This window comes from Panthera pardus, unplaced genomic scaffold, assembly GCF_024362965.1.
Source record: "Panthera pardus isolate Hobbes unplaced genomic scaffold, ASM2436296v1 HiC_scaffold_8, whole genome shotgun sequence".
In the NCBI taxonomy this organism is placed as follows: domain Eukaryota; kingdom Metazoa; phylum Chordata; class Mammalia; order Carnivora; family Felidae; genus Panthera; species Panthera pardus.
The window spans coordinates 7600617-8119015 of NW_026527013.1; the positions used below are offsets into that span (position 1 = coordinate 7600617).

General features: G+C 53.6%; 24 protein-coding genes, 2 long non-coding RNA genes and 2 other non-coding genes across 57 annotated transcripts; 12 read left to right on the plus strand and 16 right to left on the minus strand.

Moving 5' to 3' along the window:
* Positions 1–5012: 5012 nt before the first annotated feature.
* UBL5 (ubiquitin like 5) lies at positions 5013–6714 on the plus strand. 3 transcript variants are annotated; one of them, XM_019427807.2, is made up of 5 exons: positions 5013–5140; positions 5417–5483; positions 5658–5741; positions 5901–5938; positions 6548–6714. In XM_019427807.2, exons 2-5 carry the CDS (start codon positions 5428–5430, stop codon positions 6589–6591), a joined length of 222 nt encoding a protein of 73 aa, XP_019283352.1. In that variant the 5' UTR covers positions 5013–5140; positions 5417–5427; the 3' UTR covers positions 6592–6714. The 3 variants fall into 3 exon arrangements, with proteins under 3 accessions (XP_019283352.1, XP_053753529.1, XP_053753530.1); XM_053897554.1 differs by having other exon boundaries at positions 5085–5152; XM_053897555.1 differs by having other exon boundaries at positions 5104–5160.
* A 7160-nt stretch (positions 6715–13874) lies between these two features.
* PIN1 (peptidylprolyl cis/trans isomerase, NIMA-interacting 1) lies at positions 13875–26324 on the plus strand. The gene is made up of 4 exons (XM_053897318.1): positions 13875–14007; positions 16048–16260; positions 24714–24824; positions 25702–26324. The coding sequence occupies exons 1-4, from the start codon at positions 13950–13952 to the stop codon at positions 25809–25811; spliced, it is 492 nt and encodes a 163-aa protein (XP_053753293.1). The 5' UTR covers positions 13875–13949; the 3' UTR covers positions 25812–26324.
* A 3623-nt stretch (positions 26325–29947) lies between these two features.
* On the minus strand, positions 29948–89455 carry OLFM2 (olfactomedin 2). 2 transcript variants are annotated; one of them, XM_019427802.2, is made up of 6 exons: positions 89228–89455; positions 34664–34813; positions 33196–33342; positions 32506–32725; positions 32067–32173; positions 29948–31089 (listed from the first exon to the last, which is right to left on the minus strand). In XM_019427802.2, the coding sequence occupies exons 1-6, from the start codon at positions 89303–89305 to the stop codon at positions 30412–30414; spliced, it is 1380 nt and encodes a 459-aa protein (XP_019283347.2). In that variant the 5' UTR covers positions 89306–89455; the 3' UTR covers positions 29948–30411. The 2 variants fall into 2 exon arrangements, with proteins under 2 accessions (XP_019283347.2, XP_053753059.1); XM_053897084.1 differs by lacking the exon at positions 89228–89455 and adding an exon at positions 73318–73670.
* A 14091-nt stretch (positions 89456–103546) lies between these two features.
* On the minus strand, positions 103547–139145 carry COL5A3 (collagen type V alpha 3 chain). 3 transcript variants are annotated; one of them, XM_053897260.1, is made up of 67 exons: positions 138909–139145; positions 134877–135035; positions 134594–134783; positions 134362–134518; positions 133665–133769; positions 133190–133345; positions 131299–131412; positions 131038–131184; positions 129944–129991; positions 129829–129870; positions 129452–129514; positions 129007–129081; positions 128826–128909; positions 128587–128643; positions 128442–128495; positions 128194–128247; positions 127572–127625; positions 127437–127490; positions 127199–127252; positions 126813–126857; positions 126652–126705; positions 126425–126469; positions 126211–126264; positions 126019–126063; positions 125056–125109; positions 124917–124961; positions 124719–124772; positions 123188–123232; positions 123018–123071; positions 122768–122875; positions 122273–122326; positions 119290–119343; positions 118808–118852; positions 118498–118551; positions 118344–118388; positions 117913–117966; positions 117760–117813; positions 117616–117669; positions 117366–117473; positions 117112–117201; positions 116801–116854; positions 115881–115988; positions 115657–115764; positions 115507–115560; positions 115006–115059; positions 114257–114364; positions 114129–114182; positions 113872–113925; positions 113703–113756; positions 113513–113566; positions 112854–112961; positions 112200–112253; positions 111984–112037; positions 111625–111678; positions 111434–111487; positions 111153–111260; positions 110953–111006; positions 110431–110484; positions 110126–110233; positions 109776–109829; positions 109660–109695; positions 109167–109220; positions 108366–108582; positions 108165–108277; positions 106563–106631; positions 104591–104830; positions 103547–104509 (listed from the first exon to the last, which is right to left on the minus strand). In XM_053897260.1, exons 1-67 carry the CDS (start codon positions 138994–138996, stop codon positions 104363–104365), a joined length of 5250 nt encoding a protein of 1749 aa, XP_053753235.1. In that variant the 5' UTR covers positions 138997–139145; the 3' UTR covers positions 103547–104362. The 3 variants fall into 3 exon arrangements, with proteins under 3 accessions (XP_053753235.1, XP_053753234.1, XP_053753236.1); XM_053897259.1 differs by having other exon boundaries at positions 134877–135038; positions 138909–139144; XM_053897261.1 differs by lacking the exons at positions 109167–109220; positions 109660–109695; positions 109776–109829; ... (11 more) ...; positions 113872–113925; positions 114129–114182 and having other exon boundaries at positions 134877–135038; positions 138909–139144.
* A 1683-nt stretch (positions 139146–140828) lies between these two features.
* On the plus strand, positions 140829–302810 carry RDH8 (retinol dehydrogenase 8). Of its 3 annotated transcripts, none has more exons than XM_053897266.1 (7): positions 140829–140965; positions 143459–143620; positions 144251–144430; positions 145400–145493; positions 145783–145966; positions 146133–146332; positions 302800–302810. In XM_053897266.1, exons 1-6 carry the CDS (start codon positions 140863–140865, stop codon positions 146298–146300), a joined length of 891 nt encoding a protein of 296 aa, XP_053753241.1. In that variant the 5' UTR covers positions 140829–140862; the 3' UTR covers positions 146301–146332; positions 302800–302810. The 3 variants fall into 3 exon arrangements, with proteins under 3 accessions (XP_053753241.1, XP_019283344.2, XP_053753242.1); XM_019427799.2 differs by having other exon boundaries at positions 140832–140965; positions 146085–146332; XM_053897267.1 differs by lacking the exon at positions 144251–144430 and having other exon boundaries at positions 140832–140965; positions 146085–146332.
* LOC109254135 (uncharacterized) lies at positions 143820–154586 on the minus strand. Its single transcript, XR_002074660.2, has 3 exons — positions 154299–154586; positions 148230–148785; positions 143820–144367 (listed from the first exon to the last, which is right to left on the minus strand). It is a non-coding gene; the product is annotated as an uncharacterized LOC109254135 (long non-coding RNA).
* Positions 200340–205246, plus strand: SHFL (shiftless antiviral inhibitor of ribosomal frameshifting). The gene is made up of 8 exons (XM_019427792.2): positions 200340–200668; positions 201167–201290; positions 201485–201534; positions 202785–202823; positions 203018–203167; positions 203503–203606; positions 203739–203893; positions 204486–205246. Exons 1-8 carry the CDS (start codon positions 200648–200650, stop codon positions 204713–204715), a joined length of 873 nt encoding a protein of 290 aa, XP_019283337.1. The 5' UTR covers positions 200340–200647; the 3' UTR covers positions 204716–205246.
* On the minus strand, positions 204751–213178 carry ANGPTL6 (angiopoietin like 6). 7 transcript variants are annotated; one of them, XM_019427790.2, is made up of 7 exons: positions 212972–213178; positions 212039–212118; positions 207692–208274; positions 206818–206995; positions 206074–206261; positions 205724–205994; positions 204751–205192 (listed from the first exon to the last, which is right to left on the minus strand). In XM_019427790.2, the coding sequence occupies exons 3-7, from the start codon at positions 208265–208267 to the stop codon at positions 205002–205004; spliced, it is 1404 nt and encodes a 467-aa protein (XP_019283335.1). In that variant the 5' UTR covers positions 208268–208274; positions 212039–212118; positions 212972–213178; the 3' UTR covers positions 204751–205001. The 7 variants fall into 7 exon arrangements, with proteins under 7 accessions (XP_019283335.1, XP_053753238.1, XP_053753237.1 ...); XM_053897263.1 differs by having other exon boundaries at positions 207692–211001; positions 213073–213163; XM_053897262.1 differs by having other exon boundaries at positions 207692–211022; positions 213073–213163.
* On the plus strand, positions 213155–220251 carry P2RY11 (purinergic receptor P2Y11). Its single transcript, XM_053897268.1, is given in 13 exon segments — positions 213155–213317; positions 213440–213610; positions 214115–214216; positions 214420–214470; positions 214575–214745; positions 215407–215483; positions 215687–215794; positions 215894–216017; positions 216117–216195; positions 216306–216435; positions 216512–216672; positions 216755–216841; positions 218909–220251. Coding segments are annotated over 13 exon segments (2403 nt in total). The 5' UTR covers positions 213155–213299; the 3' UTR covers positions 220033–220251.
* On the plus strand, positions 214264–214350 carry LOC128775797 (small nucleolar RNA SNORD105). Its single transcript, XR_008420769.1, has one exon. It is a non-coding gene; the product is annotated as a small nucleolar RNA SNORD105 (small nucleolar RNA).
* Positions 215533–215612, plus strand: LOC128775803 (small nucleolar RNA U105B). Its single transcript, XR_008420775.1, has one exon. It is a non-coding gene; the product is annotated as a small nucleolar RNA U105B (small nucleolar RNA).
* EIF3G (eukaryotic translation initiation factor 3 subunit G) lies at positions 220246–224379 on the minus strand. The gene is made up of 11 exons (XM_019427791.2): positions 224272–224379; positions 224090–224136; positions 223539–223622; positions 223345–223433; positions 223136–223195; positions 222196–222300; positions 221913–222102; positions 221081–221188; positions 220842–220978; positions 220656–220762; positions 220246–220355 (listed from the first exon to the last, which is right to left on the minus strand). The coding sequence occupies exons 1-11, from the start codon at positions 224289–224291 to the stop codon at positions 220340–220342; spliced, it is 963 nt and encodes a 320-aa protein (XP_019283336.1). The 5' UTR covers positions 224292–224379; the 3' UTR covers positions 220246–220339.
* DNMT1 (DNA methyltransferase 1) lies at positions 230263–277358 on the minus strand. 4 transcript variants are annotated; one of them, XM_019427778.2, is made up of 40 exons: positions 277208–277358; positions 267903–267939; positions 266837–266944; positions 266424–266643; positions 265708–265783; positions 264128–264203; positions 260145–260179; positions 259683–259767; positions 257546–257580; positions 256469–256553; positions 254547–254581; positions 253987–254068; positions 252197–252231; positions 251823–251868; positions 251648–251728; positions 251455–251564; positions 248649–248767; positions 248275–248367; positions 247384–247535; positions 247037–247224; positions 246748–246931; positions 244643–244740; positions 244303–244450; positions 243146–243261; positions 242759–242963; positions 242545–242678; positions 240921–241094; positions 239249–239470; positions 237906–238098; positions 236886–236970; positions 236583–236711; positions 236153–236435; positions 235699–235840; positions 234339–234505; positions 233759–233936; positions 232868–233063; positions 232366–232532; positions 231991–232107; positions 231099–231189; positions 230263–230620 (listed from the first exon to the last, which is right to left on the minus strand). In XM_019427778.2, exons 1-40 carry the CDS (start codon positions 277285–277287, stop codon positions 230586–230588), a joined length of 4842 nt encoding a protein of 1613 aa, XP_019283323.1. In that variant the 5' UTR covers positions 277288–277358; the 3' UTR covers positions 230263–230585. The 4 variants fall into 4 exon arrangements, with proteins under 4 accessions (XP_019283323.1, XP_019283324.1, XP_019283325.1 ...); XM_019427779.2 differs by lacking the exon at positions 277208–277358 and adding an exon at positions 276643–276967; XM_019427780.2 differs by lacking the exon at positions 277208–277358 and adding an exon at positions 276232–276562.
* S1PR2 (sphingosine-1-phosphate receptor 2) lies at positions 293652–301162 on the minus strand. Its single transcript, XM_019427773.2, has 2 exons — positions 300960–301162; positions 293652–296151 (listed from the first exon to the last, which is right to left on the minus strand). The coding sequence occupies exon 2, from the start codon at positions 296107–296109 to the stop codon at positions 295051–295053; it is 1059 nt and encodes a 352-aa protein (XP_019283318.1). The 5' UTR covers positions 296110–296151; positions 300960–301162; the 3' UTR covers positions 293652–295050.
* Positions 302811–313166: 10356 nt separating the features above from the next.
* On the plus strand, positions 313167–319722 carry MRPL4 (mitochondrial ribosomal protein L4). Its single transcript, XM_019427771.2, has 9 exons — positions 313167–313499; positions 313585–313651; positions 313738–313888; positions 315801–315852; positions 316796–316913; positions 317756–317862; positions 317960–318069; positions 318149–318225; positions 319339–319722. Exons 1-9 carry the CDS (start codon positions 313443–313445, stop codon positions 319482–319484), a joined length of 885 nt encoding a protein of 294 aa, XP_019283316.2. The 5' UTR covers positions 313167–313442; the 3' UTR covers positions 319485–319722.
* Positions 319723–319889: 167 nt separating this feature from the next.
* On the minus strand, positions 319890–329461 carry LOC109254122 (uncharacterized). 5 transcript variants are annotated; one of them, XR_008420171.1, is made up of 7 exons: positions 329182–329461; positions 326031–327888; positions 325329–325507; positions 324042–324246; positions 323527–323637; positions 321062–321723; positions 319890–320113 (listed from the first exon to the last, which is right to left on the minus strand). It is a non-coding gene; the product is annotated as an uncharacterized LOC109254122 (long non-coding RNA). The 5 variants fall into 5 exon arrangements; XR_008420173.1 differs by having other exon boundaries at positions 321062–321726; XR_008420172.1 differs by lacking the exon at positions 321062–321723 and having other exon boundaries at positions 326031–327019; positions 327275–327888; positions 329182–329458.
* A 31-nt stretch (positions 329462–329492) lies between these two features.
* ICAM1 (intercellular adhesion molecule 1) lies at positions 329493–339476 on the plus strand. Of its 2 annotated transcripts, none has more exons than XM_019427770.2 (7): positions 329493–329652; positions 331285–331542; positions 336156–336461; positions 336831–337118; positions 337198–337455; positions 337638–337886; positions 338027–338138. In XM_019427770.2, coding segments are annotated over exons 1-7 (1428 nt in total). In that variant the 5' UTR covers positions 329493–329585; the 3' UTR covers positions 338029–338138. The 2 variants fall into 2 exon arrangements, with proteins under 2 accessions (XP_019283315.2, XP_019283313.2); XM_019427768.2 differs by having other exon boundaries at positions 329494–329652; positions 337973–339476.
* A 197-nt stretch (positions 339477–339673) lies between these two features.
* ICAM4 (intercellular adhesion molecule 4 (Landsteiner-Wiener blood group)) lies at positions 339674–340852 on the plus strand. The gene is made up of 3 exons (XM_019427772.2): positions 339674–340067; positions 340190–340495; positions 340641–340852. Exons 1-3 carry the CDS (start codon positions 339674–339676, stop codon positions 340781–340783), a joined length of 843 nt encoding a protein of 280 aa, XP_019283317.1. The 3' UTR covers positions 340784–340852.
* Positions 340853–342003: 1151 nt separating this feature from the next.
* ICAM5 (intercellular adhesion molecule 5) lies at positions 342004–348982 on the plus strand. Its single transcript, XM_019427767.2, has 11 exons — positions 342004–342491; positions 343420–343689; positions 343881–344201; positions 344423–344710; positions 345092–345346; positions 345478–345726; positions 346199–346441; positions 346528–346806; positions 346889–347128; positions 347543–347809; positions 348534–348982. The coding sequence occupies exons 1-11, from the start codon at positions 342410–342412 to the stop codon at positions 348809–348811; spliced, it is 2772 nt and encodes a 923-aa protein (XP_019283312.2). The 5' UTR covers positions 342004–342409; the 3' UTR covers positions 348812–348982.
* Positions 348983–351969: 2987 nt separating this feature from the next.
* ZGLP1 (zinc finger GATA like protein 1) lies at positions 351970–354377 on the minus strand. The gene is made up of 5 exons (XM_019427395.2): positions 354233–354377; positions 353625–353999; positions 352691–352776; positions 352245–352338; positions 351970–352099 (listed from the first exon to the last, which is right to left on the minus strand). The coding sequence occupies exons 1-5, from the start codon at positions 354367–354369 to the stop codon at positions 351970–351972; spliced, it is 822 nt and encodes a 273-aa protein (XP_019282940.2). The 5' UTR covers positions 354370–354377.
* A 499-nt stretch (positions 354378–354876) lies between these two features.
* On the minus strand, positions 354877–359467 carry FDX2 (ferredoxin 2). 4 transcript variants are annotated; one of them, XM_019427763.2, is made up of 6 exons: positions 359114–359458; positions 358973–359027; positions 358669–358836; positions 358264–358409; positions 355548–355635; positions 354877–355296 (listed from the first exon to the last, which is right to left on the minus strand). In XM_019427763.2, the coding sequence occupies exons 1-6, from the start codon at positions 359265–359267 to the stop codon at positions 355140–355142; spliced, it is 768 nt and encodes a 255-aa protein (XP_019283308.1). In that variant the 5' UTR covers positions 359268–359458; the 3' UTR covers positions 354877–355139. The 4 variants fall into 4 exon arrangements, with proteins under 4 accessions (XP_019283308.1, XP_019283309.1, XP_019283310.1 ...); XM_019427764.2 differs by having other exon boundaries at positions 358669–358775; positions 359114–359453; XM_019427765.2 differs by lacking the exon at positions 358264–358409 and having other exon boundaries at positions 358669–358775; positions 359114–359387.
* A 28-nt stretch (positions 359468–359495) lies between these two features.
* Positions 359496–374658, minus strand: RAVER1 (ribonucleoprotein, PTB binding 1). 2 transcript variants are annotated; one of them, XM_053897501.1, is made up of 14 exons: positions 374399–374658; positions 372752–372818; positions 369732–370201; positions 365586–365777; positions 365280–365409; positions 364842–364936; positions 363859–363946; positions 363354–363565; positions 363149–363242; positions 362937–363073; positions 362091–362165; positions 361457–361597; positions 360975–361058; positions 359496–360877 (listed from the first exon to the last, which is right to left on the minus strand). In XM_053897501.1, the coding sequence occupies exons 1-14, from the start codon at positions 374615–374617 to the stop codon at positions 360731–360733; spliced, it is 2151 nt and encodes a 716-aa protein (XP_053753476.1). In that variant the 5' UTR covers positions 374618–374658; the 3' UTR covers positions 359496–360730. The 2 variants fall into 2 exon arrangements, with proteins under 2 accessions (XP_053753476.1, XP_053753475.1); XM_053897500.1 differs by having other exon boundaries at positions 362937–363242.
* Positions 374659–375351: 693 nt separating this feature from the next.
* ICAM3 (intercellular adhesion molecule 3) lies at positions 375352–383139 on the minus strand. Its single transcript, XM_019427756.2, has 8 exons — positions 382998–383139; positions 382781–382872; positions 381922–382188; positions 377306–377611; positions 376680–376967; positions 376082–376336; positions 375719–375967; positions 375352–375633 (listed from the first exon to the last, which is right to left on the minus strand). Exons 2-8 carry the CDS (start codon positions 382860–382862, stop codon positions 375440–375442), a joined length of 1641 nt encoding a protein of 546 aa, XP_019283301.2. The 5' UTR covers positions 382863–382872; positions 382998–383139; the 3' UTR covers positions 375352–375439.
* Positions 383140–389984: 6845 nt separating this feature from the next.
* On the minus strand, positions 389985–409877 carry TYK2 (tyrosine kinase 2). 2 transcript variants are annotated; one of them, XM_019427753.2, is made up of 24 exons: positions 409004–409873; positions 408523–408738; positions 403490–403613; positions 403211–403358; positions 402695–402858; positions 400738–401104; positions 400140–400337; positions 399883–400040; positions 397923–398031; positions 397642–397831; positions 397460–397563; positions 397193–397375; positions 397020–397107; positions 395966–396093; positions 394948–395083; positions 394710–394864; positions 393820–393970; positions 393296–393393; positions 392836–393028; positions 392388–392506; positions 391882–392054; positions 391550–391667; positions 391007–391117; positions 389985–390921 (listed from the first exon to the last, which is right to left on the minus strand). In XM_019427753.2, the coding sequence occupies exons 2-24, from the start codon at positions 408716–408718 to the stop codon at positions 390787–390789; spliced, it is 3546 nt and encodes a 1181-aa protein (XP_019283298.2). In that variant the 5' UTR covers positions 408719–408738; positions 409004–409873; the 3' UTR covers positions 389985–390786. The 2 variants fall into 2 exon arrangements, 1 of the variants encoding a protein (XP_019283298.2); XR_002074653.2 differs by lacking the exons at positions 389985–390921; positions 391882–392054 and having other exon boundaries at positions 409004–409877.
* An 8631-nt stretch (positions 409878–418508) lies between these two features.
* Positions 418509–427785, minus strand: CDC37 (cell division cycle 37, HSP90 cochaperone). Its single transcript, XM_053897502.1, has 8 exons — positions 427584–427785; positions 421946–422227; positions 421492–421600; positions 421268–421383; positions 421065–421187; positions 420331–420513; positions 420170–420241; positions 418509–419092 (listed from the first exon to the last, which is right to left on the minus strand). The coding sequence occupies exons 2-8, from the start codon at positions 422210–422212 to the stop codon at positions 418937–418939; spliced, it is 1026 nt and encodes a 341-aa protein (XP_053753477.1). The 5' UTR covers positions 422213–422227; positions 427584–427785; the 3' UTR covers positions 418509–418936.
* A 10542-nt stretch (positions 427786–438327) lies between these two features.
* Positions 438328–472423, plus strand: PDE4A (phosphodiesterase 4A). The gene is given in 17 exon segments (XM_019427744.2): positions 438328–438910; positions 457824–458015; positions 458908–458944; positions 459068–459138; positions 459926–459975; positions 460144–460256; positions 463785–463878; positions 465370–465593; positions 466972–467070; positions 467165–467329; positions 467550–467649; positions 467773–467927; positions 468131–468253; positions 468688–468870; positions 471609–472175; positions 472177–472245; positions 472247–472423. Coding segments are annotated over 17 exon segments (2616 nt in total). The 5' UTR covers positions 438328–438590; the 3' UTR covers positions 472301–472423.
* A 15477-nt stretch (positions 472424–487900) lies between these two features.
* On the minus strand, positions 487901–496927 carry KEAP1 (kelch like ECH associated protein 1). Of its 2 annotated transcripts, none has more exons than XM_019427742.2 (6): positions 496485–496927; positions 493353–494038; positions 490529–491214; positions 489250–489455; positions 488797–488973; positions 487901–488636 (listed from the first exon to the last, which is right to left on the minus strand). In XM_019427742.2, exons 2-6 carry the CDS (start codon positions 493989–493991, stop codon positions 488470–488472), a joined length of 1875 nt encoding a protein of 624 aa, XP_019283287.1. In that variant the 5' UTR covers positions 493992–494038; positions 496485–496927; the 3' UTR covers positions 487901–488469. The 2 variants fall into 2 exon arrangements, with proteins under 2 accessions (XP_019283287.1, XP_019283286.1); XM_019427741.2 differs by lacking the exon at positions 496485–496927 and adding an exon at positions 496102–496463.
* Positions 496928–499607: 2680 nt separating this feature from the next.
* On the minus strand, positions 499608–504928 carry S1PR5 (sphingosine-1-phosphate receptor 5). Of its 3 annotated transcripts, XR_008420159.1 has the most exons (3): positions 504679–504928; positions 501158–502683; positions 499608–499875 (listed from the first exon to the last, which is right to left on the minus strand). XR_008420159.1 is itself a non-coding variant. In XM_053896775.1 (2 exons), exons 1-2 carry the CDS (start codon positions 504829–504831, stop codon positions 501469–501471), a joined length of 1368 nt encoding a protein of 455 aa, XP_053752750.1. In that variant the 5' UTR covers positions 504832–504928; the 3' UTR covers positions 500531–501468. The 3 variants fall into 3 exon arrangements, 2 of the variants coding, with proteins under 2 accessions (XP_053752750.1, XP_053752751.1); XM_053896775.1 differs by lacking the exon at positions 499608–499875 and having other exon boundaries at positions 500531–502683; XM_053896776.1 differs by lacking the exons at positions 499608–499875; positions 504679–504928 and adding an exon at positions 504235–504618 and having other exon boundaries at positions 500531–502683.
* Between the last annotated feature and the right edge of the window lie 13471 nt (positions 504929–518399).

Consider the following 518399-nt stretch of genomic DNA (forward strand, 5'->3'; position numbering starts at 1 on the left):
TTATGTTTTATTATTTTTTTTAATTTATTTATTTTGAGAGAGAGAGAGTGCATGCACATAAGAAAGAGCAGGGGAGAAGCAGAGAGCAAGGGAGAGAGAGAATCCCAAGCAGGCTCTGTGCTGTCAGAAGAGAGTCCAACACGGGGCTCAGTCTCACAAACCTTGAGATCATGAGCTGAGCCGAAATCAAGAGTCCGATGTTTAACCAACTGAACCACCCAAGTGCCCCCTTTAATACTTTAAGCAATCGCTACACCCAATGTGGGTCCTAAATTTACAACCTGGAGATACATTTTAAATTTTGTAATTTTAAGTAGGTTCCATGCCTAACATGGGGCTTGAACTCACGACTCTGAGATCAAGAGTCACATGCTCTACCGACTGAGCCAGCCAGGTGACCCATATCACTCTTTTTTTTTTTTTTTTTAAGATTTTATTTTCAGGTAATCGCTACACCAAACGTGGGACTTGAAACCATAACCGCGAGATCAAGGGTCACATGCTCCACTGATTGAGCCAGTCAGGTACCCCATCACTCATTTTTAAACTTTTTTTTCCTAACATTTATTCATTTTTGAGAGACAGAGAGAGACACAGTGCGAGTGGAGGAGGAGCAGAGAGAGAGGGGGACACAGAATCTGAAGCAGGTTCCAGGCTCCGAGCTGTCCGCACAGAGTCCACTGTGGGGCTCGAACTCACGGACCAGACCGTGAGATTATGACCTGAGCCGAAGTCAGATGTTTAACTGACTGAGCGACCCAGGCGCCCCTCACTCATTTTTAAATAGCAATTCATAAGGGCAGTGAATTTCATTCAAACATTCCTGTATTGAGGAGTATTCAAGTTGTTCCAGATTTGTTACCACAGACAATATCGGAGCTAGGCGTTATTTTATATACGTATGTACGTGTACACATATATCCCATGTTTTTATTTTTATTGGATAAATAACCAGGAGCTGGTTTGATGGGTCAAAGGGGCATGTGAAATTTAATTTTGGGGTTTTGCTAAATCACATCCCCAAGAGCCTATAATGGCAATAAATGTTTTCAATACATACACACAGGTGCAGAAATTGGAGATGTTGAAAACTGTTTAAAAAAAATTTTTTTTAATGTTTGTTTATTTTTGAGAGAAACAGAGACAGAATGCGAGTGGGTTAGGGGCAGAGAGAGAGGGAGACACAGAATCCTAAGCAGGCTGCAGGCTCTGAGCTGTCAGCACAGAGCCCAACACGGGGCTTGAACCCCTGAGCTAAGAGATCATGACCTGAGCTGTGAGATCATGATATGAGCCGCGGTTGGTCACTTGGTCACTCAACCGACTGAGCCACCCAGGAGCCCCATTGAAAACTGTTTTAAAAAGGAATGCATGGGGCACTTAGGTGGTGAGTCCGTTAAGCACTGACTTCGGCTCAGGTCATATTTCGGTTCATGAGTTCGAGCCCCTTGTCAGGCTCCACTCTGATGGCACCAAGCCTGCTTGGATCCTCGATCTTTCCTCTCTTTCTCCCTTCCCCTACTCACGCTTTCTCGCTTTCAAAATAAACTTAAAAAAAAAATTTTTTTTTTAATGCAAAATAGGGGCTCCTGGATGGTTCAGTTGGAAGAGCATGTGACTCTCAATCTCAGGGTCTTGAGTCTGAGCCCTAAAATGGGTGTAGAGATTACTAAAAATAAACTTTTTTAATGTTTATTTTGGGGAAGGGGGAGAGAGTGCACAAGCAGCGTGTGCATCCACAAGCAGGGGAGGCGCAGAGAAAGAGGGAGACAGAGAACCTTAAGTGGGTCTGTGCTGACAGCAGAGAGCCCTATGTGGGGCTCGAACTCATGAACCATGAGATCAAGACTCGAGCCAAAGTTGGACGCTTAACTGACTGAGCCACCCAGGCACCCCTAAATATAAATAACTTTAAAAAATACATAAACATTAAAAATTTTTAAAACATGCAAAACTTATTAAGATGTAAATATTAAATGTAATTTTGCCTATCAACTGTAATTCAGTAAAGCTAAAAAATAATACATCTGTATGTTCACACTTATCCATAAATAAATACAAAGTATGGGGCACCTGGGTGGCTCAGTCGGTTGAGCATCTGACTTCGGCTCAGGTCATGATCTCGCAGTCTGTGAGTTCAAGCCCCGCGTCGGGCTCTGTGCTGACAGCTCGGAGCCCGGAGCCTGCTTCAGATTCTGTGTCTCCCTCTCTCTCTGTCCCTCCCCTACTCATGCTCTGTCTCTCTCTCTCTCTCAAAAATAAACACTAAAAAAAATAATAATAATAAAAGTAAAACACTATGGTTTCCATCTATCAGGTTAAAAAAGATGAAGAAGCCAGAAAATACCCACACTGGCCTTGGTGTGAGGAAACAGACTCCTTCAACCCTGCAGAAAGGGCAGAATTGATTCAAACTCTTGAAGGCAATTTAGCAATATCAGATTGCAGCCTCTATTGGACCCAACGATCCCATGTCTAGGATCTCAAATTGCTAAAAAAAAAAAAAAAAAAAAAAAAAAAAAAAAAAAAGAGGCAGGTCTTTCAATGCTATTTGGAACAATCTCCAGGATATTGTTTGCTTTATTTTTTGTAATCTTTTTTTTTAATGTTTTATTTATTTTTGAGACAGAGAGAGACAGAGCATGAGCAGGGGAGGGGCAGAGGGAGAGGGAGACACAGAATCTGAAGCAGGCTCCAGGCTCTGAGCTGTCAGCACAGAGCCCGACGCGGGGCTCGAACTCACAAACTGCGAGATCATGACCTGAGCCGAAGTCAGATGCTCAACCGACTGAGCCACCCAGGCGCCCCGATATTGTTTGCTTTAAAAAGCAAAGGGTGTTGGGGTACCTGGGCAGCTCGGTCAGTTGAGCATCTGACTCTTGACCTCGGCTCAGGTCATGATCTCGTGTTCATGAGATCGAGCACCACATCGAGCTCTATGCTGACAGTGCAGAACCTACTTGGGGTATTCTCTCTCTGCCCCTCCCCTGCTTGCCCTTTCTCTCTCTCTCTAAGTAAATAAACGTTTATTTAATTTTAAAAAAAGGGAGGGCGCCTGGGTGGCTCAGTCGGTTAAGTGTCCGACTTTGGCTCAGGTCATGATCTCGCAGTCTATGAGTTCAAGCCCCATGTCGGGCTCTGTGCTGACAGCTCAGAGCCTGGAGCCTGCTTCAGATTCTGTGTCTCCTTCTCTCTCTACCCCTCCTCTGCTCATGCTCTATTTCTCAAAAATAAACATTTAAAAAAAAAAAAGGACACAAATGCTTAGACAGCATTGTTCATAGTAGCAAAAAATTAAAATTAAAAAAATGCACACATGATTTATTATGTGTCTCATTCTTTTTTTTTTAAATGTTTATTTTTGGGGCACCTGGGTGGCTCAGTCGCTTAAGCGTCCAACTTTGGCTCAGGTCATGATCTCGCGGTCTGTGGTTTGAGCCCCGCGTCCGGCTCTGTGCTGACAGCTCAGAGCCTGGAGCCTGTTTCAGATTCTGTGTCTCCCTCTTTCTCTGACCCTCCCCTGTTCATGCTCTCTCTCTCTGTCTCAAAAATAAATAAATGTTAAAAAAAAAATAAAAATAATAAAATGTTTACTTTTGAAGTTTTGAAGTTTATTTTTGAAGTTTGTCCCCATGCGGGAACCTCAAGATCATGACCTGAGACTAAGTCAAAAGCTTAACCGACTGAGCCACCCAGGTGCCCCTTGTGTAAATTCATAAAGGACTGTCAGAGGCTGGTCCAAGACCCATTCTTACTACAATCCCAGGCTGGGAATTGCTGTCCCCTTTCCATAGATGAGGAAAATAAGAATAAGTGTGGGTAACTGTATTCCTTGAGATCATACAGTGTAATATAAATCGGTAATGTTGAGGTTTTGACTCATCTAAATCCAAAGCCTGTGTCTCCAATCTCAGTAAGTTTTCCATTCAGAGTCCCTCCCCTCTCGAGCGCACTCAGAAGGGCTCTCAGAGGAATGACAGGTCAAAGTTCTGAGCAGAAAGGCCCCTGAACCTAGTGTTTGTGGTAGGACCTCCTGGGCCAGCTCCCTACACCAGCTCAGCCCCACACAGGGTCACAGAGCATCTGCCCTTTCCACAGAATGACCTCTCATGTCTCCCACCTAATCTCATAGCCCAGTTTGAGAAGGTGGACTGGGCAAATCAGAAGTGGTGGCTCATTTTCAGGGCGAATGCCTCCAGGGTCACCAAACTGGGAAAATCCTGTCTGCCGAGAAAGAACGGTTGACCAGTTCCATTGGCAGCTGTTTGCTCGAACTCAGAGAAGGGTACCCCCTGTCCCACCAGCTCTGGGGAATCAGACCAGTCCAGGGGCTTCTTCGGGACTGAAAGGCAAGGCTGAGATCTGGTACAAAGTGCTCTCTGCAGGGCGGGAGCGTCCTTTCTTGAAGACACAAACGTGGGTGGTTTTGCCCTTGTGCCGTTTTCAGTTTACTTGCCGGTGTTGACAGGCTGGCGTGCAACCTGGACTCCATTCTAAGTGCTGGCGTCCAGGACGAGATCAGGCGGCGTTTCTGCTTACTGACTGCGGTCTGCGCCCAGGTGTCTTGCAGGGGTGGGGTGGGAGGGGGGCGGTCAGGCGCGATAGCCAAACGGAGGGGTGAGCGAAGAGGCCGGAGGAGGTGACTGCATGACTGGACCCAGGCTCCCCATAGCCCAGAAGCTGCAATTGAGAGGCTTCGTCGGGCTCAAAAACGGGAGGTCACTACCCCCACGGGATGTCCCCGGAGCCCCCTCGCCCGCCCCATGTTCCTACCAGAAGCCACACAAGACGGCGTCTCCCCACATCTAAGGGGCCCCAACCGACGGCTTCCAGCGGGCTGGGCGCCGGCCCCTGACCTCTGGCTTTCCTTCCACGCCCCTTCCCCGACCAGGCACGGGCCGGGACGCCGACTGGGCCCCACGCACCCACGGCAGGCGCCCCCTACCCAGCCTTGGGACCCTGCACCGCTCCTGGGAACCGCAAGCCCACCCTGGGCCTGGGACCGGAAAGAAGACGTAGGGATGTTGAGCAGGGAGCACGGACCTACGCTTCCGGTTGCTCACTTCCGCTTCCGACTCTGACCGGGGTTCCGCCTTCGAGAGAGGGGATTGTGGCGTCGGCGGATTCCAAGCGTTTCGAGGTCAGGGGCCAGGTAGAGAGGTCCGCAGTCGGGGAAAGCTGGTGGGACCCGGCCATCAAGGGTCTGTGCCCCTGCGAGAGGCGAGGCTGGGCCTTCGGGCGACCTGAAGAGGGGAGGCGCGGCTCCCTGGGGTCCGCGGTCCTGAGACTGGGAGGCCCGGGAGGACACGGATCTGGGAGGTTGAGGGGTGAACATAGAGCCCAAACCCGGGGTCTTGGGTCCTGGGAGACCCCTGAAGCCCTGACTCTGCTGCCTTCCACCCCGCGCCCTGTGTAGCTCCAGACAGGATGATCGAGGTTGTTTGCAACGACCGTCTTGGGAAGAAGGTCCGCGTTAAGTGCAAGTATCCACCGGCGGCCGAGAGGCAGTGGTTTCTGGGGCACCTCAGTCTGTGTTGTAGGGGGACTTTCCTGGGGGAGGGGGCTGATGGGGTCCTGGTAGAGTGCATTCAGCCCTGGAATGTCCTCTTCCACGTTCTACCTCCCCCTTCCATTTTCCTTAACTCCTCTGCGCCCAGCACTGATGACACCATCGGGGACCTTAAGAAGCTAATCGCAGCCCAAACTGGCACCCGTTGGAACAAGATCGTCCTGAAGAAGTGGTAAGTACAGTGGTAGAGCTGGGCGCTGGACAGGATCAGTCCAGAGGTTTGGGTTCCAGAGCCCTGCAGGCAGCCCTTTGCTTAGGCAGGGCTTCCTCGGCTTGCCTCTAGTATGAAAAGCCACCTCAGGCTTCTGTCTAAAAGGTTTCTATCCCACAGGTACACGATTTTTAAGGACCATGTGTCCCTGGGGGACTGTATCCTTTGTGTGACTTCTTGAGGAAGGGTCTGCATACCCAACTTGGTTCTCTTTGTTCCGTGCTGGAGTCTGTGTGCAATTGTGCGCATAAAACGTTTAACTTAGTGCGCAGCACATGGTAAGCATTTCGAAAATGGGAGCCATGTAATTATTTTGTTGGGGGAGGAGGGTGGGTGGTGAAATATTTTGACTTGGCTTAGAAGACACTTGAAGGTCAACATGTTTCTTACTGAACTCTACCTGAGTGTGGACAGGAGGCCAGGATGGAGTGAGACTCAGGCATGTCTGTTGTGCAAAAGGAGCATCAACTTTTCTTTCTTTCTTTCTTTCTTTCTTTCTTTCTTTCTTTCTTTCTTTCTTTCTTTCTTTCTTTCCTTCCTTCCTTCCTTCCTTCCTTCCTTCCCTCCCTCCCTCCCTCCCTCTTTCCTTCTTTCTGTCTATCTGTCTGTCTTAAATGGTTTGGATTCTTTCCAAATCAAAATGACCCGGTTCAAAATGCCTTCCTTGGGCCTGGGTGGAGCCCTCAGGCCACCCTGACCCACCTGTGCAAGATGAGGGGGGTGGAGCTGGAACCCACAGTGAGAATTCCTTAACACCTTCACTTCAGATGAAATCCACGATGGGATGAACCTGGAGCTTTATTACCAATAGAGCAGAATTCCTTCCTGCTGACCATCCTCCCCTCCTGTTTCCTCTCTGCTCCCACCCTCATCCCCACACTGGTATGGATGCTTGTTTTTAAAAACTCCTGTTAATAAAATATTAGAAGTTGCATCATTGTTGTCCTCTTTGAGCGAGGCCTTATCTAACATGGGGAGGGTTGACATCTGGTTGTCACTCTGCTTTCTATGCAGCTGCTCATTGAGAGTTCAGGATCAACTGGGTGTGACCCAACCCGCAGCTCTGGGTTTTGCCATGGGTCTGTGAAAGAGGTCGTGGGATTATCGTCATCCTAATAGATTAGCGAGTGTCTGGGTAAGGACACTAGATGTAGTAGTAAGGAGTACGGGTTCCGGATTGAGACCAACCATGGTTGGAATCCTGGCTCTGCCACCAAGAGTGATCCTGAGCAGAGTAGTTAACTTCTCGAAGCCTTCATTTCCTTATCCAAACTGGAACTGAGAGTGTTTACTTCATTGTGAAATGTAGATGAGCTAAAGCAGGGTTAAGCATCCACAGGTCCTGAACTTTTGAAATCCCAGAGGCCAGAGTGTGGCAGGGGCTGAACTTTGGTCATTAGTGGTGGGATTTGGGGAAGTCCGCCTCTTCGATTCGAGGTGTCCTGCTCTAAAAAGGAGCACCATGATGGCACTCACGTCTCAGAGGCAGTGCAGTTAAAGTAGCGGGATGTCTGGCACAAAGTGTTTTCACCTGTCTCCAGCCTTCCCCCAGGTATGAGTAGACAGGACACCAAACACCCCATCTGTGTTCCCTGGGCCACAGATCCCAGGTCGATGTTGGCCCTTCCCCAGAGCTGCATTCTGGGTCCTTTTTCAGGAGCTTCACCCAGAAACTTGCCCTGTCCCTTTTCCCCACTCTTACTGACCTGGGTGATTTTCTGCAGTACGTTAACATGTTCGAGTCTAGCCTACTGCTCCTCCCCTCCCCCTAAATTCCACCCAGTCTTCTGCCTCCTCCCTTCATTTCATTACCAAGCTTCTTGGGCGGTGGACCTGCCAGCCGCCTGGTTTTGCTGGCCTGTAGTTCATGGAGGATGATCTCGCCTTGGTCTCCATTAGACACCTCCCTACCTGCCTTCTTGGCTTCCCTTCTTAGGACTCCCCTCCCTCCTGACATCAGAAATAACTATTTCCTGGGGCACCTGGGTAGCTCAGTCGATTAAGCATCTGACCCTTGATTTTGGCCCCGTGTTGGGATTCTTTCCCTCCCCCCTCCCCCCGGCCACACGCACTCTCAAAAATCAATAAACAACACATTTCTGTTTCCTGATACCTTGTTCTTCCTACTCTTAGAGTTGTCTCTCCCCATATTTGTTTATTTAGAAACATGGGGCGCCTGGGTGGCGCAGTCGGTTAAGCGTCCGACTTCAGCCAGGTCACGATCTCGCGGTCCGTGAGTTCGAGCCCCGCGTCAGGCTCTGGGCTGATGGCTCGGAGCCTGGAGCCTGTTTCCGATTCTGTGTCTCCCTCTCTCTCTGTCCTTCCCCCGTTCATGCTCTGTCTCTCTCTGTCCCAAAAAAAATAAATAAAAAACGTTGAAAAAAAAAATTTAGAAACAAACCTCAGTTGCCTGGGTGGCTCTGTCGGTTAAGCGTCTGACTTCAGCCTAGGTCATTATCTTGCCAGTCCTGAGTTCGAGCCCAGCCTCCAGCTCCATGCTGACAGCTCAGAGCCTGGAACCTGTTTCAGATTCTGTGTCTCCCTCTCTCTCTCTGCTCCTTCCCCACTCACACACACACACACTCTCTCTCTCTCTCTCAAAAATAAATAAACATTAAAAAAAAAAAAAACCCAATAAGGTTTTTAAACATAATCAGTCTTTGACAAGGTGGTTGTTTGTTAATTTCAAATCAGCTAGAAAAGTACAAGCTGAAAATAAAACCCTTCTAGCCCCATTCTCTCTCCTGAGGTCAGGTCTTTTCCAATGCATTTATAGAAACTTCCAATTTTATTTTTAAAAGATGACTGCTGGGGCGCCTGGGTGGCTCAGTCGGTTAAGCGTCCGACTTCAGCTCAGGTCACGATCTCACGGTCCGTGAGTTTGAGCCCCGTGTCGGGCTCTGGGCTGACGGCTCAGAGCCTGGAGCCTGTTTTGGATTCTGTGTCTCCCTCTCTCTCTGACCCTCCCCCGTTCATGCTCTGTCTCTCTCTGTCTCAAAAATAAATAAACGTTAAAAAAAAAAAATTAAAAAAAATAAAAGATGACTGCTGAGGGGCGCCTGGGTGGCTCAGTCGGTTAAGTGTCTGACATTAGCTCAGGTCATGATCTCATGGCCTGTGGGTTTGAGCCCTGCATCGGGCTCTGTGCTGACAGCTCAGATCCTGCAGCCTGCTTCAGATTCTGTGTCTCCCTTTCTCTCTGCCCTCTCCCACTTGTGTTCTGTCTCTGTCTCTCTCTCAAAAGATAAACATTAAGAAAAAATTTTAAAAAATTGATAGCTAAAAGATGACTGCTGATATTTGCTTGTAAAAACAATCCAAATGTTTTGTTAAAAATTAAGGTTTTTTTAACATATTATTATTGAGAGAGACAGAGCATGAGCATGGGAGGGACAAAGAGAGGGAGAGACACAGAATCCGAAGCGGGCTCCAGCCTCTGGGCTGTCTGCACAGAGCCTGACACAGGGCTCGAACTCACAAACCACAAGATCGTGACCTGAGTCGAAGTCAGACACTTAACCCACTGAGCCACCCAAGCACCCCTAAGTTTCTTATTTCTCAACAGCACCCCTCCCGCCAGTAACAATTGTTAACATATTTAAATGAATCCAGAAATCTGAAATACAACCTGTAGTTTTTATACAATTGGGATAATTATGTGTTCTGTGATATACACTCTTCAGTGCTTTATTTTTTTGTTAAGTAGGCTCTACACCCAACGTGGTATTCAAACCCATGACCCCGAGATCAAGTCACATGCTCCACTGACCGAGCCAGTTAGACACCCCAGTAGCATTGTTTTTTATGCTTTAGTTTTCACCTTTCTATATAAATTATCTCATTCTTCATTAGTTGTTTTTTTTTTGTTTGTTTTTGTTTTTGTTTTTTGTTTTTTTTTACTGATACTTGCTTGTTTTCCTTTTTTTTACACAAAAAGGCAGTAGGAGGGATTTGTGATGATGGAACTCCCCTGTCTGGAACTGTGGATGCAGGACTTTGCATTTGTCACTCAGGATGTAGGAGGAAAGATGGAATGCAGCCTGTATTATAAATGAATCACATGACTACACCTAAAGGGGTGAGGAGAAAGGAGCTGACCCAAACAACTTCGGAAAAAGCATTTTGACTGGATACTGTAAGGCTAAAGACAAAAACAATTATACACAAACACTGTACTCTAGTTAAATAAATTCCTCACAGCATTGTGACTGAGCAATTCTGGAACGACTTTTGTACATACATAAACACAGGGTGGAACAGAGGGGTAAATAAATATATTGTAGATAGTGAAAGCCAGATTTCTCACTGCTGGAGAAAGAAGTTACAAACAACGGGGGACGGAAGGAGATAGAATAATCCAGCTCTGCGAGGCTGGATTAGAGTGGGAAGCAGCAGTATGGACTCATGTTTGTAGTTTAGTGTGCAGATACCTATGTATACACATATATTTCCTTGCTTTATCCACTTGGGCCCAAATGAGTGACACCCCAGTAGCAATGGACATACCCAGCACCTAGATCTTGGTTTCTAAATACCATTCTCCAATGAAAGGAACCAAGGCTTGCAGAAGTGATTGGTTTCCGGAGCTGGGACAGAGAATATACAAGCTGAGCCTGGAATATCTTGTGGTGCCAGGAAGTAGGAAGTGCTCAAATAAAAAGGATGAGAGCATGTAGAAAGGGCACAGAAGCCAACCTGTGAAAGAGCTCCCAGTGGCCAAATTTGGAACAATGTGACAACAAAATAATGATAGTATCAGACTATAAACAGAAGAAAACAAATATCTTTGAGCCCATGCTGGTATCAATAAATAATTGAATATATAGGGGCGCCTGGGTGGCTCGGTCGGTTAAGCATCCAACTTTGGCTCAGGTCATGATATCACGGTTTGCGGATTCGAGCCCCACATCGGGCTCTGTGCTGACAGCGTAGAGCCTGGACCTTGCTTCAGACTCTGTGTCTCCCTCTCTCTCTGCCCCTCCCCCACTCACATTCTCTCTCAAAACTAAATAAACATTTAAAAAAAATTTTTAATAATTTAATACGTAAATGGGGAGAAGGGACAACTCTTATTTTTTAAAAAAATTTTGTAATGTTTATTTTTATTTTTGACAGAGAGACACAGAGCACGAGCAGGGGCGGGGCAGAGAGAGAGGGAGACACAGAATCTGAAGCAGGCTCCAGGCTCTGAGCTGTCAGCCCAGGGCCTGACATGGGGCTCGAACTCACAGACCATGAGATCATGACCTGAGCCGAAGTCTGATGCTCAACTGAGTGAGCCACCCAGATGCCCTGGAACAACTCTTTATTACAAAAAGATTCCAGTTAAATGTAGAAGGAAAAAGGGAAATAAATCACCATAGTAAGAACTACTGTAGACCAGAAACACCAATAGATGCTAAGATTGGTGGGCAAAAGTTTAAGCAGAAGTAGGATATTTGCACAGTCTCAAAGTATCTCCCAAAAAGTAATTCATTACAAAAAGGAAAATAGTTGCCTTAACCAATCAATCAAAGTTAATAACATCACAAATGGTAGGCAGACTCTCAGATGGTCCCTAATGATCCTCTTGTCCCAGTATTCACATCTTTGTGTAACCCTTTCCGCTTGAGCATAGACCAGACCTAGCTTCTGACAAATAGAACATGGCAAAGTGATGGGATATCACTTCTGAGATTAAGTTGCAAAGAGACTGTGGTTTCCGTTTTGCCTGCTCTCTTGCTTTCTCACTTGCTCATTGATGAAAGCCAGCTGCCTTACGGAGAGGCCCTCAGCCAATAGCTAGTGAGGAACTCTTCTTCAGTCTGTCATCCCCTCAGTAACTAAATCCTGCAGGCAACCACATGAAGGAGCTTGGGAGTAGATCCTGCTCCAGTCAAGCCTTCAGATGAGACCACAGCCATTTCTGCTGACACCAGCTAAACTCTGCCTGGATTCCTGACCCATAGAAACTGAAATAATATTAGTGTGAATCCACTAAATTGTGGGATAATTTGTTTTGCAGCAAAAGATGCCTTAATGCAGCTAGTAATACATTGCAACATTATTGATCACCTGGTATGATGCACTGAGAAGGGCACATTGTCTCTGGATATCCTTCCCAATAACACATAGCCTCAATCAGATCATGAGAAAAATATCAGACAAACCCTATTACAACAAAATATTACAACAAAATACAACAAAATGAGGGACATTCTGCTTTTTGAAAGTATCAAAGGTCATGAAAGACAAGAAAAGACCTACATGTTATGTACTGGAGGAAACTAAGGAGACATGACAATGTGGATCCTGGGAAAGCTGGGGAAATTCTTTTCTAGAGTTTAGTTTAATTAATGGTATTGTACTAATGTTGATTTCCAATTGTATTTACAAATGCTTGATCATTATTCTAAGGCAGGGTTTCTCAGCTTTGGCACAGTTGACATTGGGGCTGGATAATTCTTTGTTGAGGATGCTGTGCCTTGTAGAATGTTAAACAACATCCTTGGCTTCTACCTACGAAATGCCAGTAGCGTCTCCCTCCCTACCATTTGTGACAACCCCAAATGTCTTAAGACCTTGTCAAGTGTCCCCTGGGGAACAAAATCACCCCCGGTGATCTCTGTTTCATTATTTACTTTTTTAAAGATTTTATTTTTAGGCAAACTCTACACACAATGTGGGGTTTGAATTCATGACCCCAAGAGCAAGAGTCACATGCTCCATCGACTAAGCCAGTCAGGTGCCCTACCTCTGTTCTATTATTATGTAAGATGTTAATATAAGAGATGGCTGGGTAAAGAGTATATGAAAAATCTACACTATTTTTGCAACTCTGCACTAAGTTGAAAATCATCTCTTTTTTTGAGACAGATTTTTAGGTAGACTCCATGCTCATTGTAGACCCAGATGTGGGGTTCAATTCCATGAGCCATGAGATCATGACCTGAGCCAAAATCAAGTTGGATGCTTAACCGACTGAAGTGCCCAGGCACCCCTGATAAATATTATTTCTTATCCTCATTTGCATATGGAGAAGCTGAAGCACAGAGGTTAAGTAATTTGTTCAAGGTCATAGCAAATGGAGGGCTGGGCTTTGAACCAAAGTAATCTGGCTCCTTAATGCTCTTAACCTACTACATCCTGTCTCAGATTCCTTGTAGACATATTTCCCTGTATTTCATATCACTGCGCCCCATTCTTTTTAATGGTCACATGGGTCTAGTTACAGATGAACTATCATCGAACTCTTCCCTGTTGGTGTCTGTGCTCTCATATCTGTCTCCAGCCCGTCCTCAGGCACCTCCTCAGTGTCCCACAGGTGCACACTCAACTTTAAATGGATTCAAACCGAGCTCACCATCCTCCTAATCGGCGGGTCCTCCTGTGTCCCTAGCTAAGTGGTAATGCCAACACCCACCAGTTACCCAGCACAGAGGCAAGAGCCAGACTGAGAGGGAATAAGTAAAGTAGGTTCCAAAGGAAGTAGAAGATGTTTGGGTCAGTGGCATCGGACAGGGTTAGCCTTGCCCCCCCCCCCCCCAAAAAAAAAAAAAAAAAAAGAGAGAGGTGGGAAGATAGCTTTGGACATCTGGAGAAAGCAGGTGGGTAGAGGGAGGATGGAGGAGCCAAATTTAGGCTTCTGGGTTCTTCGCGGCTCATCACCAAGGCGACTACGTCGCTATGGCAACAACTAAGGCAGCACCAACTCTTTCAAATACCTCGTGGGCTGCCGTCACCCCCAAACCACCCAGGCACTTCCGCATGGGGGGTTGCGGGAACGGTTTAGGAAGGCGGGATACTGACGCAGGGACCAATCGGATGGGGCCTGTGGCGAAGGACGCAAAAGATGGGGTCGGGACTTCTTTGTAGCTCGCCAAAGGGCGTTGAGAAGGACGGGCTCCTTTTCCCTTCTCTACCAGTTAGGGGCCGAGTGAGGAAGGGGGCGGGACCGGGGTGAGGCCGTACGGGGGCGGGACCCAGGTAAATTGAGGGGAGGATCCGCCCAGTCTTGGTGCTACCCAATAGGAGGCCAGAACACCTCTCCGGACTGTTGGGTTGCCCAATGAGCATCGTCGCCGGGCCCCGATGCGAGGAGCTCCGAGCCAATCGGCGGCGGCGGTGGGTGGGCGCGGGCGGCATAGGCGGTGCGGCGGAGGCGGAGCGGGCGCTGCGGCAGGAGGGAAGATGGCGGACGAAGAGAAGCTGCCGCCCGGCTGGGAGAAGCGCATGAGCCGCAGCTCAGGTGCCGCGGGGGTCGGGGCTGGGGCGGGGCCGCGCGGGCCCGCGGAAGCAGGGCTCGAGCTCGCCCCTCGGGCGCAGCGCCGCCGCCCGATTCCCGTGGGGTCTTGGCTTCTCCGCGTCTTCCCAGGGTAACGGCCCGGGCCCGCCCCGTGGGGGCTGCGAACCTCTGGAGCGGGGATGCCGGAGGAAACTGAGGCAAGGGGCGGGCCCGGAGAGACCCTGCGCGCTGCCGGGGGGGGGTAAAGGGCCCGTGATTCCGCAGCACTCCCCCGGGTGACGGCCCTAGCCCTGCCCATCCGGCTGACACCTTTTGGCCTAATGCACCTGACGTCCCGGGGAACGCCTGTGCACCCCGCTGGGCCCGGGGGACACTCCTGGGGAAGGACACCCCAACCCCATGCTCAGGGCGTGGCTCCAGGGTGGTGCTCGGCCTCGGGTGCACAGCCTACTCGTGCCATCCCCACCTAATGCTGAGTCTGCGATATCCGCTCGGTGGTGTTCTGCCTCAGGATGGTCCCTGTGCTGGGAGCCCGATTTCAGGCTTATCCACAATAATAATATCAATAACAGGGCGCGTTCATCTCACCGTCCAGCATTGTGCCAGGTGTTTTAAGTGTGTTCTCTCTCTCGCTCTCTGAATGACCACAACTGTAGGAGGTAGGTAGTTACTATCCCCATTTTGCAGGTGAGGAAACTGAGGTCGAGAAACTTAAGGAACTCACCCAAGGTCATTCATTCCAGGGGGGGCAGGGGTTAGATTAGAACCCAGTCAGTCTGACTGCAGAGCCCCCTGCCCTTGTCACCGCAAACTCCTGAGGATCAGGCCCAGCATTTCACTGCACCGCCTCCATAACCCATAAAAATTGCAGTCACAGTTATTTCTGTTAATTGAATGCCAGGCACTCTGGTGACCGCTTCATGTGTATCATCACTATTCTCCACATTAACCCCATGAAGTTATGTCCTTATTCTTTTGCTTCACTCCCTCTTTTCAGATGAGAAAACCAAGGTTCGGGGGGATAGAGGCCGTTGCCAAGGTTTTAGAGTCGGTCAGTGGCTCAGCTCTCACCCAGCCTGCTCCAGCCCTGCTCTGTGGCTGCAACCTCGTGATGAATCTGATGCTCGGCCCAGTTCTGGGCCCCCACTCTTGCCTTTTCTGCCTGCCCCCTCCTTCCCTGATGGTCTTCCTCAGGGGTGACACTCAGCTCTTCATGGTGCAGGGTGCAAGTTGTCCACGCAGCCCAGGCAAAATGTCAGCCCCCGGAATGGTGCCTGGGCTCTACTGGGTCCTACTTCAATCTTCTTCTTTGCAGCCTTCAGTCCTTCATGCTCCTCAGGCCCTGGGTAATGTCTGGCCCCCAGCCGTGCTGGTCCCTAGTTGTGCAGCACCGTGCACCGAGTACGGATTAAGAAGAGAGCTTTTGTGTTTGACACCCTGGGTGTAATTCCTGCCTCCAGCCCGGTGTGCCTGGCGCAGAGTTTACACTCAGGAAGCGTTACCAAAGATGGGGAAAGGGAGGCCTCGTTTTTGTCATCTCTAAAATGGAGGTTATAGCTGTCACACTCTTCAGGTGTACCGGCCACTATCCTAAGCATGTTACAGATGCGAACTCATTCCCTTCGAACAGCCCGACAGGCGGGTACCGGTGTCTCCATTTTATGCGTTGAGAACGTGGAGGCCCGGGGAGGGGAGTTCATCCAGCGAGTGACAGAGCCAGATTTGGACAGGCAGTCTGGCTGCCGAGTACGTGCTCCGGTCCGCTCCGTGTCCCCCTGGCTTCCTCTCTTCTGTCACCCTGGGTTGTTTTCCTCCTTGAAGTTACCAATAACGAAAGTTGTGATGTTGTCTTATTTGCTTGTCTGGTGCCTCTCTGCCCCCACCTAGAATGTTAGCTCCCTGAGGGGCCAGTGGCACGTGGTGTAGGACCCAGTGGATTTGCTGCATGAAGGCCTCCCTTCGGCCAGTCCCTTATCTTGGCCTCAGGGTGGCGTCCTGTGAGCAGGTCCCAGCTGAATTCCTGCCCCCCCCCCCCACCTCCAGGCAGGGTGTACTACTTTAATCACATCACTAACGCCAGCCAGTGGGAGCGGCCGAGTGGCAACAGCAGCGGCGGCGGCAAAAATGGACAGGGCGAGCCCACCAGGGTCCGATGCTCACACCTGCTCGTCAAGCACAGCCAGTCACGGCGGCCCTCGTCCTGGCGGCAGGAGAAGATCACCAGGACCAAGGAGGAGGCCCTGGAGCTGATTAATGGTGAGCAGGGCTGGAAACGGGTTGTGGGGGGGGCGGGGTGTGGAGGGGTCTCCGCTCCTTGGGGGCCAGAGCTGGCCTTATGGAAATCACCCCAGCTAATTCAGCCATCAGCGTTGGCTGACACAGAAGTGCCTGTACCCGACCTGAGCCTCGCCCACCCGGCTGTCTCTCCTTTTTCTTTCTCTCTGGCATTGGGAGGGTGAGCCAAGTTAGGAAGGGAGGGCCCAGCCTTGGGGGCTGGCAGACCCGGGTTCAGATGGTAGCCATGCCCCATAAGCTCTGTGACCTTGGGGGAGTTGTGCAACCTCCTTTGAGACTCAGTTTTCACCTCCGTAAAATGGGCACCGTCACACACCTGCCTCTGAGGCCCATTGTGAGGATTCGGTGAGGTGAGAGTGTTTGGTGCACGGTGGGCCCTTGGCCAGCGGGAGTTACTGTTGATGGTGATGTCATCGGTCAGGGTTCTGGGGCACATATGCGGGTGGGTCAGGAGAGAGGTTGGAAAGGTAGCAGCTTAGAACTTGCTGGCAGACTTTGGTCAATTAATTCTGCCCTGAGAGAAGAGGCTGTTCCTGTCTCTGTTCCACGGTTCCTCCATGGCCTAAGCAGTAGTGAGCAGACAGACTTTGTCTTAAAAGGTCGGGTAATAAATAGTTTAGGTTTTACAGGCATACGGCTCTGCTTTGTAACTGATAGGAGCTTGAGATAATATGTAAACAAACGGCTGTGTATGTGCCAATAAAACTTTATTTACAAAAGCAGAACTTAGCTCATCAGGGGCCATAAGTTGTAAACCCTGGTGTAGAGCTGCTGGGTATGGCCGCCACTCCCCACACAAGGCTGTTTTCACTTAAATTAATTAAAACTAATATTAGAGACTATTCCTCATACTGGCTGCACTTCAGGTGTTCAGTAGCCACATGTGGCCAGCGGCTGGCATCTTAGCGCAAATAGAAAACATTTCTATCCTTACGGCAAGTTCTTTTGGGTGGTGCCGGTCTGGATCTCGCGTGTGGTTTTATCATCCATTCAGGCTCTGCCACCGCAGACCCCAGACCCCTCCTGGGCTGCTCTTACCCCATATAACCAGTGCCTTACCCAGACCCAGACAGCCCGGGTTCCCATCTGGCTCTGCCCCAGCCCTGGCTCTGTGACTTCGGGAAAGTTACTTAACATCTCTGAACCTGTCTTTTGACTTGTAAAATTAGTATTTTGACCATTGAACCTATCTCCTAGGGTAGTTGTGAGCACTCTGACCTAATTAATGCAGTAAAGCCTGAATAACAGTTCCTGGTGTGCAGGAAATGTTCTCTAGTTGCTAGCGGTCATTAGGGTGGTTGTTCTTAGCCCAGGCCTGGCCAAGTGCACACTTGGTCAGTATTGGCTGTTGTTTTACTATCCCATCCCAGTATTTGGCCTATAGGATATTACTTACCCAAACCCACGCACCTCCCCCCCCCCCCCCCCACGGTGTCTAGCATGATCCATGCATGGCCCCCGTGAGCCTCCTGCCTCAGCATTATAGAGAGGAGCAGAGTTCATGCACAGAATCTGGACTGAGCTCCGTGAAGGCAGGGACTGGCTTTCTTCCCACCATATTCCCAGCATTCAACACACAGCCTGGCCTACAGTCCCTGCTCACAGCATTGTTTCAGGAAGCAGCGGGAAGCGAGAAGGATTCCTAGCAGAGGAAATGGCAGAAGTAAAGGCCTAGGGCAAGGCTGTAGCCAGGACTCTGGGGAAAGACCCTTCAAGGGCATGTCCCAGCCAGGTTGAGGAGGGCTCTGAATGAGTTGAAGAGTTTGGGTCCTTTCTGGAGACGGCAGGAAACACACGGCTCCATGTGCCTGGGGGATGGGCCTGTGACGCTTTGCTTTCAGGAGAGAGCTGTGTGGCTGGAGGGTGAAGGGCCGGGGAGGCCGGGGGTGCCCGGAGCCCAGCTGATTGGGTCTAGCAGTGAGCGACGAGGGGGGGTCTGCCCGCCTCAGGGGAAGCAGAGGAAGTTGGTGGGGAAAGCCCAGAGAATCACAAGGGGACTTCTCGAGTCCTCCCAGCTCAAATGGTCCCTGTCCTGAGGCTCTCGGAGCCACGAGAGTGGGCAAGAGGTAATAGGCATTTGGAGATCGAGTGGCAGGAGGTGCCACCACTGGCGGAGGGGACTCGAGAAGGGGCGCAGTCTGGGGAGGGACTCCTGAAATCTGAGGAGCCCGAGGAAGAGCTGTTGGGGGCAACTGCAAGAGGGTCCAGGTTCAGCAGAGCACCCAGGCCAGAGAGGGAGACCCTTGGAACGATCCTGGCGAGAGATGGCAGGAGGCTGAGGCAGGTGGGCACGGGGAGATCTGAGCGCAGCTTGGAAGGAAGGCTGTCACACCCTGGGGACTGCCTGGGAGGGGCAGGTGAGGGTGCCTCCCCGTCTCCAGGAGGGACGAGTGTGTGCCTGGTGGGCTGATACTGTGGTGGGAGCGGGGGGAGGGGGGGGTGCTGAGGTCAGCTTAGGCCTTGGCGAAGGGGTAACTGGGAGGTGCTCCCAGGAAGTAGCTGGGCTCTGGGGCCTAACCTTAAGTTGGTGCAGACTTGGGGGTGTTACTAGGGGCTGGCTGCAGGTACCTGCGCGGATGGCCTGGGGGCCCTGCGGCTCCAAGCAGTGTGACCTGATGGGCCAGGGAGCGGTGAGGGGAGCAGATTCTGGAGAGTTGAGAAGGCAGAATCAGGAGGACTGGGTAACGGATTAGTTGGGTGGGAGTAGGGTAAGGTCAGAAGCAGTGTGGCCCGTCCTGGAGTCACACGGAGATGGAGCCTGGTGCCAGCTGTGAGGCCTTGAGCAAGTGTCTTTATTCTCTGAGCCTCAGCTGCATCATCTGTAGAATGGAGACAGGATGGCCTGAGATCCAGGGGCCGGCAGCTGACTGCCCAGCAGAGCACTGGGCTCGGGGCCTGGCGCTTGCTGTCCCCACACGACCCCCGTCACTCGGGCACGCGTGGCTGGGCGCGGAGGCCTAGGCAGGGGCTCGGGAGCCTGGTGTGCTCAGCGTGCAGACCCTCCGGTGACCCTGGCCTGCTGACTCGGCGTCTTGGAGCGGGGCTGGGACAGGCTCCCGGGGGGTCGTTAGGAGAGCGCAGTGAGATGGCCCAGGCCGCGGTGCGCTTCGTAACCAGACGCTCGGGTGTGCCGTGCCAGCAAGCTTGGGGTGTCGGGGCCCGGTTTTCTCTTCGTGAAGGTGGATGTTCCCTGCGTCCTGGGCTCGGTCCGGGTGATCAGGAGATCAGGATTTGGGGTTGACTCTCATCAGTACCCATTTAGATCCGGCGCTCCCCCACTGCCCCAAGGGGACGGGCTGCCCGCAGTAAGAACCAGTGTGCGCATTTTCTGCTGAGGCACCTTTTCCCAGTGTCGGCTCCACTGCAGCTGCTGGGCTACGGCCAGGCCCTGTCAGGGATCTGAGGACCAGCTGCCTGTCATTGCCAGTGTCCTTGTGTAAGGAGGCCGGGCTGTGGACAAGCCCTCTCCACCTGCTCCCCGTCCCTGAGGGTCCCAGGGAGGCCCCGGTGTGAGCAGCAGTCCCCTCAAACATACTCACACCCGGGGTCTGAGGGTCAGTGAGCACCTTTGACCTAGTGTCCCCACACAAGGTCAGTGACTCAGGAGTATTGCAGGGGCTGGCTGCATGTACCTGCATGGATGGCCTGGGGCCCTGCAGCCCCGAGCGGTGTGACCTCGCAGGCCAGGGAGGGGTGAGGGGAGCAGATTCTGGAGCGTTGAGAAGGCAGAATCAGGAGGACTGGGTAATGGATTAGTTAGGTGTGGGGTGGGTGCTGGCTTCAGGCTGGGTCTCTGGCCTCTCTGGGCTCCTCCTTCTGGATCTTGGGTCTTTTGGGACAGCAGACCTAATCCTGTCACCTTTTTCTCTGTCCAGGCCCCTTCCCTAGTTTGTCCCTGAACCTTTTTAGAGTCAGAGGCCACCGCATTATTCACTCACTTTCACCTAAATGATTATGGTGTATTAGCTCGGGGTGTTCTAACAGAATACCACAGACTAGGTATTTATTTGCCACAGTTCTGGGGCTGGAAGTCTGTGATGAAGGTTCTTTTTTTTTTTTTTTTTTTTTTTTTAATGTTTATTTATTTTTTTTTTAACATTTATTCATTTTTGAGACAGAGACAGAGCATCAACGGGGTAAGGTCAGAGAGAGAGGGAGACACAGAATCCGAAACAGGCTCCAGGCTCTGAGCTGTCAGCACAGAGCCCGACGCGGGGCTCAAACTCACGGACTGCGAGATCATGACCTAAGCCAAAGTCGGACGCCCAACCGACTGAGCCACTCAGGCACCCCAATGTTTGTTTATTTTTGAGAAAGAGCGTTAGCAGAGGAGAGGCAGACAGAGAGGGAGACACAGAATTTATTGAAGCAGGCTCCGGGCTCTAAGCTGTCAGCACAGAGCCCAATGCGGGGCTTGAACCCACAAACTGTGACATCATGACCTGAGCTGAAATCAGACACTCAACTGACTGAGCCGCCCAGGCACCCCTGAGATGAAGGTTCTGACCAATCCAGTTTCTGGCAAAGACTCTTCCTGGCTTGGAGACAACTGCCTTCTCGCCGCGCGCTCATGTGGCCTTTCCTTGGCGTGTGCACGTGTGGAGAGAGAGACGGAGCTCTCTGGTGTCTCTTCTTATAAGGACACTAATCCTATGGGATCAGGGGCCTCCCCTGTGACTTCATTTAACCTTAATTACTTGCATGGAGGCCCATCTCCAAATACAGTCACATTGGGGGTTGAAGCTTCAACATATGAATTTGGGGGGACACAATTCAGTCCCTGACATATGGACTGACAAGTAGTAACTGTCAGGCTTGTTTCACCCCAGCCACTGTTCCAGCAGTAACTACCCCTCCTGGTAGCCCTTCTGGTGGGAGCTGCTATAATCAGCCCATTTTACAGGCCAGGCAAGTAAGGCTCCGAGAGGCAGTCACCCCCACAGAGGGTCACAGAGCTCAGGATGGGAAGAGCTGAGGTCCGAATGCAACAGTTGGGGTCCAGAGTTTACCCTCCTTAGCCTCAGAGACGCACTGAGCCGGCCAGCCCGTGATCTGTCAGCAGCGACAGGTGCCCTGCTGTCGTGCACACAGTTTCCAGGGCTCCTGATCTCCCCTTCCTGAAGCAGGTGGAAGTTCCCCACTCCAGACTGGGAGGTCCTTGAGAGGCTGCCCCTGGGTCTGCCTCGCTCTCAACTGGAGCCCCTTTGGATGGGTGCCGTCTTGGTGAGGGGTGTTGATGTGGGCAGGTTAGGCCAGGGCATTGCCAGGCGGGCAGGCGAGGGTTTCCTTTTCACCCTGTCTTGAGCATTTGGATCTGAGATGCACAAAAAAAAGACACGAGGTTCCAGCATTTCTGCCTGAAGAGCTGAGGGGGATCCCTCTCCCTCCTTCCCCGTGGCCTGTTTCTGTCTCATTTATTCATGAATTTCTTCAGCATTAGCACCTGTTCTGTGCACAGAGCCGGGAACTGGGAACCCAGCAGTGAGCAAGGCCAACCCAGCCCTGCCCTCTCAGTATGAGGTGACTGACAGACCACAGACAGGACATTGGTAAATGCACGGAGGCTTCCTCATGCAGTGGGGGTCTTAGGAAAGGCTCCTTGGTGAGGCCAGAGGACAGCAGGCAGGAGGAGACCATTAAACAAAGGCCTTGAGGTGCTGGGGGCAGGGCAGGACTGGGAGGGGCGTCATGGGGGATGGGGTAATACTGAGCTGAGGGGATGCACAAGGGTCTGAGGGTTCCCTCGCATCTTGGCTTGTGGGCCAGACTCCTGAAGGTCAACTTCTAGAAAGGGGAGATTGGAAAGGAGTGTTTTGTTTTTAATTTTTTTCTTTAACATTTATTTATTTTGAAAGACAGAGCATGAGCAGGGGAGGAGCAGAGACAGAGAGGGAGACAGAATCCGAAGCAGGCTCCAGGCTCTGAGCTGTCAGCACAGAGCCCGACGTGGGGCTCGAACTCACGGACCGTGAGATCATGACCTGAGCTGAAGTCGGACACTTAACTGACAGAGCCACCCAGGCGCCTGTTTTGTTTTGTTTTTAAGTCACTTAAGGCTCCTGTCCAAGCAGAATGTTTTCTGAGAGTTGGCTGGCCAGGGAAAGATTTGGGTGCTGTGAATGGTGGTGGGTAAAAGCTTGGCTTTTATGAGATTTTTAGGCTGCTTTCAGTGTATGTGTACCTTGGCCAGGCCGTCTAGTCTCAGGGATCCCTGCTGACTCACGGCCCCAGCTGCTGGAGGATGTGGCAAGGAGGGGCTCACCCTGGGCTGGGGGGCTGGGCCTGGCCCTGCAGGTGCGGGGCCTGTGCGGACAGTTATGCTTCCCGGAAGCAGGCGGGTACAGCGGGGAGCACCGCGCTCCGGGTTCTCCGGCCAGCGTATTGGGGTCCACACAGAAAGGAAAGGAGGCAGAATCTTGAGGCTGCCCAGGTGAGGCAAGGAACGATAAGCAGAAGTCCAGGGAATGGAGAAGGAGGCCTGTGTTCATGATGTCCGGTTCAGCTTGGATCACGGATGGACGCAGCTGGCACAGGGGGGCCCCCTAGCCTCCCCAGGGACGTGTTCGACCACACCAGGGCAGTACAGGCAGAGGCCACCACAGCCTACAGGGGGTGGGGCTTGTGTGACATCGGCGAGCCTTTCTGACCAGGCAGCGTACCACACTGACGGCCGGACCAGACTGAGACGTGCAGGCGAGGGAGACCAGGGATGGGCAGGGCAGATCAGACAGAAATAGGGGTAGCGTTCTCACTGGGATGCACAGCCCTCACAGAAGGGAGAATTGTGACAGCAAGTGACATTTGTCAAGGTCTCCATGCCGGGCACTGTGCTGTGTGTCGCTGTGGCCTGCTGGAAAGTGGCTAATGGTTCAGAGGCAAAGGGATGGTCAGGACATGACAAGAGTGACAGGAACACGGGACAGGCAGGGTGGTGGGGACAGCCGTGGAAGCAGCCAGGCAGATCAGGTTCCAGGACATCGGTTGCTGCCTTGACGTGCAGCAAGATGGAATGATACGTGTGTGGTCATGGCTGTGTGTTTTGGTTGTGGTCCTCGCAAAGTCTCCGCTAGCTCAGCGTCAGGCAGATGGCCCTGCCTGGGTCTCTGGGCTTCAGTGCACGAGAGAGAGATTAATCAGCAGTGTCTCTGGCGCTCACACAGGATCAGTGGAGGGAGTGTCACGGTGGTGTTCAGAAACCCACTGGCAGGTTGGACAGGGTGATCCTCACCTGCGGTGTGGGCTGGGTGGGTGTGTGGAATGTCCCCAGGAGAGCAGCTGTCAGGGAAGCCACGTGGGAGCAGCTCAAGGTGAAGGGCCATTCTGGTGGTCTGGGGCTGGATGTCCTGGGGGCCCCGCCCAGTGGCTGCACCCGCGGTGGGGTGGGGGGTGGTGGTGATGCAGGGACCAGACTAGCAGGAACACTCACTCATGTGCCAGGCCAGCTGGTTGGAGCAGGAGGGAGGCATTTAGGGGAGGAAGGGATGGCTTCTGGCTGCAGGAGCTCCTGCCTGGACTCCAGAGCGACTGGGGGCTCCTCCCCACGGCGCACACACAGTCCTCCCGCGCACTCTGCGCCCCACATGTGAGTCACCCAGGTGCGCTGTGCTGCCCCCGGCCTCCCCCTCCCCGCAGGGAGAATCGGCGCCCAGTGGGGACAGTTCGCACCCCACAGAGGGTGAATCCAACGCCTGGTACCAACACATCCTTTAGGGGCAGCTGGGGGAACTGTGTCAGCCACCTCTGGGGCCATAGTCGACGTGAACAACACGTGTCCCACCTAAGCTGCCTTGTGGTCTCTTCACAATGCCCCAGTGAGCAGCCTGGACCTTCATCCCGCTTTCTATACATTGGACAACTGAGGCCCAGGGGCTGAGGAGTTAGCCGGCTCCTGTGGCAGAGCTGGCCTGGTCCCCCGGGCTCCTCCCTTTCTCCTAAAAGTCTCTAGAAAGTTTCCCCATCACTGCTCCTGGGGGATCTTGGACTGGGTGGGAGGGGGAGCCTGGGTCCCAGCATCTCTCTTCAATGTCAGCCCAGCCTTCTGCTGTCCTCCCCGATGTATGTGTGCAGGGTAGGAAGAGGTCATGCTGTGTTCATGTCCCGTTTGTGGGGCGAGGCGGTGGAAGTGACAGCGGGGGTGGAAGAATGGGGGGCGAGCCCAGCATGGCTGTCGAGGCCACTGCAGGGCCAGGGTGTGCACACATGTGGAAGGCACCGTTTCATGGACAGTGTGACTGCACACACGTCAGGGGTGAGGAGGCGTTCGTGGATGTGTGTGAGGCCAGTGTTCACATGTGCATGTGTGCAAGGTAGGGCAGGGGTTGCATGCCGCCCTCCATCTGGAGCCCTCCACCTCGTCCCGGCCTGCCTTTGACGCGCCGTCTCCCTGTGTGTCCCCGTTTCGTGTATGTCTACAGGCTACATCCAGAAGATCAAGTCAGGAGAGGAAGACTTTGAATCTCTGGCCTCACAGTTCAGCGACTGCAGCTCGGCCAAGGCCAGGGGAGACCTGGGTGCCTTCAGCAGAGGTGCGCAAGGAATGGGCGCTGCCGAGCTCTGGGGGGGGCTTCTGTCCCATCAGTGGGGGTCCCCTAGCCAGGTAGAGGTTGGGAGGGGCGGTCCCTGCTGCAGAAGCCTTGAGGCTCCACCAGGTGGCAGCACAATCCCTCAAGCTTCAGTGGTTGCCCTGCTTGGGGGTGGCTGGGCCAGAGAGCCTCCTGCCTGGTGTCCTTCAGTCCTGGGGTGGGGGGGTCGGTCTGCGTGTCTCTGTGCAGTTGTCCCCATCAGGGACCCAGTAAGGTAGGTACTCTCCTCCTGTTGGGGGTATAAGGCTGAGTCCCCTGAGCGCCCCAGGGCCTGTCCCCTAGAATGCCCCTCCCAACACCACCTTCAGGAGTGGGGACAGCAGGAGAGAGGGGAGGAGGGTGAGGGGAGGGTAGCAGCCCTGGCTTTAGGCCTGTCTGGCTCAGGCAGTGCAAGGGGAGGAGCCACCACCCCCTCCTTTTCCTCCTCTCCCCCTCCATACTGGGGTCTGCAGAGCATCAGGGCTGGGCCAGAGATGGGGTGAGGCGGGAGGGGGGCGGTGTCGGCAAGGGGCTGTGAGCCGAGGCAGGCAGGACAGATGATGTGGCGGGGGCTGGGAATCGGGGGGCCCAGGGAGGTGAGTTCATCACTGAAATGTGTCTCTAAGTGCACAGCAGCACCTCTGCCGGCCATCCTTCATGCTGTCCTCAGGCTTCCTGGGGCTTCTTAATGGCCCTGCCGCCCCACAGTGACAGGGCCGTAAACCGCGTGATGGATGAGCAGGAGGCTCGGCGCAGGTGGGAGCCCCATCTGCCCGCCCTGCCCGGTCGTGGCCCGCGGCCATGTCTTGACCCCCACGCCCCATCCCTCACGCTTCCCCAGGTCAGATGCAGAAGCCGTTTGAAGACGCCTCCTTTGCACTGCGGACGGGGGAGATGAGCGGGCCCGTGTTCACGGATTCCGGCATCCACATCATCCTGCGCACGGAGTGAGGGGTGTGGGTGGCCCAGGCCCGGCCTGCAGGGTAGGGCGGGGCTAGACGGGTGGCTGGGCCCACGGACCCTGCTGCTCCCTGCTGGCCACCAGGTGCCCCTCCCTGCTAATGTCACAGTATTTATTGTTCCCAAAATGGCCGGGGGTGGGGGAGCTCTTCACCACTGGGGGCTCCCTCTCTGCCCCCAGTTGGGGCTGTCCCTGCCAGACTCCTCTCCCCTTTAGGAATTGACTTCAGAAGGGCGGCTGCGTGGGGAGGCTCCCAGACGGAAGGGGTGGGGGTGACCTGTCCCAAAGAGAAGGCCTAGTCAGCTGAGCTGCCCCCTGCGTCCCCCGACCCAAGTCCAGGATGGGGGCAGGAGGCCCCCGGTTGTTTCTGGTTATGCTATGTTCCTCTATTCAATTGCAAAAAGCACATGCTCCACTTGGGGCCCGGGCCGCCCAGCCGCCTTGGGGCCTCGCTGAGCATCAGTGCAGCACCCCCCTTGCCCTCCATTAAACTTGGAACCACTGCTCTGCTGTCCTGTGTCTCGTTCCCTCCCCGCTGAGGCGAGGGGGCAGCTGTCGGAGTGGCAGTCGTGTTCCGCCGACCCTAGTGTCCAAGCTGCATTTCCTCCCTGAGAAGCTTCTCTTCATCCTGGGCCCCGGGGGCTCCTAGCGGGGAAGACACCAGTCAGCGCCAGTGGTCCTCGAACTCGGGTGTTCAAGAATGTTCTAGAAGGCAAGAGCAGTGCACTGGCCCCACATCTCTGCATGCAGCAGACCCAGGTGGAGCTGGGGATCTGCAGGGGATCCTTGGAGAGCCAGACTGAAGCCTCCCGCCCCCACTGCGCTGGGTGCCCTCCACACACACACACACACACCCATACCCTCCACAGGCCGCTCCTAAATAGAACAGATTACATCCAGCACTCTGATGCCTGCTTCCCTGTTACCACAAATGCTTCTGGCAGGTTGTTCCTGGGTCCTGCCTCCTCCTCAGATGTTGTTACCTTAGCAACACGGAACCGGCGGGAAGGGAGAAGGGCCACTGCCAGGCACCTCTGAGAGTGGGCATCCCACCCGGCCCTCTGGAGGAGGGTGTCCCTGGACTGGACCGTGGGTAAAAGGCTGTCTTGGGAGCAGAGGGGATCCCTGTGGCACATCAGGTGGACATACCTGCCCGGTGGCCTCTGGGTGTGGCCCCCCTGGTTTCCGTCACCTCGCAGCTGCCCCTGTGCCAGGGCCTAGGCTGGGGGCCCAGTTCATTCAGGGGGTTTGTGGGTTTCACCCGCTCTGCCCCCTCAGTTAATGGGAACCGGTCCGGATCGGGGGGTGGGGGATGGCAGGCTAGCAGGGCTCTGGGACCTGAGCAAAATAAAGGCCTGCCCAGCCCTACTGACCCCAAGGGAGGCCCCCGAGACTGTGTCTCATAAACAGTCACCTGGGCCAACTCCCATCTGGCTGGTTTCTGGAGCAATCGCTCTCTGCTCACTGCCTGCCAGAGTGTCATTAGGAAGGTTTAATGGGTTTCCTCTCGGCTCTGGCAAGCTGTGGGGGGAGCCGGCGGGCTGGTTGCACCTCCAAGCAGAATCTTAACATCGCCTGCGGGGGCCACGAGGCAGGCAGCAGCCTGTCCCTCGTTTGCACCAACAATTCTGTGGGGTCCCGGAGGGCCCACCCCCCCACCCCCACCCCACTGAGACAGCAGAGCCTCTGGGAAGGGGGCAGGAAAGAGGGCGGGGCGGGGGGGAGGGTGTGGAGAGGGGGTTGAGACACCGCTGGGGAGTGTGATGTGTTTTCCTGGGTGGGGTTGGCAGGGAAATGGTCATTGTGGCATTCTCTGTCACTTTGGGCGTGTGTGTGTGTGTGTGTGTGTGTGTGTGGCCATGTGACTCTAGTTATCCCTAGGTGTGTGTCCTGGGTGACACTGGGAGTCCCCCCCGACTGGATGTGACCACTCCTCCTCCGTTTGTCCAAACAAAAGAATATGGCTGTTAAGTAAACGTGCCCGGAGTCGGCTCAGTGTCAGGCTGTGGCTCCCCTCACCTGCTGCACATTCCCACCCGCTGCCTCCTGCCTGGAGGTGGGGCTGTAAATCCCAGGCCTTCTGGGGACGACGAGGAAGGTGCAGACGAAGGTGCATTCGTCCCTCCTGGCCCTTTAGTCGGGCATTTCCCCGCCCCAAATGCCCTGGGGACGGGGGTGGTTTCCACTCTCCTGCCACATGCACCAGCTCGGGCTTCTGTGGCCACGCGGCAGGGCCGGAGTAGGTCACCTCAACTCGGGGTGACGCGGGCTCTGCCACGAGATGGGCTGCGAAGCTTCTCCAGGGAGGCCAGGCACACGTCCGTCCGGAGGGGGAAAGCCAGAGTTGGCAGCAGGCAGCCTAAGGCACACAGATCCTGGCCTGGTCTGGGGAGGAGGGGTATTGCTCTCCTGCCCTACCTTGGTCGGCACAAAAGCTACAAACAAGCGTCAGGAGCACTGGGGCCTCCCTCTGTGTGTGACGGGGGGAGAGGGCACTTAGGGCGTCAGGCGCTCTGGGCATCACTCGGGGGACAGGCGAACCGACGGGACGGACACCCACGGCCCGCCCGGTACTCTGTGCCCGGTTCCAGGTTTGTGTGTGTTTGGGACAGAGACTCAGCAGCCCTCAATCCCCAACCTGATTTTGGGAGTTGGAGAGACCAATGAACTTCTCCCCGCCCCCACTGTGAGCTATCTGGGGGATTTGCCTCCAAATCAATGTATGGGGACGGGGGCTCAGGGGACCTAAGTGTCCCAGCCCTGTGTTTTTTTTGTTTTGTTTTTTTTTAAGCAGGTACAAAGTGCCTCTCTGTGGACTTATCTGGGAATCAGTTCTTTTTCAATGTCAAACTTGTCAATTTAAATGGAAATTAATTGCTTTTCTTGAAGATTTCTTTAAAAATTGGTTTTAAATGAGTGCATTAGGCAGTCCCATTTATTATTCATTGGTTTCATTCGCAGCATGGCCCTGTGTCCCGAGTTCCCGGAGATGGCAGCATGGAGCGGAGATGATTTAATCAGAGGTCATTAATTAGAGATGGGGGTGGGGGGTAGCTCCCAGAAGAGCGGTTTCGCCTCCTCCGTGGTCCCGGTGGGCTGGGATCTAGGCCTGTGGGGATTCTTTGCATAATATTCCTCCCTGGCTTCAGTGGGGGCCTGTGGTGGGGCGAACGTGGGTGGCGGTCAGCACAACCTTTGTTCCCGATCACCTGCCCCAGAGGTGACTCTACCCTCTCCTGCAGTCTGTCTCACCTCGGCCACCAGGGATCTGGCTAAAATAAAGCCCTCATCTGTTCTTTCCCTTCTGTGCAAGCCACCCCCCAACACCCCCCCCCCGGCACCCCCCCCCCCCTCAGTCACATTACCAAGGCTCCTAAGGAATGGGCCTCTGCTTCTCCGACCTCTTCAACTCCCTCTCATGCCCCTTCCTGCCTCCCATACTTCCTAGCTTTTCCCATCCTTCCCTCCAGGAGCTCTAGGCCCATCGCTACCCCAGTCCCCTCGAGGTAAATGGGCTCCAGGTGTAGGGTGTGGGTGTGTTCAGCTGAAGGTACCCAGTGCGCCTTCAGGCTGTTTCTTTTTTTTCAGTGAACTAGGAGCAGGTGCAACTCATGTAAAATGATTTTGAAATCACAAAGCAAAAAGAGAAAAGGAAAAATACTAGTGTCCCACTCTCTCATACCCAAATTCTTAAAAGCAGCCAAATTGTTAAAAAAAAAAATCTCTCTCTCTCTCTCTCTCTCTCTCTCACACACACACACACACACACACACACACACATTTAAAAAGTTGCCAGATGGCTCAGTGATGCAAAACCAGTGATGGAGAATATTCATCTGAGGCCTGTTTTCATCTTTGTGATAGAATTCTCGGTTGTTTGAATCAAATTGCTTTGAAACAAATTGTTTTTGAACAAAGCAACTTTGGATGGGGGTCTCTTCGCCCGTCTTCCCAAAGGGCTCGCCCAGCCGTGCCCCCCTCCTGCCACACCCCGAGGCTGGGCTTGGGACAGCTTGTGGCACGGGACACAGGGGGGCACAGGCTGGGATGGGTCTCCAGGCTCGGGCTGAGCCTCCCTCCACCTGGCCTCCTCTGCCCCGTCTGGACACACAGAGCAAGGAAAGCATCAAATGTCAAAGGTCCCGTTTATTCCAGCAACCCGGAAAGAACGAGTGTAAATAAAAAAAGAAACCGATCCATGCACTCAACTCTTAGTGGGGGGCAGGGAGGCGGGGCATGGAGTGAGGGAGTGGGGAAGGAGTGGGAAACAAGGAGGGAGGGGAAGAAGGAAGAGAGAGAGAGGCAGACAGGGAAAGAACTGGAGAGTCAGATCAATGAAAAGAGACGGACACTAATAAAAAGGCAGAAAGAGTGAAGGATCAAAATTCGAGACCAACAAAGGAGAAAAGACACAGACAGAATGCACTAAGAGAAACGGGGAGGCAGAGAACGAAAGCCCGGCCAAACGGGAGGGAGAGGAAAAAACGTACGGGACGGGGGAGAGCGAGGGCAGGACGGAGACAGAGTAAGGGACAAGGGTGGGGTAGAAGGGCCCCGGCCCTCGTGTGGCAGCCTGAGCCGCCGCGGCCCCTAGGGGTCCCCGGCGGTGCTGATGACGTGGAAGAGGGTGACGTTGTAGAGCACCTGGTGGCCGTTGTTCCAGGTGTAGAGGGCCCGCTCCCGGGGGTTGTAATCCAGCATGGAGATGTGGGAGTACTGGTTGTGGAAGGGCACGTCCGTGTACTCGTAACTGGACGTGTTGGTGAAGTAGGCGAAGTAGACCTTGGCCCCGGCCAGGTGGGAGTTGGTCACGTAGAGCACGCCACAGATCATGAAGGCCTCGCCAGCGCTGCGCTTGGGGTAGCCGGTGTCCCAGGACCGCACGACCTCGAGGGTGTGCGGGTCCAGCCGGCTGACCACGATGTTGCCCGCGTTCTGGTTGGTGGTGTAGACGGCCCAGAGCCCGCTCTCGTCCACCATGAAGTCCATGTCCGAGAAGCCGCCCCAGGAGTAGGGGAAGGTGTTGTTGTAGCCGGCCCCCGGGAGGCTCCTCTGCACCAGCACGGAGCGCGAGCGGAAGTGGTACTTGACCACCACGTTGCTCTGGTACTTGTTGTAGAACAGGGAGCCGTTGTATACCACGTGGCCCGTGCCCGCCCACGGCTGGGGCAGCAGGTGCTGGATAAAGTTCTGGCCTTTGATGAAGTCTCCCAGAGTGCGGAACTCCAGGACCCGCCGGCCCTTGTAGTAGCCATCCATGTACCAGACCTACGAGAGAGCCGCTGGTCGCTGCGGGACCACCGCCAGGGACCCGAAGGCCCCAGCAACCACACGGGAACCACCCACGGTCATTAGGGATCAGCAGTCGCTGAGTGGCCATCAGTCAGCCGTGGGATGTCCGGTGACCCTTCATGACCCCTCAGAGCCCCAGTAGCGGGATCGTTTGGTCGGGACCCGCCACCGGTCTTAAGACAGACACCGAGTGGATGGTGTTTGCTACCTAAGGATCAGGGGAAGTTGCAGCCCCTGGTGACTCTCGGGGCCCAGGAATTCACCGGTCATCGGAGACGGGATGGTTAGCGGTTACCGGACAGCCCTCGGGTGATGAGGTCAGTTGCGCTCACTGCCTGTGGGCAACCCCTGTAGCCACGAGATGGCCCTCCCTGGGGCAGACTGCTGGGCTAATAAGCACTTTAAAACCCTTAATGCCAACGGCATCACGACCATTTTGAAGATAAGGAAATCGAGGCTCAGAGACCTTAAGGAACCTGCCCAAGGTTCTCTAAGAATTGGTGGCAGCGGGATGCACATCCAAGTGTGATTCCCCATCCCAACCTCCTAACCCCTTGGTTGGACCTCATAATCCCTGGGAGGCCAGTGATCATCGTGAGGCACTGGCTGTTCACCACCTCTAATCCGGGACACTCAGTGGCCACCTCGTGACCAGTATCAGTCACTAGGGCAGTTAATGGATGGTTCTGGTTAATGGGTCAGAGGTGATGGGCAGTCGTGACCACGGGGGCCACCAGAAGTCCAAAGGTCAACAGACTTGGCGATTTTCAGGGCTGAAAGGCCCTTGGTCACCTGGTGGTTACGAGACAGTCAAGGGGAGGGTCAAGGGCCCCGGAGATCTTATGACACTTGAGGCTACAAGAAAAGAATTGGTGTGGAATTGCTGGGCACCTGTGGGTGGTCACAGGCTGTCTCCCCAGGCTCTGACCCCTGGGGTGGGCACAGTCACTCACCCGGCTGTCCGCACTGGGGGCCATCGTGTCGGTCATCCAGGAGCCGAAGCGGGATCCCATGGCCCGAACGGTGATAGGGTTACTGACCCCAGTCAGCTTCCCACAGCCTGGGAGGCAGGAACAGGGCCGATGAGGGTGGAGAATGGGAAGAGGCAGGGCAAGGACGGTGCGGTTCGATCAAACTGGGAAGAGCTGGGACCAGGGCTGAGGGAGGATCCAGAAATCTGGTCCCAAGATGGAGTCAGGTTGAGGGTAAGAGACTGGAAGTCAAGAGTCAGGGCCATTTCCAGTTTCTGGGTCTATTTTGGGCCTTGGGTAGGGAAGTCAAAGGTCAAAGTTCAGAAGTTGGAAGTCAAAACCGTGTCCAGCTTCTGGGCACACGGGTGGCATTAGGGTTGGGCGTGCAAGTCAGGGGTCAAAGTCAAGGGTCAAGGCATACCCAGCTTCTGGGCACAGGCATGGAGCCTGGCCTCCAGGGCCATCACCCGCCGCTGCAAGTCCTCGTAGCCGTAGGCGCCCATCTCCTCCTGGATGGCAGCAAGGCTGCTGGAGAGATTCCGTACTTCCTCCCGCAGGCGCACGATGGTCCGCGTGTCCGCCTTGTACTGCTCCAGGACTGAGCTCAGGGGCAGCAGCTCCGACATCCTGTCCTTCAGTTCCTGCCCGCCAACACGGAACCCTCACTGATCCTAGCCCCTGACCTTTGACCCAGGCCTGACCCCAACCTTTGACCCATAGCCTCACGCCTTATTATTATTATTATTTTTTTTTTTTGAGAGAAAGAGAGAGAGAGCGAGAGCTCACATGCATGAGCAGGGGAGCGACAGAGAGGAAAAGAGAGAGAATCCCAAGAAGGCTCCGTGCCATCAGCACAGAGCCCGATGCGGGGCTCGAACTCACAAAACGAGATCGTGTCCTGAGCCGAGAGTCGGACACTTAACCGACTGAGCCACCCAGGCGCCCCCTCACCCCTTATCTTTGATGCACCCCTGGCTCTTGACATTTGGTCCCTACTAGACCCTAGATCCCAGCCTACCCTTGGTCCTCCTCAGACATGACTACTCTCAGAAGTAATGGGCGCTGATCCCAATTCTTTCCTCGGCTCCTGAGCTGACCCAGAAGGACCCACCTGGAAGGTCTTGGCCGAGAGGGACCCATCGGCCGCCCGGAGTCGTGCGTCCAGGCTTCGCATGAGGGTCTCCATGCTGCGCACGTACTGGAGGTCACGGTACGTCCGCAGCTCAAGGACCTCCATGGACTGGGAGACGTTCTGGACCTAGGAGCTTGGGAGGGTTAGGGAGAGCCAGACTCCTGTCCTCCCCGCCCCCCTGAGATGCCACAGACCGGGCCTAACGGAGCCAGAGGCCAAACACCCAGCCAACCGCCTCCCCTGCTCTTACCGGCAACCTCCCAATGACACGCCCAGGCGATCGTCAGCTCCCACCTCTCTCCCCTGCCTCCCTGCCTCCCGGTCTCCCTGCTTGCACTGTGGCCCCCAGCGGTCAGTTCTTCACTCGGCAGCCAGAGGGAGCTTTGCGAAAGGAACACGGGATCACCCTCCCCTGCAGGCCCTGCGGGCTGGTCCCCCCTCCTCACCTGCCTCCTCTTCGTGTCCTCCCACTGCGGCCACCAGCCCCCTTTCCCTCGCAGACTCCAGCTCCAGCCCTCTGCCTCCTTCAGGTGGGGTCCTCGCAGGCAGGCCCCGCGTCTAGCTTGTCCACAGCTAAATCACCGGGGCCCGGCGCTGGCCTAAACTAGACGCTCAGCAAGTGCTTTCCAGCTTCCCTTGCCCCAGCCTCTCCTAACGCAGAATGAGGACCCCCGGCTCCCGCTTCTCCCTGCGTAAGGTGAACTCAGAGACGATCCCGGCTGCTTGTCACAACACACACTCTCCTGAACCCCTTGTTCACATGACACTTGGAAGGTCTCAGAAACCTAACGGCCTGACGCCCACCCCGACGCCACAGAACGTTTTTAGAGCCATTGTCAACAATCAGGGGATGCCACACGGATGTCCCAAACTGGCGGGGAGGGCAGTTCCGGTGTCGCGGGCAGGGCCAGGATCCTGCAGGGTTAGTGGCCGGGAGACTCCAGTGCTGACCAGGGTCTCTTCCGTTCCCTACGAAACCCTCAGCTTCCTCGTCTATAGGGTGATGACGAGAGGTAGCTGGTCCCTTTCAACACTGACATCGGAGCTGACTAGTGAGCAGTTCGGCTGGATACTATCAAGGGACAGCAGTCAGTCCACAAAGGGCATCAGAGCATCCTGGGGGCGGGCGAGGTTGAATGGGGACTGTTTTATATCAGCCCCAATCACAAGGGGATGGAATCTTACATAAACCTCTTGGGGTTGGAGGGTGAGACCCCTCCCCAAGGGACACACAAGACACTTTTTTAGCAGGCGAGTCCGGTGACTCGGATGCCGCCTCCCCACGCAACGCTCAGCTTCGCCTCCAAAGAAGAAAATATCCACCTGGAGGGCAGCCGGGTTATCCACCAGCTCTGAACAATCTGGATGGCTGGATCTGGCCCCGGCTGACCTGGACGGGGGCCGAGGGCAGGGTGGGACCCGAGCGCTTTTCACAGTCTGCTCTTACCTTCCCCATCAGCTGCCGCAGCTCCCGGCTCCGGCCGTCGCGGGAGCAGGTGCTCTGCGCGGGGATCACAGCCGTGCAGATGCATTTCCCGTCGGGCGCCTGGGCCGAGGTGTACAGCTGCCAGCCCTCCTCGGGGCTCTGGAAGAGGGTCTGCGGGGAAGTCGGGGGGTCAGAGAGCAGGAGCCCGGTAGGGGATTCCCCCGGCCCATGCTGGGGGAGAAAGGGGACCCAGGGAAACGACAGATGCCCTGGGATGTGCTGGACCATGTGCTGAGCGCCTGGTGCCTGTGATCTCAATCCCTCCTCAAGGAAACCCATTTGCCAGATGATGAGACAGGTATGGGGGGGGGCGGTTCAGGAACGCGGCAAGGAGTTGTGGGATTCGAGCCCTTCCACAACACAGGAATTCATCCTCGCGCACGTGTTCGCATACACACAGCACTGCCTCCGTAACCGCCAGTGGGACGCAGACCCACTCGTACTGATCCCCAAACCTGGAGCTCCCTCTCTGCTTTCCCAGCCCATTGTGACACATGGACTCTGGATATACTGTTGTCATCCCCACCCTCCACCCCTGCTCCTGAGAAGCCCAGATAAGGTAACGGCGAGAGGGTGACAGAATCCTCACAGACTTCCAAGCCCTTGAATAGAAGGCATCACTTCAGACTCCTAAATTAAGCTTCAGGTCGGGGCGCCTGGGTGGCTCAGTCGGCTAAGCGTCCGACTTCGCTCAGGTCATGATCTCGCGGTCCGTGAGTTCGAGCCCCGTGTCGGGCTCTGTGCTGACGGCTCAGAGCCTGGAGCTTGCTTCGGATTCGGTGTTCCCTCTCTCTCTTGCCCCGCTCCTGCTCTGTCTCTCTCTCTCTCTCTGTCTCTCAAGAACAAAATAAAAAACGTTCAAAAAAAATTTTTTTTTTAAATGGAAAAAAAATAAAAAATAAATTTCAGGTCAATTTATGATGCTCATATAATTCAGGGATCAGGCACGGCTGTGTTTCCTGAGCCATGCTCCTTCAGAACACTAGCAATCTTTCCAGGTGTGCTCAGTGATCAAATAAATTTGTGCGTTGCTCCGTGAACCGTGTTCCTTTGATGCAGGACTTATCAGAGCCTTTGAAATGCTAATGTGCTTCAGGGAACTACAAAATTTTCTACACTTATTAGAAAATACCTAGCCTATGCCTATTTTATGCCTGGCATAGGGTCTGGGATAGGGCTAGGAAAAGAGGGGTAAAGAAAACATATCTGGCCCGTTGTTCATGGATGGAGGAAACAGACATCAAACATGAAAATCCACGGATACTTCTGGAACCATTCACTGCAGTCAATGCTCCAAAGAAAGTGCAGGGAGTAACGGGGGTCTTCGTCAGGCTGGGATTTCAGAGGAGGTACCTCAGAGAAGGGACATTCAGAGTGAGCCAGGGGAAAACGAAAGGACAGGGGACACTTTTGACACCACAAATTCAAATCAATATCCGGACGTGTTTGAGCAACAGGGTTCGAAAAGAAGTGAGTGATCACAGGATAGAACATGGTGGCCCCCAGATCAGGCCCCCTGGAGTTTCACCAGAACATACCAGACTTAGTCACAAGCCCCAATCTTTTTGTTTTCATCAGGGAAGTACGGTCTCCTTTGTTCGACCAAACACTTGTTAAGCTCCTACTGTGTGTCAGGCTCCATTCTGGAGACTGAAAACACAGCAGTAAACAAAATGCCCAAACACAAAAGCTCTTCTAGGAGCTTACATTAGACAAAGACAGAAATAGGCAAGTAAATGCCAAATATTTAAAGGGTGATGAGTGCCACACAGGGAATCTGCAACGTCAGGGTGGCTCCAACAACGTGTCATTTGAGTCAAGACCTGAAGCCGGTGAGGGATGAGCCATGCAGATATCTCAGGAAGGAGGTTGCAGGCAGAGATAAGAACAAGTGCAAAGGCCCTGAGGCACGGCCATGCCTGGTAGGTTCAGGGCACACGGAAAAGGCTGGCGTGGCTGAAGCAGAGTGTGAAAGGTGGTGAGTAGGGGGGTGAGAGCAGGGAGGGGGCAGGACCGCATCTTCAGGACCTGTGGGTTGGTGGGGAAGACTTTGGTTTTTCCTCTGAGTGAGGTGGGAGCCACAGAGGGTTCTGAACGAGAAGGGATGTCACCTGACTCAGGTGTTCACAGACACAGGTGGTTGGGGGGGGCGGTTGCTGGGGACAGACGGGGGGGCCAGGGCAGAAGACCAGGGCAAATGACACTGCATCGGTCCCGGCGAACAAGGATGGGTGGTGGCCGTAGAGGTGGGAAATGAAAGACTGTGGTCCTATCCAGGATGCGTTCCTACATACCCGGAAAAAGTCCTCATAAAACCCAAGTGTTTTACAGAGAAACAAAGCCTCACAATAATTGTTCATTTGGACAGCGGTTAACTGATCGCCCCACAGAAGCTGTTCCCACGAGCCATAGCAGAGATAAGCCAGACCGTGAGTTACGAGCAATCTTGGAGACACCAGCTAATAGCCCACCTTTTTCTCTCCCACTCAGTGAATTCTTTTTTTTTTTTAAAGCTTATTGTAAAGTGAGCGACTGATGTAATTGTACAGATGAGCCTGACTCCCCCACTAATTTATAAGAAAAGTAAGCCATTCATAAACGCCATCTGAAATGATTGTAATTAGATATTCTTTGTGCCTTATTTATGTACATGCTTTTTGAAGTTGGGGGGGGTCCCCCTTTTTCAATGTTTATTTAGTTTTAAATGTTTTAAATGTTAATTTATTTTTTAAGAGAGAGACAGAGAGCAGGCAGGGGAGGGGCAGAGAGAGAGGGAGACACAGAATCCGAAGTGGGCTCCAGGCTCCGAGCTGTCAGCACAGAGCCCGACGCGGGGCTCGAACCCACGAACCACGAGATCATGACCTGAGCCGAAGTCAGATGCTTAAGCGACTGAGCCACCCAGGCGCCCCTGGGGGGAATCCCCCTTTTTAACAGTCCACGCCTCCCCCATGGAGCAGTGAAGTCACCCAGCCTTCCTTGCATGCAGGTGTGATTGGGGGGGAGGGGCGGGAAGCCACACTCAAGCCTCCCAGGCCTTAACTACAGAAACACCAGAATCCCCCACTGCAAAGGCTTCCTCTGTATGTAAGTCCCAGCCTGCTCTGCCTTTGCACTGGGCACGCAGCAGAAGCCCCTCCCACCCAGCAGTCCCCAACGAAGCCACACATAGGAGCCAGTGATAGACAAGTAGCCCTCTGGCTGGTCCCGTAGGAGAGCTCTGAGATGCATGCCGCAGGCAGCTTTCCAGGGCTGTGTCCCAGGTGCCCACGGGGACACCCTGTTCCTTAGCTCACCCTGCACAGGAGTCCTTCACTTCCTGGCTCACTTCTCCTACTGGTTCCTCCCGGTATCACCCCCCAGGTGGATACTTAACGCTCAACTCCTCCCCACCAGCTCTGCTTCTGCAGGGAGCCTGACCTAGGACCAGAAGGGCGGTCCAAGAACACCTTGCCCCTTGGTTCCAGGAGAATGTGAAACTAGCCTCGTCTCCTTTCATGACAAGTCTAGTTGTTTACAATGAAACAAGAAAAGAAAGGAAGGAAGGAAGGAAGGAAGGAAGGAAGGAAGGAAGGAAGGAAAAGAAAGAAAGAAAGAAAGAAAGAACGAACTTGAGACTAAGCACCCCCATCCATGTTCCCCTGGCTCTGATCCCCAAGCCATTTGGACAACACCCCCCTCCTAAGATTCTCATTTGTTCAGAGACAAAGCAGCCGGTTCAACATAATTAACATCTCCTTTCTGCAATTCCTAGTGTGTCCTTTGAAGCAAACAAGCCATTTTCTCTCAACATATGAAATATTGAATTGTAAAAGAGAAGAAAGATTTAAGTGGCAAGGAGGGAAGGCCTCCACGGCTTTCCTAAAATAATTGTCTGCGCTGGACGCACCTCGCTGAAATGTTCTCTGCAGCAATGTAATTAAATGCCTGAGGCTCGGCTGCCAAATCTCAGCACAGCAGAGACCCGGACTTTTGCCTGGCGGGTTCAAGTTCAAATACGCAGTCAAGTTCATGTCCCCGGGACCCACTGGAGTCCTGGAAGGCTCCTTGTTTGAGAGTCCGCATGCCAGCTCTCTCAGACCGGGTTTAGCTCAGAACCTCGGTCATGAACTTGTGGAGGGCACAGTCGTAGGGGTAGAGAAGGGCCTGCCCTAAGAAAAATGCTTATAACAGCAGGTGTGCGAGCCCAGGAACCGTCCAGGTACAGAAACCTCCAGTCAGGCGGCCTGTCTCACCACTGCTGGGGCAAATGTACTGGAGAAGCCAGCTGCTCTCTTGGCCGAGCTGCTGGTACTGAGTTTAATATTCCTGCTAATGGGCTCTAAGCGGGTAAGCTATGCGCTCAAGTAGCTGCTTCTCAAATCGTCTTTTCTGGCTGCGATTTTTTCCAATACTTTCACCAAGGATGCTGCGCCCCAATTAAAGCAGCAGTCCCCCGTGACAGGTCCAGGATTGACACGCAGGAAAAATTCCTCTCGCTGTCACACCCTGGCTCATCATCGCGGCCTACGGCTCTGCTACTTACATCTTGGTTCAAAAACAATTCCTGGCTCTTCCAGGGGCAGAAGGATCGCTTACAGGATCCCGGGCCAGCCATCCGTGGAGCAATGGCTACCGGGGTTTACCCAACAGGAACAGAGCTAGCGGCTGCCTCTTAATAAGACAAGGATATTATTGCATTTGAGGCCGGGTAATTTAATCAGGAGGCAGAAGTGGCTTGGGGCATATATATTTATTTGTACCCTGCCTTGTTCCAGAGAGGACTGCAAGTGGTTTACAAGGGTATGTAAACCACCACACGATAGCTCCAATTAGATAGGAGAGTAGGAATTAGATGTTTCTGGAGGGCAGTCTGCCAATCCAGAGCGAAAGCCTCCAGGTTTCTGCTTGTGTATTTAACCCAGCCAATCCGAGTCTAAGAATTTGGCCCAGGGAAACCGTGTGGACAAGCACAGGACTGCTGCAACGATGCTCATTAAAGCGCTGTTTAAAATTGGACACCTGGAGTTTTCTCCCTTCAGTTCTTTGACGGCAGGGGGCTTGGTTTCGAAACTTAAGGTGTATGCGCAGGAGGGAATACTATGCAGCCGTGAAAATAGGAGATTAGCGGGGATTTTTATGGTCATCTTCAGATTGATTTTATCTTCTAAGTTTCCTACAGTGAGCACATATTGGTCTTGGAAAGATTTTTCAACCTCCTCCCCCCCACCCCCCCCCTTTTTTTTTTGCAACGGAGACGAGGAAGAAAGAGAAAAGTGGGGAGGTAGACAGAGCCAAAAATTAGGCTAAGAAAAACTCATCCCTTTAAAACCCGAACAGCCAGCATATGGTCAAGCCATAAATTTGGCTCGAAGTTCCTTAGCAGCCAGCTCAAAAAGGGAAAGCTGGTCATTTATATGGTTCCCAGTGTCCTGAAACAAAAGCACACCAGCTGCTTAGGAGCGAGCTTAACTATTTTCGGTACCAAGAACAGGCAAGGATCTCTCCCACGATCCTCCCAAAAAGGAGTCCCTGTGATGGCACCAGGATCTTTCCAGACAACATTCTTACACTGGGGAGGAGCGGGGGCGGGGGGGGGGGGGCAAGGGGGATGGGCAAAATAGGTGAAGGGATTAAGAGGCACAAACTTGCAGTTTTAAAATAAATAAGTCACAGGGATGAAAAGTACAGCACAGGGAATGTAGTCAATATATTGTAACAACATTGGATGGGGACAGATGGGGACTACACTTCTCGGGGTGAGCATTGCATAATGTATAGAATCATCAGATCGCTTTGTTGTGCACCTGAAACTAATACCACATTGCATATTTTTCCAGTTAAAAAACCTCACGACAGGGGCGCCCGGCTGGCTCAGTCCATGGAGCATGCAACTTTTGATCTCGGGGTTGTGAGTTCGAGCCCCGTGTTGGGTGTAGAGATTACTTAAAAAAATATAAAATCTTAAAAAAAAAAACAAAAGAAAACAAAACTTATCCAGAAACAACTCATTTCCTTTGGCTGTTTCTTACTCCCACTCGGATGGTAGAGAAGAGCCAGGTGGTTAACCGCAGAGTCCGGGGGTCAGGCTGCCTGGGTCTATGTCCTGACTTGGCCACTCGCTTGTTGTCTGGCCTGGGCAAGTCATTTAACCTCTGTTAAATGCACAGCCTCTGTTTCCTCATCTGGAAAATGGACACGGTAATTGTACCTACCTCATAGGGCTCGTGGGAAGCGTGAATGAATTAATGCTTTTTGTGCGAGCAACTGGTAACAGTCATCGGCACGTAGTAAGTGCTATGTGTTTGCATTTATTATTATTACCCTCATGACTCTAAAGCCAATTTGCTAACTTCCTGAAGTCAAAATGGTCTGACCTTGATGCAGGCACTGAACCGAGATGATCCGGAAGAACTCGGGAGAGTCCCGTGGAGCTGGGGCGGAGGCTGCAGGATGATGAAGAGTTGAAAGGCCAGTGTTGGAGAGGAGTGAGCCCCATGGAAGATGGGCAGAGACACTTGCCCCGTCCTCGTCCCCATGTGGCTCAGTCGGCCCCCTGTCCTGGAGCATCTCCTATGCCAGCAAGCAACAAGGTGACACGGCCGTTGTCTCTGGCCCGTCCTCTGGTCTTGCCCGAACACCCTGCTTTTCCCGCCTCCAGCCCTTCGCCCTGGAGGCACCCTCTGCCATCAACACTCTTGCCCCATCTCACAGCCGGGCTAACTCTTCCCATTCCTGGGGCTGTCGCACAAATGTCTTTTCCAAAAGTAGTCTCGCTGTCCCTGCCCCACGTCACCCACCTCTCAAGGCATCCTGGGCTGGCTTTCCCTAACATTTCTGCTTCTTACTCTATGTCAAGCATCGTTCTAAGGACTTTGTAAGTAGGTGACCAGCAGGCACTGCCGTTCTCTGCCTTTGGTAAGGGGAAGAAACTGGGGCAGAGGGTTCAAATCTCTTCCCCAAAGCATCACAGTCTCTTGTACCGTCCTGGGCTTCAAACGCAGGCCATCTGACTCCACGGTCTACACCTCCACATCGCACCTTCTCAGTCCTTCTTCAGGGCCTGAGCCCGATGGCCATTAGGACCTCACGGGCGTGACCACTAGCCCAAAGCCTGCCTCTGCCCCTGCACGGGAACCGGCATGGGGGTGGAGAATTCTGTCTGCTTTGTCACCAACTGCAGCCCCCGGGCCTGGCACACTGAATGTTCGTTGGATGATCGGACAGTGGTTGGCCAGCGGGACAGAGAGCAAACTTCTTGATAGGTCCACCATCCATTCCCCCTTCTGCCACCAAACTAGCTTCCGTCTGTCCTAGGGAGGGATCAGGGATCTTGTGATGTCAGGCTGGAGAGAGACACCGGGCAGGCTCAGAAGCAGGCATGGCTTCTCCCTGACGGCCGCGATGGCAGAAGGGCCGTGACGAATAATCAGGGACATGCCTGTCTGCCACGTCTGAGCTATGACAGGGGCCACGTCCCTTTGGAGGGCTTGAGATAATAGCAGACTGCTCCTGTCAGACCCCGAGGTATTGGGCAAATGCCCCCCCTGAGTGATAAGCGTGACAGGTGTTAAGGACATTATTAGCTCACCTATGCCAACTGGGTCTCCGCAGCCTAAGCAGCTGGAGCTTTGCCGGTGACAGCCTGTGGCTGGTGGTGACTATGAGCTCATTCATTCATTCACTCATTCTCAATGCAGTTAACCCGCCTTGTCCTGAGAGGCTATCCAAGCCGGCAGCACGGCACAACCTCTTACCCTCGGAAGGCCCCCAAGCCTTGGCAGGAGGCCCTCAGCACCCCTGGAGCTCCTGTCAAGCCAGGACTTATGTTCCAGGACGTCTTGGGCTCTGCCATCATAGTGCCAGTGTGGACCAATAATCAATGACATAGACTTTCTTGGGAAATACAGGAAGAGACACAGGTCTCTCCGTTCGACTGACCTCCCCCACTCAAGTCCAAGGAAGGCTTGCATTGTGCAAGTATTTACAAACTCAGCCCCTTCCCTCCGAGTGTGGCCCAGACTGTGCTGGAACCACCATGAATCCCTGCAGACAGTCCTAAAAGTAGGGCTTATGGACAGAGGTTTGCATCAAGGCTACAAGTTCTCATACAAGGGTCATGCCAGTCATCAGAGAAGCTTGCTTTGAGAAACTGTAAGTCCTTTCCACCCCACCCCAACACTCAAGAACACCCTAGTTGAAGAGAGCTTTCTGGGAGGGAACCAACTCCCTCCTAAGCCTGCTGAGTTTCACAGGCCTCCTTTCAGATCCTCAATGACTCCTGAGTCTTTATCACCCCAGGGCCTTTGAACTTGCTGCTCACTGCACAGTTGTTCAGGTGAGCCATGATGAGAGCTTTCCCCAGGGTAGATGTCATGGGGAAGACAAGTCAGAGCTCACAGGATTTGCTGAGGGTGGAAGGAAAATGGGGGAGCCGAACAACAGGGTGGGTGGTGGGGGTGTCATTTACTGAGATGGAGAAGGCTGGAGAAGGGGGTCTGTGGCAGGGGGAGGGGCAGATGGGGGGTGGCAATCAAGAGTCTGGTCTGAGATGTGCATTTGGATGCTGGCTGTAGAGAGATGGGATTTAAATCGTGGAATGGATGAAGGAGAGGAGCAGCCACTGAGGTTTCATAGTTTATTTAACTCTTGAAGAGCGTGCCCTTTGCTATGGGGTGAGCGTCTCTCTGTCTCCCTAAAATTCATATGTTGAAACCTAACCCCCAGTGTGAAGGTATTTGAAGGTGAGCCCTATGGGAGGGAGATCGGTGCCCTGATAAGAGACCCCAGAGAGCTCCCTTATCCCTCCCACCACGTGAAGATGCTATGAGCCAGGAATCTGGCTCTCATCAGACACCGAATCCGCCGGCACCTTGATGGACTTCCCAGCCTCCAGAACTGGGGCAAGTAACTGTTGGTTGCTTAAGCCCCTGCATCTATACTACCTGTGTTATACAGCCCGGACAGACTAAGACATTCGTCTAAGCTGCTTTACAAAAATGAAGTCCTTATAGCCTCCCCTCATGCAATGAGGTAGGCACTAACACCAGATCCATTTTACAGATGGAACAACTGAGGCACAGAGAGGAAAGTCAGATGTCCAAACTCACAGGGCTGGCAAGTATCCAAGCTCGCATCTGGATGCTGGCCTCTCAGACTCTCAAATACTTGCTTAGTCACTATGCTCAGGGAAGAAAAGTCTCTCCCTCCATAGAAGCTTGGCCTCAAAACTGACACCTCTGATCCATTCTCCCCAGAGAAGCCAGAGCTGGCTTTCAACAGGTCACCTCCACATTGAACCCTGCATAGCTCCAGGTGCCCTCCATATAAAGCTAGTCACTAGTCCTGCCCCGTCAAGCCTGGATGAATTCTCAGCCTCCCCTGAGTTTTTGTGAGTTCTTAAGCAGATCACTTGGCCTCTGTCATTTGTAAAATGGAGATTAAAAATGTCCTCTGACCCTTGAGTGCACACACGTGCGCGCGCACGCACACACACACACAAACACACTTAAGCGTAAGCTGCTTGATGACTGCCCCTGCTCTGTATGGTTGGGAACTACATTTCCCACACTGCCTTGCCCTCTGGCTTCCAGGAAGATGCAGCCAATGGAAGGAATTTATGGATGATCTGAGGGCGGGACAAAGGGATAAGCAGGGGTATTTTCCCCCTTGCTGCCTCCTGTGTTATAGCCATAGCTACATCTCCTCTGTGGCTTAAGCTTCCACCAACAGTTCCACTCCCAAGCTCTGTTTGTACCACCTTTTCCTTTTTTTAATTTTTTTTAACGTTTATTTATTTTTGAGACAGAGAGAGACAGCGCATGAATGGGGGAGGGTCAGAGAGAGAGAGAGACACAGAATCTGAAACAGGCTCCAGGCTCTGAGCAGTCAGCACAGAGCCCGACGCGGGGCTCGAACTCACGCACCGCGAGATCATGACCTGAGCCGAAGTCGGCCGCCCAACGGACTGAGCCACCCAGGCGCCCATGTACCACCTTTTCTACTTGACGCCAAGTCCTGGGGGATAGAGGCTGTCTGCTGTTGTTAATCTCTGGGTTTCATCTCCATCCCTTGTTTAGTTTCGTATCTCTCGCACCATGTTTGTAAACAATTCCCCATATTAAAATCCATAAAATCTCTCAAAGATGTGTTTCTTTACTCAGGCCCTGAAGAGAATAATAGCTGCTCAGTTAATACATGTAATACAGTTAGTACATGTTAATACAGGCAGCCATAGAGTTTTACAACACAGGCTGCTTCAGTCCAAATTCTGATCAGTTCCTTTTTGTGTGGCTTGGGGCAAGTAGCCCAAACCTTCTGTGCCTTCCTTAACCTCTCTGCTTTCTCATCTAAACATTGTGATCATAAAAGCCAGGCCTCACACAGTTGTCATCAGGACAAGGAGTTAGTACATGTCAAGAGTCAACCACAGTGCCTGGCACATAGTGTGTGCCCGGTCGGTAGGACCTTTTATATCAACCCACAGAACCAGCAATGTTCTAGAATAGTTCCATGTCCCCTGCTGACTTATTTTTAATTTTTTTTTTAATTTTGGAATAATGTTAGATTGACAGCAAAGTTGTGAAGATAGGACAGACAGCTTCCATATGCCCGCCACCCACCCAATTCCCCCCGGTGCTAACCTTTTACATACCCACGGTACACCTGTCACGACGACGGAAACCAACCCTGGTGCGTCACTACAACTAAACTCCAGGCTTTATCGGATTTCCCTAGTTTTTCCACTCATGTCCTTTTTCTGGCCCAGAGTCTCACGTTGTATTTAGTTATCACAGCTCCTTCATCTCCTCCGTTCTGTGATAGTTTCTCAGTCTTTCCCTGTTTCTCAGGACCTTGCCAGTTTTGAGGACTAGTGGTCAAGGACTTTGCACATGCCCCTGTGCTTTGAAGGGCAGAAACCGGGTCCTGATTTCTCCCTGTGGTTTCCTGGCACACAGCCCGATGCCTGGCACACAGTAGCTGCTTCACAGACACTTCCTAAATGAATGAATACATGAATGGCAATCATTTCTTTATTCTCCCACACCCCGTGTTCTGTAGGCATCCCTGCCAGAGGCTAGATCTAGAAAAGTTCACAGCGAAATAAAAGCTCTTCTCTCTTCAGAAGGGTTCCTTTTTGATCCTTTCTTTGTAGACATCAAGGATCTATTTCTTTAATATTTAGGGGGTTTTGTACCAAATAGAAGCGGCTACATTTGCATCAGATGTCTCGTTTTTCAAGGCAAGTGAGAAAGATCTTTATAGCAGGATGGGTTTCTTCCTTCCCAGATCTGTCACTCGATTTCTCTGTTTCCCCCTCCCTGGCTTTTGGGCCTCTGGCAGGGGCAGGGTGGGGGGGTTGGAGCCCTGGAATCATCCACACTTTGATGTCCTCTCTGTCCCAGGCCCAGGAAACTTAATTAGAATCTCACAGGTGGCTAGGTGGCTCAGTCAGTTAAGCGGCTGACTTCGGCTCAGATCATGATCTCACGGTTCCGTGAGTTTGAGCTTTACGTCGGGCTCTGTGCTGACAGTTCGGAGCCTGGAGCCTGCTTCAGATTCTGTGTCTTCCTTTCTCTCTGTATCCCTCCCCCTCTCACGCTCTGTCTCTCTCTCTCAAAAGTAAATGGAGAAACATTAAAAAAAAAAAAACAAAACCTCACAAAGTTGCCGAGACTGAGCCAGCCTCAGGAACTGGTGCGGGAGGCTGGCTGGTGATGGAGACGAATTAGAAGCTTTCTTTCCCATCCCTCTGAACGGTTCAATATTTGCCATGGGGACCCAGGGGCCTGCCTTCGGGTACACAGAGCATGCCCCTCTTCTGACATTAGCAGGGCAGAGATGGGAATTCCCTTTAACCGCCCAGGCCTGGGGGTCTGACTGCTTTTTATTCCTCAGCCCTGGCAGGCCAAGCTGAAAGCAGGGATGGGAGAAAAATGCCCCCATCGAGGTCATTTCCCCGCCACCACAGCCCCTGCTGCTGGAAGACACTGGCTGGGGTTTAATCTCTCGCCTGAAGTTTGTCAGAAGTAAAAATGAGCCTGGGTGAGCTTTTCCGACACTTCCCTCGACTTACAGGAATTCAATTTCTGGACTGGGCATAAATTTGCAGCCATCAGCGCCCGCGGCGGGGGCTGGGGCTCGGCATATTGGCCGGGGATGGATTTCTGAAATCAATCCGTCGGCGCGTGGAAAAGGTCGTCGTGGGGGAAATTTATCTTCCGTGGCTGGCTGAGGCATTTCATGCCACCGCCAGGGACGCCCCTGCACAAAATGGAGGTGTTTGCTGCGAGGCTCCCAGGTGGGGGCTGGAGGGAGGAAGCCTTGAAGGCTGGAGAGCGTGGCCGGGAGGTGACAAGGGACCAACCTGCCAGCTAATAACTCACAGGGGCAGCCAGGTGCCGGGACTGCCTGAAAACCCAGTTCCACGGGCTCCGTGTACGTCCCTGCGGGCGGCAAGTTAATGCGGGGTTCAGACCCTTTGTCATTTGGTTCCATCTCTGACACACATTCCGGGGTTTCAAAGAAGTGAGTCGCAAAGGCATTCAATTCCTCCAGCCAAAGTGAGGCCACAGAACATAGTCGTTGAAGGCTCTGACTCTGGAGCCGGTCACTTGAGTAGAAGTCCCAGCTTTGTTGCGTGACCTTGGGCACGTGACTCAACCACCCGGAGCTTCCATTTCCCCATCTGTAGTATGGCGTTAAGAATAGCAGTGATGTGGGCGCCTGGGCGGCTCAGTCGGTTAAGCATCTGACTCTTGGTTTGGGCTCAGGTCACGATCTCACGGCTCGTGAGTTCAAGCCCCTCATCAGGCTCTGTGCTGGCAGTGTGGAGCCTGCTTGGGATTCTCTCCCTCTGTCTCTCTGCCCCTCCCCTGCCTGCTCTTTCTCTCTCTCTCTCTCTCAAAATAAACTTAAAAGAAAAGAATGGTAGTGATGTTATTGAGATTGTTGTTAATATATTCGAATGGCTTAACACAGGCAATGTAATACACGAGTGCAATAAAATTGATCATAGAATAAAAATAAGCAAATAGGTGCTGACAGGGAACACAAAAAGGCAGCTCAGTATCTGGGGACCAGACAGTCTGCATTTAAATCCTGGCCCTGTGTTACCTTGGGCAAGTTACTTACCCTCTCTGAGCCTCAGTCTGTCTATCTCTCAAAGGGGAGGGAGGTGATGACAATGTTGGTGTTTTGAGGGGTAAGTGAGCTAATATATTTGAGAGACAAGTGAAGGGGCGATTATAAAACAGTTTGGCGAGTGCCATGCTGGGGGCAGTACAGGGTGCTGTAAGCAGAGGCTGGTTGGCTATGGAGCCCGGTTTTGAGGGTTCAGGGACAGCCTTCCAGAAGAAGCCAAAGCTAAATAGACAGTATGAATGGGCAGGATTCAGCAGGGTGAGTGAGGGGGTTCCAGGCAGAGGGAATAGTGTGGGCAAAGACCCAGAGGGGAGAGAGCAACTGTGCATCCCACCAGTATTTACTGAGCACCTGCTATGTGCTGGGCACGCTGTAGGCACTGGAGGCACAGCAGCAAATGGGACAAAGATCCCCACCCTCGTGTCAGTTCCACTCTGGTAGGAAGATGCGTGGCACACTTGAAACTTGTTCAATGAGGTGCCGAAGCTCAAGTTGGGAGGCGGGAGGTGAGCTGGGTGTTCTGCTGGTCTCTCCGGATCCTCTCGCCCCACTCCTCCTTCCTCTCTGTGCTCTGGGAGGCTGACCTCTCCGGCCCTCACCTCCCAGAATCCCCTGCCCTCCAGCATTCAATGGAGCCTGGCCAATGACGGCAGCCACAGGAGACAGGGGGGCAGAGGAGAGAGAGTCTGGGGGGGGGGGACACGGTTCAGCACATAACCCTGTGTGAGTAGGGAAAGGATCTGGTCAGGAACATCATGGAGGATGGACTGGCCAGAGCAAGACAGAGGGGCAGAGAAATCCACCAGATGCGCACATCGGAAGGCTGATTTGGCCCATCGTTGTGAGTTTTCCAGGGCTTTCAAAGAAGTGAATCTCAAAGACAGAAAACAGCTCTAGCCGGGAGACACGTCCCCCTCTCAGAGGGGAGGGGGCAGTGACAGCCACCGGGGTCACCGGAGCCCTTTGTTAGCGAGAATGGGCCACTTGAAGGGAAATCGATCCCAGCTAAGCGTCGAGCAGCTGCTCCCAGCCAAAGCTGCCGGAGAGAGGCCCTTTGCCCCTTCTCTTCCAGGTCTGGGACGAGAGCCAGCAGGATCCTGAAGATTGTTCTGCCAGGTGGCCAGTCCCAGAAGAGCCTTCAATCAGCATGCATTGTGGTGTCCATCCCAGGTGGCATTCCAGCATCACCTCCAGCCTCGGTACTAACCAGAGACCAGCTCCACATGTAATGATTATTATTGTCACCAGCCTTGCCGGGCACTGCCTGTGTGCCAAGCACTCTACATGCATAATGCATGCATGAGGGACCCCCCCCTCGTGCCACTTCCTAGCCATGTGACCCTGAGCAAGTGACTTGAACCTCACTGTGCCTCGGTTTCCCCATCCGTAAAACAGGGCTACCAGTAGCGCCCACCTCGTCGGATTGTTGTGGACGTAAATGAGTGCCCGTGTGCACAGCTTCAAACCCTACACAGTGGGGACCGTGTAGGCTCAGCTACTGAGAGTATTGTCCCCATTCATCTCACAACAGCTGTGTGGTGTCAGGCTGTTATAAACTGAAGGTTGGGGAGGAAGAGTCAAGTGGCAGAGACTGCTATGGAACAGAGGGGGAACAGAGGCCACGCTAGATGGTTCCACGGAGGGAATAAAATAGGGCAAGTGTGATACAGAGGAGCCAGAAAGGCTGAAAGAGGAAGTGGGGAAAGCGAAATGATATAAAAAAGAGTAAATGCAAGAAACTTCAGGGTTAGCAGGGGCAAAAGGAGGAGGGGTGTTACCAGAGCCCAGGAGCAGGGACCACCAAGCAGGAATTGTGGTTGCCTGAGCGGATGGCAGCCGGGAGCTGGACCCAGGGACGAGACAAAGCCACCGCCTGAAGCAAAGAAACAGGGGGAGAAATCCTCTGGCTTCTCTCTTCCTCCCACCTCCAAATGCCACCACAGCCTCCCATTGGCTGAACCCAACAGGAAGCCAGTGAGCAAGGGAACTTGGGAGATGTAGTTTTCAGGGGTCAACTGTCCCGCAATACAGAGAACAAAGGAAGGGCAAGGAGCAGATCCAAGGGACACCAGGTAAATAACAAGCCCACAGGACTACGGCCCCATGCTGCCTCTCCCTAAAGTTGTCTTAATTACCAAGCTACAAACTTACAGAGCACTTGCCTAAGTCAACTGTCCCATTTCATGGCCCACAGTAAGTCTGAAGGAACAGTGATAATGCTGAATCCTCCTTGTCCATAGTTAAGAGCTAAGTTTAAAAGTCACCACCTCAGGGAAGCACTCCCTGATTACCTCCTTAAAGAAGCCCTTTTCGGTCCTCATCTCCCTGTCTGGCACTTGTCATGGCAGACACCACGCTATATATAATTTGTTGGCTGGTATGGCTCCTTTCCACGAGAAAGCAAACATACAAGTACGAACACCTCGTATCTTGGTCACTACCATGTCCCCAGTGCCTAGACCAGCACTTGGCACAGAGTAAGTGCTCAATAAATATTTCTACAATTTCTTTTGCTTTTTACAATGCTGCTTCTTTATGTATTAGCTAGAACCGCAAACCCAGGTCTGTGGGGTTATACAGATGCTGGTGTTTCTACTCTGTTACCCTCCAACAGGTGACCCTACGACTCTCCAAACTCTGTGCACCTTTCAAGGCTGAGAGCAAACATCACCACCTCCGGGAAGCTTCTCTGTCCCTGAAGACAGATCGGGGACCCCTCCTGTGTGTGCCTCCATAGTTCCCTACCCCTTCCCTCTCACAAGGTTCTTATACTTTATACCTTTCCTTGCCCGGGTGGGTGTGTCTGTGTCCTATTAGGCGGTGCGCTCCGTAAGAGCAGGGCTGGTCTACTTTCCTGCTGTGGCCCCAATACCAGCACAAGCTGGACAGAGTAGGCAGGCCTCATCAGGGCGTGAATGTGAATGAATGAATGAATGAACGAACGGACGAACAAATGCCTCCTGCATACTCCGAGTCTCCCACGGGACCTCTTTCTCCTCCACTCCGCTCACACCCTCTATTCCATTCTCTCGGGCTCACCTCCATTCTCCTCCTTCCTTCCCAGGATGGATACGAGGGCTCTGGGTTTTGAAGGAGTCACGGGGCCTAAGGCAGTTGAATGTAGCTTGGAAGCACACAAACCTCAGAGCCTAAAAGCTTGAGTTCAAATCCTGGCTCCTCCGCTTGCTAGCTGTGAGGCCTTGGGCAAGTGACTTAACTTCTCTGCGCATCTGCTTCCACATCTGCAAAGTGGGTACAATAGCAGCGTCTTTCGAGAGGACTGTGGGGGAATTAAACGAGCTATTCCGACCTGTTTCGGGGCAGCGTCTCTTCTTCTCAGTTCCCTTCTGCAATTCCCAGGCAAGTCCGGGAAGCAGAAGGCTGAGTCTCCAGCAGTTCATGAATCCAGAAAGGATCTCAGCTGTATCAGGGGAGCCCCAGTGCCAAGTTGGCCTGATTTTCATCCCGAGAGATCCGAGAACAGACATCCGCACTATGATTGGCGTAAATGGCTGGTGCTCCTGCGACCCTGTTCGTTGGAGCCTTGGGGGTACAGGAGATGTTCTTGGGCCTCTGCCCAGATCTCCTCACTGGGCACACACACCCACCCTGCATATGCTGAGTGGGAGCTCCCAGCTAGCACCTGTGACCTTTTCTGGAGACCTGCCCTTGGCTTTTGGGAGTCACCACACCCTGGAGAGGCATGGGAGGCATTCCCTACCCCCAGAAGCAGCCAAAACGGAACTGATACAGTGGTCCAATTTATATTCCAGAGGGACCTCCACCCCCATGGAGCAGGCCGAGCCTGGAAGGTACCTGAGACCCCCATTCCCTGTCCACTCCTGCTTTCCTCATGCTCCACTCACAATTAATCATATGCTCCAAACTCCCGTCTCAGGTTCTGCTTCTCAGGAACCCAACCTAAGACGGGGGCAAACAATGAACATTCAACGTAAGAGGGCATTTACGTGGGTGTCCCTTGCAAGCTCATATTCACACCCAGGCACTAAGTTCTCTCATTGCCACCTACACATGCAAGCCGCCTGCCAATCCTGAGAGCGGCTCTCGCTTCGAAATGCATCCTGAATCCTGCCCAGTACAGCCAATCTCCACGTGCAGCCCCCATCGCTCTGCAAGGCTCGCTCTGCTACAGTTTGCACATAAAATGTACTACCCCTTGATCCTACATTAAAATGTATCTTGTTTCTTGCGTGTCTCCCCCATGATACCGTCAGTTCCCCAAGGGCAGGGATGTTTATCGCTGTGTTCTCCAACCAGAACAGTGCCCGGGACATAGTACGTGGCCAATAAACATTTCTGGAACTAAAGAACGAATTATTGAATGCATTCACTTAGAGACAGCTTTAATTACCTCTTTCTCTTACAGCTTTACAGTCAGAATCTACTCCCTTCTCCCTTCTCCCCATCTCATCTCCCCAGGGCAGTCGCCTCTGCCTTGGTCCCCCTGCGGCCACCCTCGCTCCACAGCAGCCAGAGGGTGTCTGTGAGCAGCTGAGTCAGGCCATATGCTTCCTCTGTTCAGAACCCTCCATGACTCCCACCTCCCCTGAGTAAAAGCCCAAATCCTCACCACTGCCCACAGGACCCGTCCCCTCCCTGCCCTGTCCGCATACCCCTCTCTCCCCCTCCCTCCCTCTGCTCCAGTCACAGGAGTCTCCTCCCTGTTCCTGCGACACCTCAAGCCCGCTTCTTCTATCTCAAGTCTCAAGACTGGCTATTCCTTTGGAATGTCCTTCCACCTCCTCCAAATCTTTACTCAAATGTCATTGTTTCCAGAGCCCTTCCCGGACGGCTCCCCCACCAGTCAAAACTATAAGTGTCTCAGCATTACCCACCCCCTCTCTACCTTACCAACTTCTGACACACTACCTCATCTGTGTGCTGATTTCGTGTGCCATCGTTCTTCCCTCCAGAATGCCGGGCAGGGATGATTTTGATCTGTTTTTGTTCACTGCTGTGTCGCCCGCACCTACAATAGCACCTTACACACAACAGGTACTTGGTATTTGGCTTGTGAGTTTTTTAAATTCCGCACGGCCACCTTAGGAGGCAGCGACTCTCAGTGTTCCCCTTACGCAGACGAGGAAACCAAGGCCCAGAGGGAAGCCATGGGAAGGCCCAGGAGCTGGGAGCGTGGGCGTTTCTATGGTGTGTGCGACTGTGCGTGCTGGTCTGAGCCCGAGGGGCTGTATCTGCCTGAAGGTGAACACAGGAGGCTGCCCCGGACATGTTCAAGCAGACTTTGCATGTGAGTGTCTGTGTGTGGAAGGGGGGCAGTGGGCCAGACCGCAGGCAGGTGCAAACGCGCGTCTGCGTCCTTGCTGTGTGAGTATGTGTGTGTGACAGTGTCCTGGAGGATGGAGATTTGTGCACCCATAGCCAGGCGGTGTGCGTGCGTGTGTGGAGGGGTAGCTCTGGGAGGCTTGGCTGGGGTTGGAACTGAACTTGAAGGAAATTGGTGGGTGAGGGAAGAACCCCATCAGCCACAGGCCTGTTATTTATAGACGGATCTTGGTTCATAAATTCCGAATGTTTTTTTTTTTTTTTTATCTCTCTCACTGCCAGGCCCCTATAAATATTCATGAGCTTCCTGCCTCGGAATATTTAAGTAGTCGAAAGGAGGAGTGGGTGGACCGTGAGGGGAAGGAGAGGGTCTCCCGTGGCATTGGGAGGACACGCGGGTGGGGAGAACGGGGGTCTCTCTGGATTTGCCTTCTCCCCTCCGGGCTCCCCTTCCAAGCTGCAGCTGGCAAGACGGGGAAGGTTCTCAGCCAATACAGAGATCTCCCAATGCCTATTATTATTCTTTCCCAGTGTCTGTGGAAAAATACCGCCCACTCCGGGGGCAGAGAAGGTGTCTGCGCTGTTTTCTCAGCTCTGGCTTGGAAACTCGTTACCCTGGGACCCCCAGCTCAGGAGGGAGGGGCAGGCCCCTCAGATGTGCCAGGAGGTAAGGGAGCTCTGCAGGCAAACCACGGGGAGGGCATGTGTGGCCCCCTGCCTGGTGCCAAGGAGAGGGGCGGGTCATAAAGACTGGTCCATACGGGAGGAGATCAAGCGTGCGTGTGTGAGTGTGTAACTCTCTAGACGTGTTAGAAACTGGGGCAGTCAATACAACTGTTCACAACTTTCCCGCCTCTTCTCTCTCGGGCCCAGATAGAACTGTGCTTCCCCGGTGTGGCCCCGTGACTCCCTTTAGCCAACGCCGTGTGTTAGTGACTTCCCGGTGACAGCGTTAAGAGCCGGTGAGTGACCTGGAAGCGCGTGTTGATGAGAAACCTCTGTCAGCTGGGGTCCCCAGATGACCACAGGAGGCAGTGACGCCCCCCCCCAACTGCCTGCAGCACGAGCTCATTTGATGAGTGTGATGGACGTGGGGCACGTCTGTGTCTGTGTGGCCAAGAACGCACAGCTGTGCATAGTCCTTTATAAGCCTGAGTGTGTGAGCACGAGCAAGTGTATGCACTTACACAAATGCGTGTATAAAGCAGGGATGAGTCAGAGTGTGCTCGACTGCACCTGGGGGGGTGGAAATGTGAATGTGGAAGGCGAGGCACTGAACGCACACCCTCCAGGGGGCGCTGTTCTCAGAGCACAACACTCCCTCTAGAATCCTGCCGCTTCACGGATGTGAAAATGTCATTGTGTGGGAGGCTGCGTCTTAGCGTGCTGCCTAGGTTGGCCGAGATTGTGTATGTGTGCCCAAGGATCTGTGTGTGGCTGCTGTGTCACTGTCCATGTCCGTGCAAGACATGTCACTGTGTGTTTGAGGCACAGGCGTGGGTTTGGTGCTGTGTGTGTGTGTGTGTGTGTCTACCGCAGTGTGAATGTGTGAGCCCCTGTGTGTTACGTGCCTGTGTGGAATGCAGGTATTGTTCTAGTCTGCATCAGAGTGGCCACCATCAACATGGAGGCAGGGACGGCCACCCTGGGCATTCCCAAGCTGTCGGCTCTACTGAGCGTGTTTCTGGGCTCAGGCGCCTGCACTGGCTCAAACTCGGGTCCTAGGATGACCTTACCCTGGAAAATAATTCACTTCCTCTTATTAGTCCTGGGACACACCGTGTCATTTGCAATGGGCATTAATCACAGAGGGACCCAACAGTTTCAGGGAAGTGTCTCAACAACTAGAGAGATCCCCACAGGGCAAACCTGATGTGAGTGTGTAATTCAACTCCCCCAAGATAAGCCTATTTTCCGTTTCTGTTGTCATTAGCTCTGCTCTGCTCTATCTCAGGACCTGGGTTTGGCTTTGTCTAGCTCAAGCTTCCACCGTAGCCCTGGTTCACCCAGGACTTGCATTTGTTCCTGGTTTCCTGGGACCAGGTTTATCTTTGGTCTATCCCTGGACCCAAGTTCAGCCTTTGTCTACCCAGGGTTTGGGCCTGACCCTCATCTGTCTCAGAGTCAACCATGGAGTATCTTAAGACCTCAGGGGTGTCTCCCTGTTCTGTCCCAGGACTTGAATTAATCCCCAGCCTTGGAACCCACGTTGAGCCTGGTCTATCTCAGAACTCAGTTTCCCCCGCATCTATCTCAGTATATGGGTCCACCTTGCCTGAGCTCGACCTTCACAATTGGGTGAGAAATCTACTAGCTGAAGGTTCCTCTTCTCAGTATCTCCCCACTCACGGAGCGCTGCCCCCGCCCCCCCCCCCCCCCCGGAGCTCAGGCCTCTGGGATGGATGTCCACTGCAACTGATTGTCATGCTCCAGGATCAGTGACGGTAGGGGAACTTGATTTTTCTGAAACCATTATCTAAAATTCATCAAAGTGGATTTTATGGGTATTCTTCAAGGATTATTACAAGGCTTTCTTGATGGGCTATTATAAACAGCATTAATCTTCAAGAATGGGGGACTTTACGACAACCCATCACAAGTCTTACCTCATAAATCCTGGACTTGGACATTCCCCCAGATGAGCTCTCACTAGGCTCAGAGGTCACACCTCAGGCCAGGAGTTCAAGAGGGGACTTTGAAGAAGGCTTTCCTCATGGTTGTGTACCATGGGGAAGACCGGCACACCATCACAGGGCAACCTGAGTGAAGCAGAAAGACTACACATTCTCTATTCTCCTCCAACCTTCCCTGATTTCCCAGGGAAAGTAAGAGCCATGACATGGAATCCCTCTTCTCCTGCCATCATTTGCAAACTTCTTCCCCCTCCTGGTCCTTACCTCCTGTAACAGAGGAGGAGCTGTCCTTCATCGTAAGGTTCATGCAGCTAATCTTGTTTTGGCCCTTTTCTTCTGTCTTGGGAGTCTTATACAATCAATATCCTGTCTTTGTCTTGCATATTCAACTTCTCCCTCCCAGGCAGAACTTTCTCATTAGTTTTTAAATAAACTCAAGCCTCCCTTATTAAAAAACTAAAATGCCTCACTTGATTCCTCCTTCCATCTGTCTCCCACTTCTCTCCTCTTCCCAGTTGCCTACACTAACTGCCTCTATTTCCTCCCTTTCTGAACTCCCTCCTCCACCATTCCTATCTCGTTTCTGACCCCATCATACCGCCAACGCAACTCTTGCAAAGTCCACCAATGGCCTCCATGTTTCTAAATCCAATGGATGCTTTTCAGCCCGCCATCTTTCTTGACCTCTCCACAGGATTTCACTCTGTTGCCTTCTCTCTCTTTCTTGATACATTTCCTTCCCTTGGATGCCATGACAGATGCTTACATGGTTCCTTCCTACCTCAATGCACCTCCTTTTTAGCTTCCTCCACCTAGCCGTTGAGTGTTACTCCAGACCAGGGATTCTCAACCTCAGCACTGTTGATATTTTGGCTGGATAACAATTCTGTGCCCTGTAGGATGTTTAACAGCTTCCACCCACTAGACACCATTAGTACCTCCTCCTAGTTGTGACAATGAAACATCTCCAGACATTGCCAAATGTCTCCTGAGTGTGAAATTGCCTCCTAGTTGAGAGCCACTTCCCCTTGCCAAGCTTCCATCACCACCTGCATGCATAAATGTCCTCAGAACTCCAAACCCATTTATACCTCTGACTCTTTGACCTGCCCCACCCCCTCAGAGGTCTCGAAAGCATCTCAATCCCAACACACTCAAATGAAATGCAAGATCTCCTCTCCTGAGCTTAACTCTCATCATCCTCACAGCATCCTCCCTCCCACTGCTTCCAAGTCAGATGCCCAGGCATTATCCTCACCCCCATTTTTATTCCCTCACCAAGTCTAGTTGACTTTAACTCCTCAATACTTTGTGTTCATGCATGGTTGTTCATCTTTATGGACTGAATGATTGTCTATCACTCAATAGTCCAACTGAGTCCAAATGGTCCACCCTCACACTTCAGAAAGTCCATCTGGTCTACCTTGATGGACCCTCTCCCTTGAAAGTCCACTCTACACATGAGAACCTCAGGGAACTCTCACAATGCACATCTGATCATAACATCCTCCCAACCCAAACCTCATCGGTATATTCCCTTTATTCTTAGGATATAGACAAAACTTCTTAACATACTAATGAAGCCTTGTGGGTCTACTCTTTACTTACCTCTTCTTTCATCCCACACAGTCTCTCCCCTCCAAGGTCTTCTTTAGTCTGTCATACTTTCTCTCACCCCAGGGCCTTTGCATAAGCAGTTCCCGCTGCCCAGAGCGCCCTTGCTCTCAGCTTCAGATCCCAGCTCTTGCTTCCTCCAACCTTTCAAATTAGATCAGATCCCCTTATTAGAAGCTCCTATAACACCAGGGATCTTTTCCTCATAGCTGCTGTCACAGCCGCCATTTATATTTATTCGTGAATATTGGATTACCTGTCTCCCTATTTTGAAGGAACCCCCATGTACTCTGTCTGCTTGGCTCACCATCTTCTCTCCTGTGATGTATATATTAGGTCCTCAGAAGTACTTGTTGAATAAATACATGGCTAGAAAAATGGCCCCAACTGCTTTCAGGATCAAGCTTGTCTTGCCCTGGCATTTGAGGCTCTCCATCACCTTGAGGACTGAACTCTCAGTCTATGTAAAGGTCAGAGCAGACACCAAAGGGCACAAGATGCCAAATGGAGAATAATAATTCAGCAGAAGCAGGAAGTCAAAGATAAGGGATGACCAAGAGAATACAGGTCCCCCCTGGGATGGAGGGAATCTTGGGAAGACACTGGCTTTCCACAGAGCACAAAACGGGGTGCAGACCATTATCTCTTCCTGGCTATTAAGGGGCAGGGTGACCCAGAGGACATCTGGTCCCTTCTTCTTTTAGAAATTCTCCTTAGGATTCATGTTTCCCTGCAGCTACCATCCCCTTCCTATGTTCCTTTTTCTCATCCCTCACATATCATCCATCAGCAATCCTGGTGGCTCTACTTAAGACATATGCCAAATCTGCCCACTGCTCACCATTCTGGATGCTTCTATTCTGGCCCAGCCACCACTGGCTTTTGCTTGGACTATTGCAGTTACCTCCTCCCTGATCTCCCCACTCCCACCCTCACTCCCTGAAACCCATTCCCTAACAAGGAAGTTAGAGGGATCTTTAAACAACATGAGTCAGATGATGGCACTCTTCCCCTCTGCCACTGTCCAACAGTTTCACGTTGCATTTAGAATAAAAACTGATAACTCTCTTTGGCCTGTGAGGCCCTGTCTGCAGGGGACCCTGCTGACCTGTACAACCCCATCCCCTCCTTCTCTCAAGCCACCCAGGCCCTGTCTTTCCAGAAAGGCACCAAACCTGTTCCCATGTCAGGGCATTTGCACTTGTTAGCTCATGCTCCCAGGACGCTCTTCTCGCACACTTTCCATGACCGAACTCCCTCTCATCTGTCAAGTCTCTGCTCAAAGGTCACCTCCCCCAAATTCCAGTGATAATACGAATAACTTCTGGGGATCTAATGTACACCATGGTGAATATAGTTAATGATGATGTGTTATATACTTAAAAGTTGCTAAGAGAGTAGATCTTGAAGTGTCACCAAACACATAACACACACACACGCGCACACACACACACACACACATGCGTGAGCGTGCACAAAGGTAATTATAACCCTACTGTGGTGATCGTTTCACAATATACACATGTATAAAATCACATTGTTGTATACCTTAAACTTACACAATGTTATGTGCCAATTATATCTCATTAAAGATGGAAAAAAATGTCACCTCCCCAGAGAGCCTACCGAGACGTCCTGACAAAATGAGGCTCCCTGGTTACTTTCTTTCACGTCTCCTCACTGTTTTCTTTACAGCGCTTGCCTATCCAACACGAACTTGTTTATTTGTTTGCTTACGTGTTTGTTGTGTGTCCAGTAGAAAATACACATGACGAGACTGAAACAGATCCATCCTGTTCACAGCTGCATCTCGGCACCTACAACAGTGCCCGGGACTCCAGGCACTCAATCAGTTTGTCCAGTGAATGAATGAATGCGTAGGTGATGGTGTCTATCATGGCCTCCCCTCCCAGTACTCTTTCCAAAAGAAGGCTCCTACCTGTAAATCCCTACTGAGAAAGACACCTCCATAACCACATGTTCCCAGGTGTCCGAGGCGTCCAGTCTCAGCCAACTGGACAAGTGGATTCCTGATACACATTGAAAGAGGCAAGTTCTCCAGGTGAGGGAGATGGAATTGGAACATGGAGGTCAAGGCAATTAAAAGGTGTGGAGCTGGGGCGCCTGGATGGCTCAGTCAGTTGAGTGTTCAACTCTCGATTTTGGCTTAGGTCATGATCTCATAGTTGTGGGATCGAGCTCTAGGATGGGCTCCACACTGAGCATGGAACTTGCTTGGGATTCTCTCTGGCCCTCTCTCTCTGCCCCTCCCCCACTAGTGCTCTATGTTTGTCAAAAATAAACATGAAAATAATAAGTAAGTAAGTAAGTAAGTAAGTAAATAAATACATAAAAGGTGTGGAGCCTGGAGCTGAAGGTGCCCGGGGGATCAGGGGCTACAGAAACCCAGAGCTGGAGCGAGGGGGTCCTAGAGTGGAGGGGGACAGGAGAGTGGGGACTCTCTCCTGAGTCCAAAGTAACCCTGCCTCTGCCACTATCCCTCGTCCTGTTTTAACTCTCTGCACAGTGCGATTACAGGATAACAATTTCTTGCTTGTTTCTGGTCTCTTGTCACTAAAATGCCAGCTCCATGAGAGCAAGTGTCCCGTCTCATCTACCCGGCACATAGTAGGTGCACAGTAAATATTTGCTGACTGAAGTGATAAGTGAGTGAGGGAGTGATGGCTTTCCAAGGCCCTGGAGCCCCAGGTATTGGGTTGTGTGAGATTCCCTGCATTCCCTACCTAAAGGTCCTCTTAAACTAGACCATTTTAAGGGGCTTTCTATTCCAAACACACTCTCTGACACCCACCCACCCCAGGCAGACAGATCAAACCATGATGCTTAGAGGCAAATGAGAATAAACAGAGATGTCAGGGAAGAGCCAACCAATGAGAAAGGAAACCATGGATTTCAAGGACTGACTCTCTCAAGCGAGAGCAGGAGAGAAACAGGTGAAGCTGGAAGGCCGGAGGGACACTGCTGTGGGTGCCAGGACAGGACAGGCAGGGGGGATGACAGAAAAGGCTGGAGAACTGGATACAAAGAACCAGGATCTCTTTGCATTTTAAGGCGAATATTCGTAATGGTAATAACGATTCTATCCAATGATAATGATGGTCCCTAACATTCACTGAGCTCTTCCTTGTCCCAGGCATTCTAAGCCCTTTGTCAGCACTGGCCACCATAATTATCTCTGATGGCAGGGGAGAATCTCAGTTGAGACGTCTGGTGAGTGAGGCTGGGCTCAGGGCACTATATTCCTGGATGGCATTGCCGGGTCACCCTGGTGCCCATGGGACTGTCCGGATTTCCCCTCCTTGTTCTTCCGAAAAGGGCCTGGGGGCAGTTCCAAGGCCAGTCCTCTTGGCTTTGAGATCTCACTTTGCCAGGAGTCCAGAGAACTGGCAGGGGGAGGAGAGAATTGGTCATTCACTTCCCTAAATAGTAGCATGTGGATATTAGGATACACAGGAGTTCTCTGACTGTGTGGGCATCTGCGTGTGTCTACAGGCACCTGTGAGCATCTATGTTCTGGGCATACATGGAACATCTGGACACATCTGTGACTGGTCATAATAGAGCGCACGGCAGCGTAAATCCAGGCAAGTGCTGGTGCGCGGCGGTGAAGAAGTGCAAGTGTATATGCATCAGCAACTGTCGCCCATGGCCACGAACAGTCCCTTCACTCTGACACGTTCCTAAGTGTTCTACTCCCATATGTTCTGTGAACAAGTCATGAGCCCACAAGTCCATCTGCATAGCTGCTCTTTTTACGTGTACCCCGGGTATACTTGTGTCTATTTGCTTTTTCCTCGAGCATTCGTGGCCACGTGTGGCTCTACAGACGTATATGTAAATGTATATTGCTCATACCCACAAACAGCTCTGCCACCGTGTGAAATCACCCAGGTGAACACCTCCCTATAAATACCCATGACCTTCTGTGTGACCCCATGTGCAGGTCGACCCAGAAGCCACACACCTTACACATCTGTGTCTATTCAAGAATACCAGGGGTACCTGGGTGGCTCAGTCAGCTAAGCGCCTAATCGTGGGTTTCGGCTCAGGTCATGATCTCATGGTTCGTGAGATCGAGCCCCGCGTAGGGCTCCGCACTGACATCACAGAGCCTGCTTAGGATTCTCTTTCCCGGGGTGCCTGGGTGGCTCAGTTGGTTAAGCACTGGACTCTTGATTTCAGCTCAGGTCATGATCTCATGGTTTGTGGTGAGTTCGAGCCCCATGTCGGGCTCTGTGTTGAGAGCGCAGAGCCTGCTTGGGATTCTCTCTCTCTCTCTCTCTCTCTCTCAAAATAAATAAACTTAAAAAAATGGATTCTAGGGGCGCCTGGGTGGCTCAGTGTCCGACTTTGGCTCAGGTCATGATTTCTCAGCCTGTGGGTTCGAGCCTCGTGTTGGGCTCTGTGCTGACAGCTCAGAGTTGGGAGCTTCTGTGTCTCCCTCTCTCTCTGCCCCTCCCCGACTCACGCTCTGTCTCTCTCTCTCTTTAAATTAAATAAACTTTAAAAAAATTTTAAAGGATTCTCTCTGCCCCTCTCCCACTCTGTCTCAAAATAAATTAACTTTAAATTAAAAAATTTTTTTAAATGTTTATTCATTTTTGAGAAAGAAAGACAAAGCAGGAGTGGGGGAGGGACAGAGAGAGAGGGGAGACACAGAATCTGAAGCAGGCTCCAGGTTCTGAGCTGTCAGCACAGAGCCCGACGCGGGGCTCGAACTCACAAACCACGAGATCATGACCTCAGCCGAAGTCGGACGCTTAACCGACGGAGCCACCCAGGCGTCCCTGAAAAAATTTTTTTAAAAGAATACTCATGCTCTTCCTAATTCCCTATGTCCGTTTGTGTCTACCTGTATCCATCAACATTCTGTCAGTAGGAACTGACATCTGTGTATATTCTGTCAGCCGCACTCTTAGGTCTCCCTGACTAACTCATTAGCATTGCAGTCAGTCCTGAAATATTCCTGCAGAATTTATGCTTTACTAATAAACCTGGTGTCCTGCTGAGGTCACATGCCGCTTACAAGGGCTAATGGAGCCAGCCACAGCCAGCAGCTTTGGGGAATCCTGGCATCCTGGAATAGCCAGAGAATGCACTCACTATAATGAGCAAACTCCTCTTCCTTCTCACTGCACCAAGTGTCCCAGCCAGCGCCTGTCGAGATATGTTTATGGTCCCTACGCTACCCTGGCATCACTCACACAGAAGACTGCATCTCCAGATCTGTCATTGTACTGAAGGCTGCATCACTGATCAGGGTACTACACTGAGGGCTGCATCAACAGACTTGTCATTACACTGAAGGCTGCATTACCCTGTTGGGCATCACACTGAGGGTTGCATCATCCAACCTGTCTTTATGTGAAGATGGAATCATCCTTTGAGTCATAACCCTGAGGGCCCCAATCCCAGGCTGAGCATTATACTGAGGGCTTTGTAACTAGAAAGTAAAACTTGAGAAGCGACATTCTCCTTCCGCATTGATAACTCCTCTGTGTGGGGTGAGAAGGGGCAGGCGGAGGCGAGGCTGAGAAGTAATCCGAAGGGAACTGTAGGACTACAGCAATGGGGGAACTGGGGACTCTGAAGCTATGCACTGGGGAAGGGTAGCCACAGAGGTGAAAATAGTACATCAAGAGTTGGGGAAATTGGGGCACGTGGGTGGCTCGGTCGGTTAAGCATCTGACTTCAACTCAGGTCATGGTCTCGCGGTTCGTGGGTTTTAGCCCCGTGTCGGGCTCTGTGCTGACAGCTCAGAGCCTGCAGTCGGCTTAGAATTTCGTGTCTGTGTGTGTGTGTGTGTGTGTGTGTCTGCCCCTCCCCCTCTTTCTCTTTCTCTCTCTCTCAAAAATAAATAAACATTAAAATAATAATAATAAGAGTTGGAACTCAACCCTTCTGATCCACCAGTGCTGAAGGGGCTGGGGAGATTCAGAGTGTGTAGCTGAAGGGGTCCCTGACTAGCTCCTCCTGGAAGCTATAGATACTGTCATTGCTCCGCTATTTCTGCCAGGGAAGCCTACAAGATGTATCTTGCCATGCCCTTGAGGATAGATGTCTAACCTGTAAGTGCAGACCTTCATAGCACAGGACATGAGCCATGTTATGGCAGGTCCTGTCATGGGTCACATCCTCTGTTGTGCTCCACACGCCCCTGTTGCACCCCGACACGCTCACACGCGCTATGCTCGGACAGTCCCATGTGAGAGACACATTCTGACCTGCTCCAGCATGCCCCATGGGCTCAGACAAAACCAGCGGCCATCCGATTCTCTTTATACAAAGGGGCATACCTGCCATGAAGACATGCCCTGTCACGTTCTAACATACTGTGACACACACGACATGTGGGTCTCCAACCGACAGGCACACGCCCCAGCAGGCTCCAGGGAAGCTGGCAGGTCTCCAGCCTCTGCCCCTGAGTCTACACATTCGTGGCCACCTTGCCCTTCCGGATGGATTGATGGGGCGGCGGGGAGAAGGCTGTTATAAATTAAACATTGAGACACCGCCTGAGCACCAGAACCTGCCATCTATTCATTGGCTGGTTCTCTCCCAGGAGGCTTCGGGACCACAGGGTGGGGGAGAGGGCAGGGGAAGTGGCTCATTTAATTAATTAGTCCTAATTGAGATATCTTTGTAAATATCCCTTTACTGAAGGACACGATCCCATCATTTCCTGGGAATTTTCCGTCTCTATTTGTCTCCAGCCCCTGAGTATTGCAGAAACGACAAGAAAAGAAAGAGCAATCCAAAGGGCTGCTTGAACTCTAGTCGTGCTTCTGACAATGACAGCTGCACCAAGGGATGGGCGGGGAGGCTCGGAGAGAGACACAGAGATCCAGGCGGAGTGGCGGGAGAAGAGAGACAGGGAGATACGGGCAGAGAGAGATGAGAAAACTGAAACACGGGGCAGGAGGTAGGGCAACAGGCAAAAGGGAGATTGAACAACACCCTCAGGGCCGGGTGGCAGGCTCTGAAATGCAGGAAGACGGAGAAACTTCACGACAGGGAGACCAGAAGTGGGGACAGATGGACCATGGCTGGGCAGACAGATCTCCCTCTGCCTTTTCCTGCCGTGCCTGGTCTGCCCATCTCTTGGGCAAAGTACCCGCTGCAGCAGCAGCAACAATCAAGCCTGATTCCTCTTTGGCCCTTGCTACCCTCCCCTTCTCTCTCCCTCCCCCAATCACCCCTGCAATCATCTCCCTTGTTCAAAACGAGCTTCCGCAGCTGCAGCCCAGACAGCTGTTCCATCTTGGAGCCAGCGCTGGGGCCTGATGGCTGGGTCCTAGAGGGAGGCCCTCCTAGGTGGCAGCGGGGGAGTACGAATAGGAGGTGGAGGAAAGGGGTTCACCTGGAGCTTGGGACCCACCCACAGCCCACCCTGGACTCCCATTAAAGCTTGGCTCCAATCCCCACCACCCCCAGGGGTCCAGATACCCCGGGCCCCCTCTGGGGCCTTCAAGGGCTCGTGCTGGTCTGGCTCATCCTGTCCCATGCACTGAATCCTGAACACACCCAACACTCGTTCTGGTTCTGTCCTGTCTCAATAACCCTCTCAGGTCTGAGAATTCTGGTCTCTTCCCCACCCCCTGTCAGAGTCCTGGATTGTGATACAGCAACTATGGTGATATAGAAATGGGATTCCAGAGAGAGAGAAACAGAGGCAGACAGAGAGATATAGACCTAGAGATGGGGATGAAAGAGATATAGAGACAGAGACACCAAGAGACAGAGATGGCAGAATCAGAGACCAAAGAAACACACAGAGACAAAGACAGAGACACATAGACAGAACTTAGAGACCGACAGAAACATAGAGAGAAGACAGAGTATGACAAAGAGACACAGGCAGACAGAGGTAATCGCCAACATCCACTCAACAAACATTTCCTGAATGGCAACCATGTGTTGTAAATACACAGTTAAGACAGAGAGAGGGGAATACAGTTAATAAGACAAAGATACAAGAAAGAGAATGCAGAAGCAGAGACTCAAGAGACAGAATTTAACAGCAACGAAGCATCAGAGGTGCCTGGGTGGCTCAGTTGGTCAAGCGTCCGACTCTTGGTTTCGGCTCAGGTCACGATCTCATGCTTCGTGAGATCAAGCCCTGCATCAGGCTCCATGCTGACACCTCGGGATCCTCTCTCGTGCTCTCTCTCTGCCTCTCCCTGGCTCTTGCTCTCTCTCTCAGAATAAATAAATAAACTAAAAATGAGTTTAAAAAAATTAAAAAAAAACAAGATCGGGAACCAGCCTGCCCCCATAGGTGGTAGCGTCTTTACTCCCACACACAGACAGACCCAACCCCACATCAAACTCTCTTAAAGCTCCCGGGCCTCCCCCAGGTGGCTGCTTTTCTTCCTTGCCCAGCCTTGGGACTGCTCCCCACTGTTGCTTCACAAAGGCGTCAGCTGCCCAGAGTCAGAGGGGAGAATGATGCTGGGGGCACGAAAGACACCAAGAGGCAGAAACCAGAGCATCCCTCTGGAAGAAGACTGTTTTAGCCACACTCAAGTGGCCCCAAGGCCTAGACCACCCTCCCTTAGTGGCTGTCCATGGTGCTGACGGGATAGGCAAAGGCTGCACCTCAAACCATTTCTTACGTTGGTCTCAGACCCAGGTAGACGGGGTCTAGGGCTGTGGTCAGGAACACCCAGTGGGCTAAGGCTGCTACCTATGTCACAAGATTCTCAGACACACCACTTGCTGTCCCCACCCGACACCTTCACACACCCTGTTCTCTTGGCCTCTCTCCCTCCATCTTACCAGCTTTGTCTCTGCCCAACTCTTACTCATCCTTCATGTCTCAGGGCAAATGTCACCTCTTCAGAGAAGCCTTCCCTGACCACCGCTTCCCAATTACATGCCTTCATGGCTCCATATCTTCTCCTTCATGACCCATAACAAACTGTGATTACACAGCCATTTGCACCAATTCCACATTCACGATGTCTCCCTATGAAGTTTTAAGAGGGAAGCGACAGTCTCCCTTGTTCACTGCTCTATTCCCAGCCACCACCACCCCCCCCCCACCCCCGCACAGGACTTGGCATAGAGAGGGACTCAGTGATTGCTGGTTGGGAATGACTGTGCTCTCTGGTGGCAAGACTACCCCATATCTTTATGTGGGAAGTTGGCAAAGTGCACATTCATTGGACATCCATCCAAACAGAGAAGGATTGAGAAACAAGGACACATGAAAAGAAGCTTTAAGAAACAGATGCTTCCAATCCACTGGAAAAGACTCAGGAATCACAGAAATAGTCATCAAAGTTCAGAGGTGTCATCAGGAGGAAGAAGGGGGCAGAAAGGGGGGCTGTCCCACGGGGGCAGAAAGAACGGAGACCATTCAGGAAGTACCTACTGCCCTAAATGAGAAGATCCCAGTGATAAACAAAAGGAACAAAGTGCTTGCATGGCACTTCTATTCTGTTGGTGGCAAACAATTACCAAGATGATTTCAGATAATTATGAGTGCTGGGCAGAAAATAGAACAGGTCCAAATAGCAGTGTGGGGACATTTTAGCTGGGGTGGTCAAAGGAGGTCTCTCTGAGGAGGTGACATTTGAGCCCGGACCTGAGCAGGCTACAGGAGGTTCCCGGAGGGTGGCACAGCAAATGCAAAGTTCCAGAGGCAGGAACACAAGAGGGATGGAGGAGTGGTCCAAGACCTGACTCAGGAAGGTGTGGTCTTGTAATACTAGCAATAATTATTACAATAACCAACCTTTACAGGCACCTTCCGTATGTCAGGTACCCTGCTGAGCACAACGTTATATGGAACATTCCACCATTATCCCCATTCTGTGGATGAAGAAACTGAGGCTTAATGAGTTCGACCAGGGGAACTGGTTTAGATTTGGTTCCAGTGAGGTGGGCAAAAGTTCAGAGGAGGCAAATTTCACACACACAATCTAGAAGGATTTTCTAATGATTACGGGTCTTTTTAGAAATGAAACAGGCAACTTCATATACGTTTTCTGCTCTAGCCCCCTCCAGATATCCCTTCCTTTGACACTCAGAAGGAAGTAAAGGTGCCTCAGGCCAAATCCCTTTGTGACATGGACCCTTCTGGCCACACTCCTATCAACCTGGCACATTCGTCTCCAAGGAACTCCTTGGTCTCTCCCTGCTCACCAGGACGCCCATGATCTCTAAGACTTTGTTCATGCTGTTCCTTCTCGCTCTGCCTTCACCTGGCCAATTCCTTCTCAACTGTAAGACTCGGTTTGAGTATCACCACCTCCAGAATAGCTCCATTGCACACCCTGGCTGGTTTCAGTGCCCTCCTCTGCAACCCCCATAACATTCCAGAAATATTCTTCTCACCACACAGACCATGTTGTGTCACAAGTACTGCTGAGGAGGCTGAAAACTGATTGAAGCCAGAGGTGTTATTCATCGCTACATCCCATAGTCTGGGACCCTTCCCAGCACAAAGTAGGAGCTCAATAAATGTTCCCTCACACTCTGAAGTGTTTGAGCAGAAATTGGAAGTCCACAGTTTAGGAGCAGGTAAATATGGTAGGTGGGGGCCAAATCCACAATATGCCTACTTTTCTCCACCCCACTGGCCCCTATCCTGGTCCAGTCCCCATCATCACTCACCTGGACCAGTACAGTGGCCTGCTCCCCAGTCTTCTGGCTCCTGCCTTCATCCCCCGTAGTCTGCCCTCTTCCCAGGGGCCAGAGGGAAACCGAACACCTGAGCCAAGGCCTGTCCCTCTTCTGCTCAGAACTCTCCCTGGGATCCCATTTATTGAATATCTACTGTTGTTAGACTCTATGCAAGGCACCAGGGCTACGACAGTTAACAAAAATTTAAAATTGTTTTAATGTTTATTTATTTTTAAGAGAGAGAGAGAGAGAGAGAGAGAGAGAGAATCTGAAGCAGCCTCCAGGATCTAAGCTGCCAGCACTGGAGGTGGAGCTCGAACTCACGAACTGTGAGATCATGACCTGACTCGAAGTCAGATGCTTAGCCAACTGAGCCTCCCAGTCGCCTCAACAGTTAATAAAAATTTTTAAAAAATTAATTAAAAAAATCCCTGCCCTTGGGGAGCTGACATTATGGGGGGGGGGGCAGTGAGCCAGACAACAAGATAAAAAAGTCAACTATGTGGAGTATATTAGAAAGTTAAAAGTACAACAGAGGAGAGGAAAGCATGAGGAGTTACAAGTGAAATGTAAAATCCCTACAAGGCTCCCCCACTTCCCTGCCCTCCCCACCCTACACCGCCTCCATCTCCCCACCTCCCTGCCCTCATCTCCCCTTTCGCTCACTCTGCTTCAGCCACTGGTTTCCTCAGTTTCTCCAACATTTCAGGCATATTCCCACCTCAGGGCCTTTGCACTTGCTCTTCCCTCTACTTGTAACTCTCTTTCTTTAGATACGAGCCCTCTCGCAATTTCTTCAGATCTTTGCTCAACTGCCACCTGCTCAGAAAGGTCACTCCATCTACAATAACCCCCTATCACACTCCACTCCCCCTATACTGCTCTATGCTTCTTCATAGTACATGTATCACCATCTAAAATAAAGATTTATCTATATACTTATTTATTTCTCCCTGTCCCTGCTCTAGAATGCCAGTGCCCTGAGGACAAGGATATCTGTCTGTTTTGTTCACTGTTATATCCCAGGCACCTAGAATAGTGCCTAGCACATTGTACATGCTCAGTAAGTATTTGTTAAATAAATGGGCGAATGAACCAATGGAGATACCCTCTAAGAATTCTTGTTACTTAGGATAAGAGGGGGGAAGGATGAGCAGGCTGGGGTACTATTTATGGCTGTTCACAAATATCTGCCTACTCCTCTCTGTTCTGGTCATGGTAGGACCACACTTCCCACCCTCTTTGAAGTTAGGCATGTCACCTGTGTTGACCAATGAAATGTGAGCAAAAGTAACATTCCAGGGTAGAGCTTTAAGACCTGATGGGGGCTTGCTGCGCCTACCTTTTTCTGTTTCAATGATCATGTCACCACAGAGCCTCCAACATCCCAGGTCCCTGAATGACTACCATGGACAAAGTTCTCCAGCCAACAATGGGTACATAGTGCCAGGGAGAAATACATCTATGTTGTATCAAACCACTGAGAACTGGCTGCTTGTTACCACAGTGTAACTTGACCTGTCCTGACTGACACAAAGTATCTGGGGCCTTCCTCCCACTCCCCCCCCCCCCCCCGGGAAACTGTCAAGGAAAGACATGGATTCTGAGCTTTGGTTCTTCGCAGGAAGTCCTCAAAGAGCCTCCTGTGGATGGCTGCTTAGACCCTCCCCATTCCTCCCACGGGGAAAAGGGTCTTCCCCAAACAGAACAACTCTTCTCTCCCCTTCCTTTTTCCAGCCCTTAAAGAGGGGTGAGTGGATGGGCAAGGACATAACATATAAGATCCAGGTAACTGTCTTCAGGTGCTGTAATGACAGCAGCCGCTGGCAAGGGGCTGACAGTTCTTAGTCTGGTTCTGGATTTACAACCCCCAGGTGAGAAGTCATTCCGCTGAAGGCTCCCATCCCACGGGGATGGTTTATGGCTGAGAGATGGCCAAAGGGAGTAGTGGTGGTGGCAGCTTCCTCCCTGCCTCCTTCCAGAAATGGCCTGGAACAGCACCCTTAGAATTCTTAAAAAGAATGCTAAGCTGCCTCTCCAGAACGAATCGGGGAGGGAGAGCCCGAGATGAGAATGGCCAGAGGGTCTGGGCTCACCCCCACCTCACCACTGAGGCCCTTTATTAAGTCAAAATCAGCATCCAGTCTTCTGCCTTACGACTGGGGATTTCGCTCCCTGGGTTCAGTTAAACCATGTTGGTGGTCTACGCTCTCCTACAACTCCTTCTTATGGAGCATCTCAAATGTTCCCCTCCATCCTTAGGAGGGTGGATTCTTGATCTAGACACCGGACAAATATTTATTCTGTGCCTCCTATGTGCTTGGCTACAACGACAAGCAACTCCTCCTTACTGAACACCTACTATGCACCCAGCCATTTGTGTCCATTTGAAGGTGGAATCCATGAATCTTAACGAAGATGTGATTGTTGGTTCAGTCACTTGACAAATACTTATTGTAGGCCTACTATGCATCGGGCCTTAGGGTTCACTAATGATGTCGTCTGTGGGTCCTCATGGATCCTAGGGTCTAATGGGGACTCTAAGATTCTCCTTGACTAATGAGGATATTGAAGATTAGAGAGATTAAATAATTTCCCCCAAGGGCATACTGGTAGTAAAGCCCAGGGCCAGAATTCGAACCCAGATGTATTTGACTTAGAGTCCTATCACTAACTGATTATCTACTATGTCAGCCACTGACCTGGGGCTTTTAGGCATAAACATGCTTGACAGAGAGGAGGCAATCAATAGTTTTGCTGAATAAACAAAATGGATGGCAGGATGGATATATAGAGGACAGATGAAGAGATGGTTGGATGACAGATAATGGATGGATAGAGGGATGAGTGGAACATGGATAGAGAGATGGATGGATGGATGGATGGATGAAGAAGAAACAGATGGAAGGATGGATGGGTGGAGAGCTGGACTGTAGATCTGTCAACAGTCCTGTCAGGTAGGAATTATCATTCCCATTTTATATCTGGGATACCGCAGCTCTGAGTGGTGAAGTCACGGGCGCCCAGAGTCAAGAGCAAGTCATAGAGCAAGAAGGCTGAGAGTGGATTCCAATCTTAGTCTGCCAGACTCCCAGGATGCTTTCCAGAGTGCTCTCAGGTGACGGTGCCCTCCCCGGTCCTCCCCTAAGTCCCCTGGCATCTCACTCCACAGAGTGCTTGCGGCAAGGCTTAGTGAGACTGAGGGATGATGGGAGGGGATCGTGGAGGGAGGAAATACTACCTTTCAGCAGGTGACGGAAGCAGTGGATTGGGGTCCCGTTAGCTATAGACGGGCCGGAATGGAGACCAGGTCTGTCTGGGTACATGTGCACACACACACACACACACACACTTACAGAAAACACACGGTTCACATGGGAATCCACCCACAGGCATACAAGGCAGGCACGAACACCATTCATAGGTACACGCTTCCACATATGTGCACACACTTCTAAAGACACACGTGTCTACACTTACAGGTGCACAGACACATGCAATACACAAAATCGTAACTTAGAAACATAGTCTTCCACACTTACGCACACATTCCCCACACACCGGATGCTGCCCATGTTACACGCACACGTTCACACAGACTCACGTTCTCTGAGGGTGGAGGAGGGGAATCTGGCTTCTGATTTCAATGAGACACCATCTCTCTTCCCCCTCAGAAGGCAAGAGCAAGAAAGCTGTCACAGACTCACGTGTCCAAACTCGCATGGGCACACGCAACCCAGAGTCTGGGACGCAGACTGCAGACACACACTTAGGCACATCCACACCCAGACGCACTCACTCAGGGACACACTCACACGCATTCTGGGACACACCTCCACACACACAGGAAGATCCGCGTGGACCTTCACGCTGGCAAAGCTCATAAACTTTCTCCCTCAATTCGCACACAGCACTGTTCACACACCAAAACTCAGGCCTGGATAAGACGCTCCAGGATATACTCGCATAATATCCCTCGATGTGAGACACACGCAGAAAGACACTTTCACACGCTGGCTTCAGTTCCGAGGATTTGGACTGAAAGCCCTCACCGGTGCCAAGCCCGGTGCCACTGCACCCTCCCCCCCCCCCCAGGAGCTGGGCACAGCCTGGGCATAGCGCACGGCACCCCCGTCTCCACTTGGCTTCAACCCTTGGGAGCAAAGACTTCTTTTCTTTTCAGCAAGGGGAAAGAAGGACGTGGTGTGGAGGCCACTGGGGGCTGAATGGGGGAGCTGGCGAAGTTAAGGAAACAGTGAGCAGGAGAGGGAGCTCCATGCATCCCAGTCCCACCTACTGGGAGGGGTCCCGCAAACAGACTGAAGAGGGGAAGAGATGGGAGGGGAGGACCAAGTCTGGACGAGACTGAGGGAAGTTTGTAGTGGAGGCTGACCCCTCTCCCCAGATCACCAGGAACACCGGGAGTGATCACAATGGAGTCCCCTTGCCACCCACCCCTCCCAAAAGCTCTGTGGCCAGGGAAGCTGGAGGATGAAGGGGATAGAGGAAGATAGAATGGGATGAGGGAAGGGGCCGTCCCGTGCTTCTGGGGGCACTGTCAGCCTTCGCTCCGGCCCCCAAAGTCTGAGACCCATCTGCCTCCTAGAGAGTGCGAGTTCTGGGGATAAATATTCAGCACATGGTGAAGCAGGTAACCAGAAAGGAGATGCGGGGGGGGGGGGGGGGGGGAGAGAAAAAGAAAAAAAAAAGAGATAGGTACAAAGTCAGAGACAGCACAACAGAGATAGACACAGACAGGGAGAGAGAGAGAGAGGCAAACCAGAGGGAAAAGAATGGACAGAGAGACAGAAAAAGAGAGGGAGACGGGACGACTCAGAGATGCACAGACAGGCAGAGATCCGGAAGGTGGAGACACCCGGAGAGCCCGCGGCTCCCGCATTCAGAGGCAAGGTCCCTCCCGGGCCCCCGGAATCTCCGCTCCCGCTCCGCCCCACTCAGCCGGACCCGGCTCGGTTCCGCAGCCCTCGCCGCCTCCGCCCCGGGCCGAGCGAGCCCGGTATACCGTTGGCGCTCGGACACTGCTCACTGAAAATGGGAAGCGATCATAATAATAACAAGAACAAGCGGCGCGGAGGCGGCTGGGGGTCCCGGGGCTTCTCCGCGTCCCGCCCCCAGCCCCCGGGAGGGCGCCCCCGGCCGGGCGTGCAGGGAAGCTGGGGGGGGGGGGGGCGAGGGCCCCCGGGGGCTGCGGCGGCGGCGGCGGCGGCGGCGGCGGCGGCGGCGCGGGCACCACGCCCCCCCGGGAGCGCCCCCCGCGCGGCGGCCACTCACGATTTTCTCGGAGGCGCCCGCGCGGGACACGGTGCCGTTGAGCCCCACGAGCGAGGGCAGCGTCTGCGACATCCAGTTGGTGACCATGGCCATGGTGCTCAGCACGGCCCCGATCTTGAGCAGCGGCACCGACATCGCGCCCCCGCCTCATGCCCCGCGGCCGCCCGCCGCGCGTCCCTTCTCCGGCCCGCCGCCTGGCGCTCCGTCCCTCGCCGCCCAGCCGCCCCGGAGGCGCGAGCGCGAGCTGGGGGGCCGGGGCCCGGGCCGGCCGGGGGGCTCGGGGACGCGGGCTGCGGCTCCGCGCGCCTGGCGGGCTCCGCTTATAAAGCGCCGGCTCGGCCACCCCCCCCACCCCCCACCCCCTCCCGCGCCTCCGCGCCGGGCACTTCCAGCCGCCGTGACGTCACGGCTCCTGCCCGGAGCCCGGCGGGGGCGGGGGGCGCCCAGACTTTCCCCCCCCCCGCCCCCGCCCTGCCCAGGCCGCGCCGCCGCCCCGCCGGGACCGCCCCCGCCCCCCTTCCCGCCCCGCGGCGGGAGGGGGCCCCCCGCGGCGGCGTTCCCCACCTGCCCCACCCCCACCGCCGCGGCATTCCCAGCCCCGCCCCCCAGCGGTGTTCCCGCCCCCCACCCTCCCCAGCCGCCCCCCGAGGCACTCCGGGGCCACCCTCGGCGCACCGCCCTTTTCCGAGCCCTCGGCCCCCACGCACCCCTCCGGGGCCCAGCGCGCGGCCCCCACCAGCGGCCCCCCCAGAGGCTGGCAGGGGGCCGGAGTCACAAGTCCCCACCCTCCTACGGTGAGGACGCCGACCCCGGCTCGCCGGGACCCGGGAGTGCAGGCGTCGGGGGCCCGCGGGGGCGAGACTAGGGCGCGACCGTGAACGGGCAGCCCAGGGTCTCCTCGCTCCAGGGGAAGGGGCTCCCCCGGCACCACTCTGGGGACCCCTCGGGGCTTTCGGGACCGGGGACGCCCAGAGTGGCGGGTCCGGAGCCGGTAGACGCGAATGCTGGGATGGAGGTGCGGCAGTGGTGGCGGGGGTGGGGGTCACCCCGGCAGCGGGAGGATTTGCCACCGCGCCGAGGGGCGTCATCGTAACCCGGGGCGGCTGAGAGCGAGGAGCCGGCGCCGTGCAGGCGAGTCCCCGGCGGGTCTCTCCGATCGCAACTTGAACTCGGGTGGGGGCGGGGAACTGAGCCTTCGCACCTGCCTCGCGGCCCCGGGGCTCGGGGGTGCGCCCCCTCCGTGGCGGGGGAGTGCAGAGCCGCCCCCACCCGCCCACGCACCAGCCTGCCGCGGGGGTGGCGAGGCGGCCGCGAGGAGCGCCCGGCGGGTTTTAATTTCCTCTGTTTTCCCTGCGCTCACGCCCCCTCCCGGCGTCCCCGCATCACCTCGCGCCGCCGCCCCGGCCGCCGCCGCCGCCGCCGCCACCGCCACCGCCGCCGTCGCCCGCAGCCCGCGGCCGCCGCCGTCTGGAGGCGGCGATGACTCAGGCCTTTCCCGGCCGTGGCCGCTCGCCGAGGGCTCGCCGAGGGACAAGCGCCGAACAAGGGGGTGGGGGCTTGAACTGCCCTTCTTTCTGAGCTTAACACGGAGAGGCAGGTGCTGACCCTCTGTGACCTCCAGCAAAGACCTCTCCGCCTCAGTTTCCTCTTCTGCAATGTGGGTGGTGGTAAAGGGCTAGGGTGTCCTGAGAGTCAAGTGAAAGATTTATTGAACATCTACTATGTGCAAGGCACTGTGAACAACAGATAAAAAATGCCCGTCTTTGTGGAGCTGCTGAACGTTACGTGGGGTGAGACCGACAAGAGATAGGAGAGGGGAAAGTAAAATATATAGGCTATGGGGAGGAAGGGGCATCCAGACCAAGTAGGGGAGTAAACTTTAGCCAGGAGGGTTGGGGAGTGACACTTGGGCAGAGACTTGAAGAAGGTGAGGGAGGGAGCCGTTGGGATATCTGAGGGAAGAGTGCCAGACAAGAACAGCAAGTGCAAAGGCCCTGGGGCAGGAACACAAGTATTCAAGGAACAGGCCAGTGTGGTTGGAGGAGAGCCAGCTGCAGGAAAGTGGGGTCCGGAGGGGGAAGACGGGCTTGTAAAGTACTTTGCGGGGTGTCTGGGACATGGTGTTTCATAAGCAGTCGCTGCCATTGTTATTATTTGCGACTGATGATAAGCTCTAAAAAATGAGATGTGTCCTTGCCTCCTTGTACTGCAGCTCACATTTACAAGTGCTGAACGCTTTGCAAATGTGCTGGCTGAGCACCGGCTGCAACCTCCCTATTTGCAGGTGAGGAAATTGGGCTTAGAGAGGAGAGGGGACCGGCTCAAGGTGACCCAGCAGGTAAATAGGGGGCCCAGAGTTTGAGCCCAGGTCTGTCTGATTTCAGACTCCAAAACCACTGGGCTCCAAGGTCTCCCAGCTTAGAGGATTTGGAACCCACTGATACCCTCTCACTCTCTCACCATGGGTATTGTGGGAAACTACCCTAGCTCCTTCCTGTCAAGCTTCTCCAGGGAGTGGTCTACACTCCAATCTGCATCTGCTGCCTCCACTCCCTCACCTCCTACCTCCTGAATGTTTCCAAACTCCTTTCACTGAAGGCAGCGGCGGCCTTCCGATTTGCCAGTCCCACAGCCTCATTTAGTCTCACAGGTTAGTCTTCACGGATCATTCCCTCTTTCTTAAAAGTAATTTCTCTTTTGATTTCGGAGACACTTTATTATTTCCTAGTTCTGCCCCCACCTCTCTGTCTCCTGCCTTCTCCCTAAATGTCTGCAACTCACGGGGTCTTGTCCTGGGTCCCCACTCCTCTCATGCTGTATACTGGGCCTGGATCATCACCCCCACTCGCAAAGTCTTGGTTCTATCTGGCATACTCCCACCTCAGGACCTTTGTACCTGCTGTGCCCTGCTTGCTATCTACTTTACCCAGAACGTTATTACCACAGATACGCATATAGCTGCCTCTTTACTTCATTTATATCTCTGCTTTATTCTGTGGGTCAGAGCCATGCCCTACCTTTCTCCAGAGAACTACATTTCCCAGGTTCCCTTGCACACTGGTTTCCTGTCAGGTTCACCCAAAGGGAGGCACTGAAAGGAGACTGGAGGGGAGGGAGGAGGGGAGAGGCCAAGGTATTTCTCCCCTCTCTTTCTGCTTGGGGTTGTGGTGTGTTCTTACAGTGGCCACACCCCCTCCATGGTCCCACAACCACACAAGAGCTCCTTCCTCACCACAACACCCATTTATCGGGTCCCTTAAGCAGCCTTGTGCTGTGGCTTATTGCTGGATTCCCTGATCATCCCATCAGTTCGGCTTCTCAACTCTTCCATCTAACCAATTCCCTGTGTTGAATTTCCTCTTTTGAAAACACCTAGAGTGCTTCGTTTCCCTCACTGAACTCTGAGTGACACGGCCACTCTGAAAAGACCGTCCCTGGCCACCTCACTGATGATATGAGTCCACACCACTCTCTGTCCCTTACTCTGCTCTATTTTCTTGAACAGCAATGATCAACGTGGGAGGTTACTTTTATTTGTTATGATCGGTCTTGTCCATAAGACTTTCAACTTCACAAGGGCACCTACGTGCCTGTATTCTTCACAACGAAACCCCAGGGCTTAGAATAGTGCTTGGCACGTGTATAGCAGGTGCTCAAAAAAATGTTGTTGATTGACTGACTAAATGAACCCGTGGCTGAGGCTCCCAAAGGTATATCTACAGCCCAGCTCTCCAACTGGAGTTCAGACCCCTCTGCCCATCAGCTTCGTGGACATTTCCATTTGTCTCTCATAAAACTAACAGCACATGACACCCACCAGCGCAAACTCAATCAGAAAGACAGGCAGCGCTGGTGATGATGTGGAGAAATGGGAACCTATTGCTAGTGGGAATATAAAATGTTACAACCACTTTGAGAAACGATTTAGTGGTTTCTTAACACATTAAACAGAAGCTTACCATAAGACCCAACAATTCCATCTGCCCGAGAGAAATAAGGGCATACGTCCATGGAAAGACTTGTATGTGAATATTCGTGCGAGTATTTTCCATCGTGAACGAAGCTATCCAAATGCCCATCAACTAGCGAATGGATTAAAAAATTGTGGTACGTCCATACAAGGGAATGTTACTCAGCAATAAAAAGGAACAAACTACAGATATACACTACAGCGTGGATGAGCCTCAAAAATATTTTGCTGGGGCACCTGGGTGGCTCAGCCAGCTAAGCATCCAATCTTGATTTCAGTTCAGGTCATGATCTCACGGTTGTGAGAACGAGCTCCCCGCATTGGGCGCCGTGCTGAGCGTGGAGCCTGCTTGAGATTCTCTCTCTCCCTCTGTCCCTCCCCGCTCATGAGTGCAAGCACTGTCTCTCTCTCCCTAAAAAATTAATTAATTAATTAATTAAAATAAATTAAAAAGAAAATATTGCTAAGTGAAAGAAACCAGATACAAAAAGCCATGTTTTCTATGGTTCCATCTACACACACCGTCCAGAAAAGGCAAATCAACAGAGGCAGAAATTAGATTAGTGACTGTCTGGAACGGGGGGCGGGGGGGGGGATGGACTGCAAATGGGCATGAGGGATCTTTTAGGGGTGATGGAAATGTCCTAAAACTGGCTTGGGGTGACGTTTGCACAACTCCACACATTTACTAAAAAGTCGCTGAATTGCACACTGAAACAGGTAGATTTCATGGCATGTAAACTGTTAAGAGGGCATTCTTAAATTTCCCCTGCAAGCCCTCTCCCTGAGGTGCCCTACAGTTGTGCTGATGTCAGAATGAGTCCTTAAATTTTGTGCCCCAGTTTCCTTGCTTGCCTCACCCTGGTCCTGGCCCAAATAGATCCACAGTTAGAAACTATCGAGGCGCCTGAGTGGCTCAGTTGGTTAAGCGTCCGACTTCGGCTCAGGTCATGATCTCACAGTTTGTGGGTTCAAGCCCTGCGCCGGACCCTGTGCTGACAGCTCGGAGCCTGGAGCCTGCTTCGGATTCTCTGTCTCTGTCTCTCTCTGCCCCTCCCCCACTCACACTCTGTCTCTTTTTCCTTCAAAAACAAATAAACATTAAAAAAATTAACAAATAAATATTAAAACAACCCAAAACTATTGTCTGTGCTCCCATTACCCTTCCTTCTCCTTCCCTACTCCATCCAAACCAGCACCAATGCCCCCTGATCTTGATGCAGAAATATCTCCAGAAAGTATCCCTTCTTCTCCATCATCATTCTCACTCTAAGCACTGTGTTGGAGAGTGCTACAGGTTGAATATTTATGTCCCCCGCCCCCAAAGTCCTATGTTGAAACCTAACCCCCAATGTGACAGTATTTGGAGAAGGGCCTTTGGGAGATGATTAGGTCATGAGGTGGGGCCCCCATGAATGGATTGGTGTCCTTATAGAAGAGACTCAGAGAGCTCTCTCTCCCTCCCACCGTGTAAAGACAGAACGAGAAGACATCAAATCTGCCAACACTTTGATCTTGAACTTCCAGCCTTCAGAACTGTGAGAAATAAATGTCTGTGGTTTATAAGACTCTCAGTCCATGGTATTCCATTAGAGCAAGGTGAATGCACCAGGACCAGGAGCTACAGAAAGAAATGTTTTTTCCCTTCACCTGAAGATTCTCAGGAGGAGAAGAGTTCACAACGGTCAGAAACAATAACAGTAGTTGCTAAGTCTTGTTGAGTACTTATCGTGTACTAGGTATCATTTGCAGGAATTTACATGTAATAACTCACTTAGCCCTCAGACTATCACTGAGTAGAAGGAGACAGGATTACAAGACTAGATAGGATTATAATTCCCATTTTTAAAATGAGGAAACAGAGGCACTGAGATGCTAAGATATTTCCCAAAGGCCCCCAGGATACTATACCAGACAGCTGAGCTCCAGAGTTTACATGGTGCACAGTCAACTGGGTGTATTCACAGGGGAAAGAATAAATGCTGATCCCTACCTCACATCCTGTGCAAAAATCAATTCCGTATAGATTGTACATCTAAATGTGAAAGGTAAACACAAAATCTTTTAGAAGAAAATATAGAAGAATATCTTCATTACTCTGAGGGTAGGCAAAGATTTCTAAAACAGGACACTAGCAATCACTAACTTTAAAGGGGGGAAATATTATTTGAACTACATTAGAATTAAGAAATTCTGGGGCACCTGGGTGGCGTCCAATTCTTGATTTTGGCTTGAGTCATGATCCCAGGGTCATGGGATTGCCCCATATCCGGTTGGCATTGAACGTGGAGCCTGCTTGGGATTCTCTCCCTCTGTCCCTCCCCCACTCGCACGTTCTCTCCCCCCCCTCTCTCTCTCTCTCTAAAATAAAATAACATTAAAAGTTGAGAAAGCCCATTGATCAAAACTCCATTAAGAGAATGAAAAAACAAGCCACAGAGTAGGAGAAGATATTTGCAATCCTTATATACAACAGAAAACTCATCTTAATTTTTTTAAAGATTTTTTGAATCTTTATTCATTTTTGAAAGAGAGACAAGAGCGTGAGTCGGGGAGGGGCAGAGAGAGAGGGAGACCAGAATCCAAAGCAGGCTCCAGGCTCTGAGCTGTCAGCACAGAGCCCGACGTGGGGCTCAAACCCATGAACCATGAGATCAGGACCTGAGCTGAAACCAAGAGTCAGATGCTTAACCCACTGAGCCACCCAGGTGCCCCATTCTTTTAAAGAGTTTTTAAAGTAATCTGTACACCCAACATGGGCTCAAACCCACAACCCCGAGATCAAGAGTCACATGCTCTATTGACTGAGCCAGCCAGGAGCCCCACTCATATCTTAATTTTAATTTATATAAGATATGGATGGATAGATACAGACACAGATACAAAATCTGGACACACACACACACACACACACACACACACACACGTTCCTACAACTCAGCAATTCTTCTCCTAAGTGTATACAGTTGAGACTCATCATTTGCAGATTCCATATTGGCAAACTCACCAACTCATGACAACTTATTTGTAACCCCCACATTGATACTCCTGGGGCTTTGGTGGTCATTCATGGACATGCACACAGCAGCAAAAATGGAGTCAGCAACACACAGGTTCCCAAATGAAGTCCAATACGACCATACTCTGCCTTCTTGTTTTAGCTCTGTTTAAAAAAAAAAAAAGTGTATATATTTATTTTTGAGAGAGAGAATGCACACAAGCAGGGAAGGGCAGAGAGAGAGAGAGAGAGAGAGAGAGAGAGAGAGAGAAAGAGAGAGAAAATCCCAAGCAGGCTCTGCACTCTCAGCGCAGAGCCTGATGTGGGGCCCGAACTCACGAATCATGACCAGAGGCTCCCGTGACCGGAGCCTAAGTCAGACGTAATGAATCAACAATATATAAGAAACAAGGTGTGGGGCGCCTGGGTGGCTCAGTGGGTTGGGTGTCCGACTTCAACTCAGGTCACCATCTCGCAGTCTGTGAGTTCGAGCCCCGCGTCGGGCTCTGGGCTGACGGCTCAGAGCCTGGAGCCTGCTTCCGATTCTGTGTCTCCCTCTCTCTCTGCCCCTCCCCCGTTCATGCTCTGTCTCTCTCTGTCTTAAAAATAAATAAAAAACGTTAAAAAAATTTAAAAAAAAAAGAAACAAGGTGTTTTTTAAACAGAAACATACATAAAACTAGGCGGCATCTTGTTCGGTCAACAAAAGTGTGACCACAGGCTTGGAGACACCCAGCCCTGCGACGACTCAATGCGTCAATCAGTATTTACTAATACCCAACGGAAATGCGAATGAGCGTTCACCGAAGACAGCGTCAGAATATTTATAGCCACACCTTTCCTGTCAGCCAGAAACTTCGCCAGCCCAAATGCCCAGAAACAGTACAACGAATCTATCACGGGAGAGTCACATAATAGAATGTCATCAAGTGATGAAAACAGGCAACGAAAACAAAACAGTAATATGTGGAATCTTACAAACATAATGTTAAGCAAAAGAAGCCGGGCCCCCAAAACTACATATTTCATGCCTTCAGGTTATAAAGCTGGCCGGGGCGCCTGGGTGGCTCAGTAGGTGAAGCGACCGGCTTCGGCTCACATCATGGTCTCATGGTTCGTGAGTTCGAGCCCCGCATCTGGACTCTGTGCTGGCAGCGTGGAGCCTGCTTGGGATTCTCTCTCTCTCCCGCCCTCTCCCCCTCCCCCACTCACGCTGTCTCTGTCTCTCTCAAAATAAATAAACTTAAAAAAAAAAAAAGAAAACGTACTCAAATATATGAATTCAGGTATCAAGTATGAAAACATAAGTTCCATCCCTGTTTGAGGTGCAGCAGGTAAACATGATAGAACGTTCCGGTAGAAGAGCAAGTAACACAAACCAAGCAAAACTAAGCGTGCTTTGCAGTCAGCCACGTGCCCTCTGTCGAGGCCATCCTGGCCCCCCCGGTACTCAGGCACCCTTGAGAAAGGCACGAATTCACGTCCACACATCCACGGCTTTGCATGCCTCAGAACACAAACGGTGTTCATCTTCTAGCCCGTGCCTGCCTTCAGCGTTGGGTCTGGTGACAAGTGTTTGGAAATGGTGTTGCAACATGTCTCCCCTTCTCCTTGGAAGACTCAGAGCCCCCACACCCTTCCCGTCATCTCTGCTTTCCTGCCTGGTTCAGAATTCTCCAGGAGGTGGCTGGGAAGGAGACGTCTGTCCCTGTCAAGGACCTCAGTCCCCAGACAGCGAGAGGCACAACATTCCCCAAGTGTTGGTTCCATTCGGCCTCTGGCTGCCACCAGTGGGCTTCAGGCCCTGTCGGCTCCTGAGGTGATCCTGCCTTTATGCCTTTACTCTCCCGCTCCAGTGTCTTCCGCGTTATAGCCAGAGGCTCTGGCCCTCACACAAATCCAGCCCCATCTCATTCCTGGCTTTAAAACCTTTTACTGAAACAAAAGAAAAACAAACAACCTGGTTTCAAAAATGGGCAAAGGAGGGGTCCCTGGGTGACTCAGTCAGTGGAGCAGTTGAGCATCTGACTTCGGCTCGGGTCATGATCTCAAAGTTCCTGAGTTCGAGCCCTGCATCGGGCTCTCTGCTCTCAGCCCAGAGCCTGCTTCAGGCCCTCTGTCTCCCTCTCTTTCTCTGCTCCACCCCTGCTCTCTCTCCCAAGTATAAAAAAAAAGTTTTTAATAAAAAATGGACAAATGGAAGCTATACAAACAAAAATAAACACATAAGAAAAAGCCCAACATCACTAACTCTTTAAAAAAATTTTTTTAATGTTCATTTTATATTTGAGAGGTAGAGACAGATTGTGAGCAGGGGAAGGACGGAGAGAGAGAAAGGGAGACACAGAATCCGAAGCAGGCTCCAGGCTCTGAGCTGTCAGCACAGAGCCTGACGCGGGGCCCAAACCCACGAACCGTGGGATCGTGACCTGAGCCGAAGATGGACCGTCAACCGACTGAGCCACCCAGGTGCCCCACTAACTCTTCACAAAATGGAAATCAAAGCCAAAATGAGAGATCACACATCATGGCCCATCAAGATGGGCTGAAGTCAAAAAGTCAAGTGGGGACGACAACGTTGGCAAGGAAGTGGACAGACCGGAACCCTCGTGCACTGTTGGTGGGTATTTAAAATGGCACAGCCGCTGTGGGAAACTTTTCACTCCTCAGAAAAGTAAACATGTTATTATCATATGACCCAGCAATCCCACCTCTGGGTACACACCCGAGAGTTAGAAGCAAGGTCTCAAAGAAATATTTGCACCCGACGCTCACAGCAGCACTATGCACAACAGCAATCCAAATGTCTATGGAAGGACAATCGGAAAGACCAAATGTGGTAAATCCATGCAGTGGAACAGCATTCAGCCTTAAAAAAGGAGGGAGGTCTGACACGAGGGAAAGAAGCCATTCACAAAAAGACAAATATCTCCTGGTTCCACTTACATGAAGCACCTAGCGTCATCAAAGTCATAGAGACGGGAAGCAGAAGGGGGTTCACAGGGGCTGGGGGAGGGGGGAATGAGGAGTTGTTTAAGATGGAGAATTTCAGTCTTGCGAGATGAAAAGAGTTCTGGAGACTGACGGTGGGGACGGTCGCCCAACCATGTGAACGGACCTAATGTTAAAAATGGCGGAGGGGCGCCTGGGTGGCTCAGTCGCTCAGGCATCCATCCGGCTCTTGATTTTTGGCTTGAGTCATGGATCGTGGGTTCACGAAATCGGGGCCCACAGCAGGCCTCGCACTGACAGCGTGGAGCCTGCTTGGGATTCGTTCTCTCCCTCTCTCTCTGCCCCTCCCCCACTCATGCTCTCTCTCTCTCTCTCTCTCTCTCTCTCTCAAAATAAATAAATAAGCTAAAAAAATTTTTTTTAAAGTAACATAAAAATGGCTCAGACGGTAAATTTTATGTTCTGTGTATTTTGCCATAATTTAAAAAAAACTAAACACACACACACACACACACACACACACACACACACACTTCCTTAATCCTGAGAACTACCCCACAGTCGGCTGTGTCACATCCTTCCACATGCCCAGTGGCTTGCCTGGTGTCTTTCACACGGGAATTAATATAGAAATTAGGAAGAGAAAGAATCGGGTTTATCATGTATTTTTCTTGGGAACAACCAGAACTTTTTCAGGGCCCAAAAGGCGAGGGGCTATTTGCCATTTCTTTCAATGGCTTCAACTGTCTTTGCCTTTTGGTTTCTTTCTTCTCACGCTGTGACTCCCTGTCTCCTCATCTGCTAAGCAGGGCTTCGACGCGAGCTGGCCGGGTTTGCTAGAACTACGTGTAAAGTAGGAGTCAACAGGCACTGAGAGCCTCCGGGGGCTCCCAGAAGCAACACAAATAAGCTTCTGCACACAGACTCCATGGAATCTGTTCTCACTCGTCTCTGTTCTTCCTGGCTTCTCGTTGGTTTGTGGCTGAGCTGTGGATGGATGAAGTGGTGTGATACGCCAGCCTCCCACTCAGCACAAAGGCATATCTGTGTTCTCGGACAAGAGTGCCCGAAACACGGGAACGAGTTCTCCTGCCCCTGTCACAACTGCCTTCTCCCCAGCACAGCTAGACTCCGCTTCAGAGAAGCTAAATCTTCCACATCCCACCCCGTGAGGGCTCAAACCATCATCCAGACCTTGGTGTCCAGTGTGAGGCTCAAAATACAGAAGACTCCAAATGAACGCTTTCTAAATGAACACGTGAGTGCACGAATACGTGAAAACAGCAAGTGACTGCCTCCAAGGCCCTGACACTGAATTGCAGGGACACAAAGCCACGGCCCACACCTGATGCCAGGCTCATGAGAAATCCATACACGTGCACATGGTCAGCCCATATGAAAAGAGTCACTGTGAACACATACCCACAGACGTGACTATGGCACACGCATGTCCCTATGCCCAGCTTGGTCAATGCCAAGGACGTGGTTCTGAAACAGACACACACACACCAGATGAACTCTTATAGAGCCAGGGTCAGAGTGAGGCAAGTGAGAGGTGAGTCCTTCAAGTGCAGGGTTAGTTCCCACGTTTATTTACAACTTTGACATTTTTGTATCACAGATTTTTTTTTTACATCAATTTTGATTTTCTTAAGATATTATTTATCTTGGTTTCTGACTTCTTGGGGGGCACCCCCTACAGTTCTGCACCTGAGACTAGTGCCTCAGTTGCACTGACACCTCAGTTGGCCAGGGCAGTTACACACACCGGGACATCTGCCTGCACATCCTCACCATGGCCACGGGGACACAGAATCTCTGCACAAACCTCATTTCACCACTAGGTGGCAGCCCAGCTCTTTCGTCTTGGGCGCAGGCTTGACCCCATTCTTCCCTAGGAAGAAAATGTCCAATTCACTGACTTTCTGAGAGTCCTCAAGACCTCCTTTTGCTGCCTTCTACCTGGGACATTTACATTTTCTAGTATATGTGCTGCCTAAGCGAGCACCGGACATTTCCATTTGCTAAAGGAGCCCAGGAGAACAGCGTGTTAACCCCAAACAGTGGTGCCCTATAATGGTGGAATTTGAGGCACAGATAAAGAAGATGGGTTTTCCTGATGCCTCCGATCCAAGAGCAGTGGTTGATTTGAAACGGGTACAGGATGGCCCGAGGGGATAGTTGTTCCCTCACCCCTCCTTTGGTACAAGAGTCCCACTGTTTCCGAAAGAAAGAGATCCTGTGGGAGGAGGAGGGACATTCATCCATCCAGTCACTCAAGTTCGTATTTTAACAGATATTTGTTGAGCACCTACTGTGTGCCAGGCTCTGTTGTAGGCACTGGAGATGCAACAAAGCCCACTGGCCCCTGATGAGCTGCCGCTCGACGGGGAGACAGACAATGAGTGGAGAGGTAGTGACAGGCTATGAAGAAAAAGAGGAGTAACAGATCAGAGAGGGGCCACGGGAAGGTCATTTTAGATGGTTGGTCAGGGTGGGCCTCTCGGAGGAGGTGTCATTTAAACAGAAGGAGAGGAAGGGAACGGTGTCCCAGGCAGAGGAAACGGCAAGTGCGAAAGCCCTGAGGTCTGCAGTACAAACTGAACTACTCCCCACCCCCCATCCTATGGGGACCCCGGGGAAGAAATGACTTCAAACCCAGACAGTGGCCAAGAATATAGCTAGATCTTAGGGAGGACTTCCCAGGGGTTAGGAAGTGGGCCTCTTTCTCACAGGGAAAGCTATCCGGTAGTCTCCAGAGCATTCACAGGCCGGACCCAGAACACGTGAACAGACCCTGGATGGATGGATGGATGGATGGATGGATGGATGGCTCCTCTGACAGGGGCCATTCTCCTGTTCTCACAGTCAAATCTTAACTGTCTACCGCCCACAAGTTCCCACTTGGTCTGCCCCCTCATGGCTTCCCTGGCCTCATCACCACCACCACCACCTCCCCCTGCCCCTTCCCCTCCACTCACTCCTCTCCAGACACACCAGCCTCCTTGCTGCTCCTCAAACATCCCAGGGTGTTCTCCCATCAGGGCCTTCATACTTGCTGTTCCGTCTGCCTTGAATGCTGTTCCCCTGGGTACTCAGAAGGCATCCTCTCTCACCTCCCTCAGGGGTCACCTCAAGTCCCGCCTCCTTAGAGACACTATCTTGGACCACACCTGCTCAGATAGCCACCCACACCATCACTCTTTCATCCCCTTCATCCGATGCATTATTCTTCATGCCAGTTGCATTTTACATATTCATTTCATTGTTGACACTGTATTATATATTTGTTCAGTTCTTGCCTGTCTCTCCTGCCACAAGATCAGCTCCAGGAGGGCAGGGATTTGATAACTTGGTCCATGGCTATATCCCCAGTGCTTACTCATATCTGTTGATCGGATGGACACATGAAGGATTTCTAGCCTGGATTCATGGAGCCCAGGGCCCAGCAGGGACTGAGAAGGGGGCTATGGGGAGAAATGGTGGGGGAGGTGGAGAGGGGACAGAGCATTCATTCTTCAGGGCCCTTCCTTCTCTGGGGCGCCAGGCTGGGTGGGCAGCGAGGGGCAGAGACCAGTATATGACCCTGTAGTGCCCATGGTGGCCGCCTGGAGGCACTGCAACCAGCTGCAAGACCCCCCCACCGACCCCAACCGATAACCTCAGTCTAGCTCCGCTCCACCCACCGTTTAGCCCCGCCTTCCTAACCCAGTCTGGTCCCGCCCCCACGCAGCCCCCTTTGGCCCCGCCTCCAAGAATCCCCATGTTAGTCCCTCCCCATTCTGGGGTCTGTAAACTTAACCCCCCCCCTCCCCCGCCCCCAGCACCTTTCACTGCACTCTCCTGCGCCCCTAGCCGACCTTGGCGACAGGTCAAGAAATCTAAAGTTCCCCAGGGGCTAGCAGGGGTGCGGGAGAATCCCGAGGTGGTGGTTCCCCAGGATCCTTCTTGGAAGCCAAATTCACCTTCACTCCTGGTGCATTTTTAACCAGCATTCTCTCACCCTTATGCCTCTTTTGGTCTCTCTCTACTTCTCTCTGGCTGACATATCAATTGAGTATCTACCGTGTGCGGACTGAAGCCAGGCACTGAGCACGCTTCCGTACCCAGCCAGGATGTGGGTCCCTGGGACCCCACAACCTCTCCTAGTTGTCTGAAGATCCTATTTAGAGTCTGGCCTCCACCCCTCACAACGCCCCCTGGGGTGGGGATAAGGGTCTGAGTCCTTCCTTCTCTTGACCAGGAAAGAGAAGGTACAGCACTATTTTTCCTCGGAGCTTCTACCTAAAAAAAAACTCGTAGTGTCGACATAGCCGCTGTCTACACCCATGGAGTGAATTATTTAACAAGAAGGTAAATGTGTGGGCTCAGGAACCGGACTGCCTTCGTTCAATCCTGGCTCTGCCACTCCTAGCTATCTGAGCTCGACATAATGACTTCACTCTTCTGTGCCTCGGTTTCCCCATCTGTAAAACGAAGGCAGTACTAACGTGCTCTAGGAGGTGCCAGGAGGGTTCAACGCCTTCGCTCATGTTGTGTGCTTGAAACAGCGCCCGGCACATAATAAACACTTAATAAACGTTAGCTGTATTATCATTGTTATTTTAGACTCCGGCTTCCCTCTGAGCTCCTACAGATCTGAGAACCTGAGGGGGCTCCCACCTCCAAGATGGAGGAGGAACGAGGTTTCCCGATAGCCGAAGAAAACCGGGACCCCCCCCCCCCATTTTGCAAGGCCCCTCAAGCCTGCCGGAGAGATGGGGGTACTATGGAGAGGAAGGCTTGCTTCTTTCTGTGAAAGCATGGATGGAGTGCACAAGGCACCAGCGCGCGCGCGCACGCATGGATGCACACGTTTGCACACACAGCCCCTGCTCTTCACTCCCCTTTAAAAAATTTAATGTTTTTTTATTTTTGAGAGACAGAGAGCAAGCAGGGGAGGGGCAGAGAGAGAGGGAGACACAGAATCCGAAGCAGGCTCCAGGGTCTGAGCCGTCAGCACAGAGCCCGACGCGGGGCTCGAACTCACCGACCGCGAGATCATCACCTGAGCCGAAGCCGGACGCTCAACCGACTGAACCCCCCAGGCGCCCCTTCGCTCCCCTTTTACAGTGATTCACTCAAAGGCGCAGAATAGCACACGGTCACCCCAGATTCTTGCACGGCCACACACCTGCTCACGCACATTTTGTACGACCCCCAGGCAGATGGACAGAATCATGGGGACACACACAGACCTTCACACACAGCTCAGTTGCCCAAATACCGCCGGGATGAGCACAGTCCTCACTCGCTCCCATACACCAGTCACACGGACACACAACTCCGGGTGGCAGCCTCCCAAGCCTCCCACGGTCACATCAACCCTCCGGCCACAGCCTCCCGCTGTCACACACAGACCCCCGTCACGTACAAACACCCTCTCCCATCACACCCCCAACTCGCGCACAGCCCAACCCACAAACTCTCAGTCACACCCAGCCGCGATACAGACACACGTTTACCCAGCAGCCCCCCAACACCTCACACACGTCCCCGTCAGTCACTCGCACGTGAGTCCCGCCCTCTTCCCCACACTGGGGGTTCAGGTGAGGAGTGGGGAGGGGTGGCTGCAGAATTCGGGCACCTCCTGCCGTAACGGGGGAAGTGTGGGGTAAGCACCACCCCAAGGCCCCCTGAAGTTGCCCTTGCAACCCCACTCAGCCCCAGTGAGATGGCGGGTGTGGGCTCCGGGGCAATGAGAGGTTGAGAGCCCTGAAGCTGGGGTCACACTGTCCCCCAAGGCATCTCAGCCTGAGGCTGGATGTGAAGCCCCTCTTCCCCCCAAGCCGGGGTGCACGTCCAGCCCCTCCCCCGCTGCGACCCCCGCCCCTCTCAGCCCCGGGGGGGGGGGCTTATGGAGCCCCCAAATCGCGTTTCTGCCGGGACCCGCTCGGACCCTCTCCCCTCCTGGAGCCCCTCGCGCCTGCACCTGCCCGCCAGGCCCCTACCTGTCCGGCGAGGCCTGAGCACAGCAGCAGCAGCAGCAGCAGCAGCGGCGGCGGCGGCGGGACCGTGAGCGGCCACATGACGCGCCCCCGGCCCGGCGTCCCGTCCCCCCGCCCGCCCTAGCGGCGCCTGGGCGCGGGGACCGCCACCTCGCGCGACCCCGCCCGCCCGGCCGGGGCGACCCTCGCCGCCGCCTCCCCCGCCTCGCCGGCGGCCGGGATTCCGCCCCACCCCCGCCCCCCCTCGCGCGCTCCTAGTCTTTGTTGCGGGCTCCGCCCCCCGCCCCGCCCCCAGCTCGTCTGCGGGCGCGGACCCAGCGTGGGTCTGGGGGCGGGGAAGGGGGAGGAGCTGGCACTGGGGTGGAGAGCTGGGGACCAGGCCCCGCAGTCCCCTAGGCCCGATGGGGGAGGGTCACGGGGATGGGGGAGGGGTTTCCGTCACGTGTTTGTAAATTTCACCCTCCCAGGACATTTCCCACGTTGAAAATAGGGGTGGGATGGGGGTCAAGGGGCGGGGGGGAGTAAGAGGAAGGCCTGGCAACCAAGAAGAGAACGTGAGAGGCCCCCTCCTTAAAGAACTCAAGAATCAACAGAGAAACTGAGGCAGAGCCTGTGCAATGGGACGTTGAGGGAAGGGGGTCACTGCCGGGACAAGGGAGGTGGAACGGAGATGGAAGGAGGAGTGAGAGACAAAAACAGGGAGACCGTTAGACCGGCGGCCGCTGGGGATGGCCAAGGGGGGGGGGGGGCTGGCCCCCAAAGCGGGGTACCTTGTTTTCACTCTCCCCCTCCCACCCATTTTCCAGGCCCCTCTTCCTCAAAGTCCCCCTCCCCCGCCACACCTGAGAGTTTCTCACCCCCCTTTCAATGGCCCAAGATGGGAGACCAGATCCCCAGATCCCGAGAGGATCAAAATATTCACGCGCCTCCAACGAGAAGCCATTTGCATATGAAGGGCGTCCTGGTCCAGCCTCCAGCCTTTCTCTGCCTCTCCCCCCTCTTCTCCGCAGTCACAGTCGCAGTCGTCTTCCTTCCCTTCCTTGTCAGAGGCTTTTTTGGTGGGGGTGGGGGTGGGGTGGGGAGCAAGCCCGTCAGGTTACAGAGGAATCAGCTATAACAGAGGGGTGGGGAGGCCTGGCACTTCTCTGACCCTACCGTATGCCAGGCAGATAACACACTATGGGTGCTTTTGTCAGAGCAAGAAAGAGGATGGTGTCCAATGGACAGGGGTTTGACCCTGGTCCTGTCACGTCTTGGCCATGTGACCTTAGGCCAAGAGCTTTCCTTCTCTCAGGAGACCTGTTTCCTCATGGAGTTGTAGGGAGACATCTGTGACCCTTAAGATAGAGCCCCCAACCAGCCCTCAATCCCCTGAGAACGTTACCACAGTGAAGCATGGAGTTGAGGAAATTGGCCATGGGGTGTGGGACACAGAACAGAATCTGAGTCAGGGAAGGCATCCCATATCCCATCCATCCCTCTACCTCCTTTCCCAAATGGGAGATTGCTGGGGTGCCTAGGTGGCTCAGTCGTTTGAGTGCCGGAATCTTGATTTAGGCTCAGGTCAGGATTTCACAGTTCACGAGTTCCAACCTTGTGTCCTGCTTCAAGCTGATAGTGTGGAGACTGCTTGGGATTCTCTCTCTCCCTCTCTCTCTGCCCCTCCCCTGCTTGCATGCTGCTCTCTCTCTCTCAAAATAAATAAATAGACTTAAAAAAAAAATAACAATGGGAAATTGCCCTTTGCTGACAACTCAGGCCAAGCCCGCAGTAGGTGTAGAGAAGAAAAGGGCTGTTGTTGGTTAGTGGAACCTATAAGCTTTTGAACGAGTGCGGGCTGTGGTTAACAGTGGGGGGAGGGGAGGCCCTGCACGTCCCCTTACTACAGAGTGGTGCCCTCATTAGAGCTGTTTCAGGACCATGAACAACATCCTCTGGGCTCATGTCATTGTCATGGTCAAGCATGGCCTGTGCTATGTAGTTGACATTGGTCAGTATGTCCTTAGGTCCATTCCCCCTCCTTCCCCAGCTCTGCTGTTTCAGGGGTGTGGCCTCTGCAAACTACATTTCCCAGGCTCCCTTGCATCCGGCGAGGCTCAGCCAATGGGGTGGGGAGAGGGGGTGGGAAGAAGCCAGAATATTTCTCCCCCTCTCTCTCCTTTCAGTGTTTCTGGCAGTGGCTGTTGTGTCTCCTCTGTGGTCTCAGCCACTGGGACCGGAGTCCCTTTGGTGGTTCAGCTCCTATCAGGTGGTGGCAGGTTCTGGACTCTGCTAACTACTTCGTCCCTTCAGTTACTTCAGCTCTTGGGAAGATGGTGGCTTGCTACTGACTCTAGAATCAATTCACTTCTCCCATTTACTCTTTAAAAAAAGCTTAACTGGGGCGCCTGGGTGGCACAGTCGGTTAAGCGTCCGACTTCAGCCAGGTCACGATCTCGCGGTCCGTGAGTTCGAGCCCCGCATCAGGCTCTGGGCTGATGGCTCGGAGCCTGGAGCCTGTTTCCGATTCTGTGTCTCCCTCTCTCTCTGCCCCTCCCCCGTTCATGCTCTGTCTCTCTCTGTCCCAAAAATAAATAAAAAACGTTGAAAAAAAAATTAAAAAAAAAAAAGCTTAACTAACGTCTCTGTGGCTAAATCCCCATGTGAAAGTTTGTTGCTGAACCACCTGGTGTGAGCTTTGTTTTTCTCACTGGACCCTGGCCAATACATTCAATGCTGTGGTCACGGCCACAGCTGTGGTCACTAGCAATCTGTCCTGATCACACTGTGGTCAATGTCCTATTGAACTGGGATCTGTGCTGCCATCAGCATCCTGGTTCTACTGGGGTCAGCATTGTGGTCAGTTCTGTGGTCTCTACGGGTCATTCCTGGTTGTGTTGTTGTCAGCGTGATGGTCAGTTTCCTGGCTGAATGTCCTCGGGGTCACAATCACTGTCCTGGCCATGCTGTAGTCATTGTTCTGACCTTGCTTTGGACAGTGACCTGGCCGTGCCGAGGTCAAAATTATGATCAGGTCACGTCCTGATCAGGCTCAGACTCAGCGTCCTGGTTGCACTGTTGTCAACTTCAAGGTCAGCACCACGATCAATGCTATGATGAGCATGGTGTCTACCTCCCTGTGTGGTCAGGGTAGTGATCAGGACTGTGGACCATCAGTGAAGACAGATCAGCTTCTTGAGAGACCTCATGCGGCAAAACCGCTGGACCAGGTGACTCAGGGTCTGGCTCTGGGCAAAGTCTGCCCTCCACGATATATGGAGGCAGGACAAAGGAGCGTTGGGTCCCTGCCAGCTCTCACCAGCTCACCATTGGCTTTTCCTAATTGGTGCCTGGGCAGCCATTGTCTTTACTGAGACCCCTTCCTGAGTCTAGCCAGAGGAAGAAACATCCAGAGCTTTCCTTTCCCCCTGCACAGGGCCTGACACGGAGATGATCAAGAAGTTAATGAGTGAAACAATCTACGCCACGCATGTCTACACATGCCTTTGCTCTTGCGGATACCTCTGTATATTTATTACTCAGAGGTCCTTTGGTAGCAAGTGGCAGAAAGGCAGCTAGAACTGTCTTAACAACAAAAAAAGAATATCAGCTCACACGGCTGAAAAAAAAAATCCAGGGGTAGTTGGATTCAGGCATGGCTGGATCCAGGGGTCCTGGGACATCATCAAGATTCTGTCTTTCTCCATTTCTCATCTCCAAAACTGGGTTATTTGTTGTGCGTCTTTCCTTTCTTGTCAAATCCACACAGGCAACCGAGGGTCAGTCCTGCTGGGGACCCTTGGGAGAGAGCGTGGGATCTGTTCCTCGCAGTTGTCCTGCTTGAGGGCAAGGGAGGTGGCCGTTTGTTCTCAGGTCCTGCATGTCATTAGGGGAGGGCTGTCCCCAGGGGTGCCCACTCTTCGGCATTTCTGGCCTGGCCAGTATGTGGACTGAGCCCTGAGGCTGGCAGAAGTGTGCAGAGGAACGTGTCACGGCCAAGGGGATATGGGCAAGGCACTGACATCATCTGCCTCTGTCCCACTTTTCAGATGGAGAGATTGAGGTTCAGAGAGCTTAAGACACTGTATGAAGGCCACAGAGAGGACGTACAGCAGAGCTAAGACCACAATTTGGTTCATGTCTGGCTCCAGACATGAAGTTCTTTTTTAACTTATTTTTTAATGTTTATTTTGTTTTTGAGAGAGAGAGAGAGAGAGCAGGGGAGGGGCAGAGAGAGGAGAGGGAGACACAGAATCTGAAGCAGGCTCCAGGCTCCGAGCTGTCAGCGCAGAGCCTGATATAGGGCTTGAACTCAGGAACCTTGAGATCATGACCTGAGCCGAAGTCGGACGCTCAACCAACTGACCCTCCAGGCGCCTGTTGACATGAGGTTCTTTATGCTGCGGTTGCAGGGGGATACCTGGGCCGGACCCTGTGGTGTTCACATGGCGTCAAGAAGGCCTGGCCCCTCCCAGGGGAGTCAAGCATTGCATCTTGGCCTTCCAAGCCCATGCATCTTCACGGGGGTCGTTCCAATGCCCTCCAGGTCCAGGGCTCCCAATCCCACACCTCCAAGTGCTCACGCAGAATGGAGCACAGCCCTCCTTCCATGTCCCAGGAGAGGCTCCTGAGGTCAGCCCTCATCCAAGGGGGCTTCCCGCAGGCTACCTCCATGGTTCAGCCCCGTTCTTTCCTTTTGTTGGGCATTTCTCACTGGGGAGCTTCTGCCAGCACTGGGACTCCCTCCCTTCCAGGCTTCACGCAGACACACACACGGGCAGGCACACCCACACACGCACACCCACACATGCACACTCATGCACACACCCACATGCACACACATTCATAAAACACACCCACACATGCACACGCATGAACACATACCCACAAATAAGCACACACACACACACATAAGCACCCGCACATGCATGCAAACATACCCACACAAAAGCACACACACATACACACACACCCATGCACACACATGCAAACACACCCACACATGCACACACTCCACACATACACACAAGCACACACATACAAACATACCCACACATAAGCACACACACACACAGAAGCACCCATACATGCACACATACCCACACATGCACACACATGCAAACATACCCACATAAGCACACACACATACACACACACCCATGCACACACATGAAACACACCCACACCCCATACATGCACACACACCCACACATGCACACACACATGCATATAAACATACCCACACATAAGCACACACACATATACACACACACCCATGCACACACATGAAACACACCCACACCCCATACATGCACACACACCCACACATGCACACACACATGCATATAAACATACCCACACATAAGCACACACACATATACACACACACCCATGCACACACATGCAAACACACCCACACATGCACACACCCCACACATACACACAAACACACACACATGCACACACATGCAAACATACCCACACATAAGCACACACACACATAAGCATCCACACATGCACACACACTGAACGACCTAGCTGTGGGAACAGGAACTTGTCCCCAGTTGCCCAAACTGGCACACAAACACACCACATGGGCACACAGTCACCCAGGGACACTGTACTGGGATATAAGGTCCAGGCACATCACACCGAGACAGAACGGTGTCACCCAGAACGAGCACACACAACCACATGCAACACACAGCCAGATACACACATCCCAAGCTCAAGGGCCCACAGAAACACACATCTGCTGTCAGAAGGGGGAAGAACATCGGAGAGGAACCAGCCACAATTACCCAAGAAGCCACAATTATCTCACGAATACACCTGACCCAACACACACACACAGACCCCCAACACAAGAAATACACAAACCCCACCATTCAGGCACACAGCTCACACACATAGTTCTTCCCCAGTATGGACATGCAGTTCACCCACAAATCCACAACTCATCGCCCACAAATCCACAATTTAGCCACATGAAGACAGACGCACCACAACCACGCAGCCCCGTGTGGAGGTTCGTAAAACGGGCACAACAGTTCATACGGGAACACGTGTGCAAACCTACCAGAGGACTCACAGAGTAGGCAGGTAGTTCACACACAAGCACACATGCACGACAGAGGCAGACCGCTTGTACAAGACATGCCCACAGACCTACGCTTCAGACCCCGTCACACACACACAGGGACCCGCAGGGACCTACAACACTGCACAGACACCCTCTGACACGCAAACCCCAGGCCAGGGCAGCGTGGGAATGAGGTTGTGGGAAGAGGGAGGTGGACAGAATGACTAAGGAGGCCTCTCTAGGGGAGGAGGGGGGGGGGACGGAGGACGGGTGGGCCTATGTCCAGCGCATGTGGTTCCCATTACCGGCCTGGGAATTGAGGCATGAGTTGGCGGGACAAGGAGACCCAGCATCGCTTCCCAGCCCTGCCAAGCCAGGAAGAAGCAAGGCCCTAATCTGAGGTTACAGGCCCGGAACTTGGCTCAGAATCACAGCAGCTCCTACCAAGAGGGGTCTACCCTGAGCCAGACCTGGCTGGGGCTCACTTCAACCCCTGCACCATCCCTGGGAAGGGTTTCAGAGGAGAGGCAAGTGAGGGGCTCAGAGAGGTTAAGCTTCTTGCCTGAGGTCACACAGCCAGGAAGTGGTCGAGCTGGGATTGGAATTCAGGTCTCTGCGCAGCCCTGGCTTCTCCATTCATCCACCAGTAGAGACACGCCACTGGCCCCGGGCCTCACCTGCACTGGATTTGTGGCTACAAACAAGAAAGTTCCTGCCCTAAAATAATTGAGAGTTTGGTGCACGAACAGATGGGCAGAGTTCTCTGAGCATGTTTGGAGAGCCCTGATCTGGCCTGGGGGCAGGGTGGTTCAGAGCCAAAAGCTGAGCAAGAACTGGCAGGGCTCAGTGGGCAGAGAAAAGAGCAGATGCAAAGGCCCTGAGGCAGCAAAGCACAGGAGGCTAGCTCTCCTGGTGAGGGATGGTGACAAATGAGGCCAGAGCTGCCAAGTACAAAGACCTGGACTTTAACTCAGGGCCAACAGGGAGCCTTGGAAGCTTGGAAGACTGGTGGGTGGAAAGGGGTAGAGTGTGGTTTGGGCAGCCAATGTGAAGATCGTACCCAGGACAGCTGAAGACGTACCTTCCCCCTAACCCAGAATTTCCATTCATGTGTATTCATACACCCCAGACCCGTTGATCCTTGTGCCCAAAGACACGTGCTGGGATGTTTGAACAGGAACAAAATGGAAAGCACCTAAAAGTTTGTGAGTCCCACGGATAACCGATAACCGTGCTGAGGGAAGCACTTACAAAGACACGACTAGAAATACTTGTAGAAATACTTGTGTCTAGATGGAGAAGATACAAAGCCTGTGGCTGAGCTAACAAAGCAAGTTGCCAAAGCGTCTTCAATATTGTAACAGTCAGAGATAGTTTCAAAACCTGCCAAACTATGCATCACCCATGGATACAGCCCCCCCACCCCACCCCCGCGTGCAGTAAACACCGGGAAATACTCTTGAGGACAGAAATCCCCGCACTCAAGGGAAGACAGAAACAGGGCATCGCGTTTAATGGGGACGGAGCTTCAGTGTGGGAAAAGGACAAAGTTCTGGAGACGGATGGCAGTGATGTGTGCCCAATAGCGTGAACGTGCTTAATGCCACCAGACGAGACACTTAAAAATGGCTAAAGGGTAAATTTTATGTGAGGTATATTTGGTCACATGTTTTAAACACCTTAATTCTCCACACTCATTTACCCATAATCGGGGGAAAGAAAGGCAGATGATGGCAGAAATGGGTACAACAGCTTCAAATGTGCGTGCAGCGTTTTATTTTTTAGGGTGGGCGGTGGGCACGTGTTTATCATAAAGTTCCCCCCATATGTATTTTTTATAACGGCAACACTTTTACAGCACTTGCCGCATGACTTAGAGCATTGCTCTAAGTGACCTATTTTAAGTAATTTAACCCTCACACAGCCTGACGTTTAGATGCTCTCAGGCACCCCGTCGTCACAGCTGTGGAGACTGTGGGGCACGGTGAAGGTCACGCTTGCCCCAGTGAAGAAGTTGAACCCGGACCAGAGGGCTTGGCTCTAGCCATGATACCACACTGCCTCCATACACCTTCCACGTTTCATTCATTGGCTTTATAACACTAGGAACGTACCCAAGAAGAGGTGGTGTCTTAGAGGAGTCATGGGAAGGGATACGAGGAACTTCCTGGGGGCATTGGAAACAGTCTATATCTTCTTTAGGGCATGTAGACCGTCGTCAAAATTCATCACACAGAACACTTAAGACCCGTGCGTCTTATCATATGGTGCGTGCCTCTGTGCAAACAATTTTTTTTAAGCTCATTAATTTTTTTTCCTTTAGTAATCTCTACATCCAACATGGGGCTCAAACTCATGGCCCCGCGATCTAGAGTCACACGCTCTTCTGACGGAGCCAGCCACGCACCCCCATGCAAACACATTTCGAGTATAGGTCCAAAAGAATTGAAAGCAGGGTCTTGAAGAGATATTTGCAAACCCATGTTCACAATAGCAGCATTATTCACAGCAGCCAAGAGTTGGAAGCAACCCAAGTGTCTATTGATGGATAAAAAGATGTGGTATGTCCATCCAAAGGAATAGTATTCAGCCTTAAAAGAGAGGGAAATTCTGACATACTACAAGGACCCTTGAGGACATTATGCTCAGCGAAATAAGCCAATCGTAAAAGACAGATACTGTATAATTCTACCTGTATGAGGTCCTCAGAATAGCTGAAATCATAGGCACTAAAAGTAGATGGTGGGTGCCAGGGGCTGGGGGACGGGCGCAGGGAGTTGTTTAATGGGGACCGAGATACAGTTTTAGAAGATTAAAAACTTCTAGAGGTCCGTCTGTCGCACAGCGATGTGAATGTACTTAACAGTAATGAAGTGTACACTTAAAAATGATTAAGATGGTAAATTTTACGTTTTTTAACACAGAAGTAATGAAATCAAGTAAGAAATATACCAAGGGTGGAGGAGAAGCATGTATAAAAGTGAGACCAGCTTGGAACGGACAGGACAGCCTCTCAAGATCAATCTGGTCCTCTGTTTGCTCAGCTTCTGCTGTCTCCCTAGGATCTCCCCTGTCCCTTTAAGGTACAGGCCCACACTTTCAAAAGAAAACTCTGGTGTCTGGGGCACCCTGGACACAAGGGCACACATCCGCTCTTGTGGGGACAGGCCCTTGTAAGTCTGCATGGCACATGCCTGTTTGTAAATCTGTACCTTGTTGTCAGTGTTGGTGAGAAGTCACAAAGCACCCTCCCTCTCTCTGTGTGAGCCTCTGCTTCAAGGATGCCTCCTCCAGGCAGCCTTCCCTGACCACCCTGTCTCAAAGAACACCTTTTTCTTGTCCTCCTCTCTGCCTTTTCTTTTCTTTTCTTTTTTAATTTTTTTTAACGTTTATTTATTTTTAAGACAGAGAGAGACAGAGCATGAATGGGGGAGGGTCAGAGAGAAAGGGAGACACAGAATCTGAAACAGGCTCCAGGCTCTGAGCAGTCAGCACAGAGCCCGACGCGGGGCTTGAACTCACAGACCACGAGATCATGACCTGAGCCGAAGTCGGACGCCTAACCGACTGAGCCACCCAGGCGCCCCTCTTTTTTTTTTTTTAATGTTTATTTTTGAGAGAGAGAGAGAGAGAGCAAGCAAGGGAGGGGCAGAGAGAGAGGGAGACACAGAATCCGAAGCAGGTTCTAGGCTCTGAGCTGTCAACACAGAGCCTGACACGGGGCTCGAACCCACAAACCGTGAGATCGTGACCCGAGCCAAAGTCTGATGCTTCACCTACTGAGCCACCCAGGCGCCCTGCCTTCTTTTTCTTCATGGCACCACTTGACGTGTCACCTGTGTATTTGCTTACTGCCTGTTGGCCCCACTCGAGTGTAAACTCCACGAGGGCAAACGGACCCTTGTTTTATTCCCTGCTGGATCACCAGACCCTACAGTAGTACCTGGCACAGAGCAGGTGCTTCAACGAATGGATGAATGTGTGGTGTGGGGGAGGGGACCTCGAAACGTGAATGACGTCAGTTTAGCTGGGCCCGTGCCTGCAGTTCGTGCTGGTGGCAGGTCTCCCTGTGTGGGCCTGGGTGTCCCTCTGTCTGCCTAGCAGACCCCGGGATGCAGCAGCTCGCATTCTGACAACGGGGGTCTCAGGTGTGGCTACACATCTAAGTGTGGGTTTATGAACGTGACTGCGTGTGTGTGTGTGTGTGTGTGAGATATGGGCTTTGGCTGTGTGTCCAGGCACAACTGGGTGTGTGCAACTGTGCGTGTGGCCTGCTATGTGTGTCAGCACGTCTGGAACCGGCTGGAGGTATAGGGCTGGGTATAACGTGGGACTGCCTCTCTGAGTCTGCCTGTGGATCTGGGGCGGGACAAGACGAGGGTCTGATTCTGTGGGCCCTTGGTCGGTGTATGTCACTGAGCATGACTATTTCCAACGCCCTGTGCATCTGGGTTAAATCCGCGACTCCACCCACCCCCTACAACCATGTGTGAAGCCACAGGCGGCTCTCACACTGGCCGCCCTGCCCCGCCCCCAGTTCAGAACGCGTGCGCTCAGGAAGCACAAGTGCTGTGATTAATTATGGCCACTGAATATGCAAATCAGCTGGGGGTTTTCCCAGCAGCCGCCTGGGTGCTGGCCACGATGCTGGGTAAATACACAGAGCCGAACATGCGGTCCAGAATTCCCCCCTTACACCTTTGTCAATTACCTTCGTTTAGCAGAGCCGAGATTCTAATTCTTCAACCAGCTTTTAGCTAATCAAAGAGTATTCATTACATTATTAATTGTTCCTCCCTTCCAAAACACCTGCACCAGGGCTGGGACCGGAGTTGCAAAACCAGAAGCGGGCCGACTTGTGTTTGTAAACCCTGGGCTGTGTATTAGATGCAATTTTTTAAAACAATGGGAGAAAGTTCCCCTGAAGGAGAAGACGGCTTTTTGTTTAGCAAAATCTCTAGCTCCAGACTCCGGTCAAGTTACTCTGTTCCTCAGTTCTATTACCTAAAAAAAATGAGGATAACAGAACCTTCCTCAAAGGTTGTGACGAAAATATATAAATTCATCCAGGGGAAACATTTGATGAACACTGCCCGGCATGTAGATACTCGATCAGTGGTCATTTATTATTAACAGTGTTGGTTGAGCTAATCACGGATTGCATGGGTGTGAAGATGTGGTCTGCAAGAAATGTTGTGAATGGTTCTTTGTAAGAAAGTGAGATTTAAAAAAAAATTTTTTTTGAGAGAGAGAAAGAGTGCAGAGGGAGAGGGGCAGAGGGAGAGAGAGAATCTCAAGCAGGTTCCATGCCCAGCATGGAGCCGGACGTGGGGCTTGATCGCACGACCCTGGGATCACGACCTGAGTCAAAATCAAGAGTTGGATGCTTAACCGACTGAGCCACCCAGGTGCCCCAGAAGGTGAGATAAATTTGATCTAAGTGTAGACAGCCTTAGAGGAAGGGAGTGAAGAGGGTAGACAAGCGAGGTGTCGGGGAGGGAAAGATGGCAGAGGGCAGCAGAATTGTGGGAAATCCAGGCTGGTGGGGGGGAAACATACCAGCTGTGACGAATTTACAGTGGGGGGACTTTCAAGAACAAAGATATTGCATATTAAATTCTAAGCTGTTGACCTTGTTGCAATGGGACCTCCCAGTGTGCACACACGCTTCCATGCTGACCTTTAGTAAAAGTTGGATTCCTTTGCTGGGTTCGTCAGGATAATTACTAATAGCTGCTGTAATAAGCAACCCTTCAACATCTCAAGGGCCTAACGCAATCAAGTTATTGATGGACCTCTCCTCGTAGTATTCCTGCAAGCAGTATCTCAAGGAGGGTGGCTCCTTTCTGGTTCCATAGGAGACCCTCCTCTTACTTACAGATGTGATCTCCGAGGCCATCATGGACTGAAAGAGCTCAGGGGATCAAGCAGGAGGTTGTATGGTTACCCACATCCTACTGGCCAAGACCCAGGCACGTGGCCCAACCTAACTGCAAGGCAAGCTGGGAAATGTGTTCTCAATTAGGGATTCTCAGGAAGAGGAAAACACATAGCATTGGTGTTACCATATGCATTCTTGAGCTAAGGAGGTTTGGAAGAGGAAATAAATGGGAAGCAGGCCTGGGCGTACAGTGGGGTTGATAGAACAGTGTGGAAAAATCAGCAAAAGCAACAAATCGGGAGAAGAGGGGACCAAGCGAGACACCATCTCCTCAAGAGTCTTCATTCGTTTTTGAGGGTTTCTGGGTTCTTCTCTGTGTGGGGGGATACTTCCCCAAATTTCGCATGGCTTTTCCCCTCATCCTTCAGGTCTCAGTGCTCAAATATTGCCTCTTCAGTGAGGTCTCTCCTGTGACGACCTCATCTCAAATTTACACCACCCCATCACGCTGTAACTTGTTTGATTTTCCTGAAATCACATTACATAGCTGTATGTCTGTCTAGTCCGTCTCCCTCAGGAGTAAGATCCCCACATCTCTCTTCTACCCCAGCATTTGGAACAGTGCCTGGCAATGAGTAAATAGTCAAGAACTATAAAACAAACAATTAAGCAAATGAATGAATGAGTGAACTCATCAATCAACCTCTGAGCCCCAACATTCTTCATAGAGTTACAATCCAGTAATGTTTATTGAATGCATGAGGGAATCCAGGGCAAGCATTCAGGGGGGCTTGTGGGGCCTGGTGGCAGAGGTGGTAGGGTAAGCCCTGACTTTGAGGGAGACCATTCACCCCAACCTGAAACCTATACCTACTCAATCCCACCTGACCCAACTCAACTACACCAGCCCTCCATCACTCCAATTTGGCACTCAATTGGGCAATGTCCAGCAACCGATGAATGGATAAACAATAGAATTGTTTCCGACAATGGAAAAATTCCAGACAATGGAATATTATTCAGCAATAAACAGGAATGAAGTACTCAGAACCAAAGGGCCACATATTATATGATTCCATTTATGAAATGCCCAGAATGGGCAAATCCATAGGGACAGAAAGATTAGTGGTTGCCTACCACTGAAAGGTTTGGGGGAAATGGAAAGTGACTGCTAATGGATATGGGATTTCTTTTTGAGGTGATGAAAGGTTCTAAAATTGATTGTGGTGATGGTTGCACAAGTCTGTGAATGTACTAAAAACCATTTAATTGTATACCTTAAATGGGTGAATTATATGGTAAATGAATTACATCTCAATAAATCTACTTTAAAAAACCTCAGCCCAACATCTAACCTCCAATTCAAGCTGCCTCAAACCCAACTCAGATCTTAACTGATGCCATCTTGACTTGCCAAACTGCCAATCCTCACTCCCCATTCATAGCAACCCCTACTTAGTTCTACTCAGTTCATCCTACCTCCCACATCAACCCTAATTCACGTCAGTCCAACCTCCAACTCCAGACCCTTACCTCAATCCACTGATTTCCCAACCTCCAGTTCAGCAGATCCCATCATTACTCCACCGCAAACGCACTCAACTGACTCCAAAGCAGCCTCCAATGACTCATCTTCAAGCCATTTTCAACATAACTCGACCAACCTCTACCCTCTAACACCCAACTCACCCCGAGGCTCAACTTGTAACTCAGTTCTCTCTCCCCCCAACTCATCTCCTGACTCTCCACCCAGATCTTTGACTTCTAGTCATTTCATCTCAAACCCAGATCACATCCCATGTCACCTCTTGATCCATTCCCTCACCCTCAGCTCAGCCAATGACTCCAGGACTAACCAAGATCAACAGAAAGATCTAGCTATTCTCTCTCTCTCTCTCTCTCTCTCTCTCTCTCAAAGCTCTCTCTCTCTCTCTCTCTCTCTCTCTCTCTCTCTCAAAGTTTGGTGTATTCCTAATAGGTTCACATTTTTTTCCAGCTTTATTGACATAGAATTGACATATGACATTGTCTAAGTCTAAGCATACAACCTGTTGATTTGATACACTTGTATACTGATCACAACCGTAGCATTAGCTAACACTGGCATCACAACACATAATTAAAATTTCTTTTTTGTGTGCTGAAAACACTTAAGATCTCTCTTAGAGATCCGGAGATTTTTGACTCTTCTTCTAGGGTTCTGAAATGGTAAACAGACCCATTGTCTCCGGTGAGTACCATTATAATTGGTTTCCCCCACCTCCCAAAGCCACCTCTACCAAAAGACACTATTAAGCCAGGTGGTGGCAGATAACCTCAGGCGAGACAAGAGCCCGACCTTAAGAAAGATCTAGGCAGCACTAGATGAAAGACACAGGGACACAGTTCACTGGTTTATTCTCAGACTTGAGATGCCAAATATGCCCTATGGCCCCGGAGGGGTGGGGATCATGCTAGAATCTCTCTCATCATATCCCAGCCTTCCCTAAAGGAGGAAGCAGATTAAATATACAACAGAGGGGATTTTCCCTTTTAATACAGACCCAGGTATAAATAGGGCAGCACCATTAGGATCCTGACTCACCCCCACCATCTTGGCTCCCCTACCACCTGGCATGGCAAGGTGAGTTCAGGGAGATATGGGTGGGGGCAGTACTCAGAGCTGGGCTGAGGCAGTGGAAGGAGCACCCAGCTCAGTCCAGGGAAGCCCCACTCTTCCCTCTGGAGCCTGACTTCAGTTCCTTCACTGTGAACCCACCTGAAAATAGGAATGAGTGAAGGGGTCCCAGCCTGGGATCAGGAGACATCCAGTGCTTAACTATTGGAAAGGGGAGCACCACCAGGTGTTGGGGGCACTGACCGAGGAGTGGGGAGGCAGGCATGGGGGGCATTCATCAGCTCTGAGTTAGAAGTTCATTGCATGGGGCCTCGGGGGTGGGGAGATGAGGGCTGGGCAGGCAGGCAGAGCCAGACTACAGTATGTCAGCTGTGGTGCAGTGAAGGGAGGCTAGACTTGAGCCAGGGGAGTGCAGCCCCCGGCCCCCTGGAACGGAGAAGGAAGACTGCTTGACCGTGATGAGCAGACTCTCCCCTGGCTCCACAGTCACAGGACACGATAAATACGGTGGCTTCAAAGCCTCAGCACCAATAGTGCCCCGTCTGGGGCTCCCTCATTATCCCTCCCACCCCAAGACTCTCAGCTGCTAAAGCAGACAGGGCCCAGTTCAAACCCAAACTTCTGGTTCGTCTGGCCGAAGTCAGTAGCCGCCACATCCCACAGAGGCAGAAACCCCACTTGGGAAGAGCTGAACTCCAAGAGGGTCTTCGTCTGTCCCTTGCGGAGCTGGGAAGACAGAACGGCGAGTTAGCAGGAGGGCAGCCAAAGCCTCTCCCCACTCTGGCCGGCCCCTGCCCTTCCCCTTACCCGGCAGCCATCGTAGGGGACAGCGATGGTGGCTGCTGTCGTCTGGTTGAAGGACACCTCTTCCCCGTTGGCCCCGAGGAAGCGGAGGGAGCGGCCGTAGTCGCCTGCAGCTTCGTCCAGCCAGGCGGCAGAGTTCTGGCAGGAGTAGGTGAAGCTCTGGCGGGCTGTGGCACTCAGCAACTTCAGGAAGGTCATCTGCACCACGTTCACCGGAGACCCGTCAGCGTCCACGTAGGAGAACTGGGGGTGGGACAAAGTAGGAGGTGAGGGTGCCCCCAGTCACCCCTACTCCTTCTGCAGAACCTCCCTCCCAGGCTCTCCATCCCCTGGCAGACCCACGACCTCTGCCACGTCCCCTTCTTTGGGGGTGGCCTTACCCGCCATCCAGCCCCCCATGGTTCCCCTGTGAGCCCCCGGGTGCACGTGGCTACTGAGCACTTGAAATGTGGCCAATCAGATGGAAACTTTCAACCATGTTACTTAACTGTTTAATTAAAAATTTGTATTTATGCTTTTACTTTAATTCATAACTAATAACTGAGCCTCAATCCAGGTATCAGAGAACTTAGGTGTGGAACAACTCAAGTATGCGAATCTACTTTTTCAAAGGCAGATTTTATGAAATCTAACTATGGATCAAGAACCTCCAATGAAATTTAGTGCCCAAATTACGATGTGCTATAAACGTAAAATATGGGTCAGACTCTGCAGAACTCGTAGGGGAGAAATTTTAAATGCCTCAGTAACCTTTATATTGATATGACACTAATTTAGATGCACTGGGTCAAATAAAATATATTATTAACATATCACGGGCCTGAGATAGCCTGCTGGGTAATACGTCCCTTCCGGCCTCCTTCTCATCTCTGTATCATTTCCATGTGCCCCTACCGATGTTTTCTGGAATCACCTCCCAGATAAAGTACTAGCAACTGAGTCTGTGTGGAAGGGTCTGTTTCGGGGGGAACCCAAACCAAGATACCCCCACGCTATATTATAGCTTTGTTTCTTGGGTTCCTGTCTGCCTGCTTCCTTGGTTATGCTCCCAGTAGAGTATCAACTTCATGAAGTCAGGAACTGTGTTTATTATTTGCTGCTACGTTCCCAGTGCTTGGCAGATACACGTATGTCATGTAAACAGTTCCCAAGCTGAACCCCAAATCCCCCCACCCATCAAACCTGTTCTTCTCATCTACATATCTCAGAATGTCACAAGACACCAGCCCACCAACCTTCTCCTCCCTCCCTTCCATTTCATCAGTGACTAGGTCCTATTGGCCTCTCTCTTAGATTTTCCAAGCCATGCCCTCCTCCCCACACCCACAGCACCAGCTCCAGCCTGGACCACCTCTTCACTCCCTTGGGCCAACATGCCAGTCACCGCCCCCTCCCCACCTGCCCCGGAAGCATTTTTCTAACTGAGAGGTTAGATTTGGGTCCTTCCCTCACTGAAACACATTCCATGGCTCCCTGCTGCTCACAGGTCTTTCTGGGGAGGTGGGCCTAGCCCTCACCTACCTCCCCAGCCTCCTTTCTTACCACATTCCCCTTCACACTTTCTAGAGCAGGGCGAGTGGCTTTTTCTTTCAATTCCCCAGATCCTCTTTTAACTCTGGACCTTTGTGTATGCTGTTCCCTCTGCCTGGAACACTTTTCCTTGTCCTCCCTAACTTGCTAACCCAGCTCATTCTTTAGGCTTCAGTTGATCTGTGACTGCTACCAGGACACCTCTGGGACTTGCGGCACTGCCTCTGGATTTCCACCATACCCTGGGCTTCCCCTATTCACATCTGACGCTCCACACACCCCTCCCCCGCCCCCAATCTGCTACCCCTACCAAGCCTGCAATCACCATGAAGGCAGAGGTGAGTCTGCCCTGTTCCTCTCATCCCTCAGAGCCCCTCCTCCAACTCCCCATGCCAGTTCCCACCAGTTTTCATACCATCCCCCACCTCGGTCTCCAGCCGCTCACCTTCTTCCCTCGACGGAATGTGCTGTACCAGTTTCCCGGCTTTTCCTTGGACCAGGAGGCCATTTTCACCTGGGGATGGGAGGGGGTAGTCAGTGTAGATGGCCTGGGTGCCGGCCATGTCTTCCTGTATTTACCTCCCAGCAATGAAAGTTGCAGACTGTATACCCCGGACCCTTGAGCTGTTGTTCTCTGGGCATGGGAGTTGGCTTGGCCGGTGCACGGGTTGGGAGTCCCTGCCCTCTGAGGCAGCTCTCCACCAATGACAAGAATGGATGGATAAATGCTCAGCTCCCTCTCCCTCCCCCACGTGCCTGTTCCACACCATCTCCCAGAAGTCTCCCAGTGGAACTGAGCCTTCAGTGCCCAATGGTGACATTTTAACCCTCATCGGCTGCCTCCCCCAGTCCCCTCTCACTTCCCCCCTCCTCTCCTGGTGCCTCCTGCGATCTCCTCCCAAATAAATGACTCGCCCTCAAGTCTTTGTCTCAGGGTCTGTGTCTGAGGAACCCAAACCTGGATCAGTCTTCACACCCCTCCCCAACACCTCTGGGCAGGAGGAAGCTGAGCTGGCAGGAGAGGCTCCGATACCAGCAACTGTTTAGAGATCAAATCCTACGTGACCTCGAGGTCTGAGCTTGTCTGTATTCCCATCCACTAGTGTGTAAGGGTGCGGGAGAGGCGGAGGGTTGAGCTCCCACTAAACCAGGGCTCTGGCCAGTCAAAAATAATCATAAATAAGAGGGACATCACCATGCATTTTTGCAGGTTCTGTGCTGGCTACATACTTTACCAGCAGCAGAGGCATTAGCACAGCACCGCCCATCGTCAGTGTCTAATCTGATACACTGCATCAGCACTCAACTGTACAACCAGTCCATACCTTCCTGAGCTCCGTTTTGCAGATGAAAAAAACCCTGTTCCCCCCAGTTTATATCCCAACCCGGGGTTCTAGAGTTGCTGCTGCCTGCCCACTGCCCTCTGCTGCTGAGCCTGATGGAGAAGCCCAGTGTTCCTGGGGGCCCAGGTGGTCTCCCCTCCCAGCCCACAGCCTGGAGGGCAATGAGTCCACAGGCCCCTCAGATAGCGGATCAGGAGGCAGTGCCTACAGGAGGTTAAGGGCTGGGACTCTAGAGCCAGCCTGCCTTGGGTAATCCTCGGGTAACTTCTCTGTGCTTTAGTTTCCCTCTCTGGGGGATGATGGCAGAACTGGGCCTCAGTGTTGATGCAGCTAAGTGCTCAGAACAGCCTGGCACACATAAAGCACTATTTAAAGATCTGCCACCATTATTGTTTCCTTCCCTAGATTTTCTCGTAGAAGGTGAGCTCCCTAAAAGCAGAGTTTTGTTTTGTTTGATTCTCGGCTGTGGTCCCAGACCTTCAGACCTTCAGACCTTCACAGGCCTTGGCATACAGCAGGTCCTCAACAAATGCCGGATGAAGTTAGGATAAGGTCCCAGACGAAGCCTGTGTGTGTGTTGGGCAGGGAGGGGAAGCAGGACACAGCCTTTGGTGGAGGCGGGAGGACGGGCCGGTGATACGGCTTGGCTTCCGGTGCCCTCTTTCTCCCTGAGCCCCCTCCCCCCACCCCGCCCAGGCACTCACGGTCTCAAACTTCTTGTCGGGATAGAGGCAGGTCTCTCCTCCAGCCGTGAAGTTGCAGAAAACCCTGAGCGCGTCCCGCGCACAGCCCTGGTTGGGGTCAATCCAGTATTCCCCTGCCGCAGAGCCAGGTGGGGTCAGTGAGTCGGGGGCGGGACCCGACGGCTTCCTGCCCACGGGGCCCAGGCAGGGGCGGGACCTCACCATCCGGCAGGTGCGGGTGGTTGCGGTGCAGCTCACTGCACACGAGGCCCGGGCGCTCAGCTGTGCCGGGAGGGCGCCGCATCTGCTCCAGTTCGAAGCTCAGCGACGTGAGCGAGGCCAGCACCTCCTCCAGGCCGCCCTCCGGGCCCTCCAGGCCCTCCAGGGGCACAGAGCGCCGCCGCCGCCGGCGCAGCCCGTGCAGCTCGGCCGGGGGACCCTGAGCGGGGTCGGGGACAGCAGAGGGGAGAGCAGAGATGCGGGAGGAAGAGACAGGAAGAGAGACAAGCAAAGATGAGAGAGACAAGGGAGGCAGAGACACACAGGGGTGGGGATAGATAGGAAAAGGGAGAGAGAGATCAAAAAGGGACGGGGGCCATCGAGAGGCAGAGACGGACAGGGACACATAGGAGGGAGAGAAAGAAAGACCCAGGGATGGGGAAAGGCCGAAGCAGTAACACCGTGGAGGGATCCGCAAGGTGAGGCAAAGAAAGCAGAGGGAGAGAAAGAAACAGAGACAAAATTGTGCAGCAAGTATTTGAAATAGAGACAGAGGCCAGGAGAGATGGAAGGGACGGAGGGAGAGATGGTGGGGGGGACAGAGTCAAGCAAGACGAGACCCAGTCAGAGCCCCCATGGGTGTTCCCCTAAACCCTCCAGCAGAGCCGGCATCCTCCCTCAGCTTTCAAGACATCTCCCTCCCCACCTGGGTGCCCTGAGCACCTGCTGTGTGCCCCACCCAGTTCTGGGCACTTGGGGACCCAGTGGGACAGACACTCCCAACATACTCCCTGGGGAACCTACCGGAGGGCCAGGGGGACCAGGGGGGCCAGTGTCGCCACGGGGACCAAAGGATCCCTGTAGAGAGAAGTCACTTGGGAGTGAACTCTGTCTATGGAGACCCCTTCCTGCCAACACACACACACACACACACACACACTCACTCACTCACTCACACAGCACTGGGGGAGGGAACTGCAATTTTTTAGCCCCAACTATAAAACACTCATTTCCTTTCCATATTTTAACATCTCCGAAATCAAAACCTAACATCTTTGGCAAGTCATAGTTTCCTTGTCAAAACTGTTTTTTCTTCACAGTAGTTTCTAAAATAATGGTGCATCTCACAATTGGTGGCATTTTAGATTTGATAAAATACAACGGTAGGTGTTGAGTAAATAGTCGAATGCATGATTGAATGAGTAAATGAATGAATGCAAAGGGATTGAGGGTGTGGTGACGTTGAAAGGGGTGGGAAGCCGGGATGTGGGAGCCTGAGGGAACAGTGCATACTCACCGGGGAACCTTTTGAGCCCTTCTGTCCCAGAGGACCCTGTGAGGTAGAGACAGGGAGGGCTGGAGTCCCAGCTGCCCCACCACGGTGACCCCACCCCACAAACCCCTCTTACTCACCGCCACACCTGGGGACCCAGGGGGGCCCAGAGAGCCGATGGGACCGGGGGGACCCTGAAGAAAGGACACCAAGGTCATCACTGATGGGGTTCACCCCTGTGATCCAGGCACATCCCCCAGACAAGCCTCCAGTCCCCTCAAAAAACAGGCCACAGACACAGCCTCCAACCCGCAAATCCCTAGATGGAGACACCACCCCCCGCCATTTTCCCCAGACACAACTCTTATCATTCTAGACCAGGCTTCCCAAGCCCCAACCCCCACAGTCTCCAAATAAGCCCCAATTCTGCCCCCCCCCCACCCCTTCCTATGAACACATTCTTTCCACTTGGGGTAGAACACACACTCACGGGTTCTCCCTTGGGGCCGGGGGGGCCCTGCACGCCTGGCAACCCCTGATCCCCTTTCTCACCAGCTTCCCCAGGGGGGCCGATGAGGCCAATTAATCCAATGTGACCCTGGAGGACAAGAGAGGCACACACAGGGAAAGAAATATGGTGGGGGGATTGCTGGAGGATTTTTCTTCTAGAGCCTTGGGGTAATGAGGTTGGGAGCAGAGGAGACCCCAAATTCTCAGCCCTCTGGCCAGGGAGGGAGGTAAATGTGGAGGAGACAGAGGTAACTGGGGGAGAATAATGGAAGGAGGTATCCTTACTTTTTCCCCCTTGGGGCCAGCATCTCCCTTCAATCCTGGAAGGCCAGAGGGCCCCTGGAAGGAGAGTGAGGCTCAGTTAGTCAGGCTCAAACACAAAATCTCAAGGTTCATGTGGGTGATTGGAGGGTAGTCAAATGGGAAATTACTCATGTTTCAAATGGGAATTACCAGGGATGTGGTCATGGGGATGGTCAGGAGAGAGGGGTGATGACAAGGGATAATGAAGGGCTGGCTGGAGGAGGTCCAGTATGAATGGTCCGTGGTCAGGATCGCTGTGGGTGGTCAGTGTTGACTATCAACATAGATGGTCAGTTTGGCTTGTCATGATGGTCACTGTGGTCGGTATAAACCACCAAGATAGAGGGTCGGTATTGACCATCAGGATAAGACCATCAAGATAGATGGTTAGTACAGGTGGTCAGATGGACTGTCAGTGAGGGGTGAGCCCACAGCACCAGGTGGCCACTGGATGCCCAGTGTGGTTCTCCATGCCGAGACACCAGGGACAAAGAGGTCTCTTACCAGGGGTCCAGGAGGGCCCATCAGTCCAGGAGGTCCCAGGAGGCCTGGTTCACCCTAGGATGAAGCAGAACGTGGGGATGCTGCACTCGGCCAGACCCAGTGTAGATGCCCCCACCGCCCTCCAGGGTCAGCCACCTCAGGCTGTGATTAGAAAGCATAAGGTGGGTCACACACAGAGGGTCTGATCCCACCCTACTCACCACAGGGCCGGGGATCCCCCGAAGACCCTCAGGCCCCACACGTCCAGGGGGCCCTCGAGCCCCCACTGGGCCCGTCATCCCTGGGGGCCCGTCGGGACCTGGCTCCCCCTGAAACAGACCAGGGCAAGGGAAGGGCAGAAAGTGTCAGACAGCACCTTCCTCCTGGCCTCCCAGCCAAGAACCATCAGGGAGGGGGAAGGAATTGGGGCACCCATTCTGATGGCCCATCTGTTGGCCGAGGATCAACACAGGGACCCTCCCTGGGCAGGGGGGGTACTCACCTTGGCCCCTTTCTCCCCTTCTTTGCCTTCTGGACCCATGCGGCCTGAAGGACCCTGAGGAGGGAAAGAGTGTAGGAGGGATGCTTTGGGGGTGAGGGGGCCTGTGGAGGTGGGCGGGGGCCTGTGGGGGCCTGTGGGGGTGAGTGGATCAAAGCTGGAGCCAGGTCAGCCAGGAGGCAGGTCTCACTTACCCTCTTGCCGGGGGGCCCAGGGGGGCCAGGCTCCCCAGAAGCTCCAGGCGGACCCTATGGATATGTAACAGTACGAGGGTAGTATTAGCTCACGTTAGCTCACGTCGGTTGAGCAGGGCTATGTGTCAGGATGCCTGTGATCCCAGGACGGCCTTCCCCAGACATCCCCACAGCACCAGCCGTCTCCCACCTCCTCCACTGAGCTGCTCACCGTCGTGGTGAAGGCCCAGAGCGGCAAAGCAGGTGCTGTATGGGAGCCCTGGGTACCTCACCAGCCTACTCCTCCGGCCCCCCAGTCTACCCACTCACCAGCCCCAACCCCCCTCTGCCAGCATGACATGCTCTGCTCCCCCACTCACCGGTCCCCCAACATCACCAGGGTCTCCCTTCTCTCCTGGGGAGCCGTCTATACCCTGTGGGGGATGGGAGGGGTCATGGAGGCAATATGAGTTTGGGGTGAAGCTTGGGGACACATAAAGCTTATGTGCTCCTCTGACCTTGCCCAAGTCTGTGGAGGGAGGCGAGATGGGGGCAGAATTAGGAATATATTGTGGGGGTGGGGGGCTCACACACACCGAAACTCCTGGGTCTCCGGGGGGGCCTAGATCTCCTGGGAGCCCAGTGGGGCCCTGGAAGACAGAATGACGAATAATCACATTTCTGAATTACCGAGCATCTGTCTGACAGGTGAACAGTGCCCAGGCACAGCTTGGGCTGCTGAGGACACATAGTGAACACAACACAAAATCCCTGCCCTGGGAGAGAGAGCTTTCTACAGTCTAACGTGTGTAGGCGGTGACCTAGGGGCATCACATGCATCACCTCACTTCATCCATCAGGTGTCTCCCAGCCCACGACTCAACAGAACTGACCCTCAGAAAAGGGGTGAGATGCAAACTGAGGTCCCACAGACTCCGGAGCTCCTCACTGCCCTGCCAGCCACCCCAAGCCCCACTGCCGTGGCCGGGGGAGGGGGGGCGGTCTCAGCCTCCACCCTGGTGCTAAATCCCACATCAGCCCCAGCTCCGTTGCCAACATTTCCAGATCGGTTCTGTGTGGGAGCAACTTCCACCCCATCCCGTGACATACAAGCGTGCCTTTGGTCATTGTCAGCCACGTTCTGGGTGGCTCGGGGCCAGCAGGTTGGAGGAGGGAAGCCCTGCTCTAGAAGTCGGGGAGCAGGGTCAAGGCCCCTCCCCATCTCTGCCTCCTCTTCTCCGAGGACTCACCACGTTCCCTTTGACTCCATCCTCTCCAGGGGGGCCTTTCTTGCCTGGGGGTCCAGCAGCCCCAGATGGACCTGAGTCCCCCTTTTCACCAATTTCTCCCTTGGGCCCCTTTGTAGAAATAGAGGTCGGAGGTCAGAATAGCCTAGACAAGAGTCCAGGGTCAGGGGTCAAGGGTCAGCATCCCTGGACTCAAGAATCTGGGTAGTCTGGGACTTCCTGGGGCCAGGGGTCAGAGTAGCCTAGACTGTCCAAGAGTCAGAGGTCACAGGATCTAGGACTTATAGGAGTCAGGGGCAAGGATGGCCCAGGTGCTCAGAGATCATGACCAAGTTTGGTCTAGCCCACATGCCACATCGGAGTGAATTAGAAAAGGGGATCCCTCTGGGAAGTTCATCCCCAACTCAGGGTGTATGGCTTGGATCCGAGCCCCCACCCCCTCTCTCAGCCCCACACCCTTGTGCAGTGTACAACCTGAAGAACTCTGTGTAGCAGCCCTATCTGAGACCTTCCAGGGCTCTGTCATCAAGACAACTGGGGCTACCCATAGGTCCTGGGTCAATGGGTGACTCTGGTCTGCCCAGGGGTCAAGGTGCCCCAAGATGCCCAGGGGTCAGAGGTTCCCTGAGATGGGTGCAGGGGCACAGGACACAGTCACTCACAGGGATGCCTGGGGTTCCTGGGGGTCCTGGGTCTCCAGCCTCCCCTGGCTCACCCTGTAGGAGGCGAAGTTGAGGGTAAGGAGAGGTCTGCTTATGAAAGACAGGAAGGAGCTCCCCAGAACAGCCACCCCCAAGCAAGACTGGCTGTGCCTTCCCAACCCTAGGCAGTCCCCTGCCCCCTTTCTCTCACCTTCTCGCCCACAGCGCCCGGCTGACCAACTCCCCCAGGCAGCCCTGGAGGGCCCTGGAGAGACAGCAAGGGGTAGAAGTGGGACTGCAGGATCCCAACAGCCCCTTCTTGGGAAATGGATGCCCCTACCTCTCAGGCATCCTGCCCACCCCCCACAGAGGGTCCTCACCTCCGATCCACTGGGGCCATGGGGACCCCTAGGGCCTGGAGCTCCATGGGGACCCTGTGAGACAGTCAGAATAGCATCCAGGGACCTCATGACCCCTCAAAGGCACCACTAACCACAAACACCACCCTTAATGCTGGTTCCCAGCATCATCTTAAAATGACAATGTGCCCTGTGACACCACCACCTCCAAATCAGTCTAACGGTCACCACCACCCTGCTATCCTCTTGCCCTCCCACCTTCCCCAGGTTGTCCATACCATGGACCCTACATCTCCGACCTCCCCTTTCTCTCCAGGAGGGCCCGGCAGTCCCTGTGGAACAAAGAAGCAAGATTGGAGCACAGACTGTGGGGAAAGAGGCCACGCCCCCAAATTCAGACACACACCTGCAGGCCAGGGGGGCCAATCACCCCAACGAAGCCTCTCACTCCATCATCTCCTTTCTGCCCAAAGAGGCCTGGTGGTCCCCTGCGTCCCTGAGCCCCATCTGCTCCCTGGGAGAAGGACAGAAACAGGGCACAGTGAGGGTGTGGGTCAAGGGTTGGAGACAGGGTCAAAGTCAGGTTAATGGTGGCAGTCAGGTTTGGGATTAAGTTTGGAAAGGGTCAGGGTTGGGCTTGGAGGTGGGGGTACAGGTTAAGGGTCAGAGTTTGGGAATTAAGCCAAGAGTTGAGTCAAAGTTTTCAGATGGGCAGCGAGTGGTGAGATGGGCATTGGGTGGTGGGTTGAGGTCAAGGTCATGAGCAGTGTTCAGACGAGGTTGAGGTGAAATTTAGGGTCGGGTTTGACATTGGGGCCAAAGTCAGATTCAAAGTTTGGGTCCAGGTTTGGGGTCAGCACTGGAGGGTGGGTCAAAGTTGGGCTTCAGGGTAGGACTGGGTCAAGGCTCAGATTTGAAGGTAAAGTTTAAGCTGGGATTGAGGTTCAGGTCATAAGTGGGGTTGAGACTGGAACTGCGATGGCCTTCGGGGTTCAGGTTGAGGTTGGGATTGAGCCAGACTCTGGGATGAGTTCCTGTTGGGTGTCATCACAGAGGGGTAGGGGTGGGGTTGAGTTTGGGTCTGGGTCATGGTGGAGGACACTGTCCCTTCCCATCTGGGGTCCAGGCAATGGCCACAAAGCCAAGAGCACTCACCGGGGAGCCTGGGTGTCCCACAGGACCCCGTACCCCTGTTGGTCCAGGCGGGCCCTGGGGGAGGGAACACAGCCAAAAACACCTCAAATTCAAGATCGGGAGCACACTCAAGATGACATTCGCTGCCTCCCACTGCCCCCACCAGGAAGCAAGAGCTGCTTCCCCCACAATCCTGTCGTCCTAGCCACCAACAAGTGGGATCAGATATAGACATCATCCAATGCTTGGATCACTAGGACTTTTCCCCAGAAGTCCCTCCAGGGACTGAGCTGGCTCACAGATGCGATGCTGTGGCTGAAGGTCCTAGAGGGAAGCTGGGGAGGTGATGCCCCAGGGCCATGCAGAGTCACAGACAGAAAGATGGCCACCAAGGAAAGGGAGAGGAGAGGGTAGCCATCCCAGCACCCTTCCCATTCTCCTGGGGTCCCAGCTATCCCCCTCATCCTTCACATCCCTCTGCCTTCCCCCAGGCCCACCTCCCTCACTGGCCCCCACACTCACCGCATCCCCTTTATCGCCTTTGCTCCCTTTGTTGCCAGGGGCACCCACTTCCCCCTGCAGAGGAAACAGGTGAGGGAGGACCAACATGGCCTCTCCCTACCCTGAGCCCCCTAGCCCCTCCTCCACGAGCTCTTGTGTCCGTGAACTCACCTTGTCCCCATCCTCGCCAGAAGGCCCAACAGCTCCCGGCGGTCCAGGAAGCCCCAGGGGCCCTGGGATCCCATCTTTGCCCGTGGGGCCAGGGGAGCCACGTTCGCCCTGATGGGGGAGTGGAAGAGGGGATGGTCAGGGGCCAGGGCAGAGGTGAAGGTCCGGGGATGTGGGGGGTGCTGGGTCCTGAGGATGCTTGAGGACTGTAGCAGGCAGGCACTTACCGGGGACCCCTTCTCGCCTGCAGGGCCAACAGGGCCTTGGCCTCCACTTTGGCCAGGAAGCCCCATGCCTCCTGCCGGGCCCACAGGACCCCGTTCCCCAGGAGGGCCCTGGAAACAGGGGTGAGAAGTGTGGGAAAAATAGCAAAAGTTCTCATGGATAGAGGGGGTTTCAAGCCACCAGGCACTGAGGTAGGTAGTTAACCAGCGTCATATCCATCTGTTCCCTTCCGCACAGTGGCCAGAGGGACACCTGAGTCAGGGTACACATGTCCCTCTGCCCACAGCCCTCCACGGCTCCCACCTTACTCAGGGAAAATGCGAAGTCCTCCTGGTAGCCCACAAGGTTCTGCACGAGTTGCCTCATCACCTCCTGCCCTCTCCGCCTCCCACTCACCCCTCCTCACTTCTTTCCAGTCACACAGGCCTCTTGAGCATTTCCTCCAACGTGCCAGCACACCCCAACCACAGGGCCTTTGCACATGCTATTCCCTCCGCCTGGAACACCCTTCCCCTGTATATCCGCATGGCTCCTCCTTCACCTCCTTCAGGTCTCAGCTCAAATGTCACCTTCTCAGGGGGCCTTCCTTGACCAACCCATTTCAACTGCTCTCTCCCTACTCCCCCTTCTCCGTGTCATTCATCACCAACTAGAACAGACGCTCCAGGGGAAGGGAGGTTTTTATATGTTGATGTCTGGCGTGCAGGTAAGTATGTGTCAGACGGATCATCTCACTGAGATTTACAGTCTGTGGGGCGGGGCTGTGTTACAGATGAGAAAACTGAGGTCACGAGGGTGACCCAGGCCTGTTTGACACCCCAAATGGTGGACTAAATCATAGCGATGCCCAGCTTCCCAGATGCCCCAGGCCCCCCCCACACACACACACTGCCCCCCACCCAGCAGATGGGGTTACACTTACATTGGCTCCAACAGGGCCCAGGGGGCCTTTGTCACCCTTTAAACCAATAGGTCCCTGAGGGAGAGATGATTCAGTCAAGAGACCCCCCAAGGGTGTGGCCCAGGTCCTGTCTTCACTCTGGGGGCTCACAGTTCCCACCTTCCTCCTGGGCACTGAAGGTCAGGGCTCTCTCTCCTTTAGGTCCCTCCGGCTATGATTCCTTTACTGCACCCGGGATGCCATCACCATGGCCCTCCCCCCGAGCCCCCCTTTCCTTCTCTGCTTCACAGGCCAGCCAGGCACATTTAGGAGGGGTTCCAAAGAATACTCACGGGGTCCCCAGGGGCTCCTTGGGGGCCGGGGAAGCCCCTGGGTCCAGGCGGCCCTTCCTTCCCAAGGGGCCCGGGTGGCCCCAGATCTCCCTACGGGAGTGCAGGGGGAAGGTCAGCCTCCAGAGAAGTGCGGAGGTGCTTCCCCCTCTGTGAATCTGGGCCCCTCCCCCACGGAGCTGATTCTGAGCCTTGGGGTGGCATGGGGCCAATCTCTGGGGCCACTCAGCCAGATTTCTTAGGGGGCAGGATCTCACCTTGACACCCTCTCTGCCTTCCAGGCCCGGAAGACCTTGTTCGCCCGGAGGTCCAGGAGGGCCTGGGGGGCCCCTCTCGCCCAGAGGTCCCGCTTCTCCTGTCTTTCCCTGGAGAGGAAGGAAGCTTCTCTTGAATGGAAGCCGCCCGGGGTTGGGGGCGGCGGGGGGGCGGGGGGGGAAGGTCTGTCTGAGATGCACCTCCCCCCAAAATATCTGCAAAACTGGAAAGACCTGTGGGCTCCCTTCTGACCTGAGGACCCACGACACCAGCTGGTCCAGGTGGGCCTGTCTGACCTTGGAAGCCCTGGGAAGAAAAATGTAAAGGGGTGTCACATGGGAGAGAGAACCAGAGAGCCTCAGGGGGTGAGGGGTCAGAAGTCAAGGGGCCACTCACCAGTTCTCCTCTCTGTCCAGGGTGCCCGGGACGCCCGTCCTTCCCCTGGGGACCCTGGGGAGCAGGGTGAGAGGGAGATGAGACGGCACTAAGGAGTCTCCCCACTCCCTGGCTTCCCTCCGGGCCGCCCCCACCCAGGGTGCACGCACTTACAGGGGGACCCTTTGGCCCGGGGAATCCAGGAGGGCCCTGCAGACCTGGGAGGCCCTGAAATGGAACCAGAAGCCACGGTCTCATCCCTCCTGCCCCCCGAGCCCCACATACCGAGCACGTGGAGTGCTTTCTGCATGCCGGGCAGGGGGCCAAACACGCACCCGCAGTCATTCATTCCAATCGTCACTGCAGCCCTTTGTGGTTATTCCCATTTTATAGAGGGGGAAACTGAGGCCCAGAGAGGTGGAGTGACTCGCCCAAGGTCACGCAGCAGCTGAGTGGCAGAGCTAGGGCTTGAGCTCACAGCTCCAGACTTCAGAGGCTGCGTTCCTTCCACTGCACCCTAACTACCTCCTGGGTTCGTCTCCCATCCCGAAACACACACACACACACACACACACACACACACACACACACACACACACACTCACCTTTTCCCCAGGGATCCCAGAGGCCCCGTCCTGGCCCACATCACCCTAGGACAGAGTGGATGGGATTCAGGCTGCAGGACAAACTCACAGGGAGGGCTGGGGGACCCCGGGCCGGGGGCCTGCACGAGGGCCCGATCACCCACCCAGCCCATACCTTGGGGCCCGGTTGCCCGGTGGGACCCGGTTGCCCCCTCTCTCCACGGGAGCCCTGAGTAGCAAAGAAGCCAAGATGAGAAGTGAGAGGGTGTGGGAATCTAGGAGACAAGCCCGACTCGCCTGGGCCGCCTCCCGTGGTGACCCCTCCTTGCCCCACCAGGGACACGGACATAACCCAGACCCCAGACGCTCTGCCCTGCCCGCTCACGATTCCCCACCCCCCACCCCCCGCCTCTCCTCTTGCAGCCCCTCCTCGCAGCCCTGCCCCACAAGGCCCAGCAGGATGGGGGAGCATTCACTCTTCTTACTGGTGGCCCCCGCTCTCCTTCCAGGCCCGGCTGCCCCGCTTTGCCCTGGAGAACAAATCAGGTGACGGGGAAGCAGAAGACAGTTATGGCACAAAGACGTGAAACACACACAACTGGGCACAGACCCAGAATGGTACCTGCTGTACATTTCTTCATAAGCCTTTCACACACACACACACACACACACACACACACACACACACACACACCTACACGCATGCAGGCTTATGTCCTTGTTTACCGCAGGCCCGCGGGTTGTAACACCCAGACCCCATCTGATCTACACCGAGAGGCACCTGTACACGCAGACTCATGCGCAGTAACGCGAGGTGGGGTCACCTACCTGTGCCCCGCACCGCAGATGGGAATATGCGTGCAGACAAGTGCTTCCAGGCTTAGCTACAGGGGCCTACCCGCTGCCGTGCAGAGCTGCACGTGTTCCCCCAGACAAGCCCTACCCTTCCCCCGGCCCCCGGACTCACCCGCTTCCCTTTTTCTCCTAAGGGTCCCAGCGGCCCGGGAAAGCCAGTAGATCCCTGAGTTGAGAGAAACAGAGAGAAAAGATGGGGGGTGGTGGTTGTGGAGTGGGTGATCAGCAAAGTTGACCCCTCACCCTTTCAGCCACTCCGTCCTTTCCAGAAGTTTCTTTGGTCCTTCCAGGCCCATCCTCCTCCCAGGCAGCCCTCTGCCCTCCTCTTTCCCCTCGCTCACCCGTTGCTCCCTCCACTTCAGCCACACTGGCCTCCTCCATGCTACTCAGGCACACCAGTACACTCCTGCCTCAGGGCCTTTGCACTGGCTGCTTCCTTCGTCTAAAATGCTCGTCTCTCAGGTCCCCACACAGGCAGGTATTCCTATCGTCTGGATCTCATTTACATGTCAGTTCCTTAGAGAAGCCTTCTGCCACCATCCTGACCACCACGTCCTCCAAGTCACCCTCTGTCACCTTGTCCTAGTTTGTTTTCCCATAATATTTATATTGAAATGACCTTGTTCACTTGCTTACTCATCCGTTGTCTGTTTGCTCTGCTCTGACATGGTGCTCTGATCTCCTGATCTTAATCCCCTCAACCTGGTACACAGACAGGGCTTACTGGATATTGGTTAACTGACTGACCCCAGTCCATGCTGTCCTGCCCATTTGGAGGCATCCTCCCCCGTCCCCACAGAGGAACACATCACAGGCTCTGCTATCCCCTCCCACTCCTCACCATGTTTTGAATCCCAGACCCCCCACTGGACTAGCTATGTGGCCCTGGACAAATGGCCTACCCTCTCTGAGCATCAGTTTCCTCATTTGTAACCTGGGGACACCAATGATACCTCCCTCACAAGTTTTTGGTGAGGATTAAAAAAAAATTTTTTTTAATGTTTATTCATTTTTTGAGACACAGAGAGAGACAGAGCATGAGCGGGGGAGGGGCAGAGAGAGAGGGAGACACAGAATCCGAAGCAGGCTCCAGGCTCCGATCTGACAGCACAGAGCCCGACGTGGGACGTGAACTCACGGACCATGAGATCATGACCTGAGCCGAGGTTGGGTGCTTAACTGACTAAACCACCCAGGTGTCCCTGGTGAGGATTAAACAGAATAATGAATAGGAAGCATTTTACACTGTGTGTGGCACATAGTAAGTGCTTATGAAATGTCAGCTGTCATCATTCATGCTGATTATCACTGTCTGCTATGGACTGAATGTTTGTGTCCCCTCAAAATTCATACGTTGAAGCCCTATGTTGAAGAATGGTCATTTGGAGGGGCGCCTGGTGGTTCAGTCGGTTAAGCATCTGACTGGCTCAGGTCATGATCTCACGGTTCGTGAGTCCGAGCCCCATCTCGGGCTCTGCGCTGACAGTGTGGAGCCTGCTTGGGATTCTCTCTCTCTCTCCCTCTGCCCCTCTGCCCCACCTTCTCTCTTTAAAATAAATAAAATGAGAAAAAAAAACTTTAAAAAGAAAAGGAGTCTAGGTCTCTCTGTCTCTCTCTCCCTCCCTTCTTCCCTCTCCTTGTCTCTCTTTCTCTCCCAGTGCCATGCCAAACCTTTGGTCTCAGACTTCTAGCATCCAAAACTGTGAGAAATGAATTTCTGTTGTTTCAGCCCTCCCTCCCCCGATCTAAAGTATTTTTGTTACAGCACTAAGACCCTGACACTGGCTAAGGCACCTCAACTCAACCAACACACCATGCCTTCTGCCGTGTAGCACATGATGCCCAAAACACACAGACTGGTCGTGGCTGGGAGGCTTTGCTCTAACTCCCATGAACTTCTGCTCCAGCAGATTCAGTTCTATTCTAAGTTACGGTGCCTTGAGTTTCCTCCCAAATCGGTTTATGTCAGTTGCCCTTGCTCTCGGAGTCATGTGACTCAGTGAACGTTTTTACAACAACGGATGGAATGAAGAATGGAAAAAAAAAAAAAGACATCTATTGAACCTAAGTCAAATGGAAAAGACTCGCCATAGAGAGGGAAGTCACTGAAAAAAAAAGTCACTGTCAAATTAGGCACGCATAAGATGACTGCCAGATGGAAATGACAAACTGTGGCACTCTGGAAGGATTCTGCACTCAGCTCTCTTCCCAAGTGTCTAAGTTTCTGCTTCATTTTATATAAACCCACACTATAAATCATCAGTGATGTAATGAGGGTGTGGTTTAGGCAGAAATACACGTCTAATCAGCAGCCTCATCCATCAAAACATTGGCAAAACAAATGTACATTTTATATAAGTGCATTTTAACATGTTATAATTCAAGATATGTCAAATATGTATTTTTTAAAGTTTATTTATTTTGAAAGAGAGAGAGAGCAGGAGCAGGGGAGGGGAAGGAGGAAAGAGAGAGAGAGAGAGGGACAGACAGAATCCCAAGCAGGCTCCACACTGTCAGCACAGAGCCCGATGTGGGGCTCGATCTCACAAACTATGAGGTCATGACCTGAGCCAATATCAAGAGTCAGACGCTTCACCGACTGAGCCATTTAGGAGGCCATTTCTGTTTTGTGTGTGTGTGTGTTGTTTTTTTAGTTTATTTATCTTGAGAGAGAGAGAGTGTGTGTGTGAACATGAGTGGGGGAGGGGCAGAGAGGGAGGAGAGAGAGGTCAGATGTGTATTTTTTGTGATTCTCCTCCTTACAGACTTTGAACCAACCTCAATCACACCAAATAAGAAGGATCCTATAGTTTGATTACCAAAATTATCAATGTTACTATAATCAAGTTGATGAGACAAATACAGGATCTCCATTTTGCAACAAGCAAGTGGGTTCAAGAGACTTGACCAAGGTCACTTAGCAGGTAAGGGGTCGGTATCTGAACCCAAGTCTGATGCGAAAGCTCACATCTTCGCCGTCTCTCAGTGACCCGTGGGGTGGATGGCTCAGTCCCCCAGACCACAGCCGGGCCCTCCAGATGCTGATTAGTCTCTGAGTCCTGCCCTTGCCCACCCCTAACCCCTTAGCTTCTTACCTTAGGGCCCGGACGTCCTGGGTAACCTGGGAGACCTGGCACCCCCAGCTTGCCCTGCAGAAAAATTATGGGACAAAGGTCAGGAGTTGAACCCTGAAGATCAGGAAAGAAAGGGCAGGATGGCTGGGACAGGGGGGCAGGGACAACAGCGTAGAATTCAGGGAAACGTGAGTTCAAGTCTTGGCTCCTGCCTGCTACAGGCATGTCTTTGGGCAACTCATTCCATTCAATTCTGTTGCAAACCTCAGTTTCTTTGTCTGCAAAATGGGGGTAAAAATGCCCGTCGCCTGCGGTGGGGATGAAAATCAGATAATGTAGTCTGTGCAATTTCTCTATCATGCTGAGTGAAGGAATCAGAGACGGTAAGCGAGGTAGCAGTCTCCTGAGGCTGGAGACAAAACAGCCAAGGGCAGAAGGCAAAGGGCCAGGGAACACCCTCGCTGCAGGATGGGAAGCTGGAGGGTAGACTGGAGAGGGTGACCACGGTCCATTCACCTTCTCCCCAGCTGAGCCTGGGGGCCCCTCCTCGCCGGCCAGCCCCTCCTGCCCCTTCAGCCCTTCAGGACCATCTTCTCCCCGAGGACCGGGGGGCCCGGGGGGTCCCTGCAATAGAAAGGCGGTATCAGGCCCTGTGTCACTCCGGCCGCCTCCAGCTCCCTGTCTTAGCCCCGGCACCCCCACCCCCACCAATGTCTTCCCCAAGCTCCCCAGAACCACTAGATCCCTCATCTGGAAATCATCTTACCCGATCTCCTTTAAGCCCCCCATCGCCCTTGAAGCCTGGGAAGCCATCCTCTCCCTGGGGGAGAGAGAGTGTTAGAGGTCAGAGGACAGAGGTCAGGGTTTCAGGGAAGGGACACAACCAGAGTCCCGTTATTAGGGCTCCCCTCAACCAGGAATCCCCTTCCTTCTCACCTTCTCTCCTTTCTCCCCCTGGAGGCCACGGTTGCCAGAGGTACCCTGAAAAACAAGAGACCTCCAGTCCCTCTCCTGCTTCAGAAGGGCCTTCCAACTCAGTTCCCTGTCCCAAAACAGTCAGGACAGTCCCAAAAGGATATTGGACACGAGTGGAAGGGGGCAGCCTCAGAGGAAATGACCCTTCTCCAAAGCCTTGCTAGCGTGGTGTGCAAGAGGCTGCCTCTCCGCCCCTCTTCCCAATGGCAGCCTCCCAAGGTCATCTGTGTGGGGGTGTGCAGGGAAGGCCAAATTTCCGAGTAATTGATTCCAATCTCCCGGGGACACAGTGTCCACAGTTCCTTCTGGCAGGAGAATGAGGATGAACATTCCAGGCCCCAGTCTCATTCTAAAGGCAAAGGAATGTTCCCCATTGTGCTGGCTACAATGCGACTCTGTGCCTGGCAACAAAGCCAGTCTGTGCTTAGCTACACCAAGGCTGCTCAGTTCAAGCCCAGGTGCCCAAACCCCGGGCTTGGGTTGCAGTGAAAACTGCACTTGGCTACAATGTGACTGAGCTCAGAGACTATAAAGAAATTGCACTTGGATACAGCCTAACTGTGTTTTGACAATAGCATGACTGTCTCCAGCCACAGAAAGACACATGTAACTGAGCTCAGAGACTGTAATGAAATTGCACTTGGATACAACATAACTGTGTTTTGACGATAGCATGACCGTCTCCAGCCGCAGAGACACAAGGTTTAACTGAGCTCAAAGACGACAATGAAGTTGTACTTAAATACAGTATAAGTATTTTGACCCTCGCCTGCCTCCGGGCAATTCATTTGACTACCGTGTGACCAAGCTTGGCTACCGTGATTCTCTGACCCTGGCTACAACGAAACTAGACTCAGCTACAACACGGCCTTCAACTCGCTCTCTACGATTATGGCTGGTTACAACATAACTCTGACTTTGGCCACCCATAGGACTCTGTGGCCAGCTGCGATAGAACCACCTCCTTGGCTCGGAGATAACTGAGCTTACCTCCAGTGCAAAAATGTGACAAGTTGCCTCTTGGCTACCACCAAACTCTGTTCTCGGACCACAGGTACCATACTTGGCTACAACGTGACTGGACTCACACAAATGTGAAGTCCAACGTCCCTGCCCTCGGGCAACAGTACGGCTCTTGGCTTATCCCAGCATTTCTGTGCTTGAAGATCATATGGCCCTGGGCTTGAGGTAAGACATAAACTGTCTGCTTCACTACAGAGTGCTGACCTGGACTGAGCTTAGGCCCTTCACGGGCCTAACTATTCTCAATTACAAGGTGACAACTACATGACGGTACCTCCCTTTGGCTGTTCACCTCCAGGTAACACACACATTTCTACATATTGTCACTCAGATGGAAACCCCACTCCCACCACACCTGTCCTGCAGATCGATACCTCTCGGCACATGTGCACAGGTTTACCATGAAGCTGGTCCCCTGGAGCTCATGCCAATGAATCACCCCTTCTTATGCGCCCCAAGCACCACCTACCTTCACACCCCGAGGTCCAGGATAGCCCGGGGGTCCTGCTGACCCTGGTGGACCCTGGGATGGAGATAAGATCAGTGCCGTCCTGTCCTTCCCCCTCCATGTTACCAGTGCCCTCATTCCTCTCCTCATGAGCCCCTGACTCCTGGCCCCGCCCTACCAACCCTCATCCCCAACCCGGCCTCTCTCCGGGCCACTCACCTGGGCCCCTTTCTCTCCTGTGGGGCCCTCGTGGCCTGGGTGACCCTGGGGGAAGAAGTTGTCGGGGGCCTGGATTTGCCATCCAAATTCCCAAGCCTCCCCCTTCTCCTTCCTCCTTCTGCCAGCACCCACTTCTCACCGGAGGGCCATCAGATCCTTGAATGCCTGGAATACCTGGGTTTCCAGGGGGGCCCTGAAAGAAGATGAGCAGTAGGGAGAGACACAGAGTCTCAGTCCGGCATCCCACCAAGAACAGCCCCGCTCAGACACGCAGCGACATCAAGGTCACAGAACAAGCACACCCCGCGGGCTACGAAACCTCTCCCGAGCTCTGCCCAGTCTTACTGAGTGACCCTGGGCCAGCCCCTTTCCCTCTCTGAGCCTCAGAAATCCTTCACTCCTGGGAGAGTGGAGACAAAGGAGGTAAAAACAGGGTGAGGAACACACTGGGCTGGGGAACTCCCCAGCTATATCCCTTTCTTTAGAAGTGTCTCCACCTTCATCTGAGAGGGGTGGGCCTAGGCAGGCATGAGGTGACCCCTGTGTTCTGCGAATAGTTGATGGGTCCAGAGGCAGGCACTGGGTCCAACTAAACCAATCATTTTCTTCTGAGAATTTGAGGTAAGCGACGTCTCACTTCATAGAAACTATGATCAGGTGGGTTTAGGTAAAGAAACTATAAGGCCATGCGGAGCTGGGGGCTGAAATGGTGATAAATCGTGCAGAAACGGGACCGGTGGGGGGTGGACAAAGACACGTGCAGGAAAAAGCCTGTCTGCGGAGGGAGAGGGAACACATGTGCCGGGGAATAAAGATGACACCGCAGGACCCCAGAGAAAGGCCTTCCTGGCCCATGGATCTCGCTAATATTTTTGATGACGGTGGCTTCTGTGGGTTCCCCTAAATCCTGACAATATCCGTTTCTCCCAATCAACTCTTTCCCGTCAGTAATTTTTTTTTTTTTTAAACTCTCAGCTTGCTGAAGGATTGTTGCGATTCACCATTATCCAGGGCTAACCACAGGGCCCTGGTGGGAAGCTTTTCCTGCAGAATTGAAGGAAGAAGACAGGAGAAGGTGGTGGTAGGTGGGGTTGTCACTCACCTTCTCCCCAGGAGTGCCAATGGGCCCCTGGGGGCCAGGGAGTCCCTGGGGACATAAAGAAAGAAAGAAAAAAGGAAGGTGAAGGAAGACATGAGAAATGAGCAATGAGCTGGGGAGTGGGGAGGCTGGGAGGGGTCTATGACCATGGCCGACTACTGTCACCCCCCGGTTATTGAAATCGATAGCTCAAACCTGGGATCCAGGATTTCCCTGCTGTCCTGGAGGGCCTGGTTCTCCCGGAGGACCCTGGGGAGAAAGTGGGGGTGCTGTGACGCTGGAAGGGACCCCAGCGTGGAAGTGCCAGTGAAGTTGACAAGGGGGCCAGGGGAGTGCACAGGGATATGGACAGATGGCCACGGGGTCGGCGCATCAGAAAGCACTAGGGGTCAGAAGGCGGGACACGTACCACATTTCCCTTGGCTCCCGGAGCACCATCAATCCCAAGTACACCCTGGGGGAGGAGAGGGTGTGAGACCCGGGCAGATACCACACAGGAGCCTGAGTCTGAGACACCGAGAGGTACAGGTGGGAAGATGAGCAGGCAGCGAAATCAGGTAACAGAAATGGGCACGCAGAGGAGACAGAGGTGAGAGGAAGACAAGCAGGGAGGTGGACAGATAGCGACAGTCTCACCGGGCGTCCCAGGGGACCAGGGGAGCCTCTAGGGCCGATCAGTCCTCGGGGGCCCTGCAAGGAGGTAGGAGCATTATTCCAGCACCCCTGCTCTGAGGCCCCATGAGTCCTGGCTCCCTCCCCTGGGCCAGGCAAAGGGGCCTGAGGGCCCTGGTACTCACCGGTTCCCCAGCCTGGCCTGTGGGCCCCGGAGGTCCCTCTGCTCCCTGTGGGAAAGCATTCATCACTCGGTGAGGGGGGCGGGGAGTATAACCCTCAGAAAACCACCTTCCCTCATCTGGGCACCTCTTCCAGGGGATCCCAGAGCCAGAGTGTAAGGCAGTAGCCAACAGACTGAGCACACGTGATTCAGTTCGGGCCCCTGACCCCAAACCTGAGTCCCACCTACCAACTCTGGTGCTAGCTCCCAGCCCTCAGTCTATCTTTTTGAGCCCCACTGAGGATCCTGGCCCTCCAGCACAGACCCTCACCTCTCATCCCGGCCCCTGAAGACTCCATTCCTCTCTGACTCTCACTCTAAACCATTCCCTCTCTTCCCCAAACTTACCTTCTCACCATCCTCTCCTGGGGGGCCAGGTTGCCCCACATGGCCAAAGTCACCCTGGAGTTAGGAGGGGGGGGCGTTCAGAGTGGAGATGTGAGGGTAGAGACCAGCCTCCCAGGGAAGGACATGCGGCACAGGAATGAGAGCTCGGACATGGGGATGGGGATTCTGACCCTGGGGGTGGGGAGGGCATCCTGAATACTGGGAGGTTTGACATGCGGGAGGGGCCTCACACACTCACCCTTTGGCCCTTCTCACCAGGCAGCCCTGGCAGGCCGTCAAAGCCCCGATCACCCTGCACAAAGAGACACCGCCTGAACCCCGAATCCTCGACCCACCCGTCCCTCCAAGTCCCGAACCTGACCTTATCACCTACCTTAGGTCCTGTGTCCCCTGGGAGGCCCCGGGCCCCATCTGCTCCAGAGCGGCCCTGTCAGGGAGGTGACAACATCAAGACACCCATTGCTGTCTGTTGAGCTCCTCCCTCATGAAGAATCCTGGGGGATTCTCTGTGTACCAGTTTAACCTCCCAAACACATCTCAAACCCGTCCACTGTTCTTTATCTCCAGGCCCTTTCCCCGAGCGCACATCACCAGGATCACAAAAATTAAAATCTCCGGTCTCCATTAATTGTCCCAGTTCTTCATTCCCCGCTGCATTTAAAAATTGTCTGGAATTATCCTGCTCATCATCTCCCTCAGTAGACCAGTCTTTTCTTTTGCGCATGCTGTTCCTTCTACTGGAATGCCCTTCCTCTCCTGTTTACTTGGTTATACCTCAGACCTCAGTTCAAGCATCATTCTCTCTAGAAAGTCCTCCTTGGCTCTGTGACCTGACCAGATCCCTTTGTGACACACTCAGTGGAGCTGCCATTCTCCTTCCTCGGTGCCCTTATCCCACCAATGACACCAGCAGACCCTGCGGGCACGGAGCCAAGACTCCTGCTGGGTGTTGAGGGATAGACGAGGGATGGCCTAAAGACTTACGAGTCACTCACCATTTTTCCCTCCCGGCCAGGGGGCCCAAGAGGTCCCTGAAGGCCTCGGGGACCCTAGGAGAGAAAAGGAGGAAGAAAAAGGAGAACAAGAAGGAGAAAGGACTTATTTTTAATCAATCTCTAGGAAGGGCAGCAATTGCAAAGGTATCCTCAGCCCCTTTGTCATTGTCCTCAAACAGCACTTTATCCTGTGGCTCCGGGAGAAGACCCTTCCCCTCCAATCCTGGCCCCATCCCCACCAGTCTCACCTGTGGCCCCATTTCTCCCATCTCTCCTTTCTGACCAGGATACCCAGGGAGACCCTTGGAGGAAAGAGATGGGGAAATGGAATTAGAGGGAGATTGCCCTTCTCCACTGATGTGTCCCCCTCCTCTGTACAGTCTCCTTACTCACCACAGGGCCTGGGCGCCCAGTGAGCCCCACGGGGCCAGGAGGACCTTTCATAGACAGCTGGAAAGATGGGGGAAACAGATCCTCAGGTCTCCCACAAAACCCCAACACCCTCCAAAAGAGCATCTTCAGGAGACAAACATCCACCTGCCCCCCGACTAGCCTCCATTATCCCCATCTCTGTCACTCCCTCAATGTCCTCCCATTACCCCCCGTTGGTCCCCTGATTATCTTCCACTCACCTGAGCCTGTTGCAGGACTGCCTGCGCCTGGGCTTGCTGGAAGGAGACTGGGGGTCCTTTGAGGGAGCTGCTTGCAAACTGGAACTAGGGGGCAGCTAGTCATGAGGGGGGGCCCAAGGAGAGGCCCCTCCTGGGTCAGGACTACACCCCCCAAGGATGTGCTACCCTATCCCCCTCTTACCGGCATCATGATCACAGTGCCTGGTAGACCCCGGATGCCATCGATGCCAGGGATTCCGGGGAGGCCAGCAGGACCCTGAGAGAGGGAGAGACACAGAGGGGGATGGAGGCAGAGAGACAGACAGACAGAGATGAGAGATAGAGATAGAGGGGGAGAGGGGAGAGACAGAGACATAGGGAGAAAGACTGAGATGAAGGACACTCAGGGATAGAGACAGATGGAAGGAGAAAAGCAGGGGATACACCCCCAGAGACAGGACGTGGGCCAGAGTGACAATTCACAGATGGAAAGAGAGATGAGCAAGTGGGGTCAGTGCCAGCTTCAGTGTGGTGTCCTCAGTCCCTGCCTCCCAGATCCATGTTCAGACATACACGTGCCCACCTTCAGCCACATGGCCCAAAACCTCACCCCCCCAAAAGGATACAACCCAGTGGGAGTCTCTTACCGGTAGACCAGGGTCTCCAGGGAATCCTGGGGGGCCGGGAGGGCCTGAGGGGCCGACCACCCCCTGTTGGGGACAGAGAACAGAGGTTCATAAGAAGTACAAAGCTCGAGCCAGGCCAACTTCTGACTCACCACTGACTCTGACCCCATGCAGACCTCCTTACCCATCACTGAGCCATTCCTGGCCCCTCAGTACTATATTGACCCATACCACCCCCCAACTTTACATCCCAACCCCTATTTTGATTCACCCTTTGAGCCTCAAATATGCAATGATCTTTTAACGGTATGGCAATGTTACACCTCAACCCTCCACCCCCGGGTCTCAAATACCCCAACTAGAATAGAAAGGAAGAGGGGGGTGCAGCCATCACTCACTCGGGGTCCTGGGGCTCCTGGAGGTCCCTCAAACTGCTGTCCCTGAGGGAGAAATGAGTGTGACCCCCGTTCTAGCCCAGATCTCTCCACCTCCTCCTAGCCCCAGGCCCCTCACCTGTTCAATCACTGCTGGTTCCCCTTTTGCTCCCTTCTCTCCAGCACCCTGGGGCAGGGGAATGAACAGAAAAGAGATGTGAGCCCTGACCATGGTCAAGGAGAAGAGCATGAACTTCAGGGTGTGCTGTGGGGTCCTAATCCTGGAGCTGCCTCTCACTATCTGGTGACGGGGAACAACTTATTCGACTCCTATGGCCTCACCTGCAGAGTCAGTAAGCAAATGATAACAGTGTATGTCCCCCAGGAAGAAGAATAAATTAAAACAATGGTCGACACATAACAAGCCCTCAGGGTAGGTTGGCTATGAGCATTCCCCTCCTCCCTTGCCCAATACCAAGGCTAGAACCTGGGACCCTTCCCAGTCTGCCCTATTTTCCGAAGCAATCTTATCCAATCCCTTGGCTAAAGGTAGCATCCCTCCGGTTGATGGTTCCCAAGTCTTTATCTCCAGCCTAGACCATGTCCCTTGAACTCCAGAATCTTCTAAACAATCACCCACTTGGCATCTCCATTTGGATGCCAAGCAGGGGTTGCCAGTTTAGCACATCCAAAATGGGACCCTTGATGCTTTCCACCCGCTCTTCCTTTAGGCGTCCCCATCTTGTTCAAAGGTGCCACCATGCATCGGCTAAGTCATCCTCGCATCCTTCTCCATCTCCAGTAGCAAGACCGGCCCAGATCTGTCCACTTCTTTCTGTCCCCACTGTCACCACCTTGCTCCAGGTCACCAGGCTCTTGCTGCACAGACCACTGGTTTCCCTGCTGCCCCTCTGGCTCCCCCTACAGTCCATATGCTGTTCAGCAGCCAGAAAGAGCTTTTAAAGCTCCAAGTCCGATCAGGCTCCATGAGCTTGATCAAGAGGTTTCTCATCACACTTGGACTAAAGGCCAAACGCACAATTCTATGCACAGAGCCATCCATTCGCGAAGTTCCTGTCACATCAGCATAGTGATAATATTTAGCAACTACAGTGGGGTGGTGGGAAGGCATTCTAGGCAAGATTAAAAGAAGGCAAAAGAGAAAATGCGGTCCTATGTGGTTCCAGGCAGGACCTCCTCCCCCCCACCCCCCACCCAAATCCTCAGACTCACAGAAAAAATCTGGAACTGAGTCTGTGACGGCTGCTCTGCTGCCCGGAAGACAGGGACAATGGTAGGGCCACCTCCTTCTTTGTCTTCTTTGGCTAACTTAGTCTCCAGGGTCCTCAGTTCTGTTCCACTGTCAGGGTCCAGGGGCCCCTGAGAACATTGTGACAGACCCAAGTTTGTCCCTGATGTCCTCATTGTCTGCCACCACCAGTTCCCAGGACTTTCCCTTCCCTTCCCTTCCAGCCGCATCCACTTCCCACCGACCTCTAGCATGGTGACATTGTGGCCGATAGTCACAGTGGTGGTCATGACCAAAGGCGTGGGAATCGGAGGTAAAGTTGAAGCTGGTGTCTCTGTCTGGGGGATGTCAGTGGAGGTCTGCAGCAGGGACAGAAGAAGTATCAGTCCCCCAGGGGAAGCTAGACCCTGCCCCCGCCCCCAGCAATGCCCAGTCCGAGGAAGGAAACAAAGGACGACCCCCAAAAAACCATCAGTGGGGTGTAAGGTAGGGGACTGGGACTGGTCAATGGAGGCAAACGTGTTCTGACTGGATCAGGACAGCCGCCAGCAGAGGGAGGCCTCTTGTGTGGAAGAAGAGCAAGGCTGGGTCAGGTCTGGGAGACCTAGAAGGCAGAGTGGGGCTGGCTCGATAACCACAGTCAAGGTCCAGTACTCGGGGCCAGACTCCAAGAAGCCCACCCCACATGTCTTCTCCCAAGGCAGAGCTCAGTGGTCAGCCAGCCAGGCCACAATTAGAGAGGCCTGGACAGCTGTAGAGAAATTTGGTCAAGGGCACAAAGAGGGTAGTAGAGGCCCAGGCCCTTCCTGAGGAAGGGGTTGGGGAGGGGTTCTTTTTCTGGGCCTGAAGTGATCGTTTCTTTCTCTCCACTGAGTTAGTACATCAGTGAGAACAGATGGAATGTAACCAGTGACTCTCCCCCAACCAATGGCCTGCACCAAGGATGCCCACCCGGTGACTCACCAGCTAATGATCTCCCATTAATGACCTCTAATGATTCCTACAACCAGGGGCCCATTAGTGACTCCCTAATTAATGACCCCCATCAATATCCCCTGACTAATGATCCCACTAAGGGACTTAACCAATGACCCCTCCAACTAATAACTCACATCACTAGCCTTTATTCCTGTAACTAGTGATCCATCAGCGGCCCCTGCAGTCAATGACTACAACCATTTACTCTCCCATCCAGTGACCTCCCCAACCAATGACCCCCTCCACAACAAGTACTAGCTAGTAGACCCTCAACTACTAAGCCTTACCAGTGACCCCCTAATCAATTATTCCCCTAACCAGTGACCCTCCAACAACAAGCAACCATGAGCGAGCCCATCTATTGCTACCCCACCAATGACCCAAACGGTAATTTCACTAATCAGTGACCCATCAATGCCTTCCCAACTAATAATCCATCAGGGACTCCCAAACCAATTATCTCATCCATGACCCCTGAAAGTCATTTCTCCAACTGGTGACTATAACTGGTGACCCCGCTAGTGCCTTCTAATCAGTGATCCCCTACTGATGACCTACCTTCCTTCCCAACTAATAATCCCCATCAATGGCCCCTTCCCATTAACCCTAAACCAGTGACAACAATAACACCAACAGTGGTCTCTATCAATGACTTCCAACAATGACCCCCGCTTAGGAACCTCTCAAACATCAACCTCAATCAATATCTCCCTTTAGTGACTTCCCAACCCGCAATCTCTATCAGGAAAGCCAAATAGTGCCCCCCAATTAGACTTCTCCAATGAATAACCCTCACCAGCTACCTAGACCAATCAATCCCAAACAATGACAGTCTAACTAATGAACCCATTATTCACTCCAGCTAATTGCTGCCCTTAAGCAGTAGCCTCCATCAAGAACCTCCTAATATAAAGTAATCATCTGGGTTTGCCCCTTTCCTCCAGCCCCAAAAACTGGACATTGAGGAGCAGAGATGAGAAAGCTCATAAGACAGTACCAGCCCCCCTGCCACACATAGTTGTCAGCTGAGACAAGTCAAAGGTCAGGGATTGGAGACCAAAGGCATAGAACTTGGATGAGGTACCAGCAGTCAGTAGGAATCAGAGACCAGAGGTCAGGCAGTCAAAGAGCAGAGGTGAGTGGCTGCAGATCCCTTACCTGGTTCTCCAGGGAGCCAGGAGGTAGGCTTGGGGTCAAAGTCTCCTTGTTCTTCTTCTTCTTCCTGCCCTTCCCCTTACGACCTCGCCCTTTTTTCTTCCCTTTTCCCTTCCCCTTACGTCGAGGGGCTGGAGTTTCTGGCTCACCCTGGGGGGCCTGGGAAGAGGACCTCCATCAGGTCCAGAGCCCCTCAGCGGAGCCCCCATGGCTCAGTCATCTGGGACCATGCTGGCACATGGCTCATTGGTCCCATGTTTTGAACCCAGGGCTCACTCAGTCCTGTGACCTAGGGTCAAGCATACAATCTGGATCCAAGAATCACTCAGTTATGTGACTTAGATCAAGGTCACTCATGCCTAGGATCTTCTTGAGGGCAGGAGTCACTCAGTCCCAGGTAGGGGTCAGAATTCACTCATTCCTGAGATCTGGATCCAGGGATGATTCAGCCTGACCTCAGGACAAACGCCTCACTTACCCCTGTGGCTACAGGGTCGAGGTTGTCACAGCCAGGAAGGTACCGCTCACAGGCCTGGAAGGCAGCCTGAGGATCCGGACTTATCAGCAACTCCTGAATATCTCCCTGGGGAGAGGATGGGGGCCAGGGAAAGAAAGCCACAGGCTGACTCTGACACCCTATTCCAAGCACCAAGGCTTGGTATTTCTCTACCGAGGGCCCCATAAGTATAAAGAGGGGGTGGCCCCACCACAGCCCCCACAATCCCTCTGAGAGGGAGGAAGATTCTGTCACGGTCACACCAAATCACAGCCATAAATCATACCCTACAACACCTGTCCCATCAGAGGCACATTTGTTCCTTTGCCCCCAGGCACCTGACACCTAATATGTGCCAGGTGCCCTTTAAGGTGTTGGGGATAAGGAGGGGAACAAGATGAATGTGGTCCCTGGCCCCCTGGAGGGGACACACATCACAACCACACACAGTCACACACCATCGTAGCAACCAGTAGAGTCCCACGTCTCCACCGTATTCTACCACGAGTCAAGCATGCGCCACCGCGTACTATTGTTTTGTGGCCCTACGATCTCACGCACCGCAAGATGCACAACGATGCATTCCGCTCCCTCTCCTCAGCTTCCTGGACCTGGGGTGAAGCTGGACAAAACGCCTTCCCGTCCCCTGCCTCAGTTTCCCCGACCACTGAACCCCTACCTCAAAAGTCTCCTCCCCGAGGTCCTGGGTGCCCAACACAGTGAGTCCAGCCGTGCTAATGAATCGAGGCCCCTGGCCCAACGTGGGGGGCTGAGGTTCACAGTCGGCCACCAGAGTCACCATCCTGCCATCCACACTGATTGCCACACGGTGCCACCTGCAAGAGGACAGTCTCAGTCGGGGGTGCTTCTCACCCCACTTCTCTCTGGACCCCAACCTTCCCTATACTCACCTGCCATCCATGAGGTTGACCTGCTGGGGGAGGGGGCTGAAGGAGTCACCTAGGAGACCCAGAGCTGGCCCCAGAGCCAGGCCCAGCTGCCGAGCACCACCCTCATCATAAATGGACAGAAGGACAGATTGGTTGGCTGGCTGGCCCCGCAGAGTGATCAGCACGGAAAAGTTCTCGGGAAAGTGCCCATCTGAAGGGGCAGAGGGAAAGGGGCAGCTTAGAGGGCCTGGCAGGGACCCATGCTCCCAGGATGACCCCGCCAACCCCTCCTGCACTGACTCACCTGGAAAAAGCTCCCACGTAGGGGTGCCAAGTGTGGTGGCCTTGCCAACCCTGAATGCCCGGTCACCCTCCGGGGCCCTCTGGGGGCAGAAGCCAGGCCCTTCAGAGACCCCAGCCTGGCCCCCTCGCACACCCAGGGCCTTCAGCACATCCACAGGGTCTGCTGTAGAGAGAAGCCGGGTTGCAAGGCAGTTAAAAAAATCTAGGACTCCATGTGAGCAGCTCAGGTTTGGGGGCTTCAGCCCCCCACGGTGTCTGTGGGTCAGAGAGAAGGAGCAGGCGCGGGACCTGACCCACCTCACCACCCCACAGCTGTTCCAGCCTCGTCAGCCTGTTGACTCCTGTTCCCCACCACCCCCCCGCTTGGTTTTTGGTAGGGGAAAAAAAAAAGCTGACCTACTTCTGGGATGAATCAAGGCTTCCTGGCCTGAGCCCCAGAGCCAGACTGTCCCCCTCTCTGCTCTCCCCCGCACCAACTCCCTGGGGCTGCTTCCCAGCCTGAAGCCCCCTGCCAGGGGAAACCCGCTTGGAGAGGGGGGGCTCCTAGTGTGTGTCTCCCCCACCTCCTCCCTCTGACCTCCTCCTTTGACTGCCACTTCCTCTGAATTCCTCCTCCCTGATCATCACCCATGATCTACTCTCTTTCGCCACTACCTCTCCTGACTTCTTCCTTCTGACCCCCTCCTTGATCACCATCACCCATGACCTCCTGTTTCTGCCTAACCCAGTCTCCTCCATCTGACCTGTGACCTCCCCATTTTATCACCTTCTCTGACCTCCTCCTGATGACTGCCTCTCTCTAATAACCTCCTGACCTCCTCCCTCTGACCCTATCCCTCCTGACCTCCTCCCTCTGACCCTATCCCTCTTATCCTAGCAAAGGAGGGAACTGGTGTGGCCCAACCAGATCCTAATCCAGGCCATCCTACCAGCCCCACCCCACACAGCAGGCCAGTGCTAAGTGGAACCACATGGCTTGGGCAGGGGAGGGCGGGGGCTTCCTCTGGGCCCAAAGCCCCTGCCTGCTCTCCCCTCCCCCCAGCAGACTGTCCCACTGACCCCCTGACCCAGCCTCTTGGCAGGAGCCAGATTCTGTCAAATCTGTCCATGACCTCACCCTGGGGGCGGTTCTACTGACCTCACCATTGGGAGTGAGGGTGGGGGGCCAGACTTGGGGGAGATAGGGGCTTGGATGAGGGACCCCCATCCCAGCTCCTCCTGGGTCAGACCCTTCATTCTCCAGATTTACAGACACTTATTCCAGCCTCCGCTCACTCTTGCCTCCAACCTCCTGTTCTGTCTTTCTCCTCTCCCCCTCCCTGCCCTCTCTCTGTCCCACTTTCTGTGTTGGTCTTTCCAGGTCTTTCTCTGCATCCAACTCTGAATCAGTCTGTCTCTCTCACTCTCTTGTTTCCTAGCTCTTTCTGCGTGTCTCCTGGTACTTCATTGGTTCTCCTTCCTCTCTGTCTCTCTGTCCCTCTGTCCCTCCTCTCTCTCCCTCTCCCTCTCTCTCTCTATAGATAGATAGATAGATAGATAGATAGATAGATAGATATACATATACATATATATACATATATACACATATCTGGCGGGGGTTACTCTCCTCATCCCCCTCTCTCTCCATACACACACACACACACACACACACACACACACACACGCACACACACACCCCTGTTCTGCTGCTGCCACCACCAGCCCCGTCTCTAATTGCCTGTTCTCTGGCTAGGCTGTCATTAAGAGGTATTTGGGTTACAGTCCCCTGAGACTAAGATCTGGGCTCCCAGGCTCTGTCAACCACAAGGGTCACTCCCCCATGGAATGATCATCCCAGCTGCCCCCTCTCCAGGCTGGAGCCCCAGGGAGGGCTGAGAGTCACGACCCCGTACGGTATGGCTCTCCCAGGCTTTCCCCTCACCCAGACCCCTGTCTCGATGCAGCAGGAATGGGTGTCCCCTCAACCAGCTGCTCAGTCACATTTAAAAAGTCCTTCTCAGCACCTAACCCAAATGTCTCTTGCTTCAATCTTGCATATCTTCTGTAGTGACCTTTCAGAAACTGACTGCCCTTTCTTTTCATGGCTGGCTTTGTGACAAGGGGACACACAAGAGGCATTGAGTCCTGCCTGCAGGGTCAGAGGGTGGGGGTCTGTCAGGGACCCAGCCTGACCTTCCCCCACTCTCTCTACTGTCCTGGTCAGGGCCCCAGGAAGATGTTGGATGGGGTCTAGGATATGAAGGGAGGCAGGCAGGGACTAACTAGGCTGGGGCATGGTTGGGATCTCCTCAGATGTTCAGGAGAGCACAGGTGTGGGTGTGGGTGCTACTGGGTACATGAGATTGTGTAAGCAAGTGCATGACTCTGTATGGACCAGGGAATGGCTGAGCACGTTGTCAGCATAGGCCAAGGATTTGGCCTACAATGGAGAGCGAGGTGCAGCTATTTGATGTGTGGGTGGGTATCTCCTGGCAGTGAGTTCACAGTCCAGCTGGTCATGCAGGTGAGTCTGTGATTATAATAGGCGACACTTGAGATGGGGAACTGTGGTCACATGGGAGAGTACAGACAAGTCGGCGAGCAGGTGACTGGTTGCCAATGCTGACTGTGTTGTGTGGATACCAGTGCACACGTGTGCAAGAGTTGGAACGTGTAGGAGGGTGACAAAGGCTGTGACCCTGTGGCGGGTGGCTGCTGGGGTTGCCTGGGGCGTGGGCCCCGGTGTTTCACTTTGGGGTGTCCCAGAGGGCTTATATTATGAATGGATGCCTATGATGGCACGAATGTATGGATGTGTCAGCATGGGAATGGGACATAGGCCAATTTAGGATAATCCACGTGAACAGGCACCTCCCTGAACTCCAGAGAAAGTGAGAAAGTGCAGGATGGGTGTGTGTGTGTGTGTGTGTGTGTGTGTGTGTGTGTGTGTGTGTGTTGGGGGACTGAGCTCACCCTAGGGAGCGATTTCCAGGAGGCTCTAGCCCAGCCTCTCTCAGACCAGGGACGCCACTTGAGGGACCACAACCTTCCCAAACCCCTGGGCGCCCCCAACCGCGAACCCTATGGGGCGGAGCTCGGCGCTCAGCCAAAAGCGCGCAGCTGGGCGTGCGTCAGCGCTGACTCACCCGTCCGCCGGCCCCCGGGACCCTTGGGGCCCCTGAGAAATTCCTCGGGAAAAACACCCGCAGCTCGCTCGGCTGGGGGGAGCAACTTCCACTTCCGCCCCCGCCCGCGCTCCGCCCCGCCCCGCCCCGCGCCCCGCCCCGCCTCGCCCCTCACCGCGGCCCTCCCGAGGCCCTGTCCATGGTGCTGATCGCGGCTCTGGGGAGCGCGGGGTGGGGGGAGGGGGGAGAAGTGGGGACAGAGGAGGTGGGCGCGCGCCAATTGGAGGCAGAGGAGGGAGAGGAAGAATAGGATGGAGCCATTAGGGGAGATGGAAAGGAAACTCTGAGTCCCCGATTAGCCCCCTCCCTTACTCGTCCCCACTCACCTTCACCCCCAGAATCACCCACTCACGTCCTCATGGGCGATTGTTTACGCCCCAGAATCACAACAGACCCTCATCGGGTCACCCAAAGACAAACAATCATACGCGTAACGCTCACACGATTATTCTCTTAGGTCAGCCCCACACAGACACACCCACAACTCACAATCACCATACCCTTGGCCAGGAATCACCCATCACCCACATTCATACAATAGTCGTCAACTCCCACACCCACTTTCCCACACACGATTTCACTTCAAATGGCCTCACACACACATTGCCGCACACACAACTCTACGTCGCATTCATTCCAACGCATCCACCAGTAAAACACGGCCACACGTTTCCCCCCTCCCGCCAGCTGTCACACCCACAAATCGCCCAGAGTCTGACACGCGAGCCCGAACACAACACCCTATCCACGCGCAATGCGCACGCCCCCCCTTGCACGCCCCCCCCCCCATTCCTGACTCCACCCCATCTTTAGGACCTCGTTAGATCCTGCACCGGGGTCCTTTTCCTATCTCCTCCCTCCGGACTCACCGGCCTGCGTCCGGAGCAGAAGCTGCAGCGAGGCCAGGAGCAGGCAGAGGCCGGCCCGCGGCTGGCTCAGGCCTCGGCGACTCCCCATCCCGGCGGGCCCCACACGCAAGGCGGGGACCGGCCGGGGCGTCTACGGGGCGCGGCGTCTCCTCGGGCTCCGTGCGCTCACTTGCCGCGGCCGGCTCCACTCGGGATCGGCAGGAGACTGCGGGAGACCCCGCCCTGGCCTCGCCCTGCGCTCCAGAGCCCGGCCGGGCGGGGCTCGCTGGAGGGAGGGGGGGGGGGGGTGGCTGACAGCTGGTGGGGGAGTTGGGAAAGTTTGTGCTGAGTGCTGATTGGCCGGCCAAGGCCGGAGCCCTGGGCAAGGAGCTGGGTCCTCTATGCCCCACCCCACAGTGGAGGAAAAGGGTCACTCCCACCCAGCCTTAGAATTCGGGGTCCCAGACTTACCCCAAACTCTTTCCTCCTAACAGGCTCCCTCAAGGGAAGTCTTAGCCTCATTCAAACCTTCAGCCTCCATCCAAGCCCTGGAATTAAGGGGTATAGCTTTGAACCAAATCTATTCTGTCTCACCCAGGCCCCCAAATGGGGTTCCAGCCTGATGCCCAATTCTCACTCATTTCCTTTACCCCAGTCACACTATGAAAGGTCCCAGCTTCATTCCAAGGCCTTCCCTTCAGGTGTCTAAATAGAGAATCCTGATCCCACCTCCAACCTCACCCCAGATTACAAAGCGGGGTTCCCAGCTTTACCCCAAACTCTCATTTCCCCACCTAAATTCCAGAATTGGATGTCCTGGCCTCACCCCCAAACCCTCGACATGCATTCCAAAAACATAGCTCTCTACTTCCCCCCAGACTCTTAACCTTCAAACAAAGGGTCCCATCTCCCATCTCTAGCCTTCCTCTCCCCTCTCCCTGACTCAGGCCCCCAAATGGATGCCCCAGCCCCAATTCCAAATCTTCACATATGCCCCTATTAAATGGGGGAGTCTTGCCCTATCTGAAAACAGGGCACTGCCGCAGGGGGAGGTGGCAGGGAGGTGGATCCCTGCCACGTCTGGGGGTGAGGCAGAGCTGTCTCTCATCCTACTGGGACCCCCCACTGTGAAGTTCCCTCCCCCCCCCCAGGGGGTCACACGGAGCTGTCTGTGCAATTGAACAAGCACAGACTTGCAGGATCTCAGGGTGCTTCTGCAAGGAGGAACCCAAGGGGCGTATCCTGGGCCCTAAACTGCCCCACCATGGAGAAGAGGGAGAAGCCGGCAGTGTCTCCCTCCCAGGCTCTGGCTCCACGGACAAAGAGTCTCTGTGTCCCAGGAGAGGAGGGGTGGGGCCCCATCTGGCCTGAGGGTGAAATGGGGGCTGTGGGGTGGGGAGAGAGAGGGAATCTCCCCAAGCTGCTCCTCCTCCCTCCTCAGGGACCTTGAGGCTAAGACTTCTCCTGCTAAAAGATTCTCATAAAGATACTGCCCTGCCCTGCCCTGCCCTGCCCTGCCTTGCTGGGAAGTTCTTCCTAGTCTAACCCCATCTTCGGACATATCTATGCCCATTCCCCTTTTTGAAAGGACCCTTCTGGGACCACACTCGCTGTCATTTTCTCTCATTCTCTCCCTCCAATCAGAGATTCTTTGCCCAGAATAGAGACAGGAAGGGAATACCCCTGCTAGTTCCCCCAGCCCTAAATAATTTGAAATCATAATAAAAAGACCCTAGTTATGAGTGTAGCAGTGAGAAGAAATTTTTCACAGATAAAGGAAAGAGGCTATTTTGAGGTTAAAGGTTTCCTCCCAGCTGCCTGTCCAGGGTCCGTTCAGAATTGGCATCATCTGGGACCCCTTCGCCTTGCGGGGAATCCGTTGGAGGGTGTCTAGGAGGGGGCAGAGGAGCCAAGGGATGGGTGGCAGGAGTCAGGTGCTGGCCAGCAGAGGTCACCCATCCAGGGAGGGATCAACATGGCCGACGCACCCCGGACTGTACTGATCTCAGGCTGCTCGTCGGGAATTGGCCTGGAGCTCGCAGTACAGCTGGCTCATGACCACAGGCAGCGCTACCAAGGTTAGAGGCCCAGGGTGGGGCCGGGAAGGGCAGGGGTGGGCACGGCTTCTGAGGACCTTCAGCCGTCCTGGCACTATTTCCACTAGCCCATCCCTTCAGCTGTATTTGTGGGCTTGAGGAGGACCCAGGACACATGGAGGCCCCCTTCCCACCTCTGCTCAGGAATCACCCCTTCATCCAACCAATATTTCTTGTGCACCTACTGGGCGCCAGGCACTATTCAAGGTGCTGGAAACACAGCTCTGAACAAAATAGACAAAAATCTCTGCCCCGAGCAGTGGTGTGAGGGAGGAGAGGGAGAACAGACAATAAACAGATTTTAAAATTGTATAATATGTCTAGTGCCAATAAGTGCTAAGAAGCAAAATAAAACAAGGGTAGAGTGTGGTAGGAAGTGGGAGGTTGGTGATACTTTTTAAAGGGCTGGTGGGGAGGGCTTCCGGGAGGCTCCACTTCGCCGCATTCCCTAGGACTCCCCTCCCCCACCCCTCCCCTGATTACCGCTCCAAAATAAGCCTCTTAAGTGACCCTGACCTTGGGGGCTTAAGGGGGTGGGGGTGGGGGGCTCTAAATCTAGGGACCTGGCCTCCTGCAACTCTGGAGTAAAGTGCCCCAGTCTGCACCCCACCCCCACCCCCCCCCACCCCCACCCCCCCGGGAACCTCTGACCCAGAGCACGCTGGAGCTGAAGTGGGCACAGGGCCACTACGTAAGAGGAGGTTGCAGGGGGCAAGGGCATTGCCCCAGTTGGCGGGGCTGATTCTCCCAGCCCTCTGCCCTCTGTCTTAGACACACACACAGCTTTGGGTGTGACAGTCTGAGGGTCAGGGTGCAAGGAAGCCATAGCACTGCATGTGTCTCCGTGCACACGCAGTGAGTGTGCAAAACTGCTGAAGGATGTTTATTCAATCACTTCCCGGCCTTTTGGCGAAGATCAGGTGTGAAGGATGTTTACCGAGTGCTTACAGTGTGCCAGGTTCTGATCAAAGTGTCTCGCATCACGTGTATCAGTTAATCCCCGTATCACCCCTATGAGGTGGCCATTACCATTAGCTCCATCTTAGAAGTGAGGAAACTGAGGCACATTGGGCCAAAGATCCTTGCCCAAGGTCGCCCAGCTGGAAAGTGGCAGAGCCCGGATTTGAACCCAGGCAACCCAGTCCCTGTGGCCACACTTGTCACTGTATGTAGATGCATGTGGTCCCATTCATCTGTGCAACACCCACGAATCACACGGGCCCACGGATCACGTGAAAGTGCCCACCAGGGCTGTGCATGTGTGATTGTGGGTACATGCACGAGGGGTACAAACAGGTACGCAGGTATTTGAGCTCAGCACGCCAACAAACCCAGGTTGTTGTAGGGGCGGGACAGACAAGGAACTTCACTTTGCTGAGCCTCAGTGTGTCAGCCACTTCACCTACTTGTCCTGGCTTCTATTGCTAAGTAGCAAATCATCCCAAAACTTATGGTGTAATAGAACAACTGTAATCATCTGTCTCTCATGTTTTACAAGGCCATAAATTTGGAAGGGCTCGGCCAGGCAGTTCTGGCTCAGGGTCAAAGGCTACAACTGGAACAGTGCGGGGTAGTCATGGGCCTGGGCAGGCATGAACCTCAGGGCTTCTCCATGTGGTCCCTCTATCTGGCTAGCTTGGGCTTCCTCCCAGCAAGGTAGCCTCGGGATAGCTGGGCCGCTACAAGGTGGCTGAAGATTTTGAGAGTGAACGTTACAGCAAACAAGGCAGAAACTTCAGCATCTTTTCTGGCTGAATCCCAGAAGCCATCCAATGTTACCTTCACCCTATTCTATTGACTCCCGGCTAGTCACAAGATTCTAGGAGAGGGACATGAGATTTCATGACTTGAGGGGGAGCAGCAAAGTTCTCAAAGAGCGTATGCGATGAAAGATATTGTGGCCATCTTTGGAAAATTAGTCAGTGGCCTAATCATAGGGAGGATTAGAGTCCTAATCATTGGAAGGATTAGAGGTTTATAAAAGTGTTTAGCACAGCGTTTGGCACATGGCAGGTATTTAATAAGCTGAAATTTCTGTGGATAATGGAAACATGGCTATTTGCATGTACACACACACACACACACACACACACACACACTGACCCTAAGTATGTATTTCTTTCCTCAAGGCAATATGTTCTATGTTTATTTTATTGGCTTCCTTCCTGGGCTATACATTCTGTGAAGCCAGGGACTTTGCCTATCTCATTTCATGCAATAGTCTCAGCACCTAGAATAGGGCACAGTGGATACTAAGTAGGTGCTCAGTAAAGGACGGATGAATGAATGGATGAAAGTACAGGTAAGTGAATGTACACAAATATGCATTTGTGGCCGTGTAGTGAATGTAAGCATGTAAACCTGTGGGTCCCCATCCCTCTGTGACTGTTCATGCAAGATGATGGAAATACATGCAAATGAATGCAGAGGGAAAAGGAGCCCAGTGCCTGACCCAACACCGGTCTCTGTTCCCAGTGGTGGCCACCATGAGGGACCTGGGAAAGAAGGGGGCACTGGAAGCAGCTGCTGGAGAGGCTCTGGGGCAGACCCTCACCGTGGCCCAGCTGGACGTGTGCAGTGACGAGTCAGTGGCCCAGTGTCTCAGCTGCATCCAGGGAGGGGAAGTGGACGTGCTGGGTGAGACCGAACAGCCCCCGGGGGTCACTCCCCCCCCTGCCCTAACCACAGGTCCTCGTCCCAGCGAATCCTCTCCACTGTCTGAGCACCAGCTTTCCTGCTTCACCAGAAACCTGTAGCCCTGGACAGAAGGGGTAGACAAGCCGGCTAAAAGCCCAGGGTACCTGTTTATTAAGGATACAAGAATAAACTTGAGTCCTGGGTGTAGGATGGATTTTATTGAATAGAACTTCCCACATTTGGAGAAAACCATATGCAGTTGGAAAAATTACTCTGATGAGTCATTTTGGGGAAAGAGCTTCTGTTGAAGAAGCGACACAAGTTCCCTCGGAGGCTTTTGAAGGAGGGCAGGTGTGGCTGTTTTGATGCAATGTGGGGTCAGAGCTGAACGGCTCATGTATTAAGGGGAGGCTGTTCCCAGCAGCCCTTCCCCCCCACCCGGGGTTCAGGGTCCCTATAACAAATGTTAAACTATATGTAAAAATCACCAGGGCTCCACACTCTTCCACTCGAGATACTCTGGCCTGGCCCTGAATTTGGAGCAGGGGATGGGATGATCCAGGGAGTGTCCCTACAGGAGTGGCACTAGAAAGGTTTGGGGGACCTCAATGTAACCTCACCCCCCCTTAGTGAATAATGCTGGAGTGGGCCTGGTGGGGCCCTTGGAGGGGCTCAGCCTAGCTGCCATGCAGAACGTCTTCGACACCAACTTTTTCGGGGCTGTGCGTCTCGTCAGAGCTGTGCTTCCTGGCATGAAGAAAAGGAGAAAGGGCCACATTGTGGTGGTCAGCAGTGTGATGGGGCTGCAGGGTAAGCCCTGGGGACCCATCCCTGCGAATCCCCCCAGTGTCTGACCCTCCCCAGGCCGGAAGGATGGCAAATAGGTTTTAGCTCATACTCCAAATGAGCCTGTGTGGGGAAGGATTCCAAAGCTCTGAAGGAAGAATTTCTGGAAGAGTCTATGTCCACCATACTGTAAGAGGAGGCAGTGGTCTTACAAATACGGCCAATGGCCATCCACATCCAGTATCAGACCTACTTCCCGACACCTCTACAAGTCTCTCCCATCTCCCCAAACCCAAAAGAACCGTCAGAACTCCTCTGTGACGTTTTGCTTGCCAAACACCTCCAACCAAGCCCTGGCGACGTCTAGCTCTGGGGCTCTGAGGTTCTGCAGAAACGGAGAGCAGTGATCGCTCAGTGATGTCTGCTATTGGCCTGCTATGGAGACCACCTGTTTGCCATCCAGGCTCCTGGGTCTTTCCTCCTTGAGTCCCTCTAGACTCCCTTCCTCCCCAAGGAAACGCCCTGGGATCCGCCCCCCTCCTCAGCAGGCCCCTTAAAGAATCCCCCTTACTTGTTAAGAATCTGATTCTACTACTCAGCCCCGTCTCTTTGGTCCCTCTTCCAGCTGTACCTCCTAACCTCGGGGGCTACATTCCCTCTTAATAAAAACAGAGAACAGCCCCAGTGAATCGGACTTGACTTCAGGGGCCCTGGAAATCCTATGCTCAAGTGGCCCAGAGGTTTAGAGGATGGAGGGAAGAAGGGTTTTCCAGGGCTAAGGACAGGTGGAGCACAGGGCAACCCAGGACAACCTAATCCTGAGCCCATATGCTCCCATCACACATACATACACTCACCATGTTCGCCCTCGATAGCCCCTCATTCTGATCTTCAAACCCTCTTTGCTCTGTCTCCTGAAGACCCCATGTCCCTCCGGACCCACAAGCCCATCACCCAGACCCCAAAGGGCTCAACCTCCTCCAATCCTCTCAGGTGTCGTGTTCAATGAAGTCTACGCAGCCTCCAAGTTCGCCCTGGAGGGATTCTTTGAGAGCCTGGCTGTCCAGCTGCTGCAGTTCAACATCTTGTGAGGCGGGCGTTTGGGTAGTGAAGGGGGAACGGGAGACAGTGATGGGGAAAGACAAGGGAAACGGAGGCAGCAAGGAGGAGTGGGGTGGGAAGGCAGTGATGGTGGGGAAACGGAATCAGGAATGAGGAAAATGGAGGTATGGGAAGAGGATGGGCAGTACCAGGGGAAGGGCAGTGGATGGGCTGGGGAACCAGGAAGGATGGGGAGAGTGAGGAGGAGAGGGACGTTAATGGGGCCGCGAGGGGGTCGGGGTACCAGACCCCGGTGCCCCTCCCTATATCCCCAGCATCACCCTGGTGGAACCTGGTCCAGTGGTCACTGACTTCGAGGGGAAGCTCCTGGAGCAGGTTTCCACGGCCGAGTTCCCAGACACTGACCCTGACACCTTGCACTACTTCCGAGATTTCTACCTCCCAGCCTCCAGGGAGCTCTTTCGCTCTGTAGGGCAGAGCCCACAGGATGTGGCCCAGGTGAGTGGGGGGAGGGGGAGCGCAGAGCCCCAAGGACGTGGCTCGGGGGAATGGGAGGGTGCCTCACCCTGCAAACCCCGCCTCCCTGAATCCAAGAACTCAGGGCTCCACCCCATAGGTCATCGTCAAGGTCATCAGTTCACCCAGACCCCCCCTGCGCCGACAGACCAACGCCCGCTACACCCCGCTGGCTGCACTCAAGGCTGTGGACCCCTCCGGCAGCCTTTACGTGCGCACCTCCCACCGCCTGCTCTTCCGCTGGACGCGCTTCCTCAACCTTGGCCTCCGATGTCTGGCCTGTGGCTGCCTCCGCATCCGAATATGGCCCCGGTGAGCAGAGCTTCACCCGCCCCCCCCCCCACCATGGTCAGGGCTGGGGCAGAAAGAGGGAGCCTTGGACCCTGGGCTGAGGAGCCCAGAGTAGGGAGGCTGGAGCTGTGTCTGGGAAGGTAAGGTAGGCTTCCTGGAGGAGGGGACATTGTTGCTGGACCTTGAAAGATGAAATAGACTGCCTCATTCAACCTCTGGACTTTATTATCTTGGGCCTGGAAATACAAGGATGATCTAAAACACCTTCTACATAGAACCGAGTCGACTAAGGGGTCTTCAAGACTTTTCCGGTCACACAGCCCATCAGCAAAATGTTTCATGCACTCACCAGCGGCACATGTATATTTTTTTCATCAGATATATATTTGTTACCACTAGCAATCCCTATATTAAATATTTAATAAAGCTCAACTCCCTATGTCTAAATAAAAAATTTAAAAAGCAATAAGGTTCACTTCACACACATTAGAACGACTGCTATAAATAAACCGCGCAAACAAACAAAACTCGAGAAGATAACAAGTGTTGGTGACAATGTGAGGAAATTGGAACCCTTGTGCACTGTCGGTGAGAATGTAAAATGGTACGGTCACTATGGAAAATAGCACGATAGTTCCTCAAAAAACGAGACAGAATTATCACGTGACAGCAGTTCCACTTCTGGGTGTGACCCCAAAGAATTGAAAGCAGGGTCTCAAGGAGATATTGGCACACCCACATTCATGGCAGCATGATTCACAACAGCCAAATGTGGAAGTAACCCCATCAACGGGTCCATCAACAGAAGACTGGATAAACACAATGAGGTACATCCATTCCATACAATGGAATATTATTCAGCCTTAAAAGAAGTCAGTTCCAACACCTGCTACAACACGAATAAACCTCAAGAGCATTATACTCCGTGAAATAAGCTAGACACGAAAGGACAGATACTGTAGGATTCCACTTGGATGAGGTCCCTAGAGGAGTCCCATTCACAGAGATAGGAAGTAGATGGTGGGCTCCAGGAGGGGGTGGGGAGTCAGTGTTTTGGGGGGGACAGAGTCTCCGTTTGCAAGACATAATGAGTTCTGGAGATGGGTGGTAGGGAGGGCTGCACAACCACGAGAATGTACTTAATGCCACAGAACTGAACACTTAAAAACGGTGAAGATGGTAAATTTCGTGTTATGTACATTTTATCACAATTAAAATTTTTATTTTTCATTATTTTTTATGTTTATTTATTTTTGACAGAGAGAGAGAGAGCGTGAGTGGGTGAGGGGCAGAGAGAGAAGGAGACAGAAGATCTGAAGCGGGGTCTGGGCTGACAGAGGAGAGCCCCACGTGGGGTCAAACTCATGAGCCATGAGAGATCATGACCTGAGCTGATGTCAGATACTTAACCGACTGAGTCACCCAGGCACACCCACAGTTAAAAATTTTTAAAAAGCAGGAGCCTGGGTGGCTCAGTTGGTTAAGCATCCGACCCATGATTTTGGCTCAGGTCATGATCTTTTTTTTTTTTTAATTTTTTTTTAATGTTTTATTTATTTTTGAGACAGAGAGAGACAGAGCATGAATGGGGGAGGGTCAGAGAGAGAGGGAGACACAGAATCCGAAACAGGCTCCAGGCTCCAAGCTGTCAGCACAGAGCCCGACGCGGGACTTGAACTCACGGACCGTGGGATCATGACCTGAGCTGAAGTCGGACGCTTAACCAACTGAGCCACCCAGGCACCCCTCAGGTCACGATCCTGTAGTTTATGAGTTTGAGTCCCACATCGGGCTTCACGCTCACAGTGTGGAGCATGCTTGGGACTCTCTCTCTCTCTCTCTCCCTCTCTCTCTGCCCCTCCCCTGCTCTCTCTCTCTCTTAAAATAAATAAATAAACCTTAAAAATTTTTTTAAGCAATAAGGGTCCTACTGGAGCCCCCAAGAGAGTATTACCAAGTTTCTTGGTCCTCATGTGGAGAATTCGGAAGCAAATGGACTGACTCCGTGTCCAGTGCTGACTCTGTTTCTTGCTCACTGGGTGACCCTGGGCAGGTGACGTGCTGGTGGCATCTCCCCGAGAGCAGAGCTAACGGTAACAGCACCGAAATGACAGGAAGAGTCCCGCGCTGGAGGTGGAGTCTTTGTGATGCTTCACGTCTGGCTACCACCTTGGAGGGCCAGGCCCCGGGCGAAGGGGTTTTCATCAATGTTTGCTCTTGCAGCCTTAGTAGACAGAGGCACTCAGAAGCTGCCCAGTTCATAAATGAGGAAACCGAGGTTGTCCAGAGCAGAGGGAGGGGCAGGAATCAAGCCTGGGTCTCTCCAACTCAGTCTATGCTGACCTCCAGGGGCCTCTAGTAACATCTTCTAGGAAAAGGGAAACTGAGTCCAGGGCCCTCCAAGCATGTCTTTGAGTCAGAGATAATGGAGCAGCTTACTATTTTTTTTCTCAAATGGGCCCCTCCTTTCCCCTCCCCGACATTGGATTTCTCAAGCGTGTTGGAAATACCTACAAAAGAATGTATGAAATTAGATCATGATGCCCGTTGCACAGCCTTGTGACTTGACCCAAACCACTGAATTTCACGCTTTAAAATAGCGGATTTCACCAATTTAAAATTTAAACACATTTTTAAAAAGAATATAAGGGGCACACGTGTGTAAAAAGGTCTTTGGGCTGCCTCAAGAGGTTCACCCAAGGTTTACATCAGCCGGTTTCCTCCACATCTAGTTTTTGGTTGTGTGGGGCTCTGCCGATAGGAGGCATCAGCGGGGGATGAGAGGCTGGGAGGAAAAAGGCCAGAGTATTTGTCTCCCCCCCCACCAGAGCTCCCTCCATGGGGGCCACTGCCTTATGGCAGATGGTCCCAGCTGAGGCCCCAGCTCCAGTGTCTAAGAGCCACTCCCCCCTTTGTCCCTTTCAGCTAAAGATGGTGATAGGACCCCCCAGAGGCCAGCAGAATGGCACTGCACTCCATAGGGCTACCTGCCTTCTGTCTCTACTTTTGCAGTTGTCCCTGTCTCCATGGAGCCCCAAATTACCCGCTTTGAGGGTACTATCTCTTTCCATCCAGGATTCCGACTGACATCATGCATGTGTGCAAAAGAGCAGGGGAGCAAAACACATACACACGAGCCCACCATCAGACTCCACCATTAGAACATTATTGATATTTGCTGCCTGCCTTACCCCAAGAGTCTCCACTGTCCTGAATTCTATGTCCAATATTCTCTTGTTTAAAAAAAAAAAACCCAAAAACTCCCTTAAATAATTTTATTTATTTATTTATTTTTAAACTTTTTTTTAACGTTTATTTATTTTGGAGACAGAGAGAGACAGAGCATGAACGGGGGAGGGTCAGAGAGAGGGAGACACAGAATCTGAAATAGGCTCCAGGCTCTGAGCCGTCAGCACAGAGCCCGACGCGGGGCTCGAACTCACGGACTGCGAGATCATGACCTGAGCCGAAGTCGGCCGCTTAACAGACTGAGCCACCCAGGCGCCCCAAATAAATTATTTTAAAAGACAAATTTATCTTCTTGCCAACAAGGAAAAGTCATCAAAGTCACCGTACGTGAAGCCAAACTCGGTGGTTATTTATAGGTGGGGCATACAGTATTCCGAACCCCAGACTCATAGACTCCTGGTGTGAGAACATACCAGACCTTCTTCTCAGATTCCCCAGTGGCTATGGAAGTGAGCATGTGACCCCAATTCCACTCAACAGATGTACAGGATTTAGAGTTGAGAACACACCCCCCCCCCCCCCACAAAGGAGGAGGGATCAGGAAAGGGAGGTGGCAGGAGAGACAGGGGCATTGACGGAAGTGTCATGGAAAGCCAGAGTTTCAGATTGGATTCGGGAGGAGGATTTAAGCTCCCGCCCTGCACCCCCACTTTGTCCCTGTCCATCTTCGAAGGCTGGTGATTTCATTAGCCCCCAGCATCCAACCGGGTAAATTCCTTTGCAGCTTAAATCACCCTGAGCCAGTTTCTGTTGCGTGTAAAGAAGAATCACCACCAATCCAGATGGCAACATAAAAGCGAAAGCGGCGTGTGTGTTTTGGGGCAGGGACTGTTACTACATTGTAGCTGGATGCTATTGCTTACAACAGAAATAGGCCACGTTCAGAAGGTGTTGACGCACTAACCCTTGGTTCTCGATTTCTGCGCTCACACCTGCCCCTCTGTCCTCTCTCCCCATCTTAGCAGAGGGAAGTCTGTTCTGATTGCTCACGCCAAAACTCTCGGAGTCATCATACCTCACAGCTAATCAGATCTTGCTCACTTGACCTGTAAAATATATTCAAATATATCCAACCAACCGTTTTGCAACACCTTCTGGGCCCCCACCCTAGTCCAACCACCATCATTTCTCACCTGGAGCATTGCACCAGCCCCCTCCCCGCTTCCGCACTCGCTCCCCCTACAATCCATTCTCCACGCAACAGCCCAGAGGATCTTTAAATTATTTTTTTTAACGTTTATTCACCTTTGAGAGAGAGAGACAGAGCATGAGCGGGGAAGGGGCAGAGAGAGGGAGACACAGAATCCGAAGCAGGCTCCAGGCTCCGAGCTGTCAGCACAGAGCCCGAGGCGGGGCTTGAACTCACGAACCGCGAGCTGAAGTCGGATGCTCAACCAACTGAGCCACCCAGGTGCCCCATTTAAAAAAAATTTTTTTAAATGTTTATTTGTTTTCGAGAGAGAGACAGAACGCGATATCCAGATTTTCTTTCTGATTATACAAGAAAAAAAAACTGATAAGCAAACTGTGGTATATACACGCAAAGGAATGCTATTCCACCTTAAAAAGGAGGAAAATTCTGGCACCTGCTACACCATGGGTGAACCTTGAAGACATTAAGCGGAGGGATATAAGCCAGGCACAAAAGGATAAATACATTGTACGATTCCACTTATGCAAATCCATAGACAAAAAAGTAAAACAGAGGTTAACAGAGGCTGGGGGAGGGGGAATGGGAAGTCAGTGTTTCGTGGGGACAGAGTTTCAGTTTGAGAAGGCGGAACGTTCTAGAGATGGATGGTGGGGATGGTCGCACGGCGATGTGAATGTGCTTGATAGCATCCCACTGTACGTTAAAAATGGCTAAAATGATACGTTTTACGTTGTGCAGGTTTTACCGCATTAAAAAAAATAAATATACTGGAAAAACTGAATATATATATATATATATGACCTTTTTCACAAAAAGCAGCACACTATGAGATCTTTCCTTGAATACTACATCCTGGAAGTGTTTCCCGATCAGCCCGAGCAGACATTCTCATTCCTTTGCACAGCTGCAAAATATTGCATTGTGTAGATGGACAATAATTTATGCAACTGGTCCTGTACTGATGAATCTTTGGGCTCCCTCCAATCTTCTCCTATTATGTAAACGGCTACAACGGATGACCTTGTATGCATACATCATTTCACACGTGTGCAAGTGTCTCTGTCTTGGGATTACTTGGCCAAAGAAACTATGCATTTGTTATTTCCACGAACATTATCAGATTTATCTCTATTGGGAAGGACTGATGTCCATATGTTAACATGGTCACTTCCTCATAGCCTCACCGCACTGTGCGTGATTAGTCTTCTAAATTTTGGCCAACCTGATGGGTAAAAATCAGTACTTCACGTTTCTCTCTTTTTTTTTAACCATACTGTTTTATTTTTTTATTCTTATTTTTTAAAAAAAATTTTTAACGTTTATTTATTTTTGAGACAGAGAGAGAGACAGAGCATGAACAGGGGAGGGTCAGAGAGAGGGAGACACAGAATCTGAAACAGGCTCCAGGCTCTGAGCTGTCAGCACAGAGCCCGATACGAGGCTCGAACTCACAAACCGCGAGATCATGACCTAAGCATGACCTGAGCCGGAGTCAGACGCTCAACCGACTGAGCCACCCAGGTGCCCCTTGCTCAACTTTTTCTATTGGACTGCTTATCTATATTTTTTTGAGGGGGGGGGGCAGAAAGAGAGGAAGAGAGAGGGAATCCCCAGCAGGTCCCGCACTGCCAGCACAGAGTCCTATGTGGGGTTTGAACTCACCAACTGTGAGATCCTGACCTGAGCCAAAACCAAGAGTCGGACGCTTAACTGACTGAGCCACCTAGGCGCCCCTGGATTGTTTATGTTTTTATTATTAATTCTTAGAAATTCTTTACATATTATGGAGATTAGGGTGCCTGTAATATGAAGTGCACTCTTCCCCCATTTTTTCAACTTTTCTGTGACATAATGTGGCCTTATTTTTATGTCATGGAATTATTTGCCCTCCTTATTGCTTTGAACTAAGTGAAAATCACCTTTGGATTTCAGGTCAGAGGAAGAAAGGACCTGCCCAGACTAATTCTGTTAAAACAGAAAGATAATATTGCTTTTCTTTTCAAAATTCTCCAATGGTTCCCCCTCTTACTTAGATTCAAAATCCACAGCTATGAGGCCTCCTACATGTTCTGACCCTTAAATATTAATCCCAAATTATCTTCTACTCTCTCCCTTTCACCTGCTTCATTCTGGAAACACTGACTTCCTTACTATTTCTTTATTTTATTTTATTTTTTTTAACATTAATTTATTTTCTTTGAGAGACAGAGAAGGAACAGGGAAGGGGCAGAGAGAGAGAGGCAGACACAGAATCCAAAGCAGGCTCCAGGCTCCGAGCTGTCAGCACAGAACCCGATGTGGGGCTAGAACTAATGAACCTCAAGATCATGACCTGAGCTGAAGCCGGCCGCTTAACCGACTGAGCCACCCAGGTGTCCTTCCTTACTATTTCTTAAATGCTCCATGCACATTCCTACCTCAGGGCCTTTGTATTTGCTGTTCCATCCGCCTAGAACGCTTTTCCCAGATAGCCACATGGCTCCCTCCTTCGGTTCATGAAGGTGCTCAGATGTCACCTTCTCAGAGAAGCCATAAGATCGTACCCTATCGCCCTATCCCCTGAACCTGCTTTATTTGTCAATACCTGACATACACGACAGTTATGTTTCCTGCCTGTCTCCCCCCACTAGAATGTCACCTCCCTGGGGAGGAGACTGTCCTCTCCTCGACCACACCCCCAACTCCTACTAGAGTACGTGGCACATGATAGATACCCCAATATCTGACACCTGAAAGAATGGGTGGGTAAATTAAGGCATCAAAATGAATCCGTGTCTGGGACACCTGGGTGGCTCAGTCGGGGTTAAGCATCCGACTCTTGATTTCGGTTCAGGTCATGATCTCGCTGTTGGTGAGTTCAAGTCCAGCGACAGGCTCTGTGCTGACAGTGCGGAACCTGCTTGGGATCCTCTCTCTCCGCCCCTCCCCCGTTTGCTCTCGCGCTCTCTTGCTCAAAATAAATAAATAAACTAAAAGATTTTTTAAATCAAACAAATTTTAAAAATGAGACTCCCTGTAGCCTATTAAGCATTTCAAGACCCTTTTCTTACGACTCCGCAGATGCGCCGCGTCTCTTCCACATCTTCGCGTGGGCTGTTCCCTCCCCCTGAAACAAAACCTTCTTCTGTCTCCCACCCCTAACCCTCCACCAGATTCCTCTTACTGTCCTGAGACTTTTCAGACTTTCGGGTCTCAGCCTAAATACCGCTTCTTCCAGGATGCCTTCTTTGATTCCCCAGCCTGGGTGGGTTAGGAGGTTTCTCCGGGCCCTCCTAGCTGCTTATTTGGGGGCAGTTTTCCCTGATCAGGCTTTCACTTCTGTTAGGGCGCCTATCCTGGTGCTTTCAGACCCAGTAATCAACCCCAAATGCGACTGCTGAATTCTTCCTCCCCCACAGCAAGGAACAAGCTTCCCCTGAAATTTGTCACTGCTAGCAGGCCTCCTTGGACCAGGAACCAGAGGCATCTGGGGCGTGTCCTTAGGGATCAGGAGGCAAAGCCAGTTCCCGAAGCCTCAGGGACCAAGAAGTGACCGAGGAGCCTGGGTTGACACACAAGGTGACCAAGCAGAACGCGTCCTGGCGGCCTCATCTGGACCGAGACGCGCCTGACACCTCCTACCTGAGCAAGAAACGCCACCTTTCTGAGCATCGGTTTCCTCATCTGTGAAATGGGAAGGGCTGCTGGCGAGAGAGCCCCTGCTAAGTGCCAGGACTGAAGTGTTTCACAAATGACAGCCGTTCGCTGAAATGCTGGTATTTGTATTATTTCTTGCCTCCTGGATCCGGCCCGGCCTTTCCCGGGAAGCTGTGGGCTGGAAGCCTGGAGGAGGAGGGAGCGAAAACAGAGGCCACACATCCCTGCAACGCCGTCCCTCCCGCCCCGGCCTCCTTGCTGCAAACCCCGGGTCCCAGGGAGGGGAAGGCGGGCGGAATCCGAGCGGCAGCAGCAGCTGCTCTGGGCGCGCGGCCAACGTCCCCTCCCTCCACCACCCGCATTCCTGCGGGAGGGGGCCGAGCGCTCCTGGGCTGGCCGGAGGCTCGCTGGCGCCCTCTCGTGGCCGAAAGTTGGACTCGACCTTTAACTGCCGTAGCGGACCCGGGTGGAGCCCACGGCGGGTCGCCCGCCGACCCCCTACCCTTCTCCGGCTCCCTCTCACACAGGTTCGCTGAACTTGCTGGGTGACCTAAGGCGACTCACTTAACCTCCCTGTGCCCCAGCTTCCTAGCTGCACAGTTTCGGGCAGGACGCTTCACCTTCTGGTGCCTAGGTTTTTGCATCTGCAAAATGGGTCAGTGGGTCCTGAGATTGCCGAGAGGACCCAAAGGGACAGTCCAGGTGATGGCAGCCACAGGAAACACCCACACCCCAGGGGAAGGGGGTTCCGTCCTGTTCCCGGCTGTGTCCCCGCCCCCCACGCGCCGACAACAAAGCCAGCCATGCAAGTGGTGCTCAGACTTATTTCATTTATTTTATTAGTTGTTGAGCAAATGCTCATTCTTCATGAGACGCGAGCTCCTGTCACTCATTCACCCAGCACCCACTTTTGCCTCCATCCATTTGTTCAACTCCTCCATCAATCTGATCATCCCTCATTCACTGGATGACTAAGCTGTGTCACAGAACCCCCCCCCCCCCCACGCTGTTTGTTTTCAAAGTGTTTCCCGCCTCCTCTGTTGCTCCCTCGTACCTGTACCCGAGGGCGGTACTGGGCCCTCCCCCAAGTCAAAACCGAAACTCAAGGGAGCTGCGGGCCTGAGCAGGCTTCAAAAGCCTCAGATGTGTTTACCTAACAAAGATTCCCACTCCGGGGTGACTCAGTCAGTTGAGCATCTGACTCTTGGTTTCAGCTCAGGTCATGATCTCCTGGTTCATGGGTTCGAGCCCCTGCATCAGGTTCTGTGCTGGCAGTGTGGAGCCTACTTGGGATTCTCTCTCCCCGCCTCTCTCTCTGCCCCTCCCCTGCTCCCCTGCTCATGCTCTCTCTCAAAACAAATTAAAAAAAAAAAAAAGAGTTCCCTCGGGAGACAGAGATACTGGCAGAGTAACAGGGAGCCCAGACTGGACAGAAAGGTGGGAGGGACTGAGAACAGCGCCCCTGCCATCCTTCACCTTTGGACGACCCCTTGCTCTGGACACCTAGGAGCCCCTGGGACAGAGGGAGGATGTGGACACCTGGGGTGGTCACAAAGATGTGAGGGCGAGAGCTCACACCCAGCTGAGGGACGGCTGAACAGAACCAGCGGAGATTCCCGGAGAGCAGGGAACAGCAGTGGAATATGCCACCCCGAATGGACACCAGTGTTCTAGAACCTTCCAAATTGGGTCTCACCTGCTCCCCTGACCCAGGCCTTTATTCGATTCTGTTGGTTCTTGGGTTCATAACAGATTGTTTACCATGGTCTCAAGAGTATTCCCCAGAGCCTCACGGCTCACCCGCCTGCCACGAGGCAAGTTGCTTACCTTCACCGGGCCTCAGCTTCCTCATCCGTACAATGGGTGGTAATTCTCACTTCAGCATAAATGTGAGACTTCTGTCGGTGTACACAAAGCATGTAGAACAGCACCTGGCACACAGCAGGTGCTCAATAAATGCCCGAGGAATAAATGATTCGATTCCACCTTCCCCCTTTGTTTCTGACACGTCTGGTTTTCCAGCTCTCTGCAAAGGTAGAGTCTGGAAAGCAGGCGCGGGTTGAACCTAATTAACAAGAGGCTGTGAAGTTTAAGGAAGAAATGCATCATGGGCCCTTAGCAAGTCCTCAGGAAATGTCCACTCCACAGGGGCAGGGACTTCGTCTTGTGGTCACTTCTGTGTCCTCAGCATGCTAAGGGGGGGGGGGGGGCTGGGCTCGTAGTAACTACCTATCCAATCTTTGTTCGATAAGTGCATATTGTCATTTTTTTGGAAGCTCTGGGTTTTCCCAGGCTCTGCAAGCTGGCAGCAATGGCTTCACTGAGAAACGAAGAACCAGACAAACTTGTCTGCAGCCCCCTCTGCTTCTCAGAGGCAGGACCACAAAGTGGTTCCAACATCTTTAAAGGGCATATTAAACAGGCAGTGAAAATTATTTCGGGATAGAGAAAGCCTTCTTCCAGGGATGCCTCAAGCATGATGTGTTTGTGTCCCTGGTTCAAGATGTATAATTTGCCTTCTGGAAAAAGGAGCCCAGAGAGCTTGGCATGATTTAAGAACAATGGACAATGGTCACAATTTACCAAGTGTAATTGTGCAGAAAGATCTGAAGCCCAGCGAGAGGATTTGACCCGTGCATTTTTGAGACGGTTCCCTTATAGTGGGTCCTGGGGCCAGATGGCTCACTGCCGTGGCCGCTCACGCCTGTGACCCAAGAAATGAATACATAAAGCCTGTACAGCCCCTGTTGGAGCAGCTACCCCAGCAACTCACCAATTACATAAGGGCAGAGGCAGGGACTATCTTGTTTCTTCCTGCCCCTACCAGTCAATCCTAACCAAGCTCTGCATCCAGCCTCCCAATGCACATGGCCTGGGCTCCTTGCTGGTAGAGGGGAAGGCTTCAGGATAAGATCTCGTGGGTCATGGAAAGGACAACCCCTCCCCCCACCACCACCACTCAGGCCCCCAAGTGGGGAGCTGGAATACTTTTTTTTTTCTTAATGTTTATTTATTTTTGAGAGAGAGAGAGAGAGACAAAGTGCAAGTAGGGGAGGGGCAGAGAGGGAGGGAGACACAGAATCCGAAGCAGGCTCCAGGCTCTGAGCTGTCAGCACAGAGCCCGCTGCGGGGCTCGAACCCAAGAACCTCGAGATCATGATCTGAGCTGAAGTCGGATGCTTAACCGACTGAGCCCCACCCAGGCACCTCTGGAATACATCTTAGTGCAGCTGTCCCCGGCCTCCGTGGAGGGTGGCTGAGGAGCGGGGAGCAACCTCTTCTTCCCCCATTGGATTTATGGGGGTCCCCTCCCCACGTCTGTTTAGATGTTAACTCAGCCAGGCCAGGCCAAGGCAACCAGACCAGAGCTGGGATGGACAAGAGGACAGGTGTCTGTGGCCTGTGGCTGCACACATCAGCCTCTCCCTCCCCGCCCCCGCCGCCACGGACTTGTCCTGGCCCATGGGGTTGCTTCTACTCCTCTTGGGGACCCCTCTTGCCCACGCTGAGCCACTGTGAGTCTGGGAAACTGAGGGCACTCAGCCGTTGCCTGCATATCTGCTGTCTGCATGATTCCCTGCATGAGACCCTGCCTCTCTGCTGCTGCCGCCCCCACTCGGGTCTCCCCCAACCATGTCCCTGCGTGTGTCTACTGACAGGTACATCTTGGTGACCCCCCGAGCCCTGCGGGCCGGCAGCCCTGAGAACATCCACATACAGGCTCACTCAAACTCCACGCAGCCCCTCACCGGGACCCTCGAGGTGAACCTCACCATATGGGCCCCATGAAGAAGACAGTGGTGGCTAAGAGCCAGCTCATTCTCTCACCGGAAAACCACTTTATGAAACAGGCATCCGTGATGGTAGGTGATAGGCCAGCATGGGTGGCCACAAAGGGAGGCTCTGGATCAGAAGCAAGGATGGAGAGGGGCAGACTCTAGAGGGACTCCACACGAGGGACACTGGAGAATAGATGCAGGGTTTAGATAGACTTACTGCGCCTCTTATCAGGTAGAAATCCAAAGTCCCCTGAGTCTGGGCTCCAAGAAGGGCAGTGATGACCTCTGGTGGTGTCTCTGTGGGAATTAATGGGAGGCGCCCTCTGCTGGTGGCTTGAGGAGCTGAACATGGGCTGGATTGCATCCTTCTCTTGGCTGGAAGTCCTTTGCCAGGTGTCCTTGTACAGGGGCAGGGGCAGAGCCAGAGGGCCCCCATTCGATTGTCTTTCCAAGATCTGGCCCAGGGCTTTGCTCTCATGGATGGAGACCTCAGCAGAGCCTGAGGAGCGTGGGCATCTCTCCCCAGATATCCGAGAGCCTGGTGTACCCCCCACAAGCAGGGCAGCAGTCCATCATCATCCGGGCAAGCTGGGCACCCATCTCGGACTCTTCATTCATGGAGGAGATAGTGCTGGGGGCTCCCCACGCTGGCTACATTCGCCCAGACAGACAAGACTATCTACACCCCTGAGCACTTGGGTACAGCCCCCAGGCACTCGGCCTAGGGCAGGTGCTGACTCTCATTCCCAGTCTCCCCAGCAACGCCTGAGATGTCCCACCTTTCGAGGTCTCCCTCTATCCAAAGTCCCCCTACTGCAAAAGATCCGATGGCTACCTCCCTTTCCAGATTCTATCCAACACTCAGAGTTTTCCCTCTTCCTCCAGTTCAATACCGGGTGTTTGCTTTGAACCACAAGATGGATCTTGTGACCAGGACATTCATTCTGGACATCAAGGTCGCCTCTCCTGATGGGAAGGTGGATCCCAGACACTGAGGTCATATCATGTACTAAAGGCCTGGGGCATGAACCACCCACCCCCTCTCCCCACAAAACCAGAGGGGATCACCGTGATCAGCCAGAATCTTCTGGCCAAGGAAGGTTTCTTCGCGAGCTCTTTTCTTCGCAATCTCACCTCCCAGAGATTGTCAGATGCCCTGCTGGGAGCCCTATGGATGGAGGCTCTCCTTCTCAGTCTCCATCTCTCCTCATTCTCTGTGTCTCAGTCTTGGGACCTGGAACATCGAAGCCAGTTACCAAAGTGCAGCCAAGCAGAAGTTCAAGGCGGCCGTTGACGTCAGGGATGACGTAGGGTGAGTAGGATGTGATGGGCAGGGCAAGGAGGGACATGCAGGGAGCAGGATTGGAAATAGAAAGGAAGGCTTGTGGTGCACCTACTGTGCACCAGGGCCTAAGCTGTATGCTGGTGAACAGGATCATGTGTTCCAGTCCTTGGGGATTGCCAGAGTCACTGAGGAGAGAGTGGACAGGGCGGGGACAGGGGAGACAGCAAAATACTGAGGGAATTCACTGCTTTTACTCCACCCAGTGCTCCCATCATTTGAGGTCCAGCTGATGCCAAATAAGATTTTCTTCTAACTCCACAATGAGGCTCTGGGTGTGGACATCCAGGCCCGGTGAGTCCTCTTATCCCCACCCTGGCCAAAGGACCAGGAATGTCGAGAAACTGAATGGGTAGAGAAGCAGGCCACTTCTGTAGCACTTAAGGATGGTAAAGGTACTCTTTGCTACCCGTGAGATATTCTTGGCCAACTACATTTTTCCATCAGGTTGTCCAGACCACATCTGCCACCTGTAGGTAGTAGAGACCATCCCTTCAGGTCTCTGGGGTTGTACAGGCCACCTTGCCTACCTAATGGAGTTGCACCATTTCTCATGGTTCGCACCCTCTCTGAAGGTCCACGAGATGGCACAGGCACATTTGTCACCTCGCGGGGTTTGCAGATTGGCAATGAAACCATCCAAGTGTGCAGGGGCCACCTCTGTCCCTCCCAAAGATTTACCGCCATCTCTGCAACCACATGAGGTTGTGTGGGTGCTTCAGAGCCAGTGGGATGACCCTCCACCCCCCAGGTACATATTCAACAAGCCAGTGGATGGACATGCTCTGGCCATCTTCGGGGTGAAGCTGGATTCCCGCCGGATGCCCATCCAGAGTTCCCTGCAGAGAGTGGCGGTAACTGAGTCTTGACCTCTCCCCACCAGCTTCCCCCTCCATCAACTCTCCTCTATTCCCCCAAGAAACCATCTCCTCTTCTCTCCCTGGTTCTGAGAGCAGATCTCAGAAGGCCTGGGCCACGTCTCCCTCCAGAAGGACACGCTGATGTCCACATTCCAAGGCCCAGAAGAGGACTTCGTTGGGCACTCAATGTTTGTCAACATCACCGTGTTCTCCACCGGTGCCACCCTCCCCCAAGCCACTGGCTGAGGTCAGGACCCTGTCCTTACCCAACCTAGACATTCCACCCATGTGACAATGGGCTACCTCCCAGCCTCAGTTTCCTCATCAGAGAAATGCAAAAATGCTAGAAAGACTGGGAGGAGCTGAGATTGTGCTATCGTCTTTCCCTGTCCTCACAAAGATGGGCCTCCTGTACCAGCAGCCCTGCCACTCCCAAGAAACTGACCCTCATCCATAGACCTCACAGTCACCCTGTCTCTCCAGGGAGTGAGATGGTCCAGGCTGAGACCTCCGGGGTGAAGATCGTCCGGAGCCCATACAACACCAAGTTCACCCCAGTATTTCAAGCCTGGGATGCCCTTCTGCTTTAGGGTCAGAGTCTGACTTCACTCCATCCAGGGACTCAGGGCCCCTTTTCCCTAACAGACCACTCTCAGGAGACAAAAACCCACACTGGACTCACCTGCTATCCACAGTCCATCTGTTTGAGAACTGAATCCATCATGCTCTCAACCAACCCCAAGGCTCTCTCAAGTCTCAGCCCAGGTCCCCCCAAAGCACTGTGATGGCTCCATAGTTTCTCTGTGAGGGGTTTAGTGGCCACAGTCAGCCTAGAAGGTGATGCTCAAGGGAGTATCCCAAGGCTACATTTGCACAGCAAGCATGCTGTTTTTACATGCATTCCTTTTGCGTAACTTTAAGATGTCTGATGGACATTAGGAAGACTAAAGACATCCTTTGATGTCAATCCTACTAAAATTTTCCCCAAGCCCTCCACATCTCTCCATTCTAACTCCCTCCACCTCCACCCCACCAGCACACCAACACCCAGGGCCACCACGTATGGTTGCACACTGCAAGACTTGAGGGGGTTCCATTCTCAAAGACTCTAATATGAATGGTGCCCCTGGTGTTGTTCAGTGCACAACTTGTACAGCTATACAAGGCAGTCCTGTCCAGATCCGATTCCCAGTACTCCACCTCTTGTGCCAGGCCACCCCCAGGTCTGTCCTTCATCTCGCCCCAGATTCCACCTCAGGTCTTTGTCTCAAGTCCTGACGGGTCTCCAGCCTCTAGAGTCCTTGTCCAATGCCAAAACCATAAAGCATACACCTCAGCCAGTGGAGTGGCCACTTTGACCATCAACACAGATGTAGATCTGGAGCAGCTCCCTATCTTGGCACCGACCTAATGGGGCGGGGATGGTGGGGCTGTGTGAGCTAGAAGGGCTGGGAATTTACTTGCCCATCACACTTCCCAGGTAGAAACCCATGAGCCTCTCCAGCCAGAAGAGCAGGCTTCAGCCAGGGTGACAGCATGGCCTTACTTGACTCAGGATGGGTCCAGGAACTTCCTGTACATTGAGGTAAAGATGTTGGGCACAGAAGTTGGCAGCAGCATCCAGTTGAGCCTTAACACGAGACATCAGAATCCTGCAACCAAGAACCAGATCACTCACGTCACCATCCTGATGAGTGTCTTGGACTAAAACCTAGGCCAAGAAATTCCTTCCTTGGAACATCCCTGGATAGCTGGTTTGGAGGAACTGTGAACAGTGGTATGAAGGTGGGAACCATCTGGGGTGGCCTCAGACTAAGGGGCTGAAGCAAAGGGAATGCGGGTCTCCCTTGTGAGCTGGGACAGCCTCAAGAAAAGGTTGACCTTACCTTTCTCACTCTTGGCCTCCCTTGTCTCCAAGGTCCTGAGTAAGGGCCAGATTGTGTATGCCAAACATCAGTTAAAAAGGCATGGGAGTGTCTACACATCAGCCATTATTGATGTGACTTCAGAGACGCTGACCTCCTTCTGCATCCTGGCCTTTTATTTACTGCCCAGGGCAAAAGGTCAGGACCCTGAACTGGTGGCTGACTCCACATGGATCGACATGAATGACAGATGCATGGGGACGGTGAGCCAAATTCCTTAAAGTTGAACATCACTATCATAAAGCATAGACAGAGAGTCTGTCCAAGCTGAAGGGCTCCCACTCTGGAGGCAGGGGAGAGGAAGAGGGCATGTGCCCTTAAAAGCTCAACCTTGGGCATGTAGACTATGCAAGTAAATGTGTGGAGTTGGGATTGGCCTGGTGAAGTTCCTGGATGTTCCATCAGAGCCATAAGGAGCATAAACTTGAAAAATGACTTGGGAAAGCCCCTTGGTAGCATATGAGCCCCTTTTCCTGACATCTCTCTTTTTCCTGGCTCAGCTGAAGGTTGGTTTGAAGAATGAAGGACCCTTCCAGCCTTTGGAGCCCAACAGCCAGGTGGAAGTGAAGGTGATAGGTGGTGCTGAGGCCACAGTGAGGCTGGTGGCCGTGGACAAGGCTGTCTATGTCTTGAACAGCAAACACAAGCCCACACAGAAGAAGGTGAGAGAATGTGTGGGCTTTGGACAAAGAGGTTGCCTGGCGGCTCTAACTGGGGCCTCAGCTTCTACATCTGCAAAATGGGATGCATTGATGGTTGCAAGTATTCAAGGAGCTAGTGCACAGCATAGAGATTGGACGGTAATAAGAGCTCGACAAATGTGAGATGGTGTGAGAATTATTATTTGAGCTAGCAATTACAATGCACCATTGTTCCTTCCATGAAATCCATGTCCCTCTCTTAACCCCCAGGTCTGGGATGTGGTGGAGGAACATGACATTGGCTGTACAGTAGGAAGTGGGAAAGACAGACTTGCTGTGTTCAACGATGCTGGATTGGACCTGAAGATGAGGAGGGGGATAGACACCTTGGCAAGCTCAGGTTTGGGAAGGGCAGTGGTGGGGAAGGGGTGGGCAGTGCTGTCTAGTGTTGAGAACATGGGATTTGCTGTCAGGCTAAAATCTAGGACTCTCCCACTTACTGTGAGCCACTTATATTTCCTCTTGGAGGGTTAATTTCTCCATCCATAAAATGGGGATAATAATAGAAATAACAAACCAACAGTAGCTTAAACAAGGTAGAAGTTTATTTCTCACTCAGTAACAGTTCTGAGGTCATTCTGGGACTCAAGTTCCTTCTAGTTTGTGGCCCTGCTACATTCCAAGGTGGTACCTCATTAGGACCTCATGCCAGGCAAGAGTATGAAGAGACGTGGGAGGAGGAGATATTTTCTCATATCTCATTTGCCAGAACTCAGTCATGTAGCCCCACCTAGTTGCAAGGGAGGCTGGGAAACATAGTCTTCACTCTGAGTGATATGCAACAGAGGGAGGTTTCGTTGCCACAGTTGATGGGGGGGGAGAGTGGATACCAGGGACAACTAGGAGTGTCCTTTAAGCTATAAATGGTGATCTCAATAATAGTTTCTGTCTACTACAAGCTGGACACTGTGTTAAGTACTTTTATATGCATAATCTCATGGATAGAACTATGATTATACCAGTTTACATAGCTGGAGAAATTAATGCTTAGAGAGGTTAAGTGACTTGCTGAAGACTGCACAGCTTTTAAGTGGTGAATCTTGAACGTGAGGAAACTATGGGATTCAGTGAAATGATGCATAGAAGGCACTGAGAATTCAGTAAGCATCCAATAAATATCAAGGGTGTTACAATGATCTTGACAATGGCTCCCTCATTCTTCTCTCTGACCGCTGGACTGGCACCGCCCTCAGAGCCCCACTGCCACATGCCATCGCTGCTCCCTGAAGAGGCTGGGGACCAAGAGGAATGCAGGTCAGAGTTAAAGCTGGACATGCCCCTCCTGCCTCCCTAACCTACTGTATTCAGAAAACAAAAACCACTCTAGGTACTTCAAGTAGAGAGGGAAGGATTTAATGATGGGAGTTTGGTGCTCTCAAAACCATTAGACGGACTACAGAAGTGGAGGTGAAAAGCTGATTGCTGGGACTCAACATCACCTCACTGCAGTTCTTGCAATGCATGAAACCTCAGGAAACGACAGGTGATATCTCTGACGATGCTGGCGGGTAGATAATGAAGTACAGAATTGTGCCAATAACAGAAACACACATAGACCGGGACTCACCCATCAACTACCTTTGTTGTAGGGAAGACAGTCTCCACTTCTCCCACCTTCCAAATCTTACACAAGAGCATCTCAGTGGCAGAATCTAATCCCATCCAGAATCCTAGCAGCAAGAGAGTCTGGGAAACGTAGCTTCTAGATGTCTAGAATATCCCTATGATACAAGAAGGAACATAGGCAGGGGCTCCTGAGTGGCTCCATTGGTTGAGCGTCCAACTTCAGCTCAGGTCACGATCTCATGGTTCATGGGTTCAAGCCCCGCATCGGGCTCTGTGCTGACAGCTCAGAGCCTGGAGCCTGCTTCGGATTCTGTGTGTCTCTCTCTGCCCCTCCTCTGCTCGTGCACTGTCTCTGTCTCTCAATAAGAAATAAACATTTAAAAATTTATATAAAAAAAAAAAAGGGCAAAAGAAGAGATGGGTGCTGAGTGCCAGTGGATAATAGCTAGCAAGCCTTGCCATCCCCAAGGCCAAGGTGTTGACCAAAGAGTTCTGAGCCTGCAGTTCAAGGAAGATGGGAGTCAGCACCGAATGGTGTTGGAAGCATGGATTATATGAATATTAGATTTTTCAGTCTCTTCGAGCAATGCTAATGACTTTGTGGTTCTTTTATTATTTTTTTAAGTGTTTTATTTATTTTTTGAGAGAGGGAGCAAGTACAAGCAGGAGAGGGCCAGAGAGAGAGGGGGACAGAGGATCTGAAGCAGGTTCTGCACCAACTGGCTGATGGCAACAAGCCCGATACGGGGCTTGAACTCACAAATCACAAGTTCATGCCCTGAGCCGAAGCCAGATGTTCAACCAACTGAACCACCCAGGCGCCTGTGACTTTATGGTTCAAAATAAAGAGAAGGTAAGCGAAGCCTAATAAAAATTGAAGTAAAACCTTAACTCTAATTTGATATTTAAAAAAAATCATGCTAGGGGCGCTTCACTGGCTCAGTTGGTAGAACATGCTACTCTCACGGGGTCGTGAGTTCAAGCTCCACATTAGTTGTGGAACCTACTTTTTTTTTTTTTAACGTTTTATTTATTTTTGAGACAGAGAGAGACAGAGCATGAACGGGGGAGGGGCAGAGAGAGAGGGAGACACAGAATTGGAAGCAGGCTCCAGGCTCTGAGCCGTCAGCCCAGAGCCCGACGCGGGGCTCGAACTCACGGACCGCGAGATTGTGACCTGAGCTGAAGTCGGACGCTCAACCGACTGAGCCACCCAGGCACCCCGAACCTACTTTTTAAAAAAATCATGCTCACCTCCTTCGGAAAGTTTATCATATAAAGTGTTGTGTTATTCACGGCAATGATAAGTTATATTGTGTAAGTATAATCTCATGGCATATGGTAGACAACGAGATTTTCGAATTGCTATATTTTCATCTTTAAGTGCATTTCTTCATTTTGCTAACTTAGAAGCATTCAACTTGACATCACGCTATCCAACAAGTTTCAGGCTTTCATTGTTATTTTATTTGTTTTATTTTTTAATGTTTATTTATTTTTGAGAGAGACAGAGCATGAGTGGGGAGGGGCAGAGAGAGAGGGAGACACAGAATCCGTAGCAGGCTCCGGGCTCCGAGCTGTCAGCACAGAGCTCGACGCGGGGCTCGAACTCACGAACTGTGAGATCGTGACCTGAGCCGAAGTCGGACACTCAACCGACTGAGCCACCCAGGTGCCCCATCATGTTTTAAAAATACAAGACGTGGGGCGCCTGGGTGGCTCAGTCAGTTGAGCATCCGACTTTGGCTCAGGTCATGACTTCACAGTTCGTGAGTTCGAGCCCCGCGTCGGGCTCTGTGCTGACAGCTCGGAGCCCGGAGCCTGCTTCGGATTTTGTGTCTCCCTCTCTCTCTCTGCCCCTCCCCTGTTCATGCTCTCTCTCTGTCTCAAAAATAAATAAACGTTAAAAAAGATTTAAAAAATAAAAAAAAAATACAAGATGAAAATCAGAAATTTTAACTGGTGTCTCTAATACATAAACACGGCATTACCAACCCCTGTCAAGAAGAAGGAAGAGAGGGGGCGGGGAAGAAGGAGAAGCAGAACCAACAGAAACATGGATTTTAGTCCCAGCTCTGCCACCTGGGAGCTGTGTGACCTTGGGCCAGTGAGTTAACCTCTCTGTTGCTTAGCTCCCTCATCAGAACCCACCGCATGGGTTCAATGTGAGGCTTCAGAGGGACAATACAGGCAAAGTGCTAGAACCAGCACCTGCCAGAGTTATGGCTAAATCGAGGCAGGCTGTGCATGGCATCGAGGCGGATGGGTTCCAGCTTCCTCCGGTCCCGCTCAACCCTTCCTCTGTCCCCCTAACTCTGGCCCACAGGGAACAAGCTCAAGATGGAGCTGGACGAAAGTGCCGTGAGGCGGGGCTCCTGGAGAGCCCGGCGGGGCTGGCGTATGAGGAGAGGACCTGCCTGAGACCCTGACTTGGGAGGCCCCGGAGGAACAGCTGCTTTGGGGGACATGTGAGGAGGTCATGGCCGGAGGCAGGGGGCTGGGGCTTGCTTGAGGGGCACGAAGTGCCATGGGACAAGTCAAGGGATGATATGGGCCATGCGGGAATGGGGTGGGAGGACCCCACTGAGGAGTCTGGCGGGGCATGGGACAGACACGTGGGAGAGACGCTGCCCCACATCTACCCCCCGCAGCCGATGAAGACGACGACTTTGGTGACATCTTCATGGAGGACCAGCCTGTCCGGACCTTGTTCCCTGAGAGTTGGCTCTGGAAGAAGTTTACACTGCCAAAAAGTAAGTCAGGGTAGGACCACAGCCTCCACGCCAGCATCTGGTTCCTGGTCCTTCCATGCATCAGTGGGTGCCAGTCAGAGCCAGTGTCCCCAGTGGTGACATTGAGCTCTCAGTATAGTCCCATGACAGGCACCTCCCTGTATGCCGATACAAATCCGACGGTTCCTCCCAAAAAATGACCTTCTAGTGATGGTGGTCTCCAATGGGGTGACCCACTGGCCCCTGGACAGTGACCCTCCCAATGCAGAGGCTCTGTCCAGGCAGCACGAACTCACTGATGTCCACCCCCGACCCCTGCCACTTTCAGAAGCCTCTCCTACAACAGCACCCTTGTGACTGTGCCAGATTCCATCACCACGTGGCAGTTTGTGGCTGTCAGCCTCAAGGCTGGACAAGGTGACCCCACAAGCCCAGCGCCGAGGAGTTGGGAGAACGGTGGCCCTGCTCAGCCCTGGGACAGCTGGCCTCTGCTTAATGCCAACGTACTCCCTTGGCTATAGGTCTCTGCGTCTCAGATCCCTCTGAGCTGACAGTTATGAAGTCGTTCTTGGTGGATCTCAAGTTGCCCTCCTCCGTGGTCAGGGATGAGCAGGTCCAGATCCAAGCCGTGCTGTACAATTTCAGGAGCCACCAGGTCAAGGTGAAGCCTGAGCCCTCCCCTGCCCACAGACCGTCTGTCAGTGTATTTTATAAAGGGGCTGGAGTGTGTCCATCATTCAAAGGGGCCAGCGAGGTGGTTGCCCTTTTGAAAAGCTTCTGAGGTATTTTTCTCACAGAAAATGCACAATCACCCCAGCAAACGGCTGCTATCATTGCTTTTCAATGGGAGGAAATTGAGGCACAAAGAGGTTAAGGGGCTTTCCTGAGGCCACACAGCACATCAGTGTCAGGCTTGAGACTGGCAAAGTGGACGTGGAGGCCAGGGTTGTGGGCTATGGGGTCGAGGACCACGTGAAGAAGACACTCCTGGTCAAGGTAATGGGTGCCCCCACCCCTGTTATTAGTGCAGACAGTGGGGCTTCCCCTGGGCCCAGGCTATGATCACAGGACAGACAGACGCCTGGGTGGCTCAGTCGGTTGAGCACCCGACTCCGGTTCAGGTCATGATCTCACAGCCTGTGGGTTCGAGCCCCACGTCGGGCTCTGTGCTGACAGCTCAGAGCCTGGAGCCTGCTCCGGATTCTGTGTCTCCCTCTCTCTCTGACCCTCCCCTGCTTGCGCTCTGTCTCTCTCTCTCTCTCAAAAACAAATAAACATTAAAACAAATGTTATTTTAAAAAGCAACCAGGCCTCTTCAATGCGAGTGAGGTGCAAGGGAATGAATTTGAAAGTTCAGTCACCCAGCCCCCACTTTGGGACTTTGTTGTCAGACTTGGGCTCAAGCTTTGTCTCTGCCGTGTGACCTTGGACAACTTACTCAACTTTTCTGAGCCTTCGTGTCCTCATTTGCACGATGGGAATAATCATCACTCCCAGGAAGAATCAGAGAGCTGGGAAAATTATTTATATTTCACATAAAAAATTATTTATATTTAGATTTCACAACTGGGTGGCTCAGTCAGTTAAGCGTCCGGCTTCAGCTCAGGTCATGATCTCACCGTTCATGGGCTCAAGCCCCGCGTCGGAGTCTGTGCTGACAGCTCAGAGCCTGGAGCCTCCTTCAGATTCTGTGTCTCCCTCTCTATGCCCCTTCTCCGCTCACGCTCTGTCTCTCAAAAATAAACTTAAAAAAAATTAGCAACTCATTGAGCTGTTAGAACAACCATATGAGGTAGGCACCTTTTATGTATGAGAAAACCGAGGCACAGAGAAGTTAAGTAATTTGCCCAAGGCCACACAGCTAGGACACAGAAGGGTTGGGATTTGAACCCAGGTATTTGGGATCCAGAGTCTGTGCTCTTTATAGCTAACCAATGCCTCTTCCTACTGTCATTGTGATTGTCATTATTACTATCATTGCTGTTGTTTTTAACTTGCTTCGTCATTGTGTCTCACAGGCAGGAGGGCAGATACAGCAAATATCCCATAGCATCCTTCTGAACCCCCAAGGTTTGTGGGTGGGGGCATGTGGGATCCTGGGGCCACACGAGGATGGAGGGAGGGGCTGAAAGTCAGGACTTTTTGAACAAGGTGCCCAATACAGAGGCAGAAATGTTTGTCAGTGTCCAAGGTGCTTAGGACAGAGGTGACTCCTAGGTGAGGGGGTGGGAGACCAGGGAGCTGGGTCCGCCCCGGCCTGCACAGGCACAGGGAAAGGACGGGATGTCCATGTGGGGTCATCAGGGAGCCATGGCGGCTTAGGTCATTCCTGAGATGACTTTGCCCACCAGACAGGTGACATTCTTGGTGAGACAATCCTGGGCACCCTGACACCCAAAAGAACGCGGAGGCTACTAAGGGTCCTAACTGGTTGCCCTGAGCAGACGCTGAGCTCCTTGGCACCTGTGATCATCCTGACCCGCTTTTTGGATGCCGCCGGCCAGTGGGGCAAGGTTGGAGTGGAACTCAGGGACAAGGTGATAGAGAACATCATCAGCGGTGAGACTGGGTTCCCTCCTGGGACCGCAGTGAGAGTGGGACTCTCTGGAAGGGTGGCTGGGGGCACCCCCAGGGCTGGGGGCGGTCCCATGGGACTCTCCCAGACAAGAACATTCACACTCTGACTCAACTCCCAGACTATACCCTGTTACCAAGTCCCCCAGGTGACCCCCAACAGTGACCCCCACATTACTCCTTCATTTGGACCCCTCTTCCAGGCTATAGCCTGACATAGACACCCTGCTTTACCCCGAAGCAGCCACCCCCAGAGTATACCCAGTCACTGTCCTAGGTTACACCCAATCAATGCCACGCCTTGGGTTGCACCCCTAGGGAACGCCAAGCAGAAAACTCCAGAATAATCCCAGGCGGTGGTCTCCCCGTTACACCTTCCCAGGTTATAGCCAAACTTCCCAGGTAACAACCAGAGATTCACGTGCCTGCTTATACCCAGACAGAGACCCTCACGTTAGTTTGGGCACTGACCCCTCTTCCCGGTTACGCTCAGACACCAACTCTCCATCCAGGTGCTCTCAACAATAACCCTCAGGTAACACCCAGACACTGTCACCCCCAAAGTCACACCCAAACCATAAGCCCCCAAGCAACCTTCAGGTAATACTCAAGTAGCAGTGTTCACAATGCATCCGAGAGGCGCCCTTCCAAGATGACACCCAGGGGTAGACTCCCCTAAGCTACAAAGACACGGTGACACCCCTAGTTTATAGCCAAGAAACAGCCCCCGAGGAAACCCCCAGGTAGTCGCCCCCAGGGTACCCCTTTTCCTGGGTTTCACCTCCCACAATCCCTCTGACAATTCCCAGTCACACCCTTCCCCAGAGTACCCCGATGGGGCGATTTCCCAGGTTCCTCCCAGATAACACAGCACACTGGCTCCCACGGTCGCACCTGGGCCCTGCGGCCACCTCCTGATACACCTAGACAAGTCCCCTTGTATGGTTACATCTAGACGTGATGCACCCCTAAGTCACACCCATACCTTGCCCCCCCCAGATCATGCCTGACAACTGACCCCCCTTCATAGCCACACCCAAATGCCAAATCTCCCCGAAAGTTCTCCGCCACCTGTTTCTCCAGGTTACACCCAGATGCTGACCCACCGGAGTGCAGACGGCACCTACCACACCAGCGAGGGAAACCCGGGAGGCACCTGGTAAGGACGAGGAGGTTGGGAGTCCTGCCGGCACCGTCCTGAATGAAGCTCGGGGACCAGCCTGCGGCTTGATGACCCCAGGAGCACCCATACCACAGGTCTTGGGGCAGGCAGCCTTCGGGCCAGAGCTATTGCTACTTGGGTATTCCCTGAAGGTTACCTGGGAGTCTACGGTGTAGGGGTCACTTTGGGGGCGACAGTGTCTGAGTGTTACTTGAAGGTTATTGTTGAACAGAGAGCTGGTGTCTGAATGTCAGAGAGAAAGGTTGTTAATGTCCGTGCTGCACACCTGGGGAGCAGCGAAGGAAGGGTCAGACTGGAGTAGTGGGGTCCATTGTGCAGACTCCCCCTGGTGTAGAGGCCCCTGTCCTAGAATCCCTTGGTTGTGATTCCAAGTCATCACCCGCCCCGCCTCCCCCCCCGACAGGCTCACGAGCTACGTGTTCCGGGTCTTTGCCCTGCTCTACTCCACCATGACAACCCGTGTCTCTCTGTGCCACTGACAACTGGATCATCACCCAGAGGCAGGCGGAAGATGGGCACTTCTTGGGGAAGGGCCCTGTAATCGTGGTGCCCACTGCCCCCCTGCCTGGGCTGCTCCAATAAAACCCAGGGCTCTGTGCACTGATAGGCAAATCTCAGGTCCCCGACCTGTTTATGGGTAAAACGAGAACAGGAAAAGGCCAGGGCCCGGCACCCAGCCTCACGTCCCTCTGCTCTGGACCACCCTGCGCTCCGTTACAATGTCCAAGAGGCTGGGCATATCTGGGACGCCATCTCTCTCTCACCCCCACTTGCAGTAGGCTCCACTTGCTGGCTGTCTTCGCTCTGGGCTTGGGCCTCCACAGCTCCCCAGCCAACACACCCATCCCTACCGGGCGTACCTCCACATCAGCCTCCAGAAGTAGCTTTCAAACAGCCTGGGATGTCTCGTGCCTGCTCAAACACCTTCCATGGCTCCCAAGTGTCTATGACAACATCTCTCTATTATATCCTCTCTTCTGTATCTCCTCCCAAGCCTTACCCCTCACTACTCCCCGATCACAGATCCCTTTGCTTATGAGACCCTCTCTGCACGGAATAGCCACACTCCATCCCCTTTCTTTTCTTTGCCTGGCCAAATTCTGTTTTCTCTTTAGACTTAGCTCAGACCCACCTCCTCCAGGAGTCTTCCTTGAATACCAGCCCTGTGCCTGTCTCTATTATCGTACCTATGACAGTAGGGTTATCATTCACTCACTCAACAGATATTTACCCAGCAACTGCTGTGTTCCAACCACGCTTTGTACTAGACACAGGGGAGATGTGGCGGTAAACAAGACATTTACAGCCTCTTCCTTGTAGTACTCACAAGCTGGGGTGTGGGAGGAAGACAGAAATTCACCAAATAATTATAACTGGTGATTGTTTAAATCACAATTGTGCTAAGTTCCATGGGAAAGAAATACCAGGAGAGGGGTCATTTCTGGTCAGGGAAACCAGCAAAAGGAAGTGACAACCAAGCAGCAAGCTGATGAAGGAACACAGTTGGTGGGAGAAGAATGGCAAAGAGAGTGCCAGGCAAAAGGAGCAGCACGTGCAAAGGCCCTGAGGCTCTGGCACGTTTGAGGAAAGGGAAGGGAACAGAACCCAAAGTTGGGGAAGGGGATAGCTTGTCCTGAGGCCTGAGAAGGAGGAGAGATGCCAGGCCCTGAAACCCACAGGGTCTTGGGGGGGCCTTAGGATTTGAAATAGTCTGTTCAGGGTTTGCTTTCCCTGCTCTGTGAGCCCTTCCAGGGAGGTGAGCAGATCTGGTTTATCACAGTTGGCAAATGTTTGCTGAATAAAACTCTGGGTGAATGCAGGAACTCAGCAAAGACAGATTGCGTCCCCAGATGAAACGGGGAGTTAGGGAGCGTGGAGGCCTGTGTGAGCAGGAGCCAGATGCTGTACAGGAAGGTGGTACAGAGAAGGGTTACACAGGTTTCACAGGCTCACAGATGAGAGTTTCTTTCCACCAGCAAACATTTCTCAGGCACCTGCAGTGTGCTGGGCACTGCTTTAAACACCGAGGACCTGGGGCAAACAAAATAAACAAAAATCTCTGCTCTCATGGTGTGGCGATAAGCATGATAGACACCTAAACGACATGACTTGTTAAAAGTGATATGCGGAAAGATGCGGGGGAGGGGGAACCAAGGTGGTGGGGCGGTAATTTGGAAGGCTTCATGAAAAGATGATATTTTTATGGACCTGAGGAGGTGAGGAGGTGAGGGAGCAAGTCATGTGGACAATTAGGAAAACAGTGTTCCAAGCAGAGGGAACAGCAGGTGCAAAGGCCCTGAGACTGGAAGTGCCCAATATGTTTGAGGAATAGTGAGGAGTCCCCTGTAGCTGGGACAGAATGAGCAACAGGAGAGAAGGAGGAGGAGAAGTTGAGGGAGGGGACGGGACAGATTGCACAGGGCCTTTTGGGCTGCAGGGAGGACTTGAGATTTTCCTCCAAGTGAGATGGGAGCCATGGAAGGTTCCAAACTGAGGAGGGACACAATCTGATTCAAGAGTTCACAGACTTCTTTGGCCACTGTGGGGTGGGAATTAATTTCCTGGGACTCCTGTAAAAAGTACCACAAACTGGATGGCTCCAAACAACAGAAATGTATTTATTTTGTCACAGTTCTGAAGACCAGAAGTCCCAGATCAAGGCATCAGCAGGGCCATGCTCTTTCTGAAGGCTCTAGGGGAGAATGCTTCCTTGTCTCTTCTGGCTTGATGGCTTCTGGCAGTCCTTAGCATTCCTTGACCGGTAGCTGCAACCCTCCCACCTCTGTCCATCCTTCTTTTTGTGTGTCTTCATATGGCCTTCTTATAAGTACACTAATCCCTGGATAGGGCCCACTCTGATAAGTATGACGTCTTCTTAGCTTAACCAATTACATCTGCAAAGACCCCATTTCCAAGTAAGATCATATTCTGAGGTTCTGAGTGGACATGAATTTTTTTCAGGGGAGGGAGGGACACTATTCAACCCAGGGCAGATGCTGAAGGTAGACCTAGCAGACTAAAGAGGAACTCACACCTTAAGTCAGTCATTTACCACCAATGGGGAGACCACCTCTCTGACCATCGCTTTCCTTATCAGGAAAATGGAGCTGCTGAGAGTGCTCTGAGATAGCGTAGAGTTTAGTGCATCACCTTCCGTGGCTGTTGGCTTTGGTTCATAATGCAGACCCCCACACAGGCAGATTTCTGGGTGGTTCCTCCTCCTCCTCTCTCCCCATCCTGCTTCCAGCATCCTCCAGCCCAGAGCTGAGCACCTGGAAGTTTGTCAAGGTCATGCGGGAGAGGTTGGGGAAAGTCTCTCCAAGACACTGGGGATCATGGGTGTGATCCTGCGTCCACAGGGTGGCTACCGAGGCTCTGAAGCAGACATATCTCTCACAGATCTTGTCCCGATTGCCCTAGATGAGGGAAAGGAACTGTGCAGCCGAAAGATACAGGTAAGACCCAAAGAGGAGGTCAGGCTCTGCAGAGTCCTCTATACCCTCTGCCCACAGGAAGTTCCCCCATCCTGATGTCCCTCTCAGTGCGTCCCTGTCTTCTAACTCCTAGACCCCTCTCCTCCAATCTCTCCCATCTAGTTTCTTCTCTCTGACCTTCCAGAATTTGACCGCCAGCATGGAGCAGGCCCGTAGCTTCCTGGAGAAACGGCTTCCCCAAATTCAGACAACTTTGCAGTAGCCATAGTCTCCTATGCTCTGGCCCTCACTGAGAGCCCCCGAGCCAATGATCGCCTGGACAGCTTTGCCAGCCGTAGTGAGTGTGGGCCACTTCTTAATCAACTGTGTGTTAACCACAGTCATGGGGGGCAGGGGGAGGGAGATTGTGTGATTTAAAATCCAGCAGTGTGTGATGAATCCCTTAGCGTTTACTGAGCATCTATGGTGTGCCACCCCTTGAGCTCAGACGCCAAGAAACCAAGGTGAACAAGATTAATATGGTCCTTGCTCTCAAAGATCCCACCTTCCCTGAGGAAAAGAAAACAAAGACAAACAGATCAATAAAGAACTACAAATTGATACAAGCACTGAGATGATAACATGCAGGATGGGTGGGAGAGATGATGAGAGGAGAGGGGTATGGATTGGAGAACTGGGAACCGGTTCTGTGAAAAGGGCCTGTGTGAAAGGCCAAGGACGTTCCAAGCTAAGAGAATGGCATGTGCAAATACCCTGAACTGGGAAAATGCTGGACGTGGTCAAGGATAGAAAGGTCATAACATGTGGTTAACTGTGCATTCCATGGCCGTACCTATCTAATCTCCAAGGGCCCTTATCCCATCCTCTCCATTACTCGAGTCAAGAGGAATGGAGTTAGAAAAACTTGCTTGCAGTGGGACTGGTGGAACCTGGAAGAGCTTCTCTTAAACTTAATTTCCACATCTCTAAATAGCGTCCCTCTCTCCTAGCGTGTTCTGAAAATAATATGTCCATATGCCTCCTCAAAGAGTTTCACATAAAGTAAGTGCTCAATAAAATAGCAGATGAGAACATTTGGGCCAGATGACACAAGGAGAGGACAGGTTTAGGTAGATGGACCCGGTTTTGGGAGACAAAGTGGCCATCCACCTCCCAGATAAAACCCACTGGCCAGTGGACCACCTGGATGAGAACTCCCTATACACCACTGAGGCCACAGCCTATGCGCTGATGCAGAAGCTGGAGTTAGGTCGCTACAATGAGACGCACGCCATTGCCCAGTGGCTACTGGAGAAGCGGGAGCTAGGCGGAGGCTTCAAGTCCACCCAGGTGACCGGGGTCCCGGAAAGAGGGGACTGGGGAGGGGCGCTAGCCGAGGTCCTGACGAGGTTGGCCCACCGGAAGGAGCTGCCCGTGGTGCTGATTTGCCACACTGGGTGTTGCCCTGGGCGCTGTCAGTGGTGCTGATCCTCAGCCCCATCCCAACACCAAACCACTGTGGTGGCCCTTGAGGCCCTCACCGGCTTCCGCAAAGCTGTCCCTTTCGAGGATGTCCAGGATCTCCACGTCCACATAAGCGTCCCCAAGAGAGCCTTGAACTTGGAGTGGATCATGGATCAGAACAATGCTTACCAGCAGCGGTCAGCAAAGGTAGGGCACTGAGGGGCAGACACGAAGTCTGCATTGGGGATGAGGCCAAGAGTCATGTCTCTGCCAGTCTCCCTTTCCAAGGTTATCTCACAACCAATGTCTATACTGAAGGAATAATGTATGATGGAAACAAGAGTAGGTGCAAAGATGCCAGGGAGAAAAGTCTTGTGGTGGTTCCATGCACAAGGAACTCTGGAGACACTGCAAAGTGGACAGATTGAACAGACATACATTAGGACACAGCCCGAGTTGGCAGTTGTAGTTGATCTAGTGACAGTGTAGCCACCACAAATACTCTTCCAAAAAGGAAAAGTAGGGGCGCCTGGGTGTCTCAGTCAGTTAAGTGTCCAACTTCTGCTCAGGTCATGATCTCTCAGTCCATGAGTTTGAGCCCCGCATCAGGCTCTGTGCTGACAGCTTAGAGCCTGGTGCCTCCTTTGGGCTCTGTGTCTCCTTCTCTCTCTGCCTCTCATGCTCTGTCTCTGTCTCTCACAAAAATAAATAAACATTAAAAAAAAACTTTTAATGAATAAATGTTAAAAAAAAAAAAAAAGGAAAAGAAAAACCATCTACATGGAGACAGGTGAGCAGTGAGTCACTAGGCCCCAAGATAGGGAAGTTACTGAGGCCTCAGTGCCCATGCATGCTTTCTTCCCCAACTCCACTGCATTTGAGCCATGGTTTGATGCTTCCTCCATGTTCAAATTCTCCTCACTTCCTTTCAGTTCTCTGCCCAGGATGACCTAGAGATCAAAGCCAGTGGCAGTGGGAGAGGCACAACCTCAGTAGGTCTGGTGTCCCACCCTGAGATCCTTAACTGGAGCCCAGCCCCACACCCCCCTCCACCCTGCCACTGGTAGAAACAGAGGCAATCTAGACTGCAAGACAAGATCAAAATTAGCAATAATTTTAACTACAACTTAGGGCACTACTATTTGCTAGGAACCAAGTTAAGGACACCCCAAAGCCTGCCCATAGAAAGTTGGTAAAAATATGGACTCCATTCACCAGTTAGGGAAGGAGAGACTCAGAAAAGTCTTCACTTGTTATAAGTAAAGAGTCAGGAGAGATAGAAGCCAGAGATCTTTGGACCTGTCTGCCCTCCCATGCTGAGTCCCTGAAGGGTGTCTCTTTGCTCTCCAAAGGAAGATTCTCCCTCCAGCATGCCTTCCAATGCCTGGAGGATAACTCTACCCTTTCCCCAACATCTAGGGGCTCCATTATATCTTCTGGCTCCATGCCCTGTGGCCCAGAAGGACAGATGTCTTGTTCACTAAATTTAAGGCAGCCTGTTTTCATGTTTCTGGCAATGGAGTCACGGTTGAATCTCTGACTTCGTTGTGTGACTTTGGGCATGTCACACTCCCCCATGAGCCTCAGTGAAATTTAAATTAAGTAAAGTTAAACATTCAGTTCCTCAGTTGCACCAGCCACATTTCAAGTGCTCAATAACTACATGTGGCTAGTGTTTACCACATGAACAGTGCAGGTAGGGACTATTTCCATTACTGAAGAAAGTCCTATTACACTGAGATGGTCTAGAACCTAAAGAGTGTTCTGGTCACTGCACCCAGGAATCATGGGAAGGGGGCAGACTTTGAAGCGAATTATCCACAGGGGCAGAACCTGGGCAGGCGAGGACTGGAGTGAGGAGGAAGGGAGTGGTTGGGAATGGTCTCTGACACCTTTCCTGCCCCGGCAGATCCTGACCACGTACTGCAGGTGCCCGGAGTCCTAGGAGGGCACCTGCGCCCTGTACCACCTGAATGTGACTCTCCATAGTGCCCTGGAAGGTGAGCCTAGACCCAGGACTCCCAGCCCTTCTTTTTCATCACTTTATTTTAGCTATCATTCAGTAAGCACATTTATTGCCTTATTCAACTATTCAACAAATATTTGTTGAGAATTTACTGTGCCATGCCATGTTTCTGGACCCTGGGAACACAGGCGTGATCTTCTCCTGGGTCCCGCATTCTAGTAGGGAGAGACAAACAGTAATACAACAATAAGTATATTATATTCCTGCTATTTATTTATAACAATCTACACTATAAAAATAAATATGTAGAAGGTGATGATAGTACCATACCAAATAAAGCAGGAAAAGATGATACACACTTGGAGGAGGTCCAGGGGAAGCTCTCTGAGGAGGTGGCATTTGAGCTCACACACGAAAGAAGGGAGAGAATGAGCCATGAAGGATCTGAGGGAATAGCATTCCAAGCAGGTGGAATGGCAGGTGCAAAAGCCTGGAGGCAAGAATGAGCTCACCTGGTTTGAAGAGGCCATTGTGCCCACAGAGGAGCAAAGAGTAGGGTTTTAGGAAAAAGGGCTGGAGAGGTTATGGGGGCAGATGATGCCAGGACTTGTGGCCATAGTGAGATCACTGGTTTTTGCTGAGTGAAGTTGGAGCCATGGAGTGTTCTGAGAGAGAAGGTTTGCACAGGCTCCCTCTGGCACAGACTGTAGAAGGCAATGGGAGAAACTGGGGGACAAGGGAAGAAGCGACTGCACCGGTCCTGTGGGAGACGATGGGGGCTGAACCGGGGTAGGGGATGTGGAGATGACCAGAAATGGGATTCTAGAGTTCCTAGTCTGGGTGGGGTACCAAGAAGGAAGAGACGGGACCCCGCCAGTGGGAACTCAATGTGGAGATGAGGGGAATGAGCCTCCCCAGCCCCAGGACTTTCAGGTACTAAGGTGACCAAGGATTTGGTTCGGGCCACACTTTTTAATAAAAATAAAATAACAGTAACAATAATAATAATAGTGGCGGTAGCAATAGGAGTAGTGATGAGAATAATAGTAACTGACAGTTACCAAGAAGTGATAAAGCACGATGTTAAGACCTTTGCTCCTATTAACTCATTAAATCCTTACAGGCTGGCTGGGCTGGGAATATTATGCTCTTCATTTACAGTTTAGGTAACTAAAGCACAGAGAGCTAAAGCACCTTGCCCAAAGTCACACAGCAGAGCCAGGATTTGAACCCAGGAAGCTGTGTTACCCAGCCTCTAAACTCCCGCCTTCTCTCTGCAGGTAATAAAAAAGGGGAAAAGACCTTCCAGCTCTGGGCAGAGACAAGGTCAGGGCACCAGGATCTTGGGCTGGGCAGGAGGAAGGCCTCGCTTCCCAGGATCCACACCCCTTGCCAGCTCTTCCTGCATACTGAATGGAGGGTGGGAACCAGCCAGGCTTGCTTTTCCGTGCATGCCCCCTCAGCCTGCCTCCCATCTTGCCCTCCCCTCCCCTCCCATGCTTGTCTACAATACTGCTGCCCAGTCGTGTCCCCCAGCCTTCCCTGTCCTGGGATGCTGACTCCGCCACCGTGAACATGTTCCACGTCCCGGATGCCCAGAACTGGTTCCAAGCCTGCCGCCTCCCCATCCCCATCTTCTCCAGACAACCCAGCCCTCACCCCAGTCCTGCCCTTTCCCTCAAATGCCCTCACCCAGATCTTCCCCAGATAAAAACATGGGTTGAACTCTGTTCTAGGAACTGAGGGCACAGCCGTGAGCAAGGCAGCCCCTCTTTGCTTGATGGAGCTCGCAGCCTATCAGGGGAGACAGACAATCACCATATAATCATCCAGAATCAATTTAGAATGACAGCTGTGATTAAATATGGCCAAGGAGAGGTCTACAGAGGCACAGGAGGGCAAATTAGAGAATGACAAGGTGCATGGGTTGGAGAAGGCTTCCCAGAGGGAGGGAGGGATCAGTGGAAATTGCAAAGATGGAAGAAGGATGTTTCAGGGCAGAGAGAGAAGAGTGAGGACTCCAGGCTGAGAGAACAGCATATGCCAAGGTCCAGGGGCAGGAGAGAGATGCTTAAGAGCAATCACATGAAGGCTGGGGTGAGAGGGGGTGAAGTGGATGGATGAGACAAAGCGCCTGCTAAAATTGTTAAGCAAGGAGGCAACACACGAGACTCCTGTTCGTTAAACTGTATGCTGCTGGGGGCAGAGGAGTAGCGGGGAGACCCAGGAGGAGGCTACTGACTGCATTCATCCAGGCCTGAGATGATAGCAGGGGGAGCATGGGGGGAGAGGAAGGAGGAGAATGAAGAAAGACTGGAGCTGTGAAATCCCCAGGTTCCAGGGAAATCGAGAGGCCACCATGAGCATCATGGAGGTCTCCCTGCTCACTGGCTTCTACCCCAACCAGAATGACCTCAAACAGGTAAAGGAGGTCCCACCTGCCCACTGCCGAGCAGGGTGGGAATGCCCTAGCAACATCCCACAGTCCCCGTGTGGGCACGAGGGTCAAGGCCCCCAGGTTAGTGCCCCGTGGTCAGTAGCCATGGTCACTTCTGGTTGTCTCCCTGCATGACCTTAGGCAAGGCCTTGCCCTGATGGGGCCTCCGCTTCCCTGACACTGGCGTTGATGGGACAAGGGCTGGGAGCTCTGAGAGTTACTTCACACTGACTAGAGCTCCTAGAGCTGGGGACCTCCGGGCAGCGGGAAGCGGGTTGGGGGTGGTGTTGTCTCTGCCAACCTGCAGGCCTCACCCTCTGCCCCAGCTGACAAGCAACGTGGAGATGTACGCCTTCCAGTGTGAGACCAAGACGAGGTACAGCGACAGCACCGTTGTCCTCTACCTGGAGAAGGTGAGGAAGCCTGGGTGTCCTCCTCCAGGGGCCCGTGGGCCACCCGGTGGGCAGAGTATCCACGGTCAGCACCTTGGGTAGTGTTGCCAGAGAGCCATGCAGTCTGAGGTCAGCTCCTCAGGCCGCAAGGTCACGTCGTCAGTGGTTATGGCCAAGGCCCTGTGGTCAGTGCCCCGTGGTCAGTGGCTCAGACAGGATTCCCTTCCCCAGTTCCTGCAGGCCGCCCAGGTCACCGTATACGACTACTACCAGCCTTGTAAGCAGGGATCTGGGGGTCACATGTATCCCCCAAGAGGACTGAGAAGAACAGGGCCAGGAGGAAAGGATGAGGCGGGGCCAGGACGGGGGTTTGAGGCGTGGCCCAGAGGGGGCTGGGCACTGGGGCAGCAAGAAGGTTGCTAAAAGGGACCGAAAGGGATGTGGTGATAAGGGGCGTGGCCTTCCTGGGTAGTCAGAGCTGTGGGGAGTCTGGAAGGGGATGGGACGGAGAAGTGACCGGGCAAGGCCCGCAGGGCGAGAAGGGAGGAGTCTTCAAGGGGGAGGGGCCTGAGGAGAGAATGACTGGGCAGGGCCAGGTGGGGAGAGGGGCGGGGCTTAGGGGCGGAGCCAGGCGGTGACCCGGCCCCCAGGAAGGCGAGCCCAAGCCAACCCCACAGCAGTTCGTCCCTCTTTCAGCTCGGAGGTGCGGCTCTCGCTTCTACCTGCCCACAGAGCACTCTTCCATGCGCAAGATCTGTCACCAAGATGTGTGCAGATGTGCAGAGGGTGAGGTCCTGGAGACACCGAGGCCAGGGCTGCCAGGCTAGGGACCCAGGAGCCCTGCATCACCTCCTGGCTGTCTCTTAGGGCTGAGTTTAGACCGAGAGAGATCGTGAGATAGGAAGACAGAGAAAAGGAGACCCAGAGACAGAGACTGTCACATACGCTCAGGCACAGCCAAAAATGGAGCGAAACATAAAGAGACTCAGATGGGAGAAAGAGACCAGAAAGAGAGCTAGAGGAAGACAGAGAGCACCCTACAGAACGGGGTGGGGGGGGGGAGGAAGCCCCCTCCCTCGGTGCAGCCCGAGCCGCTGACCGTCCAGAACGGTGCCCATCTCTGAGGAAGGACAGCGCCCTACTGAGACAGGAGGAGCTCCAGGCGGCAGCCTGTGAGGCAGGCATGGACTTCGGTGAGTGTGGGAAGTGGCAGGGGGACAGGAGGAGGTCCACCTGCGGGCCAGATGCCAACGGGATACCCTCCTGCCCTTGCTTTCCCAGTGTACAAGGTCAAGCTGGAGTCTGTGAAGGCCTCCACCTCCAATCCCTACATCTACTACAACGTGAAACCCCAAGCCATCATCAAAAGTGTTGTATGTCCGACGGGGCAGAAGAGGCAGGGTGGGGTTCTACCCCGAGGGTCCCAGTGGGGGAAAGAGCCGGGCCTGTGTACATTCTCACCCCGGGTTTTCTCTCCTCCAGGTACAGACTCTGCCCTGGCCCTCGCCAGGAGGAAATTCGTCTCTCATGCCACCTGCCATGACTCCCTGGGGCTGCAAGAATGAGAGACATACATCATGGGCCACACATCAGACCTGTGGAGAGTCCAATCTCAGTACGTGGGGGACTCCTGCTGTCCCAGGACTCAGGCATGGTCCCCTTTTCCCATCCTGGCCCAGTCCCTGGTGTCAACACCTCCTATTAGCACCTGTCACCCAACAGCAGGAGTCCTGGGTTTCGAGGCTGCCCTGAAGGGAGGTGCAGACTGTGCACTGAACAATGCCGGGGAACACCATTCACAAGGAGATGTTGCAGATGTAGACATAGATTCGGCTTTCCAATAGGGGGCCATAAGGACTCAGAGGAAGGGGCGCCTTTTCTGATCCCCAGCCATGTGGAGGCTGGGGGACCCAAGAGGGCCTGCTGGAGTGGACATACAACGTGTGGCTGTGGGAGGCTGCCAATCAGGACAGAGGAGCAAGGCAGGGAGGACTCCACGCCCCCAGGGCACCAGGCTCCCCTCACCCTCCTTGCCATCTCTCACCCACAGTTACATCTGTGTCCTGGGCAATGAGACATTCCTCATGAATTGGCCAGCAGAAGGGGATATGGGCAAGAAGGAATTGCTGAACCAGCTGGAAGGATTTTCAGAATACATGAGCACACATGGCCGTGAGTCCTAAGACTCTGAGGTGCCTGCTGCCCTCAGGTGGTTGTTCCAAGCAGGCCCAGGCCACTGGGCTTAACCCCAAATAAAGAGCCCCGCACAACCTGCCCTGCGATCGCGTGGACCTGCCTCTTCCCTCTCCCTCCTACTCCATTTCAATCACACTGGCCTCCTTTGTGTCCTTCCAACACCCACATTGATTCCCACCTCAGGGCCTTTGCACTCACTGTTCCCTCCACCAACTACACCCTTCCTCCAGATATCTGCATTGACTGAACCCTTCCCTTATTTGGACTCTGTTTAAATGTCACTTCTGGGGCACCTGAGTGGCTCAGGCGGTTAAGCTTCTGACTTGATTTCAGCTCGGGTCATGATCTCGTGGTTCATGAGTCCGAGCCCTGCTTCGGGCTCCACGCTGACAGTGCAGAGCCTGCTTGGGATTCTCTCCCCCTCTCCCTCTTTCTCTGCCTCTCTCCCACTCTCACGCACATGTTCTCTCTCTCTCTCTCTCTCTCTCTCTCTCTCTCTCTCTCTTTCTCTCTCAAAATAAACAAACTTTTTAAAAAAGTCACTTCCTCAAAGATACTTGCTTTAATGACATATCTAAACTAGACCCCCTTCTGTCACTCTCTCTCCGCTTACCCTGTTTCGTTCTCTCAACAACACCTATAAATATATCGCATGTAACAGTTATTGGTTTGATTGTTAAATAGGCATTTCTCCTGCCTTACAGTGTCAGCTCCTTAAAACCAGGGGTCATATCTGTCTTGTTCACTGCGATATTCTCAGTTCCTACAGCAAGTACTGGAACAGAGTAGGTGCTCACGAAATGATTATCTAATGAATGCATGAGTTGATGGATGAATTTGGTGCCCATGCTGTACCTGGTCCTGACTGAAGGTTAGATGGGGAGCCCCAGGCAACTGGGGAGCTAAGACAAGGGGCAGGGGAAAGCAAATAAGTTTTATCAATGTGGCCTGGGATGGGACTGAAAGCTCTGCCAAGCCAAGGCAGCAACCCACGTGGCTCCAGGAACCCCCAAGAGTGCTAGAGGGACTGCGAGGCATCCAGAATGCCTTGGTCCTGGTGTGTCAATGAGGGACTGAGATGAGAAGGAGAACCAGAAAGGCGGGCCTGGGAGGTTGCTGGGTGAGCTGACTTCATAAAAGGTTTGAAATACCAGGCTAGAGGGCTTGGTCATTATCAAGGGTAGTAGGGAGTCACGGAAGATATGTGAGCAGGAGAGGAACTAACCAGCCCAGCTGGTTGATGGGTGAAAACTGAGTTGATGGCAGGAAATCTGGGGAGGAGGCTGGAGCTGTGGGGCCACAAGAGAGCATGGTGGCAACTGCCTGAGTTCAAATTCTGCTTCCACTTCTTCCTGACTGTGTGACCTTAGCATGATTACTCACCTCTCTTTGCTTTGGTTTCCTCATCTTTTTTTTTTTTAATGTTTATTTATTTTGAGAGAGAGAGAGCATGCGTGCAGGGGAGGGGCAGAGGGAGAGAGAGGGAGAGAGAAAATCCCAAGCAGGCTCCATGCTCAGCATGAAGCTCGATCTCACAACTGAGGCATGACCTGAGCCAAAATCAAGAGTCGGACATTCAACCGACTGAGCCACCCAGGCACCCCGGGTTTCCTCATCTTTAATTACTTCCCAGAGAGTAATTGTGAGTGCCAGTGTATAGTAAACATTCAATAAATGTTCACTGGCCTTTCGGTGAGGAAGACAAGAGGCCATGGGAGAGAGCGGAGTTGCTAGAATCCACAGGTTAGAGAGAAAAGCAGGTCAAACAACTTCTGCTCAAAGCCCTCCCAAGCTCCTATCACTCAGACACCAAAGCCCTCAAGGCGCTGCATTGTGGCCCCATCACCTCCCTGACCCCATGGCTCCCCACTCTCTACCCCACTCACCCCAGCCACACTGGCTTCCCCTATGGTTCCCCAAAACTCCTAGCTCTTCCTTGCCTCTGGGCTTTTGCATAAGCTGTTCCTTCTGCCCAAACACTTTTCCCATGACTTCTTTCTCTTCATCCTTCCAATCTCCACTCAGAGAGGCCTGCCCCAGCCACCCTGGCTAGCTGAAATTGGACCTTTATCTCTCCCCCCAACCTGCTCGGTTCCTTCAGGGTAGATGCTACAAGGCATAATTCAGGGGAGGGGCAGGGGAGGGGCATTGACACACCAAGATCAAGCCATTCTGGATGCCTTGCAGTCCCTCTAGCACTGGGTTCTTAACTTACGGCTTTGTCGTCTGTCTCTCCTACTGGGCTGGGAGTTCCAGGAGAGCAGAAAGGATGTCTGTCCTAATCACAAATATGACTGCAGGAGCTCGCACAAGGCCCGGCACATAGTAGGTGCTCATTTTGCTGAATTAATGACTGAATACACGAAAGAGTGAGAGAGAAGAAAGGGAGGAGGGGGGAAGGGAGAAGGTAAAGGAAGGGAGAAGGAAAGAAGCCAGCAAGGAGGAAGCTCAGTTCATGGCTTGTTTCTGTACAGCCCTCAAGCTAAGAATTTTTTTTTTTTTTACATTTTCAAAGACTTAAGAAGAAGAATGTATAACAGAGATTGTATGTGACCTGAACAGCCTAAAATATTTATTATCTTGTCCTTTAGGGGGGAAAAAAGTGCCTACCCCTGAATTAGTCCCTTAGTTATCTATTGCTATGAAACAAATTACCCCAAAGCTTAGAGGCTTAAATGGTAAGTATTATCATTCACAGTTTTGGTGGGTTGGGAATCCACAGGGAGCCAGTGAGCTGCACGATTTGGGCTTAGGGGTCTCTCACAAGATTGCAATTAAAATGTCAGGTGGGGCTGTTGTCATCTGAAAGTTCGGCTGAGGCTGGAGGAGCCACCTCCAAGGTAGCTCCCTCACGTAGCTGGCAAGCTGCTGGTGGCTCTTGATGGAAGGACTCAATCCCCGGCCGTGTGGACCTCTTCACAAGGTTGCTTGAATGTCCTCATGATATGGCAGCTGGCTTTCCCCAGAGTGAGTGATCAGAGAGAAAGCGCAAGGAGGAAGCCACAGTGCCTTTAAAGATCCAGCCTCGGAAACTGTACAGCATCATTTCCACAACATTCTATTGGTCACACAAGGCAACACAATTTAGCGAGGACAAGGACTACAAAGGGCATGACTCTCAGGGGTCCCTGGAGGCCATCTTGGAGGCTACCAACCACCGACAATTAGTGACAGAGTTTGGGATTTGAGCCCAAGCAATCTGGTTCCAGAGTCTATGCACTCAACACCATGCGCAGATGTCTCTTGATATCAAAGGACGGGCCCATTTTTTAAACAGGGTTCATTTTTTAGATAAGTGTTAAAGTTACAGAACAATTGAGAAGACAGTACAGAGAGAGTTTCTATATACCTCTGCAGTTTTCCTGTTATTAACACCTTACATTACTAGGATACATTTGTTATAATTAGCAAACCAAAATTGTTACATTTTTGTTCCCTGAAATCCACAGTTTAGATTTCCTTAGTTCTCCCCCAATGTCCATTTTCTGTTCCAAGACCTCATCCAGGACACCAGATTACATTTACCCATCATGGCTCCTTGGGCTCCTCTTGGTTGCGACAATATCTCTGGCTTCTTGGTTTTTGTGTCCCTAACAGCTTCGAGAGAACATTGGGCAGGGAGATTGCATGATGACCCCTTATTGGGATGTATCTGATGTTCTCTCATGATTAGAATTGTGGGGTTATAGGAGGAATATTGCAGAAGTGAAAGGCCATTGTCACATCATATTAAGGGTATATAAATCAACATAATTCATGACTAATGATGTTGACCTTGATCAGCTGGCTGAAGGGGTGTTTGTCAGGTTTCTCCACTTTAAAGTACTATCCCTGCTCCCTTTTCCATAAGGCAGTCTTTAGAGAAAAGCCTCTCTACCAGTCAATACTATGGGGAAGTTACGTTCCCCTTGCTTGAGAGCAGAATATCTACATAAATTATTTGGAATTCTTCTGCACTGGATACTAGTCTCTTCTCCCCCGTGTATTAATTTATTCAATTGGACTAATTGGATTATAACCCAATACTACTTGATTTTTTTAAGTTTATTCATTTTGAGGAGAGAGAGCATGTGCAGGGGAAGGACAGAGAGAGAGTGAGAGAGAATCCCAAGCAGGCTCCGTGCTGTCAGCGCAGAGCCCGACATGGGGCTGGATCTCACAAACTGTGGGATCGTGACCTGACCCAAAACCAAGAGTCAGACGCTTAACTGACTGAGTCATCCAAGCACCCCCAATACTACTCGATTTTTTTGCTCAAAGTATCCTCTTTGGGGCATGGGGAGATCTTTCAGATGGGGAGATCTTACTTACCTGTAAGTAAATTTAAACTTTCACATGTACTACTAAATTAGATCCTCATAGCATTGGCAGTATATATTTTCATATTTTCACTGCACCATAGATTGAGGTCTCTATTTTTTACTGAGCTGAAATTCACATAACATAAAATTAACCATTTTAAACTGTATAATTCAGTGGCACTTAATATATTTACAATATTTGGCAATCACCACCTCTCTCCAGTTTCAAAATGTTTTTCATCACTCCAGAGAAACACTCTGTTCCCATTAAGTAATCACTCTCCATGTCCCTCTACCTGCCATCCCCTGGTAACCACTAATCTGCTTTCTGTCCCTATGGATTTGCTTATTCTGGATATATCATAAAAGGGAATCAGGCAATATGCAGCCTTTTATTTCTAGCTTCTTTCACTTGGCATGTTTCCAATGTTCTTTGTTCTTTGTCTCTTTTATGGCTGAATAATATTCCATTGTATGGGTACACAGTATTTTGTTTGTCCATTCATCTGTCCATAGACATTTGGGTCATTTCCACCTTTTGACTGTTGTAAATAATGCTGCTGTGAACACCGATGTGCAAATACCTGCTTGAGTCTTCTAATCCCTGAACATATCCTGGGATGGATCCCACTTGGCCATGGCATACAATCTGCTTAATGTGAGGTTGGATTCAGTTTGCTAGTTTTATTCATCTACTAGCCCCTGTTCTCCTGGTTACCTGCCAGCTCCTGGGTGAGAGTTCTCCCAAAGGGCATTAACAGCTGCACATGCTGAGAACCAAGGAGACGCTGAAGGAGAGAATGGAAAAATGCGTACGCCCTCTTGAGGGAGCAATTTGCATTGCATGGAATTGTCCATAACAGGTGCAATTGAAACCCACGTAGACCAAGGAAATGGAAAGCAGGGCACTAAAAGGTTACACATACAAGCATAACCTAGATACAGATACGTATCTACCTATGCACATATATAAATATGCAATTCCTCTCTGAGGCTGCATGAAGTTCCAACCCTACTTTTCTCTGCACATTTCTTTCATTCTTAAATCATGTCCGTCACACATGAACAGTGTAGATGTAACAGTTAGTAAAGGTTGTTAGCTTAATCACAGAAACCAAACAACTCTGGCTAATTTAGCCAGAAAGTTTTATTTAAGAGTACTCAGGAGCTGGGCGCCTGGCTGGCTCAGTAGATGGAGCATGATGGCTCTTGATCTCAGGGCTGTAAGTTCGAGCCCCACACTGGGTGTAGAGATTACTTTAAAATATATACAAAAAAATTAAAAAGAATAAAAAAGAATACTTAGGAGCAACAGCGGGCAAATTAGGCAAGAGACGCAGGCAAAGGAGGGGGCAACCCCTCCAAAAGCAAAGCCTACTGCGCGCTCCACTGCCCTGCAGAACAACCTGGACAAGGACCAAGGATATGTATCCAGAACCCTCTCGCTGCAGACCTCGCTGCCCAACCCATCACCTACGTGACGAAGGCCTTTGACTTCCTCGTGCACTGAACCGTGACCCTCGTGAGTCTGAGAGCCGCAGCATGCAAAGTACAGGTATTACCGCTTGCACGGGGAGTTCTGCCGGGGGCGGGGCGGTGCTGAGTGCCAGCAAAAGGACGTCTGGTGCGCGTTTGAAGCAGAGATGTAATGGACAAGAAACTACCAAGTCAATCATGAAATTGACAACATCACCCACGAAAGGCTGACAGCCTGTCCCCAGAGGGAAGGCGAGAGCTACAGGCAGAATTGTCCAAGCAGCTGAAGCAGTGCATCCGGGGGGCCCAAGGCCTCCCAGGGCGCGACCACTACCTTGGGACCCATTATTCTGCCAGGAAGCGCCTGGCAAAGCAGAAGCAGGGCATGCTGGCAAAGGGAAAAGCAGCTAATAAGGCCGGTGCCGAAGGCAGCTCCTCCAGCGCCCTCAAATGACTATTACCATTACTGAAATAAAAAGTGATAAAACCTGAAGAAAAAATAACAATGCGGGAGAAATAGACGAAATACCCATACAACGGAATAGTATTCGGCAGTTAAAAAGAAAAGGAAAAGGAAAAAAAAAACCCTGCAGTACTGATACGCTACATAGATGAACCTCGAAAATGTTCTGAGTGAGGGGCACCTGGGTGATTCAGTCCATTAAGCTCCAGACTTCAGCTCAGGTCATGATCCCGTGGTTCGTGAGTTCAAGCCCCACATCAGGCTCTGTGCTGACAGCTCAGAGCCTAGAGCCTGCTTCGGATTCTGGGTGCGTGTCTCTGTCTGCCCCTCCCCCGCTCACGCTCTGTCTCTCCCTCTCTCTCAAAAATAAATAAACATTTTTAAAAATCAAAATAAATAAATGAATGAATGAATGAAAAGTGCTTATCTGTGGGGGCACCTGGCTGGCTCAGTTGGTGGAACATGAGACTCTTGATCTCAGGGTTATGAGGTCAAGTCATACATTGGGTGTGGAGATTACTTAAAAATAAAAATAAATAGGGGCGCCTGGGTGGCTCAGTCGGTTGAGCGTCCGACTTCAGCTCAGGTCACGATCTGGTGGTCTGTGAGTTCGAGCCCCGCGTCGGGCTCTGGGCTGATGGCTCAGAGCCTGGAGCCTGTTTCCGATTCTGTGTCTCCCTCTCTCTCTGCCCCTCCCCCGTTCATGCTGTGTCTCTCTCTGTCTCAAAAATAAATAAATGTTAAAAAAAAATAAAAATAAAAATAAAATAAAAATAAATAAATAACAACAAGTCCCTATATGTTACAGAGACATATGCAGTCAAATACTCTACCCCTGAGCTATACCCCCCTCAGTAGAGAAAAATATGAAATATTGATAGATGAAATCATATGATGATTTAGGATTTCTTTAAAATACTCCGGCCCATGGGGCACCTGGGTGGCTCAGTCGGTTAAGTGTCCGACTTTGGCTCAGGTCACAACCTCAAAGTTCATGAGTTCAAGCCCCGCGTAGGGCTCTGTGCTGACAGCTTGGAGCCTGGAGCCTGCTTTGGATTCTGTGTCTCCCTCTTTCTCTGCCCCTCCCCTTCTTGTTCTCTCTCTCTCTCTCAAAAATAAATAAACATTAAAAAATTTTTTTCTAATACTCCATCCCAGGGGTTCTGGCTCTCATCAGGATGGAAGGAGCAGTCTACCCCGTCTCACCCATGAATGTACAAAACGGCTATCTGAGGACTCTGAAGAAAAGATGGATTAAGAGAATGTAAGGACAAGCCACAAATGGGAGAAAATATTTGCAAAACGCAACTCCAGTAAAGGACTTGTATCCGAAATATACAGAGGATCAAAGAATTCTTAAGATTCAATGATAAGGGGGGCGCCTGAGTGGCTTAGTCCATTAAGCTTCTGACTCTTGATTTCGGCTCAGGTCACGAGGTCACGGTTGGTAAGATGAAGCCTGGAGGCAGGGTCCACGCTGACAGCACGGACTCTCTCTCTCTCTCCCTCTCAAAAGAAATAAGTAAATAAACTTAAAACAAAAAAAAAGAATGGGTAAAATCCAAAGCACTGACAATATTGGGGTGCCTGGGTGGCTCAGTCGGTTGAGCGTCTGACTTCGGCTCAGGTCATGATCTTGCGGCCCGCGAGTTCGAGCCCCACATCGGGCTCTGTGCTGACAGCTCAGAGCCTGGAGCCTGCTTCAGATTCTGTGTCTCCCTCTCTCTCTGCCCCTCTCCTGCTCACACTCTGTCTTTCTCTCTCTCTCTCTCTCTCTTTCAAAGACAAATAAACATTTGAAAAAATTAAAAATAATATAAAATTTAAAAAGACGTGGAGGAAACAAGTGGAAGAAACCGTACGAAAAGGTTATGCACTGTATGATTCCAACGAGGTGACTTCCTGGAAAAGACAAAACTATACAGACAGTGGAAAGATCATTGGCTGCCAGGGGTTGGTGAAGGTAGATGGAAAGGGATGCCTAGGTGGAGCACAGGGTTTTTTTTAGGACAATGAAACTATTCTGGATGATCCTGTGGGGGTGGATACATGACATTATGCATTTGGCCAAACCCACAGAACTATACAACACGATTAGTGAAGCCTAATGTAAATCATGGACTTTACTTAATAATAATGCATTTGTATTGGTTCATCAATTATAACAATTGTACCATAAAAATGCAAGATGTTAATAATAGGAGAAACTGGGGTAGGGGAAGGGTACATGGGAAGCCTCTGTATTCTCTGCCCAATTTTTCTGTAAACTATAAATGCTCTAAAAAAAAATTAAGCCTATTTTTTTTTTGAGAGAGAGAAGCGGGGCTTACCCAGGGCTCGTGTTGTTTTTTTTTTAACCCAAAGTGGGGCACATATTCACCCAAAGTGGGGCTCGAGCTCACCCGCTATGGGACTAGAACTCATGAACTGTGAAATCATGACCCAAGCGGAAGTCAATCACAACTGAGCCACCCAGGCGCCCAAGTCTTTTTTTTTTTTTTTTTTAAGTAAGTGGTAGCAGTCTGGATGAGGAAGGAAATCACAACTCAAATTGCCACTAAACCAGCAATGATTTTGTCATTATTTTCCTCTGGTATTTCCCAGCCTAGACTTAATGGCAGCCCAAAACTCAGAACTACTCACTAGGGGAAGACAAAAAGAATTCTTTACACACACACACACACACACACACACACACACACAAATGCAAAAAAAAAAAAAAAAAAATCCTGGTCTGATGAGCAGGCAAGGAAGACCTATAGGTCATAGAGAATGGGTGCTGCACACACAGGATAGATCCAAACAGCACTGCAATGGCTTTGAAAACCAGACTGATATTAGAACCACATCTTGGAGAAAGTGGGTTGAAACTTGCAACCTGAACCTGAGTTGCTTGCCTGCCTGCCCAAACAAAATATCAACATTCTCCGTAGGATTTAAACAAGATCCAGCATATCACAATTTAACATCATGTTATATATAATATCCAAAATTTCCAGAATTCAATCCAAAATTACTCAACATATGAACACGTGCGACATCCCTAACCACGCACAAAGGAAAAGAAAATCAGATGGCAACCCTAAAATGATGCAGATGTTAGAATTATCAAATACTTTATTTTTTAATTTTTTAAAGTTTATTTATTTACTTGAGAGAGAGAGAGAGAGAGAGAGAGTACAAGCGGAGGAAGGGCAGAGAGAAGGAGAGACAGAATCCCAAGCAGGTTCTGCACCATCAGCACAGAGCCCGATGCGGGGCTCAAACTCATGAACCGTGAGATCACAACCTGAGCCGAGATCAAGAGTCAGACACTTAACCGACTGCAACACCCAGGCGCCCCTAGAATTATCAAATACTTTAAAGCAGTTGTTATAACTATACCTGAGAAGTAAGGGCAAACACTCTTGAACTAACAGAAACAGACTAAAGCCTCAATAGAGAAATAGTTGTTTAGAAAAAGAACCACATAAAAGAAAAGAAAAAGAACCACATGGAAATCTTGAAACCAACAATAACCAAAATTAATAATTCACTGGATGGGCTAAGTAGCAAGATGGAGATGGAAAAGGAAAGAGGCAATGAATTGGAGGGTAGGGCACTAGAGAGTAGCCAATCTCAACAACAGAGCTGTGGGATAATATTAAAAGGTCCAAGACTCCTGTCATCAGAATTCCAGAAAAAGAGGGGAAAGAATTATGGCCCAGAAAAAAATGTTTGAAGAAGTAAGGCTGAAAACTCCCCGGAGTGGTGAAAGATACAAGCCTACAGCTCCTGGAGGGCAGAGATGTTTGTCTATGTTCCTCACTCCCAGAGCAACGCCTGGCATTCGGCATTTAGTGAATGGACAAGACCCCCATGATGTGCGGGAGCATCTCCAATAGACCCAGGGTGGGCACTTGGGAAATTGCCTTGGAATAAGCTGCCAGTGAGCTTCTGATGCTCCAGGAAGTTTGAGAACTCCTAGCTCAGCTCTTCCTCCTTCTCTCACCCAACTCCATGCTAAAGCTTCTTACACCCCACATAACACCTCCTTCTGGAACATTGACCAGATGCTCCCTCCTCCGCCAGCCTGGACGTACATATGGAGCATTATGGTAGTTTCTTGAGGCCCCTAGGGACCCCTTGAAGGCAGAGTGGGTATCTCCAGTGTGGCTCATTCTCTCATTTATTTATTAAACCCTACAATAGGCACGAGTGCCATGTTCCCATTTTACGGATGAGCAAACAAAGGGCTTCAGGAGGTTCAGCCATGGGCTCAGGGTCCCCCGTGAGTACGTGGCAGAGAAAGAGAGGTCTTGGGCTCTGGTCTGAGACTGCATCTTGTAACAAGAGTCAAAACATACACTTACTGAGCACCTGTTACATGCAGGCTCTGGTCTAAGCACTGCACATGCACATTAGCACGCACATTAACACGTTTTCTTCTCCTTGCGACTCTTTGAGATGGGGACAGTCTTCTTCCTGTTTTGTGAGTGAGAAGACAGAGGCACTGAAAGGTTGCGTATCTTCCTGGAGTTCCTGGTAACAAAGTTCTGCTTTCAATCCCGAATGCTGTTTGTTCAGATATCCAGACATGTTTGTTTAAGTTCCTGTTTTTCTTTGAATATCACCATGATGAAGTCAGAAACATAAGTAGTTCATTGTGATGAGCACCGAGTGCTGTATAGAGGTGTTCAATCACTATATTGTACACCTGAAGCTAATATGACACTGTATGTTAGCTAACTGGACTTTACATTTAAAAACTTAAAAAAAAAAAAAAGAAAAAGAAAAAGAAGTATTTCAAAGGACAAAGATCTGGGGAAAATCTACATCAGATTTAATGGGAGTTATCCCGGGGCAAGGGCAATGAGTTACTGCCCCTTCTTGTATTATTGTTATTATTTTGAATGACACTTGAGGACATCCTAGCAAAAAGATTCCCCAAAAAGCAGACATAGAGAAAAGAAAACGTAGGGGCCCCCCTCAGGAAGCCCCCACCCTTTTCTCCTCCCCAGGAACCAGAATTATTCAGTTTGCTTATATGTCCTGATGGCTCCTTTCCTCCATGCTTATGGATACCCCAATGGTCACAGACAAAATTATAACTTAAGGTTTTATTTTTCTGTGTAGACAGATTTCCTCTTTCCAAATCAAACATTTCTTAATGCTTAACTTTTTTTTTTTTTTTTTTTTTTTTTAGAACAAGCACACTACACTTTTGTAATCAGGAAAAGAAAGGGCAAAGTGTCCTGTTTTGGTGCAGAGAGCTAGCCACAATTTCTGAAATTTTAAAATGGCAACTATGACGAGATGAAGTCATTTGGGATGGCCCAGACCTCAGGGTCTGGTGTGGGTACTTCACACACTTTCCCAATACTTTCCCTGTCAGTTTCTGGAACATGGGATCAGTGATTAACCCTTGCATGTTTCTGCTGCCAGGAACAGAGACAGGGCCACCAGGCAGAGGACTGTCTTCCCACAGGCCACACCTCAGAAAAAACAACATAAACCAAGGTGGTATGGAAATAAAAATAGCTACATGCCTCTTGGAAGGTTACTATTTGCTTTGTATCCTCTAAGCACAATCCCATGGCATTATAAAGCAAGTTGCATTTACATTTTCTAGCTGTCCCATTAACAAGGTAAAAAGGAACCAGGGAAATTAATTACGATAATTGTATGTAGCCCAGTATATCCAAAACATTATCACTTTAACATGTAACAAGGTAAAAAAAAAAAAAGCCAGGAACAACGTGGATGGAATAGGGTATTATACTAAGCGAAATAAGTCAGAGAGAGACAGATATCATGATTTCACTCATATGTGGAATTGGAGAAACTCAACAGATGAACACAGGAGAAGGGAAGGAAAAATAAGATAAAAACAGAGAAGGAGGCAAACCATAAGAGACTCTTTAAATACAGAGAACAAACTGAGGGTTGCCGGAGGGAGGTGGGTGGGGGGATGGGTTGGATGGGTGACGGGCATTAAGGAGGGCGCTTTTTGGGATGAGCACTGGGTGTCATATGTAAGCAATGAATCACCAGCTTCTACTCGTGAAGCCAAGACTACACTGCGTCTAACTTGAATTAAAAAAAAAACAACCCAGTGATGTGTTGTTTTACCTAAGTCTTCAAAATCAGTGTGCGTTCACCACTGATAGCACATCTGGATTAGGATCTGCCACATATCAAGAGCTCAGATGCCACATGTGGCCCATGGCAAAGGTCTACATGGCTTATCTAAACTAACGCGTGAAAACTGTACAACTCTATTCCCCTTTCAGAGATGGGGAAACAGAGTCCCAGAAAGCCTAAGGAAGAGTTAGCCATTGGCTCAAACCCAGACTGGTTCCACAGCGTACCCCCTTGCCCTTTCTACTCCCCGGCCTCAATCCCAGCTTGAAGGAGTGTTGTGGTCAGCAAGCCTGCACTCAAGTCCTGGCAATGTCGCCTACTAGCTGGGTGTCCTGCATATTCTGCTTAGCCACTCTGAAACTCAGATCCTTCATCTGAAAAAGGGACAGTGATGCTGAAGCCAGAAGGTGGAGGGAAGATCGAGTGGCTGAAAGCCCTGAAGATACCACCCCCACCCCCACCCCCCCGAGACCCTGGCGCCCAGCGCACCGTGGGTACATCCAGGGAACCTTAGCCACTGCAATTTTTCCACTTCCTGAAGTTATTTGAGTAGAGCCCCAAGCAAGTTGCCCAACCTTCACACATAAAGCATTCTTGGAAATGTGTTTAAAGCTGATTTCGCAAAACTCAAACAATAGATTTCTGTGCTGTAAAGGGCATCACATTTACTAAGGAGTCCGCAAATTATGAAATCTGAAGCTACTTTGCATCTCTTAGGTATCATTGTCAAAGATGGACTTACATGTAATTTTTTAAAGTAATTGGATTTATCTTATTGCGTATTTTTTGGTTCTGCTTACATAAGTGATGGGTGCTTATTGCAAAAAAAAAAAAAAATGTAATTGTTACAGAAATATCCAATGTGGAGAGGCGCCTGGGTGGCTCAGTCGGTTGAGCGTCTGACTTCGGCTCAGGTCACAATCTCAAGGTTTGTGGGTTCAAGCCCCGCATTGGACTCTGTGCTGACAGCTCAGAGCCTGAAGGCTGCTTCGGATCCTGTGTCTCCCTCTCTCTCTGCCCCTCCCCTGCTTGCACTCTCTCTGTCTCTCCGTCTCTCTCTCCAAAGTAAATAAACATTAAAAAATAATAAAATAATAATTTAAAAAACAGCATGCATAATAATTCGGGTGCCTGGGTGGCTCAGTTAGTTAAGCATCCAACCCTTGATTGTGGCTGAGGTCATGATCTCATGGGTTCATGAGTTCAAGCCCCACATGAGTTCTGCACTGTCAGTGTGGAGCCTGCTTGGGGTTCTCTCTCTCTCTCTCTCTCTCTCTCTCTCTCTCTCTCTCTCTCTTCTCTCTCTCTGTCCCTCCCCCACTCAGGCTCTCTCTCTCTCTCAAACAAATAAACTGTAAAAAAAAAAAAAAAAAAAAAAGGCATGCATAATGCTTTAGTATGTTTTGCCAAAGTGCCCTCCCCAAAGGTTTTACCAACAGATGCCCTTACTAACAGTTTGGAGAGTTCCTTCCCCCCCCCCCCCCACCTCTGGGCACTGCTAAATTTCTTCATTTGGTAAAACTGGGGGGAAATTGACTAGATTATGAAAAGCACACACATTCTCCCAATAAGGAGGATGGAACTGGAGGGTATTATGCTAAGCAAAATAAGTCAGTCCGAGAAAGACAGACACCTATGATCTTACTCGTATGTGGAATTTAAGAAACGCAGCAGATGAACATAGGGGAAAGGAGGGAAAATAAGAAAAACACACCCATGCTCCAATTGTGTCCATTTTCTCCACAATTAAACTGGTCACCCAGGGGCGCCTGGGTGGCGCAGTCATTGGGCGTCCGACTTCAGCCAGGTCACGATCTCGCGGTCCGTGAGTTCGAGCCCCGCGTCAGGCTCTGGGCTGATGGCTCAGAGCCTGGAGCCTGTTTCCAATTCTGTGTCTCCCTCTATCTCTGCCCCTCCCCCGTTCATGCTCTGTCTCTCTCTGTCCCAAAAATAAATAAATGTTGAAAAAAAAAAATTAAACTGGTCACCCAGCTTATGCCTCAAAGGCTTACGCCTCAAAGGTTCCAGCTGAAAGTCAAGAGCTTCCCTTCCCTCCACTCCCCCCGCCGCTCACTAAGCCCTTGGCCATAGTGGCCTTTAGCTTCCTGTAATGGACAAACCCCTTCCCACCTCATGCGCACGTGCTCCATCTCTTCAAGTAGGAAACTTCTTCACCCTTCGGAGAGCCTCAAGTAAGTTCCTGAACCTGTTTTCCTATTGGTAATATCACCCACCCCCGCACCCCACCCTCACCCCCCCCCCGCGCCCCCCCCGCGCCCCCCCCCGCGCCCCCCCCCCCGCACCCCCCCTCACCAGGTTACCGCGAGGATCATATGAAATACATAGTTTCAAACACTTCTCACAGTGTTTCAAAGTGTTAGGACTTCAGCTCAAGAGGTACCTCCTCCAGGAAGCCCTCCCTGAACACCCTGCCCCAGGTCAGGTTCCCATGTTGTCCCCCTTTCTCATGGACCCTTCAGTTACTACTTTTTTTTTTTTTGGTATAGATCATAAGTATAATAATTACTTGTGATATTATCTGCTTCATGTTTCTCTTTATCATTAAGACCATGAGTTCTGGAAGGGCAGAAATGGTGCCCAGCACTTTCTGTCAAATTAATGACTGGATTGAACAGTAAGGACTCAGTTGTTTGTTTTTTTTTTTAATGTTTATTTCTTTTTGACAGAGAGGAGGGGCAGAGAGAGAGGGAGACTGAGGATCCAAAGCGCAGAGCCAGACGTGGGGCTCGAACTCACAAACTGTGAGATCATGACCCGAGCCAAAGTCGGACACTTAACCAGCTGAGCCACCCAGGTGCCCCAGTTAATGGCTCAGTCTTTGACTCAATTATACCAACGTGTCAGAGGCTACACTTATCAGTGTTATCAGCACATGTATCTTCTCCCTTTCCACACCTTTTTACGAAGACAAAGGATGAAAGGCAGTAATGCTCATACCACACTGTACAAACAAGCCACACTCTGTCAGCCGGGCCAAGATGGTCACAAAGCTCAGTGAACTGTTGGTGGGTAGACAGCGCCCCCATGTGATCGCTGGAAATGTTTGTTTTTCTGTCCATCTACAAATGCCCCAATTCTGCAAATGCTCCGGTTGTATCGGCTGTTTGTCCTTCCAGATCAACTGTCTAATACTCTGCATCCTGAGAGACTGACAGAGTGACTGGCTCCCTGTTCTCCTTGCCTTCCGGTGCATCCAGAGACGCTCCAGCAGGAGATGGGAGGATGGGAATGGGCAGAAGGTGGGGTCTTGATTCCCTCACCCTGAATATAAGCTGGATCTAGTGACTTGATTTTAACACACAGAGGGTAGCAGTGGAAGGGATGCTGTGTGACTTCCAACACTAGGTCATAAAAGATACACCTGGCTGTTCTTCTCTTGTTGGGTCACTTGCCCTGGGGAGGCCAGCAGCCAAGTTGGGGCATACTCAAGCGGCCCACGTAGGGAGGAATTGAGGCATCAGGCCAACAAGCACCCACCAGCCAGCCATGTTGAATGAGCCATCTTGGAAGCAGACCCTCCAGCCCCAAACATTCAGGTGACTGCAGCCCCGGACCAAAATCTTGACTACGATATTTATGAGAGACCCGGAGCTAGAAAGCACAACAAAGCCACTCCTAGATTCCCTGATCCACAAAAAACTGTATGAGACAGTAAGTTTATTGTTTTAAGTCACTGATTCTGGGGATAATTTGTTATGCAGCAAATAGAGAACAACTACAACTGGTCACAACAGTCCCATGCTCCTACCTCAGGACCTTTGCACTTGCTGCTCATTCTGCCTACAACTCTCTTCACCCACCTCCTTTTAGGTCTCCCCTCAGAGGTTACTTGCTACCACCTTCCCTGATCCCCCACCCCTTTACCCATACTCTTACCCCAGTTCATTTTTTCATTGTAGCACCTACTGTCTTCTGTCCTATTACATATATCTTTCTTGTCTGTCTCCTCCACTAGAATGTCAGCTCTAAGAGAGAAGGGATCTCTTTTGTTCGATGCTCAGTGCCTGGAACAGTGCCTGGTGTAGAGTAAGAGCACTGGCCATTAGGAGAATCTAACAGATCGGATTCATGTTGGAGCTGGATCAGCCTCCTACCTGTTTCCTGCCTGCTTGTCACCCACCCTGGCTGTGACCTCTCTCTCCAGTGGGTAAGTAGTGATAATATACTATACATAATATGTATATGCTGTGTATATGTATAACAAGAGAGCCCCTCCATGCCTCCCCACTTCCCTCAGGATAAAATCTCAGGTCCTCTATGCAGACTACAGGCCCCGCCCCCTGCCTGAAATTCCACATCCAGTCGCAAAGAACCATGAACTGTTTATATTCACTAATAGTTTCCAGGTGGGGTGCACAGACCCACAAACAAAGCTTCGGAGTTCAAGTAGAAGACATTAGAACACCTATACTTTTTAATCTCCATTTTTGTTTGTTTGTTAAACAATATCTTTATATAATAGGGGCCCCTGGCTGGCTCCGTTGCTGGAGCATGCGACTCTTGATCTCAGGGTCGAGAGTTCAAGCCCCACCTTGGGCGTGAAGCCTACTTAAAAAAAAAAAAAAAAGAAAGAAAAGAAAAGAAAAAAGTTATGGCCAAGAGCATTCTCAACCCTCCGATTTACAATGCAGATTCCTGGGAACCCCTAAACAGTCGACTGCTGCCGCACTCCTAGGGAACAGCAACCTGTATTTTTAACAAGCATCTTCTCCTTTGTCCAACTACCTGCTCCTTTGGCAGAGGCACATAGTAGGTGGCCCAGTGACTAGTTTGCCTACCCCACGCCAGGTGCTACTAAGCGCCCTACCCGGGGTCTCCAAGCCTGGCAAACACACATACCCAGGATGTAGCCACTGTATCAACCCATTTTACAGAGGAGTAAACTGAGGTTCAGAAAGGGGATGTAGCCCCGTTAAGAGACTCAGAGCTGGTAGGGGGCCCAGGTCCTAATTAGCGCCTGGTTCCTGCGGGAGGAGAGGAGAGGGTTATCAAGTGGGGGAGCGCGAACTGAGGGGGACACGGAAATCCAAGGCGGCGTTCCGATGCGGCCCCGCCCCCACGAGGGACGTGAAGACGCGGACCCCGCGCAGCGTGGGGACATGTGACCGACTGCAGAGGCCGCGCCGCCTCCACCGCCCGAGGTGCGCGCGCTCCGCCGCAGGGTGCAGACCCCTGGCGCCCGCCTGAGTCTGGGGCGCAAGAGCAGAGGCGGAGCCAGGGCGGAGCCAGAGCGCCCCGTCCACCACCCCCCCCCCACCCCCCGCAATCGAAACCGAAAGAGGGGGCCGGGAAGGAAGGGCGGGGCCGCCCGGAGGCCCCGCCCCCTGCCCTGCGCGGCTGCTGGACCGACGGGCGCGCCCGGGTAGGGGGGCTCTGAGCGCGCAGTGCGGACCCTCGCGGGAACCTGCGCCGCCGCCACCATGTCTCAAGAAGGTGTGGAGGTAGGAGATGGCTACGGCTGGGCCGGGGTCTCTCAGGAGACTCTGGGGAGGGGCCGGGGGCGCGGAGGGGGCTTCGCAATTTCTGGAGACTCCATCCGAAGCCTAGACCTTCACCCTGGCTGGCATTGGCTCCCCTCAGAAAGGAGAATGACCGCCACATCCTCCAGAGTGAAATGCGGCCTCCTCGAGGAAAAGCGGGGGCTGCAGGGTCAAGGGTCAGGAGCCAGAGGTTACCTGGCCGGCCTCCTCCCTTAGTCTGGGACGCTCGCCCCAGTCCGCTCCCTCCCCCAATGCCCTGTGGGGACTTTGGCTTTTTCCAGGAAATGCCGTAGAGGGATGGCGGGGGGAGGGGGAGGGATTCGGGCGGGGGGGGGGGCAGGGGGAGAGGCCAAAACCGAGGGTCAATCAAGTTCGGGCTGGGAGAAGGATGCCTAGAGATGGGGGAGGGGCGATTGCACCTCTCCTTACCCGATCGGAATCCCCCTGTGCCCACCCCAGCTGGAGAAAAGCGTCCGGCGCCTCCAGGAGAAGTTTCATGGGAAGGTATCCTCCAAGAAGGCGGGGACTCTGATGAGGAAATTTGGCAGCGACCACACCGGCGTGGGGCGATCCATCGTGTATGGTGAGCAGGCTGGGGTCCCGGTCCTGGTAGGGGTTGGGCGTGGGGAGCACGCAGGAGAGGTGTGGTCTGTGTTAAGGGTAGGAAGAGGCGCTGAGATCATCTCCTGGGGAGGGTCTATATTGGGACTCTGGGGACCCTGAAACTCCCACAAGATCCTTCAAGGACCTTTTACTTACACTTACTCTCCCCACCAGGGGTAAAGCAGAGAGATGGACAGGAACTGAGTAATGATCTGGATGCCCAGGTAAACTGCCCCCCTCCCTTCAAAGGATGGGGTGACTGGGGAGGGGGAACAGAAGGGACCTGGCCTATCCACGATGAGCCCCTTCTGTGCACCACCAGTCCCTAACTCACGATCCACATTGACTTATTCACCTTTCAGTACTGTGTTAGACCAGGGAGACTGCAAGCCGTAGGCACTCTTTACATGTTGATGACGTTAAGTAGGGGAGAGAGACATGAAACTAGGCAGTGAAATGAATCAGGATTAATGTCATTGTAGAGGACCCCTGGAGGTCAGGAAAGGCTTCCTGCAAGAGGGAATAGAGTAAGCAAAGGAACACACATTCGGGCTGGGATAAAGGGGAGATGGAAGGAGAGAGGGGCTGGGAACCCCATGTAACAGATGGATGGATGGATGGATGAAAGGCTTTGAGGCACAGGTGCAACTCGGTCACTTGACCCCTTAAATGACTTTGGTGGCTAGTGCAGTGTGGATTCCACCTCTTATAGTTGCTAAAGAGTGTTAACAAAGTACACTATATTCTTTACAGTTACACATGTAAAGGGTATGTTAAAAATAATAGGAGGGGCCTCTGGGGGTGTGTGGCTGGTTCAGTCACTGGAGCATGTGACTCTTGATCTCAGGGTCATGAATTTAAGGCCCACGTTGCGTCTGGAGCCTTCTTAAAAATTTTAAAAATGAAAAAACAATACTAGGGAAGAGCGCTGCAGTGGGACTTCCACATGTTGTTTTGAATTTCATCACCCTATTGATCCATTGAGACAAGTCCTATTATTTACCACGTCCATTTTACAGATGAGGAAACTGAGAGAGTGACTAAGTCACTTGCCAGGGTGACAGAGCAAGCAGGCAGCAGCTGGGATTTAAACCTTGGCCACCTGGGATCAGAGCTGGGCTCTGAGATGCCCCTCATCAGGGATGCGGCTCGTTCTGCCGCGCTCCCTCAGGGTGATCTCGGGCAACCCCTCTCCCAGCTCAGAGCCTCGGTTTCCTCATCTGAGCAGTGGGGATAATAGGTGTGCCCCCTCCCCTCCCCCTGCTCTCAAGGCTACTCTAAGGATAACTGAGGTCATGCGCCTGGCCCTCTAAAAGTGGACACTGGTCAGTCAGCACCTCCTGAGCTAAGGACACCCTAATCATATGGGGCCAGGACCCTGCCTCCCCACGCAGGAGCCCCGCCCCCAAGACACATTGGTAAAAAAGAGGTCTGAGCTGCATCCCCAGTTTCTGCCCCTGATGTCTCCACCCAGGACCCACCAGAGGATATGAAGCAGGACCAGGACATCCAGGTGAGTCCAGGGTATGGGACGGGGTGGGGGGCGGGGGTGGGGGTGGGGGAGGCAGAGTGAGGAGGACATTCCCAGGGGATGGTGGGGGATGTCTACCGACAAGAGGGAGAGATGTTACAGGGACGGGAAAGAGGGCTGACGTGTGTTTATGTTAGTGGAACAGGCGTGACCATCCTCTTGTCCCCATCCTGCAGGCTGTGGCGACCTCCCTGCTGCCACTAACAGAAGCCAACCTCCGCATGTTCCAGCGTGCGCAGGAAGACCTCATTCCGGCCGTGGATCGGCAGTTTGCCTGCTCTTCCTGTGACCATGTCTGGTGGCGGCGCGTACCCCAGCGGAAGGAGGTGATAACCCGATCCCCATCCTCAGTATCTGAACTTCTGACCTAAGAATATCGACCCTTGACTCTTGACCCTTGACCCGCAGTCTCAGAGCTCAACCTCCATCTCAGACCCCGCCCGCCAACCCTGAGTTGGACTTCTGAGCTCCTCCCCGACCCCAGAGCCTGTCCTCTGACTCCACAGTTCGACATCTACCACAGAAATCAAACCTGACCTGGAAACCACAACCCCAAGTCGGGCTTCTGAACCCCCCTGATCAGTGGTGTGCACTGTGGCCAGGGTCAAGCTACCGGGGCTCACCTCTGACCGCAAGCCTGCCCCCCACTCTGCACACCCAGGTGTCCCGGTGCAGAAAATGCCGAAAGCGCTATGAGCCGGTGCCTTGTGACAAGATGTGGGGCGTGGCTGAGTTCCACTGCCCGAAGTGTCGGCACAACTTCCGGTGAGGGTGCTGACCCCCACCCCCCCCCTCCTCGCCCCCTCCCCCCCCACCCCCAGCCCTGCCCTTCCCTTCCCTGGTCCCACCCTGGCCCGGGCCTCACCTTTGGACCCTCACGGCCCTGCCCGCCCCCAGGGGCTGGGCACAGATGGGGTCCTCGTCCCCCTGCTACGGGTGCGGCTTCCCCGTGTATCCAACACGGATCCTCCCTCCACGCTGGGACCGGGACACGGACCGCCGCAGCACCCATACCCACTCCTGCTCGGCCGCCGACTGCTACAACCGGCGAGGTGAGGGCCTGCCACGTCCCCATGACCTCCCTCGCTCTGGGCGTGACCTCCCTCGCTCTGGGCGGTCTATGTGACCTTGCTCCTGGGACATCTACCTCCCGGGCCTTAAGTACCAAGGTCTCTGCCTGCTTCTTCCATGTGCCTCCTAAGGCCTCAGTCCCCAAAGCCACGTAGCTCATCCCGTGACATCAGCCTCTCCTTTCACATCTTCCACGCACCGGCCCCCCATCGATCTCCAGGCTCCAACACCAGACCCTCCCCTTTCTAATACCCATCTCCCATGGCATCAGCCACATTCCGTGGTCTTGCCCCTGAGACTGAGTGGTTCCCCCTGTGTCCTCGTGACCTCTGCCACGGTCTCTGTGTCCTTGGTTCCTCTTTTGTCTTCTGTAGTCTCAGGTGATGCCCATGTCCCTGGGTCTCTAGTGGCTTCAACACCTGCGACTTTCATCTCTGAATTTCCTGTAGGTCTGGCCCTACGGCCTGTAGCCTCAGCCCCTCCCCTCCCGAGCCCCCATGGCTGCAGCCCCTTTGCCCCCAGAGTCTTACGTGGGCCTCAAGCTCCATGACCTCAGAACCTCTTCCTCCCCAGAGCCCCACGTGCCTGGGACATCCTGCGCTCACCCCAAGAGCCGGAAGCAGAACCACCTGCCTAAAGTCTTGCACCCCAGCAACCCCCACATCAGTAGTGGCTCCACTGTGGCCACCTGCCTGAGCCAGGGGGGCCTCCTGGAGGACCTGGACAACCTCATCCTGGAGGACCTGAAGGTGGAGGAGGAGGAGGAAGAGGAGGAGGAGGGCGAGGGTGGGCATGGGGAGTGACCCCGGACAGGTGCAGATGCAAACCGGACACAGTCTGTGGATATTTTGTGTTGTTATAAAATATGAGCTCAAACTGAGATCTAAATGCCCTCGAGGAGCCATTTGGGTCTGCGACATTGGCAGGGGGATTCCTGGGTCCCGTTTTCAGGACCCCGGGGAGCAGATTCACAACAGGAGAGTGTGTGGCACGTGGCCCACACTAAGTCACAAAGCAGGGGCAGCCAGGACGACTTGGGCTCCTGCTGACAAACATCCTCTGGGACCTGGGGGACAGATGGACAGACGGTCACAGCCTCAGGGGCCGGATCAGCATGGCAGCCTTCTTGAGAGAGTAAGCCCCGCCACGAAACTCAGCCCAGTAGACCCCATCTTGGTAGCGGCTGCGGTAATGGCCACCACGGTGCCACACGCCATTGAGGTTGGAGTGGGCACAGGCATGGTACCACCAGCCTCCCCGCTGGTACAAGGCACAGTTACCTGAGGAGAGAGAAAATCCATGTCCTCTCACCAGAATAAAAACCTCTAGTAGCATCTCAGCGCAAGGCTTTTGCCACGCATCCCCTGGCCCTTCCCACTCTTAGTGAACGCAACCCTGATCCTCTCTCCTCACCAGATTAAGAGCCCTGGCCCCTTTCTTTTTTTAGAGTAATAACTTTAATTCCTTCCCTATCCCCCTACCAAAGTACACGTTATACCTTTTCCACTCTTTCTGAAAACTAGAAGCTCTACCTTTATCAAGGGAAAAATCTTCCCTACTTCCTTTCTAGAATAAGACTGCTAGCTCTCCTTGCCTTTCACCAGAACAGGGGGAAGCAACTGCCTCATGAAAGAAGGAATCTAGGCTCTCCGTCCCCTCACCAGAATAAAAGTCCTCCCCTCTGTTCTCTTGCTTACCCTGATCCTTACCAGAGGGAAGTGTCACTCCACTCTTTTCATTCTTTGCATTCCCTCCCTAGGAGTCCCTCCTCCCCTGTCCCCACTCCCCCCCAGAATAAGAGCTCTGCTTACCAGAATAGGAGTCTCGATCCCTATCCACGGTGCTGAAAGGCTTGTCATTGTGCCAGGAAAGAGAGTCTCCAGCATCTCCATGGTACTGGCCAAGCCGTAGGCGATAGTGGTCACTCTCAGGCTCCAGGGAGAAACCATCATAGTGGGCACGTGCACTACGCCCTCCCCAATCCTCCAGGAGCACCAATAACTCGTGGTCCCCACGGCTGGTCAGCTGATGCACAGGTTCCAGACCCAGCCAGTATTCTCCATCAGGCTGCCCGAAGCCCACCTGGCAGGACAGGAAAGTCAGCAGGTCAGAAGCAGGTCCCCTCCCCGACACAGCCCTGCCCCTGCCCGCCCACGCCCACCTTGTAGTGCTGCCAGGTGGTGAAGAAGTTGACAGAGCCATCTTGCCGCCTTTGGATCACAGTCCAGCCTCCACCCTCCAGCTGCTGCTCACACCACGCCGACCCCACGTGCCGACCCAGTCGCAGTTCATACACACCACTCTGCCTGTGGCCTGACCGGTGGGCCTCTGCACAATCCTGCCATGGCCCTGTGGGTACAGAGATATGGGGAAGGCACAGCCTGGACCAACCAACCCCTTGTTGGTATACAGATCTGCATTCTTCTCTCATCCTCTCACCAGAACAGCAGTCCTGCCTCTCCCATTCCCTGGCCAAAATAAGAGCCCCAGTACCCATGTCGTTACCTGAGTTAATACTCTGGGTCATTCTTTTCTCACTACAGCAAATGTGGAGCCTGGGGTACTTAAATCCTGGTTCTAAAGCCTCACCAGAGTAGAAATCCTGAACATGACCCTCTGAGCTCACTTAAATTCTTACCAACAAGCAGTCCTAAATTCCCTGTCCCCTCACCAAAAGAAAAGCCTCTCCTTTCCTATTTTCATACCACAGTAAGGATCTTGGTCTTTATCAGGATGAGAGCCATGGCTCCTTGTTCGATCACCAGAATAAAAGCATCATTTCTTCTAGTCCTCTTACCATGAGAGAAATCTGCCATTAAAATCCTGGCTCCTATTTCCATCTCCTCACAATGCACTGGGAACTCCCTAGCTTCTCACATCCCCAACATTCCTGCCCTCATCTTACCTGTCGGTTTGGTGGGGACAGCAGGGTGCCCTGCAGGCACGGGAGAAGCCAAGGGCCCCTGCTGTCTCAGGGTCTGGTCTCTCAGGGGCTCTGGAGCCGGGTCTAGCCTCCTGCTGGTATCATTAATGCCACCCACCAGACTGACAGGAACCACAGGCACCAGGGGCGGTGGCAGGACCTGGGGTGACCAAGAGACTCAGATGTGATTGCACTAGCCTTCCGTTGAAAAGACACTGGGCCCCTAAATCTCCCAACACCCAAATGGGTGGATCAGGCAGGGGCACGTCCCAGCCCTAGAATGGATACTTCCCAAAGCCTAACTCTAGCTGTCAAGAGCAGCGCTGAGCTTAAATTCCTGCTCTGGTGTTCACAGCTTAACTTATCTGACTCTGACTCTCCTTTTCTGTAAAGTATTGATGGTAAGAGTACCTCCAACAACGAGTATTAGCTTACTGAATGCTCCCAACAGCCTTGTGAGGTATGGGTTGTCACGGAGCAACAATCTTATTCAAAATTAGGGCCAGCCATGTTCCAGAATTAAAAATAATATAACAGAAGTTAGAACAGTAGCACAGGGTCTATATTTATATCACATAACACCTCCCTAACATGGATCCTTGGTCTTTACGTAATAATATGCTTGATTACAGGCACTATGAATATTTATATTAAGTGGATAAGTAAAGACTTTAGGTAGTCGCCAGTCGCGTTCTGATCCAAATGAGCTGTGGAAGGAGAAGTAGGAATCTGGTATTTGGAGCTTTTAGGATTTCAAAACTGCGTTTCAGAGATCGTGTGTGGGGTTGCAAGAGCCCCATCTTACAAATGATGCAAACAGGAAGTGGCTACGATTCCTGGCCAGCTTTAAGGTTACCTGCTGCTGCCCACCCGTGCCCCCCGGGCACAGGCGCTCCAGGCGAGCGATGAGGCCACTCTGCTGGGTGACCAGCTGCGCCAGCTCCCGGAACTTGACATCCAGCTGGTGGAAGCGGGCGGCGGCGCGCTGCGCCTCGGCTGACACGTTGAGCACGCGCTCCCCAAGCAGCGCCAGCAGAGCAGCGGGCTCCGCCCCCGGTCCTGGACCCGCCCCCGGCCCCGCCTCGTGCTGCAGCTGCGCGCGCAACTGGCCCAGGCGCGCGCTTAGGCCGCGGCTCTCTTTGCGCAGCGCGCGCACCTCGCCGGCCACGGCGCCATCCGCCGCCGCCAGCCGCTGAAGTTCGCGCAGCAGCTCCTCGTGGCGGCCCACGCGCATGCGCAGCGCTGCCACCTCGCTGGCGTTCACGGCCTCCGCGGCCGGGCGCGCGGCGGACGGCCCGCTCCAGCACACGGCGCCCGTGAACTTCTGCTGCGGCAGCACGAAGGTGTAGGTGCAGCGCGGGGCGCCCGCCCGCGCCCACGTCGCGCCCAGCAGGAGCAGCAGCTGCAACGTGCGCAGCTGAGGCGCCGACATGGCAGACCTGAAGGCAGAGGACGAACAGGAAGGAGGGGAGTCCCGGGAGCCTAGCTGGGCCCCCAACTCTCGGGTTGTGCCAAACCCGCGTTGCTCCAGGTCCCCGCCCCCAGGCTGAGATGCCCCAGTGATCCCACCCTGGCCTTTCCACTTGGTTCCCGGCGCCCTGCGGGACAGCATGTCATGCATTCATTGACTGAGTGCTTGCTGTGTGCCAGCCACTGTTCTAGGGACTACGGTATGGAAAAAAATACAAAACTTCTTGCCCTAATGGGCAAGAAACAAATAAGCTATAGGGATTAATAGAGTGTATTAGTCGGTGTTAAGATAACAGGAAAACAGAGAGATGTGGAGATCTGGGCCCTGGCAATTTGAAAGGAGGGAAGACCTCCTGGAGGAGGTAAGGGAGGAAGTAATGAGGATATCTGGGGAAGAACAGCATCCCTGGCAGGGGGAACAGCAAATGCAAAAGCCCTGAGGCTAGACCGTGCCTGATGTATTAAAGGAACTTATGGGGAGGCAGGAGCAGAAGGAGAATGGGTGACAGGGGGTGAGGTGGGGTGAGAGATAAAGTCTCACTAACTCAGTCTAGTAGCAGAGGCCCCATCTCCCCAAATCCCAGAGTCATTCCTGTCTCCTCTTTTTTCACAACAGATCCAACCTATCAGCCAGGCCGGTCAGCGCTTCTGTTTGGACCCTGAATTCCTCCACATTCCCCCATGCTCACCCCCCACCATGATCCCAGCTCAAGACACCATCTGGATTTCCTTACGGCAGCTGCCCCCCAGGCCTCCAGTTGTCTGCCATCAGCCTCTGGTCTGTTTCTCCCACAGCTGCCAAAGAATCAGGTCATGTCTCTCCTTTTCCTAGAGAACCCTTTGTGGCTCCCAGCTCACTCAGAGCAAAAGTCCAAGTCTTCCTGCGCCCCCACAAGGCCCTGCACCCTCTTCCTGTCCCCTCCCTGCCCTCCTCTCCCACTCACCCCTCACTCACTGTGTTCGAGGCACACTGGCCTCCTTGTTGCTCCTCAAACACACCAGGCACAGTCCTGCCTCAGGGCCTTTGTACTTGCCCTTTCCTCGGTCTGGAACATTCTTCCCGGAATTTTAACATGGCCTCCTCTCTCTCCTTACTCAGGCCTTAGCTCAGATGTCCCCTCCTCAGAAGCCCTCCCTGACCACCCCCATTTAGCGTTGCTCCTCCTGGGCACTCTCTATCACAGTCCCGCTTTGTCATTTTAGCATTTGTCTCTCTCTGGAATTGCCTCGTTTGTTTGCCGGTGTTTATTATCTGAATTCCTCCACCAAACTATCCGCTCGCAGAGGCTGAGCCTGGGTTTTGTTCAGTGCACGCCCCTCAACACTCACATGCCCCAGCTCTGTCGTACCCTCCCAAGTGTTGCCCCGCTCACACAGGTGAGCTCCTATGCGTGTACTGTGGCCACCTCCCTGGCTCCCCTTGTCTTCTCTCTCGGGGTTCAGCCGCTTGCAGCCTCTCAGATGAGGACACACAGGCCTCTCACACGCACTTGCCAGTACTCAGAACACGTCTCCCACGTCCACACGTCACCCCTGTCTGCCCCAAGTTCCACTGTGTCCAAGCCCACATGTCCAGGTGGCCACACGCACGGGCAGGTGCCTCGAGGTCTTCAAGGTCACACACATCACCTTGTTCACACATTCAGCAGATGCTCCTTTCGTGCCTATTGTGTGCCAAGAGCTGGTCCAGGCAGCGGACCCGCCCAGGACCAACACAGACAAAATCCCTGCCCCCAGGCAGCTGACGTCCTGGATGGGAAGACAGATGGTGGGTAGGTCAGAGGGTGGTAAGTTCTTAGGAGAACACTTAAGTGGGGATGCGGGTGGGGGTTCTGGGATGAGAGGCCTTTTTTTTTTTAAGATTTTTTTAATTTTGAGACCGCAGGCACGCGAGCAGGGGAGGTGCAGAGAGAGAGAGACAGAGGGAGAGACAGGATCCCAAGCTGGCCCTGTGCTGTCAGTGCACAGCCCGATGAGGGGCTCGATCCCATGAACTGTGAGATGGTGACCTGAGCTGAAATCAAGGCGAGGATGTTCAACTGACTGAGCCAGCCAGGTGCCAGAGGGGCGGTTTGAAACAGAGGGGTCAGAACTTACTAAGAAGAGGGCACTGGAGCCAAGACCTGAAGGAAGAGACAAGGGTAAGAGCATTCCAGGCACAGGGAGAAGCAAGCCCTGAGCTAGAGCCTTTGAGGTGCCCAAGGAATAGCAGAGAGGCCCGTAAGACTGGAACAGAGCGAGCAAGGGGGAGAGCAGGAGGAATGAGAACAGGGAGGGGATGGGGCCAAGCATGCAGGGTCTCATGGGCCCCCGAAGGACTTGGGCTTTCACTCTGAGGTGCGAGCTCCAGAAGGTTCTGAGCTGGAGAAAGGCATATTTGCTATCGTATATGCACACCAAACCGGAGCTCTCCTTGCCCCCTCCTCGACGACACCAGGCCCCCCACGACAGGGATGGACCACACCCCTTGGAGCCAGACTACAAGTGTAACATCCACCACCTTTCCAGGAGCTCAACCTGGGGTGAGAAGGAGGCCTGGAGAAGCCTGGGGGGCCAAACAGGTAAAATCGGCCTCCCCCTGTCCTCATGCCCTCCTTCCCTCTCACCTCTCACCTCTCAGGACCAAGACCCTGAGTCCAGCAAGGCTTGCAGCAGACGCGAAGTCCCAGGAGGAGCTGAGGGTCCAGGAGGAGCCTCTGAGTGAGGAAGGGGAGAGGCTGGTGGGAGAGCAGGAGGGAGGAGGCTTGGTAACCACCCCTGTCCTCCAGAGCTTGGAACCAGAGCCGTGGTGCTGAGACCAGGAGCTCCAACTGTAAATATTTATCATTTCTTGCATGAGAACTGAGGCAGAATGGCCAGACCCCCTTGCCCAGGCCACCAGGGCCTGATAACACAGGTCAGTGCTCCGGATGTTCCCCCCACAGCAGAGCACAGAGCGTGGGAGGCTGCAGGCTCCGTGAGCCCCGGGGGGCGGGGGGGGGGGGGGCAGGGGGAGGACACAGACACACCACAGAGAAAGACAACAGGAAATGTTGGCACCTGCTGCCACCAGGCGTGACTCTAAAATCCACGCCTTCTATCTCATTTAGCCTTTGCCTTCACAACCTTTGTTCCTACGAAGCCTCATTTTACAAGAGGGAAAACTGAGCCTGAGGGAGGGTGAGTGGTTTGCCCACAGCCACACAGCTGGAGAATGGTGGAACTCAGCCCAGGTAACTTGGCTCCCGCACTCACACACATATACCCTGACCCTGCCACACACCGTGTGCCCACAACAGGGCAGAAATCAAGACACACGGGTCCCCAGTGAGACAAACCACTGCACGGAGCCACAAAGGTGGACGTGGAAACTGTGTGTGTGTCTGCGGATTTGCCCGGCACAGGCACATATAAAGACACGACTGGAAACAGCACAGATTCTGGCAGCGACACACACACACACACACACACACACCACGACTTAAAGGAAAATACCCTGTGGGCAGAGTGGGGTCTCACACTGGCAAGCACAGAGGCGCTAACCAGGTAGACAGTGAAACCCTGGTCCCTGCCCACTTGCCCACCACAGTGTACATGTTCCCATTTGTCTACCACGTACACACTGTCACATCCTCAGGTCAAATCATGCAGGGACAGAAAACATGCGGTCATTCCTCAGAGGTACAAAGGGACCCCCATAGAGCCCCCCCAGGCCTGGTCTAGGGTCTCCCACCTGCACAAAGGCCTCACTGACCTGCAGACACACTCTCAGGGAGCAGCCTCCTTCGCCTGGTTCCTACTGTCCTGAACTCGTAACCCGAGTGGACTCCCGGGCTGAAAGAGGAAATGGTCGTCCCAGATCTGAGAGAGGCTGCCAGGCTGGGCTCCAGGCCTGGGCTGGGGCCCCCCCACACTGGGCCCCCCGGCCCCCCACCCGCAGCCCCCTCCAGCTTCCTCCATTGGCAGCAGAGAAGAAACCTCATAAGTCACAGAGAGGGACTGACAGATGAGAGAGAGAGAGAGTACAAGAGACAGAGAAGGGGAGAGACATGGGAGGAGATGGACAGAGACGGGGGGGGGGGGGCGGGGAGAGTCAGGAAGAGGGATGAGAAGAGAGAGATGGGGATAGAGACATAAGAGAGATGGAAACTTGAAGGCAATGAAAGAGACAATTGACGGCAGAGACAAAGTGGGGCAGAGGGAGACAGAGATAGGAAGAAGACAAGGATGGGGAAGGGGAGACAGAGGAGGGGAAGAGGAGAAAGAATTGGGAAGGAGAGACAGGAGAGAGGAAGCAAATGGGGGAGGGGAAGCAGATGGTGGAAGGAAACCTATGGGACAGGGAAAGAGGCGTTGGGGGCGTCCCTTTTCCCCACCCCAAGGTTCTGGGGAAGAAGCCAGAGGCCTGAGGCCAAGACTGGGGCTTTGAGCGGAAACCGGGAGGGGGTGAGTTATTCACAAAGCGCCCGCCTTGCCCTAAGTTTCCAGAAGGTGATGTGGAGTTTCCATCTCTCCGCCGCAGACAGGGCCCCCGGGGAAGACCGCTGGCCCTCAGGAGCTGGGGGCCTATATACGTAATTGCTATGCTCTACCCATTTCTCTGGTTGTTCCCCAAGTGCCTGGTGCCTTTGTGCCAAGCATTGTGCATCATCTTTCTTAGTAAGTGGATCAGAGGAGAAATGAGGACCATCCTCTCTTTAGAATACTTGTAGGAGCCTCAGAGTGGATAAAATGGCTGTCAAAATCGCCCAGCTGGTATAAATGAGCCGAAGTAGGATTCGAACCCACAACTTATTTCTCCGAAGCCGGCGCCGCTTCGCTGAGACACTGGCCCCGCCCGGTTTCCATAGAAACAAGCACCAGGTGTCTCCGTAGCAACCCCTCTGTGGCTTTCTGCTCGCCTGGTGACGTCACCGCGCAGTTCCGCCTCACGTCGTCACCTCGCCGGCGCCGGAAGTGAGCGGCGCGGCGCCGGAAGCACCCGGCGGAAGCGTCCCAGCGGCGGAGTTAGCGGCATGGGGCAGTCGGGGCGGGTGAGGCGCGGCGGCCTGGGGGCGCGGGCAGGGCCGGTGGGGGGCCGGTGGGGGGCCGGTGGAGGGCGGGTGGGGTCCCTGCGGGGGCCGTGACGCTGACCGCTCGCCTTTCGCCCCTGCAGTCCCGTCACCAGAAGCGTGCTCGCGCCCAGGCGCAGCTCCGCAACCTCGAGGCCTACGCCGCGCAGCCGCACTCGTTCGTGTTCGCGCGGGGTCGCGCGGGTCGCGGCGTCCGGCAGCTCAGCCTGGACCTTCGTCGGGTCATGGAGCCCCTCACCGCCACCCGCCTGCAGGTCTGCACCTCCCACCCCGCCTCCATCAGCTTTTGGCCCCGTCTTCGCCGCTACGGAGGTGGCTCCAAACCGCAGAACCGCGCGAGCCTTCAGTCTCCGTGGCAGGAGAAGGGGACCTTTATGGGGACCATCGTCCCTGCCTCTTCGGATTTTGTGGGGCAGCTGCGAGGGGGCACAGATGAACCCGCTTTGGCTGGATGTCTAAGACTGGTGGTTAAAAAGGGACTAGAGTTAGCAAAGCTAGAGTGGAAACTTGGGTTCTCTCAAAGGCCTGGAGAAAGTTAATTAACGTCGCAGGGCCCAGGTGGCTCATCTGCAAAATTGGCCAGGCACAGTAAACGAGCAAATTTAAGTCGGGTTAGGTTCAGAGGTCAAGAACATTCCACTCCTTTCTTCTGCGACAGGTTAAATGCAAGAAAGGGCATAAGAGCTTCAGCTTATAGCCCTTGCTCGGGGAGAGGATACTTAATTTTGTGTTTGTAATTTTGTGTTTGTAATTCTCAGATACGAAAGAAAAACACTCTGAAGGATTGTGTGGCAGTGGCGGGGCCCCTTGGGGTCACACACTTTCTGATCTTGAGTAAAACGGAGACAAACATCTACTTTGTGAGTTAACACATCCACACCCCTCATCTTCCCCCTGCCCTCCTCCTCCCCCAACTCTCATGATGAACCCATATGCCTCTGAGTTGCCATGATTCTGGCTCCAAAGTAAACGCTCTGAAGAGATGGGGCGGAGGTTCCCACTCCCTGCTGCCTAGCTGGACACCTTGACTCTGACCAATCCTTTTGTTTTGTTTTTCCCGTAGAAGCTGATGCGCCTCCCAGGAGGCCCCACCTTGACCTTCCGGATCAATAAGGTAAGGGTCAGAGGTAATGAGGGCCATGTTGGGTAGAGGATGAATTCAGGGAGGGCGCCAGCCATGTGTGGCTGTCAGGCCTCACTCCTCCCCCCGTCCTGCAGTACACACTAATGCGCGACGTGGTCTCCTCCTTGCGCCGACACCGCATGCACGAGCAGCAGTTTGCCCATCCGCCCCTCCTGGTGCTCAACAGCTTCGGCCCCCATGGCATGCATGTGAAGCTCATGGCCACCATGTTCCAGAACCTGTTCCCCTCCATCAATGTGCACAAGGTGGGCTGGGCCTGGGGCGGTGGCAGGTGAGGGTGGAAGGGCGGACGGTAGGTACCACATGCAGGCCCTTGGCTTGTTTGCTCAGCCCTTGCCTCCCAGCGCGGAGGCAGAGCGCTCCGGCTCCTGAGGTCACATCTCCCTCATGTGTTCATGACCCTGGGGTAAGAGACTCCCTCGTGAGCTTCCTTCCTCTCTGAAAGGTGGAGAATGATCCTGATTGTCCTTTATTTCTTGAGTGGGGATTGAGTATCAGCCTGAGCAGCGTGCCGGGTACTTGGGACACCAGTTGACGGATGGGGAGACAGACTGACAGAGGGGAAGTCATTAGTCAGAGGTTAGACGCAGAGGGCAGGACTGGGTTTTTTAAGCTGTCTGGCTCCAGAGCCCTAGTTCCTAATCCCTGGCACCAGCTGGTCTCAGGTTAGGCCTATTAGATGCTGATCATCAGGGAGCAGTCCACCCACGGTGTGGACGGCTTCGGTGGGTCTCAGAACCAAGAACTCTAGCCAGTGCGCCTGCCAGTCCATTAGTCCCCCCCCCCAGTGCCACATCTCCCTGCTGAGAGATTTCTGGAACAGGGCCAGGGCCTGCTGTGGCTCCAGCACACAGGGAAGCCCGTGGGCAGTTGACATATTGCTGTGCTCTCGCCTCTCCCTTCCAGGTGAACCTAAACACCATCAAGCGCTGCCTTCTCATCAACTACAATCCTGACTCCCAGGAGCTAGATTTCCGTCATTAGTGAGTACTCTTGTTGGGGGGGGGGGGGGGAGGGGAGGAGGCAGGGCTGCCACGTGTGGCTGATGACAGCGCTCCTGCTGAGGCTCGGTGATTGCTCAGTTTCAAAGTAAACGCCCTGACGCACTGTGGAAAGGGGAGGGGGGCAGAGCTGATCTCCAGTCTCAGGATCCCTAACCCCCCTTGTCACACCCTGGGTCTTGCAGTAGCATCAAAGTCGTGCCTGTAGGCGCAAGTCGTGGGATGAAGAAGCTTCTACAGGAGAAGTTCCCCAACATGAGCCGTCTACAGGACATCAGCGAGCTATTGGCCACGTGAGGAGGGCACTGGGTGGGGAGATCACTACCGCGCCGGAGACCCCGGAGCCGTTCCAGGCCTGGGATCCCCTGCTGACCAGTGTGTCCTCTGCACAGGGGCGCCGGGCTGTCCGAGAGTGAGGCAGAGCCCGATGGGGAGCACAACATCACGGAGCTGCCCCAAGCCGTCGCGGGACGCGGCAACATGCGGGCCCAGCAGAGCGCCGTGCGGCTCACTGAGGTGAGGCCCAGCCCAGGGTCAGAAGTGACTTCCTCTGGCGGTACCCCCCACTTCCCCCGGCCCTGAAGAAGGACTGACTCGTCCCCCTTGTCCCTCCAGATTGGGCCCCGGATGACACTGCAGCTCATCAAAATCCAGGAGGGTGTTGGGGAGGGGAACGTGCTGTTCCACAGTTTCGGTGAGAACGGGGCTGGGGCAGCAAGGGGCTGGGAGCCCAAGGCCCTCGCGGGTGGGTCACGAGGTGCACTGACACATCTGGGTCTCTGTGACCCATCTCTTCCCGCTCAGTGCACAAGACTGAAGAGGAGCTTCAGGCCATCCTGGCGGCCAAGGAGGAGAAGCTACGGCTCAAGGCCCAGAGGCAGGACCAGCAGGCCCAGAATGTCCTGCGCAAGCGGGAGCAGCGGGAGGCACACAGGTGTGTGGCCGTGGGCCGTGCAGGTGAGGCAGGGTCTCAGGTGCAGGCCGCCACCCTAAATGATCTCTCCCTCCAGGAAGAAGAGCCTGGCAGGCATGAAGCGGGCGCGGGCAGAGGCCAGTGGGGATAGCGATGCCGAGGACCCCGGCGCCCCCCCAGAGGGGACCAGCCAGCGAGAGGAAGAGGAGGATGAAGCCGAGTATTTCCGCCAGGCGGTGGGAGAGGAGCCTGATGAGGGTATGTGGCAGGGGTTGGTGCAGCTGGGCACCTTGAGCCCGTCCCTGTGGCCTGGTGGCCTTGACGTGGTCTCTCCCCACAGACATGTTCCCGAAGGCAGCTAAACGAAGACGGCCTGCCGGGCCCCCGGGCAAGAAGCAGCGAGGAAGGGGGCAGAGGCCAGATCGAGGCGCTGACCGGAGGCCTCCAAAGGCCAAGGGCAGGCCCCAGCGGGCCCAGGCCAAGCTGGAACGCAGAGGAGCTGCCTGGGAGCACAGGCGGGGCCAAGCACGGCCACCAAAGAAAGCAGTCTGAGGCCAGGCTGGTGCAGTGGATGGAATGCCCCAAATTGGGGCCCAGGGCTTCCACCTGGGCCTCCAGGGGCAGCCCTCGGTTTCCTTTCATAAAGGAGCGGTTTTCTCCAACCTCCCACGCTGGTGAATGCTTGATTTCCCGTGAGTCTTGCGTCTGCATTGGGAATGGGGGAGAGCTGGTGTCCCGTGGTAGAAAGCCCAGACGCTCGGGGCCAGGAGCTTCTGGGAACCGGGCTAGGTTCGCGCCCACATCCTGAGCAGTGGACACGCAGGAACTGTTTTGCAGGTGAGGGCAATGGGCAGATTCAGTCTGGTGCCTCGGGGAGTCCTGGGCCTGTCCCCAGCCTAACCCCCCAGGCCCCCGTTACCTGCAAGCCAGTGACTGGGCTGCTCTGGAGGGCAAAGTGTGAGGAGGAAGGAAGCCGGGGGTGGAAGCGAAGCTGGCTGGTGTTGGCAGTGGGCGGAGCTGAGCTGCCAGCGCTGAGAGAAAGAGGGTGGGGCTGCTGGGAAGGAAGGGGCCCGGCACGCCGCTGGTTTGCTCGGCACCGGCTCGGCTCGGCACCAGTGCTCCTGGTGGCGCGGCTTCGGCGCTGGACCCGGAGGCAGGGCACGTGGGCCATGGCTGCCGCCACATCAGGTGAGGGTCCTGGCCCCGGTGGCGCTGCCCAGGACCGAGGCTGGGGGTGGCCAGCTCCTGGGAGGCAGACGGGAGGGACTTAATCACGTCTGGACAGGGACTTCCTCCCGGGGTGGAGATGGGACGAGGAGGCAGAAGCGTGGTTGGGGAAGCAGTCGCGTGGGGGAGGGAGGGCCGCTGGCACCTTGCACGGAGCTCGTGGCCAGCCTGCTGGACAGACTGGGAGCAGGCCGTGCACCCAAAGCTGAGGCTAAGTTGGGTACATTCCAGATCTCTGTTCTGGTCCACGCTGCTGTGTCCCAGGCCTTGTTCTCGGCTCTGGGAGGCCAGTTGTGGGGCACTCCCTGCCCTCAGGAGAGGTCTTCTGGGTTGGGTTTGGTTTTTTTTTTTTTTCCCCCCCTCTCAACAGTGGTCAGATGGAAGCACAGGATTTGCAGAAATAAGGGGGACAGGGTGCAGTTGTGATACTAGAGGGTCAGAATATGCCTCTCAAAAAAAGCCCTCTCAGGGCTAAAGACCAGGAGGTGAGTGGGGGCACTGGTGGCTCAGGAAGAGAGAATCAGTGCAAAGGCTCTGAGGTGGAATGTGCCTTAAGGAATAGTCCGAAAGCCAGTGTGGGAAGAAAAAAACAAAGCTAGTGTGGGAAAGACACAGGGAATGAGTCACAGGGAGATGAGAGGGAGCAGCTGGACGGAGGTTTGCTCCTGGGGCCCCTCTGTGGCAGAGGTGAGCACTGCCTTTTCCTCCCAGTGAGGAGGGAGCCTCAAAGGTGAAAGCTGCCTGATTCCGGTGTCTTTGGGTGCCCTCTGGAGGCCGTGGGGGGAACACGTAGGGAGGTCGTTGGGAGCTGGGAGGCCATGCCTCTGGCACTGAGAAAGTGACCGACTCTGAAGGTGGAGGCAGCAAGGCTTGATGGATTTGGGAGGGCTACGATGGGGTTGGGGACTCCCCCGGACTCCCCCCTCCTCCACGCAGGCCTGGTGGTTGTGGATTGTCATTGCTGGCTTTTGGCTGTCACGTGAAGGCAATGACTACCTAGTTCTGGAATTCAGGACCCAGAGCTAGCCTAGTAGATATCACCTGAAAGGACTCGGGCTTCTGATGTTTCTGGGCCCGATTTCCTCCGTAAGAAGTTGCTGTGGCTGGTGTCCCCTCCTGGGCATGGGAAGGACTCCCGAGAAAGTGTGTCCCCAGAGGGCTGGTGCAGCCCGCCACGTGGTACGTAATCTGAAGGACTGGGCTCTGAAGGCCTCAAAAGCCACGCGAGGAGGGACGGCGCTCACTTGGTGACACCATCTGCCCACAGGTGCCATACCCTGCCCGACCAACTTCTCGGCCGCCGCCGATCGCGTCCTCAGTCGTTTCCAGGAAGACTTTCTGTGGCCCGTGCTGGTGGTCGAGTTCCTGGTGGCCGCAGCCAGCAACGGCTTCGCCTTATACCGCTTCGGCACGCGGGAGCGGCGCCCGTGGCACCCGGCTGTGGTCTTCTCGGCACAGCTGGCCGTCAGCGACCTGCTCTACGCCCTGACGCTGCTCCCGCTGGCCGCCTACCTCTACCCCCCCAAAAACTGGCAGTACGGGGAGCTGGCGTGCCGCCTGGAGCGCTTCCTCTTCACCTGCAACCTGCTGGGCAGCGTCCTCTTCATCACCTGCATCAGCCTAAACCGCTACCTGGGCATCGTCCACCCCTTCTTCACCCGCAGCAGCCTGCGCGCCAAGCACGCCTGGGCCGTCAGCGCTGCCGGCTGGGTGCTGGCAGCCGTGCTGGCCGCGCCCACGCTCGGCTTCTCCCACCTGAAGCGGCCGCAGCAGGAAGGGGACTGCTCTGTGGCCAGGCCGGGGGCCTGCACCAAGTGCCTGGGGACGGCGGACCAGCGCCTCGAGGCCTACAGAGCCTACAGCCTGGCGCTGGCCACGGCGGGCTGCGGCCTGCCGCTGTTGCTCACCCTGACGGCCTACGGCGCCCTCGGGTGGGTGGTGCTGCGCAGCCACGGCACGACGGCGGCCGAGAAGCTGCGTGTGGCGGTGCTGGTGGCCAGCGGCATGGCCCTCTACGCCGGCTCCTACGTGCCCTACTACGTGACGCTGGTGCTCAACGTGTCCGCCCGGCAGCGCTGGAGAGCCCGCTGCCCGGGCTTCGCTAACTCGGCCGAGGCCGAGGCGGCGCTGGATTGGAGGACCTACGTGAGCCACCAGGTGATGCGGGGCCTCATGCCCGTGGCCATCTGCATCCACCCTCTGCTTTACATGGCTGTGGCACCCAGCCTCAGCTGCCGCCCCGGTCCAGGAAGCTGCCTCGGCTGCGGGGAGAGCCAACCCCCCGAGGACGCCAGGAGCTCCGGCCAAGTCCTGCCCCTCAATGTCACAGCCACTCCCAAAACCTCAGGGTCCTAGTCCCCCGAGCTGAGCCGACGACCTGGCCTATTTTGAGCCGCTGCCGCCTGCCCTGGAATCCATCCGAGAGCATGGCAGGCCCCAAACCACTACTTCCTCCGTGGTCTACAGAAAGACCTGATGGGGGACTGGGGGTGCCCAGGCCAGGGAGGGCAGGAACTTCTGCCTGAAGCCCTGATCCCCGAGAGGGCTGGCCCCCACTAGCCACAGAGCAGGTGACTAGACAAGGTGAATAAACAAGACAGCACGTGACAACCGCAACCTCTTTATTGCCAGGAGCCCCGCGCTCGGAGGAGCTGCCTTCCGTGGGGGCCCTGGGGGCCGGGGCCGGGTGGCTGCTGGCTTAGTTGGTTGACGGCCTGTAGAGAGAAACGGGTGGTGAGAACAGCCTGTGGGAGAGGAGTTCAGATCCCAAAGGGAATTCCAAGACTCCTTGCTACATACAACTAACTGGGGCCTCTGTGGCAATGGGGGGGGGGGGGCGGGGGGCAGGGTGCACAAGGTGCAAGGAGCAGTGGGGCCTCCTTAAGAAAAGGACAGTAAATGACCCGTCCCTCGGAACAAGCTTGGTGGCTATTAAACTGGCGCAGGGCCTACGGTCTGCCTGAGTGTTGCCTGTGACAAGGGGGCGGGAGGCAGGGGTGCAGCAGAAGTCTTACTTGGCCCACTCGACATTGAGGATGAGGTGGTCGTATCCAAAGCCAGACACCCCGGCGATGGCGCGTGCGGCATCCTCACGGCGGTGGAAGCTGATGAAGGCAAAGCCCTAGCGGGGGGGGGGGCAGAGTCAGGGGCACGACCAGGCCAGGCGACCCCTTCCCCAACCCCCCCAGCCACCAGCCCACCTTGGACTGGCCAGTGGTCTTGTCCTTCGCCAAGTAGATGCGAGATATGGAGCCAAAGGGCCTGAAGAGTTCCTGCAGGTCAGTCTCGCGAGTGTCCTCGGACAGGTTGGTGACACGGATGGTGGCGTTGTCGTCAGCTGGACAGGCAAGGAGAGACAGCTGGTAAGAGAACAGCCCTCACCAGGCCCCGGAAGAAGGATCGTCACGGGGGAACGGGAGGCGCCCTCCCGCCGGCTCACCTCTGCGGTTGGGCTGCATAGACTCCCCGCGGCGGCTGGCCCCGTCCCGCAGGCTCGGGGGCACGTACTTCCCGGTCTTGTTCTGGGCGGCCTGCACCGGCTCCAGCTCTGGAGGCCAAAGCAGTTGGGTCAGGCTCCACCCGGCGCAGATGAGGGACAGGCCCGCCCCAGGATGCTGGCAGCTCTGGCCCCAAGCCGGGCCGGGCACCGTCTATCAAACTGCATGCATCTGGCCGGTTCTCAGGCCCCGTGGCCACATGGACATAAAGGTCACATCCAGGAAGTCCGAAGAAGCCACAGACGCTGATGCAACCCAAGGCAATCTTAGCTGAGGGCCAGAGGACCGCTCAGCTTCACAACACACAGGAACACGGCAGGGACAGTCCCCAGGTCCCACACACTCAGACAAGTGCCACGTATGCTGCATATCAAGTCACAGGTGTAGAACTGTACAGACACACACACACACACACACACACGCAGAGCCGTGGTCGTGTCTGTGGCAGACACGGCACACTCGAGTCCACAACAGAACCACAGCTGGCAAGTCTCAAGCATGTGCGGTGTAGACACGGCCGTGGAAAGCAACGGTCTGCCAGCCCCAACGAGAAAGGATGCGCGACATCACCAGCAGTCACCAACCCAGCCACGCTCTCTCACGCACACCCAGGCCGCAGCCAGCCTCGCGGTGCTGACGTGAGAGGACAACTGGCGAGGGGGGTGGCCCGGTCCCCAGACGGCAGGTGAAGACCAAGGACCCTCCCGGAGGTGCACGCGGTCCTCCCCACCCCCGCCCCACGGACCGCCAAGCCGCATCCCCAGGCCCGGGCACCTCCAGGCAGCTTCTCCTTCTCGCCGGTGGACAGGCCCAGCTGCTCCGCCAACTCCTTCTGCATAGGCCCCAGAGTGTCCTTGTAGGGACAGCGGGTAGTCCAGTGGTCACCCTTGCAGATGCGGCAGGACACAATCTTCTGGCCCTTGAGCTTGTTCATTGGGTCCTCCTCTTCCTGGCAGTTCAGATCCTAGGCGGGCAGTCAGGGGACGCTCAGAGCGGGACTGCCACACCCCAGCCATCACCATCACGGCCACTGGCCCTGCCCTGTTGCCCCACTCACCTCTTTGCTAGTGATGAACGTCATGGACACATCGTCACTGACTGTGGTGGTGGCCACGTTGGGCCCCGGTGGGTCAAACTCTGAGTTCCCAAACTTCTTCCAGTTCTGGGCTCGGGGCGGGATGAGGGACAGGTTAAGGCCACGTGGGACCCCCTTCGCTGACATCCCAGACCACAGTAGCCTGTCGGGGCCTGAACCACATTCTTCGCCCTCCCCCAAAGTACCCCCCCCCCCCGAAGCGGTGACAATGACAGTTCCTGTTTCCTAGTGTCTACCACTCCTGGCATGTGCCGGGCCTCAACCTCATTCCGGCTCCAGGAGGCAGGTAGGGACAGCTCTCAGCCCCAAGTTCCAGATGAGAGAGCCAAGGCCCGGCAGGAAGCAGCCACACAGCCAACCATTCCCGGGGACCCGTGACAGTAGGTGGGCCGGCTCCCACAGGAAGCGATGCTCAGGGGTGTGCAGGGGTCACCCAGACCATGAGGGGACTTGAGCTAGTTAAACAAGCTAGGCCTCGGCCTCCTCCCCTAGAAGACGGGGACCACAAATGCTCCCCGCCGCCCAGGGTTGCTAGGGGGATCCGATGAGAGAACACTTCCCGCAGAGCACTTGGCACGGGGTCTGGCACAGAGAAAGGGCATAGAAAGTTGTGCCAAACGTATTTATCGTTACTTCTTCCCCAAGCGTGCAGCCCAGTCGATCAGGAACTGCTGTGACGGCCTCAGGGGAGGGCTTGGCTCCGTTCCTCCTGGCGGACAAGCTGAGAGGACTGAGAATCTAACCCCACTGACTTTTCAGTGCCCCAGCACAACACACACCCCGGACCTCAGCCGTGCTCCAACACAATAGGTGCCTAAAACTAAAGGCGCCAGAAAAAAGGGGTTCCTAATTCCTCTGAGCCAGCCCTGGGCGAGCCCCCGAGACAGGAGCAGGGTCTCACCTTCCTCCTCGCAACAGCCTTTGAGGCCTTCCGAGTCTCAATTCTGAAGGTACGAACGATCTGTGGACGGGAGGGGAGAGGCTCGGACTTCCCGTGTCTCTGAGGCACCTGGAGCCAGCCAGCCCAACCCACCCAACACACACACGCCGTCCCCTCCCGGCGCAAGTGCCCCCAAGAGCAAGGGCGCCCACCTCCTTCTCCAGCCTCACCTTGAACTTCTTGCCGTCCTCATCTATCTTGTACTCCGTCACCGTCTTGATGTTTCCATTGATGACCTCCTTGGGAGGCGGCAGCGGAGCTGGGAGAGAGGAGAGGTGAGGGAGCTGCGCCCCGGGGAATGGGGACCAGGAGGGAATGCCGCTGGGGAGAGGCAGCCCCGAATGGGGCAGAGGTCGCCACTCACCTCCGGGCACTAACTCGGGTTCCGGGCTGGTGTCGCCAGTGGCCAGAGGGATGCCCTTGAGGAGCTCGCTGGTGACACATTTGTCTACAAAAGGCAGCGTGGGAAGGAAGGGTGAGCTGGAGGAGCGGGGGCGCCCGAGACAAAATGAAGGGCCCTTTGGGGGGAGGCCCACACCAGGAGCCCGGGAAGGCGGGACAAGGGCTGGGCGCTGGCGAAGAACTGCCCCCGGGACAGCCGTGCCCGGACGCGGGGCTGGCTGGAGTAACCTCGAGCAACGGCAAGGATGGAAGCGGGGGCAGCCCACAGAGCCAGGAGGCGGGCGGCTACAACTTCCTCCCCGGAGCAGCTACGAGGGCTGGGCGGTGGCACGGGAGGAGGGCCGGGCCAGCGATCGTCGGGAGCTGGCGATAGGCTGGCCCGGAGGACGGCGCGGGACGGAGGCCGCCGCGATGGGGCCTACGGGATCAGACCGCGGTGGCAGGGTCGGAGCAGGCGGCAGCGACCGGCCCGGGGGCTGGCTGGGGTGACCGGGGACGACCGGGCATACTCACCGTCCTCGCCCTCCTCCTCCACCTGGTCGGCCCAGCTGGGCTTCGAACTGCAAGAAGTTTGCGGAGGGGAGGGCTGGGTCAGCGAGGCCAGGCCCACGCCGCCTCGACGTACCCAGGCCCCACGGTGCTCCCTAGGCCCCCCAACCCCCCTCCCAGGGTTCGCTCCGGGACCCCCGACTCACTCAAAGTCTCCAGTCGGCATTTCACGAGCCTCTCCACGCAGCCCAATCCCGGGCCAGAGACCGGAAGTGAAGGGAGCACGAGACTTCCCGTGCCGCCTAGAGCGGCCCGGCCGCAGCGCCCACAGCGCCCACAGCGCCCTCTGCGGACGGAGGTGGAGATGCCGGCTGGGTGAGCCGCTGGGCGCGGGCCCCCAGTCTGAGCGGAGGAGCGATCCATTTACCTTTGAGAAAAGTTTTTAAAAAACGTAATAACTATAAAGCTCACTTACTGAGAGCTTACTGTAGGCCAGGCACCGTGAGGAGGAAATTATCATTTTCGTTTTGCCGCTGAAGAAATCAAGGCTGGTCTTCCTAAATCTGGGAAGAGTTTTCCTGATCCCAATGATCAAGATGTTCTCTCTCTCCTTTTCCATTTCATTCTCCCTCCTAACATTCTTGGCTCTCCGATGTGACCTTTTCCACTTATTTGTTTATTGCCCAACTCTCCCTTTAGAGTATTATTCTCAGTGGGAGCCACATGGCTCCCAAGGGGGCCAACAATAATTCTTGGCCTTAGGTATTACAATGACTCGTGGCCCTCCAAAACCAACTCTTCTAGACAAGGTCTTTATTTTTTTTTAAGTTTATTTATTTATTGTGTGTGAGAGAGAGAGAGAGAGAGCAAGAGTGAGCAGGGGAGGGGCAGAGAGAGAGAGAGAGAGGAGAGAGAGAATCCCAAGCAGGCTCCATGATGTCAGCCCATAGCCCAACTCGGGGCTCTATCCTACGACTCTGGGACCATGACCCGAGCCGGAATCAAGAATCAGATGCTCAACCAACTGAGCCACCCAGGCGCCCCAATGCAAACTTTCTGGGTGGAAATTCGACAGACAACATCCACTAAAACTTGAAATGAACATATGTGTATTTTGTTTTATGGTGGCATAGAGCTACAATATTCTATCAGTTTTAGGTGTGCATGATAGCGATTTGACAATTGCACAAATCATGCAGCATTCACAAGAAGTGCAGTCACCATCTGTCATCATACCACGTTATTCCAATATTATTGACTGCCTTCCTTATGTGTTCACCACCACGACTCGGTTACTTTAAAACTGGAACTTTCTACCTCTCAGTCACCTTCACCCATCTCACCCATATGTGTTTCTTTAGAGCAAGCAAGTCATTCAACCTGTGAGAAAACTTGTAAATGCATGTGAAGATGTAAAAATTAGATACATGTGCAGTCTCGTTCGTGATAGAAAAAACTGGAAGTGCTATCTGTCTGCTCATAGGTTAAATAGATTACAGTATATTATGCCACAATCTGTGTAATGCTCTGCAGTCTTCAAAGAACCGGATCCATTTGTGGTTATGTTTAAAGTTTATCTAAGTAATCTCTGCCCCCAACATGGGGCTCGAACTCATGACCCCGAGACCAAGAGCCGCATGCTCTACTGACCGAGGCAGCCAGGCACTCCCGATCTGTGGCTTAAAAAAAAAAAAATCTCCAAGACACGAGGAGGGAGCAAGATGTAAAATGGCAGATGATATAGGGACCCATTCGTGTAAATGTTTAGTAGCACATATAGGTAGACACACGCGAACTATTTTCCGAAAAGGAATATCAAACTGTGTCTGAGGGATGCTTCAAGAGGAAGGCATCAGGGGAGGAAAGCTTGTTTTTGTTTGGACTTTTCCCCTATAGTTAACACTTTTTACCACGTGTATACGTTATTTTGGTTTAAATAAAGGTATACACATAAAATTATGCACTTTATGCTTTTTTGGTTTTTTTGTTTTGTTTTGTTTTGTTTTTGAGAGAGCGCATGAGCACAGGAGGGACAGAGGGAGAGGGAAAGAGAAATTTAGGAAGGCTCTATGCCCAGCACAGAGCCAGACATGGGACTCAATCCCGCGACTATGAGAGCATGACCTGAGCTGAAATCAAGAGTCGGACACTTAATCGACTGAGCCACACAGGCGCCCCGGAATAGTTCTTGGGGCGCCTGGGTGGCTCGGTCGGTTAAGCGTCCGACTTCGGCTCAGGTCACGATCTCACGGTCCACGAGTTAAGCCCCACATCAGGCTCTGTGCTGACAGCTCAGAGCCCGGAGCCTGCTTCGGATTCTGTGGTTCCCTCTCTCTCTGTCCCTCCCCCGCTCACTCTGTCTCTCTCTCTCAAAAATAAACACCGAAAAAATATATTTTTTTAAATAAGCGAAATGCTTTTTCTCAAGCATCATGTATCACTTTCACAAAAAGTCAGGTATCTCCAAGGAAAAATAAGAGGCCCCGAGGGAGCACGGGGACGTAGGGAGAAGCTGGAGTCCGAGGGCGGATGGGTCACAAAAAAAGCCCCCGAGTCCCTCTCCTCCAGCTCTCCCTTGTAGCACCGACGTGCTTCCCACGCCCAGAATCCCCACAGGACAGCAGCAAACCAGCTGTGCGAAGCGCACGAGGAGGGGGGTGAGGACACGCACACACGGAATGCACCCTCCGGGGATTCCGCGGCAGCTTCGGGGCGATTCGCTAGATCTCCCCGTGTAGACCGAATTCCACTTCTTGGTATTTTCCATACGAAACAGACGCACGTCCACAAGGACCCGCGTGTTAGAATGTGCACACGAACGTCCGTAGCCGCTTTATTCACCATGGCTCAAAGCCGGGCACCGCTCGGCTTCGTGGGCTACGGCTACCCCCACAAAGGCACCACAGGCTGGGGGTCAAGGGCATTCCTGCAGGCTGGAAGTCCAAGGTCAAGGCGTCGGGCAGGCTGGTTCCTCCCGAAGCCTCTCTCCTCGGCTTGGGGACGGCCATCTTCTCCCTGTGTCATCACATGGTCCTCATATTGGAGTAGGATCCACCTTAATGACCTCATTTTAACTCCATTATTTCTGTAAAGGCCTCATCTCCAAAGACACTCACATCCTGAGGTCCTAGGGGTCAGGGCTGAAACACGAGTTTTGGGGGCACACGATGGAGCCCATAATACACGTCCAAAGTCCATCGGCAGATGAACGGGCAGCCAGAGGCAACCGCGTGCTTCTCTACAGCGGGCACAATGTAGCCATAAAGGAGCAAACTGACACCCACGGTGACGTGAATCCGCATCAGAGACACAAAGGAAGTGGCGCCACGCGACGGCACTTGTGTGAAATCCTCAAACCACCACCGGAAGTCAGAACTGAGAGGCTCTCTGAGGGTGGAGGGAGGGGTGCCAGGCATCCTCCCCAGGGTGGGAGGGAGGGGCGCTCAGGCACGTCCACCTGAGTGAGCAGGGGGGATGACACGGGCAGGCACACGCGTAAAAAGTAATTCAGCTGAGGGGGCGCCTGGGTGGCTCGGTCGGTGAAGCGCCCGACTTCGGCTCAGGTCACGATCTCGCTGTTCGCGGGTTCGAGCCCCGCGTCGGGCTCCGTGCTGACGGCTCGGACGGAGCCTGGAGCCCGTTTCGGATTCTGTGTCTCCCTCTCTCTCTGCCCCTCCCCTGCTCATGCTCTGTCGCTCTCTGTCTCAAAAATAATAAATAAACGGTAAAAAAAAAAAAAAGTAATTCAGCTGCGCTTGTGAGATCTACACACCTTAATGAAATCCAGAGGGGAACAAAGCAAGGTTCAGTCACAGGAAGAAGACCCCCAAGCCCAGCCATGACTCTTGGCTGAGTCCTTTAGATCAGAGGCCACAAAAGGATCGTCGAAATCCATTCTCCCCTGCATCTATTAACTGCCACTCTATTGCACACAGAGCTTTCTCCTCGCCGGCGGGCACCACCTGCGTACTAAATACAGTTCGTGCCACAAGGAAGGCCTGAGCTCCCCTCTGAATGATCTCGAAGTGCAGCCATTGTGTTTAATAAGTCACCTCAAATGGTCACGAGGCTCTGAGCCATCAGGGGATTTCATTGATCAGATGTACCGCAATCTACTACAATCGCTATTCTTGTCACGTCCCCAATTCCACTAGGGTTTCCTTCCCAGGAAAAGGCTGAACCAAACTCTGACAGAAGGAAGAACGTTCTCCGCCAGGCAGCCAGGGCGGCGGAAGCTGCTGGAAGCCACGTCCCCTCCCTCTGCCCCACACCAGCACAGCAGCGCCCCCTCGGTCCACGGCCTGGCTCAGGCTAGTGCTCTCGGGGTACACGGAGGCGGGTGTGCCTCAAAAGGCAGTCACTCCCCTGGGCCACCCCTCGAGGGACAGCCCGCTGCCCAGCCGAGACCTAACGGCTGAGCCACAGCGGGAAACAGCTTCTACCACTTACGCTAAAGTGAATCCTCACGTTCTTGGTTAGCGTGTTGCATACCCGAGACACAGACTCCAACTGGAAAAAAAGTCACGAAAATAAGGGAATTCAGGTTGGCTAGGTGAAACGAAACAAAACCACCTAGTACACAAAGTCAATAATCAATACGAGTCAATCTTTCTGTAGAAGCGAAGAGCCACTGCTGAAGAAAGGAGCCTCTTCCCTGCCTCCCACCAGAAAACAAAAAAGAAATCCCATTATGGTAGGAATGAAAGGATTAAATACCTAGGAATCCAGTTAAGAAATCTGTAGTACATGGGATGCCTGGGTGGTTCAGTCGGTGGAGCCTCCGACTTCAGCTCAGGTCATGATCTCAGGGCTTGTGAGTTTGAGCCCCGCACTGGGCTCTGTGCTGATGGCTCAGAGCCTGGAGCCTGCTTTGGAGTCTGTGTTTCCCTCTCTCTCTGCCCCTCCCCTGCTCATGCTCTGTCTCTGTCTCAAAAATAAATTAACATTACAAAAGAAGTTTTTTTAAAGAAATACGCAGTACCTAGGCGTGACTGGGTGGCTCAGTCAGTTGAGCCCCTGACTCTCGATTTCGGCTCAGGTCACCTTCCCAGGGTCGTGGGATGGAGCCCTGTGTCCGGCTCGGCGCTGGGCGTGGGCAGCCAGCTTACGATTCTCTCTCCCTCCCGACCACCCGTGTGCTCTCGCTTCCCTCCACCCCAAAAAAAGCCAGTATCTAGATGAAGACTTTGAAATTTTGAAACGTTGAGGGACATAAAAGAATATCTGAATAATCAGGGCCGACCCTATACTTCGAAAGGCAGGCTTGTCCTTAAGATAAGTTTTCCCCAGAAGTCTGTACACCTCATGCAGCCGCTGTTAAGAGTACCCACTAGGCTTTTACATGTGCCAAGTCCAAAGTTTGACCCAGTCGCGTGTGCTGGTGACTGACACTTCTTTGTCTGCTTCTGCTTTGTTGGCATTTTACAGGAAGTCCTTTCCCAAAGACAAACCAAAGAGGTTTGATGGTTTTAGAATTTAGTAGGATTGAAGAAAAAAAAAAGGGGGGGGGGGGGCGGAGCGCCTGGATGGCTCAGTCGGTTGAGCTTCCGACTTTGGCTCAGGCCATGATCTCTTGGTTCATGGGTTCAAGCCCCACGTCGGGCTCTGTGCTGACAGCTCAGAGCCTGCAGCCTGATTCGGATTCTGTCTCCGGCTCTCTCTGCCCCTCCCCCGCTTGTGCTTTCTCTGCCTCTAAAATAAACAAACATTACACACAAAAAAATTTAGAATTCAGTAGGATTGAATTAGGCTGAAAGGATGGAACAAGCCTACCTAACAGACTCTTAAATAAAGGGTCTGTCTGGGGGGACCAGGCCAGGGCTCCGAGGGACTCCTCTCTTCTTCCCCCCTCCCCCACTACACGGGCCTCCACGCTCATGGTCACAGATGGCTGCTGCACCACCAGGCATCACAGTCCATTCTAGAGCACAGAAGGGCTACAATGGGGAAGGCCAACTAAGACTGTTCCTTTAAAAGGCTCTCCTGGAAGCCACACTAAGCGAGATTCACTTGGGTCTCAGCCAGAACTGAAACAAGTTAACCCTCAGCCCCAAACACAGGCGTAGCACATGCAGCATGATCTAACTTCGGACAAACACGTCTATGGGATCACCTGCAGCTCTGAGAGCCCATTCTCATCCGGGCTCAGCCAAGAGGCAGACAGGAGCCCTTCGTAAATTACAAGTCACCAGCCAGGGTGATTTATAGGAGAGATTTATTTGAAGAAATATTACAACATATAAAAACTACATAAAGTCTTAATTCCCACTCATACAGTGGTAGATTTGATATAACGCATAATAAAAAACTTTTAAAATCCAGAATGCACAAAGTACGGCACAGTTTGATCACTAAGTCGTTAGTTGATAAGCAAACCTCACAGAACAGCTTCATGTCAGCCAAGGCCACAAACACCGTGTACAACACATTTGAACTGACAGATTTTGACATGTTAAAAATACAACATCAGTGCATGTTGGGGATCCCTGGTGCCAGAAACAAGGGCGACGGGAAGGCAAAACTAGTCCTTGGTAGCTTCCTCCTCCTTGATTTTCACTAAAGAGAAATAAAAGGTAAAGTCGTCACAGAGCACACGCACAACCCTGCACGACGCAACAGGCAAGTGTAACAAACAGAACTAGGGGCCCCTGGGCGGCTCAGTCGATTAAGCATCCAACTCTCGATTTCGGCTCAGGTCATGGTCTCACGGTTCGTGGGTTCGAGCCCATGTCGGGCCCTGTGCTGACAGCGCAGGCCCTGCTTACACTTCTCTCTCCCCCTGCCCCCTCCCTGTCTCTCTCGAAAGAAACATACTTAAAAAAGAGAAAAATCAAGAACTAGGTTAGCAGCCAGGTGTCGATGTTAATGGCCCTCCAAGTGAGACGTGCAGCAGCTCTGCGTGAACAGAGGGAGACCGCGCCCCGCTCCCAGGGGTTCCCTACGTTCCCAGCCTGGGTTGGCATCTGAGCCCGGCCGCGCAGCCTGAGGAAAGGGCCCCGGGCCCCGACCTGCACGCCAGCGGCTCCCGCCGTACCTGAGGCACTCTCTCGAGCTTTGGCCAACATACAGCGCTTGATCTCCAAGCCAATGGCTTTGGCCAGAGGCGGCGGCACAGCGTTCCCCACCTGAAGGAGGGAAGGAGGGCGGTGCGTGGCTTGGCACGGCCGGGGTCAGTGGCAGCCTTTTCTCAATGACGTGAGCCCCGCTCACGTGGGCCTCCGGAGCCGGTTCCACCATGACGGCTCAGGGACCCTCCAACCGGCCCACTCCCCACCCTGAACCCCGTGTCCAGGCCCACCCACAGAAAAGGGACCTTTAACGGGCTTCGGAAAAACTCAGATCGACATGGAGGTCACCATGCTTCACTTTCAGCCAAGGGGGGTTCTTTCCAGAGAACAGGAAGGGAGGGGTGTTGCTAGAACCCCCGGGGTACTGTTGCTTTGTAAGCCATGAACAGGCATTCCTTAGATGGAAATACATGTAATTAAGAAACAGTAAACTTAACACCCTGAGTATCAGTGAGGAACTGTGGGTTCGTTCCCACCCTGAGCCCATTTTGTCTGCTCCTTCACTCAAGTTCAGTGCCCTGGAACTTTCCTTTGGGCTAAACCTGCCTCAGAGCTGTGAAGTGACAACCGATGTGCTTAATTAACCACAGCCTGACCCGCGAGCACTCTGGGTCCCAGTGACAGGCTCTCTCCTTCCGGGCGCCCCCTTCCTGGCAATACTGAGGCCAATCGGCCAACAAACTCCGGGGGCTCCGTGTCCCCTCAGACGTGACCCCGTGAGCCCTGCTTTCCCCCGGAACACCTGCACCCTGGGTCAGACAGAGGGGCCTCTCTCCCGTCGGGGCCGCTTTGAGGAGGGGCTCAGTGGCGCCTCACACAGGGACAGAGGAAGAGCCGGCCCTGCTCCCCTCGGCTGACCTGCCGGTGCTTGTCCAGGATGTTGCCGAACAGCCGGTAGGTGTCCGGGAAGCCCTGGGAGCGGGCGCACTCCCGCACGCTCACGACGCGGTGCTGCTCAGGGTGGAGAACGCGGCCCTGGAAGGGAGAGGGGAGGTGGGAAGGGGAACGGGACTGGGCCCGCCCGCCATTCGGGGCAGGAGGAGGGAAGCTGAACATGGAGAAGAACTGCAGCCTCAGGCCTCAATGGCCCAGCCGGTCTCCATCGGCAGAGGCTGGGGGGCGGGGGGAGGGGGGAAGGGTGTGGGTGAGGAGTGCAGGCTCCCCAGGGGCCACCCCCACCGTGAGCCCCTGCCTCCGTCCCCTCCCTGACACCACCGCGGCCCGCAGACCCACCTGCTTGCCCATGGGCTCGGGGTTGGTGACGGTCGTGCTGAAGAAGCCATCCCACTCGAGCCGTCCGTAGAGGCCGGCCCAGTGGTTGTGCCTGTTCCCGGTGTGGGGCAGGCACCAGGGGATGAGGGTGTTGAACTGTCTAGCCGCGGAGTCACAGGCTTTGCCCGCTGGAAGAGAGGGCTGCCATGAGACTGTGGTTACAGAATGGGAGGGACTGAGCAGCCGACAATCCCTGTCCCCAAAGCTCTTATTAAATGCTCTCAGCAGCTATTTAAAGCCAGGACGTCCGCGCCCCGCCCAGGTCCTCAGGTCAGCGAGTGGCAGCCCCCAGTACCTCCTGCTAGGAGACCCCAGGCAACAGTGCTCCTTCCAAGCCCCCTGGACCGCTGCAGGGGATCAGGATCCAGGGGGCTGGGGCTGGGGGGCTGCGGGGGATCAGGATCCAGGGGGCTGGGGCCGGGAAGCACCCCCACCCCCGGCCGCGGCACAGCAGGGCCCCCACCTTCCACACAGGAGCAGACCCCGCGGAGGGCCCCGGTGCTGCTGCAGCCGTTCTTCTTGTCGTGGTACGTGTATCGCAGCTTCCTGGCCATGGTGCCATCGGACAGCCGCACCTCGATGTTCGGCAGGTCACGCCAGTCTGAGCCCGGGGCCAGAGGGATGTGCCGCATGCGGGCGGCCACCAGCGCGCTCATGTCCTGAAAAGTCACAGCAGGCCCCGGCCGTCACATCATTCATGGAGTGTCTAAGCACCCACGGTAGGCTGGGCGCCACCATCCCAGGAACCGGAAACAGCACGGTGACCAGGAATCACCAAGGAGGGGCTCGTATCCCATCGGGGGAGACCAAGAGCAGCCCAACCCGACGACCTGCAGACTGCACGTGCCTTGAAGATAACCAAGCACGGACGTGGCAGAGAATGGGGGGAAATGGGTGAGAGGACAGCTTGGGGCAAGCCGATAGGGCTTCTCGGAGGAGGGGGAGACGTGTGGGCTGAGCCCTGCAGGATGAGAGGAGAACCGGATGGGGAAGAGCAGGTTTGGCGTATCTGGGAGAACACACAGAGAGCAGGGCTGGCAAGAGATGAGGGGAGTCAGAGGCAGCGGGGACCAGACACCGATTCCGGGAGGAGCAGACGCTCCTCGTGACTGTGCTGCTGCGGCTGCTGCGGTGGTGGGGGGGGGGGGGGGGGGCACAGACAGCGGTGGCAAGAAGAGAAGCAGGAGGAGGAGGAGGAGGTCTGGGCTCAGGGCCACGGGCAGAGTAGGAGCTGGACGGGGCCTGGATCAGGTCCCGCTTCCCACCCTCAGCCCTGGCTGGGCTCCAACCACACGTTCTTGCTCACGAGGCCACCGGCCCGACCACACTGACGCTGCCGGCAGGGCGCCATTACCTTACAGATGTGATCCCTGAGGATGGGCTGGTACTGTGAGCCCCGGAGCTGCCTCTGGAACCAGGACTGAGGCTCCCCGTTGTACAAGATCTCCAGCGCCGAAGCTCCGTTCCGGACCTCGGGGAGGTCGGACATCGTGTCCCGCACGGTGATGGTTCGGAACGGGCCCGAGCTCAACCTGCGAGAGCACAGCACGCAGCTGACACCTCTGGGGACCCAGGAGGCTGCCGTCCCGCACATTACAGGTGCCACGTCCCGACGGCCGATGCCGCCCTCTCCAGGGGGGCAACCTAGCTCCCAGGTCAAAGGGCCACCCGAGGCCACACGGACGGCGTTCTTCTCAGAGCCGGTCTATGCAGGGATGGCCCTGAGGTGTGGACCCTGCTCTCGACTACAGCCAGGTCCAGCCACGGCCCGCGTGCGGCTCGCTCAGAGGTCAGAAGCACTCGTGTGGCAGGCCAAGCGCTGCGCCGTCCGTGCCAACACGTTCTCCACCGTTCAGGTCTCCCGACAGACCCGCCACCAACACGCCTCCCGGGTAACAAGCACCGTGACAAGGTGGGGCGAGCGGGGCTCCTACCTGGTTATGTTGCTGACAAACTTCTTGTCGTCCACCACGACGCTCAGCTGGCAGGCCCGGGGTGCGAACACGTGCAGTGGCTCTGGGAACAGGGGAAGCTTCTCTCCGGGGGCTGCAGCCAGGATGATGGCCCGCCTCCGGGTCTGGGCCACGCCATACTGACCAGCCTGTGGAAAGGGCCAGACACGCACAGTCAAGCCCCTAGTTAAGTCTGCAGATTTACTTTTTAATGTTGATTTTTGGGGGGGAGGGGCAGAGAGAGAGGGGGACGTGGACCCGAAGCAGGCTCCAGGCTGACAGCAGAGAGCCCGACGCGGGGTCTGAACTCATGAACTGTGAGATCGTGACCTGAGCCGACGCTGGACGCTCAACCAACTGAGCCACCCAGACGCCCCTCGGCGGGATTACTCTTAACGAGTAAGAGGGACAAAAGATCCCACGTGAGGGCCACAAGCCTCTGGAGAAGATGGGAGTAAGCCCTGCTGGCAATTCCAGCCGGCTCTTTCGAGAGCCCTGCAAGGACTCTGTGGTCTCAGCACTCGGGAGACAAGAGGGAGCAGAGAGGCCACGGAGCCCTGCCGCCTACCTAGCAGTAGACGGTCACTGCCAACAGGGCTTGGCTGCCAGAGCTGCCAACAAGGCTTGGCTGGTGAGCCCCAGACCCAGGGAGGCTGGACCGGGTAGGAGGCAGACGCTCCCTCACTGCCTTCCAGCCAGGCTTCGTGTCAGAGCGTCGTCTCAGCTCTAGTTACGCTGTTAATTACCGAACAGGCACGTACACGGTAGCTGCTTTTCAGGTCAAGCCTAGTTCCCTCTGGTCACCCCAGATCTCCGTCCTTGCAGACAAAGCTCCCAGTAGCTCCTGGAGGGCGGTCTCCCACCTTCTGAGGTTTGTACACGTGTACATTCACCCAGGAGAGAACCGTTAACCCGCAACGGTTTGGTCTGTGCATCCTTCTGCCATTCTTGCTTCACCCGCCCCCCACCGCAGGGATCAAATTGCTACTAGAGTTCCACAGCTGGCCACCACCCTGGCCTCTCAAGAGGAAGGGGCCGGAAACACACGGCCCCTCCTCAGGCACGAGGATGTGACTCTTGAGAAGAGGCAGGTGGCCTTACTGGCACACGAGTTCTGTGCTCCCCAGACCCAGACGCCGCGAGCTTCACGGCGGGGCGTGCGGGCCCACCTGCCGTCTCCCCCCACCCGCACCGGCACCCTCACAGCTCACGGCACTGCACGCCCGTCCTTTTCAACTCTACCTTCAGGTAGAGACCATCTGCTGCGGTGCAGGAACCACTGAGCCCCCCTCCTGTACACACCTGTCAGCCCACCTTTGCCCCCTTCCCCAAGAGAGCCTACCTGCAACACGCCGAAGGTGCACTGATAGCCCATACGGACAAGGCAGCGGAGAGTGAGCTTCAGGACCATGGAGCGTTTGAAGGAAACGAAATTCCGGACGTTCTCCAAGAGGAAGTAGCGGGGCCGGTAGTAGTCACAGTAGCTGTGGGAGGTGGGAGAGACTACGAGGGTCATCCGCACGCACCAAGTGAAGAGAAAGACCTACTCTACCCGAAGCTACACCCAAATCCTTGATATCTGCTTGCTGGGAAGCTGCACCTGCTGACTCTCCGTCTCCCTGGCAAGAAGCCAGCTGCGAATGCCCTGGAAGCAAAGGCCGGGCGCCTCCCCTCCACACGTGGCCTTCAGCAGGTACAGCGGCTAAGCCAGCTGCTGCTACCCCCGGCACACCCCAGGGCTGGCAGTCTAATCACCGTCAGGCAGTCCTGAGCACAGGGGCTGCTACTCTGTTTACCTGAGAAAGGAAACCACCAAGGAGTTCTTGAACTTGGAGTAGGTGCGAGAGTTGAAGCGGTTCATGCCGCTAAACCCTTGGCAAGGCGGCCCACCGCACAGCATCTCCACATCTCCCTTCTGAGGCAGCTTCTGACCGCGGGAGTTGGTGGCCTCCCCGGCCATGACCAGCTTCAGCAGCACGTTGCAGTCCTCCGTGAACACCGTGGACCCAGGATTGTTCAGCCGGAACGCCTGGGCCGCAGGGTCCCACATCTCAATGGCCCACAGTGTTTCCGAGATGCCTGGTAGATACGAGGACAGATATGTGCTAAGCACCCCCTCGAATCACGCTCAAGGCAGAACCGGGACCAGAGCCAGAAAGGCCTTCCAGGTAGAACCTGCCTGATCCGGTTTTACTAGCTCTGCAGAGAAAACCCCATGGTATTTACCTGCTTGGTGGAATCCTTCCGACAACCCTCCACAGCCAGAAAACACGTCCAGGGTCCGCAGCTTGGGCAGCTGAATTTCGGTCTCTGGTTCACTTGGCTCGCACGTTTGAGACTTTGCCTTGCCCTTCCCTGGAGACAGGCCAAAAGTCAAGTCTGAGCCCTAATCTGCTGTCCCTAAACCCTCATTCTGAATTAACAGCAAAGAATGAGGTAACATCAGAGGCATTTTCATACCAAATGACTCATCAGTAGCCTGAATTACGTAAGGCAGACTTGAAAAGAACCCTGTGGATAACAACTTACCTTTCCCCTTCCCCTTCCCTTTATTTCCAGGGCTACGGGCATGGTTAGGAGGATCTTCAAAGCTTTTGTTCTTGGCATTATAGGCCTGAGAAGGAAAGAACGACAATAGTCTGGGAGAGAAACACACCAGTCTCTTCTCTAACAAGGACAATTTAAATTAACCTGCTGAAGATCCACTTGATTTCTCCCTAAATTTGGCCACAAGCAATTAGCCATCAGTGAAAATACTGTGATTTTATTACACTGGCAACAGGGAAAAAAAGTTCTAGAATGTAAGTATTTTATGTGCCCAACATTAGAATTCCTGCTGTTCAAAGCCCTGGACTACTCATTCTAAAAACTGGAAAAAGTGATATATTAGGCCATCCACAGTGGAACCCGGGGAAACCCAGGCATGTACCAACTTCAGAGAACGTAACACAGAAAAGCCACGCTCAAACAATTTAAAAGTGATCAGCTTAAATCGACAGACTCCTGGATCCTTTCTCCATCACCAGGGCCACTGCCCGGTGTATAGACCTCACCTGGCCGCAGATGCCTGGGTGAAGGGACTGGGACTGCCTGGGGCAGGGCTGAGTCCGCCAGGGAAAGGGGCACCTTTCCCTAACTCACCCTAAAAGAATCAGTAGGGCTGGTGGAGGCCACCTAAATAGTCTCCAAATAAACCGCAGAAGCAGAAGGATGCTCCCATGTTTATGTTCTGCGTTGTAGAGTCTTTTTATTTTACAGAGAGAGTGTGTGCACGCCCACAAGCAGGGGAGAGGGGCAGAGGGAAAGTAGGCTCCGTGCTCAGTGCTGAGCCTAACGCGCGGGCTTGATCCCGCAACCCTGGGATCATGACCCGAGTTGGACGCTCAGTTGACAGAGCCACCAAGGCACCCCTCCGTTCTTTTAAAGGCAAGTGTCACGTTCCAGAGGAATCTGAATGCCACTGATTCATACTCTGGGTAAGTCAACTGCTTTCGTAGGGGCTGTGACTGTGACCTGAAGCCTCTCCCTGCGATAAGCCCGGAGTCCCACCTCGAGGAAGTAGAAGCGGTCTGGGCCACCCGCAGAGAAGTCCTGGAGGCCGCCTGGCAGGTCCTCCCCGTACTCCACGGTACAGCGGCCCTGCACGGCCTTGAAGTCCACCACCACCTCCTCGTCACTCCAGTAAAGCAGGTTGATGTCCGCGTGGTAACTCGCCGGCGTAGACTTGTGGGTGTTCTCTGGCCTGAGCGTGGAAGACTCTTTGTTAACAATCTCCTTTGTTGCGAACGGGACAATCAAACGGCCCCCCATTTCTGGGGGTGCTCAGAAAACCCATGGGTAAAGACCACAACCCCCCAGTTAAGGGGATCAGTTACTACCCCCCCTTAGCCGGCACCGCCGCCAGAGTGGGCCTCCTTGCCACGAACTCAGCGGCTGGTCTGCTTGTCTGCTTGCTCTTCACACCCACGACTGCGGTGCAAACAGCCCCGCCCTGCGTCCAGAGCAGCCGCCGCCTGCTGCCCAGTAAGGATCTAGACCTTCCTCCTCTTGCCTACACTAGCCAGCCTGGTTTCTTTTCTGTAGACACAAATGACTGTTGCAGAGACTGTAATAATCTTTCACGTATATTAGTTAAGAAGTGAAGCAACCTTATACCCATCTCTATCAGTTAGCTCCTGATCAGTAGGAGTTCCTAGGGTGCCCCAAAAAAGAGTGAAGCCAAGACCTTAGGAAAAGTGTAGACAGAGAGAAAGCCCAGAAACAGGAAGAGGCACCTAGGAAGAACAGGAAGAGAGAATGGGGGGAACCGGGGGGGAGGGGACACAACTCAGACAATCGTAAACAGAACTTGAGATTCTCTGAGGGTGTCTTAGGCAGAGCCCAGGACGTCCCACTCCTGATTTTGTCATACTCTTTTTTTTTTTTTTTTAATTTTTTTAAATGTTTATTTCTGAGACAGAGCATGAGTGGGGGAGGGGCAGAGAGGGAGACAGACACAGAATCCGAAGCAGGCTCCAGGCTCTGAGCTGTCAGCACAGAGCCCGACGCGGGGCTCGAACCCACAAACCGTGAGATCATGGCCTGAGCCGAAGTCGGTCGCTCGACCGACTGAGCCACCCAGGTGCCCCACGATCTTGTCATACTCTTGACTTCTGCTTAAGGATTTCTTTGGGGGAGACAACTCTGCGGCTCTAAAACAAAGGTCTAAAGCAAAGCTATGAAATATAATTACAATTCTAGTCCCTGTCAGCACCCACCAGATAATTAGAAACACTTAGAAAAACAGCTACCTCTACCGAAGTCTTAAAATACCACCGTGTGTGCTGTTACAACCCCATTTCAGACTTCTAGAAGTCTGCCGCCATCCTGGAAGAGCAGAGGCCTTCACTGACCTGTAGAATTTGTTGATTCTGATCTTGATGTCGGTCTCATTGGGCCTGCCATTGCTCTTCTTGATACAGAAGATTTCTTTGATTCGGCCAATTCGATACGGCTCGGGGGCATCCAGGTTGCTGCCTTTGATGTAATCGGAGTATTTCCGGTAGTGTTCTGGGTAGAGGTCTTCATCCACAGGCTCCTTCCGCGGGCGCTTCACGGGACTGGACAGCTTGATGCTGCAGAGAAGCCAGTGTTACGCATAACTGAATACGAAGCCATAAAAAGGAATCACCTCAGTGTGACTGGCCAGTAACACTACTACTTAAATCCAGACACCTTCTAAACCAGTGCAGCTAAGCGCCTGGAGATTTACAGAGAAAGATGAAACCTCATCCAGTTTAAAGCGGGTTTCTCCATCTGTGTGCCGCTGGCTACGGTAGCTGCTGATGCTGTTTGAATAGGCCCAGCTCCCAGCTCCCAGCCGCGGGACAGGACGGCACTTCCCGGCATGTGCCTCGCTCTGCCCAGCGAGTGCGAGAAAGGACACACAGCGGTGCTGGCAGGAACGCTGAGCTGCCTCCAGTACGCTCTCCCTCGGCTCAGACCGGCAGCCCCGAGAAGCCAGTGCTCCCACCAGCCCAAGCCCCCGAGTGACGCAACAGGCCAAGTGCCCTGCTGAACCACGAGGGACACGCAGTCCAGGCAGGGAGGCAACTTCCACAGCTGTGGGGCTATCACCAAGCATGACCTAGGCTCTCCCGACTGGGGTGCTGACCTAGAGGGAATGCTGAAAGGGCACGGGTGGAGACTCACAGTCTGGGCAAGTTGAACCTGGCCTGACTACGGGGGTAAAACCGGTCATCGGATTCGGCTGCAGGCTTGAAGGCTGCTGTTCAGGAAAGCAGCTGCCATGTTTTCCCACCAGGCCTCCTTAGTCCACCGGGCTCCGAAGGTACCTGTGAGCACCTGTGTGGACACGTCTTCTGTGCAGGGAGCACCTGGGCAGACAGCACTACGGGCGTCCTCCCCTCCACACCGAGGACGGCCGGGGCTAAAGCGGGTACTCGCGCCAGCTGCACAGGCTGAGAAGACCCTGACCTCCGTGTCTGTAATTCGTAATGACTGAACTGAGGTCGGGAACTGGGACTTTAGGAACTGCAAGTCGGGAAACGGAGAAGTTCTGAAAATGTTGGTTGGAATTCAACCACGTGCTAGTTCTGAGAACAAAGACCGGATCGAGTGTGGAAACTCGGCCGATTTCTCCCTGAAGAGCCCCAATCCTCTGATACACAAAGAGATCTTGATACTTCTTGGCAAATGGGATTACAACTCACGTTCATTCAATCTTTCCTTTAGGCCCTTTAACACACTTCATCCGTGAAATACTCCTCCCACGTGACAGACCAGAACAACAGGAGATGGTCTCTGCCCCAAAGCCTCAGGGCTGGGCGGGGCCAGGCCCCCACCACAGACACTTATGCTTGGCCAGCACACGCTCTGACTTCTTTCAGACTTACGATAGTCACTCTACCATGGAGGGCGGGATACTGCTGATCACCACAGATACTAAGGCAACAGTCCAGGCAGCGGCTAGTCCTGGGGGTACAGGGAGGGGGACAGACCACAGAGCCAACCCTGCACTGGCCCAGCGCTCATGGCCCTGACCTGGGCCAAAGGGGCACTCACTTGAACGTGAAGGCCTCGGGCAGCAGGTATACGCCATCCCCGACGCGATACTGGATGCCGTTCTTAGTGGCCGAGCCGTAGAGAACCCGGCTGTCCAGGTCCTCAAGCTGTTCCATGACTCTGGGAATCTCTTTTTGCCTCATTTCAGCCAGACGGGCACAGCTTACACAGAACCTGAAGGAGCGAAGGACAGAAACAAGGGGCCCTGAGCTGGCTTCACCCGGAGCTTCTGGTGACCAGTAGAGAATGTCTGCAGACACTTGAAGAGACCGGCTTTCCTGCAGTCTGTGTTCACACTCTGAAAACACTTATTTGGGACCAAAGACCAGAGATGAAACACAAGAAAATGCCAAGCTGATTCCACTTTGGAGAATTTGATGTGAAAACCCTAAGACAAACAGAAGGCAGAATAAGGAAAAGAATACGCCACAAGCAAGAATGCAGAGAGTGGTCCGGTCACAGCTCGATATCAGAGGAGTTTCCTACTGTTACCTCTAAAGGCTGAAAAGCTAATTGGTAAAATTCAACATTTCTGATTAATAAGTCCTTAAAGGAGAGCTAGAAATGGCCTTCACCAGAGATCAAATCAAGAGGCAGCACCAGGCTGACTGGAGAAACACTGGGGGCACGTAAGCCAGCCCTCCCAGCCCCACCCCATCGGCCGAACTGCTGCTCCAGAGGTGCCAATGCGACTTTAGTTTGAACAAGTGAGGTACAGGGGTTACAAAGGAAGGCACAGGGCACTAAACATTGAAAAAGAATTTAAAAAAGCAAGCCTCCTGGGTCACCTGGGGAGCTTGGTTGGTTGGCAGTTTGACTTTTTTTCCCCTTAACATTTATTTATTTTTGAGAGAGAGACAGAGAGACAGAGAGAGAGAATGTGAGTGGGGTAGGAGCAGAGAGAGAGGGAGACACAGAATCTGAAACAGGCTCCAGGCTCTGAGCTCTCAGCACAGAGCCCGACGCAGGGCTGGGACTCACCAACTGTGAGATCATGACCTGAGCCGAAGTCGGACGTTTAACTGACTGAGCCACCCAGGCACCCCTGTGGGGGTTGACTCTTGATATTGGCTCAGGTCATGGTCTCCTAATTCATGGAATCGAGCCCTGTGTCAGGCTCTGCACTGACAGCATGGAACCTGCCTGGCATTCACTCTCTCTGCCCCTGCCCCACTTGCTCTCTCTCAAAATAAACATTTTTTTTTTTTTTTAAAGACAAAAACAACCAAGCCTCCCTAAAAGCAGTCACTCATCAGCTAGAATGACATGGAATCAAAGATACCACTCATGAAAGAAAAGATCTAAAAAACAGAAGGAAACGTGCAAGATATGTAGCAGAAACGCTGAGCTACACACAAAGAGGCTGAAGACAGAAGGCTGCATACTGCTCCTGGATAGGAGAACTTCTCATAAAGGCAACTCCGTGCCCAAGCTGTCCACACACTTAGAGCAACTGCAACCAAGTCAGGCTGGTCTCTGATTAGCAGGGGAAAGAAACCCCACCAGAGAGAAGTACGTGAAAGGCCAGAGTGACGCACAGATAAGCACACGGCCCTGGAGCACCACAGAGGCGGCCCCACAGAGGGGACCCGGGGCCCGGGCCCGGCCCGGGCCCAGCACTCACTTGTACTTGTTGTCCTCCGTTGGCTGGGTTTTCGGAGGGGACTCGAACCTTGCGTAGTCCTGATCATACCACAGCTGGTAGAAGTAGGTCTTTCCATCGTCCTCCGCCATCAGAGGCTCAGGATCCATGCCTCCCTTTGAGGACAAGGACCCGGTGTCAGCCAGGAGCCCACGCAAGGAGGGGAAGGGCACGCCAAGGGGCGCCGGGCACTCACCTCCATGGCCCAGTTCTCTGACGGAGCTTTATAGACGACCTTCACCTTGCTGTGAATGTATGAAAGCTGCATGTCCTCACATTCGTCTACCAGGAACAGCTCCAAGGGGTCCGACGTGGCTCCGAGGACTGTGTCTGTCCCCGCGCAGAACCAGTGGGCATGAAACATCTGCCCGTTGCTGCTGTCCTCCCACAGCGCAGTGACTCTGGAGTCAGAAGAAAGTTGCTAACCCGACTGGCAAACCTGGACCGAGTCTACTTAGGGGAACTTGCATTTGCAGTGTGTCTAGCCCAGGGCAAAGAGCCACTGCTGTATTCACACATAAGCATCTCCTAGGTGTTCAAGAGAAAGTGTGTGCTGAGGTCAAGCAAAGGAAAAGGTACAAACCTGGCTAAATACAGCGGTTTGGAGGAGTCATCTGGAATAACAGAGACGCAGTCCCCCACTTCCAGGGTTTCTGAGTCAATGCACACCTTCTTGAAGTAACTCTTCTTTCCATCAGTCTGAAAACGAGAGCTTCGTTTCAGGTGAGGATGGGTTCAAAGGTCTATGCTAGGCTCGACCCCCCTGTTCCTCTTATTTTGTATAAAAGCCTAATTCCTGACAATTTGGTAAGCCCTGAGCTCTACTGCCCTGGCTGCTACAGAAAACCTTCGCTCCCTTGGCTGGAAACCTGCAACTAAGAGCACACACGTTCCCTCCTCGTCAGTCCCGCGCTTCAGTGTCAGTAGCAAATCAGATTCCGACATTTCATTCTGAACAGTGCCGGTCCCAACCCCTCCCAGTGGTCCTAATGCCACATCCCGCCCCAACTCTGTCAGCCACAAGGACCTTCTTGTGGGACCTTCTCCCACAAGGAAAGCTAGTTTCCACCTGAGGGCCTCTGCCCTGACTGGCCCCCGGGTCTCTGAGGCTGGTTCCTCACCAACCTTCTGGGTCTCAACTCAGATGTGCTGCCTCCTCGGGAGCCTCCAAGGTCCCCACCTCCCTCCAGCCCTCCACTCACTAGACAGAACACGCGCCTGTCCTCCTGTACGAGGGGCTCACCCCCGCAGGACAGGGGCTCAGCCTCATTCAGGCCTACAGCAGCACCTGGCAGGGGCAGGCCTCACGCTGCAGACCAGATCTTTGGCTTCCAGACATCAAGGAAGCAGCGCGGAGAGATTACTCGCTCTCCGGGTTTGGTAAAGGAGTTGTGCCTTAGATGGACCGTCACGGGACGGCAGGGAGGCCATCTGCGAGTGTCACAAAAACACCCACTGCCAGGCCGGGGTGGATGCGGCAGTGAAGGCTCTCTTCGAAACAAGCTTTGAAGGGGAACCAGCCTGACCCCTCCTAGGACAGCGTCAAAGGCCCATTTTGGAAGGATAGGAAAACAGGAGTCTGTGGGCACACAAGCAAAAACACATTTTCTGGCCTCTCGCTGGCCCTGCTCCTCACAGGCAAATGAGCAGGTTTCTCCGCGTGGGGCTCAGGCTGCTCAACACCGGGCGTGACTTGATGCTCAGAGGTGCGGCAGGAGGCTAGGTCTTCTCCAGGATTACCTTGACGGCTTCTCCAATCCAAGAGATCCGATTCTTGTTCTGTTTCTTTTTCTTCCCCTGATGCATTTTTTTGGGGGACGGCATCTCTGGAATATTGTCGTCAACTTCTTCATCGTCATCGGCCTCCTTCATGGCCATATTGGGACACCTATAGAGTCAGCGGTTATAGGCAAGTCCCCTCGGGTAAGTAAAACCTACTGGGGCTGTTTTAGTTGGGTGATGGGGACAGGCCTGGCGACAACCAGAAGAGGGAGCGCTGCCTTCCCTGCACGTCTCGGCCCACCTGCCCCGAACAGAGCCCATGTTCCTCTGCCAGGAGAACGGCGTCGGCCAAACCTACCTCCTCTCTTGGCAAGCCTGTTTGCTCCGTCCGCTACCACCAAACTTAACCATATCTTTACAGGCTTTACACTTTCCACATTCGGGCTGCTGACACACCTAAAAAAGTGTTCAGGAAGGGAATGAAATGGCCATTAGTAACCGTTGGTAACCAGTTTTTTGTTTGTTTTGGGCGAATTACCAATTTAAAAAATTGTATTTGGCCTCATCAGGGAAAGGGGAAAAAGAAGTTCAGAACAAGATCCCATTCGTACCCTCCAGGTTAGTGAGAATTAAGAAGCAGGACACATGTTGGGACAAGTGTGGAGAACTGAGAACTCGCCATGCTCACGGGGGGGGGGGCACTACCGCTCTGGAGACTTTTCCAGACCAAAGTTAAGCATAAACCCACACCCCAGCAATTCTGCTTCTATGTAGAGACGATCCCAAGAAGCCTTATTCAAGGATGTCGCCACTGCATTATTTACAACAGAGGAAGAAGCTGGAATACTCATATAATGAAATACTGTGGGATAATCGGAACGCGTCCACCAGATTACTTGTAGCAACACGTAACAGTGGCAAACACCAGTTGTGTGTGTTCAGGAAGCTCTGGACAGTGCATGTACATGTGCTAGGTGAAAAAATAAAACCAAAAGAATGGGGAGAACACGTGAATTCCTGTTAATAAAACAAAGGGAAAGACAGAGTCCAGCCGACGGTGTGAACACAGGTTCTGAAGGCAGTTGTGGTATTTTTGCATTTCAGTGTTTGTCCAAAGTAAGTCAAATATGGTATACTTCCGATATTACAGGTACAGTTCCAATAAAGCTAGTCAAATTAATTTCTTGGCTTTCCAGTACATATACAAGTTATATTTATTCTATAGTCTATTAAATTGTTAAATGTGTCATTAAATAGCATGAAATCTAAAAAAAAGTATATTTTTTAATTTAAAAATTCTTGGGGTGCCTGGGTGGCTCAGTCAGTTGGGCGTCTGACTTCAGCTCGGGTCATGATCTCGTGGTCCATGGGCTCGGGCCTCGCGTCGGGCTCTGTGCTGACAGCTCAGAACCTGGAGCCTGCTTGGGATTCTGTGTCTCCCTCTCTTTCTGTTCCTCCCCCGCTTGCTCGCGCTCTCTCTCTCTCAAAAACAAATATTTAAAAAATTTAAAAAAAAAAATTCTTTATTGATAGGGCGCCTGAGTGGCTCGGTTGGTTAAGCATCCGATTCTTGATATTGGCTCAGGTCTTGAGCTCAGGGTCATGAGTTCAAGCCCTATGTTTGGCTCCATGCTGGGCGTGAAACCTACTTAAAAAAAGAAAAAAAACTGCTAAAAGCATGCTAACCATCATCTGAGCTTTCAGCAAGCTATAATCACCGGTCACAGATCACCATAAATACAGTAAGTAAGTTTGAAATATTCCAAGAATTACTAAAACGTGATAGAGAGTCTCAAAGTGAGCAAATGCTGTTGGAAAAATGGCACCAATTGACTTGCTCGATGCAGGGTTGCCACAGACCTTCAGTTTGTTTAAAAAAATAGAAAACAAAACGAAAAACCCAGTATCTCCAAGTGCAATGAGACAAGATATGCCTGTAGCAGATACCAAAGTATCTCTTCTCTAGGTGACTGGAGAAATTAATCCCCCTAATACTGAGTGAAGTAAATCTAAAAACTTCCACAGGAAGAGAGGGCTTTTAGAAGCCCTCCAATCCATCCTGGACAGAGTCCCCACTGCCCTGGGAAAGTTACACCACGAGGCGAGGCAGGCCTGCGGGGATGTCCCCCCCTCGGAGAGGGCAGCACCTCTGTGGGGTAATCCCTTCCTCTGCACTCACACCAAGGCCTCTAGACAGTGCTATGCAGGTAGAGCGAATGCCACCCAGGAGGCCAGGCTAGTCAGTTACAGTGGATCAACAGCGCGGTGCCCAAGCGCACCTCTTTCCACCGCTGTCCGGCCAATCTGCTTGTCCCGTGAGGCATGCGATCCTCTCCCTCCCCGCCCCCGCCCCGATAACTTTCTCCCAGCTTCCGTGTTAGGGGTCACATTTGAGCAGGGAGAGTCTTAGCCAGGAGAAAAGTTCTTTAGATTGCGCGGGGAGCCCGGCCCAGGTGAGGTTACCTCACAGACGCCACACCGTCGGCGTTTGAAGGCGTTCTCCTTGTCTTCTCGGTCATCCTTTTCGATTTGCTCTGCGAAGAAAGTGTCAAAGATCTGGTAGACCAGCTTGGTAGTGGTGGCTTTAGTGGGGCCTTTGTCCTTCTCTTTGGCAGAATGCCCGATGGTCTGACGTCTTTCAGCTCGCCTGGGACAGAGGTTTCCATCGTGTTAGCAGGCTGGGGAGGAGTGCACAGGACACTCTACCTTCTCTGGTCTCCGGTCTTCGGTTTTATGCCTGCTGCGTCCTTACCTTTTTCCTAGGGTGACCCCAGCCAACTTGATCAGGTCCCTCATGCAGGGGGTCAGAAAGATGGGCTGCTCGTCACTGTCCCCAGCCTCATCATAACTCTCTACTTGTTCTACCACAAACTGGGCGTGCCGAAGGAGAGAATCCTCTGTGAATCGATTCAGGTTGAGCACAGAAGGAGGAACAGTGGTCTTTAAGAAAAAGATCAGAAGTTTCTCTTAGGCTTAAGAAAAACCGTTCTAATCAAACTGAAAGGCGGTTTCTGATTTTAGACAGGAGTTTTCTAGCAACATCTGTGCCGCATGTAAATAGGCATGAATCTCGGGTTGCGGAGACCCTGAGCCCCTCACCTCGATCTTATTGATCAAGTCTTCATAGGTGGAGTCTGGGTTGCTCTGCAGGAACTCAACCACAATCTTACTTATGTAGATCTTCTCCTGCATCACACTAAACAGCGGCGCGTACTCTGGGTTGGGATCCATCAGAATGTATTCGGCAAAAGCTGAAGTAAACCGCAATTTTAAAAAGTGGTCTGAATCTGATGGCAGCTATGATGGCCAAAGGGCAGGGATGAGTCTATGAAGACTATGGGATAGTCTAAAAGTCATTCCATATGCACAAGTCAACAAAACGCAAAGGACATTCGGAGTTAACCCATTCAGAAGTGGCCTAAGACAGCTAGGGAACGGAGGCGCCTGGCTGGCTCAGTCGGTGGAACATGGGACTCTTGATCTCAGGGTTTTGAGTTCGAGCCCCACACTGCGTGCAAATATTACTTAAATAAAATCTTAAAGAAGGCAGCTAAAGGGGCACCTGGCTGGCTCAACCAGTGGAGCACATGACTTATGATCTCAGGGTTAGGAGTTTGAGCCCCACACTGTGTGTCAGATAAACAAAAATTTTAAAAAAGGAAGAAGACAGCTAGAGAATGGGAGACTGGCCAAGTGGCCTTATTTGGGCTCCTCTCGTTTTTGGAATTCAGTCGGAGTTTGAGCTGTAAGAATAGGACTGGCACTTCTAACTGGAGGGCCAGCTGTAACCCCTACAAAAAAGTCATCCTGATGGTTTCGTAATGGAAACCATCCTAATGACATGGTTCCCAAATAGTCACAAGTTAGTCACGTGCCATTCACGAGAGGCTGAATGAAACATCCCACCCAAGCCCAACCAAGCCCAGGGGAGGACAGGAACAAGGGCCCCTTTCCGATTCCATCACGGTCCACAACTGGCCACACACTTACAGGTGCTGAAGCCAATGAGCGCCTTTTCACCTCCATCAAAGCCAGTGATCCACCATTCATTTATGGGGCCAAGATTTTTGCCATTAACACCACCTAGGAAAAAGAAAGCGTCCTGAAAAGAAATGGACTAAGAACTATGACTCCTATCAAACCCCAGAAGGGCCAGTGACACTCTGAGTGCCCCCGAGGTGACTTCCCTTGTCAGCCAAACTGGGCAGTCCTCAGAGCCACCAGAGAGAGTTTGCTAATAGCTGTTCACAGCACAGTCTCAAGCCCTAACTTTAAGGGACAGTCGTTCCAACTGAATAGTGCTTTGCAGGTAAGCTTTGTTTTTAAGATCTCTGCCCAAACATAACCTGGAACGTTCCACTGACCTTCAAGAGACGGGTCATCATCGTAGATTGGTTTTGCTGAACCGGAAAAGAAGAGCTCAACGTTCTTTTCAATGAGACCAGTGTCGATCGGGCACAGGTGACCACGCTTACAGTACACGCTAGACAGGCGACAGAGAGCAGTTACCAGCCGACCAGTGAAGGCAGGCAGAAGTACACAATCAAGCTCAGACCCAAGGTGACGAGACCGCGTGCAAGTCCTAGACGCTTAACCTTCTCGGCTGTCAGAACACTTCATTGGCACAGTGTCCTCACCCAGTTTCTACCCAATTCTCCCACCTATGCATCAAGAGGATCTTGATGTCTGCCGACCTAGGCATCTACAAAGGTGACACCAAGAAGTCAGGGAGTCTTACAGTGGGGTGACAGGAAACCTCACAAGGGATCAACGCACTACTGCGTCTTCCCTCGGCACACTGCTATCGGACAAGCACTGGCTTCTCAGACACATGCTGCTTACAGCTGTGGCCACCACCTCGATGTAGCTCCAAAATGCTTTCACTGCCCACAAAGAAAACCTTCTCTCCATTAAACAGTCACTACTTCCTATTCCATCCCCGCCCCTGGCAATCCCCACTCTGCCTTCTCTGCATTTACGCATTCAGTGTTTTATACATGCTTAATGGCATAGGAACTTCACCTTAATAAGCAGCACAGTAAGACCTATTACCTAACAGCATGAAAACAGATGTAAAGATATGGGAAGGACATACTTCCACCTCATTTGGAGGGTTAAATCTGGAGTTTGAGGGTATCCATCCACAGTCCTACCACCCAAATGTCAAACTTCAGAAGAACATGAAATCAGGGTGTGTATGTGTGTGTCGGGGGTGGGGGGTCTTTCTGCTTATGGAACCGCTCGTGTTGGCCCCAAAGAGCACCTTCCGGGCAAGAAGTACCATCCCGTGGTGCAAAGGCCCAGGCGGGCGACCCAGAATCCGCAGGTCTTGAGAGCACCACCCCCCATCACACTCCCACAGCCTAGGCCCTTGGAAGCCAGAAATCCTCATCCTGAAACCGCACAGAACTTCAGAAATGCAAACACGAACACCCTGAACTGAAACCCCCACCATGTGCCAGGCATGGTGGACAGACACAAACATCCTGAATTGAAACCCCTACTACGTGTCAGGTATGGTAGATAGACACGGGTCATCTCTCTGCCCTCGGGACGTAAGTCCAGTGGGAAAGATGGACACATAGCCAGGGAGGGGAGGATATGGAGGACCCACAGAAGGGGAGGATACAGTGCCCAGCCTGGCAAGCTATCCACGACGACAGGGAGAAGTTCTAAGTCCTAGGCAGAGGCAGGACCCACTAGTTCACAAAATGGACCCTGCCCAAGACTGCTTTCACCTGCCACTTTCAGCCCAAGTACCAGAGGTAAACAGAGGCCCTAAATAACTCCGGCAGTCCGGCTACAACGACACTATCCCTGCGAAGCGTGTCCTTAGTGCCGCCTCCCCACCCTACGGGAAAGGGTCTACAGCAGACCCTCTCTCAAGGAGGAAGCCAAGAGACCCCCAAGCTCTGACATTCCTGACTACAGCAGCCCGGGCCCCAGCTGCTGCTCCTCTCCCGAGCCTCTGTCCTGAGACACGCAACAGGGCGGCACGAGGGCATGAGCCTCAGCCGCATCAACACAGTAGATTTCACTTGCACCACCAGGCAGAGGTTGGGCCAGGCCCTGGGGGTCACTGGTAGGTGGACAGCATCTCGACACAGAGCAGGATCCTGACGGTGTTCGAGAGGGGGATACAGCCAACCACCAACCACAGGGAGTATGAAATGTGCCGCAGAAGAAACACGCTGGGGATCTTGTCTCGGGGCAAGAGAACCCCTAACCTGCTGTAGGGCAGGGGTGTTAGGAAAGTGATGCCCACAACAGGTATGGTAGAGGAGATCCACCCCACATTTTCCTCAGGGAGGGAAAAAGCACCTGCTAAAGCAGGTGAAAGAAACAGTGGACGCGTCCTGGAGCCGAGCCATTCCCCACAAAGAAATAAAGTGAAGCCTCAGAGTAACTGCAGCCCCAGCGAGGAGCAGAATGGAGCACAGGGTGCAGAACACGGGACTGCGTACTCACAGGCTTGTTTGAGTCTTGCCAAAGGCGCAGTCCAGACGCCAGGACCTTCACTCCAGAACCTCAAGGGCCACTGTCACAGCCTGTGCAGCCCTGCTTGGTCTAGCCCCATCCCGGGCCCTCTGCTCCCGCAACTCTGGCCACACCAGCCTCATCACTGAGTCCTGCACAGCCAACAGGAGCCCACCTCGGGGTCTCTGTACCTGCTGTTCCCTCCAGCTGGGGTGTCCTTCCCCAGCTGTCCCCTCGACTTACGCTCTATGCCACGAAGGGTTCTGCTCGAGTCACTTCCCTCTGTCCCAAACACACTCTCCCAGCCCCTCTCTGCTCACCATGCCTTTCACATGTGCCGCGGTTACTACCACCTGACACGCAGAACTTAGCTTCTGCCCCCAGGAAAGCAGGGACCCACGGTGTTGTACCCATAACACCTAAGTCAGTACCGACCTAGCACATGGTTGGCCCTCATCTGGATGAAAGAGCTTCAGGATGCGTACAGACTGAAGATTAGACATGCACGGTTTTAACAACCCATACAGCGGAGATCTACTACACTCCTACCATCTTTGGGGCTCTGATCCAGGAGGCGTTAGCAACTTGAGAAAGCCTACAGGTCAAACGCTAAAGAACCTCGCGAGGACATCAAGAACTTCGGCGCCTTCAGGAAAGTGCTCTAACACAATGAAGCAGAAGCGTATGTGTTACCTAAAGCAGGTCAGTTTGTGTTGGGGAAGGGCCTCATAACTCTCGAAGCCAGACTCGTTGGCATCGAAGATGGAGAGTCTCTCGTTTGTCAACAGCTGTGGCTCATCCACCTGAGAGACAGCGACCGTTAGGCAGAGGCAGAGGCAGAGGCAGAGGCAGGAAAGAGAAGGCTGGAAGTAGACCCGGAACTTACTGCGTCGGGGGGATGCTGTTCGTACTTTAGCTCGGCATCGTCCAGGTACTGTCCACACTGAACACACCGCAGAGGATTGGGCTGGGGGCACGAACACAAACAGCACTCAGAGGGCCGGCTCTGGGCAACCCCACCAGCGCCACAGCGCCCGTTTTACTCCCAGTTGTGGGTTTACCTTGGAGGACACCACGGTTTTGGTTCGAGCCATTTTTTTCTCCGTTCTGAGAATAAAGCAGAACATAGTTTGTGTGTTTTTAATCCTATAGGAACGTGTGAGAAGCTACCCAAGTTACACCTAATCTACTGACACAGGTGAGCACCAGCTGCTGCCTTGGAGGGAGAAGTGCCAGGTCCTCGGTGTCTCTGTACCACAAAGAGGGGACCTGCCTCACGCAGAATTGGAGCGTTTGGGTCCTGAGCTCAGACTCCATAAGAAACAAAGCTAAGCTAAGGCTGCTCTAGCAATTCATTAAAACCCCTTCATCTTTTTTTCTAGAAGGAGAATCTTAATATGATCCGCTTTGTACCAAGACAACAATAAGTGCTTACGGTTCTTTGGATGTAGTTTTGCGTCTCTTCTCTTCCTAAATGGAGAGAAAAAAAGAGGGTACAAAAGTATTTTACAGCTGGACAATGCTCCAGAATTTCATTTTTTACATTTTTTAAATATTTATTTATTTTTGAGAGAGAGAGAGAGAGAGAGAGACCGAGCGTGAGCAAGGGAGGGGCAGAGAAGGAGACACAGAATCTGAAGCAGGCTCCAGGCTCTAAGCTGTCAGCACAGAGCCTGACACGGGGCTCAAACTCACGGACCATGAGATCATGACCTGAGCCGAAGTCAGATGCTTAACTGACTGAGTCACCCAGGCGCACCAATGCTCCACAATTTTATATACACAGTTATCACAAAACCTAGTCAGAGGCAGAGAGGAAGAGAGTCAAAGGACCAGTGAGGTCCAAGCCATCTCCAGTGTCTAGTCTTCTATTCAAAATTCTTATAACTAAAGACTTCCTTAAGAGACTCCTAACAAAAACCATTAAAAAAAAAAAAAAAAAAAGCTTAGCTTACCCGTACAAGCAGTACCTCAAGGCAAATAAACAACTGATGAGGGGTCTATGGACTGAATTAAGTCCCTCTAAAGTTCATGTTGAAGCCCTAACCCCGAATGTGGCTGTATTTGGAGAAGAGGCTTTTAAGGAGGTGACCAAGGTTCTAAGGGTGGCCCTAATCCAACAGGGCTGGTGTCCTCTTCAGAAGGGGAAGGGACACCAGGCTCCCTCTTCTCCCTCCACACTCACACAGGAAAGAGCCTGGGAGGACGCAGTGAGAAGGCAGCCGTCGGCAAGCCAGGAAGAAAGGCCTCACCAGGAACTAACCCTGGCGGCACTCTGATCTTGGACTCTGAGTCTCCAGAACTGTGGAAAAATAAACGTCTGTTGTTTAAACCACCCAGAGTGCACCACTGGATTAGTCTACCATTAAAAAAAGAGGAAACTTCTTTCTAGGGTTATGTTCGGCGAATGAAGGAATGAGAGAACTGTGGACTATCACCACTTTGCAGCTCCCAGTGAAACAGATTTAAGCAATGACTGTTACAAACATTAGGTGAGAAGCAGAGAGACGCTTTACAATGGATGGATCAGTCTTAACACCATAAATAGACAACTGTGCCTTCCGGTGTGACATGACAGGAAGCACCTGGCACCCCCTCAGAGTCCACTGGGCAACAAAGGACCTGCATCTGGTCGAGCCCCCAGACCTAACCATCAGTCTGTAGGAGACAGGGCTGGAGAGAGGTTTAACTCAAGGGGGGTGCAAACAAAACACCAGGACCCAGAAACTCTATGGGTAAGCCAGTTCCCTTCATAAATTGCAAGGCAGATGAGGGGGTAAGACTCTGGAGGAGACAGGACAAACAGAAACCAAATTCACTGTATAGGCCTTGTTTGGGTCCCGATTCAGAGTCCCCGTTGTTTCTTTTTTCTAGGCAGGGAAATCTGAACAGACTAGACCTTGACATTGTATTAATGATGACCTTGTGGGGATATTTAAGAAGAGAGTCCTTTTATAGGAAGTTCTTGTGTAACTGTCTCAGTAATGTCAGGGATTTGTTCAGCATCACCCAGGGGTGAGGGAGGCTGGGAGAACAGGCAGGGACCGACTCAAACACTTGGCCATGAGCGGAGAGCTGTTGCAGGCCGATGAGAACACGAGGCCCTCTGCCCTATTCGGCCTACTTCGGGGTATGCTCGAATGTGTCCAGAACCAAAAGTTTACTTAAAAAAAAAAAAGTCACTTTGGGATGTAGGAAACAAAGGATTAAAAAACAAGAGCTTACCTTTTCATCCTCATCTTTTTCTTCAGAAACTTGTGGTTTTACTCTTTCAGGTTCTTTTTCTTCAGGTCTCCGTTTGGCAGCTCTGTTAGGTAAATAAACATATGCCAGATCTTTGCTCAGAATAACCCTATTGCCAACTCACATCGAAAACAAAAACTAATGCCTCCATACTGAAAAGCAAAATATTCAGAATATATCTGGGTAAGATTCTTTCTTCCGATCCAATAAAGAAAGCCCCTTGTCACGGTGGCTCTAAAAGGAGAACTGATAAGTTGTCTGAACTCCAAAAGCAGCCCCCATGACCCCTCCAATGCGGGCCAAGCGAGAAGTGCCGGGAGGGAAGGGACCCACAAGACGTGCAGGGGTGGCACGGCCACCCAAGTGGCAGAGGAGGCCCAGCTTAGTTTCTTATCCAACCCCGCCCGAGCGGATCCAGTCTTCTGAGCACATCAGCACCTCCGTGTAAACCTCTACATCAGCACCGATCTCTAGAATGGTAATTTCAGTAACGAAAATTACACAAAGCACAGCACAAAGGCACAAGCATTTCAACCACTTACAGATCTTTGGGTTGACTTCTGGGTCTCCTTTCATCCTGCGAGGGTGAAACAGGGGTGGAGAGAGATAGAGGGGAAAAGTTAGTTTCTGAGAAAAGAGCAAGACCAAACTGAAAGTACCCATTAATGATCACAGCGCCGTGAAGCTGGAGAACAGGAAATCTACACAGGCCTACAGGGTACAGAGGAGACTTCACATTAACTCCATTCCCTAACCCCCTACAAGCAAGAGTTGGCCAGGACTGGGCAGGTGGTTTCTATAAAGAGCCAGAAAACATTCTCAGATTTTGTAAGGCTCGTGGTCTGTGTCACAAGTACTCAATCCCACCATTATAACATAAAAGCAACCAGAGAAAACACAGAAGTGAAAAGGCACGACTGTGTTCCAAAAAAATTTATAAAAATGGGCAAAAGGCCAGATTTGGGCCATAATTTGCCAACTCTGTCCCAGAAAACCTCATTGTAAAAGGGATTATACCCATGTACCTTAAGTTGGCCAAATGCCTATACTTCCATTTGTCATCTGGTCAGAGGTAAAGATGTCATAAAGAAAGGTATCGGGACAGCAGGAAAAACAAGGACAAAACTTAGCAATCTAGCATGGAAAATTAAGAAATAAAAGAATTCCCAACTCCGTCACCAACTCCTTGTTATATATAAACAATCTAGTGTCTTCTGAGCTTAAATAACTTTCTGATAAATTTATTGAGCTTATCTTCATAGATTAACAAGTCTGTTAGGTTTATTAAAATAGGAGAGCCGGGGAGCCTGGGTGGCTCAGTCAGTTGGGCGTCCGACTTCAGCTCAGGTCATGATCTCACGGTCTGTGAGCTCGAGGCCCGCGTCGGGCTCTGTGCTGACAGCTCAGAGCCTGGAGCCTGTTTCAGATTCTGTGTCTCCCTCTCTCTCTCTGCCCCTCCCCTGTTCATGCTCTGTCTCTGTCTCAAAAATAAATAAACGTAAAAAAAAAAAAAAAAAATAGGAGAGCCAACAATATTAGAAAGGGTCAAATGTTTGATCCTTCCATCTCTTTCTACCATGAGGCAAGAGCTCCCGCCAGTTTCTGTCTGCAGAGAATGAGTGGTCTGACACCATCACTAGGATCTCTGTAGGGGGCCTGGCAGGGATTCCAGGCAAGTGCCGACAGCAAGATAAGCAATATCTGGACAGAAAAGGTGAGAGACAGTTAAGATGGCAGAGCATGCTGGAGGCGACACCAAAAGGGTCAAACGCCACGGAACAAGAATGGATGCCTGTCGCCAGCCATGTCAGAAGTAAGGAAGTGCATGACCCAGCAAGTCCGTGACCATGGGCTCCACCATCTAAATCTCAAGAGACAGAAAAACCAGATGATCCTGGGATTATCCCAGTTGGACTTCTCTTAGACAGGGACCACGCGGCTTATAGAGCTGGGGAGTCCCGTGCTGCGGCCCCCCAGTGCACGAACCTCCCCTCCCTGGAGTTCAGTCAGCGGGACCGCCCTGCAGATGACCTTGCCATCCTGCACTTATACGAAGGCCCAGCCCCACTCCATGCATAAAGTTGCAGAGTTTAAGTATGTTCACTTAGCTGAACGGGGGAGGCTGGCAGGACGGGGAGACCTAGACTCGGAACTTAGGAGGCTGGCAGAGCAACACAGGTGTGGCTGGCGCGTCCGAGGGGAGGATCAAGTGCAGCCAAACGCGCACACACCTTCGTCAAGGTGCACACAGGCCCTGTCCACCGTTACAGGGAAGCAGACCACTGTACACACAGACACGAGACAACCACCAACCCCTATGAGGGGGATTAGGGAACTTTCCCAGAGTCGCCCCGTGGGGAGGTAGGGCTGGATTTGAACCCAGAGCCCTGCCCCACACCATGTGTCCCGACCAAATGGGAATAGAAGAAAAGTGGAATTTAAGAAGCAAAGATTCAGTCTTTACCCTCTCGTCTCCTTCATCCGTTTCGGCCTGCACTCCTGTTCTTCCTTCTCGGTCCAGCTCCTCCTTCGACTTCAGTTTAGGTGTTCTGTCACACAAAACCGGACGCATCCACGCAATCAGTTCGGGGAGGCGGACACCACTGCAAGCACCCCCAGTGATGGCTTACAGTCTCCTCCCCGGACCCAGAGCATGGACTGCCTTTCCCAGCTGAAGGGCAAGTCTTCCCTATAGGAAGCCCGAAAGCCATTTATTACTCCAGAACTTATGATCTTCAGAGATGCCATCAACACTTCAGATAAATGAAACAAACAGCTTAAATGAACAGTTTAAAACAAAATAACCTCCCCCCCCACACACACACACAAATAGGACTCCATCGATTTCCTGTAACCTGATGGGAATTCTGCCCACAGAGGCAGAAGGCAAGTGTCTGGCCCAGAGGTGGACCCCGTGTGGGTTCACGACAGCCGGTCGGATGTGTAACCTGCATCAGTAACCGTGGAAAGCCGACTAGCCACACGGGATCTTCACTTCCGGGCTCTGCCCACCCCTAGACACAGGCCCGGTCTCGACATTTCCTCCAGCCAACTGGATGCCAACAGACTTGAAGTGCTCTTGACCTCTGCCCTCACACTCCGCCACCGCCACAAAAGCACGCCCGGGCTGGCCAGGTCGTCCCCATCATCTCCACCAAGCCTGGCCAAGATCAGTCAACAGACACCAGGAGGCAGACTTGCAAGCTCAGTAAATGAGGTCTTAAGCCACTGACTGAGCTTCAGCAACCATAATTACCCGGCATCCTCACAGCCAACGGGGGAGGAACGCAGCAGCTCATTTGATGCCCTTTCTCACCACCTCACAAACTACGTGTTGAATGACCACCACTGAGGAAGGGCCTCGGGTCAAGATCAGCTGAGCTCAGCCTTCACTCCGGTACTCCGACCTTCCCCAAGTGGAACCACCCACACACATAGAACTTACGTACCTAATGCTCTGCCTAACCCGTTATTTTTACCAGAACACTTATTTTAGCGATTTTCACACTAGGAAGTACAAAGGCATGTTAACTATACTTACGGTTCTTTGGTTTGACTTCTGAGCCTCTTTTCTTCCTAAGAAGGGGGTAAAAAAGAAACTAGTTAATTTTCCCCCATTTAGCCCTGATCTTTCCATTGTTCTATGGAAACAATACCTAAACTGATCCTACAGTCTAGCTGGTGGGAGTAAATACGATCTATCTTCAAGATAGCAAGGTTTTTTGTTTTTTGGTTTTTTTTTTTTTTGGGGGGGGGTGGTAAGTAAGCAGGAAGTTGCAGGATCTAAGAGTTCTGTAATCTAAGTGCTTTGCCCCCAAACCCCTCTATCACACGTCATGAGTACGTGTGGACGACCTCACAGACAACTGGCTAACAGAACTAGGAATCTATAATGAAAGCATGAAACAGGATGGCCCACTCTCAGCAAGTGCTCCGCCTCAAACACTGATGACGATCGTTCTGAACCCAAGTTTAAAAGAGCTAAACACACCTTTGTGGAAAAGGTCCCGAGTGAATTCGGCCTCAAACTCCACATTTTGTGAAGAGACCACAAGGGTTAGTGATGTTAAGAGAAGAAACACACTGAAGACCCATCTACTGCAAGAAGAGGTACTGGGAGTCTGACCACAGGCAAGGAATTTCAATCCTGCCCAACGCGCCCTGAGGGTAGTTGAGCAAGCCCACTAGAACTGCCTGTTCACAAATGAGCTGGAGTATAACTGCTATCTAACTAGTATCAGGGTAGGAGAGGTGATCGATTAAAGGCTAGCTTTAGGGGCGCCTGGGTGGCGCAGTCGGTTGAGCGTCCGACTTCAGCCAGGTCACGATCTCGCGGTCCGTGAGTTCGAGCCCCGCGTCGGGCTCTGGGCTGATGGCTCGGAGCCTGGAGCCTGTTTCCGATTCTTTGTCTCCCTCTCTCACTGCCCCTCCCCCGTTCATGCTCTGTCTCTCTCTGTCCCAAAAATAAATAAAAAACGTTGAAAAAAAAAAAATAAATAAATAAATAAAAAAAAAAATAAAGGCTAGCTTTATACCAAATGGTTCTTCAAGAATGGTCACTCAGTTGATCCCCAACTAGAACAATAACAGACACCCATCCTTTACCCTCCATTCAAGTTTGTAAGAAACTTCTAGATATTTTGAGAGAGAGAGAGAGAGAGAGAGAGAGGCACATGCATGCGGGGGAGGGACAGAGAGAGAGAGGGAGAGAATCTTAAGCAAGCTCCATGCTCAGCACAGAGCCCAACTTGGGGTTCAGTCTCATGAACCATGAGATCATGACCTGAGCCGAATTCAGGAGACACTGAACCACCTGAACCAGCCAGACGCCCCAAAACAGGACCCAATGTTGCCCTGTTGCCAGTGGCTGCCCAACGTTAGCCCTTCTGTCATATAGGACAACACTGTCCAATGGTAAGCTTCCCATTATCAAACCCCCATTCCCTCCCCTATCCTCTCCTCGAGGGGGTTCAGGTGGCACATCGGTCTTTCACAGAACCTTAAATTCGGATTGTACAAAGAAACTGGAGGTCTGAGGCAGACCTGGGGAGATCTGGTCTGATCGCCATGAAGAATGCAACTTTAGGGCCACCTGGGTGGCTCGGTTGGCTGAGTGGCTGATTCTTGATTTCAGGTCAGGTCATAATCTCACAGCTGGGGAGATCAAGCCCCACGTGGGCTCTGTGCTGACAGCGTGGAACCTGACTGGGATTCTCTCTCTGCCCCTCCCCTGCTCGCATGCTTGCTCTCTTTCAAAATAAATAAACTTAAAAAAAAAAAAAAAAGAATGCAACTTTATATCTGGATGATGCTATAGAATTTCAGCACCCCTTGTGTTTGAAAGTCAGATTCCCACAAAGACTTGGTGAGCAAGGGAGGCAGATGGGCAGGGGCACAGACTGAAGTTCTGTCACTGATGGAATAGCAGAAGGTCCAGCTGCTCCCCAAGCCTAACGCAGTGTCCTTATCACGAAAGCCACACAACCCCCCTTCTGGGTAGAGAATCACAGAAAAAGAAGTCTGAAAAGCATTTTGACTAAAGTCAAGGTCATTTTGATCAGGAGAGAAAGTCCTTTTGTTCCTACATGTGGCCCCCCTCCCAGTGACCCCCTTCCTGAAACCGAACAGGGACTCCAAGTAAAGTACAATGGACAAACTCGGATGTGACCAGGCTTTACTTTTTCGTCTCTTTCCTCCTCTTCTTCCATGTGTGTTCCAGGTCCTACTCTCTCCGGTTCTTCTGCAGGGAGCGGTCTAGCAACTCTGTCAAGCAAAGTAACACACACCCCAAGGGTGACTTTCCCCAACCCCTCCCCTGCCAGCAGTTTTCCTAAGGTCCTCCTCTTCCTACCCCAGAGAGCAATCTCCATCTCAGAGGCCCTGAAAGGCACATACTACTTTAATATTTAATCAGACCTTTAAATCTGGTTCTGACAACGGCCGGTTCCCCTCAATTCATTCTTTGCAATGAGAATTCTACATGAATTAAAGGCTAATAATCTGACCCCAAATTCAGCATTCTTGAGCCATCTATGGTCGCCATGGCAACTCACAATAAAGCTCTTTAAAACTTTGCAGAAAAGTAATTTCGGTAATGAAGATTGCACATTGTACAGAACAGGTATATTAATCGTTCTTACTGTTCTCTGGATGTAACTCTCCGCCTCTTTTCCTCCTGTGTGGAGAGAAGGAAGACAAGAACGTTCATTTCAAAGAAGATCAACATGAAAAGCATGAGTGACAGTATTAAATACATTTGGCACTGTTAAAAATGGGGGGGGGGGTGCTGGGTTTAAGGGAAAGATCTGGGTAATAAGCATCAGTCTGGTAGTGCCGTCCCACTACCCTCAAAACGAAGGAGGCCCAGGAGTTGGCCCAGCACATGCCCGCGTACCAGAGGTTTCCAGTGACGCTCTATAAAAGAATCAAAGATCCTCCACCCCCAGTCAGGAAGTCTTTAATATTAGGAAAAAACAAAATAGTAATTTGGAATTCACAGCAGGAAGTGAGGACACTAGCTCTTCCCGGACGAACACCCTGGTGTACCATTTCACACTGTCTGCCGTCTCCAGGGTATCTACGTGTATTTAAGAGGGATAGATATATTGCAGTGACGAAACAGATCTGGATCCTGTTTGGGATAGAGGTTACAAGACTCCATACACGTGAGTGCATATACACACATGCGAAAACTGGTAAAATCTGAATAAAGTCTAGATTGTACAGCGAGGTCACTTCCCTGGTTTTGCTGAGGTATTACAGTTCTAGATGTTACCATTGGAGAAATTTAGGGAAGTACACAGAACCCTGTTGTATTCTATTATAGGCAACACATACACAAACATCTGTGGTATATGTAGGTGCATAGATGGAAAATTCTGCCTCCAGGCTGCCTTCAGACTGGATCTACACCAGCTCTTCCCTGAGTCTCCAGCCTGTTGGCCTGTCCTGCATGCTTTAGTCTTGCCAGCCTTAACCACAGGAGCCAAGTTTAAAATTAATCTTACACATACATCTTGTCTCTCTAGAGAACTCTAATGGTAGATTTCATACTAAGTCTCTTTCTCGCTCTCTCTCAGACAACATAGAGGAAACTGATAAATCCTTGCCTGTTCCCCGCTCTGGAAGGTCAGGAGGAAGGGAGATCTATGCACCAAACATCCTTTTATACTATTTAGAAGTTTTACTAAATGCATGTAATACCCATTTTTAAAACATAATAAGTTCTCGTAACTTTAAATGGACTAAAAAAGATGATCCCTGTATGAGGACTTATGTGACAAAACTATCTGACACTGCTGGCTGGATACACCAAGTCTTATCTAGCATATTGTGACAATGTTCTTACAAGCCTTCATAAACAAAGCCTCCCAGGCCTCACACAAACTGCCAGTGAAATGGCAGGTTTCTTGAAAAGCCAGATGAAAAGGGTACACGAGCCTTCTAAAAGGTTAGGGTGCAAGAAACCACTCTAAAACAGGTATATGTGGAAGAGAGCTATTGATATTACAAGAGCAAGCCTGTTCTGTCTGGAATGCTTTCTCCTAAGAGACAAGAGACTTGGCCACTGATCTGAACACATGGTTCCCTCTGTGCCTCAGTTTCCCACTTAAAAGCAGGTAACCTAAACTTAACTATAGACATCAGAATATAGGTCATGGACAGTAACATGTGGTTTCTTTTTTTTTTTTTTTTTTAATGTTTTTTTTTTAATGTTTATTTTATTTTTGAGACAGAGAGAGAGCATGAACAGGGGAGGGGCAGAGAGAGAAGGAGACACAGAATCCGAAACGGGCTCCAGGCTCCGAGCTGTCAGCACAGAGCCCGACGCGGGGCTCGAACTCGTGGACCGTGAGATCATGACCTGAGCCGAAGTCGGCCGCTTAACCGACTGAGCCACCCAGGTGCCCCTACATGTGGTTTCTAAAAACAGAATCCATGGGTCTTACAACAGGTTGTCAAGCCTACCTCAAGGAGAGTGGTAGCCCAGTGACACTTGATACCCCTTAGCCCAGTGCTTCTCAGCCAGAGTAATTTTACCCCTCCCCCCAATTTGGAAGTGTCTGACGATGATTTTTGGTGGTGACAACTGAGAGGGGAGAGGGGGATTACTACTGGTACCTAGAGAGTAGAGGTCGGGATGCTGCTACATGCTATAAACCACAGGACCGCCCCACCGCCTCCACAGCAAAGGATTATCTAGCCCCAAAAGTCAGTAATGCCACGGTCGCTCTATCAGTAGCAGTAAGGCATTTACTACCCACACATAAACCTACAGACTTCCCTTCAACGTACATAGCTAATCCTGCAGCAAAATCAAAAAGAAAATTGATGTGCGACCATCTGGTATTATCTAGGTTTGGGCCTCAAGTCACAAGGGAAAGTACCATCACAGACTAACATCTTCTGTATCAAAGACACTTCAGTAAGCCACTGGTTTTCTAACCTATGAGGTCTAAGTAGTATTATTACACTACATATAGCAACTCTAATGCTCTACTATTAGACAAGTTGGATGTGGAAAAGGAGCTAAGGACGGCAGAAGCAAATGCTTTATTTTTTTTTTTTAATTTTTTTTTTTAAATGTTTATTTAAATGTCACGTAATGTTTAAGTTTTATTAAACTTAATAAAGAGACAGGGCATGAATGGGGGAGGGGCAGAGAGAGAGGGAGACACAGAATCGGAAGCAGGCTTCAGGCTCTGAGCCATCAGCCCAGAGCCTGACGCGGGGCTCGAACTCACGAACCGTGAGATCGTGACCTGAGCCGAAGTCGGACGCTCAACCGACTGAGCCACCCAGGCGCCCCAGAAGCAAATGCTTTAAACATGTCACAGCTCGGGGTGCCTGGGTGGCTCGGTCAGTTAAGCACCCGACTCTGGATTTTGGCTCAGGTCATGATCTCAGTTTGTCAGATCGAGCCCCACATTGGGCTCTGCACTGATAACACAGAGCCTGCTTGGGATTCTCCCTCTCTCCTGCTCTCTACCCCCTCCCTGCTCTCAGTCTCTCAAAATTAATTAATTAATTAATTGATTAAAGTTTTGGGGGCACCTGGATGACTCAGTTGGTTAAGCATCCGACTCTTGAGCTTGGCTCCAGGTCACGATCTCCTGGTTTGTGAGTTCAACCTCTGCATCGGGCTCTACGCTGACAGTGCAGAGCCTGCTTGGGATTCCCTCTCCCCCCTCACTCTCTGCCCTCCTTCACTCTCTCTCAAAAATAAACATTTGGGGCACCTAGGTGGCTCACTTGGTTAAGCATCCAACTCTTGGTTTCAGCTCAAGTCATGATCTCATGGTTCATGGATTCAAGCCCCAAGTCAGGCTCCGCAGCAGGCAGCGCATATCCTGCTTAGGATTCTCTCTCTTTCTCTCTGCTCCTACCCGGCTCACACTTTTTGTCTCTCTCAAAAATAAATAAACTTAAGGAAAATAAGTAGCACCCGGGTGGCTCAGTTGGTTCGGTGTCCGACTCTTGATTTTAGCTAGGGTCATGGTCTTGTGGTTTGTGAGTTCGAGCCCCGTGTCAGGCTGTTCTGGCAGTGCAGAGCCTGCTTGGAATTCTCTCTATGCCCCTCCCCTGCGCTCTCTCTCTCTCTCTCTCTCAAAATAAGAAAACTTTAAAAAAAATACATTTTTTTAAAAAAGCTTTAAAAAATAAACAGGGGCGCCTGGGTTGCTCAGTCGGTTGAGCATCTGACTCTTTGTTTCAGCTCAGGTCATGATCTCACGGTTCCTGGGTTCGAGCCCGCATCAGGCTCTGCGTGGACAGCATGCAGCCTGCTTGGGATTCACTTTCTCCTCTCCATCTCTCTCAAAATAAATAAGCCCAAAGAATAAAATGTCACAGTTGATGGCCAATCTTGTCAGCTAGAGAAGTAAGAAAGCAGACACAGGAAGTAACAGACTCTGAAGTTATGGGGCTGCCTTGTGAGTAGCAGGGGCCTGTGGAGCCCTCAGGCCTAACTGTGACATACTTCATACTACCCAGGTCCAGGGACAGGTCCTAACACCTTCTTGGTCACTTCAAGTCCATTTAGATAGGTCAAGTGTAAAGTCAGGGCTACCAGCAAAATACCAAAAGAAGGCAGAGTGAAGAAACTTGATAATGTCAGCCCTACCTGGTCTTTTTCTTCCTCAACATGATCATCCGATTTCGCTTTTTCACGCTCTTCCTCAGGTTTCCGTTTGGCAGGGCTGACACAGACAGGAAAGCCGACCGTTAGCTTCACCAGACCCTAGACCTCCACCAGGCATGAGAGGACTTGTATTCCTCCCTACCAAAGGCGGCCTCTTTAAGACAGACTCAGGGCATGGGTGCCTTCTTCCCTCCAAGGAAATGCCCTCACTGCCAGGATATCAAAAGAGGCTTTAACTCTTGAGTGACGGGTTAGAAGCGCACCACTTTGCAAACCTAAGAAATCATGGAGCTAGACATTGATCAACAGCTGCTGGCATCACAGAAGAGACATCACATGCCTCTGATGGAAAGACGGCACCATCTGTGAAGAAGTCTCAGAAAATGATAGAGCTGGAATCTGATCCAACTTCTAAACCTAACTACCAGTTTACGAGAAACAAGACAAGGAAGACATTAACCACCAAAGGATGCAGTCAGCGAGACCTAGAAACTCTATTGGACAAGTGAACTAATTTCTTCAAATAAATGGCAAGAAAAAAGGAATCTATAATTTGAAGGGCTTAAAAACAAATCAAGTAAACACAATTTGCCACACATGGGAAAATACAAACACTGGTTACATACTTGATAGTAAGGAATTGTTATGCTTTATAAAGTATGAAAATATTAGAGTTAGTCTTCTTAAAAAGATAAAACATGTTTGCTAAACATTAGTAATTCTAGAAAAATATGAATAAAAGGTTAAAAAAATATTTTATCATCTAGAAATCTACATTTCTGAGATGGGTTTCAAATGACATCTGAGGGGGTGTCTGGGTGGCTCATTCAGTTAAGCATCTGACTTCGGCCCAAGTCATGATCTCACAGTTCATGAGTTCAAGCCCCGCATTGGGCTCTGTGCTGACAGCTCAGAGCCTGAGGCCTACTTCGGATTCGGTCTCTCTTCCTCTCTCTCTCTGCACCTCCCCCACTCATGCTCTGTCTCTCTCACTCTCAAAAATCAATAAACATTAAAAAAAAATTCAAAGGACATATCTGAGATGGGTTTCAAAGCAATCCAGCTGGGGGAGAGTTTACAGACGAAAAGATGGCCAGCTGATAACTATGGCCACTGGGGGACAGGTACTTGGTGTTCATTTTACTGTCCTGGCTAGTTTTGTGTATATTTGAAGGTTCCTATAAGAGTAAGTAGACAGGAGGTCTTGAGAAATGCTCTTCGTGAATATTTAATTAAAAAAACTGCAAGATGAAAACCTATGCAATGTGGAAGTCAGAATTGCTAAATTAGGGGCACCTGGGTGGCTCAATCAGCTAAGTGTCCAACTCTCGATTTTGGTTTAGGTCATAATCTCATCGAGCCTCACATCAGGCTCTGCAGACAGCATGGAGCCTGCTCAGGATTCTAGCTCTCCTTCTCTCACTCTGCCCCTCCCCCACTGTCTCTAAATAAAACTTAAAAAAAAAAAAAAAAATTGCTACATTATACCCTAATTCCATTCCTGTTTTACCAGAAACAGTTGGCCCCAAGAAAAGGCGGTGGTCGATTCATTATATACTGACCCCCTTGAGAAATGAGATAGGATGGTGGTCTGCCTGGTAGTTTGCCTTGTAATCCTGGGGCTAGATGAAACTTCAGCTGTTTAAAGAAAAAAGAAACAAAAAAAGCCACTATGAATAAAAAAGTTCACAGAAAAGGTGCAGTTCTTTGGCATTACCAAGATAGCACAGAGAATCAGGTTCTGAAGATTAAGTACCCTTCTCTTGTTCTAACCAGGAACAGTCTTGATAAAGGTAGCAATTAGCACCTGCCAGTTTGCTGAGCCATGTTACTGGAGCTCTTATTGGAGGGGCCAGACCCTGAACCAGACAAGGAAACAAACTCTCAGATCATCAAAAGATAAAGTGGCCAAGAACCCAACCTGCACTCAAGTCCCATGCTCTTTGAGTTTTAAAAATTCCAGAAGAGTTACTTTGACTACAAATTGGGAAGGAGTCTATACATTTAGCTTCAATAGGCATAGAACTTAGAAACAATAATATTAATAACTCCTGTTACCTTATACAGCATGAGTTTAGCTGTTTTGGGATCTAATGCTCGATATTTGGTTAAAGAAAAAAAACTGAAGAAGTACAGCATATACATCTAAGCTAGTTAGGAGGTATAGACAAGAAACAAACCAGGAAGCACCGCCCCAGGGGACCTATGGCTCCAAGTCTGGTACCGTGTAAGGGGACAGCCAGTCTCCACCAAGATGAAAGGAGTCAAGGGGTCTTACACTTTGTCTCTCCGTCCGATTTGCTTCTTCTGGGTGTGTAAAGTTTGGAAACAGGCTTGGGGGATTTGTTTTCCTCTGCCATTCCCACTCTGCGGTCCTCACCACTTGTCTGGCTCCCGTTTTCTAGACATCCATTCACTTCCCGACTGAGAGCATGAGCTCCATTCTCCAAGGATAAATCTTTATTTAAAAGGGATTTGACTTTAGCCAGGTAGCCCTCCTATAGCAGGAAAGGATAATTTAAGTAGCAGTGAATGCAAACACGTGGCAATAAGAGAATAAGGAAACACGCATTTCCTTTATAACTATTGGGTAACAGGGAGAGCTGGGGAGGATTCTGCCTCCCTGGTCACACAGGAGTTAACACGGGAGGGGATGTTTCCTAGACGCCAGGATGTCAAGAAGTGACTTACCTCTGATAATTCTTCTTTATGTAATTTGGTTTCCAAGTCACATAACTGATTCTTTATTTCTGTTTGCAGAAATTCATGCAAGAGATTCAATTTCTCCTTCACACATTCCTAAGGGAAGAATATAGGTTTAGATGTCCTCAAACACCCGAGTTACTAACTAATGGACTAATACACAGATAATTAAGCTGCCTGATCACAAAATAACCGAATGGCAGGAAATGCTGATTCAGCCTTAAAAAACTGAATATTCACAAGACACGTTTGTGATGGTACAATGTGATCTTAACAAATGTATCTCCAGAGTGGTGAAAAATGAAAGGCTAGATGTGGGACAGAGACCTAGAACAGTGTTTTAGGAAAAACTGCGCTTTTGAGGAATAAGACCAGGATAAGTTACAATTCAGAACTGATGGTGTGGAACCTAGACTGGGAAACTTGTCAATGAGTTACCAAAAATGAACCAAATCAGCAGCACATTAAGAATAGTATCTAGGGGCGCCTGGGTGGCTCAGTCGGTGAAGCGTCCGACTTCAGCTCAGGTCATGATCTCGCGGTTCATGAGCTCAAGCCCCGCATCGGGCTCTGTGCTGACAGCTCAGAGCCTGGAGCCTGTTTCAGATTCTGTGTCTCCCTCTCTCTCTGACCCTCCCCCATTCATGCTCTCTCTCTGTCTCAAAAATAAATAAACGTTAAAAAAAAATTTTAAGAAAAAGAATATTTAGGTTATCCTTGAAACTATGGGGATAAGCCAACTCCAACTCAAACTTTTTATGAGCCACAGGGGCACCTGGGTGGCTCATTCAGTTGAGTGTCTGACTTTGGCTCAGGTCATGATCTCCTGGTTCAGGAGTTCAAGCCCCACATCAAGCTCTGTGCTGACAGCTCAGAGCCTGGAGCCCGTTTTGGATTCTCTGTCTCTGTCTGTCCCTTTCCCACTTGGGTGTTCTTGTGTGCACGCTCTCTCTCTCTCTCTCAAAAACAAACGTACGTGAAAAAAAAAATGCTTGAGGCACAAAGTGTCTGTCAAATAATCACATTTGGTAATAAAATTTAAGGTGGGGATTACCTTTTCTGTAAGGCTATCTCTTTCCAAATCTTTGAGCCTGTGGGAAGAAAACAGGGGAGAAAGAAAGGCTGTTAAGCAACTTTGTTTACTTTAAGAATTAATACCACAGTTTTAAAGAACTTTGGAAATAAACTGGATATATATGAGTGTTAGAAAATATATATATATGTGGTGGTTTTCTCCTCCTCCTGAGGTCCTCAAGTCCTGCTAGAATGCCTACAAAGTCATTAAGAAGGCACATGCAACCTGAAGGAGGTCCGCCTCTTTAGTTTTTCAGTTTTTCTTCTTCACTTTTTCTGAAGGTGAGGGGCTAGAGGAGTTTGAGAGAACAGGTGCTATTTCCAAAGGAACAGGGACAGTGGAAGCAGCCCGCACAGTTGGGGTCCTCCTGTTCACTGACTTACAGGTGGTCTCCCTCTAGTTCTTCTGGCAAGACCCCAAGGAAGGGCACACCACAGGGTGGCCAGCGTTGGAGTGAGTAGACCCAGGCCACAAGATGCTGTGGGGAACAGCCAGCTAACATTCCCAAAGGCTGGGGGGATGTGGGGAGGGGGGGTAGGCAGCATTCTAATGAGGAATGTAAGCATTGGGGAAGTAAAGGCATCTGGGGCAGCAGGGGCGCCCACACTCAGAGGCAACAGATGGGAGTGAGAAGACTGGCTGGCACCTCACCAAAGATCTCTTCGTTTCGAGTGTCTGTACCTAATCTCTTAGGAGTGCACACTGGTCAGGAGTTTGGCTAGAAAAGCACAACCTGATTTGATTATTGAGGATTAGCGTCTTGCCTTTTTTTTGGGCGGGGGGGGGGGGGGGGGGCAGTGGCAGGAGAGAAGAGGAAAGGAGCAAGAGCAGAAGACACCAAGGAAAGAGAGAGGAAGAAACAAGCTGTGGTTCCTAGCCCGGGTGCCAGCTGTAGACATGGGAGGAGAACAGGTCTAACCAGCTTGGTTAGCATCTGTCACTGGAGAAGAAGTACCCTGTGCAGGGACCAGGCCTTCATCATCTCTGAACCCTCCCACTCAGCACCTGTACAGATGGCATAACCCGTTATCTATCACCAGCTGAAAGGGCAAGAACAGGGCTCTCCCAGGCTGGTTTTTCCAAGGGCAAATGCGAGCAGCAAAACCAGGAATGCAAGCAACAGGCTTTGCTGGACTAAGGTCATACAGTGGCTGCTCCAAGTGCATGTGGACCCCGCCTCTAGCCTTGATCCCCAACACATCTATGGGTCCCTGTTATGCCAAGCCCTATTCCAGGCAATGAGTCGGGTAACTGGATGCAGGGACTGCCGGGCAGGGACCTCCTGACCTGGGTGGGTCAGGAAAGGTCTTTCTATAGTATAGACAAGACTGACTGCAGATATGGTGACAGTATATACTATATATATTATACACACACACACACACACACACACACACACACACACACACACTCCTTGCATGTAACCCCTTCCAGGCCAAGTCATTCTACTTTCTTTTTTTTTTAATATGAAATTTATTGTCAAATTGGTTTCCATACAACACCCAGTGCTCATCCCAACAGGTGCCCTCCTCAATGCCCATCACCCACCTTTCCCTCCCTCTCACCCCCCATCAACCCTCAGTTTATTCTCCGTTTTTAAGAGTCTCTTATGGTTTGGCTCTCTCCCTCTCTAACTTTTTTTTTTTTTAACGTTTATTTATTTTTGAGAGAAAGAGAGACAGAGCATGAACGGGGGAGGGTCAGAGAGAGGGAGACACAGAATCTGAAACAGGCTCCAGGCTCTGAGCTGTCAGCACAGAGCCCGACGCGGGGCTCGAACTCACAGACCGCGAGATCATGACCTGAGCCAAAGTCGGCCGCTTAACCGACTGAGCCACCCAGGCGCCCCTCTAACCCCTTAACCCCTGAGCCACCCAGGCGCCCCTTTTTTCCTTCCCCTCCCCCATGGTCTTCTGTTAGGTTTCTCAGGATCCACATAAGAGTGAAAACGTATGGTATCTGTCTTTCTCTGTATGGCTTATTTCACTTAGCATCACACTCTCCAGTTCCATCCATGTTGCTACAAAAGGCCATAATTCATTCTTTCTGATTGCCAAGTAGTATTCCATTATGCATATAAACCACAATTTCTTTATCCATTCATCAGTTGATGGACATTTAGGCTCTTTCCATCATTTGGCTATTGTTGAAAGTGCTGCTATAAACATTGGGGTACAAGTGCCCCTATGCATCAGCACTCCTGTATCCCTTAGGTAAATTCCTAGCAGTGCTATTGCTGGGTCACAGGGTAGATCTTAAAAATTTTTAATTTTTTGAGGAACCTCCACACTGTTTTCCAGAGTGGCTGTACCAGTTTGCATTCCCAAGTCATTCCACTTTCAAAGTAACCCAGGTTCTGGGAGAGCCACATGAGAATAGCTACACAACACTGTATGCACAGCCAGAGGTACACATCCCGCTACAGGAATGGAACATTGGACTTCCCAGTCATCCCACTCACAAAACTGTGGCAACACACAGCCCCTTGATCCTCAAGTCAGGCATTAAGAACAATGCTCAGCTGCCTGTGAAGCCCATCAAAGTACCCTCTTCACCAATGCTGACAACCCCTACATCTGGGCACGAGACAGATCTGTGGGTCTAAATGCTGTTGACCTCTCCTATGAACTGGGATTGTCTAGCTTGGCAGAGAAAAACCAAAAAATCTTCAGAATACCAAAAATGTCATGCCCTGCGAAGACTGGATTTAACCTGTCTGGCCCCAGAGAGGAAGGTTAAGAGCCCAGGGCAGGCACTGAGGAGCCAGAGTGTGGCAAGGAGGAAGCTGGTCAGCGCACCTCCCCTGACACCCAGGCTTTCACCAGAGAGTCCATCCCTTCCCCGGCAAAACCACACATCTGCTTTACATTCAGGGCCGGAGGATCGGAAAGACGCGAAGGACCAGGTAGAATACTCAGAACGGCAGCCATGTTATGAGATAAAACTGTAGGTCCCTTCCAGCCCAAGATCCCATGATTCATTTCTAGTTGCTTCCCTCATGCAGTAGTCCTAGAAGGGAAATAAAAACACATCCAGGTCCCTGGGTGGCTCAGTCAGCTAAGCGTCCAGCTACTGACTTTGGTTCAGGTTGTGATCTCACGGTTCAGGAGATCGAGCCCCACGTCGGGCTCCACGCTGACAGAGTGGAACCTGCTTGAGACTTTCTCTCTCCCTCTTTCTCTGTCCTTCCCCTGCTTGCATAAGCACACTCGTAAATAAACAAATACATTTTAAAAACGTGTATCAACAACGGAAGGAATAAAGCAAATACAGTTCTGAGGGCTTCTGAAGAGCAAAGGTCTAAGAACACCATCAGGAAGGACTGGCCCAGGGGAGTGGAGAGGGCTCAGTGGGAACGGAGCAGGGAGACCTGCCCAAACAGGGAGCTGGCTCAGGGTACACCCAAGAAACCCACACAAGTCAGGCTAGTGCCAGTCTGAGGGAGGTAGGCAACACCAGGCTAAAAAACTGATTTTCTTCCATAGTTACACCACTGAAGGAACCATGGGGGGAGGAGGAACCCAAGACATCAGAGCCATGTTTTAAGAAAATTAATCTGGCAAAAATACATGATGTAGATTAGACAGGAAGAGATTACAAGATGTTAAATCACTCCCTAACACCCTGAAACTAGAAATGCTGGTCTGAAACAGGATTTAGCAGCAGGAATGGAGAGCACGCTAGTAAAGTTACAAGAGGCAGAATTAACGGGAGTTTTGTAACTGTCTACGTGGCAGTCGGGGTAGGGCCATCTGAGACAGTATCTGTGGTAGGCAGGATAGTGACCCCTCCCAAGAGAGATGTCCATGCCCTAATCCCCCAGAACCTATTAATATGTTGTCTTACTTGGCAAAAGGGACTCTGCAGATGTGATTAAGGTTAGAGCCTTTGAGATGGGCAGATTATCCTGGATTAGCCAGGTGGGCCCAAACTAATCACTTAAATCCTTAAAAGCAGAAAAAAATCCCAGCTGCATTTCGAAAGATGTGACTACAGAAGGTTCAGAGAGAGATGTGACAGGAGAACCAGCTTTAAATATGGGAGGAAGTGGGCCATGAGCCAAAGGATACATCACCTCCAGAAGCTGGGCATGGTTAGAGCCAGCAAGAGAAGAACGACCTCAGTCTTACAACCGCAAGGAACTGAATTCTGCCAACTTGAAAGAGGAAGCAACAGATTCTCCCCTAGAGCCTGCAAGAAAGGAATGCAGCCTGTGGACACTTTTGCATCCAGGGAGACCCAAACCAGATTTCAGACCTATAGAACTGTTAAAACAGATGTATGGGTTATTTAAGCCACTGAGATAACTAGTTATGGCTGCAACTGAAAACGAATACTGTATCAGAAATTCAGGACATTTTGGTAGGGAAAAAGTAAAAAGGCCAGGAGTTTGAGGAGTGATGGTTCAATGAATAGCAGCTCTCTAGATGGCTATTCAGCAGCTAGAGATTAAAAGAGGCTCTCCTGAGAGAGATATCAAAACTGGATGTAGTCCTGTCCTGCTGACAGGCCCAACTGCTACACGGAAGTCCTAGGACTAGGGGAGCCTGGGTGGCTCAGTCGGTTAAACAGCCAACTTCGGCTCAGGTCATGATCTCAAGGTTTGTGGGTTCGAGCCCCGCGTCAGGCTCTGTGCTGACAGCTCAGAGCCTGGAACCTGCTTCAGATTCTGTGTCTCCCTCTTTCTCTGCCCCTCCCCTTTTCGCACGCTGTCTCTCTCTCCCTCTCAAAAGTAAATAAACATTAAAAAACAAATTAAGGGGTGCCTGGGTGGCGCAGTTGGTTGGGTGACCAACTTCCGCTCAGGTCATCATCTCGTGGTTTGAGTTCGAGCCCCGCGTCGAGCTCTGTGCTGACAGCTCAGAGCCTGGAGCCTGTTTCAGATTCTGTGTCTCCCCCTCTCTCTACCCCTCCTCTGCTCACGCTGTGTGTGTCTCTGTCTCTCGATAATAAATAAATGTTAAAAAATAAAATCATTTAAATAAATAAATAAGTAACAACAACAACAACAAAGTCCTAGGACTAGAAGAGATAAGGGTCCAAGAATGAAAGAAAAATGATTAAGGGGGTTGGGGGGGGGGGGGATTGATGAAGAAAGAGCATCCCTGGTAGTAAACAGCATCACAAAAGCCAAGGATAGAAAGGATTAAAAAGCAAGATACTGAGAGATGAAAAAGGATAGATCATCACCTCAATCCTTAATAGAAGAATGCCTGATCAAGGGTAGAACTGGGGGTGCCTGGGTGACTCAGTGGGTTAAGCGTCCGACTCTTGATTTCGGCTCAGGTCATGATCTTGCGGTTCAGGAGATCAAGCCCCGCCATCAGGCTCCGTGCTACTGGCATGGAGCCTGCTTGGGATTCTTGCTCTTCCTCTCTGTCTGCCTCTGCCCCCCTCTCTCCAAATAAACACACTTAAAAGAAAAAAAAAAAAAAAAGAGTAGGACTGGATACCTGGCACAAAAGCTAAGGTGGCAGAAGGAACAAGTCCAGACCACCAGACAATTCTATAAGCAGCCAAGCCAAGGTGAAGGTTGGAATGATTAGCAGGAATTTACATCATCTCTGAACGGCACTCACCGCTACACGAGCATCTGCCTCAGTATAAGATGTGCATGTTGCTGCACTAAATTATGCTCCCCTAATGGAAATGACACACACAGGTGACCTTGTGATAAGCAGCACGGGTTTTCTTGCAGGTGCTACCCCGCCACATTTACACCTATCTGCCGGGCGAGTCTTCATAACGCCCAGGGGCAGCAGGTAGCGCCACACCATTTTACAGGTGGGGCACCAAGAGGTTAAACAACTTAGTCCTACAGCTATGGTAGGAAGGATTTGAACCCCAGCAGTCTGCACCTCTAGAATACTCCTGCAGAGGAGAACTAGAAAAGAGAAGTCCCGGGGCATCTGGGTGGCTCAGTCGGTTAAGTGCCTGACTTCAGCTCAGGTCATGATCTCACAGTTCGTGGGTTTGAGCCCTGCATCAGGCTTGTGCCAACAGCTCGGAGCCTGGAGCCTGCTTCGGATTCTCCCTCTGCCCCTCTGCGCACGCGCTCTCTCAAAAATAAATAAACATAAAAAAAAAAAAAAAGGTAAGTCCATTCAATACCCACTTAGTGGGAGCCATGGAACTAGAGTTAAGAAGTTGAAGGGCGCCTGGGTGGCTCAGTCAGTTGACCATTCGACTTCGGCTCAGGTCATGCTCTCGTGGTTTGTGAGTTCGAGCCTGATATCGGGCTTGCTGCTGTCAACACAGAACTCACTTCGGATCCCTCTGTCCCCCTCTCTCTCGGTCCTTCCCCCGCTTGTGGTCTCAAAAAACATTAAAAACAAACAAACAAACAAATAAATAAATAACATTTTTTAAAACCTGAAAAACAGCTTAATCTAATCACAGAATGGCTAGCAGTTAAAAGAGCTGTCACAATTACGAAAGCTAATCAGAGTCGTGCAAAGGAGGTTGCTATAATCAATGTGTGAATCCAGGCTTCATAAAAGGGGCAAGTCTGGCGTGCATGCCTTACAGAGTCTACACAAGCTACAGATACAGTGAACAAGGCAAACGAATCACCATCAGCTCCAGGTTTGGAAAGGCAGCATGCGGGTGCACAGATAGAATTCAACACCCTTCCTATCATGGGGAAAAGGGATGGTCTTTCCGAGGACGGTCTTAAGGATGAACGGACAGTAGCCAGCCTGGGGAAGGAGTAGCTAGAGCTCAGCCTCACACCAGCTGCTCTGCAAGGTCTCAGGCCCTGAGAACCTAAAAGGAGGTCTGTATGGCTTGTGAGATGAACACAGGATGAGTGACGCAAGTGGACAGGGATTCTGAACTTCAGGACCAGTGCACCAGGCAGTGTGTGGGGCAAGGAAACCATCAGATCCAACTTTTTTAAGAGGATCACAGTTTCCGCTGCTAGAAAAGCCTTGAGTGGCAACAGGAAGACCAGTGAAAGAATTCTCACTTTTCCTGTGCAAATGGTGGTTTCGACAGAGTAAGAAAAATAAGTAGAAGAATGCGGCTTGTCCCAAAAAGGCAACATTTTTAGATTTGGGGCATAGTACACTTCAAAAAAGAAGTTAAAGACTTAAAAACCCAGACATTGAAAATTCTTTCTGATACGTATCTAATGGAACTGCGTGTTTAAAAAAAGCAGCTGACATGGGGCACCCGGGTGGCTCAATCAGTTAAGCATCAGGCTCTTGATTTCGGCTCAGTTCACGATCTCAGGGTTGTGAGATCGAGCCCCGTGTTCTGACAGTGGAGCCTGCTTAAAATTCTCTGCCCCTCCCATGCTCACCCTCTAAAAAAAAGAAGCTGATATATATATACAAGTAGAAGTGACAAATGCAGGAGGACCAGGCCTAACTTTGTTCTTAGAGTATTCTACTGGACTTAGAGACCTCCTGTGTTATAAATCATGCTTCTAATTCTCATAGATAAAGAAGTTGTACCTCTATTTACAAGTCTTTTAAGGGAGTGTTGAATGCCATGTTTATGTGTGGATTTTGTACACTGAAATTCAAAATGTAAGAAAAGCTGTTGAGAGTCACATGAGACCATTTCAATGTCCACCACGTGGTCTAAGGCAGAAACACCAAACCACACCTACAGTAAGCAATTCTAGTTCAAAGTGATATGGAACCTAGGGTGAATGGTGGATTGTAAAACTCACCTAAGAGCATTCAAATTCAGCCAAGCACTCGCACTGGCCCAAGACAACCCCCAAGCCAGTGGCCTGTTCAAAGACCCGAGCTGAAAGGAACGGTTTTGGCAAAAAGCAGACATCAGCAGGAATCCTTGCTTCCTCTTGATGAACTCCTGCAGCACCCACTCTAAAGAACTCTTGAGGATTAAATGAGAGTATGTCAAGTTTTGTATACAATTGACTGGCAGAACTGAAAAAAAAAAAAGCTGGCTTAGCCAATAACAATGCTAACAGGTGGGCCTTTATGTCTCGGCATATTCTCATTTCATCCACTATCCCTTTCGAGCCCAGCTCAATCTAGTCCGCACCGATAGCTTGTTCATGACACTCGCCCCGGGTCAAACAAGCCAGTGGAGATGGGAGGTCTCACCATCAGAGTAAAGAAGATCGGGCCCAAACGCCTCTAGGTTGGGTCCAACATCATGAAGCCAGGGACTTCCACGATTCTGTTTACATTCTAAGTCATATCCCTGGAGACTACAGGTAAGGCTTCTTGGGCAAGACACACCCCCTCTCGTGCTTAAGAAGTGGCCTGAACCTTAAATACCTGGTAGGGAGTCCCAAACACCGCCCCCACATACACACACACATACACACCTCCAACTCCAAAAGCCCCCATCCGACTGGCCAGGCACGACCATAGGAAACCGGCACAGGGAAATCGGGCAAAGGCTCAACCAGGCTCACAAATCCGGCTGAAGTGTTCAGGCCTGGGCGAGGTTCCCGGGACTCGTGTTCCAAGGGGTGCAAGTTTTCAGGACTGAAATCGGAGCCCTTTCACAAAGGGGAGCCCAGTGTTCTGACCCCCCCCAACCCCCGTGCACAGAAGCCTAGCAAGGCTTCCTTGATGCCCGCTCCCAGGCACAGATTTACTGGGAAAGGCTCTTACAGCCTTCATGCTGCCCGAGCCCCGCTTCTGCGCTGCGCGGTGGGGGTTCCTTCCAGAACGTGACTTCCCCGGCAGGCCGAGATGGAGGAAGCCCCCCAAGAAAGACGGGGCTCGCAAACCTGAGCCGGCCGCGCCCGGGCCCCGAGCGGCGACGTCTGTCTCTGGAGGCCGCCATCGGGATGCGCTGCGCCGGGTGCCAAGGGGGGCCCCCCGAAACGCCCCCCGGGGACCGGACCAGCTCGACCCCCCAAGCGGGCCGGGCACCGGAAGTGGAGGCCGAAGTGCCCGGGCCGAGGGGTGTCCTGAGGCCGCGGGCTGCCCACTTCCTGCGCGAGCCGGCCGGCGGCAGGAGCCAGGCCCGTGGCTCCTCTGGGCTGGCGTTCCCCGAGGAGAACCCAAAGCTCGCTCTACTTTGAAATCAGGAAGGACCCCCAAGTTACGAGTCACCAGGGAACTGTGAAGGGCCTCGGCCCATTTTGGCGCCAAACGGCCAGGGGTGCGCGCGACCGGAAGTGCCACCCTGCCCGCGCCAACCGCCGCCGAGCCGTCCCGCGCATGCGCGCCCGTCTGTCAGCGGCAGCCAAGGGCTACCTACAGGGGAAGCAACCCCCCCCCACCCCCAACGCCGTGCCACTTCCCCCTCACCCCCGATCCGAGTTCACGGACCCCCCCCACAGCACCTACCGCCTACGGACATCATCGGGCAGCGAGATGGCCCGGGAAGCCAGCGTGGGCACCCGGGCCGGGGCGGTGCGGGCAGGCATCTTGGAAACTGCAGCAGAGACCGCGGCGGCAGAGGCAGCCCTGGCTTTTCGCGCGGAAACCAACGGGGAGGGGCGGCGAGCAGAGGCGGGGCGTACCATCTCGGCCCGGGCGTGGGGGAAGGTGGGACATACCATAGGGATAGAGGCCATACCATGTGCCGGCAGATGGAGCGGAGCGGGTTGTGCACAGGGGCCGCGCATGCGCGAGACCGGCGCACACCCCCATATGGAGCAGTGGGCTCGTCCAAACTCCGCTGTTTGCTGGGAGCCTCGCTTGAGAGGTTCATTCATTCATTCTTCCTAGCATGCTGGGGATAAAACAGGGAGCGTCGGGGTTCCAGCATGTGGGCTCTTGGGATTGTAACTGAGGACTTGAACTCAATTCCATCTATATGCTCACTATAACGACCTTGGACAAGTCTCCATTTCCTCATCTTTAAAAAGGTGCTAATCGCAGAAAATCTTGAGAATGCACAAACTATGTAGGATCTCCCGGCGTGGGGCGGCTCAGGCCACTTCCACAGCCTGTGTGTTTAAAAAAAGCACCAGAACTTGAGATAGTCACTTCAACAAATGGTGTTGGGAAAATTGGGTATCAATATGCAAACAAGCAAAGTTAGATCCTTACCTTACACCATTTAAAAATTAACTCAAAATGGATTAAAGATCTAAATGCAGATTTAAAACCATAGAACTCTTAGAAGCAGGGGGGAGGGGAGGAACAAAAGGGGAGGGAAGATAGCGTCACAACATTGGATTTAGCAATGATTTATTAGGTCACCAAAGCACAGGCAACAAAAGCTAAAAAAGATGGGACTGCATCAGATTTCATTTATGCACAATAAGGGAGTCAACAAAGTGAACAGGCAACCTACAGAATGGGAAAAAAATATTTGCAGACCATGTATCTGATCAGGTGTTAATATCCAGAATAAAGAGCTACAACTCAACAACAAAAAAAGACAAACTGATTTTCGAAATGGGCAAAAGAGGGGCACCTGCGTGGCTCGGTTGAGCGTCCAACTCTGGATTTCAGCTCAGGTCATGATCCCAGGGTCGTGGGTTCTGTGCCAAGTGTGGAGTCTGCCTAAGACCCTCCCTCCCTCCCTCCCTCTCTCTCTCTCTCTCCCCATCCCTCTCTCCCTCTCTCTCTAATAAAAAACATTAGGCATCCAACTTCAGCTGAGGTCTTGATCTTACAGTCCTTGGGTTAGAGCCCAGCATTGCACTCTGCACTGACAGCTCGGAGACTGCTTTGGATCCTCTGTCTCCCTCTCTCTCTGACCCTCTCCCTGCTCTCAAAAATTAAAAAAAAATAATAAAAAATTAAATTTAAAAAAATGTTTTAATGGGCAAGGGAGGGGCACCTGGCTTAGTTAAGCATCCGACTTCAGCTCAGGTCATGTGAGTTCGAGCCCTGTATCAGACTGTGTGCCCACAGCTCAGAGCCTAGAGCCTGCTTCGGATTCTGTGTCTCCCCCTCTCTCTGCCCCTTCACCGCTCACGCTCTCTCTCTTGCTCTCAAAAATAAAATAAAAACATTAAGAAAAAAAATTTTTAACGGACAAGGGGTGCCTGGGTGGCTCAGTTTGTTGAGCATCCAACTCTTAATTTCAGCTCAGGTCATGATCTCAGGGTTCACAGGATGGAGTCCTGCATCAGGGTCTGTACCGACAGCATGGAGCCTGCTTGGGATTCTCTCTCTGCCTCTCTCTCAAAATAGACATTTTTTTTTTTTAATGGGCAAAAGATTTGAATAAACCATTACCTAAAAATACACAAATGGCCAACAGACTTTGTGAAAAGACGCCCAACTTCACTAATCCAGGAAATGTAAATCAAAACCACACTGAGAAGTCACCTCATTCCCATTAGAATGACCACTATAAAAATTTATATATATATACACACACACACACACACACACACACACACACACACACACATACACACACACACACACAACAGCAACAACAACAACAACAAAAACAAATAAATGCTGGCAAGAATGTAGAAATTAGGACCCATATGTGCTATTGGTGGGGATGTAAAAATACTACAGCCACCAAGGAAAAGAATGGAGGTTCCACAAAAGATTAAAAATAGAATTATGAGGAAGTGCCTGGGTGGTTCAATCAGTTAAGCATCCGACTCTTGATTGCGGCTTAGGTCGTGATCTCCCAGTTCAGGAGTTTGAGCCCCACGTTGGGCTCTGTGCTGCAGGGGCAGAACCTGTTTCAGATTCTCTATCACCCTCTCTCTCTGCTTCTTCCCTGCTTGTGCTCTCTCTCTCTCTCTCTCAAAATAAACAAACATTAAAAAAAATAGGATTACCATATGATCCAGCAATCCCACTTCTGAGTATATATTCAAAGGAATTGAAAGCACGATCTTGAAGAGATATTTGCACGCTCACCTTCGCTGCAGCCTTATTCAGAGGAGGCAAAAGGTGGAAGTAACCCAAATGCCCCAGAAAGATGTAGGGGTGAAGAACATTTGGTATCTACATACAATGGATTATTCAGCCTTTAAAAAAAAAGGAAACCCTGCCCTTTGTGAAAACCTGCACAAACCTTGAGATCATCAGGACAAGTGAAGGAAGCCAGTCATGAAAAGGCCAATGTTGCATGATTCCACCTATTTGAAGTATCTGAAGTTGTCAAACGCTCAGAAAGAAAAAGAACAAGGGGTGCCTGGCTGACTCAGTAGAGTGGAGGACTCTTGATCTTGGGGTTGTGGGTTCGAGCCCCACACTGGGTGGGGAGATTCCTTAAAATATATATATAAAGTAAAAAAAAAAAAAAAAAAGACATCAAAACTAAACAAACAAAAAAACAGTGGTGTTACCAAGGACTGGTGAGGAGGAAAAGGGAAGTAGTTCAGTGGGAACAGAATCTCTTTTAAACAAGATGAGAAAGTTCCAGAGATCTGCAGCACAACAGTGTGCATGTAGTTAACACTATCATACACTTAAAAAATATTTAGAAAGGGGGCACCTGGGTGGCTTAGGTGGCTGAGCATCCAACTTCAGCTCAGGTCATGATCTCATGGTTGGGGGGTTCGAGCCCCGCAACCAGCTCTGTGCGGACAGGTCAGAGCCCAGAGCCTGCTTTGGATTCTTTCTCTCCCTCTCTCTCTCTCTCTCTCTCTCTCTCTCTCTCTGCCCCTCTCCCACTCATGCTCTGTCTCTCTCTCTCTCTCTCTCTCAAAAATAAATAAACGTTAAAAAAAGTACTTAAGGGGCGCCTGGGTGGCTCAGTCGGTTGGGCGTCCGACTTCAGCTCAGGTCACGGTCTCACAGTCCGTGACTTCAAGCCCCGCATCGTGCTCTGACCTGACAGCTCAGAGCCTGGAGCCTGCTTCAGATTCTGTGTCTCCCTCCCTCTCTCTCTGCCCCTACCCTGCTCATGCTCTGTCTCTGTCTCAAAAATAAATAAAAACATTTAAAAAAAAAAACTTAAGATGGTAAATGCTATGTGTTTCTTGCCACAATAAAAATAAACCATTAATAATATAGGGCTGAGTTTAAAAAAAAAAAATATGTATCTGCCCCAGCAAAGGAAAAAGCACCAGAACAGAGTTACAAACTATGGTACAAATAATGGTACATTTTTACATTTTTATGTTACAGAATTTACAAGTGAATTTATTTGTAAACATACACATAAACTAGGTTTACTAGTTACATGTAAACTAGATTCCCCCAACAGCCGGTCGGAAGGGGTCAGCCTGGCCAGACGTGGACCTCAGACTCTGGTTGCTATGGGTTACCCACACATGGCAGGATTCAGGAAGACTGAAATATTAATAAGACTAAAATTCATAGCTATCAGTTTAATAGTTAATCAACACTTATACACTATACTATGCTCTTTAGAGAAATTTTTTTTTCTTTTAAAGTTTATTTATTATTATTTTGAGAGAGAGAGAGAGAGAGAGAGAGAGAACGAGCAGGGGAGGGGCAGAGAGAGAGGGGGACAGAGGATCCCAAGTGGGCTTTGCTCGGACAGAAGGGAGCCCGCCCGATGCAGCCATGAGATCATGATCTGAGCCAACGTCGGACTCTTAACAGACTGAGCCACCAAGGTGCCCCTAGAGAATTATTTTAATTCTTAACCGTAAAGGGAAGGATCAGGACCCCTTTTCTTTCTTTCTTTCTTTCTTTTCTTTCTTTCTTTCTTTCTTTCTCTTTCTTTCTTTCTCTTTCTTTCTTTTTCTTTCTTTCTCTTTCTTTCTTTCTTTTTCTTTCTTTCTTTTTCTTTCTTTCTTTTTCTTTCTTTCTTTTTCTTTCTTTGTCTTTTTTTTAATGTTTATTTTTAAGAGAGAGAGAGAGAGAGACTGTGAAGGCAGGGAAGGGGTAGAGAGAGAGAGGGAGACAGAAGATCCCAAGCAGACTCTCTGCTCTCAGCACAGAGAGAGCCCCATGTGGGGCTCAAACTCATGAACTGTGAGATCATGACCTGAGCCAAAGTCAGACGCTCAACCGACTGAGCCACCCAGGTGCCCCAGGATCCCATTTCCCATGGCCTGGGAGACTTGTCAGAAAGGAGTCCGGCTCAGAGGCTGCTTATCCAAGATCATAGACTCCGTAAGCAGCAGGACCATGAATCCAAAGGGTCTTTAGCTCCAGAACCTGAATGCAAAACTCTCACCCCCCCCAGTTGTCAGGCCCTGGGGAGGCCCAGGAGCAGTGCTGGGGGGAGTAAATTAATGAGCAGGAAGGGTGTAGTTGACGGAAGACCATCTCACCAAAAGGTGAATCGGGCCATGTAAACCGGCCAGAAGCCAGCATCTGGGCCCCTAACACCCCTTAGGAAACAGGGTGCTCACAGGACAGGGGAAAGAGAGAAGACAGACCGTGAGTCTTTGTCAGGGACCTCAGCTCACAGGAGAGCAGCTGCATTTAGTGGAGGCCCCCTCTCAGAGGATTCTTTTCACAATCCCTTTGCCGAGGGAGGATTCAACTTGCCTTACAGACCAGGCAAGGGCTCAGGGACATAGATTTGCCCAAGTGCTACTTATGGCTTCGAAGCACCTCCAGAGTGACCTGGAGACCCTTCCCACACCTAAAAATGGGCTCCTCCCTTGAGAGAAGCAAACGGAACTTCCAGAAGAAACCGGGTTCAGCTCTTGCTGGCATTCAGCCACCTCCGCCTCTCAACCTCCAAAGTAGCGTTCATAAACACCTCAAGAGAAAGACTTAACAGGCCTGAACTCCCTGCTTTCCAGGCCACATTCCAGCCGTCAGCGGGAGGGCCACACTCCAGAAGCCAGGAGAGGCTAGGTGTCAGTCCAACCAAGGTCAGGGCAGCCCCGAGTGCCAGGGCTGCTGGAGGGACGGCCACATGCCTGGAGCCACATGCCTTCTGAGCCAGAAGGCCAGAGCTGAGTCACCCCACATGCTGGGGAATTAGTCACGGCTGCTGAGCTCTCTCTTGGTGCCAGGCCCAGCAAGAGCCTCAGGCGGTGGCACTGACGCTCCAGGTTTCAAAAGGGACTCTGCCACTCACCCCAGACAGGGGCCAGGCAGGAAGAGACCCACAGGGTAGGTCTCTCAAGCACGCTCTCTGGGCTCAAGTGGCCGGGAATCCGAGCCGGGGAAACCAACTCGGGAGTGTGCCGGACGGACCCACTTGCTCCTTGCAGGGACCTTGAACAGGCAGACGGCTTTCTGTTTGGGGTCACAGGAGGCCTGCCACCAAGCTCAGCAGGTTTTTCCTCCAACAGCTCTTGAATCAGTGTGCCGATCTGCTCCTCCAAGGCCACCGCCTCCAACCTAGGTCATCCTCACCTCTCTCCCGGATGCCTGCCCGGCCTCTTTCCCGGGCTGCCACTCAGCCCTCCCACCACAGAGTCAGCTCTTGCATCCCATGGCAGTGGGAGGGCTCTTCTCAGAATCCATCTGATCAGGTCACTTCCTCCCTACCCCATGGCGTGTCTGTGCTCTTAGGGCCAACCCAACCCCATGCACTTAGCCCCACCCACGTCAGCTGTTGCCATACATAACTCCCTGGCTCACCCCGGCTGAGCCACATCTGGTCATTCCCAGCCCTTTCCTGCCAGTCTCCAGTGGTAGCCAGTTTCCACGAGGGTCCCCAACATCCTTTGCCTTTTTGGTATTCATCCTCTTGGGTGGGGGGGGGTCCTCTCCCACTTGGAGCCAGGGCCAAAGGAATATAGAACTGAACGTACAGGACCTCTGAGGCTAGGTCATAAGATGCATTGCAGCACCACTTTCTTCTTGCGGGGGAAGCCAACGGCCATATTGTCAGGAGGCTCAAGCAGCCTTGTGGGGGTGGAGGGGGGGCGGGGGCAGGGCAAGAAGAACCAATCAGCCAGCCATGTGAGCAGGCCATTTCCGGAAGTGGCTATTCCAGCCCCAGCAATACCTGACAGTAACGTAGGAGAGCCCTCAAGCTGCAACGACTCACTTTGCTGCCCAATTCCTAACTCACAGTTGGGTTGAGAAGGATAATACACGGGTGTTGTTCTAAGCCACTAGACTGTGGGGGTTTTGTGATACAACCAGAGGCCATTGATGCAAGGTTTCTGCATTTGCTGTTCCCTTGGCCTGGAAAGCTCTGCTGCTCCACACACCCACTTCTCCTGCTTGGAAAATCTTTAATCCATTCTTTCTACTTTGGCTCAACCATCACCCCCTTCGAGGAGCCTTTCCTGATCTCCCCCAGCCCAACAGATGTCTGGGAGGCTCTGAGAACCACAGCTCTTTTAGAGCCCTTACCTTAGCTGGTGATCACATATTTTGGGGGTGATGGTTTAGGTCAGTCATACCCCCCTATGCCCAATACCTAGCAAAGTGCCCAGGATATAGTTGGCACACAATAGAGACTCATGGAGGGGCACGTGGCTGGCTCACTCAGTAGAGCATGCTACTGGATCTCAGGGTGAGTTGAGCCCCACGCTGGGCATGGAGATTACTTTAAAAAGGGGTGTGGAAGGGTGCCCAGGTGAATAAGTCAATTAAGCATCCAACTTCAGCTCAGGTCATGATCTCACAGCTCAGAAGTTCAAGCCCTGAGTCGGGCTCTGTGCTGACAGCGCTGAGCCTGCTCTGGGTCTTCCATCCCCCTCTCTGCCCCTCCCTTACCTCCCCTCCCCTTCCCTCTCTCTTTCTCAAAAATAAATAAACACGTTTAAAAAGGGGAGCACTGTGGTGGCTCAGTCAGTTGAGCGTCCAACTCTTGATTTTGGCTCAGGTCATGATCTTACCGCCAGGAGATGGAGCCCCATGTCAGGCACAGCACAGAGCCTGCTTGGAATTTTCTCTCTCCTTCTCTCGCTCTCTCTGCCCCTCCCCCGCTTGTGCTGTCTCTCAAAATAAAAAAAAAACTTAAAAAAAAAAAAGGGTTCATAGAACCCTGCATAGGTGAGGGTGTGATGCCTTTCCCCCCTTCCCCCAAACATTAAATGTTTAGTCTGCAAACATTCAGCAAAATGACAAATGTATACACCCTTTTATTCAGCTATTCTAATTCCAGGAATTTCTCACAAGATTCACTCACATGTGCAAAATGAGAAGTGGACACAGCTATTCACTAAGCTTTGTCTGTAGCCAAGGACTGGAAAGAAACTAGTTCTCCATCAGTGAAATCAAGCTAAAGACGTATTCTATTCACACAGTGACAGATCTCAGCAACAACAACAACAAAAGGGATATTTTTCCATTTAATACCTTAGAGTTTTCTGTTTAATTGCTACTAGGAAACAAAAAATATGTAGAACAGAATGCATAGTGTGATACGGCTTATGCAAAAAAGTGGCGAGAATTCTGTGTACTTACTTGTTTATACATAAAACCTTGGGAAAGAAACAAGAAATGGTTAACTTCCTGGAGATAAGGAATGTTAACTAGCAGGGTAGGAGCTTTGGGCAGGAAAAGGAGTTTTTCTGAAGATTTTTTTTTATTTTGCTTTTTCTGGAATGCATGTGGTTATTTATGTCAAATAAAAACAACTGGGAAAGCAGCAAGGAAAGGCTCATGTTTTCAGTACACGATGCGGGACCCATTGGATGGTTAAATGGAAGAAGGTAAATCTTGATCCCTACCTCACACCATATACACAACTCAATTCCGGATGACTTCCAGGTCTATATAGGAAAGCAAAGTCAAGAAAGTTTTTAAAATAAAACATACAACATCTTTGGGACTTGGGGATAGGCAATTGTTTAACAGGACATAAAGTACATTAATCATAAAAGAAAATTTTCGTCTGGATTAAGAGGATTTTTTTGTCCATCAAATGATATCACTAGAAGACAAGCCATAGATAGATGTTCACCGACCAAGGATTCCTATCTGCTATACACACAGAGTGTCTTCAAATTAATAAAAAAATAATGGTCTGGAGCTTTAAGCGGACAAGAGCTGAATAGGCACTTCACAAAAGAGGATATCCAAATGGCCAAGACTCCCATGAAAAGCTGCCCAACATGAGTCATCAGGGAAATGCAAAATAAAACCTCAATGCAATGTTAGCTTACACTCACACACACACACACACACACACACACACACACACACACACGGATGACTAATATGAAAAGAAAGGAAAAAGTTGCAAGTGTTAGCAAGACCAAAACTCTCTACTAGAGAAGTCCAAAATGGTATGGCCACTTTGCAAAATCATTTTCCAATGTCTGCTAAAGCTAAATGTACTCCTGCCCTATGACCCAGTAATTCCACTCCTGGAGTAAATGCTTCTATCCACCAAAGGAAACGTACAGAAATATTCATAGGAACTTTATTCGCATTAGCTAAAACCTGAAGACCACATCAACATCTAACGATAATAAAACAGTTACGTATTATACGATGGAATACTAAACCTAGGGGTCACAATTTTTTTTCTGGGAAGGGTCAGATAGTAAATATTTTAGGACAAGTGGGTCATAGTCTCTGTTGCAACAACTCAATTCGTCCCTTGCAAAGAACAGCCCTCGGCAATTATGTAACTGAGTGAGCACAGCTATATTCCAATAAAACTTTATTTATAGACACTTTGAAATTTCAATGATCTCCTACTATTTTCACATGTCCCAAAATATTGTTCTTTTTCTCCCCAACAATCAAACGTTGTAAGAACCATTCTTAGCTTATAGTCTCCGCAAAAACAGACTGGGGGGTGGATTTGGCCTGCAAACTATAGTTTACAGAACCCTGCTCTTCAGTATTGAGAATAAGCACTCTTACTCCATGCAAAAATACAGACAAGTTTCAAAAACACGTGAGAGAAATCAGGCATAGAGGAGGACGCACCGCATGATTCTATTTATGTAAATCACTAGAGTACTTCTCCCCACTTCTCTAACCCACTTCAAGCTTGGGCCTCCTTCCTTCCTTCCTTCTAAGACACTCAAATCCTGCCTTGCCTCCCTCAGTCCACCGCAGCCTTCTTTAGCCTGCCTGAGTCCCATGGCTACCACCCATTACAGCCACCAGACCCTAAAGGAAAACAGTGGACAGACCCTGGGGAATGACCCACCTCCTGGCGCACAAAGTGAAAGCACACAGTGTCCGCTCTAGAACTGCAAAGAAAATCTTCCTCGCCACACTGAGCAGGGATGAGAATTGGGCCTGCCCTGGCCATTAAATCAGAGGAATTTCACGTGAAACAGCTCCTTCCTGGAAATGACCACTAATTGACCGCAACTGCCTCTCCGAAGGCAATCGCTAAGTCATTGAAACCAGCTGGCAAAGAGAGGTGACCAGACAGTCTCCAATTAGGGCACTGGGGGTGCCTCTGGAAGTTTTCTCACACCGGGGGTGCCACGGTGGCTCAGTCAGTTAAGCATCGACTTCAGGTCATGGCCTCGCGGTTTGTGAGTTTGAGCCCCGCATCAGGGCTCCATGCTGACAGCTCGGAGCCTGGAGCCTGCTTCGGATTCTGTGTCTCCCTCTCCTGCCCCTTCTCTCTCTCTCTCTCTCTCTCTCTCTATCTCTCTCTCTCTCTCTCTCTCTCTCTCAAATAAACCAAACATTTTTTTTTTAAGTTTCCTCACACACTCCCAACTGTAGCCTAGGAGTCTTGAACCAGCTCATCAAGCGGAAGGAGCGAGGAGAGCATTTGCTTCAATCCGGGCACTGCTGATATTTGGGGCCGAATGATCCTCCGTTACAGGAGACTGTCCTATACGTTGCAGGAAGACCAGCCACATCCCTGACCTCTACCCACCAGACGCCAGTAGCACCTCCGCCCTCAGGTAGGGGGCAACCAAAAATGTCTCCAGACTTTGTCATACATCCCCTGAGGGTGTGGAACCGCCCTGGATGAGAACAGGACAAAGTAATGGCCTTGTCTGAGCCGTATCTCCTGGGGGGGGCGGGGGGGGGAGTATCTTACAGCCTCCAAACCAGCATTTTGAAAATTGGAAGTCACGGATGGGTCACATCAGGAGCAGCACAGGGTAAAAATGTAGAGTCCTGGGCCCTGGCATCAGATTCTCCCAGACCTGGTAGGTCCCAGGAAACTGTATTTTTCACAAGCTCCCCGCTTGTGAAAGTTTAAGAAGCAAAAGTTTTCCCCAGCTTTATCATGGCATCATCAATAACCAAAAATTGCATATATTTGAAGCGCACGACGTGAGGATTTGATACACGTACACACTGTGAAATGATTACCACAATCCAGCTAATTAGCATGTCCAGCCCCTCACTTAGTTATTATTTTGGGGTGTAATGAGAACACTGCTGTCCTAGCAAATTCCGACTGTACGATACAGTATTAACTACAATCACCATTCTGTACATCAGCTCCTCAGAACTTGTTCATCTTATAACTGAAAGCTTGCACCCTTTGACCAGTATCTCCCCATTTCCCCCACTCCCCAGCCCCTGGAAGCCACAATTCTACTTTCTGCTTCTGTGAGGTCCATTCTTTTAGATTCCACATATACACAAGATCATACGGTATTTGTCTGTGTCAGGCTTATTTCACTCAGCATGGTGTCCTGCGGGTTCATCCATATTGTTGCAAGTGGCAGGATCCTCTCCTTCTTCTTCTTCTTAATTTTTGAGAGAGAGAGCATGAGCAGGGGAGGGGCAGAGAGAGAGAGAGGGGGGGACAGAGTATCTGAAGCGGGCTCTGCGCTGACAGCAGCAAGCCCGATGCGGGGCTCGGACTCACAAACCAGGAGATCGTGACCTGAGCCAAAGTCATGCGCTCGACCGACTGAGCCCCCCAGGTCCCCCAGGATTCCCTTCCTGATGGCTGAATAATATTCCATTGTGATTATGTATGTGTGAATGTATTTCTCTCACATTTTATATTATGTAATTCATATTTATAGATATATATGTAACACATATTTATTTAGTACACACACAAACATATGTATATCTGTCACATTTTCTTTATTCATTCATCCTTTGACACTTAGGATGTTTCCATATCTTGGCTGCTGTCAATAAAGCTACAATAAACATGGGAGTGCAGATATCTCTTCGAGGTAGTGATTTCATTTCCATTGGATATATACCCAGAACTGCGATTGTTAGACCATATGGTAGTTCTATTTTTAATCTTATAAGGGACCTGCATACTCTTTTCCATAATGGAAACTTTCTAACATTGGATTATATATTTATTTTTAGGGACTGTCTCCCCTCCTAGAATGTAAGATCTCTGAAGGTAGGAATAAAAAAGAACACTCAACATTTATTTTGAGAAGTTGAGTTTCTTTCTCTCTTCTTTTTTTTAAGTGTCTTTTTTTTACATTTTATTTATTTTTGATAGACAGAGAGAGACAGAGCACAAGTGGGGAAGGGGCAGAGAGAGAGAGGGAGACACAGAATCTGAAACGGGCTCCGGGCTCTGAGCTGTCAGCACAGACCCCGATGCGGGGCTCGAAGTCACAAACCGCGAGATCGTGACCTGAGCTGAAGTCAGACGCTTAACCAACTGAGCCACCCAGGCCTCCCCAAACTGTGTTCTCAAGTGGCAGTACCATTTTACATTCGAAGTTGGGATTATTAACATATCCATTTTACAAATGAAGAAACCAGCGGAGGCTTGTCAGGTGATTTGTCCAAAGTCTGCTTGTGCTGTCAGTTGTTGTATTTGAGACTGAAATCTGATTTTTCTGACTTTGTAGTTTGCATCCTTCATACTTATGCCACAATCGCCACTGAAAGTGAAACTTACCCACCCAACTTCATTTCCCTTTTTTTGATAGCTTTAACTATTCCAGACAAGATATTCAGGGAAAGATCGTGACATCTTTTTTTTTTCAAGTTTTCATTTATTTATCTTGAGAGAGAGGGAGAGAATCTCAAGCAGACTCCATGCTCAGGGCGGAGCCGGATGCAGGGCTTGATCCCAGGACCACAAGATCATGACCTGAGGGACATCAAGAGTGGGAGCTCAACCAACTGAGCCACCCACGTGCCCCTGGCTGGGGAATTGATAAAGGTAGGATCAGGCTGATGACATCTGAACACCCCGATCAGTCTTTGTTACCAGCAAAAGAGAGAGACAGCTAGACATCATGTCTTCCTAATGGAAGTTTCCAGCTACCTATCAAAATTGAAACCAAAATACCAATCTTGAATCCGACAAGGAAACATATTAAATGACATAAGGGGCTGCCATCAACCCATACCAAACTACGGGAAACTCTCCAGGACTCCAGGACAAACAACCTGGTTTCTTCAACAAATGAGTTAGGAAGGGAGGGAGGGAGAAAAGAAAAAAGGAAGGAAAGAAGTAAGGTGGGGAGGAGAAAGGGGGGAGGAAAGAAGGAAGGCAGGAAGGAAAGAAGGAAGGAAAGAAACGGGAAAGAAGGAAGGAAAGAAACGGAAAAGAAAGGAAACTGTTAAACCTGGTTAAACAAGGTTAAATTGGTTTCACAAGGAAAGCTTGTTAAAAGTATTTTGGAGATTCATTACCCAAAGGTCATGAGGGGACTTTGTTTGGATTCTGATTCAAACAAGTAAAATGTTAAAAAAGAAAGCTGAGGGGCGCCCGGATGGCTCAGTCAGTTAAGTGTCAGACTTCGGCTCAGGTCATGATCTCGCGGTCCGTGGGTTCCAGCCCCACATTAGGCTCTGTGCTGACAGCTCAGAGCTTGGAGCCTGCTTCGGATTCTGTGTCTTCCTCTCTTTCTACCCGCCCCCCTCCCCCCCTCTGATCACACTCTCTCTCTCTCTCTCAAAAATAAATAAAACATCAAAAAAAAAAAAAAAAAGCTGTGACAGTCGGAAATTTTAACGCTGATTGATACTTTTGATAAGTACAACCATGGTATTGTGGTTAAGTTAAAAAAAAAAAGTGTTGCTTTCTTCTAAAGATAAAAAGTGGAGTATATACGAAGAAAATTATGTGATGTCCTCTGATATTCTTAAAAATCTTCAGTGATGGAGCACCTGGGGGGCTCAGTTGGTTAAGCATCCAACTTTGGCTCATGAGATAACTGACCTATATTTTTCAAAAATGTCAAGGTCACAAAAGACAAAGAAAGGTTCAGAAACTGTTCCAGTTGAAGGAAACTAAAAAGACAACCAAATATAACAAGTGATCTGGGATTTTCTTCCGCTTTAAAGGTAATAGGACAATTGGTGAAATCTGATCAACATGTATAGATTCCTGATTTTGATTATTTTACTAAGGTTATATAAGAGAATGCTTTGTTCTTAGGAAACACGGTGAGGTATTTAGGTAGGTCGATGGACGCATGGATGGATGGAGAGAGAGAGAGAGAGGGAGGTAGATAGGAGGAGCCTAGACTGCTGGTAAGTGGGCATCTGTCCTTATTCAGGACCAATTTCCAAATCCTTTTATATGAGAGAAATCAATTTCTCTCTCTCAATTTAAGTTACTAATATTCTGTGTTTTCTGTCATTTGCAGCTGAGCCTAATAACTTGATATCATAATTAAAAGAAATATTCCAGGGGCACCTGGGTGGCTCAGTCAGCTAAGCACCCAGCATCCCACTCTTGATTTCTGCTCAGGTCATGATCCCATGGTTCGTAGGATCAAGCCCTATGTTGGGCTCCCCGCTGAGCATGGAGTCTGCTTAAGATTCTCTCTCCCTCTCCCCGTCCCTCTCCCTGCCTCGTGCGAGCACATGCTCTCTCTCTAAAGTAAAAAATAAAATAAAATCAAATCACTTTTCTAAAAAGTTAAAATTCAGCTCCTGCATCACGCTAGCCACATTTCATGTGCTAGTAGCTTAAGGATCTGCATTTTACCAGGTTGTTCCAGGTAATTCTGATGCCCCCTAATATCCAACAGCCTCGGGAGGGAGAGAGGAGGTGAACATCATCATGCATCCCTGTGAGTTGGTCTGTTCTGTTTTAGGCTCCAAGATTTGAGAGATATCAGTAAATTAGATCTTCAGATCAGGAGGATCAGATGTGACTACATTTTTCAATCAAGGACCGCATGGGTTCAAATCCCTGCCCCTCCACTCACATGCCGCGTGACCCTGGTCAGATTACTTGACCTCTCTGGTGCCTCAGGGTTTTTCACCTGTCAGAGCACCAATACCAGTCTATTCTACAGAGTACCTGAAGCCGTTGCTTCCCCTATTTTAGTTTCTTCACAGAAAATAAACTTGACACTAAGTGAAATGGCCAGCATTTGTTTTGGCTTCAACTCATTTGACAAACATTTCTTGAGCACCTGCTGTGTCCTCACCACCGTTCTGAGCACCGGGGCCAAGCAGTGAACAAGACATATACGAGTCCCTGCTGTCACAGAACTGGCATCCTAAAGGGCAGGTGGAAAATTAACAGGATCAAGAAGCAAAATGTGCTCCATGTCGGACATTAGCAAAGGAAGCAGGCAGGACAAGAAATGTTCGCGTGGCCAGAGGCCTCACCCAAGGTGGTATTTTATGGTAGACCAGAAGGAGCAGAGAGGAGTCCCGGGCATATGTGGGGGAAGATGGGAAGATCATTCCAGGCAGAGGGACCAGCAGGTGGAAAAGCCCTGCAGTGGGAACATGCCAAGTACTGTTTAAGATGTGAGAGACACGGGGGCGCCTGGGCGGCTCAGTCGGTTAAGCATCTGACTTCAGCTCAGTTCATGATCTCATAGTTCGTGAGTTTGAGTCCTGCGTCGGATCCTCTGTACCCCTCTCTGCTCCTCCTCTGCTCATTCTCTCTCTCTCTCAAAAATAGATAAACTCAAAAAGAAGTTCTAGAGACACAGTAATAAGACAGATGCAGTCTTATCTTCAAATGCTCACATTTTCCTGGGGGAGACAGATAACTGACCTATAATCTCCTCCCAGGGGATAAGCTGGAGAGGGACTCAAAAGAGAAAAAGATGGTCAAGACAGGCCTCTCTGATGACGTGGTAGTTGAACAGAGGCCTGAAGAAGGTAGAGAAAGCAGGTATATATCTGGGGGAAATCTTTGGACTGACTCTGGCCTGGCCTGTGCCTCTTTCTCCTCCCAGTTTCAGCTGGGGCTTGGGTTTCCAAAGGGAGGTTGTCCCCAAACTATTAGAGGAGGGGAATCCTGATAGGGAGTGCAGACCTCAGCCTCTGGCTGCTGTCTGCCCCACTCCTTCCCCCCGGGGCTGCCCCAGTGTTTGCGCTGGTGCTGGGGCGACCTAGGTGGGGCTCTAGCTTAGGGACTGGGTTCCCCCATCAAAGTTCCAAATCTATCTCCAAAGGAGCCGCTGGGCCCTGTGCCTCTGGGCAGAGGGGAGTGTCACCCTGGAGCTGAGCTAGGAAGCCACCTCCCAGCTGTGTCCCATCTGGGTTTCTCCTGGTTCTGGGTGCGGCTGGCAGCCTGCACTCCCCACTCCCTCGGTGGCAAAGAGGGGGTTGAGGATACTCTCTGTGGCCCAGTGGTGGAGCTGGGAGGATCATATCCAGACAGGCACTGCCCTAACTAGCTGTGTGACCCTGAGCAGGTCACGTACCTTCTCTGAACCCACATCGCCACGATCGTGCCTAGTAACTCCCACCTCCTGAGGATTCACGTCTTGGAAAGTGCTTGATGAAAAGTTACCCGTTCCTTTGGGGAATACCGAGGCCTGGAAGGTTATTTGGGCCCGTGTCCCCCAAGACCATCCCTCAGGGATGGAACATGTACTTGGGATGAAGTAGGGGACCTCCCTAAACACGCCAGGCTATCTTTAAAGGGAAGCAAGAAGGCCTGGAGTCTAATTAACCACTGGGAGGGGCCAGACAGATGCCTTAGGGAAAGGTCAGCATTTACCGGAAGCCACTGTAATCCTGGCTTGGGTGGGGTTAGGGGTTGGGGCACAGAATAGGAAAGCCGGCAAAGTAGGAGTGGCCTGGATGGCAGCCACCCCCCCATCCCATCCCCCCTCCAGCCACGGGGTGCTAGTGGGGTGCCGCCTTAGCCCTAAAAAGACAACCACCACCAGAATGAGAGATTGAACCGTTTATTGGCCTGGGCCTGGATCTCAGGCATGGGGGGCATCTGGGGAGCTGTACGAGGGGAGACAAGCCCCCAACTGGCTCCTTGCCCCCCGAGACCCCCTCCCCAGCCTTTGCGTTCACGAGAAATCACTTTGAGGCGTGAGGTTTCCTTCCCCGAGGAGAGCTGTACCCCAGCTCTCAAGTGGGGAGATGAGCCATTAATTACAAAGGGGTCTGGGCAGGGCCAGATCCCTCTTTGGCAGCTTCAAAACAGACACGAGACGACAAGAACATCCATTCGGGGGGAACATGGTGGGGAGAGCGGGTCACAGATACCACACACGCACACAGACACACATAAATATACATTTGTACCGCAATGTCCCTTCCATCTATCCATGGAATTTAGTAAAGTCCTTCTGGGGCAGGTGAGGGGAGAGCATCCCACAAATGTCCTCGGCATGCCCACCCCCGTGCTCCTCCGTAAGAGACAACTGGAAAGGAGGCACAGTGGGTTCAAGGTTGCCCCGCCCCAGGAGATCCAGTACCTCCGCTGGGCTGGAGGTGGGAGTAGCTCTGGGTGGTTGTTTTTTCTTTTCTTTTTTTTTTTTTTTGGGGGGGGGGGGATCCTGTGCAAACAGTTCCCCTAGAACTTTCTCAAGTTCCACCCTTTCCCACCAGGAGGCCCAAAGCCCTCCTCAGCTCCCCCAGACCAGTTTTTCCAGCCCTTGCTGATTCCTCTGTGCCCCAAATAGTGCAATTGGCCGATGAGGTCTGAGAACGGCATCCAGCCCCCCCTCTCCACCCCATGGTTTCCCAGCATGTCATGGAGAGAGAGAGGAAGAAAAGAAGAAGAGGCCAAAGTGGCAGCTGGTGACATTTGGGGAAGCTGTGGATTTGGGCTTTTAACTGTCAGCCGGGGCCACCCAGGATGGTCAAGGAGGAGGCCTCCGGCCCCTGGGGGCAATGGTTCTGGGGGAAGTGGCCTAAGGTTGCCAGGAGGTGACAAGGGGGCTAGGTTCGGAGAGGGGAGCCCTGGACAGGGCAGAGGGTCAGATGGTCATGAAACGTTGAAATCCCTTGTAAGGGGTTATAAGGGGCTCCTGCCCTGAGCTCCCCCTGAGTGCTTGCCTGCTCTCACCCAGGCCCCTTCCAGGTCCCCCAGTCCTCCCCACGATCCAGTTCTGAAGGGGCCACACCAGTAACTGCACTAGCCTCTGACCCTGCAGCTCTGCCATCCGACTGGCTGGTGTCTCAGCCGGCCAGCCCTGGCGTGAAGTATTTTCAATACCACCCAGGTCTGTGGAGCGGGGGCATCTTGCCTGGCAACCCCACGTCTCTGTCCAAGGTCACCCGGTGTCTCTCCACGGAGCCCTCTGCCATGGCCTCGTGGCCCACTTTGCCCCTCAGACCATCGTGTTGCCCTCCAGAAACGTGGGCGACGTGGGCATGTGTGTGCCCCTCTCTAGCGAGCTGGAGCTGCGGAGAGGCAGGAGGCGATGGCCCGGGGTCCCGCCCCGCCGCCCTTGAACGCCCGCCGCCCGCCGGCAGCACTGCAGCGGCCGCAGTACCTCCCGCCGCAGGTCCCGGCTGCGCCACGTGTAGATGACGGGGTTGAGCAGCGAGTTCAGGGTGGCAAAGGCAAAGAAGTAGTGGGCCTTGTAGAGGACGGGGCAGGACCGGACGGGACAGGCATAGTCCAGGAGCAGGATGCTAAAGGCAGGCAGCCAGCAGACGATGAAGACACCCAGCACGATGGTGACCGTCTTGAGCAGGGCCAGCGTCTGTGGGCCGGTCACGTCGACGTGGCTGGAACGGACCACGCAGTAGATGCGGACGTACAGAGCGACGATGGCCAGTAAGATGACGGAGAAGATGGTCACCACGCAGAGCACGTAGTGCTTGGTATAAAGCGGCAGCACGGTGGAACAGGCCTCGAGATGGCCCAGGCAGTTCCAGCCCAGGATGGGCAGGCCTCCGAGAACAAGCGAGATGAGCCACGAGGCCACGATGAGCAGCAGCATGCGGCAGCTCTTGTCGCTGCCGTAGAGCTTGACCTTGGCGATGGCCACGTGCCGCTCGATGGCGATGGCCAGGAGGCTGAAGACGGAGGCGGAAAGCGTGATGAAGGCGGAGCCCTCTCGGGCAAACCACTCCAAAGGGGTCAGCCCCAGCGTGACGGGGCCTGAGAGCAAGGTGTTGGCTACAAAGGCCACACCTGTCAGCAGGTCCGAGGCGGCTAGGTTGCCCAGGAACAGGTACATGGCCGAGTGGAACTTGCTGTTGCGAGCGACAGCAATGAGCACCATCAGGTTCTCCACCACAATGGTGAAGCAGATGAGGACGATGATGGCCAACGCCACCCAGCGGGAGGTCGTCTCCTGAGTGTCCAGCGTCTCCTTGGTGTAATTATAGTGTTCCAGGACCTTGCTGGGGCTTAGGTACTCTGAGTACAGGCTGCCCATGGTGGGGCTCAGTGGCCAGCCAGGGCCATGGGGCTGTCAGAGCTGCAGAGGGAAAAGACCAACAGACAGGTCAGTGTTGTGGCCGCTCCCTGGGCTCTGACTCCAGGTGGACGCGGTGTGAGTCCCAGCTTCCTCACTTCTCACCGAGTGGCCGTATGAAGTCAGGATTACCATCGTCCCTGCTTTACCAGTGGGAAACCCAGAGAGGTCAATTCACTTCCCGTAAGTCTCAAAGCTAGTAAGTCTCCAAGCGGCAGAGCCGGAGACCCACTCCAAAGCCTCTATAACTTCTAGGCTGCACTGTCTTCCAAAAAGAGCAGAAAGTCCCCCAAATACAAAGTGAACTTCCAGAACCCACGCTCACCCACCCGGAAAGTGAGCCTTGGGCAGGGCTGGGAGGGCTTGTCTCCTTTTCAGAATACACTAGAGCCTGGGGCTTCATGCTGCCTGCCAACCTGGGTCAGCAAGATGCTCGCTAATAGCACCGTCCCCTGCTCATTACCACCCACTGCCCTGGATTTCAGGCTGGGTCTGAGCCTTGAGGCCATGGGTGCTCCCAAGATAAGGTCTTGGGGAGACACCAGGGCGGCCTGAGGTTTAAGCATCTCAGAGGTCATGGCAACTTCAAGGACAAAGACCTTGGAGGCAATCCAGGGTTGAACCGCACTCCACCCGACCTGCTGTGGGACCTTGGGCAAGTCACCGAATGCCCGGCCTCTCAGCCCCAACGTCCTCATCTGTGCAATGGAGAGAAGAAAGCCCACTTCATAGGGGTAATGGGAAAATCCTGTCGAATGGTACATGAAGCACCCCTAGCACATAGCAAGCATTCAATAAATATTAGCTAATATATTAGCTCCCTTAGGTGCCCTCCATCCAATCTTTTAGGAGGGGATGGAGACTGAGCTACAGGCCAGACTCCCAACATCCTGTTCTCATCAGCACCATCTAGCCCTGCCCTGCAGAGGGTCCCAGCGGGGTAAGCAGGGCACTGGCACACACCCCCATCCCCAGCCAGGATGAAATCCAGATGTGAGGCCCCTGGAACAAACAGGGTGGAGTCCTCACTCCCCAGTCACATCCGGTGTGGGAAAGGCTGGGAGGGGGTGATGGGATGGGGGAGCCACAGGAGACCAGTCTGGGAGGTCCTGGCTGGGAGGACCAGGCAGCTGCTGCAACGCTCAAGTCATGTGAGCCGAGGAGGGGGCGTGCAGCCCTGCGGGGAGGGGGCTCAGGGGAAGGGGGGGACCGGCATTTATTTCCATGAAAGCCTGAGTCACCCCCTTCTCAAAGAAAACTGATCCATGGGGGGAGGGGGCGGGAAGAAGCGTGGGCAGAGGATGAGAAGCCAACATCATGGCCTCCTCCCAGCTTGCTGGCGGTGGGGGCGGGGTGGGGGGGGGTAGTGTCTCTGAGGAGCTGGTGCTGTGTCTGTCTTTAAGGAGGGGAGCCAGGAAGAAGCTCCAGCCTTTAGCTGATGGGGGAGGGCGCAGGAAGAGCCCGCCCTGGGTCCCTGGAAACATGCCGGGCAAGGACCACGTGCGCTCCAGGAGTACCGTTCCAGAACAAGGCTGGTTAGGCCGGTTCCTAGTGAGCCTGGGAACTATGGGGGGCTTCCGGGGTCACTCAGCCATCTCAGTCCTCGGAGGAGGCGTCCTGGCCCCGGGCCTGACAGAGGCAGCTGCTCCCCCTGGGTAAAGGGGCATCCGTCCTAGTTTGGAAACAGAGAAGGGCTTGTGCGCATCCCCGGAGACTGCCGCCCCGCCCAGATCGCCACACAGAGGCCCCTTGTTCCCCTGACGGACCGGGCCCTGGGCGCCCCGATGCCCTCTGCCCGATGCAGGCTGCAGCCGGCCGGGAGCTAACTTGGCCCTGGCCTCGGCCTTACTGGACGGACCTTCGGGGCAGAAACAGCCGGCGCCCTGATTGGCTTGTTTTCAATCCCAGGGCATTGAGCGATTCGCCAATTGGCCAGAGCTTCCCGTCCTCGGCATTTGATTGGCCCAGTTGGGGGCGCCCTAAGGGAAGCGCCAGTGAGCAGTCCTTCACTGGCCAACGGCTTCTTTCAGAGGACAGAGTTAAGGCTGTGGACATGTCTCTGGGGAGCCTGTGAACCGCGGCCTGACCGCAGGGTCACGACAACCAGACGCCCCCAGGCTGCCCTGGCCTACTGGGCCCCTCCTGGGGTTCGTGATTGAGAATCAAGGGCCCGTTGCAGGCCTGGGAAACACCCTTGAGGGTGGGCAAGAAGCCCAGGGTGTGTCCCATGGCCACCCCCTCCACCCCTCCCACACATGGGGCCACCAGCCCTCTCTGGCAGCCAAGAGGAAGATTTATGGATGCTTCCTGGAGAATTGAGAATTGGGTTCACTCCTCACATCCCAGAGACTGACCAAAAAGTCTGTCTTCTTCCCTGGGGGGAAGATTGGCAGTCTGCACACTCACTGTCTGCAGCCCCAGGAGACTATCAGGGCATCCTCAGAAGGAGGGGTAGCTCCTCTAGTCAGAGAAGGGGAAACTGAGGCTCACACTGCCTTCCTCTTCTCATCTTCCCCACTAGGACTTTGCTGAAGACAGAGAGCTTAAAGCAGGTCCATGCTTTCCAGAAAGAGGAAGCAGAGCCTGGAGGTTGGGACTGACAGGAGAGTCAGCCCTAGGCAGATACAGGCCTTGGCTGTTTCCCCTCCCTGTGTCTGGCTCCCAGACCCGGCTGGCTAAATACAGGGCCTGTCTCCTGCACACCTTCTCCAAGGCAGCCCTAACTTCCTCCCAGAGGCTCAGTAGGGGATCGCTGGGCTCAGAACCTGGGAATGGCCAGGCCTGAAATGGAATGAGAGGGACAAGTGACAGAGTTTGGAGGGAAGGGAAGACAGACCAAGACTGTTCAGGGGGAGATTAGAAAAGAGGAAAGACAGAGAGGAAGCCTCAGAGGCTTCCAGGAGTCCCTCCTCCAAGTTCCACGGAGGCAGCTTACAGTTCTACTGTCACTCACTGATCCCATGCCACTTGCCCTGGGGCAGAGCCCCCGCCTTTTCTTTTGGTTTCCCTTCTGCAGTCAGGCCCACCCTACACTGCCATTCTCCATGCAGCAGCCAGGGGGAGCTATCTAATTTACAACGCCAGTACAGGGTGTCACTCCCAACTTCCATATTCTTCTATGGCTCCCCATTGCCCAAAATGGCCTGGCCCCTGTCCATCTAGCCTCCTCCCACTCTCCGGCAGGGCCACCCAACTCCAACCACAGTGGCCCCCTGGGTGGCATCCCCGCAAATCCTTGAATGACTGTCTCCTCTTTCAGGTTTCAGTTTCAAGGTCACTGGCGGGGGGGGGGGGGGGGGGGGGGGGCGGGGGGGGCGGGGCGGGGGGCGGGCGTCGCCTCAGACCGTCAGTCTACTATAGCCACTTTCCCCAGGGCCTTTCTATTGCAGCATCTTGCTTTACCTTCACACAACTTGCCATTTTCGGATATTATTATTGTATCTCTTGTTTTCTGTCTGGCTTGCACGGTAGAGCACGAGTATTGGAGGCCAGCGACCAAGTCCGTTTTCAGCCTCTGTGGCATGATGCTTGGCATCCAGAAGGTGCTCAGGAAACGTGCCATACAGAAGGATGGATGGATGGATGAATGAATGGATGGATGGATGGATGGATGAATAAATGAACAAAGCCCCGTGGGCCCCTGAGGGTAGAGGCACCTAAACTCAGCTGAGTCTCAAACAACAGCAAAGGCTGGAGACGCCTCTGGTCGCTGGCAGCCCCCAGACTAGGCGAAGCCCAGCGCGTCTCCGTGGAGACAGCGACAGGACCCGCCCCCGCCCTCGGGCTGCAGTCTGGCCTCCTTATCTGGCGGTGGAATGCGCGGTATCTACACTCGCTCCCGCCGGGGCCGCGCCTCCTCTCCCGCGACAGCCACACGCGAGGAATCCCTACATCTCCCGTGGGGGTGGGGAACGCCTCTTCCCCCCACTCCCCAAGGAGCTTCGTCTCGGTATTCCCGGAGGGCTTAGGCGCGGGGAGGAGGGGTGACCCCAGCTGCAGCCACACGGCAACTACCGAACCGCCGTCGCGCCAACGCGGGGGGACCGTGGGCTCAGCGCGTGGCGCCTGTTGTCTCTGCCTAGGGCAGAGTCGGGGAGGGTATGGAAATCCCCGGGTGAGTCAACTCGTGCCGGAGGAGGGGGCGAGGTTCCGACAATCTGCTGGGCCCGGGACCACGCGGGGTCCGCGCCACGCGCGTTCGCACCGTCGCCCCGTCCCTGGGCCCCAGGAGAAAGATGAGGCGCCGGAGCCACGCAGTCACGTTCCCATTCCTTCCAGAACAAAGCCACGCCCCCGCGGGGGGACTGAAGAAGACGGACTACTCGGGGAAACTGAGGCACCGAGGCCGACCTGCAGGCGGTGGGGCAGACTGCCCTCCCTGGGGACTCCGCCCCTCGGCTTGGAGGCTCGCCGGCGCGTTGCACCTTTCGCTCTCGCCCGGCCGGAGTCAGCCAGGAGGGGCCCTCCCCCCTCCCCCCATACGCACTCCCCGAACCCCTCGGTTCTGCCTCCCAGTGTCCGGCCGAAAGCGCTCGGATTCCGCCTTCTGTTCGGCGCCAACTTCCTGCCGCTGAGGAAGGCGGGGAGCTCAGTCTGGGGGTTCGCGGCGGAGGCTGTAGGGGCGGCCCGGAGTCGTGGAGAAGGTTCACAGTGACCACTCCCTCCGTGCAGCAGGAGCACGGGCGGCGCGTGCGCGCCCGGGTGCGCCCCCAACCCCTCGCCTGGCCCCCCCGCCCCCCCCCCAGCTCCGACCCTGCGACTCCCGGGCCCCGGGCCCCGTCTTTTCTGCTTTCCCCTCGCCCCGCACTCACCTGGCTGGGCAGGCCGGGTCCCTGCTCTGGCCGGAGGGGCTTCGGCGTCTGCGTCCCCGGGACGGCATCGGCAGGGGCTGGGGCTGCCTGCCGGGCTGGGGCCGCGTCCCGGGGCTGGGGACCTGGGACGGAGGGGGGCGGGAGAGACACCGCCTCGGCCCCCCACTCGCCCCGCCCTCCTCTCCTCCCCTTTCCGGCGGCGGCTAAATGAATTCCAGATGTGATCGGTCGGGCCCGGGCGCGCGCTGGGGACGGCGGGGGAGGCGCGCGGGGTCCCTTTGTTCGCCTCCCCCACCTCTCGCCCTGCCCCTCCCAGCCCCCACTCGTGAGAACCTGCCGGCGTATGACGTCACACGACTCCGTGATGTCACGTCTCTCCTGGCCAGGTGGCTTCAACCTGAAACAACTCTTTGATTGCAGATATACTCTTGGCCCGTTCCTTGGGACCTTGGAATTGGAGGAGAGCATGAGATCCCCTTTACGCAACAAGGAGCTACGGAAGCACCTTTGTGTGGATGCAGCAAATAGGCATTATGCGCCTACTCTGAGTTCCCACAACAAATGGTCAAGTTCCTACTATGTGCCACGCCCTGCCGCAAAGACAGGATTAGTTTTGCCTTGATAAGACCTCAGAATTCAGATAAGACTCCTAGAAAACTCAGAGCACCCACCAGCCTATCTACCCTACCTCTGCCCTTGCTGTGGTCAACCGGGGAGGCGGGCCCAGATTCATCACAGTGCTCCTCGCCTTCATGGAGCTTATGTTCAGGTGCAAGAGACAGCCTTTTAGGAGGCTACTATTTGTGAAAATGTGTATATAACCTTCCTATATGTTTATTTACCAGATAACATTAAGCATTTGGTTGGTATGTGCCAGATACTGTTCTAAAAGGCTGGAGGTGTATCAGGGACAAACCAGACAATACTCCCTGGAGCTGATGTTCCACAACCTGTGCTCAGAATATCCAGAATATTTCAGGCAGAAGAAACTGGTGAATTTCCTGGGAGAGGAAGTGAAAGATAGGGATAGGGCACGGGAAGGAGGCTGCTTTCATTCTATGAACTCTCTCGTACCTTTTGATTTTTTTTTAACGTGCACATGTGTCCAATGCCAATAATAATTGACTGCTATAGGGGTGCCTGGGTGGCTCAGTCAGCTTAGTGTCCAGCTCTTGATTTTGACTCAGATCATGATCTCAGGGTTGGTGAGGACAAATCCCACCTCCAGCTGCGCACTGACAAGGCCGAGCCTACTTGGGATTCTCTCTCTCTCTCTCTCTCTCTCTCTCTCTCTCTCTGCCTTTCCTCTGCTTGCACACAGGCTCTCTCTCTCTCTCTCTCTCTGAAAAATAAATAAATAATAATTTTTTTAAAAAAAGACTGCTGGAGACAGTGCAAAAGAAGGAAAGGTTCAGGGCACTTTCTGTGTGTATATCATACTTCAGTAAAGAATGTTGAAGTGCAAAATGACAAAAAAGGATATCTGCACTCCTGTGTTCATTGCAGCATTGTTCACAACAGCCAAGATATGTAAGCAACCTAAATGTTCATCAGTGGAGGAACTGATAAAGAAAATGTGGTAGGGGGTGCCTGGGTGGCTGAGTCAGTTAAGCGACAGACTTTTTTTTTTTTAATTGAAAACAATTTTTTTAATGTTTATGTCTGAGAAAGAGAGAGAGAGTGAGTGAATGATTGGGGAGAGGCAGAAAGAGGGGAGACACAGAATCTGAAGCAGGCTCCAGGCTCTGAGCTGTCAGCACAGAGCTGGAAGAGGGACTCCAACCCACGAGCCTTGAGATCATGGCCTGAGCCAAAGTCTGACACAACACAATCGACTGAGCCAGCCAGGCGCCCCAAGCGACAGGCTCTTGATTTTGGCTCAGGTCACGATCATACATTTCATGAGTTCGAGCCCCATAGTCAGGCTCTGTGCTGACGATGCAGAGCCTGCTTGGGATTCCCCCTCTTTCTAAATTCCCCCTTTTTCTAAAAATAAATAAACTTAAAAAAAAAAAAAAAAGAAAAGAAAAGAGGAGCAGCTGGATGGCTCAGCCGGTTGAGCTTCCGACTTCAGCTCAGGTCATGATCTCACAGTTCGTGGGTTCGAGCCCTGTGTCGGGCTCTGTGCTGACAGCTCAGAGCCTGGAGCCTGCTTCGGATTCTGTGTCTCCCTCTCTCTCTCTGCCCTCCCCTGTTCATGCTCTGTCTCTCTCTGTCTCAAAAATAAATAAACATTAAAAAAAATAAATTTAAAAAAAGAAAAGAAAATGTGATATACATATTATATATATATGAAATATATATATGTAGAAATATATACTGGAAATATATATATAGTGGAAATACATATATAGTGGAAATATATATAGTGGAATTTTATACATATAACATATATATTATAATATAACATGTTTATATAATGTTTATATAATATTTTATGTACATTTTATATATAACATATATTATATATATATATATATTATATAAAATGGAATTTTATACAGCCATGAGAAAGAAGAAAATCCTGCCATTTTCGACAGCATGGATGAACCTGGAGAGATTACACAAAGTGAAATAAACCAAGGAGAGAAAGATAAAACTGCTTGGTATCACTTATATATGGAATCTAAACAAAACAAAACAAGGTCAAACTCAGAGAAACAGAAAGTAGGAAAGTGGTGGTTGCCAGGGGCTGGGGTGGGGAGGTAAGAGGGGGAGATTAGTGAAAGGGCACAAGTTTGCAGCTGTACGATGAACAAGGTCTCAGGATCTAAAATGTGGGGACTCTGCTCGCTAACACTGTAATGTACAGTTGAAATTTGCTAAGAGAGTAGAACTTAAATGTTCTCGCACACACACCAAATAAGTATGTGAGATGATCAATGTGTCAGTTAACTAGCTGTGAATCCTTTTTTTTAATTTAAAAAAATTTTTAAGGTTTATTTGTTTTTGAGAGATGGGGGGGGGCGCACAAGTGGGGGAGGGGCAGAGAGAGAGGGAGACACAGAATCCGAAGCAGCTCCAGGCTCTGAGCTGTCACCAGAGAGCCCAATGTGGGCCTCGAACTCACAGACGGTGAGATCATGACCTGAGCGAAGTTGGGCGCTCAACCGAGTGAGCCACCCAGGCACCCCAACTAGCTATGAATGAATCCTTTGGGAAGGTATACACATATCAAATCAACATGATGTACACTTTACATATCTCACGGTTTTATATGTCAATGATACCTCAAGAAAGCTGAGATTAAAATTAACAGGGGGGCGGATGCCTAGGTGGCTCAGTCGGTTAAGCGTCTGACTCTTGATTTCTGCTCAGGTCATGATTCACTGTCGTGACATGGAGCCCCATGTCTCTTTCCTTCTATCTCTGCCCCTCCCCCCACCTCAAAACAAACAAACAAACAAACAAACAAACATTAAAAAAATAATTAAGGCTGCTTGGTACGCAGACAATGCAACCAGTAGAAGAGGTTTGGTACACTCTTCTGTATGTATGTTATACTTCATAAAAAGTGTTGAAAAGCAAAGCAACAAAAAAGGAAATTAAAATTGGTCCATTTCTGCCTATTATAAAGTAAAAACGGAGGAGTCTTGATCTGAAACTGTCTTCAACGTATTAAGTTGAAAAAAACCACAATGTAAATCAGTTTGCATTGCAGGCCTGCACGTCCAGGTGTATTTATAAGGGTTGTATAAATACACACACATTTGCCTGCGGGCCCACGGGCCACCTCCCGGAGAAGGAGAAGGCACAAGACGACGGTCACAGCGGTTACCCTCAGGGCAGGGAGCTGGGGGCAGGGGAACAGGTGAGAGGGGACAGATTTTTACGGTGTACCCTGGGGGACTGTTTGAGATTTTTAGTTCACGGTACCAATTTAAAAAATTGAGGGGCACCTGGGTGGTTCAGTCGGTTGAGCATCCGACTCTTGATTTCGGTTCACGTCATGATCTCACATTTTGTGGGATTGAGCCCCGAGTTGGGTTCCATGCTGACAACATGGAGCCTGCTTGGGATTCTCTCTCTCTCTCTCTCTGTCTCTCTCTCTGTCTCTCTCTCTGTCTCTTTCTCTCTGCCCCTCCCCTGCTTGTGCTCTCTCTCTCAAAATGAATAAATACACTTAAAAAAATTGGCAAGGACATGAAAAATCAAATAGGTAACAAGTCACCAGACTTCTAGTCATAAAATTGTTCTTGTAATAAAAAAATAAATATTACCAATAATATAAGTAATAACATGACAAATAAACATACTGATATTATTCAACATCTTGCTATTAAATAAATTTATATTAATAATAAACTTTTTAAAAAGAACAATATATTTAACTTATTAATAAAGAAATGAGCATTAAGAAGCAATACGTTGGGGCACCTGGCCGGCTCAGTTGGTAGAGCATGAGACTCTTGAACTCAGGGTCCTGGGTTCAAGCCCCACATTGGGCATACAGGTTACTTAAAAAAAGAAAAAAGAAGGGACGCCTGGGTGGCTCAATCGGTTAAGCGTCTGACTTCGGCTCAGGTCGTGATCTCACGGTTTGTGAGTCTGAGCTCCACGTCCGGCTCTGTGCCGACAGCTCAGAGCCTGGAACCTGCTTCGGATTCTGTGTCTCCCTCTTTCTCTGCCCCTCCCCGGCTTGCACTCTGTCTCTGTCTGTCTCTGTCTCTCTGTCTCTCAAAAATACATAAACATTTTTAAAGAAGTTTTTTTAAAGAAAAAATCAATATATTATGCTATGTATATGTATGTGTATATGTATATGTATGCAGCATATATATTCATAGAATCCTCAGTGCTAGCCCTGGCTATGCCCCGTTGTTGACAGTCTGATGGAGGAGACAGACCAGACAGTTCTAACACAGGTGGCAGGGCTTTCATGGGGAGATAAGTCAGAAAATGCTCCTTTTCCTGAGCTCATTTTCGGTGTCCAGTCACTGCCAGGCCAGATCTTGGGGTGCCATCAGACCTCAGCAAAACCTCACTGAAACCCCTGCCGAGTGATGTGTATTGCGTGTTGCTCGCACAACCTCTAGAAACCAGGTGTTCAACCCACGGGGTACAAAACACAAAGAAAACTGGGTCCTCTCCTCACCGGGGAGCTATCAGAGCGGAAATCTCAGCCCTGTGGGGACCTGAAGGCTGGGGAGGAAGTGCCCCCCCCCCCCCCACTTGCCCTGGCTGGCTCAGCACTTTGCCACACCTCCCCAAGGGACCTGCAGTGGGCGGGAATATCAAGGCCACAGACATATCCGGCTGTCTGTAAGGGGATCATGGCTCCTAGACAAAGGTGATGTCCCTAGGGACACGCAGATACACCAACAGACAATTTCCGCCTCCCCCTCACCCCCCACCTCCCGCTTCTGGGTCAACTCAAGGTCTTGCCGGTCAGCTGAGGGAATGGCTTTGGAAAGAGAACCGGGAAGCAGTGCAAGTCTAGACTTCCTGATGGTCTGAGAGGTCAAGGGGGAAGCGGAGCCCTGCCTAGGGGCCCCTGAATGAGAGAAGGGGGGGGATGAGGAATGAGCGAAATGGGGCCCCCTTTTCTTGGGGAGCTCCCGGGCAGGGGAAGAGAGGAGAAGGAAGAAGCTTGGACCAGCCTCCACTAATTACAGGGCCCCTGACAATAATGGCTAACGCTCCCCGCAACACAGACCACGGCGCTGGGCGCGACGCTTCGAATCGTCATGCCTCCAGCAAGGTGGTATTATTCTTCCCGTCATCCCACTGTTTTTAATAGACCTTATTTTTAAAGTTGTTTTTTTTTTTAATGTTTATTTATTTTTGAGAGAGACAGAGACAGAACGTGAGTGGGTTAGGGGCAGAGAGAAGGAGACACAGAAGCAGGCTCCAGGCTCCAGGCTCCGAGCTGTCAGCACAGAGCCGGACGCGGGGCTCAAACTCACGAGCTGCTGAGATCATGACCTGAGCCCAGGTCGGACGCTCAACCGACTGAGCCACCCAGGCGCCCCTATAGACCTTAGTTTTTAGAATAGTTTTAAGTTCACAGCAAAACTGAGGGGAAAGTACAGAGACTTCCCATATATCTTCTGCCCCCCACATAGGTACAGCCTTCCCACTTGCGTATGCCCACCGGAGTGGCCCATTTGTCACAATGGGTCATCCAGGGTCCACGTTTTTTTTTACACTGGCGTCCGCTCTTGGGTCCAGACGAATGCATAGTGAATGTAACCACCGTTATAGTTTCGCACAGAGTAGTTTCACTGCCCTAAAAATCCTCTGTGCTTGGCCTCCTCGTGCCCCCCTCCCCACTAACTCCCGGCAAACCCCTCCATTTACTGCCTTCATAGTTTTGCCTTTTCCTCATCTCCCCATTTTAAAGATGACAGAACCAAAGCAGCAGTGGTGGGATTTGCCCTCTTGCTCATCCTGCGTCCCTGCCCTGGCTCCGAGGCAGTAGCCCCCATCCCTGCCCCGGTGGGTGGAAACAGAAGGGCAGTGCTTACCACTCGCTTACTGCTCTGGACCACATCCCATCGCTGGTGAGATGCAGAACATTCTTCTCCTTGATCCCTCCAGCCTCCCTGGGCCTCCACTGTCCTCCCCAACCCCCAGCTCTTGGCTTTTGGCAGGAGGAACTTCGTGAAGAGAAGTGTCTGAGACAGGTCCCAAGCTTCTCGTCATCACCACAGCGCTGGGGGAAGGGGCCCCAACTGCAGAGAAGCTTTCCAGATGCTGATCTTGGCAGGCACTGGGGCTGCAGCCGCCTGGTCTCGCCCATAGGCTCGGGGCCCACTCTCAGCTTCGGGGATGGGGTGGGAAGGTTCCCTTTGGAAGCCAACCCCTGATGCATCCGCGGCAGATACAGTCTTGGCCCTTCCAGCCTAGGAAGGGGGGCCCTCTCTTCTGGAAGAGGGAAGCAGGCGGTTAGGGGAGAGGGGAGCGTCAGAAGTCTGTTCCTCAGCAGGCCCACCCCCAGCATAGTAATAAGAGCCGACTTATATATAATGCGCCCGTTATTGTCCTGAGTGCATTGCGAGTATCAACTCATCCAAAGCTCACGGCAGCTCCCTCAACCAGAGAATGGACAGACATAGTATAGCACTTACACGGGAGACCACTCAAGGATATAATCTTTGCAACCGCTGGCTTCCAAAGTGAGGAACTAGGATATTAACAACACGGATGAATCTCCAGTGCGTTATCAGGAGGGAAAGTAGCCAAACCCCACATACTGTATGATTCCATTTCTATGACATTCTAGAAAAGGCCAAACTGTAGGCGTGGTGAACAGACTCTTGGCCGGCAGGAGCTGGGGACGGCCTGAAAGGGCACAGTGGAGGGGTCCCTGGGGTGGCTCAGTCAGTTCTTTTGTTTGTTTTTGTTTAATTTAATTTAATTTTTTTAAATGTTTATTTATTTCTGAGAGAGAGAGAGACAGAGCATGAGCATGAGCAGGGAAGGGGCGGAGACAGACGGAGACACAGAACCCGAAACAGGCTCCAGGCTCTGAGCTGTCAGCACAAAGCCTGATGCGGGGCTTGGACTCACGAGCCATGAGATCATGACCTGAGCTGAAGTCAGAGGCTTAACCGACTGAGCCACCCAAGTGGCTCAAGCGTCCAACTCTTGATTTCAGCTCTGGTCATGATCTCACGGTTTGTGAGATCAAGCCCCTCGTTGGGCTCTGCACTAAGTGTGGAGCCAGCCTGGGATGCTCTCTCTCCCTCTCTCTTTCTGCCCCTGCCCTTCTCTGTCTCTTGAAATAAATTAACATTTAAAAAAGGTTGGGGGGGGGCACCTGGGTGGCTTAATTGGTTAGTCGGACCTGGGCCCGACTCTTGGTTTTGGCTCAGGTCACTATCTCGTGATTGGTGAGTTCAAGCCCCACATCGGGCTCTGCGCTGACAGTAGGGAGCCTGTTTGGGATTCTCTCTCTTCCTCTCTCTCTCTGCCCCTCCCCCACTCCTCTTTCCGTCTCTCAAAATAAATAAATAAACTTCAAAAAAGGGGGGGGCACAGTGGAAACAGTTCTGTATGTGGATTATGGTAATGGTTGTGTGACTATATATGTTTGTGGGAGCTTGAAGAACTGTACACATAAATTGTACCTTAAAACAAAACACGAATGCCTCACGGCTGCCTTACATCAGTCAGGGTCTACACAGGAAACTAGAAATATCTCAGACAGAGGGGATTTAGCACAGGGCTTGGTTACATAGATGAGACACCGAAGTTGGGGAAAGGGTTAGACTATTTAGAAATTAGCAGGTAGGGAGGCCATGTCCAGTGGGAGAAGCCACCAGAGCAGATGGGGAGAATTACCCTGTCCCCCTGCCCCCGTCCTCCCGCCCTCCGATCTCCCCTCAGTGCCTGCCGTTGGCTAAATCTGAGCAGAAGCCACTGGGCTAGGAGATGGCGTATGCGAGGGGCAGCCCTGAGCCGTGGGGCCCAGCAGAGCAGGGAACGGATGATCTGAGGGCACACAGGCCTACGGCTCACACAAATCATGTGAGGAAGAGTAATTATAGTCCCATTTTACAGAGGAGGAAACTGAGGCCTGGAGAGTGCAGGTGCCCTGCCCAGGGGTTCAAGCCCCTTTTTTTCTGCTCTACTTCCCATCTGGATCCAACTGAAGGGAACCGAAGGCAATGGAAATGTCTATGCAAATCAGGCCCATCCCCAGGGGCTGGTGGGGCGTGCTGCGAGGGGAGACTCCCCCTGCTCCTCGTGGTGCTTGGCGATTACCCACAAACTGAGCTGCAAACGAACACACAGCAGATGTTCTGGCAGTGATGAGGGAGCAGCTCTCCCCAGGAGGTCAGGCTCCGTCATCAAGCCTGCACCCATGCCCTGCACCTCCTATCTGACAGCTGCCCCCAATATTCCATCCTTGACCTCCGGCCGTTGTGAAAAGTCCTGCACAGTCCTGGGGGACTAGGAACGGCCAGATGTTTGGGGGAGGGGGGTCCTCCAGCTTCTGGTGTAGGCTCCCTAAATTGCTATCATGCCCACGGCCAGCAGAGATCCTCTCTGGGCTGCAAGGCTGACATCTGCCACACGCCACTGGGGACAGAGGTCACCTGCAATTGAGCCTTTGATCCACAGGAGTGGGCTAGAAACATCAACCTTTGACCTCCACCCAGGTTTGGGCCAAAATGGTCAAACTTTGAGCCTTGCAGTATGCAGGTCTCAAGGTCATTACCTCTCTTTCATTAAGGCTCACAATCAATAGGCTGGTGGGGGATTCCTGTGCAAACTTCTTTCTCTACACCACGTTGGTTCCATCCGTTACTATGTACTGAGAACATACCGGGTGCTTGGCACCCTTCTTGGCAATGAGGCCCAGCAGTGAAAGAAATAAAGACCTGGTCCTCCAGGAGCTGACGTTCTAGTGTTGGGGCGGAGTGGGGGAGAGGCAAAAATCAAGACAAAGAAGAACATGATATGATCTGTTAGAATGTGGAAGATATACAAGAAACAATAATTTTGGGAAGGCATATGAGGAATGTGGGGTAGGAAGGGAACAGTGACTTTAGACCCAATGTCACCTGAGAAGGTGGTATTTGAGTCAAGATGTGAAGGAGGTGAGGGAGATCATGTAGATATTTAAGGAAGAGAGGTCCAAGGAGAGGGAAGCAGCAGTGCAAGGGCCCTGAGGCTGGCATCAGGTTGACAGGTTCTGGTGAGAAGATCATTGCGGCCTAAACCACAGAGTAATAAAGGGTGAAGGTGGAAGGAAGGGAGGACAGGACCTGTAAGGCCTTGTGGGCTGCAGCGAGGAGTTTGGCTTTTGCTCAAAGTGAAATGAGAGGCCTGGAGAGAGGGTTCTGAGCAGAGGAGGGACGTTTGATGCAGGAGTTTCCAGCCTCCTTCTGTGGTGGGAAAAAGACTGTGGGGAGTAGGGAGGGAAGGAAAGAGAACTCTGATCCTTCGCACAGCTCTGTAGAGAAGGGTTTGTGTATACCCCACGTATAAGAATGAGGAGACCAAACTCTGAAAGAGCTAACCAGTTGCCCAGGGACACCCAGCCAACGAGCGACACCCCCTAAATTTGAACCTGTGTCTATGTGACTACAGTGTCATTGGGTAAATGATCTTTTTTTTTTTTTTTTTCTTGTACCTTATGTGCCTGTGGCATTGGGGGAATGGAGATCTTGAGACCCAGGAGACAAAGGGAGGGCTTTCTCTGTTTCTGGTAAGACCCCTGCAGCAGGATGATTAGGAAAGGAATCCACTCAAGAAACACGTCCTGAGCCCCTACTGTGTTACAGAGCAAAATTTCTGTCCTGGGGGTTTATATTCTAATGCAGGAGACAGAGAAAAAGCATGAAAACCCAGGAAATTACAGAGGATGTTAGAAGATAAATACCGGTGGGGAAAAAATAAGACAGGATAAGGGCCAGGAGTGGGGGTTACAGTTTTGAATAGGGTGTTCAGGACAGGCTTCTTGGAGGAGGTGACGTGTGAGCAAAGAATTGAAGGAGGTGAGAGATAGAGCCATGTGGAGCCCTGGGAAAAGTATGTTCCAGGATGAAGGAACAGTGTGAAGGCCCCGCAGTGGGTTCAACTTGAAGGAGTTGCCATCAGGAAGGTCCAGCCGGCCGCCTCTGAGCCCTGCCACTCTCTCCCCACTCCTGGCCTTTGGAATCCTGTTTTTTTCAGTCTGGAACACCTTTTCTCCTCTGGATGAACTCCTGATGGACCCTCAAACCTTAGCTCTCAGGTTACAGCTTTAGGGAATTCACCTCTGAGATCCCTGCCCCCAGGGGTGAGGAGTTCTTCCTCTGGGCTTCCACAGACCCTGTAGATTTTCCTTCCCCTGTTTCGATTCTTCAGCCTTCTGCACTGCATTGTATCTTAATGTCTGCTGGATTTACCTACACAGTACACAGTAGGTGCCTAATAAATCATTAAGCAACTAAGTACTGTTCCATCGTTTGCTACGTGAAACCCAAACTTCCTGGCAGAGGAGAGACTTGTAAATCTGCCTTTGAAATCATAAACTGGTTCTGGGAGGAGACACATAGCTGTAGTAGCGGCTTTTGGGAGAGAACAGGGAGGGGCAGAGGTCAGAGATTGGAGGAGACATTTCATTCTAGTTATACTCTTGTAATTGTTCACATTTTCTTTACCCGGTGTGTGAGTCACCTACACAAACATAAAATGAATGAATAAAATTCTACAACATGAAGGATTTAAAGACCTTTTTCAATTACAAGGTGGGTGGAGCTTTAAATTCACATCCACAACTATTCTAGCAGGGATAAAGTACACAATGAAATACATTGTAAATTTTTGTTGCTATTACACAAAAATATCTATGATACATATCAGATGCAAAAAAAAAAAAAGCGCCCACATCTTTAGCACAGCATTCAAGTCTTCCGGGGTCCCCCTCATCCCTGCCTTGGCTCTTGCCTTGTTTTGATGACAAAACCTACCTTCAATAACAATAATAATACCCCTTTAGGTGTTCACTTTGTGCAAGGCATGGAGGGCTTGGCCTTCAACATTTCATTGAAGTCTCACGACCTCTCCATTTTCCAGATGACGAAACTGAGGTTGGCTCCCAGACCACGTTCTAGGCCACTGAGCTCCCCTCCTGGTCCAGGGCACCCTGGCAGCCGGGTGTTCAGACTTGGCGAGGCAGCGAAGCGAGGGGTTCGTGACGCCCTCTGGAGGTCGCGCGGGGAAAGTGGCCAAGAACCTAAAAATGAACATTTGCGTTTCGGTTGTAAGGATGCTCAACGAGGGAGGGAATCCAGGATCTGCGGACTCCCCAGTTCGCTCTGTTTTCGGAGAGCGGTCTGACAGTGGACCGCACCCTGGCCTAGGAGGCGGAGAAGACAGACCTAATCTTTGGTTTGAGAGGGAACATACCCCTGCTCTGGGGGATCTGAGAGGAGAGGCACGGTCCCACAGGCTCAGTCCTAACAGCTTTCTGTGGGAGATAAGGCCCTGCACTTAAACACACAAAAAAGCACGTTATCGGAAACCCCAAAACCACCTCAGAAATTCTAGGAAGATACAGGGGACGCGGAGGGGCATGGAGGGCGTGACCGACACCAAAAGGGTACCGGTTATTGGTCATGTTCTCTTAAAGCCTGCCCCAGAACCGCCCAGCCATAGGCGGGGCCACTTTGCCAGGCTTAACGTTCATTGGCTGAACGAGGAGGGAGCCTTTCGGCGCGGAGGTCTCATTGGCTGGATTCCTGCTCTTAGGGGGCGGGACGCCAAAGAGCTGGGCGTGTGCAGGGGGCGCGGCTATTTGCTGCAAGTCGCGTTTCAAGGGGTCGCAGGGGTTCTTTAGGCCAGGCGTGAAAGTTGGGGCTTGGGGATTAGTCTTGGGGCGGAGATGGAGGCACTCCGGGCCAGGCCCCGCCGTCTTCGCTCTTGCACACTCAGCTTTCCAGCGCCCAGCCGAGCGAGGTGGGCGGTGTCGCGGGCGTGATGTCATCGCCAGGCGTCGCGCACACCCAGAAGGAGCCGTGACCTCTCCGCGTGGGGAGCTGCGGGACAATGCTGCAGCTAGTGCGGGCCGGGGCGCGGGCCTGGCTTCGGCCCACCGGCTGCCGGGTGAGGCCCGAGACTGGGGACGGGATGGGAGGACAAAGGTTGGAGGTTCCGGGCGTCGTCGTTCACTTTCGTGCACGGTTTACAGGGCCTGAACGCGCTGGCGGAAGAGGCAGTGCACCCGGTGGCGAAGCCAGAGGCAGTAGTTAGCGCGGGTGAGGTTGTCAGGGTCGCCCTAGGAGGGGCGGCGACCGGGAGTCCTGAAGCTCGGTCCTGACCCTTGACCTCCCAATCGCTTCAGGTCCCCAGACGCCTGTGCTGCGCAGGTGCGAGCTCCCGGTCCCCGCGACCCGGCGTCCGGTGCAGGCCTGGGTGGAGTCCCTGCGGGGCTACCAGCAGGAGCGTGTGGGTCTGGCCGAACTGCACCCCGACGTTTTCTCCACGGCGCCCAGGTGAGTGAGTGAAATGGTGAACTGAGTGCCAGAGGGATGAGACGCGGGGCTTTAGGAATCAGGATGATCTGGGCTCGAGCCTCGGTTTTTCCACCTGCCAAAGGGGGATATGATGATTTTCCCAGCTACAGAGTTGTGTGAGGTTGAGATCTAAGAGGTAACATCCCCGAGGAGTTAAGTGACTGAGTTCAAATCCTGCGTTCCCCTTTTATGCTTCAGTGTCCCCATTCTGTGAAACCTCAGGAGTTTGCTGTGATGATGAAGCGAGTTAATTCTGGCACAGCAGAAGTTCTATAGATACATTGATTATCGTTGCTGTTAATTGAGTTTTGTAAAAATGAGCATGACGATGGTTAAGCCCTTTCTATGTGCCTGGAATAGCCTATTTGCAGTTCGGTTAAGCAGACCATCATAGCAACCCTAGGTTCAGTTATTCCTGCTTTGTAGATAAGAAAACTGAGAACACAGACAGGTTAAGAAATTTGCTTGGCGTCACACAGCTTGTAAGATTTAGAGCCAGGATCTCAACCGTGTGTGGACCGACTCCTTGGGCTGGGTTATGGCTTGCCAAAGCATAGGATACCTCTGAAGTGCATCATATCTGCCACATAATAAGTGCTGTTTATTTATTACTATTACTGGTATTGGTATGGTTTGCCCCCTACTTTTCCAGAGTCTCAAAGTCTCCATCTAGTAGAGGGTGACAAAATTAAATTTAAAACAACATGGGGCACTTGGGTGGCTCAGTTGGTGAAGCACCCAACTCTTGATCTCCGCTCAGGTCATGATCCCACGGTTCGTGAGTTTGAGCCCTGAGTTGGGCTCTGCGCTGAGAGGGCAGAGCCTGCTTGGGATACTCACTCACTCTCTCCCTCTCCCTCTCTCCCCACCCCCCCCCCCCCCGTGCGCTCTCTCAAAATAAATAAATTTAAAGAAATTAAAAACAACATATTTTGCTTATTCTATAAATACTTAGGAAGGATCTGCTATGTGCCAGATTCCATTCTAGGTGTTGGGAATACAGCAGTGAATGAGCGCCAAGGTTGCCAATGTTGTTTACAGTCTAGAGCAGGGGTCAGCAAACTTCTCCCGTGAAGGGCCAGATAGGAAAATATTTTAGGCTTTGTAGGCTATAACGTCCCCATGGCAACCACTCATCTCTGCGGTGGAGCGCAAGAGCAGCCACAGACAGTTTGTAAGCAAAAGCGGAGTTGTGTTCCAGTAAAACATATTGACAGGAACAGGCAGCAGGCCAGATTTGGCCTACTAGCCATAGTTTGCCAACCCCTGGCAGACTACGCTGGCAGTCGTGTCCGATGTAGCCATGTAACGTCAATCACACGTATAACTTAAATTTTGCTAGTAGCCACGTTTAAAAAAAAAAAAAAAAAAAAAGGAAGAAACAAGGATTTATTTTCTTTAACCTGCTGCGTCTACAATATTGTCATTTCAACACGTGGCACTGGCCACACTTCAGGGGTGTGATGACCACGCCTGTGACCAGTGTCTACTGAATGGGGTCACAGGGCTAGAGAGGCAAAGCAGCCCATAAAGAGGGTGGCAATGAGTAAGTTGGAAGCCTAGGAAGAGAGTAAGGTACTGGGAGAGGCAGGAAGAGATGGTCCTCTTTCTAGCAAGGAGGCTCCTCTCGGAGATGTTGTTTGGGGCCGAGAAGGGACCAGCCAGGGGAAGAGCGTTTCAGGCAGAGGGAACAGTGAGCGCAAAGGCATGGAGGCTGGACCCCATCTCACAGAATGGAGACGGAGCGGGCCTGGAGGTGGTGCGAGAGGGGGCGGGGGGCGGATCACACAGGGCCCTGGCACTGGAAGGGAGGAGCCCCTGTTTGCATCTCGTGAGGTGGCGAGGACATCAGTTGGAGGGGGGCCTTTCACATCCTGTTCGTTCTCCACAGGATGGATATCTTGCACCAGGTTGCCATCTGGCAGAAGAACTTCAAGAGAATTGTGAGTCCCCGGGTGGGGTGAGGCTGGGGGAGGGAGGCCGAGGGAAGCTCCTGGACTGCTAGGCTCAGGCCTTCTCTTCTCTCCTGAACCATTCACCGATGGGTTACTTGCCAGGTGTTTTCTGAACACCCATTGTGCATTAGATGAGACACTGTGCTGGTGGACAAGACAGGCACGATCTCTATCGCGAAACTCGTAGTCTGGTCGGAGAGGTGAACTTGAGTCGAGTAGTCATGCCTGTAAATACATGATTAGGGAAGACGTCCCAGAGGAAGAGACATTTAACCTCGGGTGCGTAGTAGGTGTTAAGTAGGTAAAGGGGGGCAGTGGCGCTAACGGGAGCGGCACATGCAAAAGTCCTGCGGCAGGGACAGAAGGCAGCCTCGTGTGGTCACAGAGGTCAGCAGGAGCGATGGTGAATAATTTGGAGTTTTTGCCAAGTGCATTGAAGAAGCCGTTTGTTATCAATCAGGATCTCTTTGTTTCCCTTCTGCTTATCTCAGAAATCTAGTGAGTCCTCCTCCCTGGTCCACCCTGGTCCTAGAAATGAGGTCTGCAGCCTGGCATTGGAAATCCCTCACCCCATACCTCTCCCTGATTTTCTCGAGCCTGTGCACACACCTTTCCCTATGCCACACCTTCCTTTCAGTTGCCACCACATTGAAATCATTCAGAAACTACTGAGCGCCTGCTGTGTGCCAGGCAGCAGAGAGGCTGCTGACATTCTGGAGTGGATGAGGGAACTCTTGATTTCTTTATCCTTCACTCCCTCCCGAAGTGCTGTGTGCTTGTCCCGGCCCCCTAATCTCTGTGCCTCCTGCCGGGCTCCCCAGCGGCAGCCCCAGTCTGCCCGGCTCGCTGCTGTATTCCCAGGCCTGGTGCCTTTAAGCCGCGCCAGTGTCTGCCTCGGGAACCTGACCCTCTCCTCCCTTTGTGCCCACAGAGCTACGCCAAGACCAAGACTAGGGCCGAGGTGAAGGGTGGGGGCCGGAAGCCCTGGCCACAGAAGGGCAGTGGGCGTTCTAGGCACGGCAGCATCCGCTCCCCGATCTGGCGAGGAGGTGAGCGGGGCAGGGAGGGGAGGGGCCCTGGGTGATTCTGCGCACACATCTGGGGTGATATCTCATCAGTCCCATTCCTTCTACCTGGGCAGGGGCAGCAGGACTCAGGCCCACGGACTTCACTGCCCATGTGCGGATCAGAGACCTGAGAGTCCACCTTCCCAGCCCTCCCCAGCTCTGGCCTTAGCGTCTCTCATCAGACTATGGCCACAGCCCCTTTTGGCCCTAACTCCCGTCTCACTTCTCGTGGCCCACACTTCACACAGCACCCAGGGTGCTCTTCCCAAACCTCCCAGTCCCTGTAGCCTTTGTGGGAAGTCTGAGCTCCCTACCTTGGCATTCCAGGCACGGGTGCCTGCAGACCCCCCCCTTGTCCCTCCACATCCTCTCTGACCAGACACAGCTGATTCCGTGTCCTCTCTCACCTCCCGTGGCCAATGCCTCTCATCCTTATGATGTGTTTGGGCTGTGCCTCCCCCAGGAAGCCCTCCCTGACCTCCTTTGGGCCCCCGACCCCCAGCAACTCCTCATGCTGCTCCGAAAAGAGAGCCCCGATTCCCTCTGCCGTTGAGCCTGTGTCTGAATATGAATGACACGAGGGCAGGGCTCCTGTCCATCTTGTTCCCTGCCGCACTCCCAGGGCCCGGAAGAGGATCCTCACACAGGGTTTGACAGCTGAGGAAATCGAGGCCCAGTGAGGCACAGTCACCTGTCCCAGGTGATCCTCAATCCAACATCCCCTCCCCATCTCTACCCGAGGCTCTGTCCTCTTTGCCGGTTCCGTTTGCCTGCGGGCAGCCCAGCGGGGGTCCTCACCTGTTCGCACACCTCTGTCTCTGCAGGAGGCATTGCCCACGGCCCCCGGGGCCCCACGAGCTACTACTACATGCTGCCCATGAAAGTGCGGGTGCAGGGCCTCAAGGTGGCTCTGACTGTCAAGCTGGCCCAGGTACAGGCCCGATCCCGCCAGGGGCCGCGGGGATCCTAGGGTGTGGGCTGTGGGGGCTGAGGTGTGGGGGGCTCAGACTGCCCTTTCTCCCTAACAGGATTACCTGCACATCGTGGACTCCCTGGAGCTGCCCACCTCGGACCCCCAGTACCTGACAGAGCTGGCCCGCTACCGCCACTGGGGGGACTCCGTGCTCCTGGTGGACGTGTGAGGGTGCGGGGGAGAGCGGGGGTGGGGGTGCTGGGTGCTGTCCTCTGCCGCGCTCACCTTCTGGCCTCCGTTTCAGAGCACACGAGGACATGCCTCAGAACGCCGTGGCCGCCACCTCCGGGCTCAAGACCTTCAACCTGATCCCGGCCGTCGGTGAGCAGAGGGCCCTGGTTCTCCCCCCTAGGCCCCCAAGAGTCCACGGGCCAGTCTAAGTTCTATACCTGCCACTCACTCAGCAGCTGAGTGGCCTTGGGCAGTGGCCACCCTCCCCCAGCCAGCCCTCAGCTTGCCCAAACGGAGCATCGGGAAAATGGCATCCTTAAGGAAAGGCTCTGAGGTTGCGTCTGTCCCGGCTCGGGCCTCAGTGCTCGGCACAGCTCTGCTCATCTGGCTCCTTAGTCAGAGAGGCTGAGAGGTGGGATCCATCCCACCCGTCACTACCTTGACTCGGCCCCGAGAGCTCTCTCTTGGTGTCCTGATTGAGGTCTGGCTGCCTCCCCTACAGCTGCTTCCGGGGTCGGGGGTGGGGGTCTCATAGGCACCTTGGCACGAGAACTCCTTCCTTCCCGTGGCTCAGGCCACAGAGCATGCCGTCACCCTCTGCTCCCGTCCCTGCTACCTCCCCCTGTCAGCTCTGAGTTCAAACATATCCAGAATTCGACCACTTCTTTCCACCCAGCACCCCCATCTCCCTCCTGGACCGGCGGGGTCATCTCTGCCCTGGTCCCGGGTTCCTGCTCGGTTCCGCACTGTTCTTCCCTGCGGCCACCAGAGGGCGCCCGTGCGACCTGAGTCCAGCTCCTCCCGCCTCTGCCCCCAGCCCTCTCCCGGTCCCACCTCCCTCTGGGTCAAAGCTTAAGTTCTTCCCGAGGCCCACAGGATCCCGCACGACTTGCCCCATCCTCTCCCTGCCCTGGCCATCCCCCCCCCACCCCCTCCACCTCCCGACTAACCGCGGGCGCACAGGCCTCCCGCAGTACATTGTTTACACATCTGCTGTGGTTATGGTCAGTGCCTCCCAGCACGAGGTGGGAATCACAGCCCGAGCGCAGGGCAGGGCCAGGCACGCGGGAGGCTCTCGATGACAAGTTGGGCTGAGGACAGTCCCTTGCCCGGGGTCTAGCCATCAGTGAGCAGCTAGACTGCAAGATTCGTGACCCCACGCCAGACCATGGTGCCTCTATAGTAGGGGAATACGGGAGGGAAAGGGGCCCCGGTGCGGTAGGGCAGCCCAGCCTCGACTGCACCTCTCCCCCTGCCCCCCAGGCCTGAACGTGCACAGCGTGCTCAAACACCAGACTCTGGTCCTGACCCTGCAGACGGTCGCCTTCCTGGAGGAGAAGCTGCTCTGGCATGACTCCCGCTACACGCCCCTCTACCCCTTCCGCCTGCCCTACCGGGACTTCCCCTGAGCCGTGACCCCGTGCACCTCAGGGCCCATCGGCCGCCCTCTCCCTGGACCGCTCCACGCGGGCGCCTGCTCTGAGCCGGGCCAAGCTGCCGGCGGGCCTGGGAGCCTTGTGCCCACCTCGTGAGGGCAGAGCCGCACCGCCCCAACCCCCCCATCCCAGTAGGAAACTGAAGGCCACACAGAGTGGCTGAGCGGTGTCACTACCAGGAAGAGGCGACTCGGCAGAGAGCCTGACTGAACTTTGGCCCCCATTTTCTCTTTCATTTTTAAGGACAATTTTATTTTTTAATCAAAGGAGAGAAACAGAACAGCGCATTGTCATTTTGTAAATAACTCCACATGGCAAGTCAAGCTCTTTCCGGAGTGCTAGGCACTGCTGGGTACCTCTCCTGGCACTGCTGGGTACCTCTCCTGGGGACAACCTCAGGGCTGTCGATAGTAACACAGTCAACTTTCCCAGGGCGACTCAGACTCGAGGAACCAGGGGCACTGCTGTCATTAGGAGCCTGCTCCTGGTGCGTCCCCATTCCCAAGCACTGGCACCAAGAATTCGCGTCCCTGATGGGGTTTGTGGTGCCATTGGTCATGGTCCTTCATGCCAAGCAGTGGGTTTGAGTCTAAAAACCGGATCTAAAAATGGGAAGTGCAGACCTGAGCTGTCGTCATAATGATTTCCCCTAAGCAGAGTCTGAATCCATGTGGTCTATAAATGAGTGAATAAACACGTTTTTTTAAAAACACCAAACCAGTATCCTAATGCTTTTTTCTCTTCTATTTAAAAAAAATTTTTTTTTTAAGTTTTATTTCCTTATTTTGAGAGAGAAACCACGAGCAGGGAAGGGGCAGAGAGAGAGAATCTGAAGCAGGCTCCACACTCCGCGTACAGCCCAGTGCGGGGCTCGAACCCACAAACCACGAGATCATGACCTGAGCAGTAACCAGGAGTCAAACACTTAACCAACTGAGCCATCCAGGCACCCACCCCCCCCTTTTTTTTAATGTTTACTTATTGTCATGAGAGAGTGCGCAAGCAGGTAAGGGGCAGAGAAAGAGAGACACAGAATCCGAAGCAGCCTCCGGGCTCCAAGCTGTCAGCACAGAGCCCAACGCGGGGCCTGAGCCCACGAACGGTGAGATCATGACCTGAGTTGGACAGTTAACAGACTGAGCCACCCAGGCGCCCCGCCCCCCAAACCAGTATCCTAACTCTTGAGTCTGCTGTTTGCTCCCCTAGTTAATCTTTAAAAACAGTCCTAACACAGACTGCGATGTGGTCAATCTCTTTAAAGTTCTCCAGAACTGCCACCTGTGGATGTAGGCCCGGCCAGGCCAGGTGGCCGCAGTGACCACCCATGGGCTGGGCTGCCCCTGGCCAAAAACATCTCTGGAATGCCTCTCTAGGGAGTGCCTTCAGAGCTCATAACACATTCTTTGAAAATCCTCTGCGGATACAAACTTTGATCCCTTAAAGCACCAGATTTGACTAAGTAAAAAAGCCACTTGGAGCCAGTAGTAAGAAGGGGTGCAGAGGGCGGGTGGGAAAACATGGCTTGGGCCAAAGCCAAACTGTTAACCTACCTCTCCCTGTGCGTCTGGCCGGCCACGCGGGGACACAAGGCTTCGAGTAAGACCCAGCTGTTCTGACGGTGCTCAGACTACTCTCGATCTTTCTAGCTACAAGTAAGGCTGTGGAGTTATCTACCTTACAGCGGTCAGGCAACAGCAAGGCCAACCTCTGCCCACATAGACTGTGAAAAGAAGGGTCAGAACCTGTCCCGCCATACCGGAGACCCCAGCCAGACCAAGGATGGAAAAGGGCATTAGGAAAACGACCTGATTGGGGCGCCTGGGCTCTGTGCTGACAGCTCAGAGCCTGGAGCCTGGAGCCTGTTTCGGATTCTGTGTCTCCCTCTCGCTCTCTCTGCCCCTTCCCTGCTCGTGCTCTGTCTCTCTCGCGAAACTAAACATTAAAAAAAGGAAAAAAAAAAAAAAAACAGAAAATCCGATAACTAAAATGCACTTTCCAATAATCAGGAGGCAGTATGAATACGTACACATTAGTTTTCCAGCGCTGTCTTAACCAAGTACCACAGGCTGGGGGAGGTGAAACAACAGAAATGTACTGTCTCATGGTTCTAGAAGCTAGGAATCTAAGATCAAGGTGTCAGCAGGGTTGATTCCTTCTGAGGCTGTGAGGGAGAGTCTGTCCCAACCTCTTCCTTCCCCTGGCTTCTGGGCATCTGCTGGCAAACCTTGACGTTACATGGCTGGTAGTCATTCCAAGGTCTGCCCTCATCTTCGAATGGCAATGTCTCTGTGTACGTGTCCAGGTTTCTCCTTTTTAGTTTATTTATTTTGTTTATGTATTTATATGGGGGGGGGGGAACAGAGAGAGAGGGAGAGAGAATCCCAAGCAGGCTTTGCACTGTCAGTGTGGACCCCGACGTGGGGCTCGAATTCATGAACCGTGAGATCACGACTTGAGCCAAAGCCAAGAGTCAGACACTTAACTGAGACACTCAGGTGCCCCTGGGCACCACCCCCCCACCCCCGTTTTTTTAATGTTTACTTAATGTGCACGAGCAGGGGAGGGTGGATCCAAAGCTCAGTGCTGACATCAGAGAGCCCAGTGTGGGGCTCGAACCCTTGAACTGTGAATTCACGACCTGAGCTGAAGTCGGATGCTTAACCGACTGAGCCACCCAGGCGCCTTAGATTCCCCCCTTTTATAAGGACGCCAGTCATGTTGAGTCCGTTCCGCCACCCCCCACCCCAACCTCATCTTAATCATTCCCAGATACTGAGGATTAGTGCTTTTTTTTTTCTTCTTCCTTGCAGGAAGGAGAGACAGTTGGACCCATGATTGCCTGTGTTTGAAATTCTCTATAATAAGCCTTTCTGAAAAGAGAGAGACGGGGGCGCCTGGGTGACTCAGTCATTTGAACCTCCAACTCTTGATTTTGGCTCAGGTCACGATCCCAGCGTTGTGGGATCGAGCCCTACATGGGGCTCTGTACTGACAGCACAGAACCTGCTTAGGATTCTTTCTCTCCCTTTCTCTCTCTGCCCCTCCCCTGCTCTCTCTCTCTCAAAAATAAATAAAACTAATAAACATTAAAAGAGAGAGAGAGATGGGGGCGCCTGGGGGGCTCACTTGGTTAAGCGTCCAACTTCAGCTCAGGTCATGAGCTACACGTTCATGAGTTCAAGCCCTGTGTCGGGCTCTTGCTGTCAGCGTGAAGTCCCACTTTAGATCCTCTGTCTTCCTCCCTCTGCCCCTCCCCAGCTCACACACACATGCATGCTCTCTCTCAAAAATAAACATAAGAGGAAGAAAGAAAGAAAAGAAAAGAAAAGAAAGAAAGGAAGGAAGGAAGGAAAGAAAGAAAGAAAGAAAGAAAGAAAGAAAGAAAGAAAGAAAGAAAGAAAGAAACCGAAAGCAAAATCGAGCCACTGGGGCTGGGATCAGACTCCTCGGAAACACAGGGGCGAAAGGCAGGCAGCTTTGATGGTGGATTTAGGGTGTCTACTTATTGGGGGTCGGCACGGAGGCCCACTGGGTGGGGATGAGGGAAGGGCCACAACCAGACCAAAGATGTCCCCACTCCAGTGAAAGGGTGTCTAGGAAAGAAAGCCTCAGAGCACCTCCTCCCAAACACATACCCACCAATCCACCAGGAGTGGATTAAAGTTAACGCACTGCTGGGTCATCCAAAGAGGGCGAAGCCTCCAGCTGCCATGTCGCCACCCGAGCAGGAGGGATCCAAAGGCTAGTGAGAAGGGGAGAGGCAGACAGAAGAGTCGACGGCAGAGAGACCAGACCCTTCCCCCCCCCCCCCACCGAGGCCTCCAGCCTGGAGAGGGCTCCCATCCAACGTTGAGCCAAGTTCAGAGATGTGACTATGCCACCGACCTGAGCCTGAGTCCCGGGCAGAATTCTCAGCCAGGGGGTGGGGCAAGGTTCCACCACAGAATAAAGGGGCGAAAGAGGAAGCGAAGTTGTGTTTTGATTGAGATGTCAACAACATGAATTTCTGCCTTACCAGCTAGGGCTGCGAGGACGAAATGTGATGTATCGACCAGATCGGTGGCAACACAGAGGAAACGTGTATTTCTGCCTGGGAAGTTGGAGGCGAGATTCTCAGGGCTGAGTCCTAATGAAACAGACACAGCGACTGCTACTACCCGTTCTGGCTCTGTGCTCGTCAGGCGCTGGATCCACACTGTGTTAGCGGAACCCCATGGCCGCCCTTTGAGGTTCGGGTTACCATCCCATTCTACAGCTGAGGCCATCAAGGCGCAACCAGGGGAAGGGGCTTGCTCAAGGTCACAGCTTATGACAGGGGCTGTCAGCATCCTGACCACAACCCTTGACACCTGCTGTCCCACGCACTCCCCCCAACCGTCAGTGCCACAGGACCATGGTGGGCTTGTCTGCTGGGCAGGTCAGAAGGACTGGGGACCCACAATGATATATCACTTCCCCCTACCCCTGTTTTATGTAATCATAAAACAGAAAATAGGGGCAAAATACAGGAATCCCTAAAATGCCAGTTACTGGATGCCAGTGGAGCTTTAAAAAGCCTTCTGTGCCTGGGTGGCTCAGTCAGTTGAGCGTCCCACTTTGGCTCAGGTCACGATCTCGTGGTTTGTGGGTTCAGGCCCCCCGTCGGACTCTGTGCTGCCAGCTCAGAGCCTGGAGCCTGCTTCAGATTCTGTGTCTCCTTCTCTCTCTGCCTCTCCCCCACTTGTGCTCTCTCTCTCTCTCAAAAATAAATAAAATGTAAAAAAAAAAAAATTAAAAACAGACAATAGTATCGATGAGGATGTGCAGAAAATAGAATTCTAAAAAAATTTTTTTAACGTTTATTTATTTTTGAGAGACAGAGACAGAGAGACAGAGCATGAGCAGGGATGGGGCAGAGAGAGAGGGAGACACAGAATCCGAAGCAGGCTCCGGGCTGTCAGTACAGAGCCCGAAGCAGGGCTCGAACTCACAAACCGCGAGATCATGACCTGAGCCAAAGTCAGACCCTCAACCGTCCGAGCCACCCAGGCGCTCCCCCCCAGCAATTGCACATCTAAGTATATTCCCGAAAGGACTGAAAAAATTTTCATACCAACACTTGCACATGAACGTGCATTGCAGCATGATTCAGGGTAGCCAAAAGGGAGAAACAACCCAAATGTCCATCAGCTGGTGAATGAATAAAGCAAAGGTCCTATCTCCATACAATGCAATATTATCCAGCCCTAAAAAGAAATTCAGTATAGGGGCGCCTGGGGGGCTCAGTTGGTTGAGTCCGACTCTTAAGTGGGCGTGGAGCCCACCTAATAAAAAAATTTAAATTTAAATTTAAAAAAAGGAAAACGTGTTAATACATGCTACAACATGGACGAAACGTTATGCTAAACATCACGAACATTATGCTAAGGGAAAGAGTCCAAACACAAAAGGCCACGTAGTGTGTGATTCCACTTATAGGAAATGTCCAGAATGTGCAAGCCCATAGAGACAGCAGATTAGTGGTTGCCAGGGGCTGAGAGGAGAGATGATTGGGAGGTACCAGGTTTTTTGGGATGGTGATGGAAATATTCCAGAATCATATACTGGTTGTACAAGATTGTGAATACACAGGAAAATTTTTAAAGGGCAAAAAGTAAGTTTTGTATTGTGAATTTGTCTCAAATATATATATATATATATACATATATATATATATATATATATACATATATATATATATATACACACACACACACACACAGCATATAAATATAAATTGGTATAGCCACTTTGAAAACTAGTATTGTGGGTTTCCCCCAAAATTAAAAATAGTACTACCGGGGTGTCTGGGTGGCTCAGTTGTTCTCGCGTCCGACTTCGGCTCAGGTCATGATCTCATGGTTTGTGGGTGCGAGCCCCGTGTCGGGCTCTGTGCTGACAGCTCAGAGCCTGGAGTCTGCTTCGGATTCTGTGTCTCCCTCTCTCTGCCAGCTCACACTCGCTCTCTCTCTCTCTCTCTCTCTCTCTCGAAAATAAATAAATATTAAATTAAAAAAAAATAGTACAACCGTATGATCCACCCATTTTACTTCTGGATATTTATCTGAAGGAAACAAAATCAGTATCTTGAAAAGATATCTACACCCCCATGTTACTGCAGCATTATTTACCATACCCAAGACATGGAAACAACCTAAATGTCCATCAATGTATGAACGGATAAATATAGATAGATATAGGTATATAGATATAGATATATACTATATACATACGCACACACACATAAATACGTATACACATATATAATTGACACGTAGTATGCGTGTATATGCGTATACATATAAGTGTAAACACACACATATACACAACGAATACTATTCGTCCATAAAAAGAAGGAAATCTTGCCATTTGCTACGTCACAGATGGACCTTGAGGTCATTACGCTAAGTGAGATAGGTTAGAGAATGACAAATACTGCATGACCTCGCTTATATGTGGAATCTTAAAAACAACAACAAAAACAAACCACTTGAGGAGTACCTGTGTGGCTCAGCTGGTTAAGCGTCCCATTTCAGCTCTGGCCAGGATCTCGTGCTTTGTGTGATCCTGCCTCGGGCTCTGTTCTCAGTGTGGAGCCTGCCTGGAATTCTTTCTCTACGCCCCGCCCTCTCTCTCAAAATAAATAAATCAGCTTTAAAGCAAAACAAAAGAAACACCTGAATTTACATACAGAACAGATTGGTGGTTGCCAGAGGCAGGGGGTGGGGGAAATGGGTGAAGCGGGTCAAAGGGTACAAACTTCCGGTTACAAGGTAAATAGGTCCTGGGATGCGATGGACAGCACGGTGACCAAAAACCGTTTAAATAAGTGAATAGAAATGTACATATGGAGTAATGAAGTATTAGGGAGCTGACATTCCTGGAGGAGCTTAGACCCAGCGAGGCACAGGATTGGCGTAAAAAGTCCGCCCATCTCCAAGGGGTCCCTCAGTGAGACTGAACCACAGTGGCCCCCAAAGGAGGTCTCCATACTAACCCACAGCTTTCCTGGTTGCCTTCCCCGACTCCCCCCAAACCCCCATCCCAGGTATAAACTGCCAGAACACCAAGTTTGGTTCCAGGGGCTGCTTTTGGGGAGAACGTCCACTAAAACAGCCGCTAAGTTGTCAGAGCCTGGATCCAAACCCCAATCTGCTCCTCCTTCTGTCACAACCTTGTGGATGAAATGCTCTGAGAACCTCCTGTAAAAGCGGTGGGAAGGAAATTCTGGGCTAGAGGAACAAAATGTTCAGAATGCTCGGGGACAAAAGAAATTCACTGAAGCAGCCAGGAAGGGCGGGGTGGCCACGCCACAGCTCAGAGTGAAGGGAGAGCAGGGGCCAGGCCACAAAGCGGGACATGAGCCCGCGGCCTCTAGTCTGTAGTGGGTCCACTCACTGGACTGCCCAAGACTGCCTGGCACCCGGGAGGAAGCCTTGCCCTTCCTGGCAACTTCAGCGAAGGGCTGGGGAGCCTCCACTTTTCTTTTCCTAGAGGAAACACAAAGGAAATGTGAGACCAGGAGGTGGACGCTCCTCTCGCTAACCTGGCCCCCATTACCACCCCATCTTCATCTCAGGAAATGGCTCTCCGTCTTCCCAGGGGACCAGGCCAGAACCAAGAAGTCATTCTTAACTCCGCTCTGTCCTCATGTCCCAGCAAGCGCAGTTGACCTTGCCACCAAAAGGGATGTCAGATCACTTCTCTGATGGCACTGCCCAGAGCAAGGACCCATCATTACCCACTTCGACTAAAGTAGTCACCTCCTCTCTGGCCTCCTGTCCTCCCTGGCCCTGGGACATAGCTCCTGCTGTCTCAGGAGGGTGCCTGCAAACACTGGAGCTGGGGCTGTCCCTCCTCCATGGCTCCCACCTCACTGGGAAGAAAAGCCAAAGTCCTCTGCAGACTGACAAGCATGCCGGGCACCATCTCCTCCCTGCCCTCATTTCCTCCTCCCTTCCTTACTGCACTCCAGTCATATGGGCCTCCAGGCTGTCCCTACCTCAGGGCCTTTGCACATTCAGCACTCTGTGTCTGGTACCTTCCCTCTCTGATATTGTCACAGGAGCCTCCTCACTTCCCCGTGTCTTTGCTCAAATGTCGCCTTCTCAGTCTTTCCCAGAGTACTCTACTTAAAAGTTCATTAACCCTCACATTCCCTATCCCTCCTATTCTATTTCCTCTCAGCACTAATCACCAACACTCACCCCATATATTTTATTTTTGTTTCTTATCGCTCCCCCGCCGTTGAAACCATCTCTGCACAATGACGAAATGTTTGTCTTTCCTCATCACTGCCCTGTCGCCAGCTCTTGGAAGGATTCCTATCACAGCAGGCACCCACTGAACACCGCAGGGCCTGTCGGGAGAGATCCGAAAGAACCGCGCTTTTATGGCTGCAAGGAAGACTTGGGCCGCGCGGGGGAGCTCGCCGCCCGCGCACTGTGGACCAAAGTCCAGAGACCCATTGCGGAAAGCCCGAGAAAAATCCGCCGGAAAATAACCCCCCCTCTCCCTCCCGCACAGGATTTTCCCAGTCCCTTCGAGGCTTGGGGCGTCCCTAGTCCTACCCTGCACCTTTTCCCAGGCAGTTCGGGGAGGGATTTCAGCACCCACCACACCCCGCGTAGGAAGATCCCCGTGGAAATCCCTTAGGAATCATCGGGGCAGGAGAAGGGATGCTTTTCCAGCCGAAAAGTGACTCGAAGCCCTATCCTCCGAAGGAAGGGCTCGAACGTCCCCTGGGCTCCCTCCCTTCCCCTTCTGCTGCGCGACCTCCCTGGCCCCTCAGAGGTCTCCATGGCGACGCGGCGCGCATCCCACAACAGGAAGTCTTAGGCGGCGTGGCTAAGCGCTGGGAGACCCCAGGGCCCCCAGCCTCGACGTGGTAGATGACAAGCCCTGGGGTCACACGCTTAGGCCGTGGCCTTGGGGTGGGGGGCGCGGCGGCGGTCTATAGCCACAATCCCTCCCCCTACGCCTCTTCCTAATGGAACTAGCCCCAGCAAATATCCGCACAATTTACCTCTGGCGCCCAGAGTTCAAGTTTCAAGAGCCAGGTGCAGCGCTTGGAGTTTGACCGCCTCCTCTCCTCGCCCCACTTCGGGGCGTAGGAGTTGTTTCCCTGTGGAAAGGAAGGGTCCGAGCGCCCCCTCTCCATTCAAGGTGTGCTACCTCAGTTTCCCCGAGGGGCCTGGGGACGGCAGCGGGGACCTCGGCGCGTCAGGACCACGCGGCTTCCTTCCTTTTTCTGGAGGCTGTAAAGACGCCCCCGCGGCGGAGGCAGAAAGGAGAAGCGCGGCCACGGGGGCGGCAGCGGCCGCGGGCGGGGGGGGGGGGGCGATGCAGGGCCCCGGACATGATGACGCCTCGAGTCCTCACCCCATGGTTTCGCGGACCCTTGCATGTGCCCAGGCTTGCTCCTGCCGCTTCTTGGGAAATCTGTCAGCTGAGCAAGGGCTTGCCCCTTGGGGGAGGGGCACCCTTGATAGAGAGTGCCCCGAAGACATTCCTGGGTCCCCACCCTAAAGAGGGATCGTCCACTCGGTTAAGGAGGCCTGCGTGCGCTGGAGAGTCAGACGAGTTCGAACCTCCTCGCCGCTCGGAGGCTCGGTTTACCCCTCTGTGGAATGGGCACAATAACAGTCCCTACCGTCCAGGGTAGCTGGCGGTATTCCGTAGAGCGCTTAGAGCAGCGGAACCGCAGCACCGCGGTGAGCCCGGCCCCGGGACCGAACCTGTCGCACCGGGAGCAGCCCCCCCTGAGCTCGCCCGGCCGCCGCGCCCCTCGTTGCCTCAGTTTGGAAATTCCAGCGCTCCAGCGGCCAACGAGGGGGGACAACACGACTGAGGCTCGGCACCCTTTCAATCCGGAAATGCCGGAGCCCTCGTTCCGGAGGGGAAGGCGCGAGGTTTCCGGGAAAGTAGCACCGCCCCTCTGCCCCCCGTGCCCGGCCACAATAAAAGGCCCACGCGCTGCGGCCATGAGCCCAGTCGGCGCCGCACGTCTCTGCGCTGCCGGAGGTCGGTGCCCTGCTCTCCCAGCTTCGGCCCGCTATGGCTCTCGGCACCGCCCGTCCCGCGCTGCCAGCGCTCCTGGCCCTGATCGGAGCTCTGCTCCCAGGTGAGTCGGGGTGGGGCTGCCGTCGAGCCGACTCCCCGGATCCCCGCTGCGCCCCGGACGCACCGGGAGGACCCGCTCCCGGCCGGCAGGGGATAAGCCCCTGTCGTACTTAGGTAGCTGTTTATGGGAAGTTGGGGCTAGAGCCGCCGGCTGAAAGTTGACAGCAGTGGGTTCGAATCCAGACCCTGGATCACTTCCACGGGAGGCCTCAAGTTAGAGGTTGACATTCCCGGAGCCTCAGTTTCTCAGCTGTAAGATGGAGAACGTAAGGGCGGCCACTCGAAATGGTTGTGTCCTGGCCGAGTGCCACGCCTGGCTCCAAGACTCGGTCTGATTGTGTGCGGACGTGTCCGGCACCAAGCTGAGTAGGCTGGGGACCCCCCCCTCCCAACACACACACATGTACATTCTGTTCCTCGTCCCCCCTGCCCCTGGGGAAGTCCAGGACTGCCTCTGCTCAGGGGAATTCCAGGGCTGACTTGCCCAAAGGCCAGAGGCTGAGAGTGGCATGCCCCAGCACCCCTCGACCAACCCCAGTCTGGGGGTTGTCAAAGCGAGACAGGGGGAGCGCCAAATGGTGGTCTGTGTTGGGAAGCGGGAGAGTGGGAAAGGGACACCTGTGGTTACCGGCCCAACAAAGGGTTCTAGTCCGGATGCCAATGTGGTTTCTACTGCTTTTCAGCTGAGTAACCGCACTTCTCCCAGCCTCACCATTTCACTCTGTGAAATGGGAACTATCCCAGAATCACTCTCGGAGAATTCACGGAGCTGCTGTTTTCCCACACCTCCATCCAGATAGAGGAACCCAAAGCTGAGGACAGCAATCTTTGCAAGAGGCAGATAGATAGGCCCTTTGGAAGGGCCCAGATAGGTATTTTTTTCAGCTTTGGAGGCACCAGGGAGTCCGAGGGAGCTAATCACCACAAGCCCCCTTCTTCCCTGCAGCCAGGCACTGTCTGCCCTGTGCTAGGAGTCTCTTGCATTAAGCGGGGGCTGGGATGACTGTATTTACCCACCTTACAGAAGGGGAAATTGAGGTCTTGAGAGCGGAGACCACTTGGCAGAGGGAGGAGACAACTCAGTTGGAACTTTTCCATTCCTGGAGGGCTAGCCTCCTCCACCTCACGTCCTGGGAGAGAGAAGCACACTGACTTCATGTCCCTCCTCTGCTCAAGTCCTCCGTGGCTCCCCACTGCCCTCCGAATGAAGAACAAGTCCTTGGCATGGCCTGCCCTGCCCACATGATCCATCTTCCTGACCTTTCTCCCAGCTCTTCCTCCTCACTAACTCTCTCCAGCCACCCTGCCTCAGGACCTTTGCACTTGTGCCTGTTGCCTAGAATTAATTTCTCTCTTCTCTGAATGGCCAGCCCCTTCTCATCATTCGGATCTCTGCTCACACATTACCCTGTCACCAAGTCACTGTCTGTTCTCTCACCCTGTTTTGTTTTTGCCAAAGCTCTTATTAACATCAGTTATTAATTATCTTGTTTGCCTATGAATTTTTCTGTCTCCCACACTGAAGGCAACGTTTTGCCTCGTTCAGGGCTCTGTGCCCAGCACTCAACCCAGGCTGGGTACATGGTAATTGCTGATGAACCCAATTTGTCCTGACTTCCATCTTTTGTTCTAGGACTTGGAGGGGCCCAAACATCAGTGCACCCCCTAGAAGCCATCATACCCCGAGGCGGCTCTGTGCAGGTGAACTGTAGTACTTCTTGTGACCGTCGCGCCTTCTTGGGCCTGGAGACTCAGCTGACTAAGAAGGAGGTCGCTCAGGGGGACAACTGGAAGATCTTTGAACTGAGTGGTGTGCAGGAAGATAGCACTCCAATATGCTTCTCATACTGCCAAGCACAGACGATGGTTTCGATGTCTCTCACCGTATACTGTGAGTGGCTGGGCCCAGGGGCTGGACAAGACAGGCTGGGTGGGGGAGGTGGACGCGTGCGAGTCCCCTCAGGCTGGGACAGCCTTTGTTGCTTGGTGGTGGGGACAGAGCTGGCTCGCCAGAGCACTGGTGGGCACATCTTCGGAAAGCCTCATTGTCGTTTGAAACCCCATCTTGAATTTTCTTGGGTGCATTTAGCGTATTACAGAGATTCAGTACATTTGAGTACTATAGGCCTCTGGAAACATGTGACAGATCCTAGATATGACTCTTTATTTTATTTTTTTATTATTAAAAAAATTGTTTTAAATCTTAATTTTTGACAGAGAGAGAGACAGAGACAGAGACACAGTACAAGAGCAGGGGAGGAACAGAGAGAGAGGGAGGCATAGAATCCAAAGCAGGCTCCAGGCTCTGAGCTGTCAGTACAGAGCCCAGCATGGGGCTCGAACTCCCCAACCGCAAGCTCATGACCTGAGCCAAAGTTGGACACTTAACCGACCGAGCCACCCAGGCGCCCCTAGATATGACTTTTTATTTTTTTTAAATTTTTTTTTTTCAACGTTTTTTATTTATTTTTGGGACAGAGAGAGACAGAGCATGAACGGGGGAGGGGCAGAGAGAGAGGGAGACACAGAATTGGAAACAGGCTCCAGGCTCTGAGCCATCAGCCCAGAGCCCGACGCGGGGCTCGAACTCACGGACCGCGAGATCGTGACCTGGCTGAAGTCGGACGCTTAACCAACTGCGCCACCCAGGCGCCCCTAGATATGACTTTTTAAAAGATGTAGTTTAGGGGGCGCCTGGGTGGCTCGGTCGGTTGAACATCTGATTCCTGATTTTGGCTCAGGTCAGAATCTCACTGTTCGTGGGTTCAAGCCCTACTTTGGGCTCTGCACCGACAGTGTGGAGTCTGCTTGGGACTGTCTCTCTCCCTCTCTCTCTGCCTCTCCCCTGCTTATACATGCTCTCTCTCTCTGTCTCTCTCTCAAAATAAATAAACATTAACAAAAAAGGAGATGCGGTTTAGGGGCACCTGGGTGACTCAGCGGGTTAAACGCGTCTGACTTTGGCTCAGGTCATGATCTCACAGTCCGTGAGTTCGAGCCCTGTGTCGGACTCTGCTGACAGCTCAGAGCCTGGAAGCTGCTTCTGATTCTGTGTCTTCCTCTCTCTCTGCCCCTCCCCCGCTTGTGCTCGGTCTCTCTCTCTCTCTCTCTCTCTTTCTCTCTCTCAAAAATAAATAAACATTTAAAACAAAATGTTAAAGAAGATGCAATTTAAAAGTAGCCCGGACATGGCAATTTTCACATATTGGCAGCAATCAAAAGGGTTGATAACAGCCATGCTGGCAAGACGGCGGGGAAGCGGGCAGTCCTGGGACATCGCTGACAACGTGGGAACAGAGAAGCACAGCCCCGAGTGGGGAAGTGGTGTCAGTTCTCTAAGTGGCCCATGCATGTGTGCTTTGACACAGAAATCCCATTCCTCGGGATTGGGCTTATGTGTGTCCCCAGCCCCGCGGGAGCGGCGCGGGCTGCGGGATGGGGTTATTTTACTGTGGCTTTATTTGCATGGGCAAAAGTTTGCAAGCCACTCGGGCACAGGGCACGGGGGAGATACGCTGTAGTTTGATCACTTGAAGGCGCAGTATGCAACTGCCCAAAGAGAAGGAGGAAGCTCCCGTGTCCTGAAAGAGAAATGACCTCCAAGGTGTCCCGTCACGTTCAAGAGAAGAGAGGCGTGCCCAGAACGAGTGGCATGCCCTCCTTGGTGTTGAGGAGCAGCAGGGTGGGGTGAGGGCCGCCCGTGTTGACACAGAAAGGAGCCAGGAGAGGAAATCCAAGAAATGAGAGAGAGAGGCTGGGGGAGGGGCGCTCCGGGAGAGGGCATGGGGCCAGTGTTTTCTATGTGCCTTCTTCTCTGGGCACTTTCAACTGTGAGAACTACTATTACCATAGGCAATGAATAAATAAAATTCAGATGAAAACAAGATGGAACAAACAAACAAGGAAGAAAGGACAGAAAGAGAGTTAGCCAACTGGTCTCGGGGTTAGACAGCTTTGGGTTCCAGTCCCAGCATGGCCTTTATGGACTGGGTGGCCACGGGGGGATATGGCTTGTTGACTGACTTTGCCATGAGACCTCCTCGCGTGGGTGTAATGATGCATTGAGGCATGAAGGACACTCCACCATCATGGTGTCTGGGCAAAGCCTTTGGGGAAAACAGCGGCTTTGCTTCTGATTTGGAGCATGTTTGGGCAGATTCTGGCCAGCTGAGGAGAGTCCCCAAACGTTCCCAGTGGCCTGTAAAACCCCAGGCAAACCTCCTCGAGGGACTTCTGCATCTTGGCATGATAGTTGAAAACCCAGTGCTCTAACTTTGGGGCCTGGGTCTGCCACGTCTCTCCCTCTGACTTTGGGTACCAGGCTTTGCCTTAATTTCCAGCTCTGTGAAATGGAGCCGATGTCCTGCACACAGGCAGGGGGTCACCTAGGAGAGGCCCTATCTAGCTTGGTCCTGCCCCACCCCTGGTGTAAAGATCCCTGGGTGGCTGAACTTTCTCTAGAAAGGATAAGCGTGTTACCTCCTGTAGGAGATGACCCCTAACTGGGCCTTGAAGGGTGAGTAGAAGTTGGTATAGACAGGCATTCAGGGCAGAGGAAACAGCCTAGGTTTGAGTGGGAAAACATGCTGAACGGAGGGGGTCGGTGTTAGGAAGGACTGAATACCAGCAGATCGGTGGGGACTTCCTCAGGGTGTTAGGAAGCCATGGAGGATGTGAGAGCAGGCCAGGGATCTAGATAGCAGAAGGCCGGGCTGCCTGGGTGGCTCAGTTGGTTAAGTATCCAACTCTTGGTTTTGGCTCAGGTCACGATCTCATGGTTCATGGGTTCGAGCCCCGAATTGGCTCTGCACTGACGGTTCTGAGCCTGCTTGGAATTTTCTCTCTCTCTGCCCCTCCCACGTCTCTCTCTTTTGCTCTCTCTCTCTCAAAATAAATAAGCAAATAAACTTAAAAAAAAAAAACAATCATTAGCAGAAGGCTGGCCTTTTGGGAAGCCAGCGAGCAGTTGGCCGTGGACCTCGTCCAGGCCACATGTGTGGGCAGTGGCTGGGTACAGGAAGGGAGGGCAGACAAATACTTGGAAGAGGGAACTAACCAGGACTGAAGGTTGGGGTTCAGGGAGAGGCAGGGGCAAGACAGACCTCCTCCCCCAGTCTGGCCTTCAGGGCAAGGAGCTGTGCTCAGAGATAGGAACTCCTTTTGGGGGCTGAGGTTTGAGGTTTGCACCCAGCTCTGCAAATTCGTGTTTGCAGCAGGTGCAGGTGGGTAAGCACTGGACGTCTAAAGGTTTTCTTGCCCCCCCCCCCTTTTGTTTTTAAAGCTATACTGAGATATCATTTACAGAATACATACATAAGTCACCCCTTTCAAGTGTACAATTCAACAAATTTGCATGTATTTATAGAGTAGCACAGCCCTCACCACCATCTAATTTTAGAACATTTCCATCACCCTAAAAGGAAACCTCATGTCCATTTACAGTCATTCTATTTCTTAAATGCATTAATGAAAGCCCTACCTCCAATAACCCATTTTACCGCTCAGGAAACTGAGATTCGATTTCTCCAACTGCTAGGGCTGGAGCGATTTCCAGGGCAAAGTCGCTCGCCTACAGCTCATAGCACAGAAGCCCCAAAGCTAGGAATCAAACCCAGGGCCCTCAGTGCTAAGTCGCAGCTCGCTGGGACTCTGCTTTTAATTTTCACTTTCAGTCCTGGCCTGAAATTCTGTTACTTTATGTGTAACGGGGACCCTGGCCTGCAAAACCCAAGCCCACGTGTTGTGTTTTCAGGGGATACTCAGAGTTCCGTTTTGAGTGTCTGTTGGTTATTCTTGCATTTTTAACATTTCAGGGGACCACACAGCACATTTGGGAACTTCTTTCCCTTAAAAGGGGGCTCCTGAAAGGCCTTAAGTCAGTGCGGGTGGCTCAAACTTATTTTTTCTATAAATACAGAGAGCCTACTGTGTGCCACCAACAGATCAGGGAACAAAGTTGACAAAGACCTCCCCCCCACTGCCTCTCCTGGGCTGAAGTTACCTGGCAGGATGGGGAAATAGAGAAACGAGTTAACTGAGAAGATGTGTGTCACCCTTGGGTGTCGGACAGTGAGGGGTGCTGTGGGGGGAAATAAGGCCAAGAAGAAGAGAAGGGGGGAGCATAGGGTCTCTTAAAAACAATCTCTACTCAATCTCTACTGGACTGGGCAGTTTAAATTTACTGTATGTATTTGACGGGACTCCCAGTGATAGATTTTGAGGTTTTTGGTTGTTTGTTTGTTTTTTTTTCTTCCACTCTTCACTCTTAGACGCTACAGTGGAGAAATTGTTTTTGCCCCCTTCTCAGCCACCTGGGGACTTCCCACCGGTTTATCCTGAAGCTCTTAACATTCCTGTCTGGCTTAGGTGGTTTGGGGTGTGTCGCGTGAAGAGCGGGAAGTGGGGAGGCCCCTGGACGGGGCGCAGCCCGCACCCCAGCGCCCCCTGCGGGCGGGCAGCCTCTCTGGCTCACACAACCCCCCCCCCCCCCCCCCCCGCCCCCAGGGTTCCCGGAGCGCGTGGAGTTGGCCCCCCTGCCCCGCTGGCAGCCCGTGGGCGAAAACCTCACCCTGCGCTGCCAGGTGGCCGGCGGGGCGCCCCGGACCAACCTCACGGTGGTGCTGCTCCGCGGGGAGGAGGAGCTGAGCCGGCAGCCGGCCGTCGGGGAGCCCGCCGAGGCCACGGTCACGGTGCTGGCGGGCAGAGACGACCACCTCGCCAATTTCTCGTGCCGCACGGAACTGGACTTGCGGTCCCGAGGGCTGGGTCTGTTCCAGAACAGCTCGGCCCCCAGGCAGCTCCGAACTTTCGGTGAGGCGCTGGGGAGCTGCCAGAGAGGATAGGCTGGGTGGGGGTGGGGGTGGGGGTGGGGGAAGAGAGGGGCCTTTGGTCATGGGGGTGCTAAGGTGGTGACCTACCTAGATTACAAGGGCTCCTGGGAAAGAGCATGTTCTTGGCCATTGGGATGGGGTGCACTGGGATGGGGCGCCCCAGCTGCAGGATCTTCTGAGAAGGCGGTAACCCCATATGTAACCCCATATGTGTGCCGGGGCAGGGGTGACCCCGGGCCACAGAGGCTCTTGGGAGGAGGATGCCCCAGATGAGGGAATGAAGATGCCCCCAGAAAAGGGCTTTAGGTTGCCTGTCCCCTCTGTGTTCACACCCACCCTCTCTCACCAGTCCTGCCAGAGACGCACCCAAACCTTGCTACCCCCAGCATTGTGGAAGCGGGCACAGAGTGGCCCGTGGACTGCACCATGGACGGGCTGTTCCCAGCTTCGGAGGCCCAAGTCCGCCTGGAGCTGTCTGGCCGGAATCTGCACCCCACAGTCACGCACAAAAACGACTCCCTCTTGGCCACGGCCCATGATAAGGCCAACATGGAAGAGGAGGGCACCCACCAGCTGTCGTGCGTGGTGACCCTGGGACACCAGAGCCGGTCGTGGCGGGAGAATGTGACCATCTACAGTAAGTAGAGACGGGGCGGGGCTTCCAAGGGGTGGGACCGGTGCTGGGAGGCGGTGCTCACCGTGTGCCCCGCCCCCAGGCTTCCCGGCTCCCAACCTGACCCTGAGTGAGCCAGAGGTCTCAGAACAGACTGTGGTGACCGTGGAGTGTGAAGCCCAGGCCGGGGCCCTGGTGATGCTCACCGGGGGGGTCCCGGCAAGGCTTCCAGGACCCAGGGCCCAGCTCCAACTAAATGCCAGCGCCGAGGACGATGGGCGCATCTTCTTCTGCTCTGCTCTCCTGGAGGTGGCCGGGCAGGTGCTACACAAGAACCAGACCCGGGAGCTCCGTGTCCTGTGTGAGTGGAGCTGCTGGACAATGACTCCTAATCCTCAAGACCCAACCCCTAAGGCCCCTGGAGCTCCTGCCCTCTGGGGGTCCCCTCCAGCCCTCTCCCCAGATTCCAGGGTCCTCCTGTCCCGGGTGGTGAGGGGTGTCCTGGTCCCTGACCTCATCCCTCATCTTGCTGTGTTTCTCCAGATGGTCCCCGACTAGACAAGAGGGATTGTCTGGGAAACTGGACGTGGCAGGAAGGCTCCCAGCAGACCCTGACATGCCAAGCTTGGGGAAATCCAGTTCCTGAGCTGAAGTGTCACCGGAAGGGGGATAATGCTCTGCTGCCCATCGGGGACCTGAGACCTGTCACGCGGGAGGTTGCAGGCACTTACCTGTGTCAGGCCAGGAGCCCCCGTGGTGAAGTCACCCGTGAAGTGGTCGTGAACGTGATCTGTGAGTGTGCCGGCGTTTAGGGCTGGGCAGGGCAGAGGCAGTGAGCCTGGCTCGACCTTCATCACCCACTGTGTCCTCCCCCACAGACCACCGGAATTACATCCTCACCACCATTCTGGTGACAGTTGCTTTCACCATAGGAGCTTCGGGCCTAGCTGCTTACTTCTATAACCGCCAGCGGAAGATCCAGAAATACAAGTTACAGAAAGCCCAGGAGGCGGCTGCCATGAAGCTGAACACACCAGCCACGCCACCCTGAACCTGTCCCAGGACAGGGCCTCCTCCTCAGCCCCCCACACAGTGGCAACGGTGCCACATTGAACAATGGTCCATTCAGCTCCACCCACCTTCCCAGGACGCCCGAGGACAGGACAGAGGCCTCAGGATACAGACAGCATTGGGGATCAAGGCACATGCACACTTAGGATCCCCAAGCCTCACACCTGACCTGTTGTCACAGGACTGAGCCATGAGGAGGGGGCGGGACTTGGGTCATGACTATGAGGGGTGCCAAAGCCTGACCAGACCAGAGGGGGTGTGGTGGGACACTTGACCTGGGACACCCAACTGCGAAACAGTGAAACTCACCCCTGCTGCGTGTGCTGAGGCCCCGCAGTCCTAGGGAGAAGTGGCCTGCACAAACACATACAGCATGGAAACATATCCCCATCCTTCCTCTGACATGCCAGCTCCAGTGCGGCTGTCCATTGACTGTCCCCAACTTTTGATGGATGTATTTATTAATTTGTTCTCTTATGAGCTATTTATTGAGTGCCTTTTATGTGGGTTAGAATAGTAAAGAAGAGGAACGTAGGTTCCTGTTCTCAGGGAGCTCTCAGTCTAGCCTCATTCAGGGCCGCCGGGTACAGTTGTACTGGCTGTGCACTGCAAAGGAGTGCCTGGCAAAAAGATCAAGTGGGCTGGAATTTCCTACTCCGGCTGGCTAAGCTGCTTTCCCCCAGAAGGGGACTGGCAATGGTGATATGGTTTAGTTGGTAACCTGCCCAGGGGCAACCACTGAGCCCTTACTCCTCCCCCCATCTCTGACACTGACCTCTGTTAACCACCTCTCTGCCCATAAGCATCTACTAGTGTTTACAGTGACACTGTGGCGTGCCTGAACATGAATGCCCATTCACTGGCAGCTGAACCATATAGTCCCATGAAACTATGCCCAACCGCTGTGTGTCCCTGCCTTGTCCTACCTGGTTCCATCTTGGGACCATGCAAGAACAGAGCACTCTGGCAGCTCCAAATTCCAGCGGAGACAAGGGCCCTGCAGGCAGTGCGGAGGAGAGGCCTGGGAGGATCCCCTCCCAGTTCCAGAAGCCTCTTTCTTGTGCTAATAAAGCTTGCTAATAAAGCTTCCTCTCAGTGCGCCTGCCTTGTGCGAGTTGAGGGAAGATGTCACGTCCAGTTGGAGCCCTTTCTAGTCCCATCCTCCCACTTCCTCCTCATCCTCCCATTTCCTCCCCTAAGAAAAGGCTGCCGGTTCAAGGCCCACCCCTGAGGCTCTGGTCCAAATCTGGAGCTCTTTAGAACCTCTTAAGATTCTAGCGAAAATTAAAGATTCCTCTCCAGAAAACTCTCTGACCCTTGGTTTCTGGTGGTTTGGAATCCCGTTCTTGAGCCGAGGGAGGGGCTGAGGGTCTTTACGCAGGCTCCAGGGCCCTCTAGGGGCCTCTGTCTCTCCGGGTGGGGCTGAGGAGGCGGGGCTGCGGGCCTCTTTATCTCCACAGCCAGCTTTGGCTCCCTGGCGCGGGGCCCCTCAGTCTGGGCCCTTTCCCATGGGGTCTCTGCTCCCCCTCTCGCTGCTGGTTTTGCTGGCGGCTGCCTACCGGGGAGGCGGGAGCGCGCGTTGGCGCCGGGCTGCGCGGGCTCAAGGCCCCGGAGGCAACTCTCCGGAGCCCTCGGAGACCTCGGCGTCCTTCTGGGTGCGCGTGAGCCCGGCGTTCAAGGCCGTGCCGCCGGGGGGTTCAGTGTGGCTTAACTGCAGCAGCAGCTGCCCCCTGCCGGAGAATTCCAGCCTCAGCACTCGGCTGCGGCGGGGCCGAACGCTTAGTGGGCCTGGCTGGGTATCCTACGAGCTGTTGGATGTGAGGGCCTGGAGCTCCGAGGTGCGCTGCTTCGTCACCTGCGCAGGAGAAACGCGGGGGGCCACGGCCAAGATCACCGCCTACAGTGAGGGACTGGGGCTCAGGTTCTTCTGGGGTGAGGGGAGGGGGACGGTGGGGGGGGGGGTATTTGACAGTCGCGTTAGGGGGCGCACGCGCACCTTGCTCAGCGGTCCCCTCTTGCTTTAGAACAGCCGCACAGCGTGATCCTGGATCCCCCAGTCTTAGTGGGCAGTGAGTACACGCTGCGCTGCCACGTGACACACGTATTCCCCGTGGGCTTCCTGGTGGTGACTCTGAGGCGCGGCGGCCGGGTCATCTACTCTGAGAACCTGGAGCGCTTCACTGGCCTGGACCTGGCCAATGTGACGCTGACGTACACGTTACCAGCTAGGCCCCGCGACTTCTTGCAGCCCGTGACCTGCCACGCACGCCTCAATCTTGATGGCTTGGTGGTCCGCAGCAGCTCGGCACCCATGACGCTCACAGTCCTCGGTGAGGCACCTTTGGAATCCTGGAGACTTGAGGAGGGGTGGGGAAGGGTTATGACCCCAGCAGGGTGAGAGAGCCAAGCGGCAGCTCCATGCGGGGCGTCACATCAACATGTGTTCCCTTCCTAATTCTCACCTCCTGTCCCCAGCTTGGAGCCCCGCGCCCAAGGTCTTGGCCTCCACCTCCATCGCGGCCTTTGTGGGGATCCTTCTCGTCGTGGGGGCCACCTACCTGCGAAAATGGCTACTGATGCAGTCCCGGGGCGCAGAGGGGGTGGTCCATGACCGCTGAGCCAGAGGAAAAAGGAATCAGAAGCAATTTGGGGAACCCTGACTGGTTCAATAAAGCCTTCCTCAGTCAGCCTCCGTCCCGTGGCCTAAACGTCCCCCATTAGGGTTCCTTTTTGGCCCTGCCTCAATCACGTTCTCCAAGTTCCTGGTCTCTCTGAGGGCACCTGAGGTTTCCTCATTCTCAACCACTTGGGGACCTGGGCGTCCCAGTCCCTCCGCATTTCCACCCAAGTGTGGCAAAGTACTTCTCCTGCAGGCATTATCAGAGGGGTGCAGATAGGCATAGTTTGAGTACTGGAGGGCTTTGGGCTGTGGTGGTGGTAGGGGGTGGCTCACAGTATGGTTTTTCCCGATTGGCTCTGCTGCTGCCACGCTGCAGCTCTGATTGGATGTTAAGTTTCCTTTCCTATCCCCCACCCCCCTTAAAACCTAGCACTTTCCTGGAGGACAGGGGTGGGGCGAGAACTGGCCCCCACAGTTCACTGTTAGTGCTGGGGGGAGAGCACAAATGGGAGGGGGCCCATGACACTGAGGAACAGAGATATGAAGAAAAGGTACCCATGTGGTGACTGCAGGGAAGGAGCAATCAGATGGCCCACGTGGGGTGTCACAGACTCACGTCCTGGCAACGTCTTGATAGTCACCGGGCACATGCGGGGGTGTCAAAGCTTGGGGCCCGGATGAAGGGTCGAAGTGTTATAGTTGGTCTCTTGGTCTCGCGTGGACAGAATCCGAGCCCGCACTGGGTATCTGGCAGGGCCCGGGCTGTCCAGGGCCCCGCCTACCGCGCGGAAAGCGGATTCTGGGGTGCTCTTCCGAGGCTTGAGCTCATACACGCCGCGTAGACACGTGCCCGCTGCACGCTGGGTAAATACAGACCCAGAGCGGAGCCGACCCTAATTTAGACGCCCGCGAACGCTGCGCGCATGCACACGTGTTCCCGACTCGCTGGCACTTTCGTCCCCACCCCCTCTGTCGCGTGCGGGGGCGGAGCCGGAGGGGGACTAGGGGCGTGGCTGTAATCCTCAGCTCTCCAGGTCAAAAGGAGAAGGATCCGTGAGGGAGGCCTCCCCATACCCTTCCCTAGAACTGTGCCTTCCCCCATCCTGCTCTTTCCAGATCTCTCCTAGCCCTCAAACCCTCAACCCCCTGCTCAAGGGGCGCGGGGCGGAGGTGGAGGGGGGCGCGGGGGGAGGGGGGACGGATAACTATGGGGGCGGAGCTCTGAGTCCAGCTCATTATCACGGCATCCAAGCTAGGGGTAGCGTGGGGGTTTGAGAAGGGCAACCCAGCATCCCCGGACCTCCGCTTCGCCGCGGAGGATGACGCGGGAGCGCGCGGCCGCCCCCAGAAGGCCCCGGGCGATGGGGCGGGCTTCCACGTAGACCCCGGGGGTCGCTTGCTCCTGCCAGCACGCCTTCGCCAAGGCCGGGAGCCTGGAGCACGCTCGCCCTCCCGCCCCCCCAGCCGCCTCTGCCGCCGCCCCCTCCTTGGAAACCAAGTTACCAACGTTAAACCAATCCCCGAACGCAACTCTGCCTCCTCCACAACCCACCCGCCGCGCCGTCCTCTAGCCCAGCTCCGCGCTCGCGCTCTCCTCGCCTCCTGCGCTTCCCCCGCGGCGGCGATGCCAGGGCCCTCGCCAGGGCTGTGCCGGGCGTTGCTCGGCCTCTGGGCTGCCCTGGGCCTGGGGTTCCTCGGCCTCTCAGGTAAGAGCCGGGTCCTGGCTCAGGGTGGACAGGGTGGGGGCGGAGTTCCCGGACCAGATAAGCGGCCACAAGCCCCTCCCGGCTCCGCCCTCCTCTCGCTCCACTCCCACGCTTCTGCCCCACCTTGAGCCCTGGCCTTTCCCCTCTATCCCTCTTCCCACCAACATACACTGGAGACCCAGCTTCCAGACTCCTCGTTCGCCCAGATCTCTACCCTACTGTCTTCTTCGAGATCCTGGATGCTCTTCCGAATCCAGCCTCCTGCTCTGGATACCCCGTGTCTCCCTTGTCCCCTTCCGGGGTACCTCCCCACGCTCTGTTATGCACCCTGGTCCACGGACTGACATCTTCCTCACTCGTGGTCCGGAAAGACCCGATTTCCCCAACTGCTGTGACTCAGAGGAGCTATTCCCGCTCCATCCGGAGCCCTGGCAACCGAGTCCCTCAGCTGTTACCGCGATTCCTTCCAAGAGCCCAGCCTTCTGTGTTCTCCCGGGTTTGGGGGGTCCTCACTTATGCTTGACTCAGTTTCACCTCCCCTTTGCCCTCGCCTCAACCTGTCTCCCCCCTCTCCGGCAAGAATCCTGAGAACCAGTTCGTTTTCCTTCCTCCACACGAGGTCCCCTCCTCCCATCCTTGCGGTGTGCGTCAAAGACCCCATCTTTCATCCCCTCCCCCCTCCCCCCATGCTTTCCCATCGCTCCATGGGCATCTTGGAGACGGGGGTGTCTCCGCTGCCCCGTCCCAGAGACGCCCTCGAGGTTTGAACCCTGGGAGCGCGCCTGCAAACCTGAGGCCGGGACAGGATGCAGGGCTCCTGAGTTCTTTCTTGCCCCCTGCTAATTCCCTAAGAATCCCTGATTCGAATGGGGGCACTAAGATCCCAGGAAAGTGGCTCCCCAGGCTGAGCCCACGTTTCCCTGGGCAGCGGTCGCGCAGGAGCCCTTTTGGGCGGATCTGCAGCCCCGCGTGGCGCTCGTGGAGCGCGGGGGATCTTTGTGGCTGAATTGCAGCACTAACTGCCCACGACCTGAGCGCGGTGGCCTGGAGACCTCGCTGCGCCGGAATGGGACCCAGAGGGGCTTGCGCTGGCTGGCTCGGCAGCTGGTGGACATCCGTGAGCCGGAGACCCAGCCTGTCTGCTTCTTCCGCTGCGCGCGGCGCACACTGCAGGCGCGTGGGCTCATTCGTACTTTCCGTGAGTTCTCAGCGGCCACGCTTACTCTACTACTTTCCCTCCCTTCCAAGCCCCGCCCCCCTGGGTCACAGAGTCCTCCCCTTCGGGCTCCACCCTCTGGATCCCCACGCGCTCCCTCTCTGGGCCCCTGGTTCCACGCCACGTCCCTCTAAACCCCCGCGTTTCCAAAAAGCTGTGGTTACCCTTTCCAGAGCGGCCGGATCGTGTAGAGCTGGTGCCGCTGCCTGCCTGGCAGCCTGTGGGCGAGAACTTTACCCTGAGCTGTAGGGTCCCGGGCGCTGGGCCTCGTGGGAGCCTCACATTGACCCTGTTGCGGGGAGCCCAGGAGCTCATCCGTCGCAGCTTCGCGGGGGAGCCACCCCGAGCGCGGGGCGCTGTTCTTACAGCTACAGTACTGGCGCGAAGGGAGGACCATGGGGCCAATTTCTCTTGCCGCGCGGAGCTGGACCTGAGGCCGCACGGCCTGGGGCTCTTTGAAAACAGCTCCGCCCCCAGACAGCTCCGAACCTTCGGTGAGTGAGTGTCGGGAGAAGGGGACCAAAAGGGGTCGGGCAAGTGTTAAGAAATTTGGAGGCAGGGAAATCTGAATTCTAATCCTAATTCCAACATGCCCCAGCTGCACGTTGTTTTCCCCTACGTGCCTTGAGGATAATACGATAAGATGGTGCATGGAACGTGCTTAGCACATACTGAGCGTTTGATACATAAATTCAAGCTGTTCTGTGACTCCCAGCCCTGTCTCCGGACCGCCCGCGCCTCGCTGCCCCCCGACTCTTGGAAGTGGGCTCAGAAAGACCCGTGAGCTGCGCCTTGGACGAGCTATTTCCAGCCTCGGAGGCTTGGGTCTACCTGGCGCTAGGGGATCAGAGGCTGAGTCCCGAAATCACCTTCGAGGGGGACGCGCTTATGGCCACTGCCACAGCCACAGCTAGTGCAGAACAGGAGGGCGCCAGCCAGCTGGTCTGCAACGTGACCCTGGGGGGCGAGAGCCGCGAGACCCGGGAGAACGTGACTATTTACAGTAAGAGGGAGTGACGCGGACCCTGCGCGGCTCTGGGGTGGAGCCAGAGGAACGGGAAGGCGGGGCAAGCAGTGGGCGGGGCCTTAGTATAGGAATAGGCGTGGTCCGAAAGTCCATAAGGGGTGACAGAGACTGAATAGCAGGCGGAATATGAGACGCCGGAAAGGGAAGGCCGCAAACCCAGCGAGGATCTCCGAAAGATTTGGCGGAGACAACCTCAAGGGGGCGGGGCGAGATGGGCGGAGCCTGCGCATCCCGAGGGGCGGAGCGCGGTACCCTTAGTTTGGCCGCAGAGCCGGGGGGGTTCGGGTAGATAAGGATCAGCCTCGACCCGCAGGAGGGGCGTGGTCAAGGGATTCACCGCCAATGCCCTGTCCCCAGGCTTCCCGGCGCCGGTCCTGACCCTGAGCGAGCCCACCATCCCCGAAGGGAAGGTGGTGACAGTAAGTTGCTCAGCTGGGGCCAGAGTCCTGGTCACACTGGACGGAATTCCAGCCGTGGTCCCAGGGCAGCCCACCCAGCTTCAGCTAAATACCACCGAGGACGACGACAGGCGCAGCTTCTTCTGTGATGCCACTCTCGAGGTGGACGGGGAGACCCTAAGCAAGAACAAGAGCGCCGAACTCCGCGTCCTATGTGAGTTGGCCTGTAACCTCTCCTCCCCGTGATTTCCAAGGACCTGTCCAGTCCCTGGCCCTGCTGTGGAAGTGGGGCTTTTCCTCAAGGTCCATGTCCGGCTTCTCTGTATCCCACGCCCCTGCCTGCAGACGCCCCTCGGCTGGACGATTCGGACTGTCCCAGGAGCTGGACGTGGCCTGAGGGCCCAGAACAGACGCTGCGCTGTGAAGCCCGAGGAAACCCCGCTCCCTCCGTGCACTGCGCACGGCCTGACAGCGGGGCAGTGCTGGCGCTGGGCCTGCTGGGTCCGGTCACTCGTGCTCTCGCCGGCACTTACCGCTGCACTGCGGCCAATGTCCAGGGCCAGGCAGTCAAGGACGTGACGCTGACGGTGGAGTGTGAGTGGGGGTGCACAGGGCGCATCTCTAACAGGGTCTAGGGGCAACTAAGCCTACAAGGAAGAGTGGGAACAGGATCTGAAGTGTGCCTTTGGGCAGGATTTTGGAAGAGGGAAGAGGCTGGCGAGTGGGATTAGGGGAAGACCTTGGGGAAAGAGGGAGAGGAAGAAGTAGACGTGTCCATAAGGGTCTGGGGTGAGACATCTGGACGGAATCTTGGAAAGGGGGACTTTCCAAGCCCTCTAACAATTTTAGGTCAAAGACTCGGGACGGTCCTGTGGGCGCTTTGTAGAAAAGGGCCCTTTGCAGAAAAAGGGCTCCAAACAGCTCACAGCTCAACCAGCGTGAAACCTCTTTGGTTCAGTGTCTTTGTGCCTGCCCAACACTTTGTGGCCGCCCTTGGACAGAAAAGGGGTCTAGGGACATTAGGCCAGTCCCTAAACCCCAAACCGAACAACATATCTTCCTCCAGACGCCCCAGCGCTGGACAGCGTGGGCTGCCCAGAACACATTACATGGCTGGAAGGAACAGAAGTCTCACTGAGCTGTGTGGCGCATGGAGTCCCGCCGCCGACCGTGAGCTGTGTGCGCTCTGGGGAGGCCAGGGTCCTGGAGGGCCTGCTGCATGTGGTCCGGGAGCACGCAGGAACCTACCGCTGCGAAGCCACCAATGCTCGAGGTTCTGCAGCCAAAACTGTGGCTGTCACGGTGGAATGTGAGTGGGGACAACACGGGGCAGGATGGTATGTGAGGATAACCCTGGCCTGACTTCCAGTCTCTGTGTGACCTTCTGCTCCCCAGATGGCCCCAGTTTTGAGGAGCCCAGCTGCCCCAGCAATTGGACATGGGTGGAAGGATCTGGGCAGCTGTTTTCTTGTGAGGTGGATGGAAAGCCAGAGCCAAGCGTGGAGTGCATCGGCTCAGAGGGCACCAGTGAAGGGATGCTGCTCCCACTGGCACCCCCAGACCCTGGTCCCAGAGTCCCCCGCATCTCTAGTGAACTGGTACCTGGTATCTACGTCTGCAACGCTACCAACAGGCACGGCTCCGTGGTCAAGACAGTCGCCGTGAGCACGGAGTGTGAGCGGGGCCCAGGCTGGTGGGAAGTAGGGGTGCCCCAGGGTCTGCGCCCCCCCTAACGTCCCCCATGGCTGCTTTGCAGCGCCGCCGCAAATGGATGAGTCCACCTGCCCGAGTCACCAGACGTGGCTGGAAGGGACTGAGGCTGCCGCGCTGGCCTGCGCCGCCCGGGGTCGCCCCTCCCCACAAGTGCGCTGCTCCCGGGAGGGCGTGCCCAGGCCTCAGCGGCTGCGCGTGTCCCGAGAAGATGCGGGTACCTACCGCTGCTTGGCCACCAACACGCATGGCACGGACGCACGGACTGTCACCGTGGGCGTGGAATGTGAGTGGGAGCAGCACCAGGTGGAGGGCACCCGGTCCCCAAAACAGTGACTTGCAGCAGTAGGATTGCCCAAGACAGTTCAAGGGCACCTCCCCAGACCCCTTCCTGGGGATAAGAATTCCTCATCTAAACCTGAGGAGAATGAAAACTCTAGGGAACAGGAGCCCGGGCCCCCTCAAGTTCTAGGTCAAAAGGGCACTGGTGCAGGGCCCCACTTCTCATTCCTTGAGGCAGGGCACAGGATTTTAGTGCTGATGACAGCCCGATTATGGGGAGAGGTGGCTCTGGTGGGAGGCAGGGTCCTCGCCTGCCCATCTGAAGAAGGGTGCTCTCAGATTGTGGTTGGGTGGAAGGTCAGTAGGTCAGTGGCTGGACCGGCTCTGAGCGGTCCCTCCAACCTCCTGTCCCCTGCAGACCGCCCGGTGGTGGCCGAGTTGGCAGCCTCGCCTCCCGGAGGCGTGCGGCCAGGTGGGAACTTCACGTTGACCTGCCGTGCGGAGGCCTGGCCCCCAGCCCAGATCAGCTGGCGCGCGCCCCCGGGGGCGCCCAACATCGGCCTCTCGAGTAACAACAGCACGCTGAGCGTGGCGGGCGCCATGGGCAGCCACGGCGGCGAGTACGAGTGCGCAGCCACCAACGCGCATGGGCGCCACGCGCGGCGCATCACAGTGCGCGTGGCTGGTGAGTGGCGGCTGGAGGGGCGGGGCGGGGGATCTTCAGGGGGCGTGGCCTGCGGCTTGGGGCCCCTGAACCCGGTCCTTGTTTCCGCTCCCATTCCGCCGCCGCACCCGAGACTGAAGTGTGCCAGGGCCGAAGTCAGGGGCGCCCTGGCAAGTGGGGTTTCGATGGCGGGTTGGGGGCGGAAGGTGCAGGGAGGACTGGAGCTCACGGGGAGGGACCCTCCAGGGCTGTGATGGCTGTCGGAAGGAGCTTATTAACTTGGGGGTCGGTTGTGTGTGATAAGAGACTTGATCTAATAATTCGCCCTTCACTGCGTCGCTGTGGAGAAGGGGGGTTGGAGAGGGACCTAGAGCAGAGGAGGCGGGTGAGGGGGGCCCCCCGCCAAGATCCCTTCCCCCCACTTTGCGTATCGCTGTGGTTTTTCCGGGTGAAGGAATGACCCGGTCTCCCCCCACCTTCATCCTTTTGGGGGTGAGTTGGTTGACTTGTGGGTATCTCTGGGGCTAGGGGCTTCTATCCAATGTCGAGATGACACTCCTCGGGGTCGGGGCGCTCGGGGTAGCCTTCCGGGCTTTCTCCTACCCCCCACCCCGCGCTGTGAGTTCCCTGGGGTTCTCTGCCAGGCCCGGGAGGTCTGACCTTGTGCCCGCGGGGAGGGAAAAGAGGAGGCCGGGCTTGGGGGCCTTGAGCCGGTCCACCCTCTTTGAGGATCTCCACCCCGCAGGTCCGTGGCTGTGGGTCGCCGTGGGCGGCGCGGCGGGGGGCGCAGCGCTGCTGGCCGCGGGGGCCGGCCTGGCCTTCTACGTGCAGTCCACCGCTTGCAAGAAGGGCGAGTATAACGTGCAGGAGGCCGAAAGCTCTGGTGAGGCCGTGTGTCTCAACGGCGCGGGCGGCGGCGCTGGAGGGAGCACGGCCGCAGCCGAAGGTGGAACCGAGGCTGCGGGCACCGCGGAGGCGCAGGCCGGGGGCGAGGTCTTTGCCATCCAGCTGACGTCAGCGTGAGCCCGCTCCCCTCTCCCCGCGGGCCGGGGGACGCCCCCCCCAGAGGCACAGGGGGGCTTACTTATTGTTCTATTTATTTATGTATTTATTTATTTATTCACTTATTTATTCAATTCCAGGGGCGTCATCCCCTTTTTCTACCCCGCCCCCCAATAAAGTTTTTATAAAGGACTCTGGGTCCGTCTGCTTCAGTCTGCGATGTGGAAGCAGCCCAAGGTTCCAATGCCAACCCCGCGGGATATTCCTAAATAAACTATTTTTGCTTGTTTGTTTTTGAGGGCCTACTATGTGTCAGGCGCAGTGCAAGCCGCCTTCATGCGGTGTGACCCGGGGCTTGCTCTCTCGGTGTCCAGTTTCCTGCTCTCAGCTGACCCTTGGGCCGGGGTGGGGACCGCACTCCTTCCTCCAGCTCCCTACCCTTTATCTCTTCCGCCCAGAGCGCTGCCCTCTAACCCGGCTAACACTTGGGGGTGGGAGCTAGGTGATTCCCCCAGGCCTGGTTCCGGGAAGAGCTAAAGCTGCCTCCCCCAGGATGGGTGGAGGCCCCTCCCAGGGGTCTGGACACGGGGCTCCCGTCCTGAGGCCTCGCCGGGATGAGTAAATGCAAACAGGGACTGCAGTTATGAGCGTCAGCCCCCAAAATGTCCCTCCCGTTAAAGGGTGCATCCCTGCCCCCACCCTCAATGCCTTCTCCATCCTGTGTCCATCCACGGTGTCTCAGTTTACCCCTAACCTGCCTTTTGACTGCCCATCACGACTCACAGGAGACACGCGGTATCAGCTGCAACCGCACTCCCCCCCTCCCCCCCTCCCCGCACAGCACCACCTCCCTCACCGCCCAGCAGCATAAGGAGAGAACAGCTGGACCTCCCCCCACCCTTGCAGTCTCTGCCTCTCTCCAAAGCAGGAACAGAGCCAGAGAGAAGGAAACAGTCCTGGACAGCTCCCACTCCATCAGCTGCCCCAGGCAAACATTTCCCCAGCAAAGGTAAGAGCAGGAAACGGGGGTTGGGCTGGGGGGCTGCCTAGAGGCCTAGTCAGGGTACAGAAGGAGAAAAGGCACAAGCATGGTGCAGCCCCTACTGTCACACACACCCTTAACCACCTCTCTCCACTCCCACCAGCCTCTTCTCGATTCCTCGGAGTCCCACAAGGTCCCAGTAATTCTACTGTCACGTTAGAATTTTGGCTTCACTCGAGCGGGGACCTTTGTTCTATTTACCATATAGTGTCCCCACTGGCCTGGCACACAGGAGTTGCTCCATAAATGCTGAATAAATGGGTAAAAACAGCCGTGAGTTCACACACAGTCTGAGACCTCTGTGTGTTCAATGTGTATTCCCAAGGAACTTCATGCTGGGCACTGGGGTGGCCTATCATGGTCAGGGACACAGATGTGGCTTTGCACCTCTGAAATCACGGTCCAGGTGGGGAGATGAATGTGAATGAAATAACCTCAGAGTAGTAGAGACTTGAAAATTCTGGTATGTTCTTTTTTTTTTTTTTTTTTTTTTTTTTAATTCTGGTAGGTTCTAAGAGGGAGACCAGTGAGGAGCTGAACTAGAGCCTGACTTGCATGGGATTGGGGTGTCTATTTTAGACTGGGTGGTCAAGGAAGACTTCTCTGAATATGTGGTGCGGGGCTGAGCCCTGCCTCCCAGTCATGAGAAGGCAGCGCCTATGGGGAGACAGGGTGGAGGGTGTTCTGAGCTGAGGAATAGTGAGACCGAATGAGTCAGGGATCTGAGGGCTGAGGAATCCCGGGCCCAGGCCTTCCCCGTGGGCTCACCCGGGAGAGACAAAGGGGGTTTCACCTTCCTGGAGTACGTGGCCAGGCAGGTCTCACTCACTGTCACGGGGGTGACATCCCCACCCTGGCTGCAGCCCACCCATCCTCCCAGTGAGCACGGGTGTCCTGTGTGTCCAGGGCCCTCCTCTCCCATGTGGCTTTTGGCTTCAGGCTAGGGACACACTTTGATGGGGTGAAAGAGACCTTGAAAGAGGAGCAGCGGGGCACAGAAGGGACTGTATGCATAGAGACATGGGAAGGTGACATTCTGCAGGCAGGGGGAGAGCTGACAGATAGAGGGCCCAGGGTGTGGATATCACCGTGTGCCAATGTGTGTCATCTAGGTGTATTTCCTGTGTGTTGTCACGTGTGTGTGTCAGCAGGTGTATCAGTGCATGTTTCTGGCTAGCGTGTGGTCTGTCTCATGTGAGTGTCAGCACGTGTGAGCTTGTCCATGTGTCTTGTGTGTGTGTGAAGGCATGTGTCAGCCCCACTCATGTATTTGTCTTGCCTTTTTGTTTTTAATGTTTATTTTTGAGAGAGAGAGAGTGAGCAGGGGGAGGGGCAGAGAGAGAGAGAGGGAGACAGAGAATCCGAAGCAGGTTTCTATGGCGCTGAAGCTGGATGTGGGGCTCAAACCCACAAACCGTGAGAGCATGACCTGAACTGAGCCGAAGTCAGACGCTCAACCGACTGAGCCGCCCAAGGTGGTGCCCCTGTCTCTCTCTCTTTTTAAGATCTTATTTTTGTAAGTAATCTCTACCCCCAACGTGGGGCTTGAACCCACAACCCCGAGGTCAAGAGTCGCCCACTCCATGGGCTGAGCCAGCCAGGCGCCCCATGTGTGTGTCTGTCTACTGTTGTCTGTCTCTGCGTGTGGTGGCTGTCGCCCTGTATGGGGAGTTGCGGTGAAGGTGACTAATTCCCTGTGGGGCGGCTGGTGCCCGTATAGACGACTCTGTGTGTGTCCCTCAGAATCCGAATGAGAAAACACCTGCCCCCACGTGCCTGCGTGCGTGAGACGCGATCCCCGAGTCACGGTGCTTTTCTCAGAGTAGTTTTGTTCTTTATTGTTACTGCTGTCAACAACATGAGTGTCACTGCTGAGGACATTTTCTGAGGAGAGGCTCAGCCAAGCCGGATTGGACCAGGGGCCAAGATGGGGCACAGTGGCCCCCTGAGACAGGGGCTCTGGAGCCGGAGGCCTGGGTCTTCCACCTGGGATCCCTGAAGGGGAGGGGGCAGAGAGAGGAGGAAGGCTGGACCCCCAAAGACTCCAGCTGTTTCCCCACTCCTCCCAGGAGGGCTCCTGCCCATCTCCTCCCTGGAGAAACTGAGTCCGGATGGGCTCAGCTAGGTGAGGAAGGGCTTACCCTTCCTGAGCCGGGCCTTGGTGGGGGCCCAGGGACACCCCACATCTGCCACATAACTTCTTGGGCTGGACGCTCTTCCTGGGCACCAGCCAGCAGCTGGAGCAGCGGGTGCCATATTTTTTGTACCTGGGGTGGGGGGTACAAGAAACCAACATCAGGAAGCAGCAGGGGCCCAGAAACTGCCTCACGGGAACCACTTTCCCCGAGGGTGTTTCCCTTCCCGGCACCCCACACTGGCTAAGCATCCAAACTCCTCCTCCGTTCTGAGGACCTGATACCACACGCATTGCAGAGAGGGGTCCCGTCTTCAGCATCTCTCCAGAGTGGGGTCCTCTGGGTCCTACAGGAAGCACAGCACCGGGGCCCTGAAGGGGCAGAGGTCAGGGTAAGGGGCAGAGGCCAAGAGCCTGGGCTCAGGAGGCCCGTACAGGTGGGGCATGTTTTTGGAGTCTCGACGAGGGCCCCAGCCGGCTCCAGGCCAGCCCTGGGTATTACCAGATCTAAGGCAGAGGGAAAGCCAGGAAGGGAGACAGATGGCAAAGCTAAACAGAGGAGGAAACCGGGGGTGGGGGTGACTCAGCTCGAGTGGAGGGAGGTGCACCATGACTCCTTCTGGATGGGTCTAAATGGGGAAGCAGGACGGGAAGAAAGACAGAGACGATGGGAAATTGCCTCCCCCCCACAAATATTTATAGCTGTCAAGTCTCCGGGACTCACCCAGGGCCTCGCCGCCTCCCGAGTTGGCCTCAGGGCCCCCCGCAGGGCCTGTGGAGGGACCCTGGGAGCGGCTAGTGCAGGTCAGGCTGGAGAATAGACAGGAGTTAGCACTGGGGGATCTGTATCTCGTCCAGGGCAGCGCCCCTCAATGATGAAGATGATTCACTGTCCGGGTATCAGGCATCCCCCAAGGAGGCTTCTGATGTCTGAAAGGCCTGACCTTGCCCCTCGTTAGCAATAATAATGGTGATTATCATATGAAGAGGTAGGAAGCCTGGGGCCAGCCTGCCAGTTTGAGATCCTATTTCTCCCAAGTCCCCACCTCGTGACTCTGGACAAGTGATCTCACCCTCTGCACCTCAGTTTCCAGATCTGTAAAATGGGATTCACGAGGCTTCAATGAGCCCATGCACATCAAGTGCTGCCTGTTACCTCTTATTGTTGTTCCTGGCAAATGGCAGTCATTAACATTATTGAAAAAAATAACAGTGGCGGCGGCCCTCAGGATGGTCGGGCCCATCTCATAAAGTCAGTGACCGATGCTCACCGATTTCGGCTCGGGTCACAGTCTCACGGTTCACGAGTTCGTGCCCCATGCTGGGCTCTGTGCTGATGGCTCAGAGCCTGAAGCCTGCTTTGGATTCCGTGTCTCCCTCTCCCTCTCTGCCCCTTCCCCGCTTTTGTGCTCTCTCTCAAAAATGAATACATTGAAGAAAAAAAAAAAAAAAAAAAGAACCTGCGCTCAGACCAGAACGTTGCTGGACCAGAGCAGCAGGGCTGGGACCGGCACCAGCCCGAGGTGTCGCTCAGAGATGGGCCCTTTGTAACTGTAGGGCTGGCGTGGGCGTCCATGAGCAGATGCCTGGAGGTCCCTGCCCCCACCATTATCACTCTAACTTGCAAAAAGGGCGCCCTCCTCTGGGCCAGCCCCTACCTGTAGCTGGCTAGGATCTGTAGGCTGGAATCCGGCTTTATTTGAAACTTCAGGGTCACCCCCTCAAACCGGGGATCCACTCTCTCAGCGCCCCGGTGGGGCTTTGACTGCTTCCGGGGCCTCCTCTGGGGTAGGGCTGAGGGGGCTGGGGGAGCCTCCGGGGGCCTCGAGCTGCAGCATTGCTGGCTGATTGGGGTCAGCATGTTCTCGGCATCCTTTGCCAGAGGCGAAGGTCCCAGAGACTCCAAGGCCTTCAGCTCCCGGCAGGCCCCCAGGGTTTGGGTGTCCTGGGCAGGGCGCTGGACCAGCCCCTCTGCTGTTTCTTGGAGAAAACGCAGGGCAGTGACGGAGTCCTGGCGTGCGGGCCAGAAGGACCTGGGGACAAGGGACAGTGTGGGCAGCACCTGTGCAGTCTTCAGAGACATGGGCTAAGGGGATTGCGTGGCCTCTGACCCCCATATGACCCCAACTCTCCCTGGGGACCAGAACTTCTTCTTTTTTAAGCACCAGTAACTAACACCGTGACCCCTGGATAACCCCAGGAACCAGCGGTCCTGACCCTTTGACCACTGGGCCAGGTTTGGGGAAGGGGCCGCTCCTTCACGCACCTGCCATTGGGTCTGGGGCATCCTGGGGTCCTTGGTGCCTGCTGAAGAGGGGGCGCCCGGGACGCCTTAGGGTCCAGACACGGCGGCGCCAGCAGCTCCTGGAGCTTGGAGAAGTCTGGGACAGGCCGGGCCTCCATCGCGCCCCCGCCCAGCGCCACCTCCCCCGCCCCGATCGCGCCCGGCCCCGCCCACCCCGGGCCCACTCGATGAGCCCCACCTGAGGGGAGCAGGACGCGCCTGGTGGGGGCGCTTCTGCAGAGGGTGCAATGAGCCCCACCTGGGCGGGGCCGGCGGGGTCGGGCGCCTCTAGCAGGCGATGCTCGGCACCGGCTCCCAGCGCCGCGGGCCAGCCTCGGTGCCACTCTGGCCACCCGGCTCAGGTGGACTTCGCACCCCGCCGGGCCGGCCCGGACCCCTCCGAATCCCTCCGCGGCGGTGGGGGCGGGGCCTTGCCACGCCGATCCACGTGTGCTCAGGCCCCGGTGCCCTCTCCTCCCGGGAGGTTCCAGGTCTCCGCCTCGGTGGTCCCCCACCCCCGCGGCCCCATCGCTGCTATGAGAGGGCAGAGTTGGGGGTCCAGGTAAAGAAGATGCAGCCCTAGACCCCAGGCCTGCCCGCCCCCGAGGACACTCAAGATGCTGGAGGTCTGTGAGACAGTTTTATTGTCATTCCAGTCAGATTCCACCCCATCCACACACTGATTCTCCCGAGTTTGGGGGAGGCTCCCGGGCAGGGGCTGGTGCCCCTCCCACCCCCCACCCAGAGCCTGGACATGGGATCTGAAGCAGGGGCTTTGGGCTTCTGGCTGCTCCCAACATCTCTCTCGGGCCTGTCCACGCTCTGGGCTGGGCGGGCGGCTTGGCTACTCTTCCAGTCCTGGCCCCGAGGGCCACGACGGCTGCCCGCGTCAGTGGGGCTTGGGGACGTGGCCGTCCACGTAGAAGTTCCTGGTGATCTTCGGCAGGGTGAATTCGGCCCCTTCCAGCTCGGGAGTCAGCACGATCTGGCAGCCCAGCCGGGAGTTCTCCTGAAGGAGGGGGGCCATGTCCAGCATGTCGTCCTCCCTGGAGCAAGGAGGACAGCCGTCAGCGGCGGGCACGGTGTCTGGCTGGCGGGGGCCCCAAAGGGCGGGCAGGAGCAGGCTGCCCAAATCCAGGGGGGGATGGTCAGGGGGCAGCGCCGCCGCCAGCGGCCGCGAGGGGGCGAGAAGCTGGGGCTGCCTTCCACCGCCGCCCGGGTGGGCCTCTGGGCAGCAGGGGCGCGGACTCGGCGGCCGGGCCCTGCCGCGCAGGCCCGGGAGGGGCCGCCTGCTCACCGCTCATCAGGAGGAGGCAGGAGGTCCAGGTGGTCCTCGCTCACGTACACATGGCAGGTGGAGCACGCCAGGGAAGCTTCACAGGCCCCTGGGGGCAACAAGTGGGGGCGAGCCGGTGAGGGACAGGGTCAGGCAGGTGCCCATCGGTGGAAGGCATGAGGGAGGAGAGGCCGTTTGTTTCACCAGACGCCCCTCCTCTCTCCGTCCTCTGCACACGCACCGTGTGGCCCCCCCACCCTGTCATTCGCTCAGCTAGCCGTTCCCGAACTGTGGATGGGCCTGCAAAGGGACGTCCGGGGTGTCCTGTCCCCCAAGGACTCCCCAGTGGCCTACGTGCCTGGCACCATGAAGGAACATGGATTTGACTTCAGTGTAGCTGAGAGGTGAAAACTCAGGCAGGGTCCCCATAGCCTGTAAGCCCTGGCTGGGACCCTCTCGCCGCACCAGGCAAGGGTGTTCCCATCTCTCCTTTGCTCCTAAAGATGGGACCAGCTCACTCCACACCTAGTGTGGCAGGAGAAGAGATCAGAATATCAGGGTTGCAAGACGCAGAAACTGGGGTTTCCTGCTTTTCCCTGGACACATTCCCAACTTTTGGATTGATCACTGAGAACTGTGCTTCAGGATAATGTCCTTCCTGGCCTAAAACCTTCCAAAGGGTTTTCTTTCTTTCTTTTGTTTTCTGTTTTTAAGTTTACTTTGAGTGGGGTGTCTGGGTGGTTCAGTCAGTTAAGCATCCAGCTTCAGCTCAAGCCATGATCTCCCGGTTCATGAGTTTGAGGCCTGCGTCGGGCTCTATGCTGACAGCTCGGAGCTTGGAGCGTGCTTCGGATTCTGTGTTTCCCTCTCTCTCTGCCCTTCCCCTGCTCACGCTGTTTCTCTCTCTCTCTCTCTCTCTCTCTCTCTCTCTCTCTGAAATAAATAAACGTTAAAGTTTATTTTGAGAGAGAGAGAATACCAAGCAGGCCCCGCACTGTCAGCACGGAGCCCGATTTGGGGCTTGAACCCCCAAACGTGAGACCATGACCTGAACCGAAACCAAGAGTCAGACGCTTAACTGACTGAGCCACCCAGGCACCCCTCCAAAGGGTTTTCATAGCCAGAATAAAACCAGTCCTTAAGATCCTCCCGATCTCTCCCTCATTCCACATCAGCCACACCGGCCCCTCTGCTCAGCTCCAACATGCCAACCTCGTCCCCCACCACGGGACCTCTGCACTTGCTGTACCCTTGCCCTGAAATGCTCTTCTCTCTACTTTTTCCATGGTTAGATCCTTCTTGGCTTCAGGGACTCAACTCCACTGTCTTCCAGTTCCCCCACCTCCGATTTCTTATCCTTCCCCCTGGCCTTGATGACTCTAATTTCTGCACGGCATTTACCACAGTCTAAAGTTACCGCCTTAATCTCTGGGTTTACCCATGCTCCGTCAACCTGGCCTCCTCTCTGTGTACTTGGCACTGAGGCTGGCATGCTGTGGATGCTCAAGAGACACGTGTTCTATGTGAACGGGACAGAATTCTGTCTCTTCCAGACGTGTTGGATGATGACGATGAAGCTGCAAGGCAGCCTCCTGACCCGGAAGAAGCTCCTTGGGGGACCTGGTGGCTTAGCTCACCCTCCCCATCTCCTAGGGAGAAAATGTCCGGGCCTTGAAGCTCCAGGTAGTCCCCAGGGATCTCTTCCTCAGCCCTGTTTCCCACCTCATTAGCATCCTCACCCCATGAGAGAGAGATTATCTAACGTAACAGTCCCAACTAGTCACTGGGCACTAACCACAGGCCAGGGATTAAGCACTACTTACGAGATCTGTGTAATTCTCCATAGCAACCCATAGTAACTAAATTACCCCATATTATAGAGAAGGAAACAGAGGTCCAGAGATGTTAAGGACCCTGGCTCAGGGTCATACAGCCGGTAACAGGTGAAATTTGACCGTAGGCCACTTGCCTCGAAAACTCATGTTCCAATCTCTGTCCTGGTCTCCTGGTGACTGGATCCCAGAACAGAACTTGAAGTAGGCCTGCCATGCCCAGCCCCCCCCAATATCTCCGCCCCCTGTAATGATTCAATACTTTAGGCTCTGTATTATATTCACCCAACCAGTAACCCTGTATATTTTTGTTTCAGACCGCCCTCTCCAGCTGCTCATGATATAATTACATGTCTACTCGTGAGAACATTGTCCCTGTTAGGTTGAAACTGGTGTGAAACAACAGGGGCCTCATCTGTTTTGTACACTGTTGCCTGGCACACAGTAGGTATTCAATATGCACAGAAGAGCAGCACAGATTAGCAGCTAAAATAAACTGACTTTGCATCTAGTTTTGCCACTTACTTGACCTTGGACTGTGTCAACTTAACCTGGGGCTCAGTTTTTTCACCTAAAAAATGAGATAATCCCCCCTATTATGTAGCGTTGTTACAAAGATTTTATCAAGTCAATAGCTATTTAACACGCTTAAGGTAATGTCTGCTATTATTATCTTTCATTCAACAGACACTGATTTAATACTTGTTGCATCTAAATACCGTGACGGGCCACCGATAAGTGGCAAAGAGGGTTTCTGGTCTCATTCTGAGGACAGACGACAAAATGGAAGGAAAGCAATGAGAAGCGCTACGGAGGCAATAAAGCACACTGAGAACCTAGTGTGACTGGGGATGGGGACGTTAACTGGGATGAAGGGATGAGATTGTCAGAAAGGTGACATTTACATTGAGACCTGAAGGATGAGATGGAGAGCCAGAAGATCTGGTGGGAAAGTACTTCAGATGTCTGGAGCAGCAAGTGCAAAAGCCCCGAGGCAGGAACGAACTTGGTTTTTTGTTTGAGGAACAGCAAGAAAGCCAGTGTGTCTAGACTAGAGAGAAGGAGGAGGAAGAGAATACAAGCTCCTGGAGGGCAGTGGTGTAAATAACCTCTAACAAATGCTCAGCAAATAACTGCTGAGTGAGTGAAGAGATTTAGAGCTGGGCAGAGACATTGGTGAGGAATCTGGATTTTAACCATGTTTGATGGGAAGCCACAGGAGGGTTAAGTAATGGAGAACTCTATCTGATTTGCGGGTCTTTTTAAACAATGAATAAGGCCCTCCCCAATTCCCTGTGCGGGGCTCCCACCTTCCAGGTCCACTCCATGGCGCTGGGCCAAGTGGAGAACATTGTCCCCCACTCTGCCGCTCACCGGAATCCGTTGGCCTGACCGGTCTACGAACACCACGTTCACCCTGGGGACAGATGGAGGTGCAGATGCCAAACTTGATGATGGACGCGGTGGCCAGGTGGAACCTACGGTTGGGGCGGGGCTTGACGGTCAGGGGAATAGGACGACGTAGAAGGGGACAGAGATGAGGCTGCAGGGCAAGGTGGGGACCGGAGGAACCTCGTGGGATAAAGAATGGGGGCCTTGTCCCCCTACACTCACACGTCCCCGGGCCGCTCGGGGCCGCCAGCTTCCTCCTCCCCCGCCGGGTGCGAGCCTGAAAAACACGGTTTGGTGAGCGGCCCCGCGGCGCCTTGCGGGGGTCCGACGGATGAACGCTAGCCCCCGAGGCGCCCCAGGTACCTGTCGCTCGGAATCCTCTGGCTGTCGCTGGCGCCGCCGCCTCCCCAGACCCCCAACTGCCTCCGGGCCGGCTCCACCAGGCTCCCCTGGCCGCCCGCAGCAGCTGCCCAGCACTCACGCCTCCCCGAGCCACGGAGGCGGCCATGACAGACATCACGTGACCCGGGACTGGGCATGCCCAGTGGCAGCCGCGCGACCAAAGCGCCCGTAATTGCCCGAATATAAGCCCTGTCGTTTGCGTGGGGCTCGTGAGAGGAAGGGCTTCAGGAAGGAACTGCCAAGGTAGGAGGGCGCCAGGCTAGCTCACCCACACAGAAGTCCTGCGGGGCCATCCCTGACCTCCCACCCAGGCCCACTGTTTGTCCCAAGAACCAGCCAGCTCTTTCTTTAAAACCATTTACTTACAAACTTTAATTCAGCAAAGGAAAGTCTGTGAGAGAGGACTGGGGAGACGACACCCCCCTGGAGTGGATGTGGACCCCCCCAAGAGTCCGGGGAGAGAAGCTGGTGGCCCAGCCGGCCAGGCGGAGGGGCCCAGGCTCTCCTCAGGCCCAAAGGTCCTGCTGCTGGGCAAGGGCAGAGCTTATCCGCCTGAAGTTGCTGGACTCCCACTGGGCCCACAGGAGGCTGGGAGGCCAGCTCCAGGTGATCTAGCCTGGGGATGGAGAGGTGGAGCTCATCTTCAACATGGGGGTGGGGTGGGGAGGGGTGGGGGGAGACAGCAGAGGCTCAGTGAGATGCACAATACCCCACTCCCACAGACTGACAGCAGGACTGGTTTGAGCTGGCAGAGAAAACCCGTCTCTGCACCTAGGCCTGGGCAGGAGGGATGATGAGTTGGTTTGCCAAAACCAAGGCTTTGGCCTTTTACTGTCCCCAGAGTGGGGACTCTGGGTAGAGGGGCCCAATCCCCAGGCCAGAGCCATTTGGTCCTGAGTCAAGCTTCCGGAGCTCGGCATCTAAGAGGCTCTGACCGCAGGGCCTGGGACCCGGCTTTAAGGCATCAGAAGGTGAGGGAACTGTGGCAGGAGGCTGGGGACCCCGAGCTGGAATACAGGCCAGAGTGGGCGGGCAGGGGTAGGGCACATCCATGCCTGCAGCAGACAGGACAGGAAAAGGGCTGAGCCATTTCAAACCGAAAGTGTGGAATGAAGGCCCAGACAGGCTGGACCTTGAAGGAATCAGAGCTGGGGGTCGTCCTGGATTGTTTAAAAAATAATACAAATTAGAAAAGGAAACAAAAGTCAATCGTCAAAGTTAAAAAAGGGGGACAGTCTCTGATCCTCACGGGAGGCCAGGGGAACCTCCAAGGCACTCGAAAGGCCAAGATACAGGAGTGACGAGGCAGGAGAGGACTCCCAGAGAGACAGACACAGGCGGATACAGGGGAGGGGAGAGAGAGCTGGCCAGGGCCCCTCTCTCTTAAGGCTGTAGAGTTTCCGTGCCGGGAGCTGGCCCCCAGACTCCCCCACACTCCTTGGGTTCCGGCTGGTTGGTCAACAAAGTCTTTCAGAGATTTTTCTATTACTGAAAGGGGGAGAGGGAAACACAAACAGAACACCAGAAAACCCAAAAGCAATTCGGTGCAGGCCCTTGAGCATCTCTGGCGCCGGCCCCTTAGAAAATCCTCTTGCGTTTCAGGTAGGAGTCTGCGTAGTGGCCGCCGAGGCCCTGGGAGTGCTGGCCGACGTAGCTGCCTTCTGGACTGGGCTCGGGCGAGGGCAGCAGGTGGGCAAAGCTGCGTTTCTGGCCACCCAGTGGAGTCTAGAGACAGAGGGGAGGGGGTGGCACGTCAGGGGCCATCTGGGGGCCACCGCTCCCCAGCCCCGCGTGCTCCCGTTGCCCCTCCCCAGCTCCATACCTTCAACAGGTGGCTGTGGCCGTTGGGCCCAGGGCCGAGGCCCAGGAGCCCTTCTCCAGAGCCCAGTGGAGAGGAGCCGACCGCCTGGGAGACATGGGAGAGAGATGGAGTGGGAGAGGAAGCAGCCCCCAGGGCGAAGGCAAGGGGTTTCGGGCTCAAATCCTGCCTCTGCCACTCATTAGCTAGGAGACGGGGGGGAAGATTACTTCTCTCTGAGCCGGTTTCTTCATCTGTCAACCGGGGCTAACATCACCCACACCGTGGGCTACCGGAGACGGAGTAAAAGGAGGCCAGGAAGGCTGGGCAATACCAGGTGTGAGCCACACAGGTGTGGGGAGCACAGCCTGTTTCAGGCCGGCCCTGAGCAAAGCTGACCCCTGCTCTGTCACCACCCCAGGCTTGGCCCAGGCACCAAGGGTCACAGGGCCTCCCGCATCCTGCCTGTCCCTGGGGACCTGTCCTCAGCTGGGGAGGCTCCTCACCTTGTTAAGGTGGCTCTGCTTGAGGCCAGCCTGCAGGCCACTGGTGAAGTAGGAAGTGGGCGAGCCCGAATAGAAGTGGGAGAGGGGCCCCCCGCCGCCCCCGCCGCTCCGTTCACCAAAACCACTGGGTGGGGGTGACATCTGCAGAGAGGGGGTCGGGCTGAGTGAGACAGATTATTGAAGAATCCAACCCCTTTTGCAGACCCTCCCAAATGACACTGGGCTTTGTCCCGTGACTAGCTTTGGCCAACAGGAGAGTAGCATGACTGTAAAGGCCTCTGGGAACCTCCCTTCCTCTTGGGAACCCCGGGACCACCACCACACACAGGACAGCATCACAGGGTGGCCTGCTGGAGGATGGGCTCCACATGCAGCAGATAAATCGCTGCAGCTGAGGCCTCTGCTGCAAGGTATGTGGCTAAAACCACTGCAGACTGCTGAGCCCCAGCTGTGCTGTCATGTGACTGTCACGTCATGTGACTGGAGAGACCCCCCCCCCCCCCCACACACACACCAGGAAGAATGGTGAGAAAAAATGTTTGGTGTTCTAAGCCACAAAGTGGTGGGGCCGCTTGTTAGGCAGCACAGGCTAACTGATACACCCAGGAGGGGAGATGGACAGGGCAGCTCTTACTTTGTGTCGGCTGGGTCCGTGGGGCCCTAGAGCTGGCTCCCGTGGGTGGGAGAAGAGCCGCCGAGGTCCCACGTCCTGAATGAAAGTGGGAGAAGCACGCTGGGTTGGAGTCTGCACCAACCTCACCCCTGGCTGAATCCCACAGCACAGCTGTTACTGGGGAAGTGCCCCCGCCAAGAGGGGGCATGCTCTACTGTGTGGGGGCAACTTCCCACTGCAGGTGGGGCAGCTGCAGTGAGACAGAAAGTATGCCCCATTGCCAGGAGTGGTGACACCCTGGCCCCAGAGATGGCTGCTGGGAAGGCATGTGGCTCCCATGGACCTAGGTGTTCGGAGTTCTTCAAGGCCGGCGAGGGATCTGGGTTGTGTGAACTCTTCTACATGTCAGCAGTGACGTTTATTTCAGCTGTTAAATTTTTTAAAACCCAACGTGGACCAAACGTAACGTAACACAGGGGTTACACAGGTGGCCAGGCTGCAACGTCTGAGCTAGAGGAGGTTGGAATCATAGAAGGAGCAGCTCTCCAGTGACAGAGACAGGAATCAAGGACGGGAGAGCAGGACAGAGACCGACAAGACACTGATCCTGGTCTCCAAGGGGAAGTGCAGCCTAAAGTCTCTGGGGAGAAAAAGACAGACAGGAACCAGGTCTGATGGGCAGAGACAAACAGACAGGAGACTCAGGGCAGGGACAGTGTCTGGCACATTCTTCTCTGTCTCCCTTGTGCTTGCCAGGCAGTCAGTATTAGCGAAATACTCGTTTGGAGAATGACTTGCTATCAAGGGGACAAGGGGCCACGGCAGCGGCCCTCGGGAGGGCGGACCACATGGGAGCTGGGTACTCACCGAGGGGTAGTCGAAACCATAGCTGTCGGGCAGCCCTGGTTCAGGGGGCAGGCGGGAGCTGGCGAGAGGGCTGAGCAGGCGGGACTTGAGCTGGAAGGCTTTGCTGCTGCCACCACCTCCGCCACCGCCTCCGGGGGCTGGGGGGTGAGGCAGGTGGCCCTCAGCTGGGCGGCGGCTTCTCCCTGTGCCTCCCCAGCCCCGAGCCTCCTTACCCGCCAGGTTGCTGGCTGGGAGTAGGCTGTGTAGGTTCAGGTAGGGATTCAGGGGGATCCGGAAGTCTTTTGGGGGTTCCCCCAGCAGCGAGACCTGTAGCAGGAGGGCTGGGTTCGTGAGGGCCCCTGGCAGGCGGCACCTTGCGGGGGGGTTGGGGGGGGGTGGGGAGGCTGGAATGGTACTGGATGTGGGGAGGAGCCTTACCCCAGGGGGCGGTGGCAGAGGCCCACTGTCTTTCTGGAGGCTTCTAAGGCCAGTGCCTCGGAGGCCCACCGGGGCAGGGGGTGGAGTGAGCTGGGCTGCTGGGGGACCCAGGCCTATGGCTTCCCGGTCACCCCCAGAGGGGCCAAGCAGTGGCGGCAGCAGAGGTGGTGGCTTCCCTCGCCGGGGTGGCAGCTCCGGGGGCAGAGCCCCCCCTACAGAGAGAAGGAGGTGTTGGTGTCCAACCACACTAGACCTGTCTTCCCGGGGCCGTGAGCTTGGACAAGGATCAGCAGGTACGTGCTGGGCAATGAACAGACCCCTCTGAGTACATCAACTCCCAGGATGCTCACGGCCACCCTGGGAGGTGGGGGCCCAATGGACGGATGGGACTATTGAGACCCAGAGACAGTAGGTCATTTTCCCAGGCCCAGCGAGGACAGGGGCCTCAGGAAGAGAAAGTGGGAAGGGGCCCAGAAAGATGAGGAGAGGCGGGGGTCTGTGTTACCTGCAGACAGCTCCCCGAGGAGGGGGTTGGCCGGCTGGGCCCCAGGCTGAAGGGTGCCCAGGGGAGAGTCTCCCAGGATCCCAGGCTTCTGGAGACAGAGCACAATCAGCTGGAGATGGGCCAGGGTGGCCCGGGCAGCAGACAGGTGGCACCCAGGGTCTCAACAGTCACAACACCCAGAGTGCAGGCCACGGCCGGTCACGGGCAGACGCGCACAGCGTCCCCCAGTGTCTGCGACATCTCAGCCATCACCCATCCAGCTGTCCCATGGGGACGGAGGGCCTCCTGTCTGCCAGGGCCCATCTGAGACCCCGGGGAGCCCCAGGGGGCGTGCACCATATGCTCAGCGCGTCAGGGCCTGTCCCCCGACACAGGACAGTCCTTCCTAGGCACACTGCCCACACCCAGCCCCCCTGATTATTACGGAAGCACAGTGTCCAACACAGTGTGTGTACCAGCCACGCAAGGGTGAGCCCCTAATTCCCTAATCCCGTCAGTTACTGTCAGACACACCCGTGTCACTGACGTGGCCCTGACACACAGGTCAGCGGCACGTGTGTCCGTGTGTGGCGGGTCTGTTTGCAGGCGTGTGCGCATGCCTCCCGCGTACGGGTCTCTGCGTACGTGCACCGAGAGTGGTGACGTGGCGTATGTATTTCTATGCGCGGTATACCTATCTGTGTGTGCCTTGGTCTGTACGGGTCCCCCTGTATGCACGCTGAGGATGTGGGAGCGAGAGACCGCACTCCTCCCCCGCGAGGCCTGGACTTTCCTCCCTAGACTGAGTCCCTTCCTGAGTCCCGAGCCCCTGCGACAGACCAGGCCACGTACTGAGCCCCACAGACACGACCAGATGTCCCATCACCCCAGCGACGGCAAGCCCCCCGGCAGATGCGAGAAGGGCGTGAGGTGGAGAAATGAAGGGCTGGGGAGTCCGTGCGGACGAGGAGGTCCCGGGGGCCCCGGGCCGGGCACGCACTTACCTTCTGACCCTGGGTCTTCAGGGCGAGCTGCAGCAGTGCCGTGGACAGGGCCGGCCCGCTGAGGAGCGGCACGGCTGGAGGTGCGCCCAACAGGCCTGGGGGAGACCGGGAAGTAAAGAGTGGACCACGGATGGAAGCCTTTGTCCCGGTTAGGCGCAACCCCGGGCCCGAAGCTCCCAGAAAGCAACTGACGTGCCCAAAAAAGGGGCCCAGGAGAGGGAGTCTGCTGTGGGGCGGGCCGGCCCCTTCCCACCACCCTGCCTCACTCGCCCCGGTGAGGGGCTCAGGGCACCAGCTCACCCTGGTGACTTCCACTCACCCCAGCCCCTGCTCGTGGGTTCAAGTCCCTGATAGCTCAGATGGGAAAACGGTCTGGGGGGGCTGGGGTTCTGAGCGCGATGGGGACCGCGGCCGCCACTCTGCCTGGCCCCACCTTACCCTGCTTGCCCCCCGCATTGCCATGGAGCAGGGGGTTCAGCAGCAGCTGGAGGGAGGCGGAGGGCCCCAGGTTGTTGAGTAGCTGCAGGATGTTGGGCTCGGGCAGGAGCCCTTTGCCCCGGTTGAGGGCCTGCAGAGAGAAACAGAAGAGCGGCTCAGGGCACCACCCGGCCACGGGGAGGCCGGCTCGCCCCTCCCTCTCACCCCCAGAGCCCAGCTGGCACCCTGACTTTCCCAGAGAGGAGGGCTCGCCCCCCGGTTCCCCCCCCCCCCCCCAGGGGCACCCGTCCCCAGGCACACACTCACCGTGGCCTGGGCGGCGATAAGCGCAGCCAGCATGCTGCGGCCAGGGGGCCCCGGGGCACAGAAGGAGACTCGCAGGTGGCTGCCCCCCAGTGCCAGGCCGTCCGCCCGCTGCTGCGCCTCTTCAGCCATCTCTGCCGTCTCGTACTCCAGCACAGCGAAGCCCTTCAGCTGCCCATCCTGCCCATATGCCAGCTGGCGGGGGCGTGGGGCAGGGGGAGGCAGACGTGAGCACCCGAGTGACAGTGGCCACCCTCACACGGAGTGACCACAGCGACCAGACCCGGATCATGACAGCAAACTCACCAGAGTGGGTGGGTTCTTGGTCCTACCCTCTTCCGAACCCTGCTCCTGCACTGGCTCATGGAATCTTCTCAATGGCCCTAGGAGGCCGCACCCTACCCACTTTTCAGAGGAGACAACTGAGGTTCAAATAGGTCGACGTGCCCAAGGTCACACAGCTGGTGGGAGGGCAAAGCTGGGACCTGGCCTCGCATGGGTCAAGCCCCCTGGGGCTCTCGTCAGCGCCACTTGGGGGCCCTGATGGGGGCTGCCAAGCACAGGCAGCCTCAGGGAGGCAGGATGGCACGCTCGGGTTATAGAGCTGGGAAGAGGATGCGCTGGCAGGAGACGAGGTGGGTGGCTGCGAAGCGCTGCTCAACCACGAGCCTCAGGCTGAAGACACGGCAGCCGGGACCGGGAAGGACACACAGCCTGGGGGTGAGGCAGGTGGCTCCAAGCTCGGGTTCCAGGCTGGCAGGGCCGGGAGGGAGGGAGGCCCCTCCACCTCCCTTGACGGCAGCCCTTTGGTACTTCAGGCCCACCACCCCCGATCCAGACCCTGGGGCCAGACGTGTTCCAGGATCAACGCTGTTTGGGAGAAAGGAGGATGCGGCCCGCGCTGTATATCACGTGTCCGCTCCCCCAGTGGGGTCGAGGCTCCCATGAATCAGACACAGATAACTCTGCAGCAAGGCACAAAGATAAAGGCCACAGATGGCCCCTTGTCAGGTCAGGTCAGAGCCTGTCACCAACTCAGGGAGCAAACCTCTGGGTTTTCAGGGCATTGTGGGTGCCGGAATCGTGGGCTGGTGGTGTCCCAGAGCAAGCAGATACTGGAAGGACACCCAGTGGGACCTTGCACGCCCATGGGCTGGGTGCTGCAGGAGCTGTTTCACCACATCGCAGAGGCAGGCACCGTCAGCATGCCCACTTAGCAGGTGAGGAAACTGAGGCTCAGAGAAGGGCAGTCCTTTTGCTCAGGCCACAGAGTTGGAGCCGGCATCAGATGAGGCCAGGCTGATGGCCTTAAGGAGACTACCTGCCTCACTGTGGCTATGGCGGTCTCAAGAACCAATGATGCTCGGGGCGCCTGGGGGGCTCAGTCAGTTAAGCGTCCTACTCTTGGTTTCAGCTTAGGTCATGATCTCACGGTTCATGAGTTTGAGCCCCACGTCGGGCTCTGTGCTGACAGCTCGGAGCCTGGAGCTTGCTTCAGATTCCGTGTCTCCCTCTCTCTCTCAACCCCTCTCCTGCTCATGCTCTCTCTCTCTCTCAAAAATGAATAAACATAAAAAAAATAATAATTAAAAAAAAAAGACATTTAAGAACCAATGGTGCTGGGGTCCCTGGATGGCTCAGTCGGTTAAGTGTCCGATTTCGGCTCAGGTCATGATCTCCCGGTTTGTGGGTTCGAGCCCCACGTCGGGCTGTGTGCTGACAGCTCAGAGCCTGGGGCCTACTCTGGATTCTGTGTCTCCCTCTCTCTCTCTTTCCCTCTGCTGCTCATGCTCTCTCTCTCTCTTTCTCAAAAATAAATAAACATTAAAAAAAAGAGCCAACAATGCTCCTCCTGGTCCCCAGTGATGCACAGTGTGGTTTGGAACCAAGACAACGTCCATCCACAGAGGACGGCAGAACCCACGAAATGGAAAATATCGCAGCCTCAACAGGAATGAGAAAGCTCTCATGCCTAAACACGAAAATGTGTCCAAGAAAGCGTGTAAGAACCAAACCAAAGCAGCCATGGCAGTATCTGGGTCAGGGAAAGGGGAACGCAAGGGCATATGAACATCTGCTTGAAATGCGTGATAAAATCACCCTGGAAGGAGACACAACAAACTGGTTTGAGCAGGGGCTGCAGGCAAAGGCGCTGTGGGGCCGGAGGGAGACTTTGCCAGTGACCTTTCTGGACGTGCTGAGTTTCAAAACAAGACTGGACTGCCCATTCACAAAAAAAAATAAAACGGGAAAGGCTTCTTACAACACCCAAGGTCTTACGATATGTGCTCTATTCATGTTTATGGCATCAGCATATCAGATGTGATGTAAATTGGCCTGTGAGCTACGGATTTCCTTTCAACATCTCGGTTATGTTGAAAATGACACTCCCCAGCAAGACAGCAAACTCCCAGCTCAGCATCCAGCCTTCCTGGGAGGTGAGGGTGACCACCTTAAGAATGTGGGCTCCCTGCCCCCCCCAGGGTCAGCCCACCTTACTGGCAGGCCTATCACTGCACATGCCCATCCCTGGGCCTTGTTTTCTTCATCTGCAAGGTGGGGCCAGCAAACAAACCCACCTCAAAGGGTGGTTGTGGGGATTCAGGAAGCTGTTCCACAGTGACAGAGAAAGGTCGTGCCCTAGGTGTGCACCTGCTCAGTGCCCGCACAGGGTGGCTCCAGCCATCAGCCCACCTCGACTGAGCACTCCACCTTCACCTCTGACCAAGGCCCAGATGCACACCTTCTCACGACATGCCCTGTCTCACAGATGAATAGAGAGAGGGGTCAGAGGGCAACCAAGGCTTCGTGGCTCCCACCTAGGGAGATTAAGGCTCCAACTGCAATGTGCCTGACACCTGGGCCTGTCCTCCATTCAACCAGGACACCTACTGTAAGTGGAAGAAGGAACAAGCAGCCAGTCACAACAACCCAATCACCAAACACTGTCAGCCCCATTTCCGGATGGGGAACCTGAGGCTCAGAGTGAGAACTTGGTGGTGGTCGTGGCCCTGCTGTCCTACCTCCAAGAGAGGATGTCGCTGTCAAGCTAAGTCATCTGTCCTGAGCCCCACCAGAGAGCCTAGCACACGGCAGGAGGCCTACCCAGGGACAAGCACACAGTAGATCCCCAACGGAAAGCAGCAGCATGACCGAATGCAAAGGGAGCAAGGAGAGGGGTTCCTAAGATGTCGAAGTCCCCAGGCCCAACACTCCCTTTACACAAGGGAAACAGGACCCACCCGTGGCCACAGAACCGGGGTCAGAGCCATATACCAGCCTCCACCACGCCGGCCTGGGGCTCTGGAGCCAGGCCACGGCACTCCGATCCCGGCCCTGCCATGCCCTGGCTGTCCAGCCCTCGGCAGGGCGCTTGAATTCTTTGCGCCCCCTGAAAATGGGGATATCACCTGCTTCTCTGGGGTGTATCAGGATGAGGGGACTCCAAGGAATGTGCTCGGTGGGTGCTGAAGGAATGTCCCTGCTGGGGGTCTGCGGGCGAGACTATCTGCCGGCTGAGAACCGGGCCTGGCCCGTTCTCCCCACACTGTGCCCGTCCCGGGGCTCGTGCCGCACACACAGAAGCGCATGACAAATGTGACTCGAATGAACCAGAGACCATTTGGCCAACGTGATGTGTGAGTATCGACTCCTTTCTTACGGAGGAGGGAAACCAAGACTCAGAGTGAGTGAGTGACTGCCCAGAGCCACAGAGCATGGCTGGAATCCAACCAAACCCAACTTCCTGACCTCAAGGCTTACACGGACCGTGGGCTTCTCTTGAGCCGCCTCCTTCGTGCCAGGCCTGGGAGCCAGCAGGCACTCGACAAACCTGATCAACACGAGAGCGAGAGGCGAGCGAGCCTCGCGCTGAGCTTTCACCAAGGTGGTCTCACCTGCGTGTTATAGGGGTACCGAGGCCACGAGATTAAGCAAGTCGCTAAAGGGTTCGCAGGGATTTGAACCCCAGCCATCTGGCTCCTAGCTGGGCTGTCATCCCCTATACCACGTGGCTTTTCAAACAAGAACCCCATTCAAAGTTGCACTGCCGCTGTCTTACTAAAAGGGACCCGGGAGATTAGGAAAGGCAGGTGACTTCAAAGGGCCCCTCTGAGGTGCGCTGGCCCCTGCACTGGGCGCAGGGCTCACCTGGCAGAAGGTGGGCGTGTGGACCGCCGACAGCGCCCGACGCAGGGCGTCCACGTCGCTGAAGCCAGGGGGCAGGCGGTCAACACAGAGGCAGCGGGAGTGGAGCAGGACGGGCGTCAGCTGCCCCGCGTCTGTCCAGTGCACGTAGAGGGTGCGCGGGCCCAGCGGCTTGCCCAGCAGGTCCGACTTGGCACGGGCGGCCGAGTCCTTCTTCATGTACTCGGCGAAGCCGTAGCCCTTGGAGTGGCCGGTGCGCTCGCTGTAGACCAGAAAGCAGCGCTCCAGGCTGCCGAAGGGCCGCACCAGCTCCTCGAACTGCTGCTGGGTGAAGCTGGGGGGCAGGTTGGCCACGCACAGCAGGGCGTCCGTGGGCTGCAGCTGCACCGACAGCTCCCGCTCCCGCAGGCGGCTCTGGTGGAAGGCGCTGATGGCAGCCTCGGCCTGCTCCCCGTTCAGCAGGGTCACGAAGGCTGCAGCGGGAGGGGGAGGAGGGCGGGGGTCAGCGGAGGCCGACCCTTCACCCCGGGGCCGCCCGCCACCTCCCTTTAAGCCTCCTCGTGTGACTTTGGGGTATCCAACAACCGGGACATTTCAGGCACCAGCCGGATGGGACGGTTGCCAGCCTTAACGACTGCTACAGGCGTCTCCTGCCTCCGTGAGGCCTGCTTCCTGCCCCTCGTCCGCGCTCCCAACCCACAGCAGTGCTCGCCTACTGCGGGCCTGGCTGGGTCCTAAAAACTTGCTAACTCAGGTGACACAAGGGAGTGCTAAAGCATGTGGTCACTGGGGCCGGGGTTTCCGCTCCAGCCCCTGAATGGCTCTGAGGTCTCCGTGTCTTCACGTGAAATAAGAATAACGTACTCCTGCCCGCCACCATCTCGCCAGCAAGAAAAGAGGCCCAGAGCAGCGCCTCCTGCCCGAGTGAAGGAGTCCGGACTTGAACCCAGGCAGGCAGACCCCAGAACCCTGCTCTGCACCCCTCCCTCACCACCTTTCCAGGCCACCAACACCTCTCAAATCCAGGCCCCTGTCACCCGCCACAGCCTCAGCCCCCACTGCCACTCCTGGTTTGCTCTCTCCACCCAGCAGCCACAGGGAACTTTTCAAAAGGATAATCAGATAATGCCACGCCGGTGCCCAGGGGTACCTCACTGCAGGGGCCAGTGGCTCCTGCGTGGCCTGGCCCACTGGCCTTGCTGGCCCTCTCCCACCTCTTGCTGCTACTTCCTGGACTGTGCCACGCGCACTCTGCCTCGGGCCTTTGCACCAGCTCTTCCCTGAGCGTGGAACACTGACCTCCAGGATTCTTCACCTGGTTAACTCCAACCCACCCTACAGTCGGCCTGCAAACATCACTTCCCCCACAAAGCCTACCCTGACCGTTCCTGTTTCAGATCCCAGCTCTGTGCTCTCACAGGGCTCTGCAGTTTCTGGTCCAATGGTCATTTCACCTCCACGTTTGCAGCGGTTTGAATAACAGCCTTTTTCACAGACTAGACTGTCTCCGTTTGGTTAACAGCTATGTACCCAGTGCCCAGCACAGGACATTCAACACTCATTGTTGGAAGACTTTATGAATGAAAGTGTCATTTAACTTCTGGATCCTCAATGCCTCGCACATCCTCATATTAGATGCCCAGTAAATACTTCTGACTCATTGCCCCTGTCAATATTTTACTAAGCACCTACTAGGTGTCAGGCTTTTTAGGTATTCTAGTGTGTTTGGCCTCATGAATAACTCAAGCAGGTCATGCCCAATCTGCTGGTGAGAAAACTGCGGCTCAGGAGGGTACATCACTGGCCTGTGGCCACAGAGTGAGGATAGACCGGAACTTGAACCCAGGTCCATTAGTCTCCAGGGCCCAAGATCTTAACTACTCTAGGCTGCAAGGTGAGTCTCGAGGGGTTACTTGTCCTCAGCTACTTCTCACCCATCTTAATAGATTGCAAGAAAAGACCCTGGAAGGTTTAAGGCAGAGACATCCACAGAGAGCTTCCCATGCAAGGGGTGGAGGTGGGGGTGGGGGGGTGCCAAGGCTGACAAGACCCATCTTTGTTCTCAGGGAACCAACCACTCGGTGTGGGAGGCAGGTGAGTGAGAAAGTGACAATGGTCCAGGGTGACAGTGCCATGACGGGTGTGGTGTTCAGGGCACTGTGAAGATGGCAGAAGGGACAGCTAAGAACACTGGGAGAGGGTGGGGAACCTGGGTGGCTCAGGTCAGTTGGGCATCTGACGTTGGCTCAGGTCATGATCTCACGACTCGTGGGTTCAAGCCCCTCATCAGGCTCTGTGTTGACAGCTCAGAGCCTGGAGCCTGCTTCAGATTCTGTCTCCCTCTCTCTCTGTCCCTCCCCCACTCACACTGTCTCTCTCTCTCTCAAAAATAAATAAACATTAAAAAAAAAAAAAAAAAAAAAAGAACACTGGGAGAGGGAAAAGCCTGGAACCTTATGGGTGCCCGAGGTGCTGGTGAGGCTGGGGCACATCCCTGCAAGGCAGAGTCAGGAGAAGGCTCTCGGAGAGTTTTGGAGAGAGAAGAATAATCAAGGTTAGGACCAGATTGGATCAGATTTGCAACTAGATCAGAGCTGGCTACTGGGGGAGGACAAGCAGGGGCTTGAAGTCAAGGAGGCAGAGAGGCCAGCAGGAAGCTGCCAGTTTGGAAGAGATGGAGAAGGTACGGATCAGAAGGAAGCTGAGGGATGGAAGGGCACCGACTGTTCTGGAGGGCTTGAAGGAGAAGGCCAGACAGGCCTGGGTGACTGGCTGGCTGGAGGGATGGGCACGGGGAGTGGGGAGCCCAATGCCCAGGTCGGGCAGCCCAGGGGAGGAACACCAAAGCTGCCCCACAGTGGGTACCCAGGATGAAAGACAGACTGGGACAACAGTCTGTCCTGCCCTGACCTAGGGGACAAGGTTGGGCCTGAAGTTCAAGAGAGGAAGCACTGGGCCTGGACCCTCCCAGCTTTAGGGGCTGTCACCTCCTGCCACTAGCCCAACCCACACGCCCCACAAACCTGTCCCTTTGTATTTGTCCACAAAACAGTACTTGAGCTCATAGTCGCTGAGCAGGTCGTGCACTTCCTGCGGAGAAAGAAGCCAAAGGATACGGAGTCACCAGGGGCTGAAGGGAGCCACCCAGTGCCACCTCCACATGGACCAGCTAAGAAGGCAGATCAATTACCAGACCCGTTTTACAAAGGAGGAAACAGGCTCAAATCAGTTACTTGTCCAAGGACACTGAGGCCACTCTTGGCAGAGTTGGGATGCAGAGCCTAGCTGCAGACTCCAAGCTTTGAACTAACACAACACACCGAAGAGTAAGCTGGGTCTGAGTTCAAGTCCCAGCTCTGCGGTATGCCCCTTAGGGAAATAATTTCAACCCATCTGAACTTCAGTTTGCAAGTCTGACTCTTTCCGACAACTGGACAAATTACGCATTAGCCCATTTTGTAGATGAAAAAAAAAGCTGAGGCTCAGAGAGGCGAAGGAACATGTCCAAAGTCATGCAGTTGGTCAGGGCAGCAGAGGGAATGCCACCCAGGGGTACCTGACTGGGGACCCTGTGTGCTTAATAAGCCCACACTGCATGCCTTCACCTGCCTCCCAATTCCCTCGGGCTGACAGGGCTGGCCTTCTTGCAAACCAACATTGAGGGCAAGCTCTGAGCCAGCTAATACCAGACACACTGTGCACCCCGCAGGAGATAAAGTGTTCTCACCGGAGAGACGGTAAGCACTAGGAGGACCAGCTCTAGAAAAAAACTAGACCATGCTTAGTGGCACCTGACCTAGGTCTGTCGCCAAGTCACACCCCTTCCCTTCTGGGACTCCACCAGCCATGTGCCTACCTACGGGCACGGGCACGGAGAGTCAGTGGCAGATGTGCGGGTGGGTCAGAGAGCAGAGATTTTTCAGCAGCAGGGAGAAGGAACCCATCCCACTGCGGTGCAGCAGGGCAGGGCCGACTAGATGCAATCTCCTTGGGTCCAAAGAGCACTGGGAAGCCCTGCCCCATGTAGGCCCCAAAAGAAGGGCACCTCGGGCCAGATTAGTGTGAGGTGGGGGGCAAAGAACAGTGGCCCCCCCCTTTCCTGCAGGTCTTTGAGCTGGGGACAGGAGTCTCTATTTTTCCAAATTAATCCAGGGGCTTTGGGGAAGAAAAGACCCCAGAAACGACTACAACTTCCGGATCTCTCGGAGGAGTCGATAAACGCGTGCTACGGAAAGGCTTACTCTAGCCAACCCTGAAACTTCTGGATACGAGGTCCCGCCACCCCAAGGTAGAGGGGGTGGGGAAAAACACAATCAGAGGAAGGACCAACTGCCATCCCTACTTCCACGGCCCCACTATAGCAGCCCATTCACAATTCCCAACAAGGCCAAAGTTGCCCGCCCCCTTCCATTCCCTGTCCTCTGAGATAACTTGGTTTCGTCCAAGCCCGTGGTCGCCCCTAGCAACGTCCTCCCTCACTCCAAAGTTGGTTTCTCCTTCCATCACCGCCCCCCCCATCCTGCTCTTGGTTTCTCCCGAACCCGCACAGATCCCGCGCTTGGACTCTCCCGCCGACGCCCCTCAACGGAGCCCAGTGTTGGTGTCGCCCGGTTACCCCCGCGCACGCGCACGGTGGTATTTCCCGCCACGCTCCCCCCCCCCCCCCATACCTGGTTGGTCACGTCCCCCGGGAGGCCCCGGATCAGTATCTTGCGGCGGTTACGGAACTGGCGCTCGGTATGTTCTAGGCGTTTCCGGATCTCCTCTGGATCTAGCGGCGGCAGTTCTTCTTCGGGTGCCCGGCGCTCCGCGACATCGTCAGCTTCAACCTCGGCCCCTGTCTCCGGGCTCAGCGGGGGCCGGTGAGTAACGGACACGTCGGCCGCCATCTTGGGAAACCCGGCGCCTTCTGGGACCAGCGAGCCTGGGCGGAGCGGCATAGAGCGGCAACGAGGGCGCGCCCGCCGATTGGCCAGGAGAAGCCCCACCTCCTTTTCCACCCCCTCGGCCCATTGGCTAAGGCCCAGCCCGCCTCTCAAGAGTTCAAGCCGCTTCTGGGCGCCACAGGCCCCACCCCTTTCTGCCAATAAGTTGTCACTCAAAGAGGGGCGCCTGGGTGGCTTAGTCGGTTAGGCATCCGACTTCCGCTCAGGCCATGATCTCACAGTCCGTGAGTTCGAGCCCCGCGTTGGGCTCTGTGCTGACAGCACAGAGCCTGGAGCCTGCTTCGGATTCTGTGTCTCCTTCTCTCTCTGCCCCTCCCCTGTTCATGCTCTGTCTCTCTCTGTCTCAAAAATAAATGTAAAAAATTAAAAGAAATTTGGGGTGCCTGCATGGCTTAGTCGGTTGAGCATCCGACTTCGGCCTAGGTCATGATCTTGCAATTTGCAGTTTGTGAGTTCGAGCCCCATGTCAGGCTCTGTGCTGACAGCTCGGAGCCTGGAGCCTGCTTCCGATTCTGTTGTCTCCCTCTCTGCTCCTCCCCTATTCACGCTCTGTCTCTCTCTGTCTCTCAAAAATATATAAATGTTAAAAAAAAAAAAAAGATTAAAAAAAAAGTCACTCAAAGGACGCAAAGCACAGTGGGTGAGCTCCTTAGCGCAAGTGGAATCAAGCAACAGACTCCGGATTTTCAGGGCTTTATTGGTGTGGAACCCGGGATACAGCCAAACCCCTATCGTCGCTGGTCCAGCATCCCCCAGGTTCGAAGCTCAGGACGGCCCCTCCCCCACAGCCTCCTCGGGCTTCCTAGACGTCAGGGGCAACCAAGTGCTCCCCTGGTTCACTTGGTAAATGTCACTCCTCTTCTGCAACCCGAAGACGTACACTAAGGCCGCAGTGGTAGTCACCAACCCCAGGGTCACTAACACCACCATGACGATGGTGACAGCATGGGCATTCCGACCTATGCAGAGAAGCAAGGAGTATAAACACACGCACTCTCCCCGCGTGGGTTGCCCATCTGGATCCGAAACCCCGTTTTGGCTCACCCTGAACGTTCATCACCACGGTCACAGTGTATGTGCCTCGAGAGCTGACCGCCCGGCAGGAGTAGGTACCACTATAGTTTAACATGACGGTAAATGGAATCCCGACGGGCACCTCATTCCAGGAGCCTTCCTGAAAACAGTGCAACTCGGGGTCCGGATTGCCCTGGGCCTGGCACCGCAGGACATTGGTGGTTCTGTCTTTCCACGTCAAGCGCTGGGGACATTTGGCTTGGTCAATCTTGGGACCGTCTATGAAACGGTCAAATGATTAGACATACTGGAGTCACAGCGTGGCAAGGAAGAGTAATGTCTTCCCACCAAACAAGGGGAGCAAGGGTTTAAAGGTCAGAGTGACCTACTCACACAGAACACGCAACTGGACGCTCCTGTTCCTGTGTAAGATCTCCCTGTCCACCTCGAGCGTGGCATTGCAGGAGAAGTTGCGCCTGTCATCCCTCTCGGTGGCGATTAGCTGAAGCTGGGCAGGCTGGCCAGGGGCCGCAGCCGGAACTCCCTCCAACGTAACCTGGACTCGGGCTCCGGCCGCGCAAGTCACAGTCACTTCGGTCCCCTCGGAGGCGCTGGACTCACTCAGGTTTAGGATGGGCCCCCAGAAGCCTAAAAGCGGGGCCTTGCCCTGGAGTTTACTGACCACCCACCTCACATCGGATCCCCGCCCTCCATAACACCTGTTTCGTCTCGAGGTATCAGGCCATGCCTTTCTGCCACTCTGCGGGTCCCCAGCGCCTACCCACCCCCCCCCCCGCCCCCATCCAACTTGGGACACTTGGGCTATACCCTTAGTTACTTAGACCCCGCCCACACTACAACCCCTCCCACTCTGGAGACTCAGGCCCCACCTCTCCAGTCTAGTCTTCGTCATCTGTGCGGCGCCACTCGGCTACCGAGGCCGCGCCCCTTGTCCCGCCTGTCGAGCCGTCTTGGCTCCGCCCCCTCTTACTGTAGATGGTCAAGTTCTCCCGGGCCTCCCGGCTGTCGCTCCCCAATGTCAGGTTGCAGACAATCTCCCGAGCGCCCTCCTGCTCCGCGCTCGCTGTGACTGTAGCTGTGGCCGTGATCGTATCCCCATGGCTCTCGACAGCAGGATTCAGCATCTGGTTCCCCAGCGCCAGTTGGACTTGGGCCTCGGAGGCCGGGAACAGCCGGTCCAAGGTGCAGTTCACGGACCACGTCGTTCCCACCTCCAAGAGCCGGGGGACAACGAGGTGTGGGGGGGTCACGGGCAGGGCTGCGGAGAAGGGCAGGCGTGAGCAGGGGGAGGTCTCCCAGAACCGTGAAAGGGTCTCCCCTTACCCCATGACTCGTTCAGTGCCCCCAACCACGGTCCTTTCCCAGAATACCTTGCGGCCTGGCTCACCCCCTACCCAGAATACACCCACAGAGCCTTCTCGTAGGCTACCGCGGCCGCGAGTCTCCCAACGGAAGCTGTGCACGGTCCAGTAGCCAAGGGCATGCCTTCCCAGAACCCGTTGAGGTCCAGTCCACTCCGTTTTCCAAACCCTCCCGGCCAGGGCGCTTCTACTCTGGCTTAGCTCATAACCCACCGTCCGCAGTCCCTTCCCTCACCGAAAGTTCGGAGCTGCCTGGGGGCCGAGCTGTTCTGGAACAGACCCAGCCCTCGGGACCGCAAGTCCAGTTCCGTGCGGCACGAGAAATTGGCGAGGTGGTCGTCTCTGCCCGCCAGCACCGTGACCGTGGCCTCGGCGGGCTCCCCGACGGCCGGCTGCCGGCTCAGCTCCTCCTCCCCGCGGAGCAGCACCACCGTGAGGTTGGTCCGGGGCGCCCCGCCGGCCACCTGGCAGCGCAGGGTGAGGTTTTCGCCCACGGGCTGCCAGCGGGGCAGGGGGGCCAACTCCACGCGCTCCGGGAACCCTGGGGTAGGGTTGGGGGTGGGGGAGAATTGCACTTAGCAGCCAGCCCTGCAACTCCCACCCCAGAGAGCAGAGAGGGGGCTGAGGGTGCCCCAGTGCAGAATTGAAATTTTGAATAAACCTGGAGAGCTTACTTAGTATGTGCCTGCAGAAGTGTTTGCTATTGTCATTTAGCATCATGATTATTATTTCCTGTTTCGTGGGACACCTTGCCAGGCACTGAAATAAAGTCAGATTTTCTGTTCCGGAGAAATTCACAGTTAAGGGAAGGGAAAAAAAAAAGAAGGAAGGAAGGGGACCAACTTATGACCACATACAACATTATTAGTACTCATAAAAGTTCCTGTTTATTTAGAGTTTTCCTTAGACTTTCCAATTTAAAAAAAATTTAAGTTTATTTATTTTGACAGAGAACAGAGCACATGAGCGGGGGAGGGGCAGAGAGAGAGAGGGAGAGAGAGAGAGAACCCTCAAGCAGGCTTTGCGTGCAGTCAGCACAGAGCGTGCTGTGGGGCTTGAACTCCCAGACTGTGAGATCATGACCTGAGCCCAAGTCAAGAGCCAACACTTAACTGACTGAGCCACCCAGCCGCCCCTCCTATTCCAAATGCCATCCACCTTCATTCACAGGCAACCAAGTGAAATCTTCTCTATTATTCTTCTCCTTTACAGATGGAGAAACTGAGGCCCAGAGAGGCGAAGGTGAGATGGCCTATCCAAGGACACATAGCCAGAAAGGGGCCCGGCTGGGTTTAGAAGGTGAGACTCCCAACTCCAGACCCGTGTATTCACCTGCCTCCTTTTTTTTTTTATAATGTTTATTGATTTTTGAAGTGGGGGGCAGATGGAGAGTCCAAAGCTGACAGCAGACAGCCCAGTGCAGGGTTCGACTCATGTACTGAACCATGAGATCATGACCTGAGCTGAAGTCCAGACGCTTAACCGACTGAGCCAGGTGCCCAGTCACCTGCCTCCTTGATGTCACATCTAGGGACTCCCATGGCTACTCCCAGCTTCTGGCCTGGATTCTGGCCTTGGCCTCTCCCAGAGCCTGGCCCAGCCGCCCCCCCCCCCCGCCCCCCAATCCATCTGAGGCTCTCCAGGCTCTTACCAGGGCAGCCTCTCAGGATGCTCTGACACAGTCACGAGGGACTCAACACTCCCAGGCTGGGTCCTCTCCCCGCCGCAACCGCAGTGTCCCTCTGAGGCACAAGTACCGAACCCTGGGCCTCCTTCGGGAAACATCTCATACCCTCAACGATTTGAGCCCGGATCTCAGCTATCACAGAGGCCCGTGCACTGGCTGCCATGAAAAATATTTCACATCTTACTACAGGGAAGTATAGCTTTTCAAAAGTTCCATGACACCATTTCACTTTTATGAAAGACGTGCGTTAGTACGAACGGAAAGAAATCTGGAGTATTTCCGCTTTTAAGAAAAATGGCTGGGAATGCAAGCTGGTGCAGCCACTCTGGAAAACAGTCTGGAGGCTCCTCAAAAAACTAAAAATAGAACTATCCTATGACCCAGCAATTGCACTACTAGGCATTTATCCACCGGATACAGGTGTGCTGTTTTGAAGGGGCACATGCACCCCCATGTTTATAGCAGCACTATCAACAATAGCCAACGTATGGAAAGAGCCCGAATGGCCATCGATGGATGAATGGATAAAGATGTGAGACACACACACGCACACACACACACACACACACACACACACACACACAATGGAGTATTACTTGGCAATCAAAAAGAATAAAATCTTGCCATTTGCAACTACGTGGATGGAACTGGAGGGTATTATGCTAAGTGAAATTAGTCAGTCAGAGAAAGACAAATATCATATGACTTCACTCCTATGAGGACTTTAAGAGACAAGACAAAACAGATGAACATAAGGGAAAGGAAACAAAAATAATATAAAAACCGGGAGGGGGACAAAACAGAAGAGACTCATAAATATGGAGAACAAACTGAGGGTGACTGGAGGGGTTGTGGGAGGGTGGGTGGGCTAAATGGGTAAGGGGCGCTGAGGAATCTACTCCCGAAGTCATTGTTGCACTCTATGCTAACTAACTTGGATGTAAATTTTAAAAAATAAAAAATAAAATTTAAAAAAATGGCAAAAAACGAAAATAGCATGCAGCTATACAGAGAGCAGTTATACAGAGAGCAGGCACCCTGCACGGGGAGGGTGGTGCCACCAGGCTCCCTTCCCGGGATTACACTCAGCATCTCAGCCGCAAGTCCCCAGGGCTCTGATCTGTGTCTGTGAGCATCAGTGCTTTATCTCCATTTATTTTGTGCATCTGTTAGCAGGATGTGTCCTAAGGTCTCAGGAAAGACTAGGAGGGGCGCCTGGGTGGCTCAGTCAGTTAAGCGTCGGAGTCTTGATTTTGGCTCAGGTCATGATCTCATGGTTTGTTGAGTTCAAGCCCCGCACTTACAGCATGGAGCCTGCTTGAGATCCTCTCTCTCCCTCTCTGTCTCTCTCTGCCCCTCCTCTGGGAGCATGCGCTCTCTCTCAAAATAAAGTAATAAGCTAAAAAAAAAAAAAAAGCCTAGGAGAGGTTATTTTTGGGGTCTGGGAATGCTCAACATTCTTTCAATATAAATTAATTGGTTTTTCACTTTCTATCATTTTGACTTATAAAAAGTTTCATAGAAATGCTTTACTTTTGGACAGTAGGAGAAACCTTTATTTACGATTTTAGAATATTTAACAAAGAGGCCCCCACTGGGGCACCACTGGTCAGAGATGATGACAGGCCAGCAAATGCCAGGAATGCTCGGGAACTCGGGGTTGGGGTGCGGTGGGCTAGCCGCAGCATGGAGCATACGCCAATTTCTACAGTGTAAACACTGCCTCGATGGCCGCTTTTAAGCTACCCAATGCGACACAGGGCTGGGAAAAGGTGAGTACAGTCGGCTCCGGTGAGCCAGGGCCTACAGGCTCCCGCAGAGCCCTGGACAGAGGCATCTGAAACACACACAAATGTACGCCCTCTACAGAAATGCGGACACAAAGATATGAATGCGCCGACATGTACTGACACAGACATCCACGGCCACTCACACACGGACACACACTTTGACATAGAAAACACGCTTACACAGATATACACACAGGTGTGGATACTGACGTACACAGACCTGTACATTCACATTCACACTCAGAGACACACACACAGACACGCGTGTGCACTCACACAGACACACAGAGATGATGACACACATACATACGCTCACAGACACGCACGCAGGTACACAAAACGGATACTGGCCCACAGCAGGAGCCTACACATGGTCACACGCACACACTACGCGTATCTAGGAAAGCTTCACAAAACGGTAGGTTCCATGAGTGTCCGTACTCTATTTTCTCGTCTACTGTATTCTTTTAAGTGCAGAGGGATTCTGGCAGGAACCATAAGAAACAGGGGACTCCCGGGTGGCCCAGTCGATTAAGCATCCGACTTCAGCTCAGGTCACGATCTCACGCGATTCATGAGTTTGAGCCCCGTATTGGGCTCTGTGCTGACAGCTCAGAGCCTGGAGCCTGCTTCATGTGTCCTCCCTCTCTCTGCCCCCTCCCCACTGGTTCTCGCTCTCTCTCAAAATAAATAAATAAACATTAAAAAAAAGAGAGAGAAAGAAACTGGTAACAGTGGGGTCTGGGAAGGAAGACTCATCTGTTAGGAACAAGGGCTCGAGGGCCAGACTACCCACTTCTCCAGGCTATGAACCCTGACAAGCAACTTTACCCCGTTGAGGCTTAAATTCCTCATCTGTGAAATGGGGCTCCTAAGTGTACCTCCCCCACCTGGGAGACTTCTTAAAGACTGAATGAACCCCTAGTGTCCACACTTAAAACAGTGACCACTCGCAGCCAGCACAAGGCAATGGAGGTTTAACACACACCTTTTTATACTTTTGGATTTTGGAACCACATGCATGAATGATTAACTGCCGTGAAAATAAAAGTAATACATAAAAGACATGAGGTATCATTTAAGAATCCTTGTTGGGACGCAAGTTGATTTCACAGCTGCTGCCCTGGCATATGGTTGAGATGTAACTCTCTGTCTCTGTCTCTGTCCGTCTGTCCGTCTGTCTGTCTGTCTGTCTCTCTCTCTCACACACACACACACACACACACACACACACACACACATTCAAGTCCAAGCTCTGGGTCAGAGCCCTCGTTCCTTTCTGGAGATTCAGGGTTCCCTGCTCCCCCGCACCACTGGCCATGTACCCCCACTACTGCCCAAGGCCAGTGCCACCTCCAAGGCACAATCACTCACGGTATACTGTGATGTCAGAGGAGGCCGTCATCTGGAAGCCATCGCAGAAGCCGGAGCAGAGGACCTGGCTGTCACTGGTCACACTGCTGAGCTGGAAGGCTGCCCAGCCCAGGCCATTGCCCACTGGCTTCTTGGGTAGGGATGTCTCCAGGGTGATGAGTTTGGGATTGGGGCAATCCGTGCTGCAGTTTACCAAGAAGGACCCTCCTGCAGGCAGCACGGGGTTCTGGGGCTCCACCCTCAGTGGGAACTTCTGCCCCTGGGCACCTGTGGGAACAGAGGGACACTGCTGCTTGTTCCAGTGCCTCAATCTACCCTTCTGCAGGCCCCACCTTTTCACATTCACCATCATGAAGTACCTTCATGGTACTTCAGTCCGGTGGGGAAGACGGATGATTGATCAGGAACTGGGGAAGCCTCCGAGGCAGGCTAGGGGAGCCCCTGATCCAGACTGTAGGAGGAAGCATGTCAGGGAAAGCTTCCTGGAGGAGGGGACAAATCAGAAGGGAAAGTAAGAACTGGTTATCTGAGTGAAAGGGAAGTGATCCTGGCAGAGGGAAAAGGAGAGACAGAGGTCCAGGGAGGGACTGTGTGTGTGTGTGTGTGTGTGTGTCTGTCTGTCTGTCTGTGTGTGTGTGTGTTGGGTCAGGAGACAAGTCACAGGCAGGAGAGCCCTGAAGCCTGAGTTAAGGAAACCATAACTTTCTATTGAGGCCAGTGATGAGCCCCCTGTCAGGTGGGAGTTTAAGGAAGTGTTGCGGCAGCCAGGGCAGCAGGATGTGGAAAGCTTTGCTCTCTCCATTCCCCCACCCTCCCCTGATCCCCCAACTCCAGCCCTCCCCAGGCTGACTTGCCTCACCTGGGGGCAGCAGACAGCAGACCAGGAGCAGGGAGATAAGTGTGGTCCTGCAGGCCCCCCACAGCAGCCCCGAAGGTGACATCGTGGCCAGCCTGCAGGAGGAAGTTGCCTTAATGAGGTGCAAGGCAGTGGGGAGCAGGCGGGGCACCCCGGGGGACGGAAGCACAGCCACAGTGGTTACAATTACAGAAGTCCAGGGGCTGCTCTTTGCCCCGACCTGGGGAAGGGCAGAGGGGATGTTCTGTGGCCCAGAGGGTCCAGAGTGGGGGACCTAGCGACGACGTGGAGGGTGCTGCTGGGTCGTGGAAGGGGCAGACCTGACTTCACATCGCTGGCCTCTAAATGCACTGACAGGAAATGCTAACGCAGTCGGCTTCCTTTGTTCTCAGCACAAGGAAGACACCTCCTTCCTGATGAACTTGGGTGAAGGGGGGTGTCCTGTTCCCAGAGAGGAAGTTAACACGGGATCTCCTGACAGACATTGTCCTTGAGGTGATAAGGTGGGATTTCAAGCTGACAGTGGGGGGGACTTCTAGGCAGGGTCTAAAAGCGCAGTGGGAGATCTCAACATTCCTTGTGGGGGCGAATAAGAGATTTGGGGGTGACAGTTGAGGGACCCCTGAGATGAGGGAAGATGTGAAAATGAACAGAGCCTACATGTATTGGGCCCTTGTGACTGGCTGTGTGTTGACTGAGTGGCTACTGGGGGGGCCCTTTACCTCTGAAGATCTTCGAGGACCCCCCCCTTCCCCGTGGGTCATGCTGAGGCCGGGTGTTTGGGGTACAGCCGAGTCTGGAGCCTCCATCTGTTGAGGATGCTACTTGTAACTGGTCCTCACCCCTGTCCTCTGCCCCCCCGCCCACCCCTCCGGGCAGCCGGTTTCTCCACCCAAGAGAAGGGACTGGGGGTCAGGTGGACCCTAAGACTTCCATCTACTCCGTCTCCCCAGCTTCTGACCTTCCTCTCGCGCCTCCGAAGCTCCAGAGAGGGACCTGGCCGGGGTCCTTGACGGCACCCAGCTCCCATGCCCTCTCCCCGTCCTGAGGCCACGCCCCCTCCTCTCTCAGCCGAAGCACCTTCCCCCTCCAGTCGGGTCTCCCCCCAGTCCGTTTCCCACAAAGTCCCGCGAGATCCCCTAAAACCAAAATCAAAAGTATTTGTAAATAATACTGGTATCGCCCACTTTTCTGAAGTTCCGTTACGCCACTTCACGTTTACGAAAGACCTGCGTTAGTACCTGTTTTTGTGGAACCGAAAGAAATCTGAAAACGATTTGCCCTTTTATGAGAAAAGATGAAAAGCGAAAATAGTACTCGGCATTGGTTTTGCAGTGGACGTCGCAGAGGCAGGGAGAGGGACACCGCCAAGCCCCGTCCCGGGGATTACGCGCAGCATCTCAGCCCCCAGCCCCCGGGGCTCTGACCTGTGTCTCTGAGCATCCGTACTTTATCTTGATTTACTTTGTGCATCCGTTAGTAGGATGTGCCCTAAGGTCTCAGAAAAAACGAAGAGAGGTTATTCTTCAGGTCTGGGAACGCTAACAATTTTTTTCCTGTATAAATTAATGAGCAGTATTTCCTCTCTTTAAGCCATTTTGGCTCACAAAAGGTTTCATGGGAACGCTTTACTTTTGTATGGCGTGAGAAACCTGTGTATCCGAAAAGGGATGATACCCAGATTACAGAAATTCCTGGAAGTTATAGAGGAAATTAACAGGGGATCTCCAGACACTCTCCTTGAGGTGACAAGGTGGGATTTCAATGCAACATTTAAAGAGGACAATGCAGACACTACTAGGCAGGGTCTAAAGACCTTCACCTGAGAGGTCAGTATTCTTGGGGGCGGGGGGGGGGAATAAAAGAGAATAACTCAACAACAACAAAAAAGCAATTAAAAATGGGCAGAGCACTTGAATAGACATTTCTTTTAATTTTTTTTTTTTTTTTTTTTTTTTTTTTTTTTTTTTTTTTAATTTTAGAGATACGGTGCTTGGATGGCTTGGTTGAGCATCTGACTCTTGGTTTCGGCTCAGGTCATGATCTCACAGTTCATGGGTTCGAGCCCCATATCAGGCTCCACTCTGACGGTGCCCCTGAGCCTGCTTGAGATTCTCTCTCTCTCTCTCTCTCTCTCTCAAAATAAATAAATAAACCTTAAAAAAACAAATTGGAGAGAGAGAGAGCGAGCACAAGTGGGGGAGAGAGGCAGAGGGAGAGAGAGGACCTTAAGTAGGCTGCAAGCCCAGCATGGAGCCTGGTGCAGGGCTGGATCCCATGACCCTGGGAACATGACCTGAGTCAGAATCAAGAGTCTGGCTCAACTGCCTGAGCCGCCCAGGCGCCCCTAGGCATTTCTTCAAAGAGGCGATATAAATGGTCCCTAAACATATAAAAAGATGCCCAAGCTCCCTAGCCATTAGGGAAATGCAAATCAAAACCAGAATGAAAGTGAGGCGCCAGGGTGTCTCGGTTGGTCGGTTGGTCGGTTAAGTGTCTGATTTCGGCTCAGGTCATGATCTCACTATTCATGAGTTCGAGCCCCGCATCGGGCTCTGTGCTAACAGCTCAGAGCCTGGAGCCTGCTTCGGATTCTGTGTCTCCCTCTCTCTCTCTGCCCCTCCCCCACTTGTACTCTGTCTCTGTCTCTCTCAAAAATAAACAAACATTAAAAAAAAAAAAACCAGAATGAGAAAGCACTTCACACCTATTAGGATGGCTACTGTAGGAAAAAGAAAATAACCCATAGAAAGCAGTAAGTGTTAACAAGGATGTGAAGGAGCTAGAATCCTCATACATGGCTGGTGGGAATGTAAAATGGGGCAGCCACTGTGGAAAGCAGGCCGCTCCTCAAAAAGTTAAATGTAGCATTATAAGCGGTGCCTGGGTGGCTCAGTGGGTTAAGCGTCTGACTTTGGCTCAGGTCACGATCTCGCGGTCCGTGAGTTCGAGCCCCGTGTCGGGCTCTGGGCTGACGGCTCAGAGCCTGGAGCCTGCTTTGGATTCTGTGTCTCCCTCTCTCTCTGCCCCTCCCCTGCTCATGCTCTCTCTCTCTCTCTGTGTCTCTGTTTCTCTGTCTCTGTTTCTCCCTCTCTCTCAACTAAATAAACATGTGGAAAAAGACGTAGCATTATAAAACAAACAAACATAGAATTATACAATGCCGCAATTCCACTCCTAGGTATGTATCCAAAAGGGACTCAAACAGATATGTGGACACCAAGGTTCACAGCAGCATCATTCACAAAAGACAGAAACCACCTAAGTGTCCACGAGCAGACGAAGGGGTGAACGAAACATGATGTATAAATACGGTGAAATATTATTCAGCCCTAAAAGGAAAAGAAGAACCCATCAGACACGTTACAACATGGATGAGCCTTGAAAACATTAGGCCAAGTGAACCAAGCCGGGACCAAAAGGACACATAGTGCACTTAGATATGAGGTCCCTAGAATAGGCAACTAGTGGAGAAAGTAGAGTGTGGTGGCCGCCAGGGGCCGAGGGGGAGCGGGATGTGGCATCAGTGTTTAATGGGGACAGTTTGGGAAGATGAAAAAGTGCTGTACATTGTGCTGGTGATGACACATCTACTTATTTTGATTTGTGTCTAAATCATGAGATGGGTTGATGGATGGCAGGAATGGATAGATAGATACAGGGTGGCCAAGTAATATCTAGCAATCTAGGTAATTGTGGATCCTAGGGGTAATCACTGTGTTATTCTTCTGACTTCTAGGTGTGTGCGATTTTTCAGAAAAAAAAACGTTGGAAAATAAAGACTGGATCCTTGATGGATCTGAGTGGCTGCTTAAGTCACAAAAGGAGGGACAAGCTGGTTTTGAGTTCCTCCTGTCGAGAGGGCACAATGCCCCCTGTGGAAGTCTTGCCAGGAAATGGAAATTGAGAGGCGCCTGGATGGCCAAAGCATCCGACTTTGGCTCAGGGTATGATCTCACGGTTTGTGAGTTCAAGCCCCACATGGGGCTCTGTGCTGGCAGCTTGGAGCCTGGAGCCTGGTTCAGATTCTGCGTCTCCCTCTCTCTCTGCCCCTCCCTGGCTCGTGCTCTGTCTCTGTCTCTCTCTCTCTCAAAAATAAATACTAAACATAACTTTTTTTGAAAAATAAAAAAAAAAAAAAAAAAGAAAGAAAGAAATGGAAATTGAGCCTGGGCATTGGTTGGTCAAAGGGAGAACAGAGGAACATATTAAACTACACAAGGGTGACATCAGACTTCTATTAAGCCTACAGGACGAACAATCCAGTTTTTTTAAGTTTTTAATGTTTTTTTAAATTATTATTTATTTTTGAGAGAGAGAGAGAGAGAGAGAGAGAGAGCAAGAGTGGGGAGGGGGGTGGAGAGAGATACACACAGAATCTGAAGCAGGTTCCAGGCCCTGAGCTGTCAGCACAGCGCCCAAAGCAGAGCTCGAATCCACAAACCCTGAGATCATGACCTAAGCCGAAGTCAGACATTTAACCAACTGAGCCACACAGGCGCCCCTCAAATATGTTGCAAGGGGCAAAAAAAGGAACCCAGAACTTAAAGGAAGCTGCCCTCAATCCAGTGCGGTATGTGGGCCTTGTTTGCACTTTTATTTGAGCCAGTAAATATTTAAGAAACAATTAGGGGGGCACCTGGGTGGCTCAGTCGGTTGTGTCCAACTTCGGCTCGGGTCATGATCTCACAGTTCATGAGTTCAAGCCCCACGGCGGGCTCTGTGCTGACAGTTCAGAGCCTGGAGCCTGCTTCAGATTCTGTGTCTCCCTCTCTCTCTGCCCCTTCTTGGCTTGCACTCTGTCTCTCTCTCTCTCTCAAAAATGAATACACGTTAAAAAAAATTGTAATCTAAATACTCACAGGCTACACAATGATATTGAAGAATTATCGTTAAACTTTTTAGGTGTGATAATGATTGCAGTTATTGTTTGTGGTTCGATCTTTTCAAGATACGTATGGAAGTTTTTACAGGGAAAATGATGTCTGGGATTTGCTGCAAAATTCTCCAGTGGCAGGGAAACGGATGGGGGTAGAGCTCAAACATGTTCGGCAGTGGATACTGGAAACTGCTCATGTTGGCGCTTAAGTTCAGGTTTGTTTGTTACCTTATTCTTCCCTATTTTGCATGTGCTTTAAACTGTCCATAATACAACTTAAAAAAATTTTTTTTAAATATTTTTATTTGAGACAGAGAGAGACAGAACATGAGTGGGGGGTGGGGGCAGAGAGAGAGGGAGACACAGAATCCGAAGCAGGTTCCAGGCTCCGAGCCGTCAGCACAGAGCCCGACGCGGGGCTCGAACCCACAAACCGTGCGATCGTGACTTGAGTCGAAGTCGGACACTTAACTGACCGAGCCGCCCAGGCACCCAACTTTTTTTTTTTTTTTTTTAAATAAGTAGCCACACAAGAATAAGCAAGATAATTTTGGAAAGCGACTGCCCTATCAAATATCAAAATATATTCTAGTGGCAACGTCTTTTACCAGGTGGCCCACTACCAGGCTCGGTCCTGCAAGCAGCTATTCCCATTGAGAATTTTGCTACAGATACCCTTGAACCTGGGTAAGGCGATGGAGCAGGTGGCTACTACTACTGCAAGGATCAGAAGTGACCAATGACCCCCAGAAGGGAACAAATGCTAACATTTCAATGATGAGCCACAACACAGCCATAAACTAGAACAAGGAAATCCTGTAGGCCTGGGTATGTGGAACCTTCCCGAAGACCTCTAGCAGGTAGGGGAAAAAAAAGAGTTCTGCATAGTAGTAGCATTTTTTTTGGAGGGGTTGCCTGGGTGACTCAGTTGGTAAAGCATCCAACTTTGGCTCAGGTCATGATCTCGCGGTTCGTGGGTTCGAGCCCCGCGTCGGGCTCTGTGCTGACGGCTCAGAGCCTGGAGCCTGCTTCGGATTCTGGGTCTCCCTCTCTCTCTGCCCCTCCCCCACTCATGCGCGCGCTCTCTCTTTCAAAAATAAATAAACATTTAAAAAAAAAAGAAGAACAAGAAGAAGTGAATCGATAGGGGCACCTGGGTGGCTCAGTCAGTTAAGCATCTGATTTCAGCCCAGGTCATGATCTCACGGTTCGTGAGTTTGAGTCCGCATTGGGTTCTGTGCTGACAGCTCAGAGCCTGGAGCCTGCTTTGGATTCTGTGTCTCCCTCTCTCTCAAAAATAAACAAACATAAAAAAAAATTTTTTTAAAAAGAAAGAAACATTAAAAAAAAATGTTTTTTAAGTAGGCTCCACACCTATCGTGGGGCTTGAACTCACAACCCTGAGATTGAGAGTCACATATTCTATCTATCGAGCCAGCCAGGCACTCGACGTTACGATTTTTCCAAAAGATGCCAAAGCATAGTATGTGTACAGATTTCCTTGTATCTGGACGAAGGGTCTCCGGAAGCAGAAAGAGGAAACCAGATGACATTAGTTGCCTTCAGAGAGACGACAGCAGTGGCTAACAGAGACATTTCACTGCTGATTTCAATATTACCTGCTCCCCCCCCCCCCCCCCCCGCCAGCCTTACAACTATAATGCAAATTTAGTATGCAAGCTGTTATCAAAAGCAGATCTCAACACACGAGTATGGAGTATGGAATTATCTGGAAAAGGGGAGATGCCACGCACAAGTCTTGAGAAATCAAATGAGAAAGAAAAATATTACACAACCTTTCACAGTGTGGTTACACATCTCCCGTCTCAAGGACGTGTTGAGTAGAAACGCTTTGGCCAACACCAGATTAACAACAATATCAAATGTTTATTAAGTACTTGTTTGCAGGTATCTTTGCTAAGAGTCTGACATGAAGGACCTCATTAGCTATTTACATTAGTCCCCTGCAGTGGTGAGCATGACCACCCCCAGGTCATAGTTGAGGAATAAGGCCCAGAGAGGGAAAGCCATTCACCTGAAGTCACACAGGGGAGGAAAGGGTAGGTCTGGCACTCATCTACGTGGCATGTCCTCCCTGTCCCCCGCCCCCCCCCCCCCGCAATTCACCTATTTAGCAAGTAGTTATTGAGGGCCCTCTGTGTTCCAGGTACTGGCCTGCTGCTTGCTGGTGATTCCGAGGTGAACAAAGCTTAAAGAGTTCAGCCAGGTTTTTTTCTGCAGAAACTTTGCTCCGGCTGCAATCCCCAGGGGTGCAAACACCTGCTGCCCAAGGTGTTTGCAGAAGGGCCCAAGGACCACAGCCTCCAGCAGAGAAAATAGGAGTTTATTACCAGCTAGCGGAAATGGTGGGTCCTAAGGGTAGGAGCTGGCGGGGGAGGCGGGGAGGTAAAAAAATCGGATTCGAAGGCCTGAGTAGGTCCTTGCTGGTCCTGGGTCCCTCAGGGGTCTGCCCCAGGCTCATAACCACGGAAAGTGCTATAGTCTGAAGGTGTGCATCCCCTCAAAAAAATTTTTTTTAAAGTAGGCTTCACGCCTGGTGCAGAGCCCAACGCAGGGCTTGAATTCACAACCCCGAGATCAAGACCTGAGCTGAGATCAAGAGTCGGATGCTTAAGCAGCTGAGCCGCCCAAGCGCCCATCAGAATCCTTACGTTGAAATCCTAATGCTCAGTGTGATGGTATTAGGAGGTGGGCCTTTGGCAGCTGCTAGATCATGAGGGTGGAACCTTCAGAAGCGTCTTTGCAAAAGAGACTCCAGAGAGCTCCCTAGCCCTCTCTCACCCTGTGAGGACACAGCCAGCAGGTGTGGGCTACGAACCAAGAGGGCCTTCACCAGAATGTGACCATGCTGGTGTCTTGATCTTGGATGTCTCAGCCTCCAGAGCTGTCAGAAATACATTTGCTGGTGAGCGCCCTCACCAGAGGTGTTGGTAAAGCAACCCGAGTGGACTAAGACATAAGGAAAGTCCGTTCACAGAGGTGGGGTCTCCAGACAGAATAAGGCACAGGGAATGGTGAGGCCGACCTCTCCCCCTTGGGATCCTCTCGGGGCGGGGAGCCCCTCTCCTGGGTGTCTGCTCCAATGCCCTGAGAGCTGGTGGTAGAGGCTTCAGCACACATTGAACACTGAGGCGGCCTGGCCTTGGTATTTCTCCTGGACCGTCTTGAGAATGGGGATGAGGTTCTGGAAAGTGGGGCGGAATGAGGCCTCTGCCTCCCAGCAGTTCTTCATGAGGAGGTAGATCTGGGGAGGAAAGTACTGGAAATGTGGCGGCTGCTCTTTCTGCAGCCGGCTGACGGGGAGGTGAATGGGGGGAGAGAGGGCTCACCTCGCAAGGGCATTTCTCTGGCCGCGGCAGCCTCTCCCCTCGTTCCAGCAGCTCAGTGAGCCTCAGCACCGTCATCTGCCCTTGGGTGAGGCCTATGAGCTCGATGAATTTCTACCCCCAAACAAGACAAGGTCTATTCAGGAGGTGTGTCTGCCTAGACAGAGGCTTCTAGCCCCACCTCTGCTGCTTCTTGGGGCAGAACTTTACACTTATGACTTCATCTCCCTGGGCCTTGGTTTACCCACCTGTAAAAGGGGGCAGTAACATCTACCGCTGGGGTTACTGTAGAAGTTAGGTAACTAACATTCGTAGAGGAAGTCTGAAACAGGTGTTTGCTATTAAGTCTCTCTACAAACTGTTTTTATCTATCCAGAATCTTTTTTTTTTTTTTTAAAGACTTTTAAGTAATCTCTAAATCCAACGTGTGGCTTGAACCCCATGGGATTAGGGATTAAACCCTTGCTAAAGTGGAGGGGCTGGGAATCCAATGCATGTCTTTCTAACTCCTCTGGAATGGGGTGGGGCTGAGGGCCTGTCTCTCACCGAAGGGGGGCTCTGGCTGGAGTCACAGTAGGTCAGCAGCTCATACATGGTGACCCCGAAGGACCAGACGTCAGATGCATAGTAGAACTTACACTCCTTCAGGCACTCTGGAGCATACCTGGGGGGATGGGGCACTCAGGCCTTGGGCCAAACCAGGTTAGAGTCTTACCTGGGGCTCGGGAGCTCTCTGGTCCCAGTTAGGGCCCCACCGGGGTGGGGGGGCAATTTCACTGGGATCAGACCCTGTCATCTGAGACCCCAGCATCTATCTCCTTCCCCCGTCGGCCCCAGGTGACCCTGACACCCCACTTCATCTGGTCCTGTCTGGTCACCAGAATACGGGGCTGTCCCCATCTTCGCGCACGCGGTAGTACTCATGGCCTTCAGGCACAGCCTTGGCTAGGCCAAAGTCCCCGATTTTGACCAGCCTGTCGTTGTCCAGCAGCACGTTGCGGGCAGCCAGGTCTCGGTGGACGTAGTGCTGTGCATGAAGGTAGGCCATGCCCTGGGGGGAGGGGGAGCCGGGATCAGTGGGGCGGGGTAGAGCCTGAGGAGTCTTGACCAGGATCAGGAGGGGAGGGGGCGATCAGGTCAGGATGGCGGGGAGCAGGTGCAGGAGCAGGCAGGATGGCAAGCGGAGCCCAGCAAAAGGGAGGAGAGGTGATGGCAGGGGTGGGACAATCGGGAGGGACTGGGCTGCCGGGTGTGCCCAAGTGGGCACAGAGATTCCAGGCGAATGGAAACTGGGGACGTGGGGAGCCGGCCCAGGCCTGGGGACTGGTGAGCCGACTGTATGGGACCCTCAGGCCAGGCCAAAGAGGAGGGGCCACTGGCCCACCTCACAGATCTGCTGGGCGAAGAGTAGCAGTTGGGCCAGTCCGACGTTGTGCCGGGGAAGGTAGTCCCGGAGGCTGCCCAGAGGCACGTACTCCATAACCAGCTGCACCGACTTCTCTCCTGATGCAGAAGGCGGGGCGGGGCGGGGATGGAGCCCGGGGCCGGGGGCCGCCCATCCCGAGCCCGCAGCGCCCCCGCCCCACCCCAGGCGAGGCCCTGACTCGGCCACTCTAGGCCCGGTCCTTAGGTGGGACAACTCAGCCTAAACCTCATCCCCACGTCCCCGGGGGGCCGGAAGCGAAGGTCCCTCCCAGCCGTCCTGGCCGCAGCTGCGGGCCAAGGTGGGAAGCAGGCAGCCCCGGCGCAACCACCCCACCCGAGGGCGTCCTCCAGTCAGAAGCTGTAATTGGCCAGGCCCTGCTGGCCCCCGCCCACCGAGCCCCGCCCACCTTGGTCCTCACAGCATCCCTTGTATTTGACGATGTGCTTGTGGTAGAGCGTGCGCAGGATGTCGATCTCCCGCCGCCAGCCAGTGCGGAGCTGGGGGCCCCCGCCCGCCTTGAGGGCCTTCACAGCCACCATCTCGCCGGTGCCGTCGTTAGTCGGGTCGTAGCAATACAGACTGACCTTGCCGAAATGACCCTGGCCCCAGAGCACGCAGGAGGGTCGGCCCCACCCCGGCTTCCCAGGACCCACTCCAATCGGGTCTGTTTGGAAAATCCTGGGCCCCACCTACTCCGTGTTAGGGGGTCTCCTTGGGGCCTAGGCCTCCTTTTCAAATCCTCAGGGCCTCCTTTGAGGCTGCGGGTCTCATAGGCCAGGCCCTACCCATATTAACTTCTGACCCAAACCCTTTTTACTCCACCAGGAGGGCTTTTGACAGTCCGGGCCCTGCCCCAGCCCCCTCACCTCGCCCAGATCCCGGATCTTTTTCAAATAGCGCTTGTGGAAAACGGTGGGGTCTGACGCAGGCGAGTCGGGGTTCACAGCCAAGATGTCAGCAAGATCTGGAAGAGTCACAGTGGGTGTCACTGGACCCCTAACTCTTCCAACTACTTGGAGGCACAGAAAGCAGGTGTCTGCTCCCCCAGCATCTGATCTCAAATATAAGGAAACTTTTTTGCAACAGCTGCAAAATTCCACTTCTTGTCCAAAATACAGAACTGACTGCATCAAAACTGACGCCTGGAAGTTCTTAGATTGGGTAAAGGGTATTACATCAAGAGAGAACGCAAAAGCAAGAGAGTTGCTGCAAGGGCCTAATTTGTCCAAAGAGGTTGTGGCTCTCCCTACATAAGACTTTAAGGGGAGCACAGGCATCCGTACAGCCTTAAGTGCATTCGAAACGGGCACGCATGCTGAGTCCCTGTGCAGAAACCTCAGGTGCACCATGCAGGCATAAGCAGGGGTCCCAGCAAGGGGGTGGGGCTCACTCTGGGGCTGCAGCTGAGTGAGGTCACGCAGGATGGTGCGGAAGGAGGGCCGCTGAGCTGGTTCATAGGTCAGGCACTGGCTGGTGAGTGTGGCCAGCTCCGGGCATGAGGGCTGAGGAAGCTGGTGCTGCTTCTGGTAGAAGCACTCTTTCTGCCAGGAAGGGGACCCACAGGAGTCAGTGCCCACCCCTCACCCCCACTCCTGGTCCCCTTCTCCAAAAGAACAGTCAAGCTCTCAGAGCAAGCTAGGTCCTTGTTCTTGTCACTCCCATTTTACAGATGCGGCAGCTGAGGCTTGGCAAATGGAAGCAGACTTGATCACCACTGCAGGGCCAGGACTTGATCCCGAGTCCAGCTGAGCGTGCTGTGCTCGAACACCTCACACTTGGCCCTTCCTGCCCTGGCTTCCACCCACCTCTGCGCCTAGCCCCTCCTCCGTCTGCCTCCAGGAAGCTCCTGCAGCAATCTGAACGCACCAGACCCTCGGGGCCTTCGTACATGCTGGGACCTCGGCCTAGGCTGCGCTTCCGAGCCTGGTCACTGCAGTATTTCTGCACTTAGATTAAACCTCCTCCGGGAAGCCTTGCCTGACCCCCCAACTGGTTCCGGGGAGTCCGCTGGTACTCCCTCACCCCCACAGCCTGTGCTGCTCTCATCACGGCCCCGGGTGCTCTGCTTAAAACCGAAACACGTCACTTATTTGCTGTACGTCACGACTTTATGACGTAGGGACTGGTTAACCCCAAGTGACGGATAACCTGATGGAGCCCCGGAGATACGAGGCCACACAGCCAGAGGGGAGGCAGCTCTGGACCCCGAACATGCCCTCTGGACATCTTGGAAGTGCCAATCCCCTTTATAGGACGGACCCAGACAAGCCCTGGACATACCTCGGAAGGGCCGCGGCCCTGCAGAGGGGCCTCCCCATCGAAGCAGATCTCCAGGAGGGTGACACCAAAGCCCCATTTGTCAGCTGCAGTGGTTAGGGTGCTGGCCCCACCTGACAGGCACTCGGGGGCTGTCCAGGGGATCCTCTCTACCCGCTCTGGAGCCAGGGTCAGAAGTCAACAAGGGTGAAAAGAGCGGGGGGAAGCCTGTCCCCGAACCCAGCCCTGCCCGGGTCCTCACCCTCCCTGGAAAGGGCACCCAGGCCCACACCGGGATCGCTCAGCTTGATAAAGGGGCTGGTGCCCTCCGCCAGTCCCAGCCGTGCCAGCAGGATATTCCGGCCACACACATTACCATGAACCAGGCTCTTGTCTTCCTGTGGTAGGGTGGAAAGGGGGCATGGCCAAGGGGGGGGCGCTGTAGATGCTGCCCCCAGTCCCATCCATGTGGTCTCCACAGGGACGGCCCACGTGAAAGAAATAACCGAGGTCAAATACACCACAAAACCCATAAAACGATCATGGTCATCGTGGGGATCCAAATACGTGGTCATTGGGACCGGGTTGCACTAGGCACCTAGTAGGTCCTTCCAGTTTTCCCAGAGCTGGGGCCAAACTTCCGGTCAGGTCCAACTGCTCTCCTCTAACCAAGCCCGGGGAGCTCTTTCCCCAGGGCCTCTAGGCTGGCTATTCCTTCTTCCCAGAATGCACTTACCCAGATACCCTCGGGACTCCCTTCCTCACCGCCAGGTCACCTTAGTGAGGCCTTCCCCCACCCATCTATTTAAACCTTTGCTTCTTCCTCAGACCCTGCTTTCCCCCCCGTAGTTCTTACGACTTCCTAAAACACTATGCAATGTAGTTAATTATTATTTGTTTGTTCCTCCCAACTAAGTGCCCAGCTCCCTAACGACAGAGACTTTTGTTTTGCTCTCCATTGTGTCCTCAGGGACGAGGACAGAGCCTGGCACACAGAGGTGCTCTGGAAACTGGGGTGACTAGGCCAGGAGGAGCTGGGATGAATGGCAAGAGTGACAGAGGCCACTGAGGCCAAGCCCCACGGGATCTCAGACACTATAGAGAGGTGAGGTGTTCTCTTGGGGGAGATGGGAGCCACAGGGGTGTGTGAGCAGGACACGTTCATGGAAAGATCCCCCAGGGCCAGTGTGTGGATTAAATAACGTGTTGAGGCCTCCACACCCAATGCTGAGGCCACCCTGGCGCTCCCATCGACCCAGGCCCCACCCACGAGCACGCACCAGGTAGCTGAGAGCGCTGGCCAGCTGCTGGGCCACTGCCACCTTCCAGGCCACAGGCACGTGGCCCCTCTCCCGCCGCAGCCACACATCCAGGGGTCCGTGCTCCACGTACTCTGTCACCATGATGTCTGCAAAGGCCCAGCAGGGGCTGCCCACCTGCCTCCACCCTCCAGGGCACAGGTGGTAGGACACGGGGGCTGGGACTGTGGGTGGGGAAGGTGTCGGGACAGAGGCCCGGGGGGCAACTTGGGAGTGACGCTGGGGTGAGGGGAAATGCGGGATGGAGGGTAGGCAATGTGGGTGCAGGGTGAGGCAGAGGTGAACGCTGGCATCTGAGTCCAGGGTGGGGCCGGGGAAAGCTGACACGTAAAGTGACAACGTGAGGATGTCACTGGGGAACTGGGGGTGGGTACAGGCGAGTGGGGTGTGGAGGTTAAGACAGGGGCATCATAAGGGCTGACAGGATCCCACCAGATTGGGGCACTCACGGGGTGCAGACCCGCGTTGGAGGGAAAGCCAGAGAAATGGACAGGTGGGGGTGAGAATGTGGGGGCTACTGGCTGGGGTCACCCTGGACGTGGAGTTTTGAGGTACACACAGGGTAGGGGTAGAGGTAGGGGCGGAGGCAAGAGATCTGGGAGGACTGGGGAGCCCAACGGTGCCGGTGTCTGCGTGGGGTCACAGTGCCAGTGGGGTCAGAGAGTCGAGAGATGCCGGGGACTAGGGGTGTCAGGTGGTGGGTGGGCTAGGGATCCAGCCAGGAGTCAGGGTGTAGGTCAAGGGTTAGGGTACAGCCAGGTACTGGAGTAGAGGGAAAAGTCAAGGTATAGTCAGGGATGAGGATGCAAAGTGAGTGTTGGGATACAGTCAGGGGGTGGGGTACAGGTTGAAGGTCGAGTAGCCACAGTTTGAGGTGTGTAGTTGGAGATCATGGTATAAGTCAAGGTGGAGCGTGGAGTCAGGGGTGAAGACACAGGTCAAGGGTCAGGGTACAACCCAGGGAGTGGGTATAAGTGGGGACCGCAAAGCGGGGGGCGGTGGGGGACCCACTCACTCTCAGAGCCGTGCACGCAGACGCCGTGCACAAAGGCCAGGTGCACGTGGGAGACCTGGCTCATGAGGCTGGCTGTCTCGTAGAAGGCCTACGGACGTGGGGCAGGTCAGGTGGCCACAGACCCTGACCGTCCCCCCCATCCTGCCACCTGGCCCCTGGCGGTGCTCACTCACCAGGGCGATGTCGTGGTGACTGGGATCCAGCACCTTGAGTACCACTCGTAGCTCCTGGCCACGGTCCCCACTGGGCGTGGGGGGGTCCCCACCATCTGCCGTGCCCTCCTTGGGGCCTCTTTCCCCCACCCGTAAGATGCCCTCATACACATTGGTCCTCGTGCCTTGGCCCAAGTGAGACAGCTGGAGGGACAAAGCACAGAACGTCTCCATGACAACAGCTCGAGGCCGCCCTCCCCAGTGCCCCGGAGCCCCGACTGCACGGACCTGAGTAATGTCATCCTGGCAGACGCGGTGGAAGCTGAGCTGGCTGAGGTTGAGTGGCCCAGGGCTGGCCCGAGACCCACGCATGATGATGAGGTTGGAGAGCTCTGGGGGTTGAAGTGACATCACCGTGGGCTGGCACGGGGGGAGACGCCCCCCCCCCCCCACGGCTCCCCGTACCATACCTCCGGGCCGTGGCAGGCAGCAGCGGCGCAGGGAGAAACAGTCGTCCCCGACCCGCAGCGAGCAGCCCTGCAGGGCGGTGCGCAGCTCCCGCACGCTCGGGAAGGAGCGGTCCCAGCCCTCCAGCTCGAAGCTCCCGGCCCGCAGCTCAATGGGGAATTTACGGAGGTGCAGCTGCTGCCCGCCAGGTGCCTGGGGTAGGTGGCAGGGGTGGGGGCGGTGAGCAGGGGTCCAGGCAGGGAGCGCGCCCAGCCCCGGCCTGGGACCCCCGCCCCAGGCCCACCTGGTCACGCTGGGCCACCGTGAGGATGAGACGGTTGAGGTGGCTGGTGCTCCAGTGGATGAGATAGAGGCCATCTTCGGGCCGCAGCTTGGCCAGCACGAATGGCTCCCTGTAGAAGACAAGGGGGCGTGTCGGGGAACCCCGGGGTACGGCTGGACCCGCGCCTGGCCACAAGGACACACGAAACCTCCCTGGCAAACGAGCCTGACAAATGTCAGACTCGGGCACTTACGTGCAGACGCTGAGTCTGAACACAGACACGTACCAATTAAACACGGTCTTGCACACGAACACTCCCGGGGCGACAGAGGTACCACAAGAGGCATACGCTCATGTGTGACAACGGCTGGACAGTGTCACCAACATGGTAACACACACACAGACAGTCAACTGCATTCAGACACTGGATGGGCACACACCCTGCCAGCCACCTTGACACGCAGCACATAGTCTGTCGCACGTTCATAGGACAACAGTCACAGACGCAGCCGCTTACCCGTTATGACGTGGTGGCACGGGGCATCGATATCCCAGACCCAGAGGTGACAACGTCGTGAGCACAGATAGGCAGTACGTGGGCTGCAGCCACAGAGGCCCAGACACCTATGCGTGTGGGGGCTCACGTGCTACTACAGACTGAATGTCCGTGTGTCCCTGGAATTCCTGTGCTGAAACCTAACCCCCAAGGTGACGCTGTGAGGAAGTGGGGCCTCTGGGAGGTGATCAGGTCACGAGGGTGGCAAGCCCACGAATAAGATCAGTGCCCTTATAGAAGGACCTCAGAGAGCTCGCCTGCCCCTTCCACGTGAGGACCCAGCCAGAGGGCTGTCTATGACCCAGGAGGCGGGGCTCTCAACTGAACACCGGACCTGCCTGCACCTTGAACTTGGACTTCCGGCTTCCGGAACTATGAGAACCAAACATCCGTTGCCTCTACGTCACTCAGCCAATGCTACTGTCCTAGCCGCCCAAACAGACCAGGACACACGCCGATGCGGCCCCCGGACCCCAGGACGGGTGGCCATGCACATCGGCTGGGACATGGCACAGCCACGGCCCTCAGGAGGTGGGATGGCCGCTTCACCCTCCTCTGGGGTAGAGACCAGGCTCCGAGCCGTCGGACCTCTTAGACACCTCGATGGCCCGTCCCGGGGCCGCAGATGGCGCAGGACCGCCCAGGCACAGGTATGAGGCACAGACGAACCGCGAGTCACAAACCCTGACCCAGGAGCATGCAGGATGGCCACACGCGTGTCTGAGGACCACTTAAGTACTGACACTTGACGTCCTTGGCCCCGTATGTCCGAACAGAATTGCACAGACAGTGACCTACAATTACCAGGACACACACACACACCTGTGGGGATGTAAACACGCATGTATGTGAAGGGCCACTAGCGTTTGTCCAACCCACAGCTCCACAAAGATCACCCGTCCCGTCACGTAAAAACAGGCAATGACGATTTTATATGCAATCATAAAACACAGCCGCACGCCCAAAGAGCCGTTAAACGTGTGGTGACAGTCCCAGACCCAGGTACTGTCATGACACGTGCCCACGCCGCGGCAGGCACCCTCTCTCCCCCTGTAACCCGAGGCGTGCACACGTGCATCCACTCCCACACATGCACCCACACAGGTGAACACGTGTGCACCCACGGGCACGCACACACGTGTACACACATGGACGCCATAGGCACAGATGCATGTGCACGTGTGTGCTTACACACGGCCACACTCACAGCTGCGCTCACACGCGTAGGTATGTACTAAGACAGGAAGGCTTGCTCGCACGTGTATACTCTCACACGGAGGTGAGCACACACACACACACTAATGTGAACGCACGCGAAGACCTCGATACAAACACCTCGTTCAAGCCTCACCGTCCCTGGAGCTTGCGGCCCGGCTGGCAGCCCCACGTCGCCCCATGTCACCCAGCCGCCCTCCCAGCACTCACAGCAAGGGCCCGTGGATGCCATCCCGGATGCTCATCACCAGCCGCGGAGGGGCCACCTCCCGGCACAGGTAGTGGCTCGAGTCGGCCGTCAGGCGGAAATAGCCGTCCACCAGCGACACCAAGGACAGGGCCACAGCCCGGGAAGGCAGGGTGAGCTCCTGCTGGCCGGGGTGGGGGTGGGGGGGACGTCAGGCAGCCATCGCAGACCAGACGCGCCCCCCGCGCCCCGCTTCAGGCCCGCAGCCCCAGGGCCCCACCAGGCACTTGTCCTGACAGTGGATGCTGACGTGGCGCTCTTTCAGCACCACGTGGGTGATGTCCTGGAAGTCACAGAAGTAGGCCCACGGCGCTTCCTGAGGCCTGTCCACTGGCTGGTTGCCCACCTCCTGGGCCTTGCTTTTCTTCCCTGATGGGCCAGCACGGGGGTTCCTGCTGCAACCATCGCCACTGGGACCCTGGAAACCCAGCAGGGCCGTGCCAGCTTAGTCCCCCGCACAGTTTTCCCGGGGACAGGCTCCTCAGGCATCCCCCTAAGTCCCCGTGTCACAGATGGGACGGAGACCTTCCCCCAAGAGACACACACGCCAGAAGACAGAACCTCAGGGAGGAAGAGAGGGGGAGCCGAGCCCTCTCGCCCCCAGGTACCAGACGAGGGTCCCTCAGAGATGCAGACCTCAGAAAGTAGGTCCCTAGGGGGGAGACAGAGGCTGCTCCCCAAAAATCCACCCCAGGGGACACACACCCCAGCGCCATGTGGGGAAAGGGCTCACGGCAGCCACCCTTGGAGGCCAAGGCTGAGCAGGAAGCCCAGCCCCAGCCACCTGGGCCCCCGGATGGAAGAGGCACTCTGCTCACCTCTGCCTGGACTGGCCGCCACCGGATGCCACCCGTGCCTGTCACCAGCACCTCATGAGTAGGGGGTCCGGGGGCCAATTCAGGCCCAGGCTCCGGGGGGGACTGGCCCCCGTCCTGGACGTAGCAGGGGTCCCCCACGGCCTGGGCCTGCTCCTCCAGCCGGCACACGAGCACGCGCTCCGTGCCGAAGCGGGGTGCCAGCTGCTCCAGCGTGGCCAGGTACTTGACCATGATGACCGGCTGGGAGACGTGGCCCGGCTGGAAGGCCCGCACAAACCTGCGGAAGAGTCTCCGTAGGCGCAGCCGTGTTAACGCGTTGTGCCGCCGGAGCTGCAGCCGGAAGGAGCGCGGGATGCAGTCCTTGAAGCTGGGGGGGCAACCAGGAAGGGCCGGTCAGGAGCCCGCTTGCAGGCCGAGCCGCGTCACGCTGGGTGAGCGGCCTAACCTCTCCGAACCTCAGCTGCCTCGTCTAGAAAACAGGCCGGCCGTCGTGCAGGGGGAAAGAGAGCAACGCGATACAGGGCCAGCACAGGGAGGCCAGCCGGTGTCAGAATTCTGGAGCAGACGATGGGGCTAAAATCCCAGCTCTTGGACAACCTCCTAAAGCGCTCGGTCTTCTTATAGGGTGGGATCAAACAGGGCCCACTTCCAGGCCTGAGGCCTGAGGGCTGCTGACTGGCACATGGTAAGACCTATGTGAACGTCAGGTGTTACTACTGGAGAAGTCACGATTAGTTTTTATCACCGATATGATGATTATCGACAAAAGGCACAGCTCTGGGAGGCCCCTCTGCTCCTCACAAACCCTTATCCTCTCCCCTCTTCTCCCACCGCCTGTCCGGCATCTGACCTCCAGTACAGCTCACTTAGCTAACAGATTTCTGAGCCTCAGTCTCCATGTCCCAAGCCCTCTCTCCCACCCCTAGATCAGAGCGATCCAAAAGCTTGAGGTTTTAGCTGCCTCTCGCCCCCACTTCCAAGCTTCCCAGGGCTCCTTGGAGCCCTTGGGAGAAAGGTCCCCTGACTACAGCCTGGTGGACTCAGGCCCCCATATTCCAAGTTCAGATCTCCAAGAAGAAGGCTGCTGCCGCCTACTGCCTCTGGGCCTTGGCGTACGCTTTTCCCTCTGCTTAGAATGCTTGGCCAACACAGTCTACATCTGGACAAAGCTGACTCAAACTTCAGGTCTTAGCAGAAATGTCACTTCTCCCAGGGAGCATTCTCTGATGTCGAGGCTAGAGGGGGTACTCCCTCCGGGCTCCCAAGCACCTTGGACTTTGTTGTCCCAGCCTGGGTCTTCCAGAGTGATAACATGACAGAAATGGAAAGACATGTGCTTTAAGAACTGTTGGTCTTGTGGGATCCATTTCGCTCGCTGCCCCCTCCAGGCAGTGTACCCGGATTACCCAGGCCCTCACAACAATGGAGCGCAGTGCGGACAGCTCACTCCCAGCTCCCCATGCTCCTCTGTCCTTCCTCCCCTTGAACTCTAAGGAACTCTCCGAGTTTACTCTGCTCCACCTACACATCCTCCAACATATCTGCCAGGCCTCGGGGTCTCCCCACTGGCTGTTCTCTCTGTTCGGGACGCCCTCCTCCCGGATACGCACCACGCTCCCTCCTTCACTTCCTTCAAACCTTGGAATCTGAATGCTACCTTCTCCTTCTTCCTCCCTTCCTGCTTAATTTTTTCCCCTCTGCGTGTAGCATCACCTGAAACCCTGGACCTTTCGCTTTTGCCGTTCTGTGTGCTGCCTGGCTCCTTGACCAGACGTGAGCTCCGAGAGGACAGTGATGTTTGTCTGACTCGTTCACTGTTGTGGCCTCGGCACTCGGCACCCGGCACCAGCGCCAGCATACGGCAGGCACTGAACAAGCGTTTGCCGAATGAAGACGTTGCAGGATGCAAGGTCTACCGTGACTCCCAGATACCTGTCCCCGCCCCATTCCCGGACACCTGATCTTCTTGGCCACCTTCTCCAGGGGGATACCATGGCAAAGGGCGAGGTGGCAGAGGTGCAGAAAGGCCATGCCCAGGCTCTCGTTCTTAAAATGGTGGATCTCCTCCTCGCTCGACAGCTCCCACAGTGGTGCCACATCATTCACAAACTCGTGCTTGCCCTGGGTGGGTGGGGGGAGCGGGCAGAAAGGGAGGCATGAAAACCTGTTCCCTCTCTGGCTTCTGTCCACTTTCGGGATGGGAGGGAACCCCCATTTTCTGGAAAGGCCAAATACGCAGCAGACATGCCTCCTCTGCCCCACCCTCGGCCTGTGGCAGACATCACTAATTGATCACAGCACTCTCTCCCACGCAATCCTGTCTCAGAACCCTTTGGTTCAGACAGCCAAAGGATCCCAGACGGCAAGGGCTGAAACCTATTCGCTTTAGTGAACTGGGGAGGGAAGTGGGGCTCCTCAGCTACCCCTGAGTCCCTCACAAACAGCCCCACGTCCCCAGCAGCCCTGCACACACCTGCTCAAAGAGGTACTCAAAGGAGGCTGGGTCCAGGAGTTGCACGCCCTGCTCTGCCTGTTCCGAGGAAGACTTGGCCCTGGTGGGCCCACAGCGGTACACGGCCGGCTCCTGAGGATTCATGCTGTGCCAGTTCCGGAAATAAAACCTGCAAGAGGGGAGGGAGGGGGAACAGCTGGGGCCTTAGCGTGGACTCAGATCAGCTCCAGGAAGGTGGGGAGCGGGGAACGAGGGGGGCAGAACAAAAGGGGGCGAGACTTCCGAGGGGCCTTCACCCACCTCATGCGGAAGTACAATGTCAGGTTCATGTCTCTGGAGACCTCCAAGATGTGGTTTGGGGGCAGCCACACCTGGGCCTGGGCATCAAAGAGGGCGAAGAGATTGAGGCAGGATGGAGTGATGCCTGGAACAGGGAAGAAACAAGATGAGGAGTCCGCAGCTGCTGCCATCTGCCTTGTGGACCCCCTCATAGGCCCGGCCCTCCCCTCCCCTCCCTCCCCTCCCTCCCCTCTGCTCCTCCTGCACATCGAGCGCAATGCAACATGTTGACCATGCTGCGGCTTCACAGACAAGATTTCCTATCCTGGTTTCTGGACAACGGGATGTTGGCGGAAGGGAGACGCAGATTCCCAGGCCAGGAAATAAACTGTCTCGCATCTTCCCTGTCACAGGGGTGGTGGAGACCCCTTGTGCCGAAGCTACAAGATAGAAGTGAATCATTCAACCTGCATTAGATTTTAGGTAAACCTTTGCTGCCCTTGACCCAGGAAAATTTGGGAGGCTGCCATTCCTAGAGCGAGAACCTATCCTAGACTGACCCACCCAACTCTACAAACTGCTGGCACTCTGCCTGGTCTCGCTCTGAACTCCAGCCCCGGGGGAAGAGCCACCTGCCTCCTGGCTGTCTCCCCCTGGATGCCAGAGCCCTCTTAGATGTGCCTTGTTTCGAAGAGATCTTGTCTCAGGTCCCCAGACCCGCCTCTTGTCTGCCCAGTTCTTTAAACTAGGACTTGGTCCTTGTCCTCAACTCCCCCCCAGCACCCCACATCAGACGGGTCACAAGGCCTGTTCTGTCCGCATCCTCCAATCTCCCCGGGTTCCTTCCGATCCAAAGCCCAGCCCTAGTCCAGCCTCCAGACTTGCTGTTGTTTCCCACACCGGCCACCCAAGGCATCCTTTTACACACGTCACTTAATATTTTCATCTAAGATAGTCCATCCGGAATCATTTATGATCACCAGAGTACAGAGACAAGATAAAGACCTAAAACTTGACTGCTACAATGGAAGCCTCTGCCTACATTCTCTTCCTTTCTCCTCCTGTAAAGAGGTACCCATACTCCTGAAACAGAGTTTATCATTTCCATATCCTCTATGACCTAGTCTCAAGCGTTATAAGCTCTAAATCTAATATTACACTATAGGTGTCTTTCTAGAATTTGTTTTTTTTTCAATTTTTAATGTTTATTTATTTTTTGAGAGAGAGCGAGCGAGCGAGTGAGCAGCCAGGGAAGGGCTGAGAGAGGGAGAGAGAATCCTAAGAAGGCTCCGCGCTGTCAGTGCAGGGCTTGAACCCACAAACTGTGAGATCCTGACCTGAGACGAAACCAAGAGTTGGAGGCTTAACCATCTAAACCAACCAGGCGCCCCTACAATTTTCTTTTCCTTTTTAAAATTTTTATTTATTTAAAAAATTGTTTTAGGGGCGCCTGGGTGGCTCAGTCGGTTAAGCGGCCGACTTCGGCTCAGGTCACGATCTCGCGGTCCGTGAGTTCGAGCCCCGCGTCGGGCTCTGGGCTGATGGCTCAGAGCCTGGAGCCTGTTTCAGATTCTGTGTCTCCCTCTCTCTCTGACCCTCCCCCGTTCACGCTCTGTCTCTCTCTGTCTCAAAAATAAATAAACGTTAAAAAAAGTTTAAAAAAAATTGTTTTAACCTTTATCCATTTTTTGAGAGAGAGAGAGAGAGAGAGAGAGAGAGACAGAGCACGAGCAGAGGATGGGTAGAGAGAGACAGAGACACAGAATCAGAGACACAGAATTCGAAGCAGGCTCTAGGCTCTGAGCTGACAGCTTACGTGGGGGTTAAACCCACAAACCGTGAGATCATGACCTGAGCCAAAGTCGGACGCTTAGCCAACTGAGCTACCCAGGCATCCTGCCCTTTTAACGTTTATTTATTTTTGAAGGAGGGAGAGACAGAGCATGAGCGGGGAGGGGCAGAGAGAGAGGGAGACACAGAATCTGAGGCAGGCTCCAGGCTCTGAGCTGTCAGCCCAGAGCTCGACACGGGGCTCCAACTCACGAACCACGAGATCATGACCTGAGCCAAATTTGGACACGTAACCAACTGAGCCACCCAGGCTCCCCTCTTATTTTTTTGTTTAATGTTTATTTATTTCTGAGAGAGAGGGGAGAGAGAGGATCCAAAGTGGGATCTGCGCTGACAGCCGCAAACCCAATGCGGGGCTTGAACTCGGAAGGGCGAGATCACGACCTGAGCCAAAGTCAGATGCTTAATCGACTAAACCCCCAGGTGCCCCTGCTTTTTCAAGTTACAATAGGTTTTAAAACCTCACACATGAAGGGTGCCTGGCTGGCTCAGTTGGTAGAGCGTGTGACTCTTGATCTCGGGGTCATGAGTTTGTAGCCCGGTGTTAGGTGTAGAGATTAAAAAATAAATAAAAATTAAAATAAAAAATGGGGCATCTGGGTGGCTCAGTCGGTTGAGCATCCGACTTCAGCTCAGGTCATGATCTCGCAGTCCATGAGTTCGAGCCCCGCATCGGGCTCTGGGCTGACCGCTCAGAGCCTAGAGCCTGCTTCAGATTCTGTGTCTCCTTCTCTTTCTGTCCCTCCCCCATTCACATTTTTTCTCCCTCTCCCTCTCTCTCAAACATAAATAAACATCAAAAATCTCTTAAATAAATTAAAAAAAAAAACTTCCCACATGACATGTGTAACTTTGGTGAAATTCCTTTTTCCTGACTATAGAACATTTCAGCATTCAACCTGACTGCAATTTATGCATTCTCCTACAGAGGGACTCTGAGACAGCCTCCCATCCTTCACTAAAATAAATGAAGCAGCTCCAAACATTCTGGAACGCGTCTCCTAAAACATATGAGCGGAGCGACCGTAAAGTACCCATCTAGGAGTGGAACTGTGTGGGATGATGCAAATCGCTCAAGGTCGCTGTGTCCAAGTGTACTGCCTCCCGCAGAAGGAGAATGCCTCCCTGAGAGACAGCTTCCTAAAGAACCAATCTGTTTTGCTCTCTGGCTTGAACTTTCCACGGCTCCCCATTGCCCCATGAGAAAGCCCAACCCCCTCAGCACAGAATAACCATGACCTGGATCCTGACAAATAAGGTTCCGCTTTCAATTCCTACTTCCCTTACCAAATTCTTAGAACTCACAATGTAGTCCCTCTTAAGGTCTTTTGCTTCCTCCAAAGATCAGGCTGTCTGGGCCCTTTACAAATCCTGTTCCTTCTGCCAGGCATGCGTCACATCACCCGGCACTCCTGTCTGAGCTCTTGAAGAATCGGCCACCAATGGGAAAGTGCAACGTGTGATAGATATCCACCATTAGGCCCCCATCAGACTGTGGGTAAGGAGGTTTGAGAGAATTTCCTGGAAGACGGGGCCAATAAGCAAAGTCCCACTGGACAGACCTTCTCCTTCTCTGGAAGAAGAAATTACACTTTTGGGGGCACCTGGGTGACTCAGTTGGTTAAGCGTCTCTCTCTTTTTTTAATTTTTTTAAAAAATGTTTTTATTTTATTTTTGAGGGAGAGACAGAGCGCGAGTGGGGGAGGCGCAGAGAGAGAGAGGGAGACACAGAATCCAAAGCAGGCTCCAGGCTCCAAGCTGTCGGCACAGAGCCTGATGCGGGGCTCGAACCCACGGACTGTGAGATCATGGCCTGAGCTGAAGTGGAACGCTTAACCGACGGAGCCACCCAGGCGCCCTCAAGCGACTGACTCTTGACTAGGTTCGGGTCATGTTCCCGGGGTTGTGGGATCAAGCCCCACATTGGGCTCCATGCTGAGCATGGAGCCTGCTTGGGATTCTCTCTCTTTCTCTCTCTCCCCCTCTGCCCCTCTTCACTGCTCATGCACGTTCTCTCTCTCTCTCTCTCAAAATAAATAAATAAATCAAACTTTCCCAAAAAATTACATTTGGTACTTCTACTGTAGGCTCTCAGCCATTCCATAGTTCCTTACGGCTCTCGGGAGGAAAGCGTAAACTATGAACTCCTCCCTCTGGCATTTAAGGCACCGTAAGATCTAGCCCTGGCTGACCTCTCCCCCATCTCCCCCAGCTGGAGGTCACCGCCACCCTGGTCTCCCCGCACCCACCCTCCTCCACCAGTCTATTCCCCACAGAGCAGCCAGAGAGCACCTAGGATACCTGAGTCCAGTCACGTCCCTCCTTTGTTCACGGTCCTCCATAGCAACCACCTCACTTGGGGTAAAGTCCCAAGTCCTCCCTGAGGCCCACCAAGCCCTGCCTGACCTGTCCCCATCACCTCCCTGCCCTCGCTTAGTCCTGCCTCCCCTCCACTCACTCTGCTACAGGCATGTCGGCCTCCTTGCTGTCTCTGGCAAATTCCCACCTCAGGGCTTTTGCACATGCGGTTCCCTCTGTCGTGTACCATCTCCCCCTAGACATCCCTGTGGCTCCCTCCCTCTCTCCTAATTTTTTTTTAAATTTTTTTTAAACGTTTTATTTATTTATTTATTTATTTATTTATTTTACGTTTTATTTATTTTTGAGACAGGGAGAGACAGGGCATGAACAGGGGAGGGTCAGAGAGAGGGAGACACAGAATCCGAAACAGGCTCCAGGCTCTGAGCTGTCAGCACAGAGCCCGACGCGGGGCTCGAACTCACGGACCGCGAGATCATGACCTGAGCCGAAGTTGGCCGCTTAACCGACTGAGCCACCCAGGCGCCCCTGATTTTTTTTTCTTAAGTAATCTCTACACCCAACCTGGGGCTTGAACTCACAACCCTGAGGTCAAGAGTCACATGCTCTACCAACTGAGCCAGCCAAGTGGCCTTTCCTGAATTTTTAATTTTTCTCCATCAGCCATCTCTGCTGTTTCCTATTCATTGTGTTCCTTGCTGGTTTTCCTATTGGAATATCAGCTCTCCAAAGGCGGTGATTTGGGGCTGGCACACTACAGTTCCTCACTCGATGTCTGCTGAATATTCGAATGGGCAGAAGGATGGATGGATGGATGGGCCCAGCTGCTGCTCTCAGCACCCTCACCCCCCACCCCCACCACATGGCCGATGCCCCAGACTCACCGACTTTGTGTGCGATGTGGATGCAGACCTCCTCTGCGGTCAGTGTGGCCTCGCTGAAGGTGACCCAGGGGTCCCCGCCATCAGGGCCAGCCCAGTGCAGAAGGACCTTTAGGCCTCCCCTGGAGACCATGGGCTGAGCCTCATCCCCATCAGGCCTGCTGTCCCTGGTGGTGGCACCCCAACGGCACAGAGGCATGCTCTTGACAGCTGGCTTGGCTGGGAAGAGACAGGCCATCAGCCCCCAGACCTTGACCTGACGTCCCCTCAACCTTCCACTCATCCAGGCTGAGGCCTGAGGGGAAGATTCTGGAACCCCCTCTCTGTATGACCTCAGACACCCAATTCCCCTCCCTGAGCCCGTTTCTACATCTGTTTGATGGAGTTAGAGAACATGCCCGCACCCATTAGATCTGTCATGAACAATAATGAACCCCTTTATTGGACAGGTTTGCACCAATATAAAAACCTGTTTTGAACCCACCTTCCCAAAATCAACAGGCAGGCAGGTGTGGTGAAACAGACCAGGGGGGCAAATCTTGGATCTCTCCGTGTCAAATCAGACAAGGCACTTAGCCACACTGGGCCTCAGTTTCCCCATTGGAAAATGGAGATGTTGGGAGGATTGCCATGAAAAGATGGTTGTAACATCACAGCTCAGCCTTTAACGCAGGCATGAAAAAATAACAAATATGACAAAAACAAGAATAAAACCATTATTATTGCTTCCATCGTCCTTCTCTTACAGGCCAAGATTCCTGCCTCCCACATCTACCCCGGTGAGTAACCCCAGGTACTGCCGACTCCCCTGAGCCTAGGACAGGTTGTGTTTCATTTTCTCCCTTCAGTCCAGCTGTGGGGTTTTTTCTGGAGCCAGGCCCGGGCCTCAGGCCTCCAAGTCCTCCAGTTTTAAGATAAACAGTGATCCGGAGAAGAGAACGTCGTCATAGCACAATGTCAGATTCCTCAGCAATCAGCCCCTCTCTGAGCCTGTTTCCTCATCTGGAAAATGGGCATATAACAGCCTCTCCTCCCTCAAAGCGTTGTTGGGAGGATTCAATGAGATGAGGCAGGGAGGGCGCTCAGCACAGGGCCTGGCAGGCTGTAAGTACTTAATAAATATTCGCTATTATTATGTGTTAACATTTGAGAAAATATGGTGGGGACGTCCATTTCCTCCTTCCTCATTCCCACCGGGTCCAGAGCCAGCTTTGCAAATGGGGTTGGAGGTCTCCACCCAGGAAGTCCGCACCGCCCCCCCCACCCCCACCCAAACAAACACCCAAACCTCGAAACTTCGCTGGCAGGGGTAGGAACCACGAGGTGCACCCACCATTGACCAGTCACAAGGCAGCGGGTGTTGCTATCCTCACCGTCCCCCGCCCCGCCCGCCCACCGGCCAAGCGCAGCCACTCCCCCCTCCCCTCCCCGCAACCCCCTCTCCCCCTCCGCCCGCTCCCCGCCTCCAGCCGCGCCTCCCGCCGGCCGCTTCCCTCTAGAAGACCTCCCGGCGGCACCTGGCTCACCCTTTCCCGGACTCTGGCTAGGACCCGGGACCCCGCCCCACAGCCAAGGGAGGCGCCGCCAAATTGCCGCCGAGACACCGCCTCCTATTGGCCACCTGAAATGGGCATAGTCATTGGCCGCCGCTGTGACCCGTCGCAGGTAACCATTGGTCCTCTCGTTGCAATGGCGGAGTTCCTATTGGTCCTCAGCTTCACTTTCCCCCACCCCCAACCGCGATTGGCTGGGGCGGCTCCTGGATGCGCTTCAGCGTCAGCGACTGGCTGTTGGGGAAAGTGGGCGGAGATGCGGAAGGGGTGGCTCGCTGGGGTGGCTGCAGAGTGTGGCAGGCCAGTGACGCCTAAGCAATTGCCCACGCGGACGGTGGGCCAAAGTTAGGCTTTGGGACTTGGTGTAAACCCCATGTCCTTATCTTGGCGATCAAGGCTGCAGCCCAGCCAACCGCCATTCAGTCTTTCTTCGTCCTGTTATGTGACTCCATTCCATTCTGCCTGTCTTCCCTTGTCCCTGCCTGGCCAGCTCCACCTAGCTGGATGAAGACCTCCTCCACCCCACCCCACCCCACCCTCACCCCCACCCCCACCCCCACCCCCACCCCACCCCCACCGCAAGGAGGCATTTTTGACCTACCTGCTCAAATCCTTTTCCTGATCACCTACACCTCTGAATCTGTCAAAGTAGCGGCTTGGATGTCCCACCAAGTTTTTTGGTTTTTGTTTTTTTGAGTGAGAGAGAGAGAGGGAGCACGTGCGCGAGAGGGGGAGGGAAAGAGAGAGAGAGAGAATCTTTTTTTTTTTTTTTTTTTTTTTTTTTGAGAGAGAGAGAGCAGGGGCGGGGCAGAAGTGGAGGTCGGGAGACAATCCCAAGCAGGCTCTTAACTGCCCGCGTGCGGAGCTGGACTGGGGCTAGAACCTATGATCTGTGAGATCATGACCTGAGCCAAAGTCAAGAGTCCTACGCTTAACCTACTGAGACCCCTGGCACACCAAGGGAGAGAGAGAGACTCTTAAGCAGGCTCCACACTCAGCGCGGGGCTCCATCCCACGACCCTGGGATTATGACCTGAGCCAAAAGCAAGAGACAGTGGCTCAACCTACTGAGCCACCCAGGTGCCCCCCCACCTTATCTGAGTTCTAATGGACACACAGCAAGTCGCTGTCCTTTACTCAAAAGGCTGTGCACCGAGTGTTTTCATGCATTATCTCATTTGGTCCTGGCAGCAGTCCACTGGGGGCTCATCCCCATTTCTCAGAGCAAGAAACTGAGGCACAGACAGGTGACAAAGACCCTCTCCTTGACCAAACTAATCAGAGCACTCTTTTTGACTAGTCCTTGACCTTGGCCTGAGCCTATCTTCAGCCTGTTCCGTCCAGGCTGAGCAAAGAATCCTTTAAGTCATCAGCCACTTTTGATATCTGATCAAGTTCCTCCCAGTTGGTGTCCACAGAAAACTGGAGAATTATTTGGTGTGGAAAACCCACATATTGGGTATCAGAAGTATTGTAAGTAGAGAAAGCTTTCCTTTAGCATGCATTAAAGAAAACTTTCATGGGCTTCGCCTGTGGGTCCAGTTTTAAAGAACAACAGTAATAAGTCAACTACCCAGCCCAAGAAATAAACACTCACTCCTCCCCAGAAGCTCCTTGTTCTAAATCAGCAAACCCATCTTTCTGTCCCTTTGTCTGCTGTACTTTTCTTTGCAGTCTTTTTTTCCCCCAAGTTTTTATTTATTTTTGAGAGAGAGAGAGAGAGAGAGAGAGAGAGAGAGAGAGTGCATGCACGCGCATGTGGAAGCAGGGAGGAGCAGAGAGAGAGGAAGAGAGAAAATCCCAAGCTGGCTCCACACTGTCTGCCCAGAGCCCTACTTGGGGCTTGAACCCATGATCCTTCAGATCCTGGCTTGAGCTGAGATCAAGAGTCTGATTCTTAACCGACTGAGCTACCCGGGCGCCCCTTTTTCCAGTCTTTTTTTTTTTTTTTTTTAATGGGGCACTAATTTATTTTTAAATGTTTATTTATTTATTTTGAGAGAGAGTGTGTGAGAGCTGGGAAGGGACAGAGAGAGAGAGAGAGAGAGAGAAAGAAGATCCCAAGCAGGCTCCACACTGTCAATGTTCGAAGCCTGATGTGGAGCTTGAACCCACAAACTGCGAGATCATGACCTGCGCTGGTGATTTGGACGCTTAACTGACTGACTCACCCAGGCGCCCCTCTTTGCAATCTTTATGACAATCTGACATTTCACTGGAAGTTTCTTTGAGCACTGATCTTCACGCCTGTCTTCCACTCTAGAAGGTCAGCTCCACAGGGGAGGGGTCTGTGTGGTTCTCCACTGCACCCACAGCACCTGGAATTATGCCTGACACCCGGTAGGTGCCTAAGAAACTGGTGGGGTGAATGGCCTAGGGAGCCATTGGGCCTGACCTGCTGTCCTGCTTGCTGTGGAAGGGCCGACCGTGGCCTTCTGGCCTCAGCTTCCTCTCTGCCACGGGGAGTGCAGCGACAGGAAGCCAAAGGTGCCAAATGCTTTAACAGCCAGCTGAGTGAGGGGGGGGACAGCCTCTGCTGGGCCCAGAGCTGGCCCACAGAGCACAGAGTGAGCCCGGGACTGGGTGTCCAGCATCCCCGGAGGGATGGGAAATGGCAAGTGACTATTATGACTAATGATCATAATGATGGTAATAACTCCGGTAATAAGAATAAATCATAATAATAGCTCACATTGGCCCAGACTGGATGCCAGGCCCAGGGCTGAGTGCTTAGAGTTTAGGGAGCCCTCTCAGTTTCTTTTATTTATATTTATTTATTTATTTATTTATTTCTAATGTTTTTAATGTTTATTTATTTTTGAGAGAGAGTGCAAGTGGGGGAGGGACAGAGAGAGAGAGAGAGAGACACACAATCCGAAGCAGGCTCCAGGCTCTGAGCTGTCAGCCCAGGGCCCGACGTGGGGCTCGAACCCAGGAACCACGAGATCACGACCTGAGCCAAAGTCGGACGCCCAACCCACTGAACCACCCAGGTGCCCCTGTATTTATTTATTTATTTTTAAGATTTTATTTTTAGGGGCGCCTGGGTGGCTCGGTGGGTTCAGTGTCAGACCATTGACTTTGGCTCAGGTCATGATCTCAGGGTTCTTGGGATCAAGCCCCGCATTAGGCTCTGCACTGAGAGCGTGGAGCCTGCTGGAGATTCTCTCTCCCCCACTCTCCCGCAAAATAAACAAGTAAACATTAAAAAAAAAAAAAGAGGCCACGGAAGCGGCAGGGAAGGCTCAGATACCGCTCCCAGGGCCCAAGGCCTCCTTCTCAAACTCCTCCCTCACAGCATACACCAACCACCGGGGTTTACCCAGGACCAAGGGAGATTCCCAGGCTGGGGACTTCCGCGGTGAAAACTGCGACAGTCCTGAACGACCTGAGACAATTGGTCACCGGTGTCCAGCGGATTTCAGGAGGAAGTTAGCCCTGGGGGGATTCCCCTGAGTCTGCAGGGAGGGGCCTCCCGGAGCTCCCAGCAGACCAGGGAAGAGCCAAGAATTGATGAACTAAATTAGAATCTTTGTGTTCTTTTCAATTGGAGGATCTGTGGACCCGTCAGCCCCTTCCCCCAAACAGCCATTAGGTTGGTCAGTTTTCTGGGAACGCTTCCAAGGAATTGTCACACCCTGTCAGCCACACATGGGAATACAGGAGTCTAGTCAAGTCCCACCAGCGGCCTGAAACTAGACATTCTCTGCTTGTCTTGGGAGGAGACGGAGGAGTTAACGCACAGGAAGGCCGGAAGCAGAAGGTCTGGGTTCAAATCCCAGCTCGGTCACTGTGTGATCCCGGGCAGACACTTAACGTCTCCATGCCTCAGTTTCCTCCTCTGCCAAACGGGGCTAACTGGAGTCTCAAACTCAGAGAGAGGTCAGGAATGCCAGATGAGTTACTACACGTAAGAGCTTAGAACCAGGTGTGGAGTGAATGCTATCATCTTTTTCATTTAGCGAATGGTATTACTTGGTGATCTTTCCTTTCTACGGCATATAGATCCGTTTTGCAGAAAATTTTTAAAATGTTTACTTATTTTTGAGAGAGAGACACAGAGACAGCGCAAGCAGGGTAGGGGCAGAGAGAGAGAGAGAGAGAGAAAATCCCGAGCATGTTCCGTGCTGTCAGCACGGAGCCCAACTCGGGGCGTGGACTGAAAAGCCCGTGAGACCATGTGACCTGAGCCACTTAACCGACTGAGCCAACCAGGTGCCCCCCAGAACTGTTTATTAGGAAATATTTCAGGCATTCGAAAGGGGGTAGAAATTAAAAACATCAGCTAGGCAAAAGATGGAAACAACCCAGGTGTCCATCAACAGATGAAGGGATACGCAAAACGTAACATAACCGTACGATGGAATATTATTGTCATAACAAGGAATGAAGCTTTGACACGTGCTTCGTCCTACAACGTCAACGAGTCTTGAAAACATTATGTGAAGTGCAGGAAGCCAGACGCAAAAGACAAATGATCCCAATTTATACCAGATCCCTAGAGGAGTCAGAGTCATAGAGAAAGAAAGAAGATGGTAGGAGCCAAGGGCAGGTGGAGGGGGAAGGGGAACACGTGTTTGATGGGGACAGGGTTTCAGTTTGGGAAGAAAAAGGAATTCTGGACACGGGCGGTGGTGATGGTTGCACCGCAGCGTGAATGTACTTAATGCCCCTGAACCATGAGCTTAAAAGTGGTTAAAATGGGAAATTTTACATATGTTTATTTTATCATAATTAATAAAGAAACAAAACGCCCACTCAGGAAAAAAGAAACAGTATAAATATAGTGGAGAATCTCGGCTTTTCACTTGGTGGGTAGGCAGGTAAGGGGCATGGGGGCTGGAGTAACTTGTTCTAGGCTCTGTCCCCAGGCCCTAGGATGTTTGTTGCCTTAGAGCAGCTTTTCTAGAGGGCTTCCTTCTGTGGCCACAAGAGAACAAAGTGCTTCATCCAGCTTCCATGTCCCTGGCTTCTGGTGGGTTCTACCAATGGGGGAGCCTGGCCGGAGACCATAAGTAGGAGTCCAAGGAGGGATATCTGTTCCCTTGCTCCCTCCCTGCCTGGTCACAGTTTGGGCAGTGGCTGTGCTGTGTCTCTGTGACCACATATTCTGCAAAGAGCACTTTCTTCATGGCTCCAGATCTCGGTGAGTTCTGCTAATTCTGTTTCCTGCACATACCCTTGAGCCTAGGATGTGGTGCCTCCCTGTGGTGGGCAGAATAAAAGACTTCCAAAGGTGTCCGTGTAGCATAAGAACTAATCCTTGGAATCTGTGAACATGTGAGGCTTCGTTAGGGAGAAGCATAACAAGGAGCGTTACTAGTCTGCAGGCGGAAATTGAAGATGCTAATCAGTTGACCTTAAGGTAAGGAGATTATCCTGTTGGGTTCAAGGTCATCACAAGGATCCTTAAAAGTGGAAGGGGGAGGCAGAAAAAGAAATCAGAGGGGCGCCTGGGTGGCTCAACCAGTTAAGCGGCTGACTCTTGGTTTTGGCTCAGGTCATGATCTCACAGTGCATGAGTTCAAGCCCCGCATTGGGCTCCACGCTGACAGTGTGGAGCCTGCTTGGGATTCTTTCTCTGTCTCTCTCTCTCTCTGCCCCCGCCCCCCACTTTCAAAATAAATAAGTTTAAAAAAAGAAAAAGAAGTCGGAGTGATGTGATGTGAGAGTCTGACTTATTTTCACCATCTTTGAAGATGGCGTCAGGCCCCAAGCCAAGGACTATGGGCAGCCTCTAGAAACTGGACAGGGCAAGGAAATGGATCCTACCCCGAGTTTTCAGAAGGATCGTAGCTTTGCCAATGTCTTAGTTTTAACCCGGTGACACTCGTGTCACACTTCTGGGCTGCCGAACTCTAAGATAATAAATTTGTGTTGAAGGCCCTAAGGTTGTGGTTGTTACAGCAGCTGTAGAAAATACATTTGAGGAATGCCTGTGTGGCTCAGTTGGTTGAGCATCTGACTTCAGCTCAGGTCGTGCTCTCACAGTTTGTGAGTTCAAGTCTCATGTTGGGCTCTGTGCTGACAGCTCAGAGCCTGGAACCTGCTTCAGATTCCGTGCCTCCCTCTCGCTGTCTGCCCCTGTCCCGCTGGCACTCTGTCTCTCCTAAGTAAACGTTTTTTTTTTTTTAATTAGAAAAAAAAGAAAAAAAAAAAACATTGGATATAATTTGTTGCTTCTCCAATCCCCCTGCCCCGCTCACATCCCTGACATCAACCCCTTGATTGCAGTTGTTGTTAAACCCTTTTGAGTTGAATTCTGTCCCCCCCCCCCCCCCCCCCCCCCCCAGCTAAGACCCAGCGATCCTGCTTCCAGGAATTTTTCCTACAGGTAGGATGCCCATACTCATGGGAAGTGGTGCACAAGGGTATTTCTTGCTTGCAAAAATAGAGACTGGGAAAACCCCAGATGTTAATCAAAATGGGTCAGTGAAACCAACGCTGAGATAGGAGTATACTGGAGCTTTCTACACAGGATAGAAGGAATGAGGAAGTGTTGACGATAAAGGGAGGTCGGTCTGCAGGTCTGTTGTTCAGTGAAAAAAAAAAAGATGCATTTCCGACTATAGGATATGCTATGTTTTGGGTAAAAGAGAGGAGAGGGGGTAAGAAGTTTCTGAAAAGAAACTCTGGAAGTAGTCACAAGAAACCATGGACAGTGGGTTCCTGTGATTGGGGGAAGGGAACCGCCTGGGTAGGTAATGAGCAGATATGGAGCTGTCTCCCTATTTCTTAGTATTGCTTGATGCGTTTTAAATCCCGTGTCCTACGAGAGCCAACACTAGGGTGAGGCAGGTGAGGCTTGAAAGCAAAAGAGGGCACCAAAAAGCTCAGTAACCAAGATAAATACTTTAATGCAATATTTTTAAAAAGCACAATGAATGTGAAAAAAAAAAAAAAAAAAAACACCCACGCACAAAATATTGAAATCTTAAGCAAAGAATCAGTAACAGTGCTGAGTTGTATTGGAGCCTGAGGCAGAAGGAAAAGCCAGTAATATGGATTCTACCTTGGAAAGTTTTCACAGTAAACAATGAACTTGCCAATCCTGGATGAATCCTGGACAGGCGAGATTTACCAAGGACTCTAGGATGCCGTCCTCCTGCCCAAGCCCTCTGGATCCCTGGCTGCCGTTCCCGCCGTATGAAAAGCTTTAGGTGAGGCCACTGGGGTTTGCAGCTCACTATTGCCCCCCGGTGGCAACCAACGTGCACCAACACCACCTAAAGGCTCTTTGCTTTGGTAGAGGTTTACTGACCCCCCCACTGCGCGCCAGGACCCCTCCAGGGCACTGTGAGCACCTGAGGACCACGTGACACTGTTTGTGCCCTGGTGGTGCTCACAGCGCAAGGGAGAGGACGACGTGAGGTTGACAAAGCTTGGCACATGGCAGGTGAGGCGAGCCGCCTGGCTGGAAGTGAGGGGCAACTCGGGTGGGTCAGGGAGGGCTCCTGGGAAAAAGTGGCACTGAGCTCTGGTCTGAATGACAAGCAGCTGCCGGGAGTGGGGTCTCCTGGAAAGGGGCAGGCAGAGGGATTCACTGGTTGGTTTCATCTTAAACTGATGTCTTTGTTCATCATAGTATACTATTCTTGAGGCCCTTTTCTGTGGCCCAAACGTTCTGTTACTTTATAAAGGAGCCCTGTGAGGGCTGCAGGGAAGGGTGTTTGGGTAAAGGGACAGGCACACACCAAGGCCCGCATTTTGAGCATCTAAGTGCCAGGCACCATGCTTGCCCTGTGGTATGATGTCATTTTAGTACTGCCCCAGGAGAAAGGCACTAACATTACTCATTGTGCACAGGAGGGGTACACTGAGGCTAAGGAAGTTGCCAAGGTCACACTGATAGAGAAATTTAAAGTGCTCAAGAACCTGCAAGGAGAGAGGGAGAACAGAGGGGAGGACACGAGACCAGGGCAGAGAGAGGACCGGGCAGAAGGTGCACGCCTGTCTGCTGCAGAGAGGGCTTTTGGCTTCTGCTGGGAGGGAAGGATGTACCTTGTTCACGGCCACCCTCCGGCCATGGCCTGTTGGCGTCTGGTGTGGAAAGGGGAGATGGGGAGGAGGCTGGGGCAGGCTGCAGGCCAGAGGTGGCGGGGATCCGGACCAGGGAAGAGGTCACGGAGACCAAGGGCAGTGGTCAGAGATTGAGGATGATGTTCCTGAATGGGTGGCAGCAGGGGGCCTGGAGGACAAGCCACAAAGAGTGGGGGGTGTAGCTGAGAACTCTAACGTAAAGGCATCCTGGGGAAGAATGTTCTAGGCAGTGGAATAGCTTGTGTAAGAAGAGCCTGGAACCAGAATAGAGAGAACCAGAATAGAGATAGCTGGAGGATAAGGCCTGGGGCGACACAGGCCAGGCCTCTGACACTCACTGGGTTCCCCTCCCACCCCAAGAGAAGAGCTGTGTCAACAGCCCTCAAGACGCCCCCCTGAGCATCTGAAATCCTTTATTGGTAGATCATTGCTGTTTACCATATAGAAGACTCGAGAGCGGATGAACAGTGAAAACAGAGCCCATAGTGACTGGAGCAGGCCTCTGGGCTGGGGACCCTCCCCACACCCCACGGACCAGCCTAGCGACCTCCACCCCTCCCTGGACCCTCAGGCCTTTGGCATAATGCTGATGGGTGGGGGGTGGGGGGGTGGCCTGCAGGCAGTGAAGCCCCTTGACTCAAAGCAGAGACTTGGATGAGCACTGAGGTGGGGGCAGTGGGATGGGGGCAGCTCTCTCCCTGACCCGGGCCGGGCCGGAGCAGCGAAAGTGGAGGAAGCCAGGAGCTGGGGAGAGGCATCTATTTTTGTTTTCTGAAAAGGGGCACACGGGGGCCTGCGGGCAGGCAGGCGGCAGCCGGGGCGAGTCACGCGCTGACATCCTTCTTGTCGCCTGGCTTGGGGCCGGCTTCCAGCAAGGGGTCCCCGGGGCCTGCCTCCTCCCCCTCCTTGGCCTCGCTGGACTTGGAGTTGGGGACCCAGAGGCCAGAGTCGATGCAGCGCTGCATGTGGTACTTCGCATCCTGTGGGGAGAGAGGTGGTGAGTGAGGCCGGGCTGCGGCCTTCTAGCGGCCCTGCCCGTGCCCTGCATATCCCTGGACGTTCTTACTGCTTGTTCTAGCCCAGAGCTGGCCCAAGGGACTCTGCAACGATGGGAGTGGCCTGTAATCAGCATCATCCAACACGGCAGCCACCAGCCACATGTGGCTGCCAAAACTTCAGTGGCCAGTGCGGGGGAGGAACAGAACTTTACATTTTACTTAACTTTAATTCAAATTAAACAACGTACATCCAGAATAAAATCTACGTTCCGGCAAAACGCGTTTACTTATAAAGACAGGCACTGAGCCTGTGAACCAGTTTGCAGACCCCAGGTCTAGAGAGCCATTCTCGTGGAAGCTTCTAGTAATCCTGGGCCAGGTCCTGCGACTAGACCCGTTTCACAGAGGAGGAACTAGTGTGGCCAACGAGCGAGCCAAGTGGCAGGAATGGGATCAAACCAAGGTCTAGGAAGACCCAAAGTCCTGCTTACCAGCACTATTACTGTTCCTAGTAACAACACCAGCCAGGGGCGCCTGACTGTCTCAGTCAGTAGTAGGGCACGCGACTCGTGATCTCTGGGTTCAAGCCCACACTGGGCGCAGACCTTACTTAATAAAACAGTTGACGTTTACCAAGTGTTCAACCATTTTCCGTACTAGCATAGAAACCGTGGTTTGATGGGGTAACCAAGGCTGGGGAGCAGAGCCCCTTTCTTGGGCAAAGGTGGAGTCAGCCTGGTGTGCCCACTATGCTCATAAACGGCCCATGGTGACAGTGACACTCAATGGCAGGGGATATGCTGAAAGTTCCGTGTTCGCTGCTGGAGTCACACCGGAGGTGCTCCGCGTACGTAAACGAGCGCGTGGCACGAAAGCCTGGCTGCCTCCCGTGCCGGCCACGAGGGGACGCGACCTCCCTTGTTCCTCTGGGAAGCCCAGAGGGGACACTGCTACCGGCAACGTGGGGAGGCAGGGCTGGGGAGGGACGGGCGGGGGACACCTCGCTCTCCCTGGATGCTCAGCTTGGCTGGTGGGCGGGCCTGGGGCGCGGTTACTCACGGTGGGGTCCATCTTGCTGATGGCGTCTTGAAGCATCTGCACATCTTTCACGTCGAAGCATTTCTGCAGTTCCTGCGGGTGCAGATGGGCCGGGGTCAGGAGCCGGGTCCCCGGGGAGTCCCGCCTGCTGCCCACCCGGGGCAGGGGAGCCGGAGCCGCACCTCAGGGAGAGACTCGTAGACCTCCACGGGGTCCAAGCCGCCGGGGCCGAGCCGCTTCCGGCGCTCCTCCTCCTCGTATTCCTTCATGGCCTTCTCGATGCGCAGCTTGGCGCGGCCCCGCACGCGCTCCTTGAAGGCCTCCAGTTCGTCGTTGAAGCCCTCCATGTACTGACGGTCGGCTGTCTGCAGGGTCGGGGCCGGGAGGCACTCACTGGGCCGGACCCAGGACCCCCCCGCCCCCCGCAGCAGGCCCTCAGACCCTCGGTCAGTCTCCTCCACGGGACAACCTCCAAGCCAGTCCCACCGTCCACATGCTAACGGCCACCGGCCTGCACGCCTCCTGAGCTACAGACCTGTGATGTGACGCTCACCTCCTGCACGTGCCCGAGGGGCTCTGCGGGCACCTCAAGGTCGGCACAGCCAACCCGATCTCTGCATCACCACACCGGCTGCCCGGGTAGCTCTGTTCCTCCAGGCGCTTGGGTGAGAAACCCCAGGTGCCCTTGGCTCTGTCCCTCCCCCCCGTAGGGGCTTCCGGCACGTCCTGTCAGCTCCCCTTTTAGATTCCGTCTGGGGGCCAACCAGTCTGTGGCCCCTGCACGTCTCTGCCCTCTCCCGATATCGCGGGTTCTGATCCCACGGGCCTGAGTCGGAGGTGGACACGTGGACTGTGGACTGTGGCCCGCGCCCCGAGGAGGCCCGCGCCCCACCCGACCCGGCTCCTGGGCCACGACCTTGATCTTGGTGAAGAACTGCCGGAAGCAGGCGCGGGGATCCACCTTCAGGCTCTTAGCCAGCTCCAGGATGAACTGCATGACGATGGTCTGGTGGGCCACCTGCTCCATGAGTGCACATTTCTGCCGAGGGAGAGCAGCGTGTCACCAAGAGGTGGCCTCAGGGCAGGGCTTTTCCCAGTCGCAGGGCAGGCTCCACTCACCTCCTCCACCTCTAGGTCGATGCACCAGATGACCAGGTAGTTGGCGGTCTCCTCGCACACCAGATGGACGTTGTCCGACAGGTACTTCTGGCTGTCGTCCCAGCGACGGAGCATGCCTACGAGACACCGTCGGTGAGGCGCTGAAGGGCCCAGGAGGCGGGGGGCCAGCCCCGGTCGTCCGCACCCCCCACCAGGGGGCCCCCGCCACCCCGCGCCCAACTCACCAAAGTGCTTGATCTGTTTCTCGTACTTCTCCACGAACGTTTTGTGTTTCTGCTCCCTCACTTCCTCCGACTCCTCCTCCGCCTGCTCTGGCTTGGTGTTGACCATGCTCTGTGATGGGGCGAGAGGGGGAGTGGGCTGGGGCGAGGCCGCACGGCGCCTCCAGCTCGGCCGGCTGGGCCGAGGCCGCAGCGCCCATCCCATCCACGGCGGAGGTGGCGACGGCGCCATGAGCATCGAGGCGGCGGGAGCGTGGGTGTGGCAGGTGTGGCCTCGCACTAGGGCCTTCGGGCAGATCAGAGGGGGGTACCAGTGGGGTGCTCCGTCCGCCCAGCCCCACGCCTTTCCCTCCCCTCCCGGGGCCCACCAGTCCATCCCTCCCTCCACCTGCACGATCCTTGCCCCCCACCTGCCCGCCCGCCACCCAGTGCACCCTGCCCGGCCCCGCCCCCGCACCTTGCTGAAGCCGTCCTTGCTGAGCGTGTCCACGTTCCAGGGCATGCTCTTCTCCTTCTTGCGCATCTCCTCCAGCTTCTGCTCCCAGCTCCGCTCCTCCTTGCGCAGCTGCTGAGCCTCAGCCTGCAGCCGCTCTAGCTCCGCCTTGCTGCCCTCGCCCTCCGCCGCCTCCAGCTCCTTCAGCCTCCGCTGGCACTCGGCCACCTTGCGCCTGCACTCGCGGCAGCCCCTCTCCAGCTCCTCCTTCTCCTTCTGGAACTGCTCCATGCGCTCCACCCGGGCCTGCGGGCAGAGGCAGCCCTTCACTCTGGGGAAGGGCCTGTCCCCTGACCCCAGCCCCGCCCCATCCCGGCCCAGCAGCATCGGGGATGGCCCCAGGGCGGTGTCCGCACCACCCTCTGCACCACAGACACCCGGCGGCTTCCCTTCCGCCCCACCTGCACACACCTGTGCGAGTCCACCCACCGCTGAGAACCCTCCCTCCTCGGCATCCGCGTCACTCAGAGCAAAAGCCCCAGTCCTATCCCTGACCCTGACCCACAAGGCCGTGCACCGTCTGCCCTGCCCCCTTCCTCCAGTCACAACGGCTGCCTCCCCTTTCCTTGAGCCCACTTCAAACCTCAGGGCATTTATACCGGCTGCTGGCTCTCTCTCCAGATTTCCCTCCCACCACCGCTTACTCCCTCCCATGCTTACCAGTCTTTTTTTTTTTTTTTTTTATAATGTTTATTTATTTTTGAAAGAGACAGCGAGCAGGGGAGGGGCAGAGAGAGAGGGAGACACAGAATCCGAAACAGGCTCCAGGCTCTGAGCTGTCAGCCCAGAGCCCGACATGGGGCTTGAGCCCATGAACCGTGAGATCATGACTGGAGTTGAAGTCAGACGCTTAACTGACTGAGCCACCCAGGCGCCCCCTTATCGTGTTTTGGACACCGTACCCCTCTAAGGGTAATAGCTCCGTGGAGGTGGGGCTCTGCTCACTCTCGTGTCTGCACACACAAGTGCACAGTAAAGGCTCAGGAAACACTCGTTGGGTGAATAAAGTAATGAAATACTGAATGGGGGTCTCAGGCCCCCCCTCTTCCTTGGAGCCGCCCTCAGTGACACTCGGGTGCCCTCCCCTGCTCAGCAACCTCCTCCAGCCATCTCTGCCCGTGGCTGAGGCCTGCTCACTGGCCCTGTCTTTCCCTCCTTCTATGCTACCCAGTCCTGATGGCTCTCACTTCCAGACGTCCCTCCAATTTGCTTCACCCCAAGTACGGCTCCTGGACCGCTGCCCAAACCCCTTCAGCTGTCTCCGGGCCAGTACCCCACCCTGAGCGTTAGCTCGGTACCCCCCCAGTCTCCCATCCCCCCCACCGCAGCTATTGCTCCCCAGACCTTCTCTTCTGCTGCACCCCAAGCTCAGATAGCACCCCTCCTCATTCCTGCTCTCGCTCAGTTCCCCGCTGGACCCCCTGTAGCATCGCATGGCCCTGTCTGCTCTCCATCCCTGCTCAGCTCCATCATCTCAGTGCCTGCTCAATCCAGAGCCACTGACGGGGCCCTGAGAAGTGCCAGTGCCTTCCATCGCTGGTCCCCCAATCTCGACTCAGAGGCTGCCAGAGGAGTCTTTGAAATACGCACATCTGTCTTCAGTCCTCCCGGATACCCCAACCTGAACTGTCTGGGTTCAGATGGGAATCTTGACCCTTGCCCCAAGCTGCCCAGATGGCACCAAGGCCCCACAGGGGCCTGGGTCCCACTCTCCTCTCCCAACTCTGGGTCCCAGGCAGATGCTGGCCCTTAAGGTTCCCCAAACACAACAGCCCTCTTTTGACTCTTAGCCTCTGCACATGCTGTTCCTTCCATCTGGAACTCTTTTCCCCTCACTCCACCTACACAGAGCCTTCTGCAAGTGCCCCCACTCTGCATCAGTGAGCCCCAAAGGCCCCTTCGCGATCATCAGAACATAGGATAAGATGCTGGAGGACAGCCGCAGGACCCCAAAATGTGGGGTCATACCCATGGCCACCAAGTAAAGGCTGGATGTCCTTGGGTCAATCCCCTAACTTCTAGGGACCTCAGTTTCCTCATCTGTCAAATGCAGACAACAGCACCCTCACGGGGTTGCACCGGGAGAAGCCAAGATTACAAGTTAGGACAGATGGTCCAGAGCCATGCTGGACACTCAGCCATGGTGGCTACAGTCCTTACTATCCGAGGGGACACTCCCTCTCTCTGCCTTTCTCTTTGGGGACTGTTCTGGGGCTCAAACAAGAAAAAAATGCACTTCAAGCATTTAGACGGATTTGCCAGAGCAAATGCCCGATAACTGGGAGTGGTTGTTGCCACAGTCACATCACCCAGCTCCACCACTTACGGGCAACATGACCTTGGCTGAGTCACTTCCACTCTCACAGCCTTCGTATTCCTCGTTGCGAAGTGGGCCCTCAAGAGCTATTCCAAGGAAACAGCTTGCATACTGTTCATACTCAGTAATGAACACACCCCACGGTATCACCACTGTCACGGCCGCCGCCACCAGAAAGGTCTGCTAAGTCACTTCTGTGCCTTATTCGAGGCTGTATCTCCAGGTTCTAGCACAGTGCCAGGCACTTGGTGGGTGAGGGTCAGGAAACGGGGCCCTCCTCTCATGCCCCACAGGACCCATACGTTCAATCCCAAGCCTCACTTTCCCCCCATGTGGTCAAAGGTTGAGGAGGCCCTTGCTTCGTGGAGGGGAACGAGAAAGAAGCCGTGGGCTCCATCACTTCCCCCACCTCCACGATGGGCCTGCGGGGCCCTGGAGGCTTCCTGCTGCCTTGTGAGCAGCTCTCTGGAGTTGGCATTACAGCTGGCCTCAGGTGGTGGCGGGAAACTATCACCCTGCTGGCTTATGCTGGGCGGCCACCAAGCTCTTCTCGGTGTCCTCTGAGTGGCCGCCAGGGAGGCTGAAGCTAAATAAAGCCATCCCGGAGCTGGCAGGGGCAGCGGGCTGGGCAGGGCAGAAGCCACCGCAGAGAGAAGGGGCCGGCAGGGCTCACCACCCTCCTGCCGTATGGACAGAAAGACGGAGGCTCACAGAATCTCAGTGCCATACAGTTCAATGGAAGGAGCCACGAGGAACCAGTAACAGTAATTTGGACAAGGAAGCCAGGGAACTGGGGCTGGGAGACTCCCTTGTCCCCTTCTGGAACCTCTGGAATTTTTCTTTACCACGAACGCGAATACCTAAATAACAATGATGACAGAGAGCGGTTCAAGTTTACAGACAGCTCATCACATGTCAGATGTTGTCTCAAGGACATTATACACATTAAGTAAGAAGGGAACCCCAGGGACGACTGGGTGGCACAGTTAGGCGTCCGACTCCTGATTTCAGCTCAGGTTGTCATCTCGTGGTGCATGGGATGTAGCCCAGTGTCAGCCTGCCTGGGATTCTCTGTCCCTTTCTCTCTGCTCCTCCCCCTACCCCTGTGCGTGCTTGCTCGCTCTTTCTCTTAAAAAAAAAAAAAAAAAAAAAAAAAATTAAAAAATACAAACATTAAAAAAATAAGGTAACTCCTCATAATGACCCTATTGGGTGGACACGCTTAGTATTCCCAGCCGGGGAAATTTAGGCACAAAGAGAGAAGACGACTCACTAGAGGTCGTACAATAAGTCCAGGGATTGAGAAGCGAGGATTGGAACTTAGGTGTGCCGGCCCACGCTCGGAAGCACACCAGGCTACCTTTACACTAATCCCCCCCTCCCCCTCCCATGTGGGGACTCTCTCTCCCAGCCCAGAGCCAAGTACCAGCTGGGCCTAATCTCGTTTCAGTCTTAGGATGGTCTCTAGGGGCAGGGAAAGTAAAGGAGTAAGTGGGAGGGCTGGGATTAGAACCCAAGCTTGCCTGCCACTGAATGGGGCGCTAAAGGTGGTTACCTCCCCTCCCCCGCCCCAACACTCTCCGCTATAGCTACAGGGCCCTCAGCAGGACGGGGGGAAAAGGTCCTGTGCCCAGAGGGAGGAAGGCATGGCGGGCAGGATTCTGCAGGAGAGGGGGCACCAGGTGGGAGCCTTCCCACCCGGCAGGACCAAACTGTTCTTCACACACAGCTGTATAGGATTAACCTCTTTATGTGACAGAAATAGGTGTTCCCAAGAATAGTCTTTAGAGCTCTGCGGAGGTCTTAAGCATTTCATAATAAAATGTTACACACGGCAAGTAAAGGAAAGTGCTAGAACTTTCTTCTTACACCCCAGTGGCTTGCCTGCAGGTTAAGGCCCAAGAGATTGCTGCTTTAAGGTAAGGGCTGGACATGGGCTTGGGGACCAGATGTAGGGACTAAAGACACTGCAGGATGGGGAAGGGCCCTTCTAGGAGGTTCTGGATAAAAGACTGGGAGTTGCTATATGCGAGGGTGGGGTGGGGAATTCCCAAGTGGAAGGTTCTGAGGAATATACGCCCTCAGTGTGAGTGTAACATGCACAAGTATGTGGGTGTAGGAGCCCCGATTTGGGGGAGCAAGAGGTTAGAATATTAGGTCTTATGAGACCTGTTCTGTTGGTCTGTGAGCACTGCTGGGCAGGGAGAGGCGGGAGGACACCCAGGTAGGACTCCAGGATCTGGACTGGGGGGCAAATAGATAAAAGAAAGGGCAGTAAATTTGGAATCAGATTGGGAGGGTCCCTCATGAGAGCAGGGGCAACTGGGGTGCCTGACAGCAGCAGACCAAGCTGGGGACAGGAGGGAGGTCAGGTGGGTTTGGATGTTGGACTTGAGTTGGTATAAAGCATTCCTAGGCTACCTACAGGAAGCCGTTGGGGGTGGCTGGTGCCTGGGCTTGCAAAAGCAAGGAGGGGCAGGGGCTCTGGCTGTGCCGGAAGCCCTGCGGGGTAGGGCTTCCTGGACTAGTGGGAAATGGGGGTCCACAGTAGGTGAGGCTAGAGTGGCTAGAATTGGAGGCTCCATCAGAGTGGAGCTGGTGGTTCAGTCCGGAGGGAAAACGGGTTCCAAAACTCCAGCCTGGATGGGACCGAAGGCCCTGGTGGAGCACCAGTCTACATTCTAGGGAAGGGGTCCTGGGTTGGAATCTCAAGCCAGGAACAGAAATCTCAGGGGAGGACAGAGAGCCTCGTTCTGTTTGGAGAAGGAGCGGGATCTCTGGGACCTGAATGGGAATCTCTGCCAAGAACCAGGGAGGAAGATCGCAGAATAAATTCAAACTATTGAGGACTCTAGTGATTGGAGAGGGGCCGATGGTCTATCCAAGATCAGAAGTGCGTCCCCAAATATTACCAGGGTCCGGACTCTGAGGCAGAGGTTTGCGAGTCAGTGGGAGGTCCCAGACGGGATTGGGGGACACCCCCAAAGCTTGTCTTATCAGTTTGTACTCGGAGGAAGGTGCCCTAGGGGTCAACAGGGAGTTCCATACAGAAATCGGAGGGGAGGCCTGGGATCTCAGGTAGGGACTCAGCGCCCTGCAGTTCTAGGGTCTAGAGTTGAATCGAGGAACCCCTAAGCGATATTAAAAGTCCAGACTGTGCGTTGGGAACCCGAGGTGGCAATGGCGGGGTCCTGGCAGTACTAGGGGTCAGAACTCTGGAGCGGAGACCCGGGCCGGGGGAGGGGGGGAGGGGGAAAGGAAGGGGATGGGCGCGCGCGCCCTTACCTGGTGCCGCCAGCGGAAGAGACTGGCCGTGTCGATGTTGGGGTGCGTCTCGTCCTCATCGTCAGACACCTCGATGTGGTCCCACACGCTATAGTCCCACCATCTTGCCTCAGCGGCTCAGCCCGCACGGGCTCCGGCTCTGACTCTGGCGGCGGCAGCGCTGGAGACTCGGCCTGCGGAGCCCCGCCCCTTCCGCTTCCGCCGGGCGCGCACGTCCCCGCCGCGCATGACGTTGTATCCCTAGTAACCGCGGTGGCGGCACTGGCGACCCGGCTTACCTTAAAGGGTCCTGCGCACGTGTTCCGGCCCCCGGGAGTCCCCGCAAAGATCCCGCCTCACTGGGCGCGGGCCTCCACTGGGCACCTCCTGGGGGCATACGGACTGGCGTTCCGACCCCGATCCCCCCCTTCCGCTCTCCTGCTGCCCCCCGCTGGGCGTTTGCTGCGGCCGCGAGGGGCGGGGCAGAGAGCGAGTCCCCTTAGCCACGCCGCAGTGACGTCAGCCCGAGCCCTCTGCAGGGGCGGGCTTCGGCGGGAAGACCTCTCCCCCTGCCCCTTGAGACGAGGACCACACACAAGGCCGGGGAGAGGTGTCTTGATCAGAGCACTTTCCCGGACCGAGGGGTACAGGGCCCTGCCCTGGAAAGGTCTAAGCGGAGGAGGAATACGGTCCTGCCTTTGGGGATGTGGGGGCGACGTGGCCCTGCCTTAGGGGTCTGAGTTTCCCTGACTCGGACCACAGCCTCCCGCTGGCGTCCCAGCCTTCTGCCATTCCTGAGCTGGGATTCGCACACAAACACCCCCTCTAAAAATCACCCGGATCACCCTAACGGTCTCCGGAGCCTTGTCTGCGGCGTCTCCCCGTGCGACCGCTGGGTGTCGCTAATGTCAAGCCAACGGTCTGTGTGCTCCAGGCCCCGCGCAGACTGGGGACGGGAAGGGGATCGTGGAGGTGCGGAAGGAGGCTTTCCTTGTGGTGGTACTCTAGAATCGTTCGTAGCCCCTCCCCTTTGGTCTGGGGCCCCCTTCCTCGGCCGGGGCTCTAAAGACTCCATTACTGTGAGCTTGGGCGACCCCAGCTGCACCCTAGCGTACATCCCAACCCTCGTTTTGATAACGGGATAAAAGGCCGTGTTGCAGCCTAAAGCCAAGATTATCTCAGATTAAAGGGCGTTCCGTGGGGGCGGGTGAGATGGGAGGAGCTCCAGCCCCTCGGGTAAGGGGCGCTTTTTCCCAGACTACCCCAAGGGTGTTTGGAGGGAAGGGACTAGAGGAAATGGATTGAAGGTCTCCCGAGGGGGGGGATTCCCCTACCCAGGAAGGGGAGGGGCCATCCAGACAAAAGCGCCCGCCCGCTGCCAACCCCTCCCCCTCGAGCATCTTTCAAACCCGCGAGTGGGCGGGCGGGGGCGGGGGAGTCCCCCTCTCCTCCCCCTCCCCTCTCCCCGCCCCCCCCCCCCCCCTCCCGCCAGCCCGGGCAGTCCAGCACCTCCGCGGCCGTCAAGGCCCGGGCACGCGCGCGCACGGACCTACACCCCAGCGGGTCTCACAGTCGCGCACACACATACACACACAACAGCAAACAAAGGGTCTGGACACCCCTGTCCCCTCCCGGCCCTCAGGCCGGAGAGGGCCGGGCATCCCCTCCCCAGCCCCACTGCAAGGTAAGCTTCGGGCTGCGAGCTGCGGTGGGGAAGGGGACCCGGCACCCCGGAGGGAGGGGACCAGGACGCTGTGGGCTTTCCCCCGCTCCCCAAGTAAGCCGGGGCCCACCCGTGCGCCCTTTGAGGGCTTCAGGCTGGCCTCCGGGCTGTGGGTGTGTGGGGAGGACCCCAGATGCCAGCGATTCCCGGGTAGCCGTGGAGGTCTCTCCCTGGCTCTGGAGACTGGAGCCGACCGGCCCCAGTGAAACGGGGTCCTGGGAGCCCCAGCTCCCAGAATTGGGGACAGGGCGCCGGAAGCTTCCCCATCAGCGCCAAGACTTTCCTAATCTGCCAGCAAAGCATCTCCAGCTGGGCACTGACACGGAGCCCTCCGAGTTGATGTGCACCTTCCCTGGGTTTCCCACACCACCACCCCCCCCCACCCCCATCAGCGCATCCTCTGCTGTGTCTCTCGTACCTGTGAGGTGGGGGTGGGCGGCTGGTGGTCCTCTGAGCTACCTAGGCTTTCTCTGCTGCATCCCACAGCCCCACACCACTTAGCATCGGCTCTGCCTCCCTGAGCCTCGCTTTCCTCATCTGCAAAGTGGGTAACGACACCAAGGATTTCATGAGGTCATGCATGGGAGCCTGCCTTTGCTCCGTCATTGATTTCTTAGCTCATTTCACAGAATATTTCCCAAGTGCCTACTATGCTCCACAGCACTGTAGCCAGGTGGTGGGGCTACAGCAACCAACAAGAACAGCCTGATGCTTGCCGTGCCCATACTTGAGCCTGGCGAGGGAGCAAGGTCAGTGTGTGAAGAGAGGAATACCCACTGGCGAATCCAGACCCATAAAATCTTATAGGGCAGAGAGAATGACCGGGGTAAGGGTGCTTGGGATTAAATGACACATCTGGTTGGGGGGGGGGGGGAATGAGATTTCTGGTGGGTATCTGCCTCCCTTATTCCCTGGAGCTCCATGAGGGCAGGGCCGGGTCCAGAACAGTGCCTGGCACACATAGGTGCTCAGTAAGTGTTGACTGAATTAAAGAGGGTATTGGATGAAGACTATTTTCATAGTACTTTAGATCAGGAAGGAGGCTTATCATGAACCGATCCATCCTTCTGTTTTACAGAGGAGGGGAGTGAGTCCCTAAGACCCAGAAAAGGGGGAAGATGTTGTCAAAGGCAATACAGGGAATTGAGGCATTAGCATCATTTTCATAAAGTGAGCATGGCTGAGGGAATAGGAAAGGAAGAAAACAGACACCAGCTTTGAGCACAGGACCCTCCAGGAACCCACGATACCCACCCAGCTCCCACCTCTCTCTCTATACCAACACAGACACAGCCCTACTGTGATGCATATCTGTTCAACAAGTATTTATTCAGCCCCTACTATATGCCAGGTGCTGGGGTGAACAGAATGCAACTCCCTGCCCCCCACAGAGGTGACATTTAATGGAGAAGACAGAAAAATAAACAACACAAATCTATAAAAAACCAGTGATGATTAGGAGACTGGCAAGAGAGAAAAATAGAAGGGTCCAATTCAGGTTGGGTATCCAGAAAAAACTCCTGGAGGAGTTGAATTACTCTTCGAACACACGCACACTTAAATCCAGACAGACATAATCTTACTAACGAACACCATATACAGGCCAGAGCCCACATAGCCAGAGAATGTGCCCGAGGCCACATAGCCAGGGAGTGACTGAGCAAAAATTTGAACCCAGACCTGCATTTCTAACTGCTGTGAAATGCTGCTTCCCACTGCATCGACAGGCACTTACTGTCCCCTCTCCCCACATACACACTCATACCATAATCACACAGAGGTACAGCCAGTCTCACGCCTACATAGGCTGGTATGGCTTCAGCCTGTCAGGTACATACACTCCAGCAGGCATGGTCTGCTTTCAGCTGTGCAACGTCACAGACTCCCCGAAAGTTCCATTTGCTCAGTTGCACATCGACAGTCGTGTATGGTCTCATGCACACACATGCATGCGCGCGCGCGCACACACACACACACACACACACACACACACACACATATGCCTGGGGTCCCTGAAAGTCCTTCCCAGCCCTGCTTTAGCCCCAGGCATAGAGCTAGTTAGTAACTGTTACTTCTCAGGCCTGAATGCTGAGGGCCGAGGTGTGGATAAGGGCATTTATCCTCACTTCCTTCCCTCTTGTCAGCCATCCCTCCTTCTGAGGGCGGTGGGCTTGGCTGAAGCCAGCGCTTTATTGTCAGGCTGGGCCAAGGGCCCCCCGGACTGGGCCACTGGCTGATCACGCTGACAAGCTGGGTGAGGGAAGCAGCCTCACTCAGCCCGAGCCTGGTGCCAGCTGCCCAGAGCAGTCTGCTCTGCCATCTGGACCCCCCTCCCAGCCGCCTGCTGCCCAGGGGAGGGAAAGCAGGCTTAGAGGCACCCCTCTACCGCGGGCACTCAGGCCAGTTCGTGAGGCCCTGCCTTCCATGCCTGGGTTTCTGCCAAGGCCGATTTCCGCAGATGTACAGAGGGGTCTGGACAGCGGCGCTGTGTGCCTCTGTCCCTCTCCCCGGGACTGCAGGGCTTTTGCTGGCCATCCGCTTCTCCATTCCTTCCTTTATTCTGCAAACCCATGGGCTGTTTCAGTCATTGGGGATCTGGCCACAGAATTTGAAGAGCCCAGGGCAAGAGGAAAAGGCAGGGGTCCTGGGCAAAGGAATGAAGCATTTCAAGACAAGGGCAGTGCATTAAACCTTCTAAGCGTGGGACTGCGAGCGATGGCACAGGTCACATGTCTGTGAAGTTGGGTCTCGATATAGCTAAAACAGGACTCAAAAATCCCCTGCCCTCATGGAACTCAGGCTGCTGAAAGCAGAAATGTAAATATATGATATGTCAGGGGTGAGGAGAACTGAGAAGAAAAGTAAAGCTGAGTGAGGGCAATGGAATGGAAGGAGACATCTGTGTCAGGGAAACCCTCTGGAATGAGGTGCTTTTGAGCAGAGGCCTGAGGAGGTAAGGGAGACAAGTGGATTTATTCATTCATTCAGCAGATATTTGTTGAGCACCTACTGTGTGCCAGCATGGTCCTAGGACTGGAGATCCAGCTGGAGACAAAATAGACCAAGGTCTCCACCTCATGTCCTAATCAAAGGACAGGCAATAACTGATAAAAATAATAGAGTCTGTATCTTGTTAGCATGTTATAAGTCTAAAAGAGACAAGAGGAAAGCGGTCAAGGAGATTGGGTGGTGGGAGGAACACAGGATATCTGAGTCTGGTTTTCTGGGTCAGGAGGACTACAAGTACAAAGGCCCTGAGGTCTGAATATGTGTGAAGGGTTTGAGGAACAGTGAGTCAGCCAGTGGGTCTAGGGGGAGGATGGGAGGTTTCTGTGAATGTGTTGCTGTCTTCCGTGTCTGTCTATAGCTTTATGCAGTCAACCACCATGATGCTAATTGCTATTATTACTAGGATAATGGCTAATTTTGTGAGCACCGACTATGCAGCACAGGTAGGGTTCTGAGTGACTTGGCCAAGGGTACACAGTTAAGAAGGGGCAGAGCAAGGATCTGAATGCAGGTCTGTGAGTGTAATTTCGGAGCCTGAACCTGGCCCTTGCTACATGGCCCTTTCTCTTTCTACGTATCTGACTGCATTCACAGAGAGGGAGTTGTTCTTTCTCCCTGTGTCCGTCGTGTTCATTCCGCATTCACTGAGACTACGTGTGGGGGGCCGTGTTGAATGGGCACCATTCGTACAGATAATGACAACTCAGAATGATGAATGCTTTCTCGGGGGCAGGATAAGCAGCGGTAGGGCCTCAGAACACCGACTGGCTTGGTTTGGCTGAGAAGTGGAGGTGACCTTCAAGCTATCTTTACACATTCATCCATTTGTTCAACGACTGTCTGTCACAGGCTCGCCTAGGTTGAGGAGATAATATGTACGTTCATTGCTACTGGTTGACACTGAACTGAGGTGCTGCTTAGTGCAATAAGGCAAGAAAAAGAGATAACAGCCAAAGTAGGGGGCAGAGTAGCGAGTCCATAGTGGGCCCAGCTAGGAACTTTATAATTCTGCTGTTATGCCCTCAAAATAATAACCGGACATTGAACAAATAGTTATAAGGACTTACTATGTTCCAGATTCGGTTCTAGGCACTGGGGATATGGTAATGAATAAAACATAAAATATTCTTGCCCTCCTGCAGCTGATATTCTAGTGTGGGAAGAGACCATGAGTGTAATAGATAAATTACATGGTGTGTTATGAGGTGATAAGTCCCGGGGAAAAATAGAGCAGGATAAGGGAGATTAGGAGTCCTGAGGAGCTAGCAACTTTAAACGTGGTGGGATGGAGAGAAACTCCGGGAGAAACACCTGAAAAGGTGAGATATGAACAAAGACTTGAAGAATGTGAGGGTCCAGTGGATATTTAAGGGAAGAGAGGAAGCAGAAGGAGCAGCAGGTGCAAAGGCCCTGAGACTGGAGCGTGCCTGGTGGGTCCAGAAACAGCCAAGAAACCAGCGTGGCTAGAGCAGGAGCTGAGAGGGAATGGTAAGAGGCGAGGACAGGGAGGTGCTTGGGCACATCCTGCAGAACTGTGTGGGCTTCCTCTTGAGGACTTTTCCTCTGAGTGAGGTGAAAGCCACGGAGGGCTCCGACCAGAGGAGGGACATGATCTGACATGGGTTCTAACAGGCTCTCGCAGGCTCAGATGTTGGCAGTACTAAGCACTTACTGAGCGCCAGACACTGTCCTGTGGGAATTCAACACGGTCTGATTTCATTTCATTCTCACACGGACCTTGTAGGGCTTATCATTCCATTTCACAGAGGAGAAACTGAGGCTCAGGGAGTTGAAGTCATTGACCCATGGCCACAGAGCAGGAATTCACGGCACCTGGGTGCGAAGGTGGAGTGAACCAGCCTCCCCCTCCATCCAGGCTTTTAGACCAGGATCGCCTGCAGGAGAGCGCATTCATCATCGGGAGCGGCGTCTGTGTCCCTGTCTGTCTGTTTCTATTTCCACGCGTCCCTGTCTGTCTCTGCGCGCCTCTGCTTGCGCGTCCCCCATCTGTGCCCAAGCCGCCGTCTCGCTGTGCCCGGCCCCCGCACATCGGAGCTATTTCGGGTTTAGGCATAAAATCCCAACAGCTCGGAGGAGACGCTTCCTCCGGCCCCCGGCTCGGACCACGCGCCACACGCGGCCGCCTCTGGGAGCTCCCGGTCTTCTCTGCGGGATCCCCAGGCCGGGGAAAGCCCCCGAGGGAGGACGGGTGGGGGCTGGGGCGACCCGGTCTCGAGGCTCCCGGCCCCCCAGTGGCCAACCCGGGCATTGACGCCGTCTACACCCCAGCCGTGCGTCAGCTGTCGCTCTGGCAACGGGCGAGCGACGTCACCGACGGCCAGTGCGTCAGCTACCCGATGACGTCACGCCTCGGGAGAGAAAACTAGAAAGGGGGGTAGGATTCAGGCTCGGTCGGCAGGGGGAGCCCCAGGGCACTAATGGCGGATGTCTTCGGCTTGGTCCTTCAGGAGGTGCTGGCCCGCCCCAACATGACCCGCGCAGCCCCAACGGCGCGCTAGGTTGGCGGGATGAAGAGGAGTCGCAGTGTCCTGTCCGTGGCTGGGACCCGGGACGAGGTGCGAGGGGCGGGGCCCGGGCTGAGGGGCGGGACTTGGGCCGCGGCGGGGGACGGGCGCCCTCTTGTGACCAATGGGTTGTTCACTAAGTGTTTTTCCATACCCTCAAGTCTGAGGAGTGTCATCGCCTTGTGCCTCAGTTTACACCCTCGATCCCGTTATTTTCCTGCTGCCTGGATCAAGAGGCTCTCAGCCCAGGGACAGAAAGCAGGAGCTTCCAAGGGGCTTCTCAAGTGGGGAGAGGGCTGTACGGTGGAGGAGGGGTGCTGGGGGTAAGGTCTTAAATGTCTGTGATGCGAAGGGAGGAGGGGCCACAGATTGTGAGGCCAGGAGGGGCTTTCGTAGACGTGGAGGGTGGGGATGTGCTAGAGAGTTTTCACAGTGAAGCACAGCGCGTACAGGCATAAAGACCCAGAGCCCCAGGACCGGAACATCGAAAGGGAGCTCTACAAGAATTATGGCTGAGAAGGGGCACCCCTTAGATATAAGGGAGGGATCAGCGAGTGGCTAAGCCGTGAGGGGGACACGAGGAGCCTATATCCCCATCAGCCACTCTCTCAGGTGTCTAGAGAAGGGTGTTACTGGAGGGAGGGGCTCAGAGCAGCCTGGCTGCGCCCTTATTCCGCCCTTGTCCTTCCCCAGAGGCTGTGGGAGACTCCCGAGCCCACCTGTGCCAACATGCTGGGGGCCGACCTTCGACGCCCTCGCCGTCGCCTTTCCACAGGTCCTGGCCTGGGCTGGGCTGAGACTGAGCCCTTGGATGTTGGGATCCCTCTGCCACCAAGGCCCACCACGCTGCCATTGCTGGTCCCTCCAAGGATTTCCATCACCAAAGCCGACAGGTAGGCAGGAGGGGACCAGGCTGGGAGGAGGGGTGGAGATTTAGGGCAAGCTGGGCTAGGTCCAGGCGCCAGCCCTTTCCATGCTTCAGGCCCCTGGCTTTTCACAAAACCAGCTGGATCTTCTCCTGGATCCCAGTACACCAGGCTGTGACATCCCTTCCCCAAAGGCTCCCCTTGCGGCCTCTAGGAATCCCTTCTATTTTGCAGCTGGCTGAGTCAGCATAGAGGCAGGACTGTGGAAAGGGTTTCAGCCCTCGAGTCCCCAAAGATGCCCCCGCAATGAGAGAGCTGGGAGAGGCTAGGGGGTGGGTCTCCCACCAGTCAGCTGTGCACCCCTATTTCCTATCCTGGGAGGATGCACTTTCTTCCAGGTCTTAAAGTGGCTGGTGAGACCCTGGAGGAGGGCTGGACTGGCATTTTTCTTTCTCTTGGGTAGATGTGAGAGGTATATGTGAGCCCCAGCTTCACATAGTTTCTTGCTCTTTTTCATCTGGGGTCCTCCGAGGGCACTGTAGCCCACATCTTGGCTGAGGATGAGTTTGAAAGTGGCCAGGCCCCTGCCCCTACTGCCCTTCTCGGGCCACCATTCTCTCCAGCCTCTTCCTGTCCCCTTATCTACTCAATTGGAGGTCTACTCTGGTTGGGTCATGGTAAAAATGCTTCATTTCCAGTTGGGGGAGGAAAATGACTGTCATTCCCCCCTCCTTCCCCTCCCCCCAAATAAACCTTCTACTCTCTACCAGGTTCAGGTCCAATCTGATCCATCCCAGACTCAGACCAGAGCTCCAAACACCAGCCTTGGCCCACTGCCTGGTGCTCCTTTTCTGCAAACCGCCCTCCCAACCCCGGACTGGGGCCCAAGCCCTCCCCCAACCCCCATCCCTGATACCCACCCAGAGCCCCGGGCCAACGCTACAGTCTCCACTCCCCTGCTCAAAGCATCTGGCCCAGCCCAGGACCCTTAAATGATCTGGGGAGGACTGACAGCCCTTGCCAATCACCTAGAAGCCATTCTGAGTGTATACTGCGGGGGGAGGGTCCCTGAGAGAAGTGGGAGACACAGTTCTAGCTTCTGGGATACCCCGCGGCTGCTAATGCGGGGCGGGTTCTTGTTCTGCGTTCGCCCACGCCTGGAGCCCCCTCGGGAGGGGAGAAAAGCGGCTGTGGGGGTTGGAGACGGGCTCTTTTTTTTTTTTTTTTTTTTCCTTTAAGAACAGTGCGGGGGGGGGGGCGGGGGGAGGAGGGCGGTGGCAGACGGCACGGCCTGCCCGGGGGAGTCCACGAGGGGGGGGGATCGCGGGGGTGGGGACCTGGTTCCGGGGACGCGCACCAGAACCGTTTAGCATCCGAGAGAGTGTCAGCCACAGGAGGTGGGGGCACGCGGGCGAATGCGCTCCCAAAGCCCGGCCACCACCAGGGCTCCGTCGCGGCCAGGGCGGCAGAGATGGGGGGAGGGTGGCGCTCAGATCCCGCTCGCTCTCTGCTTGCTCGCTCGGCGCGGCGCTGGGGGAGGCGGGAGCGTGAGTCACGGCGACTCCCGATTTAGGTGCCGGAAGGGGGGCTCTGCCGGCGGGGGCCGCGGAGAGGAGGCGCGGCTGTTTACTCGCCTGAAAAGGGCATGGGGATGCATCCCGCGGCTGCCGGAGACCTGCCTCAGTTTACCTCCTGCAGAAGCGCTTTACAAGAGGCGGCGATACACAGAGCGGTGGGCGGGCAGCTGCGGTGTCCTCCTGGAGCCACACGGGAACCAAAGGGACACACCCCAGAAACACCCCAAAGCTGCCCTCAGGCCGACCACACACACACACACACACACACACACACCAACACGTATAGACTACCTCATACCACAGTTAAACCACGGAGGCTGAATTGCCTGCACAACTCCGCAAGCACAGACCAACAATACACACCCAAACGCGTGGGTACACATGCACAGCCCCAGGCCACCAGAACAGACCCCATAGAGGCGCACACCCGCCAAACAAGCGGCACACGTGCGCACACCTCCTGCACCCACAGACACACAGATACACACACAGCGAAATCCAGAGAAACAGGCAGACCGCAGCAGCCAACCACGTGCGCGCACACACTTCCAGCCGACACCGAAAACACAGACAACCCTCGGAAGGGGCCACGTGCACGCACATCCCGCACCGGGCACACACCATTACCATCTTCCGACCCACCGACAGGAGAATCCCGGAACATCGCCGTTGCCAGCCGCAGGGACCGCGTCGGTGGCACCGGGACCACTCCCCACACGCTCCCCCCGGACCAGGGGTAGCGGCGAGGACACGCCAGCATAGGGCTCCGCCCCCGCCATGATGGACGGACTGACTGACACACCGGCAACCAGTCGGGTGTCTCCTTCCTGATCGGATTAACCGTTTAACTCCTTCTTTCCCGTGCACGCCGCGGCTAGGCCGGGCGTTTAGGAGAGAGCCGAGTTCCGGCGCCCCCTCCCCTCCGGGAGCGGGGCTCTGCGTGGGCGGGGAGGGCCCCCCTCCTCGGGTGGCTGCCCCCCACAGGCCCGGACGGTGGAGGAGGAGGGGGGCGGCGCTGACAGAGCGGCGGGCGGGGGGCGGGGAGGGGCGGGACGGGGCGGGGGAGCCGGGGCTGGCGCGGAGCGGGGTACCGAGCGCGGAGAGCGCTGCCGGGCGCGGAGCAGAGCGCCGGCCGCCGACCGAAAGCCGCGGCGCCCGGCCCGGGGGCGATCGGCCCGTAGCGCCCCCGGGTCTGTCCCCGGGGCGCCATGGCCCCAGCGAGGCCGGGCGCACCCGCGGGGCCCCGGGCGCGTCGGCTAGCGCGCCGCTGAGCAGGGTAAAGCTCGGAGAGGCCGGGGCCCCCCGGGGCACAGGAAGGGGCCGGCGCCATGGAGCCCCCGGCCGCCCCTTCGGAGAGGAGCCTGTCTCTGTCTCTGCCCGGGCCCCGGGAGGGCCAGGCCACCCTGAAGCCGCCCCCACAGCACCTGTGGCGGCAGCCGCGGACCCCTATCCGTATCCAGCAGCGCGGCTACTCTGACAGCGCGGAGCGCGCAGAGCCCGAGCGGCCGCCACACCGGCCCATAGAGCGCGCCGACGCCGTGGACACCGGCGACCGGCCCGGCCTGCGCACTTCTCGCATGTCCTGGCCCTCGTCCTTCCACGGTACCGGCACCGGCAGCGGCGGCGCGAGCGGAGGCAGCTGCAAGCGGTAAGACTCCGGGCGGCGGACGCGCGTGGAGCGGATAGGCGCGCAGAGAAGACGCCACTCGCCCCGCCGACCGCAGGGGGCGCTGTGCTGCGGGTGGAGTCTGAGTGACTAGCGGGGGTGTGTGTGTTGGGGGGGGGGGGGGAGTTCCACTGTGGGGGCGTCCGGGACCCGACCCTGGTGGTGTCCTGTACCCGAACACCCTTCCTACTGAAGCTGATCCTGGGGTCGACTTGGGGGGCGCCATGCTGCATGTGGTAGTAACGACGCCTCGGTTCAGGGCTGCAGCTTTGGAGTCTGCACCCTTAGTTGGTGACGGTGCAGAACATGGCTAAGCTGGGTACTTGAAGGGACTTTCCTGGGGGCACTGAACTGGCAGCTAGATTCACTACGCTTGTGGATGATCTCGAGGGCACCGTAAGGGGCCGCTTCCTAGGATCCCAGTGTTTCCTCCAGGCTGAGGGGCGCTGGCCATCCTGGGGAGTGGAGGACTGTGCGGGGGACATTCGGGGGACTCGCCCTGAAGCAGCTGGGGTCAGAAATCCAGAGGGGGTTTTGGGGGGAGCACTGTGTTGGGGGCCTGTGTGCGGGTTGGAGCTTCCTCTCAGGACAGGAGTGTTAGGTTCAGTAGCTGCCCCGGGGTGCACAATCCCGGCACAGGGTAAGGGAGTCTCTGCCTCCCAGAGGGGACAGTGTTAGTGAGGGAGGTGTTGGGCTGACTCCAATGGTATCCTCACCGACCTGGGGTGGCTCCAGCTGGTGGGGTATGACTAGCTGGGTCTGCCTTCGCTCCATGCTCTGCCCGGGCTTCTGGGGCCCTGTGACTGTGACATAGGATTATGTGGGCTCTGGGGACAGTGATTATGGCAGTGGAACTGTGTGTGCTTCTGAGACAGTGATGGTGACACAGTGACGGTGTGCTTCCAGGACAGTAATTGTGACAGTGTGACTTGTGTACTTAAGAGTCACGGTAACTGTGACAGTATGACTGCGTGAGCTCCCAGGACCAGGATCGTGTGCCTGTGTGCTTCTGGGACAGCGATTGTGACAATGACCGTGTGTGCTCTTGAGGCAGTGATTGTGTATGCGCTCCGGGGATGCAGCGATGGTGGCACTGTGATGTGTACATTCCGGGACATTGTGACTGTGTCAACAGGACTGTCTGTGCTCCCAGAGACATTGACTGAGACAGTGACATGCTCTCAGCTGCCTCTGTCCGCTGTGTCCAGGAGTCCTCTGACTTCCGGAGTGTGCTCCCTCTACCACCTGGTGTTCTCAGTTACTGTGCCTGCTCTAGTGGTGCTCGGGGTCTGACTGTGTGCTTTGGTGACATGTATGACCGAAGGCTTCGACTGTATGCTTTGTCTGACCCCCATGGGTGCCCCTCTGCTTGGGACGTCATTAAGACGGTCAAATCCCGGCCTCTTATTGCCGGAGTTCCCGAGGGAGGCCCCTCTGGGCTGTGACCCTGCAATTCTCGCTCTCTCCGGGGACTTCCAGCAGGCCCTACAGCCCCCCCAAACCACCCCCCATCCCCATTGGAGACATACCCAGACCCAGCACCCCCGCCCCCAGCAGGAAGCGAGTGTCATGGGCCCAGCACACACAGCCTGCTATTTCCCAAAGGGAACCAGAGAGAAGCTGAAAGAAAACAAAACTGGAATCAACAGGAAATGCCAAGACCAAGGGCTGTGTGCCAAACTGGCTCAGGTCACTGTCCTGAGAGACGAATGAAGGAGCAGAGTGCAGGGGGCCCTACTCCTTTTTAAGACCCCAGAGACTCCCCCTACCCTAGTCTCTGGGCTGCTGACTCTCTGGGGACAGTAGCTGAGTGGTAATAATCATCATTATCTTAGTGGCATCTATCTTGTAATGGCTCACTCTTGGGCTCCATGCTGGGGACTTTCCTACACGTCTCTTCTTCTCCAGTGCCTCATCAGGTATTCCTGCTGGACACACGGAGGCCCGGAGGGGCAAAGTCCCTTCTCCTTCTTGCCCAGGCTCACACAACCAGGAAATGGCAAAGCCGAGATCCCAACACCCATCTGTCTGATGCCTGGGGTCCTGGCACGAGTGTCTTGCCCTCTCTGAGCCTCAGTTTCCCTGTCTGTTAAGTAGGGCTTTGGCACTGCTCTGTGGGAGGGGGGTGTTTGAGAGTTCTGTGCGAATGGGGATGTGTGTAAAGGACACAGTGCACACAGTGAGTGCTCCGTAGATAGTCGCTCAGGGACCTGCACTCAGGGGAGGAGGTGGGGCTTGGGTAGACCTTGCCCCTTCAGGGTGGGAAGGAAAAACAGGAACCTCGAGTACAGGTTTCTGTTTCTCTGTGGGCCTGTGTAGCCTGCAGTGGTTGTGGCCTTGGTGCCAGTGTCCTCCCCCCACCCCTGGGCGGAAGGAGGAAGGGGAAACTAAGAGGCCGCCAGTGGGAACCTGGCTCCTTAGAATTGGCTTTCTGCCGGCCTGTGTCTCCAGAAAGGGGGTTCCCTGAGTGCACACAGGGCGTTCCAGTGCTACCCACGTTGCAGTTCATGCAGCCACCAAAACCGGGATCCAGACAGCCCTCCGGACTCGAGTCACAGGAACCCTCAGAGAGAGGGCACTGCCCCCCATCGGAGATGGCATCCACAACCCCCCTCCAGACCTGGGTTGCATGAGCCTGTGCTCCTGGCGCCCTGCGGGGCTGAGTCACGGCACCACCACGATCTGTCAAGAGGCAGATGGAGCTGGAGGAAGAGAAAGACTCTGTTGATGGTGGGGGCGGAGGAGGGGGGGAACTTGCCTGAATTGGGGGCGGGGCCAACAAACCGACCCCCTAGCCCCAACCCCGTGCCCTTCTGTACCCCCAAACTCTCCCCGCCGAGGGAGGGCGCTGCAGCGCCCCTGGGAGAGGTTGAAGCAGCTGGACTGGGGTCACCCTCTAGCCCGTGGCCTCTGTCTCCACTTGGGTCCTCGCCTGCCCTCATCTCTGGCTCTCCCTTATCCCTGGCGGTGGCCTGGGAGCGGGTCCCTCCTCGCGCCCCTCCCTCCGCGCGCCCTCTGCTGGATGATGAGAAAGGCACAGGCTGAGTGTGCGTTCCGAGTCCGGACCTGCCTGTGGGACTCCAGTCCCCGCGCAGAACAAAGTCGCCGCCGCCGCCACTACCGGGTGCCCCAGGTTATTATATCATGCTTATCGAGCGCCCCAGAGAGTGGGCGCCAGGCCGGTCGACCGACCGCAGGCTTCGGGTGAGGTCCTCGCCCTCCCCGGGCGGGACCAGGCGGCAATCCCCATCCCGCCGAGCGCGGTGGAGACGGCCGCCTGGCGGATGCAGAGGAATTTGGCGGAGAAGTTGAGGCTGCGGAGTCTCCTCCTCCGGGCTCACCTACGGGCTGGCCCAGGCCGGGGCCTCCAACCTGCGTGTTAACTCCCGGTGTCTTTGGCGCTCTATTCCTGCCGAGGAAACTGAGAGAAGTGACTTGGCCAAGGTCACACAGTGAGGAAGGGCAGACTTGGGGTTAAAAGACCCAGGACTCCCGGACTCCAGCTTGGTGGGTAAGAATCAGATTGTAGCCCTGCCCACGGACTCGCTGTGGGACGGGGGCCCATGATCATGCCTCCCTGCGCCTCAGTTTTTTCCTTACTAAGCCTTTGTGGATAAGATCTGCTGGTCCCCAGGGCTGTGGTAAGGCCGAGATGGCCGCCGTTGGGGCTGGGCAGCCAGGAGCTGGGGCTTTTGAGAACCGGCTCCCAACATCTGCAGGGAAAAAGGGGGGCATCCTCTAACTACAATCCTGGGCCCTGGCTGCAAGGGCACCCCCTCTTTCACCAGCCACAGAATGACTGCGGGCTCTGAGTAGCAGGTAGGGCTTTGGGCCTGGGGGAACTGCGAACTGACCAGGTGAGGACAGAGTTTTGCGGGGCACTGAGCCCACTGTCTTCACTCCTGAGTAAGAGCTCAAATCCAGTCTTTGCCCTTGACTTGCTGTGTGACCCGAGGACAGGATTTCACCTGTCTGAGCCTCATTTTCCTCATGTGGCCATCCATTCCACAGACACTGACTGCACATCTTCAGGCAGTAGCAGAGAATGAAATAGACCCTGTCCCTGCTGTCCTGGAGTTCTCAGGCTAGTGGGTGAGGAAGAAATAACAAATAAAGGCCTATAATAGTTCCAGATGATGCCATGTGGGACATGAAGAGAAGAGGGATCCTGGGGAGAGGGAAGGCCTGGCTGAAGAGGTCACATTTGAGCAGAGACCTGAATGGAGTGGCAGAGGAGGCTCGGTGAGCCTGAGGGAAGAAGGTGACAAGCAGAGGGAACAGGCAGTTCAAAGGTCCTGGGGTAGGAGCATGTCTGTTATGTTCTAGGAAAAGTAGAGAGGCAGGTGTGGCTGGGCAGAGTGAGCAAAGGGTGAGTGGAAGGAAATGAGGCAAGGAGGTGCCAGGGCAGCTCACATAGGGCTTCGCAGGCTATGGTCAAGGTTGGCTTTAGGGTTCAGTTTATCTCTGACTTGCTGGGAAGGGACAAAGCTCACTGAGCTGGAAACAGACTGAACCGTGAAGGGCCTGTGTAGCCTAGTGACTAAAATCCCAGTCTCTGGAGTCAGACAACAGGTGACCCTGGCCGAGTCACTTCCCTTTCCCGTGCTTCAGGCTCCCCATCTCTGAAATGGGCCTGTTCAGAACGCTATTTCCAAAGTCTGGCCTGAGGAATCAGCAAAACAGTGCAGGGAAACCTGAGGGCAGGTGCCTAAGCATGCTCTTCCTTTCTGTTTGTGCCTGGACCAAGAGGTCCCAGTGGCCAGAACAAGGGTCTTAGTGGGTTTAGAGCAGGAGTTTTCACCTGAGGGCAATTCTGGCCTCCAGCGGACATGTGGAAAATGGCTGGAGACATTTTAGTTTAATGACTGGAGAGAGGTGCTACAGGGCATTATCTGGTGCCCAATGTCAATAGTGCCAAGACTGGGACACCCTGCATTCCCAACGAGGTGATATTACCTCCAAGGGGGTGAAAGTTGGTTCTTGGGTGGGTATGTGGGAAAAAAAATCTTACATTTATGTATAAAGCCCAAATATACACATAGGACATAAACAGATACACAGTACAGGCATACCTTGCTTTGTTACCACACTTTTTGTTATTTTTTTAATGTTTTTTATTTATTTTGAGACAGAGAGAGACAGAGCATGAGCAGGGAAGGGGCAGAGAGAGGGAGACACAGAATCCAAAGTAGGCTCCAGGCTCTGAGCTGTCAGCACAGAGCCCGATGCGGGGCTCGAACCCACGGACTGTGAGATCATGACCCGAGCCGAAGTCGGATGCTTAACCGACTGAGCCACTCAGGCTCCCCTATTACTGCACTTTTTAAAGTTTATTTATTAAAGTTTATTTATTTTGAGAGAGAGAGAGAGAGAACATGCATGCAAGTGGGAGAGGGATGGAGAGAGAGAGGGAGTGAGAGTGACAATCCCATGCAGGGCTCGAACTCATGAACTGACCTGAACTCATGAACTCGAACTCGAACTCATGAACTGACCTGAGCCAAAGTCAGATGCTTGCCTGACTGATCCACCCAGGTACCCCAGGTTATTCATTTTGAGAGAGAGAGAGAGAGAGAGAGAGAGAGAGAGAGAGGTTGGAGGAGGGGGCAGAGAGAGAGGGAGAGAGAATCCCAAGCAGGCTCTGCACTGACAGTGCAGAGCCTGATGTGGGACTCGAACTCAGGAACTGTGAGATCATGACCTGAGCTGAAATCAAGAGTCAAACACGTAACCGACTGAGCCACCCAAGCTCCCCAGAGGTACTGCATTTTTTACATGCAGTATCTCGTTTCTGTGTGTCCCATTTCGGTAGTTCTTGCAATGTTTCCAAACTTTTTCATCATTATTATTAAATTTATTCTCTTCCTCTGTGATCCATCTGCTGTTACTAGAGTAACCACTTGGGGGCGCCACGAACCGCACCTATAAGAGACCGCAGACTTCCTCGATGAAAGTCAGTGTGGGATCTGACCACTCCCCTGACCAGCTGTTGCCCAGTGTCTCCCTTTCCTTGGGCCTCCCTATTCCCTAAGACATAGCAATTTTGAAATTAGGCCAAAATTAGTCACCCTGATGGCCTTTCAGTGTTCAAGTGAAACAGTCACACGTATCTCTCACTTCAAATCAAAAGCCAGAACTGATGAAGCTTCGTGAGGAAGGAGTGTTGCAAGCTGACGTAGGCTGAAAGCTAGGCCCCTTGTACCAGACAGCGAGCTTCATTGTGAATGCAAACGACAAGTTCTTGGAGGAAGTTAAAGGTGCCACTCCAGCGAGCACAGGAATGATAAGAAAGAAAAACAACATTATTGCTGACTTGGGAGCAAGTTTTAGGGGTCAAGACAGAAGATCAAACTAGCCACAACATTCCCCTTAAGCCAAAGCCTCATCCAGAGCAAGGCCCTCACTCTCTTCCGTTCTGTGGAGGCTGAAAGAGGTGAGAAAGCGGCAGAAGGCGCGTTTGAAGCTAGCAGAGGCTGGTTCATGAAGTTTAAGGACATAAGCTGTCTCCACAACATCAAAGACGGAGGTGAGGCCGCAAGTACCGATGTAGAAGCTGCAGAAAGCCATCCAGAAAGATCTAGCTAAGCTGATCAATGGTGGCTACGCCAAAGAACACATTTTCTCTTTTTTTTTTTTCAATATATTTTTAAAAATATTTATTGGTTTTTGAGGGAGAGACAGACAGCGCACGCCAGGGAGGGGCAGAGAAAGAGAGAGAGAGAGAGAAAGACAGGCTCCAGGCTCTGAGCTATCAGCACAGAGCCTGACGCGGGGCTCGAACTCTGATCGGGAAGATCATGACCTGAGCCGAAGTCAAATGCTTAACCGACTGAGCCACCCAGGCGCCCCCACAACACATTTTCAGTGTAGACAAAGCAGCCTTCTATCGGAAGATACCATGTAGGACTTTCATAGCTAGAGAGGAGAAGTCAGTGCCTGGCTTCAAAGTTTCAAAGGGCTCTCTTGTTAAAGGCAAATGGAGCTGGTGACTTTAAGTGAAAACCGGTGCTCATTTACCATTCTGAAAATCCTAGGGCCCTTAAGAATGATTCCAATGATTCTCTGTCTGTACTCTGTAAATGGAACAACAGAGCCCAGATGACAGCACATCTATTTACAACGTGGTTTTACTGAATAATTTAAACCCACTGTTGAGACCTACTGCTCAAAAAAAAAAAAAAAAAAAAAAGTTTCCTTTCAAAATATTACTGCTCATTGACCATGCACCTGGCCAGCCATGAGCTCTGATGGAGACGTACAATGAGATCAATGTTGTTTTCATGCCGGCTCAGGCAACATCCATTCTGCAGCCCACAGATTGAGGAGTAATTTTGACTTTCAAGTCTTCCTATTTAAGAAATCCATTTTGTAGAGCTCTGGATGCCACAGAAAGTGACTCCTCTGATAGATCTGGGCAAAATAAATTGAAAGCCTTCTGGAAAGGCTTTGCCATTCTAGATGCCATTATGAACATTCTGGTTCATGGGAAGAGGTCAGAATACCAACAGGTGCAGGAGCCTGAAAGAAGCTGATTCCAACCCTTGTGGATGACTGTGAGGGGTTCCAGACTTCAGTGGGGGGAGCGCCTGGGTGGTCAGTCGGTTAAGTGTCTGCCTTCGGCTCAGGTCATGATCTCGCGGTCTGTGGGTTCGAGCCCCGCATCAGGCTCTGTGCTGATGGCTCGGAGCCTGGAGCCTGCTTCAGATTCTGTGTCTTTCTCTGCCCTTCCCCTGCTCGTGCTTTGTCTCTGTCTCTCAAGAATAAATAAACATTAAAAAAAAAATGTTTTTTAAGAAGAAAAGACTTCAGTGGAGGAAGTCACTGCAGGTGTGGTGGGAATCAGAAATGGAGCCTGAGGATAGGATTGCCTCACTGCAATCTCATGATCAAACTTGAACGGAAGAGGAGTCGCTTCTTATTGGATGAGCAAAGAATGTGGTTTCTTGAGATGGCATCTACTCCTAGGGAAGATGCTGTGAAGATTGTTGCAATGACCAGGTTTTAGAATATTACGTGAAGTTTGTTGATAAAACAGCAGCAGGGTTTGAGAGGATTGACTTCCATTTTGAAAAAAGTTCTAGGGGCTCCTGGGTGGCTCAGTCAGTTAAGTGACCAGGTCTTGATTTTGGCTCAGGTCATGATCTTACGTTTCGTGAGTTTGAGCCCTGCATCGGGCTCCATGCTGACACTGCAGAGCCTGTTTGGGATTCTCTCTCTCTCTCTCTCTCTCTCTCTCTCTCTCAAAATAAATAAATAAACTTAAAAAAAAAGAAAGTCATTCTACAGTGGGTAAAGTGGTACTGAACAGCATCACATGATCCGGAGAACTGACTCCTAAAAAGAAGAGTCGATCAATGTGGCAAGCTTCATTGTTTCCTTATTTTAAGAAATTACCACAACCATCCTGACCTGTCAGCAGCCATCAACATCAAGGCAAGACCTTGCACCAGCCAAAGGATGGACTCGCTGAAAGCTTGGATAATGGTTAGCGTTTTTTTAGCAACAAAGTATTTTTAAATTAAGGTACGTACATTTTTTTTTAGACGTAACACACACTTAGTAGACTACAGTGTAGTATAAACATAACTTTTACACGCACTGGGAAACCACAAAATTCATTTGGCTTGCTTTATTGTGACGTTCGCTTTATTGCAATGGTCTGGAACTGAACCCACAATATCTCTGAGTTATGCCTGTGTATCGGTGGCTTTAATATTTCATAGAGAAGGCAGTTTGAGAGTTGGGACTGTCTAAGCAGGCTATTCCTTGGGGGGAGGGGGCAATAATGAAATAAAGGTGGCAAACACTGGTCTCGAGCCTGGCTCAGACGCTCATTGGTTGTGTGACCTCGAGCAGGTTGTTTCTCGCCAAGACTCAGTTTTCCCATCTGTAAAATAGGGACAACAATATATCACTTTGCAGGTATTTAATGAGGATTAAATAAGATCATAGCTAGAGGTACTAAATGCCCAGGAGGCATTCTGAAGATTAGCTGCTATCATCATCATCATCATCATCATCTGTATCCTCTTTTTTTTTTTTTTAATTTTTAATGTTTATTTATTTTGGAGAGAGACAGAATGTGAGCAGGGGAGGGGCAGAGAGAGAAGGAGACACAGACTTGGAAGCTGGATCCAGGCTCCGAGCTGTCAGCACAACCCGAGGCGGGGCTCGAACTCACGAACTGAGAGATCATGACCTGAGGCAAAGCCGGATGCTCAACCGACTGAGCCACCCAGGCACCCCTGTATCCTCTTTTTTAAAATAAGAATTTATTTTTTTTAAAGGCTTATTATTTTGCGAATGTGAGAGACAGAGCGTGAACAGGGGAGGGGTGGAGAGAGAGGGAGACACAGAATCTGAAGCAGGCTCCAGGCTCTGAGCTGTCAGCACAGAGCCCGACACGGGGCTCGAACCCACAAATCAAGAGATTGTGACCTGACCCAAAGTCGGACGCCCAACCAACTGAGCCACCCAGGCACCCTTGTATCATCTTGCTAGTACGGTGGCTTGTGCATTATAAGCTCTCTGTAAATGTTTTGTCAGATAATCATAGCTGACATTCAGTGAGTGTTTACTATGTCCAAACACTTTTCTGAGGCTTTGTTTTTTTTTTAATTGTCCATCCGTGAGATGCATAGTATTATTATGCCCATTTTACAGTTGGGAAAACTGAGGCTCAGTGAAATGAAATGGCTGGCCCAAAGTCAAATGACTAAGTGCCAGAGGCCAGACTCAAGCCTAGGTCAGCCAGTTCTGGGGCCCATGACAACAGAGCCAAAAGGTAGAGAGAGAAAGGTATTCATAAGGGCATGGCCCTAAAATAGAGATTCGTTCTGTTTTTCTTTCCCACTTCCCTAACCCCAAAGGGCCGCAGACAGGTTGGGGTAGTCTCTGGAATTATAACCAGCTGGCTAACTTTGTTCAAGAATCTTCACTTCAGTCTCCATTTCCTCATTTGTGAAAGGGGTGAACATGTGCCCAACAGAGTAGGCAGAGCCACTGAAGGGACTCCAGAAAGTTCCTATCTGTTTGTACTGCTCTGCCGAGGGGAGGTCGGCTTCTTGGGGCACCTCGTGAGCTGTGGAGGGCCCCAGTTCTAAGGGGCCTCAGAGATCCTAAGGGGTGGGAGGACGGGGCCGGGGGCAGGTCTTAGGAGCCTCTAGGGGCTTGTGAACTCACTCAGCTTCTGTGTCTCAGAAGCTGTGGGGGGCATTCTGGAGGTGTCCCCAAGGATTGTGGGTTTATCTTGGTTTGGGGAGGTAGCCTAGGGATATAGGACTGTCTTAGGAACTATGGAGGAATCTAGTTGTGGCCCTGGGGTCTATGGATTTTGATGGCAGCTACATGGTTACATGGGAGCACTCTTTGAGTCTGAAGACACCCCTGAGGTTATTTTGTATCTCTGAACTTGTGGGGGCATCTCCGGGATGCTGCCGAGCCACTCAGGGATTGAGGGGGACATCCGAGAGACTGTGGAAGCCATCTTAGGGTCTGTGAGGGATCCCAGAATTTGGGGGGGGGGCCTCATGCAGACTGTGGGAATGCTCGGTGGCTGTGGGAAATTCTAGGGGTACTCTGGGGGCCTCTGCATGACTCCGGGATGGTGGGGGTGCTCTAAGAGATTTTGGAGACTTCTGAGGAAACCTGGTGATGGTCCTGGGATCTGAAGGAGTTTCATTTGTGGGTGTGTTCTGAGATTCTTAGGGTGCCCCTGGAGTTTGTGGGGATATATCAGTAACAATGAGGACATCAGTAAGGGACATTTGGGAAGCTATGGGATTGTCCCAGGGTGTATGGGGCCTCTCAGAGCATCTCTGGCTTTTGGGGGGAACTCAGGGATTTGGGGGTACCTCTGGATTGTGTGAGGACAACTCAGGGATGGTTGGGACATTCTCTGGAATTTTGGGGACATCTGAAAGACCTTGGGGATGCCCCTGAGGTTAGTGAGGGCCACAGCGGTTTGTGAGAACACTCCAGGGATTTGCGGGGGGGCACCCCCGATGTTTGTAGAGGCGCTTCCGGCGACTGTAAGCACCTTAAGGGGACTGCGGGGAGGGCCCTGCGGTCTGAGGGGTGTCCCTCGGCAGCCGCGTGGGCGCCCCAGGCCCGCCCCGCCCCAGGGGCGGCCCCAGAGCGAAGCCGGAAGGGCCGAGGCCGCCCGGCGGGGTGGGGCCCGTGGGCCCCAGGGCTGGGCGGCCGGCCTGCGTGGGCTGCCCGGGGCAGGCGGGCGGCGCTGCTCCCCAGCGCCCGCTGAGGCGGGGCTGCCCCGCGCCCCCTGTGGTTATGGCGCGGCCGCAAGGCCTGGGCCGCATCCCCGAGCTGCAGCTGGCGGCCTTCCCGGCGGTGGCGGCGGCCGAGGACGAGGCGTTCCTGCCTGAGCCCCCGGCCCCGCGCGCACCCCGCCGCCCGCGTTCGCCGCCCTCCTCGCCCGTCTTCTTTGCCATCCCGTCCCCAACTTTCCGCCGGCGTCTTCGGCTTCTCCGCAGCCATCAGGACTTTGGCCGCCAGGCGTGGGCTGGGTAAGTGCGCGCCGGCGGCGGTGGGTTCGAATCTCCCTTGGCCACCCGGCAGGCCAGGTCTGGGGTTCCTAGCGGGCCCTCCGCAGCCTAACTTCCCCTCGTCCGTCCCAGGACAGCGATAAAAATCATCCCTGCCCTCCAGGGTTGCCGTGGAGACATCTGATAGGGCATGCAGTAGGCACTCAATAAACGTGAAGTTCCTCCCGCTACCTTGGCAGACCTCAGTCTGCAGTCAGGCTTTGGACGAGTGAGGCCAACCTGCCATCCAACCGCGATCTGGGGACACGTGTTCGATTCTGCTAGCCTCAGTGTAAAGGCCTGTGAAATGGGGCCAGCGCTGCTGTCTGGGGGTTGCCTTGCCAGGAGGCTCAGTGATGTTACCGGGTGCACCGGGCACAGAGGGCAAATGCACTTTCTCTTCCTGGCCAGACTCGGGGTGGGATGCGAGGCGAGGAGCCCGGAGACACATCCGGTCTGGCTTCCCAGTGTCCGTTTAACTCGGAAACCGAGGTTGACAGCCCAGGTGTGGGCACGGGCTGGCTCTGGGGGCTTTTCCAGAGCCAGGAGAGGGTCCTCTGGTTACCCCCTTGCCTCCCTACTCTCCGCATGCACTTGTTTGGAACCTGAGGTCCGAGACATAGTGGGAGAGGACACCGCCCGGACAGGCTCAGCGTCTGGACCCAGGGAAGAGATTGGCGAGGGGAGAGGAGAGGAGGAGGGGTCGGGAGCCCAGCGTGGAGCCGGGGAGGGTGTGTGTGTTGGGGGGAGAAATCAGTGCCTCTCCCCGGGTTTCTCTCTGTGTCTCTGTCTCCACTTCTGTCTTTCCTGTTTCTTCCCCTTCCCCGCATCCGTCGTCCCTCCCCTGGGTTTTTGTCACCGGACCCCGCACTCCGCCGCCGGCGCGGGCGAGTCTCTTTCCCCCTGGGGCGTGCTGCGTTCAGAGGGCTCCAGCGGGCCCAGCTCGACGTCATTCGGGAGGGAGGCGGGGCCAGGGACAAGGCGTGGCGGGGGTTGGGCGGGGGGGGGGGGGGGGGCCGGGGCCCGAGCCCAGGAATCGGGAGCCTCCCCCCCCTCCACCGCAGGCCCGGGGGGAGGGGGGCAAGTGGGAAGTGTGCACAGAGTTCCACAGGAGAAGGCAGGAGCGGAGCCCGCTCAGGCGCTGGGGACCCGGAGACACCCAATCGCCCGGGGCCCGTCCCTGGGGGGGTCACCGGGAGGGCGGGTGTGGAGGCGGTGCCGCTGGTGGCCACAGACACCTCGGGCCTGTGAACAGTGAACGCCACACCACCGTGCCGCTGTCCTCATGCTCGCCCCGACAGCCTTTGGCACCCATGCGCTCGGGTACAGCGCCTAGGGCAAGGCCCCGGCCCCCTGACCTGACACTGCCCCCCGCGGGCCCTGAGTCCCTGGTCCACTTCTCCTTCAGCGACGAGGACACCTGTTGGCACCCTCCAGGCAGACCTGTCAGGTGGGTGGCCTGGGGCCAATTCCCTCCTTTGCCACTGAGGGCTCTGGCTGGGGTGTGTGTGGGGGGTGTGTGTGGGGGGGGGTAGAGGGTGCCCAGTGGGCCTTGGGGAGTCCCCAAAGTGGCTTCCAGGGTCTGCCTGCAGCCCCATCCCCTTCTCCAGCCCCCAAATTCTTAGTGCTGCTGTTGTCTTCCTGCAGGTGATAGCCCTCAAAAGGAGTGCTAGGTCCTGCCCCCTTCCTATTTGAGATGGGATCCCTTCACCCTCTTTGTGCCCCTAAACCTGGGTCTCTGGCACTCATGTTGGTACCAAATATGGGTGTCCAGCGTCACCTGGGCTCCACTCCCAGGCCACCGGCCTGGAGCCAGGTCCCTCTGGCCCTGCTCTGCTCAGCGCCTCCAGTCTTACCCACCCCCTCCTTGCTGGGGCTGCCAGGCTGAAAACCAAGCTGGGGTGGGGGAGGGGGGCAGCTCCTGCTGGAACTCCTGGGGGTTATTTAGAATCAACTGGACAGTGCTGGGGCAGAGAAAATTCTCAGGGTACGGCCGCCTCGTTCTCGCTCCCCTCTACTAATCCCTTCAGCCAAGCCAGACACACACAGACACAAACACAGACGCACCCACCCACACACAGGGTAATCGGGGGTCTGTGTTTACTGTGCAAGGCGTGGGTCTCTGAGGCGGTGGGGACACAAAGAGAATCTCACAGTTGACCCATGGGGGCCACAGAAACCCTGGCTTCGCACAGTCAGTCTCACGTTACAGGAACGCACTCTCCCCGCAGCCCACACGCAGGCCTGGTTCCCACCTGCACAGAGCCACACATGGGAGCACACACTCAGGAGGCAGGGACAGTCACGGCACATGTGTGGCACACAGGTACACTCTTACAAGGTCACACAAACTCCTAGACACACACACAGATCTGTGCAGGCACCGTGGACACTCGGACCCCACGGACACACCCGGACGTACAAATCCACGCAGAGATCTATACACACACAGGTGCCCTGAGCACACATACACCCTGACTCACACATGCACAGACCCTCTGTGCACACCCGGCCCTACAAACGGCCATGTCACCTGGCACCACACGCCCGCCCTCAACCTCTGTATGACCTTCACAAAGCAAATGCCAGGCCTTTCCATAAAGGCTGCCTGGCACCTCCTACGAGGGAGTCAGGTGCAGTGGGGCAGGGAGCCCGGGGAGGCGCCAGGCCTGCCCGGGGAGATCGACGGACACGGGCTGATTGAGCGTCCAGGTTTGTAGCCTGGCGGCTCAGGTTTAAGTCCTTCTAGTACTAGTCAAGTGGTTCTTTCCCGTCTGCACCTCAGTTTACTTCTCTTGGAAATGGAGCATTGGTACACGTCCAGGCAGAGCACAGCGCCTAGCACATGGCACTTAATGGCAGTTGGCTGCTTTCGTTGTTGTTATGATTTTTACCAACTGGGACCGGTCTCCGTTCCCTGCCGTCCCCCTCCCAGCTTGTTGTTGCCCATTGGCCCCTGCAGCGGAAAGTCTCTGAAGCCTTGGTCTGCCCCTGGGCTGCACAGTCCTCCGGAGGCCCAATGTGATGCAGGCCTAGGGGCCCCGGAGGGGTGGAGGCAAGTGGCAAATTCAACCGGAGAAGGCCACCAAGTAGTCACCTGTCTGAAAGGCAGGTTATTTCCCTTATGATGGAGTGTCTGGGCATGTGGCTGTGATGTCAAGGCCTGTTGGCTACCCTCGACTCCGCTTAATGGCCTAGGGTCCTGCCGGGACATGATTGGAGCAGCCTCCAGCCTGACTTTGGGCCACCCTGAGCAGTGGCAGACAAGGGAAGGGTGACTCCACATAGCACCGGCGTGCCATCCTGGAGGGTAGGTGAGACCCCACGCCCACATACACCCACACTCAGCCTGCAGTTCAGCAGGCCCGATGCCCTCCCCTCTGCCCTTCCGAAGCCCGGGGGACATCAGCTCCTGGAAGCACAAACAGCAGGGCCCCAGGGAGCCTCTTCCCATCGTGGCCTCTGGGCTCCTGCTTACGTGATTGGAGCCCCTGGGGCTACAGTATCTGATGCCGGTCGGGCCCACTCTGGGACTTGGGTCTCACCTTCCCTAAACTGTCTTCAGTGTCTGGGGCCAGGGTAGGGTCCTCAGTACGTAAGTATGTTCCTGTCTCCTCCCCCGTGGGACTCAGTAGAGCCAAAAAATCCAGGCTGTGCCCGGGGAGACAGGACGTTGTTCTCAGGCAGCGAGGCCACCAACCCCTCACCATCCCTCTGTGCCCCACTCTCCCCTGTTGCGCCGGGATGTGAACACAACTCACAGAGCTGGTGGGGGACACAACTGGGTTCGGGTGTATAAAGCACTCTGACAATGCCAGGCACATGGCCAATATTCAGGAAGCGTCTTGTTAATATTGCTATATACCTAAAAGGATCTAACCTGTTACCTGGTACACAGCAGGTGCTCAGTAAGTGAGCGTTATCATCAAAGGCCCCAGTTCATGGTCTAAGAATTTTCCATCTTAAGGGTTTTTTTTTTTTTAATTTACTTTTAAAAAATGAACATATAGTAAAATTCAGCTTTTTAAAAAAATATTTTTGAGAGAGGGAGAGAGCACAAGTGGGGGAGGGGCAGAGAGAGAGAGAGAGAGAGAGAGAGAGAGAGAGAGAGAGAATCTGAAGCAGGCTCCAGGCTCTAAGCTGTCAGTGCAGAGCCCGATGCCGGGCCCGGACCCATGAACCGTGAGATCGTGACCTGGGCCGAAGTCGGTTGCTCAACCGACCGAGCCACCCGGGCGCCCCAAATTCACTCCTTTTGTCTACATTGTATGAGTGTCTTTATTGTAGTAAAATCTACATAACATACTTGTCCACTTGACCGTTTCTTGAGTGTACATTTCAGTGTCGTTAAGTATACTGACATTGTCGTGCAACTGTCACCACCATCCATCTCCAGAACGTCACCACCTTCCCAAACCGCCGCTCTATACCTAGTAAGGTAAGGAAAGGACGCTTGAGTTGTTTCCAGCTCTTGGCTCTTTTGAATCACGCTGCTCTGAACGTTGGCGTACAAATATCTGCTTGAGTCCTGCTTTCGATTCTTAGTGTTTAGTATTTCAATTCTGCGTGTATACCCAGAAGTAGTATTGCTGGATCACATGGTAATTCTATACTTAAGTTTTTAAGGACCGTTTTCTATAGTAACCGCACCATTTCACGTTCCCCCACATCCTCACCAACACTGGTTACTTTACCTTTGTTTTTTCACGATTTTACTCTTTTTAAGTTTTATTTATTTTGACAGAGAGAGAGAGAGAGAGAGCGCGTACGAATAGGGGAGGAGGGGGAGAGAGAGAAGGAGGGAGAGAGAGCGAGAATCCCGACGTGGGACTCTAACCCACGAACCATGAGACCGTGACCTGAGCTGAGGCTGGATGCCCAACCGACTAGGCCGCGCAGGTGCCCCGAAGTTTGTTTTTAAAAGAAGTTTGAATTTGTGACTGTTGAAAATGTCTGATTTCTCTCCTAAAATCGGAATACCTGGTTGTTGGGGGTCCCCCAGCACCACTCTGCTCTGGGTGTCAGCTGCCTGGCCCCTGCGAACATTTGCTGTGATGGTAGGAATGTGCTCGAATGGGGGCTGAGTGGGCAGAGGGCGGCAGCTCACGTTTCCGTCTGAGGAGTCACGAGACTTGGGACTGAATTCTGGCCCCACCACGCTCTTGCTGCGTGACCCAGAGCTAATCATTCTCCTCTCTGACCTTAGTTTCTTCATCTGTAAAATGGAGTCAACGAAGTCCCTCCCCGTACTCCTACCCCAGGACTGGCCCAGAGAAAAGGGTTAATAGATCCATAGATGCTACTCTAGGGGATTTCAGACCTTCTTTTTCCCCCTTTCTTTCTTTTTCTTTCTTTCTTTCTTTCTTTCTTTCTTTCTTTCTTTCTTTCTTTCTTTCTTTCTTTCTTTCTTAATTGATTTTTGAGCGAACGCAGCGGGGGAGGGGCAGAGAGAGAGGGGGACAGAAGATGTGAAGCAGGCTCTGCGCTGACACCACAGAGCCCGACATGGGGCTCGAACTCACGAACTGCGAGATCATGACCTGAGCCGAAGTCGGACGCTCAACCGACTGAGTCACCCAGGCGCCCCTCAGACTTATTTCTTAGCAGAGGGACCATTCAAATAAAATCTTACGCTGACTCTCATTAGGTAGGACTGGAAAGGGGAGGGCTCCATTGCCTTCCCCTACTCCCTTGCACCCACCAGAGCATAGCCTGAAGTCTGCTGACCCTTCTAACCCCCTCACTTTGACGACGGGGGTAACAGACCAGAGAGGGCAGTGGCCTTCCCGAGGCCACACAGTATGTTGCAGGCACGCGGTTCCCCACCAATTCTGCATATCGACTGCTGAGTCCCCTGCCCATGTGGCGCGTGTGGGGCTGATGCTTCCTGAGCGTTTTACCTGTGTCAATACTGGTCGCCTGGATGACCTGAGGAAGGTGGCGGTTGTCCCCATTTTGTGGATTAGGGAACTGGAATTCAGTCATTTCACCCCAGTCATGCCTCTGGGAATTAGGCGAGCCAGCATCTCCCTGACTTATCCCGAGCGTCTTGCCGGTGACCCCAGGCTGGGGCCTCGCTCTCTTGCCCTCGGTGTCGCCGGGTCTCTGTCACAGTCTGTCTCTCTCCGCTCCTGACACACCAGCTTCCTTGCTGGTCCTCAAACAAAACCCGAATCCTGCCACAGGGCCTTCGCACTTGCTCTTCCCACCCCCTGGAGTGTCTTCTCCTCCCTCCTGACCAATGGCCTGCTCTTTGTCATCTTTCAGGCCCTGCTCGCAGGTCACCTCCTCAGAGAGGCCTGCCTCCCCTTTCCAGTCTCCGCGTGGCACAACCCCGTTCGCATATTCACTCATTCACACGTTTTATGATTCATCCAGTAAACATTTTATTGGGTGTGCACTGTGTGCCAGGCCGTGTTCTTGGCCCACGGGCTAGAACAAAGAAGACCAAAATCCTTGCTCTGCAAAGCTTAGTTCTAGGAAGGAAGGCAAACAGCAAAGAAGTAAGATATAGAATATGTCAGGTAAGTAGCGGTTATTTTTTGAAAGGAAAGGTAAATACGAAATAGTAAGGCAGAGATTCAGATCTTAGATGTGTTGGTCAGGTGAGGCCTCCCGGGGACACAGCATTTGAGCGGAGGCCTGAAGGCGGCCGGCCGGAGGAGCCATTGGAGGTCTGGGCAGGGGAAACAGCCTGTGCAGAGGCCCTGAGGCAGGAATACATCTGGAATGTTTAGGAAGCAGCCAGGAGGCCATGGAGGCTGGAGTAGAGTGAGTGAGGGGGAGACCCGGAGGGCTTGGGGCGGGGCCACCTGGGCCTCAGTGAGGACTTTGGCTTTTGCTCTGGGTGAGCTGGGAGCCATAGAAGGGGCTGAGCAGAAGAGGGATGTGGCTCTCTGGTGGCTGTGGAGGGGAACAGACTGAGGGGCAAGGACAGGAACCAGGGAGCAGGGCAGAGACAAAGGCGCTGGTCCAGGCCACCAATGAGCGGGGCCAGCCGAGGAGGGGGTGAGAAGTGGACGCATTCTGAATAGACGTGGGCAGTGAGGAAAGAGTAGAGCCAAAAAGATCCCCACACTTTTGGCGGTGTGCACGGCCACTAGGCTAACCTGTTTACAGTCTGGCCCTCCCATGCCATTTCCCGTAAGGGACAGATGCTCGTCCGTCTCAGTCACTGCTGTGTCCCAGCACCTCAACAGAGCCTGGCTCACAAAGGCACTCGATCGCTCTGTGATCTCTGCAACCTCCTGTCCCCCGTCTCTACCAGGAGTGTCCTCAGTACCCTTATTCCTCTGCCACCCCCCCCAGTGCCATCTCAGCCCCCCTGACCGCTCTTCTCGCCCACCCCCTTGCAGCTTCGAGGCGGAGAATGGGCCCACGCCATCTCCTGGCCGCAGCCCCCTGGACTCGCAGGCGAGCCCGGGCCTCGTGCTGCACGCCGGGGGGGCTATCAGCCAGCGCCGGGAGTCCTTCCTGTACCGCTCGGACAGTGACTATGACATGTCACCCAAAACCATGTCCCGGAACTCGTCGGTCACCAGCGAGGCGTGAGCACCCCACTCTCACCCTCCAGGCCTGCTCCCAACACAAGCTGCCCTTGCCAGCAGGGAATGGGGACACCGCCTAAGCCCCCTGCCACCTCTCCTTCCCAGTGAAAAGTAAACAGCCCCCTTGCCCACATCGAGGGCTCGGTCCCTTTACAGCATGCCCACCCAGCGAGGTCTGAGGGTGCGCCCCATCTCTGCCCCCCACTCAGCTACGGTGAGCCTCTCCCTCCAGCCCAGCCCGCACCCACATCCTTGCGGTCCCTGCCCACCCAACCTGCCCAAGCCCACTCCTACCCATCGGCAGCTGGGGCCTGGCCCCCCTCAGCCTGTCCCCGCTGCCACTTCTCCCCACAGAGCATCCACCTCGGCTGAGCCCCCTCTGCCTTCCCCCCCCCGCTCCAGGCTTCCCTAAACCAGCCCCCCTTATCACGACCACCTGTTAAGGTGTGAGCACCCCCAGACCTGCTCAGCCCCCTCCCCTCTCACTGGATCCTCCAGCCCTGGCCCTATCCATCCAGGTACCCACCTCAGCTCCCCTAACTCCTCTTGCTCCCCATCCCCTCCTACCCACTGCTCTCACCAGCCCCCCCCTGCAGTGGATTTATGGCAGCCCCCTTTGTCTCTGCACACCCCCTCCCTGCCCACCCACCTGAGCTCCTCTGTCCGGCCACCGTTCCCTCCAAGACCAGCCCCTGTAGGGTGTGTACCCTTGGGAGGTGTAAGCGCCCTCTCCCCTCACCTGTTGGAGGCCCCCCCCCCCCGCCACGTCCCAGCCCACCCTCAGCCCAACCCCCATAGAGAGTTGCTTCTCTGGCACCCCAGCCCCTTTTCACCCAGGCCCGGGGGTGTCCCACAGTGAGGACGCCTGACCTGCCCCTGTCCTTGGTTGCAGGCACGCTGAGGACCTCATTGTGACACCTTTCGCCCAGGTAAGACCCCTCCCCTAAGAAAGGAAGGGGCTCCAACCTTCCCCCACACTTGGGGACAGGGACCTAGCCCCAGCCCCTCCGGGTGGCTCCCTCTCCTCACTGCTGGCTCTCCCTCCGTCCCAGGTGCTGGCCAGTCTCCGGAGTGTTCGCAGCAACTTCTCACTCCTGACCAATGTGCCCATTCCCAGCAACAAGTAAGTCAAGGCTGGGCCCCAACATTCATGATCATGAGGCCAGGCACACCTGGGTTCAACTCTTAGCTCTGCTGTGTGCCCTCAGGCAGGAACTTGACCTCTCTGAGCCTCTGTTCAGGCAGCAGCTCCCTCTGAGCCAGCAAACCATTGCAATTTGAATGGCTAAGGCAGAAACTTTTAAAAATAAAGACCAAGGGGTCCAGACACGTGGTGGTGAGGCCAAGGGTAGCCAGGCGCCGCAGCCTTGGGGCCACTCCTGGCCCCAAAGCCAACTTTCCAGGCAAATAGCGTCTTGTGGTGCCTTTGTTCCCCCTCCATAAAATGGGAATTTAATAGCGCCTCCAATAGATGCTGCTGTGAGGAGTCTGCAAGATAATACATAGAAAGTGTGAGAACATTTGCCCAGCACGTAGTAAGTGCTCACTAAATAGAAGTGATTATTTGGGGGCAGGCGCTTGGCTGAGAGCTGCTAGTCCCTCTGGGAGTTGCAGGAACTTTGGAGACATAGGACCTGACCCTGCCGCTGATCAGCCGTGTGGTCTTGAGCAAGCTTGTTCGCTTCCTTGAGCCCGTTTTCTCATCTGTAAAATGGTTCGCTTCCTTGAGCCCGTTTTCTCATCTGTAAAATGGGTTCTCCTGGGGGCTCTGTGAGAGGCTGCAGGCTGAGCACACGGTGGCATGCGTGGGACACAGGGAGCGCTCAGAAAAAGGAAAGGTGGCATTGTAGAGAGCGGAGGCAGGAATCTGGGGGCACACAGGCTGATGTTGGAGCCCCGTTTCTTTGCAGACGGTCCCCGCTGGGCGGCCCAACCCCCGTCTGTAAGGCCACGCTGTCAGGTAACAAAGCCCAGGGGGTGGGAAAGGGCCCCTCTTGCTGCTCCAGTGGGGGACCCCTCACCTGGGGGTGGTGGTGGCTGTCTTACCTCCTTTCCCCACTCATTTGGTGGACCCCCAGCATCTCGGGCTGGGGCCTCTGGGTCACCACCCATGCTGCCCCTTCTCCAGAAGAGACATGTCAACAATTGGCCCGGGAGACACTGGAGGAGCTGGACTGGTGCCTGGAGCAGCTGGAGACCATGCAGACCTACCGCTCCGTGAGCGAGATGGCATCTCACAAGGTGAGGAGGCCCCCGGCCGGCAGGGCGGAACTAGCCCCTGGGCGGGGCCTGAGGATGGGGGCCAACCGCTGGGTGGGATCTGCGGGCGGGTCCACCCATGGGGCGGGGCCGGTATCTGGATGGGGCCAATGAGAGGGGACCCTTTCCTGGGCCTGTGGGGTGGGGCTGACTGCTGGCGGGACCTGAGGGGGAGGACACGTTTGGGGCGGGGCCAATGTGTGAACGGGGCCTTTGGGGTGGGGGCCCATTCCTAAGCAGGGCCAACCGGAGGGCTGCGTGTTCTAGCAGATTCTGACTTCCCCCAGGGGTGGGGGAAGCCTAGTGCGTGGGGGTATATGTGCCTGGTTGTACATCTGATGCAGGCTGCCATCTCTCTTGAGGGGGTTGTCCAATGTTTGTATAGTCTACAGGTGTGTGTGTGTGTGTGTGTGTGTGTGTGTGTATGTGACTGTGGCTCTGTGTGGCTGTCAATTTGTTGGCTACACGTTTGCAGCACAAGACGGGGTGTGAGGGGATGTTCCAAGAGGGTACGTCACGAGTAGTGTGCAGATGTGTCTGTATGGAGGATGTATGGGTGCACACAAGCAGTTATTCCAGATTGTAAGTGTGTGGGGCTGTGCCAGAGGGGTATGTATGTTTACAAGTGTGAGTTGGTCTAGGTATGAATCTGAGTGTGTATCTCCATGTGTCTGTGACTCCACGTGTGTGCACAGACACATGCATGCACTTGCAGGGCTGCAGGAGAGGGTGCAAGGCTTCCATGTGCAGTTGTGCGGTCTGTGTACTGCACAACTCCAGAGGACACCATCCAGGAAAACGGGCGGCATGAATGATGTTTCCTGGAGTTGTGCGGCACGGTGGTAGCCCGCGTGGGAGGATGCCTATCAGGAAATGAGTATACAGGTGGAGGTGTCTGCGTTGGGGGTGGTGCACATACCTGTGGGTGGAGGTTTGTCTGGGAACATTCCCGTCTGAGGGTGATTGTGTCTCTGAGAGTGTGCCGAGCCTCTGAGAATGTGACTGTCTCTAAATGTAGGTTTGCCGTTGTGTTCCTGCAATGATGTGTGTGTGTGGTTGTGGGTATGATGTGAGCATTTGCTTATGGGTTTCTCAGGGTATGTTTGTGTCCAAGGCCACGTGGTATTTGTGTTTGTCTGAAAGTGTGCCCGTGGGTGTGTGGAGTGTGTGCAGCATATCTGGGTGTCTGTCCCCAGGTGTGTGTCTCCGTGTCTGGGTGTGAGTCTGTGTTCTTGGGAGGGCTGTGCCTGAAGGCGTTCCTATCTCCGTGTACTCAGCTGTATACCTGCGAAAGGGCTGGACTTCGGAGTTGTGACTGTGTGGTGTGTGTTAGTGCGTGTGTTGGTATAGAAGGTGCATCTCGGTGTGTGTGAGTGTGTGGACTGTCTGGGCGTGTGTCTTTGTCTCTGGGTGTGTCCCTGGAAGGGACGCGTCCTGTCGGGGATGTGCGTGCCTCCCTGCCTTTCCCCGGCAGCCCCACCTGGGTCCTGGCTCAGGCCCGTGGGTTCCGATGCCCCTTTAACGCCCCCCCCACCCCCGGCACCACCTGACGTCGCATGCAGCCTGCCAGTGCTGCAGTGAGCACGCACACGCGCACACACACAGGCGCGCACACGGAGCCCAGAGCCTCCGAAGCCACCTCCCGGGACCCTCGCCCTGCCCCCCCCATGGGCAGGGGTCCCAGGCCACCTCCAGCTACTGCCGCGGGGGGGCCCATCAGGGCCAGGGGCTGGCAGACCATGTAACCAGGGCTGCTATCGGGAGCGCGGAGGGGAGGGGAGCCCCCAGCCCCGCTGGGCCGGCCCAGGCCCCTCCGCGGCTCCCCCTTGCACTGCCCACCTGCCCTGAACCCCCCCCCCAAAACCCACAGTGGCTGTTAACCCCGGGACTCCCCAAGCCCAGCCTCTGTGTGCGGCAGCCCCAAGCGGGGCTAAGATTCCAAGATGCCCTTGGTGGATTTCTTCTGTGAGACCTGCTCCAAGCCGTGGCTGGTGGGCTGGTGGGACCAGGTAGGGGAAGTCGGGGTGGAGGATGGGCGGGAGACTCGGCCCTAGCCCTCCCACCTTGGATCCTCAAGCCCCTGGTCTGGGCTGGTGTGTGCGGCTGTGCACGTGTGTGGCCTGGACATGAAGCCTTGTGACTGTCTGTGTCTGTGTGTGGCCCAGGGCTGGGTGGGGATAGCGGGGGGGGCTGGGGATGTGGGTCTCTTGCTGGGTGTGTCGGTACTCACGTGTGTATGTGTCTACAGCGGTGTGGGGCTGTCTGACCATATGCTTATTTGCCTGGGTCACAGTGTGGCCCTTTCTGAGATCACATGGCTCTGGTTGTGGTGGTGTATGTTGGGACGTGTTTGTGAACCCGGAGCTGTGTGTTTTCTCCGGGGCATGTGACCCTAAGTGTCTGTGACTGCCTTATCGTGTGTGTCCCTTGGTTTGTGTGGCTGTGCAGAGCCGTGTAAGATGGTCGTCTGTGACTCTGTGTGTGGTTGTGTGACTTTGTGGGTCCTTCTTGTGTACACGTCTCTCACAGCACTAGGAGGAGTAAGTGCCCCATCCTCGTGTGGGCTACGTGGGCTCACCCTTCCCATCCAGTGTCCCTCCTGCCTCTCTGGACGGAGTCTGCTCCTGCTCTGGGGGTGCTTCAGTGGAGCTTGGGGGCGGGGAACCAATGCCCTTTCTCCTCCATGCACAATGTCACAGCAGACACTTGTGTGAGGGGGCTTGGGGGGACCAGGAGGGACCTCCAAGCCTGGTTCGGGGTATCCTCTGCTCATCTGTGCATCTGTCCACCCTCCTGGGACTGGGGGAGAGGGGGCTATGATGGGAACCCCCCTCCCCTGGATGACCGAACAAGGTTTCCTCAGCTCACTGTTCTCCCCTGCCCCTGCCAAACCTTCTCTTCTCCCAGAACTTGCATTCTCTCCTGCAAAGGAGAGACTGTATTGTCTCCTTCCAAACTGGGCTGGGAGCTGGGGGCCTGGACGCCCTGGGAGTGGGGTCCATATCTGGGAAGACGTGGGCCAGGGTAGCTCTGGGAAGGCAAGGGTTAAGGGGCCTGCGGCCTGCCCCCCCCCCCCCCCCACTTTCCCCCAGCTCAGCAGCTGGTTGGAGGGGGAGTTGCTAAGGAGACTCCCATCGCCATGGCGACGGGATTCTCCTGACACCCTATTGGCTCACTGTTAAGCGGGAGCCCCTCCCTTCCACAGGTGCCCCTCTGGCTCCTCCTTTGGGCTGGAGGAAGAGGAAGTCTGGGGAGGGGTGCCCCCCTTCCTCAGGAAGGGAGGGGTATGCTGAGTCCTGACTTCCAAGCCTGGGGCCCCCCTCCAGACCTGGGAGGAGAGGAAGGGCTGACCCCTCCCCTCTAGCAGCTTGCTGAGGGCTCTGTTGGCTGAGCAGAGAAGTTGGAAGGACTCATGGGGTCTTCAGAAGTTTCTCGGGAGGGGCTGACATCCTCCACCCTCTGCTGCCCTGTCTCCCTATCATTCCTTCCTTCTTGCCTCCTTCACCTTAGTTCAAGAGGATGTTAAACCGTGAACTCACACACCTGTCAGAGATGAGCAGGTCAGGAAACCAGGTCTCTGAGTACATCTCCACCACATTCCTGGGTGAGTGAAAGGCACCGCTTGTATGTGCGGGGAGAGGCTGCACGCCTGAATTGGAGGGGGCTGCCCCAGACCGCAGGTCCCATTGCCCACATTTGCCCGAGGGACCCTGACTCTTAATTCCCTAAAGATCAAGGTTACCACGCTCAAGCGTTCCCATGCTCACGATGCCCCTAAACCCAGAGGGATGTCAACTTTTATAGAACTTCCACAGTAAAAAAATCTCTCCAAGCAGAAAAGCCCCGCCCCCCCAAACTCAGTGGGACCACAACGGAACTCTCAAACTCAAGACCCCAAAAACCCCACAAACTCAAATAGAATTCCTAAACTTTAAATGCCTCCAGGCTGAAAGGCCTCCCCAAATTCAGTAGACTATCCAAACTTGGATTTCCCCCCACAAATTCAGGAGATCCCTCAAACTCAAGAGGTATGCTCAAACTCGGTAGGGTTCTCAAACTTAAGGGAACGGCTGTCCTTAAGAACTCATAAAAGATCCCCTCAAAGTTTCAAAACCCTCCAAGATGAAAGGTCTCCCAAATTCGGGAGAATCACCCAACTTGATATGACCCTCAGATTCAGTAGGACCCCCCCACACACACACAGACTTTTGATACCTAATACAGTTATACAGAGTCCCTCAAATTCATTAGAACCCTCAAGCTCATGGGGACCTCCAACTCATCCTAATCTCTTTATCCAAGAGCCCAAGCTGAAGATATGCCCCCCCAAATTCAGCATAATTTTACCCTCTCAATTTATCACCAAAGGTTTCCAAATTCTGGAGAACCGCCCTGCGCCAAGCCCAAGAGAAGGGTTCAGAGTTTCAAATACTCCCGCCAATGGGGGTGTGGCTGTGCAGAGTTCTGAGATCCAGCCAATGGGAGCATGGCATGCAAATAACCCCTATTAGGCCCCGTTATTGACTGGCAGGGCCCCAGGTCACAATGGGTGGCCCAGGTTCAGCTCTGGAAGCCCTTGAAAGCTCAGGAAAAGGGATCCTGGGGCTGGCCCCCCAGGCAGGCTGGTGTTAAAGGGGTGGGGTGGGGGTGGGGCTCATGGAGCCAGAGACTACCCTTCCCTCCCTCTTCCCCATGCTGTCCACCCCGATCAGCACTCTTAGTCACCATGGAGGTGTCTCCCCTGCCCTAGAAGTTTCCCTGCCTATACAGGACAGGCAGCTACTCTCTCCAGCATCCTCAACCTGCTTCCTGACTTCCCGTGCCACCCCCTTGTCAAACCTGGCTATCAGACTGGGGCCACCCCAATGCTCCGGGCCAGTCCCAGGGTCCCTGCTCCAGCCCACCACCTCCCAGAAGAATTCCTCCCTTCCCTCTGGTTTCCAGCCTATAAGGAACCAACAGCATGACATCCTGAAGGGGTCTGCCCTCCTGCGTGAGCCTTCCCAGGGCACAGTGGGGAGCCCAGGGGAAGTGAGGGCCAGATGAGGGGGTCTCTGTGGGAGTCTCATGCTTGTCTCTCCTCCATCTGCTCCAGACAAGCAGAATGAAGTGGAGATTCCATCACCCACGATGAAGGATCGAGAAAAACAGCCAGCTCCCCGCCAGAGACCTTCCCAGCAGCCCCCGCCCCCTGGGCCGCAATTCCAGCCCATGTCTCAGATCACGGGGGTGAAGAAGCTGATGCATAGCAGCAGCCTGAGTGACTCCAGCATCCCCCGCTTTGGGGTGAAGACCAACCAAGAAGAGCTCCTGGCCCAAGTGAGTAGGGTCTCAGCAGACACTGGATTAGAGAGGGGCGGGAGTCTCCTGGGGCCCAGAGAAGGACCGGGCGTTGGGTCAGTCTGAAGTGACAATCCAGGCATACTTGGCTTATGAGACTCTCAGGAGAGCAAGAGTGAAGGAAGCAGGAGAGGAAGAACCTAAGCAAGGAGGTGGCCTCAGAATCTGGCCTCCGCCTGACTCCACAGGGAGCTCTGGAGTGTCAACAGTGCCACAGAGTTGAGCCCACCTTGAGGCAAGAGTGCGGGACTTTTGTACCCCACTGTGGGCGGTCCCCAGAGTGGACAGCATTACTGCCTCCGTGTAGCTCCCACAGGGGCAAGAGCAGTTTTCTGGAGAACAGAGCAGCTGTGAGTCTTTGTAAGCAACAGTCCCAGCACCCACCCAGGAGGACAGGCGCACTGGTCAGTGAAGGGGATCTGGGTCGAACGCCAACAGCATCCACTACAGGCCAGACCTGGGTTCAGCTCCGTGACACCTAACGCCAAGGGGCTCCCGCATGGGTTTGTACAGCGGACTCGGTGCACTCTTGTTGGCTCAGTCAGCTGACATTTGTTGTAACCTGAACTCCAGCACTAGCCAGTGCCCAGTCCGTCACCCGGTGTTTACTGAGCACCTACGGTGTGCTGGCACTGTTCCGGATTCTGGGGAGCTACGGAAAATTAGCCCGAGTTCCTTTCCCCCTGGTGCTGGTGAGCTGTTTGGCTCCGAAGCCAAACTGTGCTTTTGGGGTCAGCCAAACGGAGTTCACACCACAGCGTTGCCACTTGCGAGATGCAAGGGCTTGGGTAGGTCGCATCACTTCTGAGCTTTGGTTCTCCAACCAACCAAATGAGATCAAGCATTTAGCATAATGCCTGGGAGACAATAGTCACTCAGGGGGCCCCTGGGTGGCTCCTCGGTTAAGCGTCAGACTTCGGCTCAGGCCATGATCTTACAGTCCGTGGTTCGAGCCCCGCACCGGGCTCTGTGCTGACAGCTCGGAGCCTGGAGCCAGCTTCAGATTCTGTGTCTCCCTCTCTCTCTGCCCCTCCCCCACGCACACTCTGTCTCTCGCTCTCAAAAATAAATAAAACATTAAAAAAATTTTTTTTTTTTAAAGTCACTCAGTACACAGGCGCTGTGGTTGCTTTGTTATTTTCTGGCCTGGTCGGACGTGGACAGTCAACTCTGTGCTGTTGAGCACGGTGCCCACCCGGTGGGCAACGACAGTGCTACTTTCAGACCAGAGCTCTGAATTGCTAGGAAAGATTCGAGAGGGGTGATGATCAACCAAGAGGAACTTCTGACCCACGTGGGTAGGGGCAGGGCCCTGGGTCTTGTGGGCTGCTGACCTCTGGCCTCCTACTCCACCCAGGAACTGGAGAACCTGAACAAGTGGGGCCTGAACATCTTCTGCGTATCCGAATACGCCGGAGGCCGTTCCCTCAGCTGCATCATGTACACGATATTTCAGGTAGGGCGGGCTGAGTGGGGCAGGGTGAGCGGAAGGGGGCCGGGCGGAGAGCAGAGAGCTCTCGGGAGTCACCGTTCCCCATACCTACCCTCAGGAGCGTGACCTGCTGAAGAAATTCCGCATCCCGGTGGACACCATGGTGACATATATGCTGACCCTGGAGGACCACTACCACCCCGACGTGGCCTACCACAACAGCCTGCACGCGGCCGATGTGCTGCAGTCCACCCACGTGCTGCTGGCCACGCCCGCGCTAGATGTGAGCACTGCCTGGCCCCTGAGTCTCCCCAGCCCCGTCTCCCTCCCTGACTGCCCGTCGCCCATCTCCTGACCTCCGTGTCTCTCTGACGCTGGCCTTCCCGATCCTCATCGATCCTTCCTGACCGTCTTCTTTGGCACCCGCATCTCTCTCTCACCCCGTCTCTCAGATCCCCCATCTTTCTAACCCGCCTCGCTCCCACCCCCGTCTCTGCCCCTAGGCTGTGTTCACGGACCTGGAGATTCTTGCCGCCCTCTTCGCGGCCGCTATTCATGACGTAGACCACCCTGGGGTCTCCAACCAGTTCCTCATCAACACTAGTGAGTGGCCCCCACGGGGGCGGGGCCTGCCGGGTTGGAGGCGGGGCCTGCGCTGCCCCACCCCTCGAGGCGGCCCTGCCGGCCCCACCCTCCCCTGACCGCCTGCCTGGGCCTGGGCCGCAGATTCGGAGCTGGCGCTCATGTACAACGATGAGTCGGTGCTGGAGAACCACCACCTGGCCGTGGGCTTCAAGCTGCTGCAGGAAGACAACTGCGATATCTTCCAGAACCTCAGCAAGCGCCAGCGGCAGAGCCTGCGCAAGATGGTCATCGACATGGTGGGCGGGGCGGGGGCGGGGCCAGAACGGAAAAGGGCGCCTTTGACACTGGGGTTGAGGCAGGGTCTGAGTCCAGGCCAGGAAGCCCCGCGAGAGGCGTCCTTTGTGGGGACTGGGAACAGGTTGTGCCGAGGGAAAACTTTAGAGGCGTAGTTCGGGTCAGTACGGTCCGTGGCAGGGCTTCAGTGGCCCCTCACCCACAGGTGCTGGCCACGGACATGTCCAAACACATGACCCTCCTGGCAGACCTGAAGACCATGGTGGAGACCAAGAAGGTGACCAGCTCGGGGGTCCTCCTGCTGGACAACTACTCCGACCGCATCCAGGTGCCCCCCCCCCCCCCCCCCCGCACCCGCACACCATACAAGGAGACCGGACCCTCTCTCCTTTTCTCTCTCCCCTTTGGGTCCTGTTTGCCCCCCTCCCTCAGCCTGCAGCTCCCATGTTGCCCCTCTTCCTGTCTCTTTTCTGTCTCCCCTCCCATCTCTCCATCCCAATTCCCATCTACCATCCCTCCTTACTTCTTCCCTTCCTCCATCACCCCGTCCTGTCTCCTCTGCCTTTGCCAACACGTCCTTCTCTCCTCTCCCCACGATCTCTTTCTTTGCTCTCCCCCTGCCATCCTCTCCCCTCTCCCCATTTCCCCTATCTCTCTCCACATCCCCCTACCTCACTCTCCCAATAAAGGGGGAGGTAAGGAAGTGTGAGGTCCCAGACTGGGACGGGGGCATGGCCTCTGAAGGTCCCCCACCTCATGCAGGTCCTTCGGAACATGGTGCACTGTGCAGACCTCAGCAACCCCACCAAGCCACTCGAGTTGTACCGCCAGTGGACCGACCGCATTATGGCCGAGTTCTTCCAGCAGGGGGACCGTGAACGTGAGCGGGGCATGGAGATCAGCCCCATGTGCGACAAGCACACAGCCTCGGTGGAGAAGTCTCAGGTACGGTGTTAAGCGGGCCTCCCCACCCCATGCTGGCCTGGAGCTCTGAGACCCAGGAGTTCCTGACCTGCCCCTCCACAAAGTCAAGTGTGTGTGTGTGTGTGTGTGTGTGTGTGTGTGTGTGTGTGTGTGTTTCTTTCCTTTTCTGCCTTGATGGGAAATTTGCAACATTTTCCCTTCTACAGAATAACCAAAACCAGGCCTCTGGATTCAAAACTTGTAGACGTGAGTGGAACAGTTCTCTCTCATTTAGCATCCATAATAATACTTGCCCAGCTCTTGGTTACAGACCTTATGTTGCTCCAGCCTCTCGGTATCCCTGTAACCTGGCTGCTGATTCTGTCCTTGATTTTTGGTGGGATTTTGCAATGAGATGCGATGACGCGTCATCATGTGCTTGTTTAACTTGACAGGAGGTACGGAAATCCAGTCTTGTTTGTAGAGTGTGGATGTGAAAGTTTCTCACCCTCCCCACTCCCAGTCTCCTCCCTGGCAAGACCTGTTCTTCCCGGCTCACTGTGCACGCCTTTCCAGACCCGAGTTACCCAGCCTTGGTGCTGTTGACATTTGGGCCCGGGTCATTCTCTGTTGCGGGGGCCATGCCTTGTAGGATTTTGAGCAGCATCCCTGGCCTCCACCCCTTCCCTTCCAATTACAACAACCAAAAATGTCTCTAGATACTTCCAAATGTCCCTTTGAGCATGCAGATCACCCCATCCTCCAACGCCCGGGAAAACCAGTTCCATAGGTTTTATTACGTAGTTACATTTACGGGCAACTTCATAGCAATAGTTCAGGGGTTTTGCTTTGTTAAAAAAATATGAATTTTATCGATACGTACCCATTTTTATACAGCTTGCTTTTTCTTCCAAACAATGACTTGGAGATGTGTCTGTGTTACTACGTATAGATTTAGCTCATCCCTTTTGACGACTCTGTAGTATTCTCACAGATCTAGACAGCAGATGGGGTCTATAGTTTTTCTCCTGTGGATGGCCATTTAGGTGTTGAGGAGTTACAAATTCACAGTGACTCAAACGAGATAAGGCTTCATTTTTGTTCTCTCTCTCTTTTTTTTTAGAGAGAGAGAGGGTACAAGTGAGTGAGGGGCAGAGAAGAGAGAGAGAATCCCATGAGGGGCAGAGAGAGAGAGAGGGAGGGAGAGAGAGAGAGAGAGAAGCAGGGCTCACCTGGGGCTCCTGTTTTTGCCCAAAGCGGGGTTCCTGCTTGCCCAACGTGGGACTCAAACTCACTAACTGTGAAGTCATGACCTGAGCTGAATTCAAATGCTTAATGACTGAGCCACCCAGACACCCCATTTTTATTCTCTCGCGTGTAAGAAAAGTCCAGAGGCACCTGGGTGGTTCAGTCGGTTAAGCGTCCATCTTTGGCTCAGGTCATGACCTCATAGTTCACGGGTTCGAGCCCCACGTCGGGCTCTCTGCTGCCAGCCAAGAGCCTGCTTCAGATCCTCTGTCCCCCTTGCTCTCTGCCCCTCCCCCACCCCTCTCAAAAATAAACATTTAAGAAAATTTTTTAATTAAAAAAAAAAAGTCGAGAGAAAGAATTTAGCTCCCTTTGGCTCCATGAAATAGTCAGGCACCTAAGGAGATTTCAGTGTTTCTCTTCTATCATCCGAAGCATGGGACCTTTGTCCCTAGAGATGCCTCTCATGGTCACGGATGCTGTTGAAACTCTAGCCATTCTGGCCACGTCGTAAGGAGGAACGGTCTCTGCCAGCTGAAGCAGCACTCCTACCCCCTATGCCCATCCCAACCCAGATCTTCTATCTACATGTGGTCACATTGCCACCCTCTCTTTGCAAAGGAGGCTGGGAAATGTAGTTTTCACCTATATTGGGGAAGCATTGCCTCCACCAAGAAAAATTAAGATTTTCTTCTTCTTTTTTTTTTTTTTTAATGTTTTTATTTATTTTTGAGAGAGAGAGAGACAGAGCATGAGCAGGGGAGGGGCAGAGAGAGAGGGAGACACAGAATCCGAAGCAGGCTCCAGGCTCCGAGCTGTCAGCACAGAGCCTGATGCTGGGCTCAAATTCACGGAGTGTGAGATCGTGACCTGAGCTGAAGTTGGACGCTCAACCGACTGAACCACCCAGGCGCCCTCAAGATTTTGTTCATAAGAAAGAGGGAAGATAGTATCAGCGTTAGCCAATACTCTGCCATGGAATTATTTCTAGTTTTTCTTTGTTGCAGAAGATATCACTAGTAGTATCTGTGGTGTACCACAATGTTTTAAAACATTTTATTTCAATGTTTTAAGTTTATTTATTTATTTTGAGAGAGAGGGAGAGAGAAAGAGAGAGAGCATGAGCAGGGGACAGGCAGAGAGAGAGGAAGAGAGAAAGAGAATCCCAAGCAGGCTCTGCACTGTCAGCACAGAGCCTGACGCAGGGCTTGAACTCACAAACCTTACGGTCGTGGCCTGAGCCAAAACCAAGAGTTGGTCGCTTAAGCAACTGAGCCACCAGGCACCCCCACGGCTTTTTACAACTAATTCCTAACTGACAGATGTGTGGAAGTTTCCAGTATTTGTTTCCATGTCATATGTGATTCTTTTTTTCTTCCCTGTGTAAGAGTTTTTCCGGGTCGGATCTGGAGGAGCACGATTACTAGGTTAAATGCTGTCAGCGCCTTTTAGACTTTACTAGATCCCACAGCATGGCCCTACCATCCGCAACAGCCGGCCACCTGTTGACGCCGGTGTCCCTTCTCTCCCAGGTGGGTTTCATCGACTATATCGTGCACCCGCTGTGGGAGACGTGGGCTGACCTGGTCCACCCGGACGCCCAGGAGATCCTGGACACGTTAGAGGACAACAGAGACTGGTACTACAGCGCCATTCGGCAGAGCCCATCACCGCCGCCTGAGGAGGAGCCCAGGGGGCCAGGCCACCCACCCCCACCTGATAAGTTCCAGTTCGAGCTGACGCTGGAAGAGGAAGATGAGGAGGAGGTGTCTACCGCCCCGGGTGCATTTACGGTGCAGGGATTGTCCGTGGCTCAGGATGCGTCCCCAGCTGAGGAACTCTTGGAGGTCGATGGCCAGGATATGCCCACGGAGGTGAAGGTACAGGAACCTTGCTGCACGCAGCAAGCAGACTCGGCCGGTAGTGTGGCTGCGGGCAAGGACAAGGCCACGTCCCCAGACGCATCTGTGGATGCCGTAGGCCGCAGCAGCCCCCTGGCCTTGTCTGCCGAGAGCCCCCTTCCGCCCGCCTTGAGGACCCCGCCCCCTCCAGAGGACACCCCGGGCCTCCCGGGCCTCCCCTCCACGGCGGCCGAGGCGGGGGGCCCAAAAAGAGCATCAGGCTGCCAAGAGGGCGTGCAGTGCCTGCACAGGAACGTCCGGCGAGGACCCCCCCCCCACTCCCAGCTCCTGGGGGGTGGGGGTCAGCTGGAGGCCCTACCTGAACCCCGGCCCCGACACCCTCCTGCTCTCCCCGGCTCCCTTCACCACCATTACCCCACGACCGCCTCCTCCACTGCCTCAAAGACTCTTGGGCCTCCAGAGAAAAAAGAAAACAGAAAAGTGGGGTTTTTTCTCTTTTCTTTTTTTCCTCTTTTCCCCCACCCCCACCCACGGGGCCTCTTTTTGGAGGTGGGGGCTGGGGAACAAGGGGCGGAGGTCCCGGAAGGGATTTTATTTTTGGAATTTTAATTGTTACATTTTTAGAAAAAGAAAAAAAAAAAAAAAACAGGATGAAACACAGCAACTGTAGATCTCCTGTTCCCGACTACCCCTTGTGTCCCATCTCCTGCCACCTCCCCCTGCCCCAGGCCCCAGGCTCAGTCTTCCGGCCTCCTAGGGCTCTTGGCCTGGGCCCAAGCAGGCATAACGCCTCCCTTCGGGGCTTTTCTTCTGAATTTTGGAGGGTCTCCGGAACCCAACCAGGAATAGCCATTCCGGGCGGGGGACTCAGGGGGGGCTGCCACCGTGGGAGGCCCCAGCTCCAGCCCCTCTCTGGCGCACTGCCCCCCCCCCCCCAGAAGTCTCCCGCCTCATTTTGCACAAACCTGGCAATACTAACCCGAGGGATAGGGACCTGGAGAGGGGAGCCGCGTGCTTTAAGATGTAGCAGAGGCGCTTTAAGATGTAGCAGAGGCGGGTATTGGAGGGACATTCACACCACCAACCTGGGGTCTGAGGTTTGAGGAGGGCCTGATCCCCCCCCCCCACCCGCCCCTCCACCTGCCACCCTCTTCCCCTTCCACTTTGGGTTCCGTTTGAATTTTCTCCATTGGGGTGGGGGGGGGGGGGAATGGCTCCGAACCACACCCCTCCTTCCAGCTGCTTCTCCTCTTGTTTCTGCCTTAATGATTCCCATGGCCATAGGAGAGGGGTTCGCAGTGGCCCCCATCCTGGGCACCCCCCCAGCATCCTCCTGACCTCCTTCACGACCCTTTGCCCTAGGAGGAAGCAATAACAATGTACAACCCACATCCCCTTTCTGGGCAACCCTCTCCCACCCTGGCACCAAAGTCCTTTCTACTCTGTCCCCATCTGGCCACGCCCCTCCCCCCCCCCCCCCCCCCCCCCGCCACACCCCTGAGCTATTCCTGCAGCAATACGACAGACAGATGCAAGGCCATTTTTCTCCAAGCCATGGGGGACTGTTTGGAAGGAAAGACCCCCCCTCTCCCCCGCTCCTTTCTGCCCCTTTGGCCCAGTTCTGCAGCTGGGCAAGGCAGGGCCTCTCTCTCCTCCCCCCCACCCCCCCCACTCTGAGCACACGGTACTGTAGCCCCCCCCCCCCCGGCTGCCCCAGCCTTCCATCTGTCTGTCCCATCCCTGTGGGGAGTACCACCTGCTCCCCACCCCCGTGATGCTGTACAGGGTTCATTTTTGTAGCGAAAGTAGTTTCTGTCCCAGCCAGTGACTGGAGTGGGACTTTTTTGGGTTTTCTTTCTTTTTTTTTTCTTCTCTCTCTCTCTCTCTCTCTTTTTTTTTTTTTTTTTTTTTGTACATACTGTAAGGTTGGTTTGTAAATTATTCTACAGAGGCAAAAAGGGAAAATACACTTGCCCTTCCCCAGCTGACCCAGCCAGGGGAAGGAGGAGGGGTGGGGGTCTCCCAGAGAGAGAGTCCCCATTCCCACTGTATTATACAAACTGTACCATAGACCCCGCAAGGGTGGGTTCAGTGCTGCCGTTTGATGGGAAGTCGTGTCATCTTGGGGGGTGAGGGCTGAGCAGAGCCTGCCCCTTGCCCTGTCCCCAGGTGTGACTGGTGAGATGGAACCCCACCCCCAATCAGGGCTCCTCTCCCCAGCGGGGGGCGCAGGACCCCCTCAGCCGCTCTTGTGTTGTCCCCTCTGACGATCAATCAGTCGGTCCGTTGATCGATAATCAATCCTTCGATCTCGTCTCCAATTAAACCGAGGATTTCACTGATCTTCCTGGCTGATGTGACTTCCTTTCCCACCCTGGTTTTTGGGAGGCGTGCCTCTCCTCACCGGCTGCCTGGGACGCGGATAAGGGGAGAGAGAGCTCCATCCCTGACCCTCCCCAAGCGCTGAGGACCTGGATGGGGGTCCAGCAAGTGTGGCGGGAGGCAGCCCCCTGGCCTGGGCCAGGTGCTGGCTGGCTCAAGGACTTCAGGTTGTAAAGTGGAGGTTCAGACCAGTCTTTGGAGGCTAGGCGACCCAGGTAAACCCCACTTCTTGTACACAGCATATCTGACACAACTCTGGGCACTTCTGGAATCTCACAGTCATTCCTGGAAACCTCGGGTGCGGGGGGGCCTGATTGGTAGGGCGTCCATCATCGGGCTGCCAGGCCATGATAAAAGGTCTCTGGTCAAATTCTGCCGTGCAGATGTTAAACCTGATAAACAGCCACAAGAGACTTTACTTACCCTGTAAGTTCTATGAATTCCCAGCATCCTGGCCATTTTGTGATTGCAACCTTCACCTTGCATTAAAACAAAATCCAAACAAACCTGAATATCTTTTTTTTTTTTTAAGATTTTATTTATATACAGATTTTTAATTTCTATGTAATCTCTACCCCCATAGTAGGGCTCGAACTCACCACCCCTGGGATCAAGAGTCACATCTCTAAGACCAACTCAACCACCTAAATGCCCCTAAAGATTTTAAAGTAACCTCTACACACAGTGTGGGGCTTGAACTCACAACCCTGAGATCAAGAGCCACAGGTTCTACTGACTAAGCCAGGCAGGTGCCCCCCAAACCTGAATATCTTCAAGTCAGGGCTCTGTGTTGCTTGGAGCCTGTAAGCCTTATGGTCAGTATCAGGCAAGCCGAATCCCCCAAATTCACGCAGGACTGGCTTGGGCTTTAAGCTGCTTTGCTAAAGTGTTCATTCAAGGTTGGGGTGTGAGTGACTCAGATAGTTTAACCATTCCACATATTTGAATACTGTTAATTCCACTCAAGGGGATCCCATTTTCCAACCTTTATCAGGCTAATTAACAAACCCTTGATTTCACCAATGTTTCTGACATTCATTATGCTGATGAGCAAAAAACTCCCCCAAGTGGTTAAAGATATGGAGAGCAGAAGTGTTTGTGATTCAAGCTTTTGGTTTAGAATACTGGCTGCCTCTGGGGTGTAATAAATTAAGATACACATACACACTCAGTGCTTAAGTGCTTAAACCACAGGGGGATCAGTAGATGTATATATGCACAGCTTCCTTGGATCTAAGAAAGGTTGACCTGCTTACTTTGTCATTCAGCTCTAGTTATCGGAGTCGTTTGGATCCCAGCTGTGGCTGGGTGACGTTGGGCATGATCTCTTTGACCTTCCGTTGTCTCATCTATAAAATGATCACAAAAATCCCCGTCAGTCTAGAGCAGGGCTGTGAAGCTTTCTACGATGATGGGAATGTTCTGTCTGCTGTCCAACACAGTAGCCACTAGCCACGTGTGGCTATCCAGCCCTTGAAATGTGGCTAGTGCAACTGACGAGGTGGGGTTTTCATTTTCCTTTACCTTAAGTAGCCACAAGTGGCCAGTGTCTATCATATGAGACACTGCAGTTCTGGAACTTAAGTGGGAGAGTGAATATATAGGATTTAGCGTGTAGAAAGGTTTGCCTGCTTCACTGCGGTTTAAAGATTTGCAGTATGTAGATATCCCGGCCCAGAAGAGTGGGGGGCAGCCTGGGCTCAGAGAGGAAAAGCAAAGCTGGAAAACTAGGTAGAAGTTTCCAGGGAATCTGAACCTTGTGCAAGAAGCAAAGGAGACACAGACATTTTCCCAAGGGTGTTTCAAAGGGAGGCAGAGTCGGGGAAAGGGTGTCGGGCTGAGGGTCGGGAGGCGGGTCAGGAGGCGATAGCACTAATCCCAGGTGGCAGGGGAGGCCGATGAGACTTCTTTGCTCTGGACCTCAGTTTCCCCAAGTGCAGGCATGATGTCCCAAAGGCCTCCTCCGTTGGGACACTGTCACAGTCTGAGGATGTGGGTCAAAGGGCAGAGGTGGGCATGTGACCATCAGCTGGGCTCTTGAAAATCCTCGTGGTGGGGAGTTCATCTTTCCTCAGGCAAAGGTGACCAAGGGCAGTGGGGCACAGCAGCAAGGCCTTGTAATCTGAATAGGACAAGGGAGACCTGGGGAAGGGGCGGCGTCAGTTAAAGCTGACATCAGCCACTTGCAAGCTGCTTGGTCCGGCACAATGGCTCTGCCTCTTCCAGCCTTTAGAGGACTGCGCCCTGTGCTAAACTCATTAGGAGGGTTCTCTTATTGGCTCTCCGGCAGTCCTGGAGGTATACTATTACAGGCTCCCTTTTACAGATGAGGAAACTGAGGCCTGGAAGTGATCTCACCCTGTCGAGGAAATAAGCCAGAGACCTCACTTCACCTGTTGTCTGTTGTACAATGACAGCTGCCTGATAACGGCCTGATACTTTCATTATTATTGCTACTTTTTTTTTTTTTTTTTTTAAGTCAGCTTTATCCCCAGTGTGGGGCTTGAACTCATGACCTGGAGATCAGGAGTCGTATGCTCTACTGACCGAGCCAGCCAGGTGCCCCTATTATTGCTACTTTAGTTCACCTGCACAAAATCCTGAGCTGGATGATAGTTCTCCCTCTTTCACAGAATAACAGGAAGCTCAAGTTAAAACGCTTATTTTTATTTTTAAAATGTATATTTTTTTAAATGTTCATTTTTGTGAGAGGGAGAGTGTAAGCGGAGAGGGGCGGAGAGAGAGAGGGAGACAGTGGATCTAAAGCAGACTCTGCGCTGACAGCACTGAGCCTGATGTGAGACTCAAACTGACAAACCGTGAGATCGTGACCAGGCCCTCAACCGACTGAGTCACCCAGGTGCCCCTAAACTTATTTATTTATTCACTTTATTCATTTATCTGTTTACTTATTTATTTACTTATTTAAACATTTTAAATGTTTGTTTATTTTGAGAGACAGCAAGAGCTCGTGCGGGCAAGAGCAGGAGAAGGGCAGAGAGAGACAGAATCCCAAGCAGGCTCCGCACCATCAGCGCAGAACCTGATGCAGGGCTCAAACTCACAAACTGAGCACAAATCAGAAGTCAGAGGCTCAACTGACTGAGCCACTCAGGCACCTCTAAACCTATTTAAGTAAGCACCGCACCCAATGTGGGGCTCAAACTCATGACCCGGAGATCAAGAGTCACATGCTCCACCGACTGAGACAGGTAGGTGCCCCTAAAATATGTTTTTTTAATCTACTTGGCAAATAATGAAAAGATGGACCATCCTGGTGTGGACAAATCACTTTCATAGCTCATTAGTGTTGGTGGGAGTTGGCACATACAGCTTTCCAAGAGTGGTCTGACAATATTTATTAAAAACATAACTGCATGCATTTTGACTCAGCCATTGCAATTTTTAAAGTACTTATCCTAAAGAGACATTTGGACAAAAACCTACAGATGAAGGCATAAAATGCCCATTCTAGTATTGGTCAGAATAGTGAAGAACTATTATTAAAAATATCCAACATTAGAGCATCATTAAATTATGCTTCATCTGTACAGTAGAAGAATATGCAGCCATTAAAAACAACGAGGTGGGAGGGGCGCCTGGGTGGCTCAGTCGGTTAAGCGTCGGACTTGGGCTCAGGCCAAGATCTCACGGTCCTTGAGTTTGAGCCTGGCGTCAGGCTCTGTGCTGACAGCTCAGAGCCTGGAGCCTGCTTTGAATTCTCTCTCTCTCTCTCTCTCTCTCTCTCTCTCTGCACCTCTCCCACTTGCGCTCTCTCTCAAAAATAAAACATTAAAAAAAAATTAAAAACAATGAGGTGGGGAAAACCAATGAGGAGCGTTTAAATTTATTGAAATGACATGTTTATAGTGAGAAGAGCCGATTTCAAAATGTTCTGCATTGTATGATCCTACTAAAAGAGGATCTACTAGAAAAGGCAGTTCGTCCATCAAAATATTAATGATGTCTCCAGTGGTAGGATTAAGAGAGATCTGTATTTTCTGTTCTGTAGTCTTCGATATTTTCTGACTTTTAGCAGTGAGCAGGTATTAATTTTATAATCAAGGGGAAGCCTATTTTATAATCAGGGTAAGGAAATACCGGTATTTGTTATCTGGCAGGCACAAAAGCACGGTAGATAAGCACGCAGACTCTGAATTCAGCCTGCCTGGATTCTAGTTCCCACATCTCCAGTTAATGACCTGGTTAGTCAAGAAAGCAGCTAACTTCCTCGCTCTGTGCCTCCGTTTCCCCCTCGCTGTAAAATGCAGATAATAACTGCACGGATAATAACTCGGATTACTATGTGCCAGGCATTGCTTGTTTTACGTAAATTGTCGCGCTGAATTCTCACAACAGCCCTATTATAAATGGGTCACAGGCGGGGAAGGAGGCGGGACCGGGAGCTCCCCGCCCCCAAGCGCCTCCTGGAGTGGAGCTGGGGAGAGACAGCGGGATCAGAAAGGCACGCACGCGCAGACCGAGTGGAAGGCGGGGCGAGGACACGCGGGGGATTCCCCCCTGTGCTATTGGCTGTCGTGGTTGTCATTAGCCGAGAAGGCCGCCAATGAGGGGCGCGGCCGCTTCGCCTGGGGAACCGGAGGGCTGAGCGAGCGGAGGCTCTCGGGCGGCTGCAGGTGCGACGAACCCCGAGGAGGGTGAGGGGACCTGGCGTCACTCCCTGAAAGTGACTCCAGCGTCGTTTCCACTTAAGGGGACCCCAGTGTCATCCTCCTTTCCTAAGAGTACCCTGGCGTCATTTCCCCCTTCCCTAGGGGGCTCCTAGACTTCGACCCTTTTTCCTTTTTTTTCTTTAATTTTTTGGTAACCTTTATTTTTGAGAGACAAAGACAGAGCATGCGCGGGGGAGGGGCAGAGAGAAAGGGAGACACAGAATCCGAGGCAGGCTCCAGGCTCCGAGCTGTCAGCACAGAGCCAGGTGCGGGGCTCGAACCCACGAATCGTGAGGGCATGACCTGAACCGTCAGATCATGACCTGAGCCTAAGTCAGACGCTTAACTGACTGAGCCACCCAGGTGCCCCGACCCTTTTTCCTGAGCGCGATCCCTAAGACGTGCCCTCTACCGGAGGAAGACGCCGGGGTCCTCCCTCCTCCTTCCTGAGGGGGGCGCCAGAGCCATTCCCACTTCCTTAGGTGGACCCCGCTTCGTCAGCCCTTCCTTAGGGGACGCAGGTGTCAGTCCCCTTCCCTTCGGTGGGGCCCCGGCATCGTCTTTCCCGAGGGATCTAGGCTCATCCCTTCTTCCTGAGGGGGTCCCCTCTCATGTCATTCCCTCCTCCCCAAGTGTCCCCAGTGTTCCTTGCCGAGAAGGGGCCTGGCGCTGCGCCCCCTTGGCTGAGGGCTTCCTGTCACCCACCCCCGCCCCCCGCAGCCGGAAGGAGCGTCGCCACCCCTTTGCAATTTGCGCAGATCCAAGGCTGGGGTGTCCCGCATGGTGCGGACCGCGAAGCCCCGCCCCCAGCCGGAGACAGGGGGAAGGCAAGACCCAGCGCCCCCTCAAAGTGTGTGCCTGTTGGGGGGTGGGGGGACACCAGCTGACACAGGAACTTACCCTGTCACCTGAGAAATTGTGTAAGGAACTGGGGCTGTTTCTCCTAAAATGGGAGCCGCAGGAAGGATCAGTGCCCTGAAATATTTATCAATATTCAACATCAGTATTGCTGCCGTGGTCAGCAGGACCTTACGGAGTCATTGGATATGCGTGGGACTGTCACCTGGAAAAGGGACTACTTAGGGTCCATGAAGTCCCAAGAGATCTGATGGTAAGGTTAGAGGGGGAGGTCAAAAGGGCTTCCCTGGGTGGAGCTGAAATCCCAACAGGCGGAGCGCACCGAGCTGGCCAAATCCGCAGGCTGGAAGGCCTGGCCTTTCAGTCCCATTCAGCCCCGCGAAGATTCCTTGTCCGTCCACCGGCGATCAAGAATTGTCTAGTCGATATTCCAATGTGTGTGCGCCGCCTATACGTGCCAGTGCATCGGTGGAGGAAGAATGGAAGGATTCTGAACAGAGGCCTTGGGGACTTCCGCAAGCGACTCTTGCCTCAGGGATCATTAAGGAACAGTCTGTGTGTGTCCCGCTGCCTCGGTGACTATACGCTGCAGGAGGGCAGAAACTGCTCCTAGTTGTCTCTACACAGTGCCTGGAACATGGTGGGCACGGAAGTGCTTGCTGTCCCTGCCCTAACCCCTCACTTGGTGAATCCTTAGAGGGACTGAGAGATGACCAGGGAGGGTGAAATGTGATAAGGGGAAGGCACGCAGTGCAGATGATGTCAGCACAGAGCCAGGTGCGGGGCTGAGACTCAAACACCAGCTCCTCGGCTAACCTTCTTCGTCTTTCCTGACCGTGAAGCTACCAGCAAGTGAAGACAAAGAGGCCGCAGAAGTCAGCCTGGGGCGGTTCGGTTTAAAATTTCCCACTAAACGGGGCGCCTGGGTGGCTCAGTCGGTGAAGCGTCGGATTTCGGCTCAGGAGTTTGAGCCCCGCATGGCCTGGAGCCTGTTTCGGGTTCTGTGTCTCCCCCTCTCTCTGCCCCTCCCCTGCTCATACTCTGTCTCTCTCTCTCTCAAAAATAAAGAAACAGTAAAAAATTTAAAATTTCCCACCAAAGTTGTCTGAATCAGCTGATTGAATCTCTGGGAGGATCCTGGAATATGTAGTCTGAAAAATGTTCCTGAGTGCCCTGTTTAAAATGTGGCCTGATAAAAGCAAAGTCATGACCTTAAGGTCTGGATGGGGTGCTGGGGCTCACAGGAGGGAGAGTTCTTTATATAGGGGGAGCTGTGGATGCCTTTGCAAATTGTGTTCCGTTTCTTATAAATATAATTTGCCCAGGAGTTTTGAAGAATGCTAATTAAAAAAAAAAAAAATAGGGGGCACCTGGGTGGCTCAGTCGGTTAAGCGCCGGACTCTGGCTCAGGTCATGATCTCACGGTGGGTTTGAGCCCCGGGTCTGGCTCTGTGCTGACAGCTCAGAGCCTGGAGCCTGCTTCGGATTCTGTCTCCGTCTCTCTGCCGTCCCCCCTCCGGCCCCCCCACTCTCTCCCTCAAATATAAATAAATATTAAAAAATAAGAGTAATAAAAATAAAGATAAAAAGCAGGAACAAGCCTAAATCAGGTAATTCTACACCCTGGGCTCCACGAATCTTTTCTACCTCTCCTTCTCTGGAAATAGTTCCTTTTTTGTCTGAAGCCCACAAGAGGGCGCTGCATTCCTTTTAGCCCACACCTCCCGCATCAGCCCAGATACGGTTGATCAGGTGCCGGATCCGGCCTGAGGGTTGTGGGGAGCTGCAAAAGCATCACAAAATAAGTCAGATGGGTTGGTGGAAGCCCCGAGTTTTCACAGGTAACAAGAGCCAGTGAGGAATTTTAAGGTATGCAGGTAAAGTGCTCCGAGGTCCTGAAACGTTACCATTATCGTGCCGACTTTGACCACCTTGATAATTCTGAGTGGTGTTAAGCTGAGTAATTAATCAGGTTTCCAGTGCTTCCCTCATTCCTATCAGTGATACTACATTTATTGTGCTCTTACTGGGTGCCAGGTGCTACGCACTGTTGGTACCCCCGTTTTACAGATGAGGGAAGCCAGGCACAGAAAGGATTTGCACTAAGTGCCGGATATGGGTCTCGAGCCTAGTCTGTGGATTCTAGGGTATTCTCCCCCCCCCCCCCCCGCTTGCATTCTATCTTCTGCAATATTTATGTCCACTAATATTTTAAAACCAGAACGCACGCCCAAGGGAGAAGATATTCACTGCGTTGAAGGCACGTTGTATTGCACAAAGCAAGGGACTCTAACATCCAGAACAACAGTGCCCTTCACAGAACTAACGTCGTCCACTTGACCGCGAGTGGGAAGTTATCCGCTTACTGTCCCTATGGATCCTTCCTCTTTCGCCTTCATCTTTGATATGGCCTTCTAGACCGAGAATTTCCCTCAGCTTGTAAACATGCTGTCTTCTGAATCTCAAAAACAAAACCCCACACCGTCCCTGAATGCTTTGGTTCTCTCTAGCTTTCATCCAGTCTTTTTTCTGCCTCTTCTCACCCAGGTGTCTCGAAAGAGATGTTCTCTTCCCCAGCTTCCTTCGCCAGTTCAGTGCTGCCTTCTCAGCAACAGGACCAGTTCCAAGGAGGCGTCCCATAAACACTTACTGAAGGAATCTATTGCTTTACCTTCACAAATCGACCAAAGTGGTTCTCAGCAAGATTACTTTCCAGTCCACAAACCCAGGGGGCATTTGAAGGGTTCTATCTTTCTCAACTTCTTTGCCTTTCTTTCTTTCCTTTTTTCTTTTTCTTTCTCTTTCTTCCTCTTTCTTTTCTTTCCTTCCTTCCTTCTTTTTTTCTTTCCTTCCTTTTTTCTTTCTTTCCTTCTTTCTTTTTCTCTTTCTTCCTTTTTCTTTCTTTCCTTTCTTTCTTTTCTTTCTTTCCTTCCTTCCTTTTCTTTCTTTCTTTCCTCCTTTCAGAGAGCACTCTTGTGCACATGAGCAGGGAAGGGACAGAGAGAATCTTAAGCAGGCTCCACACCCAGCGTGGAGCCTGATGCCTCGCTCGATCCCATGACCCTGGGATCGTGACCTGAGCTGAAATCAAGAGTAAGACGCTCTGAGCCATGCAGGTCCACCCCCACCTTTGCATTTCACAGTGTTGTTACTTAAATCTTTTCGTGCTCAATTTTTTCTCCACTTAGCTTATGTGATGTTGCATTTTTGTTGGTTTTCCTCATGACTTCCTGCTGCTGTTATGTTTCTTGGAGCTTCTCTTCCATTAACTCTTTAATGTTTCTTGGAATGTGCCTTTAACCTGTTGTTCTTGTTATAATGGTTTTTTTTGAGAGAGAGAGACAGAGACAGAGACAGAGCATGAGTGGGGGAGGGACAGAGAGAGACACACAGAATCCGAAGCAGGCTCCACGCTCTGACCTGTCAGCACAGAGCACGACGCGGGGCTCAGACTCATGGGCCACGAGATCATGACCCGAGCCGAAGTCGGACGCTTAACTGATTGAACTGCTCAGGTGCCCCCATTGTTCTACACCAGTATGTGTTGCAGTGTGGTCCCTGGACAACAGCATCAGCATCCACTGGGCATTTGTCAGAAATGCAATTTCTTGGGATGCAATTGAATGAGAGACTTCTGGAAAATCCAACACCCATTTATGATTTAAAAACAACAACAACAATGTAGCAAACTGGATATAGAAGAGAGTTTCCTGAACTTGATAAAAGTTCCAGCAAAAGTTAAGGTACAGATTACAGACCATCTTTTGGCAAACATCAGATTTACTAGTGGCGGATTAGAAGCGGCCCTCTTATTAGGAAGAAGACAGGGTGCATGGCTGGTTCAGACAGAGGAGTGTGTTACTCTTGATCTCTGGGTCATGAGTTTGAGCCCCACATTGGGTGTAGAGATTACTTAAATAAAACTTTTTTTAAAAAAAGGAATAAGACAATTATCCCCACTATTACCACAACTAACCAACATTTCACAGATGGTCTTAGCTACTGGTATAAGGCAAGAAAAAGAAATGAGTGGTATAACTATTGGAAAGGTGACATTACACTGTTATTGTTTGCAGGTGATTTAGTTACCGGCCTTAAAAAAAAAAAAAAAAACTAGAAAGAGGGAGGTAGAAGATCAATATACCAACAACTTTCCCATATGCCAGAAATACCAATTTTAAAGGATCAAAGAGTAAAGATCTCACTGACAACAGCAACCAGACCTATAAAACTCCCAAGAAAAAACCCTTTGTGGAGTAAGTATAAAACTTTCCTGTGGACAGGAAAGAAAAATTCCCTAAATAGATAAATCAAGTTCATGAATTGAGAGACCTAATGTTGTAAAAATGTTCTTTCTCCCCAACTCAATAATTTGAATGCAACCCAATTAAAATTCTGATTTTTCGTTGAATTTCATTCATCACAGGAATAAATAATGCAATAACAGAATAGCTCGGGTTTTTTTTTTAATAGAAAAAGGGAGAAAGGAGTTATTCTATATATTAAGACACGTTATAAAACTGTAGTAATTAAAATGAAGTTGATGCAAAAATGGATATTTAGGTAAAACAGCAGAGAGTCAATAAAACAGAAGAGAGGTCCCCATGCACTTATGAGAATGTTCTATATGATTGGGATAGCATTTCAAAACTATGCCTAAAGAAGTAACGAGTCAAGAAATTGTTTGAAAAATAAATGGTTGAACAGCAGTAGCTATCCATACAAAAAAAAAAAAAAATCCCACTAAATTCCTACTTGATACCATTCATACCAACAATTCCTGTTGGATTTAAAAATAGTACAAAAACAAAACAATAATATCGGAGGGAAAAATATTACCAAAATGTCTTAATTTCTCTATTATTCAGGATTCTTGATTTTAGCAGAACCAACAAAAACAAAGTCTGGTTAACTAAGGCAGAAACAATTTATGGGTAGGAAGCTGCAGAAAATGGTGAGAACCAAAAGTCCTTCTTAAATATGACACAAAATGGGAGAAACACGGAGAGTGATACATTTGATTGTGTGAAATTTATAAAGAGCTTCTAGAAACAGTAAGGATAGGGTTTGTTACCACCATTTTGGAGGACGATCTGGCAGCATCTAAGGAAAGCTGTGCTTAGCCTACAATCTAGGAAGTTCCACCTCTTAGCCCCCTGGAGAAATATACACATTTGTGCCCAAGGAGACATGGTTAAGAGTGGGCATTTCGTCCTTATCTGTAATTCTGAGAAATGAAAAGACCTAAACATCTGTCAGTAGTGGAAGAGATAAAACACAACATGGGTAGCTGGTAAAAGGAATGTGTGTGACATCGCACATGGAAAGATCTAGAAGTCTGAGGAGGAAAAGCAAGTTGCAGAATAATACAGGCAACATTGTGCCACTTTTGTAAGGAAACACAGAACATTACTTACTGCATTGTGTGTGTGTGTGCGTGTGTGTGTTTAACTTAGAGGGGGCTAGAATGGAGAGATAGTAATATTTCAGCTCAATCTATAATGCTCTAATTTCAAAGTTAATACTTAGGTATTTAACAAAGAGAAATGAACATGGCCCACAGGGCCTCATCTGACACCATGTTCCTACTCCCTCTCAGAGCTTCATCCAGACTTGCTTCCCAGTGCCTCAGGACCTTTGCACATGATGTTTCCTCTGTCCAGAATCTTGCCCCTCCTTTCTCCACCTAGTTGACGCTATCAGTTCCTTTGGATTTCTGTGGGAAAGCCAACTGCTCAACAATGCTTTCTCAGGGCCTCTGACCTAGGTCGAGCTCCTGGCTTTCAGAAAGCTTACCTTTGAGCTTAATTACATACGTATTTTGTGATTATGAACTCTAACTCTAGGAGAAAGAGGCAGTGTCATGTTTGTTTCTTACTGTGTCTGAACACCTCACTTCACATCTGGTAGAGTAGCCATTCGAGAACTGGTTGGAAGCATTAAAGCCTAAAGGCTAGAAAAATAGGACTGTGTACTTTCCTAAAACAGTTGTTATCTTGAGGCCTCAAAGCTGACACACCCCAAAACACGGTCACTTCCCTTCTGGAACTGCGGCCTCCTCAAAGGTTCTCTACCTCTGGCTGCTTAAGGTTGAAGCCACCCAGGAGCATTCCTAATTCTCTGCCCTTCTTATCTAATCAGTCTCTCCACCAGTAGAGTCGACTTCTCTCCACTCCCACAACCTAATCCAAACTGCCATCCTCTCTCACCAGGCTAATGCGATAGCTGCTTGGCCTTCCCCGGTGCGCTCCAGGTCCCAGCCACGTCCACGCGGCTTCCAGAGCCGTCGACGTTCAAATGCAAACCTCACCGTGACCCTCAGCTGCCTGCCACTTAGCACGGTTTTAACATTGCTTCTGCAGCCTCTGGCTTACCTGGAGAGTTGGCCCGGTTTCCTGGGGACTGGGGCGTCCTGGGACGCCAGGCTTTCAGTGTTCAGACCGGGAATGTCCTGGGCAAACCGGAACCAGTTGGAGGCCCTGCTCCACTGCTAGGCTATAATCTCCATGAGGGCGGGAATCGTTTGGGGCCTGTTCACTACCGTTGCCCCAGTGCCCAGCACAGCAAGGTCTTTTTTAAATGGCTGTTTTTGCGGAGTTTGAAAGGGAACGTAAATACTTACCTTTGTTGGGCCAGCAAGCTTACACAGGGCCTGTTGCCCACTAGGTGTCCCAAGTACCATTTTTGCGGGTAAGAAACTGCACCTGACTGCTGATTCCCGAATTGCTTTACTGAATCAGCTAAACCTGACCTCCAGAGGGGGGAGGAGACGCCACTCTGGGACAGGCCGTGTGGCTTCTGGCCACTGAACTACATGCAAATTCCCCTGGACTCTAGATTCGATCACTGTTTCCAGAACCACCGATCTACACACTGAGCCCCACGGGACCCCCTTCTATCCCTTCTCACGATCACAGTGGCAGAGCTGCCCGAACCACTCTACCACTGAGTGGCCACGTGACCTCGGGCAAGTCGCTTCTCGGAACCTCGATCTGTAAAGAATTCAGGCTTGCCCTTCCTAGAACCCAGCACTCTCGGGCATCAAATCATGTGTAGAAACACTCTGCCAATGCTAAGAGGCTATCCAGATGTTACATTTGCAACTTCTAGTTCTCCCCCATCCACTCAGTGCAGCCAACGTAGACTTGTTTTCTGCTTCCAGGAAGCGGCCCAGCCAAGACAGCCTTCAGGTGAACTGAGTGAATGAAGCTGAACAGATGGGCAGTTAGGCTTTCCCTGGAAGGGAAGGAATCAAATGTTTCCTGGCTCAGCTACTTGGGAGAGCCTATGAAATTCCTCATAGTTGAGGTCATACTTCTTCCCTCTTTGCTCCACTCTCCCAGCACAAAGAGAGTTAATCGGCTTAAGAGATCCAGGCCAGGGACGCCTGGGTGGCTGTTGGTTGAACGTCCAACTCTTGATTTCGGCTCAGGTCGTGATCCCAGAGTCGTGGGATCAAGCCCTTCGTTGGGCTCTGCACCAAGCGTGGAGCCCGCTTAAGATTCTGTCTCCCTCTTCCCTGCTTGCATGCTCTAAATTGAAAAATAAATAAATAAAAGAGATTGAAGAGAGAGAAAGAGAGAGAGAGAGAGAGAGAGAGAGATCCTGGCCATATAATGCCTTCACAGGAATTGTTTAGAAGAGACCAGGCTATACGGAGCCTAAGAACATTCCCAAGAACCCCTTTGTCTTTTTAATACCCAGGCGCCAAAACAAAAGGCTCAGTCTGTGTGACTGAAGCACATAAGAATGACTGGATAGATTTTCAGTGACCTGGAAGGCATGTTGGGATGGTTTGCCTTACAATAGAGCTCCAGGGAGCCCTAAGAGAGGTGTCAAGGAGTTGGGTCATTGTCTTCAAAGCAGCCAAAAGTGACAAAGTGAGCCCTGTGTGGCCTGTCTACTGGGAGAAAGATGCCCTACATGTCAAGTTGATGGGCAGAGATAACGGGCTGCTTTCAAATTCAAAGTCGAAATCAAAGACTTTGGATACATCTCAGAAGACTTCTTTCTGTCCCCAGGTTCGAGACCTCCAGCTGAGAGCCCGGGTGGAAGACACTAGTTAGTTTGTTCTTTATTTTCATTGGAAAGTTATATGGTTACTTATCAACAAAATTGACTGTCCAGGGCAGAGATATCCAGTGGTTTCTATGTACAGGACCATCCCTGGGGTCCACACCTCTGCAGAGGCCTCACCCCTCGAGGCCTCAGTCAGCTCCTTCCCAGGCCTCCAGGAACCAATCACAAAGACACAAGGAACAAAAACGGGCCGACCTCGGCACCTGCTTTCACCCCAAGGGGAGGTGGCGGCTGCTGGTATGGGCCGCGGGCCTATTCTCAGGGAGTGGGTGCAGGGGCCTCTCTCCTGGGAGCCTGCCCTCATGCCTCCCCTGCCCAGAAAGGCTCTCTTGGACATTCCTGGGACTACTCTGACAGGCTCGTGGGTCCCACTCTGGCCTTCTTTTCTCTCTACTTGTCATTTTAACACCGAGGCATCTCAGCCTCCCATCTTGGAGGATAAGCATTTGCTCTGGCGCCTTTTCTTTTGTCCCTGTTTTTGTACAAAAACAACAATACTCTCAATCGGACCGTTTTTTTGCCCAAGAAACAAAAGTGGCTCAACAGGTACAGTTCTGCTGGTCGATCTGCTTTCGGCAGGGTTCCATGGTGACGGCGACACCCACCCCGCTCCGGCCGGATGTCATGTGGGTCACCTCGCTCCAGGTGTCGGTGTCTGGGTCATAACACTCTACACTGTCCAGGAACGTGTGACCGTCGTAGCCTCCTGCAGGGACAGCAGAGGACACAATCACCCCCTCTGAGGGCAGGGGAAAGAAAGAGGGGGGAGGACCCACAAGAAGCCTTCCTGCTGGGATGTGAGCCCACCCCCAAAAGACGGGGCTAATCAGTTCTCTCCACCCAGGTTTCCGCCCCCAGGGCCTCACCCAGAACGTAGATTCTTCCCTGGTGCACAGTAATCCCCAGGGCGCTTCGCCGATGCTTCATGGGAGCTACAAAAGTCCACGTTTCTGTCTCCACATCATAGCGCTCCACGCTGTTCAGCTGGTCCTGACCATCGTAGCCCCCCGCAGCATAGATACAGTTGTGCAAGACACAGACTCCTAAACCGTACCATGCAGAGAGGGTGACTCCGGGGCCTGGCACTGGGGGCCTAGCCACCACCTTCTTGGGGGCGCCCTCCCCTCTCCCCTGTCCCGGGAGACCCTTTAGAAACAAAGCCGCGAGAGAAGAGCTTGGACTCGGTCAGAATCGAGCTCTTCTGTGTGTGCCACAGGGTTTAAGATCAAAACAGGAAGCCTTCCCCAGGCCTGGCCGAGTTTCATCCTCAGGAGTGGGAGGGTGTCCCTCCACCGTCCCCTCCCGCAGCCCCCACCCACCTGCCCCACTTCGGATGGTGTTCATGGGTGCGATCATCCGCCACTCGTTTCTCTCTGGGTAGTAACACTCGGCTGAGTTGAGGCGGTTTGTGCCATCAAAGCCCCCAACGGCATAGAGCAAACGGTTGAGGACAGCCACTCCCACCCCGATCCTTCGAGTCAGCATTGGGGCCACCAGGTGCCACTCGTCCCGCTCTGGCTCATACCTGCAAAGGAAGGACAGCGACAATGGCAGTCGTAGCTGACCTCGGGGGAACACGTACTGTGACCCGATATTCTGCCAGTTCTGTAGGCACTCGAGCTCTCTCATCCTTCTAGCTATTCTGAGGGAAACTGAGGCTCACGGCCCTCATCTGTTCAAGGTTACGCGTAAGTGCGTTGCGTGCCGGTGGCCACGCCCTGCCCCGCGGCCAGGCCCCCGTGCTGTTATGTGTCATCCCACCCAAACCGCACCCAGCCTGTTGGGCAGGTGGTCCCCGTTGCCATCTCCCGTCACCTCCGGGTGACAAGATGGAAGCACAGAGGGATGATACGGCATGTCCAGGGTCGCCAAGGACGTGGCGCTGGGGTTTGACGCAGCCTTCTAAGACACCAGAATCCTAACTCTAGCAACTAGGCTACCACGCAGGATGGTTTTTGCCCAAGTGTGGGGCTTACTTAAAATTCCCATTGCCCAGCCTCACTCCGAGCCCACCACCGATGCCAGGTCTCCAGCAGTGGGCTAGGGAGTTTAACAAGTGCTCCAGGGGAGAACTGTATGCTGGATCACACTTCTGCAAGAGGAGAGGGCAGAGGACTGGCTGTGCAAAAGCAGAAAGACCAAAATACTCAGCTTCTAAGCGCAGGGTCACCATGCAGTTGTGCAGGTTGTGCACTGTACAAGGGTACCATATCCCAGGGGCACCTTCCACACAGAACACCTCGTACATCTGTTTATTATGGCAATTTTGAGGCAGATGGCAGCGAGGTGTCATGGTTTAATAAAATTAGCATTTTACAGTAACTTCAAAAGCATAGAACTCTTTCCAGACCTGCAGAAGAAGAGTCGTATGGGTTTGTGACAGCCCTGTAGGCGATTCCCGGGCCCAGACACATCATCCAAGGTCCCTGACCCTACATCTCCCAGGAATTTAGCTTCACCTGGAGGCGTCCACTCCCTGAAGGCAGGGCACAGAGAGACAGGCACTCGACAACAGGGGAAGTCTCCACACCCCAACGGGTTGGGACCCGGTAGCAATGGGACCCTCAGCGTCCACCCCGTCCGGGCCCTGCCACTCACCTCTCCACACTGTTGTGGTGGATGCAGCCATGGGAGCCACCCACGGCATAGATGTGCCCGTCGATGACCCCAACCCCAATCCGATTGCGTGGCACGCTCATGGGGGCACAGGGTGACCACTGGTTGGTCATGGGGTTATAGCAGTCCAGGGCGCTGGAGTCGGTGTTGCCGTCGGGCGAGTTGTTCCGGCCACCCACGGCATACAGCAGCCCGCCCACGACGCAGCCCGCCAGGCCACTGCGAGGCACCTGCAGGTCCGCCAGTCGGAGCCAAGTGCCATCGCTGGGGTTGTAGGCCTCCAGGTAGCTGAGCGACTGGCGGAAGTAGCCGCCGGCGGTGTAGATGAGCCGGCCCACTTTGGGCGCCCGGCAGGGCATCACCTGCGTGGGCTTGTGCAAGGTCAGCTCCTGGAAGATCTTGACCAGGTAGTCCTTGCAGCGGGAGTCCGCCTGCAAGATCTCGCACTTCTGCAGCTGCATCTGCAGGAAGCGGGGTGTCAGCGAGTGGCATCGCACGGCCCTGAGCAGCGCCTGCACGTAGAACCGCCGCTGCTCGCAGTCGTACTTGACCCAGTTGATGCAGGCGTGGAAGACCTCGGACTCGCAGCGCACGTTCAGATCGTCTCGGCTGATGAGAGTCACCAGCTGGCAGTGGGACAGGTTGAAGAACTCCTCTTGCTTGGCCACCTGTAGAGGGCATTACCGTGACAGGCTGACTCCCGCGTGCCGCTCCCCTGAGCCCGCCACGGCGGCGCGATCGGGGGGACACGTCTCTCAACCTGCCTCGGACAGTCTCAGTTGCCAGTCTGGTAAAACGGGGATTTGAACGGTATAAACTTCACAGGTCGCGAAGATTAGATGGGCTGGTGCCACACACGCCAGGCGTATGGGACGTAGGCACTCAGGTAAACGGGCAAAGAGACGATGTACCACGTACCTTTTTGTTTCATTTTGTGCTTGACCTACAAGGTTACCCGTTTGTTGTCTTTTTTAAACAACCTTACTTTTTCTTTGTTTTTCTTTTTAAGTTTCTTTTTTATTTTAAGAGAGACAGACAGTGCAAGTGGGGGAGGGGCAGAGAGGGAGAAGGAGACAGAGAATCCCGAGCAGGCTCAACACTGTCTGCGCAGAGCCCGACGCGGGGCTCGAACTCACGAAACCATGAGATCGTGACCTGAGCTGAAACCACGAGTCAGCCGCTTGACCGACCGAGCCATCCAGGCACCTCCGACCTTACTTTTTCAAAAGGGTAGATTGGCTAAAAAGGAAAAAGTAGCAGCGCTAGAATGTTCTAGAAAAGTGTAGGCTCTAAAGAAGAAGGCTGAGCTACAATATGGCCCACTACTTTCTAAGTAGGTGACTTGGGCAAATACCTGAAACGCTCCAGGCCTTGGTTTTCTTCCTCTGTAAAGGGGGTTTGTGTTAGCAGCTACCTCACAGCCGGGCGAGGTAGCCAACTATATAGTAGGGTAGACAGGGCCCCAGGCAAGTATTTCTTGTCAGGTACCAGTCTATAAAAGCAATTTCAGTCAGCCCACATCAGCAGGCCACCAATGCTCTGGTAGGTACCCCAAGCCCATGCAATCCCTTTAAAGAAACATTATGCAAGCCTGTCGGAAAGCCCTGCTCACAGACCGCCTTTCTGGAAGCCATAGGCCCTAGGACCAGTGCCAGAGGTCCACAGGGCATCTGGTCAACCCCACATGTGTGGTAGAAGGGAGAACATCTGTCCCTTAAGGGGAGAAATGGAAACCAGGGCACTATCTACCCCAGCTGATCCTAGCCCCTGGAGGAGGGCTTTGAACATTTCCAGGAAGAAGGGGCGCCTGGGTGGCTCAGTTGGTTGAGCCTCCGACTTCGGCTCAGGTCATGACTCACAGTGTGTGAGTTCGAGCCCTGCATCAGGCTCTGTCCTGACGGCTCAGAGCCTGGAGCCTGCTTTGGATTCTGTGTCTCCCTCTCTCTCTGCCCCTCCCCTGCTCACACTCTGTCTCTCTCTCAAAATAAATAAATATTAAAAAATTTTAGAGAGAGAGAAAGAAAGAAAGAAAGAAAGAAAGAAAGAAAGAAAGAAAGGAAGGAAGGAAGGAAATTTTCAGGAAGGCACTCTAAACCACGGGACTCTCCAAGGCTTGGGACCTGGGGTACAGCCCTCTTGGGCCAGACCTAGGGGTGGTACTTCCTCTTAAGAGAGTTGAGAAAATCCAACGCTTTGAAGAATGGAAATCACTTAGAACCGGGGTTGGCCCAGCCAGGGCTCAACAAACACTTATGATTAGCATCATCCCAAGGGCACAGCCACCAGTGGGTGCCACCCAAGAATTTGGGCTCATCACTGTGATTTTAGAAGGAATCTGTCATTTTATGCTCACAACTTCCTCCACTCAAAAACGAAAATGAAACCAAGAACAGTGTAAGGACGACACTGCGTCGACCAAAGAAAACTCGTCTAAGGGTCACATCTGAGGGAGGCGGCATGTCACGGGTGTTCCACAAAGATCTGCTGACGGCCTGAAGCATCGGGCCCTGCTCCGCGCACCCCAGGGCTGAGCTGCTGTCATGTTCCCTGCATGGGAACGAGCTTCATGGGTCCATCTTCGTGGGTCACTGCCTTCTCTTGACCCCGGAGAAGTCAGTGACCCACGAAGATGGACCCATGAAGCGCTCGCCTTCCTCGGCTGTTTCCCAGAGTCACCCCAGATGTGTAGACTAGGACCCCAGAACCCTGTTTTTCTCCAGCTCCCTGATCTGACCCTTGTCCATCCGTCGCCGGTCCTTCCGACACCGCCCCCAAGCCCTGCCTTACGTCTCCCCCCACCACTCACCTCTCCGAAGTGCATGTAGATGTACTCGCGGGCTCGCTGGTGCAGCTCGGCACAGCCGATCTGTTCGGCGAAGTTGGCGATGCCAATGGCGTTGCTGGGGTCCAGCTGCTGCACCAGGAAGTCGCTGCAGGCGCGGACGACACTGTCGATCTGGTACATGACGGCGCCGTTCATCACGTGGAGCACGCACTTCTCACCCATGGAGATGGAGGCCGTGTAGGCAAACTCAATGAGGCGCTCCATGACCTTGGGGTGGATGCCCTCAATGGACACCACCTCCATGCCCTGCTCCCGCAGCCCGTTGGTGAACATGGCCTTGAAGACAGGGCTAGATGAGGCCAGCACCACCTTGTGAGCCATGAACTGGGCGGCCGGCGCGTCCTCGTATTTGACCTGCAGCGTGACATCACACAGCTGCTGGCTGAGCCGCAGCTCGTTCATGATGCCAAAGGCCTGCTTGGTGTGGTCCTCTAGCGTGTAGCTGAAGGTGCGGTTGCCGTGCTGGGAGGGCGTCACCTCGGCTTTGCACTCGGTGGAGGCGTACATCACCGCGTCCCCTGCCCCCTCGGGGCGCTGTGACCTCAGGGGAAGGAATCGGGTGCGGGCCCCAGCCCCGCTAGGCCTCGGTTCCGGCTGCATGGGGTTCCAGGTGACCAGGGACAACAGCACCACGGGCACTCAGAGGCCTGGAGGAGGGAGAGCACAGGGCTGGGGCAGGGCCCGGGGTCGGGCCTCCTTTGATAAGATAAAGCGACTCCTAGACCAGTTTTCCTTCCCAAGCCCGGGCGAAGCAACGTCCGTTTGTGCTAGCTGCCACGTGGCCCCACCAGCCCGGGATTCCATCTTAAAAACACGGGTCAGACGATGTCCCTCCCTTGCTCACAATCCCCCCACAACCCCCCGTGGCACAAAGGGTAAAGCCAAACTCTTCAATGGCCTCGTAAGCCCTACACAGTCGGCCTCCGTCCCCTCTCCCCTTGGCTCACTCTGTTCCAGCTTCCCTTCCCTTCCTAGATAGAGCATGTCTATTTTTTTTAATATTTATTTTTGAAAGAGAGAGAAAAAGCATGAGCGGTGGAGGGGCAGAGAGGGGGTGGACAGAGGATGCAAGCAGGCTCTGTGCTGACAGCAGAGAGCCCGACACGGGGCTTGAACCCATGGACAGTGAGATCATGACCTGAGCCAAAGTCAGTCAGATAGAGCGTGTCTAGCTCCTTCTTTCATTCTCCTCACCAACATTTACTGAGTATCTACTGTGTGCCAGGCGCTGTTCTAAGCACTGGAAACACAGCAGTGAGAAAGGGGCATAAACTGTGCCCCCCTGGAGATGATGAGGGATGGGCCATGAGTAAAATAAGCAAGAGTTGAGTATAAATGATGGTTATTTAAAAAAAAAAAAAAAAAAAAAAGACGACAGCACTGTGATAGTGTGACTTGGGGCAGTTACTTTATCTTTTTTTTTTTTTTTCAACGTTTTTTATTTATTTTTTGGACAGAGAGAGACAGAGCATGAACGGGGGAGGGGCAGAGAGAGAGGGAGACACAGAATCGGAAACAGGCCCCAGGCTCCGAGCCATCAGCCCAGAGCCCGACGCGGGGCTCGAACCCACGGACCGCGAGATCGTGACCTGGCTGAAGTCGGACGCTTAACCGACTGCGCCACCCAGGCGCCAAGGGGCAGTTACTTTAAATCACGTAGTCCAGGGCTCTGTGAGAGCTGAGACCAGAAGGATGTACACACCAAAGGGATGTTCCAGGCAGAGGGAAGGGCAAGGGCAAAGGCTCAGAGGCAGAATGAGAGAGACAATCTGGGGGCTGGGAGGAGTGTAATGAGAGCGACTGACGACTAAAGGGAGGGTTTCCCATGAAACCTGTGGAGTCTGGAGGGCCGGGCCATGAGCTGCCCTTTTGAAAGGTCCTTCAGGGAGAAGCCGGGGAAATCTGCAAGAGGCTCCCCAGGTTCTCCATTTATCTTTCCCGGGCTCCGCGCACAGTCATCTCCTTCCTGTTTTATTTCCACCGCAGCACTTGTCAGAAACCGAAATGAGCTCCGAGCTCCGAGGCTTGCTCTGACGGATGGCCCAAGCCCCGGGCCCTCAGCCCCGGCGCTTCAGAAGGCAGGGAGCCCTGCGTAGGTCACGGTGGTGCCCACCCTCTCGTGTGCCTCCCCCATGGCCTGCCCGGGGCCTGGCACTGCTCAGGGGTCAGTAAGCGAGTGGCTGGCCGACTGCCCGCTTCACTGTGCCTGCCAGAGCACCCTCCTCCACCGGGGCCCAGGGCGCCGCTTGACCGCCTCTCCCCGGCTGAGGCCCCTGCCCTGCCTCCTGGTCTTTGGCCAGTCGGTCAGCGGTGCCCCTTGGACACTGGACACTTCCCCCCACGAAGCAGATAAGTGGGGGGGACTGCGCATGCCCTGCCTGAGCCGCCACCGAGGCCTGGAGAAGGGAGGAAGTGACCCCCGCCGCAGCCTTTCGACTGCCGACCCCAGGGCGCAAACCAAGCTCCCCAACGCGCCGCGCTCCCCGGCAGCCGGTCCGAGGGGCACTCCCTGGGCCTCTCGCCCGGCTTGCGTAGCTCCCGGGCCACCCCTCGAGTCGCGCCGTCCAACAAAAGGCCAGGACTCGAGCCGCGCCCTCCGCGGGGCCGCGGGAACCCCAAGGCGACCGGGCCCGCGGCGCCCTGTCCCCCGACCCCCGGGGCCCTCCCGGCCCGCGGCGCCCGCAGCCCGGGCGCAGGCCGCCTCACTCACCCCGCCATGGCCGCGCTCGAGCTCCGCCTCCGTCGCCCAGGCCCGGGCGCCTCCATCGCTGCGCGCCGGGGGGAGGCGCGGAGCGCGCGCAGGTCACCATGACTAAGCAGAGCCGGGCGCCGGCCGTGTCAGAATAAAAGTCCCCGCGGCCCCGGGGCCTCGGGCGGCGGGGACGGCAGAGGGGCCGTTCTCCCCGCCCCCGCTCCCGCGGGCGTTGGCGGAGCAGCGCAGCCCCAGCGCGGCGACCGCTACGCCCGTCACTACGGCGCGGCGCACCCGGCCGCGTGGTCGGAGCCGCCGTGAATCAGCCCCGGGTTCGAGGCCCGGAGCGCCCCTGTCTGCACCGGAGATCGGTGGACAGCCCTCCCGGCCGGCGCGCTCACCTCGGCCCCCGCGTAGCCTCGTAGCTCTCGCCGCGAGGTGGGGATGCCCGGGGCGCCGCGGCGGCTCCGGGCACAGTGGTGCCACCCGCGCGTAGAGCTTCCGGGAAACCCGAGGGTCCGGGGCCCGGCCGGGGCGGCTCCCGCCTAACTTTCGCTGTGGGGGGCCTGAGGGCGCCTCCGCTGTCGGGGGACCTTGGCTCCGGGGCCGCAAGGCCAGCGGGGTCTCGGACGTCGGGTGGGGGGCGGCCTCGGGAAGGCCTGGAAGGAGGCGGGGAGAGGGCGGGGAGGGCGCGGCGGGGAAGGAGCCGAGATTCCCCGCCCTTCCCGCAGGTGCCCGGCGCCCCGGAGCGAGGAGCGGGCGAGGGCGAGGGTACACGGCCGGGCGGGCGCGGTCCGTCCCCGCTTCGCACTGTCCCTTCCATCCGTCCGATTCGGTCGTCTCAGCTGCGCGGGGCTGCTCTGCCCGACCCGCTCTGCTCTCGCGAGCCCCACACAACCCAGGCCTCACGGTCCAGCGGTCGCCGGATCCTGCTAGAATTATTTACCTAGTTGGCTTTTCCTTGCCTTTATTTTTCAGTCCCCTCCAATCTAGAGGCGCGTGAAGCTCGCCTGCGGGGGTTTGAAGCCCGGCCCCGCCACTCTACCTCTGTAGGGATACTTCCATAACTCAACTTCTCCACTCTTCAGTTTCCTCTGTAAAATGGTTACTAATACTAGCAGCCACGTGAGGACCGAATGCGAATGCTGGTGCCCAATAGATATGAACAATTGTTATTTTTCATGGTAACGGATGCTGATTCATCATTTTTGCTGATTATGATATAAAGTTAATTTTTAAATGTATTTTATTTATTTATTTATTTATTTATTTATTTATTTATTTGCACGTGTGCACAGGGAGGGACAGAGGGAGAGAGAGACTCTTAGGCAGGCTTCGCTCCCAAGAGGGAGCCTGGGGAGAGGGGGCAACCAAAATCAGAAGACAGAGGCTTTTACTGACTGAGCCCTAGGCACCCCTAAATGTACTTGTTTTTGAAAGAATCCATCTTGGGGCACCTGGGTGGCTCAGTCGGTTAAGCATCCAACTGCGGTTCAGGTCATGAGCTAATGGTTCATGGTTCATGAGTTCTGGCCCCATATTGGGCTCAGCCCTGATGGTGCAGAGCGTGCTTGGGATTCTCTCTCTCTATGCCCCTACCCTGCTCTCGCTCTCTCTCAAAAATAAATAAACTTTAAGAGAGTCCATCTTAGCCAAATTATGGAAGGAGCCTAAGTGTCTATCCATAGATGAATGGATAAAGATGTGATATATATATATATATACCTATACACACACACACACACACACACACACACACACACACACACAATGGGATATTACTCACCATAGATAAAGAATAAAATCTTGCCATTTGCAGCAACATGCATGGATCTAGAAAGTATTATGCGAAGCGAAACAAGCCAGTCAGAGAAAGACAAATACCATATGACTTCACGCGTGTGGAATTTAAGAAACAAAAGAAACAAAGCCAAAGAGACAACCCCAAAAACAGACTCTAAACTATAGAGCACAGTGGTGGTTACCAGAGGGGAGTAGGGTGGGGGGGGATGGGTGAAACAGGTGAAGGAGATTAAGGAGTGCACTTATCCTGATGAGCACTGAGTAATGTATAGAATTTTTGAATCACTATATTGGACACCTGAAAGGAATATAATACTCTCTTTCTCCCCATTTGCGCTCTCCCAAAGTAAATAAACTTACTGGAGGGGTTGTGGGAGGGAGGATGAGCTAAATGGGTAAGGGGCACTAAGGAATCTACTCCTGAAATCATTGTTTCACTATATGCTAACTAACTTGGATGTAAATTTCAAAATAAAATAAAATCTATATATATAAACTTAAAAGAAAACAGAACGATTAAAAAAAACGAGGTCAACATTCAGCAAATATCTTAATCCTTTTCACTGGCTGCATAGTATCTCACAGTTTGGATGTGCCACAGCTTATTACACCAGGATCCTGTAGAGGGCCACGTGGGTTGAGTTCAATCCTTTGCGTTCGTACACAGTACTGCAATACACATCCGTGTTCATGCATCCTCCTGCACGTGTGCAAGTACCTTGGATAAAGCTCTCCAAGTGGCACCACTGGCTCACAGGGTCCATAGATTTGATTTTGAGATAGGAGAGATTGCCTTCCGCCACGTTCTAGAGGTTTCCCGTAACCTGGGCCATTCCGTTTATTCGCTGACTATGCTATAGCGCCCCTTCTGGAGCGGTCCAGAACTGCAGCTTCACTCAACAGCACCCCCTTCTACCGTCCTCTGGCTTGGATTTAATCCTAGACAGCAGGGATGTTGAATCTTGAAAATTCACTCCTAAGGCTGGCGGAATCTTTTCTTAGACCAACATCTTTTTAGCCTGGCATTTCTTTCCATTATTCACCTAGTTTTCATTGAGATGGACTTTTTTTCCTTGTATAAAAGACTTTATATAGAGTATCTTAGGAAGCAAACTTCCCGAGTTGAAATTTGAATCAGTTTGTCATCTAGCTTTTCAGGAATGCATGTATATCACATATGGTAAGAATTATTCCTATGAGATACTCGTTTAAAAAAATTGGGGGGGGCAGTCTTCAGATTCTGTGTCTCCCTCTCTCTCTGCCCCTCCCCTGCTCGTGTTCTCTCTCTCTCTCTCTCTCTCTCTCTCTCTCTCTCTCAAAAATAAATACATTGTTGCACTATATGCTAACTAATTTGGCTGTAAATTTAAAAAACTAAAATTAATAATAAATAAATAAACATTTACATTTGTTTTAATTTTTTTAAAAAAAATTTTTTAACGTTTATTTACTTTTGAGACAGAGAGAGACAGAGCATGAACAGGGGAGGGGCAGAGAGAGAGGGAGACACAGAATCCGAAAGAGGAATATCTCTATACCATGAGGATACAGCAGCAGGAAGGGAGTTAACTGTTACCAGGTCATGCCGGTACCCTCATCTTGGACTTCCAGCCTCCAGAACTGTGAGAAATAAATTTCTGTTGTTTAAACTGCCCAGATAAACGTGTTTGTCATGGCAGCCTGAGCCGACGAAAACAGCAAGACGGCACGAAATCTGTGGGTAGGCGACAATTCCCCCCAAGATCTACTATTAAGTGAACAAAGCAAGGTGCAAAGCAATGCTAGAGTTGTACAAAGAGAGAAAAGTGTTTACGTGTCAGCTCATTTATCCGCAGAACAGCTCTGGAACTTTCCAAGGAATCCCCGTGGTGATCACGTCCGAAAAGGGGAACTGTTGCTTTTCAAATTTTGTAAAATTGGAACAAGTGGATAAATCCCCTACCATCACACTATCAAACAACCCAACGAAGGAGCGAGCTTCAGGTTCCCCTGGAAGATAAAGGAGTCTGGGGTTAGGGGTGCCAGGCCGGGGCGGCGGGAGTGGGGGGGAGGATTAGGTCCAGTCCTGGGAGTGTCCAGCCTTGAGTGTGTTTGTGTTCCAGGAAATAGGTTGATTTCCGGTGCGTGTGGCCTTCAGGGACGCCCTGAGCGAAGTCAGCGGGACACTCAGGCCTCCAGGCTGGGTCAGTGGCCCTCAAAAGACACTGCTGTCTTTGCGGCTGCCTGCAGTTGTAGGGTCTCCTGGAGCCCGAAGCCCCCTGCCCCTCCCCTGGGTCAGCAATGTGGCACTAGGGTCGGGAATGCATCTAGGGACATCCTGTGGCCACAGCCAGCATGCCTGGAGCTTCTCAAGGGCACAAAGAGGGGCCTCCCCCAGACAAGGATGCAGACCACCGAGGCAGGGAGCGTCTGGCTTTGCCACACCCCTCCACCAGAACCAGACACCAGGCCTACGCTTCTTAGGGCCCCGGGGCCTGACAGTCTGGGTCAGTATTATCCTAGCCCAGACACCAGGCAAGGTACTCACTGCTTGGAATTTCCTCATCTGTCAAATCAGGGTGAGGAAACCCACTTTGCAAGGTTGCAGTAAGGGTGAGAGGGGCGTCCTGGGCCTACCACTGTGGGGATGACTAGCCAGACGCAATAAGCTGTAACTGTTCTCCTTATTTCATTATATTTTCATTTTTTTTACGAAGGATCTGACACCACGCTCAGAGAAATCCTGTTTCCGGGAGGAATTGGCTGAGTCTCCCACAGTCAAATTTTAGGTCTGCCCTGTCTTTGGTATCCTCTCCTCTAAACCGGGGAGGGAAACTGTCCTTGATTTTTTTCTTTCTCTCACACTCCATTTCTCGGGAATCCTGTCTGCTGTCTCCAAGACCTATTCAGAATCCATATGGTCCGAGTCCCCATCGCTGCTCCCCTAGACCAGTGCGGGCACCTTCACCTTGTTCTAGCTTCTACCTTCACCCTTCTAGAGATCTGTGAACAGCTGAAGCACATCAAGTCCGCCCTCTGCCTCTCACCTCGCTCAGAGCAAAACCAAAGTCCTCCAGGGGACCCACAGGGCTCTGCATTGTGGGTCCCATCATCTCGCTGCCTTTGTTTCTCCCACCATCCACCCCCTCCAGCGCTGCTCCAGCCGTGAGGGGATCTTTGCTTTTCATAGAACACGCAGGCATGTTCCAGCCTCAGGGCCTTTGCACTGCTGTTCCTCACCCTGAAATGCTCTTCTTTCAAGTGCCCCCAGGGCAATGACCTCTCAGCTTACATCATATGTCACCACTCCAGCAGAGAAGCATCCCCTGACCACCATCGCATCACGGTATTGCAGCTGGAATTATCTCCATGATTTCCCCACTCCGATATTGCCCGTGCCCCCCATCAGAATGTCAATCCCACAAGGGCCGCGATTCTTGTCTGTTTTGTTTGTTCGCTGCTGTGGGGTTTAGCATCAATAAAATACATTTCCCTTCATCTCTTCTGTCTCCACCACCTTCGGCTGCTTTTCCTACAAATTCCTTTAAGAAGAAAAGTCTGCAAAAACAGGTCTTCGGGAGGGCAATGGCAGGCCAAGGGGCGTCAGTCTGCGGCAGGTGCCGGTACCAGGGTCCGGGCGGCTGTGGGCGCACCCGGGCCGCCAGTGGAGCCGCTAGTGTCCGGCCCGGCCCGCTGGGGTGAGGAGCGCTCGGAGCGGCTGGAGCTGCCGTCCAAGCCAGGGGGCAGCGAGCGGCTCAAGCGTCCCGAAGCCCCAGCCGCGCTCTCGGACCCCTGGGAAGCGCCGTGCCCTCCGCCGCAGGGGCAGCGGCCGCGGCGGCCGAGACACAGGAGAGCGTTGCGCAGGTCGCGGTTGGTGAGCGTGTAAATGATCGGGTTCAGAAGCGAGTTGGCCATGGCCAGACCCAGGAAGGGGTCGGCCTGCAGGAGCACGGGGCAGGCGCGCGCTGGGCACGCCACGTCGAGTAAGAGCAGCAGGAAGAGAGGGCCCCAACACACCACGAAGGCCAGGAGCACCACGCTGAGCGTGCGCAGCAGGGCCAGCGAGCGCGGCGTGTGGCGTGCCCGAGCCGAGGCGCCCCCGGCGGCCCGGGGGCGCTCCCGCAGGCGGCGCGCGTTGGCACGCACCTGGCAGTAGATGCGCGCGTAGAGCGCACAGATGGCGGCCAGGATGCCGAGGAAGGCGAGCACACAGAAGAGCACGTAGGCCTTGGCGTAGAGCGGCAGGACGGTGGAGCAGGCGTCCAGGCGGCCCAGGCAGTTCCAGCCGAGCGAGGGCAGTAGTCCGAGAAGCACCGACACGCCCCAGGCGGCGGCCACCAGCGCCAGCGTGCGTCCCCAACGGGAGGCGGGTGCGGGTCCTCGGCGGGCCATGGTGAGGCGGCGCTCGAGCGCGATGGCCAGGAGGCTCAGCACGGACGCGGCGAGCGCCACGAAGACGCCCCCTTCGCGCGCGAACCAGAGCGTGGGCGACAGGCGCAGCGTGAGAGGCCCCGACAGCAGGATGTTGGCGGCATAGACCGCGCCCGCCAGCAGGTCGGACAGCGTAAGGCTGCCCAGGAGCAGGAACATGGGCGCGTGGAAGCGCGAGTGGCGCCCAAGCACGATCAGCACCGCCAAGTTCTCCAGCACGATGAGCGCGCACACGGCCAGGAACACGACAGCGTCCGCACGCAGCCCGGCGCCGGGCTGGTAGCGTGCTCCGCGAAGCTTGCCTGTGTAGTTGTAATGCAAGACGATGACCTCGCTCACCGGCGCCGGCCGCAGCAGCCCGGGCTCCATGGGCCGCCCGCCCCAAGGCTGCGGAGAGGTAAGGTGGTGTGTCAGGTGAGGGGGCTGGCAGGGTGGGGCGGGGTTTCGCAGCTCTGGGAAAGGGGCCTTGACCCCCTACGCACCACTGCACACCTCCGCTGGGGCCCAAAGGGAGTTCGGGATGAAAAGGAGGTGGCCGTGGAGACAGGCCGACGCAAAGACACGCAAGGAATATCACGAGGGGACACGGTGACACAGAGTCCCACAGGAAAGGGACACGAAAAAGCCCATAATCTGGGCTATCCAGGGGCAGATTCAATCATAAGCAGACAGGAACGCACACAAATACAGTGACACGCTGACAAAGACATGTATACACAGTCACAAAGTAGGGGCAACGTGCACAGTCACACCCCATCAGGGAAACGAGAAAATATATTCACACATGAACAGAGCTACGTAGGCACGTACAGAGACCCAAATTCAGCCACACTCACACAGGTTCTCAAGCCCACTCGTATAGGCCACAATTTCACAACCTCCACCCAGGCCCAGCCCGGAGCCCGCAGCTCTACAATCTGCCCGCCTCAGCTGCACCCAGTGCCTCTCCCTGCTGAACCCCCGGCTTCCTATTTTGCAGAGACAGAGCCTGAGGGCAGCAGACAGGATCCAGATCTCACAGACAGGCTTTTGCAGAGGGGTGCACGTGTCATTAGGGTATAATAATACTTCGCAGGGGCGCCTGGGTGGCTCCGTTGGTTAAGGGTGGCACTCTCGACCTAGGCTCAGGTCATGATCTCACGGTTGGGGAGTTCCAGCCCCATGTGGGGCTCTGTGCTGACAGTAAGGAGCCTGGAGCCTGCTCCGGATTCAGTGTCTCCCTCTCTCTCTGCCCCACCCCACTTCAAAATAAATAAATAAACTTAAAAAAAAAAATACTTCCCATTTCACCCTTTAATCCCCTGGACAGCTCTCCCCTTAGTCCCAATTTACAGACAGGAAACTGGCTCAAAAGAAGTACCCCCCATAGAAGGAGACACAAAGGTTCTCACGCAGCTGCGCAAATACAGCTACTCAGAAACGGTCACACAGTCGTGCGAATCCCACTTAATAGATGAGAAAACCGAGGCCTGGGAAGGGGAGCCGACTTATTTGGACCTGGCAGGAACAAATGCATCCCAGACGGCCTCAGCTGCACTCAAGGAACAAGCGCAAATACAAATCCACAGAGAGTCACGGACTCAGCCACGCTGAAGGTGGGGGGGGGGGGGGGGAAGAAGCATCGAATACAGGCAGACACGGGTTACACTCGCTCTGATGGGGACATCTCCCGCCTCGCCTCGGCTTGCCTGGCAGCAGGACTGAAGTAGCGAAACTTGCAGTGGCATGGCCCGGAGAGGGCGAGGCCAGGGGATTCCAGGCGTCCCCACCCCCATCCCCGGCCCCGCATCCAGCCCGGGAGTCGCCGGCTTCCCCCTGGCCCCCGCCCCAGGCCTCCGGGGAAACCGGAGACAAGGAGACCGGGGTAGTGGTCAGGGTAACCCCCTGCGGGCCAGGCTGAGTCCCCGCGCGCCTGGAGACCCAGTGCTGTATACTCACCCCTGCGCCCTGGTCGTGCGCCCCCCGCAGTCGCGCTGCCAGGAGCAGAGTGACGGGACGCTGCTAAGGGGGGGGGGGGGGGGGCGGGGAGCGGGGCTGGAGCTGAGGGGGCGGGCCCGCAACGCGGACCGCTGGCCGTCGCAAGCGGTTGCCCCCTCCCCTTGGCGCCCGGGCACCCAGCCCGTGGCTGCCAGCCTGTGCCACCCGCCGCGGCACCGGAGCGCGCCCCGGCGGCGACTGGCACCGGCGAGCCCTTGGCTGCCCCCTCCGGACCTGAACTTCTTTCCCAGGGACGCTCCGTCGCGGTGGGAGGACCCGGAATCGCGGGAAGGGGAGGTTCTCTGCAGGGGCGGTCGCAGCCTGCGCCTCTTCCCGCCCCACACCAGAGGGGTCCTGTCTGTCCTCTGGAGACTGGACACTGGCCCCTCCCTGTTTCCCGCCTACCTTCCAGCTGAGCCTCCGGGCTGCACCCCAAGAACGCCCCATCGTTGAGGGACCCTGGCAGCGCAGGTTAGGGGGGGTCTTCAGCAAGAGCAGCGGTGGCCTCAGTCCCCTTTCCCCAGCAGATAGGGACTCGGGGCGCAGCCCCCTCTCCATTTCTCCTATCCCACACCTGGCTTACAGCGAGTTCGGGAGGAGAAGGTGAAGGCAGGATTCTGGTGGGAACCTCCCTCTCTCCAAATGAGAAAGGTCTGGCTCCTAAGCCCTCCTGCCCCCCCCCCCCACCCCCATTGCTTCCAACACTGTGATGTACTCATTTAACGTGTTTCTGGGCTGTGTCCCCATCAGACTGTCAGTCCCCATGGAGGCAGGGATTTGCATCTGTCGTGAGCACTGCTGGGACACAGCCCAGGCCCTATAAATTAACCGATGAGTGAGTGAATGAATGAATGTTTCCCTCGCTTTCTGTGTGTGTATCTCTTTCATTGGGTCTCCCAGGGTGGGTCTCTTTCAGTCGTTGGCTGTGTCTTTGTGTCACTCTCCCACGCCTCTCCCAGGCCTCCAGCGGGCCAGTCTCAGCTGGCCCCACGCCCCCTCTCCCAGTTCCCAGGAGCTTCCTGGCCAGGCCCAGCTCCCGCACCCTCAGACCAGAGGCTCCAGGCAGGAAAGGGGCTGGGCCCGGTGGCCGCGGACCTTCTCCAGGATGGTGCCCTTTGACTTGGCCTCTGCTCGGGCTCTGCCAGCAGCGGGTGGGGTGAGGGCGTCCCAGGGGCGCTGAATCAGAGGCTGGGGGTAAAGGATCTCGGGGGGCACCCAGGCCTGGTTGCGTCTCCAGGTAGCCCCTTGGGAATCCTGGTGGCTTCTGCCGGCCGTGTTCCTTGGGGAGGCAGAACAGTTCCTTCTAGCTCCAACCAAAGATGCCAGAGACACATGCGAGGTAGTGCAGTCAGTGGGGCCAGAGTAAAGGGATGGGTAATGCTTTAGTGCTGGTGCCCCACAGCCTTGCCCTCCAAGCCCTGAAGATTCCCCAAAAGCTGTGGGGCCGCACAGGCCTGGATACATGAATGACCCTTTTCTGTAAAGGGGAAGCCACACCCCCTGTGGGAAGGTGGCCTCTTCACACCCCCAGGCGTCAATCTCACCTCCTTGGGGCTCGAAGCTGTGAAGGGAGGCTCTTCCGGCCTCCCTTCAGGGCCTCCAACCCTCCCTACCTCCTGTGCCTCTTTTCTATAGACTGGGACCCTGACTTCTCCAGAAGATGTCAGGAGACTGGACGCCTCTGTGCATCCACCTCGACCCGCCATTCCACACCTGTGGTACAGTTCTTAACACTCAGATCAGGTCCCTCTCCTGCTCTAAATTCTCCCATGGCTCCCTAGGTCACTCAGAGGAAACGCCAGTCCTCACCACGGTCCACGGGGCCCTGCTTGGTGTCTCCTCCTTACTTATTCCCTGCCTTACTGCCCTCCAGCCCCACTGGCCTCCTCCCAATTCTTCACACAATTTAGGACCTTTGTACTTGGGGATAGGTCTCCCTGGAGACCTCCCTTCTTCCAACCCTTCCCAGTTGGTCACCTCCTCAGAGAGGCCTCCATTAATCTGTCCCTCTCCTCCCCAAGCTCGCACAGCATTTGGCACCATCTGAAATTACCTTGATTATTTATTCATGTGGCCTATCATTCCCAGATCCAGGAAGGCAGACTCTTGTCTGCTCCTCTGCCCAGAGGTCATATAAAGATCAAGGGTCCAGAGTCTGTTGCCAGGCTCAGTGACTTTGTAGTCTAGGACTATGGGCAAAGGATATCCTCTCTGAGCCTCGGTGGCCTCATCTGTAAAATGGAGTCAATAACAGTATCCACTCTAAGGGATATTGTTGAGGATGAAAGGTATGATTTAGAACAGAACAAGGATATACAGGGAAAGCGCAATAAATGTTGGGGATTATTGGTCACCACTGTATCCCCAAGGAGGAATTAGGGGACTCCGTTCAGATCCCATGGGCCTCAGGCACCACCACCCCCAGCCCATTCCCACTGGGGAAGGGCGCCCACCCTTCCCTCCCCCACTGCTGCCAAGGCTGGTTTCTTCCCAGGGGAAGGGCATCCCTGGCCTCCCAGCTCCTGCCACAGCCCGCCCACCTGATGCATGCCTGGGCGGGCTCACCCACCAAGCAGGTTCTGCCACCAGAGCCCTCGCACACGAACACGGGGGCCACCCCACCCTGGTCTGCACCCACTCTCAAAGCAGAGTCAGTGCCTGTGACGGGACAAAATGCCTAATATGGTCCCTCCTTCTTCTTCTTTTTTTAAATGTTTATTTTTGAGAGAGGGTGCGCGCACAAGCCGGAGAGGGGCAGAGAGAGAGGGAGATAGAGAATCCGAAGCCAGCATCCGAGCTGTCAGCGCAGAGCCCGATGTGGGGCTCGAACTCACGAACCGTGAGATCATGACCTGAGCCGAAGCCGGACACTCAACCGACGAAGCCACCCAGGCGCCCCTAACACAGTCCCTTCTGACCCCCACCCCCCTAGAGAATAGGAGGACCACAGCAGGGTTCTCTTTCTGCCTTCTCCACCCCCTTCAGACCAATCCTGAGGCGTGAATGTGGCTGCAGGGGGTGCAAACTGACAGCTTTCCCGTGGCTGGAGACCAGAGCAGTCATGGTTTGGGGGGATCTCAAAATGGAGGCTCGAGGACCACCTCTGTCCCACAACCACACTCTGGTTTTGCTTAGCGGAGAGGCTTCCCAAACAACTGTCTAAACAGTTTGCGCCTTCGTTGGCAAATTTGTTGGTCACAAGGGTCCAGGTTAACAATTCCAGAACTGTTTATGTGCCAGGGTTGAACATAAAAGTTCATATTGCAGATATGGACAGCCAGGTTTCATGCTGCTGCAGAAGGAAGTTACAAATGAGCAATGTGGCTCAGTTCATGGGAGCATAAGACTCTTGATTGCAGGGTTGTGGGTTTGAGCCCCACCTTGGGTGTAGCGATTACTTGAAAATAAAAATCTAAAAAAAAAAACCAAACAAAAAAACACAAGCAATGTGGTGCTGGGCTGAGGTTAGGTTAACAGTATGACATGTTTATTTTAATAGATAGATATAAAAATAAATATCACTGTGTGTATCCATGGGTCAGTTCACATATTTCCTAGATCTGTCTGCTGAAGGTTCAGAAGCATTGGCATTCTAGAAAAAGCATGAGTACACTCAGCACCCAGGTCTTGATTTCTTACAAAAGAAATGTATTGGGGTGCCTGGGTGGCTCTGTCTGACTCTTGATTTCAGCTCAGGTCATGATCTCACGGTTTGTGGGTTTGAGCCCTACCCAGGTGCCCCTTAAGGCTTTTTTTTTTTTTTAACGTTTATTTATTTTTGAGAGAGGGAGAGAGCGTGAGCAGGAGGGGAGCAGAGAGAGGGAGACAGAGAATCCCAAGCAGGTTCCATGCTGTCGGCCCAATATGGAGCTTGAACTTGGGAAAGGTGCGATCGCGACCTGAGCTGAAGTTGGATGCTCAACCAACTGAGCCGCCCAGGCGCCCTTGCATTCGTGTAGTTCTTATTAAGGGTTCTAAAAGGTTCCCAGAAGAGACTTTCAATTGGTGGGGAAAGGGAGGAGAAGGGAGCTTGGTGGTGGGGCCTCACCTTGTGCCAAGAGGGTGGGCAGGACTTGGGCAGAGCCACACGTCTCTCTCCTCACCTGCTCACCCCAGGCCTGGCGAACTGCCCAGGGGAAAAGCTGACCTCATCCTCTTTTGGCATGTGGCCCCAGCTACAGCTTGGGTTAAATTCAGGCCAAGGACTTCTAAAGTGGTTAATGAGGGTTGGGATCCAAGTCCCCAGGAGACAGAGGAGGCAGGCCCTGATCTTTCCCCTCCAGGCAGTCCCCCTAGGTGCCCTTAACTCCTTGCAACTCTCACTTCCTAAGCCCTAGGCTTGGAAACTGGGAGTCAGCACCTCCTCTTTCTTGCCCCCTCACACTTAGACATTCATTTTACAGGCTAGGCAGGAGGGAAGGGGGAAAGAACAGCTGGGCAGAGGGAGTCAATCAGCACATGCAAAGGCCCGGGGGCTGCAAAGAGTGCGGTGGGTAAAAGAAACTAGAATCAGTCAGTTGGTTAGGAGCTTGGCTTAGGGGGAGGAAAGTACAGGGAAGGTGGGGGTGGATTGGGGGTGAGAGAAGGGTCAAGTCTGCTGGCCTGAAATGCCAAGCCTCTGCTATCTGACCACCACCTCACTATATAACTTGCCAAACCTCTCTCTGATCTGTTTCTGTATCTGTAAAATGGAGCCTTTCTCACCGTGATCTTGTGAATACGAATGCAGTCATTGGTGCAGTGTTAACACCTCACCTGACAGAGCAAACCACTCTGTAAATGTCAAATATTATGTTTTAACAGCTTTATTGAGATGCTAATTTGCATGCCTTACAATTCACCCATTTAAAGTGTATATTTCTCTGCTTCGTAGTGTATCATAGAGTGGATAAGTACAACCACAACCAATTTTATTTTATTTTATTTTTAATTTATCTTTTAAAGTTTATTTCTTTTTTTTTTAACGTTTATTTATTTATTTATTTATTTATTTATTTATTTATTTTGAGACAGAGAGAGACAGAGCATGAACGGGGAAGGGTCAGAGAGAGAGGGAGACACAGAATCCGAAACAGGCTCCAGGCTCCGAGCTGTCGGCACAGAGCCTGACGCGGGGCTCGAACTCACAGACCGTGAGATCATGACCCGAGCCGAAGTCGGACGCTCAACCGACTGAGCCACCCAGGCGCCCCTAAAGTTTATTTCTTTATTTTGAGAGAGAGAGAAAGGGAGAGAGCACATGGGTGAGGGGCAGAGAGAGAGGGAGAGAGAATCCCAAACAGGCTCCGCACCATCAGCACCAAGCCCCACACGGGGTTCAGTTCCATGAACCCGTGACATCATGACCCGAACCGAAATCGAGAGCTGGACGCTTAACCTACTGAGCCACCCAGGCAGCCCTAGAACCAATTTTAGAATAATTTATCACTCAAAAAGGAAACTCCAGGGGCGCCTGGGTGGCTAGTCGGTTGAGCTTCTGACTTCAGCTCAGGTCATGATCTCACAGTTCGTGGGTTCGAGCCCCGCGTCAGGCTCTGTGCCGACAGCTCGGAGCCTGGAGCCTGTTTCGGATTCTGTGTCTCCCTCTCTCTCTGCCCCTCCCTCACTTGCGCTCTGTCTCTCACTGTCTCAAAAATAAACTTAAAAAAATTTTTAAAAAAAGGAAACTCCATACACATTGCCAATATTCTCATTTCTCCCCTCCTTCCACCCCCTGGAAACCACTAATCTACTCTCTATCTCCAAGGATTTGTCTCTTCTTGGCATTTCATATGCATGGAGTCATACACTATTTGATATTTTGTGTCTGGCTGCTTCTTTCACTCAGCATAACGTTTTTTTGTTTCTTTATTTTTATTTTTTAAATGTATTTATTTTGAGAGAGAGAGAGAGAGAGAGCACAAACAGGGGAGGGGCATAGAGGAGAGACAGAGCCCCAACATGCTCCTTGCCATCAGTGCACAGCCCGATGCAGGGCTCAAACTCACAAACTGTGAGATCATGATCTGAGCCGAGATCAAGAGCTGTTCACCTACCCAACTGCACCACCCAGGCGCCCCACGTTTTTGAGTTTCATCCATGTCGTGGCATGAATCAGTACATCATCCCTTTTTATGGCTGAATAGGATGTCATTGTATAGATATGCAATATTTTTTCTGTTCAACTCATGGAACTTGGGTTGTTTCTGCCTTTTTGGATAGCTAGAAAAAAAATGCTACGAATCTTCGTGTATAGGCTTTTTGTGTGGATATATATTTTTATTTCTCCTGCAAGGGACAGAGTGCAAGCAGTGGAGAGGCAGACAGAGGGAGACACAGAATCCGAAGCAGACTTCAGGCCCCGAGCTGTCAGCACAGAGCCCGACGTGGGGCTCGAACTCACAAACTGAGAGATCATGACCTGAGCAGAAGCCGAGAGCTGGATGCTCAACGGACCGAGCCACCCAGGCACCCCTTTTTTGTTACTATTTTTAATGATCCATTGTTCACCCTGCAGTCCACCTTTCCTCCGGTCCTCCTGCTCACAACCCTCCGTTCCTCCTTGGTGCTCTTTGAAGAAAGTTCAAAGGGTCCTGGCCTTTGGCATCTGGCTCTTTCCCCTTCACCCCACAGCATAGTTCTTGCCTCTGAATCTCCAAATCTGGCAACTTCTCCTCATGGTCAAACGGAGGCAGGCTTTGGGGTCAGACAGGCAGGGGCTGGAATCCTGGCTCTGATGATCTTGGGTGGATGGATTCACCTCTGTGAGCCTCAATTTGCTCATCAGTTAAATGGGAATCAGATTATTCCCTCTCTCATAGGGTTCAACAAAACAGTTCATGTCAACTCTTTTTTTTTTTTTTAACATTTTTTTAATGTTTATTTCTGAGACAGAGAGACACAGAGCATGAGTGGGGGAGGGGCAGAGAGAGAGGGAGACACAGAATCCGAAACAGGCTCCAGGCTCTGAGCGGTCAGCACAGAGCCCGAGGCGGGGCTCGAACTCACCAACTGCGAGATCATGACCTGAGCCGAAGGCGGACCCTCAGCAGGCTTCCCGCTGCCAGTGCGGAGCCTGACACAGTCTGAACCCACGAAACCGCGAGATCACGACCTGAGCCGAAACCCAGAGTCAGACAGACGCCCAACAGATCGAGCCACCTAGGTGCCCCAAGTTCATGTCAACTCTTTAGTGCAATGTCTAGCATTGAGTAGGGGCTATATTTATCAGGATGTGCTTAGTTGGAAGTTCCAGGGGAAAAAAAAAAACAAAACAAAACTGAGTTCCACTAAAAAACAGCTCATATTCGTGTGAGGAAAAGGAAGGAAATGAATAGGCTGCTGTAACTGAAAATCTAGGGGTCTAGGAGTTGCAGTGACTTTAGGCGGAGCTGGATCAAGAAGCTCCAGGGTCCGTCGGAATCTAACTTGCTGTCCCTTGGCTCAACTAGGCTTTCATCTCATCAGGCTCCCCTTTGGGTGGCAGAGACGCTGTCGGGCACCCTGGATCCATGATTTCCACACGGCAGCCCCTTGGAAAGAGACATCTCTCCTTCATTGGTCCAGCTAGGATCACATGACACAACCAAACCAATCACCAGGCCTAGGGGATGGACTGCTCTGATTGGCCAGGTTGGAGGGGCGGAGTCATCCCAGATTTGTATGGGCACCTCCATTTAAGCCACTGAGAGTCCTCAAACCTTGGTAGGTTGGTTTCAGGCAACCGAGATGCCAAGGCCCCCGAGCGTCAGAAAGCTCAGGAGTTACATTTGTGGAGTTCAGTTTATTCCAGTGGAGTCTGAGATGCCTCCCAGCCATCACGTGGTGCCCTGAGTCATCCACTGGATCCGAGACGCGCATTCACCTGGTGTCTCGGTGGCTCACATTCTTTTTATTGCTTTTTATGGAAATGTAATTTCATTTCCCTTTGAAGGATACAATTGGAAAGTGTAATTATTGTGATATATAATTAATCCATCTGGAGATAATTACCTATTTCTTTCTTGCTTTTTTTTTTTTTTTCCTTCTTGGATGTTCTGGCAATACACCTCAATTCAGCTTTCCAAATGATCGCATCTTCCAGATAATGTATCTATAGGTAGAATTCTGTTTTCTTCCTGGGTTCTTTGTGCTGGAGAATTTCTCCTGCCCCTGCCCCAGGAATTATCTTCATGTCCTATATTGGGACATCTGTTTCCTCACTCTTGTGTCTCCCTTTTTTTCTTGGTTTGCCCCCTTGGTTTTCGTGGAGTGCATCCTGCAATAATTTTTTTTTTCAACGTTTTTTATTTATTTTTGGGACAGAGAGAGACAGAGCATGAACGGGGGAGGGGCAGAGAGAGAGGGAGACACAGAATCAGAAGCAGGCTCCAGGCTCCGAGCCATCAGCCCAGAGCCTGACGCGGGGCTCGAACTCACGGACCGCGAGATCGTGACCTGGCTGAAGTCGGACGCTTAACCGACTGCGCCACCCAGGCGCCCCAATAATTTTCTAAGACTATAAGAACGTGGGAGATGACATTTTTGAACCCTTCCGGGTTTTGAAATGTCTTTACTGGCTCCTCACACTTGATCACTGTTTTGGCTGGAAATAGTGGTCTGGGTAAAAAATCCTTCTCTATCAGAATTTTGGAGCTGTAGACCTACTGTCCCTTTATTTCCGGTGTCTTTGAATTTGCTGTTTGTGCTGGGGAATGCATTTCCTTCCTTTCTTTTTTCTGGCTAATTCCTCCACATCCTTTGCATCCCATGATGGACTTTTGTAGGGTAAACCAATAACAATTGACTGAGAACGTCCATTCAATTCAGTGACTGCATTGACTAATTTTGTCCACTGAAATGCAAGTGGAAATGAAATACATCACTTCCGGGGAGCCTGGATGGCTCAGTCGGCTAAGCGTCAGACTTTGGCTCCGGTCATGATCTCATAATCTGTGAGTTCGAGTCCCGCATCAGGCTCTGTGCTGACAGTTCAGAGTCTGGATCCTGCTTCAGATTGTGTCTCCCTCTCTCTGCCCCTCCCCTGCTCATGCTCTGCCTGCCCCCCCCCCCAAATAAAATAAAACATTAAAAAAAATTTTAGGGGCACCTGAGTGGCTCAGTAGGTTAAGCATATGACTTTAACTCAGGTCATGGTCTCACGGTTAGTGGGTTCGAGCCCCATGTCAGGCTGTGTGCTGACAGCTCAGAGCCTAGAGCCTGTTTCGGATTCTGTGTCTCCCTCTGTCTCTGTCCCTCCCCTGCTCATGCTCTGTCTCTGTCTCTTGAAAACAAATAAATGTTAAAAATTTATTTATTTATTTTTTTATAATAATAAAGGGGCACCTGGGTGGCTCAGTTGGTTGAGCGGCCGACTTTGGCTCAGGTCGTGATCTCCTGGTTCATGAGTTTGAACCCCACATCAGGCTCTATGCCGACAGCTCAGAGCCTGGAACCTGCTTAGGATTCTGTGTCTCCCTCTCTCTCTGCCCCTCCCCCCGCTCACACTCTGTCTCTCTCTGTCTCAAAAAAATAAGTTAACATTAAAAAAAATTTTTAATAATAAAATAAAGTAAAATAAAACAAAATAAAATAAAATTTAAGGGGTTCATGGGCGGCTCAGTCAGTTAAGTGTCAGAGTCTTGACTTCGGCTCAGGTCACGATCGCATGGTTCGTGAGTTTGAGTTCCACATAGGGCTCTGAGCTGACAGCGTGGAGCCTGCCTGAGATTCTGTTTCCCTCTCTCTCTCTCCCCCTGTCTCGCTTGCTCTCTCTCTCTCTCAAAATAAAAATAAACTAAATATATATATTTAAAAATTGTCTTAAAAATAAAAAATAAATAAATGAAATACATCACTTCTATACGTCGGTCACTGCTGACCAGCGGCATTGGGAAGCCCCCCGCCCCCCACTTCTCCAGTCTCCCTCTTGTCCCTGTAGCAGCTGAGGCAGTGAGTTCAACATGGTGCGGCCACAGGATGGTGGGTGCCTCCTCAGCTCGAGTCCCTGCATGACCATGTGGAGCCGAGCCCCTGCCAGCTGATATAGAACGAGTAACACGAGGGAGAGATAAACTTTGGTTTCCTTAAACTACTGTGCTTTGGACTTCTTTGTTACTGCAACGAAACTTGACCTATACTAATATAAAGCCCGCCTTAAATGTGTCTTCCTCAGAGAGGTCCTCCTGGATCATAGCCCCTAAACCAGATAACTAGATCACTTCCTTTCCCGGATTGTAAGCTTGTATTTTCCTACATGACCCTTACTGCAATCATAACTGCGAAGTTCTTTGTGCAATGAGTTCATCACCAATCTCCCGCACCCCACCTCTGAGACCCCGGGACAGAGCCTGGCCCGTAGTAGATGTTTGGGATACATTTGTTGAATGAAAGAAGAACGTTACCTCCTTTCAGCCGAAAAGGCAGCAACGAGCAGAGCTTTCTAGAGCATTTTCTCACACAACTCCCGACAGTAGCAGTGGCGTGAGAGGCAGCACAGGAAGCACGGCACAGCCCAAGGAAGCAGGGATGTTTGACAAAGGAGAGTGATCTATGGTGAGAAAGCATCTATCCGCAGATTTAGTTTTCTTCAAGAGTGTGTAATTTATTCTAGCAACTGCTCAGCCTGGGAGGGATTTCCAGGGCACGATGTACTTCACGAAGGGGCATGGGAACGGGGTGGAGAGGCACGGAGGCATCCTTGGAATTGCTGAGAGACCCACGATAAGATTCATGCACTGACACCAAAATACAGTCACCGGAAGGCAATCCTACCTTACTGAATTCCACTCAAGGGCCATCTTGTGCCCTAACGTGACCATACTGATTTGTTCCTTCGACTTTACTGAGATGTCAGTGACATACAACACGCGGCATGTAAGTTACATGTTCCTGTTCCCCCGCGTCTTCTCCAGCACCGGGTCTGGGCAGTCTCTTTCATTTGCACCCTTCTGATGGGTTTGTGCTGGTATCTGGCTGTCATGTTGTTTTGCGTCTACCTGATGGCCAATGACATTGAGATGCTTCTGTGTGCTTATTGGCATCCATTTATCTGCTTTTGTGAAGAGCCTGTTGAAATCTTTTGCCAGTGTATTTATTGGGCTGCTTTCTAAATTGTCAATGCCCGGGGACTATGAAGATTATCCCTGGGGATAATCTGTATGACCTCTATTCCCAAGAGCCTCTATTTCCTCATCTGCAAAAGGGGGATAATAAGTGTACCTGCTTCATAGGGTAGCGCTGAGTGTTAAGTGACTTAAGACAGGTAAAGTCAGTAGGGAATTGATCTGGAACCTTGGAGAAGCCAGCTCTGCAGACTCAGAAACAGCTGGGAGGAGGCTTTGAGGATGGCTAAGTTCTGCGATCGTTTAGTCGTTCAACAAACAGTTACTGCGAATCCGTCGTGGCCCAACACTAGAGACACGAGGGAGTGGGGTTGTCTGGTTTTCTCTCGTTGTCCTTGCTAGCTCTGGGGGCAGGCACGTGGCGAGGGATGATGGATATTCTTGAAAGAAGAGTCAGGACAGTCATAGCTCCTGTCTCTGGGGGGCTTTTGCTCTCACAGGGCACCAGAATTAATGAGCAATGACACAGCCAATGAGGAATGATTACAGTTGTGGTCCAGGGGGGACTGAGAACACATAAAGGGCCCTAGACCAGTGGAGGTGAGGACAGGCCTCAGAACAGATGATGTGCAAACTGAGGCCTGAAGGGGAGAGGTACCAACAGGCTGTATTAGTTTCCTATGGCCACTGTAATAAATAACAAACAGGGTGGCTTGAAATGGAAATGGCTCCTCCCACAGTTCTGGGAGCTAGGAGTTCAAAGCCAAGGTGTCAGCAGGGACGTGCTCTCTCAGAAGGCCCCAGGGGAGAGGAGAGACTCGTTCCTTGCCTCTTCCCTAGCATCTGGCTGTTGCTGGCATTGTTTGGTTTGTAGGTGAATAACTCCAATGGCCGCCTCTATGGTCACATGACCTTCTTCCTGGGGTCTATGTCTCTCTGTCTCATCATCTTCTTTTTTTCAATGTGTATTTATTTTTGAGAGGGAGAGGGAGACAGAGAATCTGAAGCAGGCTCCATGCTATCAGCGCAAAGCCCAACATGGGGCTCAAACCCACAAACCATGAGATCGCGACCTGAGCCAAAGTCAGACACTCAACCAACTGAACCCCGCCCCCCCCAGGCGCCCTGTGTCTCCTCTTCTTATAGGAACACTGGTTGTCTTGCATTCAGGGCCCGCCCGAATCCAGTATGACTTCATCCCCACTAATTACACCTGCCAAGACCCTAGTTCCAAATAAAGTCACAGCCACAGGTGCCTGGGTTTAGGATTTCAAAATATCTTTCTGGGAGAGACAATACGGCCCAGAAGGCAGACTGGCCTCTGACAACGCTAGCATTTGGAGTCTGAGGTGGTGGCCACAGTCGGAACCAGACTAGTCTGGGGTGGCCCAGTGCAGAGTTCCTGGGGTTCGGGTGCCTGGCGACTGACTTAAGGGGATGGGACCTTGCGGGAGGAGGGCAGAGGCAGAGAGGAGAAGAAGGAGTTCAAAGAGCAGGGCCAGCACGGATGGAGATACAGAGCGGGCGCGGAACAGCTCGAAGTGGTCATCCCTGAATCAGGCAGAGGTGATCCGTGGACACGAGGGAAGGACCCAGGAGACCAACTGGTTACAGTTCCTTCACTGTCCAGTAGAGTAGCGACCGGCCACATGGGGCTGGTGAACACCTGAAATACGGCCAGTCCGTACTGAGATGTGCTAAGGGTGTAAAATACACAGCGGCTTTTGAAGACAGTACCAAAAAAGGTAAAATAGCTTAATAATATTTTTTTATACTTAGTACATGCTGAAATGATAATATTTTGTGTATACCAGGTAAAATAAAAGGTATTATTATTTAAAACAATTGTTTAAATGTTTATTTAATTTTGAGAGAGAGAGGGAGACACAGAATCCGAAGCAGGCTCCAGGCTCTGAGCCATCAGCACAGAGCCCGACGCGGGGCTCGAACCCACAGACCGCGAGATCATGACCTGAGCCCAAGTCCACCAGGCGCCTCTAAAAAGTATTATTAAAATTAATTTTACCTGGGGCACCCGACTGGTTCAGTCAGTAGAGCACGTGGCTCTTGATCTTGGGGTTGTGAGTTTGAGCCCCACACTGAGTATAGAGATTACTTAAAAATAAAATTTTAAAAATAATAATTTGGAGGCACCTGGGTGGCTCAGTCAGTTAAGCATCTGACTTCGGCTCAGGTCATGATCTCACGGTTGGTGAATTTGAATCCTGCATTGGGTGAGCCCAAGCCCCTCATCGGGTGAACCCTGCTTCTCTCTCTCTCTCTCTCTCTCTCTCTCTCTCACCTCGCCCTTGCTCACTTGCGCCCTCTGTCTCTCAATAAAAAAACTAATTTTATCTGTTTCTTTTTATTTGTTTTTATTGAGATATAATGGACATATAACATTGTATTAGTTTCAAGTGTACAACATAATGAATTGATATTTGTATATATTGCCAAATCATTAGCACACTAAATTTACTTAATATCCTTCACCTCACATAGTTACAAATTCTTTTTGTTATGATGACAACTTTTAAGATAGCAACTTACAAATAGATAATATAGTATTGTTTTTTTTAAGGTTGTTTACTTTTAAGAGAGACAGAGAGAGAGAGAGACAGATGTGAGTGCGGAGGGACAGAGAGAGAGAATCCCAAGCAGGCTCCGAGCTGTCGGTACAGAGCCCGACATGGGGCTCGATCCCACGAACTGTGAGTTCACGACCTGAGCCGAAACCAAGAGTCGGTTGCTTAACTGACTGAGCCAGCCAGGCGCCCCTACAGTATTGTTAACTGTATTCACCATGCTGTACATTACATCCCCCAGGAAATTATTTATCTTATAACTGGAAGTTTGTGCCATTTGACTCCCTTCACACATTTCCTCACCCCTACCCTTTGCCTCCGGCAATTACCAGTCTGTTTTCTGTATCTATGATCTCATTTTGTTGTTGTTTCTTTTTTTTGTTGTTCAGGCTTTTGTTTTTTATTGTTTTAAATTTTCTTTAGAGAGAGAGAGAGAGAGCATTAGTGGGGAGAGGGGCAGAGCGGGAGAGAGAGAGAATCTCAAGCTAGCTCAGTCTCACAACCCCTGGATCACGACCTG

Coding starts and splice junctions, on each gene's coding strand:
- PIN1 (XM_053897318.1), top strand. CDS start 13,950: ATGGCGGACGAAGAGAAGCTGCCGCCCGGCTGGGAGAAGCGCATGAGC. Junction 16,261..24,713: donor GGCCCTGGAGCTGATTAATG/GTGAGCAGGGCT, acceptor GTATGTCTACAG/GCTACATCCAGAAGATCAAG. Junction 24,825..25,701: donor CCTGGGTGCCTTCAGCAGAG/GTGCGCAAGGAA, acceptor ACGCTTCCCCAG/GTCAGATGCAGAAGCCGTTT.
- ICAM5 (XM_019427767.2), top strand. CDS start 342,410: ATGCCAGGGCCCTCGCCAGGGCTGTGCCGGGCGTTGCTCGGCCTCTGG. Junction 344,711..345,091: donor GGAGAACGTGACTATTTACA/GTAAGAGGGAGT, acceptor CCCTGTCCCCAG/GCTTCCCGGCGCCGGTCCTG. Junction 346,807..346,888: donor AGTCGCCGTGAGCACGGAGT/GTGAGCGGGGCC, acceptor GCTGCTTTGCAG/CGCCGCCGCAAATGGATGAG.
- OLFM2 (XM_053897084.1), bottom strand. CDS start 73,452: ATGTCGGTGCCGCTGCTCAAGATCGGGGCCGTGCTGAGCACCATGGCC. Junction 34,814..73,317: donor CGGGCGCCTCCGAGAAAATC/GTGAGTGGCCGC, acceptor ACTTCCCCGCAG/ACCCTCTTCCAGAGCCCCGA. Junction 32,726..33,195: donor TCTCGGCCAAGACCTTCCAG/GTGGGTCCTTCT, acceptor GTTGGCGGGCAG/GAACTGAAGGACAGGATGTC.
- UBL5 (XM_019427807.2), top strand. CDS start 5,428: ATGATCGAGGTTGTTTGCAACGACCGTCTTGGGAAGAAGGTCCGCGTT. Junction 5,742..5,900: donor AAGATCGTCCTGAAGAAGTG/GTAAGTACAGTG, acceptor TCTATCCCACAG/GTACACGATTTTTAAGGACC. Junction 5,939..6,547: donor CCATGTGTCCCTGGGGGACT/GTATCCTTTGTG, acceptor CCTTCACTTCAG/ATGAAATCCACGATGGGATG.
- MRPL4 (XM_019427771.2), top strand. CDS start 313,443: ATGCTGCAGCTAGTGCGGGCCGGGGCGCGGGCCTGGCTTCGGCCCACC. Junction 315,853..316,795: donor AGAAGAACTTCAAGAGAATT/GTGAGTCCCCGG, acceptor TTGTGCCCACAG/AGCTACGCCAAGACCAAGAC. Junction 318,226..319,338: donor CAACCTGATCCCGGCCGTCG/GTGAGCAGAGGG, acceptor CCTGCCCCCCAG/GCCTGAACGTGCACAGCGTG.
- S1PR2 (XM_019427773.2), bottom strand. CDS start 296,109: ATGGGCAGCCTGTACTCAGAGTACCTAAGCCCCAGCAAGGTCCTGGAA.
- ANGPTL6 (XM_019427784.2), bottom strand. CDS start 211,141: ATGCAAGAAATGATAAATATTTACAGTTGGAGCTCCTGGTCTCAGCAC. Junction 206,996..207,691: donor GCACGGGTGGGCAGCAGCAG/GTAACCTTAAAG, acceptor TGGTCACCCCAG/GTCCTGCCACCGCCCCTGGT. Junction 206,262..206,817: donor TGTCCCCACCAAACCGACAG/GTAAGATGAGGG, acceptor CTGTACCCACAG/GGCCATGGCAGGATTGTGCA.
- EIF3G (XM_019427791.2), bottom strand. CDS start 224,291: ATGCCGACTGGAGACTTTGA. Junction 223,434..223,538: donor ACCCGAGTTAGTGCCCGGAG/GTGAGTGGCGAC, acceptor CCTCTCTCCCAG/CTCCGCTGCCGCCTCCCAAG. Junction 221,189..221,912: donor GAAGGAGAAGCTGCCTGGAG/GTGCCCGGGCCT, acceptor TTTGGCCTCCAG/AGCTGGAGCCGGTGCAGGCC.
- RAVER1 (XM_053897500.1), bottom strand. CDS start 374,617: ATGGCGGCCGACGTGTCCGTTACTCACCGGCCCCCGCTGAGCCCGGAG. Junction 372,819..374,398: donor CGGGGGACGTGACCAACCAG/GTATGGGGGGGG, acceptor CTTTCTCCGCAG/GAAGTGCACGACCTGCTCAG. Junction 363,566..363,858: donor CCTCGGGGAGCTGTCTGCAG/GTAACACAGACC, acceptor TTCTCTCTGTAG/GGGGGGCTCTGCCCCCGGAG.
- RDH8 (XM_019427799.2), top strand. CDS start 140,863: ATGGCCGACGCACCCCGGACTGTACTGATCTCAGGCTGCTCGTCGGGA. Junction 140,966..143,458: donor CCACAGGCAGCGCTACCAAG/GTTAGAGGCCCA, acceptor CTCTGTTCCCAG/TGGTGGCCACCATGAGGGAC. Junction 143,621..144,250: donor AGGGGAAGTGGACGTGCTGG/GTGAGACCGAAC, acceptor ACCCCCCCTTAG/TGAATAATGCTGGAGTGGGC.
- FDX2 (XM_019427763.2), bottom strand. CDS start 359,267: ATGTCTGTCATGGCCGCCTCCGTGGCTCGGGGAGGCGTGAGTGCTGGG. Junction 359,028..359,113: donor CAGAGGATTCCGAGCGACAG/GTACCTGGGGCG, acceptor CGTGTTTTTCAG/GCTCGCACCCGGCGGGGGAG. Junction 355,636..358,263: donor CTCATCCTTCAGGTCTCAAT/GTAAATGTCACC, acceptor TGTTGCCCCCAG/GGGCCTGTGAAGCTTCCCTG.
- DNMT1 (XM_019427778.2), bottom strand. CDS start 277,287: ATGCCTGCCCGCACCGCCCCGGCCCGGGTGCCCACGCTGGCTTCCCGG. Junction 248,768..251,454: donor CACAAACTGACCTGCTTTAG/GTAACACATACG, acceptor TCGCCTGTCTAG/CGTGTACTGTAAGCGTGGTC. Junction 244,741..246,747: donor GACGGTGTGGCGTCTGTGAG/GTAACCTCACCT, acceptor ACACTTTTTTAG/GTGTGTCAGCAGCCCGAATG.
- COL5A3 (XM_053897259.1), bottom strand. CDS start 138,996: ATGGGGAGTCGCCGAGGCCTGAGCCAGCCGCGGGCCGGCCTCTGCCTG. Junction 125,110..126,018: donor TTGGCACTCCTGGGGAGAAG/GTGAGTGACAAC, acceptor ATCTTCTTTCAG/GGCCCCCCTGGAAACCCAGG. Junction 117,202..117,365: donor AAGGCAGAGAGGGTGTCAAG/GTGAGATCCTGC, acceptor GCACTCCCGTAG/GGAGATCTGGGGCCACCCGG.
- ICAM3 (XM_019427756.2), bottom strand. CDS start 382,862: ATGTCACCTTCGGGGCTGCTGTGGGGGGCCTGCAGGACCACACTTATC. Junction 377,612..381,921: donor CTCTGACATCACAGTATACC/GTGAGTGATTGT, acceptor ACCCTACCCCAG/GGTTCCCGGAGCGCGTGGAG. Junction 375,634..375,718: donor CGTGGTGATGAACGTTCAGG/GTGAGCCAAAAC, acceptor TTCTCTGCATAG/GTCGGAATGCCCATGCTGTC.
- TYK2 (XM_019427753.2), bottom strand. CDS start 408,718: ATGCCTCTGTGCCGTTGGGGTGCCACCACCAGGGACAGCAGGCCTGAT. Junction 400,041..400,139: donor ACTGTCAGGACAAGTGCCTG/GTGGGGCCCTGG, acceptor CCCGGCCAGCAG/GAGCTCACCCTGCCTTCCCG. Junction 392,055..392,387: donor TCGCCCAGCAGATCTGTGAG/GTGGGCCAGTGG, acceptor CCCTCCCCCCAG/GGCATGGCCTACCTTCATGC.
- S1PR5 (XM_053896775.1), bottom strand. CDS start 504,831: ATGGAGAGGGGGCTGCGCCCCGAGTCCCTATCTGCTGGGGAAAGGGGA. Junction 502,684..504,678: donor CCCGGAGGCTCAGCTGGAAG/GTAGGCGGGAAA, acceptor ACCTCTCCGCAG/CCTTGGGGCGGGCGGCCCAT.
- CDC37 (XM_053897502.1), bottom strand. CDS start 422,212: ATGGAGCAGTTCCAGAAGGAGAAGGAGGAGCTGGAGAGGGGCTGCCGC. Junction 421,384..421,491: donor GAAACAGATCAAGCACTTTG/GTGAGTTGGGCG, acceptor GGTGTCTCGTAG/GCATGCTCCGTCGCTGGGAC. Junction 420,514..421,064: donor AGTTCTTCACCAAGATCAAG/GTCGTGGCCCAG, acceptor CCGACCCTGCAG/ACAGCCGACCGTCAGTACAT.
- ZGLP1 (XM_019427395.2), bottom strand. CDS start 354,369: ATGGAGGCCCGGCCTGTCCCAGACTTCTCCAAGCTCCAGGAGCTGCTG. Junction 354,000..354,232: donor TGCCCCAGACCCAATGGCAG/GTGCGTGAAGGA, acceptor CCTTGTCCCCAG/GTCCTTCTGGCCCGCACGCC. Junction 352,339..352,690: donor GGGAGGCGGCGAGGCCCTGG/GTGAGTCCCGGA, acceptor CTGCCCCTTCAG/GGCCCCGGTGCTGTGCTTCC.
- ICAM1 (XM_019427768.2), top strand. CDS start 329,586: ATGGCTCTCGGCACCGCCCGTCCCGCGCTGCCAGCGCTCCTGGCCCTG. Junction 329,653..331,284: donor GATCGGAGCTCTGCTCCCAG/GTGAGTCGGGGT, acceptor CTTTTGTTCTAG/GACTTGGAGGGGCCCAAACA. Junction 336,462..336,830: donor CAGGCAGCTCCGAACTTTCG/GTGAGGCGCTGG, acceptor CTCTCTCACCAG/TCCTGCCAGAGACGCACCCA.
- KEAP1 (XM_019427742.2), bottom strand. CDS start 493,991: ATGCAGCCGGAACCGAGGCCTAGCGGGGCTGGGGCCCGCACCCGATTC. Junction 488,974..489,249: donor CACCATCCGAAGTGGGGCAG/GTGGGTGGGGGC, acceptor GGTACGGTTTAG/GAGTCTGTGTCTTGCACAAC. Junction 488,637..488,796: donor GGGAAGAATCTACGTTCTGG/GTGAGGCCCTGG, acceptor CTGTCCCTGCAG/GAGGCTACGACGGTCACACG.
- ICAM4 (XM_019427772.2), top strand. CDS start 339,674: ATGGGGTCTCTGCTCCCCCTCTCGCTGCTGGTTTTGCTGGCGGCTGCC. Junction 340,068..340,189: donor GGCCAAGATCACCGCCTACA/GTGAGGGACTGG, acceptor CTCTTGCTTTAG/AACAGCCGCACAGCGTGATC. Junction 340,496..340,640: donor CATGACGCTCACAGTCCTCG/GTGAGGCACCTT, acceptor TCCTGTCCCCAG/CTTGGAGCCCCGCGCCCAAG.
- SHFL (XM_019427792.2), top strand. CDS start 200,648: ATGTCTCAAGAAGGTGTGGAG. Junction 203,168..203,502: donor GCGTACCCCAGCGGAAGGAG/GTGATAACCCGA, acceptor CTGCACACCCAG/GTGTCCCGGTGCAGAAAATG. Junction 203,894..204,485: donor CGACTGCTACAACCGGCGAG/GTGAGGGCCTGC, acceptor CTTCCTCCCCAG/AGCCCCACGTGCCTGGGACA.